Here is a 487,034-nt window from a genome sequence, read left to right as displayed (position 1 = left end):
TGGGTTCAAGCCCCAGTACTGCAAGGGGAGAAAAAGAAAAGACAATATTAACAAAGTGGAAACACAAACCACAGAATGGGAGGAAATATTTGCAAATCGTGTATCTGATAATGGATTACTATTCTGATACTTCAAGAACTCCTGCAACTCCAAAACAAAAATAACAAACAACCCAGATTAAAAATAGGCAAAAGATTTGAATAGGCTTTTCCCTAAAGAAGACACACAAATGGTCAATAAGCACACGAAAAGATATTCAGCATCACTGACCATTTGGCGATGCAAATTGAAACCACAATGAACTGCCACTTCATACCCATTAGGAATGTTATCATTAAAACATAAAATAAGAAGGGTTATCAAGGATATGTATAAACTGAACCCTTGAGTATTATTGGTGAGCATGTAAAATTGTGCAACCAATGTAGGAAAAGGTGTAGTGAGTCCTTAAAAAGATTAAGAATTACCATAGAATTAACATACTTTCCAGAAATTCTACTTCTGAGTACACACCCAAAAGATAAAAAAGTCAGGAACTCAAACAGATATTTGTACACTCATATTTGTAGCATTATTTGCAATGGTCAAAATGTGGAAGTGGGCTGGGGTTGTAGCTTAGCAGTAGAGTCCTTGCCTAGCATGTTCGAGGCCCTGGGTTTGATCCTCAGCACCATATAAAAATAAATAAATAATTTTGGGCTAGGGATATAGCTCAGTTGGTAGGGCGCTTACCTTGCATGCATAAGGCCCTGGGTTCAATCTCCAGTACCACACACACACACAAAAAAATGTAGAAGTAACCCAAGTGTTCACTGATAGATGAATGGATAAACAAAATGTGGTATATACATACAATGAAATATGACTCAACCTTAAAAAGGAATAAAATTCTGACACATGCTGTTGAACATGCATGAATCCTAAGGACCTTATGCTAACTGGAATAAGCCGATATCGGAAGGAAAGTTATCAAATGATTCCATGTATATGGGATACCTAAGAGCAGCAGTCAAATCCATAGAGACAAAAAGTAGAATAATAGTAGCAGGGCTGAGGGTGGGGAATGAGAACTCAGTGTAGTAGGTTAGTGAGTGTAAGGTTTCAGTTGGGGAAGATGAAACAGTTCTGGATATAGGTAGTAGTGATTGTTGCATAAAAATATGCTTTATCTCTATTATTTATTTATTTGGTACCAGGGGTTGAACCCAGGGGCACTTAACCACTGAGCCACATCCCCAGCCCTTTTTTATATTTTATTAGAGAAAGAGTCTCACTGAGTTGCTTAAGGCCTCACTAAGTTGCTAAGGCTGACTCTGAACTTGCGATCCTCCTGCCTCAGCCTCCTGGGTGGCTGGTATCACAGGCATCCTCCACCACACCTGGATTTCTTTTTATTTTTGATAAGGAAAATGTGAAATACACACACACACACACACACACACACACACACACATACATACACACAAAATGGAGTTCTACTCAGCCATAAAAAGAATGAAATTATAGCATTTGCTGATAAATGAATGGAACTGGAGAACATTATGCTAAGTGAAATAAGCCAGACTCAGAAAGTCAAGGGTTAAATGTTTTCTCTCACATGAGGAAGCTACAAAGAAAAAAGGAATTAAAAAAGGCATCTCATAAAGATAGAAGGGAGATCAGTAGAATAGAACCAGGGTTCAAGGGGGAAGAAGGAGGGGAGGGAAGAGGCAGTATTAGGATTGAAATAGAGAAAACTATATTATCTGCATTTGTGAATATATTTCAATAAACTCCACTATTATGTATAACTATAATGCACTAAAAAATGTGACTATACTTAATACCTGAGGAACCATGCACTTAAAATAGTTAAAATGGCTGGGGACAGTGGCACACACCAATAAAATATAAAAAGGGCTGGGGATGTGGCTCAGCAGTTAAGTGCCCCTAGGTTCAATACCTGGTACAAAAAAAAAAAAAAAAAAAGAGTTACAGTGGAGCTAGGGGTCTAGCTTAGCTCTAGAGCAGGTACTTAGCATATGAGAAGCCTAGGGTTCAATCCCTAAAACCAAAAAAGAAAGAGAATAGAGTGGTAATTTTTATGTTGTGTATATTTGACAACAATATAAAATATTGACTTAAAATGCAAATGTATGAACATGCTGTCAAACACATTCCCCACCAACAATACAGAGCACTCCCAGGGAAAAACACAAGCTTACCAAAAGAATTCTTTTAATCACATGAGCAATCATCAATAGGGAGAGCCAAGCAGATTTTCTCTTGGCACTACTTGGTTCTCACTGGCACTAGTCAGGAGCCCCCTGACATCTGGGTGGGACACCAGGAGGATTTCCAGCCCGGGTAATCTGCCTGAAGCTTTTGGCTACAAGGCCACTCTGCTGCCACCATGTTGACCTGCTAGCCAAATCTAGCAGCATCCTCTACTTTCTGGATTTCTCACGGTGTGTGCAGTAAGTTTCATATCCCTGCCATTTCATTCTGTAGTTAAGAGGGTCAGAAGAGTCAGCTGGGCCCTCACTTTGCTTGCCTGGGCAGCGCTCCTCTTCCCTCTTCTTTCCCATCCTGTGTTGGTGCAGAACAACCCCATGAGGATTTCTCCACCCATATTTCCAAAGAGGCAGTGGAATCCAAGCCCACTCTACTTACAGCTTTCTCGGCAGTCTGTTCACTGGGATTTCTGCGGGAAAGGTTAAAGTCACAAGACCCTACCTACTTATTCCCACTGTCTTTTCCTCTTTTTACTCAAAAAACCCCTGAATTTTGACATTTTTTTCTAATTAATTCCTCTTTTTTTAGAGTCCTAATCCCACCCCACTTCCCTCAGTCATTGGTAGATACTTTGAGCTGATTATAGAGAAGTTCATTTAAATAGAAATGCAAATAAGAGCATGTTGAGAGCTGGGGTTGTGGCTCAGTGGTAGAACACTTGCCTAGCACATGTGAGGCCCTGAGTTCCATCCTCAGCACCACATAAAAATAAATAAATAAAGGTATTGTGTCTAGCTACAACTAATATACATATATATATATATATATATAATATAATATATATTTAATTTTTTAAAAAAGAGCATGCTGATATATTCTTTTAAACTAAGTGAAATAGATTGATTTGGGCAATAAGGGAATATGATTACTTGGGTAACTGAATAGCCTAGAATTCTAAGTCAGGCCTTGTACACTTGCTAAAATCATGGGATCAGGACCCAGTTTCTTTATTTCTCAATTCTACTTCCTTATTGTTGGTTCTATTCTTGGCCCTTCCAAGATGACTGGCAGAAGCTGCTGGGCCCATGTGCTTCTTTGTTCACATGAAGGAAAGAAGAGCAAAGCACTTCTCTGCCCCCAATTGTTAACGTCCTGAATTCAGTCTGGGTGAACCTGTGCTTCCCTGATCCAGTCATTATGGTGACTGGGATAGTGTTTATTTGCTTAACAGAAACACTGTACCTCGTATTAATATTCGGTCTCTAAATCAGAAGAGGGGAGCATCAGGTTTTCCTGAAGCACATGGATCATGGGAATAAATATGAGAAACCATTACCAAGAAAAGGAGGAATGAGTGTTGGTTGGCTTCTGATATGTAGCAGATAAGATAGGATTTGACATGCTGATCAACAAGCATTCATTGAATACAACACTAAAAAATAAAAAATACAATCAGAAATCATTTATTCCTGGCAACTCTTTCTCTTAGTCTATACCTTTCTATTGAGATCATTTTCTCTGGGAAGTTTTATTTTAAGTGACTTCCTAGCACCTGCACTTGGTGCATCCAAATTTGCTCCTGGAAGTCCACTCATATTTGATAATGAAAATACAAACATAAGGCAGGGGGGGTGTTGAATTATAGCCTGCTTTCTGTTACTATAACAAAATACTTGAGATGAGAAAGTTAAAAAGAGGTTTATTCTGACACCGTTTTAGAAGTTTCAGTTCATGGTCAATTGACCCCATTGCTTTTTGAGTCTGTGGTGAGCAGTATATCATGGTGGGAGCACATCGTAGAGCAAAAACATTTACCTCCTGGCAGCAGATGAAACAAATGAAGAGGCAGGAGCTGAATACCAGTATCTCCTTCAAGGTCATGCCTCCGGTGACTGGAAAACCTCCCACAAGATCCCACCTCTTAAGGTTTCTATTATCTTCCAAGGACTCCAAACTGAGTACTGATCCTCTAAAATATGGGCTTTGGGGAGATATTTGAGATCCAAATTACAGCAGGGGGTATCTTTCCATGAGGACAGAATCACCAGGTCTAGACTCTTTGGAAGTACTGGGGTATAAATAGTTCACTCTGGCTTCCTGCTTTTGCTCTTCTGCCCCTTCACTTCATTACCGCCCCCCTCTTTCTCTCTGTAGTGCTGGGGATCAAACCTGGGGCCTGCACATGCTCGTCCAGTACTGTACCATGGAGCTACACCCCCAGTCCCTCTTCACCCAACTAGCCTGCCACCAAATTTCCTAAATGCATTACAATTTTCTCTCTCAGTTAACCTTCAAAGAATTCTCATTGTAAAACTAAAGAGGTAATTGCTCATGCTGGTTATTTAATATTATATGTAATAATAATCAATGTGATAAAAATTAGAGTGAACTCCGCTGCAGCCACAAGGTAGTTTATGAGCCACTTTAATGATCTTTAAGAGATGGAGACAGGCAGACTGGCAGTCTGCCCACACAGCAGGTGGTGTTGGGCACAGGCTCCTGACTAAGGATGAAAGGCCTAAGTTCTATTGTTAGCTCTGCTGCTAGGTCACTGTGTGACCTTGAACAAACCAATTAACCTCCCCTGGAACTACTAGTTCCTCAACTTTAAAGCAGCACCTTTAAACTTGATGTTCTCTAACCTCTTTTCACTTTCAGTATTCTAAGATTTTCTAAGGAATTGATTTTGTCTTTAACAGTTCACGAATGAAAAGTTATCAGTAAAAAGAGTTTTTATTTTTTCTAGAACAAGAAAGTTTGGCAGGAGATACTCCTTCAGGCTATATGAGGTAAAGAAGAGATGTAAGTACACACAGGTACAGAGTGATCTGGATCTTTAAGGACAAGATCCTGATAGATCCTGTTCAAGGAAAAAAATTCAATAAATACTCATCAAAGCATGATGAATGAATACTTCATTCAGGATCATTGTGATTGGTAACAAGCCATGAGATTTTTTTGGAGGGTGGGGGGTATTGGGGATTGAATTCCAGGGCACTCTACCACTGAGCCACATCCCCAGCCCTATTTTGTATTTTATTTCGAGACAGAGTCTCACTGAATTGCTTAGTGCCTCGCTTTTGCTGAGGCTGGTTTTGAACTCAAGATTCTCCTGCCTCAGCCTCCCCAGTCATTGGGATTACAGGCGTGTGCTACCGCGCCAGACAAGCAATGAGATTTTGCAGTGGTGGAGAGAGATTGGGCTCGACTCCAAAGGCAACATGAGCAAGTGGGAATTTACAGCCAGGGACCCAGGATGGGGGTCATTGGATGGAAAATTACTCGAAGGAAACATCAAGGGCAAGGGAGAATCTGTCAAAACCAACCTAACAAGATTCTTGCTGTTTGCAGACTTTACCTAGGAGATGATGGAGAATGAGGAGCCCAATTAGATATTGAGGGTGATCAGATATCAAGGCTGGGGGTTCTTGCTAGACTGACTTAGCAGGGTTCTTTGCTAAAATTGAATTTTACAAGAGTACACAAATGGGCCTAGGGGAAGGTTCAGGAACCTGACCAAAGTTGGGCAACAACTAGCCAATGGGATTACAGAGTCTCTAGTGAATCTCCAATAGGAGATAGAGTCTCGAGAAGCAGCATGGATTGAACTTCAGGAGCCTTCATCCTTTTTGGGCTGGGGAAAGGATGAATTTTCTAGGTTCACTGGATTCTCTTCTTCAGAAGATTTTCAGAGACCCAGGTCTTTCTAGAAACCTTTTCTACAAAAGGCCCTAACTAGGGAGGAGCATCCAAGGATTTGCCCAGTTTACCTAAATTGAGACACACCTATAATCCCAGCTAGGCAGGAATTGCCAGCCTGTGCAATTTAGCAAGACTCTGTTTAAAATTTTTTTTTTCTTTTTTTTTTTAAGAGCTAGGATGTAGTTTAATTGTAGAGCAGTCTGGGTATAGTCTCCAGGACTGCAAAAGAAGGGGAGGGGGAGAGAGACAGAAAGAAAGAGAGAGAGAGAGAAGCATGAATTAACCTTTGCTCTCTCTCAAAATCTCACTTAAACTGAATATGGTGGTACATATCTGTAATCTCAGGGACAAGAGAGGCTGAAGCAGGAGGATTGCAAATTCAAAGTCAGCCTGGGCAATTTAGCGAGACCCTGTCTCAAAATAAAAAATATAAAAAGAATTGGGGATACAACTCAGTGGTAGAGCGCACTAGAAAAGGAAGGGAAAGGAAACCTCATTTAAAATAACCAAGAAAGGCCAGACACAGTAGTATACACCTGTAATCCCAGAGACTCAGGAGGCTGAGGTAGGAGGATTGCAAGTTTGAGGCCTGCCCAGGAACCAAGGCCCTGTCTCAAAAAAATAGAAAGGGCTGGAGACGTGGCTCAGTGGTAATGTGTCCCTGGGTTCAATCCCCAGTGCCCCAAACAAAACCACCAAGAAGGAATATAAAAAACGGTGGCAACGCCTATAATCCCAGCGGCTAGGGAGTTGGAGGCAGGAGGATCACAAGTTCAAAGCCAGCCTCAGCAATTTAGCGAGGCGCTATGCAACTCAGTGAGACCCTGTCTCTAATAAAATACAAAATAGAGCTAGGGATGTGGCTCAGTGGTCAAGTGCTCCTGAGTTCAATCCCTGGGACCCCCGCCATCCCCTGCCCCCCCAAAAAAAATCCAAACACGTGAATCCATAGGAATTGAGAAAAGGCAGAAATAACTAAACATTGGAAGCTTTTTTGCCTGAGCAAGTGCTAAACTGGCTTAGTATACTGGTTAAGCAGATTAGTAAAGTAATCCTAAATCACTGATGATGAAAGGTAAGAAGCTACCTGATTTCCATCGCAAAAACCCAAAGTGCTCAGAAATTGGCAGCACCAGACATGGGGGGTGGGGTGGCACAAAGGGTACAGATAAAAGGGAATCAAAGTTCTTTTAGGAAGCTGGCAGATGCCCAGATGCCTCTCCCCAGTTCGTGAAGCAAGGAAAGTGCTCTTCCCCACCTCAGTAGAAGACAGAAGGCCTGACTGTTCTTGGAGAAGTGTTCATGGAGAAGAAAGGTTTCTGCATCTCCGCACTCGGAGACCACAGGCACAACTCAGGACAGGGAGATGCAGGTGGAATCCTAGAATCTGAGGACAAAGAGAACATCTTCAAGTTTCTAGAACCAAAACAAGGGTGTGACATGAACGCTTGCATGCTGAATGTTGAAACCATCAGCCCCCTTCTTCCTCTCAACTCCCAGAACACTAACAGACAGGCCTGATTATCCAGAAGACTAGAAAATTCTTCTCTGAACATTCTGACAAGTCCAAAAGAAAACTTTAAAATTCTAACATAGTAACTTTCCAACTGTTTCGTTCTGTTAGACAGAGAAGTCCCAACCTATCCTCTTGAAACATCTAATCAGTTTTTTATGCCCAGTCCTTAAATGGAAGAAGAGGCCAGAGATCACCATCCATCTGAGGAAAGCCTTAGAGAGATAAATGAAATAAATAGATGATGCCAACTTTGAGACTGTCCAGGGAGAAGAAAATAGTTTTTAAAATCACCAAATTCCTCAGAGAGATGGATATTACATCAATGAAAGAGAAAAATGGCATGTTTATAAGACGGAATATTTAAAGAAAACAAAAGGAGCCTTGAAAATTAAAAATAGTAAGAGTTAAAATAAACAGTAAAAAGGTGGAGAGAGGGCTGGGGTTGTAGCTCAGTGGCAGAGCACTGGTCTGGCATGTGTAAGGCACTGAGATCGATTCTCGGCACCGCATACAAATAAATAAGGATCTTGTGTGTCCATCTCCAACTAAAAAAAATATTTTACAAAAAGGTGGAGGGCCTCGGCTGTGGCTCAGTGGTAGAGCACTCACTTAGTGTGGGTGAGGCATTGGGTTTGATCCTCAGCACCACATAAAGATAAATAAATAAAGGTATCGTGTCCATCTATAACTGAAAAATATTTTTAAAAAAAGTGGAGAGAGAGCTCTGTCTCTCATTAACTAAAGAACAAAAAGGAATGTAGGACAGAAAAGGTAAGAATATTAGATGACCTGATCAAAAAAGCTCAGTATTCAAATAAAAAGTCCAGAAAAAAAAAAGGAACAAAGAAAATAAAGGGGAGGAAATATTCCTCAGAATAATTCAGGACCATATCTCAGAAGTTGCATATTGAAAGGGCTAATAAAGTAACCAGCATAGTACTCTAAGTTAGGCCCATACCAAGGCATATTTTAGTATCTGGAAGACAAACAGAACATCTTCAAGCTTCAAGAAAGAAACCAAAATTAAAAAAAAAAAAAAAAGATCAGGAATCAGAATTCTTGGGGCTTTTTGTCAAGCCCCACCCAGGTACACAGAGCTTCCAATAAAATTTATTTTGTGCTCTTTACTTTTTTTTTTTTTTTTTTTAATTGCTGTACTGGAAATTGGATCCAGGGTCTCATGCATGGTAGGTAAGTGGTAAGTGCTAAACCACTGAACTACATCCTTAGCCTAAGGATATAGTTCAGTGTTGTTTTTTTTTTTTTTTTTTACCCCCAGGGCCTTTTGCATACCAGGTAAGGGTTTTGCCACTGAGCTACACCCCCAGCCCTTTTAATGTTTTATTTTGAGACAGATCTTGCTAAATTGTCCAGGGCTGAAGCTAGCCTCGAACTTGCAATCCTTCTTCCCCATCCTTCCTAGTCCCTGGGATTACTAGCAGTTTCCTTCCACCACACCCAGCTCCTAGTGTCTATGCTGAAGTATGAGTCAAAGATAGAGCCAAAGAAAATTTGGAAAGATGACTGTAAAAGATTGAACAGTCTAAAAGCTGAAAATTCCCTCCCTCCTCCAATACTCCCTGATGGGCTAGTGGAATGGATGAGCCACTGCTCACTCATCCCTCACTCCTCCGTTTGACCCCAGCTCCAACACCCAATTTGTTCCTATCCCCACCCCAATCATATCCCTCTCCATTCCTCTCTTTGTCTGTCTGTCTGTCTGTCTCTCTCTCTCTCTCTCTCTCTCACACACACACACACACACACACACACACACACAATTTGAGGGCATGCATCATGCTGCTTTTCTTGAGAGCAAACATTGTTAATTATGTCCCTGCCCAGGAAATAGGCAAAGATCCCAAGGGCTCAGGCCTTGCCAGTAGGGAGCTGCACTTCTTTCTGGACAAAGAGTCAGACCAGATTTAGTGACAAATTCTAAATTGGTATGAGACTTTCCCATTTCCTTGAAGCATAATGCTCCATTGATTGCAAGCTGAGTCATATATTGAGCCTGCTTCTCACACTGTCAGCGGGAAGTGTAATTCCTGAATGACTCCCAGCAGACATTTATAGATTTTTCAGTCTGTTGAGTTATAAAAGATAACCAAAGTCTTTTTTTTTTCTTCTTGAAGTCCTTTAAATAAATCTTGATCTCAACTACTAAGTCATTGAACATAATTACATACAACACACTGAGAATGATCTGCATAAAAACAAGAATTGAGGTAATGAGGATTTAAAAAAAAAAAAATCCAAGCCAATGTGCAAAGGAACAAAGACCGGAGGGCTAAAGACTGGAGTTCCACTTTCCATTGGCTCCTGTTTAAGAGGTAAAAGAAAGAAAAATAACTGTACAAGGAGATAGGTCAAAGAAAAGAATGAGAAGAGGTTAAGGCACTAGGATAGGAATCAAAGAAAGAAATTACTTCAAGAAAGATGGCAGGCTGAATATAGTGCCCAGTCCATCTAGTCTCAGGTCTTAAAGGCAGGACTTCTGACTCCAACTATCTGAGGACCTTTGGCTGCTGGATCCCACTCTGCCTCAGCAGTGTTAAGCCAAAAGTGCTTAGGATTTAGTGCTTCCTGACACTCACCCTGAAATAGGAGCCCCTAACCAAGGACTGGCCAGAGTTGGTGTATAAATACCTCACATTCCTCACCTCTTAGCATAGCTATGAGCTCATTATGTACACCGACTCCTGAGTTCCCCAGAAGAACTAAGCTTCAGTTACTAACAGTGGTAACTGACATTGAGGGAGATATACAAGAGCTTAGGCAGCCAGGGCAAAATATGGAGTGAAGAGGTCAGGGGCTGAGCCAGAACAACGGAGCATGGAGCAGGTCTTCTGATGAGGTCAACTTCCTGGTTGACAAAAGTGCTTGTAGACCCCCCTAAAAAAGTGCAGGTGACCCAATCAGACAGACACTTCCATATCCCTAAGCTCCTAAGTGGGGGATCCAATAGAAAAACTAAAACAGACGCTTGGACCCTGGGGCACCAATCAATAACACTGAGGAGCACGTGGACAGGGAGGAGATAAGGAAAGGTGGAAATTTCAGAGACCATAAAAAGAATAGGCCAAAAACTGATCCACCAGATTCCCAGCTCTGGGGCCCCTTCTTTTCTGGGAAATCTGTCTCTGTTGCTTTTGCAGTAAAACTGCTGCTTTCTTGCTATCTCTGTGTTCCTGTTCTTCAATTCTTTGCTGAATGGAGACAACAAACCCAGCACCCCTAGACAGTAACAACTTGACAAAACACCATTTATTGCCTTCTTTCCTTTTTCTTTCTTACTCCCCTATACCCCCTTGTAGCATCCCAAAAAGACTGGGTTAAGGAAAAATCCCTAATAAGATAGCCTAAAGAGCTTTGAGAAATCAAGGTGAGTAGAGTAGCAAAGGCAGAAGTCAAACTGCTAGATTCTGAAAGTTGTAAATGAGGACTTGGATACAGAAATGGAAAACAACTCTTTCAAAAGTTTGGCACTTAGAGGAAGGAAAAAAAAAAGATAGTGACTCCATTGGAATCTTTTCCTGGGGTCAGACCCTATGAATCAGGGTAGGTAGGGGCAAGACATTCCTGGTATTTTTCATCTGTTAATGGTAACCACCAGGTAAAGGCCCAAAAGTTAAGAAGTGAAGCTAAATGAGAATTATGATAAAGAGAAAGCTCAAGATTCAGAAGGAGTCTTCCCAAAACAAACCTTTCAAGGTTAAGGCAAGGACGACATGGCTAGATACAAGAAAGAGATTTCCTTAGAAACTTTCTTAGAAACTTTTTGTTTAGAAAAGCTTCTTTTGGACCTCAGTAGCAGAACATTCCCATCCTGGCTCCCACACAAGGTAACAATTACATCTCCTAACTTGACGCATGTATAGCTCTAGAGGCACAGGAAGACTTTCCAATGGATTAGAAAGCAAGAGGATTCTAATAAATAACTACTTTCAGATCCTTAATTTTCTTAAATTTTTAAAATAAATTATCAATATGGGTTCATGTCCTGCAGGATGTCCTTTCCTCTCCTACCATCTTACAGTTATCCTTGCAAAAGAGAAGCACACACCTCACTCATCCTGAATCTCACTCTGCACCAAAAAGGTGTGTGTGTGTGTGTGTGTGTGTGTGTGTGTGTTTGTGTTTGTGTGTGTGTTGATATTTTGGTGTTAAGAAAATGACTCACTTGAATACAATTTTTTTTTTGTAAGCAAGATGTTTTCCACTCTTTAATTGCCACAAAATTGGAGATGAATCTAAACAAATTATCAGCTGAGAGCTCAACAAAATAATTTTCAAACTGGGTGCAGTGGCGCACACCTGTAATCCCACAGACAGGGGAGGCTGAGGAGCATTGCAAGTTCCAGGCCAGCCTCAGCAACTTAGTGAGCCCCTAAATAAGTTAGTGAGACCCTATTTCAGAATAGAATATAAAAAGGGCTGGGGATGTGGCTCAGTGGTTAAGTGCCTCTGAGTATTAAAAAAAAAAAAAAAAGCAAAACAAAACAAAAAATTGTAAAAAATATGTCATAGGACTTTCTAGCATATAACTTAAGAGGTATTTAAAGCTGGGTGACATTTGTTTATGGTAAAATGTCTACTATTCTTATTATTTTATTTATATAAGTATATTTCAGGATTCACAAGTATATAAACAAACAAAAAAAGGAATATGATTGATGCTGGATTGGGTCTCATTCCAGCAATAAGAACAGCTGAGTATGGTGGCACACACCTATAATCCCAGCTGCTCAGGAGCCTGAGGTAGGAGGATCCCAAGTTCAAGGCCAGGCTGAGCAATTTAGCAGAATCCTGTCTCAAAATTAAAAACATCAAAATTTAGAAAAGGCTAGCTGGGGATGTAGCTCAGTGGTAGAGTATCCCAGTTTCAATCTCTAGTAAAGAAAAAAAAATTCATCCATACATTTACAAACCAATTAAAAAAATTTTTTTAGTTGTAGATGGACACCTTTATTTTATTTGTTTTTATTTTTATGTGGTGCCTCATGCATGCTAGGCAAATGTTCTACTACTGAGCCACAACACTGGCCCCCAATTTTTTAAAGTATTTTTTTTAGTTGTTAATGGACTTTTATTTAATTTATGTATATGTGGTGCTGAGAATCTAACCCAGTGCCTCACACATGCTAGGCAAGGGATCTATCACTGAGCTACAACCCCAACTCTATGAACCAATTTTTAAAAATAAACTTCCACCTTACTAATAAACTTATTTCCAATAAATTTTATTTTCATGTTTGATGTTATTTATCAAAGTTTGTGATATATTTATGTTATTTTAGTCAAATGTACACATATATTAATTTTCATGGTAGCTCAATCAGAAGAAATTTTTAAATAATTAAAGTCTAACGGTCATAGCTAATGTTTTAAAATTGCATTTTAATTTTATAACATACCTTTGTTCTGTAAAGAACTATGGTAATGTGATCAATGAAAATTTTCAAGCATAAATAAATTCTGTGAAGGAAATGGAATAGCACTTTAAGTTCAAGGAGTTAAAACAATATAAAATTTTGGGTGAAAAGAAAAGGTTCGTGTATTTTAAGATGGATATCGATTGGTGAGTATATTGAATTGTTATGGTATTTAGATTTTACAGAATTCATTTGAAAAGAATAATATAACAATTTATCTTAATATGATAATATGTAGGGGCTGGGGTTGTGGCTCAATGGTAGAGTGCTCGCCTAGCACTTGTGCACTGGGTTCGATCCTCAGCATCACATAAAAATAAATTTAAAAAAATAAAGGTACTGTGTCCAACTACAACTAAAAGAAATATTTTAGGGAATAGGTAAGTAAAAATATATGAAGAGCACCGAGTTAATGTTCTGTAAGGAAAATTTATTTTTGTTTTGCTTTGTTTTGTTTTTAAATTAACCAAGGCTCCAAAAATCTCCTAGTACTGATAACTGCTCTTTAGCTCTGAGGATAAAACTTCTTGGGGGGCTGGGGATGTGGCTCAAGCAGTAGCGCGCTCGCCTAGCATGCGTGCGGCCCGGGTTCGATCCTCAGCAGCACCACATACCAACAAAGATGTTGTGTCCGAGAACTAAGAAAAAATAAATAAATGTTAAAATTCTCTCTCTCTCTCTGTCCCCCTCTCTCTCTCACTCTCTCTTTAAAAAAAAAAAAAAAAGAAACAACCATTACCTCACCCTTCTTTACTAATAACCTCACTTCTCCTTTTAAAAAAAAAAACAACTTCTTGGGCGTGAACCAGGCTCATAAAGCTCTTTGCCCATTCAAACTCCATCGGCCTCATATCAGTGCAGCCTTCTCCCTCCTCCTTCATTTTCTGCTCTGCCTCCTGCCTCAACTCCAAACTAAAGCAGGCAGGATCCTTGCAGCTCCCTCAAACCACCACAGTGTGTCACATCTTTGGGTCTTTGCTTGGCATGACCTTTACCCCTCCCTATTCTCCAGGAGTTCCCCTTCTCCACCCAGCAGGGATTTTTCTCCCAGAAATTGTCACTCATAATTGACCCTGAATTTAAGGCAACACCATCTCAGTTTTCCCAGAGTGAGGAGTTTCCTTGGTCAGAGGGACTCCAAAAGGGGAGACAGTCGAAAGAATCACAATTTGGCCTGGAGAGAGTGGTCCCGGTATTAGGGTGTTAACTTGTGTCTTCTTCCTCCTGAAAGAGCTTCAGAAGGCAATCGCTCTTCTAGAGCCTTCCATAGTCTTAGAGCACTTTCTTAAGATAATAGGATCCAAATTCTTTTAACATTTGAGTTACAGTGTTCCCAATTACCAGCTCCTACTTCAAATAGCAGTTATGTTGTGATCTTAAAAGAAACAGTCTCCCCTAATTAATTAAACTCATTATGCTTGTATATTCAATTCTGCCAATGTATGCCTTAGAGCATCACTTCAAAATAATTTGTCTATGAAGATTCAGAGCTCCTAGTCTCCTAAAAATAACTTTGAGAGATGCATTATAAATCTTCTGAGAATACATGTATGTGTGTTTGGGGGAAGTGGGAGTTGGAAAGGTTAATTCTAAAATTACCCTAAGGAAAGTTTCTAGAATTTTCACAGGTCAGCATATGGTCAAGAGCAGAGAAACCACAGAGACGTGTTATCTGATTAAACTCCAGTATTCTATCTGTCCAATTTGTCCAATTCAATCAAGTATTTAAAAAAGCCTGTAGAGCAACTTAGTTAGGAGCACAGATTTTGGAGCTATGCAGCCTGGGTTTGAATTTTATTTCTAAAGAGCTGTGTGACCATAGGCTGGCCACTTAACTTCTCTGCTCCTAAATTTCTTCATTTGTAAAATGTGGTTAATACTAGAGGCTGCTTCCTAGGCTTGTTATGAGCATTATATGAATTAATATGTGTAAAGTGCTTAGAAAGGGTCTGAGAACATAGGAAGTGATGTATCAGTATTTGTGAAACAAGTCTGTGTGAAGTACCTGCAGCATGAACTGAAAAACAGAAACTATTGTTGTGTTTATAGGCATTCTTTCTCAGCTGGAATCTCTAAACTTCCAGAGAATAACTGGATTCAACAGAAGTTCAAGAATTATTGAACCATGAGTACAGATTTTCTAACTCTCCATAGAGAGTCCTTTGTTCAAATTGTCTAGGGTTCACTGAGAAAAGATTTTGTGCGGTCAGTTTTTTTTTTTTTAATTGCTAAGAAAAATCTGACAATGGACAAAAGAAATGGTTTAAATAAATTGTTTTAAATTAGCAAAGGTGCCATCCCCGAGGCTTTCATCCCAGGAGATTCATTTCCATCACTGCTCTGCTTGCCCAGGAAGGGAGGTTGGCATATGCGTCACGGCACGGAGTCCAGGTCAGCAGGCAGCCTTCCTCAGCAGGGCTCCCCTTGGTACACAGGGCTGTGAAACCAATTTTGGGTTACTATGGTAACCAAGGGAGCTTCTAGAAATTTTTCTAAAGTGAAACATTCATCAGGCCATCAACAGGCATAGCCTGGGGGTAGGAGTAGGGGAGGAGAGAGACAAAAATATACTACTGTCCCTGACTCCACCAAGTCTGTTGGTAAGAAAAAGTGTAGAACATCATTGAATTATTTCTTCAATTTAAATATGTTCTTTTATTTGTTTGTTTCACATTTTAAAGCTTCCAAGATCAGATGCCTCCATGGATGAGTCCAACTTACTGTTAGGGGTTCCTCTGAAACTAACCTGTTATTAATTAATGGACCAAAAGGCGTCTTACAATCTATAACTTTTGGGAACTGAAGACATTTGGGATACTGGTGTTCCAGGTGCCATGTCAGAAGCCCATACAAATGACAGCAGGTACCAAGCCATGGGAGGAGGGGGAAACATCACTCCAGCCCTCAAATTCCCCAGGAAGCTTTTTGCAAGCTCCTGCCTTGGTTCTGAATTATTTGGACACAGAAAAAGATACAGGATTCCACCATCAGGATGCTAATCGAATTGTCTTCTCTTTTTCTATCAAGTAAACGTGGCACACCAACTTTACCTTGTGATATACGCAGGATAGAGCGACACAGGTACAACAGGAATCGGTGGTGGCCAGGCTTCTGCTTATTGATGACCAGCATGTTAGCATGCCCTGGACCTTCTAGCTCTATGCCCAGACAGTAGGGGACAGCCCTGATTGAGGAGGCTCTGTCTGAACTGCCAATTTTTAGCATGGCTACTCAGGGGCATAATCCCCCTAGCCAAACTAATATTGAATCCTATATAATGGGGGGTCTGTACATACTATTGTGCCTGCACTACATTCTTACTTGTGGACTAGAGGGATAGTACTGTCTCAAAAACAAGGACAGCAAACACATAACCCTTCCTATATCACACTTATACTGTTCTAAGAGTCTTACATCATTAGCTCATCTAATCTGAACAATCACTTTATAGTAGGGATCATTATTATCTTCATTGTAACAATGACACAGAGAGGTAAGGTGACCTACTTGCTCAAAGCCTCCGTACTTAGTAAGAAACTGAGATCTTAACCCAGTTGGACTTCAGGAGGTAAAGGGTGAGGAGGGCTTGTGTTTAATTTTAACATCTAGCTGCTCAGGTACGGGTTCAGGCGGAGGCAGAGTCCCTGACTGTCAGGCTACCACATATGACCAACTGCTAAAAAAGAGAAACCCTCCCCTTTGCATACTTTATAGTTCCCCTTCCACAATCCCTTCATCAGTTTCCCTAGAGGGACTAGGGATATAACAGACAACAGACAAGCAGCTGCTGGAACTAAAACAGCAACAATAAAACAAACAAAAAATCTCCAACCCAAGGCTGACAAAGGAAATGCTCTCAGAGAAAGAACATGAACTGGGGTAGTTGTCAGTCTGCAATTCCTGATCTATTCCTTTGTTCCCCACCCCCACAACCGGAATCCCACCTCTCTTTAGGAAACCGAACCGGCATGTTGTTTTTTTGTCCCCATCCTATTTCTTTGCAGGTAGATGAAAGCAATATCATTGATCTGGAAACACTCAGATGGGGTCTTGAAGAATGAGTAGGAGTTTTCTAGAGGGAGTTTGAAAAAGGGAAAAAGTGGATTCCAGTAGAAAGAAATAGCAAGAACTATGACAGAGCTGAGAAGCAGACAGCATAGACTTTTGAGGATCTTGGAGTAGTTTCATGTGATTAGAGAGTATAGGCACAAGATGAAGCTGGAGAGGGAGGTGAGGTCAGCCATCAGCAGGACCCCTCCAGTATCAATTGAAGAAAGTTTGCTTTTACCTGGAGGCAGTGAGGAGCCCTTAGAGAATTTAAGTTGGAGAATAAGATGCTCTGATTTGTGTTTGGAACCTTCACCCCAATGGCTGCAAAGAGAGGTCAGAACCAGTGGGGAACTGCAGGCAGGCCAAGCTGCTTGTACTAAAGCGGAGACTCCAAGGAGAGAAGGCAGAGTTCCCAGCGATATTCAATTGGTGGAAATGACATTGTTTAATGATTGGAGAAGGGAAGTGAAAAGGAGATTGCAAAGTGAATAATATTAGAAGCAGCTCAGGAAAATAATTCAGAAATTGGTACTACTGGTGTTTTTCGTTTTGTTTTGTTTTTTGGTGTTATTTCAATTCTAGGTTTTTTGTTTTTGTTTTTGTTTAAGTCTTTGTTTCTTTGGGGTTTTTTTGTTGGTTTGTTTTTGTTTTTGTTTTGTTTTGTTTTGTTTTGTTTTGAGGGGGCGTTCTGGGGAAGCAGCCCATCCCTCACACATGCCAGACAGGGACTCCAGCAGGGATCTACACTCTCAGCTCCTGGTTCTGCATCATTTTAATTGAATTGTTTCAACCTTCTATGAGCAAATCCTATAGAAATGTTTCAAATGCTCATTCTGCTCTAGTCCAGTTGTATCTGAGATGTCTTATAGAGGAAACAGGGAATCCATCTTTGAGGAAACATGGGGCTGGATTTCATAGGCAGTTTCTTGTGGCAGTGTTAGGTGGAGACATAGCCTGTGGTGCCTCCGTGGTGTCCACTTCCCAGGCTCTGGTCCCTCTCTCATGGCAAGATTCTCCAGCTGGTGCTCCCCTTCTTCGGTTGTTCAGCCTCTAATTGACTGGATCCTCAGAGGCAGGCACCTATGTGCCATCTAGTCAATGCCCCAGGGGACAGAGCAGTATCTTATCAAGGCAACTCCCTATCTACAGATGCAGGACAAGATCAGGAGAGAGAAGTGGCAGATAGGTGTCAGGGAAAACTGCTCATTAGGTCAAGGTCACCCTGGGGAGACTGAGCTATGGATAACCCAGTGCTCAGAGGATTTGTTCAGAGCAAGCCTTAGGGGTTGGTTTCAGAGTTCAGTTTGGTGCAGCCTCCCCAGAGACAGCACCTGTGTCTCAGTAGGTAAGAAAAAGCTTTGGCTGTTGACTACAAATCCAACCGCCTACAGGGACTAGGCAAGAGTGAAATGGGCTGAAGCCGACCAGCGTCCTGGACCATTCGTGCCTCATCTAGAAGGGGCAGCTTCCCAGCTGAGGTCATGTGGGAACACCAAGCCAGCGAAGGAAGAGCTGCCAACTTTTCAAGAGAAGGCAGAATTCAAATTTTCATAACCTAACTCCTGATTTTTGGATGTTAGCACTTAATTCATTTTTAAAATGTTGAGCGGGCCAAACAAAGTTTGCCTATGGGCCAGATTTGGTCCTGCAATTTGCCAATTCTGCTCTGAAACTTAGGTAGTAAACACTGAATTTCAACCCTCTAAAGCTAGAGCAGGAAAAAGGCTGGAGTTACCAGAAAGCTGGAAACAGGCAGATTGGTTCATTGGATCTGAGAAGTCATTAGTTCAATTCCTAACCACATAGAAGGGGAAACTGAGGCTTGGAGAGAGGTGCTCAAGGGCACACAACTATTTCCAGGAAGCACTTGTCACAAGAACGAGGAGACTCAAGCCAGGCTTTTACAAAGCAGCATCCATGTCCATTAGTTCCCCTCATTTACTTGTATGTTTTTCCATTCACTAGTTTGTGGCTATGACTAGTACATCTGTCCTCAGCTGAACCCTGGAGATTGTCCTAGGCTTCATCTGGAGTCTCTGTTCCTACCTCTTGCCTGGAGCTAGGGCCTCTTCTAAATCTGTTGGCTCTAAGCCCCTGGGCTTCTTGACTGCACCTGTCTGAGCTCACATTGTGCTGGGCATGACACACAGCTAATCAAGGGCAAAAATAGGACTTGACCTAAGTCTGAGTCCTGTGCCGGGCCCACAGAGATTCACTGCTTCTTGGGATTAATATCTCCCTGCATAAAGGAAAGGCAAGTTTGAATGTCATTTGGTGTATGCAAACTATAAAATAAGTTTGAATACATTTTGATTTTGCTCTTTTTTGCCTTTTTTTTTGGCAAAGGTCAGAGCCTACTTATCCAGTAGGCACACAGAAAGCTCAGCATCTAGGATCTACAGTACTTTTTTTTATATTTATTTTTTAGTTGTAGGTGGACACAATATCTTTATTTCATTTTTATGTGGTGCTGAGGATCGAACCCAGGGCCTCACGTGTGCTAAGCAAGCACTCTACCACTGAGCCACAACCCCAGCCCTCCACAATACTTTTAAGGGACCACAAAAATGCTCTACTTTAAAAATTTCTTTTAAAATCAGAAATAAATAAATATGATAATGAGTATATAAAAATGAATTGACTGTATTTAATGTCACTAAACTATATTTTTAAAAATGGTAAATTTAGTCAGGCATGGTTGCACACACCTGTAATCCCAGGTACTCCAGAGGCAGGCAGAAGGATAGAAAATTCCAATCCAATCCTTGGTCAAGTTAGCAAGACCATGTCTCAAAACAAAAAATTAAAAAAGGGCTGTGGATGTAGCTTAGAGTAAAGTGCCCCTGGTTCAATCCCAGAACTGAAAAAAAAAAAAAAAAGTAAATTTTATGCATGTTTTATCACAACAAGAAATTAATTTAGCCTGGATTATTTTCATCTTTATATGAATGCAGCTATAAAATAGAATTTTTAATGTTTTTCTATGAAAAAGGGACCCACAAATTCAATATTTCCCAAAGCTCATGAAAAATCAGAATTTGGCCCTGAGTATTTGGCTAATTCATATTAATGATAAGTTTTGTACTTATGGGCCAAATCATGTGACTTGTACTTGTCTCACTTGTTCCTGGCTGTAAGACCTAACTACAAAGTTTATACACTCTGACACAGTTTTCTATCACCTACCACCTATAGAGATCGTTCAGGTAAGATGCTCAGTATAGTTGTTCTAAGAGACTTGGGTTTTTGTTTGTTTGTTTGAATATTTATTTATTTATGTATTTTTTTAGTTTTAGGTGAACACATTATTTTGCCTTTATGTGATGCGGAGGATCAAACCCAGTGCCTCATGCATGCTAGGCAAGCATTCTACCACTGAGCCATAACCCCAGCCCTGAAGACACTTGTTTTTGTCTGTTAGGCAGGTCCCACCTTATTTAGCACTGTCCAACAAGACACATGGAGAAGGTCAGTTTCACTCCACAGAAGTTTTATGATGATTTTTTGCTCCCAGGGATTGAACCTAGGGCCTTGTGCATGCAAAGCAAGCACTCTACCAACTGAGCTATATCCCAGCCCTGATGATTTTCTATATTAAACCAATCTTTTTCTTTGGACTCCCAAGCAGCATTCTAGTGGACCTCTCTGTCATGGTTTTTGTTCCCATCCAATCCAGAATGACCTCTGTACATATATGTCTTCCTGGAATAAGATTATTCAGTGATTTCCATCATTTTCATTATTTCAGAAAGCTTGATTTTTATGGTTTGGATTTGGAACCCCACCCCCACCCCAAGGGCCGATATGTCAAAGGCTTGGGTCCCCAGTACACTAGAAGTGGGACTTTTGGAAGTGATTGGGCCCTGAGGGCTCTGATCTTGCAATGGGTTAGTCCATTGATGAGTTCAAAGTCACATGAGTGCTTGGGAGCTGAAGCCCAGTTGTAGTAGATAGGTTACTGTGTGGGGGCATGTCTTGAAGGCTATATCTTGTCTCCAACCCTTTTCACCCCCTCTGCTTCTTGGCTGCATGAGGTAAGCAGTTTGCTCTGCCACACCCTCCCCACCATGATGTTCTACCTTACCACAAGCCTACAGGGATGGGACCAGGATACCATGAACTAAAAATCTCTGAAGCCATGAGCTAAAATAAATCTTTCCGTCCTTTTCGTTGTTTTTCCCTAATATTTTGTCACAGCAATGGAAAGCTGGTTAACACATTGATGGAAATCCCACTTCTCATGGTAATGCTTTATAAAGTAACTAAAATTTTCTTTAGTTTGGCTTGGAATGGTACCAGTATGTCAGTAAATAAGTAAATTTGGAGAAAACAACTGGGTTATTCTGTAATGAAGTCTTTCACCCACAAGCCCTTGGGGGAAAGATCATGAATGGGTCCTTGGAAGTGAGAAGGTGCGGGGATCCCTAGAAGTGTCTCTGCTGAGTTTGCCTCAGCATTCTAGGCGGCAATGTTATTCCAGCCAGAGAGAAATTACTGACTAGCTGAGCACAGGAGAGGGGGTGGGGGAAGATGAAGAAACATCACATTAAAATTCAATGCAAAGTGAAAGCTTGTCTTGAGCAAGGGTGAGTGACTCAGCAAGAAACCTGTTTCCAGGATTGTAGTTACTGCTCTCTGCAGTTTCTATATTAAAAAAGAAAAGCAGATTCTCATTATCTGCTGGAAGTAATTCCACTACTTACCAGATGGCAAATAAGAAACAAACACATTTGCTAGAATATTTTTTAAACCCTAAAGTGAAAGCACTGTTTAGGGTCACAAATGCTTTGCACATTTGGTCATTGACAGAAATATGGCCTTTGGCAGAATGAAAGAAATTTCCTGTTGTTTATTTAGTTTTGAATTTGAGACAGAGTCTTACTATGTTGCCTAGGCTGGCTTCCAACCTAACCATCCTCCTGCCTCAGCCTCCCAAGTAACTGGGTTTACAGGTGCGTGCCACGACATCCAGTTCAATTTATAAGTTTATTTCTGTTTGTTCATTAATCATTGCAATGCATAGTTATCATTTCACATTCCTACACTCAAGCTCCTTTCTTCTGGTAGCAGTTAGACACAAACACACGCATGCACACATCAATTTTTTTATTATTAATTGTTCAAAACATTACATAGCTCTTGACATCATATTTCATACATTTGATTCAAGTGGGTTATGAACTCCCATTTAAAGGCAGCAGACAAGAGACACTAGTATGGCAGTATGTAAAAACGTGGATGTATAACCGATGTGATTCCGCAATCTGTATACGGAGCACACATCAATTTTCATGAGAAATAAACACATGCATACACATATTTAATCCATTCTTTCCTTAATTGAAGTTACATATAATAATTTATAGTATATAAATACACACAACATATAAATGCCTACTGTATGCTATTCTGGACATTGGGGCTATAACAGTGAACAATTAAGAGTCTTCAATAAGACAAGGGCTGGGGATATAGCTCAATCGGTAGAGTGCTTGTCTTGTATGTACAAGGCCCTGGGTTCTAGATAGGGAAGAGGGGTAGGAGGGAAAGGGAGGGGGCAGGGGATTAGCAAGGATGATGGAATGTGATAGACATCATTATCCAAAGTACATATATGAAGACACAAATTGGGAGTCAAAATACTTTACATACAGAGATATGAAAATTGTGGTATATAAGTGTAATAAGAATTGTAAAGCATTTCACTGTCATTTTTTTTAAATCAATAAAAAAGAGAGTCTTCAATAAAACATATTCAGTTGCATATGGTGTCAAAAAGTATGTGATCTGACTTGTCTATTAGCAAAATACTTAACCACTCGTCCAGCAGCTGGTTCAGATATCTGAGTCTTTCCCAGGTTCCTTAAAAGCAGAGCCCAGGATTCAACTGTAAGAAACATGGAGTATTTTATTTTATTCATGTGTTTTTGGTACCAGGGATTGAACCCAGGAGTGTTTAACCACTGAGTCACATCCCCAACCCTTTTTATTTTTTGAGACAGGGTCTCGCTAAGTTGCTTAGGGCCTCGCTAAATTGCTGAAGTTGGTCTCCAACTTGTACTCCTCCTGCCTCAGCTTCCTGAGCCACTGGGATTACAGGTATGCACCACCATATCTAGCAACATGGAGTATTTTAAAGCGACAGCTATAAAGGGAGCAAGACAGATAAGGGGAGGGCGCCAAGCAAACACCTGATGTTAATTAAAATCAAGACTTGGCCTAGTGTGGTATGTGGAGGGAAATCTTGTCTCTGAAACACAAATTGCATTACAGAGTTTTTTTCTGCCTTGAGTCAAGGCAACTGGCCTTTTGTAGTTCCTTATCTGTCAGTCTTCTGGAGATGGAGGCACCCCTGGGCTCTGGAGCTCTCAGCAGCCAAAGGCAAGTCTCATAAACAAACATCATGCCATAAAAAAAAAATCTAAAATCTGCCAAGCACAGTGGCACACACCTGTAATCACAGAAGTTCAAGAGGCTGACGCAGGAATATCACAAGTTCAAAGCCAACCTCAAAGGGCTGGGAATGTGAGGCTGTGGCTCAGGGGTAGAATGCTTGCCTAGCATGTGTGAGGCACTGGGTTCGGTTCTCAGCATCACATATAAATGAATAAAATAAAGGTCTATCCATCTAAAAAAAAATTTAAAGAAAAAGGGTTAGGAATGGGGCTCAATAGTTAAACATCCCTGGGTGCAATCCATTGTACCAAAAAACCTCCAACAAACAAATTTAAAATCTGGTTATGCATTTGGGGTTGCCCTTTTGCACCTCTATTCTTGCCATGAGAAGAACTGTCCCCAGGTAACTATTGCCCTGGCAGCCTGAGACTAAGAATAAACACATATGGAGCAAATTTGAGCTCCATTCTTAATAAGGAGTCAAGAACAGGTGAACCTACAGCTTGAGGCAGAACCAGTCAGCCAAATCCAGCCAAGATCAGCCAATTCCCAGATATAAAAGCAATAATAAATGAGTTTGGAATAATTTGCTATGCAGAATTATGTGACTCTAACTCACTGATTTATACACTGAGAATTTCTGGAGTATTCTAACCTGGCAATGTTATTGTACACTTCATACACTTACTAAAACTCTCTTGGCCTTTCCCGACATTCATAGTGGAAACTGTGTGGTGGGCAAAGCTTTGTGAATCGGGTCTCATAGTGTCCTAGCTGTTATGAAGTTCTACCAGTCTCATGAATTTGATTCTCCTCAGGGCTTGCTCTAAGAATCTTTTTTTTTTTTTTTTTTGCCTTATTGGAGATTGAACCCAGGGGTCCTTCACCCCTGAGCTACATCCCCACAGCCCTTCTTGTTTTGTTTTGTTTTGTTTTTTAATTTTGAGACAGGGTCTTGCTAAGTTGCCAAGGTTGGCCTCAAACTTGCAATACTGCTGCCTCCACCCCTCACTTGACTGGGATTATAGGCATGTGCCACTGTGCCTGGCTAAAAATCAATATTCCTCAAGCCCATGGCTCAAACCCACTATGCTAGTCAGCTCATTGTCACTGTAACAAACATCTGAGATAATTATCTCATAAAGAGAAACGGTTTATCTTGGCTCACAGCTGTAGAGGTGCAGTCCATGATCTTGGCCCTGTTTCTTTTGGGCATGTGGTGGCACATCATAGTGGGAACATGTGGAGAAGCAAAACTACTCACCCTCATGGGCAGGAAGTGAAAGAGAGAGAAATAGGAAGGACTGGGATCCCACTATTCCCCCAATGACTTTAAAATCTCCTAGAAATTCCACTCTCTCTCTCTCTTTTTTTTTTTTTTTTTGGTACCAGGGGTTAAACCCAGGGCCACTTAACCACCAAGCCACAACCCTAGTCCTTTAATTTTTTAAATATTTTATAGAGACAGGGTCTTAGTGAGTTTCTCAGGTCCTCATTAAGTTGTTGAGGCTGGGTTTGAACTCATGATCCTCCTGCCTCAGCCTCCAAATGCCTAGGATTACATGCATGTGCCACTGCACCAAGCTGAAGGTCCATCTCTTAAAGGTTCTAAACCTCCCAATAGTGCCATGCTGAAGACAGGCCTTTAACACATGTACCTTCAGGGGACACTGAAGATCCAAACATAGCACTCATCAAGGTGGTGTTTACAGACAGAAGTTGTTGAATTTTGAAACCTAATAGCCAGCCGATTGCAACCACTTTCTTTCTGCCACAGGCCAGAACAAACCCATTGCACCTTCTGTACTTTTCTGTTCTGGAAACCAATGGACAACCTCTCTTTTTTTCTCACCATTCTGACAGGTCTGTAATTATTAAATTATCAAATTGTGGGACCACTGTTAACCATGGTGAAAGCAATTCCAGAGGAGTAAATCAGAAATCAAATTAATAGATTCAGCAAAAATGACAGGTGAGGGCTGGGGGTGTGGCTCATCTGGCATGCGTGCGGCCTGGGTTCGATCCTCAGCACCACATACAAACAAAGATGTTGTGTCCGATGATTACTAAAAAATAAATAAATAAATATTTAAAAAATTCTCTCTCCCCCCACCCTCTCTCTCTCTCTCTCTCTCTCTCTCTCTTTTTTTTTTTTTTTAAATGACAGGTGAGGAAGAGGGTACATTAGCAGAGGTTGTCTGTCTAAAACTTGCCCCTTGACTCTCTCCCTTCACAACCTGGACTCTTTTAATCTCATTCTTCCTCTCACAACTAAAATTAACAAAGTGTTCTACATTTTGCAAAGCTCTTTTTAGGCAGAAAAAAATTCATTTAATTGTCACTTCTAAAAGCTAAGTAAGAAAACCACCTGACATTAACAGGTAATTTACATAAATTATCTTATATTTTGTTCTCAAAGTCATAAAGTATGTTTTACAAAATGCTAGGTGGTCTCCATTTTTTCCAGTGGAGATTAAGAGACTTTGAGTGATATGCCTAAGGTCACCCAGTGGGTTAACAGAGTGAGATAATCAGGAACCACCAGGGTAGGACACAAGGCTGGAACAACTGAAATAAACCCATGGGCACAATAACCTGTCACTCTTCATAGCATATGTCCTTTCCTCTACCCTTGTGTTCTTTTTAACAGACCCGCTTAAAATCCCCATAAAAACCACAGAAGATAAATGCTTGCACATGATGAAATTGTAACTGGGGGACCACCCTTCCTCCCCGCCAAAAAAAACCCTTTAGTTTCCCTTATTTCTTGTCAACATAAAAATCACTAATTTTGGAGGTCATACAGCAGCCCGAGACATTATTAGTCTCCCACTAACTTTGTTGTAGTTAACACCTCTGTTATGTGGATTATGATGATAATGGTTGCTTAAGTTACTTTTTAGGGACTTGAAGTCTACTTTTGCTGAAGAACATTGACTCTTGGTTTGGGCCTGCAGATATCTGGTGGGTGATTGGAATGGGATCTTTGTCATTATATATGTCTGTCCCTTTTGCTCTCTTAACTTTTGGATTAGGCTATGCCTGTAGACATGTTGATTGCTTTTTGGACCTGGTGTTTTCTTCTACCACACCCTTGCAGCCTAAGCACCCAAAGTCCTTCAGCCCTATCATAAGACCCAGATCAAGGTACAAGTCTAAGATGTTTGCATAGGATCATGATGCCAGCCACAAGAACCCCAAGAAAGTTGATTATGACTTCCTGGTGGTTCAAATCTTATATAAGAACAAACATCTTTTGGAACTTTGCCCCTGGATAATGGAAATTACCAAATCCTAGCCCACCCCAGCGAATCAATAAAAGCTTGTATCTTCCTTTGTTTAGAGAGCAGCCTGGTCCTTTGATCAATGCGCTCTCCCTTTAGCCAAGCCCCAATTAAAGACTTGCCTCTATATTTATGTTCACTTGACTCTTTCATTTCTATTGTCACCAAGTCAAAAGTTTCTGTCTCTGGTATCAGAAGAATTGAACCAGGAATGAGGACTCCTTAATCTTGATTAGTGTTCTTGCCTCTGCATAAAAGGATGTCCTCCCAACCCAAGGTGTCCAATTCTCTTCGCTATTCAGTAGTCACAGAATCTTATTTCCTTACTTCAGAGGACAGATGAAGTGAGATTAATGTGCCAGAAGATCTCAGATTGGAATCCAAACCTTGTGACTCAAGTTGAAGGCATGTACCAGAGTACCAGGCTGCCCCAGTTCTTGGCAGATGTAAATATTCTTTTGTCAAGGGAAGAATATTTGTTTTACAAGGTCAGCCACACACTGTAAAAGAAATCTTGCCTGGTGACCATCCAGTGTATCCTCATTTACACATCTGGAGTATCCCTAAAGACTCCCGTCAGCTCTGGAGCCCTTTGTCATGTCTCCCCACGTGTTCCCCTCAAAACAGAATTTGACAAAATGGGGGCCAATTTCTGTGCTGACCCGGTCAGTTCTGCCCCCAACCACTTGCTGAAAGCAGCCTGAATGCATGCTGCCTGTACTTGCTCACAACCCCTGTTGGCACTGTATGGCATCCATCTCAAGGAGCCAGCAGGCTAGGGGCCAGAAGATCCCATTAAGGAACATGAAATGTGCCTTTCTGCTTCTTTGTTGCTGTCAAGAAGATGAAACTAACTAATAAAGAATTTTTGGAAGTAGAGAATAGTGACTGAACCAAAAGTTCAATAGAAAGCATCATTTTTTTTAAAAGGTGATAAAATCCAAATTTTAAGAAAGGAGTTTCAAGTTGTTGCTCAGTTGGCTTTATGAGTGATGCCTCTTTCCTTTCTCCACACCCCAAAGGGTGAAAATGTTATTTCTGAGTATTTCCAAGTATTAGCAATATTTTTGTGGGTCTATTTAGCAAAGCATTAGAAATTACAATAGAACTTTAAAATTTGGAATTGGAATTTCCTTTTTTTTGGTACTAAGGATTGAACCCAGGGATTCTTAACCACTAAGCCACTTCCCCAGCCCTTTTTTAAGAGACAAGGTCTCCCTGAGTTGCTTAGAGACATGCTTTGCTGAGGCTGGCTTTGAACTTATGATCCTCAGCCTCCCTAGCCACTGGGATTACAGGTGTGCTCCACCACGCCTGGCCCTGGAATTAGAATTTTCAACTATACTGTTTTTTTTTTTTAATACAATGCCAAAGGCTACCTTTTTACATCTAGACTGCTGAGCCAGCTCTGTTGAGATTCTCCTTTGTGAATGTCAGGGATATGATGATCCACCATTCAAATACTCCTTCAATGCAGGATTATTGTCCTAGCTGCTAGGAATGCTGTTGGCAGATAATTCTTCAGCCATCAGCTTCTTCAGGGATTGTCTCATTAGTAGAAATTAGCCTCTCTCAAGGTCATAGTGTTTCAGGGCTAGCCATTTCCAATAACTAAAGATGAAAGAAAGAAAATCTGGCCCCTTAGCCCAACTTGGGAAAACTCTGAAGGGCTACTTTCACTCCAGAACATGTCATTACTACCCAAAGTGGGGGTAATGACAAAAGTTAGGTTTCCTCTTGGTATTTGTTGTACATTCTGAGCATCTTGACAAATGTATGGTGATATTATATACAATATTATAGTATCATGCAGAGAAATTTCACTGTTCTAAAAATCCTCTGTGCTGTGTCTACTCATCTCTCTCTCATCTCCAAACTCTGGCAACCACTGATTCTTTTACTGTCTCCATATTTTGGCTTTTCCCGAACATCATATGGTTGGAATCAAACAGTATGTAGCCTTTTCAGATTGGCTTCTTTCACTTAGTAATGTGAATTTAAGATTACATCATGTCCTTTCATGGCTAGATATCTTATTTCTCTTTGGTGTCAAATATAGTTGCATTGTTGGGATATTACAGTTTATTATCCATTTATTGATTGAAGGACATCTGAGTTGCCTCCAAGTTTTGGTAATTACGAATAAAGCTGCTATAAAATCTGTGTGTAGGTTTTTGTGTAGACATAAATTTTCAACTTATTTGGGTAGCTACCAAAAAGTGCAATTGCTGGATCATATGGCAAGAGTATGTTTAGTTTTATAAGAAACTCCAAACTATTTTCTATGGTGTTCCTTCCAATAATAAGTGAGGGCTCCTGTTTTTCCACATCCCTTCTAGTCCTTCATCATATCTGTGCTTTGAATTTTGTTCATTCTAATAGGTATATAGTAGTATCTCATTGTTATTTTTATTAGCAAGTCCCTAATTCCTTAATATGATGTTGAACATCTTTTCATATGATAAACAGATGGCTTATTTGCTATATTTGGTGAGGTATGTACTAAAGTCTTTGACTCATTTTCTATTGATTTTTTTATTCTCTTATTATTGAGTTCTTTTGTATATTTTGGATAAAGTCTTTTATTAGATATTTCTTTTGCAAATACTTTTTTTCAATCTTTATTTTCACAACAATGTCCCCCATGAAGTAGAAATTTTTTCATTTTAATAAAGTCTAGCTTTCATTGATCATAGCTTTGATGTTGTATCTAAGAAAGTCTGTCCTGCTCAAAGTCATCTAGGTTTTCTCCTATGTTGTCATTGAAGAATTTTATAATTTTCTGTGTACTCTTAATGGCCCATTTTTTATTTAATTTTTGAGAATATAAAGGTCTGTGTCTAGATTTATTTATTTATTTTGCATGTGGATCTTGTTTCAGAATCATTTTTTGAAAAGACTATCATTGTTCCATTGAATTCCCTTTGATCCTTTGTTGAGGCTCAGTGTGGGCTTGTTTCTGAGCTCTCTGTTCTGTTCCACTAATCTTTATGTCTATTCCTTCATCAGTACCACACTGTCTTGATTACTGCAGTTTTGTAGTATGTTTTCAAGTTGGGTAGCACCTGTTCTCTGATTTCATTCTATTCCTTCAATGTTGACTATTCTGGATTTTTCTCTCCATATAAACTACAAAGTTAGTTTGTCAATAATCACAAAATAACTTGCTTTAATTTTGGTTGAGGTTCTGTTGAATCTATAAATCAAATTGGGAAGAAGTGTCATCTGGGTAATATTGAGTCTTTCTATCCACATGTACCAAATGTCTCTCCACAGTTTTCTCACATATACTTTGTTAGGTTTATTCCTATATTCCTTTTTTTTTTCAGGGGTGGGGTGTTAATGTAAGTGTGTAATGTAAATTAGTTCCAGAAGCATGTTTCATTTGTTTGCTTTTGTTTTTTATTTGTTTTATGCTTCTTTTGGGTTTCTACACAGACTTGTCATCTCGGAACAAAACCAGGTTAATTTCTTCCTTCTCAATCTGTATACTACCTCTTCTTTCTTTCTCTCCTTTCTTCCTTCTTTTCTTTCTCTCCTCTTACTTCATTACCTAGGATTTCCAGTAGAGTGTTGAAAAGTGGTGGTGAGAGAGACATTCTTAACTTGCTCCTGATCTCAAGGGCAAGTTTCAAGTTTCTCATTATTAAGTATGATGGTAACTGTGGGTTTTTGTAGATGTTCTTTATCAAATTAGGAAGGACACCTTCTATTTATAACAAATGGATTTTGGATATTTTCAAATGCTTATTCTATATCTATAACTGCCTACAAATCAATAAGGGAGACCCAGCAAAGGAAATCCTGCTGACATTTTGTTATCATATTTCTAACCTCCAGAACTGTGAGAAAATAAATTTCTCTTGTTAAAGACACCCAATCTATCAGTCTATGGTGCTTTGTTGTGGCCGCTCTAGAATGTAATCTTAAATTCTTTTCAGCTTGTGATGTACCAATTCATTCATTGGTACATTGTTAATGTCTTAGTTGCAGCAATATGTTATCTTTGTTCATTTCAACATATAACATCAAATCATCAGGAAATTTAAATACAGCTGGGTGCAGTGGTGCATGCCTGTAGTCCCAGTGACTCAGGAGGTTGAGGCAGGAGGATCCCAAGTTCCAAGGCAGACTCAGCAACTTAGCAAGGCCCTAAGCAACTCAGCGAGATCCTGTCTCTAAATAAAATACAAATTAGGGCTGGGGATGTGGCTCAGTGGTTAAGCATATGGGTCTAATTTCCAGTACCAATAAATAAATAAATAAATTTTTAAAATTAAATACAGACATTCTAATAAATTCTACCTCATAGAAGTCCCACCATAAATATTTTATAAGTGTATTAGATATTTATAAATGCAAATGTTACATCATTAAGAATATTTCCAACATTCATGGATCAGAGCAGAATTACCTTTCCAGGAGCAGTGGTGTGAACCTTTAAAACCAGTGAACTTGGGAGGCTGAAACAGGAGGATCAAAAGTTCTAGGCCAGGCTTAGTAATTTATTAAGACCCAGTCTCTAAATAAAGAATAAAAAGGGCTGAGGAAGTAGCTCAGAGGTAAAGCACTCCTGGGTTCAATCCCCAATCACCCCTCCCAAATAGAATTACCTGCTTACCAATGATTATGTGTAATGATCAGTAAAATATTCTGCAGACTAACATTTGTGTATATACATTCCAATCCATATTCTCAGTACCTGTACACTTCCATTACCAGGTTCTGTCCACAATTTCACATAGTGATGCATCCTCTAACCCTGAATCTTCATTTGAGTAAGCACTGTGGACAATAGGGGTTTCCCTGGAAGCCACTGCTAACCAGGACAGCAAGTAATACTGTTTATGGAGCTCACTAAGGGGCACATGAATACACCTCACTAAATGCAAACTAAATGCATTCCCAACTCAACTTTCCTTTATTTTTTTAATATTTATTTTTTAGTTGTAGTTGGACAAAATACCTTTATTTTTAAATTTATTTTTATGTGGTGCTGAGGATCGAACCCAGGGCCTCGTATGTGCTAGGCAAGCGCTCTACCACTAGGCCACAACTTTCTTTTAACTGAATCCCCAAAGTGCTTTTGAGCACCCTACACAATTCAAGAAATGTGACAGGAGAATTTCAAATGAAAAGAGACATTAGTCTTTTATTTGTCAAGGCTTACCACAATATATGACTATAAGAATACTACTGGGGTTCTTCCTAAAGTTCTGGAAGTCCTGAAGCTTGTGCTTTAATAGTTTCACAATAAGTCAGCCTTTGCCATTGTAAGAGTCTCATGCCTGATGCTAGTCAGGAATTTACAAGATGGTCCTCTGTGTTAGCTTTTTCTTATTATAACAAAACACAGGCACACTTAACTTACAAGGATGGAAGTTTTATTTTGGCTCATGATTTTGGAGGTTCCCATTCACAACTGAGCAGTCGCACTTCTTTGGGCCTCTGATAAGGCAGCATATCATAGCAGAGAAGAGTGTTCATCTCATCAGCCAGGAAACAAAAGAGGAAGAAAAGGCCACGGTCTCACAGTCCCCTTCAAGCTCATGCTTACAATGACTTAAAAGCCTCCCACTAGACCCCAAGTCCGCTGTAACTCACAATAAACAACACCAACCTGGGGACCTTTTTAACTATAACACAGAGATCTTTGGGGGCTTTATACAAACTATAATATACTCTCACTTGTTTTCTCCTACCATCTCATGATGGTCTTTTCTCACTCAGATCAATGTTATATTCCACTATAACAGTATCCAAATCAATGGATATGTCAAGAATTTGTGCCTTTGTCTTTACCCACAGCCTCTTTCTGGTTGGGTTTATCATCTTCCCTCTGAACCTTTCCAGTTTGCATCCTTATCATCCCTCACAATTCTCAAAATAGGATGTGACACCTTTGTCCCTCACTTTCACACTTGAACAGACCCTGACAGGAGAAGAATCATGGAGGAGTCAGAGTCGCGGTGACGAAGGATGGGAAACTAGAAACAAAACAGCTCAAGTCAGGAGGAAAGGCTGGCTGGGTTTAAAATATGATCCTCTTTTATTTATTTTATTTTTAAATTAATCTCATATGTATAAAAAAATAATGTAGTCAGGATTTACATGGAAAATAAGAATCTTTCTCACTCCAAAGACTTAATCCTTTACCTCAAAGTTAATCATTAACCACAATTCAGTGATTTCCTGTGTGTGTATTTGAAGGATTAGTTTTAAGGGAGAGATGATCACTCTGGCTTGAGACATTAAGTTGAGAATAATGATGATACAGCTTGGTGGCAATGTTCCAAGAAACAGTTAGATATTTTAAATAGGCAATTGGAAAAGTGAGAACTAAAAGGTAGATCTAGACTCTTTTATTTTTTTGCATTGCTAATGGTGTGTGTGAGAGAGAAATGAGAGGTAGGGGGGAAAAGAGGACAATTCTTATCTGTAGGGAACACCAACATTTAGGAGACAACCAAGGAAGTAAGTCCCTTGAAGAGACAAAAGCAATAGTCAGTGAAGTGAAAGAAATTGAGAAATGCTTCTTTGTTTTAGTAGCATTGGAAACTTTGCTTCCCTGAGAAAATACAATATATAGATAGCTAGCAGCCAGTACTTCTAGCAACAAGAAAACTTAGAGCAAACATACTGTTTTGTGCGATATTTTATGGTAGAACTTTCTGTTCCTTGCCCTTGGTCACTAGTCCCCTATTAATTTCTATGTGCTAGACTTTGAGCCTTTTTTCTGTCTAGAGATGTGAAGACTATAAGCTCTCCTCAAGCCTCAGATTTTCTTTCCTTTTTCTTTTTTTAAATATATTTTTTTAGTTGTAAATGGACATAATGCCTTTATTTATTTTATTTTATTTATTTTTATGTGGAGCTGAGAATTGAATCCAGTGCCTCACACGTGCTAGGCAGGCACTCTACCACACTGAGCCACAACCCCAGCCCACCTCAGCTTTTATTTTCTGTTCTACCACCATTGCAGAACCTCCCTCCTGTTTCATATGGTAGAAAGACTCCTAAGATGGACACATATGGTTCCCAACTCGTAGTATTCAGAGCTGTGCATAATTACCTGCTTTGAGTGTGAGCTGAACTTAGTGATTTGATTCTATGGCAAAGATTATGAGATGCCACTTCTATGATTGTAACAAGGGTCATAAATTTGGTTTTCCTAGCTGATTGTCACTATTGCATTTTGGGTTGACTTTTAAAAAATGTTTTTATTAGTTATAGATAGACACAGTACTTTATTTTTTTTAATGAGGTGCTGAGGAGTGAACCCAATGCCCCACACATGCTAGGCAAGTGCTGTACTACTAAGCCACAACCTCAGCCCTGGGTTAACTGTTTTGATGAAGTAAGCAGCCAGGATGGAGAAGCAAGGAACTGAGGTCAGCTTCTGGCAAAGAGCCAACAAGGAACAGAAGCCCTGAGATTAATAGCCCAACAGGAACTGAATGTCGCTAACAACCACTAAATGAACTTAAACCTTCAGATAAGAGTACAGACCTCAGACCAATAGTCCAGGAGAATAATGCTGAGACCAGAACTGAGACAATGGCTGAGGGAAGAGAAGAGCAGTATATACAAAACAAGACTAGCTGGACTTGATGATCAACAGGATGATGGGGAATGACAGAGAGGAGTTGACCAGGGCCCCTAGGTGGAGAGTGGGAATGTTTGCTAAGCAATAGTGCTTAGGGATGAGGCAGGTTTGGGGAGATGGCTTGGACTGTATGATTATGTCCTTAAGCTAGAAAGAAAAAGTTTATATTTTCCTTGTCTGTTCAAAAGCATATCTGCTGGGAAAATGTACGGGGTAAAATAAATCTGAAGCTGGCTCATGGGTGCATGAAATACAATCTACATCTACAATTTTTCTCAACATTTATACATTTGAACTTTACAATATTAAAATTTGTTAACATAAAAGTTAATAGGTAGGTCATTTAAATTGACTTAAAGAGAAGATGGAGGGAGGGAGGAAGAAGGAAGGAAGGAGGATAAGAGGAAGAGAGGAAAAAAATGAATATCATCTTTAGACAATGGAGCTGAGCTCTGTGGTACACACCAGAAATCTCAACTACTCAGGAAGCTGAGGTGGGAGGATGTCAAGTTCAAGGCCAGCCCTGGACAATGTAGTGTGACCCTGTTTCAAACTAAAATAAAGTTTAAAAAGGACTGGGAATAAGCTCAGTGGTAGAGTGCTTTCAATGGTAGCATGCACAAGGCCCTGGGTTCAATCCATAGTACCACAAAAAGAAAAAGAAGAAAGAGAAGAAGGAGGAGGAAGAGGAAGTAGAGGAATAAGAAGAAAATAGATAGAAGTGAATGCAAATACAGCATAGTAATTTAAAGCAAATGGAACAGGGGGAATCTGGGCAATACTCAGTTGAAGAAGGCAGTAGCTAAAATTTTGTTGTTGTTGTTCATTGAACCCAGGGCCTCACAAATGCTAGGCAAGCATTCTACCACTGAGTCACATCCCTAGCACTTTAGCAATTTTCTTATATTGAGACAGGGTCTTGCTAACTTGCCTAGGCTGACCTCAAACTTGAGATTCTCTCTGCTTCAGCTTTCCAAATAGGTAGGATTTCAGGCATGCTCTACCTCACCAGGTAGTAGCTAGATATTTTAAGGGAATCCTGTGCCCTTGCCACTAGAGGCCCTGAGCCAGCCTGAACTCCCAGCTACAAGGATAGACCTATTCTATAGTAAGAGGCTTAGGACATTTCACAGTAGCAGTATCACCCAGAGCACGGTTATTGTGGAAGAATCTGCAAACCAGACAGGTAAGAAAATGCCAGAAAATGGGCCCAATTTTAGGAGAAGCATTCAAGTAGGTTCCGATAAACTTCTATGGTGCAAAACTGCCTTGGCATCACTGGTTGAGGAAAGGGAAATGGGAACAGAGCAGACCTTGTAAAATTAAGTGAACAGCACTTACTGCACTCAAAATACACTCGCTTCTGCCACCTCCTCATCCCACCTCTCCTTTCAAGTGTGAATAGCATCTGTGCTCTGCAACTGAGTCCTGGCCTTAGCAAAATGTATTAGGAGTGAGTTGCTGGTATACTTAACAACTAGATCCTAAGGACAGGGTTGGGGAGAATTACTGATTTGTAGCACTTGCAGTTATCCATCATGTAAATAATCCAGACTTCCACTTGACGTCATAGAATACAAAGTGGGGAAGAGATGTGCACAATTAGCTTTTATGAACTGGTGAAAGCCAGCTCCAGCATGTCAGGGTAAGGCACTATAAAACATTTTGCTGAACCCAATCATCTCTTGGAATTCACATTGCTTATTCTTCATATATTCTAATGGTTATAGTGAACATCTGTTGCTCTTTGCACAGTATACCTCAACTTCTTTGGTTACTTCTCTTCCCTTACTGCTAGGAACTTCCCCTGCACACCCTTTTTATGGTGTTTTTCAGTGAAAGTAATAGTCAGAGGCCACCCCTTGACCTTTGGGATAGATTCAAGACTCAGGCTAAGATCAGTAAGTACTGTTCACTTAATTTTACAAGGTCCAAATTCTTAATTTTACAAGGTCAGATTCTCTCTGCTTTGTAGAAGAAGACTGAAGTCAAATCATCATTTAATGCAAGCTTCCCAAAAGAGGATATCTGAGATATGTTGGCTCCTGCTGTTTGTGACAACAGTATGTTCCTAAGTTCCTTCCACTCTGTGAGCTACTATGATTTTTTTCTATAAGTAAAATGTTATTGTGAAAATAAATAAAATGGTATTTTAAAATTCTAGCTAGAATTCCAGTCAAAGGTCATGTCTGGTTAAAAAGGAAATCAGCAAGTACCAACTATAAGCTCCCAGCAAACTACAAGTTTCTCTATATAATTAGGATTGAAAGTGCATGTCTTGTGTTTGCACTCCTGAAATTATTCCACATTCCATGCTTGCAAAAACATTGAGCTAGATAATACACACTCTCCAAAGAGGTGTTTGGACTGGCATGCCACCAGTTGGTCCAGCCCGCTTTCTTCCCCTGTTGCTGCATAGAAGCAGAGAGGGATAGGAGTCCCTTTGGCTGCTGTCTCAAACTTAAAGCCTCACTTTAAGCTATAGTTGAGAATGACTTTTGGATTTCATGAGCAGTGTCACAGACAATTCATTTCTTTTTTTAAAAAACGTTTATTTATTTATTTATTTTACATGGTACTGAGGATCAAATCCAGGGCCTCACACCTAGGCGAGTGCTCTACTCCTGAGCACAATCCCAGCCCCATTTCATTTTCTTTTTCTTTCTTTCTTTCTTTCTTTTTTTTTTTTTTAGTTGTAGATGGACATAATACCTTTATTTTATTTGTTTATTTATATGTGATGCTAAGGACTTTTTTCTCCAATCCAGGGCCTCACACATGCGAGGCAAACACTCTACCACTGAGCCACAATCCTAGTCCCGGCAATTCATTTCTTATGGAACGACCATGGATTTGATTAAAAGGACAATGTGTTATGTTAAAGTAACATTGCAAAATTGAATTTGCAACTGTTTCACTGATTATGTTGGCTGTTGACCATTACAGCCATGTCCTGCGTTTGATAACCTGGTTGTGTGCTTCACACATTGATCTATTCGTTGCCCGTTGACAGTTGAGTAACAGCAAACATTCTATTCCCTCTGTCTTCTTAAATCTCACCAATTATTGGCTTTTAGAAATGTGAATGGAAAACTTTTCAAGTTTCTACCTTTAAATTTATTGTGTAAATATAGATTTCGCCTCTTTCGTCAGATACTCAAATGTTTAATATAAAACAGTAATTAAAGTATATAAAACATAGTGATAGGAGGAGAAATACTGATGACAAAAAAATTACGACAAAGTTCTCCTTGTTTCTACTTCATATCTATTTAGGCATCTAGTTCAGGCTGCAGACCCAGTGCAGACAGTGCTGTCTCCTCTGTGTATATCCTTAAAGCCTGGGCCAGGGGAGCAACATCCATCTACTTCTGAGTGGAGGACCACTCTTTCTCCTCTGGCTACACCTGTGCAACTCTTCACACTATGGAAGGGTTTCCACAGACAAGTCCATCAACATGTATGGGTGACTCTAGCAACTGTCTCACCTATGTAGTTCCTGTCAAGGAACAAAGCAGAGGAGCCTGCCTACCCATTTCTACCCCAGCATAGACTTTGCTGTTCTTTTGGAGCTGGGTTCTTGATGGCTCGTTCATACTGCCATTGCCCAAGATCCCAGCTGCAGTCACTTGTGCTGGCTCCTCTAAGTGGACTATTCTGGCTGTGAGCACATGCTCTGCTGCTTCCTTGAGTAAGAGCCTTCTCCCCCTCTGTCAATCACTTGACTCAATAGGAAAAAAAGGAAAGATTCCATCTTTTCATTACTTATAATTGTCAAACACACCACTGAATATTACTGAAAGAAGTGACTAGATAGGCATGACTGTTTACTGCCTTGACAACCACCAAAAAAGAAAGAAAAAAGTCTGGTTCTCCTTTTGTGCCTCTTTCTTAGTAAATGTTTTTACTCTCCATTAAGTAGCACCAGTTAGAAATTCCAGAGTAATTCATATTCAAATTACCTTGCCTCTGGGAGGTCAGTTTACTGCCAGATCATCTCTTAAAACCACCTACTGTTTGGTATCTCCTCTAATAAAATACTAGTCCTTGCTAGCCTGACCTACACCAAAAAACTTTTCAAGAAGCCAGCCTGTGTAGTGGTGGTACATACCTATAATCTTAGCAACTCAGAAGGCTGAGGCAGGAGGACGGTAAATTTGAGGCCCACCTCAGGAATTTAGTGAGACCCTCAGTAACTCAGCAGGACCCTGTCTGATAAATAAATAAATAAAGCCAGGCAGGGTGGCTCATGCCTGTAATTCTAGCAGCTTGGGAGGCTGAGGCAAGAGGATCACAGGAGGCTCAGGTAGTGGTTTGACAGGCTGATGCAGAAGTTCAAAGCCAGCCTCGGTGAATTAGCAAGACCTGAAACTTATTGAGATCCTGTCTCAAAAAATAAAAAGGGCTGGGATATAGCTCAGTGGTTAAGCTCCCCTGAATTCAATCCCTAATACCTCAAAATAAAATAAAGAGGTCTGAAGATGTAATTCAGTGTTAAAATTGCCCTAGTTCCAATCCCCATTATTCAGGAAAAAAGAAGAGAGGCAAATGGGGAGGGGGGAGACTGACTTCTCACTTTTACCTTGAATTCATTATCTACACAGCAACTAGTGATCTTTGTAAATCTAATCAGATCACTCTCCTGTTTACAACCCTTTGACTTACTCTGTTGTTAGAATAATGATAAAAACAAGACAAATATGGTCAGGTTCATCCCTCACATTCACTAGATAGAACAAAATGGATGCCCACATACCAAATTTCTAAACACTAAAAGGCCATAAAAACAAGCCGATGATCAGATTTTGAAAAATAGTATCTTCCTCTTGTGACAAAGAGGAGGATGTATCTTCATGACTGTATAGAAGAAGTCCAGGTTTCCATTTTGAATTCTCAGACATGAAGTTCCTGAGCCAGGCAGAGCTAAGCACCAAGCCCCAACTCTCTGCTTTCCTTTCTACCCCAGATTCTAGACACTCTCACAGGGTCTCAACTGCATATTTGCAGTCACCCAAGTCTACATGTTTCATATTTCTGATATAAGTTGTCCTTTGAACAACTTTTTTTTTTTTTAGCTGTAGATGGATACAATACTTTATTTTTGTTTGTTTGCATTTTTTTTTTTAATATGGCTCCAGGGATTGAACCTAGTGCCTCACACATGCTAGGCAAATACTCTACCACTGAGCCGCAATCCCTGCCTGCTTTTGAACAACTTCTGAATCCAGAAGTGTGTATTCTAGTAACTAGGTCAACACTCAAGAGGACAGACAAGGGACAGGCTCTGGAAGCCAGGCACAGGGACATTTGCTCAAGGGATTTCAGAGTACCTTGAATATGTTCTAAAGAGTAGGGTGGTACAGGCTTGAGGTGGGCATGTCCCTCTGACCTTGAAAATTCCTTACCTCTTTGGAAAAGTGAAGCTAGAGAAGGGCCAGTGTGGATCCAGAGCTGTTTTTTTGCATTCTTCCATGACCTTCTGCCTTTTTTTTTTTTTTTTGAGAGAGAGAGAGAGAGAGAGAATTTTTAATATTTATTTTTTAGTTCTTGGCGGACACAACATCTTTGTTGGTATGTGGTGCTGAGGATCGAACCCGGGTCGCACGCATGCCAGGCGAGCGCGCTACCGCTTGAGCCACATCCCCAGCCCACCTTCTGCCTTTTATTCATACTGAGCTTTTAGTTCTTTAAATCTCCATGTTCCCTTCTGTTACAGGGCCTTTGTAGAAGGGGTTACCCCCTCCTTGGCAACTCATTTTTTTTTCAGGTCTCAGCTGAAACATCTTTTCCTTGAAGTTGCTTTCTGATAGTCCTCATATCACTCAAGTGCCTCCATTTGGTAGGCTCGTAGAATCCTGTACTTTTTCATAGCACTAATAACAACGCTAATAGAATAATTATTACTTGCCTAGTACTCATATAATTATTAAGTTATTATATAGGTAGTTATTACATAATGAGAAGTTTAATGCTTTTATCCTCTGCTAGAATGAAAATCTCCAAGAGGGAAGGGACACTCTGTCTAATTCATCACTGTCTCCCCAATACCTAACATGGTACCTTACATAAAATAGCCACTCAAATATATTTGTTAAATGAAGAAAAGCATGCTTTGTGTGACTATCTCCAGTCTCAGGTTTTCCCTGCCTTGTTATAAGGGAAATCCCTTTTAAGATTCACAATCTTGGTCTCGGCCTCTGTGAAGCACCTGCAGATCCTCTGAACCTTTCTTTCTAGTGGGGGTCCTCATGGACATTGGCATTATGGCCTGTCCCCTTCTAGTTCTAGATGTTTGCTCATGGCATGTATTTTTAGAGACCATTCATTTAAAAGGATTATTCAAATGCTTTAGCTCTATTTAAAAAGAATCTTTTCAAAAATAAAAGTTAGATGCAATTATTTATTATTATTATTTTGGTATTGGAGATTGAACATGAGGGTGCTTTATTACTGAGCTATATACCCAATCCTTTTTATTTTTTATTTTGAAACAGGATCTAGATAAATTACCCAGGCTGGTCTCTAACTTGCAATTCTCCTTCGTCAATCTCCCTAGTAGCTGGGATTATGGGCATACACCACTGTGCCCAGTTGCAATTATTTCAATAGATCTTTCATCAGTTAAAATATCAGTGTTAGTATTTTAATGTCATCTCTTTATATTGTATGTTTTAAAATATTAGATGCAACTGTTTTGCAGCTTTGGAAATAAGTTAAAAATGATGTTTGCAATTCTATTCAGTTTCTAGAAATAACTGCATCAAGATATATAATAGTATTGTTTAGTTTAAAAACATGTTTTCTGTGATTCTAACAGTGTATGTTTACTATAGAAAATTTGGAATGAGCACAAAGATATAAAGAAAATAAAAATTATCTATAATTCCAATACCTTAAGATATATACTGATGATCTGACCACCTCTCAGAGGCCCCACCTCTTGAAACTATCACAGTAGGGATTGAGTTTCATCATAGGAATTGGGAGTGGGGCACAAACATTCAGACCTTGGTGTTATATACTGTTCCCATATGTACCTACTCTAACAGAGGGACCATGATTATTCTTTTGATCTCTAAGTAAGAATGTCAATTCAGATTCTAGGACCTATGGTCCTTGAAGTGTTTAGGTATTCCCATGTTCCCAGTGGACAGTATCTGAGTAAATGGCTTTAGGTCTAAAGGTTCTGTAACAATCTTTGGGGAAATACTGAGGAAATTGATACTATGCACATTCATCATGGTATTTCAAGTCCATCTTCATGGGAACCTGTCTTTCTTTGAGTTCATGGTTTTAGATCTAAAAACAGATTCATGTTTGGAAACTTGTCAAGGAATCATTATTTTAATTGAGGAGACTGCTTCACTCTCCTGGTTATAAATCCTAGAATTCATCAAATAGTACAAAATGAGTAGTATCCTCATTAACTGCCCATTTATTTTTCCCTCAGGATCATTATATTAACTATCTTCATATTATTTTCTGTGGTTCTCTTTTTCCTCACTGCACCCGGGACTTTATAATAATTGTCCAACTTGACTTCTGACAGTTAATAACCACTACGTGGCCTTGATCACTTTAGGACCCTGTTATCCCTGTTGCTATCAGTGAAACTCATTCTTCCATGGCTTCTTTTACCATCAGTTCTGGCCTACAGGGAGTCACTAGTCAACATCTTAGAGATACTGGTGCCCCAACAATAGCACATCTTTTTCTTTTTCTTTTTTTTTTTAACCATAGTGCTGGGAACTGAACTCAAGGCCTCATGCATGTTAAGCAAGCGCTCTACCACTAAACTATGTCCCCAGTCCAGCATAACCGTGCATTTCTAATGGCCTTGAAATATGATGTATCTAATGGCCTTATGTAAACTAGTCATCTGGTGGGGTTTCCATCTTTATAAAGTAAATATTCTTCAGCATAATCAAATTCCTGATTCTTTAAATTTATTCTTCTACTCTCTGCCATGGCAATGGTGACATTTTAGCCTCACTTGATATGGGTCATCAATTTTTTCATGCTTCTGGAACCCATTCACACTAACTGTTGGGGGTCTTGATATGGTTTTAGATCCTTAGTACTGGGAGGGTGTTTCCGAATATACTTCTCCCTTATCCAATCTGATGTTCCTTTCATTATCATTAAGCACTCTCAAAATTTAATTCTATACATTTTTTTTCCAGTTTATGCTGGCTGGGTATTAAAGATCTTTTGAGATTTAGGTCCTTTCCTGAATGACAATATCCAGCATATTGAGACTTAACACTAGTTAAGGCCTACTGGAAAGAGAGAACCTGTGAGCAAATCTTGAGGGCAAAGAGGAGACACTTATTATCTTAATGAAGAGACATGTCTGAATCATCTCTGAGTAATGTCCTCATCTGATGTGTCAAGCCCCATTCTTTCTTAACTAAGACCCTGCTCTTAGCTTAATATACCTGTCTTGACTGGAGTTTAGCTCACTCAGACTGAATTCATTCTTTGGCTTATTTTGGACTCCTACTTCAGGAGATTTTTTTCTCTTCTTTTTTTGTGAGGTACTAAGGAGTCACTTTGAGCTTTCAGTTGGAGATTAATCACTCTCAGCTTTTCATTAACTTATTTCCAGTCCATTCATCCAGCTAAACAATAATCTTAATCACCATGAGCTATCACAATAAAATGCCATAGACAGGGGCTGGGGCTGGGGCTCAGTGGTACAGTGCTTGCCTCATGCATGTGAGGCACTGGGTTCAATCCTCAGCACCACTTAAAAAGAAATACATTTTAAAAAAAGATATTGTATCCATTTAAAACTAAAAAAATATTTTTTAAAAATGCCATAGACAGGGCTGGGGTTGTAGCTCAACGGCAGAGTGCTCACCTTACTCGTGCTAGACCCTGGGTTCAATCCTCAGCACCACATAAAAATAAATAAATAAAATAAAGGTATTGTGTCCAACTACAATTAAAAAATAAATATTTTTAAAAAAACGCCTTAGATTGCTTAACAAAGAGAAATTTTTCACAGTTTCAGGGTCTGAGAAATGCAAAATCAGGGTGCTGGCTCATTTGATTCCTGGTTAAGGCTCTTTTCCTGGCTTGCAGACCACCATCTTCTTGCTTTGTTCTCTCACATTCTTTCCTCAGTGTGTTCACAAAGAGACACAGCTCTCTTCCTCTTTCTGTATGGCCATGAATCCCATTATATTAGGGTTCACTGCTACAATCTAATTTAACCTGAATTATCTCCTAAAAGCCCTATATCCCAGTACAATCACATTTTTAGTCCAGAGAAATACCCAATTCCATTGTTCTTATAATTTTCATTTTCCCCATATGTACCATTCCACTGGTGTACCAATCCCATTAACCACCCATAAAAATTTTAACACTTAGACTGTAACCTTGTGATAGGAGCCCTCAATGTCAGGTAGGCATCTAATGGTCATATGCAAAACTCCATCTTATTGCTTGCTCCTTCAGACCTTATTCTTGCTCTCAACAGTTATAGGTTGGGTTTCCTGGGAAGGTGACGACAAGGCATGAACAGATAGGGTATTTGGAGAGTGCCCTTTGGATTAAACGCTTGTAGAAGAGTGGGAAAGAAAACAGGATTGGGGAGAGAGATTGTGCAGGTCCCATAGGGAGTTTTGGAGGTTCAAACTGACTATTATTGTTGTCCCAAGTTGGGCAAGTTGGCCAGTCTCTTATATTCCCACTTTGATCCCCAATCGATATGTGGACCAGGCTGAGAGAGGACCTTAGCAAAGGTGACAGTCTGCAAATGCAACAGTTCTAAAGGCACCAAAGACTCGGTCAACAGCAGGCTCAATAGCTGGGACAAATCCTTACTCGAAGGGGGATGGTGGTAGCATATCACCATGTTCATGAAACATTTAAATCTCTTATTGTTTTTGTTTTCATATCAGGGAGAAAACTTCCACTCCCATGAGGGAAAAAAAAAAATGGTAAGAGCTTAGTCCCTTACTTTCTAGGGAAGTAGGAATAATTTCACTAACAGTTGAGATCAGAAGAAGGAACCAAATTTGAAACACTAAGCCCATTCTGGGCTTTTTGTTTCTGTCTCACTTTGTTTCTCTCTGTTTTTTTCCCCTCCTCTTGTCTGTAGGGTTTAACAAATTTTCTGTTTTATGTGGCAGACCCAAAATCTATGAAGTTGTCCAGTTCTGCTTTTGACTGGGTGATATATCTGGTTGTGGGTAACAAGTACATTTGCTAAACCTTACCTCTTTGTTTAATTGGTTTTATGCAATGTAATTTTTTATAAATTTTATTTATTATAAAAATTTCAAACATGATCAAAAGCAGAAAGAATAAATCAAGGAATGCTGCTTATATTTAATACCCAATTAAGTAAATATCAGGATTTTAAAATATTTTTTAGTTTTAGGTGGACACAATATCTCTATTTTACATTTATGAGGTTCTGAGCATCGAGCCCAGTGCCTCATGCATGCTAGGTGAGCACTCTGCCACTGAGCCACAACCCTAGCCTCCTTTATTTTATTTGTATGTGGTGCTAAGGATTGAACCTAGTGGCTTCCACATGTGAGGCGAGCACTCTACCACTGAGAGGATTTTTTTAAAAATATTTTTTTATTCGTTGATGGACACAATACCTTTATTTGTTTATTTTTATATGGGCTGGGAATCGAACCCAGTGCCTCACACATGCTAGGCAAGTGCTCTACCACTGAGCAACAATCCCACCCCAATATCAGGATTTTTATACAAGCCAATATTTTGATTTCTGTCAGATTTTTTAAAATCTTATTTTTCATTTGCTTCCATACTTGGAATGGAAGAAAATTATATTTTCTTAAATACAAACACAAAACAAAACACCCTGAGAAACTTCACATGAAATCTGGATTTGTGACAGCTCTTTGGGTGATTTAAAAAAAAAAAAAAAAAAAGGTCTGGCAACACTGGCTAGGGTGGCGACTATCAGCTGGCTCTGAGAAGCAGCTGCTGGCTTTAGACGGGTGTGAGCTCTCCTCTTTGAGATCTTAGTGTCCACCCCTCCCAGTGTGGCGGTATAGTGCCAGTTCACCGTTCATCACAGAGCTTAAATTGTTGCTTTTATTATGTCTGTCCCTCTTCCCACTTTTGTATGTTACTTCTCGGCTTCTGAAGGCCCTAGCTTTGTAGACAGCTATTTTAGTTTATCTCAAGACCAGATCAGGTGATGCATAATCACAATGTCTAAGTGTTTGCAGCAGCTTTACTATAAGACAAAACTGGAATACAAACGTCCATCAGTAGGTACACTGACAAACTGTAGTATGATCATACAAAGGAGTACCACAGCAGTACTGGAAAGGAATGAATGTTTAATACAACATGGATGAAACTCAAAATAATTATATTGAGTAGAGAAACAATACAAAAAAGCAAAACCAAACCAGACCTAATACATGTTGTACTTACTAATCCATTTTTTTTAATTCTAGAAAATTCAATTAACCTATAATAACAGAAAGCAGATCAGTGGACAGACAGTGGATGAGTGGTTGCCTGAGATGAATAAAGGAAGAGAAATGGTTTACAAAGGCCAATGAGGCAACTTTTAGAGATGATATATTTGTCATCTTGATTGTGGTAATAGTTTAATGGGTATACATACATGTTACAGCTCATCAAATTATAAACTTTAATTATATGTAATTTATTGTGTTAATCCTATATCGATAAAATTGCACCCAAAACAACAAAATAACAAATGTCTGTCATAAATGGCAATAGCTACTCAATATACGTCTACCTAAGTGTCATTGACAGAAGGTATTTATATTTAATTTTATTTATTGATTGTTTACATTGATTTAGAAGGAAAGGTCTGCAATTCTGATCCTGATAACTTGTTATTATATTTTCTTTCCTAGGAACACTAAGATTAAAGAGAAAGCCTAAAAGCTTTTGGAAACAGAGAACAGTGGCTGCCTCTGGGGAGAATTAAGAACAAGAGTAAAGAGATGGGCAAGTGTTTTAGTCATCTTTTTTTTTTTTTTTTTTTTCTGCTGTGACTAAAAGACCCAACAAGAACAATTAGAGGAGGAAAAGTTTATTTGGGGACGTACAGTTTCGGAGGTCTCAGTCCATAGATGGTCAATTCCATTCCTCATGTATGTATACCTGTTAAACCCTTACCACAATCAAGATGAAGGCTCTCATAATCCAATCATTTCACCTCTAAGCCTTCTTGCACTGTCTCACAGGTTTGAGCTTTTGGGGGACACCTAACATCTAAACCATAACAGCAAGTAACTTTTTATTGTTTCAATAGGTCATTCATATGCATGTGATATTTATAATAAAAGTTCTTTTTACAAAATAAACCTGGCTATAAAATATATGCAATGAAAGATCATAGGAAAATCATTTAGATATGTTTCCATAAAATATTTTACCCAGAGAAGATTTACATTGGGTGGAAGGGTAAACATCTGATAATGATGAGGAATTAAGAAACTAATCATCTATTAAATCCAGGAAAACAGGTTGAACATTCCTGCTGTCAAGCTCAGAGAGGGTTGTTGGAATGCTTTTGTTGTAATTGTTCATCCTCTCATTTATCATACGGTACACAGTAACAGATTCATTTTATTGTTTGTTAACACTTTTTAATCCAGGGCTAGGTAGAGTACTTGTGTATGAGGCCCTGAGTTCCATACCCAGCACTGCAAGCAAGCAAACAACAACAAAAATCAATCCATACTTTCATTCAGTTTCACTGAGTACTAGACAATGCCTTGGGACTTCTGAATGAAAGTAGATTCAAACTTAGTTATACTGGCCAACTAAACTTAAATGTTTCTTTTTTTCTGTGATACTGGGGGTTGAACCCAGGAGCAATCTACCTCTGAGCTACATCCCCAGCCCTTTTTAATTTTTATTTTGTGACAGGGCTGTGCTAAGCTGTCTGTTAGATTGGTTTCTCTGTGTGTATGGAAACAATGTCTTAGACGTTTATTTGATCAAGAATGATTTCCAAAAGTGGGCTAGGCCTGTTGAAATGAAGTGAAAATTCCAAGGACACCAAGAAACTTGGACTAAGCAAATTGTTGTTCTACTGATTCTTTAATCTCTACCTTAAATAATGTGTAGAAACTGTTAGTTTCTTCCCATGTTAGTTCCAGTCTTATGCCTATGGATTTATTTCTTTTTTCTTTCTCTTTTTCTTTCTTTCTTTTTTTTTTTTTTTTAATATTTGAGTAGTTCTGGTCCTCTACATTTTTAGGGATAGAACTTTCTCTGCAACCATGTTATTGACTCTAAAAGGAAAGGTAATTTGGATACATCTTATTATAAACTTTGGGGCAGAATTGATTTGTCATTTTTGGAAGGAATTATGTTCTGAGTTAAAAAAAAAAAAAAAGGAAAAAAATTCATGATTTAACCCAATTATGGACTGGTAGTAGGACACCATGGCATATTACTGCCACCAACTGGCATCACATCTTAATTGCAAGAGTAGAAAAAGGAAAATAATTTCTGACTTTTAAAATATAAGCAACATCAAATTTCCTGTAACCAAGTGAAAAAATTTTAAGTAAGAATACTTCATTTGCGAAATAAAAATGAGGAAGTTGTCATGATCCCTAAAACACAGGGTTTGTGAAAGTGATAAAAGTGAAGGGATAAGGAAGTAGGGTCAGATGACAGAACACATTTCTTTGGTCTAAATATTCAGTAGCTGCATCTGGAACTATATCTGCAAAAAAGTAGTGGAAAGGAAGAATAATTCATAAAAATGTTTCTTTAAAATGCCTTTATGTGAAAAGAACATAACCATTATTATCATCAAAGTTGACTGAATCTTGGGCTGGGATTGTGGCTCAGTAGTAGAGTGCTTGCCTGACATATGTGAGGCACTGGGTTCGATTCTCATCACCACATATAAATAAATGAATAAAATAATGTCTATTAACAACTAAAGAATATTTTTAAAAAGTTGAATTTTAAGCAGAACTGAATTGTTTTGTGAGCTAACATTATCTAGAGAGGAAAAAGGTAAAAGTTTAGCTAAAATTTCAAGGAATCATACTCTATATAGAGTCACAAACTAGTTCTTTGTGTTATAAAACAAAGTTCCTCATGTTATTGGTTAATTAGATCGAATACATTGTTAGACACATTATGATTTGGTATATATGCAAGGAAAATATCAAAGGCAATTTAAGACAATAGTATATAAAAAGTCTTTTTAAAATAAACCATAGAAACTCCTCTTCAATGTCATAGAATATGGAATGCATTTTTCTGTTTGTAATTTTAAGTGTCAACTTTGGATGAGGTGGGCCAAGAGACTGAGTTGAAATAAAGGTCTAATGGCATGTATTTTAAAAGGCATATCCTTCTTTTTGATATTTCAAGCATATCTATGACTTGTTAATGAAAAAAGCCGTGTTTGAAAATCTTTGCCAAGGGATTTAAAATCTTAAGAAATTCTTAAAAGCAGAGGCTTCTGGGAAATATGTAATCCTACAATGAATTCATCATGTTATGGAATCTCTATTACTTTACCAAATAGCTAAAGGATGAATGAATCTGCCTTTTGCTTACATTTATGATTGATCAGACCAAATCAGCTGGTATGAAGAATTTGTGACAAAACAGAGATAAACTGGAAAAAACATCAAGGCATTCCTTGAATGACATTACGTATTTTAGATGATAGTTTATAATCCATAAGAAACTACAGAGACCTTTTGTGTAAGTATATAATATTGCTTTTTTTTTTAAAGGAGGAAAATGAAGAATCTGAATTGTTCAGGTGACTATTACAATAGTGGTGTAAGGCAATGGGAAGAGATGGGGAGTGAAGGGCTTTGATGAAGATGGCTGCAGAAAAAAAAACAAGGGATCTGAATGAATTAGGATATGATGGGACTCAGGTTAAAAAAAAAAAGTCAAGTATGGCCTTATAATTTAGAGCCTGAGGACTATGTAATTATTTACAAACACCAGTTCAATTTGTGTGAGGGCAAAATAAAGAAAGTGTTAGGTCTCTATATACTTAGAAAGTTGACTATTTATGCTCTTGGATAATTTTTAAATTTTTTTTTTAAAGTGCTAGGCTGGGAATATAGCTCCGTGGTATAGCACATGCCTCAAGAGGCCCTGCCTGCATGAGATGAGGAGTAAAGGGCTGAGGGGGAGGAGAGAAGCTAAAAAATACTTAGCAAAATATTACCACTGTAATAACACAAATGGATTTTTTTTGATGGTGGTGGTAGGTGGAGACTGAACCCAGGGCCTCACACATGCTAGGCAAATACTCTACTGAGCTATACCCCTGACCTGTTCATTTTAAATTTTTGGACAGGGTCTCCCTAAGTTGCCCAGGTTGGCCTTGAATTTGTGATCCTCCTGCCTCAGCTTCTGGAGAAACTACCATTATAGGTGTGTACCACCATACCTGGCTACAGATGACATTTTAATATATTAAATAGTTTAATACTCAACAATCTATTGCTATTTCATCTTACAGATGAAGAAACTGAGGCAGAGATCTGCCCAAAGTCATACAGCTTTCCAGAACAGTCTGGTTCCAGAGTCCATGTTCTTAATCACTGCACTATGCTGAAATCACAATGTTATTAGGAGATTAGAATGTTCAAATAAGAGAGATAAAATGTTAGTTTATTTATTTTTCCAGTATTGATGATTGAATCCAGGGGTGTTCTACTGCAGAACTATATCCCCAGCCCTTTTTTCATTCATCTGCTTTTGAGGCAGGGTCTTACTACATTGTTGAACCTGGCCTAAAACTTCTTATTCTCCTTCCTCACCCTTCCAGTAGCTGGTACTACAGGCAGGTAACACTGAGCCTGTCTTAGAGAATTAATTTTAAATGCTTAATTTTGCAATGGAGCTTCCTGGAAAGTACCTGTAAGGAAAAGGTAGGAAGATTAAAAAATTAATTTTGGGGAGACTTTCAAGAGAAAGAATGTATTACATAACAGAGAGCTAGGGGTTGAACTACAGGATGGAAGACTGAAGTGAAGTTAGAAAAGGAATCAGAGACCAGTAAATCAGGTAAATATAGATCCAGGGATTAAGACATGTTAACTGTGAAGGAAGGTTGATAGTAACTGGAGGGAACTGACAGCACTGTTTTTTGTTTTTTTTTTTTTTTCCCTTTAAGACAATGGAAACTTGAAAAACAGAAGGAAGAAGCCAGAGAATAAAATACTGAATTCTGAGGATGTAACACTATAGGAAAATAGTAATGGAACAAGGAACTTGAAAAGCAGGACACACACCATTTAGGCAGGATAGACTGTGGAGAGAAGGGCAGAGGGAATGCCTTAATTCGCTGAGAAATTTTGAGATCCTGGTCGGGATCATGGTTACAGATATCTGAAGATGGAGAGAATGTCAACCCATTGTTGGAATTGCACAGCTTTTAGCCCAGGAAACTAGACGAAGTCATCTATTAGCCTAGTTTGGGACTGGCACTTTTAACAAGGAAAGCTAGAAACAGGCTTTGCAGAGTAACAATAGGAAGTCAACCAGAGACTAGTAAATATATATCTATAAATAGTGTTATCTAAAAATCTATGCAAGTCCAGTCACAAATTCATACCCGACTTCCTTCAGTGAAAAGCCACCACACACCACCTTCCAACGCCTAACAGAAACCAGGAACAAGGATGAAAACTAGAGATTAGCTCTCAAGAATATAATGGAGTTGAGCGAGTATAAGGTAATACTGGAAACAGAGCAGTCTATTCTGATGGAGAATTGAGTCACAAATGGGCTGATGACCTGGGAGAGTAAGGATTCACTTTTGTTGAAAAAAGTTGAAAGCAGGTGAAAGGTAGAAGCCATGGTCAGGGATAGGCAGGTAGAGAGCAAAGGGAAGCTGTGAGGTCCAACAAAACAGCTGGGTCAAGATTTCACGGTAGTGACTTTGTCCCTAGCCCACTGGAGGGCTAAGAGTCTTACGTCCATTTCAGAACCACTGACAATACTACTAGGTTGCAGTAGGAGAAACCGAATTCCAAAGCTGAGTCTCTATTTTCCCAGTCTAGCTGCATTCCCGGCTCACTAACTAGCCAATGCTGCCGCCTTATGCAAAGCCGGCACCACGGAGAGACTGCTACACAGAGGCAGGACGACGCCAATCGGCCTGGAGCGGGCAGTGTTCGGTCCAGAGCCGTGGCGAGGGAGGTCCCAAACAGTTCTGGGAACCTACTCCCCTTGGCTCGAGGAAAGCACCTCCCCAACAATAAATCGCTAATACAATGCAAAGCTCGGAGTTCTCCCTAAGACTGGGAGGGGCTGGAGCAGGGCTCCGAGCGATCGCTCCCTTCCGTTTCCGCAGCAGGCCAGGCGGGCAGCGGGAAATTGGAGCGGAGGGAGGGAAGAGCTAGCCCCCGACCTGGGGAGGGGCCTGGGTGAAGAAACGGGGGCGGGTTCCTTCCCAGGTCTCCGAGCAGCTCTAAAAATGGCGGGCGGCAGCTCTGCGAGTGGGACGCGCAGGCGCCAGTGTTCGTCCTTCCGCCCACCGCGGGTGGCCCACGAAGTCCACAGCGGCCTCATCCAGAGCTCTCCGCCGCTCGCAATTGGCGGAGCTGGGCAAGCGCTCCATGCGGGGGTGGAGTCGCCACGCAGCGGCCACGTTTCCCGCCCCGCTGGTGCGCGTGCGCGCAATCCCCTCAGGAAAGCGTTTGCGCGCGCCCCCGCCGCGGCCCCCAGCTCGCGCCTCAGCTCCCTCCCCTTTCCGGGCAGGCCAGTCCCGTCAGTAAGGCAGTGAGCACCGCGGCCAGCAGAGGGCGGTCCGGACCCAAGTCTGCAGCGGCGCCATTGGCGTGTGGAAAATGCCACCAGATGGCGGGTTAGGATTGCAGCTCCGTTGAAGGCGCGGCCCCCGCTCCCGAACCCCCGGCGACCACCCCGTAACAACCCCCCCACATCGGGAATAACACACCGGAGACTTTTGGGGGGAAACTAGGTCGACGGCCGGCAGCGCCCGGATGGGCAGCTGAGGTGAGTGCGGGCGGCGGCGACGGCGGCGGGGGGCGGGAAAGAGGGGGAATGCGGCGGCAGCGGCGCGGGGGCTGGAAGCGCCGATCCAAGATGGAGGCCGGGCGAGAGCTAGAGAGCGCGAGCGGGGAGCGGGCGGGCCGGGCGCGGGCCCCGCGCGGGGGAGGGAGGCCGCGCGGGCCTGTGCGGGGCGCCGCGGTCGCCGGCCGTCCGAGCTCCCGGGTAGGCGGCTGTGGGCGCGGCGGGCACCCCAGCACTCCTGTCTCTGCCCACCCCTCCCGCTGGCCCCGAAAATTGTGCCCCCGCCCGCCCGGGCACTACGGCGACAGGCGCGGAAGCCTTTGTGGCGCGCTCGGGCCCGCCGCCAAGCCCGCCCTCCGCCCCCCCGCCCAGGCTCTCGGGACTCGCCCGCGCCCGGCGGGGCCGGGCCGAGGCGGGCTGGCGCGAATGCCTTCCGCCGCCCTGCGTTTCTGCGGTGTTTTAGCGGCGGCGGCGTCACATGACGACTAGCTCGCCTCCGCGGAGGGGCCTGGGGGTCGCTCGGCGCGGCGGCTGGCCCAGGCCTCTTGTTGGCGGGGTGGGGCAAAGGCTGTTGACTGGGGGTGATCGGGCGTCAAAGCCGGGCTTTCCCGCTATCTACCTTCCCCGCCCCCGACGGGGGCCTCCTGGCGAAACGTGTCCAGGCCTGAGCACTGCCCCGCTAGTTTGCCAATCTCCCGGGAGACGAGGCCAATAAAAGTTGTTTTCCCTCCTTTCTCGGGGTGGGGGCGGGGTGAAGAGCTGGGAAACTGGAGAGCCCGGAGTTGGACCTGAGCCCCACTCGCAGGGTCCGAAGTGGGTGCCGCTTGTGTGCAGTAGGGACCAAGAAATTTTCATATTTTTAGGATTGTCACGTCACCCCATCTACCCACATTTGAAATGTTATCGATTCTCTTCACATAGCATGCAGTCGTGCCCCAGGCGTATAAGTCATGGGATGGTTTTGGAAGCTTGTAGACGCAAAAACAGTGCTGTTTGTGATAGCTAATTATCTGCTGTTAAAGTTGGTGTTAAAGAGGGTGGATGTAGTTTCTTCTTTCTTGGGGTTGTGACTGGAAATGACTTTGTTTTGCAGTTTAGCAAAAATAGTGTTTGCGAAAGTACCTCAATTGGCATAAAGTTGTGTGATTGCATCTTAGGTGGAATTTGAATGTGACTCCCTACCTTTAGTTTTCCATATTTTAAGAAAATTGCAAACTGATGTTGAAGCGCTTATGGAAATGTACAGAAGAGTGGAAAATAAGAATGACTCCTTTCTTGTATAATACGTTGTAATACGTTTTCTATATTGTGTGAATTCAGTCTAAAAATTTTTGACTAAATAGGGAAAATATAAAAGAACCAGAAATGTTATTTCCTTGCTTTTGATTTTTGATAATGTGTCACAAATTATCACCCAAAGTTCTAGGAAATGTACAAATGTGTTGGTATTTTTTTCTATAAATTTAAAAACGTACTTTGAGCAAACCAAATTCATTGAGATAGTGATGTACCAGTAGTCCCTTTTACAAGCAAACTAGTTTTCAGTAGAATACTTTCTGTGTCCACTTTAGTTTTAACATTCTGAAAAAGCTAGAGGGAATTAAGTAGATGTGAAATATGGAAAATTGTTACTAGGATTACCTCTGTGAAGAGAGCACTACAATTACTGTCGATTTGAATGGCTCTTCTACAGCCTTAAGGAATTGTAGCATATGGGAGAGGGAATCTGAGCTGAAGTTAACTTGGAACATTCCCATGGTTTATAGTCTTCGGGATTTTATTTTTTGAGTCTTACTTCCCTCATCTCGAAAATGGGAGTAATCTAGTGAATATTTATCAAGATATGTGCAAAAGCCTTTTTTTATTAAAGTGTTAGAACTTAAAGCTTACACAAATTTATATAGTTGTGATATTTTTTCTTTGATTGTAGGCCTGTATAATTTCATAATCTCAGCGCTATATAAGGAGGGTATAGTGTACTCTGGGGAAAGACACATGCCTTTCCCTTTTTCTTTGGCTTATATCCTGAGAAGTGTGTATTAGTTTTGTTCTGATGCATAACATAATACAAACTTAGTAGCTTAATACCCATTTATTTCAGTTCCTATGGGTCAGAATTTCGGGTGTGGTATAGCTGGACTCTATTAATATCAGGATGAAATGAAGGTATCATGTGTAGCTGTAATTCTTATTTGTGGCTAAGGTCCTTTTCTAAGGGTACTACCTGTTGGCAGAACCAATTTCCTTGTGACTATGTGATTGAAGTCCCCATCTTCCTCCTACTTGTTGGCCAGGAACTGCTCTCAGTTCTTTGCTATGTGGCCATATAGGCAGCAGTTTACAGAATGGCTGTTTGCTTTTGCTTGGAATCAGGAACCATTCTCTCTGACTCTTCTGCCTCTGACTCCCCTTTAAGACTGTATTTAAAAGTAACCTGATTAGATCAGGTTTACCTAGATAATCTTTTTGCCAAATTTAACTGATCAGTGATATTAACGTAGGCAGCAATCTTGCCATGTAATAGTCATAGGAAATTTATTTCATTATATCTACAGATCTCTCCTACTTTTAAGAAAAGGGGATTATATAAGTGTGTGGGTCATTTTAGTGGTCTAAGAATTTTGCTTATCATGAAGAAAAAGTATCTTCAAGTTTGCCTCTTTAGAATCTGGACATACAAGGACAGGACACAGGCAGAGCAATAGCCCCCACTTGATCTTCCTTAATTTCTTTACTAATAATTATTTTGTCTTTTCCTCAATTTCCTGGTACCTCAGCTTAAGTGCCTCCTTCTAATAAAAGCTTTTGATGTCATTGAGAGAAAATTATAAACAAAAACTAAGATTAGGACTGGGCTTGTGGCTCAGCGGTAGAATGCTCGCCTAGCACATGCTAGGTCCTGGGTTTGATTCTCAGCACCAGGTAAAAATAAATAAATAAAATAAAGGTATTTTGTCCAACTACAACTAAAGAAAATCATTAAAAAAAAACTAAGATTAAAAATTTTAAGAGGGAGGAAGACATTGGGAAAAAGATGTAATTTTTGTTGTTCTTAGATACTTGTTTTATTCATTTGATAAATGATGCTGAATCTCAGAAAAGTTAAGAAATTTTAATGTTTTTGATCACATTTCTGTTAAGTGACAGGTAAATTCACATACTCATTGCATCAGACAGTTGTGTGATTGGTCCAGAAGCTTGTAGAATTCTTAGGAATAGTTATTCGAAAGTATTAAGAGGTAGCAGAAGTTTGTTATGGTATGTGCTTTGTCAGTCCAAGGAAAATCATTTTCAGGGAAGAGGCAGGCTCTTGCCTAGAATGTGCAAGGCTTTGGGTTTGATTCGCAGCAGCAGTAGCAGCAGCAGCAGCAGCAGCAGCAGCAGAGCTGGCACGCGTGCGTGTGCACACACACACACACACACACACACACACAAGTAAGATAGTTTAGCTAAGGATATCAAGCTTTAACAGATATAAGCAGGTGTTTAATAGATATAAACAGAGCCATGGTTGGTGGTGTAGCTTAGAGGCCCTGGTTTTGATCCTCAACACCATAATTTTTTTTTCATTAGGGAGATAATTGCTTAATTTAATATAGATACATATAATGGCTTGTTAAATTTTTTGTTGATCAAAGAAAAATAGAATTCTTTGGAATTCCAGTGACTCTTGCTACTTTGGTACTCTGTAGGGAAAAGAAGTGGGAAGCAAAAACCTAAAAAAGGTGCTCTTGCATAAGCTATAGAATGACATGATTCTTGAGGTAGGAATTAATGGTTGTGTCTTCAGAGAAGGAGGGGCTGGTTTTCTGTCATTTTGCTAGTTAAAAGAATAGGATCTCAGCTTCCTACCTTAGTGCTGAGAGAAATCTATTGAAAAATACATGATTCTTTTAAAATGACCTTTAAGTAGGTCATAGTTACATTAGTTGGTTTTATGGTACCTTCTCCACATAAGGCATTCCTTTTCTCATATTTTTCTCTTTTTCTTAATCTCTTACCAAACACTATTTGAAGAACATCTCAAGTTCTGCCTTGTATAATCCTTTGTGCTGTGAGCTTAAATGATACACCAATGAGTTACCCAAATGATCTATGGAATTTTACTATAATTAATGTCTTTTTTAACTTGTTAGAAGCTAACATTTTGCATTGTGACTTTCTACAAACACATAAAATGAAAATAAAAGTGTTGTGAAACAATTTTTAACCTTTGTTCAGGGCATTCTAATTCTGATTTTTTTTTTTTTTTAATTAAGAATGGTTGCAACTTAACTGTTGAGTCAGCAGCTCATAGTTGGAAAAGTGTTGATTTGTAGTCTCATTAGGAATCAGGCAAGTACAAAGTAGAACTTTGAAAAGGAATCATTTCACTTTGATCAGATTGACAAACATTAAAAAGTTTGATAATATCAAATGTTGTCTGAAATTATGGAATGTGGAGAAATTAACTACCACTTTTGGAAAGAGTGTAAATTGATAATATTTTATGAAAGTTTTTTTTTTAATAAAGTTGAAGATACCTGTACTTTAAACCTAGTATTTTCTTTATATTCCTGATGATGGAAAGTTTTGTTCTGTATACCAGAATATATGAACAAAATGTTCACATTAGCATTATTTGCGGTAGCTAAAGTTGAGAAATAAACTCAGTGTTCTTTCATGGTAGAATGGATAAACTTTTGCTTTTCAAAAGTTAAAATAATCTTGGTTCTTGGGATAATCCAACTTAGCATATTCTCCTTTTGTTTTTACTAATATTCTGTTAGAAGACCTTGTACATTTTTTTCATATTGCTTTGTTATTTTGTCTGTCTGGTTCTGGTATTAAGATTATGATGGCCTCATAAAAGAGGTCAGGAAGTGACCATTATTTACTGAAAGAGTTTGTATAATACTGGTCCTAATTCTTCCTTGAATGTTAGAATTTACCAGTGATACCATCTGGACCAGAATTTTCTTTGTGGGAAGATTTTTGGTAACACATCCAAATTCAGTTTTAGGGCTGTTCAGATTTTCTGTTTTATCTTGTGTCAGTTTTTTTGTCATGCATTTTTCTTAATTGTATATTTTATCTAATTTGTTATCAAATGTTGTTCATAGGTTTCTCTTGTTATCCTTCTAATGCCTGTAGGATCTGTAGGGTAGCTCTTTAATTTCTGATGTCATTTGTGTGTGTGTGTGTGTGTGTGTGTGTTTTGTACCGGGGATTAACCACTGAGCCACATCTCTAAGCCCTTTTTATATTTTATTTAGAGACAGGTTCTATCTATGTTGCTGAGGCTGGCTTTAAACTTGCAGTCCTCCTGCCTCAGCCTCCCAGGCCTCTCCATTGGCTTTTTGAACCATCTAAGGTTTTTAAGTTTGCTATCTATTCAAATCAACTTTGCTAATTTTCTCTATTGTCTTTCTATTTCATTGGTCTGCCCTTTTGGTTTTCTTTCTTCACTTCCTAAATTAAGCCTTAGGTCACAGATTTTAGATGTTTCTTGTTTTCTAATTAAAAAAAAACATTTAAAGCTATAGATTTTTCCTCTAAGCACTGTTGCATTCCATGAATTTTAACATTTTAATGCATTTTTATTATTCAGGCTTAAATAGTTCTAATTTACTTTGCAATTGCTTTTATCTGTGGATTACCTAAAAGTATGTTGTTTTATTGTTATTTGAGGTTGTTTTTATTGGTTCATTTCAGTTTTACAGCATGGTGGGTTTCATTGAGGCATGTTCACATATACATAGCACAATTTGGATTTCAGTCCCCAGTAACCCCTGCAACCCCCCCCCCCCACGGTTAGCCTTCTACTTTTATGGCATTCCGTTATTTCCTTGCTTTTTTCTTCTGCTTCCACATATGAGGGAAAACATACTTTTCTCTGAGTCTGGCTTATTTTGCTTAAAATTATAGTCTTTAGTTCCATCCATTTCCTTGCAAGTGACATAATTTTGTTCTTTGTGGCTAAATAAAACTTCTTTGCATGTATATCACATTTTCTTCATTCATTCATCTGTTGATGGACATCTAGGTTGATTTCATAACTTGGCTATTGTGAGTTGTGCTGCAGTAGACACAGGTATGCATATATCTCTAAAGCATGCAGACTTCAGTTCTTTTGGATAAATACCAAGCAGTGTATAGCTGGATCATATGGTAGTTCTATTTTTAGCTTTTTGAGGAATCTCCATACTGATTTCCATAGTGGTTGTACTGATTTCTTACCAACAGTGTATGAAAATTCCTTTTTATTTGGGATTGTTTTAGATATCTTATTGATTTCTAACTTAATTTCACTTTGAGGATACTCTGCATTATTTTAATTCTTTTGAATATATTAAATCTTGTTTTATGGGCCAGCATGTGGTCTATTTAATGTGTGGCAAGAAAATTTATGCTGTACTAAAGTACTGTTGGGTGAGTACTTGTAAATTATAGGTAGATTATGGTGTTTTGGTAATGTTTTTCAAATCATCTATGTGTTTACTGATTATTTTTTAGGGAAGGGGTCTTGTTTTATCAATTGTTGAAAGGAATGTTAAAATATCCAGGTATGACTGGAATTATTCCTCTTTTGTTAATTTTTTCCTCAAGTATTTTGAAACTGTTATAAAACACATAATTTATGATATTTTTGTCATTTTGATAAGTTAACCTTTTTATCATTATGAAATATTCCTCTTTTGGTAATAATATTTGTCTTGAAATTTAATTCTTTCTGGTATTAATACAGCCATTCCAGGTAAGTCTTTTTAATTAAAGAGTTTCTATAGTGAATATATCTTTTTCTATTTCTTACTTAAAACATTTTTTCACTATATTTAAAGTATATCTTTTGACAGTAGTATATAGTTCAGTATTGCTTTTTTCCTACCCATTCCAGCAGTATGAAAGTGGAATCTTTCAATTATGATAAACATTAATTATGTGCTAATGCATGACAAGAACTATGAAGTTCTGTGATTTTTACCCTACCTGCATGCTACCTGGTTAAGCTGCCATAGTTTAATGATTGCTGGCAGAAGCCATGAGACTCTTTAGTCAGAGATGAAGAATAATGTATTATAGCAATAGCCAGAGAATTGGCATTTCCATCGAATCTCTGAGCCCTCTTTGCACATGGCAGTGGGAAGAGGTCCAGGTGAAACCTGCCCGGGCAGTAGTTACATTACAAAAGAAGAATCCCAAGCTTAGAGAAACTTAGATATTTTATAATGGGTAGTTAAGTATGTCTTTTGCTCTGAGGGAGACCCTATAGCTCTTCCAAGTCTGTTTTCTAGGGAGTTATTGCCTCCATTTTCAAGATGTGTAGGAAACTGAGAAACTCAAGTTTTGTCAAAGGTATTTTCTCAGTTTCCCCTGTTATTTGCTTTTAAATTTTTCTACATGGTACTAGCCTGACTTTCCAGTATTATCTGTGCTCAGTATTATCTATCTATCTATCTATCTATCTATCTATCTATCTATCTATCTATCTATTTATGGTGTGAGTCTCGAACCCAGCACCTCCCACATCCTAGGCTAGTTCTCTACCACTGAGCCACAACCCTAGCCCCATATACATAGTATTTTTCTATGCATTTTCTGCTTTCACCAAATTGGATTTCATACTTGGGTCCTTTCTTTCTATATCTTTGATTCTGGTGTTGGTAAGAAAAAATTCATCGAACATTTGCTTTATACCAATATGCATTTTACAATAATGTTATGAGGTAGTTATTGTTATGCTGGTCTTATTCCTGTTTTAATAAATTCAGATTAAATTTCCCAGATTTGTAATTAGGGAGGGATGACACATTGTGGAGAAACTTGTGGTATCTAATTTTCAATTTTAGTGGTAAGAACACGTAGTGTTTGCCTTAAAAACTTTTAAGCTGTAATCTAGACTCTTGTGTTTGTCCTGAACATTTGATATAATTCACAAAGGACAAACAGAACAAATGAACAGTGAATTGTAGGATCTGTGTAAAAATCTTTCCTCATAATTTCAGTGAATATTCATTACCCTCTTTGTCACTTATTGGATTTATTGTTGTCATGAGGGGTTAGTATGTGACAGTGGTCAGAAGGCACAAAATCCTCAGTAATGTTTAAGACTAATTGTCCCAAGGCCACACAGCTAATAAGTGATAACAACTAGCATGTTAGCTTAGTTGTAGAACCCTTAAAAGGTCATTTTTATTTCAGCCTCTTTTCTGTATGTTGAGTTCCTTTGCATTTTGAAGTTTACTTTATGGAGATTTGGTTTTCTTTTCTATTTACCATCTAATAGTTATGTTATCATGGATAGGATATTTAATTTATGGATAATCGTTTTATCTCTGTGATAGAAATAGTTAAGATTCTTATTTCAAAAATATCTTTAAGATTATGTGTATTTAATGGGGTACATGTGATGTTTATATATATATATATATATATATATATATATAAATATCCAACATTAATTATATATACTACCTCACAGAAGTTGTTGTTTTCTTTTTGTGGTGAGAATCCTTCAAATCTACTCCTAGGGGTTTTCAAGTATACTTGTTACTAACTATAGTAACCATGTTGTACAATAGATCTTTTGACTTAGTCCTCCTATTTCTCTGAAATTTTGTATCCATTGACCATATCTTTCCAGTCCCCACCTCTACCCCCCAGCCTTTGGTAACCACCAGTCTTCTCTGATTCTATGAGTTTTAAGTTTTTTTAGATTACAATGTGAGATCATACCTTATTTTTGTCTTTCTGTGCCTGGTTTATTTCTTTTAACATAAATTTTCACAGGTTCCTTCATGTGGTCTCAAATGACTGGGATAGTTAAAATTCTGTCAAATACCTTTTTTTTTTGGTACTAGGGATTGAACTAGGAGTGCTTTATCATTGGGCTGCATCCCCACCCCTTTTTCTTTTTTATTTTGACAGGGTCTCACAAAGTTGTTTAGGACCTCACTAATTTGCTGAGGTTGGCCTCAAACTTGGCAAGAAGTCCTGCTTCATTCAGCCTCTTAAGTCTGGGATTACAGGCATATGCCACCACACCTACCTCAAATAAGATTTTTTTTTTAACATTTATATTTTTAGTTGTAGCTGACAATACTTTTATACTTTTATTTTATTTATTTATTTGTATGTATTGCTGAGGATGGAACCAAATGCTTCACATGTGCTAGGTAAGTGCTCTACAACTGAGCCACAACTCCAGCCCTCAAATAAATTTGAGAATGTTTACCACTGAGAATTTAGGGAAAAAACAAACCTGTCTTCTGTTTTCTCACTCATCAATCAACACAAAAGACTTTTATGTTCTCTAGTATGTGGAGATTTTACCTTGTCACTGACCAATCAATTAATTCTGTAGCGGACATCATCTGGATATCCTCTTTTTTTTTTTTAATTTTTTAGTGTAGATAGACACAATATCTTTATTTTATTTTTAATTTTTATGTGGTGTTGAGGATCAAACCCAGTGCTTCATGCGTGCAGGGCAAGCACTGTACCACTGAGCTACAACCCCAGCCCCTGGATATCCTCTTAATTCAATTCTGACTAATTGAATTAATAATAAAGAGATAGTTTCAGATCCCATAGATTGTGGGCTTAGTCCCACAACATTGTCCCCCAACTTTCATTGCCAATTACAAGCTCTAGGTTGTTTTCCCTGTGCTTCCCATGACCTTCTCAAGTTTATTTATTTGCTCACAGAACTCTTGAGAAGCACTTAGTTTACTGGTGACAGAGGATATAAATGAAGAAATGCGTAGGGCCAGGCATATGGGAAGGGGTATGGAGCTTCTGTGTCCTCTCTGGACTTGCCACCTTCCAAGAAAATATGGAGGACATGTTCAGCTATCTGGAGGCTCACCTGAACTCTCTTTTGGGCTTTTACAGAGGCTTCATTATTCATGATTGATTATATTATTAGCTATTGGTGATTAGTTTAACTTTAAGCCTCTCTTCTCTTGAGGCCAAGGAGTGAGGTTGAAAAACTCCAGTCCTCTAATAAGGTCATGGTCTTTCCTTGTAATTAGCCCCCATTCTGAAGCTATCTGGGGGCTGACAGGCCACCAGTCATTTCATTAGCACACAAAGATATCACTTTGGAGATTCCAAGATTTTAGGAAAGACCAAATACATATTTTGCAATGTTGCATTGCTCAATATCTGGTAGTGGACATACAAAGTTGATAAAATATGTAGATTCTGTTCTTTAAAATGTAAATTTTGTTGAGTGATTAAAAATCAGCGAGGGGCTGGGGTTATGGCTCGCCTCTATGTGCAAGGCCCTGAGTTCGATCCTCAGCACCACATAAAAATAAATAAAGGTATTGTGTCCAACTATAACTAAAAAATAAATATTAAAAAAAAACAACCAACCGAACAGGGCTGAGATTGTAAAGCGCTTGCCTAGCATGTGTGAAGCACTGGGTTCCATCCTCAGCGCTATGTACACACACACACACACACAAATAAATAAATAAACAAGTAAGTAAATAAATAAATGTGTTGTGTCCATTTTAAAACAAAACCTCAAAGTAGTAAAACTAGCGAACAGGGCTGAGATTGTAAAGCACTTGCCTAGCATGTGTGAAGCACTGGGTTCCATCCTCAGTGCTATGTATACACACAGACACACACACACACACACACAAATAAATAAATAAATGTTTTGTGTCCATCTATAACTTAAAAATTTAAAACAAAACCTCAAAGTAATAAAACTAGCAGGATAATACATGAAGTGTTGTGGGTGCACTGAGGTAGATTCAAGATATTTTTGCAAGCATAAAGTACAAAAGTAAGAGTAAATATCCTTCTTTGTGAGGTCCTCTTTTCACATAACAATAGATTGCATTTGTGTGTTACAAAGTGACAAACAAGAGTCAGAATTTTTCAGCAGTCTTTTTATTTTCTAATCAAGATAACATTAATAACTAGGTACTACCTGTACTGTTTTCTTTGGCTCTCTGGGAAGATTTCTCTTCATAATTGTTGAATTAGTTTAAAGGTCAGGGTGTAGATTGAGACATCACTGTCTGTCTCAGTCTTAGAAAGGTAGGGAAAAAAGTGTTTTATACATAATCAAGCATGAATATGACTTCTCTCATTTAAGCTATCTACTGTCCTTTTTTACTGTTAAAGCTCAGTTGTCTCATTGTTATTTGACAGTTTTTCCCATCTAATTTAGTATACCTGATTAGTCTACCTATAATCAGAGGTTGATTTCCTCTTTAGCTCCATTTCTCTATTTACAAAGAAAGCAAATATACAGAAATTCTTGTGATTTAGCACAAGGTATAAAAGTTAAAGAACATTTTAGGCTTTTTTCTTTTGTACCTTAAATTAATTTTTGGAAGAAAAATTATATTGCTAGTTATAAATTAAAGAGCTTATATGTTCACAGATGAAGAAAGTACTGTCTGGGCTGGGATTATAGCTCAGTGATAGAGCGCTTGCCTAGCATGTGTGAAGCACTGGGTTCGATTCTCAACACCGTGTATAAATAAATAAAAATAAAATTCTATCAATAACTAAAAAAAAAAAATTCCATGATGTGATAAATGATTAGAAAACCCATTGTCAGAGTTCTCTGGCGTTGGTATCACATTGTGTCAAATTCTAACTCTACCTCTTTCTAGTATGTAAACTTGAGCAAACTCATTAACCTTTTTAAACCTCAGTTTTCTCCTCTGCAAAATGGAAATAAAAAGAGTATTTACTCATGAGCTCTTGTGAGAGTTAAGAAGTTAGCTTTTAATCACTAGACTATTTTGTATTATACATAGATCTAAAGTACATAGATTTTAAACTTGAAAGGTGAATAAAGTTATCATCTAGATGACTGATAAGGTTACTTCCCAAAAGGAAAGAATTTGGGCTCACCATGTAGAACTAGGAATAGATAAAAATCTTAATGAGAGTGATCAGAGGATTAAGTACTCTGCTGGTTAATTGAGTGATAAAGATAATAACTAGTGTTTTCTGCTTATTGTTAAGCATCTTTAAAAAAAATTAGACTCTTTTTCTTTCTTCAGACATGTTCTGAATCTGGCAAGACAGTGTTATGCTTCCTTGATAATTAAGTTTTTATAGTTTTATCAAGATTATTTATGAATATTAGGCCTTGCATGGATAATCCTGCAAACAAAAGCAGGATTTTATAAGTATTTTATAACTTCACTCTTAAAGTGAGTTTCTAGGTAAAATAAATGCTTTTTTTTCCCTCATAAAAGTGGGATATAGACAACAAAATTGTGGTTAACTGTTTTCTTTGTGAGTTGTGGATATTTAAATTTTAGTTTAAATTTTATTTCAAATTTTAAATTTAATTTTATTTAAATATAAGGGTAACATGATGTAGAAGAGAGAAGTCTAATGTAGGGCATGAGATTATAAGATCCAAGTTGGAGTCCTGCCCTTGCCCATGGTTTTGCATGTTAGGCAAACATTCTTATCCCTGAGCTACATCCCTAGCCTGAAATCTGAGTTTTAATTATAACTGTGTCACTAATTAACTAGCTTTGTATCTTTGAGCCATTAGTTCTCTAGGCCTTAGTTTCTTTATTTTTAAAATTACTTTTTTGGATGAAATATCAGATTTCTAAGATTCCTGTAAATGTTAACTCCTATTGAAATAATCATGAAATCGGTCTGAATTAAGTAATGTATTTTTAAATTTGAAAGTCTTTCATTTTCAAAGATGTAAGTATGATATTTTGCCTCTCCACCTCCCAACTGTGTATTAGAATAATTGATGCTTTCCTCTAACTTAATAAGTCTGTAGACCAAAGACAATGTTGATACTTAATATTTATAGTTTTTGGTGCCAAATGTACGAGTGTCTTATCTTTATTTACTTGGTGAAAAAGAGAAAGTGATATCATATAATTTGTTGTCATTCATTAAGCATTTATTGATCATTTATAGTGGTTATAAAAAAGTAATAAAGCACAGTTCTTACAGTCCTGAAGTATAGAGGAGCCACATTAAGACTCACAACCCTAAAATTACTTCCCTAAAATTCCTTTTCTGATAGCTTTATTGCCCTTCTTTTCCAGCCAGGGTTTGTTTCTCCTCTTTTGTGCTTTAGTGGTACATTGGGCCAGGGCTGCCATAAATGGTTGTATAATTGCTGCTCTGGTCAAGGGGAGCAGGTGGAGGTTGAAGTTCAGAATTTATTTTGCTTGACAAATTCTGTCTTCTTGCCCGCCCCCTCCCCCATTTTAAAATTTTCGTATTTAAAGGAGGCTGCTTTTTCTATTTTTAATTTTAATTTTTTTTAGATATATATGACAAAGTGAGCTTTTTCTAATCTTCAAAAAAGAACTGTGTGTACTAATGTGCCATTAAAAATAATATTCTTCAGTGCTTTTTTTTGTGGGGGGGGGCGAGTTTTATATTAGCTAATAAAGGCCTTGAGGTGGATTGTTGAAGCGAGCAGATGCTTCCTGAAAAGAGGTGAGAATGATGGAGTTGGGAATGACATTACAGGTAAAGGAATAGTAGCCCAGTAGTGGTTTCCAAAGTGTGACACCTGTGCCAGTGCTGTCAGCATTACTTGGAAATTTGTTAGATATGAAAAATCTTGGGACTCTACTGTAGGTCTACTAGCTCAGAAGTTCTAGGGTTAGAGACCAGCATTCTGTGTTATAACAGGTATTTTAGGTGATTCTGCTGCAGGCTGAAGTATGAGGACCACTACTATAGCCCACCTCTTCAGGGACTGTTACTTATTCAAGTGCTTGTATAGTAGGAGGGTCCCTATGGATCAATGATTAAAGTACAGTGATCAAAGTGGCTAGTGTGCTCAGGTAAAGAACTTGAACTTTGTCCTTAGGCCAGTAGTTGCACATTAAAATCACCTGGCCAGGGAGTGTTGGGTGTATAGCCCAAAGGTAGAGCACATGCTAAGGGCCCTAGGTTCAACCTTCAGCAAAACAAAATAGAAACATCTGGAAGTGTTTGGGATTCATCCCAGCCAGACCACCTGAACCCAGATCTTCCAGTTTATGTTATATAATGAGGATTGTGAACCATATAATTGACAGGATTAGTTACAGATTACTTTTTGAGAATGTGTCAAATACTATACTGAATAGCATGATAATAAAATAGCACAACAATCATAGTATTTCCATTTCACAAGTGACGTAGAAAAGTTAAGGTACCTTTTACCAATGTTACATAGCTGGGAAGTGGTGGGTTGGAGTACAGCTTTTAGTGCTTCTATAGTCTACCCTCAAATAGTTAAAAACAGAAAACACCAGGGTTTCATGGTATTTATTTTCTCTATTTTCTAACTGAAAATTATAATTTTCTTCAAATTTGAATGAAGGCAAAAAAAATCACAGTTATATTAGTGCCTATTATTTATTTTCTTATTATTTTACTGATGTTGCAGATAACCCAAGATATAATTTTTCCTATTCCTAAACAGTACATTAAAATTAGGTAGTTAGCACAAGCCTATAGTCTTAGCTACTGGAGTGGAGAAAAGATGTGCTGAGGCAGGAGAAATTGATCTCTTGAGGCCCAAGTTTGAGACCAACCTGGGCAAAACAGACCCCATCTCCAAAAAACTTATCCTGTTAGACAGATCTGGATATGGAATCTGACCATCTGGCTTCCTTTATGCTCCCTTTATAATATTTTATAATATATTTTTTACCACTTATCTCTGAATGTATACACAGAATATAGGTAATTTAAAGTTAGGTTTTGAAACGGAATAATAATATGCTTATCTTATTGAAACAAGCAAATGCAATTTCAAAGTCACTTTGTGGTTAGTTGGGTTTGGTTAATGAGGCCCTTGGGCTTTTCAAAATCAACATACAGTTGGTTTTCCCTGTCTCTAGTTTCATCCATGATTTCAGCCAACTTTGAATTGCAAATATTTGAAAGAAAAAAATTTGTACATGTACATTAACCATGTTAAATCTTTATATTGTATTAGGAACTACAGACAATCTTAGAGATTTAAAGTAGGCAGCTATATGTGTATAAATTTAGGTTACAAGTAGATATGTCATCTTGAGTTTCTTATATATAAGATGAAGTGCTGTTCTGGCTACATGGGGTGACTATATTTGAATAACAACCTTGTGTTTACTTAGTATGGTATGTCCTGGAGATCCAGAAGGGGAAACGTATCTTTTTGAGTTCCATTCCTTTTTTTTTTTTTTTTAGAGAGAGAGAATTTTTAATATTTATTTTATAGTTTTCAGTAGATACAACATCTTTGTTTGTATGTGGTGCTAAGGATCAAACCCGGGCTGCACACATGCCAGGCGAGCGGGCAACCGCTTGAGCCACATCCCCAGCCCTTGAGTTCCATTCTTAACTATATTCAGACAAAGTGGTGGTAGATGTAAAAGCATGCCACAGCCATGAAATCATCAGGGACCTCAATCACAGACACTGGTCTCCTAGTTACTGTCACCGCTCTCCACAAGGACTATCATTTCTCAAGTATCTTTTTTTTTTAATTTTTTTTTTTAGTTGTTGATGGACCTTCATTTTATTTATTTGTATGTGATGCTGAAAATCGAACCCAGTGCCTCACGCATGCTAGGCAAGTACTCTACCACTGAGCCACAACTCCAGCCCCTTCTCACATATCTTTTATAGACATTGTGCTTGGTGCTTTAAATACATAACCATCATTTATTGCATATAGGGTGCTTATTAAGTCCTTTGTGAGGTTAAAATTCATTACTTATGTTACTTAATTTAATTCCCCTTCAGAGAACATTGTTGTCTCCTCTTCCTCCTTTCCCCCAATTTTCCCCTCCCCTTCATTTCAAGGGTAAAGTGATCATAAATACAAGTGAGGAATGAGATGGAGATTGTACTGAGGTTGTCATTGGTCTCAACTGTTCTATCACCTATTTCTCCAAGTTGTAAATTTATTTATTTAAATTCAGTTATATGCAGAGAAATAAGGCATACAAGTAATTTATCCTCATGTGTGAGAATAATAATCACATAAATAAAAATAATCATACACTGTGATATGTGCTATGAAAGGAATAAATGAGGTATTGTGAGGGGTAATAATATGAGGTATATTTATTACCAAGTGAGTCAGGAAAAGCATCTGAGGATGTGATATTTAAGCTGAGACACGCACAAAACTAGACAAGAATGGTCCATGTACAGGAAAGAACAAAGAATCTAAACAAATAGCACTGGCTTTTAGGAATTGAAAAGGCCAGTTACTAGAGGGGGAGTATAATAAAGGAAGAGTCTAATGGTATCATGAGGTTAGAGTGGTATGCAGAATCAGGATTATGGAGGTATATTTGAGATTCTTAGGGCTTCAAGGAGTGCATATTTTATTATAAGTGAAATGTAAAAACTGTGAGAGAGTTTTAAGCAGAAGAATGTTTTAAAAATATTATATCTGGAAACGTATCCTGGCATTATAGAGTGCTTGCTAACCATGCATGAGGCCCTGGTTTGATCCCCAACACTTCATAAAAACAAACAAGACCAAAAAATTCTAGCACTGTGGTTCTCAAACCAATTTTGCTTCCCAGTGGGTATTTGTGCAATGTTTGCAGATAGTATTGATTGTCACAACTTGGGGTGATGGATAAATTGTCATAACTACTGGCATCAGTGGGTAGAAACCAAGGGTGCTAAACATTTTATAATGCAGAGAACAACCCCCCTTACAACAAGGAACTAACTGCCCAAAACTTCAGTAGTGCCAAGGTTGAGAACCCTTGCTTTAGCTGCTCTGTGAATACTGGACTGGGCAAGGAGGGGATGGAACAGAAAAGGGGAAGGTTAAGTTGTTATAGAATCCTGGTGGCAAATATATAGTGTCTTGGACTATGGGATTGTACTAGAGGTAATAATGAGAAGTGTTCTAATTCTGAGTTTTGGGGATAGGCAAGTCAAGGATGATCTCTAGGGCTGTGGTTGTAGCTCAGTGGTAGAGTACTTGCCTAGCCATATGTGAGTCACTGGGTTCGATCCTTAGCACCACATAAAAATAAATTTTATAAAATAGAATAGTTACATACACACACACACACACACACACACACACACACACACACACACATATATATTTTTGGGGGTGGTGGTGGTGGAAAGGATGATCTCTAGGTTTCTGACAATTGAGTAATGATGGTGCCATCCTAAAAAGGGCAACACTGAGGGGAAGCCCAGGAATGGAGGATTCTGATTTATAAAATCTCACCTCTTTAAAGGAATGTGAGTTGCTATTAATAGGAGACACATTGCTATTCTAGTACTATAAGGGAAAAAATATATTGTAATAGTCCTGTGCAGTCTATAATTCCCACGGATTTGGCAGTTTCTTCAACCTTCATTTACATTGCTTATTATATGACAGGATGTCCTTTGCATGTATTCCAATAATAAAACATAATGCAACTAGATCTCCTTGTAGCTGTTCTCATATCTCTTAAGTCATTTTATTGGTGCTCTTCAAGAATACATGGAATTGGAATTATTACTAGAATAATGAATGTCTGACTTGCTAATCTCAATTTTTGTTTCTTTTTGTATGTGGCAACTTTTGATGCCAAAAATTATGCAGTCATATTTTTTAAAAAGACTTTTTTTATTTTTAATTTTTTCAGTTGTAGATGAACCTTTATTTTATTTATTTATATGTAGTGCTGAGAATTGAACCCAGTGCCTCACACATGCTAGGCAAGTGCTCTATCACTGAGCTGCAACCCCAGCCCTAAAAACGTGGTTTTCAAGGTAAACTCAATATGCGTGGAATCAACAATGCAACAATTCAATGATGAATAAATTGAATAAACTAGACTGAATTTAGAAATAGGAAATAATTATTTTTTACTTCAAATACACACACACACATTTCCCAATTCTTGCTTATTAAAGCTTTATATATTGATGTGTGGGTGACTTGATTTGATTAAGATTTTTTGGTAAAGATTCATTAAGAAGTTTGGAAGCTTCCTTAGTTGATTCAAAATGTTGGAAAAAATCATAGGATTTACATAGTAATGTTGAGGAACATCTATATTTGCAATTATAATACTTTAAGCATTTGACTGGTTCCATTTGGAAACATTCTAGTTTCTTGAAAAAAAATTGAATTGTAAGCCAAAAGCATTCCATTTTCTAAAATAAGACCAAGAAATGATATTTTGCTATAGACCTATTAATGATATTTCAAATATGCTGAACTTTTAAATGTATTCTTTTTGAACACAGACATTTGACAAATTTTTTTTTTAAGTCATAGATGGACACAATATATTTATTTTTATGTGGTGCTGAAGACTGAACCCAGTGCCTCACATGTGCTAGGCAGGTGCTATACCACTGAGTTACAGCCCCAGCCCCAACATGAATGTTTTCAATCTTATAGAATATAGCCCTCTAGTTAGCCCCCTCCCCCGCCCCCAGTCTTCTTTTTGTGATGGGGGGTCAAACTCAGGACCTCAGGCATGCTAAGCAAATACTTCACTGTTGGATTGCACTTTCAATTCCCCTCTAGTTTTGACATCTCTTTGTCCCAAGTATCATCTCTTCATGCCTTATTTTCTTATCTAGTGTAGAACTTTATTTATGGATAAAGAAATGCTTTCTATCTTTCTTTGTTGCATATATCTCAACAAAAGCCAGCTACAGATCAGTTTCTAAGTTGTGTGCTTTTGGCCCCGAGTTGCTGAATCTAGTTGGAGAAAGTAATAGTCTTACATACTGGAGCCATTAAATATTTGTGCTCTCCATTTTTAATTGTACCTTCTGCATTACCCAGTAATCCTCTTAGATTCCTAGTTTTTTCTTATTCTTCATTGCAGTTATTTAAAAACTTATAATCCTCTGTAGCTCCCTTACCTTACCACTTCTCTTTTTCACAGAAGATGATTTCACCTATTCACTGATAAACTTGAATTTAGTTATTTTATTTCTGGAAGATGCTTTAAAAAAAAAAAAAGATTGAAATGGGACCAGATAGAGAATACCCTGACGTTTACTACACCCATTCCTTGGAGCATATCAGATTTTGTTCTAAATTTTAGAACAAAAATTCAAAGACACATCTTTGTGGTAAAATGATTGAATGTACTGTGAGCTAATTTTAGTTCAAAATCATTCTTTTCAATTATGGTTAAGTTCTTTTAGTAGTTTTGTCTTTTAAAATTTGACATTAAAAGAAGTTCTGTTGTGTGTCTCCCATGTACAAGGCCCTGGGTTCAATCCCCAGCACCACCACCCAAAAATAAATAAATAAATAAATAAATAAAACAGTTCTTTTACATTTTATAAAAGGTACCAAATAAATGCCATCTTTTTTGTAGTGTATCATATTAATATATGGAGTAAAATATACTACTCATAAGCTTGATGGATTGTTACCCATTAATTACCTCCTAGTCCAAGAAAATAAACATTTTCAACATCCCAGGAGGTTCTCCATGTTATTCTCCCCTTCACTCCCCATTTCAACTTCTTCAATCAGAGTTAATTTTGTATTTTAATGTCTGATAATAGAGGCTGCTGCCGCCTTTTTTTTGTGTGTGTTTATTTTGCTTTGGTACTGGGAATTGAACCCAGGTGTGCACTCTACAGGAGCTACATCCCAGCCTTTTTTGAAACCATGTCTCACTAAGTTGTTGGGGTTGGCCTTGGACTTGCATCCTCCTGCCTTAACCACCTGAGTTGCTGGGATTATAGATGCGAATCCCCTTGCTCAGTCTTTTGGTCAACATGTCTATCAGAGTTATTCATATTGTGGCAGGTTATCAGTTCTTTTTTATTGTCATGTACTATATTACGGTAGGACTATGCTTTTGTATATGGATGTTTAGGTTACTTTTTAAAAAAATGTATACATTTTTAGTTGTAGATGGGCACAATATCTTTTATGTATTTTTTTATGTGGTGCTGAGGATCTAACCCAGTGCCTCACACATGTCAGACAATCTCTCTACCATTGAGACACAACCCCAACCCTCTTTAGGTTACTTTTAGTTTTTTGACTATTATGGTAACATTGCTGGGAAATTGTTATACAAGTCTTTTGGTGAATATATATTCTCATTCTTTTACATACATGTACCTAGAGTGAAATTGCTGGATGACAGTATAGTTTTTTTAAGAAAATATTTTATAGTTATAAGTGGGCACAATGTTTATTTTACTTAATGTGGTGCTGAGGATAGAACCGAGTACCTCACGCATGCTAGGCAAGTGCTCTACCTCAGAGCCACAACCCCAGCCCGTGTAGTTCTTAATAATCCTTTGTAATGGAACTTAATTATTAACTTCACCTATTCCTGCCTATCAGCAATTTTATTCTTAAGATAAAGAATATAAAAGAGTTATTAGGTTTTAAAACAAGATTTTAAGGGGAGGATACCTCTTTGCTTTCATTTACATATAAAAAGAAAATAATTTAGTTCCAAATTGAACTAATTGGCTGGACACAGTGTTGCATGCCTATAATTGTAGCAACTTGGGAGGCTCAGGCAGGAGGATTGCAGGTTTGGGGCCAGCTTCAGCAACTTAGTAAGACCCTGTCTCAGAATAAAAATAAAAAGGGCTGAGGATATAGCTCAGTGGTAGAATTCCCCTAGATTCAACCCTTAGTTCTGCAAAAACCAATAAACAAAAACCTGTTGGGGGCTGGGGTTGTGGCTCAGTGGTAGAGCACTCACCTAGCACATGTTGGGTTTGATCCTCAGCACCACATAAAAATAAATATATAAAATAAAAGTTGGGCTGGAGATGTGGCTCAAGTGATAGGGGGTGCTTGCCTGGCATGTGTGAGGCCCTGGGTTCAATTCTCAGCACCACATAAAAATAAAAAAATAAAAATTAAAGATATTGTGTCCACCTAAAGTTAATAAAATAAAAATATAAAAAAATAAAAGTTATAAAAGTTATTGTGTCCATCTATAACTAAAAAATATTTTTTAAAAACCTGTTTGGCTTTTAGTACTTCCTTCAGTATTGTTTATAAACCTACTTCTGTTTATCCAAAATCTGAGCATTTTTATCAGAGTCTGACCTGATCTCTCATTTATGTTTTATTATTTATTAAAATAAGAGGAGTTTCTCTACTTTTAAGACTGCAGAAAATAATTATTGGTTTCCCTGGCAGAAACTAATAAAGGCTTTCTTGATTTTATTCAGTGTTGTTTGTGTCTAAAGAAGGAACTACTGGGTTATGATATCAGTGACCTGGATTTTAATCCAGATTAGTTCATATATTAGCAATGTGTCCTTTTGTAAATTACTTTTATCTCACTGTCTCACTTATGTTGGAAATAAATATGTGTGTCTTTGTCATCAGGATATTGGCTAGCAAATGAGTTATTATAACAGTGCTCCTTAAACTATGAAACATTAATATAAGTGCTTTTCTTCTGGGGGACACATTTGCAGATTTCTCAGTATCATTCATCCAGTTTGTAAAACATACAAAATATAATTTGCTTTTAGAGGTATGCAGTAGTGTTTCTAGGGGAGGCTAATCAGCCTGTCAGTTCTTACATTTGGCAGGTCCTGATGAACTGTGTTCCAGACTGTAGTTCTCATAATTGATATGATCAGAGATTAAATTTATTATTTACATCTAAAAGTGATGAAAGTTTCAGGTGAATTCAAGTCTGAGGAATGAACCCAGGGTAGCAGATTTTTGTACACATTGAGGAATTAACTTTCAAGTGAAATAGGCTGCCTGTGCTGACCAGTCAGTGCCTATTTTCCTTTTGTAATATGCAATGCAGATTATAATCTGAATGCTGATAAGCATTCAGAATGAACCCCAAACAAGTTGTTTCATTTTATTTATCAGTATTACTGAGCTCTGATACCTGATAAATCTGTTGGCGTTGTAGCAGATCTGGGTCAGGACACTCTCCAGGGACAGTGTTGGAGACAAACTGCCAAATGTAATTTGTGTAAACACTCCTCACTATTCAGTTAATTTGGCTTCAGCTTCATATAGTCGTGGACAATATCTGTGTCCTGCTTCCCATGACTCCTTATTATGATTTTATGTATGTATGCATTCTATGGTTTATCTTGTACTTCATAATTTGATTCTTCATTCTTCAATTTAATCTTTTGGTACACGTATGGATTTGATTTATTCTTGCAAAGTTGAGAAAGATAAATATTGTTTCTAGTGTTTCTAAGTGTATTCTTGCTTCTGAATGTAGGGGATGTATGGATTTTGCAGTGTAGTTTAGATTTCAGTATCTGCTTTGCCATGTATTTAGCTGAGACCTATCCATCCTCATTCATCCATCATTCCAGAGGTACCATAGTCCAGGTCTTAGGTGCATTCCGTCTTTTTTTTTTTTTTCATAGATATAGGGAGGTATAATTTATATAATGTAAAATAGTCTTGTAAGTTTACAATTCAGTGTTTTTTTTAAGCCAATTTGAAAACTATACAACCATACTATAGTCTAATTTTAGAATAGTTCTTTCTTCCCCCAAAGAAAATCTATGCCCATTTGCAGTCACTTCCAATTTTCACTCCTACCTCCAAGAACTACTAATCTTATTTTCTAACCATACAGATTTGCCTCATTTGGGAATAAATGGAATAAAACAATATATGGTAAAAAAAAAAAAAAGGAAGAGAATTGAACAACAGCAGAGGAGGTAGAGAGGGAAGATGGGAGGGGAGGGGAGGGGAGGGGAGGGGGGATAGTAGGGGATAGGAAAGGTAGCAGAATACAACAGTCACTAATATGCCATTATGTAAAAATGTGAGTATGTAACAGATGTGATTCTGCAATCTGTATTTGGGGTAAAAATGGGAGTTCAAAACCCAATTGAGTCAGATGTATGAAAGATGATATATCATGAGCTCTGTAATGTTTTGAACAATCAATAAAAAAAAACGAGAAAAAAAGAATGCACTTTGACACATCTCCAAAAAAAAAACAATATATGGTGCATTATATTTGACTTATTTAACATAATGTTTTCAAGGTTATTCATGATATTGGATGTTTTGGGACTTTATTCTGAAGAGTATTCCATTTTCTTTTTCAATTTTTTTTTTTTTTAGTTGTTGATGGACTTTATTGTCTTTTTTTAATGTGGTGCTGAGAATCGAACCCAGTGCCTCATGCATGCTAGGTGAGCACACTACCACTGAGCCCCAGCCCCAGCCCGAATATTTCCATTTTCTTAATCCACTCTCCAGTTGATGGACATTTGGATTTCCAAATTTTGGCTATTGTGAATAATACTACTATCAACATTTGTATGCAAGTTTTGGTATAGTTATGTTTCCATTTTTCTTCTGTAGCTACCTAGGAGTGGAATTTGTGGGTCATATAGAAATTTTATAATAATTTAAGAAACTGCCCAACTATTTTCTAGAATGTTTGTAACATTTTACATTTCTACCATCAATATGAGGGTTTTAATTAGCCTCTTTTTATTTTAGTATTTAGGATGTTTGCTTGATTTGGTTTTAGTATCACATAGGACAATAGCTGCTGTAATGAAACAAGAATCACAGCATTAGAGGATTTTACTACATGTAGAAAAATACATTAAAATACAATTTATGTCACATAAAAATATAATGCTTAATAATTTAAAACATATTAGAACTAGATGAAGATGGGGCAATGATTCTGACTCAGTGGTAGAGCACTTGCTTAGCATGTGTGAGGCACTGTATTTGAACCTCAGTACCACATAAAAATAAAAAATAAAAAAGTATTGTGTCCATCTACAACTAAAAAAACATTTAAAAAATTCAATGGATGTGATTGCTTGAAAGGTTTCATTTACTGTTCTGAAGACTCAAGATTTATTATAAAACACCTGATTGTGGAAAATTTCAGATGTACAGATGATGACAAAGCACTTTAATGAATCTCTACATACTTATCACTCAGCTTCAGAATTAAGTCATTCTAGTTTTTTGTTTGTTTTGTTTTTTTTGGTCAGCATTTGGGATTGAACTCAGGAGCTTAGGCATGTGAGGTAAGCAGTGTACCAATGAGTTACATTCTCAGTCTCTAGTATTTGCTTATGATTGTCCAAAGGATAAATGAGAATAAAAAGGTATACATAGATTATTTTGCGGGTGGTGTAGGGGTGTAGGCGTTGGGGCTCGGTTTGTAGTGGCACCCCCTACTCCATAGAAAATCTTAATTAAGCTCCTTCAGAGATCCTCACCATAATTCTTCTAAGACTATCAGCAAGAATTTCTGCAAGAGTTTTCAGGCCGGGAGTAGGGGGGAGGAGGGTATGTTTGCAGAAGTAGAGGGCAATAGGAAAGACTAACTCAAGGCCTTCACAGAGGCGTTTGCATTTCAAAGGAGAGTAGTAAGATCTAGGGAAAGTCCTTTACAATCCAAAAGATAAGAGTAAATGGTGAATTAGGTCCTGGGAAACCAGCTGGTGGGAAAAGGGGAGGGGAGAACTCTCCCTTTTCCAGGCACTGATTTTCATAGAGAGTGTCCTTGGGGTTATTTTTGTAAAACCTGGTCTGAGTTGGTTGCCCAGAACAGTAGGAAAAAAACCCTGCTTTTATGTGGACTTCTGCAGATTGTGAGCCCCTCCCCCTACACATTGGCTATACAGTTCTAAAACTTTCTGAACTTGGGTTCAGAGGGATTGGTTGTAGTGAAAGTCTTCCTCTGGACCTGGTGGCCCAATAAAACCTGCTTTTTGCTAATTCCTCCGTGTGCAGCCTCATCTATCCTTCTGCAGGTTAACAGGATTTTGTGGCTTTGTGCTCCATGCATTTACCAAGTAGAGCAAAGGGAAATGGGGGAAACAGATAACAACTATGTTATATAGTGTAGGCCTAATGTATACAGTTTATTGTGATAAGCCATTTGGTGCATGTTTTTCTCATTCTGAATCAAGGCTTAGAAACTTGGAGTAAGTTACAAAAGTTATCCTTGCTTCATATATGAGGAAACTAAGGCTTGAAAAGTGTAGTTATTTGCAGAAAGTTTTACAACTCGTTAGTGCAGCTTTAATTTGAAAGTTTATGTTTCTTTTTACTATGGATAGTTGTGAACTAGGAAATGAATGCATAGATGTTTTCTTTTTCTTTCTTTCTTTTTTTTTTTCTTGTAAACATAAAGTTTACTTTGAAACGTTAGAGGTTTCTTTGGTTAGCTTGTTAGGATATTATTCTGATAGAACCATGTCCCTGGGTTTGGTCAGTAATTTATTTAGGCTTTACAGAAAGGCAGAATTTCTTTTGATTTGAAATCTGTTACCTACAAAATTTGGCTTATAGGATTCATATCCTAGAAGCATGTGGTCAATGCTATGGGTCAGAAAAGCGGCCATGAGTCCAATCAAGTGTTTTCAGAAATTAAGTCATTTCAGATACAAATGCCTTCAATTTTTGCCATATGATCTTCAACTTTATCGATGTTAGAAATTATTCTTTGCATATCACTTTTTGGAAAACAGATTTGGAAGATATAACTCTTAAGACAAAAACAGATTGAACAAAGCAAAAGAAATGTAGGCATTCATACTAAGCCATTTGTGACTATTCCAAAAGTGACTTTTTAAAAAAGTGATGTGAACCCTTAAAAGAGACTTGTGTCAGTATGTGTGTATATGTGTGTGTGTATATATATACACATATATATGTATATATATACCTTTTATTTATCTTTTTAGCTATAATAATTGTCCAAAATGTCTAGTTGATGTTTCCCATTTACTTGCCTTATAATTTGTAAAACAAGTTAAAAAATTTGTGAAATAAAACAAACTGCATCAAGCTTAAATGTACTAAAGATTACACAGTATGAAACGTTCTAGATAAAGAACCAGAACCTTGGGGCTGGGGTTGTGGCTTAGTGGTAGAGTGCTGGCTTAGCATGCATGAGGCACTGGGTTTGATCCCCAGCACCATATAAAAATAAAATTAAATAAAGATATTGTGTCTACTTAAAACTAAAAAAACAAATATTAAAAAAGATAAAAACCCAGAACCTTATGAATAACACAGAAGCTCCCCCAGGTTGTGCCCCCTTTGCCTTACAATCCCTTTCCTTTGCCCTAAAGAGCTACTATTGTGACTTTTATGGTTATAATTTTCTTTTTAAAAAATTTGTCTACTCTAAGTCTGTATCCCTAAATACTGTAGTTTGGCTTTGTCTAATTTTGAGCTTCATATTGATGGAATCATACTCTTTGCTTTTTTTTTCTTATTTCCTTTGCTCAATATTATTTGTACTATTCATTAATGTTGGAAGCTATAGTTCATTTGTATTACTTTAGTATTGCATTATGATTGTGCTATATCCATCACATCTATTTTATTCTTGATGAACATTGGAGTATTTTCAGTTTGGGGTCATTATAAAATAATACTGCCAGGAACACACACACACAGAGCTGGGGCTCAGTGGTGGCGCACTTGCCTAGCATTTGTAAAGCCCTGGGTTCTATTCTTAGCATCACATACAACTAAAAAAATATATATGTACCAAAAAAAAATAGTCCTAAAAAAACACCTTGACACATGTATTTTTTGGTACTAGGGAGTGAATCCAGGGGTGCTTAACCACTAAACCACATCCCCAGCCCTTTTCTCGTATTTTATTTAGAAGGGTCTCACTGAGTTAGTTACTAAGTTAGTCAGTTGCTAAGCTGCTGAGGCTAGTTTTGAACTCTTGATTTTCCTGCCTGAGTCACCTGAGCCTCTGGGATTACAGGTGTTCACCACCATGCCCAGCATATATTTGTTTTTTTTAATATTCACGTTTAGCAGTTTCAATTGAACCAATATCTAGGAGTGAAGTCATTCAGTCATAGGTGTGTAATCAGTAGAAAAATGTCAGGTTGTTTTCCAAATTGGATTTTTAAAAAAAATTTTATTGTTCTGGAGATTTTGAACCCAAGGATGCTTTACCATTGAGCTCTTTTTATTTTTTGAGATAGGGTCTTGCTAAGTTCCTTAGGACCTCACTAAATTGGGAGGCTGGCCTCCAATTTGTGATCCTCCTGCCTCAGCTTCCCAAATTGATAGGATTATGAGTGAGTACCACCCTTCCCAGCCAAGTATTTTTTTAAAACCTTACTTTTATTGGAAGTATATGAGTTTCCTTTCCTTCTTATTTTTCTGTATTTTAATAAGTCTTTTAAAACTTTAGTCAGTTTTGATGGTTTTAATTTGCATTTTCCCTGATTAGTAAAGAGATTGATGGTGCACTTCAGCTTTGGCTATTTTGATAACCCTGTTTTGTAAAATGATCATTCTTGTCATTTATTCATTTTAATTAGATTGTCTATATTTTGATTCATAGGAATGTTATTTATTTTGAATATATGTCTTTTGTCAGTTTAAATAGGTTGTTAGTATCTTCTCCCATCCTGTAGCTTGCCTGTGGTGTCTTTCAAAATTGTATCTTTTGGTGCAGGGAAGTTCTTATAGAGTTACATTTATCTCTAATATTTATAAGGTTTAAGAGAGTCCAAGATATTGCATAGAGTAATTACTTTTGACCATGTCGTTTTATTTCCCTTTTTGTTTTTAAATAAGTTAATTGTTCAGTGAAATAAAAACAGAAAATGACCATTTTATTTATCTCTGTTTTGTTGAGTTAGATTGGTTTTCTGTACTTAACATTTAATTGCATACATGGCTTTAATCTATTCATGAAAACAGTTGCTTAAATAAAATGATTGATTTTATTTACTGTTTCTGAGTTTTGTATTTTTTCTTCTTGGCAAACTTCATTTTGCATTGAGTAGTTTCTTCTGGTCCATGGTTGGAATGGGGGAGGGACTATTACCTGAATCAGTATTAAAGTGAATTAAAGTATGTACATTGCAATCTAGTATAAAGATGTTCTAAATTCTGTACTGTGGAAAGGCAACAAAATACGATGTAGGATTAATTCAGTATAGTGGCATGTGAGAGAGAGGAAAATGTGTACTTCTGAATTCTAGGACTGATGCCCTGTAATTGAAGCACTGAAATGGAGAATAAAGGAGAGAACAAAGGGGAAATGAAATAACTTAAGGAAGGGAATGATAAAACAGTGTTTTAGTATCTTATTTTCTGGAATACCATAATATATTCAGACTCTAGTTCTGTGAAAATTGTTCTTTGAAATAAGTATGTTTATAAAAAATTACATTGTAATTGTTTTGGGAGAACTTTTTTAGTTTTAAAAACAGTGTTCACTGGGCTGAGATTGTGGCTCAGCGGTAGAGTGCTCACCTAGTGCATTTGAGGCCCTAGGTTTTATCTTCAGCACCACATAAAAATAAATAAAATAAAGGTATTGTATCCAACTACAACTAAAAAAAAAATTAAGAAAGAATAACAACAACAACAACAACAACAAAAAACCAAAACAGTGTTCAGAAAGAAAGAAAAAAGAACAGAAAAATCTAGCAAATTTCTAGTGATATATAGGTCAAACAACATTGCTGCTTCAGTTTTATGTATAAATCCTATGATACTTTTTCTGGAGTCCCTTGAACTTATAGAAATAACCATATTCATCTGTGTAGATGATATTGTAGCCATAATTTCTAGGGGTATTTATAAAGTAGGTATAGTAAATACACTTACATGTTAAATATCGGTCAGGTTTTACCACACATTTCAAAGGTGATTTTTTTTTTAAACTTGTTGAGAGACTTTAATTTAATTTATTTATTTATATGTGGTGCTGAGAATCAAAGTCAGAGCCTCACACATGCTAGGCAAGTGCTCTACCACTGAGCCACAGCCCAAACCCTCAAAAGTGATTCTTAACTATGGAGTACTGCTAAGTACTTTTTTGTGAGTATCAATACAGTAGCAGTGAAACTGTCTCACTTTATTGTTTATTTAATTTTATTTTTATGTGGTTATAGGTAATATTGGTTTTCTAGCATTATCTTTTTCATTTTTTATCCTTATTTTTTTTAACAATTTGAGGTGAAATTCACATAGCATATAATGAACCATTTAAAATATATGGTTTAGTGGCATTTATTGTAGTTGTGTTCTGGTGAAACCATCATTTCTTGTTTCAGGATGTTTTTATTGTATCAGAACATCCTATACCCATTAAGGAGTTGCTTCTCATTACCCCTTAACCCTCAAGCTCCTGACAACCTCTAATTTTTCTGTCTGAAAATTTGCTTGTTCATAGTTGAACCATTTAATATGTATCTGGCTTCTCTGACTTGGTTTAATGTTTTTAGGGTTCATTCACATTGTAGATGAATCAATATATACCTATTTAAGATATGATATATGACATTTTCAATATGTATATCTTGTAATGTTTAAATCAGGGTAAATATCTTTTTCTACGAATGTTTATCATTGCTTCAGTGTGAAAACATTCAAAATCCTTGGAGCTGGGATTGTGGCTCAGCAGTAGAGTGCTCGCCTAGCACGAGAGGGACCCGGGTTTGATTCTCAGCACCATAAAAAATAAAGGCATTGTGTTGAATCCATCTAGACCTAAAAAAAATAAATAAATAAATATTAAAAAAAGAAAACATTCAGAATCCTTTCTTACAGCCTTTTGAGATACACTGTACATCTATAGTCATCATCAATATTATTGGGCAATAGCACTCCAGAACTTTTTATCTATGTGTAACTCACTACCAATTGATCCCCTCTGCCCCCTCTTCCCCCACGCTTTTCCTAGCTCTGGAATCAACTTTTTCTGCTTCCAAATATGAATGAGATTATGTGGTACTTGTCTTTTTGGGTCTGACACATACCATAATGATCTTCAATTCTATTTATGTTGTTGGAAATGACAGGATTTCATTTTTCTTATGGTGGAACACTACTCTATTGTATATGAATACCATATTTTCTTTTCCTGTTTGTCCATTGATGGACATATAGATTGTTATCATTTCTTGATTATTGTGAGTAGTTCTGCAGTAAACATGGGAGTGCAGATGTTTCTTTGACATACTGATTTATTTCCTTTGGATATACATATACCCAGAAGTGGGATTGATGGATCATATTATTCTATTTTTGAGGAACCTCCATACTGTTTTCCATGATGACTTGTACTAATTTACATTCCTCCAGTAGTTTTTCTTTTTTTCACAAATTCATCAGCAATGGTTATCTTTTGCTTTTGTTATCTTGATGATAGCCATTCTTACTGGATTGAAGTGTAATCTTTTTGGTTTTTATTTGCATTTCTCTGGTTATTAGTGATGTTTAGCATGTTTTCATATACCTGTTGGCCAAATACATGTCTTCCTTTGAGAAATGTCTGTTATCCATTTTTATCAGTTTTTTTTACTGAGTTTTTTTTTTTTTTTTTTTTTAGGTGTAGATGGACACAACACAATGCCTTTATTTTTATGTGGTGCTGAGGATTGAACCTGGGTCCCTCCTGTGCTAGGTGCGCTCTACCACAACCCCAGCCCCTGTTTATGTTAACGCCTTATCAGATGTATAGATTGCAAGTATTTTCTCCCATTCTGTAGTTTGTCTCTTGACTCTTGTTTCTTTTGTTGTGCAGAGCTTTTTAGTTCATAATAATCCCATTTGTCTATTTTTTCTGTGCTTTTAGAGTCTTGTCCAAAAAATCCTCTCCTGTGGCAGTTTCCTGAAGCATTTCCTGTATGGTTTCTTCTCCTAGTTCCCTAGGTTTTGGTCTGTTTTGAATTGGTTTTTGTAGCTGGTGATGAGATAGGGGTTTCACTTTATTCTTCTGCATGTGGCTATCAGATTTCCCCCACATCGTTAATTGAAAAGACTGTCTTTTCTCACCCCCACATCGTTAATTGAAAAAGACTATCTTTTCTCAATGTGTATTCTTAGCACCTTTGTTGAAAATAAGTTGGACATAGATACATGTGGGTTTCCCTCCAGGCTCACTTAACTCTGTTTCATTGGTCAAGTGTCTGCTTTTATGCCATCTTAGAAATACTGAACAATCTTCCAGTCTGTGAACCTAGGATGTCTTTCCATTTATTTAGTTTCTAATTTCTTTCTTTTTAAATATTTTTTAGTTGTAGTTGGATACAATACCTTTATTTATTTATTTATTTTTTAAATTAATTTTTTTTAATACCTTTATTTTTTTATATGGTGCTGAGGATTGAATCCAGGGCCTCACATGTGCTAGGCAAGCACTCTACCCCAGCTCCAAAACCTTTATTTTTGTTTATTTATTTTTGTGTGGTACTGAGGATTAAACTCTGCACCTCACATGTGCTAGGTGAATGCTCTTCTGCTGAGCCACAACCCCAGCCTCTGTTTGTTTCTTCTTTTTTTTTTTTTTTAAATATTTTCAGTTGTAGTTGGATATATAATACCTTAGTTTTATATATTTATTTTCATGTGGTGCTAAGGATCGAACCCAGGGCTTCGCACATGCTAGGCCAGCCCTATACTGCTGAGTCGCAACCCTAGCCCAATTCCTAATTTCTTTTAGTAGTGTTTTGTACTTTTCAGTTTACAAATCTTTCACCCCTGTATTTAAGTTTGTTCATAGGCACTTTTAATTTTTGGATGGTATTGTAAGTGGAATTGTTTCCTTAATTTTCCTTTTCAGTTCTTCATTGTATATTGTATGTAGAATCACAACTGATTTTTGTACCCTGCTACTTTGCTCCATTTATTTATTATTATTAGGTTAGTGGTTTTCTGTGTGTGTGTGTATGCGCGTGTGTACACGCACTTGCGCATTCCTTGGGATGACCTGTAGATGGGATCATATCATGTTCTTTTTTTTTTTTTAAAGAGAGAGAGAGAGAATTTTCAATATTTATTTTTTAGTTTTCGGCGGACACAACATCTTTGTTTGTATGTGGTGCTAAGGGTTGAACCCAGGCTGCACGCATGCTAGGCGTGTGTGCTACCGCTTGAGCCAAATCCCCAGCCCCATCGTATCATGTTCTAATAGAGATAGTCAAAAGACATATTGGAAAGAGATATGACTTTTTTTTTTCCCCCTTGCTCAGTTGTTCTGGCTAGGACTTCTTGTCCAGTATGGTGTTAAACAGTATCCCTGTTTTGTTCCTGATTTTGGAAGGATAGCTATTAGTCATTCACCATTGAGTCTGATGTTAACTTTTGGGTATTCATAAATGCCTCTTATGTTATAGTTCTATTCCTTGTTTTCTGAGTGTGTGTGATTTTGTTTTATTTTGAATCAAAAGGTGTTGAACTTAATTTTTCTTGTAGATGTTAATTGAAGTGATCATGTGAATAATTTTCTTCCATTAATGTGTAGTCAGTGATATTTTTATGGTGAACCATTCCTGCATTTTGGGGGTTTTCCCATTTGTCATGGTGTATATTCTTTAATGTTTGCTTATATTTTGTTGAGGGTTTTGCTTCCACATTTGAAAGATATCAGAGGATTTCAAGGGGATTTTTTAAAAATGGTTTTCATATCAGTATTGTGTTTCTGGCATAAAATGTATTAGGAAGTATTATTTCATTTTTCTGGTTTCTGAAAGACCTTGAGGAAGATTAGTGTTAACATTTTTTTTTTTTTTAAACATTTAGTACAATGCACCAGTGAAGCTGTTTGGTCTTGGACTCTTTTTGGTGGTGGGGGGTGGGCAAGGCTCTTTTTTGGTGGTGGTGGGCAGGCGAGTGCAGTGGGTGGCAATGGTGGTGAGTTTTATGATAACCGAAAGAATAATTCATTTTCTTTTCATAGCTCTGTTGAGATTTTCATAAGTTAGTTTTGGTAATTTCTTTTTGTACTTTTTGGGAGGTGGGGTGGTTGTACAAGTGATTGAATCCAGGGGCACTCAATCACTGAGGTGCATCCCCACCCCTAATTATTTATTTATTTTTAAATTTTAGTTGTAGACGGACACAATGTTTTTATTTTTTTTCTGTGGTGCTGAGGATTGAACCCATTGCCTTATACATGTTAGGCAAGCGCTCAACCACTGAGCCACATCCCCAGCCCTATTTTGTATTTTATTTAGAGATAGGGCCTCACTGAGCTGCTTAGTGCCTCACTTTTGCTGAGGCTGTCTTTGAACTCACAATTCTCCTGTTTTAGCTTCCTGAGCTACTGGCATTACTGGCGTGCACCACCACATCTGGGTGTAGTTTTATTTATTTTTAATTTTATTTTTAATTTTCATCTAAATAATTGAATTCGTTGGTGTGCAGTTGTTCATGGTTTTCTCTTACATTTTATTATTCCCACTTTCTGATCTTAGTTATTTGCAACTGCTACATTTTTTTCTTAAGTTTAGCTAAAGCTTTGCTAATTTTTTTGATCTTTCACAAATCAATTTTTGATTTTATTGACTGTTTTCTCTATTTTTTAAAAAATCTCCAGTCTAGTCTTTATTATTTCCTTTTATCACTGACTTTGGGTTTAGTTTGCTCTTTATCAAGTTGGATACATTGTACAGTTACGTGTTTGAGGTTCTGCTTCTGGTCTTCCCTATGTTGTGTGTCCCCACCCCCCACCCCCTTTGTCTTCCTCCTCCCTTTTTCTTCCTCCTCCCTTTTACGGTGCTAGGGATCTAACTCAGGGCCTTACGCATTATGTAAGTGCTCTATCACTGGGCTACTTCCCTCTGTTTTTCTTCTTTTGTTATGTAGATTTTACAGCTATAACTCTACCTTTCAACAAATCCTATAGATATGGAATTTTGTGATGTCATTGTCATTAATCTCAAATTGTTCTAACTTCCCTTGCTATATATTCCTCAACCTATTGCTAGTTTAAGGTTGGTTTATCTTCTCAGTTTTTCAGTTTTCCTTCTCTTGTTGATTTTTAGGTTGATTGTATTGTGATTGGAGAAGACACATTGTAGAGCCTAGCTGTTTAAATTTATCTGAATATTTTGTTGCCTAAAGTAGGGTACATCCTGGGTAATGATTATTTCCCTGCCCCCTTCCCAGTATGTTCTTTTCTGTGGCTGTTGGGTGGAGTGTTCTAGATATAACTGTTAGGTCTAATTGGTTGATAGTGTTGTTCAGGTTCTGCATTTCTTTTTTCTTTCTTTCTTTCTTTCTTTTTTTTTTTTTTTTTTTTGTGGTCCTGGGGATTGAACCGCATGGGCCTGTACGTGGGAGGCAAGTGCTCTACCAACTGAGCTATATACCAGCCTATATACCTATTTCTTGAAAGTGGAGTTTTGAAGTGTCCAAATGTTGAACTATTTCTTTTTGTAGTTTTATCAGTGTCTGTGCGTCAATTTTGGGGCCCTATTATTTAGTGTGTAATTAATTGCTTATAATCATTGTGTGTGTGTGTGTGTGTGTGTAATAGTTATTTTTTAGTTGTAGTTGGACACAATACCTTTATTTCACTTATTTATTTTTATATTGTGCTGAGGATCGAACCCAGTGTCTCGCACGTGCCAGCCGAGTACTCTACCGCTGAGTCACACTCCCCAGCCCATATTTTTTTAAAACATTTTTTAGAAGTAGTTGGACACAATACCTTTATTTTATTTATTTATTTTTATGTGGTGCTGAGGATTGCATGTGCTAGACAAGCATTCTACCGATGAGCCACAACCCCAGTCCTGTATATATATTTTAAATGAATTAACTCTTTTTTGTCTATTCCCCCCTCCCCCATACTAGGGATTAAATTGAGGGCTTTCTTTACTATTAAGCTGTGTCCTCAGTCTTTTTAATTTTAAGTTTTCTCATTTTGAGACAGTCTTGTGAAATTGCCCAGGTTGGACTTGAACTTCCAGTCCTGCCTCAGCCTCTCTCATAGTTGGGATTACTGTTGAACTAGTAAGCTCATCCTCCCAATTCCTCCTGGAATTACAGGCGCGCCTGCTCCATCTCATAATTGAGATTTAAAGGCGAGTGACTCACTCCAGAAGGAGATTCTAGGGAAGAAAAGAGGAAGAGAGGAGAGGAGGAGGGCAGAGAGATAGAGGAAGAGAGCAGAGAGAGGAGATAGAGAAGAGGAAGAGGGCAGAGAGCCTGAGCTTGCTTAGAAGGGTTTGCTTAAGAAGGGTAGGCATAGGCGACATGGGTGATGATTGGCAGGGTGACTCAGGAATGATGCGCGGTGATTGGTGGAGAAAACTTTTGAATTTGGCGCCCTTTGGAGAGGAGAGGGAGGGGTAAGTGATTGCGTGATGTTTGTGTCAGAAACTTAACTTTTAGCCAGAAACCATACACCAAACAGAAATGGCTACCAAGTGACTAATGGGCAGGTGTAGCCCTTACAGCATGGATATGCTGGGCAAAAGATGATTCACATCCTAGGTGAAATGGAGTGAGACTGTGCCAGATAATATCACACTACTAAAATGAGGTACAGTTTTAAAACCTATGAATTTTTTATTTCTGGAATTTTCTGGTTTACTATTTTTTGGACTGCAGTTGACTATAAGGGTAACTGAAATTGTTAAGAACAAAATCTTGGAGACCTACTCTTGTTGGTACTGGTACCTCTTGGCAGCTTAATAATTATTTCGGTAGAAGGACTTTTGCTTTGAGCTTCTTACTTTGTCATCTTCGGTGATATCACCTCAGCCTTTCTTTTCTTTCTTTCTTTCTTTCTTTTTTTTTTTTTAATAACATTTATATTTTTATGTGGTGCTGAGGGTTGAACCCATGAACTGAGCCACAACCCTAGCCCCAGCCTTTATTTTCGTATGTTGTTATTTTATTTAAATGATTTCCTAGCCTAAAATCTGTGAATGAACCTGAAAATTAAAGTGAATTTTAAGTTTAATTGTAAATGAATTTGTAAGTTATATTTGTGGATTTAATTTAATAATAGTCAGTATTTATTGGAAATAATTTTGACAAGTATTGATTTTTATTTAAAAAATATAAAAGCATAAGCTTATGTTGGACCTGGTTGAATTCTACTTGCTCATTATAACTGTGGGGGCAGAAAAGTAGTTCCTAATAATTTTATGATTTAAAAGACTTCATTTGAAGAGTCTGATTATAAAGAAGGGGTTTATAAAAAACCAGTCTCAGAAGTAGTCACTACATTTTATTGAGTGATTGCTGTATTCTAAGAACACTAAAAAATGCATTAGATGGTCTATTTTAATCCTCAGAGCATTCCTATAAGATAGGTGTTATCTTTATTTTTTAGTTGAGAAAATTGATGCTCAGAGAGGGTAAGTATATTTATATTCAGGGGATATACCAGCTATTAAGTAGCACAGATTTTGTCCTTCTGGCTTTTTTTACTTTTGATTATAGGGTATAGATACCTTTAGGTTTTATCCAAAAAGGATAGAATAAGCACTGCTTACTCTGTAGATACTATTTTTCTATGATGATGTAATGGGTAATGATGTTCTTTATTAAAGTAGAAGTTTTTTCTTATTAGGATATATATATGCGCAAATTGACTTTTAAGGATAGAATGGTGGTGTGTCAGAGTGTAAATTTTGATCAGGAATGAAGTTCCTAGATAAAAACCAGTTTACATAAAAGCTTTTTTTAATTGGTTGTTCAAAACATTACAAAGCTCTTGACATATCATATTTCATACTTTAGATTCAAGTGGGTTATGAACTTCCATTTTTACCCCGTTATACAGATTGCAGAATCACATCAGTTACACATTCACATTTTTACATAATGCCATATTAGTAATTGTTGTATTCTGCTACCTTTCCTATCCTCTACTATCTACCCTCCCTTCCCTTCTCATCTTCTCTCTCTATCCCATCTGCTGTAATTTAATTCTCTCCCTTGTTTTTTTTCCCTTTCCCCTCACAACCTCTTATGTGTAATTTTGTATAACAATGAGGGTCTCCTTCCATTTCCATGCAATTGCCCTTTTCTCTCCCTTTCCCTCTCACCTCATGTCTCTGTTTAATGTTAATCTTTTCCTCTTGCTCTTCCTCCCTGCTCTGTTCTTAGTTGCTCTCATTATATCAAAGAAGACATTTGGCATTTGTTTTTTAGGAATTGGCTAGCTTCACTTAGCATAATCTGCTCTAATGCCATCCATTTCCCTGCAAATTCCATGATTTTGTCATTTTTAAGTGCTGCGTAATACTCCATTGTGTATAAATGCCACATTTTTTTTTAATCCATTCATCTATTGAAGGGCATCTGGGTTGGTTCCACAGTCTAGCTATTGTGAATTGTGCTGCTATGAACATCGATGTGGCAGTATCCCTGTAGTATGCTCTTTTAAGGTCTTCAGGGAATAGTCCGAGAAGGGCAAGAGCTGGGTCAAATGGTGGTTCCATTCCCAGCTTACATAAAAGTTTTTTTAGTACAATATCTTCTGGATATATTGGATTTTTTTTATATTTAAGAAAGATTAAAGTTTTCAAAAGATGCACTAAATAATGGATTTTTATGTCTGTTTAAAACATTTTTTTATAGTACCCTTATGTCTTTTTGAATTGTGTAGCTATAAGGATCTTTTGACTTAATTTAGTCCTGTATGCTTATTTAACATGAGAAAATAGAATGAGTTTGAAAGGTTTAAAGGTTTAGAGTACTTCAAATTATTTGGTACACTGAGATAGAAACCTGGTTTACTGATCCTTTTTTTTTTTTTTTAAGTCTTTGGTGTTTTATTGCTCAAGATCAGGAATACAGAATAGCATGAGCATGTAGAAATTACTTTTTAAATAAATACCTCCCTAGGTAAAGCTGTCTATACAGAAAAGAAACAATTTGTGAAATATACCAGAATGAGGAGCTGTAAGGACTCTCATATGGTAGTTGTGTAGAAAAATATAACACAGCAAAAAAAGGGAAGAATAAATTTTTCTCTCTTCAGCAGCCTGGCAATTTTTAATATTCTAAAATAAACAAGCTTTTGCAGGCAAAAGGAAGAATATAACTTTATAACAGGCATAGAATCTTGAAGGTGGTCATTTAGGTGTGATATGACTACTTGGGCGGGTGAGGGAGGCGTGGCGGGGTGGGGGTGACATTATTTTCCAGGATTCATCAAACCTATTTGCAATTAATTTCTTACTGGTTCCTCTGAAGATATTTTTCTTTTAGAAAAACCAAGGATATAGAGACTTAAAAAGATGATTATGAATCAAAAGTCATAATGTCATTTTGTTAATTTTAATTTAGAGGTTATCAATGTAGTGATTGGGATTGTGTTATATTTGTATCATCCAGGAAAGTTTTTCCAGAAAGCATATATTTATTTATGTCTCTCTCTGGTAAACCAGAATGTTTTTATGTGTGGTTGGAAGAGACTGTATTTTGGCAAGAACTGCCCAGGTGATTCTTTTGCATTAGCTGTCTTCTTATTCCCCACAAAAAGGAATTAAAGGGGAGGAGGGAATCAAACTAAAATCTGTCAAAGACAGGAAAATAATTCAGTAGGATTTGGGTAACTAAGAGAGCAAATAAGGGTGAGTTGAAAAGTGAACATAAAACTGAATTTAAGGGGCTAGGGGTAGAGTTCAGTGGTAGAATGCTTGCCTGGCATGCACAAGGCCCTGCAACATACACAAGGTAGGTAGGGGGTGGTATATATTGAGAGGTTAGAAAATTCTTTTGAGGTATTTTGCTGCAAACATGAGCAAAGAAATAGAGTGGTATTCAGAGTAGAAGATGGGCTCAAGGGAACCAGTAAAAGATATTGAAAATGTGTTTCTGTGCTGATATGAATGATCCTGTATGTATACTGAAAATTGTAAGAAAAATTTGAGGAATTGTGGAAATAATGTCTGACAAGGTAACTGGAGAAGAATTAAAGTATTTAATAGGTGCTGGTGAGTGGTAGATGTGGGGTTTTAAGTTTTAGAAAGTTTTTAGATGATTTTTCTCAGAAGTGGGAACTGAGTAAAAATGGGTGTAGATTTGTTGGAGGATTGCAGAGATAAATGAGAATGAAATGATTGTTTAGAGAAAAAGTAGATGCTCCTTTTTTTCAGAGATATATAAAATAGCGTGTTAGAGTTCCCCTTCACCTCCCCCCCCCAAAAGGTAATTACTGTTGATGGATTTTTCTGTATCTATGTCTATTTTTTCTATCTACTTCTAAATGTATGCATATAGATGATTTAAAAATGAGATATAACTAATTGGAATTTGTAGTGGGTTAAATAATGACTCCCAAAAGATAAGTCCCAAGTTTTTGTTGCTGGAACCTGTGAATATGACTTTGGACAGTTTTCTCAGACTTTGAGGTTCTTAATCCAGTAACAAATCTCCTTAGAAGAGAAGACGTGTAGAAAAATAGGCTATAGCAAGACACAAAAAGGAAAATGCCATGTGAAGATGCAAGAAGAGATTGAAGGTGTGCAAATCACAAACCAGGTACTTGTCTAGAGCCACTAGAGGCTGGAAAGAGGCAGAGTTTTTTTTTTTGTTGTTGTTTTTTGGGACAGAGTAGAACCTTGCTGACATTTTGATTTTTGTACCTATGGGTCTGTAGGACTGTGAGAACAATTTTTTTTTTTATTATTTTAAGACACCAAATTTGTGGCAATTTGTCACAGCAATCCAAGAAAATGAACACAGGCTTATAATAATATGAAATTGCTTAACTTTCAAAAAATTGGTATTTAGTGATCATTAGGAAACCACTTTTGACATTAACTAAAACTCTGACCACTTAAAATCATGGTTTCCAAATAAAACTTCTCATACCACTCTTGTATGCTTCAATTTCTGATTCTTGTATTTCAAACTCAGCTTTTTGTGTATGCATGTGTGGATTTAATACCTGAAAGATTACTTTGACCATTTACTCACAACTCTTAGGAAATTGTTTTTTATATTTTCTTCAGAAAAATTGTGTTACTTTTCAATGAAAGAAGAAATTTAGCTGGGTGCATTATCATATGTCTGTAATTCCGGCTACTCAGAAGCTAAGACAGTGTCACAGTCTAGCTGGGCACAAATAACCGAGCCGCCACGAGGCACTGAATACACAACCTGTTTCAATCCAGCATCATCCAGTCACAGCAATTATACCCAGCTTAACTTAAATATCATCATCTTAATGGCTCGCTGGCATCATCTCTCAACCACTCCTTCTGGCAAAATGCCATGCACCATCCCCACGTGACTGTGGCTCTCAACAAGGCAGGAGGATTGAAAGTTCGAGGCTAGCCTCAGACTGTGTCTCAAAATACTTTTTGCTCCTTTATAGATTTAACAGAAAATCTGGTTTGTGAATTGAATTGCATCTTAATCTTAATTCTGAAGTTAATACATTACTTCATTGAGAAACTCTAGTATAGACTACTTGTCCTGACTCTGAGGATTTGATTCATATTATTTTCTTTTAAATAATTCTTCTACAGTTAGGATAGACTGTTGTCTTCTTATTTTCATAGGTTTGTGAAAGACAGCTCAGATTCTATCTGAAGTTACTTTTCAAATGTAGAGTTCATTTAATTTGAAATTTAACTTGTATGAATATTGTTCAAGTCTTGAAAATGTTTTGAAAATGTCTTTGAAAATGTTTTTAAAATTCCTGTCTTGTTGTGTGTGAACGTAGTTATGAAGAAGACTGGAAAATACTGAAGGAAGTGAAGGTCTTCAGGTCACTGTAGTCAACAGATTGATGAGAAAATGTAGTTGACCAATTAGGAACGTTTCTTGATTGTATGGATAAACAGAACAAATAGTACTTAAGTATTTGAATAAAGCAGTAGTCTTAGCAAAGGTATTATCTTCTTTTAAAATCAGTTAGGCTAGTAAAACATTAAAGAAAGATATAGCAGCAGCAAAAGATGGGTTAAAGTTTGGGACTGTAGTGCTCTCCTGTAATCCCAATGGCTTGGGAGGCTGAGGCAGGAGGATCAGGAATTCAGAGCCAGTCTTAGCAATTTACAGAGGCCCTAAGCAACTTAGTGAGACCCTGCCTCAAAATAAAAAATAAGAAAGGGTTGGGAATGTGACTCGATGGTTAAGCGCTCCCTGTGTTTAATCCCTGTTACCTACCCTCCCCCCAAAAAAGAACCCCAATTTTATAGGAAACTGCAGTTCTTGAAACAATGGATTCCCACGCTTTATATAGATAAAATAACAAGACAAACAAAGAGATGTGCTTGTCACAAATTTATTTACTATTTAATTATATGAAACAGGATTCCAAGAAGAAATGATTGTGTCTTCAGAAAATAAGGGTTTATCTTAAGAAAAATTACTTGGTAACTATTGTTCCAGGAACAGATCTTGAGATGTGTATAGCAATCACTAGTCTTCAGGATTCGATCTAAAAGATAACATCAGGAGACAGGAGAGTTAAGAGGTTGAGTTTTGGCTTTGTTACTTGTTATTCAGTCTTGGTGCAGGGCTGGAGGTATAGCTCAGTGGTAGATTGCTTGCCTAGCATGCATGAAATAGGCCCTGGGTTTGATTACCCCAGCACAGCTGAAAAAACAAAAACAAAAACAAATTGGCCTGGATAAATCACACAGACTCCTTTAAGTCACAGTTTCTTTCTTTGTTAGTTGATAATGAATGATGCCTGTTAATGGAGAATGTTTCTGAAACAGATTTCTAAGTTGCCAAATAATAATGTAAGAATTTTAAAATATATGTTACACTTGTAAATATTTCAGATGAAGAGTTGGGGAAAACTGAAAAACAGGAAAAAAACATTTAAAAGTAGAGTCTTTCAATATTTAACGTCTATTTTTAAAATTTCAAATAAAATTCAAATAAAGTTCTAAAAAAATTATTATTGCCAGGATGGGTTTTATATAATTAAAAACTTGACAGTTTGCTCAACTGTCAACAAATATTTTTCTTCAGCAAAAGTTTATGAACAACAACAAAAATGAATAGGACCTGTGTTATTAGTGCTAAATGTTTGATAATAATGGAGTTTTCTTTCTTATAATAGTTCAATTGTATGTTTCATAAGAAAACAGTAAAAATATGATGGTGACTATATGATTTGTGCTAAATATACTTCATGTTTATTTAAACATTAGTTGTACAGTATAATATATAGTAAAAAAATTACTATATATTTAGTGCTTCTAACTCCTTTATTAAAATTAGATACACTATTGGGGAATGCAGTCAGTCGAGGAAATTTTGGTTTCTTTATTTTCTATTTCTCCCTGTTGAAGAACTCCAGATTTTAAAGTATAAGTAGCTTGTGTCTAATTCCAGGGAATCCCAAGCAAGCATTAATATAAAAAAAAAAAAGTGCATCGCTTTGTGGCAATAGGTAATATTCAGTATTTGTGAGAGAAAGGATTTTTGTGTTTTAAAGATCCTTAGGTTACTGACATTATAAAGAACTGTAGTGTTGTTAAACTTCTTATGTCTGATACCCACCTAACTTATTGAATCAAAACTAATCTTGGTTCTACATTAGAATTATCTGGGGAGATTAAAGAATACTGATGGCTAACCCTGTCACCTGGAGAATCTGATTTAATTGGATGGTCGTTACGGCTAGTGATTCTTAACTGTTTTAGATTCAGACTGAGAGTTTGTGCTTCATTTAGAGTGGAGCCTAAGATTCTGCATTTCTAACAAGATATAAGGTGATTCAAATGCTTATAATCCAGACACCACACTTTGAGAACTGTACCCTGGCTGGGGTTGGCAACCACCTGCTTTGTTTGGGAGATATGTAATATTAAGACCAAGTTCATTAGCAAGATATAAAATATGGTAAATTTCAAAGTATAATGTATAGAAATCCAAAAGTGGAAAGGACACACTATATTTACTATAAGTCTAAAATAAACTTTACATCAGAAAAATCCCAAACATAATACCTAGTAATTTACCAAAAGAATATTTTCAGAGATGTTAGAGATGGCAGATGCCCTGTCAACCTCCCACCTCCTACACTTTCTCGTTTATCAGGTTTATTGAGGTAATAATTTACATACAATAAAATTAAAAAAATTTATTAGTTATTGATGGACCTTTATTCATTTATTTGTTTATATGTGGTGCTGAGAATCGAACCCAGTACCTCACACATGCTAGGCAAGCCCGCTACCACTGAGCCACAATACCAGCCCATACATTCAGTAAAATTTCCATTTTTTTTTTCTTTTCTCCTTATAGAGTTCTGTTTCAGGGGTCTTTTTTGGTACTGCAAATTGAACCCAGCATCTTGGTCATTCTAAGCTTGCAGTCCACAATTATGTTGCTCCCCCAGTCTTTAGTTTTAGGAGTATGTGTTTGCTGTAGTAGAGATCAAACCCAGGGGCATTCTACCACTGACATATGTGTGTGTGTGTGTGTTTCCTTAGCCTTTTTTTTTTTTTTTTTTTGTACCGGGGATTGAACTCCAGGGGCACTTAACCACTGAGTCACATCCCCAGCCCTTTTTTATATTTTATTTAGAAATGGTGTCTTGCTGAGTTGCTTAGCACCTTGCTTTTGCTGAGGCTAGCTTTGAACTGAGATCATCCTAAGCCTCCCAAGCCACTGGGATCACAGGCATGTGCTCTTTCGCTCCTTAGCCCGTTTTATTTAATCTTGAGAGATGGTCTTGTTAAGCTGCAGAGGCTGGCCTCAAACTTGAAATTCTCTTGCCCCAGCTTTCTGAGTAGCTGGGATTCAGGATGTGCCCAGCTTAATTTCATGAGTTTTGACAGGTATATCAATAGCCATCAACAGAAAGAAAATCATGTTCCATGTGGCCAACCTTTCCCCAATCAGATCCTGGCAATCACTGATCTTTTTCTTACCTGGTAGTTCTCTTTTATAGAATGTCTCAAATTGAATCGTCTACTGTATAACTTTTGATTCTGGTTTCTTTCACTAGCATAATACACGTTCACTAAGCATGTGTTGTTGTGTTTATTAGTACTTCATTTCTTTTTAAATATTTTATTTTTGCAATTTGTGGTGCTGGGGATCAAACTCAGGGCTTTGAGCAAGGTAGGTAAGTGCTCTACGACTGAACTACATCCTCAGCTCCATTTTTTTTAAATTTTTATTTTTGGTTTTAATTTTTTCAAAAATATTTTTTTTGTAGATGGACACAATACCTTTTTAAAATTTATTTATTTTTATGTGATTCTGAGGATCAAACCCAGTGCCTCAAACGTGCTAGGCAAGTGCTATACCACTGAACGCAGCCCCTATGTTTTTAATTTTTAAAGAGAAATTTTAGGTTCTCAGCGAAATAGGGCAGAAAGTGCCCCTCTTTGTACATGTACAGCCTCTCCAGTGTTGTCCAAGTTGGTGAACCTACAATGATATATCTATTATTTTTGTTGTAGTTGGACACAATACCTATTTTTTATTAATTTTTTTTTTATGTGGTGCTGAGTATAGAATCCAGGGCCTCATACGTGCTAGGCAAGCACGCTACTGCTGAGCCACAACCCCAGCCCCCAATGACACATCTTTATCACCGGCAGTCCATAGTTTATCTGAGGGTTCATTCTTGGTGGTATATGTTCTATGAATTTTGACAAATATATATACCACAAATCCACCATTATAGGATCATGGACAGTAGTTTTGTTGCTTCAGAAATCCTCTGTGGGGGCTGCAGTTGTGGCCCAGTGGTAGAGTGTTTGCCTAGCCTGTGTGGGGCACTGGGTTCAATCCTCAGCACCACATTAAAAAAAAAAAAAAGGTATTGTGTCTATCTACAACTAAAAAAAAAAAAAAATTCAAAATTCTGTGTGCTGCAAATTCATCCTTCCTGCACCCCCATTCCTTAGTAATTGATCTATTTATTGTCTCCATAGAATTGCCTTTTTGAGAATGTTATCCGTTGGAATTATATGATATATGCAGACTTCACTGGCTTCTTTTATTTAGGTGTATATATTTTTAGTTGTAGATAGACACAAAATATCTTTATTTGTATGTGGTGCTGAAGATTGAACCCAGTGCTTCACACATGCGAGGCAAGCGCTTTACCACTGAGCCACGCACTAGCCCTCATTTAGGTATATATTTAAGGTTACTTTATGTCTTTCATGACATAGCTGATTTAATTTTAGCACTGGATAATACTCTGTTGTCTGGATATTTCACAATTTATTTTTCTATTCACTTGATCCTTGAACAAGAAATAAGTTTTGATAATTATGGATAAAGCTGCTATAAATTGTATAGAATTTTGTGGATGAAAGTTTTCAACTCATTTTGGGTAAATTCCAAATAGCGCAAAAACTGGATTTTATAAGAATATGTTTAGTTTTGTAAGAAAAATGCCAAACTGGCGAGGTGTTTGTTCTGCTCTTTTTGATCATTGTTAAAATTTGGGTTCATTTTTCTTGAGTTTAGAAGTTCTTTTTATGTGTTGGATAGCAGCTCTTTATTGTATATGTCATTTGCAGATATTTCTCCTGCTCTGGGGCTTGACTTCTCAATGTTTTGACACTGAAAATAGAACTCAGTGCCTCACACATGCTAGGCTAGCACTCTTGAGTCACAAGCCCCAGAAGTTTTTAACTTAATACTCAACTTATTTTTTTTCATAGATTGTGCCTCATATATTGTTGAATTTGAACAGTCATATCCACACCCAAGATCATCTGGAGTTTTCCTCTGTTATTGTCTAGCAGTTTTATATTTTTGATTTTTATATTTATATTTTTAATACATTTTGAGTTGATTATTTGAACAATATAAGATTTGTGTCTAGATTCATTTTTTTTTTTGCATGTGGATGTACAGTTTTGCCAGCACAGTTTCTTGAAAAAGAGTTTTGTTGTATAGACTTTGCCTCTATGTCAAATATCAGTTGACTATATTTGTTGGTCTATTTCTAGACCTTCTCTTCTGTTTTATTGAACTGTTTGTTCTTTTACCAGTACTGCATTGTTTTGATCACTGTAAGTTTACATAAGACTTGAAGTTGGTGGTGTTAATTTTCTGACTTGGTCTACTCTTTCAGTATTGTGTTGACTGTTTGGGGTCTTAGGCCTCTCCATATAAACCAGAATCTGTCCATATTGACAAAATAATTTGCTGAAATTTTGATTGAGATTGTGTATAATTTGTAGCTCAAGTTGGGAAACATGGACATCTTTGATAATATTGAGTTTTTCTCTCTTTGAATAAGGAACATCTCCAGTTATTTGATTTCTTTCATCAGAATTTTATCATTTTCCTTATGTAGATCTTGTGCATGTTAGATTTATACCTAAGTATTTTGTGCGTGGCTTTTATTAAGATTCTCCATAGGAGCAGCACTAATAAATGGGAAAAAGCATGTAAGAAAGCATATAAGCACATAGTTATAAAAGGAGATTGGCTTATATAGTCAAAGGCTGAATAGTCCCACAGTGGCTGTCTGCAGGCTAGAGAGTGGGGAAAGTCAGTATCTGCTCAATCTAAGAAGCTGGAAACCTCAGAATAATAGGTGCTAAGCTAATATAGCTCCGTTCAAGACTGAAGGTTTGGAGTCCCCCTGGAGAGTTGCTTGTGTAACTCTGTGTTCAGAGGATGAAGAATCTGGAGTTTGATATTCATGGGCCATGGCAGCAGCAAAAAATGAACCTACTAGAGTTGAATGTGCAGGAGCATGAGTTTTTTTCTTATGCTTTTTGTTCTATCCAGACCCCCAGCCTATTGGATGGAATCTACCCCCCACCAAGGTGGGTCTGCCCCACTAGGTTCGCTGACCCACATGCCAGTCATCTCTGGAAACATCCTCACAGACACATCTAGAAGTGTGCTTTACTAGTCGTCTAGGCAGATTGACAACCAAGATTAATCATCACAAGGGAAGTAAGTAAATAGTACTAGGTTTATAGTTTCAAATTTCACTTGTTCATTGAATATATAGGAAAGCAGTTGTTTTTGTATATTTATTTTGCAGCTGTCACTTTTAAGTCCAGGAATTCCTTTTTGGCTAATTCTTTTGGATTTTTGACATTCACAATTGTATCATCTGAAAACATAGTTTGGTTTTTTTTTCCCCCCTTTTCCCCTCTACATACCTTTTATTTCTTTTTCTTGTCTTGAGTTGTGAGAGGGGACATCTTTGCTTTGTTCCTGGTTTTCGTGGGAAACTACTGTTCTCTTTGTATTATGATGTTAGCTCTAGTTTTTAAAACATTTATTATTAAGGTATATATTACATAAATGTGAAGTTCAGTAGTATTTAAATACATTCAGTTTGTGGTGCAGCCAGTCCCTAAAACTGTCTTAAATCTTGCAAAACTGAAACTGTACTCTCATTAAACAGCTCTCCATTTTCTCCTCCACACAGTCCTAGGCAGCCACCATTTTACTTTGCCTCCATGAATTTGATTAATCTAGGTGCCCTATGTAAGTGGAATCATATAGTATTTCTCTATTTGTGATTGGCTTACTTAGTATAATGTCTTCAAGGTTCATCTGATGTAGCATGAGTCAGAATTTCTATGCTTTTTCTTTTTTTAAGACTGAATAATAAATTCATTTTATGTACCACATAGTCCAGGAGTTCAGCACCAGCCTAGGTAACTCAGTGAGACCATCTCAAAACAACAACAACAGTTTCTGTGGATGTGTGTGTATAAATAGCTCTTTCAGATCATTCTTTAAGGTCTTTTGAAAGTGTTTGAAAAGGTGGAATTACTTCTTTCAGCAACATTTGTAGTTTTCCGTATGTATCTTTTGCTTTTTTAATCTCGGGAAAAACATTTAGTATTTCACCATGTGGTATACTGTTAGTTATTTTTTTTATAGTGCCTTCGTTATGTTGAAGAAATTTCCCTTTTAACAATTAGCTTTTAAAAAAAACATGGCAATCTTAGTAAATGGCAAGGGGGTTGTGTTCATTTTATAAGTGGAGAGTTTTAATAGCCTGGCATTTTAATTCTTTAAAAAAATTATTTTTTAAGTTGTAGATGGACAAAATAGCTCTATTTATTTATCTTTATGTGGTGCTGAGGATTGAACCTAGTGCCCCCCACACACAAGGCAAGCGCCCTACCACTGAGCCCCACCCCAGTCCCTTAATTCTTATTTATAAGTTCATCTTATAAATGATTATGCCCAACTTAAAGGAGTTTTATTGTTCTCCTAAGGCACATGCAGATCTACAATATAACTGATGGGCATAATTTTAAATGCACATACATATATTTATTTACTACTAATTAAATTGTGTTGTTGCATTCAGTTATTAATATTATTCTGTGTCAATCATTGAAATCATTCATCCTGGAAAAAAGTTACAAACTGATGTGTCTGCTTAAGATTGAATAGTATTTGTTTTTGTCAGTTCATATGAAAACATAAGTGAGAGTTTATCCTATTCTTTTTGGCTTGGGGCTCAACTTTACTTCCCGCAGTATCAGAACTACCCTTTCCCTCTTGCCCCAGATTTGCATAAATAGTATTTTTCTTATGTACTCTTTGATACTTTTTTGTATTCCTACTTAGATATATAACGGTTTTGTGGTGATGGTTGAGAGAGATTGTTGCACATAAAACTTTCTGCAACTTGCTTTTTCACAAATAATACCTCAGAGAGAATTCCCCCATGTAAAATATAACTCTAATTCATTCTTTGCATGGCTCTGTAATGAATGCTTCATGTTGTTATATAAAACTTATTTAGCCATTTCTATATTTATGAGTATATATTCCTTTTCTATTTGGTCATTTTAAATAATATTGTATCTTTGAATATGTGTCATTACTTCATGACACTTTTATTTCTGTGAAATAGATTTTCAGAAGTAGAATTTCTGGGCTTAAGTATTTTTATAGTTTTTTATTTCTGTAGATGTTGCCAAATTGCTACCTACCAAAGTTGTCCACCAACAACATGTGAGAATTCTTTCTTCTACATCTCTGGTAACAATAGGGCTATAGCTGTTTAGAAAGTTTACTTTCTAAAGATGTATCATTTTATCTCAGTTAGTTTTAATTTGAATTATTTTAATTTTTTATTTTATTTTATTTTGAATTTCCATCAGTAATACACATTTGTTCTTTTGTGAAGTGTTGTTTGATATCCTTTCCCTGCATTTTATTTGATTGTCTTTGTAAAAGACATTGTAAAAGTTCATTACATGTTAAAAACATTAACCATAGGCCAGCAGTGGCGGCACAAGCCTATAATCCCAGCTACAAGGAAGGCTGAGGCAGGAGGAAGAGTACAAGTCCAAGGTCAGTCTGGATAATTTAGTGAGATCTGTCTCAAAATAAAATTTGTAAAAGGGCTAGAGATATATAGCTCAGAGATAGAGGGTTCCCCCAAATAAAATTGCTCTCTATGTTACATATTTATTTTTCCCCACATGTAGAAAAATTTTTAATTTCAAACATGTATTCCTCTATAGCTTCTAATCTTAAGTTGTGAAAGTGTTTCCCAGCTTTCTTCCAACAGTATTTTTATTGCATACAGTCACTATTCATCTTGATTTTATTTTTTTGTACAATGGATAACTGTAAGCACCTTCTTTTTTTCTAAAAGATTACCAGCATTAAAAAAAAATAAGCCATTTGTTTCCCTGACTTGAGTGATCCCATTATTTTATTTAAAATTTCATATATAGAGAGATCTTTTGTTTTTTTAATTGAGTACTGTTTTACCTAATCATGTGTTCCTATATCAATACTGTGTTTAGCTATTTTCTGTGATAATCTATTATGTTTTGTTATTTGGAGCAGTTTCCAACTTCTTATCTTTGACTTTCCTTAGCTATTATTCCTACATATTAATTTGGTCATTTTTTCTCCCTTAAATATCAAAACCCCTTTGGATTCTAATTTGAATCACATGAAATTAATGAATTACTATAGGGGATAGCTGACCCTTCCACAGCACTGCTACATATGATAGTGTTTATAACATCTAATAAAAATGTAGTTTTTTAGATAAATGCCAGCTTATTAAACTTATTCCAAAGTCTTTTGTTGGTACTGTGCTATAGAGGATATTTTATTTTCATTCTTCTTTCATATATAATATATATTTGTGTGTGTGTGTGTGTGTGTGTGTACACACGCGCGCATGCACACACTGGGGATTGAACCCAGGGTCTTGTGCATGTGAGGCAAGCACTCTATCAACTGAGCTATATCCCCAGCCCATTCTTTCTTATATTTTTTAACAGTCCATTTTGGTCATCTATTACCTTAGACAAATTTATTTGAGACTGGGAAGTACAAGATCAAGGTACTTGCAGATTTGGAGACTTGTGAGGACTTAGTCTCTACTTCAGAGATGGTGCTTTCTTGGTGTGTCCTTACTTGGTAGAAGGAGCAAGGCAGCTCCTTTTACTCTTTTTTTTTTTTTTTGAATAAAGGCAGTAGTTCCCTTTAATAGAGCACAATCCTTAAGACTTAATCATATCTGTAAAAGTCACTGGGTATTAGATTCCAACTTAAGAATTTTGGGGGCTACCACCATTCAGATCATTAGTTATTGTTTTTCCTATATAAAAGCTATTGATTTTTATTTATTTCTCTTTTTTTAATAACTATCACTTGTTGAATGGATAAACAAAATGTGATATATTTATGTAGTGGAATAATATTTAGCCATAAAAAGGAATGATGCATTGATTCACCCACATCATGGGTGAACCTGTGCTAAGTGAGCCAGGTGTGGTGGTGTGCCTGTAATCCAGCTACCCCAGAGGTTGAGGCAGAATGATCCCAAGTTAGAGGCCAGGCTGGGTAACTCAGCAAGATCCTGGTTCAAGGCGGGGAGGGGAGGGGAAGAAAAAGAAAAGAATAAAGATAGGCTAGAGTTGTAGCTCAGTGTTTGAGTGTTTCTGGATTCAATCCCCAGGAACTTTCCCACCCCCCTAAACTAAGAAACTAAACATAAAAGTTTATATGGTGTATGATATAAGAAATGTATAGAATAGGCAAATCCAGAGAGATGGGAAGAGGAAAATGGATAGGAAGTTAGTGCTGATGGATAATGGGATATCTTTAGGATTATGAAAATGTTTTGGAATTAATGGTAATAATTATACAACCTTGTAAATATACTAAATATTAGTTAATTATATAGTTTAAAAGGGTAAATTTTATGCTATGTGAGTTATAACTCAGTAAAAAAAATGAGTGTCAGTTGTTGTATCAGGGTTGATTTTGGCATTAGATAACAGAAAAACAGACTTAATTGGTTTGATAAAACAGGGCTTTATTTTTCCTGCATAATAAGCAGAGTTATAGTCTTTCTAGTATTGATTCACTGGTATAGTGATGTTTCTATGATTGGTTCTTGACCTGTCCCTCATGTTTGCATGTGGTAATAATAATTCCAGACATTGAAGAAAGAGGTTAGGGAATGAACAATGAGTGTACCAGGAACTACAAAGACTATCTCATGCAAAAGGGTGCTTTTGTGGAAGTTGTTTGGGCATAATTTGGTAGTGGAGAATGATACAATATTAATGTTTCACTCTTTAGAATGGTATTTGCTGTTGGTTTGTTTTGTTTTTGCTTAAGTAACTTTCCCAGTTTATCACCTCAGTTTTGCTGTTTTTTATTTCTTAAAGTTCTATTCATGTTCAGGGATTATTTGTAGCATTTTACTTATTTATGAGAACAGGAAGAGGGAACCAATTATGCAGGACATTAGCAAGCTTATCAAGTTAGAATTGACATGCAATGAACTGTGCATGTGTTTAAGTATAGAATACAATTCTTAAGTTTCACAGTATACATACTGAAAACATCAGTCACGATTCTTTTTTTTTAAAAAAATCAACTTCATTTAGGAGTAGTGTATATCCAATGCATCCATTTTAAGCGTATGTTTTCAGTTTTGACATATATAAATTTTTAAAATTTTTTTAAGTGTTTATTTTTTTAGTTATGCACAATACTTTTACTTTATTTATTTTTATGTGGTTCTGAGGATCGAACCCAGGGCCTCATGAATACTAGGCGAGCATTCTACCGCTGAGCCACAACCCCAGCCATTGACACATATAAATTTTTATAAACTATAGTCAAGAGGAAAACATTTCTAGCACTCCATAAATATTCCTCCTGTTCATTCGCAGTTAGTCACCCCCAACACTTTGATCTCAAGGAACCACTCATTAAAGTTGACATCAAGAAATTTTCTTTAGAATTTTATATAGGTGGGATCATACACCTATAGTTGTGTTGAAAATGTACATATCCATTGAAAATACTGTTTCCATTTTAGTTGATGCATTTAGAAAGAAAGAAAAATTTCAGCTTATAGGTTTTCTTTTTGTGGTAACTTCTGAGTTCTCATGATTTATTTTACTTTTTTTAATTGTTAGGCTCTTGTATGGGCTATAGTAAATGCTAGCTCTACAGCTCAAGGGAATCTTTGCTTTGGTAAATAACAACAGCAGCAGACTCCAAAATAGAAAAGTATTTCTGGCTATCTGTTTAAATGACACTCCAGAAATATGCTTTATTGGTATTTGGATTATATGAGTCAGTTTAGGTCTCATTTTCTACCAGCTTATAAGTCACTGAAGAAGAGTATTAGTTTATAACTTTATCATTTTTGGTTCTATATTTGTCAGTGAGTGATGATCTATTCTTTATTTTAGTGCATTACTTTCTCATTAAACTTTTTCTTCAGGAACTTTTCTATTTTTAGAGCCTTTCTTTATCATTAAAACTACCAAAGGAATTATCTAGAGAAAATGTTGGATCTAGACAGTAGCTTTTAACCTTGTATTCCTGTCCTTCTGCACTTGTGAAGATACCAGGCTTTATTGAGAACCAGAGTATGAGAGTTTTTGTCTCAGGTATAAAAAGCATGTTGAAGAGAAAAAAATATGACATATTATATGTACAACTTTTAAAATTGATCGACTGCAGTGCTAGACCGCGTACTCAGGGACTTATAATGCTAGGCAAACATTGTACCATTGAGCTAAACCTCCATGCCCCATATTTATTTTTTAAAGATGGGGTGGGGAATATAGCTTACTGGTAGAACATTACCTAGTGGGCTTTAAAATAAATAAATGAATAAATAAATACAATACTTTAAGGGTAAAAAGTCTTATTAAAGGTCAAGAACCTCTTTTTAAAAATCTATATATTGACAGATTGTAGCTGTACATGTTTATGATGTATAATAATGTTATGCGTCTCCCCCTTCTGCCCTACACTTCAGCTGGGGTTCAAACCTAGGGCCTTGGTCAGTGCTCTATCATGTCCCTTAGATCAATGATTTCTTTTTTTTTTTTTTTTTTAAAATAATGTACTGGAGATTGAACCTGGAGCCTTACACATACTAGGCTTTACCACTGAGCCATATACCCAGCTAGGTGGAATGTATTTTAGAACTCCAGATCCAAGCCAACCAGCCCATTCATCACCTCAGACATTTGACATCTTCTGTAAGGAGATATGGAAATCCTCAACACAATACTAACTAGCAAATCATATTCAACAACACATTGATGATTCATCATGATTAAATGGGTTTATCCTTGGGATGCATGTATGGTCGAAAATTCACAAATGAAGAAATGTACCTACCATATTAACAAAATCAGGGCAAAAATAATATGATCACATGATGATTTTTTTCATATATTGCATTAGGTGTAGAAAGATATTTGGTAAAATTAATATTTTTTCATGATAATACACCCAACAAATAGGTATAGAATTGTACTTCAGCATTCCAAAGGCCACATATTATATTGAGACCATAGTTTGGAGATGAAACTCAATTACCTGCTTCTGCTGGTAGGTAAGGTTTGTGTAAGGTTGCAAACCTCTGCAGTTGAGAAGTGTTGTAGCTCTTAATGGTGGGCCATGTCCTTTGGGGCTGCACCACACCCCAGCAGTTCACTCTGGTTTTTTTTCCTGGGTTCATGTCTTGTGAATTCAAAGGATGAAATACACAGACCAGGATGAGTGAGTTCGTAAGAGTAGGATTTATTGAAGAATGGAAATAGGAACAGAACTTCTATGGTATAAGAAGGGATTTGATAAGCAGGTTTTCTTTTGGAGTGTGCTAGTGTAGGGCTTTTATAGCACATGGGGTCACTGCTATTGGTCCAAACTTATGCTAATTAGTACAAAAGTACTAATGCTTTTGTTCCAAGTTTATGCTAGTTAGGTTTGAAAATCTAATGCCATTGGTCATTTTTTAAAAAAAATTTTGTTCTAATTAGTTATATATGACACTAGAATGTATTACAATTCATATTACACATATAGAACACAATTTTTCCTATCTCTGGTTCTATACAAAGTATATTGACACCTGCCGCAGTCTGGCTGGGCACAAATCATGAGCCACTCAAGCAGGAACAAACTTTATTTCCGAACTTCCCCAAACACTGCATGGTTCTAGTGACCAGACACCAACAGGAACTCCCTCCACTGGAACTCCACCAACCAACGGGAACTCTTCAGGAATCCCCGAGAGAGCTCAACCGAACTCAACGGGAACTCCGTGATAATTCAAAAGTCATTATCTTAATGGCTCGCTGTCCTCATCTCTCAACCACTACTTCTGGCAAAATGCCAGGGGCCATTCCGACTCGACTGGGCTGTGGCTCTCAACATCTCCCCCCTTCTGTTTAATTAAACAACAAGCATGTGGCTTAGGGACCGTGCCTGTCTTAGGTTGTCCAATACTACATATGTTCCTTACCCGTCATCGGATGAGCTGACCTCAAGGCGTCAGCCTCCTGTCTTAGGTTGGTACCATTGCAATTGGATCTTACCCGTCATTGACTACTGGTCCAGCATACAGCCATACTTGTGTATAGGCCTATGCACCAGTGTGGGGGTGAGGTTCTTTGTTTTTTGCCATCATAACCATTTTCTCATGTCTCTGCATTCATGAAGTAACCATGTATACTTCTCATTCTGAAAATATCATCTCAAAATACAGGTCCCAAATTTCAGAATTGTATTTGGTTCTTTGTATTTCCCTCATTTCTGCGCAAAGGTCTTCAAGGTCATATGGATCATCCTCCTTTTTATCTTCTTTTACTTTGTGAGTTTTCTTCTTCATCTTCTTTTCATTGGCCTCCTGGTCAGAAGTGATTGCAGGATTATCAATACCACCTTTCCAAGTTTCAACGGGAGAAAGAAGTGGATCTTCTTCACTTCCACTGATGTCTTTCTTTTCTTTTTGTTTTTGAAGTATTGAAAGCCTCATCATCACTTGCATCTGAATGTGTTCTTCTATAATATGACTTGGCTTTACTAAACAAGGTTTTATATTTATATTTAGAAGGCCTCCGTTCCCTATGACCTTTTGAGGTTCTATCAGAAAATCCATTTTCTTCATATCCTTGTGTGTTATTTACAAATGAGTTTCGAATTTTAATAATTTGATTCTGACTATCATCTGAGACAACATAAATCTCATCAGAATAGCCCTTCTGTTTGAAAATTGTGTCAATGGGGTCTGCATAGTTACCTGAAGAATCCATATCTTCAGGATATGCCAAAGGCACCTGGGAGATCTGTTTTCTTGGATTTTTACCAATACCAGCTTCAATTGTTTTTAAGAGATTTGGATCCATTTTTTTCACATTTGTCTTAGGTACAACTGGTTTAGTTTTAATAGGTGGAGGCACTTTATGGTTACGTTCATGATCGTGACAGTTTGGAGTGCTATGAACAGGGTATTCATTTCCTTCCAAATCTAACCTATATCTGGAACGGTCACTAGGTGTTGGAAGCAACTATACATCATCCCCCAATTGGACTATAAGGAGGTGGTGCTTCTGTATCATCATCTGAATCAGGGTAGTTGTTATAAGGAAAACAATCTCTGGGAGATGGTAGAAAAACATCTTCACTTTGATGTGTTGACTCCCTTGTATTATCAGACAAGTAAGAATTTTCTATCATTTTTTTTCTCTAGAAAATCACTAAAAAACAGAGTAAAGACCTCAGTTTGCAGATGATACTGAGATAAAGAATACAATGCTGTAAATTTAGCAGTGATCTCAGTTGCAGTGTGTTCTCCTTCAGTCATTAACTCCTTGATAGCCTCATTTTCAAAAAAAAATCTGCTTGGCTGTCATTAACTGCCACCAGTTGTACAGGAATAGTATCTTGAACTTCTGATAGAAATGCTCGAAGCATTCCCATTGATGCTTTCCACTTAGCAGAGTAAACTAATATATACCCATGAACCAGTTCATCCTTCCTTACTCCAATTGAAGAGTGATATGACAATATTGTGATCTGTATTCACCTCCTTTTTTCACCGATAATTTTATCAAGCATTAAGGAATTATTTTGTTCAGCTTGAGCAGCACTGCAAGAATGAGAATTAAGGAATGGTGAAAGAGTAAGATCCACACTAAATGGATCACCACACATGGCACACATGACAATTCTCAAGTCAGCTTCTGATACATCCTTATTGGTGGGAACTGGGCTCATCACATCTAAATTGTGTTTAACTGATTCCAGTACTCCTCTTAGAGCTTGCTTTATTTGGGTTTCATTAAATTTACGAGGATATATACCTGCAGGCACATCTACAAAAGGACACTGTATAACTTGTTTGCCAATTGCTGCCCTTGGTGCCTGAGAATGGGAAGGTTCTCGTCATGTCTTCATGCATGTACTTAGGGTAATGATGTCCATCTCATTTCCACCGTCTTTTTAACCCCCTTGTTCCTTTCCTTCCCTTTCCTCTATTTAGGGTTCATCTAATCTTACCATGCTGCCCCTTCCAACTTCACAACGAATCAGCCTTCTTATATCAGAGAAAACATTTAGCATTTTTTTTTTGGCATTGGCTAACTTTACTTAGCATTATATTCTCCAACTCCATCCATTTTCCTGCAAATACCATGATTTTATTCTCTTTTATTGCTGAATAATATTCCATTGTGTGTGTGTGTGTGTGTACTCACATTTTATTTATCCATTCATCTACTAAAGGGATCTAGGTTGGTTCCAGAGTTTAGTTATTGTGAATTGTGCTGCTATAAACCTTGATGTGGCTGTGTCCCTGTATGCTATTGTTAAGTCCTTTGGGTATAGACTGAGGAGAGGGATAGCTGAGTCTAAAGGCGGTTCCATTCCAGTTTTGAAAGTAATCTCCATACTGCTTTCCATATTGGCTGCACTATTTTGCAGCCCCACCAGCAATGTATGAGTGTGACTTTTTCCCCACATCCTTGGCAACACTTACTGTTGTTTGTATTCATAATAGCTGCCATTCTGACTGGAGTGCGATGATATCTTAGAGTAGTTTTGATTTGCATTTCTCTAATTGCTAGAGATGTTGAACATTTTTTTCATGTATTTATTGATTGATTGTATATCACCGATTGAGAAGTGTTTGTTCAGTTTCTTGGCCCATTTATTGATTAGGTTATTTGTTTTTCGATGCTTAACTTTTTGAGTTCTTTATATACCCCAGAGATTAGTGCTCTGTCTGATGTGCAAGTGGTAAAAATTTGCTCCCAAGCTGTAGGCTTTGTATTCACCTCACAGATTGTTTCTTGTGTTGAGAAGAAGCATTTTAGTTTGAATCCATCCCATTTATTAATTCTTGATTTTAATTCTTGCGCTGTAAGTAGGGTTCTAATCCGATATAATGGAGATTGGGACCTACTTTTTCTTCTATTAGACACAGGGTCTCTGGTTTAATTCCTAGGTCCTTCATCCACTTTGAGTTTTGTGGATAGTGAGAGATGGGGGTTTAATTTCGTTTTGTTGCATATGGATTTCCAGTTTTCCCAGCACTATTTATTGAAGAGGCTATCTTTTCTCCAATGTATGCTTTTGGTGCCTTTGTCTAATATAAGATAACTGTAATTATGTGGGTTAGTCTCTGAGTCTATTCTGTACCATTGGTCTACCAGTCTATTTTGATGCCAATACCATGCTGCTTTTTTTTTTTTTGTTACTATTGCTTTGTAGTATATTTTAAGGTCTGAGTCCTTGAAACACTGGTCGGAGCAGTTAGACGAAAGAAATTAAAGGGATACGGATAGGAAAAGAAGAACTCAAATTAGCACTATTTGCCAACGATATGATTTTCTACCTAGAAGACCCAAAAAATTCCACCAAAAAACTTCTAGAACTAGTAAAAGAATTCAGCAAAGTAACAGGATACACCCTTAAATCAAAGGCTTTTCTGTGTATCAGTGACAAATCCTCTGAAAGGGAAACAAGCAAAGCTACTCCATTTACAGTTAGCCTCAACAAACAAACAAACAAACAAAAAACCCCAAAACCCCACAAACTTGGGAATCAACCTAACAGAAGAAGTAAAAGACCTCTACAGAATGCTAAAGAAAGAAATTAAAGAAGACCTTCCTTAGAAGATGGAAAATCTCTTGTTCTTGAATAGGTAGAATTAATATTGTCAAAATGACCATAGTACTAAAAGCATTATACAGAGTTAATGAAATTCCAATCAAAATCCCTATGACATTACTCATAGAAATAGAAAAAGCAGTCATGAAATTCATCTGGAAAATAAAGAGACCCAGAATAGCTAAAGCAATTCTATTGGTCAGTTTTTGAGTCCTAACCTCCATTCAGGTCTGCCCCATTTCATATTCTCATAGGTTCTGGAAGTGGGAGGTTGAGATCATCGAATGGAACTGGTTGTGCTGCTGCTTGGCTTGTCTCAATGCTCTTTTCGTGCCTTGGCGCCACCAGGCTACGTGGCTGGGCTCCAAGGGACTGTGCTTGCTGCCTGGGGCAGACACTGCCCTGCTCCATTGTTTAGGTGCCACTTCTTGGTAGGCCGGCTGTGCACCTTGTAGCAGGGTACCCATGTCAATAAGATTATATTCAGTGGTGAAATATTGGAACACTTTTCTGTGAGATCCCAACAAGATAAGGATGGATGCTTCCGCTTATGATTATTTTTTCAACATTCTACTGATATCCCTTGCCAAAGCAGAAGGCAAGAGAACAAAATAAAAGGCATCCAGGTAGAAAAGGAAGAAGTGGAACTGTCACTGTTTCTTGACAGTATGATTTTATATGTAGAAAATCCCAAAGAGTCAACCAAAAAACTGTTCAAACTGATAAATTAAGTGAAGTGGCAGGATAACAAAAATCGATGTGCAAAAAGTAGTAGAGTTTTTCTACATTAACACTGAACTTTCCTAGAAAGAAATCAAGAGAACTATAAAATCAAGGGAAACTACAAAACACTAATGAAAGAAATTGAAGAAGACAGACAAATGGAAAGATATCCTGTGTTTGGGTTGGAAGACTTACTGTAAATGTCAAATGAACTTTCATTGTGTGTGTGTGTGTGTTGTCTCACTCTTAGAAACAGGAAAGTTAAACGTTCTTTGTTACCTTTTTAATCAAAGTTCTTTTTTGTGAAACAGATACTTTTTCAACTTTATTAGAATTGCAGCCCTTTGTCCAAATGGATTTTATGAAAATAGGATAAATAAAACAAAACTGGAAATGAAGTAGTCGATGGAATGGAAGTCCCTGTCAAAATTCCAGTGTCAAATGTCTGTAGTCCAAGTCTCCTTGTAATTACTTCTGGAATAGTCTATATAGATATAAGACAAAACCAGATAAACAAAGTGCTCCTCTATATCTGGAAAATCTAACCAATATTGAAATTCCTGGCATTATTAATTACATTTATCCCAGCATATACTTATATACGTGATTATTATTGAAAGTTCAAGTTAACTGGAAAGAGAAAATACAAATGCAAAAATAAGTTTTTCAGCTCTTTTTTTCTTTAAAGGTTTATACTTTTATTCTGATAAGTTAAGGATATTACGAGGATTAAGGATACATAGAGTGTTTCCCCAGCCTGTGCAAAGCCCTGAATCCCCAGCAGCATCTTGGGGGAGTGGGAGGAAGTCAGGGTCCTGTTAGAATTCAAGAATTTGCAAGAGGCTTACCAGCCTAGTTTAAAATATCACTTAATTATGAATCAGTGTTTTTCCCTGGTATTGCCACCTTTTCAACTTGATGATCTTGGCTTCATATATCAAATGCAGCATTTATTAAACAAGAATACTAAAAGCTTTCTGATGGGAAAACCAAGCGAGTTTGGGCAGTTATGTGTGTTTTACACAGATACTGCTGTTAATACTGAATGATTCTATAAAATAAAAATGATTAGGAAATAATTTGACTATGGATTACTGGCATTTGTATATTGAAGTCATTGAAATCTTTCTGAAAAGCGTGTGATATATTTTAATTATTTGTGTGCTACTATTAAGTGCCATAATTTTGTTGAGTGTCTTTTAAGTATTAAAGTTGTTAAATGGGTAATTAAATGCATGTATTATACCTTAACAGGCAGACTACTCTTTGAAGTGAAAATAGTAATTTGTAAATGTGTTCTTTTGCCCCTAGCTAATTAGAGGCCAAATTATTTTCATAGTAACAGCTCTGAAGAGAAGAGTCAGTTTGTCAGTTCAGGCCTTTCTCAATCAACCATAGAACTTTCAGATTATTTATTTTTTAATATTACCAAAGTCTTGTTATGTTAGTTGTAAACAGCATGGAAAATACAAGTAATGAAAAAAAAAAAAAGCTCATGATCCAATAGTAAACACCATTAACATTTTTATTTCATTTAAAAAAATTGTTTGGGATGTATATTGTGTGTGTGTGTGTGTGTGTGTGTGTGTGTGTGTGTGTGTGTGTGTGTTGTAGTCTCAGGCTAATATACAAACAGGGAAGTTAAATTTATTTTGCTTCCTTTTTAATCAAAAATTATTTTTTTGTGACACAGATGCTTTTCAGTTATTTTTTAGCATTGTGGTCCTTTGTTTAAACAGATTTTTATGGAAGTAGAATAAATAACAACTGGTACTTTGATCGTTGAGGATGGGATCGAAATACAAAATCTGTGTTTGGCTTTTTTTCACTTGTCTGGATTGTCTTGGAGGTATAATCGAAGAACTCTAGAACTTCCTAGAAGAAGCATTAAGCTGGGCACAGTGGCACATACCTGTAATCCTAGCTACTTTGGAAGCTGAGGCAGGAGCTTCACAATTTCGAGGCTAACCTGGGTAACATGGTGAGAAGTGACACTCTGTCTCAAGGGAAAATAACAGCATAGTTGGAAAAATTTTCCTAACATTTTTTAATGGCTGCAGAGTATTCCATTATATGACATCTGTGAGAGCCCCGGAGGGGTTCTGCTTAGATCTCCTTTTAAGAATTTTGCTTTGAGGGATGTTAGTTGACAGCTTCTAGTAATAGAGCCTTTGAGATTTGCTGCATCATTGATCCATGGTCACATTCTCCCTGGATATTTCTCCCCAAGTAACTGAGCCCAGCAAGGTGCTAGCATCTGCCTTTTCTGCTCAAGGTGAGATTTCTCTAAGAACATTCTTTGTATTTGAGCTCTCTGTTGGGCAGGTAGACCAGAGCTGTAGTGGTTTGAGGGTGTTCTGATCTCTTCTTTATTCTTTCCTTTCACAATTGACAGGCCTGTATCATATCTTGAAGTCTTTTTCTACTCACTCCTCTTACTGTTTCTTCATTCATTTTCCCATAGGCATTTATCATGATAAATTTTTCACATTTGTAATTCCATCTTGGTTCTGCTTCCCAGAGAACCTAAACTGAAATGCATCTAGATTTTTCTTTCTTTCTTTTCAGACTGAGGAACTGAGCCCTGGGGCACTGAACCACCAAGCTTCTATATTCCTTCTCCCTGCACCCCCCCCCCCCCCCCCGCCCCCTTTTGCAATAGGATCTTGCTAAGTTGCTGAGGCTGGCCTTGAATTTTCCATTATCTTGCCTTATCCTCTGCAGTTGTTAGGATTACATGGGAGCACCAGTACCACCTTTATGGCAAGTTTTTTTTTTTTAAATATATTACAATTTTCACAAGATAGAAATGTACCCTTCTGCAAAACTTCATAATGTCATCTTCATGTGTTTGCATCATATTCTCACTTATGTCTTTGTATCTTAATTTTACCAACTTTTAACTGTATCATCTTACTGTTTTGAAAGATTAAGGGAATTAGTATATCTGTCATTTCACTTTTTATTAGTTTTTGTTTACCAGCAGTGTTGTTCTTGTGATGCCAAAAACTTACTTTATACTTAGTTACATAATTAACTGTAGTTTAGACTTTACTTGATTAAAAATTATTTTTGGTAATTAATTGGTAATATTATTCTCTGTAATACATAAATGTGATTTAGTCCTGAATCAAAGTTAATGTTACATAGGAGGAATATAATGGCTCTTTATCTTAGCTCTGCCAGTGAAAGTGTTCAGATCTTTAGAGTCTCATCTGTCTTTGTTCCTTTTTTGCTCATTTTGTCATCAGTGACCAAGAGCATAAGCCACACTTCACGGGTTTGAATCCCAGCATCATCAGTTACTTACTATGTGATCTTGGGCAAGTTTAGTCACTACAAACTTAGTGTAACAGTTCACATGTTGTTGTTGTTTTTAATATGCTCTGACAAACTACCATAAATGTAGTAGCTTAAAACAAAATCCTTGATAGTTTCATACTTCTATAGGCAGAAGTTCAGTGGGTTAAGTTGGGTCTCATTGAAGTCTCATAGGGCCTAAATTAAAGTGTCTTTTTTTTTTTTAAAAGAGAGAGTGAGAGAGGAGAGAGAGAGAGAGAGAGAGAATTTTTAATATTTATTTTTCAGTTCTCGGCGGACACAACATCTTTGTTGGTATGTGGTGCTGAGGATCGAACCCGGGTCGCACGCATACCAGGCGAGCGCGCTACCGCTTGAGCCACATCCCCAGCCCCAAATTAAAGTGTCTTCATGAGGCTGGTTGTATTCAGGAGACTGTAGGGGGAGAATCAGTTTCTTGATCATTCAAATTGTTGGCAGAGTTAATTTGTGTTTGGTCAAAAAACTGATGTCCCATTTGTTGGCTGTTGGCTCAGAGATTGGGGTCCTGCTTAACTTCTTTGTTGACCTTGTTTCTTTGGCTTATGGCTCCTTCATTTGAGAATCAATAGTGGAGGGTGGAGTTCCTCCCAAGCTTCAGATTTCTTCTGCCTCTTCTGCTGCTTCTTTTCAACTGATTATTTTGTTTTGCTTTCCTCTTTCTTTCTTAAAGTTCAGTGTGATTATATTGGGCCCACAAGAATTTCCTTATTTTGAAGTCTGTTACTCTTTTGCCATGAAATGCAAAATACACAAGTGTAAAAATGGGGCAAAAACTTGGGGGTCTAAAACCCTGCCTAGCATGATCCCTCTTCTGGCCTCTGTAATCCTTATCTATCTCATAACATCTATTCATCCTATCCCAAGATCCCTAAACATCTTTTATATATACCCTATTATAGTTCAAAGTCTTATCTAAAAATCTGTGGACCTATGAAACAATTTAATTCTCCCCAAAGAACAATTCTGGGACAGTTACAGACATTCTGGTTCAAAAAAGGAGAAGACAGAAAAAAAGGAGCTATAAGTTCTAAGCAATTTTAAAAATCAGTTGGAGAAACTCCAGTAGATGTCAAGGCCTGGGAATAACTTTGTGATTTGTAGCTTCACCCTTTGGGCTTACAGCTGAGCTCTCTCTCAGATTACTTTTATGTTTTGTGGGTTTTTTTCCCCCCTTCATTTTTTGTTTTTCCTCAGATTTATATTGATTCTTGATTGTCCGTCTGTATTCATGAAAGAAAGATTAAGCTGATCAGTTTAGTAACTTGCCTGAAGTTCTCTGCTGCAGGTTTATTTTATCAATAAATCTTTCCTTGACTGTGGCATGTGGTAGGCTTAACTCTCAAGTACTTCTCAAAGCCATACATTTAAAAAAAAAAAAAATCCGGGGCTGGATACCCCTCCAAAACCAAACAACTGTTATTCTTTTTGTAGGTTTACCACTGATAGCTATACGAAGCACAAAGATATATGTAGTATATTGTGGTACTAAAATTTGAAGGAGGGGTTATTTGTGGCGATATGGTGGGGGTGCAAAAAAATCTGAAACAATTCCTTGGGGTTGGTAATGGAAAGGAAGGTTGAGGGATATTGCCCTAAGGTGTATGATTGACTAGGAAACTGGCTGTTAGGCACCCATAATTTTGAAAATAATCATGCTTCATCTGAGGAGTGGATTGCTTTAATGTCTAAGGCACTTTTATTTAGAAAGTAGCTTTTTGACTTTAAGAATTGTGTTCCATTGTATAATATTCATCATAACCATATTCATTCATACATTACATCTTTCTGCTTAAAAAAGTAAAATCTCAACTATTTTATCCTCTTCTACTTTACATACCTTCATATGTAAACCATTTCCTCATTTGTTGTTTGTATTCAGCTGACTTTATTTTTATTTTAAATCTAATTGTGTTTTGCTTTGTTGGAATTATGATTTTCTGGGAGATTGGCATAGCTAAGACTGAGTCATCAAACTAAGAAGAGAATAATTGTGAGATGATAATTGTTAATTTTTGAGGATGAAGTATTGATTTCAAACCATATTTATTTACGTAAGCTTTGTGGATAATAGTTAATGGTGTAAAATATGGAGTCTGTCTGAGTTAGAACAGTGGTTTCACAACTTGTTGGGTATGTCATTTCTGAGCCACAGTTTTACCATCTATAACATGGAGATGATGATACTATTTACCTCATGAGAATATCCATGACTTAATATATATAAATTGCTTAGAATTGCTTAAGAGATAATAATTGTTAGAATTAATATTATGTTTGGATTTTAAGTTCAGTATTTGATTATGTTCTAAGTTTAAGTACAAGGCACATAGAATTGAAAAAAAGGGGTGAAATTTTTATATTGAAAGGAGAAGTATGTTTTCCACTATCTAGAGTTGGAATAATATTGGGGACTAAAAGAATTATCTGGGAGGTTAATGAATACTTGATTAATAAACCAATACTTCAATCATTGAGCCACCTTTTAAGGGTGTTATACAGTGTTTGTGGCCATATCAAGGTGTTGCCGTGGTGGCTTGTTGTTAGTTTTCTTACTTAGCAGTCATTAAAGCAATTTATCTTTGTCATTTCCTAAATTTCTTCCTTAGTAGTAAAAGTTGTTCCCAAGTTTTTAAAAAAAATTCCTCCTTGAAGTTTTTGAAAACTTAGAAGATTTTGTTTTACTATATTGTATCACAAAGTCTCTGAAGTCTTGTCACAAAAATATTTTTCTAGTATTTGAGTGTTACAGTATGATTATTAGTAATTCCAGTGTGTTTTATATAAACATCCTTTTTTAAAAGAAATTTTTATTTTCTGATTAAAAACACCTTGAATACTAGTATTTATGTATTGTTTTTTTGAACTAGTTGGTTGACTAGTTTTTGTGCTCGATTGTTCAAAACTATAAAATTTTAAAATTTAATAGTTTTTAAATTTAATTTAAAATATTTAAATTTAAATATTTTTTAATTGTGAATATTCATTAAGTATTATGACTACTTAATGCAGTGGAAAGTATCAGCTTTGAATTCATTTTACAGAAACAAATTTGTTTTTGAAAGTTTCTTAATCTTGCAGAATTGAACACTGTTCAGATGACTTCGCTGGTAAAGTTGGGGTAGTTGTGCATATCTTTATGATGAGGTTTTTGGAAAGAGAGATCTATCTTCAGTGAATTGCCAAGAGAATGATTTTCTTCAAAATAGTCAAATGTCTTTTGTATCTATTCTTTTATGTATCTATGGAATATATACATGTAAACACAAATTATATATGTTGTAAAGCATTTTTATACTACATTTAGGCAAATTGTTTTTTTTAGTATGGTTGCATGACAGTTTGCTAGTATATTACAGTACATACCTCCTCCTTTTTTTTTTTGTGCATACCCTAATGGTCCATTGCTAAATATAATCCTGATTATTATTCTTTACTGTATCAGTTTTGTGCATTAATAAACAAGGCATTTTACCATTATATGTTATTAAATGTAGGCTTTACTTTGAAATTTATAAACCTTGGTAGCATTTCAGAGGTCATGAATATCAAACATCCCTTTTGTTAAGAAGTTCCTTTTTTAAGGTAGTTGAATTTTTTCTTTCATTTGGATAATGGGCTGTGTTGAGCTTTGGTTGTTAATTGATAGATGTGGTATCCTCTCTGAGAGAGCTTTTAAAATGCATGACACGTATTTCAGAAAGCAGCTGTTGCTATGGCAACTCTCAGGTCACTTGCAGCTCAGCTTACATGATTGGCTGCTAATGGAGTCTAATATGCTTGAGAAGAGAATTGAGCAAATGAAAGAGGGTTTTGAAGGAATCCCCTTAAACCTCTTGAAGTTTAACAGAATAGCACACAAAAATTTAACACTTTATGTTAAACAGTTTTGCTGGAGGCAGTTTTATGAATAATGAAAGTAAGCCTGTACAGATTTTCAGAAAAATAATTTTCAGAATCTTAGGAACATTGACACCTTTTATGTTGTCACTTTTTTGCATTTTACTATTTGTTTAAAAAAACATTTTCACAGCTATCAGTTACTTTCTGTGGTCTACTCTCTGAAGCATATACCTCAGAGAAGTTAATTGGATTGAGGAATGAAAAAGCTGTTAATTCTGCAGGGTCAGAAGAAGTAGTAAAACCAGAAATAGTGTCTAAATTTACTCTGGTTATGTGAATTACATTAGAGTCGCCTCTCATTTGGATTCTTATGGTAGCCTATGAATACCTACCTCTCTTATAAGGGTATATGGATGATATAAAGGGAGATGGTGGTATATACGTTGGATTTTTAAGGCCTGTAAAGTAAGTAAAATTAAGCATAATTAGGAACTGCCATAATAAAAATTAATAGAGCTATGCAAAATGGCACAGGAATATTTGTTAAATGACTGTTTTCACCAGTATCTCATTTGCAACTGTAGTGCTAAAATGAAGGTTGTTCTATTAATTTTGACAAGTAACTAATAGCAAATATAATTCAGATACAATTATGAATTTATAATTCAGATGAAGTTTATTCAATAATAAGCTAAAATCACCCTTAGTTTTACAAAGTCAAATTATTCCTATCATCAGCTCTTTAGTTTAGTAAGTGTAGGATTTAGGCTTAAGACATGTAACTTATGTATTTGCTACTTTTGTCTTAGAGCTTTAAGAAAATTACTGCTTAAAGAGGTAGTGTTGAAATTGATACACTAAGCAATTGTAGGTTGGCATGAATAGCTAACAAAATTTGCTAACAAAAGTGACTTGTCAAAATTACCCAAATGCAAATTTTTATTAAAATTGCCTTGCATTTATTATTTTCTATTAAACACTCAAAAGTGTTCAATAAAAACTTTTCAAAATAAATTTCCAAAGAAATCTATTAGTGGGGTGCCCCATTACTTTTTTTCAGAAAACACCTTTGAAATTTAGTGAGTTTAAACACTAACCACCAAAATCTGTGAACCTATAATCAGTATGAACTTTTGGAAATATATGTTTAATTATTTTGTTTTTAAATGATGTGTCTAGTGACCTGGTAAACAAGTCCTTACTAGGAACCTAATATCCTATTCTGCCTGTGGCAGTACTAGTAGTACTAGATTATGCTATTTTCTCATATAATTTTTACAATAGTCCCATTTTATATTTAACACTAGGAAATATAAAGTCCAGGAAGTTAACGTGCAGATCCACAATTTCAGCTAACTACTAACGTTTTCAAACATTTCCTTCTTTAGTCCTTTTTGTGTGTAGTAGTATATATAAAATGTAAAGAAGAGATCATTCTTTATATATAAATCTTTTATATATAAGTCTATATGTTGGCCACTTCTCTATATCATAAGCATTCCATGTTTTATTCTTTTTGAACTTTTTTTAGTGGTATAAAATATTTTACTGGTGATTGCTTTCCAGTTGTAGGACATAGGTTGATTATTATAAATAGGTCAAGGTGGGTGAATATTTTAAAATGTTAATATATTTGCTTATTTATATATACTTAAACCCCCCTCCCCCAATTGAACTCAGGAACACTCATCCTGAGTGACATCCTGAGCCACATCCCCAGCACCATTTTGTATTTTATTTCGAGACAAGAGTCTCATTGAATTGCTTAGTGCCTTGTTTTTGCTGAGGCTGGCTTTGAACTCAAAATCCTCCTGCCTCAGTCTCCCGAGCTGCTGGGATTACAGGCATGTGCCACTGCACCTGGCTTTATTACTGATTCTTGAAGAATTTCTAAATAAAAGATAATTTATTTCAAGGTTTTATATGTGTGGGGTGTGTGTGTGTGTGTGTGTGTGTGTGTGTGTGTGTGTTTTCTAGAAGAGCTTTGGGTTTTTTTTTTCACTGTTAAATTATTTTAAATTTACTTGTGAGATCTCAAGTGCAGAGTTGAATTAGTCCTGCCTTCACTTTATGACATACAGTAATTATTGACTCATTTAGATCCTGCTTTCATATTACTTTCGTTTATCTGAATTATTGTTCTCCTCTCTTACCATAGGCACGGACATTTTGATAAGCTTGAGACACACACATATGCTTATTTGTATTCATTTTTGTAAAACATAATCATTTTGTGTGGATATATTTCTAGTCACAATAATATGGATTGACATTCCTTTGTTTTCTGCAGTTTTTCCCCTCATTCACCACTGTTCTACCTCTGATTTTTTTGTGATAAAATTCACTTAATAAGATGTCATCTTAAACACCTTTAAATGTATAATTCAGAAGTATAAGCATATTCAACTATCACCATCATCCATCTAGGACTTTTCATCTTGCAAAACAGGAATAACACACCCATTAAGTAATAGCTCTCTAATACCCTACCTCTGCCCCAGTCCCTGGCATTCACCATTCTACTTTCTTTCTCTGAATTTGATTACTCAAATTATCGTAGATAAAGGGAATCATATAGTATTTAGCTTTTTTGTGACTGGCCTATTCACTTAACAAAATATCTTCAAGGTTCATCCATGTTATAGTTTATATTAGAATTGCCTTACTTTTTAAAAGTTAATAATATTCCTTTGTATATACCGCATTGTGCTTATCTGTTGATCTGTCAGTAGAAAGTATGATGTTTGCTGTGGTTTTTCACATGTTGCCTTTATTATATTGAGGAAATTCCCTTCTATTCCTAGGTTGCTGGGTGTGGTTATCATTCATAGGTGTTGAATTGTGTCAAAAAATTTTTTTTTGTTATTGAGATGATTATGCTATCCTCACTTATTTTGTTAGTATAGTATATTGCTATTGCTATTTATTGATTTTCATATTTTGTATTCTAGAAATTACACTTGTTCTAAGTGTATAATCCTTTTAATAATCTGCTGTATTTGATTTGACCACTTTTGTAGTGTTTTGGTAGAGAATATAGTGAAGTGGTAAAAATTGTGCTTAGGTATGTTAGCTTGAATCCTAGCTCTCTCTTTTTTTAAGTATTTTTTTTAGTTGTTGATATACCTTTATGCATTTATATGTGGTGCTGAGAATCAAACCCAGTGCCTCACACATGCCAGGCAAGTGTGCTTCCGCTGAGCTCTAGCCCTAGCCTTTTAGTAATTGTAGTACTCTGGGTTTCATCATCTTAGTGCCTCAATTTTATGATTTTGTAAAATGGGATTAAGAGTAGTTCCTCCTCTTGAGAGGATTAGGCAAATGCTTATTTTTAAGCCCCCCCCCCCCTATTGAATTTGGTGTTCTACTAGGCAGGTGTTCTACTACTGATGTACATTCTCAGCCTATTGTGAGGATTAGATTAGTTTTATGTGTATATTGTTTAGAACAATGCCTGTCACACACTATATGCTATAAAAATGCGTTAATACCAAATTTTAAAAAATTCAACCAGAATTTTAAATGAGTTGATACATTTCTGGAAAAATCACATCTTAAGGTAGCTCATCCAAAAGCATGAAATAGCTCTCTGTTGATCAAAACTTTCATGTATTTTTAACAGAATAAGAATTTTCTTCTTCCTAGTATTCATTATTCTTGATCACTAGTTCTTAGCCAGAGGTCATTGTGCTGCAGTGTGGAATGTTTGAAAATGACTAGAGATACTTTTGGTTGTCTCTTCTTTTACTTGTACCTGCCATCATGGTTTTACATGTCTTGATAGTACTATCATAATAACATTATAATTGCTTTCCTTGTATCAAGACTTTAAAACCTTTATTCTTTCCTACATCTTGCCTAAAATAAGTTTTTTTTTTAAAAAGAGAGGGGGGGGGAGAGAGAGAGAGAGAGAGAGAGTTTTTAATATTTATTTCTTAGTTCTCAGCGAACACAACATCTTTGTTGGTATGTGGTGCTGAGGATCGAACCCGGGCCGCGCGCATGCCAGGCGAGCGCGCTACCGCTTGAGCCACATCCCCAGCCCCTAAAATAAGTTTTTATAAAATATGACTTCACTGTACAAAATGAAGTCGTAAGTTCCCTGGATAGACATTGAAGACTTTTAGAAACAAATTTGAGTAGGTTCTGGGAGGCGTTAATATGTAGTATGTGTATCTGTAAGTTTTTAATAATTGTCTGATAGGATATATTTGGGTCCATACAACTGGGGGAAAAACACAGTTCTTTCATATATATATATATAATATTTTATTAATTATAGTAAGTATAGAGAAGCAAGAAATGGGAAAGTTGAAAGGAATAATTTCACTGTTCAGACAAAATGATTAGTCTCTTCCTCCTCCTCCTCCTCCTTTTTTTTGGGGGGGGGTACTGTATATTAAACCCACAGTGCTTTACCGTTTAGCTACATCCCCAGGCCTTTTTTATTTTGAGACAGTCTGGCTAAGTTACCTGGGCTGGCCTTCTATCTCAGACTTATGAGTTGCTTCAATTACAAGCATGCACCACTATGCCTGGCTCTTAGTCAACATCCTCCCCTAGATTGGTTTGTTGGGTGTTTTATTGGTGCATTATAATTATACATATTGGTAGAATTTACATAACATAACAATATAATATTTACATAACAATATAATTCTGCTAATCTCATTCCCAGGTATTTCCCCTTTCCTTCCATTTTCACTATCTGCTGATCTCCCTTTGAGTTTCATGAGGGGGACCCCCACCTTTCCCTTTTTTCTCTCTAGCATTAACATGCAGGAGAAAACATACAATCCTTGACTTTGAGTTTGGCTTATTTCCCTTAACATGATGTTCTCAAGTTCCACCCATTTTCTTGCAAATGACATAATTTTATTTTTTATTTATGGCTGAGTAAAAACTCCATTGTGTATATAATATCACCTTTTGTTTTTCATCATTTGACAGGCATGATGATTCCATACTTTGGCTTTTGTGAATTGTGCTATAAACACAGGTATGAATGTATTGCTATAGTATGATGGCTTTAATTCTTTAGGATGAATACCAAGGAGTGGTATAGTTTGGTCATATGGTGGTTTCCATGCATAGTCTTTTGAGTACTCTCCGAACTGATTTCCATAGTGGTTTTACTAATTAGCAATCCTATCAACAGCCCATCGTTTCCAACATTTATTATTTGTTTGTAGTCTTGATGGCTGCCATTCTCACTGGAGTTTGATATCTCAGTTTAGATTTGATTTGCATTTCTCCAATTGCTAATTATGTGAACTTTTTCTCATATATTTATTGGCCATTTGTATTCTTCTTTTGGGAAGTATATGTTTAGTTCATTTTATCCATTTATTAGTTGAGTTTTTTTTGGGGGGGAGTGTTAAGTTTTTTGAGTTTTTGTTTTGGAGGTGGGGTACTAGGGATTGAACTCAGGGGCATTCAACTACTGAGCCACATCCCCAGCCCTATTTTGTATTTTATTTAGAGACAGGATCTTACTGAGGTGCTTAATGCCTCATCTTTGCTGAGGCTGGCTTTGAACTGGTGATCCTCCTGCCTCAGCCTCCAGAGCAATTGGAATTACAGGTGTGTGTCATGGGGCCGGGCTAAATTTTTTGAGTTCTTTACCTATTCTTAATATTAATCCACTGTCAGAAGGCTAGCTAGCGAAACTTTTCTTCCATTCTATAGGTTCTTTCTTTGTATTTTTAATTGTTTCCTTTACTGTGTAGAAACTTTGTAATTTGATGCCATCCTATTTATCAACTCCTGGTGCTATCATCTGAGTTTTAGGGGTTCTATTGAGAGAGTTGATGCCTAAGCCAATGTGTTGGAGTGTTGTCCCTGTTATTTTTTAAGTATGTTTTTAGTTGTAGATGGACACAATATCTTTATGTATTTATTTTTATGTGGTGCTAAGGATCAAACTCAGTGCTTCACTCATATGAGGCAGGTACTCTACCACTAAGCTACAGCCCAGCCCTGTCATTGTCCCTTTGTTTTCTTCTAGGAGTAACATAATTTCTGGTCTGATTTCTAGATCTTATCCATTTTGAGTTGACATTTTGTGTGGGTTTGTATCTGTATCTTCTGTTCTAAACCATTGGTATATGTGTCTGAATTCATATCAGTACCATGCAGTTTGAGTTGCCATATCCCTGAAGTATAATTTGAAGTCAGGTTTTGTGATCCTTCCAGCATTATTATTATTATTTTTTATCTTATAATTACCATGGCTATTCTGGGTGTTTTATTCTTCCAAGTGAATTTTAGGACTGTTTTTTTCTAGTTCTGTGAAGAATGTCATTGATACTTTGATGAGGATCATTGATTGGTTTTCATAGTATAGCCGTTTTAACAATATTGATTCTGCCTAAGAACTTGGGGTGGAGGTTTCCATCTTTTTGTATATTTTTCAATTTCCTTTCTCAATATTGTGTAGTTTTAGTTGTAGGGGTCTTTCATTTCCGTGGTTAGATTTATTCCGAAGTATTTTATTTATTTTTTGAGGCTATTGTGTGTGAATGGGATTGTTTTCCTGATTTCTTTTTTAGCAGATTCATTATTATTCTATTAGAAGAAAGCCATTATTTTTTTGTATATTGATTTTATAACCACCTACTTTGTTAAATTTGTTAAGTAACTCCAGCAGTCTTCTCATGGAGCTTTTGTATCTTCTAAGTTTAGGATCATATCATCTGCAAACCGTGATAATTTGACTTCTTCCTTTCCTATTTTTATCCTTTATATTTTCTTCTCTTGCATAAATGCTTTAGCTAGAATTTCTAGTATTGTATGGAATAGAAGTGGTGAGAGTGTATATTCTTGTCTGATTCAGATTTTATTCTATTTTATTTTTTTGGTACAGGGGATTTAAAAGGGGTATTTTACCACTGAGGTACATCCCCAGCCCTTTTTATTTTGAGACAGGGTCTTGGTAATTTTGGGGGATGGTGGGGCGGGTACCGGCATTAAACTTAGGGGCACTTGACCACTGAGCCACATCCCCGACCCTATTTTATATTTTATTTAGAGATAGGGTCTCATTGAATTGCTTAGTTCCTTGCTTTTGTTGAGGCTGGCTTTGAACTCATCACAATCCTCCTGCCTCAGTCTCCTGAGATGCTGGGATTTCTGGCCTCAATAAATTGCTGAGGCTAGTCTCGAACTTGAGATCCTCCTAGTTGGCCTCGCAACTCACTGGGATTATAGGCATTTGCCACTGTGCCCAGCTGGTTCCAGATTTTAAAGGAAATGCTTTCATTTATTTTCCATTCACTATCATGTTGGCTTTGTTTTGTTATATATACCCTGTATGATGTTCAGGTAGATTCTTTCTATCCCTAGTTTCTTTAGTGTTTTTAGCATGAGTAGGTAATGAGTTTTGTCAAAGACCTTTTCAGCATGTATTGAGATGACGTATGTGTTTTATATCCTTAACTGTATTTATGTAATGAATTTCATGTATTGATTTGTATATGTTAGAACTTTTCATGCATCCCTGGGGAAAAAGTCAACTTGATCATGTTGTATAGTCTTCTTAATATTTTGTTGAATACAATTTATTGAATATAATTTGCTAATATTTTATTAAGATTTTTGCATCTAAGTTTATCAGGGATATTGGTGTCTAATTTTCTTTCCTTGATGTGTAGCCTTACCTAATTTTGATGTAAGTGTAATACTGACTTCATATAATGAATTTTGAAGTGTTCCTTCCCTTTCTATTTCATGAAATAATTTTGAAGAGCATTGGCATCAGTTCTTCTTTATAGGTCTGGTAGAATTCAGCTGAGAATCCATCTGGTTCTGGGCTTTTCTTCGTTGGATGATATTTATTATTGCTTCTATCTCCTCGTAAGTTATTGGTCTGTTTGTTTTGTGTATCCTCTTGTTTCAATTTGGGCAGGTTGTATTAGAAATGTATGCCATTTCTTCTAGGTTTTTCAAATTATTAAAATGTAAGTTTTCAGAATAGTCCCTAATGATCCTCTGGATTTCTGGGGTGATTTCTTCTTTCTCATATCTAACATGACATTAATTCTCACGTCTTCTTTCTTTCTTTTTGTTAGTTTGTCTTCTGGCATATCAATCTGGTTTATCTTTTCAAAGAACCACTTGTTTTATTAATCTTTCGTAGGCCCCTCCCCTCAACTTTATTGATTTTTGGCTCTGACCTTAATTATTTCCTTCCTTCTATTGGTTTTGGAATTGTTTGGTTCTTGTTTTTGAAGGATCTTGAGGTATATCATTGAGATCTTTTTTTCTTTTCTTTTAAAAAATGATTTATTTAATTTTTTTAGCTCTCTGATTTTCTTTTGTAGACACTCATGGTTATACACTTTCCTCTTAGAACCATCTCCATAGTGTCCCAGAAGTTCTGGTATGTTGTATCACTATTCGCATATGATTCTAAGGATTTTTAAATTTTCTGATTTCTTCTTTACTCATTTAGCCTTAAGAAGTGTATTGTTCAATCTTCATATGTTTATATAGTTTCTGTGGATTTTTTTAGGCGAAATTTTTTTATTGCATTATGTCTTATAAATAATTATATCATTGTGTGTGTGTGTGTGTGTGTGTGTGTATGTTTGGTAGAATTGCTTTGTGGCCTAAGATATTGTCTATTTTGGAGAGGGTTTGATGAGCCACTGAGAAGAAAGCATATTCAGCTGTTGTTGGGTACATATCTATAGGTATCTGTTATGTTCATTAGATTTATAAAATTTTGAGGTCCAAAGAGTTATGACTTGATGACCTATTTATTAGACAGATGTATTGAAATCACCCAGAATTATTGTACTGGAGTTTAAGTCTAATCAAGTAGGGTCTGTTTTAATTAGGTTCACCAGCATAAACATTTACTATCATCATATCTTTTTGTTGGATTGTTCTCTTTACCTGTATGAAGTGACCTTCTTTGTCTCTTCTGATTAATTTTAGCTTGTCTTCTTTGCTGGATACAAGAGTAGCTACTCCTGCCTTTTTGGGGGCTTCATTTAGATGGAGTATCAATTTCCAGCCTTTCAGCCTGTTGCTTTCTTTGCCTGAAAGGTGAATCTCTTGCAAACCACAAATTGTTGGGGCTTGGTTTGTAGTATTAAAAAGCTCAATCAGCTTAAGTCTTAATTTGTGAGTTGAGACTATTTACATTTAATGTTATTATAAACAAATATTTATTAATTCCTGCCATTTTGATTTTTTTCGAATATGTAATTTGATTTGAGTTCTGGGGTTTGTTTTTGATGTATTCTTTTGATATATTTTATTAAGTATTTTCTGTAATGCCAGCTTGGGCAAAAATATTCTAAGGCTGGAGATATAGCTCAGTTGGTAGAGTGCTTGCTTCACATATACAAGGCCATGGGGTTCAATCCCCAGCACCACTACTACATTTAAAATAATATATGTAAGTTCTGCTTATTGTGGAAGGCTTTTATTTCTTGTTCAGTTCTGAAGGATAGCTTTGCTGGATGTATCAATCTTGGATTGCCATTTTTTTTCCTCAGTATTTTAAACACATCATTCCAAGCCTAACTGGATTTTAGAGTTTGTGATGAGAAATCAGAAGTGATTCTGATTGCCTTGCCCCTAAGTGGGACCTGACATTTTTCTCTTGAGGCTTTTAAAATTCTATCCTTGTTCTATATGTAAGGCGTTTTAATGTATTGTGGAGATGTTCTTTTTGGATCTTGTCTTTTTGGGGTTTTGAATGCATCCTGTATCTGGATGGCCTTCGCATTTTCAATTTGGAAAATTTTGTCATTTTTCTGAAGAGGTAAGGAATTCATAACCCTTCATCTCACAGCACTAAGAGTTCTTGTATATTTTGGTCATGGGTATTTTCTTTTCTTTAATACTGTCTGAATGTTCAAGTCTGGCCACTTTCTTTTTTAGCTCTGAGATTTTATCTTCAGCATGGACTATTAAAGAGATTTCCAACTGAACATTTTATTTGATTCATTGTATCTTTTATTTCCAGAATTTATTTTTTGGATCTTTTTCAATATCTCTTTCTTCTTCTTAAATTCATATCCTGTACTGACTTTCTCAATTCATTCAATTTTTCTTTCTGTCTGTCTGTCTTTTTTGGTAAGGTGGTGCTGGGGATTGAACCCAGGGCCTTGTGCATGCAAGGCAAGTACTCTACCAGTTGAGCTATATCTCTAGCCCCAGGTTGTTTCATTTAATGTTCTCTTGAATTCATTGTTTTTAATAATCACTTTTGAATTTTGATATTTCATGTACTTTTTAATCTTTGGTGTCAGTTGCTGGTGAATTATAAACATTAGGAATTATTATGTTACCTCGTTTCTTCATATTTCTTGTATTCCTGTGTTGCATTTTATATATCTGTTGGGATGAATTTCTCTTCCATTCTTAATGTGTGGACTTTTTTATGGCACAGCCTTCTCTTGTGAAAGTGTCTTAGATTAGTCTAAATAGATACCTCCTAGGTATGGTGTCTACAACCTTTGTTTTAATCATCTGATTTTGCTCTAGAAGTGATTGTTCATGAGTAGAACCTGAAGATCTCTCTCACTGGGGGCTGGCCATTAGTTTGGGGTTTTTGTCTCTTCTGTTCTCTGTATTAAAGTATAGCTGATGTTTGATTGTGGTTAATTTGTATGTGGAGGAAGTTGCACTGCGTTTTGGCTGGATTTAATTCAGCAGCAGAGTCATTACCTTGTGAACTTGAAATGTCCCTGTGGATTTACAGCACATCACTGAAAAGGGGGAATTAAACAACAGCAATTACCAAAGCAAACAATATATTGTAAAATAAATAATTAGTGCCTACTAGGACATCTACAACAGTAATTACCACAAAAACAGGAAATGTGGCATCAGAAATTGCCAATAGCAAAAATAATAAATAACGGTGAACTAGATCTCATGTTAAAGTAGACAACAGGTGTCGACTATGTTATCCATAGTACTGGTACTGCAATCAAGTGAATGTTGGGGGCAGGAGTTATATAAGCTAAATAGTTCTAAAAGCTTGTAAAAATATAGTTCATTAAGACAAAAGACAATGTGACAGGAAAGTAGAAGAAAGTTTACAATGGTTCAAAATGTGAATAGAGAATGCAGAAGAGATGGCACAAGTAATGGTTATAAAGAGGAGGAGAGAAAAAACAAAGAATAATAGGATTTGACTGTTAGCAGGACTTATGTTTTTTAAAAGTATTTTTTATTTGTTTTAATTAGTTATACATGACAGTACAATGACTTTGATATATCATACATTTGAATCAGATGGGATATGATTTCTCATTTTTCTGAGTGTACAGTAGAATGAAACAGACATTATTATTACTGTGTGTATGTGACTGCATGACCAATATGATTCTGCAACCTGTACAAGCAGGACTTAGTTAACAGGAAAAAGAGAAACAAACAAAAACAATAAACCTCAAACCCCAGCCCTCAAAAGATGAGAAAAGAAAAAGTGACCATTTAAAAAACAATTCTAATCATGAGAAAAAAAGAGAACCAATCAACACAGCAAAAACATGGATCCCCCTCTCCCCAGGAATAAAGATTCTTGATGAAATAATGGAAGAATTATCTCTACTGAGGAGGTAAAACAGTTAGCAAGGATAGATGATCACTGTCTTTGTCTCACTGTCCTTTAAGATTCTTCTTGGGCTGTGTACTGATGAAGAGCAAGTCATGGAGATTGTTAATCCCTACCCCTTTTTGTATTGTTTCCTTGAGCTTCCTGCTCATCAGGCCTAAAACTGAAGCTGGTTGAAATGAACTTTAGCTTACCTTTTTTTTTTTTTTTTTTAAGGTTACAGACAGGCTGGTTTATTTATTTATTTATTATTTTTTTTAGAGAGAGAGAGAAAGAGAATTTTTTTAATATTTATTTTTCAGTTTTCGGCGGACACAACATCTTTGTATGTGGTGCTGAGGATTGAACCCGGGCCGCACACATGCCAGGCAAGTGTGCTACCGCTTGAGCCACATCCCCAGCCCTAGCTTCCCTTCTGATACCCCAGTATAAGGTTAGGATGAAATGGGAGATACTGTTGATTGGAGTTTTGTTCAGAGACAACAGATCTGTGCACTCCCAGGATGGTGCTGCTGCAGAGTTCTGGTGGCTGGGCCTTAGACCTAGGGACTTTGATGGGTGATATCTAGTCTGGAGAAGTTAGATCCACACTCTCTTAGATCCCAACATGTGCTTGGAATTTGGATATCTCAGGAGCCTCCTGGGGATACTACTCATGGAGCTAAGGGAGCCAACCTTCCCCTACACAATCTGATGCCTCCAAATATGGCCATCTCAGGCTTAGTCTCTTGAGTATATCCGCACCTACCCCATCCAGTTTTATAATCCCCTTCATCTGGTTTCCTTGTGAACTGCCAGATTCAAAGAAAAAGTAAGTTGCATTCCCCCCCCTTCACACACACACACACTTTGATTCCCTTGGGTACAGTCTTCTCTGTGTCTGTTTCAATTACGTTCTGCTGAGTACACCGTAGGCCACATAGTACGCTCTCTCTGGGACACTGGAAATTGTTTTGCTCTCCTGGCTCCCACTATAGCAAGTTTACAGAGTAAAGAAAAGAGAGACTTTCTCAGGATAGCTCTTGCCTCTGCTCTGTGATTGTCAGTTGAGAAATAAAGAGCACTTTTCAAACATCATTTCACTATACATCCTCTGGATCAGCTAATTTCAGTTTGTTTTTCTGTTCTACAGGGTTTTTTTTTCCATGCTAATAAATTTAATTTATTTCTCTATGTAATGCGCTGGTTTGCGGTTTATTAGTGTTGTTAACCCTGCCATAATTGACCTGGTTCTGATGTATTCTTTCTTGTTCTTTGTTCAGTGCACCCAAATTTCTGGGTCTATGAGACTAATTGTTCAGTACTGAATTTCACTCATTTCCCTCTTTCACTAACCTCACCGAAGTACTCCCATTGCTTGAATCCCAAGCCATGGAGCAAGTAGGAATGCAACTTTTCTCTAATCTGACATCTTGACTCTACTCTCAAGATATCAGTTCATAGCTACAGTTTCTAAAGAGACTATTAGTAATTCCACCGCCCACTGTGATCAGAAGAACTGACAAGAACAATTAGAGGAAGAAAAATTTATTTGGGGGCATATGGTTTCAGACCTCTCAGTCTGTAAATGGCCAGTTCTATTCCTTGGTGCCTGAGATGATGCAGAACATCATGGCAGAAGTGTGAAGTAGAGGAATACAGCTCAGGACATGATTGTCAGGAAGCAGAGGGAGAGGAGGGAGAGTAAGCTCACTTCACAAAATATAACTCCAAAGACATGCCCCCCAAAAGACCCATCTGTACCTGCCTACAGTCACCACTCATTTAATCCCTTAGTGGGGATTAATGCACTGATTTGGTTAATATTCCCATAACCCAATAATTTCACCTCTAAACCTTCTTGCATTGTGGCACATATGAGCTTTTGGGGGACATAATACCTAAAACATAACAGAGGCCATAAAAACCAAAGGTTGAATGTTTTCGCTGGTATGTGGAAGCTAAACCAAAATAAAGGGTTAGAGGTAGAAGAGAAGTTGAGTAGATTTAATAGAGTCCAACATAAAAAGGGAAACAAAAGGAAGGGAGGGTTAGGAATAGAAAAGACCGAATAAATCTAACAAAACACGAGAAAAAAAGAGAATAGAAAACGAAAATATCTAAGTGAATCCCACCAAGGTGTTCACTCACAAGAATGGGGTCCTAATTAGAACAAGATGTATCCCATGCTTGTATAATTTTATAAAAAATGAATTCTACTGTCATGCATAACTAAGAAGAACCAAAAAAAAAAAGAAGTAAAACCCCATTCTAATAGGAATAGTGTTATGCATAGGTATCTTCGTGTTTTTAATTTGCATTCTATTATTGATTAATGATTTAGGCATCTTTTAATATGATTATTTTCTATCTAAATACTTCCTTTGGTGAATGATGTCTTTTCTCTTAACAAATTTTTTCAGGTAGGAAAGTTTTTAATTTTAATAAAATCCAACATACTTTAAAAAAATACATTTGCTGCTAATGTTTTATACCTAAGTTTTAATTTTATTTTTTAGTTGTCGGTGGACCTTTATTTATTATTTATTTATATGTGGTGCTGAGAATTGAATTCAGTGCCTCGCACATGCTAGGAAAGTGATCTACTGAGCCACAACTCCAGCCCTTGTATATAAGTTTTTTTTAATACTTGTATTGTATTTTTTAAGTATTTGTAATTATATTTTGGATGGAATTTTGATTTTCTAATATTTTAATCAGTTTTTTTGTATATAAACACATAATTTTTTCAGTTTTTGTTGATTCCCTTATTTAAGACTTTATTGAATGATACTGTTTGAAGTGAACATGCAACTATTTCAGGGAGGGAATGATTTTTGAGCAAAGACTTGACAGTGTAAACCATGAAAGTGCTTGCAGTGAACTAAAGTAGTTTGGTAATTAAAAGACAGTGGGCTGGGGATATAACTTAGTTGGTAGAGTGCTTGCCTTAAATGCACAAGGCTCAGGGTTCAGTCACCAGGGCGACACACCCCCTATCCCCCCAAGACATAAATTACAATACTATGAGAGATTGAAGGTGAAGCTGGGGAAGATTCAGTTAAATTTTTGGACTGTTATGTTTAGAAATTTGAATTTTATTTTAGAAATGATAATACAGTTTAAAATTTAAAGATTTTAAACTGGGAGCTTGTTTGACTAAATTATTATTTTAAATTACTTGCTGTAGGGAGGAAGGTTGAATTAAGACAAGCAAGAGAAATTGGAGACTACTGAAATACCCGGGGATAGAAGGGACCTTTTTAGGGCAGTCTGAATAATATTAGAGAAGAGATGGATTTATACTACATTTTAATGGTGAAACCAGCAGTATTTGGTGAAGTAGAAGGGGAAGTTATGGCTGATTTAAGGGTTGGAGATTTCCCACTTGGGTGACTATATGATTAAATGAGATGAAATTAGTAATTTGAAAACAAAATCCTAATCTAACTTTTTAATTAAATTAATTTGGGGAGGGCAGGGAGATAGGATACAGTTGAGAAAAGTGGCTTAGTTTCTGGTCACCACCAAGACTGTAAGGCTGCATCTGAGAAAATGTGTACAGGAGTCAATAGTGAACCCAGGATCTAAAATAAAAGATTTTAGAAATCATCAAATACTTATAAATTAGCACTAAGAACCTTTATACTACTTAATTTAAAAGATGTATCATATATGGTTATTGAAAGCAGTTTACTGATGCTTGAGGATTGGGGGTTACTTGGGAAGTTGAGTATCGGGGTTTTTAGTCCTCGTTCTCTCCTGACCTGCAGGAGAGTGAGAGGGAGAACATGCCCAAGCCAGGACAAGCCAAGAAAGGAGAGGGCCAACTGACCGCCAGAGGTCAGCCCTTCCTCACCAGAGGACAATCAGACACATCAGGGAGACCAGTCAAGGCTGGAACTCCTTTATTGAGGAAGTACACACAGCTAATGTAAGGCATAGGAGCTAATCAGGATAGAGATCAGCAGGGTGAGGAGAGTTCACCCATTCTACAGGCAGTAAGGGGATACATGAGCTGTCCAGGAGGACGGAAGTGTTCTGAGCTTATCCTAGAGGTGGTCCGATTTTTCGTCACAACCCATGATAACGCCTTCTGGCTGATCGCCAGGCGCCATTTTAGCCATGTGGGACCCCAAGACCAGGAAGTGAGCATCAGTCTGCAAGTTAGATTTCCTTTTCTCCATCATAGTTTATATTTTTCTGATGTGACGTGCCCTACAGTTGAGGGGAAGGGAATATTTCCCAAACTCAGGAGGCTTAGTAATTTCTGTTTTGGTTAAAAACCAAATCCATTCAAAATGAGTATTCTAATGTGATTTGCAGTTTTATTGTTAGTAGTAACAGCAGTAATTTTTTATTATGAAAAATTTCAACCAAAGTAGATGGAATTGTATAGTTTCCCCTTATGTACTTATTATGGAGTGTCTCTTAAGTACCTTTTATGGAGTGTAGCAGCTCATGAATTAATACTGTTTAATCTATACACCTTTTCAAGCGAAGCCACATGATTTTAGTATATATTTCTCTAAAAGAAAACTCTTAAGAAACACCTAAACCATCAATAATAATTCCTCAATATCTTGAAATAATCAGGAAACAATTCCTAATTTTTTTTTTCTCCAAAGAGTAATTTCAGTGGAAACTTGTGTATAAGTAAGATTTTTTTTTGGTTGTTGTTGTTGTTTTTTAACTAGAGGGAATGAAAAAGGAGATGGAAGCTGCTTTTATGAAAGCAAGGAAAACAAGAGTGTGGTTCTGTCAAGGAATAGGAAGTAACAGTCTTTATATGTTTTATCTGATAGGGACAGTTGAGTGGCTTTGGGAAGGAGTAAAGAATGAAGTATTGACAAGGGGGAATGTTGCAAGAAGGATATCTTGTTTCCTGAAAGAGTATTGAAGGGTAAAGAACGAGTGAGAGAGAGGGAAAAAAAATTGAGCAGATAATTTCTAACTAATAACTTATTTTTATTGATTGAATCGAAGTTGGTCAAAGAAATGGGTAAGAGTAGTGAAATTTTTGAATAGTTGTTGAATAGAACCAGAGAGTGAACCATCAACAAACAAAAAGAGTGCTTAACAGTATTAAGATTCCACCTGAAATTGTTTTTTAAAAATTTTTAATTTATTTTTGCATTATAATTCTTAATACACCATTATACCATAATTTATCATATCACTGATTATATATAAGGTATGTTAACACCAAATTCACATCTTCATACATGTATTTTGTATTTTGATGAGGGTCTCCTTTCACCATCCATGCTATTCACATTCTCTCTCCCTTTCCCTCCCACCCCTATTCCCTATCTAGAGTAATCTTCCTCCCTTGCTCTCCCTCCCAACTCCATCTCGAGTCACCCCTCTTTATCAGAGAAGATATTCGGCATTTGTTTTTTGGGGATTGGCTAACTAACTTCACTTAGCATAATCTTCTCTAATGCCATCCATTTCCCTGCAAATGCCATGATCTTATTCTTTTTTATTGCCGAGTAATATTCTATTATGTATAAATGCCACATTTTTTTAATCCATTCATCACTGAAGGACATGTAGGTTGGCTCCACAGTTTAAGTATTGTAAATTGTGCTGCTATAAACATTGATGTGGCTGTGTCCGTGTAATATGCTGTTTTTAGGTCTTTTTGGGTATAGTCCAAGAAGAGGAATAGGGGTCGGGTCAAATGGGGTTCCATTTCCAGTTTTCCAAGGAATCTCCATACTGCTTTCCAAATTGGCTGCACCAATTCGCAGTCCCACCAGCAGGGTATGAGTGTACCTTTTTCCTCCCACATCCTCCTCAGCACTTGTTGTTTGTCTTCATAATGGCTGTCACTCTTACTGGAGTGAGATGGTATTTTAGAGTAGTTTAATTTGCATTGCTCTGATTGCTAGAGATGATGAGCATTTTTTCGTATATTTGTTGATTGAATGTATATATTCTTCTGAGAAGTGTCTGTTCAGGTCCTTGGCCCATTTATTGATTGGATTATTTGGTTTTTTTTTTTTTTTTTTTTTTGGTGCTTGTTGGGCTCTTTATATACCCTAGAGATTAGAGCTCTATCTGATGTGTGAGGGGTAAAAATTTATTCCCAGGATGTAGGCTCCCTATTCACCTCGCATATTATTTCTTTTGTTGAGAAAAAACTTTTTAGTTTGAATTCATCCCATTTGTTGATTCTTGGTTTTAATTCTTGTGCAATAGGCATGTTATTAAGGAAATTGGGGCCTAGCCCCACGTGATGGAGATTAGGGCCTACCTTTTCTTTTATTAGACACAGAGTTTCTGGTTTAATTCCTAGATCCTTGATCCATTTTGAGTTAACTTTTGTGCATGGTGAGAGATAAGTTTGTAGTGATATCAGTTTTCATGGTTCTGGGATCCCTTTTCTAACATAGCCGAATAGTCTGGGATATAAGAAAGGTGTGGGATTATGTAAGGCTTAGACTTTACCTAATAGGACATATAGAATGAGCAGGTGTTTGTGAGTAAATATTCTAGGTAAACACGCATATGTAGGCTTACTAAGGAAATGAGACAAGGAAGGAACAATAGACAATGGCAGGAGTGAGCATTAGGCTGTGTATGTGAAATTGAGGAGCAGATATAATGGTAGTGCAGCATGAGAAAGATTGTGAATATTGGATAAATGAGTGAGATTGGTTCAAAACACTTAAAATCCATAGGCTGTGTGAATGTGTCTTTTGAATTGAAAAGGTATGAAAACCTTGAGACTTGGGATTAAATAGATGTTGCCCATGGTAGGAAGACATGTGGGAAGGCAGAAATCTGATGAAGATGCAGATACCTTCACTGAATGTGAGAAACAGTGATAGGTAGCCTGTAAATGAGTAAGATTAGAAAGTGGCATACACATGGAGGTGGAGAGAGCAAATGAGAGTATGGTTTGGGATAGGTAGTGTGTAACTAAGTGAACTTAGAATGTTTGAGAATGTTTCTCCTAGTTTCCAGCTATGTTCTAGGTAGTTGAGGTGTTTTTATACAATGATGTCCAAAACCTTGACCTACCCATAAAACTGAAAATATCAATGTATAAATATAAAACAAGATAGTTTTATAAATAGGTGTTATCCAGTAGATACTGTAGAATATTTTTGAAGAAAAGATCTTGGCACTTTATTCAGTGAATGTAACATTTTAAATATTAACAGACCTAGAAATAAGGAAGAAGGGTGCGTGTGTGTGTGTGTGTGTGTGTGTGTGTGTGTGTGTGTGTGTGTGTATGCCAAGAACACCCCCACTGGTCCTAAGTCGAACTTTCCCTTCTCTCTGGGAACCCCTTGGACTCTTCTTCAGAGAAATTTCTTTTCCCTATAACAAAAAAAGAAAAATTACCCATGCACGGAGGGGCAATAAAGTCCAAAGGTGGAGACCTTTGGTCTCTTCCCAGGAATGGGAATGCCAAGAGGCACAGGGAAGAGAGGTGGGCTCTGCTCTTCACTGTTCTCTGCTGGGGTTTGAACCCAGGGTCTTGTGCATGCTAGATAAAGAGCAAAAGCACTCTACCACTAGCTATACCTTCAACCTTCGTGGAGCATTTTATCATGAGCTCCATGTACAATGCCCACCCTTATCAAAAATCAAAATAGCTGTCTGTCATGACGCATGCCTGTAATTCCAGTGACTCTGGGGGCTGAGGCAGGAAGATCCCAAGTTCAAAGCTAGCTCCAGCAATTTAGCAAGGCACTGAGCAACTTAGCAAGACACTGTCTCAAAATAAAAAAGGGCTGGGGATGTGGTCAGTGGTTAAGTGCACTGGATTAAATCCGCAGTTTACCTCACCACCACCCCCCAAAAGAAAAAGAAGGAAAGAAAAACACCCAAGGAATGCCTGGGGCTATCAGAACTAAAAGAGTGTGGTATGACTGGAGATCCTCCCATAGAGTCTTCAGAGGGAGTTTTGGCTGTACCAACACTTTGGTTTTAGACTTCTAACCTTCAGAACTATGTGATAATAAATTTATGTTGTTTAAAGCCATCCAGTTCATGGTACTTTGTTATGGCAAAACTTTGGAAACTAATACAAGGGAAGAGCCTTGGATATGCAAAGTATAACATAAAATAAAAAAGAACTCTTGTTGTAGACTCTTTTACCATTCGTTGATTAGTAATTTTTGCAATGAGATTGAACATGTATTGGCATTATCAGGCATATAAAAATATCATTGGTTTCAACAGTTGATTTGTTTTTTGTGACAAGGAGTTTTGGAATTTTATTGTTTAGTATGTTCTTGTCATACTCTGTAGGATATGCAGATAGTTTTGTTTTAAGTGCAATTTAATTATAGTGATTAGTATTTGTAGTTTTGACCTGCAAGAGATAGAAATTACATTGGGTAGGGGTAAGAGTGGGGAACCTAGATAGCACTGATACCCAAGTTTAATAAGAAATGTTTTGAACCATAGGAAGAAAGTTGAAAGGTCATTTGATGAAATACATCACCAATTTTTTTTACTTCATGTCATGTTTTTGGATCTTTGAGTTGTGTTTTAGTGTATAGTGTGGGAGTTAGTTTGAGTTTTTCTTCTTTACTCCTGAAATAATTCAGTCTTTTAAAAAAATGTTTTATTGGTGAATTATAATTACACATAATAGTTGGGTTCCTTGTGACATATTCATATATGCACAGAACAGTTGGATCAATTTCATTCTCCAGTACTTTCTTTTTTTCTCCTTTTTTCTTCCCCTTCTTCCTCCTCCTAATCCCAGTCCTTTGTTCCACTGGTCTCATGTCTGTTTATTTTTAATTGATACATTATAATTATACCTAAAAGTAGGAATTATTATGATATATTCACACATGCAGGAAGTATAATTTGGTCCATGTCATTTTCAAGTACTTCTTTCTCTCCCTTCCTTCCTCCTGTTCTCCCTTGCTTTGATCTCTTCCTGTACTCTACTGTTTTTTCTTCTATTTTCCTATTGGTCTTCCTTCTGTTTTCCCTGAGATACCCTTTTAAAAATTACTTTTTATAATAAAGTTGTAAAAATAGTGCAGAGGTTTCCCTGTTATCCTTTATCTTCCCCAAATGCCAATATCTTATATAACCAGAGCACAATTATTAAAACCTGAAAATTAACTAACCTGATAATTCAATATACAGACCTTATTTAAATTTTACTTCTAATAATTCATTCTTGTTAATATTCTTTTTTTCTGGTCCAGAATCCAGTGTAGGATCACATTGTGCATAGTTGGCACATCTCTGCTCTTACCTGGGACAGTTTCTCAGGTTTTCTAAATGTTTATGACCTTTGGCCATTTATTTTGTAGAATGTTCTTAATTTGGTTTATCTGATTATGGTTGTGATTAAATCATGATTATGCAGTTTGGCCATGATATCACAGAAATGGAGTTGTGCCCTTCTGTATCAGAGTAGGGTACCCTTTTGGATACTTATCACTATTAGTAGTGATAACTTTTAATCACTTGGAAGGAAAGGTTCTCCATTGTAACATTACTTATTTTTCCTTTTATAATTAATGAGTATCTTGTGAGATACCTTTTTATTATGCATAAATTTCTTACTATACTTTTGCTCATCAGTTTTTAGTACCCATTAATGATCCTCACCTGAAAAAGTTATTGTTGCATATCCAGTGATAATATTCACATTTATTTCATTCCTTCTATACTTTTAAAATCTGTGATAAAGAAGAATTTCCTCTTCTCCCTCATTTATTTTTATTCGATTATCCATTTATATCTATATGGATTCTTAGTTCTCCTATTTTACAGGTTAGAATCCACTATAGCTCAGGTTTTTCTAGGACTTCATTTTTTCTTTTTTATTTGGTACCAGGGTTTGACCCAGGATGCTTAATCACTGAGCAACATCCCCAGGCTCCCCACCCCCGCTTTAGTGTTTTATGTTGAGACAGGATCACGCTAAGTTACTTAGTGCCTTGATAAATTGCTGAGGCTGACTTTGAACTTGTGATCCTCTTGCCTCAGTCTCCAGAATTGCTGGGATTACTGGTGTATGCCACCACACCTGGCTTGGATTTCATTTTTTTGAAGTTATATGTAAGATTTATTAACTCATTTCTTTCACATCACCGTCTCAAAGTTGTTTTCATTTAGTGTGTCAAACAATAGGTACATTTTCTTCCCTTACAAAACTTAGTCTACTTATCACAGACTGTATTTTTTTCTGTTTAGTGAGTTTTAAGTTCCTTAAGATTAGTTGTCATATTTTAAACATTTTGGGATAACATTATTGTCATTCTTTTGGCATTTAGCAAATTTTAACACCCCCCCACCCCATTGGAAGTTTACATGATGGAGGTGGCCAAAAAAATATGATCTTGGTTTTTAATGATTGTCCCCTCCCCTTATTCTTGTGAGACTGTAGCTCATAGAAAATTACTTTAGAATGTTTCCTGGAGACTACAGATTTATCCCTAGTCCAGAGAATGCAAACATAGGTGTTGGGTTAAGAGAGGTTTATTACAATGTTCTTGTTTCGGCAGAATAATTAACATTATAAAGCTATTTTTGCAAATTAATCTTGTAAAACTGAGTTAATTGAAGATGGAAGGTATTGATTGTGTAGAAAGGGTGTCAATTAACCTTTTTAAAGCTTGTACTATAAATTATAAGAGAATCTTATTCAATACATTTTATTTTTGGATAACCATGTATTGTTAAATTTAGTGGGTATTTTTTTTTTTTTTTAGGGCCATGGTAATATGGTAGTGGTTGTTTTTGTACTTTTGAAATAATTTATATATGAAAATCTTGGTTATGCAGATTTTGGTAAGGAATTTTTTTTGTGGTTATATTTTAAGAATACATTTTCTTAGTTTTTTTTTCCTTCCAGAATTGCTTTAACGGTAGATGTTTATTTGCTTTAGCCAAGGATATAATTTGAATGTTTATATTGTTCTGCTTATATAGTTTCTACATCTATGATAGACATTTCTGTTTATTTATTTAATGATGAAACTCTTAGTTGCCAGACAATTTTCATTTGTATGAGTAGGTAAGTTCATTAGTAAAATATTAAAAAGCTTGTAATTTTTTTTTTTTTTTTTTTTGCTGAGGGGGAGGTTAGTGGTGGTGGGGTGATGGTAGTGTTTGAATTCGGGGAAATTTAATTTTTTAAAACCACAAAACATTTTTTCTTAAAAAGCTTGTGGAAATATAAATTCAAGTAATTTTGACATTTCTGTCAGTTTTTTATTTGTATGTATTCTTTCATATTTAATGTGAGGTAATTTAGTATAAGGCAAGTTGGGTTTATTCTTTTTTTAATATTTATTTTTTAATTGTACTTGGACACAATATCTTTATTTTATTTATTTATTTTTAAGTGGTGCTAAGGATCAAACTCAGGGCCGTGCATGTGCTAGTAGGCAAGCACTCTACCTACTGCTAAGCCAACCCCAGCCCAGGGGTTTTATTCTCAACTTATTAGCAATTTAAAAACTGATATGTGTAATGTACTTTAAATTCAGCAATTCAATCAATAACGTTTATTTTTGATCAGTCACATGGGGGATTTATAGATCAGGACAGCTTATCTTTAAGTCTATTGATGTGGTGAATAACATTTATTGATTTTTGTATATTGAACCAGCCTTGCATCCCAGAGATGAATCCTACTTGATCATGGTGCACAATTTTTTTGATATATTATTTGTATCCGATTTGCCAGAATTTTATTGAGGATTTTTGCATCTAGGTTCATTAGAGATATTGGTCTGTAGTTTTCTTTCTTTGAGGTGTCTTTGTCTGGTTTCGGAATCAGGGTGATGTTGGCCTCATAGAATGAATTTGGAAGAGCTCCCTCTTTTTCTATTTCCTGAAATAACTTGAAAAGTATTGGTAGTAATTCTTCTTTAAAGGTTTTGTAAAACTCCGCTGTAAACCCATCTGTTCCTGGGCTTTTCTTGGTTGATAGTCTTTTGATGGCTTCTTCTATTTCATCCATTGATACTGGTCTGTTCAAATTGTGTGTATCCTCCTGACTCAGTCTGGGCAAATCATATGACTTAAGAAATTTATCGATGTCTTCACTATCTTCTATTTTATTGGAATATAGGATTTCAAAATAATTTCTAATTATCTTCTGTATTTCTGTAGTATCTGTTGTGATGTTGCCTTTTTCATCCCGTATGTTAGTAATTTGAGTTCTCTCTCTTCTTCTCTTCGTTAGCATAGCTTACGATTTTATTTATTTTTTTGAAGAACCAACTTTTAGTTTTGTCAATTTTTTCAATAGTTTCTTTTGTTTCAATTTCGTTGATTTCCCCTCTGATTTTAATTATTTCTTGCCTTCTGTTACATTTGCTGTTGTTTTGCTCTTCCTTTTCTAGGGATTTGAGACGAAGTGTGAGCTCATTTATTTGTTGTTTTTTTTTTCTTTTTTGAGGAATGACCTCCAGGCAATGAATTTCCCTCTTAAAACTGCTTTCATTGTGTCCCATAGATTTCAATATGTTGTGTCTGTATTTTCATTTATCTCTAAGAATTTTTTGATTTTCTCCTTTATGTCTTCTGTAACCCATTGATCATTCAGTAACATATTGTTCATTTTCCAAGTGATGTAGGATTTTTCCTTCCTTCTTTTATCATTGATTTCCAGTTTCATTCCATTATGATCAGATAAAATGCATGGTATTATCTCCACCCCTTTATATTTACTGAGGGTTGCCCTATGGCATAATATATGGTCTATTTTTGAGAAGGATCCATGTGCTACTGAGAAAAAAAGTATATCCATTTGATGATGGTTAATATATTCTATATATGTCAGTTAAGTCTAGGTTATTGATTGTGGTATTGAGTTCTATAGTTTCTTTATTCAACTTTTGTTTGGAGGATCTGTCCAATGGTGAGAGAGGTGTGTTGAAGTCACCCATAATTATTGTGTTGTGGTCTATTTGATTCTTGAACTTGAGGAGAGTTTGTTTTATTTCGTTGTTGTACCTGAAGCTTAATTTTGCTGGATACAAAATTCTTGGTTGGCATTCGTTGTCTTTTTCAGTGTTTGAAATACGTTGTTCCAGGATCTTCTCACTTTCAGCGTCTATGATAAAATAATCCGCCATTAACCTTATTGGTTTACCCCTGAATGTACTCTGCTTCCTTTCTCTTGTATCTTTTAATATTGTCTCTTTGTTCTGTATATTGGATGTCTTCATAATAATGTGTCTTGGTGTTGGTCTACTGTGATTTTGTATGCTTGGTGTCCTGTATGCATCTAAAATTTGTACATCTGTTTCCTTTTTTATATCTGGAAAGTTTTCTAAAATTATTTCATTCAAGAGATTGCTCATTCCCTTGTTTTGGACTTCTATACCTTCCTCTATCCCGATGACTCTTAAGTTTGTTTTTTTTTTATCTTATCCCATATCTCTTGGATATTTTTCTTGTGGTTTCTTACCAGCCTTTCTGAGTTGGCTAGACTCTTTTCAAGATGATATATTTTGTCTTCATTGTCTGACGTTCTGGCTTCTACTTGCTCCACCCTGTTAGTGACACTCTCATTTGAGTTTTTAATTTGGTTTATAGTTTCCTTCATTTCTAGGAGTATTGTTTGATTTTTTTTTTATAATCTCTATCTCCTGGTAAAATTGCTTATTTGCTTCTTTTATCTATTTATGTAATTAATTTTCAATGTGTTCTTTCATTGTTTGAATTTGCTGTCTCATGTCCTCTTTAAGATTCCATTCCATCTGTCTAAGGTATTCCTTGAGTTCTTTATTTGACCATTTTTCTGATGCCTTTAGGTCTTCCTGTATATTTAGACTGTCCTGTATTGTTTGTACTCCTTTTCTTCCTTGCTTTTTCACACTGCTCATGTTAATTCTTGTTCTGTTTGACTGCTGAGTTACTGTTTACTCCTATAAATTTATTTGGTTTTGTGTATCTCCGGAGTCTCTTTTGTGATGGGAGACTGTGACTAGAGATGATGAATTTTGTTGTACTTTAATGCAGATTCAGAAATTTTAAAAATAGCCATTAGTAATTTAAAAAAATTAAAGAAAAACGTGGGTAGTGTGTTTTGAGTATTTGTAGCTAATATATTGTATAGACAGCATTTTTTGGAAAAGGTATGGCTATCATGGAGTAACAAAACAATTTAGAGCTCTTTGGACCTGTCTTATTTTTTGCTTTCATTTTCCTTTAATTGAGGAATATTCATCTGTGTTATGTGATTATGTGTATTTAAGGTCACTTGTAGAGGAGACTTCCCAGTCTTACTCCTATTCCATTTCCATGTATTATATTCCTTTTCTTGACCCTTTAAACCCTGTACAAACCCTTACCTCCACTTTGAGAGTCATGGGTTTAGTGGATTGGTTACTAAGAATGTATTCCTCAACTGTTTTTGTTTAAAAGAAAAGTCCGATAACTTTTGTTACTTTCCAAATTATAGGAGTTTTTTTTTAATATTTATTTTTTGGTGTAGCTGGACACAACACAATGCTTTTATTTTTATACAGTGCTGAGGATCAAACCCGGGTCCCACTTGTGCTAGGTGAGCGCTCTACCGCTGAGTCACAATCCCAGCCCCAGGAGTTCTTATCCTTATTTTTGTGTACTCTCCTTAACATCACCCCCACCCATTTATGGGGTACCTTGTAATATTTTGGTACATGTATACATATAAAGTGTTATGCTCAATTCAGGGTAATTAGCGTATGTTTCACTTTAAACATCACTTGTTTGTGGTGAGAACATTCAAGATTCTCTCTTATAGGTATTTTGCAATATACAATATGAAATTGTGGAGTAGAGTCACCTTACTGTTCATTGTGTATGTATACTGCATTCTCTTTATCAGTTCATGTTTAAGGGCAGTTAGGTTGATTAAAAACAGTGCAGATGTCATACTGATTTTATTTTCCTGGGATTGTGTGACAGTTTTGTTTTTAATTTTTTTGGGAAACATCCACATTATTTCCATAATGGCTTTAGTATTTCTATTCTTACCAGCAATGTCTAAGCATTCCCTTTCTCCGAGTCTTCCCCAATACTTATCTTTTATCTTACTACTTCTGTCTTTTACCTTTTTAAAGTAGTAACCATTCTGACTGGAGTGGGGCAATATTTCCTTGTAGTTTGATTTGTATTTCTCTGATGACTAACATACACTTTTTAATTAAACATATTTACTAGGTTTTAGACATTATAAATATAGCAATAAGTAAAAAGAACAATTCCTGCCCTTAAGGAGCTTACATTCTTTTATGCTTTTGTCTATCTGCCCCTTCTTCCTGTGCCTAAGAATTAATACTCATTAAAGAGTTCGAGGTATTCCTACAGTCCCTCTCCACGGCTACTATATGAAGTATGGCTTCTTTTATTATTCCAGATGAGAATGCTGAGGCATAGTGGGTTGCAGAGCTAGAAAGTAGCATACTTGTTATAAGTACCTAGGCAGTTTGCCTCCAGAATTCAAACTCTTAGTAACTCTGCTCTGTTTCCTTTTGATTTTTAGGTTCGTGTTACCAAGAGATTGTAAGAATAGCATTTTAGGATAAATATTTAGGTGAGAGAGTAGAATAGTGATCTAACCTGTTGTTACAAATGAACTTCATCACTGTCCCACTGAGCACATGATTAAATTGTGGTTAAAAGTATCCTTTTGTATGCTTAATATCTGAGAGTTTCTAGGTTAATGTTATCAAAAGATTTACTACTCTCTTTTCTTGTTTTTTTTTTTTTTGGTATTGGGGATTGAACTCAGGGACACATGACACCTGAGCCACATCTCCAGCCCTATTTTATATTTTGTTCAGAGATAGGGTCTTACTGAATTGCTTAGAGCCTTGGTTTTGCTGAGGATGGCTTTGAACTTGAGATCCTCCTGCCTCAGCCTCCTGAGCTGCTGAGATTACAGGCGTGATCCACTGCACCTGGTCTTTTCTACTATCTTTATGTTGCTTGGTGATTTAGGTCATCTTTTAGTGTAAATTGCTATGTAACTTGGAAGATCTAAATCTGTTTTGGCAATCTTCCTGAAAGAGCTACAAAATCTGTCTTCATTCACAGATTAAGTTTCACTGAGAAGAGAGACTGAAATGTTGTTTTCTTGGTTGAATACTTCTTCCATGTTTTTATTAAAGATTATTATATATTTATGTATGTTATATTGGATATTTTTTCTCTTAATATCCATAATTTGATATCATTAACATAGGTGATAATCATAATTCTAGCAAAAATAGTTAAGAACTATATTACTTCTGTGTAGTTAGAATATCATTTAATAGAAACTGTTGAAAAGCAGCTTCTTAAATATTATCTTATTGTCATTGTAACCATTGATTTGCTTAGCAAATTTTGTGGTGCCCTAACACCACCATCACCTGCCTGTGTGTTTGTGTGATGCATATACTGCTAAGAGAATCTTCAGGAATAAAAAATGAGGCTCAAATTAATAACATTGTATTATATAGTTAATATAATTACATTGATAGTGAATTCCTGTGATTAAAGAAATAGGACCTAGTGATTTACAAATAAAACTGCATGTAATTGGAAATAATCTGTGCCCTTTAAATCCTTGCTTTTGATTCAGTTAATAACCATGTATGAGACAGAGTATTATACTATGAGACGATTAGGTTAGCAGTTGTATTCTGCGTCATTACCCTACCTTCATCCTTTGCAGCATGGTACATGACTAACAAAGATATTCCTTGTTTTAATAAATGGGGGCATTGTGTGTGTATTTGCATATCTACATGAACTCTTACACTTAAATCTACATGAGGTCAAACATTGACTAAGGAACAAGAAATATTAAGATATCAGGACATAAATTAGCATCTATTGGATACCTTAATCTGCTGATACATTATTTACTTTTTTTAGTGACTATTTTTTAGAGCAGTTTTAAGATTTATACTAAAATTGAGCAAAAGTCTGACTGATTTCCCTTATACCCACTGACTCCAGCTCAATCTCTCCTACTATCAACATAGTTACCAAAGTGGTACCTTTGTTAGATACAACCTACATTGACATGGTATTACCATGCAAAGTCTGTAGATTTTGAATTAGAATTCACTCAGTGACATATTCTACAGTTTTTTTTTACAGCTATATTACATATCCATCATTACAGTATCATTCATAAAAGTTCTGCTCTTAAAACCCCCTGTGCTCTGCCTATTCATTTTCATTCCGGCCTGCACCATCCTGCAACCACTGATCTATTGTCTCCATAGATTTGTTTCTTCAAGAGTACTGTATAATTCAAGTCATGCAGTATGCACCCATTTCAGATTGACTCTTTTCACTTAGTAATATTTATTTAAGATTTCTCTTCTTTTCATGGCTTGATTGTTTTTTTCTTTTAAATACCGAGCAATATTCTGTTCTGTACCACCATGTGTTTTTCTATTCACTACTAGAGGATATCTTGGTTGTTTCCAATTTTTGGCAATTATGAATAAAGATATGGTAAACATCCTTGTGCAGGTTTCTCTGTGAATTCAACTTATTTGGGTAAATATTAAGTAGTGAGATTGGATTTACTGATTGATTGTAGTCTATTTATCTGGCATATCACTTTATTTTTAAATAATTCTTATTTTTTTTCCAATTAACAGGGTTACCTTTGTGGTTGTTTTAAAATTTTGAATTATACAGAACTTGATTCTTTTGCTGCATTGTCGAACAACCGCTCTAGCAATGATTACTTCAGAGTTACCAGTGTTACAGTAAGTATTAGAATTTTCTTTCGTGTTTTAAAAAGAAAGATGGATACAGATTCTATATTATGGGGTTCTCTTTGATGAGACACAGTAAATATGTTCTTTGATATTCAGACAGTATATTTGAAAGTTTAAGTATTCGTGTATATAATTACCATATGCATTCATGTCCTTGCTAAGAGAATGTCAGCATGTTCTCTGATATTGAACAGAAAAGATGTTCATGTTCTATATCTGGGCTCAGCAAATTATGACCCAAGAGCCAAATGCTGCCTATTTTTGTAAATTGTTATTGGATCCAGACTAACACTGGTTTTGCTTTATATAGTGTTCTTCACATACATGTTATGGCTGCTTTATACTTTATATCATGATGATGAATATTATTTCAGAAGCCAAAAAATATTCAATCTGGCCATTTACAAGGAAAAGTGTATTAACTTTAACTCTATATCATGCTTTTTCTACCCTCTCCCTGCTCTCCTTTAAATTTTTTAAAAGGCTCTTTTCTATCCCCTGAGATTGAAATTGTTGAGCTATTCTGATTACCTGAAGTAATGTAAGGGAGTACTTTTGATATTTTTGGTGGCATCTCCTTAGATTTGGAGGACAAATTTAGAACTGGAATTTCTTTTGGAATCTCTGGGAAATATATTAACAGTAATAGCAGATACTGTTCATTTCATAGCTATAAATCAAGGATCAATATACTTTGGCCCTATATGATAATGATGGTTTAGCTATAATGAAAGTGATGGATTTAAACATTTATCTTATTACTGGTCCTGTTAATCTATATACCTCTTTTCCAAAGGACAGCCTTCTGATTACTCTCCTGGATTTCTTTTTCCCCCTCAGTTCCAAGAAATAAAGCTTTCTAAATTCCTTAACTGGCCTAAAAGATGGTTGATACCTTCCTTTGTTCTTTCTCTCTAATATAGAAAATAGAAGTCTTTTCTACCTACTTACTTCACGGTCTGTACCTTGACTTGAATATAACACTGATTTTTTTTGCAGGCTCCATGTTTCTTTGTTTGTTTGCTTTTGCCTTTTGTGTTTATGCACTTCTATTCTATCCTATCTAACTCAGGTAAGGACTCAGGTATCCACCTATGTGTGTCTCTAGCAAAGTGTTATGCCTCTAACAAAGCTCCTTTGAACCCTCAAGTTTTAGGTAGGTGTCCTTCTGTGCTCCTACATTTCCATATGTTTTTTTTTTCTTTCACCATGCTTAAAATAACATTCCCTCTCTCATTGTTTCTGATGCATCTCCTAAACTGTGCATTTTTGTGTCTCATTTTTTTGGTATGATTTGCTCCCGGCACACACTAATATCAGACAGGCCCTCATGTTAATAACTCTTTGATAAAATATGAAGCAGGTTATATTTAAACTGTGTTAGTATTTTAAGATGATGTATGGATGTTTAGTGTTATTATGCTTTCTAACTGAAATATTTTCAGAAAAATGTAAATCTGTAATGTCTGTGTATTTAGAGGGAATGGGTAAATGAACTCTGGTTTAGATTTGTCAACTAGAGATAAAGTTGAAAACTAATAAACATGATTTTCTGGGGATTTTGTTGATGTGTTATATATTCTATCACAGCCTTTTGTCTTGGTGACAAAATACCTGAGACAATCAACTTATAAGGAAGATAGTTTCATTTTGGCTTATAGTTTCAGAGGTTCTAGTGCATAATCAGTTGTCCCTGTTGAGTTGGTGAGGATCATGGTGGAGAGTATGTGGTTGAGCAAACTGCTCATCTCATGGCAACCAGAAAGCAAAGAGAGAAAGGAAGTGGCTGGAGCCCCAGCATCCCTTTCAAGGGCATGCCTCCACTGCTTCTTAAAGGTTTTATCACTTCCCTGTTGTGCCAAGGGTTGGTGACCAAGTCTTTAACACATGAGCCTTTCAGGGGACATGTTTTCAAACCATAGTACCTGTCTTCATTGTAGAGGAATAAAAACTTCAATTTCCACCATTTGTAAAGTAAAGATAATATATGGGTATAATATTGGAAAATAGCTATGTTCATTCATTTATATATTGTATATGATTACATTTATGCTGTGGCATCAGAGTATTAGCTGTAGAGATCTGAAGACCCACAAGTCTAAAATATTAACTATGAAGTCCTTTTAAGTTTGCTAAGTCGAAGATATTATTTATAATATTATTTATAGTTTTAAATAGAAGATTTGCAAGCAGGGATTAACATGATATGAGAATGTTTTGGTAGTAATGTGTAGAATGGCTTGGACAGGGGATGATAAAAACAGGAGATTAATTGAGATCATTTTGGGGAGTGGTGATCATGGTAATTAATAATAATGGAAAGAATGAGTGATAGATTATTATACTGAGAAGGATGACTGGGGAGGACTTGTTAGCAGGAGGCACAAGAGGAAAAGTGATACCATCATGAATTTGAATAAGAGAATAATAGTGGTGATACAAGTTTGTATAGTAATTTAAAACACACTCATGCACTAAACTTTAAAAAGCAGTTAAATAATGATGTTTCCATTAGCAGAGAGAGCCAGAACTTAATCAGAATTGGCCTTAAGTTTTTTTTCATTTTTAAAAATTACAATTAACGCTGGGTACACTGATGCACGCATGTAATTCCAGCAGCTTGGGAGGCTCTGAGATAACAGGATCATGAGTTCAAAGGCAGCCTAAGCAACAGCAAGGTGCTAAACAACTTAGTAAGACCCTGTTTCTAAATAAAATACAAAATAGCGCTGGGGATGTGGCTCAGTGGTCATGGGTCCCTGAGTTCAAGCCCCAGTACAAAACAAACAAACAAACAAAAAAAACATACACATAAATTATACAAATTAATGGATTTCACTGTGATATTTCCATACATGCATATATTATACATTGATAATTGTCATCCATTCTTTTTCCACCCTTTTCCTCTTCTCATTCTCATCCCCCTTCCCTCCCTCTTCCTGTTTCCCACTTTGGACTAATTTTAGATGTATTTGGTGAATGTGAGGTAGCTTTCAAAGAAGCACACATACAAGTTAATAATCTTGAATCAGAGATCTGAAATGTGGTCAGATCTACTGATAAGGTATCCAAGTAATTTTTATAGAAGTTATACATTAAGTGGAAGAGATATATCTACAAAGGAGAAAAGAGCAGACACTGAGAATTAAGCTTTAAGGAAGCAAAACAAGGAGAGATTAAGACTAAGAAGAACATTAGTGAAGCAGATTGAAAATAGTAGATTTTTAATTAGGTTTACTATTGCTATTACTATTGTGTATCCTTCCTGCTTTTTGTAATTTTATGTAGTTCCTTAATAGAGTTAGTAATGTAGAATTTAGTGAAGAGATTCTTGTTCATATGATCTATTCTTTTTCAGTGCCATGTTGGAGCCAACCCGTATTGGCTTGTGAAAGCCAAAACTTTCAGGAAGTTTTGAAAGCCAGTTAAATACAACCATAGCCATTATAAAACATTAAGTGACGTAAGCCTAAAATTAAATCATACTAAAAATAAAAATATATACTCAAACTTCATAATTTTCTAATTATTTTGTATATATCACTATTGAGGTTGTAACTTAACACCTGTTGTACACATATGGTGGAATATGGTTTAATGATGTACTGCATTTCATCATTTCTCAACTCTTGATAGTTTTATGCCACTTTGAGAGTTTGAAATTGGCTTTGGCTATGTAAATATTCCCAGTATTTACACCATGAAAATGAGGAAATACCACAAATCATGATTTGATTTACTGTTTAGTTTATTGTGTACAGAGTTTAGAAAATGAGAGGGAAGTTGTTAAGAATGTGCTCTAAACTTAGAGGTGTGTTAGATATAGCCTTACATTGTGAATAGCACAATATTCTTCTTCTTTTTTTTTTTTTTTGTTAAAGAGAGAGAGACAGAGAGAGAAAGAATTTTAATTTTTTTTTTCCCCTGGCAGACACAACATCTTTGTTTGTATGTGGTGCTGAGGATCAAACCCAGGCCACACTCATGCCAGGCGAGCGTGCTACCACTTGAGCCACATCCCCAGCCCCACAATATTCTTCTAGTATTGAGAATTCTTCTGATTCAGCAAACAAGTTGCTTGTAGTATTGACTAATGAGTGAAATTCCAACTGAGATATTTTTCATTTCACTTTTACATTCTGTTCATTAAAGTGAATAACAAAAAATACTACTTTTTCATGTCAGAAACTCTTGTTTATTCATCAGTTACAACCATAATTTTACATAAGGATGAAACAGTTATACTTATCAAAATCATTTTATGAGAATCAAGTGGCTATGTGGAATTTGCAGTAAAGAGTAGTGTATATTTTAATATTATTTGTAGACTGTATACTATGAATTCTTTATTTTAATAATATTTATAACATTTATAATAACTTACATTTTTAAATTAAATTCTTTAATCTAATTTGTCATATACAATGGCAGAATGCAATTCATTTCATATTACACATATAAAGCACAATTTTTCAAGTCACTGATTATACACAAGTATTTTCATAACATTTGTGTCTTCATACATGTTCTTAGAGTTATGATGTCTAACTCATTCCACCATTTACTAGGATTTCTCTGACTTTAAGGATTTTAAAGAATTCCTCCTAACCCTCCATCTTTTTATACTGAAGAATTAGTATTTTGCAGTTGTATTTTGCATTTATATTTTATATATAAGCTGCCCTTTCCACAGTCATTTCCTTCTTTTAATTTTCCTCTTTATTTGGGAGTTCATTTCATTCAATGTTAATGTGATATTAAGCAGGAAGGATAAAAATTTTGGTTTAGTGAAGAGTTTTTCTGAAAGTAGAAATATTAACCACCTGTATTTAGTGATATAGCAGGAGATAAGGAAAGTAGTAGAATAGCGCTGCATTGTATTTATTAATTAATTTGTTTACTAAAATAATGTTTTCTAGGGATTCAACTAATGAAACTACTGCTCATTCTGATGCTGGCAGTGAACTTGAAGAAACAGAGGTCAAAGGAAAAAGAAAAAGGGGTCGTCCTGGCCGGCCTCCAGTATGTATTTACTTGTCTTCTTTATTTCTTTAATAGTCATGATATAAATGGGTTTTATAATAGCTATTTGTTAATTGTAGTACTAGTGCTGTTAAACACTCTTTTATTATTATTTGTAAAAATTCTAGTGAAGGCTTAGAAATTTTTGGAAACTTTTCTTTGTAAGCTAGCTTAGCAGTGATAAGAAAAAGGAAATTATTGTATCTTTTTTGCCTTCCATATTTGGCGCATCATTTGAAGGCATAGAAGTAGTTCTAACATTTGCATGGGGTATAGTTATTTAAGACTCCTGCTTTTCACTTGAAATTCTTGATTACTTCTTTTTTGATTCTCTATTTTGATGTGCTCTTAAGTGTTCAGTTTGAGAGTACTAGTTTAGAGATCTGGGATTAGACTGAGAATATAGTCTCATTGATAGATGATTGAGAATTTTAGAAGATATTTAGATATCCTTCCTCTGAGGATACCTGTACATGTTCTAAGACTTTCAGTTAATTAAAACATGTATAAACTTTTCAGAGATAATAGTAAAAATATGTCAAGAGGTTAAGGCTTGTAGCATTCTGTACTCATGTATGACAATTTTTGCTACTAGTAGTTTTTTTCCTCCCTCTGATGAAAGTTCTTATGAATAATTTTACCCTACTTTTATAGGAGACATAGTAGTATCATGAATACCGCCACACACATTTACCCAGTCTCCATCTTCAACAAGTAGTATCATGACCCTTCCTACCCGCCTGCTATATACCCATTGTCCATCTTCAGCTGTTCTTTTTTTTAATGTAATTTTAAAATTTATATATGACAGCAGAATGCATTTTCACATCTTCATACATGTATTTTATATAATGATGAGGGTCTCCTTTCACCATCCATGCTTCCCTTCACCATCCCCTTCTCCCTTCTTTTCCCTCCCATTCAGCAGTTGTCTTGTTTCATCTCTCCACCTCTTTGCTTTCTTTCCTTCTCATGTTATTTTTAAAGCAATCCTAGAGATTATTTCATCTGTAAATATATTTTTTTTTCTTACCAGTAAATAAGCAAGCAAGTATTTTGTAGAAGCAGACATCAGCTGGTTATCTTGTAATCCAGTTTATTCTGACACCATCTATCTGGCATGGGTTCTACCACTGATTCACAATCCCAGTCCATCATCTACCTAAGATAGTATCAGATACCATAGGTTGAGGGCTCGGTCCCCAAACTCCCACTACCAGTAGTTATAAGGCCCAGGTTGATTTGCCTGTGCTTCTAACCCAACTGTCTATAAATTGGGTTTCCTACAGCCCTTTCCTTTGATTAATTTGCTTGAGCAGCTCACAAAACTCAGAGAAATAGTTAGCTTTACCAGTTTATTATAAAGGATATTATGAAAAATGAAGATAAAGAGAAGCATAGGTAGAGATATGAGAGAAGGGGCACTGAGCTTTAATACTTGTTGAGGGTGTGCCACTTTCTGGGAACCTCCACATATCGAGCTGGCCAGAATCTCTCTAAACTCTGTTCTTTGGGGGTTTTATGGAAACTATTGCATATCTAATGCTAGTTCACTGGATCGGGAAACCCAGCAAGGCCTATCTGCTTCAGTACCTTTTTGACCTCTCTCCAGGGTATGGGGCAGGAGGCCTCTGGAATGAGGTGAGCATCTCATGACCTTGTACCAGGCAAGAATAATTCAGATTGGGGGGGTGGGGAGGGCAGCTCCAAGACAAGAAAGCAAGGGAAGCAGAGTTTGTAGGACCTGCTTTAGGGAAGAGAGTTTCTACTTTCTGTGGCCTGCCTTGAGGTCAGAGAGATGATCCAGGAATACATGAAAACAAAAAATATTGATTGTATTATTATAGTCACTTAAAAAAAGTGAGGGCTTACTTTGTTTTCACTGCAATATTAGTATCACACCCCAAGATAACAGTGTTTTATTAATATAACCAAAAAAACACTTATATAGTTTGTTGGTTAGAAACATGATGCAAATTCTACCCACCTGTTGTAGTTTATGGTTATGTTGTTTAACCAGTTATTGTAGATAGACAAATAGATATAAAAATAGAAGTCTTTCATAGTGAGTTAATAAGATTTTTTGATATAATTACTTTTCTGTTTGCCAGAATTCTTAGTTACTTATTTTTCCAAGTCAAACTTTTTTTTTCCAAGATGGAAGGCAAACTTCTTCCATTTGCGTACATACTTGTTACACTTGGTTTTAACTTCTACCTTTATTTAGTGAAATTGCAGCTATATAATCTAATAGATAAATAGTACATGTACAGGATGAACTTGGAATTGGAAAAAATATCACAGTAAAATAACATTTTAGATTTGTGTTATTTATACTTCAGTCATTATATTCAAACTCAGTAGTTCACAGGGCTGTCCACTCCATTTCATGATCAGGGAGACAATACAACACAGTAGAATACTACCTCCTGAGGTGTTTCTTAAAAAAAAAAATTTTTTTTTGTTTGTTTTAGTTGTATTTGGACACAATACCTTTATTTTATTTTTATGTGATGCTGAGGATCAAAGCTCACATACGCCAGGTGAGCCTTCTACCTCTGAGACATAACCCCCAGTACCCTCCTGAGCTTTTAAATTGGGCTTTGCATTGAGTGGTGATTTTTATGTTATTTAATCCTCACACCACTTCTATGAAATAGCTCTTCGTGCATTTTACACAGCAGAAAACAGACAGTGAGTAGCAGAATTAGGATTTAAATGAATATCCCAATTCCCATATTCTTTTTCTTAAGGAAGTCGGAATACCAGTCTGTTAATATTGAAATAAATGATTGTCAGAATGATCATATTTGACTTATTTATCAGGTACTTGTTCTGAAGACTGATTGGGCATTTTATGTCAACTAGTTCCTTTTTGGATAAATGCAAATTTGAATAATATATAACTAATTTTTTGTAGTTGTAAATAGAGAGCATGTCTTTATTTTATTTATTTTTATGTGGTGCTAGGGATCGAAACCAGTGCCTTACACGTGCTAGGCAAGCGATTATATATAACTTTGTTTAGCTATGTTTTGTTACATTTCTTTAATTTATTCTTATTTCTGCTTCTTTACTTCCTTTAAAAAAATTTAATTGGCCCATAATTGTATGCATTTATTTTTCTTTATTTTTATGTTTTTATTGGTTGTTCAAAACATTAGAAAGCTCTTGACATATCATATTTCATACATTAGATTCAAGTGGGTTATGAACTCCCATTTTTACCCCAAATACAGATTGCAGAATCACATGGGTTACACATCCACATTTTTACATAATGCCATATTAGTAACTGTTGTATTCTGCTTCCTTTCCTATCCTCTACTATTCCCCCTCCCCTCCCATCTTCTCTCTCTACCCCATCTACTAGCAATTCATTTCTCTCCTTGTTTTTTTTTTTTTTTTCCCATTCCCCTCACAACCTCTTATGTAATTTTGTATAACCATGAGGGTCTCCTTCCATTTCCATGCAGTTTCCCTTTTCTCTCCCTTTCCCTCCCACCTCATGTCTCTGTTTAATGTCAGTCTTTTCCTCTTGCTCTTCTTCTCTGCTCTGTTCTTAGTTGCTCTCATTATATCAAAGAAGACATTTGGCATTTGTTTTTTAGGGATTGGCTTGCTTCACTTAGCATAATCTGCTCTAATGCCATCCATTTCCCTGCAAATTCCATGATTTTGTCATTTTTTAGTGCTGCATAATACTCCATTGTGTATAAATGCCACATTTTTTTTTTTATCCATTCATCTATTGAAGGGCATCTGGGTTGGTTCCACAGTCTAGCTATTGTGAATTGTGCTATTATGAACATCGATGTGGCAGTATCCCTGTAGTATGCTCTTTTAAGGTCTTCAGGGAATAGTCTGAAAAGGGCAATAGCTGGGTCAAATGGTGGTTCCACTCCCAGCTTTCCCAGGAATCTCCATACATCTTTCCAAATTGGCCTCACCAATTTGCAGTCCCACCAGCAGTGTCCAAGAATACCCTTTTCCCCACATCCTCGCCAGCACTTGTTGTTTGACTTCATAATGGCTGCCAATCTTACTGGAGTGAGATGGTATCTTAGGGTGGTTTTGATTTGCATTTCTCTGACTGCTAGAGATGGTGAGCATTTTTTTATGTACTTGTTGATTGATTGTATGTCTTCCTCTGAGAATTGTCTGTTCAGGTCCTTGGCCCATTTGTTGATTGGGTTATTTGGTATCTTATTGTTTAATTTTTTGAGTTCTTTGTATACTCTGGATATTAAGGCTCTATCTGAAGTGTGAGGAGTAAAAATTTGTTCCCATGATCTAGGCTCCCTATTTACCTCTCTTATTGTTTCTCTTGCTGAGAAAAAACTTTTTAGTTTAAGTAAGTCCCATTTGTTGATTCTTGTTATTAACTCTTGTGCTATGGGTGTCCTATTAAGGAATTTGAAGCCCAACCCCACAATATGTAGATCGGAGCTAACTTTTTCTTCTATGAGACGCAGAGTCTCTGATTTGATATCAAGCTTCTTGATCCATTTTGAGTTAACTTTTGTGCATGGCGAGAGGAGGGGTTTCAGTTTCATTTTGTTGCATATGGATTTCCAGTTTTCCCAGCACCATTTGTTGAAGATGCTATCCTCCCTCCATTGCATGCTTTTAGCCCCTTTATCAAATATAAGATAGTTGTAACTTTGTGGATTGGTCTCTGTGTCCTCTATTCTGTACCATTGGTCCACCCGCCTGTTTTGGTACCAGTACCATGCTGTTTTTGTTACTATTGCTCTGTAATATAGTTTGAAATCTGGTATCGCTATACCTCCTGATTCACACTTCCTGCTTAGAGTTGCTTTTGCTATTCTGGGTCTTTTATTATTCCATATGAATTTCATGATTGCTTTATCTATTTCTATAAGAAATGCCGTTGGGATTTTGATTGGCATTGCATTAAACCTATAGAGAACTTTTGGTAATATCGCCATTTTGATGATGTTAGTTCTGCCTACCATGAACAGGGTATATTTTTCCATCTTCTAAGATCTTCTATTTCTCTCTGTAGGGTTCTGTAGTTTTCATTGTATAAATCTTTCACCTCTTTTGTTAGGTTGATTCCCAAGTATTTCATTGTTTTTTGAGAATGTTGTGAATGGGGTGTTTTTCCCTCATTTCTGTTTCAGAAGTTTTGTCACTAATATACAGAAATGCCTTTGATTTATGCGTGTTGATTTTATATCCTGCCACTTTGCTGAATTCATTTATTAGTTCTAGTAGTTTTTTTGTAGACCCTTTTGGGTCTTCTAGGTATAGAATCATGTCACCTGCAAATGGTGATAATTTAAGTTCTTCTTTTTCTATTTTTATGCCTTTAATTTCTTTCGTCTGTCTAATTGCTCTGACCAGTGCTTCAAGAACTATATTGAATAGAAGTGGTGATAGAGGGCATCCCTGTCTTGTTCCAGATTTTAGAGGGAATGCCTTCATTTTCTCTCCATTCAGAATGATGCTAGCCTGGGGCTTAGCATAGATAGCTTTTACAATGTCGAGGTAAGTTCCTGTTATCCCTAGTTTTTCTAATGTTTTGAACATAAAGGGATACTGTACTTTGTCAAATGCTTTTTCTGCATCTATCGATGATCATATAATTCTTATCTTTAAGTCTATTGATGTGGTGAATAACATTTATTGATTTTTGTATATTGAACCAGCCTTGCATCCCAGGGATGAATCCTAGTTGATCATGGTGCACAATTTTTTTGATGTGTTTTTGTATCCGATTTGCTAGAATTTTATTGAGGATTTTTGCATCTAGGTTCATTAGAGATATTGGTCTGTAGTTTTCTTTCTTTGAGGTGTCTTTGTCTGGTTTCGGAATCAGGGTGATGTTGGCCTCATAGAATGAATTTGGAAGAGCTCCCTCTTTTTCTATTTCCTGAAATAACTTGAAAAGTAGTGGTATTAATTCTTCTTTAGAGGTTTTGTAAAACTCCACTGTATACCCAACTGGTCCTGGGCTTTTCTTGGTTGGTAGTCTTTTGATGGCTTCTTCTATTTCATCCATTGATACTGGTCTGTTCAAATTGTGTGTATCCTCCTGACTCAGTCTGGGCAAATCATATGACTTAAGAAATTTATCGATGTCTTCACTATCTTCTATTTTATTGGAATATAGGACTTCAAAATAATTCCTAATTATCTTCTGTATTTCTGTAGTATCTGTTGTGATGTTGCCTTTTTCATCCCGTATGTTAGTAATTTGAGTTCTCTCTCTTCTTCTCTTCGTTAGCATAGCTTACGATTTTATTTATTTTTTTGAAGAACCAACTTTTAGTTTTGTCAATTTTTTCAATAGTTTCTTTTGTTTCAATTTCGTTGATTTCCTCTCTGATTTTAATTATTTCTTGCCTTCTGTTACATTTGCTGTTGTTTTGCTCTTCCTTTTCTAGGGCTTTGAGACGAAGTGTGAGCTCATTCATTTGTTGTTTTTTTCTTTTTTTGAGGAATGATCTCCAGGCGATGAATTTCCCTCTTAAAACTGCTTTCATTGTGTCCCATAGATTTCAATATGTTGTGTCTGTATTTTCATTTATCTCTAAGAATTTTTTGATTTTCTCCTTTATGTCTTCTGTAACCCATTGATCATTCAGTAACATATTGTTCATTTTCCAAGTGATGTAGGATTTTTCCTTCCTTCTTTTATCATTGATTTCCAGTTTCATTCCATTATGATCAGATAAAATGCATGGTATTATCTCCACCCCTTTATATTTACTGAGGGTTGCCCTATTGCATAATGTATGATCTATTTTTGAGAAGGATCCATGTGCTGCTGAGAAAAAACGTATATCCACTTGATGATTGTTGATATATTCTATATATACCAATTAAGTCTAGGTTATTGATTGTGATATTGAGTTCTATAGTTTCTTTATTCAACTTTTGTTTGGAGGATCTGTCCAATGGTGAGAGAGGTGTGTTGAAGTCACCCATAATTATTGTGTTGTGGTCTATTTGATTCTTGAACTTGAGAAGAATTTGTTTTATGAACGTCGCAGCACCATTATTTGGTGCATAAATATTGATAATTGTTATGTCTTGTTGGTGAATGGTTCCTTTTAACAGTATATAATGTCCTTTCTTATCCCTTTTGATTAACATAGTCTTGAAGTCGATTTTATTTGATATGAGGATGGCCACCCCTGCTTGCTTTCGAGGACCTTGTGTGTGGTATATTTTTTTCCCAACCTTTCACCTTCAGCCTGTATATGTCTTTTCCAATCAGATGTGTCTCCTGGAGTCATCATATTGTTGGATTTGTTTTTTTAATCCATGTTACCAGCCTATGTCGCTTTATTGGAGAGTTTAAGCCATTAACATTTAGAGTTACTATTGATATATGGTTTGTACTTCCAGCCATGTTTGATTATTTATCTTTTTTTTTTTAATTTAGTTTGTCTCTCCATGATAAGCTTTCCCCCCGGCCCTCTGTCTTTACTGAGGCACTTTCCCCTGTTGGTTTTGTTTATCATGAAAGATTTTTATATTGTTGTCGTACCTGAAGCTTAATTTTGCTGGATATAAAATTCTTGGTTGGCATCCATTGTCTTTCAGTGTTTGAAATAGGTTGTTCCAGAATCTTCTCTCTTTCAGCGTCTGTGATGAAAAATCCATTGTTAACTTTATTGGTTTACCCCTGAATGTAATCTGCCTCCTTTCTCTTGTAGCTTTTAATATCTTCTCTTTGTTCTGTATATTGGATGTCTTCATAATAATGTGTCTTGGCATTGGTCTACTGTGATTTTGTATGCTCGGTGTCCTGTATGCATCTACAATTTGTATATCTGTTTCTTTTTTTTTATTTCTGGAAAGTTTTGTATAATTATTTCATTCAGCAGGTTGCTCAATCCCTTGGTTTGAACCTCTATACCTTCCTCTCTCCCGATGACTCTGAAGTTTTGTTTTTTTATGTTAGACCATATCTCTTGTATGTTTTTCTGGTGATTTTTTACCAGCCTTTCTGAGTTGGCGAGACTCTTTTCAAGATGATATATTTTGTCTTCATTATCTGACATTCTGGCTTCTACTTGCTCCACTCTGTTAGTGATACTCTCATTTGAGTTTTTATTTTGGTTTATAGTTTCCTTTATTTCTAGATTTATTGTTTGATTTTTTATAATCTCTATCTCCTGATAAAGATGCTTAATTTCTTCTTTTATCTGTTTATGTAATTCGTTTTCAATGTGTTCTTTCATTGTTTGAATTTGCTGTCTCATGTCCTCTTTAAGGTTCCATTCCGTCTGTCTAAGGTATTCCTTGAGTTCTTTATTTGACCATTTTTCTGATGCCTCTGGTTCCTCCTGAATGTTTAGGCTGTCCTGCATTGTTTGTACTCCTTTTCTTCCTTGCTTTTTCATGCTGCTCATGTTACTTCTTGTTCTGTTTGAGTGCTGAGTTACTGTTTACTCCTATAAATTTATTTGATGGTTGGGAGGAAAGGTATTAGAAGGGAAGGGAAGAAGTCACTAAAGAAAATGTGAGTAAGCCGGATGAATTTAAGGAAGGGCGAATAAGGATATTGAAAAGACAAAACAAAAAAAATAGAAATTAAAAAAGGGAAAAAATTAAAAAATAATAAAAAAATTAAAATTAAAAAAAATAATAAAAAATTTAAAAAACAACAAAAAATGAAAATGAAAAAAAACCCAAATTAAAAAAATTAATAAATGCAGTCTTAAAGTATGATTAACTTCTATTCTAGTAGGTGGATCCCTGCCCACCGGGCCAAGCTTCTCCCCTCAATACTCAGGAACCAGTCACTGTGCAGCAGCTCCTCCTCCCAGACTGGGCAGGTCTCCAATCCTGAGTGCCTAGGGCCTTCTCTTGTGTCTAGTCACTTCCCCACTTTTCCTCAATCCAGGCCCCGCTCACCGGTTATGCTCACCACAATACTGGCTACATGCCAGGTCTGCTGCTCCTGGGAGCCTTATTTTTATGAATGACTGGGCACACTCTCCCTGTTTGCCATTCCCTCAGACCCTAAGTTTGTAGAGCTTGGGGTTGAGAACCCTCAGCGAATTTTTCTCTGGTAGCCATGCCCCCGGTAGCTGGTGCAAGAGACCTCCGTTGTCAGCACTGGTGGGAGCGGTAGCCGGGAGTTCCGAGCCTCGGGTCCCGAGCCACTCCTGATTTCCTCGGTCTGGCTATCGCACTCACAGGAGAGCTGGGAGGGGCCCTTAAGGTTTCCCTGCTGTATGGAGAGGGAAGGCTAGGGGGTTACACACCTGTCGCTGCTGGTTTCAATGAAGTTATCTTCTCCGCCGCATTCTGGTGATGTCAGTTCTCTGTCATGGTGGTATCCCATGCAAATGGCCACAGTTTGTTCCCTTTGCTGGGTGACCAATGCAATGGGTGGGTCCTGACTGGTTCTTTCAAGCCCCGTTTCAATCCTGTGGCCACTGCCTATGAAGGCTCGGTTGGCATTAACCTCCGTAGGTTCAGAAGGTCCGACTAGTTGTTTCAGCGGGATCGTTTAGTTCTGAGTAACAGCAATTTGTCTGCGAGAAGCAGGGGAACAGAGCTTGAATTCAGCCCATCCTGACTCAGTGTGTGTTCTGAGAGGCCCAGACTGCTCGCCCCAGATCCATGTCAGCTCAGCATTGCCTAGTGATCCTGAGCAAACAGCATTTAGACGGTTTACGACTCCCTATGCCCATCCAGCTGAAGAGGTCAGAGACGTGATCTCTCGCCATGTTCGATCTAATTGTATGCATTTATGAGGTACATTATACATTGTGATGTACACAATGTATAATGATTACATCAGGGTAATTATTGTATCTAGTTCAATTTTGTTAAGTTTTATGTGTTTGGGTATTTATCTTTTTTTTTTTTTGCTTTTTTAAAAAATATTCTGTTTTCTTTTTTAAGTTATATATAATACCATTATTTTATTTTCATATGGTGGGGAGGATCAAACCCAGTGCCCTATATGTGCTAGGCAAGCAGTATACTGCTGAGCCACAACCCCAGCTCATATTTATTGCTTTTTCAAAAGGGTTTATCTATGTTTGTTAATGGATTACTTTTTAAGGGGACTTATTCTGTTTTTATTCATTTGGTTGACTATAAACAGTCTTAAGGGCATACTAATAGGAACAGTTTTGCTTTCCTTGTTAACATATGCCTAGGGTTCACCTTATGTTTAGGGGAAATTTCAGTATATAAATCTTTTTAATATCTTAATTTTTGAAAACATTTTTTTGCCACTAGACCTCCTTTTTGTGGAAATAGGCCAGTTGTCCTACGTAGTATTTGTTGTTATTGCATCTCTTTATGCAAATAATTACAGGCTTACCTCAGAGACATTGCCTATTGATAGTTGCTGACTGATTAGGGTGGTGGTTGTTGAGCCAGGCTTGTCATTGCTGTTGAATGTGGTTCTGTAAATTTCTTAATATAAGATAATAACGAAGTTTGTCACTACAGTTGACTCTTCTGTTAATGGACAATTTCTCTGTAGCGTTCATTGCTCTTTGTGTTAGTATCTTATTCATTCTGTCAAAATTGCAGTCAGTTCTTTCAAGCCCTGCCTTTGCTTTATCAACTGAAGTTATGTAGTATTCAGCCCTTTTTTTGTCATTTAAGCATTGTTCACAGCATTTTCTCAGAAGCCATTTCGATCTCTAGAAAATCTTTCTTCATTCATCTTTCAGTAGCAACTTCTAAGCTACTGAAGTTTTATCATGAGATTACATCAATTTATTCACATCCCCAGGCTTATTTCTAATTGTTCTTATTATTACTAGCACATGTGCAGAGTCTTCCTCTGCAGAAGTCCTCGGCCCTGAAAATCATCTATGAGGGTTGGAAACAACTTATTTTAAACTCCTATTAATGCTGGTATTTGGCCTCCTCCCATGAATCACATCTGTTCATAATAGAATGTATGATGGTAAATCCTTTCCAGAAGATTTTCCATTGATTTTCCCCAGATTCATCAGAGAAATCATTCTGTGTGGCAACAGTAGTATTTTTATTTAGTATTTTTCAAATATAAGATTTGGAAGTCACAAATACTCTTTGATCCACTGGCTGCAGAATGGATGTTATTAGCTGGAAAGAAAAGAACATTAATCTCATTGTACATTTCCATCAGATTTCCATCAGATGACCAGGTGCATTGTCAACTGAAAGTACTAATTAGCAAAGAACACTCCTACCCCATGCCCAAAAAGCAGTAGGCCTGAACAGTGGGATGTTGTAAATAGATGTCTCGTCATTCAGGTTTTATTGTTGCATTTATAAAACATTGCACATTTAGAATAATTCTTAAGGACCCTAGGATTTTCAGAATGGTAATTGAACGTTGAGTTTAGCTTAAAGTTACCATTTGGCTTAGTCCACAGCAAGTCAACCTGTTCTTCGAAGCCTTGAATGCAGGCATTTACACATCCTTCTCTAGCACCTTCTTCTATTGTAAGGCTATTTCATCTACATCGGAAACCTCTTGTTTGGTATAGCCAATTATCAATTATCTTGTCTAGGTGTTCTGGGTAACAGGGAATAGGGAGACTTGAGGAGAGGAAGACATGCTCCAGGACCACCAGTTATTGGAGCACCTAGAACACAATACCATTTATTGCTTAAACTCACCATATTGTATTTGCTTTGTAAGAGTAAAGCAAAGATCCCTAATCATGCATCACCACAATAAGTGAAAAATCATATTTTTTCACAATATGAAAATAATTTCATATTTTTTCTTATGAATTGTAAGTATTACCAAAATTTTCAGAGACAGGAAATGATCACATACCGTTGGAATAATGGCACCAATAGACTTTAGTTGATGCATAATTGCCACAGACCTTCACATTTAATGTGAAATTCTAGAATATGAGGAGTGCTTTGAAAGATATCTTAACACTGTGCAGTATCATGCTTATACCCTTGTGATTATACTGATAAAACATCTTAGATATGTCTACACACAACACTTCTTTGGTGATCACATCCAATCTCATGACTAACCTGACATCTCAGATTTATGTCTTTATTTCACAGATTATGACTTGTATTCAGATACCTTTTGAGCTGTTCATTTAGATATTTAATGGGCCTAAAGTGTTTAAAAACCTATAAACTCTGAGTTTCCTATCTTCTGCCCACCTCGTCAGTAATGGCAGGCTTTTCCCTGTAATTGCTCAGATCAACTTTGAAGTTATCCTTGATCCTTTCTTAACCTGTATTCAGTATGTTAGGAAATCCTCTTTAGTCTAATTGCAAATATTATGTACCATTTTTAAAATTCAAACTATTAAAATAGTTTAAGCTAACGTGTGCTTTTGCTCAAACCTATCAGACTTGTTCCATGTCTTAAGGTCCTGTTTCATAGTGTAAATTTTTGTGTGCCCCTCTCCCCACTTTCCTCAATGTAGCTTTCTCTCTTTCCTTCTTTCAGTTCTTGCCCAGAGGTCGTTTTTTTTTCATTAAGCCCTCTCCTAATGATAGTATTTACCATTACAAATTCTCATCTCAACCTGGCTACCTTTTCTGATTTTGCATGTTTATATTTGTGCACACCTGTTTTACTCCCTATTTCTATGGGACTTAATTGCCATCCAACACAGTACAGTCATTTCTGAGTATCTGTGGAAGATTGTTCCAGGTCAGATACCAAACTCCAAGATGTTCAAGTCTTTTATGTAAAACTGTGTAGTAAATATGTGAAGTTTACTTCAGAAACCCAAACTATGTAGTATTACATATAAACAACATATAGATTTCCTTGTGCTTGATATCATCTATAGATTAATTTATAATACCTAATTTAATAAATGCTATTTAAAGGGTTATTACACTCTTTTGTTCAGAGAATAATGTTCAAGGGGAAAAATCTGTACATCTTCAGAAAAGATGTAACCATTGAAGACTTAACTACATCCTATATATCAGCCACAACATATTTTCAGTTATTGATTGGTTGAATCCAGTATTGGATAGGGAGGATCAACTGTGTACATCTTACTTAATTTGCTTATTGTCTGTCTCCTTCAACTAGAAGGCAAGCCTGCACCATGGCACTGATTTTTTTTTTTCTGTGTGATTTATTTACTAGTGTCTGACCTTTATTAAGTGCTTAGTAAATATTTATTGAGTAAATGATTAAATCAGCACTTCTTTCTTCCCCTAGTGTTTTAAAAGGCTTTTATTTTAAAATAATTGTACACATATTCTAAGAATTTCCAGACACTCTGTACAGATTTTCCAAAAGTTAACTTTTTTTTTTTTACATTTTCTTAATCAAATTTTTGGTTTTTTTGTGCATGTACTTGTGTACAACTCTTTCTCTGTGTGTACACACATCTGGGTAAATATGTCTATATAGTGTATATGAAATGTTATGTCCTTATTATTTTTGAACTGTTTTAAAGACCTAGTGCTATTTTACTTTTAATACTTTAGTATGAATTTTGTAGAAATCAAAAACATTCTACATAATCATGATAGTACAGTTATGAAAATGAGGACAACGGTATTGACATAACACTTGCCCTAATGATTCCTAAAAGAAAAGAAAAACATTAAATTTTTTCTAACTTTGGATTCAGTGCTTTCGTGTTGCTTTTAGTTTTCATATATGTCAGTACTTCTATAACTAACTCATCTTAAATGTCCCTGCTCTTGTGTTTTTTTTAAAGGATTTTGTTCCCTTTGTCCTAATTACATGAGGACTAGTACTTTTGTATCTTCAACTTTATTCAACTTTCAGATTGGCATAGTCTGAGTAGGAGAGGTAAATAAAAAGATGCAGTTTAAAAAAAATTTCTCCTTCTATATGTATAAATAGACAAATATAAACAATGAGTACGATATAGGTTAACAGATGATTTTATTTATAATAATTGTATCATAAATTAAGGCTTTTATTTAGAATATTGTAAATTTCATATTTAAATTAGTTTTAATGGCTAGAGAGAAGTACCATAATTAATCAAGTCCTTATTGTTCACTGTTCTAAACCATGCTAACATAAACTATTTTACAAATCAATTTAGCTGTAAAGCCGTTGGTTTTGTTTAAAATTCCTAACAGTGGAGTTGAGTAGTCAAAAAGGTATCCCCTACTTTCCTAATCTTTTTTCTTTTACTCTCTTTGTGGTGCTGAGGCTTGAACTCATGGCCACCTGCATGCTAGGCAAATGCTTTACCAAGGGTCTACATTCCTAGCCCTTTTTAAAGATTTTGATGTGTATTATTTACCATCATAGAGCAATATATATGGCATTCCCCATTTTACCTTTACAGTGATTGTAAATCTTTGCTAATTTTTAAGTGGTAAAGCTTTCAATACTTTAAAAAATATTTATGTTTCGTGAAATTTAACATTTCCTGCACTATACTTTGCATTTTTATTTTTCAAAGAAACAAAAAAGTCTACAGAATAATTTTTACAGCTTTAAGTCTGTGTACATTTGAATTTATATTTGTCAGTTGAACTTGTATCTGTTTTTCTTCTGTCAGACTAGCTTTATTGACTTTTTCTTAATTTTTCACTTTTCCTTCTGACTAGTTAATTAGTGCTAGACTTCTATCCACCCACTTACTTATTTGTTTGTTTGTTAAGGACCACCACAGTTCTCCCAGGAACACAGAATTAAAACCTGAGTCACTATTCAATTTTCTGACCCTCCCTGAGTTACTTTCTTAAATCTAATGAAATGCCATATCTCATTTACTTACCTATCTCCCATATTTATATTTCCCAAGTTCCTGTATTTAGGTCTCATTTTATTAGAATTTGCATTGTTACCTGTCTACTATTATTCTTTCTTCTAATTCAGTGTATTTTGTTTTTTAATGCTGTCTTGTTGGTCTGTTTTTACCTGTTCAAATGGCAAGCAGTGCTTTTTAATTTTAACTACCTTACACTGTAATGTTTTGCTGTATTTCTTGATTCATAACCAATAGGATTCATCTCTCTTGTCCTTTTATCTATGGCTTTTGCTTTCCTACTTCTAACACTTGTTCATGATATTTTTTTACCTTCTTGAGTTCATTTTTTCTAAGTTCTGTCTGTGTTTATCTTATAATACTAATATTACTATTTTATGAAACAAGTAAGTCTCAACTTGTAGGTCTTTTTTGTGTGTATGTGTATGTGTGTGTGAAACTTTCCCTGGTTACCAATACCAAAAATAATCTTTGCCTTCTTAACTCCTTTCAGCACTTATCTTAAACCAAAGTTTCATGAAAGGTATTTTCTTAAAGATTTCTAAAAATTTTTTAGTTTTATTTTTTAGTTGTTGTAGACCTTTATATGTGGTGCTGAGAATCGAACCCAGTGCCTCAACATGCCATGCAAGTGCAGTACTGCTGAGCCCAGCCTCAGCCCCAGCCCCAGTTTATTTTTTTTCTGTACCTGTTTATCTGCATATCTTAATCTTTTAATTATATGTATATAACCATTTTCTAGTAAACTGTTCCAAATATATTAATTTACCTTATTTGGATAAAAGGGTTTTTAAAATACTCATTCATAGTTTATGAATAAAGTCAGATAAGGTTATTTGTTTTACTGTTGTTAAGTGTTTTGAGTTCTTATTCTGGATGTTAATCCCCTTTTGAATAAGCAGCTGGCAGAGATCCTCTCCCATTCTGTGAAGCTCTTTCTTCACAGTCATAATTGTTTTCTTTGCTGTGCTCAAGCTTTTAAGTTTCCTGCTGTCCCACTTATTGGTTCTTGGTTTTTTTGAGCTGTAGGGTTCTTGTTAAGGAAGTCAGTGCCTGGTGGTGTAGTGTTGAGCCTGTTCCCTCCAGTTTCATGTTTCTGGCTTAATTCCTGGGCCTTTGATCTACTTGGAGTTGACTTTTGTGCAGGGTGAGAAACAGTAATCTAGTTTTGTTCTTCTATATATTTGTTTAAAAGACTATCTTTGTTTGTTTAAAAGACTTGTCTTTACCATATATTTTTGGCGCCTTGTCGAGTATCTGATGACTCTGTGGATTTGTCTTCGTGTCTGTCTTCTATCCTGTTGGTCTTCATGTGTTTTTTGATGCCAGCACCATTGCTGTTTTTGTTACTATGACTGTAGTATAATTTGAGAAGCAAATATTTTGATGCACCAGCATCAATCTTGTTTGGGATTGCTTTGGCTCTTCTGGGTCTTTTTTTTTTTTTTTTTGTACTAGGGATTAAACCCAGGGACATTCAAATACTGAGCCCCATCTCTAACCTTTTTTATATTTTGAGAAAGAGTCTTAAGTTGCTTAGGGCCTCACTAAGTTGTGGAGGCTGGCTTTGAATTCACAGTGTTCTGCCTAAGTCTGCTGAACTGCTGGGATTACAGGCATGCATCACTTCGCCCAGCTTATTCTTTTCAAAGGAATTCGAGGACTGTTGTTTTCTAGCTGTGATGTCATTGATACTTTCATGGTGGAATTGTATTCAGTCTGTGGTTTTTAGTGTTATGGCCATTTTAGCAATATCAGTTCTGCCCACCCATGAACATGGGAGATATTTCCATTTTCTAGAGTTGTCTTCTATTTCTTCCTTCACTGTTCTGTACTGCCTAAAGATGCATGGAAGGTTGTTTAGCCTTGTGACTTTCTAAGCAAACATAATATTTTCTGTGAAATTTGTTACTTAATATGTTGCAAGGAAGGATTTGTTCCAGATATTTCTATTTTCATTAAGAGTGTCATTACCATTTTTTTTCCCTAATCGTATCCTTTGAAATTAGCTGCAGCAGTGAAGTCTAATTTCTGTATTACTAGCCCTGTGGGCTGAAGACATTTTACTTACTCTATTGTTTATAGTATACAATAAGCACAACTGTTTCTTTTTCACTACTAATTTACAAAATTGTATTAGGATGCTGAACCATACATCTTAAGTACTACAAGTTCTTTGAAAGCCTTGTGGTGCCAGGTAGAAAGATTAACTTTTTTATGTGTCTGATACATATGTGATGAATAAAGAAATAAAAGTTTTCAAAGAATGATAAAATATTTTCTAGTAAATTATATTTTGTGGAATGAGTGAGTTAGGTAACATTGGGGATTGGAATAGTCACAGAAGTGTTTCTAGACAGTAAATTTCTTAGAACTGGCTTTAAAATTTGAAATATCAAGAAAAGTGCTGTCTTGTTTTATGGACTCTTGTCTTTTAAAATCCTTTTATGGAATCCTTTAAATGATTAAAGATAACATCATGTGGACATTTTTAATTTGTCTGCTTTTCTGTTTGTACTTATCTTTTAAGAAAAATATTTTTTAACAAAAAAATTATTGTCGAAAGATTGTTGTTTTCCTTTATCTTCCATTTTAAAACTGTTTATTAAAGGTTTCTGGCCTGGTTGACTACATAGTGAGAGATGTCCCTTGAGGATCAGAAAATTGATCATATATGAAATTATTGAGCCCATAAGTATGTTGAGATTAATGGATTAATGGAAGCTATTCCATTAATGGAAGTATTCAATGTTGGAAAAGGGGATTCAAATCTAGAAAAAGCTAGAACAAACTTGGTATTGGATTTATATTGGCATCAGCAGTGGACTTAAGGTTTTCTATATATGTAGATGGATACAGAGGCAATATATTTGCGTGCATGCTTGTGCAAGTGTGTGTTGGTGTGTGTGTATGAGAGAGACACTACTGAAAGAGTAACAGAAATAAAGAATGTGCTCAACGAATTATGAGGCTTAATAAAAGTAACATAGAAGCCAGTTTGAAGAAGACTCTTCTGGGGAAAATTGAGAATAAAAATAGACTGTAATCCATTGAATAAAGTAAGAACTCCTGGTCCACATTGAAATAAGAGGAATGCCAAGTAATAAAAGTAGAAAGATGGATGGAATTAGAAAATCTCCATTTGTTAGCCATCATAATAATAGGTTATTCAGGAAACACCAGATGGATCAAAAAAAAAGTAGATGAATGATCTGATGGTATATATTTACAAGTTTTATTCTTATCTCACAAAATACTTGTAAAATTACAAAGTGAGAAAGAGTAACTTCATGTCAGAGAAATCAGGCCTATGCTTCTTTAACCAAGATGTTAAAATTAACTTGGATGATGGTGCATGCCTATAATCCCAGCAGCTCCAGTGGCTGAGGTAAAAAGAATTATAAGTTCAAACCAGCCTTAGCAACTTAGTAAGAACCTGTCTTGAAATAAAAAGTAAAAAGGACTGGGTCTGTGGCTCAAAGGTTAAGTGCCTCTGGGTTCAACCTCCAGTATCCCCCCAAAAAGATGGTGATTAGGCTGATTGCCTCATGTCTTTTCTGATAAAGGATGCACACAAAGAATGGACTGCTATTTCTCTGATATTCTTGCTGAAAATACATAAGTGAAATCTAATCTTGGAGAAACTCGGACTAAAATGAGGAACAGTCCACAAAATAATTGGCCACCATTCAAAAAATATCAAGGTCATTAGTTAAAGAAGATAGATGTATTATTCCATATTGAGAAAAAATAAAGAGAGGTGACATCTAAATATGTGTGATCTTAGTGTGGATCATTTTTTTGTAAAAGACATTGTGATAAATTTCCTTGGCATCTGTGGATTAAATGGATGATTTGAAACAAAGGCATTTTCTGATTTAGTTGGTTGTACTAAGATTGTGTTGCAGAGTGTCTTTAGGGTGTTTATCATTATCTACATCTTTCAGTGGTTCAGGAAAAAAATATTGTATAAGAGGTAGGGCAACATGATAACTATGGAATCTCAGTGAAGGATATACAGCAGTTCTTCTCGTATTCTTGGGAGCTTTTATATAAATTTGCTTTTATTTAGAAATTAAAAACAAGATTATGGTGTGATTTGTTTAATAGTCTGTGTAACACATTGCTTTGTGGTCTGAAAGCAACAGTGAAATCATGAAAACTTTGAAAGTAAATTATCCCTCATGGTGGTGATTGAACCCAGGGACCCTTTACCAGTGAGTTACATCCTACCCCTATGTATTTATGTAATTTAATTTAGTTTTTAAGACTGGTCCCATTAAGTTGCTAAGGCTGGCCTAAAACTGGTAATTATCCTGCCTCACCCTCCTGAGTAGCTGGGATTGCAGGCATGAACTACGGCACCTGGTATCTTTGAAAGCTTTAAGGTGATAAACTATCATCATAAGATATTTTATGTGAAAACTGCTCCATCAACATTATCCAAAATTAGGTAGCCTGCCCTTTTTTACTGAGATGTAAAGTTCACGAGGACCAATATATTTAGTTTTAAAGTATTCCCACATTCTTAAAACACTGTTTAACTATTCTGTAAAAATCTCAATAACCAACATGTTCTGAGCATGTATTGTGTGTCAATCACTATTCATATAATTTTTACAAGTCTCCTATCAGTATATAGATACTACTTTTCCCATAAATCAGATGAAGAAAATGGGTACAGGAGAATTAAATCACTTGCCTAGACTCACTAGGAAGTTGCTGAATCACATTTATTATCACAAAATTTTTCTTTTTAAATTTTATTTTGAGGCAGGTTCTTGCTATGGTTGCCCTTAAATTTGTGATCCTCCTGCCTCATCCTCTCAATTATCTTAGATTATAAACATGTGCCACCATGCCTAGCTTTGCTGAGTGTTTAATCCTTTCTTTCTCCTTCTAAATACATATGTGGTGAATAAATAAAATGAACAAATGAAACATGAAGTACAAACAATTCAGTGTATTGGGTGAAATATTTAAACTTAGTAATTGAACTATTTCTTAAGTAAGGTCTGCTGCATTTTTTGCTGAAGGTATACACATAGGTCCTCCTCTCTCTCCCCTTTCCCTTTGCCCTCCCCTCCCTCTCCCCCGCCCTAAATAATGTAGATGTGATACCCACCCTAAAGACACTCTGCAACACAATCTTAGTACAACCAACTAAATCAGAAAATGCCTTTGTTTCAAATCATCCTTTTAATCCACAGATATGCCAAGGCTTGGGGAGTGGGGTTTGCAGGAGATTGAACCAAGGACACTTTACCACCGAGCTACATCCCTAGCTCATTTATTCTTTTAAATTATTATTATTATTATTTTGAAATTTTGAGACAGGGTCTCACTCAATTGCTGAGGCTGGTCTTGAAGTTGGAATTCTCCTGGCTCAACCTCCTAAGTTGGTGGAGTTACAGGTGTGTACCCCTGCAGCCTGCTGCAGGGTATTCTTTTTGATGATGATTGGAGGTGTTCGAGGACTTGGATCTGTAGGGGTTTTTTTGAGTTTGTATTTTTACATAAAGTATATGAAATTTAAATGTGCATTAAGTGCTGGTACTTTTACTCTATACAATTCACATAATTGCAATCAATATATTCAGTTGTTGGCACTCTGTATCTGAGGACTCTGTCTAAAGATTTGACCAATTGCTGATTGAAAGTATTTGGAAAATATATAGTATAGAAACTACTTACATTGTATTCGGCATTATAATTAATCTTGAGATCATTTAAAGTATATATACAAATACTACCCCCTATAAAGGAATTGAATATAAACTGATACCAAAATCCCTCATTGATACCAAGGTTCAATTGTGGACCACTTCTAGTGCTCTAGAAAAAGCATCCATATGCCCTTTTCAGTCTATTTTTTCAGTCTATTTTTTCTAGGTGTACCTGCTATTCTGCCTTTTCTAAGACTAGTTCTCCATGCTTTTGAACTTTATGCAAATGTATTTATGATATTTTATTTAGACCACTTTGATTCATTAGTTTGTACAGGAAACTTTGTGTTCTTAGTTATTTGATCTTTTTAAATGCTTCCCAGTGTTCCATTGTATAAAACACTCCTTTTTATTTAGTTTTCCTACTATTATGGACATTATTTTTTCACTTTTTGGTTATTATGCAAAAAAGATACTATAAACATTTTTGTACAATTCTTGTTGTAAAAAATATTTATTTTTTAGGTGTAGATGGACACAACACAATGCCTTTATTTTTATGTGGTGCTGAGGATCGAACCCAGGTCCCGCCCATGCTAGGCGAGTGCTCTACCGCTGAGTCACAATCCCAGCCCCTTTTGTACAATTCTTTACATGTATATTAGTATGCATTTTGTTCATATATATCCTGAGGAATAGAATTAATGATTCAAAGGATATATGTATGTGTAAATTAATTGAGCACTTCTAAACATTTCGCCCAAATGATTATATTTGTATCCTGCCAGCAATATAGAGGAAGTCCATTTGTTCCTTTTTTTTAACCAACAGTTGATTTCATCAGTCATTTCTATTTTAGCCTTTGTTTTATTATTATTATTATTATTATTATTATTATTATTATTATTACCATCATTAGGTTTCAAGTACCTTATAATTATACACAATAATGAGGTTTATTGATACATATTTATATGTACATATGACATATTTTGTTCCAGTTCATCTCCTGGTACTTCCCTCTACTCTCCCTCTATCCTTTCCATCCCTCTTCCTCTGTTGTTCTGGTCTTCCTTCTACTTATTCCCATTGCTACATTATAATTGTACATAAAGTAAGACTCAGTGTGATATATTCATATATAGGCATATAGCATAATTTGTTAGGCTTTATTCCCCAGTTCTTCACCTTTCCCTCCTTCCTCCCTTTTCCTCTACCCACTACTTTTACTCCACCATTTTCATAAAATTTCCTGCTTTCATTCTTTTTTTTTTCCCCCTTTAGCTTTTTTCTCTTCAAAAAAGAGAAAATATGTGACCTTTGACTGTGAGTCTGGCTTATTTTGTTTAGCATGTTCTCTAGTTTACCATCAAATGACATAATTTCATTCTTCTTTATGATTGAGTAGAACTATATTGTGTATCTATGTTACATTTTCTTTATTTTCTGTTGAACACCTGCTTCCATAACCTGACTGTTGGGAATTGTGCTGTCATAAACATTGGAATCCATGTAGCACTATTTTAACCTTTCTGATGGGCATAGTGTAGTGTCTCATTTTTGTTTACATTGGTATTTTTCTGATGTTAAATGTCATCAAGTACCTTTTGGTAAGTTTTATAGCTGTTTTTACATTGTCAGTTTTTTTCTCAAACTGCTCTGAGAAAGTTTCTCTATATATTTGTAATCCAAATCGATTTCACCATTGTTTTTGTTTTTGAAAATTGATCATTCTGAAATGTCCACAAAAATGCAGTGTCTCTAAAAAGAGGTAAAGCAATAAGGAAGAAGTGCAAAGCTGGAAGACTTTCACTACTAGATTTTAAATCTTACTGTAAAGCTACAGTAATGAAGGTAAATTGGTATTGGCACAATGACAGATCTGTGTGAGAGAGTACAGAGACACATATGTCAGCTGATTTATGATAAAGAGTCTTAATTCAGTGGGGGAACGATGATTCTTTTAAAAAAATGATTCTGAAGCAATTGCTTTTCTGTGTTTAAAGTCTTTAATTTTGATTAAGACTAAAGTTGTTGATTATTTTCCTTTATAGATTGTGACTTTTGTATTTAACGAATTGTTGCTAAGCTCAGTTTCCCGTGTTTTTTCTGCTATTACATGTAGGTCTAGATCTCTTTTGAGTTTATTTTGAATGTAGTGTGCAATAAGGATCAAATGGTTTCTGATCTATTTGAAATAAGTTGCAGATATCATGATCCATAATCCCTATAGTTCATGGTGTATTTTCTAAGAACAAGGAAAGGAAATTCTCTTATGTTAAGTATTATATAATTATCAAAACCAGGAAATTTAATATTTACAGAATATTATTATCTAATAGCTATACACATAGCTTTGTAGTTGTTTCAGAATGTCTTTACATCTATTTTTCTAGTCCAGGACCTAACCAAATACATTAAAGATTTATTATGCTTAATGTCTGCTATCTTCAGTAGTTCCTTGTCGATCTCTGATTTTTATCATCTTGATATTTTTGAAAAATATAAGCAAAGGCATTTTATAATGCTCTTCAATTCATTTGTTTCTTTCTGATTAAATTCAGGCTATGCATATTTGGGAGTAATATATAATTAGCACTTTCTCTTAAACATGAATTTCATAAGGTAGAATAAGTGAAATGTATGAGACAATACATAGAAATTAGACATCCCACAAAGTTGAGGCAGATATCTACTTTTAATGGAATAATTTCCTAAGTTATAATATTTGGGGGGAGAGGGAGTTACATTGTTCATGTTCTATGAGGGAAACTATGTCTTGTAGGATTAGTTAATTTTTAGGGGTCTGTGTTGCGCTACACCTATGCTAGAGCTAGCATGTAGTTGGTATGACAGCCTGTTTTGGGGTTCCTACCTAATGGTCTAGATTCAAGGATAGGGCTGATAATGGTAGAATAGAACTCTAGAAACTGGTTACTATCTAGGTTACTAAGATTATTAAGATAGATTCATTAATTCACTTTTTTTTTTTTTAAGAGTTGGGGATCAAAATCAGGACCTTTTATATGCTAAGCATTCTTTACCTGAGCCAAAGTTTTGTTTTTGTTTTTGGCAGTGTAGGGATCAAACTGGGGCCCATGCATGGTAGGCAGGCACCCTGCTACTGAGCTACAGCTTCACCTTTAAAATTCTTATTTTAAAAATGTCTTTCTCTCTAAGCTTGAAAGAAACTTGATTTGCATGGAATAAATAGCTTTCTCAGAAAAGCTTGAGGAAAAACTCCTCAGAGTTTTCAGAACTGCAAAATCATACTTCTAAAATATAAGCTAATTGATTGCATGTGCTCTTTTGATTTTTGATTATCTCTATCCTTTACTGTTCATATATTAGGGATAGTCTTTCTGAATAATACCTTTTTTGGGGGGGGTCTTTCTGTTTCTTTTACTGTGTAGTAAAGTTTCTTTTATGTAGTAGGAAAATTGTTTTTGTGATAATATAGATAAAATATAGATAGGCCCTAATTAGAAGAAGTTGTTTTTAAATTTCTTATATTCCTTTCTCCCTTTATTACTAACACTAACAAGCCAATAGATGAGATCTATGATTGTTTTAACCCTTTTTCCCCATGAGGTTTTCTTTGTATTGCATATACACTGTGTATATTGAAGTATGGTATATGTAAACATTCTTACACTTGCATAGGTTTATTTGTTGTAGTATTATTTGTCATAGTAAAACAACGGAAGCAAAATAGATGTCTATCAAGCCGGGCATGGTGGCATATGCTTGTAATCCCAGCAGGTCTGGAGGTTGAGACAGGAAGATGGTGTGTTCAAAGCCAGCCTCAGCAAAAGGGAGGCTCTAAGCAACTCCGTGAGACCCTGTCTCTAAATAAAATACAAAATAGGGCTGGGTATATGGCTCAGTGGCTGAGTGCCCCTGAGTTCAATCCCTGGTAACCCCCCACCACCCAAAAATGTCTATCAATAGTTTAATGGATAGATAAGTTAGTATACTAGAATATAGCAGCATTCAAGAAAGAATCAAGACTCGAAGTACTTCCATAAATTGAGTACAATATATATTAATAGTGAAAATAGAATGTTGCAGTACTCTGCACAAACAAAAGTAAATAGATAACATTGATATACACACATTTATTTCTGTGTGTTTAAATGACTCTAGGAGGACATATAAAGACATTTGGGAATGGCAAATTAAGACAGCAGTGAGAGATACCACTATATACCTATTAGAATTGCTAAATCCAAAAAGCTGACACTATGAGTTTCCTGACAAGGATTTGAAGCAACAGAGAAGTCACATTTATTAATAGTGGAAATGTAAAATGATAGTTTCAGAAGAAACTAAACAGTCTTTCTGAACATTCCAACAGTTGTACTCTTTAATGTGTTAACAATTTATTGTGAAATTATGTACATACACACAATATAAAATTATGTCCACACAAAGACTTGTGAATGTTTATAGCAGCTTCATTCATAATTGTTAATCAGTAATGATCAAGATGCTCATCATTATTTAAATGGATAACAAAATGTAATGTGTCCATACAATTGAATATTGTTGAGCAATAAAAAGAAAATCACTTATTCAGCCATTAAAAGACATGGATAATTCTTAAAATACATATTGTTAAAATGAAAGATGCCAGTTTGTAAAGGCTACATACTGTTTGATTTCTTTTTTATGAATATCTGGAAAAAGTAAAAACTATAACAAAGATTCTTTAAAAAATTTAGTGGTGGCAAGGGGATGGGTTGAATGGGTAAAGTTTAAGTTTTATTTGAGGCAGGGTCTTGCCTAGGCAGGCCTCAAATTTGTGATTACAGGGGAATATAGGATTATACCCTGCCTAGCTAGCATATGGGGTTTTTAAGGTGGTAGAACTCTCCATTGTGATACCATAATTATGAATACAGAACACTATGCATTTGTCAGAGCCTGTATAGCTTTATAATACAGTGAATGAATTTTGTTACCTGTAATATGCTGGACATGTATTTCCTTGTTCTGTCCATCTCAGGGCCTAGAAGCAAAGATACCTCAGTAGCAAAAGGCCAAACCTAGTGTTGCAGATTTTCATCTCTAATATCATTCTCTAGTAAAAGGAACCATGTCTTTTTGTAGTATTGGTTAATTTTAGGATTGAGCTAGGAAATAAACAAGGTGAGAGTCCAGCAACTTTTAGGTGCTTTAAGTATTCAAAGATTAAAAAACAAAATACCCGCCTCCCCCCCCCCACACAACACACACAGTGATAGGGAAATATCAAATGGACACTCAACTGAAATGAACAAGCTTGAAAAAACTTTAAAAACAAAGTAAAATGGGGCTGGAGATGTGGCTCAAGTGGTAGCACGCTCGCCTAGCATGCTTGAAGCACTGGGTTAGATTCTCAGCACTACATAAAAATAAAATAAAAGATATTGTGTCTACCCAAAACTAAAAAATAAAATAAATAAATAAAGTAAAATGATATGAGACTATATCCCAAAGTAGAAAGTAAATGTTGATGAGTCCATATTGATTTAAATGAGCAAATAAATAAATGATCAAATAAATGGGTGAAAACAGATGTGGAAGAACGTAAAATAATTTTATGTAAACTGACTTTCAAGGAAGTACAGCTTAATTTCTTACCCCTTAACTGTGAACTATGTGTAGTAATTTTATTCCAAAGGGTACAGTAAGATAAAGGGAGGAAAAGTTACTTTATAGTGGAGAAACCTAACTAAGGCTACAACAGACAACTGATTAACTTCAGCATCAACAATGATATGTCATGTTAATAATGTATGTTATTTAATGTTAAGTTAATGCATCCTTAATATGAGATGATAAAAATGATGCCTTACTTTTTCTGTCTTCTTCCCCCAAGGTCATAATCCTAGTCTAGTAATGATTAAAAATGCTTGACAAGTCCAAGTGAAGGATCTTTTGGAAAATACCTGATTGGTATTCCTTAGAACTGCTGAAGTCATCAAAAAACAAGAGAAGCTAAGAAACTTTCCCAGAAAAGAGAAGCTCGAGTAAAGACATGATGACTGAATATAATATGGTGTCTTGGATGGGCTTCTAGGGCAGAAAATGGTCATTAGACAAAAAATAAGAAAACCTGAATAAAGAGTATACATTTTTATTAGCATATCAATATTGATTTATTATTTGTACCAGACATACTATACAAATACAAGTTGTTAATAATAGGGGTAACTAGATGTCAGATATATGGTAATTTCCTGTGCTATTTTCATAATTTTTTTTTGTAAATCTAAAACTGACCTTGGAATAAAATTATTTAAACAATAATCACATGACCTAATATGTATTCACCCACCCACAATATTGATTTTAGGGCCTTAAACTGTTAAGAGAAGTGAAGAGAGTACTACTGAGGTACACAGTAATAACCAAATACAGGGAATAGGTACTGTAACCATGAATAGAAGCCCTCCATCTTATCTTTTGTAGTGTTCCTCCAGTACCCTCTATTTTTAAAGCCTGATACTGCAGTAGATGGTATAAAAGTAATTTTCCAGGGTCCAAATCCAGAATTACAAAACAAGACAAATAAGAGTGGATTTGGAGAAAAGGGACATTAGATAATTGGAATACGGCTATAGTAAGAATGAATTAAGTTACTCAAAAGAAAATATTTTGATTGAGAAGAAAAGATGCATGGGAAAGACCTCTAGGTAAAACTAACAGGTAAAAAATATGGTACAGGGAAGGAAAAGGTATCTGAAAGATAAGGAAGAAAATCATGTCGACTGTTAAAGAGAGTTTTAAGAAACTCTATTGCATTTAGCAATGTTGATGTCGTTGATGTATTTGGTGAAGCACCAACCATGCAATTAATATAGATAGAAATGAATAGAATTTATAGAACTGGATGAAATGACCACAAACTGTTTTTCCAAATTACCCTTGACTCTAAAGATGAGACATAGGTAGGATGTAACTAGTATTAACTTAAGAAATAATTGGGGGAAGGGGATGGTATGTTAATTAAAAAAATGTGAACTTTATCAAGGCAAGAACATTTCTATTTTTTTTTTTATTATTGTATTCCCAGTACCTAAAATAGTTGCAAATATGTTCATTCTGTATTCATTGTATGACTAAGAAATATTTGAGTACTTCACAATAGGGAAGAGTTGAATAAATGGTATTTCCAAGAAGTATTTTATTGAACAAGATTTCTGAGGCAGAGGATGGCATAATGAAGGACATGTCAAGAGTAGGCATGGTTAAAATATAGCATGGTTAAAATATTATTGTTTTATATCATATCTAATTAGTTTTTAAACTTTGTTTTCATACCTCATATGTATAAACTTAGGTTTGATTGTTTACACTATATTTTTGTTGTTGAAAGCAATATGTAAAGCTTTTTTTGTTAGGGAGTTATCTTATTTTGCACTTTTTAAACCACCTGTGATTGACAGTATGTTTAATTTTTCTATTATAAAGTGAAAAGTAAGCCTGCATTTAATGTCATTTTAAAAATCTTTTAATTTAGTCTACAAATAAGAAACCTCGAAAATCTCCAGGAGAGAAGAGCAGAATTGAAGCTGGAGTGAGAGGAACAGGCCGTGGAAGAGCTAATGGGCATCCTCAACAGAATGGTGAAGGGGACCCTGTCACATTATTTGAAGTGGTGAAACTGGGGAAAAGTGCAATGCAGGTAAATTTAAAGTGTTTTTGTTTGTTGTTTTCTTTTTGTTTCATGCATAAAAAGAGATAGTAAATAACTTATGTGGAATGTCTTAGTGTACATATTGACACTTTTTATACTTTTATTTTTTTTTCCCCCTGGGGATACTACAGATTGAACCCAGGGTCATATACTTGCTCAAGACACTCTTCCACTGAACTATATCTTCAGCCCCTATATTCTTGATTATCATGAAACCATAGATTTTATTCTATAAGGTTTTTGATTTGGTTTGATTTGTAAAGAGCATCGGGAGAGACAGTTTGTTGAATAGTAACATATTCCTTAGATTGTGTTCAATAAGTTGGCCGGTATTAATAGGAGATACAAAAGAGGATTTTTATTGCCTTGTTACAGTTTTTAGATGTGATTTTATTGCAGAGTAATTGACAAAAGAAAGGGTGATCTTTTATAACCTTTTTTACTCTCTTTATCTCTTCTCATTTACTCAAGAGATATCTTAAGTGTTTTGTAAGAGCATTATTTTATTAGCTTCTTAGTAATTCATTATAATCATAAACCATAATTGTTTTGACGATTCCTTGAGTATATCATTATATATTCCTTGAGTATGTATTATATTCTTCACTATTATCAAAATTACTAGTCATTATTCATGTATTCATACATCATATTATTCATACATATTCTATGTATCTTTTCATTTTAAAATAATAGAAGTGAAATTATTTGGTTAAAGTGTAGTGGGTTTATTTTGTTTTGTCTTGTAGAAGTAATAGGGCTTGAACACAGAGCCTTGCACATGCTAGGCAAGTGCTTTATCACTGAGCTATGTCTCTGTCCCTTTTCATTTTAATTTTGAGACAAGGTCTTACTAAGTTGCTGAGGCTGGCCTAGAAGGTGGGATCCTCTAGCCTCAGTCTCCTGATAAGCATGCACCACCATGCTCAGCTAATGGGTTTCTTTCTTTCTTTCTTTCTTTTTTAAACAGTATAATACAAAAATACCCTATTCCTCTCCAAGGATTTAATCTAGTTTACCTTTCACTAGAAGTGTAGCAGAATGCTCACATTTATACTAGTGCTAGCAATTGCATATTTTGTATTTTAAAATTACCTAATAATATGAAAGTTGGTATTTCACTATTTTAATTTGCACTTTTTGGTCACCAAAGATTGATGTTATGTTAAATCTATCTGATAATTGACTATTTCATTTCATTTTCCCAGTAAGTATGATAGTCATTTAGGTAATTTATGTAACAATAATTAATTGTGGCACTAAACGTAGGTTTTCATTAGTAAAAAAGAAAATTTAATCTGTATTTCATTTTCAGTCCATAAAGGAGCGTAGTGTTTATTGCTTTTTATGTATGTTGTCAAATTGATGTGTACAAGAGTCTTGGAATTTATATGCTGAGGGAAGATCATGAAGTAGTGGCATGATTCTAAATGGTAAATACTGAATTCCCAGTTATTTAAAACAAAGGGTGACAATCTGTGAATTACATATGTATAATTTAAAAAGAGATAAAGTGATCTTTAGCCATTAAGCTTGATAATTTTATCATTATACTTTAATAGAAACATTGGTAAGCTACAGAAATACTAATTTTTGAGATTAACTTTATTGCTTCTCACCTTTATGTAGAAACACAAGTAACAGAAAGATAAAGGGTTTTTATCTACAATTTTAATAATTTCATTTTAATATTTATTTTCATTTTTATGTGAAGCTTTATTGTACCAGATAGTTACATATTGTAATGATAATTTTAATGCATATTCTATTTAAATTGAATGCTAACATTTTTATAAGTATATAAAGCAGGGTTTATTTAAAAAGGGGTAACATCAACTTCTAATATGAATAAAATTTTATCATCTGTATATGAAACAAAATACTGACCAATATAAATTATTTTTTCTTTTATCCACATGTTCTATTCTTCATCCTGATTACTTTTCCCTAAGAAAACTGTTTGATACTGTAATTCTTTTACTTAAAATCTTTGCGCCATATTTTCTGACAGATAAGAATTAATAATTAGGACTCTAGAGGCTTCCATAATTTGGTTTTAACCTACTTTTTCAAGTTTTATTTTATTCATCTTTTGAAGTCTGCTCTAAACCTTTTTTGAAAATTTTTTTTTGTGTTTTATTATTAATATTATATTTTTTCTTACTAGGTATATTCAGAGTAATCTAAAAACTTATATAATATTGTTTTTCACTTAATAATTTTCTAATAAACTTGTTGCTGAGCACAAAGGGAATGCACATTTAAAAAACATACAAGTGTGTTCCATTGACAGTGGCACAGCAATTTCACAGTTTATTACATCCTGACAAGATAAAATGATATTTTAGTTAAATATTAAAAAGAGAAGACAAACAGATATCAGTGTATTCAGAAATAAAGCAAGTATTTCTGTGGTTTATATTGTTAAAATTGCATTATGAAGAATAGTGGAATGGACTCCGACTTATTTTATGAAGCCGTAGCCTAATATTAGTTTCCATCCCTGAAAAGGAAGCTAATGAAAGCCACTGATAACTAATGCGAAGGCTTATATTTATGGTGACTATATATTTCAAGTTGTCCTTGAGACTCTTTTTATACTTATTGCCCATGCAGTTATTTATTTATTTATTTTTTATAGATGTAGATGGACAGAATGCCTTCATTTCACTTGTTAATTTTTTTCATGTGGTGCTGAGGATCAAACCTAGTGCCTCACACATGCTAGGTAAGCGCTTTACCACTGAGCTACAGCCCCAGCTCCCACTCATTTAGTCACTTATTAATATAGAATCCTTAAATATTCAAAAGGGTCTTAGTTTGGATTATAATTCATATTAAATTCCCATTTTTAAGAAATCAGAGGATGATGGAAGAGAGAAGACATAGTCCTCATAACAAACCCTTGATTGAAGTGTCTGGTAATGTGGTGTCAGGGTAAAAATTTCCATTGTTATTTTAAGAAAGGAAGATCTAAGCCCATATTGTTTAATCTGAATCTGCAATGGCAAGCTCAGTAGGAACAGATAATAAAAACATTAGATGTGGGCTGGGGTTATGGCTCAGTGGTACACTTGCTTCGCATGCGTGAGGCCCTGGGTTTGATCCTTAGCACCATATATATATTAAAAAAAAAAAAAGGTATTGTGTCCACCTACAACAACAACAACAACAAATTAGATGAAGGGCAATGAATAATAAAATACTAGCAGAATGAAAGAAGCAATTCTAATTAAAAGATAGGGCATAAATGAAACAAGAAGGGACAAATTTGAAAACTGATCAGTCTTGAAAGTTGAAAATAAAATTTTGAATCATAAAATTCAAGAAGTTAATTTTATTAAAGAAAAATACTACATTAGATGCCTTCAAAAGGAGAATTCAGGAATTAACTTTCATTAAACATTCATTTAGAAAGTACCCAGAGTAAGAAAAATGTTAGAAAATATCTAAGAGCTGTTTAGAGACTTTGGTATGGATTAGATGGTTTCAAAATAGGGTAGAGGAAGAGATCAGAGGGAATTAAAGAGACAACCATTTTTGAAGAAGTAGTTTTAGAAAAATGTCTAGATAGGGCTGGAGCTGTGGCTCAGCGTACTAGCACACGTGAGGCACTAATTAAACAAAGATGTTGTGTCCATCTACAACTTAAACAAAACAAAACAAAACAAAAAGGCAAAACTTCTAGACAAATTTCCCTACATCTAATGTTTGTTCTAAGGAGTCTTGAGCTAAAAAGTGAAAATAGGGGCTGGGGTGGTGGCTCAGTGGTAGAGAGGCACTCGGTTCAATTCTTAGCACCACATATAAATAAATGAAATAAATGTCCATTGACAACTAAAAAAATATTTAAAAATTTAAAAAGTAAATAATTAAACAGCTGCAAGAGTATATTATGAACTGAGAATATTGAGGAAATCTTGAAAGATTTGGTTAAGGATTTGTCTTGTATTTTCTTGACTACAGTGCAATTAATGTTGAAATATACAATAGAATAAATTCCAATTATATTATACTTGGAAGTATAAAAAGGTACTTTTAAAATAACTTGAGAAGGAAATATATAGTTGTGAAATGTCAGTGTTAATGAAAGTAATGTTAATGTAAATGTTGGGACCAGCTAAAGTACTACTTGAGTAGATGTGTCCTCTTAAGTGTATTAATGTTAAGTGACAGCAGTAGAAGGAAACTAACAAAAGAAAAATGAAAAACCTAAAGTAATTTGGAAGAAAACAATAATGAAAATACAAGTAGAAGTTAAAGAGAAAATGTTAGAGAAGGTCAACTGAATCCAAATATATGAATCTAATAAAATTTTAAGATGTTGAGGTTTTATTTTATTTTAAGAATTCAAAGGTGAGCCAGGTGGAGTGATGCATGCCTGTAATCCCAACACTCAGGAGTTCAAGACGGGAGGATCACAAGTTTGAGGCCAGCCTGAATGTGACCCTTTCTGAAAAAAATAAAAAAAAAATAAGAAGGAATGCAAGTTTAGTTCATGGTAAAGCACTCTTGGATTGAGTATACAGTGCTGGGGGAGGGGTGCTGCAAAAATGGTTTAATATTAGAAAATCTTTTGTACTATAATGTACCAAATAATCATATTACAGGAGTAAAAAACCTATACTTATCTGAATTGTTGTAGAGTGTTTAGAAAAATCATTTGATAAAGTAGATCTAAAGTAGATCTGACATTCATGATAAACAAACCTTTTGATGAGTTGGGAATACGACAGTACTTCATATCCTAGTGTAAATTATTTCTCCAAAATGTGCAGTGCACATCATGTCATTTTTAACAGTGAAATATAGATGTATTTCCAGGACCTAGCATTATCAGTACTCTAGTATACTGGAACCCCAAGCCAATAAATTAAAACAATAATAATTAAGTGGGCTGGGACTGTATGTCAGTGGTAGAGCGCTTGCCTAGCACATGTGAGGCACTGGGTTTGATCCTTAGCACCACATAAAAAATAAACAAATTAAATAAAGGCATGCTGTCTATAATTACAAAAAATTAAAATAATAATTATAACAATTAAAAAATGATAGATATAATAATAAAAAAGAGTGATAACAATTGAAACAAAGATGTAAACATATCCTTATTTGTAAAGGAAACAATTATTGTCTATATTGAAATTTCAAGAGAAACTCTAGATATAATGAGCAAAGTTTCTGGATAGAAAATTAACATTAAAAAATGGGTGTACTTCTGTGTAGTAATAATAACTAATTAGAGCAAGTAATCAGAAACAGCATCTTATTTAGTTCAAGTTAGAAATAAAATTTTAAAAGCACCTGCAGTTTTTTTGTTTTAATTCTGGGTAGAATGGTATAAAATAGTGTCTCATACTCATCGATCATATTGAGTCATATAAAAAAGGTCTGAAAACACCTATAGGCAGTAAGATGTGGAATAGCACCTAGTAGAAGTCCAAATCTATTTAACTACTTTGGAGAAAATTTTATTAAGATCAAGGTAAGTTGAATAATCTATTATTTAGTTTTCATTCATTCAGTAAAAATTTAATAAGTTTCTACACTGTTGTAGGTTTACCTCCCCATCTCTTTCTGTTCCCTTTTCCCATTTCTTTCCCCATTTCGTCCTTTAAAGAAAATCAGTTTAAAAAAAGACTACTTTAAAAAACAAACAAACAGTTTTTGTGGTGCTGGGGATAAAACCCAGGGCCTCATGTATGCTAAGCAAGTGTTTTACCACTAAGCCATATCCACAGCCTTTGTAGAGAAAATTTTTTTTTACATGTTTATAAAAGAGGTCTGTATGAGGAATGTTTATTGCTTCTTTGTAGTGGCCAAAAATTAAAAGTATAAATGTCTGTTATCAAGAAAAATAGTAAATAAAACATGCCATATTCAGATATTTTAATTTTCTATAGAAGTTGGAAGTGAAGTGGTGCTGTAATTGGGAAATAATGAAGGTTCAATTTTAACCTTATGGTAAATTTCAGAAATGCATTTTAGGGAAACAGTGCAAGCTGTAGAATGATGTATAATGTATGATAGCACTTAAATATAAGCACATGCATAAGATATTTTAACAACATGTTTTTGATAAGTGTTACTAACAGAGAAGATAGGATAAAATTGGACCTTAAAGGTATGTATAGTATGTATGTTTTGCTTCTAATTGAAAAAGAAGCAAAAACAAAACAAAGAAAAAATAAAATATTTTCATCTTTATCTAGTTTAGTTTATTATTTGAAATAAAAATAGATGTTTCTGAGATGCCTCCCCAAAGGATGGCTTTATGTATTTAGTATTTGGAAAATGTCCATATTTCATCTCCCTTGGAAGAGACATGGAATGTGAAGGCTTTGATAAGTTTTGTATTAAAAGGCCTAGTGGCATTTCACAAACTCTAGATTCCTATAACTATTTATGATCACTCTGTTTTTTAGTCCTTTCTCCCTATCAGAATTAATCATAATGAATCAGACTTAACTACTTAAGATAATTATTATTCATGCCCTATATTCAAAGATTGTGCCAGATAGTTCTTATATATGCAGAAGTTTAAAAAGAAAGTTCTGCCCTCATGGAACATACCTTATGGAAAACATATTAAAAGGTACTATTAATACTTTAATAAGAAAAAAACTACTTGAGTTGAAAATACTAAAAATTCACAAAGGTCTGCCTAGAGGACAGGATTGTGGAAGTTTTGTCAGAATGTGTATGTACATATATATGTATGAATGAATATCTGTATGTATATTTGGTATAATGTTGAGAGCCACAGCCGAAGGGGTCCCAGCATAATAAAAAGTTAAGGGAGTAACAAAACCACCTCCCAATAGAAAACGATGATTTTCAGGGAGAGTAAGCTTGCTATCAAAGACACCCAATTATAAAAGCTTTTTTAATAGTTCCAATTGGTAAGTAATGAAGGTTTAATTTTACAATGTCAGTGATGATGGAGAGGAAATGACAGATTTTGTAAATAAATATTAAAGCATTGAAAAGATTCTGAAAGGTAAGAAAGAGGAAGGCATCTGAGGTGATTCCTAGTTGTTTTTAATATATTCACTGAAAGAAAGTTTGTATGAGTGTAGGCATTTGAAACTTGGCATGAGATTGTTTGGCCTGAAAATTTTGGCTTTGAAACTTAAGATACTAAATATATGTTCAATTTTGGAACATTCAAGCTATTTAATTGGAATTTTTTGATTATTAGTTATGAATTGGGAAGCACTTGATTGTTAATTCTGTAATCTATTTGTATTTGCAGTTTGTACCCCAGATATCAACTTAAAAAAGTTCATTTGTTCAACACATATCTATTGAGAGCTGCTTCTTCCAGGGATTGAATTAGGCACAACAGATAGAATATGAAATAAACTTGCCTGACCCTTCATGGACTTGCCAGTTTTTGTAGGAAGAATAAAAAAATCCATAGTTATCAAATGGTCTATTAATTTATAATTACAAATTATTGGTTAAATTATTGATTAAAGCTAAGCTAACTCCCTTTGATCTTACGGTACTGATGCTATCAGCTTGTGTGAATAAGGAATTGGTGTTAACTGAAAAATGAAGTTTACATAATGAGTGAGATTGTTTGATCTTCTGTTTGTGCTTGACAACCAACTTTGAAGGTAAAGCTGATTTTGTCCATTTAAGTATGATTGGAAAAAAAAAAGAGATGTCTTAAGAGGGTGGTCTGTGAGTAAGCCATTCATTCTCTCTCCCAGAAGGAGGTAGTTTTGTTCTAGTGTCAAAGAAAAGTATGGACTTTTATAGTGACACTAATTTCTAGTCCCCAGCTTAGAAGTGTGTTAGATAACAAATCTCTACATAGCAAATAGAAAGGAATTTGCCCCATTATTTAACGGGGCTTGAATTTACTAGGTGACTACACTAAGGAAAATCAAAAGCAGCAGTGGGTGTATTTAAATCTCACCTGTTCTGTTTGAGTTGACAATTATATAGTAACTTACTGGAGATGTTTGTACTTCTGAACCATTATTAGAGTGGATAAAAGTGTTTATAATATCTTTTTAATGTTAATTGATGGAAAGGCCTAAAAATTTCAAGAAGTATTTCAGTGGCTGAAGAACTATAATTATAAAAGAAGCTACTGAGAATTTTGAGAGAACAAATATACTCTTGACTGAAATGAAACTTTATAGCAAAGATGAGCAAAAGACTTTGAAGAATGGAAATACTGCAATGAAGATGAGGAGTAAAACTTATAGAACTAAGAAAATATAAGTACTTGAATAGAATCAATAAATGTAAGAGAGTATAATAAAAGAATGTTTATAGCTGTTAGTGTTAAAATATTAGGTATGAGATTTAAAATTATAAAATGTAAACATTTAGATTCAATTTGAGCATAAATGTGGAAAATTGAAAACAGCAGTTGTTTAAATAAGATAGAAGCTTATTTCTCGAATATGTAAAAGATCACAAGTGGAGCTTGGGTTGTGGCTCAGCAGTAGAGTGCTTGCCTTGCATGTGTGAGGCCCTGAGTTCGATCCTCAGCACCACATAAAAATAAATAAATAAAAATAAATGTATTGTGTTCAACTACAACTAAAAAATAAATATATATTTTTTTTTACCAAAAGGTCACAAGTGATCTTTTCCATGCGGACAGGTAGATTGTCAAATTATTGAAATTGTTAATACCTTTATAATCATTGACATACATAATCATAATTTTAGCAGCTAAATATTTAATGTTTAAATGTTTTGAAAAACATTTTGATGTTTTTAAAAAATGGACTTTATGTTTACAGAAGGAAGAAACTAAGGCAAGACATTTAAAAGCAGTAAATTCTGGGTCCTTATTTAAAGCCGTCCGAATATCCTCCTGCCTTCTCTAATTCTCTTTGCTTTGGCCTGAATAAGGGCCCAGTGTTCCTACTATTGGTAAAAAAACGGCCATATTACACCTTGACTGTATCATGAACAAGTGTTTATGCTACAACTGTGGTGAAGTGTTGGGGGGAAGTGCTGGTGGTCTTAGCCCCTCACTGGACTTTTGAGGTGAACTACTCCATTCTGGATCCCTTATTTCCTGCTAGAAACAAATGTATGAGTGGGAAGAGTATGATGAACCCTAGAGAACATACCTTTGTGGATATGGATTGCCTGAATAACTCCAACTACAGCAGAAAGGGTATTTGAAAACCCACTAGCACAAACAGGTATCATTTCATTGGTGGGTGAACCTAATGGCATTCACAATGGAAAAGAAAGACCTGACCCTGTGACATAATGCCTTTGCCACAAAACGTTACTGCCCTGATGTTGTGTCTTTAAACATTTCAGGGATGTTGAATGGTCAGTGGCTGTTTTGTGGTGGATACTGGCTATATTCCAAGTACATAGTAGTATACTATGAGCGCCCCACTATTTATATCGAATGGTAGCAGAATTTCTCTCAAAAAGCCCTTAGTGAGGTGGGCATTGATAACTCTGCTGATATTGAGAGGAAAGCTAGGAGGAATCACTCTTCCAGACTGATAGAAGTCTCAATATGTAGTTGTATGGAAGCCCCCTGCTGGTAATCTCAAGTGAATCAGAAATCCACAACTATTCTCCATTCCAAAACATTATGAAATATTTGTTAGTTAACTTCAGTGTTGTCATTCTGGTGGTCCTTACGGTCATTGTTGCTGGCATTGTGCTCACCATTAGGAAGAAATTGGGAGGGTACCAAAAGGCAGAGATCAAGGATTAAGGGAGTTGATAATATAATAACCAGGCATCGGCCTATAGTAGGGAGGGTAAACAAGTGTTCAGGATCAGTTCAGGGTGATACTTGATTATTGATTCAAGGCAAGTACTACTTTAACTGTCAACCCAAATTTCTATTCTTCCGTTCTATCCTTCCAGTTCAGTAGTTTGGATCCAGGGTTATTTCTATTTGTAGTCATTTCCCAATCTTTCTGGAAGAGTGGTTTCTAATAGTTCTTCTTTTTGGTACATAGCCAAGAAACCTGACTCTGGAATTAAGTGAAGCTAGGTTCAAGAGGTCTCCATTTAATGATGTCTTTGAATATGTAAGATAAGTAAATATATGTTGACATTGCATATTGATGGTCACTTCAAAGTGATGCATGAGAAACAGTGTTTCTCTTTCCTAGGTTTAAGTTATCTTTATTAGCTTTGTCTAGTTACAAGTGAAAGGTCTCTTCATCCTGTATTATCTACTCTATTGTGGTCATCTTAAGAAATTTGGCTTTATTTGGACTTTCGTAATGACTCCCATTTTTATTGTGTATGAAACCACCAATGGCTTCTCACTTAAAGGGAAATATTATTTGTTCTGCCTACACACATTTTGTTTTCTTTTGTTTTTGTTTTTATTTTATTTTTACGTGGTGCTAAGGATCAAACCCAGTGTCTCACACTTGCAAGGCAAGTGCTCCACCACTGAGTCCCAGCCCCAGGCCTTGTTGGTTTTTTGAGAAGAGACTCCAGTTCACCCTCAATGCTATTGATGACTAATGATATTTATTGTGTAAAAATTCTTGTACATATTTTGTCTTTGTTAAATTTCGTGACTCAATGTAATAAGTCTATTGAAATTTAAACATGAGAAAAGTATAAAGAGAAGGATGAAATTTGAATTAGGGTCAGATTATGCAAAAAGAAACAAAAGCTAACAAAACTTTGGGGAATCTTGATAAGGGGTTGCATCAAATGGAATAATTGGAACTTCCCAAATAGTAATTGGATAAATGACATCTGTATTTTGTATGATCAAATCAAAGCATATTTCTTGGAGTTAATGCCATTTTTAGAAATGTTCTGATATTATAGCCCCTGGCTTCCCCCAAATGATCTTATTTTTGTTTAACAAATATTGTTATTTGTTATTTCTCCTTAGAAGTTCAGCTTGGTTACCTTTAAATTTCTTTCATTTAGATTCCATAGTCATCTCTTGCATGTCTTAAACTGATATTTGGAATTGGTTCAGGATATTTTACAGTAAGTTTGTACCGTGTCACTATCACTTAAAGCCAACTCCTACATTATTTGAGAATAAAAGAAAGTAAGTTCTAAATATAAACTGCATTTCTCCCAGATATTTGGTTTTTAGTTATACAGCTTATTTTTTCTGTTTCTCAAAGATATATGGATAATTATGTATATCTCTTGATTGTATTAACCCTGGTAGACAAATGAGTAGGCAAAGGAAATTATTTTTTGCTATTTGTTGAACAGTGTGTTAAAAATAGTTTATGAGAAAAAATGTTAACAGAAAACTATTTGACACATTTATTTTTTTTCCCTTGGATTTGACTAATCTTTTTCTCTTGCTTTGACCAAATAACATGTGACTAAATGTAGACCAAAAAAAAAAAGTTTTTTTTAGCACTTTAGTTTTGACTTCCCTTACTTTCATAGAGTGAAATGTATAGTATATACAGAATGTTTTCAGGCAGAAGTTCCAAGCTATTTATTTCATTTCATGGCTATTTGAAAATCATCAAGTGGTAGATTAATATTAAGTGTGAGTTTTTATGCTTTTTACATAATTAGGAAGTATCTTTGAAATTAACTTTGAATATTTTAACTTGTCTCAAATAATTCTAGTAGCTACATGTATAGTAAAACTATGTGCTATTAAAAATAATTAAATCAAATGATTTCTCATTCATGTGAACATCCAATACCATAGTTAGTGGAAGGCATCTTTTCTTCTTATGACAATTTAAGTATCTAAGCTCCTCCAGTTATTGTTGCTCACATATTGTTAACATTCATTTGGTGGAAGGTGAAAGATAGTGAAGAAATGGTACCTACTTCTTAGAAGACTAAGTTTCCTCTGTTTCAATTCCATTTGATGGAAACTTAGATCAAGAGAATGTTACCAAAAAAAAAATTTTTTTTAAAGATACAAGTAGAGAGAAAGCTCATCCTAGTGTATTTTATTGTTCAGCAAGAAGAATGGATTGTGATTGGTGCCAGAAGCTCCTTTCAGTAGTTGTAGTTCTTGGAGAACTACTGGCAGAATTTTTTTTTTTTATGAATATGTTATTGAGAGTCCCAAATTGCTTGAAACAAGACAAAGTCAAATCTAGCACACATATTCTAAGAAAGTATTTATTAATGTCATGCTGTTTGAAGCATCATTAAACTAAGATGTGAATGTCTCCTAACTGAAAACAGGAAGTACCATCTGAAAAAACATATTCAAGAAAATTAAATGCCTCTTATTCCATATTAAAACTTCAGCCTTCATCCATCTCTGAGGCATGCCTGCCTTGATAGTCTTTGCTAGTTTTTCTCTGTGAGATCTATCATCTTACAACATGGAACTTGATTATACTTAAGTCCTTTTTCCTGTTCATCTTAATCAAATCTCAGCATTATTAAATTACTTTTTTATCTGTATTTTAACTGGAATTATTAAAACTACAAATATTAGAACTAGAGATAATTGCAGGGTTACTTTGTGTGATGTGATAGGAAATCACTCACCTGCAATATTTATAGCTTAACATTTACTTGCTGATATTAAGTTTATGATTCAGATTAACTTGGGTATATTGGATATTATTAATTCCCTTTATTATTTTCCTTAAATAATATTTCCTTAAATTATATTTTCTTAAATCATATTGTATAATTTAGATGTTTTGGTCTTAGAAAACATTAAAGAGAACTATTCTGTGCTTTTAAAGAGTTTTTACCCCTTTATGACAGCATCTTATCCATTAATAGCAAGATAGGTATATTTTTACTACACTGGTCTCTCATTGTTTATGTTATCATGCCTACCCATATATCTTAGGTTTGTCTGCTGCAGTATCACTTTCTGGTCATGCAGAGCCAGCTGTTTCACACTGTTTTTCAATACTATATACAATAGCAAATTATTATTCACTTTTTAGATACTGATAGGATTTTTTTAAAGTTGCTATTTTAAAATTCTTTTAGAATATAAAAATTATTAGAAATAATTCTTTTAGAATTATTTGATTTATAAAATATTTCTAGTATTTAAACTCTTTATAATTCCAGAAAGAATTGTTCAATATTGTATTAACATGAAGGAGAAAAAAAAACTAGGATAAATTAAATTTATCCAGCTTTTATGCAACTTGAGAAGAAATTGTACATAGTCTTCCATTTGTCTTTGAAGCCAACTGCAATGCAAGGTAGTTGAGAGTACTGGCAGGAGTTTTAAAGGATGTACTATGGGATTTAGTACATACTTTACCTGACTTAATTATTGATAGCACTCTTTTTTATCTTATAAAAGTGTCCTAGTTTGTATAATAAATTGTAATGACACCCACTAAGTATGTAAGGAGATAAAACAAGATGCAGAAAGACTTTACAGAACCAAAGTTCTTGAGGCTGTAGATATAAAGTGTTATGAGATAAATGGACAGAGGCATGAGATTATACCAGGTATTGTGGAAATTTATGATTTCAAAGATGTAATAGTTCCTAGATGTGTACCATGTAGATGTAAAAATTTTGATGATTTTTGGATCTACAAAAGTAAAAATGGTGGATCTATAGATATAGGATGTATCTTTAATAATACCAGAATGCCTCAGGTTGAAGGCTTGTGCCACCATGCCCAATGATACCATTATATTTTATAATCAGTGAGGCCATATGAAGAAGCACAGCTATTGAGAATTGTTCAGCAAATTCTCAAGTACATGTAAAAATAAAATTCAGTAATAAAATTCGTTTTACTTTTTGTTTATATTTACTATTATTGGCAACTGTTAACTCATCTTTCAAATTACTTTTTGAGATTGCTGGTTTGTGAAATATAAACATATTGGAATATTGAATATAAACATATTGGAATCACTAATTTATATAATCCGAACTTGAAGTCTGACATTATACCATTAGCAACTACCAGATGACCTTTTGTATTCCTTTTTCCATTATCATCTCCCATTGGTAGGTCTCTGAAAAACAGGTGGTTAAAGTTAATTCTTATTTACAAGCATCTATTCATTGTGAGGCAAACTCCCTCTACTCTGCTTAAAATATGGTGATCCTGTCCCAGTCAAGTTAAATACATGAACATCCCATTCTAGTATGATATATACACTTATTGTAGTTTATATCCTTCTTTTTCTCTCCCCTCTTAAAATTTTTTAAAATGTTTTTGTTTCAGGAACTATGTCAAGTACTTTTTATGTCTACCACCTTTGACAGTAAAATACATATTATCAGAACTAAATGAATTTGGAAAGAACACATAACAAATAATTTCCTTGTGTGGATGTATAATATAAAGAACAGTATTTATTGATTTTCAATTTAGCCTCTATATACTTTTCTCAACCCAGATAGAATTTTTATTCTTTTAAAAATGTTTTTATTAATGCATTATAGTTATGCTAATATTGGAATTTGTTTGGATATGAGCATACATTATGAAATATTAGTATCTCCATTTTAGTCCCCAGTACTTTCTCTTTATCACCCTCCCTCCTTCCCTTTCCTCACTCCCTTTCTGTACTCTACTGGTTTCCTTCTGTTCATTTACTAGTTTCTTAATTGGTGCTTTATTTATTCACACAAAGATGAACTCACTGTGTTATATTCATGTGTGTGCATAACATAATTTGGTCATTTTCATTCTTCATTTCCTCCCCTATTTTCCTTCTTTAACCATTTCCCTTACTCCCCTGATCTCCCTTCTGTTTTCATGGGAACTCCCTCACCTCCTTTAAACTTATCTTCGTCTAACTTTTGCATATGAGAGAAAATATTCAGTCTTGATTTACTGAGTCTAGCTTATGTCACTTATCATGATGTTCTCTAGTTCTGTCCATTTATCAAATGACGTAATTTTATTTCTTTATGGTTGAGTAGAACTGTGTTGTTTTATATATGCAAATATACCACATTTTCTCCATCCATTCATCTTTTGACAAACACTTGAGCTTGTTCAATAACTTGGTTATTGTGGATTACACTGCTATAAACATCGATGAGCCTGTGTCACTATAGTATGATGATCTAGTTCTTTAGGATAAATACCAAGGAGTGGGATAGCTGGGTCATATGGTGGTTCTATTCCTAGTCTTTTGAGTAACTCCATACTGCTTTTCAGAGAGGTTGTACTAATTTACAGTCCCCACATCCCCACCAGCATTTATTTGTATTCTTGATAATTGCTATTCTAACTGGTATGATCATCAGTGTAGATTTGATTTGAATTTCTCTGATTGTTAGGGATATTGAAACTTTTGTGTATTTGTTGGCCATTTGTATTTCTTCTTTTGAGAAATGTCTTCTGCCCCTTTATAGAACCAATTATTTCTTTTATTGATGTTAAGGTTTTGAGTTCTTTATATATTCTGGATGTTAATACCCTGTTGGAAGAGCAGCTGGCAGAGATCCTCTCCCGTTCTGTATGCTCTTTCTTCACAGTCATAATTGTTTTCTTTGCTATGCCTAAGCTTTTAAGTTTCCTGCTGTCCCACTTATTGGTTCTTGTTTTTTTGAGCCATAGAGTTCTTGTTAAGTAAGTTGGTGCCTGCACCAGTGTGTTATAGTGTTGAGCCTGTTCCCTCCAGTTTTATGTTTCTGGCTTAATTCCTGGGCTTTTGATCCACTTGAAGTTGACTTTTGTACAGGGTGAAAAACAGTAATCTAGTTTCATTCTTCTGTATATGGACATCCAGTTTTCCCATTACCATTTGTTTAAAAGACTATCTTTTCTTTTTTATCTTTCTTAAGATATCATCAGTTTAATTCTTACAAGTTAGATTTTTATATGGGAGAAATCTAAACACTTCTGAAATTTAGAATCACCAAACAGTAGTCCTCAGAGGCTTCAACTGGCTAAATGACATTTCACAAGGAAAGTGGTAGAAATGCTCGGAGGCCACATCCCCTGTCCTACCTGCCAGTGACCTTCCCTCCTGTCTGCACAGCCTTGAGTGAGGAAGCAAGTCCCACCTACACAGCCAAAGACACCTACAGTGACAGATCATCTCCCCAGTAACACCAGTTCTGGGCATGTGGGGAAAGACTTCTGGCTTTACTACTTTCCCCTTCCTTAGACGCTAGGCACAGCTTCTAAGACACCTGGTTCTAAAACGTGAAGGGCAGTCAATCAATCACAGGTGTGTTATCTACTGGACACAATTGAAAGCCTGGAACCAACCACTCAAAAGACCTCCTGGTATGTACAGGGACTGAAGATAGTGCCTCAGGTATTTCTCATAACTGGCCGGGAATGCTATTGGGATGGTCCTCATCTGAATTTGGCAGTCATTTTCTGACTGGTCCCAGGTGGGCCTCCTTAAATGAGTCACAGTCTGTGTATTCCCTGAAGTGAAATGGCAGAAAACTCCCGACACCTTTAGCACTAGGCAAGGTATGGAAAATAGGAGAACAAGCCTGCACTGTGATCATCACACCCCGATAACACAGCCTGTGTAGCCAGGAAACTGTCCTTGAATGGGGACAAATCACAAAAACAACACAAGATTGGTAGGAAGTCAGGGTGTATGTTGAATGCACAGACCAGCCCCAGGAGCAGGAAAAACAAACTATCAAGTTCCTGAACTATGTTTCCGTTCCCTACTTGATTTTTTTTTAACCAAAACTCCATTTTCATTTAGGTATTAGGTTTTAATAGTTAAATTGCAAAGTAGAAAAATAAAATGCACACACTGTCCTGGAAAGTGCTAGAAATCTTCCCTACTGGGGACATCAGTGGGTCTCCAGTCTCACCCACACCTGTGCATACTTCATGGCCCATTCACTAATATGCAACTGGAAAATCCCAAACAGAAGAACAAAATTAAGTTTTGTGTGAGCCTGTCGGTTGACAGTGACAGAAGGACTGTTCCTTGGGCTCAGCACCAGGGGAAATACAATCCATGAGAACAGGCCGTCTCTTCACCTACAGTTGGCAGCACAGGATAGTTAATAAGATGCAAGAATCAGTGGTGGCTTTCACTTAGATCACCTGCATCAGAATTATACTCATAAAGTAGGAACTTTTTAATGGGATCTGGCAGAGGCAGCGAGGGAATCAAATGAAGTCAGTGTTTTCCAAAAACTCTCCTTTCAGCCACATACAAACTCCTCCATGGGTGTTTGGGCTGTACCTTTGACCTCAACCCCAGTGATGGCCTGTTTGCCCTCCTGGAAACCCCAGCTAGAGAGTGCTCGGCTCCTATCTTTTCTTTAATGTATAATTTTGGCATCTTGTCAAGTATCCAGTGATTCTCTGTGGATTTGTCTTTGTTTCTTCTATTCCGTTAGTCTTCATGTCTCCCTTGATGCCATTATCATGTTGTGTTTGTTACTATGGCTCTATAGTATAATAGTATAATTTGAGAAGCAAATATTATGATGCCTCCAACCTCATTCTTAGGATTGCTTTGGCTATTCTGGGTCTTTTACTCTTTCAAATGAATTTTAGTACTGTTTTCTTACATTTAAACAGTGTTATTGGCATTTTAATGTTATTGAATCTGTAGATTGCTTTTGAAAATATGGTCATTTTAATAGTATTAATCATTCCTAGGAGAATTAATACATAATCGGTGATATTTATTTTACTTCTGATGTAGTAATTGCAACATAGTTGTTTCCATCTTGTAAAGCCTTATTCATTTTCATTCTTTGGTGTTTTATAATTTTTATTGTTAGAGTTCTATCATCTCCTAAGTTAGATTTATTCTTGTTTATTTTTCAATTGAATGAAATGATTTTTTGATTTCTTTTTTGGCAGATTTATTATGGGGATATAGGAAAGCTACTGATTTTTGTGTGTTCATCTTGTATGCTACTTTTTTTGAGTGTTTTTTTTTTATCAGATCTACAAGTCTTCTGCTGGAGATTTTTGCGTCCTCTTTGTATAGAATCAGGTCATCAGTCAGCAGAGATAATTTGACTACTACTTTCCCTATTTTTCTTTAGTTTTCTAATGTTGCCTGGTTGCTCTGGCTGGTATTTCAACAACTGTAATGAATAGGAGTGATCAGAGTAAATAACCTTTCATTGTGTCTGATTTTAGAGGAAATGCTTTCAGTTTTTCTCTATTTAGTATGAGGTTGACTTTGGGTTTGTTGCATATAGCCTTCATCATGTTGAGGTATGTTTTTTCTATCCCTGATTTCTCCTGTGTTTCTAACATGAATGAGTGCTGAATATTTTCAGATCCTTTATTTTTTTTGTATCTATTGAGAGAATGAATTCTTAATTCTATTTATGGTATGAATTATATTTTTTACTTATGTATATTAAACCAACCTTGCATCCCTGAGATTAATCCAGCTATTCATATTGTCTACTCTTGTTAATGTGTTTTTGAATGTGGTTTGCCAACATTTTATTAAGGATTTTTGCGTATATTTTGATTTAGTATATTGGTCTGTACTTTTCTTTCCTTGATGTATTTTTGTTGTTGTTTTTTGGTCTTTGTATCAGAGTAACACTGGTTTCATAAATGAGTTACAGATTGATTCCTACCTTTCTATTTCTCAGAATAATTTGAGAAGATTGATTGGTGTTAATGGTTCTTTTTTGGGGGGGTGGGTATGTGCACTTCTTTGTAGTAAATTTTGAAGGAGGTGTATGTGTTTTTTATTTTTTTTTTAAGTTGTTAGTGGCCCTTTTTATTTTTTTTTATTGATACATGCTAGGCAAGCTCTCTGCCACTGAGCCACAATTCCAGCCCTGGTGTTAATGCTTCTTAAAGGCCTGGTAAAACTGCCAAGAATCCATCTGGTCTTGGGGTTGTCTTCCTTGGAAGGCCCCCCTGTTTTTCTTTTTATTTGGTATTATGGATTAACTCAGGGGTACTCAACCACTAAGCCACATCCCCAGCCCTTTTTTGTATATATTTTTTTAGAGACAGAATCTCACTGAGTTGCTTAGTACCTTGCCATTGCTGAGGCTGACTTTGAACTCACAATTCTCCTGTCTCAGCCTCCCAGGTCGCTGGGATTATAGTCGTCTGGCTTCTTAGAAGGCTTTTAATTAATGCTTCAGTCTCATTGCTTGCCATTGATCTGTTTAGATTTTCTATTTCCTCATGGTTTAATTTTGGCAGATGATATATCTAGAAATTCATTAATATCTTCTTGGTTTTCCTGTTTATTAGAATATGAATTTTCAAAATAGTCTAATGATCATGTGGATATCAAAAGTGTCTCTGTTGATATCTCCTTTGCCATCTCTAATTTTGTTGATTTGGGTCTTCTCTTCTTTTTGATAGTTTGACTAGGGGTTTCTCAATCTTGCTTATCTTTTGAAATAATCTGCTCTTGGTTTCATTGATTTGTTGAATTTTTTTATTCTTAATTTCATTAATATTAGCTCTGATCTAAATTATTTTCTTCTATTGGCTTTAAAATTGTTGAAATGTTGGCAATGAATACTATAAGCTTCCTTCTTAATCCTGCCTTTATGGTATCCCAGAGATTTGGGTGTGTTGTATTGCTGTTCTAATTTGATTCTAGTATTTTTCCTTGTCTCATTTTTTCAATGATTCATTCTTTATTTAAGAGAGTATTGTTTAATCTCCATGTATTTATGTGGTATCTATATGTTTTCTGACTTCCATTTATTATGATATTATAAGTCATGAGATATTTTTGGTGGGGGGTATGTGCTAAGACTTGCTTTGTGCCCTTAAAATAAGATCTGTTTTGGGAAAGATTCCATAAGTTGCTAAGAAGAAATTGTAGTCAGCTGATGTTGGTTGAAATATTCTACAGATGATTATTAGTTCCATTTGGCTTATCATATTATTTATGTCAGAAATGTATTTATTGATTATATGTCTGGAAAAATCTGTTTTTGGAGGGGTGGGTTGGAATCAGCAAGTATTAATCATACTCTGTAAGTTCATGAAGTATTTATTTTATGTAGTAAGGTGTATTTACATTTGAGGTAGAAATATTTGTAATTGTTATGTTTTCTTGTTGGATTTTTCCCTTTAACAGTATGTGCTTGATTTTCTTGTGATTAAGTCTTGCCTAAATTTTTTTTTTGTCAGATATAGCGTCTCCTTTTTTTTTTTTTTTTTTGAGAGAGAGGGAGAGAATTTTTAATATTTATTTATTTTTTAGTTTTCGGTGGATACAACATCTTTGTTTGTATGTGGTGCTGAGGATCGAACCTGGGCCGCATGCATGCCAGGCGAGCGCGCTACCGCTTGAGCCGCATTCCCAGCCCCTTGTTTTGTTTTTTTAAAGCTCCATTTGTAGAGAATATTTTTTTCTGTCCTTTGGCTTGCAGTTGGTGTATATCTTTGCCTATAATAAGATGAGTGCCTTGGAAATTGCATGTTTGATGTGAGTTTTTTTGTTTGTTTGTTTTCATTTTTGTTGTTTTCTTCTTGTATTACTGGGGATGGAATCCAGGGCCTTGTGCATGCAAGGCAAGCACTCTACCACTGAGCCATGTCCCCAGCACTGAGTGTGATTTTTTTTTTTTTAAATTCAATGAGTCAGCTTTTTAATTACAGAGTTTAGACTGTTTACATCAGAGTTACTATGGTAAGATATTTATTATTTCCAATATTTTTATTTTGTTTTATGGTTTTAATTCATTATTGAATTTAATTTGCTTAATTGTTCTTCTGGAGAACTATACATTTGAAAGTTCTGGGGCTTGTTTATGATTTCTCTTTGTGTAGTATTTCTTTAAATAATTTCTGTAGTGTATGTTTAATGGTCATGAATTTTTAAATTTTATCCTTATCATGAAAAGTTTTTATTTTATCTTTGATTTTAAATGATAGCCTTGTTACATAATAACCTTTGTTGGCAGTTGTTTTCTCAGTATTTCATTCCACACTATCTTGTTTTTTGGAATCTCAGTTGAGAAATCTGAAGCAACTCTTACTGTTCTACTTGTGACATCTAATGTTTTTCTTTTTTGTGTTTTAATAGTCTTCTATTATTATCTGTATTAGGCATTTTGATTATGACATGGCTTCAAAAGATTAATTTTTTATCTTGGCTATTTAATGTTCTGTATGGCACAATATGTGAATGTGCATCTCATTTCTAAGGTTTGGAAAGTTTTGGGGTATTATTTCATTGCAAAGGTTCTTAATGCCATTAAACCTGTTTATCTCTGCTCTTTCTATCCCAATGACTTCATTATGACTGTGAAGTTTTGTTTCTTAAATCTTGTTCCCAAGTTGTTATACATTTTCATCACGTTACTTTCCTTACCTTAGATATGTGTCTCTTAAATGTTCCAGCTTAAACTCACTGTCAAGTCTCAAGGTTCTGTTTTCTCCATAGTCCAGTTTGTTGGTGATAATTTTCAAGTGATTTTTTTTAATTCAATTTCATTTTGTCTTTCATTTTCAGAAGTTCTGATTGGTATGTCTTCAGACTCTGTATTTCTTTAAGTGGTCATTCAATTCTTGTAATTGCTCTCTTAATTTCATTTCTTAATTAGTTTCCCACATCTTCTTTTACTCATTTATCACTTTAATAATCAATTTTTAAAAGCTTTTCTTTGGAGTTTTATCCCCTTCTCTGGTTGTGTATCCTTTGTTGAAAGGTAGTAAGTTTTGGGGGAAGACTTTTTTCCTGTTTACTCATGTTTGCAGAGGTCTTGTATTTGCACATCTATTGAGATGAATTCTTCTTCCTCTCCTGTGGATATCCTATGGAGTGTAGTTGTAGATTTTCTTGGTATCTCTAAGCTTCAACACATAAGCTCAGTGTAATTCAGTTGTTTGTTTCATCTGCCATTATCTTCCAGTTTGGTGCTGTAGAACTGCTAAATTAATTCATTCTTGTAGAGCTGCTATAATACTATTGGCTTTTTACATCCTTCTTTTTGGAATCTTTCTCTTATATGTTGTAGGGGTAGGGGCCTGATGCTCTCTTTATTTGTTGGTACCTGGAATTTAGTCTGATTTGACATATTTGTCTACCCTATTCTATGTGTTAAAATATTGTTGAAGTTTAATTTGGATTGGTTTATGTACGGAGGAAGATGTGCTATCATGTTCCTGAATTGTGGGTGTATTTCAGTCTCAGAGTCTCTACTCTGTGAACCTGTAGTGTACCAGACGAACTAGCCCTTCTCAAAGGTAGGAGAAACAAGCAAAAGCAACAATCATAGTGATCAATATTCAACATAAAGATAAGTGTACATTGTCTACTGTGGCATGTACACTTTTAATTATTGCAAAAAGAGGAAGGGCAGGATTAGCATTTAATAACAGCAATAATAACCAATAACTATGAACCAGATCTTGCATCTCCCAGTATGAATAACTTGAGAACAATATGAATGATGAGGTAATAATTATATAAATTATTGTTAAAGACAGTATAATTATAATTCATTAAGAATTATTGTTAAAGACATTATAATTATAATTCATTAAGAAGAAAGAAAATAGGGACAATGTAAACAAAAGTTTAAAATACTCAAAAGTCGAATAGGGGTACAATAAGAGAGAAGAGATATCAACTGATGGCTGTAAAGGAGGAGGAATAAAAGGGAACTGAAAGAAATAAATAACAAGAAAAAGAGAGAATAAGCAAACTTGGCTTTTAAAGAGGGAAGAAAGGAGAGAAGGAATAATAAGGACCAGAACTAAAAGTCAAACCAAAACACACAAACAAAAAACTTTACTCCTCTACCGTCATAACAAGGTGGAATAACCTATTTTGAGGGAAAAAAAGTAGAAAAATTATAAAGGAAGAAGTGGGAAAGTGATAAAAATGAAGAGAAAAAAATAGGAAAGTGTGTATCTGTGTGTCCATGAGTCATTCAACACAACTAGAACATACACTCCCAGAAGAACATGTACTTTGACACTCATGCTCAATTCAAAAAGGAGAAAAAAAAGAAGAAAAAGAATTTTGTTTCTTCACTAATTTAGTCTTTCTTCTTGTGTTGCCCTTCCCCTCCACAGTAGGCCAATGCCATGCCTTTTTGGCTGCATTCCACATGTGTTCTTTCCTATCCTTTGTTTAGAACATCTGAATTTCTGTTTCTTTGATTCTAATATTAAGATTAGGTGAATTCCTTGTGTCACCCTCCTTGCTGGGAAGCAATGTTGTGCTGCTTGAACCCCCAGTCACAATATCTGGATATTATACCCTTCCTCTACTCTGTCATCTTTCACCTCTAATTAGTGATAGTGATTTTAAATGTCAATTTAATGTTAATATTACCTCCTCAGCCTTTTGGTAAGTTACCAAGTATTTATTGATTCACATTTTTTTAAGGTATAGTTGGACACAATGCCTTTATTTTATTTACTTATTTTTATGTGGTGCTGAGGAACGAACCCAGGGCCTTGCACGTGTTAGGCAAGTGTGCTCTATCTCTGAACTATAACCCCACATGTTTTTTATAAACAGAATTTTATCTTATCTAAATAATGCATGTATATGATTTTTAAAAATAAATTAATATTTTGATCAACATCAACCCACTATCCTGCCCTCTTCATCTGTAGTCCTCCTGCTTAGAGGAATTCTTTTATTTCTTTAAACCATCCCCCAGTATTACATGATTATTTACTGCATTTTGGTGGGGGGCGGGTAGTGCTTGGAGCCCAGGACCTTATGTATGCTGGTATATACATACCCTAACTTACTCCTCCTTTTGACAACATCATGATAATATTTTTGGTGAACAAAAAGTATATCTAATTCTTTTGCAAAACATATGCAATATAGAGAGGGTAAGATTTTCCCCTACTTCAAAGTCAGTTGTTTGTGGCCATTGTTAGTAAATTACTGGATATTCAATGATTTGGAACATGTCCTAAAAATATGTGAAATTTTGTGGAATATAAAGATAATAAATATATATCTATGGAGTACTGTGGAGGACAGACTCAAGTGTGCCTCCTTCTGAGCATCATCTACTGATATTCATCTTTTTGTGTTGTCCTCTTGAGTAGGTTAAAGCCTGTTACTTGCTTTTAAACAACCAACATAATATAGCAAAGATGATAGGGCAATTCTGATTAATAATGTTGTGAAAAAATTTTCTGCTAACCTACTTTCTCTAGGGATTCTCCTTGCTGGCTTGATAATGTGAATATATTGGAGAAGTGTATACGACATAGAACCATGGATAATTTCTTGACCCTTAGGGGCCCTTCTTTAGCCATGAGTGGGTAGAATATCAGTGGCTTCGATTCTATAACAACTGAGAAATTAATTCTGCCTTTGACCTTAGTGAACTTATAAATTGATTCTTTCCCAGTTGAGCATCTAAATGAGAATGCAGAGAATGCAATGCAGCAAACAACTTTTTGTGTCCCCACCCATGTCTCTGTCTCTGCATCTTTCTCTCCCCCTCCATACTGTGAGGTTTTTTTTTAAACTCATTCTAGATTAAAAAAAAAAAACCCTATATTGAGTGATTTTTCCTAATTGGAGTAAAAGGCCTGTGATGAGATTTTGAAGTTTCCTCAAGGATGTAGTAGTACTTCTAATTTATTTTCTTGGTAGGGAAAGGAATTTTCATTATATGTCCTTTAGCTATTCTTTCCATAATGACCCTTTTCCCATGGATCAGTAAAGCTGATGTGGGGATTCTGACATTTTCAAGTATGTCTTTTGCTACTATATATTCAGAACTGAGGAAATAACCACAGAATGTGTCTATGGTTTGGGGTTCAAGTTCATTGGATTTGAATTACAATTCCATCAATCATCCAGCTACTATAAGTCCGTAATTTAACTAGTTGATCACAATGGCATTTTGAATCTCCAGAAACTGTCAATTCAGACAGTGTCTCTTAATACATGAAAGGTTCTAATGTTTGCTTTTTAACAATGCATAGTACCTCTAATTAATGGCTATAAATTCTTTGAGGGAAGGATTACAAGAAGATATATGGCATGTAATTGCAGCTGTTATGCTGGGGTCCTTCTTCAAGATACCTGGTCTCATAGTAGAATCTATGAATTGACCTAGATCTGAAAACTATGAGAGGTTGTAACTCTTCACTGTTGTCTCCTAAGTCATGATTCTAGCTACTAGACATAGAATTTCTCTTGTTATATAGTATATACAGTACTCTAGACTGCTCGCCTATTTTGTTATTAGGGGCATTGTTAATTATCTATTGTTGAAGATCTTTGTATAATGACATAATAATTGTGTGTGTGTGTGTGTGTGTGTGTGTGTGTGTGTTGCCCTTCAGAGATTATATGTCCACTTTGTTTTTGATGGTTAAGTATGGCCAGTTGGAATGTTTTCCATTGGAATTCCATTATCTCCATTGAAATCTAGAAACTCTTCTTAATGACCACATCTCATGTAGTCATACCTGGCTTTAAAAACAAACAAACAAACAAAAAAGAATAACCACAGAGTGTTATAAAGATGTATATGTATTTCCTTCCTTCACTAATAACAGTTTTCATTGTTTTTGGTCCCTCTCATAGAGCATAGAGGGGAGTAGGAGCATACATATGCAGTTTGTACATGATACATCAAATTCAGCATTTCTAATTCTCTAAATCATTGATCTATGTCAGTGCAGGGAAGCTCTGGTACCTCAACTGTTACATCCACTTCCAGTGCACCAACTAGATAATATAGCCTTTACCAGCTACACGAACTACTGCATTAAATCTGGAATTTTTAGTAAGCACATTAATATTAATGAATTTAGTATGATGAACTGTTATATTCTACTCTTTGTGGTCAGATAAGTTTAGAATCTACTCCCACATGTGTTCCTCAGTTATCTTCTGGGTTTGTATTTATTTCTTCCTGGATTACCAATATATACTTTTCCTCTTAGAACACGCTGATTTAAACTCAATTATGGATCAAGTGTCAACAAGAGCTGGATTACATCTGCTCATATAAACAGAATTTTGAAGCCAAGAAAGGCCCATCTTCTCAGACACTGGAAAGGAACTTTACTCCATTGGTGTGGGAGGCTCAAAATTACTTGAGAATGAGGGAGAGTTGTTTACAGAGGTTAGTTTCATCTGAGATGAAACAAAATTCTTTGTTCCATGTTTCAGGATCCCATTCTTTGCCAATTCAAGTCATAATTTTCTAGATGGGAGAATTTGGTGAGACTGAATCAATTACTCAATAAAAATTTTAGGAGTTGAGAATTTAGCTCAGTGGCAGAGCCCTGAGTTTAGTCCTCGGCCCTAGGGGAAATTTTTTTTTTTTTCCAGCTTGATTTTTCAGCAGTTTTAAACCCCATAACTATAAAGGAGGAAAAGATTCTTCTAAGACAATCATGGAAGTTCTTTGATTCTCAGATTGTGATTTAGGCTTAGATTTAAGGGACTTGAGCTTGTCATTTGCTCTCTGTAAATCCTGTAATGTACTTAGTGGGATCTATGTTATACTATTGCTCTAACACTCGTTATTACTGCCATAATATTCAGCTACACTCGCCACTAAGCTCCCAAGGTATGTGCTTGAATGGGCACTTCATTACAACCAACCACAGATGACAACTTGGTTAACACTTTTTTGTGGTATGAGGGATTGAATTCAGGAGCACTGAAGTACTGAGCCACATTCTCAGCCCTATTTTGTATTTTAGAGACAAGGTCTTACTGAATTGTTTAGCGCCTCACTTCTGCTGAGGAGATCCTCCTGTCTCATCCTCTGGAGCTACTGGGATTCCAGGCATGTGCCATGGCACCTGGCTTTGGTTAACTTTTGAAGTTACTATTTCTATACTAGCATTCGGTTTTCCCTAGCAAGAAGCATAGTCTTGTCTTTAACCCCAAGGGTATGACTCAGTTCCTCAAATCTTATTTCTACTGTTTTATATCCTGGAAATAATTATCAGTTTGAATTTAGTAAGGAGCCAGTCATTTGAGTTAGTAAAACTTATTATAACTAATAATAACTTTATATATAAAAATAAAGATAATTCTAAAAGGCTTGAAGCACCTTTCTCAAGGAAAGTCAAACTTGAAAAGAGGAGCCTCTACTCCTTCATGGTGAATTTCCAACTCTGTTGGGAAAAGATGAATTGCAGTTCCTTGGATGGTAGATTGCACTAGGTTGCCTTGGCAAAACCGAGTTGCATTTGCTGGGCAACAGGAAACAACACTTGTGGTAGTACACTTGTTAAAAATAGTAGATAGTTGTAGAGAGATGGGATACTTGCTGCCATCGTGAGACCTGGAACATACCAGTGACCATGTTCATGGGATATCAAACAGATAATCATCAGGACTGAAGTTATAGCTCAGTGGTAAAGCACTTGCATGCATGAGGCCCTGAGTTCAATCCTCAACACTATATAAAATAAATAAATAAAAATAAAGATATAGTATCCATCTACTAATCTATCTATCTATCTGTCTGCACACACACATTTTTTTTAAAGGATAATCATCAGTCTCAGGCTAGGCAGAAGGTCAGTGAAGGACTCTATACTTATAGTACAAGACTGAGGTAGACCACTGTAGTATTTCCTTATATATACTCCTCCTGGATAGACCATGCAGCACAAGCAAAAAAAAAAAAAGAAAAACTCAGCATATCAGAACCAGGAAGAGAAGTTTCTTTCCTTTTCTACTCTCCTCCCAAAATTATACTGATAAAATTTATATACTTCTTAATGTAAAGGGAAAATGTCCATTATAACAGAACTGATACTGAAGGATAATTTTGGAACTGAAAAGCAGTAGATTGATAATAAATTCAGAGGCTTTCCTTATATGTCTAGCATTTCTTGGCTATTTGTTTAAAGGTATTGATTGCTGATTGGGTGATCCCTAAGAATAGTTTATAAACATTTTATCTGATTTATTTTTGGTCCTCAATGTTTTAAGGTTTTTACTTTTTCCTTGGAATTAATGAATTTTACCTGGGTATGTTTAGACTGTATGATTTTCCAATTAATTCTGGCTGTAACTAGATGAATCTTGTATATGTTCAGATTTAAATCTTTCATTGATCAGGGTATTCCTTTTAAAATGATTAATTTATTTTTCTTCCTTTGTTCTTTTTTTTCTAATTCTCAAATAGTTAGATCTGCTAAATGCATCTGCCAAATCTTTCACTCCTTTATTCTTGAATTCTTTGTATTTTTGTTTTATGTGTTGGCAATCCTCCACCCATTCACACAAGTTTCATGCCATTACATTTGTTCTTGGTGATTATTCTTTCATTTCAGGGCATATTTGAATTGGAAATTCTTTTTTTCTTAAACTTCTTTTTTTAAAACTTCCAGTCATTGTTTCTATACTTTAATTTCCTCATCGGTTTCATATACAATTGATTTGCTTTTTCACTTCTTGATTACTGAGTCTTTTAGGCACATTATTTTGTTTTGATTCCTTAAGGAGTCATATTGTCAAATTACCAGGGCTTTTTAACTGACCCAAAAACGTATGTAGTGAATGTTGCTGTAGTCTCTGTTCCTGTATCATTCTAATCAATTCTGTTAATTGGTGTTTTCCTACCTAGTCTTAGGAGTGGGAAGCAACTAATTCATCCTGTGACCCTGTGGTTTCTTTTGGGCTAAGAATTTGCAGTAGGCTTTAGTACCACACATCTCAGGAATTCTGCTATTCTAAAGAAGATTCAGCAATCTCTGAATATGCCACTTTTTAAAGAAATGTCAACAAGAAATTCTTGTCTTTCCCTGAACATTCTTGGCTGAGAAGAAATCTTCATTTTGTGCTATTTCTCTTCTCTAGAGATCCTTGTAGAACCCATATCTTTGCTTGCATCCTCCTTGTTCATTGCAGTTACTTTGTTCTGAATGGGAATATGATGAGAAGAGCATCAAAAATGGAAATTCAGGTTGTCATTTTGCCAAAATGCCTCTGATGAGACCTGTGAGATAAATATTGTAAATGTAAAGACAGCTTACAAACTGAAGAGAAACTATAAAACCTGACATCAATATTAAAATACCTTTCTCTGCCATTTTTATGTAAATGGCTGTTAGACCACTTAGCTTTAATGTTACCATGTTAAATGAAAAAATAATTTGTTGATAATAGCTTGGTATTTCATAAAAATAATAGAAATGGGAAAAACTAAAATTAGTTTCAAATGAAAGTGTGAAATAGAGTGGTCATGGGGCTTTATTTATTTTTCTGGAAATTGGTATGAAATGATATTATAAACTGATTCTAAGGTAAAATGAAAATACATCCTATTGTATGAAAGACCACACTATTCATCTAAGCTTAAAAACTAAGTAGTAATATAAAAGGACAACAGTAAGATCACTTTGGTCAGAAACTTCAGTAGTACAAATGAAAAGAAATAGCATTGTATATAAGAGCAAATATCAGAAGAGCTACATTAAAATATAAAAAATATATTTAAAATAAGTGTAAAATAGTAAAAACAGACAAACTTAGACTTGCTTGTGTTCCCCTGTCCCACCCTTTGCAGTGCTGGGGATCAAATCCAGGGACTCTAGCATGCTAGGCAAGATTGCTACCACTGAGTTGTACGCATTTACACACACAAAAAAAATGCATGTGATTTGCAGGGGGGAAAATTTCATACATTTATTATACAATGATTCTCAGTTTAGAAGAGAATGGGAATGTTTTCTCTGATACAAGGCTGATTCATAGTGGGATAGGGAGGGGGGGCATGGGAGGGATGAACTCTAGATAGGGCAGAGGGGTGGGAAGGGAAGGGAGGGGGCATAGGGTTAGAAATGATGGTGGAATGAGGTTGACATCATTATCCAAAGTATACATATGAAGATACGAATGGTTTGAATATACTTTGTATACAATTAGAGATGTGAAAAATTGTGTTATATGTGTGTAATGTGCATTTTAATGCATTCCACTCTCATATATAACAAATTAGAATGTTTTTAAAAAAGGATTACTTTGGTTAGGTCTGCTTCCCCCCTTCCCGCGCACCTGCCTTGAAACATGGTCTATTTGTACCCCAGAGTGACTTCTGTCTCCTAGGCTCAGGCAGTCCTCGAGCCTCAGCCTCCAAGTAGTTTGGACCATAGGTGTATGCCATCATTCCTGGCCCAGATTAGAGTTTACATGTGACTGTATTTTCTTTGCCATCTGCTTGTCTTTCTACAAAGCAAATGAATCTATAATATAGGATACTAGTTCTCTGTGCCTTTGTGTGTTTAACCAACATTCTGTCAAATGCTACTGAAAAATATATTTACCTAACAGTTTAAGAATATCAACTTAGTACACTGCATAGATAACCAAATTGAATTGATCTCTAAGCCTTATGGAGAGATTAAAGGCAAGATTTAAAATTCATTTTTAACATTGACTATTCTGTACCATATATGTAATTTTTCTTCCTTGCTTTAATTTTTGTTGTTGTTGTCTTCTCTTTATTTTCTTTCTTAATTTAAAAATGTTATTTTTTGAACTGCCTCATATTTCTTATGGAGAAAAACAGAATATTAATTTCTGCACTGTTCTCTAGTATATAAGAATCATGATTATAACAAATGTCATGATATTTGTCATTTATAATCTGTAATTTTGAGTCTTCTAATGGTCTTCTTGTTGAATATCTGTGGCTGAGCTCTCAGAGATTTTCTTTGTAGTAAAGTCTTATAATAAAACTCTTTGTGTTGAATTGAGAATATGAAAACTATCAGTATCACAGCTTGAATTTTTCATACGTTTTTCTATTCTGGAGGTATGTATGTGAATTTACTTTAAAATTAGTATCACACATTTCTCTTTTCACTTAATGTCACAAAAAACCTTCATTATCATTAATGCTAACTGTAGATTCAGCTCATTTGTATTACTATTTACATTTCATCCTAATGTATGAATATATTAGTTTTATGAAACATTCTTTTATAAATATTTAAATTGATTAGCTTTTTTTACTAAACAAAAATATCCATGCAGGAAGGAATTGTCTCTATGTGGTAGGAAGGCTGCCACAATTATTGGAAGTTGGACTGATTTTGGCTGAGATAACAAAAATATACCAAAATTTAATTTTTCTTCTTGGTAGTAGAGAATTTCTTCACTTCTCTAATATCCAAATATCTAATATGGCTACTGATGTTTTGTCAATGAAGTACACTTCAAATCTGAGTCACAAAAACTTACTATGAGATGCTTTTTTAAAAATGACTTTTATGTTCTGTCAACGGGATATTGATACTGAAGGCTACTTACTTAGGATTATAGAACCTTTGTCATATTAAGGTCCCAGAATAATTGTGTGTTTGTGATTTATGATTTAGGTATTCTAAAGTTATAGGATTCTCTTTGAAGATCTAGGACTATCGTATCCAAAATGTTTTCTGAAATTATCCTGTGTACCTTTCCTACTCCACAAATAAGGGCATCCCATATTGGAATATTATTTTCTTAAGGTGAAACCCTAGACCATTGATTTAGATCTTTTTAAATAAATGTGGAATCTGTAAAATGTAAGTGTGTATATGTAAGTATGTATGTAGTACGGAATTGATTGAGCCTTGTATATGATAGACAAGCACTGTACCACTGAGACACATTCCCAGTCAAATTATAAGTAACTATTTAAAGGTCTCCATAAGCACCACTTTAGCTGTATTTTGCAAACTTAGATGTTTTCATTATCTTTAGTTTAAAATATTTTCTAATTACCAAACATTTGGGGATATTTTGTTATCTACTTCTGACTTGAATCTGTTATGGCCAGAGAACATGTTCTTTGTTATTTCAGGCCCTTAAGTACTTAAAAGATTTGATCCATAACCTGTTTTGGTGAATTTTATGTGTGTTAGAATGTATATTCTGTAATCATTGACATTATTTTTTATTCATGTCAATTTGGTCACATTTGTCTTATTCAAAACTATATACTTACTTTTTATGGTCTGTTTGCTTCTTTCTTCAGCTACTAAGAGATGTGTATTAAAAATCTCAGTATGACTATGAATTTGTCTATTCTTCTAGTTCAGTTTTTGTTGAATATGTTTTGAGACTTGTTATTTAGTGTATCCAAATTTAGCATTGTTATATCTTTCTAAAGAATTTATTATTATGTTTGATAATATTCCTTGTCTTTATTTCTGTTTAATGTAGCCATATTCTTACAATTACTGTTTGCATGGTATATATTATTACCCTAATATTGCAAGCTACTTGTGCTCTTGTATTTAAGGAGTATCTCTTGTAAATATCACGTGGTTAGATCTTTTTTCTCTTTTAAATAGCAGTGTTCTTTATAATGACAGTATTAATAAACTACTTAAATAAATATGTTATATTGGGCTCAAATTCAGGGTCTGGGAAGAGATATAATTGGACTCTAATAGTTCTCAGACTCTTAAAAAAGAGGAAATTTTTTTAGGGAGTGGTGCTGCTGTAAACACAGCCTAAACAAGCAGAAAGTTGGTAAAAATCTTAATATAGGTGACTTCCAAGGAGTAATTACTGGATATATGAGGCTAATATCATTTTTCCTTTTCTATAATTTACTTGTCTGCGTAATGGTTGGGTCTTGTTGACCAGTCTAAGTCTTTTCTCAAGAAGAGTGTTTAGTCCATTTTCTTGTTTTTATTTATATTTTTCGTTTAGTATTTTGTTTTAAAAGTTATTTTGCGTTTATTTTCAAGATTTATTTTGGGTAGAGTCTGTATTAAAAAAATTCTATATGGACATATTTTTTTCTTTCTTTCAGTACTTTAACTAGATCATTCCATTATCCATGAGCTTGCATTATTTTTTGGTGTGAAATATACCATCCTTCTTGTCAGTCATTCCCACATATATATTCTCTGGCTCCTTTAAGATTTTTTTTCTTTTTCCTGAAGATTTCCAGCAGTTTGATTATGAGGCATGTTTATGGTTTTCTATTCTTTTTCTCTCTTTAAACTTTTATCCCACACAAGGTCCTCTGTAACAGGCTGCATTATCTACCCACCTATGCCCATAGTAATACTTCTCATACATATGTGTCTGTAGTTTCTGTCTACCAACGCTTCTTTATTTCTTTATATTCTCATGTTCTTTTGTCCCCACACTTTTCTGGTAGCTTTTATATTTAATTTAATTAATTAATTAATTTGCAGTGCTGGGAATTGAACTCAGGGGCACCCCTCATCCTTATTATTTTATTCTGAGACAGGGTCTTTCTGAGTTGCCCAGCGTGGCCTTAGACTTGCGATCCTTCTGCCTCAGCCTTCTGAATAGGTTGATTACAAAAGTGCGCCACTGTGCCTGGCTTCTGAGAGCTTTTAAATAGTATGATTTTTTTAAACTCCTAGATGAATAATCAATTATGTTAATATAATTTATTAATAAATTGATGTTTTCCTTCTAAAATTGAAATACTTTCTGTGTAATGTGTTCTGTATATCTGAAACTACTTCTGTACTTTGTTCTTTTATGTTACTTGTCTGTTATTTTCTGATTTATATTCAGTACCTTTGTAGTAAATTTTAGTACTTCTAATGCAATTTCCAGCACACAGGTTTTCTCAGAATGTTTTGAGCTCTTCATGTATAACTGGTGGGAATATAAATCAATACCAGAGAATGAAAAAATTTGTCACCATGTTCAGAATGCTTTCACAATGGTGGACCCACATAGAAATGCAGAAACAGATTCTTCCTCAGCCACATTTTTTTAACAAGGTCTCACAAAGTTTTTTGCTTGGGTGCTAAATCTGCATTTACTCCCTAGTTCTCACCATTATCCTGAACTAGTGATGAGACCTAACTCTCAGCAGAGCTGAACTTTCAACAGATAACCGTACAATTCTTTTTGATTTTGCCCTCTCCTACCACCATAATATTTTTCTTAGTTTCTGTTCATTTTTAAAATAAAACCTACCAAACCCTGTGTGATAAGATAGGAAGATAGGATTATGTACAAAAAAAAAGTCTTCTCTTTTTACTTAGAAGAAATGAAAGTGATTCTTTTCAATAAAAGAAGGTTAACCCAGCCAGAATGGACTAAATTAAAAAGACTAAAAATACCTAGTATTGATTGGGACATGGAGCATCTAAAAATCTCCTATATTGTTCCTATTCTGTTGGTGGAAGTATAATTTACTGTACTTGTTTCTGGGAAATTGCTTGTCATAGTTTGCTAACCCTTGACATGTATATTCTGTATACTAACAAGTCTACTGCTGATTATATAGAAAGTAGAAAAGAATGTGTATGTTCATCAAAAGATGTGTACATCTAAAACAGTTTGCTTGTAATTATCCTAATCTGGAAACAGCTTTATGTCCATTAACAGTAAAATGGATAATAAATTATTATCAATTTATAAAGTAAAACACTACTCAGCAATACAAAAAAGGAATTACTAATATGAAAAATAACATAATTGGATCTTACTAATATAACTTTGCTGGAAGGAAACACAAAAGATGAAACATATCAAACTAATTTTTGGTAATAACTGTCAGAATAATAATTACCCTTTGGATTAGCAATGATTACTTACAGGAAAGTATCAGGAAGGAACATATTTCAATTCTGGAAATATTTTCTTTTTCTTGTTTATTACATAGCTGTATTGGTTAGTTTATTAAGGTGTAATTTAAGATTTATGCATTTTGCTGTATACAAACATACTTCAGTGCACAAATAAAATTTTAAAAAATGTATTATGTTTTATATATTTATTCTGATTCCCATCCTCAACTCCCACCAAAGAATATCCCAAACAGTCCTGCTAACTAGAATGCCAACTAAAATCTCATTAATTTGCCTCAGAAGCTGAGAAGACAATACAGTTTTGAGATAAAACTGAACTTTTTGGTGGTGTTGTTTTTAAATTCAGAACATGTTTATGTCATTTTTTTATATCCTGTAAATTTTTCAAACATTTTCCTTATTAGTGCTTGTATTTCTCTTGAATTTATTTTTGGCATTTTTAGTTGTGAACAAACCTCTCTTCCTTTTAAGTTGTCTAGTTATTGTATTGCTCAAGCCTTTTTTTTTTTTATCAATGATCTTATCAAATTTTTCTGTTTTATTAGTCTGTTGAATCACTGTAGCAAAGCCTTAAGTTTCTTATTTGTAGCAAAAGAGACTTGTTTTTATTAGTGTTTTACTAATATTTGCGTTAACAAAAGGTTCAAACCTGTGTTGAATGGCTACAAGGGGTATCCTTGCTTTGTTGCTTGTTTAGTTAAAATGTCTTAAATATTTCAGTAACAAATGTATTTTACTCTTTGTCTTTATTTTCTCTGAGTAGATTCCATCTTACTCTGGTTTTTGTAGAAGTATTTTTTTTATTGAGATTGACTTAATTTTATCAGACAGTTTTGAAATCTAAGAAGTGCAACCATTTAATTTTTTCATAAATTTGATTTCCAAATATTGAACCCTCCTTTTATTTCTGAAAAAATTCATTTTGTTACATGTGTTCTGCACTCTTTAGTAGGTTTTCTGATACTCAGAAAACATTTATCTGTAAGGAATGAAGTTGGCTTAATTTTGAGGTTGTTTTTATAATATAGTTTCTGAATAATTATATTTGCTTGACTTCAAGAGATTGGTAAAGTCGAGTTTGTTTGGTGTATTGTGAATGAGAACTAGTAATGTACATTTTATTGACCTTTTTAAAAAAGAGTGATCTTTGCTTTTATTTGGCTACAGAGAAGTAGTTCAGGTAAGTAGTTTTCTTATTCAAATAGACCCACAAACACAAACTTTTTGAAAATTTATTTGCTATGATATCAAAATTTTTTGAAGTTTTCATTTTTATATTTTTTTTCCACAGTCTGTGGTGGACGACTGGATTGAATCATATAAACAAGACAGGGACATCGCACTTCTGGATTTAATCAACTTTTTTATCCAGTGTTCAGGATGTCGAGGTACAGAATATTAAAATAAACGATGTACATTGAGCCTGTCAGCCCAGCAGTGTGACTTTTTACTTCACCTGCACTACTCAAATATAATTCATTCTAGAATTATGTACTAATTTTTTTCTGATAGAGAAAATAATTGGTAAATTATTTAAGGATATTCATTTTTGTTCTAGTTCCATTATGCTCCTATAAAATAATGCGTTTCTGAATTTTTTTGAAACTTTAGGGAGGAAATATGAATTTTATGCAATAGCTTTTTGAATTGAATTTTTAGATCATAACATTTTGCTGTTTTACTCATTTTTGTACATAAGCTTCATGTTAGAAAGTGTGGTAGTTGCTAACATTCACAATTTTGTGCATTTGCAAATATTTTAATCCTCATAAATAGTTGAAACTCTTAACTTGTATATTAAATTTACAGTTTGTTGGAAATCCATAAAACAGTTTAATTAAAGTGATATTTTTATCATATTAACAGGTAGTTACTAGATATTTTTCTCATGTAGAATAGTTATAGCTTAGATTAAAAGAGTCTAATATTTAAAGGTGTCTTTATTGTAAGGAATAATAAAGGAAATATATGACTAGTTCAGTGAAGTGTTTCGATGATAAAAACAGATATTATTTAATGACTGTTTAGATATGTCAAACCTTGTGCTTTTCTAAACTACATTAGTTGATTTAATCTGTGTTAACAGTCTTATCAGGTAGTTGTGATCCTCATTTTATAGATCAGAATCTGAGATTAAAGGTGTTAGGTAAGTTTATCTGGATTCATACAATTAGGGCCAAAATCAAGACTCGAGAGTCAGGCAGTTTCATTTATTGTCTATATCCCTAACCCAAAAGATCATGGGAATAATAGGGAGGAGCTTCTGACCCAGCTGGGCTGTACCTGTATATATTAATGTGGGGAGATGGTAAAATAACAAAACAACACATCCTAGAGGAAGTAGACCCTGAAATGAATATAAGGACGTTCGAAGAGAACAGCAAAAAGTAGCAGTGTACAAAAAGACAAGAAGCCACAATTGACTCCAGGACAGAATTCAATGGCTGAACCTTAGAGTTTAGAGACTGGCAGGGAGTAGGTAGAAATTAGGCTATTTAAAACTAAGAAAGTTTGTTCATTTTACTCTGATAAAATTGGTGGAGCAACCACTGATAATATGTTTTTCATATATTATCTCTTGCATTCCAAGAGTTCTGGGTTTTAACTTTAAAAGTAGTAAGTAGTCTTTAAAATTTTACTCCTGCAATGTACTCCCATGGCTCTAAAAATAATTTTTAAGTTATATAATAAAAAGTCTTTACAGTTTTTGTCTTCTCATTTATCTCTGCGTAGTAGATGGCTCCTGTCTAAATTATTATATGTCCTCCAATCTGTTTTTCTTTCTAGCCTTCTAATTTCCACACTTATAGGTTGAAATGCATACAATTTCTTCTTCATACCTATAACACAAAACGTATTAGTGTATAGAGCTTTCATGCCCCTCCTTTTTAGGGAAAAATATATATTTATTTTTTGCTATTTTAAACAGTACTATATTTCTCAAAATTTTCAGCTTAATGATTTAAAAATGGTGTCAGTGTGATTTTTTAAAATATGATGTGAAATTTATATGACAGCCATTTTTAAAAATTGATTTTTAAAAAAAATAAATGACAGTGGAATATATTACAATTCTTATTACACATATACAGCACAATTTTTCATATCTCTGGTTGTATATAAAGTATGTTGACACCAATTTGTATCTTCATACATCTACTTTGGATAATGAGTCCATCACATTCCACCAACCTTGCTAACCCCCTGCCCTCTCCTTTTCCCTCTCACCCCTTTGCCCTGTCTAGAGTTTGTCTATTTCTCTCATGCTCTCCCTCTCTACCCCACTATGAATCAGCCTCCTTATATAAGAGAAAACATTAGGCATTTGTTCTTTTGGGATTGGCTATATAATAGCCATTTTAAAGTATATAGTTTATATCGTGCAGCTGTCTTAGTGTGGGTGGCTGTAACATCATGAAAGATTGGTTATCTTATAAAAAGCAAAAATTTATTTTTGGAAGTTCAGGATAAGAGTGCCAGTATGGTCTGGTCCTTGTTTGGTTTCCCTTCCAGGCTGTAAATTACTGATTTCTTGTTGTATCCATGATAAAAAGATGGTGAAAGAACTATGCGGGGTACCTTATAATGTCACTAACTCTCATAACCTAATTATTTCCTTTCTCCCTGTCTCCTAATACCAGTGCACTGGGACTTAAGATTTTAGCCTAAGAATTTTGGGAGGACACATAAAGATGTTTTGTACTTACCGTATATTTTTGAGGATTAGATAAGTTGTAGCATGTATCAGTAGTTCATTTTTCTTTCATGATTGATTAATACTCCATGTTATATATGAATTTCACAAATTGTTTACCAGTTCATCTGTCTTTAGATATTCAGGTTCTTTCTACTATCTTTGCTATTGTGATTACTGAAAGAGAAAGCATTTATGTACAGGTCTTTGTGGTATAACTACACACTGAGCTTTTGTGGCACTTTAAACAAATAAAATGGGGAATATCTGTGCTAACATGCATTAATACATTTTTAAGGGCAAAGTGCAAAAGAAAATCTGAAGTATACATCCTTTTTGTTCCTAAGAAGGGAGAAATTTAGATATACACATGTATATGCTTATATGACTGAAAAGAAATATAAAAAGAATAAACCAGAGATCAATGAGATTGGTCACTAATAGGGAGGGATTGTAGCGGAGGGGGAAGAAAGGGAGGGAGAGTGAGAATGAGAATTAGCTGGAAAAATATAGAGGGAATTGGGGTGGGGATGGATACTTAATTTGAAAATACCTTTTTTTTTTTTTTGATACTAAAGACTGAACCCAGAAGTGATTTGCCACTGAGCCACATCCCAAGTCCTTTTTATTATTTTATTTTGAGACAGGGTCTTGCTAAGTTGCGTAGGGTCTCAGCCTCCTGAACCACAGGAATTGTAGGCATGCACCACCATGCCTGGTTGAAAATGCTTTTTGAATAGTCCTTAACTTTGAATGCTATCTCAAAATTTCACACACTCAACAAAAATAAAATGGAAATCAAGAAAGATGAAGGTGTAAGTTCTAAAATTGAATGCAAACGAAACAAATTAATCATATCATTCCATACAGTAATTAAACTGTACTAAAAAGAGAACTGAAAACTTTTATATAATAGGCACAGTATAGTGAAGGTCAACAAAGGACAAATGAACTATATTTCTAATATGTTGAGGTAAGATTTGTATCATACATACAGACCTTTTTGTTACAAATTAAATTTCTAAAATGCAGGTTCATATTTTATTGTATCAGTTATTCCCCCTAAAGCTGCATAAGATCAAATGACTAATCGATGTTTACAAAAATTGTCTTGATGGAATAGGGACTATTTAACAAGGGGACTATTTATCAGTAGGGACTATTTAGGAAAGGGAAGAGTTTGGGAGAAAGGGTACAAGGGAGGATTGGATATGATCAACACATGATATAAATACATGTATGGAAATATCACAGTGAAACCTGTTAGTTTGTACAATTAATATGTTAATAAATAAAATTGGCTTGAAATAGGAAGAGAGTAAGGGCATCGAGAGGCTTTTTTTTTTTTTCACCATTAGTTACAGACTAGAAGGATACCACAACCAATGACAAGGCAAATGGAACATCTTACCATGACTGAATAACATGGGCAATATTGTTTTCTCATCTTGGATCTTGAACCCTAGGATACAGTATTGGTTTCCAACTTTAGCTATCTTAGATTGCATCAGCACCACTGATTGCCTCCCTAACTGCCCATTTATCTTTAGTCTTTTCACAAAAGTCTCTTCATTTGAACCATTTAGAGAGAATTCTATTTACTGTGGGAACCCTCCATCAAAATGGGCCAACTAACTCAATAAAAGATATATTCAGTATTAATGAATAGGGAATGATGACAAAGGAAAAGTTTAAAACTGTTAATCTTGTGTTGTAGTCTTAAGTTGTATAACTTTATAAATGTTTATAGAAATAAATTTATGAGGAAGCTAAAAGGGCTTATCATAGAACTATAGGGATAGATTAATAGAATTATGCTTGCCTAAATGAATGTGTTAGCCATGTTCAAAAGTTTTATACTTTATTAAATACATAATATTGATGAATACATGCATACATTCTGGTTTACACCAATACATAACATTTCAAAAGTGTTTATGTGGGGTAATGATAAATATTTTTCATTGACAAATGTCTTTTTATATAAAGTATATGCTTGAGAATTGAGGATTAGAAATAACCTTTCTTATTTGGTTATAACAACTAATATTTCTGTTTTGTAGTACTTATATTGACTTCCAAATGCTCCTTAGGAGTGCAGGATTGCCAGAGAATTAAACCTAGGAGCAGTTAATCAGTTTCCTGAACTTGCCTAATTTGTGAGCCCATTAGTGTCACAGTAATTTTTTTGTGGCACCTCTAGACCCAAAGAAATACAATGGTTCCTTTTATAAAATAGTTATATCCAAACTAGTTATTTATGTCCTCACAACTTAATAGCTGCTGTTAAGAAAAGTGATATGTATATAATTGAGATAAAATAAAAATTATGTTACTCTTATATAACCATAATAAATAATATATGTGTGTACCTATTGGACACCCAATCTTTGGATTCACCTTCAGTTTTGGTTCCATATTGGTTTTCTGGCAGTACTTATGAAAACTAAGATTCCTAAACATAGTATATTTTCAGAAGGAGCTTAATTAGGTTCTAGTTAATGAGAGTAGTAATGGGCTACATAACACACTTCTAATTCTGATTTTTTCCCCTTATTTTATGTCCCTACTGCAATACTATGATTTATTGTCTTCTCCCAAGTAAATAAATGGCACTGGTATCCTTATCTGTGTGTGTGTGTATGTATGTGCCTGTGGCTTAGAAACTAACAAGTGTATATTTAATGAGTTCATTATGTATTAATCAGTATTCTATTTTGAATTTAATGAATCCTTATCTCTAAACATGTACAAGTACATTATCATTTTTCTTAAGTTTCTTTAAGTTGTGACATTTTATACATACAGAAGATATATAGAATATGTAAGTATAGGTTATATAATTTAATATATTATGAATTCCAGTGTTACCAGTACTCCAGTCAAAGAAAAGAATATTGCCAGGACTTCACAAGAACCTTCCCTTCTGTGTTGTATGACCCTCCCCATTACAACTGTTTCCATTTCCCACAGAGATAAGTGTTACCTTGATTTTATGAGAACTACTTCTTGGCTTTTCTTTATAGCTTTATAAGTAGTGGTTATGTCCTTAAATAAAATAGTTTTGCCTGCTCTCCTTATTTGGATAGTTAACTATACCTACTCTTTGTGTTACTTTTATGTTTCCTGAACTATAGTTATTTATGTACAAGGATATGATAAAGACAATTCTTTGTTGTTTTGGTTTCTCCTGTGTATCATAGAACATTTAGCAATATCTTTTACCTGTAACTCTTAGTTACCAATAACACATTTCTCTCTTTCTTCTCTCCCTGAGTTATGACAATCAAGAATGTCTGTAGAGATTTCTAAATGCCCCTGGAGAGGCAAATTGCCGTATTTTGAGAGTTTCTATAAAATATTAGTTTTATAAGCATACCAGTTTATTTATACCTCTACCCTTGAAAGAAATTAAATTGTTTCTAGCTTGTAGGTAATATAAACAATATTACTATAAACTATCTTTTATACATGTTAGTTAGTATCCTTGTGCAAAATGGTGTGATTTATATACCATGGAGTCAAAGTGCTTGCTGGGCTTGAAAATATAATGGCCATACTTTGTTGAAATGGTTGTAGTTAATTTTACTCTTGCAATGTTGGTCTTTTTTTTTTTAATTGATTTGTAAGATTTTTCTGATAATACTAGTCTCTTGTTGAAAAAAATATATATATCTACACACATATACTCACATGCATATGCTGTCCTTTCCCACCTTGCAGTAGGTTCTTTTTTTTCTCCTCTTTCTCATAATTTGATATATTATTATTTGAGGGAAGTGGTTTCTATCTGTTTTGTTCTCTGTTATATCTCTAGCACCTATAAATATTTGTTGAAAGAATGAATGAGCCTAAGTTCTTTTTTTTTATATATATATTTTATTTTTTAGTTATCGGCAGACACAACATCTTTGTTGGTATGTGGTGCTGAGGATCGAACCCGGGCCGCACAAATGCCAGGCGAGCGCGCTACCGCTTGAGCCACATCCCCAGCCCCGAGCCTAAGTTCTTAATTTTAAAATGTAATGAAATTTGTTAGTCTTCTCTTATGTGCATTTTGTGTTTTATGTGGGAAATTCTTGTTGTTTTTTTCCCCCCTTTTCCCTTCATCTTTTTGTAGTACTAGAGATTGAGTCCAAGGGCATTCTACCACTTTTATGTCCCTAGTTCTTTTTTCAGTGTTTTTTATATGATAATGTCACTAAGTTGTCGAGGCTAGTATTGAACTTATGATGTTCCTGCCTCAGCTTCTCAGGTTGCTAAGTGTATAGGTATGGGACCCCACATTTAACTTATTTAAGAAATTCTTTACATGATAGTCAAGAAAATATTCTCCTGGTTTTTAAATAAAAACTTCTAGTTTATATAAAGTTTATTTATATTCAGTTTAACCTTGAAAATTTAGGTTTTTACTCCATCTGGAGTTGTAGATTTTTTAAGTGTGAAAAGTCCTCTAGTTTTTTACTATTTGTACAATGGCACCATTAGCATATGCAAAGTATTTGCTTACAGGAAAGTCTTCTGGATTCTGTATTCTAATAATTAATTTGTTACTTTAAAAAAATCCCTTGACTAGAAAATTCTTGGTGTGCATGTGAGATTGTGTGTTTTGTAATTAGTTCTATCAATAAGCTTGGTAAAACTAATTACAAAACTTGTTAGAATTTGTGTATCAGAGTTTCTCAACTTGGATAGACACTACTGACATTTGGGGCTGGATTATTTATTCTTTTTTGTGGAGCATTTCTCCATCATAGGCTCTACCCACTGAATGACAGTGGAAAGTCTCCTGTACAATCATTGTTCATGTCAAAGTAGTTCACAGGTGGAAGTGCAAAGATTAATGATACTTTTATACATCCGTGGTTGATATATTTACATTTTTATGAAATCAGATCTTATAATTCACAGTCATTTTATTTCTCCATTTAGGGTTTTTTTTTTCAGTATGTTAGAGGGTTTTTTTGGGGGGGTTGTACATCTGTCATTAAATTTATTTTGGGGTTTTGACCATTTAAAAGCATTCATTATTAATAGAACCTTTTTTTGTCAAAAGACTTTAATTTTTAGAGCAGTTTTAGGCTTACATAAAAAATAAGCAGAAAATACAAATAGTTCTCATTTATCCTCCTTCTACCTCCATTTCCTGTTTTAAGATCTATCAATTACTGTGGTAATTGATGAAATCATATCAATATATTATAATCAGCTGAAGTCCATGGTTTACATTAGAGTTTACTCTGTGATGTAATATTCTGAGTTTTCACAAATTCATGATAATCTATATACTGTTACAGTATCATAGGATAGTCTCACTGACCATAAAATCCCCTATCGTTTTACAGCTCTCATTCCCCCATCAAATTTTTAAATTTATCACTAAGTTTGATTTGTTAATATATTTGGGGGGATTTAGTATGTGTATCCTTTTTGTTTGTTCATTTGTTTATGGTACTGGGGATTGAAATCAGAGCCTCATGCTTGTTTGGCAAGTACTCTACCAGTGAGCTACATTCCAGCTCTTTTTAAAAACTTTTAAAAATTCTGGATCTAGATAGGGTCTCCTGAGTTGTCCAGGCTGGCCTCAAACTTCTGATTCTTTTGCCTTGCCTTCCCAAGTACCTGAGATTGTGGTTATATACCACAAATCCTGGATATATCTATATTTTATCAATGAGATTACCTATACTTTTCTCTTTTTATTCTTTCCATTTTTAGTATCAAGGCTTTCTTATCTTAACAAAATTAATTGTAAGAATATCATTTTTTTCTGTCTTTATGAAGTGTATATGGGATTCAACTTATTTCTTTTCAGAATGTTTTGTAGAACTCATGGCACTTGGGCCTGAAATTTCTGTTGTTGCGAGATTTTAAACTACTGTTTTATTTTCTTTAACTGATTTGGCACCGTTCAAGTGTTTTATTTATTTGACAAGGCACATTTTTTTCTGGGAAATTCTCCACTTTACCTCTATGTTTTATGGCATTGTTTATAATATTCCCTTATATTTTAGATATATTTATAGCTCCTTATGTCCCCTGTTTACCTGTTTAATTTAAAATATTTTCTAATTTCCAGTTACATTTTGTATTCGACTACTTAAAAGCATTTTTTAAAATTTCCAAACATAAAAGTTTTCTGGTTAACCTCTGTTGTGGATTGATTTTCCTCCTCCCTCCCTTCTTTCTTCTTTCCTTTCTTTTTTAAATTTGACCCTAGAGAAAATGGTCTATGTAGGTTTTTTTCTTTATGGGTATTGAACCCAGGGGCACTTTACCACTAAGCCACATCTCCTGTCCTTTTAATTTTTTTATTTTGAGCCAATTCTCACTATGTTGCCAATGCTGTCATTAAAATTGGGGTTCTCCTGTCTTAGCCTCCCGAGTTGAGTTGCTGGAATTACAGAGTTATTTTAAGAGATATCATCAACTTTTGCAAATGTTTATGTGCCCATGAAAGCTCTGTGTATTATGCATTTTTTAAGTTGTAGGTTGTTCATTGTTAAGTTCATTACTTTTCTTTAAATATTTTTAATCCCAATTTATTGTTTACTGCTTCTGACAGGCACTGTACATGTATTAAAACTTGACATCATGATTTTAGATTTATGCATTTCTCTTTGATTATATTTGAATTTTAATGAGGCCTAATACTTTTCTTGTTTTTGTGGCCCAACCTTTTTTTTTAATTGCTTTTGTTTTTTAAATACATGACAGTGGAATGCATCACAATTCTTATTATACATATATACCACAATTTTTCATATCTCTGTTTGTATATAAAGTATGTTCATACCAACTCATGTCTTTATACATGTACTTCAGATAATGATGTCCATCACATTCCACCATCATTGCTAACCCCCTGCCTCCTCCCTTTCTGGCCCAACCTTTCTGTTCTTGTTCTTTTGTTATTCATGTACCCTTTCCTTCTAGATGCTTCTTATGTACATAAAACTGAATTGTGTTCTTTAAATTCTGATTGAAAAGTCTTAACATGAGATCTATCATCTTACCAGATTTTTAAATATATAATCTAGTATTGTTAATTGTAGTGATATGTTTTATATTAGATACATATGATAGATGTGTCTGAGATCACTTCTGTCCAAAGAACAGCATTTAGAAATTCTTTTGAGGTTCTACTAGTGACTGGCTCTATAGAACTTCTTCTGAAATTTTATTTCTTACGTGTTTTTCTTAAAATGTACATGTGTATATATGTACACTTATAATATTGGCAGTAGTTTTCATTCAGCATATTGAGGACATTGTGCCTTGTATTGTTTAAGAGAATTCAAAGTAAACATTTTTTTTCGATTTTTCAATATTTACTTTCCTAAACTTGAGGGTTTTCTCTTTGTTTCTACTCTTTTGACTTTCTCTATGCTGATTTCTAACTCTTGAATATATTTCTTTGGATCGATGTGTTTCAGCAGTTCCAAAATGTCTTGATTATTTTCAATTTAAATATTACCTTTTCACATTTTAAGTTCTCTTCAGGAATTTTGTTTAAACTTTGCATGTAATCTTCTATGTACCTTTGCATATTTTCAAATTTCTGTGCTACTTTCTTAATATCCATACCCTGTATCCTTGAGTTTACTTATTTTCTTTTCACCTTTGCCAATCTCTTAAGCTTTCTTATTTCAATTGATAGATTTTCTGTTTCTATAAATTATAGCTGTTTGGTTCTTTGGAATTCCATGGAATTTCTCTTTGCAGATATTCAATTTTTTTTAATTAAAGAGGAGATATTTCCTTGTCCTTTTTTTTTAAGAGAGAGAGAGGGAGAGAATTTTTAATATTTAGTTTTTAGTTTTCGGTGGACACAACATTTTTGTTTGTATGTGGTGCTTAGGATCGAACCCAGGCCGCATGCATGCCAGGCTAGCGTGCTACTGCTTGAGCCACATCCCCAGCCCATCCTTGTCCTTTCTTTTTTAAAAAATATGTATTTAATTGTTGATGGACCTTTTTCTTAATTCATTTATTTACATGTGGTGCTAAGAATTGAACCCAGTACCTCACACATGCTAGGCAAGTGCTCTACACAGTCTCAACCCCCAGATACTCAATCTTGTATTTTCCTTTTAAACATTCTTTTACAGTTTGTATCTGATAGTTATAATATTTTAAGCCTTCGAGAGCCTGTTTCTACAATCTTGCTTTTGCCTGTTGTTTTGTGTGTTAACAGTTTATTTTTTTGGTATATTTTCATTACTTTTTATTTCAACATTTGTTTTGTTTTGTTTTTCCCTCTCATTTATTTGAAACCTAAGATATAGGTATATTTCCATAAGAAGGGTATTGCTCCACAATACTACCAACTAGGGGCATTTGCAGTTAAATGGAGTTTGAAGTTTTCTGAATCAGAATATATGAATTTAGGATATTTGTTGAACCATCAGTTTTTTACTATAAATTCTCAGATAAAATGTTTTTCTCTTTTATGTGTTATCAAAAAACATTGTTCTCCAAAATGAGATGTTACATTTACTAGTTATTTAGCCTGTACCTGAGGATGTAATCCTTTAATGTCCCACTGTATGAGTTGTTTCACTTTGATTCTTTCCATCAGAACTCCTATCAAGAATGCAGACAGAACAAGAGTCATCAGAGAAAAAGTGATTTTCATATTTCTTTCATATTTTGAATTTGTGCTGTAATTATTTTTATCCTAATAGTTTCCTAATGCTTCATAAATTTCCACATGCCTTTCAAAATATGTCTTTTTGGGGGGAGCGTATATGTCTTTCTCTTAGCTTTTTTGGCATAAGATTTATATGAATAATATTGTTATCATAATCAGAACTTATATATTGTCCATTTAAAGTAGTTTCTTCCTTTGGGTGATTGGGAGAGTGTCTGTGTAAACAGTAAGTCATAGCATTAAACTTTTTAAAATTTTTTGGTTTTTAGGGAAATGAATGATTTTGAAACTTTCGCAGTTTTTGGCGTCATTTGCATGTTTATCTTTTTTGTAATTTCATTCATGGATTTAGATTTTCTTGGGACTACTTGAAAGCACAAGTTTCAATTAATGTAGATATCTATATAAACTTTGAGGAAATACAACATAACTCCCCACCCCTTAAGTATGGCTGTCCATAGTATCTTTTTAAGGAATACAATAAGGAAGAAAGGGAGAAGTGTCACTATATAGTAAAGAAAATTGACAAACATCACCTCACCTGCATGATTAAGATTAATTAAGATTAATAATCAGAACTGTTTAGTCATGGTGATCTTTGATTTGATATGATAAACACCACACTTTTTCCTTTTGGTTGTCCACTCTACCAAACTGCAACAGCAACAAAACAAATAGAACATAAACCCTATCTAACAATGAGTAAAACATCTAAGAAAACAAATTAGAGGATATTGAGTAAAATGCATAACCTCTTATTTTTAAAACTTTTGTGTCATCAAAAAACAAGTCTGAAGTAAAATCATAAATGAAAGAAGAGACATTAAAACGGATACCCTAGAAACAGAAACAATCATAAGAGACTACTATAAATAATCATACACCCAATTCTCCAAAGAATTGGATATCGTAGAATAATGAATAAATTTCTCAAACTGTGCCATCTAACAAAACTGAGTTATGAAGAAAGAGAAAATCTGAACAGACCTAAATTAATTCAGTAATAAAGAAAGAAAAGTCCAGCACCAAATGGCTGCACTGATGAAGTCCACCAAGTATTTAGAGAATAATTAATACGAATTCTTTTTCTCAATCTCCTCCAAAGGTTTGAAAAAGCTAAAACACTTCCAAACTGATTTTTATGAGGGCAATATTAACTTGATATCAAAGCCAGACAAAGATATCAGGGGGGGAAAAAAAAAAAACTACAGGCCAGTATCTCTGATGACTGTGCAAAGTAATTCTCAACAAAAGACTAACAGACCAACTGTAGCAGCATATTAATGCAGTCATACCATCACAGTCATGTAGAATTTATCCATGAGATACAAAGATGATTTAGAGTATAAAAATTATGTGGTACACACTCCAGTAATCGAAAAAAAGATTGAAATTACATCATCTCAGTATTTGAAGGGAAAATGATAAAATTCAACAGCATTCACATTAAAGAAAACAAAGCAAACCAGGAATAGAAATAAATTACTTCAAAGTAATTAGCCATATAGGAAAAGCTCACAGCTCACATTATACTCAATAATGAAAAACTAAGTGTGTGTTCTTTAAAATCAAGAATAAGTTGGGAATGCCCACCATTCCATACTTCTATTCTACATAGTACTGGAAAACCTTTCCAGAGCAGTTAGGCAAGAAAAAAGAAATAAAAGGCATCTATGTCAAAAAAGAGGAAGTAAAATTGTTCCTGATTGAAAATGACATATGAGTTTATGTATAGAAAACTATAATGAGGTGGGAATATAGCTCAGCCTTGGTTCAATCCCCAGCACCACCAAAAAATATCATAAATATATAAAAAAATTAAAATGACTGTGCAGAAAACTGTAAGAGAGTTGATAAATGAGATTGCCAAAGTAGCCAGATATAAAATCAACATGTAGGAATTAAACTATATGCTAACAGGAAGTTAGGAAAGCAGTTCCATTTGCAGTAGCATGAAAAAGAATAAAGTATATAGCACTAAACCCAGAAAGTAAAAGACTTATTCGCTGAAATTGTAAAACATTGATAAGAGAAATTCAAGACAACACAAACAAAATGTAAAGGTATCCTGTATTTATGTATTGGAGAAAACATAAATATATTCTATATTTATGGATTAGAAGACTTAATATTGTTGAAATCTCTATGCTTCCCAAAGTGATCTACAGACTTGATGCAGATCCTATCAAAATCCCAATGTAATTTTTTTTTATTTTACAGAAATGGAAAAAACAAGTAATGAATCATAAAAGATGTTGATTAGTCAAATTAATCTTGAGAAAGAAGAACAAATCTGTAGGCACCACCCTTCCCAATTTCGTAATATTATTACAAGAGCTAAAGGTTTAACTTAATGGTAGAGTACATCCTGCCATGAAACTTTGGATTCAGTTTTCACACCTCCTATCCAAACAACAATAAAATACAAAATCACACTAAATGAGTCAGAATGGTATTGGCATAAAGGACAGAATAGCTCAGAAATAAATCCACCCATATGTGGTGATGTAATCTTTAACAAGTGTCAAGGGTGCACAGTGGGGAAAGGAAATGGTGTTGCGAAAATTATCTATAAGCAAACAAATGAAATTGGAACCTTAATCTTACATCATATATAAAAATTCACTAAAAAAAGATTAAATGCTTACATATAGGACACAAGACTAAAACTATAGGAAAACAGGGAAATCTTCATGACATCATTCTTAGCAGTGAAATATAAACTCAAAAGCTTATATGGAAAAGGCAACAATCAACAGAGTGAAAAGGGAGCCTATCCGATGGAAGCTAATATTTGGAAACTATATATCATATTCTGGGCTGATATTCCAAAGTATGTAAGGGACTCCTTTAACAGAAAAACCAATAACCCAATTACAAAATGGGTAATGGACTCAAATAATAATTTCTTTAAAGACCACACAAATGCTTTTCATGGGAATATGAAAAGATACTTTTCATCACTAGTGATTAGGGAATGTAAATCAAAACCACAATAAAATATCATTCTCACATCTGTTGCTGAATCTTACTAGTAAACAAATAAAACTAAAGACAGCCAACCACACACTTGTGATCCCAGCTACTTGGAAAACTGAGACTGGAATATTGCAAACTTGAGATCAGTTTTGGCAACTTAGTGAAATCCTGTCTCAAAAAATAAAATAGTCTGGGGTATAATTTAGTGATAGCGGGCTTCTGGGTTCCATCCCCAGTTCCACAAAAAATTTTAAAAAAATAAAAGACATGAATTGGCAAGGATATGGAGATATTAGAACTCTACATATTGATGGGAGTAAAAATGGAAAATAGAATAGAAATTACTTTAAAAGTTAAAAATGAAATCAATACCTTGATATCTATATCCCCAGGTTCATTGCAATATTATTCACTATAACTAGGGTATATATAGTAGTAAGTGTCTGTTGAAGGATGAATCGGTACATGTAAACAATGGAATAATACTAAGCCTTAAAAAAGAAGGAAATTCTGCAATATGTAACAGCATGAATGGCAGTGGATGACATTATGCCAAATGAAATAATATAGAAGGACAAATATTGCACAATTCCAGTTATATGAGTTATGTAACTCATAGAAGCAGAGAGCAGAATGATGATTATCAAGGACAGAGATAAAGAGAAAATGGGTAGTTGGTTGCTTAACAATGCATATAAACGTTCAAGAATGCAAAATGAGTAAATTTTAAGGATCTGGTGTGCAACTTTATGCCTATGGTTAACCCTATTGTTTTGCACACTTAAAAATTTGTTTGGTTTTTTAATAAATATAAATGTTTTCAAGTCTGAGAAAATATCACAGTGTATAGGAGCTTATACAATATAGGTAGACTTGGAAAGTATCACCTTTTGTGATATTTTTGATGGGATCCTAGAACAGAAAAATTGAAATTAGGTAAAAACCAAGGAAATACAAATAAAGTATAAATTTTAGTTGTTATTAGCTTTATCAATATTGGCTCATTATTTGTGACAAATATACCATAATGATGTTAAATAATAGCAGAAAGGGCAGCTGATGTTATTGATGTATATGAGAACTCTGTACTCTCACTTTTTTTTCAACTTAAAACTATTATAAAATAGGAAGTATATTTTTAAAAAAATATATTATGAAAATTTGGTGGTTGAAAGAAAATTCCCTGAGACTAAAATATTAACAAATGCATCCAGTTAATGTCTTTCTCATTAATCACATACATAAATGTTGGACAAAGTACAATAAGGTGTTCTAGGTAAAAGATGAGTTAGGAAAATTTTAGCGCCACATGAAAAAAATTGTGTGAGAAACTTTTTTTTTTTATTGGTTGTTCACAACATTACAAAGCTCTTGACATATCATATTTCATACATTAGATTGAAGTGGGTTATGAACTCCCAATTTTACCCCAAATGCAGATTGCAGAAGTGAGAAACTTTTAAGAAGTATACTTGATGTAATTTGGGACCTCTGTTCATAGAACTTTTTAAACTTTTTTAAATATATAGATGAACAATACATTTATGTATATATGTATGTATGTTTGTTTATTTGTTTATGTGTTGCTGAGGTTCAAACCCAGTGCCTCACTTCTGCTAGGCAAGCACTCTCCCACTGAGCTACAACTCCAGCCCTGTTGACAAGAGCTTTGAAGCACAGGTTGGGGATGAGGGGGGCACTATCAAAATATCTTAATCTCAAATATTTACATCTTAAATTGTGTAACAAGTCAAATATACAGTATTATTTAATAAACAGGATACTTCATAAATAGACATTTGTTTTTTAATTAATTTATTCTCTGTAGCATTATAGGCAAGTTTTTGTCTGTGTCTTTTTTATTCCAGCTAAGAAATGAAACTTGGCTCTCCATTTATCTCATATCATTTTACTCATGATTTCATCTATTAGAAGGAAAAGTTCAGCCTTTTCTTTGTTTTCCTGACTTTATGTTTCCATACCATGTTATGAATGATATTAGCCTTCTCTAGAAGCTGTGGCCATTTTATTTCTGCTGTCAGTTTTGTACAACTAAAATTCTTGGGTTAACACTTTCCTTTTATGCCTATTTATTATCTTTCTGAATTGTCAAATTCTTTTAAGAATTTTAAGAAAGGTTTCCAAATTTGGAGCTTTCTCTAAAATAGGTATTTAGGAATCAATGTGCCCTGCTGTCTTTAATCATAATAGTATTAGTAATAGAGCTGAGGTAGCAGACATTTTAAAAATATTTTCTTTTCCTTACTATCATTTCTTCTGATTCTTGTCCTTTATGAATAGCATTAGTTTTGAAGATGAGGATATTTAATAATACAGGTTGAAGGTTTGGTGAATCTTCGAGTATCTTTGAAAGGAATAGATCAAGGACAATGTTTAGTTTTGGCCATGAACTATGTTAGTGTGGGTAAACCACATTCCAAAATTTGATATCCTTATATTTACTAAAGTTATCTGTTCTTGGTGTGGACGGAATGACCCTATCAGTCTTGAAAGACTAGTAAACACATACTATGTGCTAATAAGTGATTTATCTTTTTTGAGTGTTTAGTTTTATGTTTTGCTTATCTTTTACAAAGGGAGAATATATTTATTTGTTTTCCAGGGATTGATACAAAGTGCAGGCTGCCATCTAGAGACAGGATTATCACTGTAGATATAATCACAACGCTGTCTGTTTTTAAGGCATTCTAATAATTTTGCAAGTTTTCAAAAATATTCTTTATATAATAATTTGTGAGATAATCTCCCAATTTTTTCATGTGCTACCCAGACAGATTACATGTATCTCAAAATATTTATAATTGAAATGCTCATATGAAGGTAGTCAAAGTGTATTCCTTTTCTCTAACATTCCCCCAGTACTCATTCTCAGATCTTAAGAAAGATTTATATAGACACTGAATTACTAGGTCACTAAAGTCCTGCATTTTTTGTAAGCATTTGTTTCTTTTAGTGAATCCTAAATTTTAGTAGTCTTGGCACTTATCATTTCCTAACCAAGATTTACTCTGGCAATTCATCCATATTTATTTACAATATTTCTGCATCTTATTTTGATTTATAATCTGTTCTTTACAAGATGAAGTAAAGTAAAAATGAAACAAAAAGGAGGCTGAAAAAAGAGGAGATGTCTTCTCATATTCTTAGGTTATCTTTGGTAACATACCACATTAGATTTCACTTATGAAAATTCTGTATTTAAAGCTTTAAAATAAAAAGTTGATCCATACATGGAATGGTTATTTGAAATGTATCTACTATTCAGAAGACTTTTTGTGCTAGGCAGTGTTAGCATATTTCAACCATACCCAGGTTTTGGTAAATTTGTTATATCATAAAAACCATAAACCTAAGAGGTTGTTATATTTTGATATTTTGAACAAGTAGTTTTGCTGCTGAGTTATGTTCTGCCAGCTTCTACTTCTACCTGTACCTATTTCTACTTCAGACTAACATTGCAGAATAGGGGAAAGGGAGAATAAAATTGAGTAAGGAGGATAGGGTAAGACAGTTTTCTGCGCCATGTAGTTCATTTTTGTTGGGGCATGGGGGTACGTTTTGCTGGTTCCTTCTTGGCTTTTGTGAAAATTACTTCTTCATTCACTTAACTTATCCCTGTGATAGATAATAAGTGTTTGGACAAGGTTAGTTATTGTTGGACCTAGTCTCTATTCTGGAAGCTATAGGTCTGGATGGTAGAAAAACTGTTGGAAATAACTTTGCCTGTTCCAGGATTTATAAATAAATAAGTATGAAGAAATAAGAAAATAGAGAAAGAACTAGGTCTCATTCTCCAAACAGTATTAACCTGGGAAAGTTCATATATAGAAATTTGGCTTCCAGTAGAGCTCTAGTTAGAAACTAGAGCTTTTAGCTTGATTCCAAAATTGACAGAATAATTTATCAAAAAATAAATAGCCTCTTGTTTCTGGACCTTTTGGCTAAGATCAAAGGTAAAAATGAGTGACCAAAGGAGGGGAACCTAATACTAACTGAAAGCCTTATGTGCTGTAGGCATAATGTAAGATACTTTATATTTATTATCTCATTTAATTGTCTTATCCTTGTTTCTTTAACAAATTTTTTTTTAATTCCTCCTGTATGTTAAGTACTATTCTAGGCATTAGGAATTACAGTAGCACCTCTGCTGTGCAGTGGTACCATCACCACTTAAAATGTCAAGTTGAGGATGTAACTTAGTGGTAGATTGCCAGCCTTTCATTCAAGAGGCCCTGGGATGGATCCCCCACCACCAGCACCACACACAGAACACGTGACTGAGTGCAGAGATTCTTGTTTAGAATAAATAGCAAGAGATTAAAAATGAAATAAAAATAAAGATTAGAAATTTGTAAATTCTGGAGATCAATAAACTTTTCCATTGTAATATGTCTTAGTAACTGGTGGAACAAAGAATTAAACCCTACTTTGAGTCATTCCAAAGGTTCTAAACCACTCTTGAGGATTCTGCTCTATGTTGTGTTTACTATACCCATAATTGCAGTTTCTTTTAATTGTCCATAATCGATAATTACGCAAGCCAATGTTTTCCAGCCCTATTTTCGTATTGTTTTCAATTTTATCTTTTGTGTCCTGTGATACCATGTAAGGAAACGCACAATTCTGCATTTCTGGCAAACTTGTTTTAAACATTCTTACCCCTGCCCACTAATGAGGGCATGTTGATAGTGACTACACAAATGCCTCATAGGCAAGGTTTTTGTTTTTCCCCTTTGAAAGTGGGGATTAAATCCAAGGATACTTTGTCACTAAGCAATATCCCTAGCCTTTTTATTTTTTGAGACAAGGTCTCTCTCAGTTGCTTAGGTGCTCGCTAAGTTGCTGAGACAGCCTTCTGAGCTGGCATTATAGGTATGCACCACTGCACCTAGCACCCTTAGGCAAGGTTTAAGAACTGTCTGATAGTCAGATTTGTTTTTAACATTTCTTTGAAATGGCTTTATGCATTAATTTGTTTGAGTAATATGTTCGCGTAGTTCATTTTTTTTTTAAATGCAAAGGATATGCAGTGGGATGTCGTCCTTCATCCCTGAGCCTCAATTACACTTTGTTGTTTCCAGCAACCAGTTTTGGCAGATACTTGTGTATCTTTTCAGAAATTTTTTAATGGTGCACAGACATGTATCAATATCTATTCTTTAATGTGTGTGACTTGTATCCTACAGACCTTTCTAGAATAATCAAGCTTGATTGTATTTTGACAGGTCCTTGGATTCCATTGGGTTTCACAGTCAATAAAGAATAGTGGTTAGTTATAGCCAGTCTGCCTGCACAGAGACAACAGATGAGCTACTGACAAACAACTCTTGCAAGTTACTAAACTTTTACATGCCTGAGTTTTATGATCTGTAAAACTGGAAAAATAATAGCAATTCTCCATAGGGTTGTTGTAAAGGTTATATGTGTTAACATGAAGTGCTTCTTAGGAGTGAGTAAGCCCCAAGTTGCTGCTACCACCACCATCATTATTTTTTCTATTATTACTTCTTTTATTTAATTTGATATTTATGGACATTTGAGTTTTTTATTCCTTTTTTCTATTACAAATAATACTCAAGGAATAACCTTTTACATTCTTTATTTTGCACATTTATGGATGCTTTGCCATAAATATAATCTCAGGATCAAAGAGTATGTAAATTTTAAAATTTTGATAGACATTTCTAAAATTGCATACCACAGAGGTTTTACCAAGTTATGCTTTTACACAGCAGTTTAACAAAATTTAAATTCTTAAGTATTTGATAGTAGCTTTCTATTATTACTTCTAATTCTGAGATTATTTGTTAGAAATGGCAATTTCACAATTCTCTATCTTATTGGAAATATTATCTTGTCAAGACTGCCTGTTCAAACAGCCTTTTATGTTTTTATATAAATTATGTATGTTGGTAATTTATTTTTTCAGCATTCTCATAGATAGCTTGTTAGTGTTTAAGAGAATGGAAGACGATGTTCTTTCCCACTCCTTATTTTCAAATATTTATTTCTTTGAATGTATATAATTTCACATCTTTGTCTTTATCCATAATCTTATGATAAACTTCTATTAGAAAATGTGTACCTTTGAGACCAAAAATGTTTAGTCAAGTGAGATTAGCTCTTTGAGTACTAGTCCTGAATCACAGCACTTTTTTTTGTTTGAACCTTCTCAAAGAGAGCTTAATAATAAGAGGGAAGAGTAAAAGATGTTAGCTGTTTTTCAAATAACTGAAGGAATGAAAAGATTAATAAGTGGTGGTCTCTGCCATACATTTCTTTTACAGATGTTCACAGAATACAGTGGAGGAGTATGATGCTATAAAAATCAATATAATGAACAAATGCTTTAAATAGAAAAGAGTACTACTATGAAAGCAGGACTATTTGGTATATCAACTAAGAGATGACTGGTGTTAGGAAACAGTTTTAGTAGAGTCACAGGATCCAACTGGAAAAGAATGAATAGTTTGAAAGTAAGTAAATAGACTTATCTTTGGAATAGTCATTGTAGCAGCACAAGGATTTTCCTCTTAAACAAAAAATTCAGTATTCAGTTTTTGTTTGTTTTCAAAGTTATGTTTTTATTTTATTAGTAATGTTTATTTGTATATGAGTCATCAATCACCTTCAAAGGTGTTAAGCTTGAGGTTGTCTTTTCATAGTGCTTTCAGTACTAGTTACCATTTTGTTCCTTCTTGTTTTATTATACTAAATTAATGGAGGAAGATAGTCCTCCCTTTATGAACAGATATAACTAGTTTATTAAAAATGTAGTTAAAACTATATGTGATGACTGCCATAGTAGTCATGAAAATAAGAGTTAAGCATTATTTATAATTGAATTATCTTACAGTGACATTTATAGGTATTACTGAAATCATAAAATTAGCACTGTCCTTTTTCTTAGAATTAAAAAAAAACAGTTTGCCAAGACATTAAAATTTACACATTTTAAGTGTGCAGATTAATGACTTTGGGCATTAATTTCTTTTTATTGCTTAGTAGTAGTACCCCATAACTTAATTCTTCTATTGGATCTCTATACATATATTTTCTGTGATGAAAGAGACTTAATTTGTATAAATTTGCAGTGCCTTTTCATTTACAAGTCTTTTCTTTTCATCAGTGTGTTTGCATTTCTGAAGACTAAATTCCTAGGAGTATAATTCCTGAGCCATTCATGAAAATATCTTTGATATTATGGCGTTACTATAACCCCTTACCTTTTAGTATTTAAAAGAAAATTTATAATTCTTTTAAAATATGGGTCTCTCTGGAAATTAATATTTTTTTTAAAGAGAGAGTGAGAGAGGAGAGAGAGAGAGAGACAGAGAGAATTTTTTTTTTTAATATTTATTTTTTAGTTCTCGGCGGACACAACATCTTTGTTGGTATGTGGTGCTGAGGATTGAACCCGGGCCGCACGCATGCCAGGCGAGCGCGCTACCGCTTGAGCCACATCCCCAGCCCTCTGGAAATTAATATTGAAACTTCTGAGAAGTCTCTAATAGTTGTTCTGTTTAACAGACAACCACAATACTTTTTAAATAGCATTAATGAGCCAGATGTGGTAGCACACACATGTAATCCCAAGGACTCAAGAGGCTGGGGCAAAAGGATTGATTGGTGAGACTCTGTGTCAAAATTGAAAATAAAAAGGGGTGGGGATGTAACTCATTGACAAAGTACCCTGGTTATTCCTCAGTACCAAAAAAATAAAGTAAAATAAAATGTGGAATAATTTAAAACATAAAACTAATCCTTTATTATCTCTGTTTCTGTGATTTCAGAATTTGTGAGCAGCTTAGGTAGGGGGAATCTGCACTACCATTTCTCTTAAAAAGTTGTAGGCCAGGGCTGCTGTTACTTAATTCTTGTCTAGTATAGGAGGACCCTCTACACTTATTTACGTGTCATTTGCCTCTGCATACTGCCCTGAGTATATTTATATTGTGACTTCCCCCAGAACTGTAAAAAAACAAAAGGAGTGATACCAGGCTACTTCTATGATCTGGTTTCCAAGTTACACACAGTCACTGTCTCCTTATTCTATTTGTTAGATAAGGTTTACTAAATTCAGCCCATTGTTAATAGGAGTACATTAGGCCCTGAATAACAAAAGGTGGGGGTTATTGGCTAGGAAATCATCTTGGAGGTGGACTACCAAAGGTATTAAATTAAAAATGGTCAGAATGTTTAAAATGTATTAATGTGTATTTGAATAATTCTGAAAGGTAAAAACACTTGAGAAAATGATATATTTTTATATAGGTTTTGGGACTCTGAAATGATTTAGTGCCTTGTTTTTCAAAGTCCAGGGAGAAATGAATGGAAAAACAACAAAATGTTCACTATGTATCTCTTTGGGGACTGGGGTACTAAAGAATGAACCTGGAAACACTTTTCCACTAAGCACATTCCCAACCCTTTCATTTTCTATTTTGAGGCAGGGTCTGGCTAATTTACTGTGGCCTCAAATTGAGATCTTCTTGCCTCAACCTCTGAGTTTCTTAGATTTTAGGCATGTGCCACTACACTGTATCTTAATAAAAATTAGCAGCAAATACATTTTATAAACTGTGGTTTTTTTCATTTCTAGGGGTACACTACATAAGCCGTGCACCTAAATTATACTCAATCTCAGGATAAAAATCTACTGACATTATTACATGTATTTTTAGATTAATGCAGAAATACTAATTAATTGTTATACTGAATTAAAGAATTCCATTTTTTTTTTCCGATTTAGACTGGCTATAGAAGTAAGATTTCTGCTTATTCACAAAAGTGACCGATGAAAACTTTTTGCACTATTTTTGAAAAGCAGTCATGGAAAGGCAAATTCAAGTTGAAAACTAAAAAGAGTTCATTAGTTTGGGTTCAAGATCCTTCATCTTCATTTTCATATGGTTCCAGATTGTTTTTGCCATGACTTTGATTCTAAAAATTTTTGTAAGATATTTTTGAAGTTACTTACTTATGTATTCTTTTTTTGAAAAATAATAATGTATATTAATTGTGCCAATTAATGGGTTTCAATATGACGTTTTCATACATGTGTATATCATGTTTAGATCATATCATCCACCAGCCCTACTACCTTGTCTTGCTCTCCTGTTTCTTTCCCTCCTCCTTGTCTCATTCTCCTTCTCTATAGCTCCTTTCTACTTCAGGGTCTACTTTTTTAAAAATTAGTTTTCTCATATAAAAGAGTACTTGTACTTTTATTTGGGTCTGCCTTATTTTGCTTAACATGATTGTTCTCCACTTTCATACATTTTCCTGCAAATAATATAATTTCATTCTTTTTTGACTGAATGAATCTCCATTGTGTATATAGACCATATTTTTAAAAAAAAATCATTCATCTGTTGATTAGCACCTAGGCTGACTCAACATCTTGGCTATTATGAATATTGCCACAATAACCATGGGTATATATGCTATCATCTGTAGGCTGATTTTATTTTCTTCAGATATATACAAAGGAGTATTATAACTGGATCATATGCTAATTCTACTTTTCATTTTTTGAGGAATATCAATACTGTTTTCCATAATGACTGTACATACATGCCTACCAACAGTGTCTAAGGATTCTCTTTACATTCTCACCAACATTTGTTACTTTATTTATCATGTCCATTCTGACCCAAGGACTGGGAGATCGGGGAGATGTAATTGCAGTGCAGTTTTATCTTATATTTGCTTGTTGACTAACAGTACTGAGCATTTTTTCATATATTTACTGTTCATTTGTATTTGGCAAGTGTCTATAGATCACTTATGGTTTATTGATTAGATTACTTTTGTTAATTTATTTTTGAATTCTTTATTCTGAATACTAATCCTCTGTTAGATGAGTAACTGTCAAAGATTTTCTCCCATTGTATGGTTGTCTTTTTACTCTGTTGATTGTTTTCCTTCATCACGCAGGAGCTTTTTAATTTGATGCGATTCCACTTGTCAATTCTTGCTTTTATTTCCTGAACTATTGGAGGTCATTTCCTGGGCCAGTATCATAAAAGTGTTTCCCCTTTCAGACTTCCATGTCTTACATTAAAAGTTTTGATCCATTTTGACTTGATTTTGGTGCTAGTCATTTGTTTGTTGACCATTTGTATTTCTTATTTTGAGAAGTGTCTGTTCAGTTCTCTTGCCCATTTATTGATTTGGGTTATTTGTGGTTTTGGTGTTAAAAGTTTGTTCCTGGGAGAGATGAGTATCCAATTTTAGTCTTCTGCATGTAGATACCCAGTTTTCCAGACACCATTAATTGAAGAGGCTTTTTCTACCCCTCCAACATGTGTTTTGGCACTATGTCAAGAATTAGATGGATGGAGAGATGTGGGTTTATTTCCAGGTCCTTTATTTTGTTCCACTTGTTTATGGCAGTTGTTTTAATTTTTTAATCCTCAGGGAGAATATAATCTTTTTAAAAATTTTTTTTATTTTGTTCTAATTAGTTGTACATGATAGTAGAATGGATTTTAACACATTGTACACAAATGGAGCACAATGTCTCCTTCCTCTGGCTGTATGTGGTGCAGAGTTAACTGGCAATGTACTAATACACGTTTGTAGGTTAATCTAGTTCCACCATCCTTCATCTCCACAACCCCTCCTCCAACTCCCTTCTACACAATCTGAAGTTTCTTCATACTTCCCCACACACTCCCCCCTATATTGATCAGCATCTACTTATCAGAGAAAACATTTAACCTTTGGTTTTTTGGGTTTGTATGCCATTTTTTTTTCCTCCAAGATTACGCTGTTTTTGTTACTGTGGCTATATAGTATATTTTGAAATCTAATATTATGATGCATCCAGCATTGCTCACTTTGCTATGTATTGCTTTGGCTATTCAGCATTTTTTGTATTTCCAAATGAAGTTTAGGCTTGCTTTTTTCTAGTTCTATGAAGAATGTTCTTGACATTTTGGTGGAAATTGCATTAAATCTTTAGATTGCATTTAGTTATGACTATTTTAACAGTATTTAATTCTCCCAGTCCCTATGCACAGGTATTTTCATCATCTAGGGTTAGCCTCATTTTTTTTTCCCCTCTGTGATGGTATTGTAAATGGGATTGTTTTCCTGATTTTCTTCCTCAGTGAGTTCATTATTGTTTAAAGAACAGGTACTGACTTTTGTAAGTTGATTTCCTTTTTTTAAAAATTTTTTTTATTTGTTGATGGACCTTTATTTTATTCATTTATTTATATATGGTGCTGAGAATAGAACCCAGTACCTCACACTCTACCATTGAGCCATGATCCCAGCCCCTGTAAGTTGATTTTCTATCTTAATACTTTGCTGAATATTTTTATAAATTGAAAGTCTTTGGGTTTGGTTTTTGGGATATTCTTAGAATTATATTATGCAAACATAATTTGGCTTCCTCTTTTCCTATTTGTATTTCTTTTATTTTTGTCTTTTATCTGATTTATTTTACTAAAATCTTAATTACTATATTGAATTAAAGTATGAGAGTGAACACCCTTTTTTTTTGGTCCTGATTTTATAGGAAATGCTTTCAGTTTTTCCCCATTTCATATGATGTCAGTTATGGGTTTGTCAATATAGCCTTTTATGTTAAAGTATGATCTTTCTATACCTAATTTTTTCAGGGCCTTTTGTCATGAAGGGATGTTGAATTTTATCAATGGTCTTTGTTGCATCTATTGACAATTACGCAGATTTTATCCTTGATTCTGTTTATGTTTATTTTATTCTCTTTATGTTCTGTATTATGTTTATTGATTTATATATGTTGTGTATATATAATATATGTGTTATATATACATGTATATATAATATATGTTATATACTAAATACTTGAATTCCTGAAATAAAGCCAAATTGATCATGGTGTATGACCTTTTTAATGTGTTACTGAATTCTATTTGCAAGTGATTTTAGCTAGCATATTTTCATCTGTGTTCATCAAGGATGTTAGTTTATAATTTTCTTTTTTAGTTGTGTGCTTATGAGGTTTCAGTAGCAGGTTAACACTACCTTGTAGAATAAGTTTGGCATTGTGGAATGAATTTGGAAGGGTTTCTTCCCTTTTTTATGTAATATTTGAGCAGTGTTGGTATTAGTTCTTCTTTAAAAGTCTAATAAAATACAGCAGTAAATCTGTCTGGTCCTTGGCTTTTCTTTGTTGAGAGACTTCAATCTCATTGCTTGTTACTGATCTTTTTAATTTTTAAAATATTCTCCTGGTTCAATTTTCAGTGTTATGTGTGTTTAGAAATTTGTCTTTCTAGATTTTCTAGTTTAATAACATAATTTAAATAATAATTCATAATAATCAGTATTGACTTCAGTGATGTTGTAATTTGTTGTTGGTTTTTTTTTTGAGAGAGAGAGAATTTTTTTAATATTTATCTTTTAGTTTTCGGCGGACACAACATTTTTGTTTGTATGTGGTGCTGAGGATCGAACCCGGGCCACATGCATGCCAGGCTAGTCTGCTACCGCTTGAGCCACATCCGAAGCCCTGTAATTTGTTTTACAACTTCTTTGTTGTAATTTCTCCTTTTTCACTAATAATTTTATTTATTTGGGTCCTTTCTCTCTTTTCTTTCATTATTTTGCTAAGGATTTTTCAGGTTTTTTTTTATCTTTTATAGAATCAACTCTTTTTTTATTCATTGATCTTTTGTATTCTTCTCTTGGCCTCTATTTATTTCTGCTCTAATCTTCATCACTTCTTTTCCTCAATGGATTTTGGAGCATTTTTCCCTCCCACCTTGTTTCTCTGAGACCTTGAGATGCATCATTAGGTTATTAGAGGTTTCTCTGTGCATTGTAGACTTTCCTCTATTAACTGCTTTTCCTGAATCATAGATTCTGATAACGTTGTGTTTTCATTTTCATTTTATTCTAGGAATTTAAAAATTTCCACCAGATGAGAAAGTGATGCCCCTCCTATTTTCTTCTGTGACCATTATTCATTCAAAGTTTATTCTCTTTCTGTGTGTTGTATAATTTCTATAGTTTTTCTTGCTGTGTGTTAACAATTTCATTCCATTATGATTTGATAAGTTGCAAGAAAATATTTCAATTTTTTTTTAAAAAAAATTTTCCCTCTGATTCTAAGGATCAAACCAAGGAACACTCTACCCCTTAGCTGTGTCCCCAGATCTTTTGTTGTATTTTGTTGTATTTCTGTATGTTTTGCCCAGGCAGTCCTCAAACTCCCAATCCTGCCACAGCCTCCCAAGTAGCTGGTAGTACACATCTATGCACTGCTCCCAGCTTTGAATTTGTTCTGTAGCCTAAAATATGTTCTACTTTGGGGAAACCTTTCATATTTTGATGAAAACAATGTGTATTCTGTTGGAATTGTGTTGATTATTCAATAGATGTCTGTAAGTCCAGTTTAACTCTGATGTTTCTTTGTTGATTTTTTTTTTGTCTTTATTGATTAGCTGTCTTTTGGTGAGAGTAGGGTATTAAAATCACCCATCATTATTCTTGGGACTTATATCTCCCATTATGTGCAGTAATGGCTTTTTAATGTAAAGTAGGATGCTCTTATGTTCATTGCACATAGATTTGCAACCATTATATCTTCCTAATTAATGGATTATTATCTTTATTAATATGAAATGACCTTCTTTGTCTCTTTACCAAGTTTGGCTGTATGTCTGTTTCATCATATATGAATATAAGTACTCCTCTTGCTTTTTTCATTCCATCTTCTTCGAACATCATTTTCTATCTTTTCACTTTTAGTGAAGTTAGTCTTTCCTAGTAAGGTTACTTTTTTTTTTTTTTTACAAGCATCATATTACTGGGTCTGTTTTAAAAATCAGGCATCCAGTCTGCATCCTTTCATTAGAGAGTTAAGAATATTGATAGTCAAAGTTATTTTTGAAAGTTCCTGTGATTTTGTTGTTGTTCCTTGGATTACTTTGAAGAGTCTACATCTATTTGTTTTTCCCTTATTCATCTTAGTCATTAATGTTTGATTCTATCGTAGTTCTTATTTGCTTATCTTCTAGTGAGGTTAATTCTTCACTGTGTTCTCATGATTGCTTTTATCTTTCTTTTCTGGATTTAGGATTTCTTTAATTATCTTTTGTAATGCTGCTGTAGTGATCATTAATTTCTTTAGTTTATACTTGGAAAGTTTTTATTTTTCCTTTGATTCTGAAGGAAAACTTTGCTGGATATAGTTGTCCAGTCTGCATTTATTTTCTTTTCAGGATTAAAATACATAATTCCATGCCCTCCTGGCCTGTAGAATTTCTGCTGTCAAATCTGTTACTCTCTTATATCTGCCTTAATTTATATATGACTTAGCATTTTTCTCTTGGAGCTTTTAATACTCTTTCTTTGTTCTGTATTTTTGGCAGATTAACTATTTGTCATACAGAGGTTTTATTTTTTTCTTAAGATGTCTCTTTGGGATTCTAAATCTTCTATAGCTGGATATCTATTTCTTTCCCAATATTTAGGGAATTGTCTGCTATTATTTTACTGAATAAGTTTTGTGTACCTTTGCATTGTAACTCATCTCCATTGTCTCTTCTGATATGTTTGATCTTTTAATGATGTCCCAAACGTCTTGTATATTTATTTTTTTCCTTTTTATTGCTGTTGGAATGTGATACTTCGTCAACCTTGTCTTCAAGCTTTGGTGATATTTTTTCCACTTGAACTAAGCTGTTGGTGAGGCTATCTACTGAGATTTTTATTTGACTTACTGAGCTTTTCGTTTCCAAGATTTGTTTGGTTCTTTTTCAGAATATCTCTCTTATTGAAGGGCTTTTTCATTTCCTGCATTGTTTTTCTTTATTCATTCAACTATTTATTTTATCATCTTTGAATTAGTTAATTCTTTTTAAAAGTTGATTCTTTGGCTTTTCATCCCCTTTGTTATCTTTGGAATCACTTTCTAGATAGTCAGGAGCTTTTAGAGGAACCATGTTTTATTGTTTTCTTATTTCTTGTATTTCTCTGTTAAAATGTTTGCATTTGTTGGGAAGCATATCTCTTCCATCATGATGTGAGGGTCTTTTAGTAAACAGACTTTTTTTTTGATGATGTGCTGATGAGTATTAGTTTGTATTGGAATGTTGCACTTAGCTCCAAATGGACTTGGTGGTATAATTTCTTTGTGATTTCTCTATGTTTAGTGGATTTTGACACAGTTGTACCTTGATAGAGACTCGGGCTTGATTTTTTTGTAGGTTTCAGGAGAGTAGGATTCGTTTAGTGGTTCATGCAGGTGTGATGTTGACAGTGAAGTATTAGAGATGTACACTCTGATTACTCCCCTAGTCTTGTCCACAGTGTGCAGTCTAAAAGGTTCTATGAGAGTGACTTAAGGGAAGCGAGATCCTTTGAAGGTCCTCTTTCTCTGTAGTTATCATCTAGTTCATTAGATATTCAGATTTTTAAAAAATGTCTGAAGAAGTTTGAAGTTCCTATATAAGAGGTGTGGTATCCAAAAGAGTTATTTATGGGTGCTGTTATTATACTGAATGTCCAGGAGAGGGACTTTAGATTCTTGTAACCCTGCCAGATTATTCTGGCTTAGGATATTTTTCTCATACATTCTTTTGCCATGGTTTGAATGAGACTAAGTTTTCCCTAGAGTAGGTTGTGGTTTCTCTCAACAGGCGTGGTGGTGTAGCTTAGTGGCAAAATACCTGCCAGGTACTTGAGTTGCCAAACATGAATTCTCAGAATAATTTAGAAGAAAACAAATAACAGTAACAACAACATAAAACACAGTAAAAACCAAGTAAAAGAAACAATAGGGAAGTGTAAAAAATAATATAGAATTGATTAAAATGTTAAAAGTTGATAAAGGTAAAATTAATAAAACAATAATAGTGAAGAAGGAGAGACAGGGAGGAAAGAACAAAGAAAAATTTCAAACAAAGGAGAAAAATACATAAATCCAATTAAGGCGTAGAAGAAAACAGCTGTAAACAAAAATGAGAAATAAAATTAATAATAGAAGTTAAAATATATGGGGGAGAGGAAGCTAAAAGTTCCTTCTAGCCTGGTACTTGGGTTGAAGATTCTTTCCACAGCTTATGTGTGTCCCATCTAAAACCTGTTGTTTCCTGTCAGCTCACATTAAACAAATTGAGTGGTATTCAAGCTGTGCTTTGTGTTTCTTACCAGGCAGGGTCAGGGAATGTTGTCTGTGCCAGCATTGTATTCTCTCCACAATATTTTTGTATGTGCAACCAGGTGTATGATGTATGTTGGAGCCTCCACAAACCCTTCTTGCTTTTAGCAGTTTTGTTATAGATTTATATAACAAAACATATAAATCTATGAACATGAATGATGTTCTGCATAACTTATTGGCTTTTGTAACACTGTAGTCAATACAATTTATGTGTATATAAATATGAATGGTTAATCATTTAAAAATCTAATTTTAATTCTTTTAATTGTTTAATTTTTTGAATGTCAGTTTACTTATCCAGGGTGCTATGAAACAGTAACTAACAAAATAGGGGTTGATAAAATAAATACAATAAATGTATTACATATTTATCTGTGAGAACTATTTCAAATTGATAAGATTATTCATAACCCAAAGAAGTTCAACTTTGATTGACTAATGGTAAATTAGGGGTTTTGTTTTGTTTTTTGTTTGTTTGTTTGTTTTAATTTGGGTGATTTTAGGAATGCCTGCCAGAGACAGATTTTATTTGTGATAATTAGAAATTTAATTCAGATTTCCTCTTTAATTTTTAAAAATCCTTGCAAAATTAAGCTTATATTTTAGTGAGTAAACTGTCTTCAAGATTATTTTTATCATTAAAAAGATAAAGTCATAATACAAAGTAAATACAGTCACAATACAAAACTTTCCCATCTTTTTTTTAATATTTATTTTTTTAGTGATAGGTGGACATAATATCTTTTATTTTAATGTGGTGCTGAGGATCAAACCCATGCTAGGCGAGTGCTCTACCACTGAGCTCCAGCCCCAGCTCTCCCATCTTTTTTAAGAGTTGTGTGTTTGGAACAAAATCTTTTAAAATATTTTTTTCTTCTTCCTCTTGGATATAGGGAATTTATTATTTATACTTGATAAATTGATATTGATAAATTCAGCATCCTGTAAATGAAGTACCAAGTATACACCAAGTAACTAAGTAACTAAAATGTGCTTGAATATGATTCTATTTTAAAAGATAAGGCAGATTTCAGTTTTACAGTATCAATTTTCCAATTAGTAAATTAAATTTAATGTGCCAATATAGTTCTTTCATTTGTATGTTTTTTTGTTTTGTTTTGTGGTACTGGGAATTCAACCCTTGGTTAATCTACACCTGAACTACATCTCTAGACCTTTCAAAAATGTATCAATCTCATTTTATTTATTTATTTACTTGCTTATTTATTTATGGATGGTACTAGGGGTTGAACCCAGGGGCAGTATACCATGTAGCTATATCCCTGACCCTTTTTATTTTTAGACTTTTAGTTTAAGACAGGCTCTCTCTAAGTTGCCCAGTCTTACCTTGAACTTGCTGTCCTCCTGTCTCAAACTTCCCATTAACTAGGATTGCAGGCCTGCGCTACTAAGCCCAGCATCGCCCCCCCCCCACCTCTTTTTCTTTTTAATACTTTGAGACAGGGTCTTACTAAGCTTACCAAACTGGCCTTAAACTTGTGATTCTCTTTCCTTAACTTGAGTAGCTGGAACTTTTACTGGCCCATTACTCTAAATGAAGGGCACACTTTTTTGACTTCTAGAAACTATTCAATTGTTATGTGCTCTTTCTTTAAAAAAAATATATAGTACATATTTGGGGCTGGGGTTGTGGCTAAGCAGTAGAGCTCTTGCCTAGCATGTGTGAGGCTCTGGGTTTGATCCTCAGCACCACATAAAAATAAATAAATACAACAAAGGTATTGTGTCCAACTACAACTAAAATAAATAAATAAATATTTAAAAATATACAGTATATTTAAAGACTCTTCCCTCTTTTTATTTTTTCATTTTTTAAAAGCATAAGACAATAGGATTTATTCAAGTGGAGAGAAAAGAGACAGATCACTTGTAAGGTGAGAGGAACCCTATAGGAGTTGCTCCACTCTTTTCTTAAATGTGATTTGAATTGGAGTTGATAAATACTGACAAGAAGTTTGTCAGATTATAATTATTTTTGGATTTATTCTTAGAGTCTTAATTTTGCAATTTTTTAAAACTTGAATAGAAAAAAGTCATGTTTAATTATTCTCTGTATTCCAGATTGATTTTTGAATTACATTTCAGTTTCTTTAAATTATGTTGATTTTTTAATGCAAGTTTTCAGCTAAACTGCATTTGTTTTTCCTTATCAGTACCAGTGGTAAAATTTACATGACCATATTTCAGGTAAAATCAACTAACGAAGAGAGAAGTATTATGAAGGAATAAGATAAAAAAGTAAATTTTTATTTCTTGATAATTATGTAGAATTTAGGAGTTTCTTATGTTCAGAGAAAACAGGTATGGATTATATCAAGGGACATTTTAATTTACTGAAGAACATTCTGATGATAAAGAATATCAGAAATAGCCACAAGAGAAATATGATCTCTATAGTTGGAGTTTTTAAGACAAAGGCAGCTGGCTGTATGTCTAGATGTCACTAGTGTATGTTTAATTAGTCTCTTCTAGTACAAACTTAATGTTTTTTGTCTTTGTCTTCTCCTTCCCCAACACTCTTTCTCTGTACTTATCATTTAGTTCATTAGATATTCAGATTTTTTAAAAATTTCTGAAAATTTTGAAGTTCCTATGTAAGAGGTTCCTTTAGAATATATGGTATAAGAATTTGAGGAGGAAAGAGAAAAACTATAAATTTTTTTAATTTTTCAAACAATGATCAGATTAAATTTTATGTTTAGCATGAGATAGATAAAGAATAACTGTAAAATCTGTTGTTTCACAGGTACTGTGAGAATAGAGATGTTTCGAAATATGCAGAATGCAGAAATCATCAGAAAAATGACTGAAGAATTTGATGAGGTATAGCATTCCAATATTTATGCAGATTGCCTACTTATACTTTTAAATTGTTAACATGTTGATTATTTCAAGTTTTGTTTTGATTTGGTGTTTACTGTAAGAGAAGATATATATTACTTATTTATATTAAATATCAATCCATGCTACTAATTACAAAATTAATAGCTTTGGGGATTTGATTACATAGTGTGGAGGTAGCATTAAATAATGTCTGATGATTGATAAGGATAAGAAAATTAATATTATGAAGTAGAAGTTCATTCTTGACTTTTATTCTTGAAAACTTTCTCAAATTCCCAAATTTATAAATGCATCTCCAACACTTTTCTTCTGTGGAATGCTAGTCCCATTAAATGCTTTAGAGGAAAAAAGGTTCAGAGGTCAAAGAAATCTGAACAGGGTTCCATATTATACCTTTCTTAGTATCAAAGCACATTTTAGTTTTTAAGATTCCTAGTGAAGAAAAGTTCACTTAACTTTATTTGACTCAGAATTTTCCAGTTATTTGAAACAGAATGTTCACTGCCATCCTATGTCTACTTGTGTGTATATGTGAAACTTAAAACTTCTGTTTTGGACATTCTACTTCAGGGTATTCTAATTTTCATTTAGAATACATGTTTTGTTTTTTTTCTTCATAATCCCCTTTCCTATTTTCAGTGAAATATTGTCTCAAACAGTTTTTACATGGATTGTAAATGCTGAAACATTTTCAGTTTTTCTTTTATATTTATGCTTTGGGGCACTGCTAATTGCAGTTTTAATATTCTTCCTTTTGATTTAAATATGATTTCTATTTTCTGGCAGATGTTCCTTTTTCTTGACTTTCAACAGAAAAGATTGCTTTTTTTCCCCCCTCTTGGGAGTAAGCTTAGCCTTTTTTTTGTTGTTGTTGTTATTGTTACTAATTTTCAGTTGAATAAAGTAGTACAAACGCACCATAAAACAAATACACTCAAACGTACATAACATCTTGGATGTCTTTCTCATCAGTTGTTCACCTTCTCTAAAGCAAGCTCAGACCAAAAATATATTTTTTTTAAAGAGAGAGTGAGGGGGATAGAGAGAGAGAGAGAGAGAACTTTAATATTTATTTTTTAGTTATCGGTGGACACAACATCTTTGTATGTGGTGCTGAGGATCGAACCTGGGCCGCACGCATGCCAGGCGAGCGCGCTACCGCTTGAGCCACATCCCCAGCCCCAGACCAAAAATATTTTACATGTGATTCTTTACAGAAACATTCTGCTAGTGTCTTTTCAACTATATTAGTACCATGTTAGGAACTTTACATTATGCTCCATTTATATGTATATCCATAATTCCTTGTTCTCGATTTTGTAATCCCAAAGCCTTTGACATTGTAAAGTTTTTTGGTTTTTTTCCCCCACTTAGGTAAGGTTATTTACAGTTTTGATTTCTGTCAGCCAGTGTGAGTATATGTTTTACTTAATTCTTGACTTGGTACTAGTCAGATTTCTTTCTTAAAAATTCCTGAGATAAACCTACGAAAAGGAAAGTTTTGGAAGTTTCAGTCCATGATCTGCTGACCCTGTTATGTTTGGGGCTGTGGTATGGCAGCAGTGCATGGCAAAAGCATTTATCTCATGTTGGGAGCAAAATAAAGAGGAAGAGGCTCACTTTCCCTTTAGGGGCATGCCTCTAGGGACCTAAGAGCTCTGTCTAGGCCCCACCTCTTAAAAGATTCTACATCCTCCCAAAAATACCAGTCTGGGAAACAAGCCTTTAAAACAAGAACATGTAGGAGACATTGCAAATACCAACTGAAGCAAATATTCCTGGAAATATTTAATTAGAAGGGCATGCCACAGATTCTGTTTGGATTTTGTTGGACTGTAAGGCATTTGAACTTACATGAAGTTAACTTTCTAAAACTAACAAACCTGGATTTTAATATATTACTGTTGGGCTTCTTTTCATCAAAAAAAATAAACTGATTATTTCAAGAGCTTGTATGTGCCAAACAGAAGGTAACAAAATCAAGTTAAGGTGTAATTGGGAAGTTGCTTCATCAGCTGCCAGAATGATTGCACTACACTAGACTTGTATCGAAGGTGATTCAGATCTCAAATTAAAATGTATTGTGTATCTTGGACCTTAAGAATATAAACACTTGATGAAAAGATTATTACAAGTTTTTGAGATAATAGTTCCCAACCTTTGTTGCATATTGGTGTTATCTGGGTATCATTACTTTTGTACTAAGTTTAAATAACTAGAAGAAGATGAGAAATTCATGGAAATAAATGTCATGATATGCCAATACAGTCATACATTCAGAATATATTAAAAGATAGTTAACTGTTACCAAAAGTGATAATCAATACTTAGCAAATAAAATTTTTTAAAAGGATTTATTTCATTTCTCTAAATATTTTTTCCAATATTTGAGATAGTGATCTAATCAAAGATTGCTTTTTTTTTTGAAAAAAATCATTTAAATCTTTTTCCTTTTTGGTTGTACAACTGTTTGGTTACACTAGGAATGTGTTCATTTAGAGCAGAATTATTTATTAGATTATCTTCTAAGGCCATCTATTTTATCTTCAGTAATTTTAGGAAAATATTATTCTTTTTTTTACTCTGTATAGTCCCAAGAACTTGGGTTTAAATACTTGTATATTACTAGATATACCATATTTGATTTTTTTTCCCTTTAAAATACTTTTTTGGTCATTTATTCCCCAGGGGATATGGGAGGTTATTTTTGGTACATCATATTTTATAGTAATGTTTTTTAAAAGATCTGAACTGTTAAATTCGAACTGTTAAATTCAAACAGTGGTTCTCAAAAGAGTAGTCATTATTAAAATATTATTGAAATAAATATATTATAGCAAAGTCAGGTGAAGGTGATCACCTAATCAAATACAGATAGATTTTACAGGAAGTGGTCTAAAAATCTATGTTATTGCCTGAGAAGTACACTAATGTTCCTATTCTTTATTACAAATAGTTTGTTAATAAACTTTTTTAAGCCCTACAAACTTGCACATAGCCAAAGTGCTAAGTAATTATATCAACCTAATTTAGAAATAAATTAATTCCCAGAGCATTCTATGTCTCTTCAGTTTATAGCTAAGTATATTTGGTTCTTCTTGGAATCAGCCGTTGGAAGCTAAGGCAAAATATAATATTTGTTTTCCAGATTATTAGCATTATATTCATATATATAAACTGTTAGGTATATTTTACCAAGATCAGCTAATATAGTTTTTATATATTTAAGTATGCCTTGTACATAAGGAAACATTTGTAACACATTTAATATATTCATTTAGTCCGTTTAATTCTTTTTATAAATTGTAAGATTATGTGGTGATTTTCTATAATGATTACAAGTTACCCTGCAACTTTTTTCTCTTCTCATTGGTTATCATATGTACTTCCCTAAATTTTTTTAATTTAAGTATGGAACTTCCATATTTTTATTTATATGAACAGTTATTTAATCAAAGAGTTAAAATGTTAATAAGTATAAAAGTGGTTAAATAGCACACAACCTCAAAAATGTAAAAGAAATGCTGCAGAGTGTAGAAGAAAGGTCAAATTATTTGAATTCTTAAATACAGTCTCTTAAATTTTTTCATGTATACATTCTATAAAGAAAGCATTTTTCAGCCTTCGAACCATCTAATAGTGAAAATTTGGGATAAAGTTAATTTGACATATAAAGTTTCTCTCCCCTCTTTGCCCTATTGCCTACATTCTTCTCAAAGAGTAGCTAGATTTCTTATGGGAAGTATGCTTAAGTAACTGGTAATTATTTCACATTTTTCCCTTTTAGTTGTGATCTATGTCTAATTTTAAAGTATCTGGTAATTTGAAATAAATAGATGAAAGGATTTATTTTCTTTCCACTCTTGGTAAGTAGAAGACTGAGTGTGTAGTCCTCATGTATTATAATAAGGTATAGTTTGCAGCATATATTGTTATTCACAGAATTAAGTGTATCTATTATTGTATTAATATTATTCACATAAAAGTAATCTTTGAAGGTCAATGAAGACAAAAGGGATATTTTACATACTTTTTAAATTAAATATTTTATTTAAATGCCATAATTAAATGTGTTTCAAAATATTACAGTCATATCAGTGCAACCACATGCCATATTATTCACTTGTTGATTACAAATATTTAAGGTTTAGTTTCTGGATTTTTCTCTGTGTTTAGTACTTTTGTATTTTGTAGGGAGATACAGAGTATAGACTATAAAATCATTGAACTTACATACGTAATTTACAGTAAGTGAATATATTAGTAAGGAGTGCCATTTCTACTGTCTACCGTCTTCAGTATTGAACTCATTACTCTTTCCCTTGGGATACTTGAAATATAATTTGTGTCTACCACAATGATCTGAAACTTAGACCCAGTGAGGGAATACTCAGCAATAATACCTTAACATGTTTAATAGTTATGAAACATGCAAAATCCAGTGAGACACGAAAGGATGATTTATGTAGGCTGTGAGGTCTTTACAAACTAGATTTTGCTTTCTTTCTATTATTATTATTATTATTTTGTAGAATCAGGAATTGGACCCAGGGCCTCACACATGCCTGACAAGCACTCTACCACTGAGCTATATCCCCAACCCTGAATATAGATATTTAAAGATGAATAAAAATTCACCTGAAAAACCTGGAAGGAGTTTAATGAGGAGAGTTTAGAGTGCTTGAGGGGAAACAAAAATGAAGCTGAATCAAATCATTAATAGTCTTGTGTACCACACTCAGGAGATTGGCCTTGATGTTAATAAATTAGCCATACTGTAAACATTGTTTTTCTCCTAAGTATACTAGACAGTGTTGTAGGTAAGTGCTAAAGAGTCAAAGATGGGAAAGCTATGTGATTTGAACATTATAAAAATCTTGTGGCGTTGACTTTTCAATATTCTTAATTAGTATAACTGTGTTTGTATAGGACAAATTAAATCAAACTTCCTCTTATTTTAGAAGTATATAGTTTTACCACAATCAATCGAATTAATCTTTATGGATACTTTTTATTGGTAAATATACAATAAAACTTCAAAACAAAAGTTCAGACAGTGTATTTTATTAGGCCTTTCAAATATTGTTGTGTAAAAATATTTTTTCACTAGAGCTTCCCAAAGGTGAATAGAATATTATTTTGTTTCCTTAACACATGGTTCTTCTGCATTCTAACTTTTTGAGGCAGAATTAAAATGAAAACTGGTTTATGTAAATTTAACAGATGTGGTTTTACATCTTAAACTATGACTATTTTATTGTAATAATTTAGGAAACAGCACTCTAGAATTTGGAATTTCTTCTTGCGATTTCAGGAACATGGTATCCTCAAAGATGTTAATGTGTATAATTCTAAAACGTTTTTAATATGCCCGTTTTTCATAATGAGTCACTTGATATATGCAAAGCAATATATATAACATTTGTGTAGGATATGTGAGTATGCCCTTGACAAATTGAAGAACTCATTTATTGCCAATACTACCAAAATGATCAGTAGACTCCTCTAGTTTATCCCAAAGGTATCAGTATCCCAGTTTTTATTGGTGTTGGCTTCCCCCCCCCCAATAAATCTAAAGATAGATTGTTTCCCACTCTAAATGAAAGGTTTGTCAAGATTCATGAATGAGAGTAAAAGAAAAACATTTGGTAGTATCTCATTTAATTAATTGATAACAGTTTTGGGCAAGACATTTAAAAGGAATGATATTGGCATTGTTGCTTTGATTTTATATATTTATTTCTTTTTTAATTTTTTATTTTAATCTGTTATGTATTACAATTCATGTTACACATATAGAGCACAATTTTTCATATCTCTGGTTCTATACAAAGTATATTCACACCATTCGTGTCTTCATGCATATACTTAGGGTAATGATGTCCATCTCATTCCACCATCTTTTTTACCCCCTTGTTCCCTTCTTTCTCTTTTCTCTCTCTAGGGTTCGTCTAATCTTACCATGCTGCCCCTTCCAACCTCACAATGAATCAGCCTCCTTATATCAGAGAAAACATTTAGCTTTTTTTTTTTTTTTTTTTTTTGCATTGGCTAGCTTCACTTAGCATTATATTCTCACTCCATCCATTTACCTACAAATACCATGATTTTATTCTCTTTTATTGTTGAGTAATATTCCATTGTGTATATATACCACATTTTCATTATCCATTCATCTACTGAAGGGGGGCGTCTAGGTTGGTTCCAGAGTTTAGTTATTGTGAATTGTGCTGCAATAATATTGATGTGGTTGTGTCCCAGTAGTATGCTGTTTTGAAGTCCTTTTGGTATAGACCGAGCAATAGGATAGCTGGCTCTAAAGGTGGTACCATTCCCAGTTTTCCAAGGAATCTCCATACTGCTTTCCATATTGGCTGCACCATTTTGCAGCCCCACCAGCAATGTATGAATGTGCCTTTTCCCCCACATCCTTGCCAACACTTACTATTGTTTGTATTCTTAATAGTTGCCATTCTGACTGGAGTAAGATGAAATCTAAAGTTTAGTTTTGATTTCATTTCTCTAATTGCTAGCGATGTTGAACTTTTTTATATATTTGTTGATTGATTGTATATCACCTTCTGAGAAGTGTCTGTTCAGTTCCTCAGCCCGTTTATTGATTAGAGGATTATTATTATTATTATTATTATTATTGTTGTTGTTGTTGTTTAGCTTTTTGAGTTCTTTATATACTCTAGAGGTTAGTGCTCTATCTGATATGCAAGTGGTAAAAATTTGTTCCCAAGCTGTAGGTTCTCTGTTCACCTCACTGATTGCTGCTTTTGCATTTTTGTTTGAATCCATCCCATTTATTAATTCTTGATTTTAATTCTTGCGCTATAGGAGTCTTATTTAAGGAAGTAGGGGCCTAATCCAATATGATGGAGATTGGGGCCTACTTTTTCTTCATTTAGATGCAGGGTATCTGATTAAATTACTAGTTCCTTGATCCACTTTGAATTGAGTTTTTTTGCATGGTGAGAGAGAGGGGTTTAATTTTATTTTGTTGTGTATGGATTTCCAGTTTTCCTAGCAGCATACCATTTGTTGAAGAGGCTATCTTTTCGCCAGTATATGTTTTTGGCGCCTTTGTCTAATATAAGATAACTGTAATTATGTGGGTTAGTCTGTGTGTCCTCTATTCTGTACTATTGGTCTACCAGTCTATTTTGGTGCCAATACCATGCTGTTTTTGTTATTGTTGCTCTGTAATACAGAAGTTCTGGTATAGTGATGCCACTTGCTTCACTCTTTTTTCTAAGGATTGCTTTAGCTATTCTGGGTCTCTTATTTTTCCAGATGAATTTCATGACTGCTTTTTCTATTTCTATGAGGAATATCATTGAGATTTTAAATATAATGCTTTTGTTAGTATGGTCATTTTAACAATATTAATTCTGCCTATCCAAGAACAAGGGAGATCTTTCCATCTTCTAAGGTCTTCTTTAATTTCTTTCTTTAGTGTACTGTGAGAGGATTTGTCACTGATATACAGAAATGCCTTTGATTTATGAGTGTTGATTTTGTATCCTGTTAATTTGCTGAATTCATTTACTAGTTCCTTAGTCTGCAGCTAAGGAAACAAATCACCAAGGTTGATGATTAAAGAATGAACATGAGTAAAATATTTTTAGATATCCCTATCATCATTTTTAGAATCATATTGAAAATAGTATTCTCATGGAGACTCATTCATTTGATCAATAAATATTTGAATGTCTTTTACATTCAAAGCGTTGAGGATATAACACTTGAATGCACTAGACATAAACCACTGCCCTCGCAAAATTTTCATTTTAGTTAAGAGGAGAAAGCCAAAGGATAAACACCTAGGCAAAATACTGTAGAATGATAGATGGCAATAAATACTGTGCAGAAAAATAAAATCAGTAAGAGATTGGCCCAAAAGGGATGATTACATAGTACATTCAAGAACACCTCTCAAGAGTGTGACACTGAGCAAAAGACTTGAAGAAGATGATGGCTCTCATTAAACTCATATCTGAAGGAAGAGAAAACAAGGGCAAAGACCCTGAAATGGAAGCATACCTAGTGTATTTAAAAGACCATAAAGAAGCTAGTGTGACTAAAACATACTAATTGACATTACTGTATTTAATTGTTATGTCTTTAGGATATTTTGAAACTATAAAACAATTTCTCAACTTTTTTTTTCTTTAGGTGGTATTGACTTTTTTTGGTATATATTTTTCATTGTCGATGGATCATTATTTATGTGGTACTGAGAATTGAACCCAGTGCCTCACATGTGAAGCAAGCAGTCTTCCACTGAGCTACAATCCTAGCCTGACATTAACTTTTTTACAGCATTAAACTAGTTGTCTTGTAAAGCATCCCACATTTTTTGTTTCCCAGATTTTTTTTTTCTTTCTGTATTATTTAACATGTTCCTATGTCCTTTTTGTTCTTTCATTGAACGTCAGGTCTAAGGACCTCCTTAGATTAGATTTTTTTCAAGGAAATTCATTGGTGAAATTTTGTGTGCAATATATACCAGGGTATTGATTAGCAGAGCTAAAATTGAGCCTTGTTTAAGGTGCATTGTATCTCTTTGTAAAATTACATTTTTTTTTTTTGCAATTGCCAAATAATGGTTTGACAACCATTGAAAATTGGCCAAATAATGCTTTCAGAGTTCATTAATAATCTGTTCCTAAAACTTTGGGTTTATTTTAAATCTTGAAATCAGTATGGCCTGAAGTCTGGAAATTGGATATTCTACATAAAATGTTTTGAATTAAAGTGTGACCATCTATTCTTATGGGACAGAGTAATTGGGCATTCCTAAACAAAACTTAGTCCTCCTATTGAAAGAATTCCCCCACGCAAGACACTTCGCTGGGGAGAGTTCCACTTTATTACAAAAGGCTGTGGGCTTATATAGATCTAAGGAGAGATGGCAGGGCTTAGGTAAATGACGGCTCACTCGTTTTTTGGTAAGTTTCTCCAGATGTCAGTTCCGGAGCCCACGAAATTAGTTCTTATTGGGGCTAAGGTTTTCTGTCAGAGAGTTTTGAAATTGACACCAGCGTGAGAGTTCACACCGGCGGGAACTTTTCGCACCAGTGAAAAAAGGGGAAAATAAGAAGAGAAGGTCCTTAGGTGCCATGTTGGCGTTTTTTTTTCCTGGGGTGCGGCTGCCATTATACTTTTTCCCAACACCTATCAGATGTCAGGAACAATGAATTTTTTATTTTCTGTTGTGGAAAATCCACCAGTCAACCAAACCAAAAACATAAAACTTATTTTTGTCTGTCATTTAAACTGGTAATTTTATTTTTGCACTATTTCGGTGTTTATCGCATTCCTTCCATTATCTTCCTCACCATTTCTACTATCTTAAATTTCCTGCTCCATCTCTCATTTTGTTTATGAATGTGTTAGAATGGTAAGTCTCCTTAGCTCTTTTTCTGTTCCTTTGCCTAATGACTGACTATTCTCTACATTGCAATCAGTTATTTCTTTATAAAGCTGGTTACTCGGTCAAAATCATTCATCAGCCACCCACTGCCTCGAGAATGAAGTTTAACTTCCTTAGTTTCCTTTATGAGTCACTATGCTCCTGCCCTTATTTTGTTATTTTAATACTAGAAATTCTATTTTAGTTTATGAAACAATGTAGCTCTATAGTCCCATTAGTATGACTTTGCTAATTGTATTGCTTACAATGCTTGTTCCTCTTGCCCATGCCCATTTCATCTGTAGAGAATTGACAATACTTTCTACGTTCTATTACTTTTAACAACTCCTGTCCTGTGTGCGCATGTATACATATTCTTCATTAAAGTAGAAATTCTTTGAAAGAAAAGATATTTGTTGTACTCATATTTTTTATGTCCAGGACCTATATAGGAGCATGTTTGTTGTTCAATAAATTATTATTTAGATAGTTGGTAGATGATTGGGGAGGTAAGTTGTTTGTGCTCTATAAACAAGTGTTCATAAATCACTGTTTTAAGTAATAGTAGTACAGTAGTCCTTTCTTATTTGGGAGAAAATGTTCTAAGAACTATAGTAGATGCCTGAAATCAATGATGGTACCAAACTTCTATGTATATATGTGCCTCACTTTACAATGGGATTGTATCCTACTGGCTTCATAATGAGCTGAAAATATCATAAATTGAAAAATTTGATATGCTCAACACACCCAAGCCTTTAACTTCATATAGCATAGTAACACAGTACTCTGTAGAGTAACATTTGCTAACTTTTTTAAAAAAATGTTACTAGGGATTGAACTTTACCACTGGGAACTGAACTTTAAAGGAGGGGGGGTACTTTACCACTGAGCTATATCCCTATTCCTTTTCAAATTTTTAAATCTTGAGACAATGTCTCATTAAGGTGCCAAATTTGGCTGTCCTCAAACTTGCAAGCCTCCTGCATCAGCCTCCCAAGTTATTGAGACTGTAGGTGTAGGACATCACGCCCAGCTCAGTTTTTTACCGTTATAATTGAGTGTCCACTGTACAGCTTTGTGAGAGAATATTATACTGTATGTCATAAGTATCGGAAAATATCAGAATTCAAATTCCAAAATTCAGAATGATTGCAAATAAATGCATGTCATTTTCTCATTATCATAAAATCTAAAAGTCATAAAGGGACCATCTGTACTTAAAAGTTTTTTCCAGTACATACATGATAAATTAGGTCTAATTTATAAATTAGGTATAGTAAGAGACTGATAATAATAACAATAAAGTAATTATACAAAAATACCATAATAAAAGTTATGTGAATGTGGTCTGTCTTTCCTCTTCACTGCCATGAGGCAGATCTTGAATACAACATGGATATTCTAGATAAATGGATGACTTATGTGCTGGGTAGTGGGATGGTGTAATATTTCATCACACTACTCACAGCAACAATTTAAAACTTAAGAATTGTTTGTTTCTGTAATTTTTCATTAATATTTTCAGACGGAGGTTTACCAAGGTTGACTAAAACCGTGGAAAGCAAACCCACAGATTTGGGTAGGGGATACTGTATATCTTTGGGTAAATGTGTTGAAATTAGATACTAAAAGCATGTCACTAAAAATAGGACAGCATTATCCATTAGCTGGTTTTAAAAGCAATTCTCTCAGATTTGTTCCTAGAGAATGTTTTATCTTATTAGATATCTATAGTTTGTGACCAAATTTAGTTCTCAAATATCTGTAAGGAGACTATTCTTTGCTATTTTAAATTTTGATAGATCATTGTTGGTTGTTATTTAAAAAATCACATGCTTAAAGATTGAGCAGTCAGTTCTTTCTACCTCTACAAATTACATACGTTCAACCATGCAGTGGACCTCTTAGGACATTATCCTTTTCTGAAGCTCTAAATCTAATTTTGTTGCTGACTCTTTAAACTTGGCACTGTTTTTTTGTTTATTTGTTTGTTCTTTCTTACCCTATCAGGGCTCTTTTGAAACATCTGTTTCATAAGTAGGTTGTCTCTCTAGTTGACAACAGAACTTCATTTACCTCTCTGTTGAAAGAAAAATCACCAGACAAACCTCTGTCCTCCAGATTTCCTTTAGTAGACCACGTGAAGTGCAGTGTATGGACTTTACAATACCAGAACCAGAAAACTAAACTCTAGGATCTAGAACAAATTCTTTATTTTTCTACAGGTCTTATTTCTCTTATTATGCCTATTAGTAATCACCAGTGCATGAATATAAACTTCTTAATGTGCAAAGTATATACCATATATTTTAATGTACAATATATTATATTTTGTGACACAGATTTTCTACCTGTATTTTCTGAACATACTTCAATGAATTGCTTTTTTTCTAGACTTTTTTTGTTAACTCTGTTATTAGTCTTTACATTTATTTATTGAATAATTATTTGTTCAAATATTATAAGGCTTTGCCCAAAGATCTTAAATATTAGTTTTTGGATAAAGCTTTTAAACCTAAAAGCTTTTTTATTATTAGCTTGATTATTATCTCTATTTTAATTTCCTTATTAGTTACCTTAGCTTCCCTGGAAAAAAGATGCTACTTATTTTTCAATGTCCCTTGTCCTTCATTAACTAGATAATTTTTAAAATGTGGCATGCCTAAGAGCTACTATTAAAGAAATTTTTTACCTGAATGTAGGAGATTCTCTTTTCCCAAAATGTTTTTCCTCTTGATAATAATATTTGTACTACTTTCAAAAGCAAAAAGAAACAAAATGCTATACATTTTCACTCTAGACAGTAGTATAACTGGATTTGTTTTGTTATAACAGGTTTCAGATTTCTCTAATGGTGTAGTGCTCTTGCCTTGTTATATCTTGCCTAAGGATATCAGAAGGTTTTTTTCTTTGTGTTCCTGCTCCATCCTTGTAGACCTCTGCCATCTCTATACCCAGTCCCACAGAGGAAATCTCTCATCACACTCTTACCCCTTTATCAGTGGTAGACTGGTATTCCTAGTCCTATCTAAGATTTAACCATACCCTTTGTGCCTACAGCCACTGAGGGACCTATCCAGCTTTCTTCTTTCTTTTTGTAGCAGCCAATCTCCTCCTTATATCTGTAGATCGGACTTGATTGGGAGTTTCCTATTCCTTTCCTAGTGCTAGCAGACCTTTGATATTGGCATAGATTTCAGAACCCAAGACTGTTTTGCTCCTGACTTACAAGAAGTGAGTTTAAATTTACTCTTATCCCAACCACAATGGATCTTTGCTAGTGCTATGCAGATAATTCAGTTTGCTGTTCTTCCCTTCACTAGATTAAGGCTTTCTGATAAAAAGGAAAGTTCAGAAAAGGGAGCTGGGATTCTTACCTTTTTCTTAGACATTGAAGATTATTCCCTCCTGGCTTTTCTCCCTAGATAGAGGTTCTCTGTTTTCTTTCTCTGTGCCCAGGTTTGGTTGTGAATACAAGGTTATAGAAAAAGAATTTTGAGTGAGAGGAAACTTCCCTTGTTATTCTACATTGACAAGCTAGCACACACTTGATATTGGACAGTTAATGAAATTTTAGTTGATTTCTCTTACCTGCTTAAGTAATGGTCATCTTTCTGCCTTGTGAATTTTTCTTTCTGTATGTAAGTGTTTTAGATTATAGAGAGAAACCCCTTAAAAGTTGGGTTCAACTTTCAATTTTTGTACTTTAAGCAGGTGATACAATCTAATGATATCAAGAGCTCATAATAGTTTTTTTCTTAGAAAAGTTAATAAATTCATTCTGTAAAATAGAATTAAGTTTATAGTAAAATTGGAATAAATGATGTAGGTATTTCTGATGTGAAAGATTAGTTTTGGGTTCTTCAATGAAATGCTCATCCTTTTGTAATTCTTAAATATTCTACTTAAAATATTGGAAGATGTTTTGTGATATAAGTATCATTATTACTTTGATCTAAATTCAATGGCAAATAACCTTTGTAAGTCTAAACATTAATGTTTTGGGTTTTCTTGAACAAAGATTCAAATACTACATACTAAAATCTATTATTTTGAATGAAACATTTAGAATAATAAAGGAGATGATGGTTTTAAAGTACTAATTTTGAGCACTTAAATATTTTGTCATGGCAGTATAAAATAATAATAACAACAACAACAACAACAAAGCAATCAGTATATTTAGGAAAATAACATCTTATTTTTGCCCCCAAGTGCTCTGAAAAAGAGATGCCTACTTATGTTGTAGGGGGGAGAAAAACTTTTAGCAGTGTGTAGTGGTGCATGCACACAGGAACCTGTAATCCCAGCAGCTCAGGAGGGTGAGGCAGGAAGATCATGAGTTCAAAGCCAGCCTTAGCAACTTAGTGAGGCCCTAAGCAACTTAGCTCTGTCTCTAAATAAAATATTAAATAATAAAATATAAAATCCAGTGGGGCTTAACCCAGGGGCTTAACCACTGGATTCAATTCCTGGTACCAAAAAAAGGAGGGGTGGGGACCTTTGATCAATATACTATCATGTCATACTTACTATTCTTTTATACTTTTTAGGACAGTGGTGATTATCCCCTTACCATGCCTGGACCACAGTGGAAAAAGTTTCGATCAAATTTTTGTGAATTTATTGGAGTCCTGATTCGACAGTGTCAATATAGCATTATTTATGATGAATATATGATGGATACAGTAATATCCCTTTTGACTGGTTTGTCAGACTCCCAAGTCAGAGCTTTTAGGCATACAAGTACCCTTGCTGGTAAGTAACCAACATGTTCTTTCTTTTCCATTTGGTTTGTTAAGTATATTTTATTTCAGTTAAGCCTTCTTTAGAGCAAATATTAATTTAATGCCAGTGTTCTGGAAAATAACACTTTCTGCCAAATTCATCTCAGTAATTTGTGTTATCTGTTAGGGTAAAGTTTAAGCCTATTTACTTAACTGGCATCTGATAACCTTAAAAATAAAAATGTGTCAGTAAATTTCTTTCTGAATGTGTTTTCCTACATCTTTATTTTACAACCAAAATATTTTAAGAGGTAACTATGCCATATTCTTTGGTAAACCCAATTAATGATAGTGGAAATTCCAAATTGGCACTGTTTTTTTTCCACTTAATTACATTGCTTTATGGCTTATTGTTTTATTGCAAATATTTTAAATAATTCTATCTAGTATAAAACAGATATTCTTTCTGTAACTAATGCTTTGCTAACTTAAACATATCTAGACCTAATGTCTCTAATATCAGTTCATTCAGGTACACTATAGATAATCTGAAAAACTGATGAGTTTTTACCTTTGCTTTCTTCATTTAGAGTTATTATTACCTCTTCAGCCAAGTATATTCATTTTTTTGTTTTCCCACAAGATAATTTTATTAATTGAGTAATTGTCTGTTTTGCCTCTACTACTTTAACTGTGCTTACCTAAAATGACTGTTCCTTTTCATTCATGTATGGAATGTGCATGTGAGAGCACATGTGTATATATAAACATATTTCAATATTCCCAACTTACATCTTTTTGTAGCAGTAACTTTGTGTATCTTCCATCTTAATTTTTACCATGACAAACCAGATTTAGGTTAACTAAATACATTTCATCTTGCATTTAAATTTTAGTATTTCATTTATTTAAAACATTGTTTCTCAAACCTCAGCATGCATAAGAATCATCTAAAGACATGTAGAAACAGATTATTGGGCCTCACCCTCAGGATTTAACAAGTTTCTAAATGATGTTGATCCTGGTGGTTTGGGAACTATATGCTACAAATGCCTGATTAAATATTGTGTTGTTTTCTGGCTTGACCTATTACCCAATTCCAGTATGATAATATTATCTGGAGTTATTTGAGATATTCCATTCATTTTTTCCAATTTTCTTTTTATTTATTTATTTTTGCTCTATACAGCTATGATTAGTGTTCTACAGTTTTATGCCAAACAAATATGAAACAGTTTATTTTCTTTTACCATTGTCTTTTTTCTCATTAAGAGGAGAGGGAGATGTTTTACTTAGTTTTATCTTTATATAAAAGGTAAAATAGAAATATCATTTATTGTTAAATATTTCTCTTCAGAACATAAAGCAAACACAGTTTATTCTGTTTTGAGAATATCCTCTTCTTCATTATTAGGAAGAGAAATGTTTTTTACGTAGTTATATATTTTTTAAAATATAATTAAAATGTTTATTCAGTAAGTTGTGTGATACTACACATTGCTTTCTAATTTCATGGCCTTTAATATCTTCTGCATATGTCTGCTTTTTCTTTTCTTTTATTTTCTATTTTCTTTTTATCTTACTTCTCTCTGTGTACAGTAATGCCCATTTACCTGGTTGTCAGATGCATAAAGACTTCAGTGATTTGAAATATACACAACTTAAACATAAGGTAGAAATTGCTTCTAAAAAGCCAAAGTTGCTGTCATAAAAAAATTAATGCACTTGCCTTCAAAAAGAAGTTATTATCTATTTTCTTAAAGTCAGGAGAGAAAGATAAGCAACAAATTGAAGATTAACCTTAGATACTATTGTGCTGGTAGTGTTTTGAAATGACAATTCACAAAAAAGACAGAAAGGTTAGTTTATAAATCTTATGTTTCAGAACAATGTGGGGCTCTTCTTTAGCAGTAGACTACCTCTCTTGAATCCAGAAAACTTTGTGCCACATAACTCTATTTAAGAACAGAAGTTGGGCACCTTGGTGCATGCCTCTAATCCCAGTGACTTGGCCGGCCTGAAGCAAGAGGATGGAAATTTCAAGGCCAGCCCAGACACTTAAATAAGACCCTGTCTCAAAATAAAAAGGATGAGTATGTAGCTCAGTGATAAAGAACCCTTGGGTTCTAGTTCCTAGTACTGAGGGGTAAAAAAGGGAAAAGAGAAAGAGTACTGTATTATAGAAATATGCAGGATATTTTCACTTTTAAAATATTGACTTGGGACTAGGGATATATATTTCAGTGGTAGAGGACATGGTTAGGCACAATTCCCTGTCTTCAGTTCCAGAACCAAAAATAGCATGTTGTCTTAATTCTTTGAACAACACACTTTAATTCATTTGCATTTGTCCTTCGATGCCATGTAAATGATGTATTTCTGTATTTTAACTGCATTTATTATGATGATTCATTTTAGTTCTTTCTGTTGACTCATTTTCACTATCCCTTTGATTGCTTATATCTGCTAATTTTGTATATTTTCATTATGGCTTTTCCTCTGTTTAAGTTGAGTAGCTTCCTTGTAGTTCTTTGTTGTCTCTTTTCCCATTATTTACTTGTGTCCATGATAGCTCTTAAAATTGCTTTATGAATGCCTTTTTGTTTTCACCCAAACTCTTTTTAATTTCATCATGTAGATTATTTGCATTTGAAATTGTTTTTCAAAATCAAATATTGAAAAGTGGAAGTTATCAACATTGTTTATACTGATTTTTTAAAACTTAGAACCTATTTTTCAGTCATTCTCTAAATTTGTTTCAAAATAGTACTATAATTCCCATATGTCTATATTAATCATCATATCTTCTAAAGCTCAGTTGAATAAAATGTGTGAGACATATCAATCACCTTTCTTTCAACAAAGCACAGAGGGCTTGCTGAGAACTTAATTCTAGGTTGGACAATAATTATCCATATTGTCAAGGATTTTTTGTTCTCATCTTTGCCCTCTTTTTTTTGTGGTATGTATTGAGGCATAGATTAAAAGATAATCATTTTTATTCACTTTGCAGGACAAGTCTTGGGGACTAGATAAAATGGGCAGGAACATTTAATCCTCTGCTTCAAAGACTATGTGCATGGACAGTTACAAGGCAGTTATGGCCAGATATGATTATCGGCTTTGGAATAAAATGCTCCTTGACATTGCTTATATCTTAGCTGAGAAGAGAGACAATCAGGTTAGTTATTTTGTAGGGTACAGATGTGATGAGTTCCATAGCTTCATAAGTTACTAGAGTGATCTTATCAGTAGTACTTTTAATCTGTTTTCCAAATATCCCACTTTCTTATTATGAATTAACTAATGTGTCCCTATTATCAGTGTTTATGCATTACGTTAAACTCTATACTACATTTTTGTTAAAAGTTTTCAACATTCTGTAGTTCTTCAGGTCTGTTTATCCCAGTTTATAAGTATTCTAACTTTTCATTGGAGGTAAACTCTTTTTGGAGTACTTTTATTATTAAATTGAAACAGGCTGATAACAGTTACATTTTATTTCCTACTTTCCTTATTTTTCTTTTCTATTAATTGAAAATTTAAAGTATAGTGTTTTATTTACTTGACCCATTTAATAAAGAAGGCTCACATTGTAGTACAGTTTTTATTAACTCTTAATCCTCAGAACTAAGTACCCTTATAATAGCTCTCAGTTGGACATATTAGAACAGTTTGTGGATTTAACTTATCTAAGAAACATTTTGTTACACTAATTCTGGTGGATTTATAGTCTGAGACTGGGAACATTTTCCCCCAATTTGATGAAGTTTTTATACTTTAGGAGAAAGTCTTTTTTTTTTTTAAACATGATCATGAATAAATAGGACTCTCTTTGATTTAGCACTTTGTTTGGAATTATGAAAATAATGATTTCTTCCAAGAATCTTTTTCAGAATTATAGTTATTTCATTTTTAAGCAATTGCTTTTAAACTGTATGCCAATACTTCAGAACTTGTTCACTTCAAATTTTTGTTAGATGGCAGTTTTCAGAATGAGCAACGTTGGTTTAACTTTATTTTTCATTATTTTCTCACCTATGTAATTTTCTAATGATGTTGCAGATAGTATTAATCTAATACTGGCTGGCTACCTCTCACTTTTAAGGTGAAGATGCTTATTTGAACAAAGGAGAATAAAGAATTAAGTATCTGTATTAATAATGAGGTGATTGATTCTGTTTTAATTTTTTCCAAATTGAGTTTGGGAAAAAGTTTAAAATGTGGTCAAGATCATTATATAAGGGCAGTCTTGATAAATGGTTTCAAGATAAATTTCAAGATAAAACTCTTGAAGGATTAAATATTTCTTTATACTTTATTGTTTAACACTATTATGTTAACTTGTGGTTGATTTTATATTTGCATATGGTTTATTATTTATTAACATTTCTTAGTTAGCATTTCTAAACTTTTTCTGTGAAGAAAGACATTATGTATGTGAAATTGCTTTAATTATTAATAGTAGGGTGAAAATCATTTTGCTTTAGAATATTGACATTTCTTTTCTTTGGTTTTTAGTTGCTGAAACCATATATTAGTGATTGATAGAATGGGTTTTGGAGCCAGACTTTCTGGATTCCCATTCCTCTGTGCCTTTTACTAGTTGGATAATCTTAACCTACCTGGTCTCATTTTCTTCAAATGGAAAGTGGGAAAGATAATGACAGTTACTTCTTTCTAAAAGAGATTAAGAGAGTTTGGAATGGTGTCTAGAATTTAGTAAGCTGCTGCTCTTACTCTATAATGACAGGAGGGCTAATAGTATTTGTCTGTGTTCATACAGAATGTTTGAATACCTACTTATAGTAATAATAGACATGGCTAATGGGGAAATCAGGGAAAAAAACAAGTTAGTGAATTTTGAAAAATTGCTGTTAAGGAATACTAATATGATGCATTTTCATTTTACTTACCTATTGATTCTCAGAACCCATATTCTGTTTATTAAATTCACTAAGTATTTTATAATTCTTAAACAGGCAGATTATTTGTTTTTTATGGTTAGGACTTGAAAAGTTTAGTACAATCTGTCATCACCAAAAAAAGAGACCATAGAGTATAAATAATTTCTCTTTTAATTTTTGTCTTTATATTTAATTTTTCCTACTCATTTTTAAGTGTTTCTTAAAAAGTACAAATTTTCATTGCCTTGTACTTTTATCCCTTCTGTTATTTTACTTTATCATTCATCTTTCTCACCCATGCTACAGGTATAGAACTTTAATTCAAGTTTCTAATATTTGTTAATCATTACCTTGTAGTATTTTTTGGTTAATGTACAGTTGGCCAAAACCGCAAATACCTCCACATCATATAACTATATCTGTAAAAGAAAAGTATGACTTTAAAATTTTAATATCTTTTTTGAGTCTAGAGTAATTTAAAATTTTTTCTTTTTGTTGATTTTTAGATTCCTTTTGTTTGTTTTAACAGTTCTGAAAATCGGCTTTATTTTAGAAACCAGTTTCTTAAAATAAACCTTGTTTTTAAAAATCACTTTACAAACATTTTGTATCTTGTATTTATTAACTTAGTGACTTTGGACAAGCAGCTTAACATCTGTGCTTCATCTGTATAGTATCAATACCAATGATCCTGTCGCAGTACTGGCATATAGTTAAAACAACGTGGAGAATCAGAACTCTTACAAACTTAAAATTATGGTCAAAATTAAGTTAAATAAAATCAAGGAAATAAAATAAGTGTTAAATTTATTTAACAAGAATTTTAATGTGCTTTTAATTTTTTTAAATCATAACCTTATTTGCTACAATTGTAATGTCCCTCAATTTATATAAATTTTCTGTTTTTCCTGTTGTTTGGATCCTTTATCTTTTAGATCCCCTATTATATTTTTTCCCCTTAATTTAGTCTCCTTTTCTGGTATAGGATATTATCTGATACATTTATGAATAAAAGGATATCAGGGAAGTAAATATTTGAGATTTTGCATGTCTACAAAATATGGATTTGGCCTCTTATTTAATAGTTGACTGCAATCTAGATTTAAATATTACAAATTATTTTCTTCAGAATTTGTCTCTACTTTCCAGTGTTGCTCCTGAGAAGTTCTTCGCTATTAAGATTTCAAGTGCTGGGATTGTGGCTAAGTGAGAGAATGCTTGCCTAGCATGTGTGAGGCACTAGGTTTGGTTCTCAGCACCACATATAAATAAATAAGATAAAGGTTCATCAACAACTTTACAAATAAATAATTAATTAAAATATTTCAAGCCTCTCTCCTTCCCTCTCTCCCTCCATTCCTTTCTTCCTTCCTTCCTTCCTCCCTTCCTTCCTTCCCTCCCTCTCTATTGAACTGGGGGGGGCACTTAACCACTAAGCCACATCCTTAACCCTTTTAATTTTTTAATTTTGAGACAGCATCTCACTAAGTTGCTGAGGCTGGCCTCAAACTTGGAATCCTCCTGTCTCAGTCTCCCAGCCACTGGGATAACAGTCTTGAGCTGCTCTGCCAAGCAGTGATCCTGTTTCTTGTCTCTAGAAACTTTTACATTTTGATACTTGTTCCTAGTATTCTGAAATTTTACAGTGCTATACTCTGGTGTATGTTTTTTCCAGATTGGTGGACATCATTGTGGGGTTGTCTAGTGGTAAACTAATGTTTTCATTATAGGTCCTCAGATGTTGGCTTTGGTAATATTTTTTTTCTCCTGTAGAAGATCAGCTTCTTTGCAGAAGCATGTATAATGGCTGTCTTGACATTTTGGAGTTGGGTAGGATGAGGAAGTGCTTGACATTCTGCACATCACATATAATTGTGAATGTGAATCATATATGTGTGTGTGTATGTATGTATGCATATGTATTATGTATATATATGATGATTCCAAATCTCTGGTTTATTTTCCTCAAGAAATAAATGTCTGGACTTCCAAAATAAGTATGTGGTAGAAAAATTGCCAGGCTGCCTAGGTTTGGTGAGGACATGGGAATTTAATTGCATATTTTACAGACTATATCACTTTCCATCTTCTGTGGAACAGATGCAGTCTGTTTCTGCATTTTACAGAGCAAAATGGCTTTTTGTTTCACAGATAATAGCTGTCATGATTTTTCTACCCCTTTCTTTGATTTGAATGTTCCCTCCTTGTCTCCTTGCTATTCATGTATTTGTGATTTGAGACTGCAGGTATTTTCTGGATTCTTTGAAGATGAAAAATCTTTTCTCCTTCCTATTTTGCTTCAAATTTAAAGGGATAAAGGGATTAGTTAAATCTTTTTTTAAAATAGTTTTTTAGTTGTAGATGGATACGATACTTTTATTTGCTTGCGTATTTGTTTGTTTGTTTATTTTTATGTGGGTGCTGGGGATTGAACCCAGTGCCTCATGGATGCTAGGCAAGTGCTCTACCCTGAGCCACAACCCCAGTCCCAATTAGTTAAATCTTTATCATTTGAAAATGATGAAGTTTATCATAGCCCCCTTTTAACCTAAGCTTTTTATAGTAAGGCTTATGCAAAATTAAGTATTATCAACCCTCTCTTAATAATCTAATGTGTCCCATTATCAAACATTTTTAGACACTAGATATAGTAACATGTGCCTATAGTCCCCTCCCCACTTGGGAAAATCACTTGAACCTATGAGTTTTAGAACAGCCAAGGGCAGTGTAGTGTTTTTTTCTGTTTTCCTACTCATCTACTGTTTTTCTTCTATTTGGTCCTGAAATACTTTTACACAGTTTTTTTTTTAATTTTTTATTTGTTTTAATTTGTTATACATGATAGTAGAATGCATTTATGCACTTTAATATCTATAGATGGGATATAATTTCTCATTTTTCTGACTGTTCATGTTATAGAATCATTGGTCATGCAGTCACAAACATACATAAAGTAATAATGACTGTTTCATTCCATTATCTTTCCTATCCCTAAATCCCCTTTCCTCCCCTTTTTTCACTTCCCTCTACCTAGTCTAAGGTAACATTCTTCTTCTCTTATTGTGAATTAGCATCTTTATATTAGAGAAAACATTTGGCCTGTGGTTTTTTTCGGATTGGCTTATTTCGCTTAGCATGATATTCTCCAACTCCATCTATTTACTAGCAAATGTCATAATTTCATTCTTCTTTAAAGCTGAGTAATATCCCATTGAGTATATATACCCCTTTTTTTAATCCATTCATCTATTGAAGGACACCTAGGTTGGTTCCATAGTTTAGCTATTGAGAATTGAGCTTCTTTAAACATAGAGTGGCTGCATTACTATAATATGTTGATTTTAAGTCCTTTGGGTATAAACCGAGGAGTGGGATAGCTGGGTCAAATGGTGGCTCCTTTCCAAGTTTTCTGAGGAATCTCCATACTACTTTCCATAGTGGTTGCACCAATTTGCAGTTCCATCCCAGTATTTTTAATATTCTTCATACAATATCTATCTCTTTTTTCCTTTCATCATTTATTATAATCACATCCTTCTTTATACCCTCAATTTCTTGCCTCTGTCTCCCTTCTTCATACTCCCTAGAAAACCCTGTATCTCCACATGCACCACACTTGCATCAGAGTACCTGAAAGTGACTGGAGAGGAAACCTAACTATAATGGCTGGATTTTCTGTTAATCTGTCAATGGAACCTTTTTAATGCTGCCTAGTAAACTCTATGATATTTCATTCTAGAGTTATTTGCACTTCCTTACAAGGTTATGCCTTACCTCAAAACTATAAAACCTCCTATCTTATCTTCACACTTAGTTGATTATCTTGTTCTTTAATGGAAACAATCAGAAGAGGATTATACAAGGATTAAACCTACCTGTCTGGCTACAATAGTTGTAATATCTATACGTCTATTTACATGCACACACACACACACACACACACACACGCACCCCAATACATACATACTTAAGTAAATTGACTCTATGCAATTATGAGCTGGCAAATTGAAATCTGTAGAAAAGCCAGCCAACAAGTTGGAAACTCAATCAGGAATTATACTGCATTGAATCAGATCTGTAAGGCAGGCCAGAAGCTCAGTATTTTATGCTGCAGATGTCAGAAATTTCTTTTGAGAAGTTTGTTTTTTCTTTTAAACCCACAACTAATTGTGTGAGGCCCACTCACATTAAATCTCCTTTGTTTAAAATCAGCTGAATTTAGATATTAATCATATCTACAAAATACCTTCAAGGTAATAAGTTGATTAGTGTTTGATTAAATATCTGACCAAGGTAATCTAGCAAAAATTGATATATAAGACTGATTATCACAAATCCCTTGTTTCCTCATGCCCCTCAGCTACATTCTCATCGCTCCTTTTCTATGCCACAAATCACAAAGAATTATTTATATGTACTATTTTACTCAGTATCCTCATAACTCTCTTTGTACCTCCTCCTGTCAAGTTTCTGTTTCTACCACTACACTGCCTGTGTTGTCGCCTAGTTAGCAGTTACCTTCTCTGATTGGTAGATTCCCCCCCCCCTTTTATTAAGGTGCATTATAATATACATAACAGTAGGATTTTTTGTTACATGTTCATGCACGATTGCCAGTATCTCTTTCCCTTTCCTTTTCCTTCCCCTGGTCCCTTTCCTGTGTTTACTCGTCTCCTTTCTAATTTCATACAACCTTTACCAAATTTTTTTCTTCTTTTTTTTTTTCACAAGCATCTACATAAGGGAGAAAACATCAGACTTCCTGAGTTTGATTTATTTCACTCAACATGATGTCCTCCAGTTCCATTCATTTACCACCAGATTACATTATTTCATTTTAGTCCCTGAATAAAACTCCATTGTGTATATATACACATTTTCTTTCTCCATTCATCTGCTTTTATTCTGGTTGTATAATTTGGCTATGCGAATTATGCTGCTATAAACAAGGGTATGCATATGTTGCTGTAGTATGATGACTTTAATTCTTTGGCATAAAAATCAAGAAGTGGTATTGGTGGAACATAGGGTGGTTTCATTCCTAGTCTTTTTTTTTTAATTATTCATTTTCCATATAATATTAGGATATATTTTGGCATTAATCACAAAAAAATGGAATATAACTTGCTTTAATTTAGCCCCTAGCACTTTTCCCCTTGACCTTTTCCCCCTCTTTTTGTTCCCCTCCCTATCTCCTACTGTTCAACCATCTGTAATTTATAGTTTTTTTAAAATTAGTGTCTTATAGATATACTTGATGTTGGGATTCACTGTGGTGTATTCATGTATGTATACATACGAAAGTTCAGTCAGATTCATTCCACTGTTCTTCCCTTTTCCTATCCTTCTTTCCTCCTCCGCCTCAACCACCTTTGTCTGCTGCATTGAATGATCTTTCCTTTTTTTGTGATAAAATTTCTCCCCTTTTTTCTCTTTTCTTTCTTTCTTTGTTAAACACACACACACACACACACACACACACACACACACACACACATCATGCCTGCCTAGTTTGGATTAGCGTATACTTATTGGAGAAAATATTTGACCTTTGATTTTTGGAGACTGGCTTATTTCACTTAGCACGATAGTCTCCATTTTCATCATTTGCTGGCAAATGCCATAATTTCATTCTCTATGGCTAGTACTCCATTGCATGTATATATATACCTCATTTTTCTTGAGCCCTGTTGAAGGGCTCCTAGGTTGGTTCCATAGCTTGACTATTGAAATTGTGCTGCTATAAACATTGATGTGGCTGTATTCCTGATGTATGCTGGTTTTAAATCTTTTAGATATACATCAAAAAGTGAATAGCTGGGTCATACGATGGTTCTATTCCATAGTCTTTTGAGGAAACTTCATACTGATTTCCATAGTGATTATACTAATTTACAGTGTTACCAAGAGTGTAAAAGTATTCATTTCCCCACACATTTTTTCCATTTGTTGTTTTTTTTTTATTCTTGATGGCTGCCATTCTAATTTTGAACAAGATGAAATCTCAGTGTATTTTTGATTTGCATTTCCTCATTGCTATATTTGTTGACCATTTGTACTACTTCTTTTAAGAAGTGTCTGTTTAGTTTATTTTTTTCATCTATTGTTTGGGTTTTTTTTTTTTAGTCCTTTATATAGTCTAGATATTAAACCTTCTGTCAGAAGAGTAGCTAACAAAGCTTTTCTCTTCACACTCTTGTTTTCTTTGTTGTGCAGAAGCTTTTTAAATTTGATGCTGTTCCATTTATTATTTCTTCGTGTTATTTTCTGAACTTTAGGAATCTGTAGAAAAAGTTCTTGCCTGTACCTTTATGAGAATGTTGACCCTACATTTTCTTCCAGCAGTTACAAAGTTTCTGGTCTAATTTCTAGCTTTTGGTCCCTTTTGAATTGATATTGGTTCAGGGTAAGAGATAGGAATAGAGTTTCATTCTTAGACATATGGATATCCAGTTTTCCTAGCACCATTAGTTAAAAAGGCTATCTTGTCTCCTGTGTATGTTTTTGCTATCCATGACTATATCTTTTTGGGTTTGTCTGGGTCTTCTATTTTCTTCCATTGGCCTATGGGTCTGTTTTTATGTCAGTACTATGCAGTTTATATTTCTATAACTCAGGTATAACTTGAATTCATTTATTGTGATTCCTCTCCAGCATTGTTTTTTTTTTTTTTTTTTGGCTTAGAATTGCTTTGACTATTCTGTGTCTTTTATTCTTCTAACTGAATTTTAAGACTTTTTGTTTTTCCTAATTCAATAAATGATGTCATTTGTATTTTGGTTGGGATTTCACTAAATCTCTACTTTGCTTTTGATAGTATGACCATTTTAACATATTAATTCTTCCTTTCACTGGAGCTCTTCTACCTTGTATCTTCAGTTCTTCAGCGTTCTGTAATTTTCATTGTAGAAGTCTTTCACTTCCTTGGTTCGATTTATTCCTAGTGCTGGTTTTTTTTGGGGGGTGGGGTGGGGGGGAGTATGGGGAGTATTGTAAATCAAATTATTTTCCTGAGTCTCTGTATATTCATTATTGATATATAGGAAGGGTTATGTTGATTTTGTATCTTTAGCAGTTATCTTCTCATTGCCTAGGTCATTGAGCAACTCACGGATGTCACCTTTCTTTTTTCTTGGAACACTGTCTTTGCATGTTTCCTGGAAACAAGTATTATCCTATAGGTTTTAACTAAACTGCACATATTGAATTATCTTTAAGACTCAGTCTTCAGGTTTTTTTATTAAGTAATGAATAAAGTGAAAAATAGTTTGTGTTAATTTTTTTCTTTTTTTTTTTTAGTTGTAGTTAGACGCAATATTTTTATTTATTTTTATGTAGTGCCTCATCAATGAGGTACAGCCCCATCCCTTGTGTTAACTTTTTGTTCACTGCGACAAAGTACCTGAGAAAGTCAAATACAAACCATTTTGACTTATGATTTTACAGTGAGTTTATGGTCAGACAGTTCAGTTGTTTTGGAGCTTATTGAGGCAGTACATCATGGTGAAAGGGCATGATAGAGCAAAGCTGCTCATCTGCTGGCAGCTAGGAAGCACAGACAGAGCAGGGTGCTTGGAGAAGAATGTTGGGGGAAAAATATACCCTCCAAAGTTATTCCCCAGTGACCTACCTCCTTCAACTAGGCACCATCTCCTAAAGTTTCTATCACTCCCAAAGCTACAGACCAAACTTTCAACACATTACCCTTTGGAGGAACATTTCAGATACCAACCATAACACAGTTCCATGGTTTAATTATTTTTCTGAAAATATAATCTTTCTGAGAGGCATAATATTCAAGAGTTCATATTCAAAGTAAAAAATGTTACATGGTGACATACTACTTATCTATCCCAATCTCAAATTCTTTTCCCTGAAGAAAACTAAAATTTCTAGTTTCAAAAATATTTTATGTGTATAATAGCAAATACAGGTTCAGTGAGAGGCAGTGTGGTATAATGATTGGGAGCTTGGAATATGGAACAAATCTGCTTGTAATCAAATTTTCTACCAGTCACTGGCTGTGTAACCACTGTCTCTTAGCTGATCTGAATACATACGTGCAAAGAGCTTAGAAGACTGTTTGGTATATGAAAATAAGTGACATATTTATTCTTTCTGCTAAATGATTTTGTAATATAAATAACATCAGGCATTTTGGCTCTCCCCCCTTAAAACACACACACCCACAACACACACACACACACACACACACACACAGAGCAAGCTTTTTTTAAAAAAAAAAAAATTCTTTTCTTTCTTTCTTTTTTTTTTTTTTTGATGTTGATTGACCTTTATTTTATTCATTCTATGTGCTGCGCTGAGAATCTGACCCAGTGCCTCACTCATGTTAAGCAACTGCTCTAACACTGAGCCACAACCCCAGCCCCAGGGCAGGATTTTCTTTACAACAAACAAATCATACCTGATATTTTTTCCTTTGGCCAGTAATTTTTCATTAAATATTTGTGCCGTCCAGTTTTATAGCTCTAAATACCAATGTCTTTGATAGCAACTTCCAAACGTTTTACCTATTGGATATTGCCACTTAAATACATAATTAGCCGGGGTGGGAGCACTTTTTAGGTACCTTTGTTGCTTCTATTTCTCTGATTTCCTTTATTATAATTTTTAAATTTTTTTCATTATAATTTTTAAAATTTTTTCACCTACAGTGTTAAAATATACATTATATGTAATCATTTTTTTCTACCTGTTGCTGCCACCTTAATCTAAGCCATCACCACTTTACTTTTAAATTATTATTTAGCATTTTAAGCAAAAGATTTTCAGCTCTCCTTCACTCTTCTCCTATTTGTTTTTTTTTCCTCCACTTTTACTCTCAAGTAGAGTCAGGTGCTTTGTTTGTTCATTTTTGTATCTCTAACACATCAACCAATGCTTAGTATATATTGGGTTGATATGTAAGTGAGGAAGCACTAAATAAGTGCTTTGTGAACTATGTGGAGTAAAAAAAAGAGTTTTGTTTACCAATCTGTCACAAACTAGTACTTTTGTAAAATGCAATCAAATAGAATTTAGGAAAAATGAAATATGTATTTATTAGTGTCATTTTATTAGCTACAACATACTGTCAGATTGCTATCAAAATTTCTAAGCACTTTCAAATTTGTACTTACAGTGTCCTTATAATAAACCTTTTTTGGTAAGCAGCTGTTTGCCGACCATACTCTCAGCACAGTACTAGATTATGTTCATCATTCTATAACCCACAGTTAAAAATGTAAAAACTAAATGAAATATTATTCTCTTTGGTAGAGAAGAACAAGGCACTTCAAACCCTCTGTCATAATATGAAGGCTAAATCCCGTTGGATTACTACTTTATGAAAAAATTTTTTTGGTAATGCTAGTAAAATTTAATAAATACTCTATGCATTAATCAGTCGTTTTCAGGGGACTAAAGAAAACATAATTGTCAAGTTGTAACTATCTCATAAAAGTAGAAGGCTATTCTTGATCTATTTGTTTATGTGTTGATAAGAAAACTAAAACTTTTGGTGAAGTCTTAAATTTACAGATGTAGAAATATTTTAACTCAAAGAGTAAATTATATTATATATGGCACTTTCCTGAAAATGTTTGCTCATTTTGCATTTTTTGTTTATTGTCGTAGGTTGATTATTTTTTTGTTTATATATCTGAGCTGAGAGGAGAGTCATTTCATAACAGAGTTTAGTATCAGGATTCATAAAAAGATACATAGCTGAAAGCAAAAATGACTAAACTCAAGAAAATCTGTGCCTCATTTTCCACTGGTAATTCCAGGCAGAGTTTATGTGTTAGTTTTAATTCTTTCCAAATCCTTGATCTTCAGTTCATTTTGCTTTAGAGATCCAGAAGTTTATACTGAACCCCTTTGTGTGCTCAGAATGACTCACTCAGATGGTTTGTCCCAGATCCTTCTGTCTTTGAGCTGTTTTCCTTTCTAATACAGATTAATTTAAAAAGACTTTTTTTTAACCTTTATTTGTAAGTCACATATTCTACTGTTGACAATGTATAAATAAACCTGCAAAACACTAGCTTGTATTTTGAAACACAAGAATGTTTCTCAGTGTATTATTTGTAATATCATATCTCAGGAAAAGAAGTATTAGATGCATATCTAAATTGTCATTAACTTAAATGTGTTTGTTTTCAGGATTTTTGTTTTATATTTTGGTTTTAGGGCAGCAACAAACAGTGTTGACATGAAACTGGCCAAAATATACAGTTTAAGAAGAACATTGGGAGTAAGCAGATAGATCAATAATAGATTAATAGATAAGTAAATAGACATCAATCCAGCATTATGTATGTTATATATGTAATTAAAAGGAAATAGAATTTTAAAAGAAATGTATGCTCATTTTTAGTTAAATTGATATGTTAGCAGATATGTGAATCAGTTCTAAAGCACTGGACAGCTCATTTTTTATTAGTGAACATTTATATTTGTGGATGAATTACCTAAAAGGAACAAAAAGGGAAATTATTTACCAACACAGACTGTCTTATTTGTTTACCAGTATTTCCCATACTCTGTCTCAACAGTGAAGACAAGTATGAATGAATAGACAAATAAAAATTTGAGATTCATGTTCATACTTGTTGAACAGATGATTTACAAACAGAAGTTTGAAAATATTTAATAGGATTTACAAATACCAGGTGAACATTTAAGAGTACATTAACACTGTGACTGAAGAGAGTATCTTAATTGGAAATTCACAGAATGCATTTTTTAAAGAGTTCAATATGATCAGTTTTTTTGTTTTTTTTTTTTTTTTTTTTTGGAGTTGAAAATTGTGCAGCTCACTGAAGTGAGAATAAGAGGGAGAAGACCATCTTTGGTGAAACAAGGATCATAAATTGTAAACATTTAAGGGACCTTGATGTATGTACATAAAGGCATTAAGGAAACATTTGTACACACAGATCTGGTGGTCAGAAGAGAGATATAAGCTTGATTAGTATGCCAACGCTAAGGTGTTTGTATTTGGAAGTAGAGGGAAGAGATTGTTTAAGATGCTGCTTAAATATTTCTGGCTGATAATTAGGATGAAGCTCTTTTTAACTAGGCAATGTTAACAAGCCCAATAGATTTTTTTCTTGAGGAAGAGAAAATTATGTTCAAGACTAAAAAAGATGAGTTTATTTCTATAAAATTACCATTTTGAAAAGTTTAAATTTCCCTGAGTTATAAAACAAATCGTATTTTTATCTTTTATTCATTTGCTTTATAAATTTGTAATCTTTTGGATGAAAGTATGTTTTGTAGGTGAATATTATAATATTTCTTATATTTCATAGCCATGAAGCTCATGACTGCTCTGGTGAATGTTGCCTTAAACCTCAGTATTCATCAGGATAATACACAGAGACAGTATGAAGCTGAGAGAAATAAAATGATTGGGAAAAGAGCCAATGAAAGGTTGGAATTACTACTTCAGAAACGTAAAGAGGTAAGTAAATTTCATTGTAACTGATGGAATATGTAGTAAATATAAGTAATTTTTCTTTGTTCTGTGCAGAAAGGTTTATATTTTTATTATTATTAGTTGTTCAAAACATTACAAAGCTCTTGACGTATCATATTTTATACATTTGATTCAAGCAGATTATGAACTCCCATTTTTACCCCGTATACGTATTGCAGATTCACATCGGTTACACATCCACTTTTTTACATACTGCCATACTAGTGTATGTTGTATTCTGCTGCCCTTCCTATCCTCTACTATTTTTAAAATTTATTTTTAATTTGTTTGATCTCAGAGTTCTCAGATAAAACTGGAATGTTCATTGCTGATTGGCTAAGTGCCTTCTGAGGTAGACAAAGATCATAGACAAATCAATTTTCAAAAGAAGGCTGTCTGAACCTTAGAAAGGTTGTCAGGGTATGGACTCAGAAAGCACAGTAAATACTTAAGTCATAACTGTAGGCCATAAAAGTTGTGTTTCTAGGAGAAAGCCAAAGCCTGCTGATATATAAGGTATTACTGTAAATTAGGTTGGTCCAGATTTTGTTTGTTGTTGTTCATTTGTTGTTTTCTTTTGTTTTTTGCTGTGCTTATGATTGAACCCAGGAACTCATGCAAGCTAGGCAGGCTTTCTACCAATGAACTATACCTCCTTCCATTGGGCCCAGTTTTAGACTGTTTTTTTTTTTCTTTGGGGTACTGGAGATTAAAACCAGAGATGCTTTACCACTGAACTACATTCCCAGCCCTTTGTATTTTTTATGTTGAGACAGGGTATTGCTAAGTTGATGAGCCTGGCCTGGAACTTGTGAGCCTCAGCCTTCCAAACAACTGGGATTACAGGTGTGAACTACTGCACCTGGCTTAGAATAACATTACATATATATGTTGAAAAATTTTAAAACTGGATTTTTAATAGGAACATTTTTATCATCTAATTGGAAGTAAAATTTTTAGATTTGTAATAATCTACCTTTTAACTTGAGAAAAGAGTATCACATTGCTGAAAAGGAATTTGTGTGTGTGTGTGTGTGTGTGTGTGTGTGTGTGTGTATGAGTAATGTGTTATTCATGGGTAAGAAAAAGCAATGTGTCTCTAATATATTTTTTAAGAGAGAGAGAGAGAATATCTTTTTAATAATTTTTTAGTTTTCAGCAGACACAACATCTTTATTTGTATGTGGTGCTGAGGATCAAACCCAGGCCACACTCATGCCAGGCGAGCACGCTACCATTTGAGCCACATCCCTAGCCCTCTCGAATATCTTTATTATCCATTTTGTATAAGTTTTATAGGACTGCTGGAATGAAGTACCACTATCTGAGTAATTTAAACAAGTGAAATTTATTTTCTTGTACTTTTGGATGATAGCTATCCAAGATCAGGGTGTTGACAAGACCATGTTCTCTCAAGGCGTTAGGGAAAGATATTTTCTAGGCTTCTCTCCTAAGAGCATGACTCCAGATGTTCTTCCTGTATATGTTTGTCTGTCTTTACATCTGTTCTATTTATAACCAGTACAAGTCATGTTGAATTAGAGGCCTGCCTTACTCTAGTGTGACCCCATTTTTAAGAATTGTTTTGTCACAACCTTGTTTCTAAATAAGGCCATATTTTGAGTTACTGTGCATTACAACTTAATTGTACAAATTTTTGAAGAACATGTTTTAACCCCTAACACATTATGCTTGAAATGTTGTGGAGGTAAATATTGGAACAGGGCTTTATTAAGTATTGCCAACTAAAATGTAGGACTCTTCTTTTTTTTTTCAATGCTATTATTAATTGTTGGTGGATCTTTATTTATTTATATGCGGTACTGAGAATCAAACCCAGTGCCTCACATATGCTAACCAAGTGCTCTACCACTGAGCTACAACTTCAGCCCATAAAATGTAGGACTCTTATGAATCAGTTTTCTATAGTAATTAATAAAGCAAAAGGAATTTTTATAATTTCAATAAGTTACCATAATTTGAATGATTTACTCAAAAAATACAAATGGTGCCTATATGATGATATTACTTAAAATTATTCTTACCTTACAGTAGAGCGAAAGCCATATATATTTAGCATAAAACTCTGCTTCAAATTTTATTTTTCATTTTTTTCAGGCTAGTAGTACATATAATACCATACTCATTCTCTCCTGATGCTGGACAGTAGTGGTTCACATTCAGCTACACAATCATAATACTCTCTGAGGTATACTGTATTGCCAGTAGTTTTTTGGATATTGTGTTGTCAGTTTTTTTATCCCATCATGGCTACAAAATGCCCATCTATGTGTATACATTAGATGTTCAACACTCTATTATAAAATAGGCTTTGTGTTAAATGATTGCCCATCAGTAGGCTACTAGTTTAAGTGTTGTGAGCACATTTAAGGTAGGTAAGGTGATGCTGTGATATTTGATAGGTTAAATGCATTGCTGACTTAACAATATTTTAAACTTAAAATGGATTGATCAGGATATAATACCATCTTAAGGAACATCTTTCTCTGTTCTCAAACTTAGTAAAATCTGAAATAGCATACAGCAAAGAATAAATCTGAAGGAATTTTATTATCATGTTTTTAGCAATAGCAAATATGTCACTGGACATTATTATACAGCAAATGATAAGATAAATTGGAATAATAAATACCATATCAATTGTCATGTTATAGCACTGCTTTTGAGTAGTAAATAAACTTTATCTCTGATCACTGATGTTGCCTGAAACTTATCTTTCCTGTAGTAGTTTATTTTGTTCCATTACACCACTGTTTTCTCTTATGCCTCCTAATTGAGGAACTTGGCCTACTTTCAGTTGTGAATTACTCAGATGGAAAGTAATATTTGGATACTTTAGATGGAGTAGGAAGTTCTTGTAGAATGACAGATATATTGATCACTGATGATCCCTTATCTAAGGAAAACAACACCAAGCCAAAGACCTGATTTGGTGAGATGTGTAGAAATTTAGGCCTATTCACAAAGCAGATGATACTTTGGAGATAGGAGCCTGATCACTTTACCTTGTTAGTCATTGTGTAGTATATATCTATTTTTTCTTCTTGTTTCTTTTCTTTTCAATAAATGGGGATTGAACCTAGAGGCACTACTGAGTTCTTTTTCAATCCCCAGTTGTTCTTATTTTTTTATTTGTAGACAGGGTCTCACCAAGTTGCGGAGGATCTTGCTAAGTTGCTGCAACTGGCCTCAAACTTAAATTCCTCCTGCCTCAGGCTCCTGAGTCCTTTAAATTACAGAGATATTCACTACCATTCCCAGCTAATCCATGTCTAGATAGAGACAGCAAGAGATTTAAGGTGATAAAGCTGTAGAAATAATGCAAGTATACTGGTTATTTCAAACATCTATTGCATAATGAGAGAAAGGATAGATAATAACAAGGACTTTAAAACAGTTGGAAATGTTCATTCCAAATAAAATGGCCAGTTTTTCAATTTACATTTTTTACTGTCTTTTCTCCCCCCACCAGCTACAAGAAAACCAAGACGAAATCGAAAATATGATGAACTCTATTTTTAAGGGCATATTTGTTCATAGATACCGGTAAGGGATTTTTAAAGTCATTTAGAAAGTCTTTACCTTAATTATTGCTTATTTGTAACAGACTAACTGTAAAGCCATAATACTCTACTAATTATTACTTTTGTTTTCTGGAAAACAACTGTGGCTATAAATGCTATGTAAATGACATGTGGAGAATATGCACTTATTACTGCCACATTCTTCCAATCTCAAACTGTCTACTATTGGAGGCAGCCTATGGACTTGGCATTTGTACTAATAGAATATTTATGTGATTATTAAATTAATGTAGCCTTAATAAGATATGTTTTCACATTTGAAAAAAATTAAATGCTTTACTTCTTGATCTGTGTTACTTACTGTCTTGTTTAATGATCAAATTAATGACTAATCTTTTTTAAACATGTCTGTTAAGAAGAAAGAGGACAAGAATAAGAAAGGAATTGTTAGCGAAATATTTTTTGTCATACTACATTACGAATGAGTTTAGTTTGTCTTTCTGTGAAGTCATAAAACTTTGAAAATACTACATTATAAAAGCATATTTGACATAAAATTAATAGATTGTATGTGTACCTATATTTCTGTTACTTAGATGCAGTATATGTATAGGTAGATACACTCCAATAGAAGCACTGTTTTCAGATAGATTTGAAACTGTAGTTGATAAATTAATATAAAGCGGTAGTTTAACATAAGAAATTTTGTGTGTAGGTGTGTGTTTATATATAACTGAGATTTTAGCAGAATTTAAACATTTTAACTCAAAAGTGTATAAATATCTTTTGAAACAGGACCAAGGCCTTAGTTTTAGTATGGATTCTCTGGTTAGATCTTTATATCTCTTTTTTGCATAAACCTTGTATATAATCCAATACTGACCCATTTATTTGAAACAAAAAAAAAAAGAGCTTACATGTATGCGGCATGCAGCCATGTAGTCTTTTGTTCTTTGTGAATGTATAATTGAGGTAAAACTGCACATTTAATTGTATAATTGAATGGATTTTGACATTATGTACCTGAAAAGCCACAAGATAAATAATAAGTCCATCAACCTTAGAAGATTTTTCTTGGCACTTTGTAGTTTCTCCCTACCTACTTTCTCAGCACTATACCCTCCCATCATCCTTAAACGATTGTTGTTCTGCTATTTGATTCATGGTTCTCTTTTAGACTTTTGCAGCAATAGAATTATACAATATATACTTCTCATTAGTCTGGCTTTTTTGTCTAAAAAAAATTAGTCTTTCACCATTAAATGTATTGTTTACTGTAAGGTTTTCATAGATGCCATCTATTAGACTGAGGAAATTTGTTTGTTTCTGTTCTTCAGAAAGTTTTAATTCAGAATGTACATTGGATTTTATGAATTGCTTTTCTGCATCTAGAGATCATTGTGTAATTTTCTTTTTGAACATTGTTAATGTGATGAACTGAGTTGTTTGACTTTCATATGTTTACATTTATTCATGGGTCAAAACCCACAGTCATGTTGTAGTTTTTTCTTTTTATTTTTTAATGCTATATTTTTAAATATTTATTATTGGATGTGATTTGCTAGAATTTGCCCAAGAAGTTTTGCATCTTCAAAATATATTAATCTCTTTTTATTTTAATGGATGTATCTGACTACTTTAGGTATAAAGATAACAATACTGAACTTGTAGATTGATTTGCATTCTGAGCTATTTGTCCTTACCCCCATGCTACCTTCTTTGAGTAGCATTTGAGTAAGATTTTTTTAAATGAAGTAACTTTTTTTTCTATAGCTTTATTTTATTCATTTATTTTTTATGTGGTGCTAAGGATCAAACCCAGGGCCTCACATGTGCTAGGCAAATACTCTACCACTGAGCCACAGCCACAGCCCTTAAGATTTTTAAATTAGGTAATATAGTATTTCTACTTTGTTCTTCCTTTTCAAAGTTGTTTTGAGTATTATAGGTCCTTTGCAGAATACAAATTTGGGGATGAACTTGTCCTATTTTACACAAAAGCTTCTGAAGTTTTCATATGAATTGTAATAAATCAATTCTTTTCTAATTGTTTTCATATTTTATCTTGTAACTGCGATTTTATTATTTTGTGTTAGATTGTTCCCTGCTATTACACAAAAATACAGTTTTTAAAATTTGTACAAAGTAGTTTTATCCTAGCAGTTTTGGTCAGGGTGTGGTGAGTTTTGTTTTATTCTGTTTTTTTTTTAGGTTGTTTAGAACTTTTCTACATGTGAGATACGGTCATCTTTGAATAAAGAGAGTTTTACTTTTTGCTTCTGTTATCTCTTCATTCTTTTCTTTAAAAGTATCTTTACTTCTAATTGATGCATCGTAATTATACAAACTTATGGAGTATAATCTGACATTTAATACATGTGCACAAAGGTAGATAATGTCAGGGTAATTAGCTTATCTGTCACTTAAGGCATTTATTATTTCTTTGTGGTAGGAATATTTGAAATTTTCTCTACTACCTATTTTGAAATATTTTCAATTAATTGTTGTGAACTATAGTTAGGCTGTTGTGCTGTAAAACATTAGGAGTTATTTTTCCTATCCAGCTGTACCCTTCTACCTGTTAATAATTCACTCTCTGTCTTCTTTTCCCCATGTCCTACTCAGGCTCTGGTAACCACCATTCTCTTCTCCACTTCTTTGAGATCCAACTTTTGTTCTATATATGTCGAAGAACATATTCTTTCTGAGCCTGACTTGCTTCACTTAACATAATGTCTTCTACTTCATCTCTCGTCTCACAATGGACAAGCTTTCATCCTTTTGATGACTGAATAATATTTCATTGTATCTACATTTCACATTTTCATTATCTATTCTTTTGTCCGTAGGTGCCTAGGTTGATCCTTTATTGGCCATTTTTTTACTGTCTTTGTGAAAAAGTCTGTGTCTTTCAGTCTTTTGAAAACTGGATTGTTTTTGTCTTGAGTTTTTGATTAACTGGTGTATTCTAAATATTAGTCCCTTGTCAGATAAATGGCTTGCAGATATTTTCTTCTATTCTGTCAGTTATGTCTTTATTATTTTGATGGGTTTCAGTATCATGAAGAAGTTTTAGTTTATGATAATTCAATTTATCACATATTTTGTTTCCTGTGTTTGTGAATTGATAGCAAAAAATATCTTTTCCCAAACCAATGTACTGAAACATTTCTCTATATTTTCATTTAGTAGTTTTATAGATACGGGTCTTACATTTAATTTTTTATCATTTTTTGTAGTTTTTTTTTTTATATGGTGAAAGAAGGGGATCTAGTTTTCATCTTGTGAATGTATATATCCAGTTTTTCTGGAACAGTTCAAGGAAGAAACTTTCCATTCCTCAATGTACACTATGAGTACCTTATCCAAAACTGTCCACTGTTATTTGTGGATTTATCTCTAGGAACTCAATTCTTTTGTACTCTATGTTAACACCATGTTGTTTTGGTTACTATATCTTTGTAGTATCTTTTGAAGTCAGGTATTATAGTACCTTCAGCTTTTTTTGCTCAGGACTGCTTTGGCTATTTGGCACCTTTTGTGATTGCATAAAACTTTTAGTTATGTTCTGAGAAAACATATTTGCTTTGTTAGGAATAATATTGAATTTGTAGATTGATTTAAGTACTGTCAATATTTTAATAATAAAGATTTTTTTACTCCATGAACCGGAAGTGTCTTTCTATTTACTTTTGTCCTCTTCAATTTATTTCATCAGCATTTTGTTATGTTTGTTGTAGAGATTAGTCACTTGTTTAAACTTATTCCTAGGTATTTTATTTTTACTTCTTTTCACTTAAGTTTGTAGGTATTGCGAATGGGACTATTTTATTGATTAGTTTTTTAGCAATTTTGTTTTTGGCATATTTAAATAAAAAAGCTACTGATTTTTGCTAATTTTTATATCCTACAACCTTAATGAAATTTATCCTTTTTAACAGTTCAGAAGAATCTTCAGTTTTTTCTATATATCAAATCATGTCCTCTATAAACAAAAATAGTTTTACTTTCTTCTTTCCTATTTGAGTGCCCTTTATTTCTTTCTCTTGCTTTATTCCTCTGCCTAAGATTTCCAATATTGTGTTGAATGAGAACAGTGAAAATAGACATCATTATCTTTTCCTTCATCTTAGAGGTAATGATGTCAGCTTTTACCTATTCAGAGTATTGATAACAATTTTGTCACATGTGGGCTTCATTATCTCAAAGTACATTTCTTCTTTATCTAATTTTTTGAGAGTTTTTATCAGAAAGGGACATTGAATTTTATTAAATACAGTTTTTCTATCCACTGACATAATTAGATGATTTTGTCCTTCTATTGATGTATTACTGTGCTAAGTTTATTATTTTGAACCTCCCTGTATCCCTGGGATAAATTTAATTTGATCATGGCACAGGATCTTTTTAATGTACTTTTGTGTTTGATTTGCTAACATAGTTTTGAGAATTATTGCATATTTGTTCATCAGGGATATTGATCTGTAATGATCTGGGTTTTGTGGGGAGAGGAGCCGGGGCAGGGATCAGAGAGAGAACTCGTGGCAGTTGATCACAGAGCCACATCCCCAGCCCTATTTTGTATTTTATTTAGACACAGGGTCTCACTGAGTTGCTTAATGCCTCAGCCTCCTGGGCCACTCGGATTACAGATATACACCACCGCGCCTGGCTATAGTCTGTTTTTGCTGTTGTTTGTTTTTGCCTGGTTTATTTATCAGGGTAATGCTGACTTAACAGAGTAAGTTTTCAGGGGTTTCCTCCTTTTCATTTCTTTAAAGTATTTAGAGGAGAACCGGCATTATTCCTTCTTTAAATGTTTGGGAGAATTCAGGCATGAAGCCATCTCATCCTAGGCATTTCTTCTTTGATAAATTTTTGTATTACTGGTTATTGATCACTTCTGATTTTTGTCATTGTGATTCAACTTTGTTAGGTCATATGTATCCAGAAATTTATAGTTTTCTTTTAGGTTTCTCAATTTATTCCTATATAGTTATACATCATAATCCTTAATGATTCTTTGTATTTGTATTCCCTGATGTTATTTACTTGGATCTTCTGTTTCTTTTTTGTTGTTGCTATTGTTGTTTTGTTAGTCTACATAGTAAAGATTAGTCAGTTTTGTTTATCTTTAAAAAAATCCCTTTTTTATTAATCTTTTGTATTTTTTAAGGCTCTATTTTATTTATTTTTGCTCAATCTTTGTTATTTTTTTATCTTCTACTAACTTGGGGTTTGGTTAATTCTTTTCTAGTTCTTTAATTTACATCCTTAATTTGTTTTTGTGAAATCTTATTTTTCTAATGTAAGTACTTGCTACTATAAAAATTACCTGTTTGTTCTGCTTTTATCATATTGCCATAAGTTTTAGAACATTATTTTTATATGTTTGCAAGAAATTTTTAAATTTCCCTATTGGTTAATGAAGAGAATGTTTTCTAATATGAATGTATTTTTATAGTCAGTGTCTAAAATTCTTACTGTTTTTCTAGTTATATTCCATTGTTTTCAGAGGAAGATACATGCTTTGGCTTCATTTTTTTTCAAATTTGCTGAGACTTATTTGTGACCTAACATGCCTGTCCTGTGTTCATCATTCAGAATTGCATTATTCAATCTCCATGTATTTATATAGTTTCTGTAGTTTTTTTGGCCAATAAATTTAATTTGTTATGATCTGATATGATGCAAAGAATTATTTCAGTTTTTGAAAAATGTTTTCAAAAACTTGTTTTGTGTCCTAAAATAGGGTTTACCTTGGAGAACATTTCATGAGTATCTGAAAAGAAAGCATATTCAGCTGTTGTTGGATGAAATATTCTGTAGATGTCTCTAAGTCCATTTGATCTATAGTAGGTTTTATTTGTGTAGTGTCTTTGTTGATTTTATAGTTGGATGATGTATCTATTGAAGTTACCATGATTGTTGTATTGGAATTTATCTGAGTCTTACTGTCAAATATTGTTTATTTTGTCTCATTCAGTGCATAGGTATTTGGGGGATAATATTTTCAATCTTTATTTTTTCTTGTTGGACTTTTTTCTCTACCAGTGATCTTTTTAGCCACTTTTTTTGGGGGGGGGATTAAAATTTGCTTCTTTCTGATTTGAGAGTTACCACCCCTGCTTCTTTCAGGCTCCATCTGCATTAAATATAATTTTCCATCTTTTCATTTTCAGTCTGTGGATAACTAATATACTCTTCTAATGAGATTTATTCCTTTCTGAGATCTCCTTATTAAAACTTCTATCATCTTCTGTGTGTAGAATTTTCTATTTTTCTATAGTATTTGCTTAGTGGTCATGATTTCCTTTTGTTTATGCTTATCACATAAATTTTTTATTTCTTCTTAGGGTCTGTCACATAATTACTGGAAATAGCAATTTAGGTTTATAATTACATTCTTTCAGGGCTTGAAACAATTTGTTCCAAGCCTTCCTGGCCTTTAGAGTTTTTGCTGAGAGATTTGCTGTCATTGTGACTGGTTTTCCTTTATACATGACCTTGGCATTTCTGCCTTGTAGCTTTTTAAAATTCTTTACTTGGTCTGTATTTTTGGTATATCAGTGTCATGTATCTCTCTTGTTCTATGAGCCTTGTTAGGTCTTTTAATGTCCCATATTTCTTAGATACTCTGCTCATGTAAAGTATTCTCATTAATATTTTCTCTTCAACGCCTAAAACTTTGTTTTCTACATCACCTAATCTATTAGTAAGACTTTCAAATGACTTTTTTATTTGATTGAGATTTTTATTTCCAAGATTTCTGTTTGGTGCTTTTTATGAAACTGTATCTTTAAATTGAAATACCCTTTTATAGCCTATCTTTCTTCCTTTAGTTTATTTGATAGATGTTCTTTTACTTCAGTGATCATTTTAACCAATTTTTGAATTTTTTAAAAATATTTTTAGTTTTGATGGACAATACCTTTATTTTATTTGCTTATTTTTATGCAGTGCTCAGAATCAAATCCAGTGCCTGACACTTGCTAGAGGAGCGCTCTACCACTGAGCTACAACCCATGTCCAAAAACTTGTTGAATTCTTCATCTGACATTTTCTTGACTTCAATGTCTATGAAATCAGTTATTAGAGAGGTGTGAATTCTGAAAACTATCTTATTACCTTGTTTCCTCACATTTTTCGTATTTCTGGGTTGATATTTTCACATCTGCTAGGATGATTATCTCTTCCAGTGTTATGTAAGGAACTTTTTAGTGAGCTGTTTCTCTTAATTGTGTGCCCTGAGTTGGGAATATATCTATGTCAAAACTCACACCCAACATTGTTTTTATATTCAGTCCCTCACACTGTTTTGAGAGGAGATACAATCAGCTGTGATCAATTCAGAACAAAGCCATATACTAATAAACCTTCAAAAAATATTCTGAACATGTTCTTCTCAATCTCTTTTATCTAAAAGTGGAAATGTGGAATAATTTCAAGCATAAGTTAAGAAATTAGGTATTAAAGAAAGTACATTGCTATTAGACTGTGGGGTCATGATGAGGAAAGAGGGAAAGGAAATGGCAGTGGAGAGACAGGAGTAGAAAACACAAAAAGAAAAAGAGGGAGAGAATATAAAGTGAACAAGGAGAAAGAGGAATGAGTAAATCCATTTAATTCATTTAATATATATATTTATATATATAATTGTGTTAATGAATACAATATTAAATAATAGGGAGAAACTTAGCAAATCAATATAAAAATAATATCTGTGAAATAAAAAACTATTTTTAAATTATTTCTTACTAAACTAATTGAGATGGAGAGATTTCTTATTGGGCCTTCTGGATTTGAATTTCATTGGGTTTTGGCAGGCTTAGTAAATGCTCTCACCTCCTAGTTTGCCTGTACGTTTCTCTGGATGTGGAGGTAATAACCTCTCTAGCCCACCTCTGATCCAAGTCTATTCTGCTCCCTCTGTTGTTTGGTATGCTGGGCATGCCTATGGCTTTCTGGAGGGTGAGAGAAAGAGCCCCTAATTGTCTGTAGTTTAGAATTCAGTCTCTTCCTGGTTGGGATTGCAGTCTTATGTGCCGGCCTATAAAAGTGTTTCCTGCACCCAGAGCTGTCAACTGGACTGAGCTTACCTGTGTAGATTTCAAGATGCACAGAGTGTGGCAACCCTGGGCTGTAGTGCAGGGTCCCATCCATAGTGGCACTGAGTAACCTGCAGGAGGTGCAGAGTAGTTGCCTGTGGCTGGGACACAAGCATGATTGAGCCTGAGTCTACTATTGACAGGTTTGGGGTTGCATAAACAGGCTGCTCTTAGGGCATGCACTGTGCTGTGGCAGTACAGGATGCTTCTGTCAGCTACTGAAGAAGGGACAGCTTTGGTAGGGACTGAAATTTATGTATTCCTAGAATAGTGCTTGTGTGTGCTCAGCTGTAGTCAGTTTCTAGGTTGTGTTCAGCACTGCTAGGCCTCAGGTGGCTTCTTCTGTTTTATGGTGCATGTTTTCTATGCCTATATGATTTCTCCTGGAATCACCCAGTCCACCCAGGATTCCCACATATGTGATCTGATGTTTGCTTGGCTGGACCAGTAGCAGAGGCATAGCACCTGTCACTTCTTGAAGGCTCATGGAGTTGGGATTGAACCAGTGGGTCCAGGTAAATGCACTGGGGGCCAGGCCACCCCAGATGGCTGAAGTACATCCATTCAGCACTGAGGAATTTACTGGTAACTTCATAGGACCTCTTAAGCCTAAGCTGGTCTGCCCACCTGCCTCCCAGGGTTGTGTATGTCACCAAGGGAACCTGCTTTCCAGTTCATCAACAGGTTGAGCTTCTAAAAATGAGTCGCCTGACTGCAGGCCCTCCTGACTGTTTTAAAGGGACCTCAGTTGACCATGTCCTCAAGGTAGGCTGCCTAGGTGCTTTCCAGGGCCATATGAAACTGGGCAGCTAGTTCAGAAGACTGAGTTGGCTAGGAGAAACTGCCTGGCTGCTATACAGATTCCTAGGTGGACAGAGTCTTAAAGTGGTACTCTGTAGCAGGAACCTGTGGTAGAGTGGGCGTAGTGTGGGCTGAATTCTTTTTCTAGGGATAGTGCAGTAGTATGGTAACCCAGTAGCTCCCCAAATGGTGCTCATGATCTTAGAAGACTGAAGACTTATCTAACAGCAAATGATTGAGGCCAATCTCAAAAGACAGGGTGAGAAAGTATATGCTGATTGCTTAGTTGCCTTCTTTAAAAGGCCATCGTGAGTGTATCCTCATAATCCCTATTGTCTCTTCCATGTCCCCACAGAAACACTCCAGTGAAATAGCTATTTTTTCTTCATTTGGCTCTTCCTATGGATAGAAGTATGGCATCTCGTTTGTCAGTCATCTTGGTGATGTCACCTTTATTTTTTCCTTTTGTACTGGCTGTACTCTCCAGTACAGTAATTCACAGGGGAAAAGTACTTATTTCTGATCTTAATATCGATAGCCATCGAGGAAATACAAAGCAAAAGCACAATGAGGTATCATCTCACCCTAGTTAGAATGGCTATTATCAAAAAGATAACAAACTTGTGAGAACTTGGAGAAAAGGGAATTCATATGTTATTGTTATGAATGTAAATTAGTACAGTCACTAAGGAGAAAATTAGGCAGATTCCTCCAAAGTTAAAAAAAAAGAAGTACCATATAATCTAGTAATCCAGTATACTAATGGTTATATATCCAACAGAAATGAAATCACTGGGTCAAGAAGACAGCTATATCCCCACTTATTGCAGCAATATTTACAATATCCAAAATATGGAGCCATCCCCAAGTGTCCATTAACAGAATAATGGATAGAGAAAATGTGGTGTGTATAAATACTAACAGAATTCTATTCAGTCTTTAAAAAAAAAAAAAAGGATGAAATTGTATCATTTGTGAAAACATGGATAAGCCTCAAGGGCATTTTAAGTGGAATAAACCAGGTACAAAAACATGGTCAGTATTAAACTTATTCAGAGGTATAAGTTCCCATTCTTTAAGACCTTCACTCTTTATTGCTTCTTTTGCTGTACAGACATTTAGTAGTTTAATATGATACCTTTTTTTTTTTTTGCTTTTGTTTCTTATACTATTTCTTTTGTTTTGTTTTGTTTTGCTTTGCTTTCTGTGTGTGTGTGTGTGTGTGTGTGTGTGTGTGTGTGTGTTCTTCTTAAAAATATCCTTGGCCATAGCAGTATCCTGAAGGATTTTTCCTGTTTTCTTTTAGTGGTTTCAGAATTTCAGATCTTACATAAATCTTTAGTCCATGTACAGTTGATTTTTGAAATGAGGTCTCATTTTATTCTTCTGCATGTGGATACCCAATTTTCCCAGCAGCATTTATTTAAAACACGATTCATTCTCCCATGTGTGTTTTTCATATCATTCTCAAAAGTCAGTTGGCTGTATATGCTTGTGTTTACTTCTAATATGTTTTGTTCCATTGGTCTATATGTCTCTTTTTTGCTAATCCCAGGATGTTTTCATTACTTTGTAGTATTTAGGGGAAGAGGGGTACTGGGGATTGATTCCAAGTGCCATAGGTAACCACTGAGCCACATCCCCATCCCCTTTTATTTATTGTTTGTTTGTTTATTTAAAGTTTGAGATAGGGTCTTGCTATATTGCTGAGGCTGTTTATTTAAAGTTTGAGATAGGGTCTTGCTATATTGCTGAGGCTGGCATTGAACTTGCAGTCCTCCTGCCTTCACCTCCCAAGTCACTGGGATTATAGGAATCTGTCACCATGCCCAGCAGTTTTGTAGTATATTTTGAAGTGAGGTAGTATAATGCCTCCTGTTTTTTTTGTTTTTTCCCAAGGTTGCTTTGGCTATTGGGGGTATTTTGTGAACCCATATAAATTTTAGTTTTTTTTTTTTGTTGTTGTTGCTTTTTTTTTTTTAGTTCTGTGAAAAATGTCATTTGTACTTTGGTGTATGGATTGCTGTCTTGATTCTTATTTCAGGTAATTTTGATGCTGTTGATGTATAACAGTGCTGCTGAAGGGTGTGTGTGTGTGTGTGTGTGTGTGTGTGTTTAAGGTTGATTTTGTGTCCTTCAACTTGATGAGTTAATTTACTACTTGTAATTGTTTTCTGGCAGAGAGTCTGGGTGTTTTTTGTTTTTGTTTTTTAAATATATAAGATCAGGTCATTTGCAAACAGTGACAATTTGATGATGACTTTCCACTTTGTATGCCCTTTATTTCTTTTTCTTACCTAATTGCTCTGGCTAGGATTTCTAGTACTATGTTGCAAATGTGATGAAAGAATGGGCATCCTTCTCCTTTGCAGTTGTATATTTTTGATGCATTTCTTTTTTCATGATTTATTGTTAATTTATTTTCATAATGTTTCATTTAATTCTTCAGATATGCTTTCCTTTAATTCTTTGGTTATATTTGTTAGAGCCACTTTAAATTGTCTTTAGTAAGGCTGGCCATATTAGCTTAGTAGTAGAGTGCTTACCTAGCATTCTGCTTTTGGTACTGGGGATTGAACACAGGGTTCACTTTACTACTTAGTTCTATCCCCAGCCCTTTTTACTTATTTTTTTTTTTTAATGTGAGATAGGGTCTCACTGTGTTACTTAGGGTCTCGGTCTCCTGAGCTTTTAGGATTACAGGCATGTGCCACCACACCCAGTTTGCCTAGCTTTCTTGAGACCTATGTCTCATCAATCCTTATTATGATCAAAAGAGAAGATTCTTGGTATTTGACATATGGGCCCACAGAGTCCTACAGTGTTTCAGATCCCGAGTATGGGCCATACTTTGCTGTTTTGTTTTTTGTTTTTCTACTGGTGGGGGGGGAGCACAGAGCTTTAGCTTTTTCCCCCACTTATTTTCTTATAGAATGTATTCTTTTAAGTTGCCTTCTTCTGTGCTTATGAGTATTTAGTACTTGGATTCCAACAAATCAGCTCCCTGAGCATCAAAGCTGATGGTGTTCATAGGGATGCTCAACCTTGGCAATCTACTCTATCTTAGGGTTTTTGAAGAAATCAGTTTCATGCCAGAATGCCATAGGCATTCATTCTTCTTATCCTAAGTTCACTAACTTTTTATAAGTAAATGTTTTTGCCTTTTTTTTTCTTAACTGATTTCCAGAGGACCAAAGTTGGGAGTGGGGGTTGTTGTTGTTGTTGTTGTTGTTGTTGTATTATATATATATATATTTTTTTTTTTTTACTTGTAGTTGGACACAATATTTTTATTTATTTTTATGTGGTGCTAAGGATCGAACCCAGTGCTTCACACATGCAAGGCAAGCGCTCTTCCACTTTGCCACAACCCCATCATCCCTGACCCCGAGCTCTTTTAGATATTTATTTTGAAAAAGGGTCTTGCTTAGTTACTAAAGCTGGCTTTGAACTTTGGATCCTCTGGCCTCAGTCTTCAGAATCACTTGGATTACAGGAGTGTGCCACCACACCTGGCAACAGCCTCCACCTTGTATACGCCTCCTGTAAGGAGTGAAGAAGAATTTTCATTCTTCTATTATTCTACCTTCATGTCTGAATATTTTGCCTCTTGGTATGGAAATCTAGGTTAAATTTTTAAGTTCTTTTTTGTGTTTTTATTCTTTAAAGTAATAGATTCACTGTTTCTGTATTGCCTTAATGCCACCTTTAAAAGGAAGTCTCCTGTCAGACTTTTCTTGCATCCTTTGTAGTTAATTTCTTTTTACTTTGGTTACTTTTAGGTGTTTCTCCTACTGGTTGTTTTTACACTGTTCTGTTATGGTATTTTTTGTTATGTTTGTGATCTTCCTTTTCTTTCTTATTGTCTTTCCTTAACATATTATGGTTTTCTGTAGCTTCTTGAACATGTAGGTACTTTTTTTCATTTTTCTCTTTCCTTTAAGGACTTGTATTTTTTATTGAATGCCCACATGTTGGGTTTTTCTTTCTGTTTCGGATAGTTTTATATTATTACAAATATTACTTGTACTTTTTTTCTTGGACACAGTTATGTTTAATCTTTTCATACCTACTTTTAAGGTTTGTTAAGTGGACTGGAAGAGCATTTAGTCTAAAGCTAATTTTCTCTCCAGTATTTAGATAATAAATTTTGTACTCTATTCTGTCTCCTGTGAATTATAAGACGTTCCCACCCTGGCCTATCAGAACACAAACTTTCTACCCATGTGTTTTTGCCCCCATGCTTATTTTTTCTGGTCCTTCTATTCTTTCTCCATCCTAGGGTGGTTTCTTCACATATATACTCTCTACTACTCAGCTAAAGAGACCATGGGGTTCTTTTGCAGATTTTTAGAACCTTCTCTTTCTGTTTAGCTGTCCCTTTTGATCCTGCACCTTATATCGTATAATCACCTTGGCCTTGCTGAATCCCAGCTCCTTCTCCACTCTATTATGTCCTAGCTCTGCTTAGGTTTCCCTGCTTACTATGCTGCCTGGCATGTATAGAACTGGTCCAATCTTAAGGCTTACCTTGTGTTATCCTTTGTCAGGGATCACTGTCTTTTTATGATTTCCCTGAATCTGTAACACCAAATAAAACAGCATTTACTATTTAATGATTGATTTTTATTGAGTCTTGCCAAAGCTTTCAGCCTATTATTCTCATATAAACAAGAATTCTTTAATTTCATGGTGTTAACTTTAACTGATTTGTATTTTACTTTATCAGACCTTATATCAATTTGTATTAGATCTGTTTTAGCTTACTGTTGATATATAAAAAATTCAGCCATTCAAAACAAGTGCCAATATAGTTGACAATATAGTCTACCTCCCAGATATGAACAGTATGCTATGGATATCAGCCATTAATTTTTCAGAAGTATCATTCAGTTTTCTTTATTGATAAAAGCATGATGTTACTGCATTTATATACTTGAAATAGTGGGTGCTATGACAGGTGGCACTTTAACACCTTGTGTCCCACCCACCAACCCTAATGTCAAAAGATGAATTTCAATTGTATTATGCTAGTCTATTATTAATTTATAAGACATATGAAAAATAATCTGACTGAAATTCCATGGTATCATTTAATCTACCGTGTGAGAATTGTTCAGACTCGATGACCCACTTGCTTCATCAAGTAAGTGGCTCAGAGTAAGAACAAGTGGTTGTGAAAAACCTCCATTAAAAATACTATGAAAAAATTATTTACAGATTTATATTTAATGAATAGGACGGCCTTTAGAATGTTGAAGAGATAATTAATTGGAATATAATACATTGGAAGTTAACCAAAATCACATTATAAAAGGATACAAGATATAGAAAGATGCTTTTGATTTCATCAGTCCTTTTTTATTTTTTATTTTTTTGATTTTTTGGTCCTGGGATGCTTTACCACCGAAACACAGTTCCAGTTCTTTTTATTTTTTATTATGAGACAGGGTCTTGCTAAGTTGTTGAGGCTGACCTTGAACTTGTGATATGGGTGTGTGTGCCACTGTGCCCTTCATCAGTCCCTAAGAAGGGAATTTGAAAAGAAGATTGTAGAGAAATAGTACTAGTGATATAACCAGTATTTTTAAAAATTACTTTAAAAAATTAGAATCTTCTGATTGAATGATTAATTTGTATTAATCGTCTTACAAATGTTTTTATCACCTACTTTAATATTTGCTTTGGAAGCAAATAATTTATTCTGAGCAAGGTGTCACTCTATTACTTTAATCTCACTTATAGTTCATGTTTGACCTAACCTATAGGTCTGTTTGATAGTTAAAATATAGAAGATATCTTTCTTTTAAAGGCGGCAATATGTCTTGGGGTGGGGGGATAACCAGGAATTGAATTCAGGGCCATTCAACCACTGAGCCACATCCTCAACCATATCTTGTATTTTATTTAGTGACAAGGTCTCACTGAGTTGCTTAGCGCCTCGCTTTTGCTGAGGCTGGCTTTGAACTTGGGATCCTCCTTTCTCAGCCTCCCAAGCTGCTGGGATTACAAGCATGCACCACCACACCTGGTGGTAATGTGTCTTTGACAATGTATTTTTAGTCTTATTTATACCCAAAGTTCTCTTTATTGCAAAATTCTGAGGACTAATGCATGGTAGTAAATAACCACCAAGTTTTCTGTAGGAGAAATGGTCCAATGACTTTCTCTTTTTTGTCATTATTTTTACTAATGAATAATGCAACAAAAATGAGAGGAAAACTAGCCTTAATTTATTTGACCTATTACTTTTATTTTTCTTTTGCTGTGCCTGGGGTTTGAACCCAGGGCATTGTATATGCTAGGCAAGTGCTCTACTACTGAGATACAAACATAGTTGTAAACCTATTACATTTTTAATATGTTTAAAATAACTCTGGTCAGGGACTACAGCTCAGCAGCAGAGCACTTACCTAGTTCGTAGGAGGCACTGGGTTCAATCCTTAGCGCTGTGTTAAAAAAATATATAAGTAAAATAAAGGTATCCCGTCTATTTACAACTACAGGAAAAAAAATTGTAAATATATATATAACTCTGGTCAGCCTAAAAAAATAAATAATTAGATTTAATTAGGAAGCTGGAGAGTTTTAGCTCTTCAGGTATTAAGTTTACTTCTCAGAAACCTTCCTCTTCTCTCCTCTGTCATTTTACATGCTTCTGTGTTTCCTTTAATGCCTTATACTAATGTTCAACACTCCTTAAGTTAGTATTTATTTTAATGATCTTACTTTAAGTTATGGTCTCTAGTGTCCACTTATTATTCACAATGTGAAATAGTATTATTTTTCAGAAACTCCTTTAGCTGTTCCTTTCTTTGCAGGCTTCTTCTTACCAAAACAGAAAACCCTCTGTAGTTGGTCTGTTGTAGAAAATCTACAAAATTGGTTGTAATATGAATTCATTTTTTGTGCTGTGATTTAGGTAGTGTACCATTTCTGACATTCTGAATTATTTCTCATTTTAGAGCCCTATGAGATTCCTTGTATATGAACAGTGATTATGTCAGTATCTCTATATTAGTCAAGAGTTTTCCCAAAAATTTGTTTTACAGTAATTTTTATTTTTTTCTACATCCTTAGTAGGAAAGTATCCATCGCAATAGTTCAAGAAGCATTTATCTTAAGAAGACCAGTAGAGTCGATTTTATTCTTGGGGGGGTTTTGTTTGTTTTGTTTTGTTTTTTTGTAAGCAGAAAGTCATTAAATTTTAATCTGCCAAGAAAGAAAATCCAGAGTTCAGACTTTAAATTAAAGGACACGTTTCCCCAAAAAGACTGTGAGGGTCAGTAAGTTGGGTGACTTTTTCATAAAAACATACATGGTCACTTTTTATGCTATAAAATAATGTTAGAACAAAGGATTTTTGTAATTGCCCTGAAATTATAGTTTTCTATTTGTTGTTCTTTGTTTAAATTCCCAAGTAAAGGGTACTGCTTTCATATTTAGTCATTTATTTCAAGGCCCCAATGATACAATACTGTGAAAATCAGTATAGGTAACCTAAAATAGAATTTAGGATATTTTAGACATAGGGATGACTACAAACATGTAGGTGCTAATACACTGGCTATTTGAACTAAAGGAGAACTAATTTGTGGTCCAAACAACAAGACTGTAGGTTTCAATGAGCTTGATAAGGATGCTTAATCATAAGAAAAACTAATGTCAGCTACTTTTTACCATACTGCCAAGCTTGGCAGTATAAAACAACATTTATTCTGTCATAATTTTGTGGGTCCAAAATTTGGGAGTGTTCCAGCTAGGTAATTCTGGCTCAGATTTCTCAATATTGATTGCAGTTAATATCATATAATAGGGTGACTGTTGGTGGTAATATTATATTATACATTTCAAAAAGTTAAAAGAAAGGATTCAAACTTTTTTTGCCATACAGATAAGTGATCACATAGATATGTTTTAACTTGTTTTAAATATTACACAGTATATACATGTATCAGTATCACTTGTTACCCCATTAATATGTAGAGTTTTTATATATTAGTTAAAAATTGATCCAAAAAATAACAATTGCTATTGAGACATCACTTGAGAATGCAGATAACTGAGACCTTAACTAGGACTGGAGGATCTACTTTGAAGATGGTTTATTCACATGGCTCTGAGAAGTCTCCAATTACTCATCCATGAAAGTTTTCATAGGGCACACCAAATGTGATCAAAACATGGCTAATGGCTTCCCCATAGAGAGTAGTTTAAGAGATAACAAAACTCAAGTCACAGTATCTTTTTTACTTAGCCTCCGAAGTAATAAGTCTTCATGTTAATCATATTATATTCATCAGAGGTAAGTTATTTAGTGTACTAAAACTTGAGTAAAAGGAAATTAATCTTCACCAGAGAATGGTTGCAAAGAATTTGTGGACATACTGTAAAAACCACCGTAAAAGAGTTTTAATTTTACTATCTATTCTGTGGTTATAAGTACAGTCATATGTAAAGAATAACTGATCTGTAAAAAAATATTTGAGCTTTTAAAGTTAAGGTGAAAAGGATCAGATTGGCATCTGAACTAAATAAGCCTTGGGATTCCTAGGAGACATGCTCTATCCAAGTATTGGCAGTCATGCAGAGAAGCTATATTCCAGGAACATAAATTGTTTAGGAGTCTAGCTGGTGAGACAAAAAGGCATTAGAGGCTCAGTGACATGGTACTTGCCTTGCATATGCAAAGCCCTTAGTTCCGTCCCCAACACTGCACAAGACAAAAACAAACAAAAAACCCAAAGCACTAGATAGAATAGGAGTAGATATAGAGATTTTAAACAAGACTGTTTTCCTTAAATAAAGCTAAGCCTTTTTATTCTCTAACCTGTGGGAAATAGCCGTCTTAATCCCAGTGTCAGTGGTAATTCGAATTAAATCCAAGTGTAAAGGAGAGTTCTGTGTATGGGTACTTGATAAACTTTGTGGTTGCCATAGTTTAATTAGTATGCCTATTGATTTTGTTCTCTTCCTGCTTCCGTGAGATTGTATAATAGACTTAGCTGTTTGTGTCGTGTTATTGTTTTTGGTTTTGTTTGGTAAGATTAACTTTTATAAAGGTGGTATAACAGAAGAGTCAAATGGATTCCTGATGGAGTTTACTACTGGGTCTGAGAGAATGAGAAAGATAAAATGTATGATTTGGGTGTTTTGTAGTTATGTTTTATAATTGTGTTTTGGTTTTGGAGAGGGATTGTTTTGTTTTCTTTAAAAAAAATTTTTTTTTTTTTTTTAGTTTTGGGTGGACACAATACCTTTATTTTTTATTTATTCGTATGTGGTGCTGAGGATCCAACCCAGCACCTCACACACACTAGGTGTGTGCTCTACCGCTGAGCCACAACCCCAGTCCCTTTTTTGTTTTTTGGGGGGAGTTTTTTTTTTCCTTTGTTATCATTTGTTTTTATTTGAATAGCCCTGTAGAAAATAAAGTATATAACCCTATACCTCACGGAGACAAAATTCTGTATTAAAGAGCAAGATACAATCAAGTGTATGAAGCACTGATTTACAGAGAAATTTTTAAATATCTAATAAAGTTGAAGATGTACATTCCTATTCACCTGTTAATTTAACTAATAATTATAAACTCATTGTCTTACAGATGTTGTTGACCATGTCCTTCAGTGGGTATATAGTTGTTTCAAGAGAGAATATTTACTGCCTTACAATAATATTATCTTAGTCAGATTCCCATCACTGTGACAAATATCTGTTGCCTTTGGACCTTTGGTGAGGTAGTACTTAATTATCGGGAGCCACATGGTGGAAGAAACTGCTCACTTCATGGCATCCAAGTATGGAAAAAAGTGAGGAAGGGCCCAGGGTCCCAATATTCCCTTCAAGAGCATGTTCCCTATGACCTTCCACTAGACCCCACATCTTAAAAATTCCCCACTTCACAATAATAGAGTCTCAGACTGGCAGCCAAGCCTTGAGCATTTTAATTTAGGTTGTTTCCAAGTTTTTGCTTTTATTAACAATGACTCCATGACTGCATTGTCTTCTGGAGTCTAGATGGATAAGACTTAGATATTTGAGAGATTATAATGGCTTACATTGATAGAAAGTTTATTAGGAGTATTTTACTTATGATTTCATTCTTTAATAACACTCTGTTAGGTTTTATTACTATCACTATTTTATAATATTTTTTAAGAATACCTAAGAAAGAGGTTTTATAGGTAAGGAAACCTAAGAAAGTAACTTGTCTAAGGTCACACAACTAGTAAATAGCAGAATCAGGATTTGAGCTCAGAATGTTTTGCTCCAGAACCTGTGCTGTTTATCCACTATGCTACAGAACCTCTCCATGAGAAATAGATATTATCAAAAGTGTAGAGAAACTGGGGTTGGGGCTATAACCCAGTGGCAGAGCTCTTGCCTGGCATGTATGTGACACTGGATTGGATCCTTAGTACCATATAAAAATAAATAAAATAGGGCTGGGATTGTGGCTCAGCGGTAGAACGCTCACCTAGCACGAATGGGACCCAGGTTCGACCCTCAGCACCACATAACAGAGGCATTGTGTTATGTCCATCTACACCTAAAAAAATAAATATTTTAAAAATCCATTTAAAAAATAAATTAATTAATTAATTAAATAAAGGCATACTGTCCATCTACAACTACAAAAAAATGTAAGGACACTAAAATTTGAGAATAGTAGTATGGTTTGGGAAGAGAAATTTTCCCCCATTTTTATTCTGAGGCAAGAGAATGCTCTAGAAGGAACTGGAATTTATATGAGCGAGGAATGAAATATTAGAATTCTACCATTCATTTAATTACAAAAGAGAAACAAGTGTGCTTAATTTTGCATTAAAATGACAGATTATTGCCTTGTATAAATTAGATAATTAAATTATTTTATAATTATTTGCATGTGGTAAATTAGAAACCTTGAAGATTGATTTATAGAACAAAATTAGGATTCACCATATTATCCTCAATATTTTTTTTTTAAAGCTAGAGGTATAACCTGGCGAACAGTGAAGTAAAAGTGTTAGCATTGTATTTGTTCATGATTCATAGATCTTGAAGTAGGAAAGTCATCCCAGAAGTATTATATTAAGTGCTTACAGTGAGGTGAAGAGCCATCTGGGCAGTGAGCCAAAATCCTGACATTTGGAGTTGTTCTTCTACGACTTCATAATATATTCACCAAGATTGGTCTCATTTTAACAAAAGTAGATTATTATTCCTAATTCCTCAGCCTAAAAAACAAATTAACTAAAGATGAAAGACCAGAGCTGAGGATATAGCTCATTTAGTAGAGTGCTTAACTCACATTTAAGGCCCTGGGTTCAATCCCCAGCACCATCAAAAATAAATAAATAAATAAAAGATGAAAGACCCATGATTGGAAGGAAGAGATAAACTTCATTCTACACATGTGTAGGATAATTATACAATGTATAGTTTAATTTACAATAAATTACTTCATGATTTAGATTTTGTAGACTGTTGCACATTTTTAAATAATTTTGGCTTTTACATCATTTTCCCATTGATATATAACTAATTTATTTCTTGGTCATAAAAATTTTCTTTTAGTTCGTTAGACATGTGGTAGGTTATAAAGATTAACAATTCTTTAGAGAAACACTTTTTGACCTATACATTATTCTGTACTTGGATGTTGACATTTTGGTTTTGTTAGGAGATTTAACATGTTTGTTGGCTCCATATTTATAATTGTGAGGTTCTCAGAAAGTTCTAAATATCATTACCCATCCCAATGAAAACAGAGCATTTAGACCAAAATAAGGTGTCTTCATATTTCACAGAAACTATATTTTTTAAAAAACAAGATATTTTAGTTGGAGGGCTTTGAGAGCTCAGATACAAATACAATGTTAGAAATTATATTTGCTGCTTGTTGAAAGTGACTAAGAATACATTTCAGCTTTGGATATTAATTAGAGATTTCTTTTTTTTTTTAATTCTGCTCTAGAGATGCTATTGCTGAGATTAGAGCTATTTGTATTGAAGAGATTGGAGTATGGATGAAAATGTATAGTGATGCCTTTCTAAATGACAGTTACCTGAAATACGTTGGCTGGACTCTTCATGACAGGGTAAGTAATATCTTCTAAGCTTTAGAATAGATGCTCATATCAGTACCAGCATGCTAGGAATCAAAATTGTAATAGTTGATTTTTTTAAAGTTGTAGTAATGCAGCTGGGGTTGTGGCTTAGCAGTAGAGCTCTTGCCTAGCACGGGTGAGGCCCTGGGTTCGATCCTCAACACCACATAAAAATAAATAAATAAAATAAAGGTATTGTGTCCAACTACAACTAAAAAATAAAAAAATATTTTTAAAAAAATAGTTGTAGTAATATTAAATTTAAAATGATTCAACATAGTAACTGTTTATTTGAAGACCATGATTTAACTTCGAGCCATTGGCCCTTATATAAAAGAGTTTGTCATATTTAGATGCAATGCTATCTTAAATCAAAATGACCTGTTATGTCTGAATTTACAAGAGAATGCATATCATATCCCAAGAAGATAATTAGCTCTTTTTCTTACTGGAATAAAAAAATTTCTTGTCTTTTAATATGTAAAAACTAAATACCTTTATTAGTTTTTTCCTTGTACCAGGAATGGAACCCAGGGCGCTTAACCTCTGAGCCACATCTCTATTCCCTTTTTAAATTTTTTTTATTTTGAGACAGGGTATCACTAAGTTGCAGAGGCTTGATTTAAATTTGCGATCCTCTGGGGCTTGGGTTGTGGCTCAGCGGTAGACTGCTCGCCTAGCACGTGCGAGGCGCTGGGTTCGATCCTCAGCACCACATAAAAATAAATAAATAAGGGCTGGTGGTGTAGCTCAGTTGGTAGAGTGCTTGTCTAGCATGCATAAGGCCCTGGGTTCAATCCCCAGCACCACACCAAAAATAAATGAATGAATGAATGAAGGAAGGAATTTAAAAAAAAAAAATTGTGATCCTCCTGCCTCAGCCTCACAGGTTGCTGGGAATAAAAGTGTGCATCACTGCCCCTGGCTAAAAACTAAGTAACATTCATGTTTTGAATTCTCCAGGGTTTTATCACAGTAGAGTGTTTTAAAAGAGTTAAATAGATTTGTTGAAATCTAGAATACTTGATCTAAAATGTATTTCTACTTCTAATCTCTTAGAAAGGGTCTGACTTTGACATGAATCCTATATCATCAAGTCCTAAATAATAACCAAGGGTAAGAAGAAAAAACTATGGAAATTTTTATTTAAAAAAAAACAAACGACAACAAAAAACCCTGACATTCTATAGCTCAAACTGCCAGGTATTCATAAACATGAAGATCCACCCCTATCCCTCCACCCCACCCCCCAATACTGGATATTGTTTACCTAGGGCAATACCCATGGTAAGCAGTTGCTCTACTACTAACTTATCCTTTTTTTTTTTTTTTTTTTTTTTTTACTTTGAGATAGGCTCTCTTTAAGACATCCAGTCTGACCTTGAATTTGAGGTCCTCCTGCCCTAGCCTCTCAAGTAGCTGGGATTGTGAGCATGCACCACTGTGCCAAGCAGCAGCATAGAAATTTTATAACAATTTAAATCATTGTGTTAGTGTAATAGCTATCAGAAGCCTTTTTTTTATATACCTTTATTTATTTTTATGTGGTGCTGAGGATCAAACCCATTACCTCACACATGCTAGGCAAGTGCTCTACCAATGAGCTACAACCCCAGCCCAGAAGCCATTTTATTTTTTAAAATGCAGTTATAAGGGGCTGGGGATGTGGCGCAAGCGGTAGCACGCTCGCCTGGTGTGCATGCAGCCCGGGTTCGATCCTCAGCACCACATACAAACAAAGATGTTGTGTCCACCGAAAACTAAAAAAAATAAATATTGAAATTCTCTCTCTCTCTCTCTCTCTCTCTCTCTCTCTCTCTCTCTCTCTCTCTCTCTCTCTCTCTCCCTCCCCCCCTCCCTCCCTCCCTCTCCCTCTCCCTCTCCCTCTCTTTCTCCCTCTCTCTTTAAAAAAAAAAAAAATGCAATTATAGGGGCTGTTGCTCAGTGGTAAAAAGCTCATCTAGCACATGCGGGGCCCTGGGTTTCATCCTCAGCACCACATAAAAATAAATGAGTGGAATAAAGGTATTGTATTTACAACTAAAAAAAATAAATATTTAAAATAAAATTCAATTATATTCTTAGATATTTATTTATTTATTTATGCTGGGATTGAACCTAGGGGCACTTCACCATTAAACTATATCCCTAGTCCTTTCTAATTATTTATTTATTTGTTTTAATTATATATACACACACACACACATATTTGTTGTAGATGGACACATTACCTTTATTTTATATGTTTATTTTTATGTGGTGCTAGGGAACGAACCCAGTGCTTTATGCATGCTAGGCAAGCTCTCTACCACTGAACCACAACTCTGGTCCCATCTAATTTTTTATCTGGAGACAATATCTCACAAAGTTGCCTAGGCTGTCCTGGAACTAGTGATCCTCATGCTTTAGCCTCTGCAGTAGCTGGGATTACAATCATGTACCTCCTATGCCTATCTTTTTTTAATTGATGATAAAAAGAGATTCTTACCTCTCCCTGTCCCCAGATCATCATTTGAAGGGAAATCTAATTAGTATGTAGTGAGTTTTTTTCCCGAATATATATATCTTCGGTAACTATTTTAACATCCTTTTCTTTGCAGTAATAAATCCCAAGCTAGATTCTGTTTGTTTTGTTTTGTGTTTCCTCCCTATGTGAAATTGGAACCTTTGCATCTAAGTCCACCTCTAATCCAACTAGATTTTACTTCACTACGAGAATGTAGAATTATACAGTGCACACTCATCATACATACACACACTCCTATATTCACCAAGACAGTCTCTTTTGTAGGATTGGATTAAAGTTTTGCACTTTTATTCCCCACCACTACCATCCCAGTTCTTTCCCCTGTTCCTGCAGTAGAGTATTCTTCTGAATTTATGTGACGGTTATCAGTTTTAAAAGAACTTAATGTATGACCACAAAGTCTTGGGAAACCAAATTTTTGGTGTTTCTCACCATCAGTTTTTTTTGTTTGTTTGTTTGTTTTTGTACCAGGAAGTGAACTCAGGGTCACTCAGCCACTGAGCCACATCCTCAGCCCTTTTTTGTATTTAGAGACAAAATACAATAGCAGTAGTGAGTTTCACCTCACTGTTGCTGAGGCTGGCTTTGAACTCAGAATCCTGCTGCATCAGCCTCCCTAGCTGCTGGGATTACAGGTGTGCACCATCGCACCTGGCCTCTTACCATCAGTTAAAAAATTATTAAACTGCTTTTATAGAAATCCATTGTCTAGGTGAAGGAGGGGAGGTTGATTTCCCTTGTACATTGTTGATAAAAACATATGAATATTCAGTGAAATGATTTCTTAAATCTCTATCAGCCTCAATTATTTTATTTTTTAAAGATTGCAAGTATTAAGTAATTTCCTCTACATTTTTCTTTTATCATTCCCACTCTAATCTCTTTACATCTTTTTTTCTGAGAATGACAGTCATTGTCTTCCAGTTTCGTTCATCTGATTGAAATTGCACCCTCTTTAACCTGTAGCCTCTGTCTTCAGATTCATCTTATGCCTCTTCCAAATGAGCTGATGAAATCTTTGTCTTGATTTTAGAACTTTGGAGGTTATAACCTCATCTGTTCTCCTGAATAAAACAAACTTTTTAAAATTGTAAGTTTTATGCTGTAAGTTGGTCAACAGAAAGAAAATCTCTAACAACTAAAGTAGTTGTTTCTGTAGGTTCTCTACCTAGCCATTTTATTTCTGCCCTTCATGGTGACGCAGAATGTGCCTAATTTGCCTAATTTTGAAATTGCATTAATAATTTATGTATTTTAGACTTAAATATCTTAAAATCTTTGAGGATTTATGCTCATAATTCTAATTGCCTTGCTCTTATAGTTTATCTGTATTGTTCTGTACTACTTTTGCTTTTACCATGCTTGTTACTCCATTTTCGGTTACTACATATGAGTCAGGATAATTTAAAAAGAAAGGGGTATTTTGACTCACAGTTTAAGAAGCCTAAGAGCATGACCTTGGCATGTGCATGGCTTCTGGTAAGGGCTTCACAGCAGTTGGTTTGTAAAGAAGAGGAAAAGCAAGTAGAATTCCCACAATAGCTAACCCATTTCTGCCAGAGAAACATTCATCCACTTATAAAGGCAGACCTTCTCACCACCTTTCAAATTCTCACATTAGAGACCAAGCTTCTGCCTGAGTTTTCAGCAGGAAAAAACTATGCCCAAACTATAGCACCTGTGTGTACATTTATTTTTATACCTCTTAGTATATGCTAATCCCCATATCAGAATCTTTGTAGTGTTTAACAATCTATATTTCTTTAACCCACCTCATTTCTTCTCTTTCTTTTGACTCATCCTGAATCCTGTTTCTCATAAAGTTGCCAAAACTGTCCCTCTCAAGGGAATCTTCTCTCTACCCCTGTACTCCTGCCACATACTAACACATACCTTTTTGGAGAGTCCACTTGAATTTAGTTCTTCTTAACTCTTTCACAGTATTTCCATTTAAATATTCTCCTGGGAGCATAAATTATTGTCCCTTAAAGATATAACTCCAATATGTAAATCAATGGAAGTGTAACTGATGTGATTCTGCAATCTGTATACAGGGTAAAAATGGGAGTTCATAACCCACTTGAATCAAAGTGTGAAATATGATATATCAAGAACTATGTAATGTTTTGAACAACCAATAATTAAAAAAAAATTAAAAATTTTTAAAAAAGATATAACTCATTACGAACCCACGTTTACCGTTATTTATGCAATATTGTTATACCACTTGATGTTTCTTACAGAAGTATTTTGCACAAATGTTAAAAAAGAATCTCTTTGAATAAAGAATCTCTGTTAATACCCAATTCTGTCCTCTAACAAATCATTTTATTCTTGATGCTTTTATTTTCTTATTTATGTAGTTATTAAAAAATATTTATTGAGCAGTTAATAAGCATTAGATGCTGTGTTAAACAGCATTTATATTTGAATAAAATTTTCTTGTAATGGGAAAACAATAAAGCATTAAGTGTACTATAATAGAAATAACTGCAGAGCATAGTAGAGCACTTAGCAAAAAAGCAATTGGGAATTTTCATTCCAGCAACAGGTTGTTTTCCAGTTTTCTGAAGTGTTTTCATGAATACTACCTTACCTTATTTAATTTTTAAGGTCCTGTGGTATAGGCAGGACACATTATAGGTGAAGAAATGAGATTTGGGAGGAGAGATGGTTGCTTGGGAATTTTGCTGGACAGGTGAAAATGAAACTCAATTCATGTCCTTACTATATCTATATCCATAGGTAATGGTATCAAAAGAATTGTTGAGCAGCTAATATGCACTAGGTGCTGTGTTAAACAGCATTCATATTTGAAGATTTTATTTTATTTTTTAATCTGTGGGGTTTTTTGGAGAGGATATTGGAGAATGAACACAGGAGTGCTTTATCACTGAACTATAATCCCTTACCCTTTTTATTTTTGAAGACAAGGTCTCGTTAAGTTTTTTAGGGCCTTGCTAAATTGCTGAGGCTGGCCTTGAACCTGTGGTCCTACTGCCCAGCCTCCCAGGTACTGGGATTACTGACATGCACCACATGCCCAGCTTATAATTTTTACTGTGTGAACTTGGATGTATTAATTTCATTTTTCTTGGCATTGATGTCAAGTCTATGGTTAGGGAAAAGTTAGTCATGCTATCTTACATCTGAGGTTGTGACTGTACATTGAGACAACTATCTTCAGCCTTTTACTCATCCATTGTTGATCTTTTCTCATTATATATGTTATATAATACTTTCATCATTGACTTTCCACTTATCTTCCCTCCCGGAAGACCATATCCTTTGAGCCAGTTCTGTAAATCCCCAATTGTTACGCTTGAACCTTGCTACTCTTTACAATACTGTGCTCTGTCCCAGTTCATTTTCTGTTGCTATAACCATACTCGATTCTGGGTAGTTTATTTTTTAAAGTGGGTTTATTTAGCACATATATGGGGGGCTCAAAGTCCAAGATCAAGCAGCACCATCTAGTTGGCCCTGGTGAGGACCTTCTTGTTACACCGTGGCAAATGATCGCATAGTAGAAGTGGGTGTGAGAGAGTTTGCAATGTAAAAGAAAAAGGACAGGGAGGAGCCAGGCTTTCTATTACAACCCAGCCTCTTAGGAACTAATCCACTCCTACCAGACCAGCATTAGTGCCTTCACAAGGGTGGACCTTATTCATTTAACCTCCCACTAGTCTCCCCTTCTTACCTGTTTTACCACCTTTTAATACCATTACGTGGGCTGGGGATGTGGCTCAAGTGGTAGAGCGCTCGCCTGGCATGCGTGCGGCCCGGGTTCGATCCTCAGCACCACATACCAACAAAGATGTTGTGTCCGCCGAGAGCTAAAAAATAAATATTAAAAATTCTCTCTCTCTCTCTCTCTCTCTCTCTCTCACTCTCTCTTTAAAAAAAAAAAAATACCATTACGTGGGGAACTGGGGACCAAACTCCTAGCAAATGAAGTTTTAGGAAAGAAACTATATCCAGTATGTTCCTCTTGCATTGAATGATTAGGTGATACTGCCTTATCTGCTATTTTGTGATCTTATCTATGAAGAGATTTAACCTTAACCTAAGTGGAAATTTCTGTAGATCATGATGAGGGCTGCTAGCATTGTCCTAAGATACCTGCCAAAATTTAAACTTCCACATTCTTTCAATAAAGGGATGGATAGGGAGGAATCATGCCTCCTCTACCAAGGGGTATGAGTCATTTTTAGGCTCACAAATTCAGAAGAAACTAGGAATTAAAGGTCCTCACCTACATCCACCCAGATATTTTTTAGACCCCACTTCTTTCCTATCGTAGTTCTGATTTTGTCATAAGTAAATTGATTAAATTTCCAAAAAAAAAAAAATGGCAGCACTATCCTTGAACTGGCAATTTAATGGCCTGATCTTATTATTTTTTCTCTTTAGGATCATAGTACAATATAGCAGCAAATACTTACTTTCACAGTCCTTATAGTTAACTGTTATTTACCCTGCTTCCTCAAATGTCAGAATGGTGTACAAGTTAATAGTGCACATTCTTTTTCACCCACAGGTAAAAACCCTAGGAAAATACAATACTGTTCTGTGTCAGGAATTGTCAGTACTTATCACCATTGGATTCTTCCTCATAACAATCCAGTCTTCAAGTAATCCAACCTCAGAATCTCATCAAAAAAGTTAGGTCACATTCCCTAGAAGCCAAACCTGAGGAATTATTGTGCTAACAGTATAGTTGTGTGTCTTAACAATGGGGATATGTTCTGAAAGATGTGTCACCTGGCCATTTTTTCAGTGAATAAACACAATAACTGCATGTGACTAATCACAAGATTTTGTAAAGCTGCTGTGAGCTAAACATAGTATATTATTTTATAATAAACTTTTTGCCTGTAAGCAGATATATATACTAAAATAATGATAAAACATAGCAGATGCATAAGCTAGTAAGTCATTTACTATTATTGTCAAATATTATATACTGTGAATAATTATATATGCATAGTAGGTTTATTTACACCAACATCAACACAAACACATGAGTAATAAGTTGTGCCATGATGTTATGATGACTACAGTGTCCCTAGATACTAGGAATTTTTCAATTCCATTGTATCTTCTGGGATCACCTTTGTATATGTAGTCCCTGATTGAGCAGAACATCATTTTGTAGCACATGATTAGGTTTGTACTCAGGAGTATCCTATTGGAAAATATGATAAAGCAGGAAACAGCCCAACAGGTGGTTTCAGAATAAGTCTAGACTCTGCACAATCTCACAACGAACTCTAGAGAATAAATTACATCTCAAAGTTTGTCCTGCCAGAGTTAAGACAGTTAGGCTGTTTTACCATTATGTCTTTCTACTCTGGTTATGGGCATTAGTCTGGGAAAGGTGAGAGTGGAGTGGAGTGAATAGAAGAGGAAAGATGAAATATAACCTCTTAGGAATTTCTGTGCCAGGTGGGTCTTTTCAACCATGGTGGTTTCTTCAGAGAAAGGTGTGTATAGGAATCATTAGCAGTTGACATAGGCTGAAGAATTAACAAGTAAAGGGAGTTTGAGTGGAGTGTTAATTGCACCTGGTATAAACACTTCAGATTTCTCCTACATGCTATAACTAACCTTAACAGATAATATCACTTCATTCACTGCTGTGCTATAAGTAGTTGAATTACCTTGCAAGAGGGTGATTATACACACTTCTCCATGAATGAGAAGTGTTCATTGGTAGTTCAGTATCATCTATAGAAGGTGTATTTATGTTATGGATCTTTGCATGTGTAACAAAGTGGGCCCTATTCCCCAGAATGAGTTACTAAATCTTTTACCAGCATATCCCTGTACTTAGATGTGTGTGTGCGCGCGCACTCGTGCGTGTGCGTGTGCTTTTGGGATTTTGTTTTGTTTTGTTTTGTTTTTGGAGGGGCAACTGGCATTGAACTGAGAAGCACTCAACCACTGAGCCACTTCCCCAGCCCTAATTTGTATTTTATTTAGCAACAAGGTCTCATTGAGTTGCTTATTGCCTTGCTTTTGTATATGTAGTCCCTGATTGAGAGATGTGGGATGTGGCTCAGTGGTTGAGCGTTCAATCCCCCGTACCAAAAAAAATAATAATAATAATCTCTTGAATCCTTTGAGAATGTTGACTAAATTTCAAGATGATGCCATACACATTCTGTTTGCACTGTGATTGCCAACAACCTTTACTCTTAATTAGTGACTTTATATTAAAGATATTCTTCTAGTAACTCGCACCCCCAGGACTCTACACTGTGTCATTTTCCCAGTGTTTTAAACATTCTGCTGTTTATCTGTTTCCTTACTACTCTCCTTGGAATGTAAAAGGCATCCAGTAAATACTTGTTGCATGAATAAATGATAACTTTAATATGAAATTAAGTTTTGCCACAGGATTATTCTATAAATACATATAGAACAAATGAGCATTCCTTTCTCTAATTATGATCATAAGTTAAAAATTCTAAGTATCAATGAATAATATGAGAGATACTCATTATATGGTCAGAGTTGATAAATGTTTGACACAGTTATATTCACAAGAAACTAAGGGATTTTCAATGTATTTTTAAATGATTAAACTGAAATTATTTTATTCTTCATAAAGACTTCAATATTTTTATTATAATCTTTGTGGCATGGAATTAACTGCTTCTTTTGTGTTTTTATTTGTATCTCTGAAGCAAGGGGAAGTCAGACTGAAGTGTTTGAAAGCTCTACAGAGTCTATATACCAATAGAGAATTATTTCCCAAGCTGGAGCTATTCACTAACCGATTCAAGGTAAGCATTAAGAACAGTGAGCTTATTATTTTCATAGTACCTACGTTATTTCTCATTATAACCTCGTACTTATAGCTAGTTTATCAAATGACATTACTGTAATAAGTGTTTAATTCCTGTTCTTTACTACATATTCTTTAAATAAACCCACCTGAAATAAATGAGTGAGTATCTACTTTACCACAAATACACACAGAGTTCTTGTTTCCTTAAAAATGTCTTTCTTGTTTAAAATTATTTCTTTATATATCTTCTTTAATGAATGTATTAATTTTGTAACTAAAGGTTTCCCTGCCACAGTGTTCTGGGAATGCCAGTTGATGAGAAAGATTTTAAATTTCAAACATTCTAGCATCTCCTTTGTGAGAGTAGAACTATGAGAATATGATTTCAAGAATAAAGTTTTGCATTTAACCTATCATTAGTGTGGCACATATGCCTCAGAATATATAATCTTAAGTCTTTCTCAGCTTTTTTATATTTATGGTTTATTTTTTTATAACTACTTTTTTAGGATCGCATTGTATCAATGACACTTGACAAAGAATATGATGTTGCTGTGGAAGCTATTCGATTGGTTACTCTAATACTTCAGTGAGTTTGTTTTTTAATATTTTGACATTTTAATGCCCTTTTCTCTGCATTATTGATATCCTTTTGTATATAAAGCCCTTAAATATATTTATCACTTCAGGTTCTACTTTTAATACCTTAAGGTTTTGTTCCAAACAAAGTATTCTTTTTTTTTTTTTATTGATTGTGTGTGGATTTGTTTTGTTTTTGTTTTTCATTTTGACTGTTGTCTCTTTCCTCCATATTAAAAGTTCTTTTATACAATCTAGAGAAAATATCAATGAAATATCTTCCTCTTTAAACAAAAACAGAGAAAGAAGTCTTCAAAAGGAAGGTCTCTCAAAAGGGATAGGTTTTTCAAATAGGCTTTTTGGAATGTATATAAAACCAAAAGATAGGAAATAAAGCAGGTAATTGTTTTATTTACAAAATGATCAAAAATAGATTTTAAAATAGAAATTTTAAGAAAGCTATTTAAGAAAAATAGCTTTTTCGTTACAAGTTTGACTATAAAAGTAGAATCTGTAAGAGAATGTGATTTCTAGCAAAATTGTTACGCATTCTTCTCTATATACTTTATAATGACACACCTGTCATGAACTAAATAGCTATACAGGGGTCTACTGATGCTTGAATTCTTTATACCTTTTTGCCTTTATACCATGCTTTTTATTATTTTGGCTTTATAATATATTTTAAAATCCAGCCTCTTCTCTTATTGGTAGATTCTCTGGTCTATTTAAAATCCTTTTTTCTATGATAAGAATTTTTAAAATATACTTGTCAGTTGCTTCAAATTTTTGGTTAGTATTTTAAATATTAGAACTTCATGGAATTTAGGAGAAATGGAAGTTTTTATTATATCATATCATTTATTCATGAAAAGATGCATTTCTTTGTTGAGATATCATTAGGTCTTATACATAGAGCTCAATTTTCCATGGTGATCTTCTGTGTTATTTAGTATATGTTAATTCTTAAAAACTTTGTAGTTTCATTGCTATATAATTGGTATTTAATATTTTCTACTTCTTGTTTTGGTGGGTTTCTTATGTTTTGAGATAGGGTCTCACTAAGTTGCTTAGGGCCTCACTAATTGGTTGAGTCTGGCCTCAAACTCGCTATCCTCCTACCTCTGCCTCCTGAGTTGCTTGGATTATAGGCCACCATGCCTAGCTTCTACTTGGTTGTTGCTGAGGTTTAGAAACCTTCAATTTTTATGTTAGTTTTATAGGTATACTGGATTAGAACTCTCATTTCTTCTGATGTTTTGTTCATTCTGTTTACTTGTACTATGTAAGTTACATTATTTGCAAACAATTTCAGTTCCTAACTTTACAAGTTTTCATCTCTTGTCAAATTGCATAGCCAGTTCCTTTATTACTATTAACAGTGTCACTGATAGAAGACAGTTTGTTCTTGTTCTGGAGAAGCAATTAAAGTTTTTAGTTTCTGTGATTTCTGTGGTATCTTTTGGTCCGTAATAAAATTTTCCCTTTGTATATGAGTTTCCTGAGATTTTCCTTTTATCCACTAATGAACCTGAGTTAAATTAATAAATTTGTCTAGTGGTAAGCACCCCTTGCATTTCTAGAATAAATTCTATTTGAACATGATACAGTTCTGTTTTGTTTAAATACAGTATTATATACACATCTGTTATCATTAATAAATTTGACATTTTAGAATTAAATTTATTTTCTAAGCACATACATAAAAACAAAAATTGTATGGGGCTAAAGATATGACTCAATTATAACTCAATTATCTACTCAATGGTAGAATGTTTGCCTAACATGTGAAAGGCCTTGGGTTTGATCCCCATCACCACAAAAAAGAGTATAAATAAATGTAAATAAAATTGTACATAGTAATGGGATAGCATGATATTTTGGTACATGTGTAATGTTGAAATTAGGTTAAATATGTGGATCTCCTCAAACATTTATCATTTCTTTACTTTGAAAATCCTTTCCTCTTTTTGAAGTAAATATATACATTATCCTTATCTATAGTCATCCTGCTGTCCCATGTTAAACTTGAACATCTGTGTAACTAACTCAGTAGCCATTTATTGGGGTCTCTTCACCCTTCCCTTTCTCTTAATCTCCCCAGCCTCTCCTAAATACCAATCTGCCCTCAACTTCTATATCAGGGTTTTTTGGGGTTTTTTTTACATTCCACATATATGCCTGGCTTATTTCACCTAACTCTAGTTCTATCATCCTTTTTCATGGCTGAATTATTTCCTTTTTGTATATATATCACCTTTTCTTTCTCCATTTATTAGTTGATAGACACTTTGATTGCTTCCATTTCTTGGCTATTGTGAGTAATGCTGCAGTGAACCTGAGTATAGACATCCTCTTCCATGTAGGGATTTTATTTCCTTAGAATATATACTCAGTAGGGGGTAGATATATGATCTATATTTGTAGATCATATGGTAGTTCTGTTTTTAATTTTTTTTAAGTTGTACTAGACCAAATATCTTTATTTTATTTATTTATTTTTATGTGGTGCTGAGGATTGAACCTACTACCCTACCAGTGCCAAGCAAGCTCTCTACCACTGAGCTACAACCCCAGCTCTGTTTTTAATTTTTTGAAGGAATATACATACTGTTTTCTACAAGGACTGAACTAATTTACATTCCCACTAACAGTATGAGTTTCCTTAACTCTTACCAACACTTGATATCTTTAGTCTTTTTGATAGTAGCCATCTTACTAGGATGAGTTGACAACCTTTTGTTGTTGTTGTGGTGGTGGTGGTGGTGGTGGTGGTGGTGGTGTTTTGCACTACTGGTGATTGAACCCAGGGATGTTTTACCGCTGAGCCACATCCCTGGGGTTTTTTTTATTTCTCATTTTGAGACAGGGTCTTTCTAAATTGCTAAGACTGGCCTCAAGCTTCTGATCTTCCTGTCTCACCCTCCCAAGTTTCTAGGATTATAGCCCAATTTTAATCAGACTGGATTTTTACTGTTGGAGTTTTTGAAGTTTATTGTAAGTTCTGGATATTAACCTCTTGTCAGGTATATAGTTTGGAAATACTTCCTCCCATTCTATATGTTGTACATCTCTTTACTGTACCTTTGCTGTACAAACACTTAGTAGTTTAATGTAATACCATTTTGGCTTTTTTTTTCCTGTACTTTTCTGGTCTTGTTTCCTCTGCTCTTGGGGTCCTCTCCAGAATATTCTTGGCCTTTCCAATATCCCTCAAGCATTTCCCCTGTTTTGTTTTATCGATTTCATGTCTTTCATAAGTCTTTTAGTCCATGTACAGTTGAATTTTCTTTATCCATTCATCTGATGAAGGGCATCTAGGTTGGTTCCGTAGTTGAGCTATTGTGAATTGAGCTGCTATAAACTACTTTACCACATCCCCAGCTTTTTTCACTTTTTATTTTGAGACAGGATCTTGCTAAGTTGCTTAAGTCCTTGCTAAATTGCTGAGGCTTATCTCTAACTTGTGATTCTTTTCCCTCAGCATCCTGAATTGATGGGATTACATGCATGCATCACCACACCCTGTTTTAAGCTATTGTGCTAATTGTTTTATCACCATAATGAAATTGTGCAGAGAATGACCTGTACAAAACACAATAAATTGTTCAAAGATTAGTCTGTTCCCTTTGCAAGGACTGAAGAATTCAGTATTTGGTATTCAAAATTTAGTCTTCAGTCTTCATTTTTGGATGAATCATTGGGTATGTGTCACAATCTATGCTTTTAACCAGATTTTAATAGAAAAATAGTGGTTTGACCCAGTTGGAAGTTGAAAAAATGTTTGGTTTCATGTATCACATAATACAAAATTGCTCCCCACGAAGTAATACCAGGTGGAGTTATACATCTTGTCAAACTCCTTAATATGGGTTGAAGTATTCTTTTCCATATTTCTCCAATGCCTCAATAGTGTACTTCATCAGATCCGGTTGTATCTTTCCTGTATGTCCGTTATTTTTGGTTATTGCCTTGCCATACATAGTTACTTTGGAGCAGGATCTGGCTGACTGAAATAGGAGAGGTAATGGCATGGTTTGGGATCAGAGGGAACTGCCATTATTACTGAAACCATGGCACATCTCTTTTTTCCAGTTTTATTATAGAGAACTCAATAGTATATTTTTGTTTTCCACAAAAAAAAAAAAAGTTTAAAGCTTTCCTTTCTATTTTATTCTGTTATCTCAGAATATGTTCTGAATGTTCTGGTCAATTTTTTGTATTTTATTAATATGTTTAGAAACATTAGAGCTGAGGAGTTTAGTCAGTGGTAAAGCATTTGCCTAATATGCACAATGCCCTGAGTTTGATCCCTGGCACTACAAAATAAGTAAATAAAAACAATATATATGCACATATTGCATATAATTGTATAAATATTTATTAGTTGAATTTATACATTATTTCATTTATATTATTTCCTGTCTATTTTTTAAGGATAATGTATAAAAGTCTTATAATTGTTGCTTTACCTTTCCTCCTGAATGTTGATCATAAAATATTTTTCATAATCAATTATGAACAGTTTTATTTCCCCTCTAAAATCTATTTTAAAGTATTTGGCCCTTAGGTTTTCTGGTGAATTTAACCAGCTATTGATACCTTTGTGCTGAATAATACAGTATCCTGACATTCTAACCACTCATATATTTCAGTGGTATTGTCTGGAATTTGAGATGAGCTCTGTATCATTAGACTGTATGTATATATATATATATATATATCTGACTGTCTGCCTTTTTTATTTAGTTTCAGTACTTGGTCATTTAGACAGCTTGTTTATTTTTTACTTTGATATTTCTTCTTCCTTTTTTTCCAGCAGAGTAATTATTTCAGTCTCCAAAGATTATCTAAATAAGTTAGATTTCTTCCTTCAAGGGTGTTTTCAAACCTTCTGAGACTTGTATGCCTGGAAAAATTCTACTTCTCCCACAAATGTACAAGATTGAGTGGTTTTATAAGTGCATAGATTCTATTCCCAGTAGGATTGGTGGGGAATGAAGGAATAAACTACTGGGTTAGAAATGAGTGAGAATAGAGTTGTAAAGAAAATATAAAATTTGAGCTGGGGTTGTGGCTCAGTGGCAGAGTGCTTGCCTTGCACATGTGAGACACTGGGTTCAATCCTCGGCACCACGTAAAAAAATAAATAAACTAAAGACATTGTGTCCATACATAATTGCATGTTTATTAAGGGTGGAAAGAGCAGATAATGTCTTAATTTAAGTATGAAATTGTTAACACTGTAGTTCTGTCAGATATTCTAAATGCATTGGAGACATTGGTGCTTTTGTGAATTCCTCATAGATCTCTACAACTCCTGGCATTTATGTTTTCTGTGTGGAAGTTGTTTGCCCTAAAGGTAGTTCTATTGGGTAGAGTCTTTTAAATCTATTCAGAAATGTTCCTTTTCAATATTACATACATGGCCTAAAGGAAATCAAGACCATTCGTGAATGGTTGAAGTACTATGCACTCCCTGGTATCCATACTCTCTTGTTTCTCCTACCGTGGACTGCTCCACAAACATTTTATCTTTAGAACTCTTTAATCCCTGCACCAGATACTAGTTTCTAAAAATTTCTTATAATTTTAAAGGATATTCATAATGTTTCATTGAAATTTTCTGAAACTTGGGTGTTCTAGATTAGCTTAGGGAAAGGCTTCAGAATACCACAACACTCTGATATCTCTGTCTTTAAAGAAACCATATTAGTAACATGGTGGAACCCCACCTACTGCTTATAATCCCACCTATTTGTAATTGCACCTACTCTGGAAGCCTGAGGCAGTAATATCACAAATTCAAGGCCAGCTTAGGCAACTTAGCCAGACAGTGTCCCAAAATAAAATAGAAAGGCCTAAGGAAGTAGCGCAGTGGTGGTGCCCCAAGTACATACAATTCCAGTAAATAAAGTTAGAAAATGAAGAAATTTTTTCTACCAATTATGTTGCTCAGTCTCCTAATTTCTAGTTACTTATTATTTTGTTGGGTAGTAAGCTAAGTATCCCAACCCAGCTTTCCTGTATCTGATAGCACGTACATGAAAAAATTAATTTGACCTTGTTTTACTTGATTTGTGAGATCTCTGCCATACTAAAACTCCCAAAACTTCAGGTAAAGTTAAATATAACATCCTGTTACATTCTGTCCATCTATTTGATACACATTATTTTCCTTTCATTTTTGAGCTTGGGTTCCTAAGATGTCATGTTAAATTGTTTTGTTTTGTTTTGATGTTAAACTGTTAATTTTTGAGGGTATTAGCCAGTGGACTAATGATATCTAACTTGGGAAACAACCCTAGCCTTATACCCCTCCTTATAATTTTTGGTATAAATTGGACATAGATAGAGACATTTGTGCTTTAGAGCAAAAAGCCTCTTGTTATAATCTAATGCTCTTCTTTGGTAGTCTTAAAATTGTGTCTTTCAATTATAATTTCATAACCCAAGAATATGGAATGGATAGATAAAGAAAGTAATTTCATGGACTAGCCAGTCTACTTACACTTATTGTTATTTCCCAGCACCTATTGACAGTTGTCTTGTTTGCTAACACTACTCTGTTTTTCTGGCTTATAATATTGGAACCGAGATTATTGAGGAAAAAATGTTTCTAGGCTGACTACCATCCTTGATTTTTATTTTTCCTGACCAGATCATTCTAATTTTATATGATAGATTCCTCAACATCCTAGTTCCTGAGGCATCTCCAGATGTGAATTTGGGGCATGAGCTCTAAACCCCTACATGTTGTCAAAAATGTGTACATTTTTTTGTTTCCCATATAGTTGTTGTTAATCTTTAATTATATCAGACATTTTAAAACAGTCATAATATGGATATTCTTGGTGGGGGGAGTACTTAAAGACACATATGACCAACTAAAAAATGATGCAGACTTTTTAAGAATGCCTAAATAGAAAGTTGAGAAAGGAATGGTTTTTCTTACAGAATCCATTTATTAAGAAGACCAAATAGTACTGTAAATATGGCGCTAAAATGTAATTTTAAAAATACAGTTCTGGAAAGAAGACTTATATAGCATAGTAATTTCTCTAAAACAAGGACAAAAATATTGCCAGAACATATCAACAAAAATCTTATGCACATTTAAAGAGCTTAATAGTCATTTATTAAGAATATTTGTGTGTGGAAGTATTATATATTTTATTTTCTCCCTTTTTTTATCTATATATTCTGAACATTTTATAATGATTGTGTCTTTCATATAGTGAAATAGTACTTTCAAAGTAAGATAAGGCGGAAACTAAAATCAGTGTGCCTTCAGCTTTTATGTTGAACTTTCAAATTTTGAAATAACAGTAGAACTGAAAATATGTGCTTATTTTGGTTCAGCTGTTAACTTTCTGAAATTTTCAGTGGAAGTGAAGAAGCCCTTTCCAATGAAGACTGTGAAAATGTTTACCATTTGGTTTATTCAGCACATCGCCCTGTTGCTGTGGCAGCGGGAGAGTTCCTTCACAAAAAGTGAGTTATTTTTCAAAACTCGTGTATTCTGTTTTTTTGTTGTTTTAGAGTTAGTAGAAGAGAGTAGTAGTAATTGAACAGAGTATTAAAAAATGTGCATATCACCTTACTCAGCTATCATAGCTTCATAAACTTTACACATTATAAATTATATTCCTGAGAATGGTATGTCTTTTGATATATCTATTTTTCCCTGATATGTGAAAAGGTGATTCACAGCTAGGTGATGAAATTGGGAAAGTATATGAAGTTTATGAAAGCTCTCCAGGTAGGGCTGGGGATGTGGCTCAAGCGGTAGCGTGCTCACCTAGCATGCGCGCGGCCTGGGTTCGATTCTCAGCACCAAAAACAAAGATGTTGTGTCCTCCAATAACTAAAAACTAAATATTAAAATTCTCTCTCTCTCTCTCTCTCTCTCTCTCTCTCTCTCTCTCTCTCTCTCTCTCTCTCCCCTCTCCCCCCCCCCTTAAAATAAAAAGCTCCCCAGGTAATGATATTTCATTTTACTAATTTTTTTCTTTTAAAATTTTGAGTTGCAATCTTACCTTTTCAACATTTATAATTTAAATGTTCTGTAGTATCACCTTTAAAATGCCTCCCCACTTTTCATGTTTTTTTCCCCTGTTCTCTCCATAAAAAACAGTAATCTATAGTGATTATGAAAGTTATATTTACAGTTAAAGTCCAAATTTTTTGAATTTTTTTAAAACTTGTTAAATTTATTTTGGCAAAGCATCAAATTAATGAGAATTTATAAGCATAAATACTTATGAAATACATTTTTATTATGATTTACTACTGTATGTTTTATAACAGTTTTATTTTCATAATACAAACATATTGGTTATATATGTACCTTTTGCTTTTTTTTTTTAATTGTTTTTTTTAGTTGCATTTGGACACAATACCTTTATTTCATTTATTTTTATGTGGTGCTGTAGATCAAACCCAGCGTCTTGCATGTTTTAGGCAAGCGCTCTACCACCAAGCCACAACCCCAGCCCCTATTTTTTACTTTTTTGATTGTGGATTTAACTTAGTGGCTTTGATTATTGGCAGATGAACCTAAAAGTCCATTATGTACTAATTTGTGATTGTGCTACAGCACGAATGTAAAATCATACACTGGGCAGTTGTTGCACCTGGATGATTAACTTTGATAATGAGCAGATCTGTTTCTTCTTCAAGTATCTACATCACAGTGTCTCAAAAACTCTCTAAGTAGTTTTTTCTCAAAGTGGGAAAAGTTGTTTTATCTGTATCATTTGAATAAGTTTGAGATATTTGCTAACATTTTTTATATTGGGACACTTTACCTAAAAGTTTATTATTTGTTTGTGAAAATGAAGCCTATTCTGGTGGAAGTAAATGAAGACTTCCTTAATTAACTGATTTTTAAGCCCCTGCCCTGGAGCAATTCACATTTTAATAATTTTTAATTTTTTAATGATTTCTTTAAACATTCATTTACCATTTAATATAATTACCTTCTAAAATATTTTTTCTTTACTTTAACATTTTTTTTAAATTAAAATCTTAACAATATATAGCAGCCCCAGAAATTCTAGGATTATGTCAAAAATACTTGAATCTGTGCTTGTGCACACAGTATCTTAAAGTCTACAAGCCATGCACACAGTCTTAACCAGTCATCCAAATGATAGTAAGCTGAAATGAATATTTTAAAGTCATCCAAAAATCCACATTTTTTTTTACTTTAGAATCCTAAGCTAACTTCTCAGTAATATATATATAATAAATGCATTATCCAAACTTGTAGATTTTAGTTACCAAGGACCCTCAGAATTTTTATTTGCCACCCCTCTGAAAGCTACCCACAAAACAAAACCATCTCTTTTAACTATTGTGATAGCTGTATTCATATAGCTTCAAGATAAGGCTTATGTGTCCCCCAGCCAAACAAAACACAAATTTTCTGTTGCAGTTTTCTACTTGGGATCTCTGTTTTCATATCACATGAAATTTTTCTTATTTTCTTCAGTTATTTACCTTTCATATGAGAGGCAAACTTTGACTTCCATATGTAAACTAGCCCATGCTATTTGTCTGTCTCCATGTTCTTATTTTTTATAAAAGCTGAGATTCTTTTTATAAAAGACTCAGGGTTTTGTCTTTGGTCTCTGCTATATCCTTTTTATCTAGAGCAATGACTGGAAATAGGGGACTTAAGGACCTTTAGCAGTCAAGTTTTATTAGAATAAGTCTACTTAACAAATGAAATTTTTCAGATAATTTCATAGTCATATTTTAGAAAGTTAGTCACTAAATGATACTTTTCTAACTGTAACATGAATGTCATTTTACTGAAAACATTTGGGTGAGCATTGTTAATTGGTAATAGGTTATAAGTAAGAGGTAATAATTAAAAATATGAATTTTCATATTTTCTGGAACATTTGGTTAAATTCTATAATTATGTGATTGTGAAATCAATATCTAAGAAAATAAAACTAAATTACAGGACTAGGGACATAGTTCAGTGACAGAGTGCTTGCCTAACACACAGACAGCCCTGGGTTCAATCCCTAGCACCACTAAAGACAAAATCAAAATTATGTACTCTAGTATTAATCATATAGGATATTATCAGTGCTTATATTTTTCATTAATATTTGAGCATCGATTATTCAGTAAAATTTTCCTTGTACTTTTCTTTTTTTAACCACAAGTATCATTTTTTTGTGTGTGTGGGTGGTGCTGGGGATTAAACCCAGGGCCTTGTGCTTTCAAGGCAAGTGCTCTACCAACTGAGCTACATCCCAGCCTCCTTGTATGTTTTATATATAGCTATACTTTAAGGAAATTTTCAAATCCAACCATTTTTTAACTTTTATATAAAGGTATCAGTAACATATTTTTGTTGAAATAGATCGGTAATCTGATCTCAGATTTTTTTTAAATGCTGAAATAATTTGTGTAATGAAAGAAAAGACTAACTGATATCCATGAGAATTTGTAATGCTCTTATTGTCATCCCCCCTCCCCCCCCCACTAGGCTGTTTAGCAGACATGACCCACAAGCCGAGGAGGCATTAGCAAAGAGGAGAGGAAGGAACAGTCCAAATGGAAACCTCATTAGAATGCTTGTCCTTTTTTTTCTTGAAAGTGAGGTAAAAGCAAAAAAATTAATATTTTATTTTTATATACTACATATTAAATAAAATTGTCATTGAATTTAAAATCAAATGAAAATAAGACTATTTCTACAAAGTTGTCTTTATAACTTGCTTAATTTTAGAATTAAAACTACCTTTTGTGGAAGGAACTTCTGAATATATATGTAGAGCTATATCAATATTGAGTATATAACAGTAATTGTTAAAACTTTTACACTATTACAGGGTTGCAATACTGCATACTATTTTGTTTTTCTCTTAAATATGTATCTTTTGTTTAAATTACGTTATTAAACACTTTGGGAGTTGTCAAATTATTGAAACCATTAGTTTGATCATTTTTGAAAATTGCATTATTTAATAAGGAGTAGGGAAAGTATGAATTTAGATGTTTTAAACTGTTCTACAATTCTCATAGCAGTGTTTTCATTGCTGTATCAGTTATCATGTAAAGAGTTTTATAATTAACACTCAATGTACGATTAGTATCTGTTTTTGCAGGGAGACTATAGTTTTTGTCACTAAAATACTGTTTGATATTTTATTCTGTATTTTCTATTGGGGGAATGGTCATCCAAACCTAAAGAACCCCTGAATAGCCAGGCATGGTGGTACAAGCCTGTAATCGCAGTGGCTCAGGAGGCTGAGACAGAAAGATTTTGAGTTCAAAGCCAGCCTCAGCAATTTCTCAATGCCCTAAAAGCAACCTAGCAAGACTCTGTCTCTAAATAAAATATAAAAAGAGCTGGGGATGTGGCTCAGTGGTTAAGTGCCCCTGGATTCTATTCCCAGTAGGGGTGGGAGTGGGGAATGAATAAACTACTGGGTTAGAAATGAGTGAGAATAGAGTTGTAAAGAAAACATAGAATTCAGACTGGGGTGGTGGCTCAGAGGCAGAGTGCTTGCCTCATACATATGAGACACTGGGTTCGATCCTTAGCACCACATAAAAATATAAATTAAGTCATTGTGTTCATGTATAACTAAAAAAAAGAAAAAATATAGAAAAATAAGACTCAACTTTATTTGGGCTATGAATGTTTTTGGTTTATGTTGGATTGTCAGGGATGAGAAATTTAAGATTCTGTGAATACTCAAACTTGAGAGTGCTGGTGGAACAGTATAGGGATGAGTTAGAGAAAGACAAATAGGTAGCTTATATGAAAATTAAAATCAGAGAACTGAATCATTGAAATGAAGGGGTGGGGGGTTGTCATGGCAAAGCAGGGTAGAAAGGACAGTTGCCATAGATTTTTTAGTTGTAACTCTATAATAGACAAAGTAAAATCAGAAACAAACCATCTGGAAAGTTTTCATTTGAGTCAAGAATGTATTTAAGAATATATATAGTTTAAATGATATTTAAACTGTATTTAAGAATATAGTTTAAAATGGACATACAGATAACCTGGGGATCTTGTTAAAATGCTAGTTCTGATACAATGGCTCTGGATTCTTGAGATTCTGCATTTCTAACAAGCTCCTATGTGATATGCTTATGCTCTTGGTCCAGGGACCATACTTTGCATAGTAAGGACACAACACATTATTTTCTTTACAAAACAAGTTTGGATATGTTATAAGATAAAATGAACATGGATTTTTAAGAAAAAACACTTAATACCCAATAAATACTACACTTAGGATAACCCATTTCAAACTTTACCTTGAGTCCCCTTAGGGTTTAGAGGAATAGGATAAAAAGTACTATGAAACAGTCAAATCAATAGTAATTTTAAATATTGATAAGGATGCGTATGCAGATATAATTAAAGGAAATGTTTTGGATTTCTGGAAGCTCAAGAACTTTGACTTAATTTATTAAAAGGCATAAGTACTTAGTTTTAGGCAGTTTTGCCTTTTATTTAAAGCAGTAATTTATGGTGTTTATTATTGCTCTATTTTCAGATTGCATTACTGTATTACTTTGTTTATTGCCATTTACTAATGTGTTTCAGCAGTATTAAAATGTAATTCTTTTACATGGCATTCTTGTTGGCTGCAAAAGCAACTGCAGATCAGATTTAAGGGTTTCTGGTTGATTCTTGGTTTTTGGCTTTTATGGTCTTCTGTATTTCAGAATGATCATTCTTTGTGAAAATCTTTCTTCTTATCCTGTTGTACTAGTGTGTACTCAGAGCTGCATGTTTATTGAATTCATATTCTTATAGTATGATAGGATTCCAATTGTGTCCTACTCTGAATTTTTTATTGTAACACATGTTCATTAGTAAAATTTTAGTAACAGACACCTGAAATGTTGAATTAACTAGACACTTTAGAAATCATAAGTAGGATGAGTCTTTTATAGATAAATTACAGATCACTTAACTGAACCAATTATCATTCTTTTCCTGGAATGTGAGATAAAATTATAAAATATTGAAAGGGATTTATAGTGTAGGTGAAATTATCTAGATAAAGAGATCTGCCTAAACTAGTTGTCAATTTTCTTGCAGTACTCAAAGGTGACATTTTTAAGCTATCACAACCTTTATGATAGTCATTAATGTCTAGTGACAAAGTACCTTGTATTATAAATGCAAGCCAGACAGTAGGATAAATGGTATTTCAATTTGATAAGTTCAGATCACTCTATATGTAGTGTTCATATTATGATACTTTTCATAGAAAAGAAAGCTATTAATATTATTTTAGAACATTTTTAAATAGTTTTTTAGTTGTAAATAGATACAATATCTTTGTTTTTATGTGGTGCTGAGGACCGAACCCATGCCTCATGAGTGTGAGGCAAGCACTCTACCACTGAGCTACAGTCCCAGCCCCAGAACATTTTTGTAAAGACTAGAGGTATGGTCACTCTCCTTATAGGCTTAAGGAATAATGAGACCAGTTGTGACAGTAATTTAACACAGAAAATTGAACAGTATATTGATATATCCAAGAATTCTCATCTAGAGTGTTCATTCTTTGTGCATAAATAAGCTCTTTTGCTTGGGTTTTGTTTGTGTTCTTTATGATTTACCAGTGACTGACTCTATTTTAACAGAGGTAAAGACCCAATATAAGAGTATTTATAATAATTTTGAGATGATTACTTGAATTCTAAATGATATGTCATAAAAGGAATCACAGTAATGTACCATTATATAGTGAAATCCTTAAATATATTTATCTGACAGATTAGCAGATAGAAGAAACTTGATAAAATATTAAAAATAGTATAATGTTTGAAAGATGAATCAGAATATACCTAGAAAATTATAATTTTCATCACCAGGAAGATGAGATTAGTTTATCTTAGAGGAAAACCAATAAAATAAATTATACTTTCATTTAACATGGTAAAAATCTACCTATATAAATAGAAATGTGATTTTAGATAATTTAAATTCCAAGTTTTGTTTTGGTTTAGTTTGGTTTTTAATAGCCACTGAAAATGCCTCAAGGCCTGACTTCTCATAGCTTCATCTCTTACTCCTTAGTATAAAATGTCTGAAAGGTGATTGTAGTGACCTTTTATCCTTTCCAGCCATGTTAGAATTCTTTTTTCCTTTTTTCCTCAAACATGAATTTACCTGGTATTCTAATAGAAGTTTGAGAATATCAAGTTCTGTGACTGTCACAGATGCCTAAAGACACGTCAAGCCAGCTCCTGACTGACCATATTGTGTTGATTATTGTAACTAGAGTTGGTAAATTTACAACTCTTATCAGAAAATAACCCAATTTATTATCTTGCTTTTCTGATGTAAACGTTGAATTTTAACCTATTGGTTATTGATTTTAACAAAATACATTCTATTGCATCCACTACCTTAGAGTCAGGTGAGTAAACTGTCAAAGAAGTTAGCATCTAGATTTACATTGAATTTGCCTTTAGCTCCTCCACTGAAAACCTCAGGCTAAATTAGTCAAAATGAAAGAGGTATTATCAGTTCATCAGAAGAGTGAAGAGTGTGTGGAATATATAAAGTAAATGAGAAGAGACTGACTGAAAACTCTATTAGCACTAGGTAACCCATTGCCCAGTGAGACAAAAATAGAAAATCCCTGTTTTAACTGAGGTGTTGCTGAAACAACTCAGAAATACAGTGAAGATGGTAGCAGCAGAGGCTAGTGAAGGGGTAATGCATAAATAGTAATTAAGTAGCTAGCTGTCCTTTAGCTGACCATATTTATCACTTTAGAACTGTTGGTCCATACATTTGCGGTATATAAAATGGATCTGAAAAGGAAAGCAGTGAAAGCTTCCAAAATTTTATGACCACCAACAGGGACAGGAAAATTTTGCATATAAAAGAGAAATTTATATCTGTATAATAGAGGGGATTCCTGCCTGATCACAGATTCCCCTTTACTGCTCCACCAAGGAAGCTAGAACCTTGCTATCAGTGTCAAGGAAGGATTCTAGTTAAAACTGTTCATGAGTATAGACTCATCAACATATAAACTAGCAACCAAGAGTCTTTAAAACTTGACAAATAAACATAAAATTCAACAGATTGACGAACAGATTTAATTCATACTGCCAAATAGGTGAAGAGGCTTATAAAAGAGGAAGAGAATTCACATGAGTTAAAATGGTTTCTAAAATCTAAGGAGGAAAATCAATAAATGGCTTCAGTAGACACAACCAAGGATTGGCTACAGATAGAACCAAGGGATTTTTTTCTAGAAAGCAATACAAAAGATGAAAGAAAGGAAAAAGATGAGAGAGAGGTAGAAAGAATGGAGGAAAGGAACTAATCAAATGACAAAAAGTTAACCACTCATGAACTCTATATGTAAAAAATTACTTGAGTATGTTTTCTAGCAAAATAGAGAATGAATACAATAAAAAGAAATCAGGAAAATAAGAAACTGGGTGAACAAATAAGTGAAAAAGTTTAAATAAAGCTGAGCCTAAAAAACGCGACTGTGATGTTTAAGGCAGAAATCTAAATATTATTAAGTAGAAATATAATGTTCAGATTAAATGAAAAGTAAAGAAATATACTAATGATCTTAAATGGAAAAAAATAAGTCAAAATAAAGCTAAAAATGAAAGACAGAGAAAATGGCACAGATAAAATACTAAAGAAAATGGCATAAGTTAAAGCACAGAAAATAAAATGCCAGAAATATTTCCAACATCAATAATCCAGTAAATGTAAACAGGCTAACATTCTGTATTAAAACACAGATTGTCATTAGGAGTTGAAATAAAGAAATAAAACATAGCTATATGATGTTTACAAACACACTTTAGTTAAAATAATACCAAGATTTACAAATAAAAGTCCAGATATAACAAGAGCCCTCGGAAAGAAAACAGGACAATATCAAAAAAATAAACCAGAATTAAAACACCAGAAGCATTAAGAGGGATAAAACGTGGATCTATTTTAAAAAGGTATAATCCACTAGATATATATATATTGTAATTCTAAATATATATCTTATTTATGGAAATGTGCATCTACACAGTCAAATAAAAGCACATCTATATAGCATGTTCATTTTTATAATAGTAAAATGGACATAACAATTTTTTTAAGCGTACAGTTCAGTAGCATTAAGTGCATTTACATTGCTCTATGGTCGTCACTGCCATCCATCTTCATAACTTTTTCAAATCTTTCCAAACTAAAACTATGTCCATTAAACTATAACTCTTCATTTCAGCATAGTCTTTAACAGAAGTGTTGAAACTATTATTCTTTTTTGTGCTTTCATATTTATTTTTAACACCTAGTTTTGTATTACTTGTGCCTGTCATTGTTGGAATGATGTTACTGATGGTTCAAGAATAGTTTCTCATGCTATATGAGTTCGGAAAGTTTAAAATACCTTAATGCAAACCTTTGCCCGTGTCCTTTGAAGCAGAGATGATCATTATTATCTGCTCTGGCTTTAATAAAATTCATTGGGAGACTATGTAATGTGTTTGTGTGTGTGTGGTTTTCCTAATGCACTTCTGGAGCCAGTGTGCAAGATTTAAAATGCAGTAGAAATGATGTACGGAACCAGAGTCAATGAAATCAGAGCATTAAACAAGTTATTAAAATTTACATTGAAGTTTAGAATATGGTAGAATTAGTAAGGGAGATGAGAAAGAAAACTAAAGTACTTTTTGGGCTGTCCCTACTGATGAGAAATATGTTTTGTCAAAGACAAGTACAAGCATATATAACAAATAACAGTTAAAGGCTGGGATATAGCTAAGTAGTAGAGCACTTATTCAGCATGCATGAAGCCATGGGTTCAATCCTCAGCACTGGGAGGTATGGGGGGGACAGTAACGTGAAATAATATTTATCCTTTCTATGTGCTATTCACTGTTTTTATCTCTGTTTCGATGCACTTAACTAGTTTAACAACCCAAGAATGAGTTGTAGTCTATAGTTTGAAAAACACTGATTCCTAGAATTATTTATCTGGGTATCATGAGCCTCAAAGGCAGGCTTTTATATAAGGGTGGAAATTATGAGTAACAGAAACTGGGACAGTGCCAACACCTTCTTCATTCCCATTGCCTGAAGGGCTTCTTTGTCAAAGTATAGTATACTTCTTTGTCAAAGTATAGTTTAATGACTAACAAGTGGTAGAGTTTGTCTTGAAGTATTTGATAAGGAACTTCAGTGTGTTTCTTTACTGTGAGATCATGGGTCACTTGTGTAAAGAGAGTAATGACCAGAAAATGAAGGTGAGGTGATAGATGTGTTGAGTTAAATGAAAATGAAAGTAGATAAAGAAGAGAGGGAAATAACTTATGTTTTTTACTTTTTCACCAAGTTGAGGCTAGTACTGAAGTTTCAAATGGAAATCTGGGAGAAAGTAATAAATTTCCTAAAAGAAAATAGTTAAAAAGAGATGACCAATAGTAGTGAAAAGTGACCTAAATCCAGCTTATAATTTTAGGGATTCTGCTAAGTAGCAATCTACTATCAGTTTCCTCATCTGTAAATGATGTCATTAGTCTTTAAGAAATCCTTAATTTCACTACTGTTCATGTTTGAAAAAAAAAATGATTCTACATACTATATCCACATTATTGATGGTGGAATATGAATATATATGTTATTCTCCACATGGTTCTTAGAATCATTGACACCAAGCCATTTTAATTATAAAGAAAATGGTTTATTAACTTGCAGTATTAATAGTGATTTCTTTATTAAATGTTCTTTAGTCACACTTGATTTGTTAATTTTAGTTACACGAACATGCAGCCTACTTGGTGGACAGTTTGTGGGAGAGCTCTCAAGAACTGTTGAAAGACTGGGAATGTATGACAGAGTTGCTATTAGAAGAACCTGTTCAAGGAGAGGAAGGTATAGTATTTGACAAGTTGGTTCACAGATTGTTATGTTTTCATTTATAATCATACTATCCTATATAGATCACGTCTTAAAAATGAATGCCATATATCTTTTTCTCAATAGAACAGTTTTCTGTAACAAGGAAGTCTCTATGGTTTAACATCTTTCCATATTAGCACTGCTACCATGCTGCACAAGGGCTTTAAAAATTCTTGTGTTACGTAGTATTCAAAAAGTTTTCTTTATGCTGATTTGAGACACAAAATACTGATATTACTCAATGTGAAAAAAAGTGCATCGAGGATATTTTTGCTGTTTGATATGTAAACTTGGAAAAACTTTGATACTTTTTTTTTTCTTCTCTGCCTTTTCAGGGAGAGGGTACTAGGGATTGACCCCAGGGTCTTGTGCTTGCTTATCACACAGTATACCACTGAGCTACATCCCCAGCATTGAGAATGTGTGATTTAATTAAAGCACAATCTTCCCCTCTTTCATTATATTTTCTTATCCTTTGTCTCCTTTTCTCTAAAAGTAGAGATTATTTTCCTTATATAATTTACATACTTTGGAGGATTAAGTAAGATAATATATTATTGATTATTTGTTCTGCTTCCACTACCCTCCTAATGGTTCAACCCTTTGAAATATTGTAAGATCAGAATGAGCCCTCCCCTGCATTTGACTGTGCAAACAGGTCACTAACAGAGTGACCATCCCCTATACCTATTCCAGCTTTGATTCAGTGGGAGAAACATAGATAGACATCATCTACCCACATACACTCCCATAAACAAGCTCAGTTTGCCTTTGTTAAGTATACCTTGAATATCTACTTCACATTCTCATCCTTTATCTTCCCAAACTTTTCACAGACCTTTTTCTTCCATGATAAACCTTAGTTAGAAAATGACCCTGTTAACAAGTTTACAGAACCCCTCTGCTCACTAGGTTGAACTAACTGCACTTTGCATTCCTTTTATTTTCATGATCATAAGAATATGAACATATATTCTGCATTTTCTCCCTGTTATTTTGCTTATACATTTTCTTGCTCAGTTCACTGACTTCATACATTATATTTTTAACTAATCTTATTATTTTTCCTGTTGAAATAATTTTCCTTTCTAATCAGTACTACCCAAACAACACTGGCATAGTTTGAGTGATATATCCCATCCATGTTTTCAAGTCATTTTTTCCTTTACCACCTCATGTTTTATAAGGTTATGTCTAATAAGAAGGGAGGCAAGGAATGCAAATTAAGGGAAGAAGTGCCAAGGTAGTATGCTTTGGTATTGTTAGCTTTTACTTTTGTGTAAGATATGTAAATCAGTAAATTAATAAGTCTTTGAGTCGTTAAGATGATCTAGATGGATTTCTCTTCTTAAAATAACTTTGTGCTTTTAGATATTTCATTGTGGTGTAAATTTAGTTGACATTGAATTTATTTGGCTTTCTGTTAAGAGGTTGGTTTGGTTTGGTTTGGTTTGGATATGGTTGATCTGGTTTTAGCTATAGAAGCTACCTTTAAAATGTGAATCATTCTTTAAAGTGAACCACAGTTTTAGGATGTGATTGAATTTGAGTAGGGTAAGCCTGAGAAATTACATATAACAAAGGTAGAATTGTATCTGCAAGATAACTAAACTTTTTCATACTTTTTGTGTGTGTTATGTGACTTATAGGGTCTGGCATCAAATGACTTTCAAATCAATTTTCTGTGCTACTATTTTGCTGTATTTTATAACAAAAAGCTACCTGAAACTTATTTTTGAAACTGATTGGAATTTATTTTTTAGACAGTTGAAGTGTGGCAAAATTTCAGTGAAGAAAATTTTAGTTAAAAGTTAAGATGTAGGTCTGAAATTTGGAGAAAGAGACACATTGTAAAAGACTAACACCAGCTTAAATCACAGTAACCTTAAGACTGTCTTGCGGTGTTTTTAAAGGGCTGTTGTGTGTGTATGTGTGTGTGTATGTATTTGCTTATAGCAGAATAAAAATTGGATAAATGTTTAATATAATAATGTGAGGATCTGGGTTCTTAATAGCTTTGTTGCCAGGTGACAAGTTATTTGACTTATGATTTTCAGCTTCTTTAACTTTAATATATGAACCTTTGACTAGGTAATCTTCTTTCATTGCTTCTAATGCTAAAATTCTGTATTCAGTTGCTTGAAGATGCAAATGATGAAATTCTTCAAAGCAGGAATTGTGGGCTGGGGATGTAGCTCAGTGGTAGAGCGTTTCCCTAGAATGCACAAAGCCCTGGGTTTAATCCCTTGCACCCATTCAATTACAACCATTCAAATCATTAATTTATTTATAATTTTAATAATATTTACTCTCATTTTTAAAATTTTTCTATTTTTGTACTTGTAGATGGACAGAATGCCTTTATTTATTATTTTTATGTGCTGCTAAGGATCAAACCCAGTGCCTCACACATGCCAGACAATTGCTCTACCACTGAGCTACAGCCCCAGCCCAATATTTACTCTTTAATATATACCAAATATTATGTTAAATACTGAAGGTACAATATTAAACTAGGCCCATATAGATCTTATATTCTTATGAGGAAGGCAAACCCAAAAATCAAGTTATGTACTCTTAACTATTTGTTAATTCCAGGAGTTAATAAATGTCTGTGAAGGACAATAAGGAGGGTTTTTCTTTAGGTCAAATCCTGATGGAAGACCTTTTTGAAGAATCCCACTTGTAAGCCAAGAAACAAAAGGAAGTATCAAAAAAGATATGTCTAGATAGTGGAAATACCAATTGCAAAGCATCAGAAGCATGAATAATAATTTCATTCTAGGAGCTGTAATAACTAGAACATAGCCATTGGTAACAAGTGGAGATAAAGATAGAGATCAGATAATTTAGAATATTTTAAGTTTATAAGTGAATTTTTTTAGTTTATTAGTTTGATTAGGATTCCATTGAAGGATTTTTAAACAAGGAGCACTGTGATCCAATACATATTTTAAGAAAAATGCCTTTATATATGTGATTTGGAATAGGCAGAAGACTAGGTATGTAATTGTTGCAGTGGTCTCTATGAGAAACAATAGTAAAAAATTAGAAGATAGTTTATGAAGAAAGTAAGAGCCTATAACTCATTTAAAGATTGTGGATACCAAACAATAGGAGGAAGGGCAAGAGAGAATAATAGCTATGAAAATGAGAAAATTATGCCCTTTTACAAACCCAATAAAGACGATAATCAAGAGATATATGGTTAATAATAATATATATTGTAGAGCTGTGGTTAATATCATATGTTGCTTTAAGACTTACACAAAGGTCTTTTGAAAATTTTTGTCCTGGTTGACTTTAAAGCGTTTGTTTTTAGTGATAAGACTAAAACTAATACTGAGAAAATAGAGATGATATATGAAAAGGTTTCCCAACAGTTAGAAAATTGTGTAATTCTGTAATAGTTCAAAGTCTAAGTAGTTACCTGTTTATTTCATTCAGTGTGACTATTTGGCTCTTGTCTAAGGCTTAATAAAGCTTGCTTAGTTCTTATTATTATGTAGATTTGCTGTCATATCCCAGAAGGGATTTAATTAAATATCAATTGCTTTTGATTTTTCCTGTCTCTCCATTCAGGGAAGGTTTCAATTTTGATAATATAAATTTAACAAAATTGATGTTAGTGGATACTGTGCAAAGTTTAGGTCTACTTCAACACTACTTTGAGTTTTACTATATAGTGTAAGAAAGGATCCATTCTTGTGATAACTTGTTCTCTTTTCACATTCCATAAATCCAGGTATTATTTCTGAATTTTAAAAACATGCATTTAGTTCACAGACAACCTGTGCTCCTTTATTCACGGCCAAATTTTAAAAAGTTATGAAATTCTAGAATTGGAAAGTAAAAATGTTATTGAATGGAGTGGTATTTTGTATTGTTAGGCATTGGATCCTAGGCGTACTGGTGGAAAAATTGAATTTATTTTATGTGTTTTTCCTAAAATAGGCTAAAATTCATGTGTTTTTCCTAAGAAAATAAAAATTTAAGAAATGATTGAATTGAGATGTATGTATAGGCTGGGTGCTGTGTCCACGCACATGTCATCCCAGCTACTCGAGAAGCTATACAGTTCAAGGCCAGCCTAGGCAACTTAATGAGGCCCTATCTCAAAATAAAATTTTTAAAAAGGGGTAGGTTTGTAGCTTAGTGGGAGAGTATGTGACTAGCATGCACGAAGTCCTGTGTACAATCCCCAGTATTGCAAATAAAGAAAGGAAGAAAGTTGTATATATATATTCCTGTGCAGGATAATTTTGCTATAGAATACAGAACAGGGTGTCATTATGTCTTTGTCTGCCTTTTCATTGCTTTTGCCTCAATTTAAAAATAATCATTGTAGACTTTTAAACTTTCATAGATTCATTGTATTTTTCCTTCTGAAGTTCTTTCTCTATAATTCCTACCATCTATTGGGAAAGAGAATTAAACTATTCACATTATCCCTTAAAAAAGTATGTTTAAAAACACATGGGGTGAATTCAGAAGAATAGTACTTAATTTCTTTATGAGAAAACACAAATGTTTTCTTAAATGATGTAAAACAAGATCTCAAAAATGAAGAACTAAGTTATGTTTCTAGATGAAAAGATTTTAAAAACCGGGTGCAGTGTCACACTTGTAATCCCAGTGGCTCAGGAGGCCAAGGCAGAAGAATCTGTTCAAAGTGAGACTCAGCAACTTATCTAGGCCCTAACCAACTCAGTGTGTACGGTTGGGCTGTACAGTTGGACCCAGACCTAACCAAAAAATATTTTGAAGTTTATGTAGCATTTTAAATGTACGTTAAAAAGCCAGTATAACATAGTGCTTAAGAGCACTATTCTAGAGTCAGTCTACCTGGGTTAATGTGTTGATTCTACTACTAGTTGAACATTTTGAATAGTTATTTAATCCCTTTGGATTATATTGGTTCTTATTTCTTAGAGTTGTTTGTGGATAAAACAAGTTATCAACTAATCCAATTTAATATATGTGCCTTATGCATAAAAATGCTTAATAAATTATTTGCTGCCAGTATAAAAATTACACAAAAAATTTAAAAGGACACAGTAAGGGAAACTTGTTTAATTAGTTGGATTAAGTTGCAAAATAAATTATTTTAATAAATTATAAATGTACTATAACCAAAAGAGGTAGTTATAAAAATATACAAGTAGATTAGCAAAACTAAATAAAGAATATACTTAGAATAAAGATCTAAGTTTATATGAGAGCCTACAGCATATTTTAAAATGGCATTTAAAATACATAGGTAAATCTGGTTTATTTAGCAGTAGTGAAGGTGTAATTGGCTTTTTTTATTTGGTATAGGTAAATAGGCTTATACTTTCTACTCATTTACAAATAAATGCCAAAGAGATTAAAGATATAAAAGTGAAGGAATAAGAAAGAACAAAAGAAGGAAGGTCAAGAGAGCAAGTGAGGGGCTGGAGTTGTGGCTCAGTGGCAGAGTACTTGCCTGGCATGTGTGAGGCACTGAGTTCAATCCTCAGCATCACATAAAAATAAAAAAATAAGTAAAGGTACATCAACAACTTAAAAATTAAAATAAAAAAGAGAGCAAGTAACCATGAGAGAAAGAAATTAAAAGAAAATATTTCTCTAATCTCTAAGACAGAGCATTCTTTGAATGCAATACAACAAGCGCTGTGAAACTGATTAGATTATGGTTTATGGATGTATAAATATGCAACAATAAAACAACCATTCTGAATAATTAATATATACCAATAAGCAAAACCAACGGGAGACACATGTGACTTTTTAAAAGGTAACAGTTCTGTCTAATAAAATACTAAGAAGAGTCAGAAGACAAAAGTTACTACATCTTAATAACAAAAAGAATGGAAGACTGGGCAAAGAACAATAAGAAGAAAAATCTCAGTAGTTAAATGCTGTGAAATGTGCCTGTAGTTCATCCCATGTATTCAGAAGGCTTAAATGGGAGGGTCATTTGAGCCTCTGAGTTAAAAACCAGCTTGGGTTACCTAGCAAGATCCCATATCAAAAAAAAAAGATAAATCCTGGAGGGTTGGGGGGAAGAATACTTGCTGATCAGTAGATATAAAGGAACAAAATAACAATGAAATAACATTTCACAACCATAGGACTGGAAAAATTTAAAGGGGTTTATAAAACCCAGTGCTGGCAGTGATATGAAAAACCAAACATTATCATCATTGCAATTGGAAACTACAATAAATAATTTTAGATTTGTTGTTTTCGAGATTTGCCTTTTGATGAGTTATTCCCACTCTTGGAATTTATTCCTCAGAAATAAGTTTATCAGTTACCTAAGTATATATGCATTAATGATGCTTATTGCAGCACTTTTCATGGTGTCAAAAATCTGAAAATAATTTTGACTGTAGACAGGAGAAGACTGACTAAGTTGTTGTATATTAAATAATTATAATAATTATAATATATGTATATATTTGAAGACATTTAAAAGTATTATTAATTTTTTAAATATGTGGCATGATTTTTTTTGTTAAAAAGCTTTAGAAAATTAGACTGGGGTTGTGGCTCAGTGGTAAAGTGCTTGCCTAGCATGTGTGAGGCACTGGGTTTGATTTTCAGCACCACATATAAGTGAATAAAAAATAAAGGTTCATTGACAACTAAAAAAATTTTTTTAAACCTTTAAAAAATTGTATGAGCTTTGGAGTAATATGTAAGGAAATAAAATAAAATTTTAGCATTGCCTACTCAAAAGTATGGTGTTAGAACTGAGACCAAAATTTTACTTTATATACCTGTTTCTTATTTGACTTAAGACAACGAGCATATATTACTTCTATAAGAAAAACAAAAGGAAAAAAACAGCAAAGTACATAGCTTAAGTCTTCTTCATAGTAATATATTGTGTTTTTAGATTTTTAATAATTGCATTCACTTTTAGCACATGGTTATTGTAAAACTGTCTGCTCATATTCATGTATTTTGTTTCACCTTAGCAATGTCTGACCGGCAAGAAAGTGCTCTTATAGAGCTAATGGTTTGTACAATTCGTCAAGCTGCTGAGGCACATCCTCCAGTGGGAAGGGGTACCGGCAAGAGAGTAAGTTACCTTAGTGAGAAATCCACAATAAAGCTTTTAATGTAATTGACTGTCTTAAATATTTGGATATTTTACTGGAATTTACATCCCCCCAAATATACTATTTTTGTAAATGATACATCTATGATACTTCATTTTTATATTGTGTCTAGTGGGCTTGGGTTCCAAAAATTGATTTTTTTTCCTTCATGATACCATAATATCTGTCCCTACTTCTACTATGGTATGTATGTAGTACTTTAAGAATTTTCATAATTTATATCAAGAGTGCATAAAGGCTCAAAAGGAAGACAGCTTAAGCTCTTCTATTTAGCAGCCATGTAAATATTTGGATAGGTGAATATTTGCGTGTGTGTGTGTGTGTGTGTGTGTGTGTGTGTGTGTGTGTTGTGTGTGTGCCTTAGTTTTCTTTTCTATAACATGGGACTAATAATAAAGATATTATTTGGACAAATTGAAATGATCACAGGTGGAGAGACTTTTCTCTCTTGGTATAAAAGGGTAGGCAAATCCTTTCTGCAAAAACAAGTATAAACTAGAAATTTTTATCTAAAACATTCAAATTCACCAAAGATTTAAAAAAAAAATGGAGATGTATTTTTTTCTTTAAAAAGTGCTGAAGTTTCAGGTAAAAGCAGAAGAATCTGCAGCCTTCCTATTTTAGGCTTATAGTGCGCGCGCACGCACACGTTCCCACAAGTTTACTTGGTGAGATCTTTTACCAGGTAGCACTACCAGCAAGTACCAGCAGTTTTGTTGTCAGAGAGTTGATACAGTATGGACAAGTGGTAAAAGCCCATTGCTGTTTTGTTGACTGGAAGTGGCCAGCTTGTTTCTATAATCTGAGTTGGTGGTTCAGATGCACCAGCCAAAATTTTAACTGAAAAATCACAGATCCTCCTGCCTCAGCCTCCCAAGCCATTGGCATTACAGGCATGTACCACCAAGCTCAGCAAGTATGTGTGAAATTAAAGCACATCTAAAAAAAAAACATTAAAATTATAAAAATAAGTTAAAAGCCATAGTTACATGTATTATCTTAAAATGTCTACTAAAGGGAAAAAGGAAGACAGTAGAAATGTCTTCTCAGTAGGCACACATGTTGGATTAAAGAATTACCAAAAACTTTCCAAATTTGATGAAAAACATTGATTCACAAATCCAAGTGGAATAAACACAAAACCCTAGTAGAATAAACACAAACTGTTTCTTTGGAGACACAGCAGTCACCCAGTTGAAAGACAAAACTAGAAAATCTTGAAAGCAGTAAAACAAGTCAAGGAGTAGTCAACTACAATAGGGTTTAGCAGTTGACTTGTTATCAGAAACAGTGGACCCAGCATATTCAACAGAATTGCCCTCCGGAAATTTTTAACATTTCAAAAATGAAGATATGTTAAGACCATTTCTGGATAAACAAAAACAAGAATTGAGAGACTGCGTTCTTAGAAGACCTGCCTTATAAGAAATACTAAGTCTTGCCTGGCGTGGTGGTGCACTCCTATAATCCCAGCAGCTCAGGAGGCTGAGGCAGGAGGATTGCAAAACCAGCCTCAGCAAAAGCAAGACATTAAGCAACTCAGTGATACCCTGTCTCTAAATTAAATACAAAATAGGCTGGGGATGTTGCTCAGTTGTTGAGTGCCCCAGAGTTCAATCTCTGATACCAAAAACAAAAAAAAAGAAATACTAAGTCTTTGAGGCCATATAAGGAATGTTATCAAATGGTAACTATAATCTGTGAATGGATATAAAAGGCAGATGTATTTTTTCCATCTGTTAGTTTTTTAATGGGACATGATATTGTGTCAATAATTATAGTGCTATTTTGTTGAGTTTATAATACAGCATAATATATCTGACAGTAAAAACACAAAGTGAAAAGGATACGAAACTATATTGCAGCAAAATTACTACATTTTGCTATAAGTAATTTAGTATTAACCTGCAGCCAATTGAAAGTAAAGAAGTATATTATAATTCCTACAGCAATTATTCATATATAAAAAGAAAATGAAAATTATGGTGGTACACTTTAAGTAAAGACAGAAAAGAGGAACTAAAGAAATAAATATAGATTACAGCAAAATGGATGACTTTGTGAGTTAAAGCTTGCTATTTTTTTTACTCATGCTTTATAAATATAAGTAACAGTGGGATTTGTTTTTACTCATATGTGCACACAATAGAACAATATAATTTGGTCAATTTCTTCCTCTTTCCCTCTCCTCCTCCCTCCTCCTAGTCTTCTTCCTTTCTGGATTTTGTATCTTTAGCCATATCAGAAATTATATAGAATATGAATGCAAGTGAAAATTTCAATCCCCAGCATTGTGCACCCCCCACCCCCAATAAAAAAAGAAGGTATTGTCATACTGCGTCAGATTTAAGACAGATTTGTTGGAAGTAAAAGGGTGGCAAAGGGCATTATGCAATGAATAACCATAAGAGAACTGAAGAGATTATTAATATTATAAAAATAGACTTTAAGTAATGTTACTAGAAACCAAAAGAGATATTTTATTAAGTAATGTTACTAGAAACCAAAAGAGATATTTTATTAAGATAAAGGGGTCAGTAATACATTGGGAAAATACAGTAATTATATACACAACAGAATCCAAAATACATGAAACAAGAAATTGAGACATTAAATAAATGCTTAAACTAATATTTCTCTTTCAATTGAGAACAACTAGATAGGAGGGAAAAACGTGTTTTCCTTCTGGTTTCTCTTATTGCTACTTCATAGCACTTCATTTAGTTATTCTTAACATAATTTTTTTGTAATCTGAAAGTTAATTGTAAAGGCTTGATCCAATAAGGTTACAGATTTTGTCAGGAATAATTTTTTATACTCCATACTACATCATATCAGAAAGGCACACAATGTTTAGTTTTCCTGTATTGTTAATACTAAGATTTTTGAGTAACCAAATATTTATTGAGGCACACTTTTTTGGTAGAAGTGTCACTGGTAATAAGTGGAGGAATAACAGAATTAAAATATTATTTTGTCACACAAATAAAATAATCTAGATGACAATCATCAATGACCTGTAGTTACATGAAAGATTAATGAGGAATTCCATGATAGATTGCTTTGCCATCATCTGAATGCATTGATTAAAAGTAAAAACTGCTATTAAAAGTGAAACTGCTACCACCTTTGAAGTGTTCCTGGGCTGGGTGGAGGGAGGTGGCTGAAAACAATCCATGTAATCAAGCTTCCAGAAACAATTGCTTTCAAGAAAATATGGGGATGAGAGAATGTTTTAAAGGAAACTATAGTTAGCCAATTCAGAATGTAGAAAAGGAGAACATTTAGAGATTACAGAAATGTAAAGGACATAGGGACATAGCAACCAAATATGTTTGAATTCTTATTTGAACAAATTGTAAAAAGACTATTTAAGTCCTGTTAAAGACATGTAAATATTTAATGGTAAAATTATATACAAAGATTTGCCTTAAAATGCAATAGAAAAAAAAACTTTAGAATTGAGAAAACAAGAATGATAATTCTAAATAGTTATTGCTGTGCTTTAGAGGGTTTTTGAAATTTTCCATAATAAAAGTCTTTTTAAAAAGTATATTCTTCCAGCTTTGACTAATGAGAGACCCTTAGGCTAATTCCTAATTCAGACATTATCATTTTTGAGACTTTGTTTCAGAATAAAATGCACCAGGTTCACTTTTTTTTTTTTTTTAAGAGAGGATTTTAATAGTTATTTTTTAGTCTTCGGCGGACACAACATCTTTGTTTGTATGTGGTGCTGAGGATCGAACCGGGCCGCACTCATGCCAGGCGAGCACGCTATTGCTTGAGCCACATCCCTAGCCCGAGGTTCACTTTCATTAAAGTCTTATTTAAAGGACCTCCTTCTACACCTCATTCCTACTAGAACCAGTTTTATTTCTAGTTTATCCTTCCAGCATTTTATTTTGTAAATTAGGGAAATGTATAAACACACATACCTACAAGTATTCTTATTCTTGATTCTTTCTGCCTACCATTTTTTTTACAAACAGTAGCATACTTTATACACTGTTCTGTACATTTCTTTTTGTATTTAACAGTGTGTCTTGAATATCACTCCATAACTTTATTTAGATATCTTCATGATTTTTTTTTTAATGGCTGTATAGGTACTGAAAATCACCTATTAACAGACTGTTGGATTGTTGCTAGTTTTTTGATACTTAGAAATACTTCATGGTGAATAATCTTGTGCATGGGTCATTTCTTTCTTATACCTGGTGTATTGATGGGATAGATTGCTAGAAATGGGATTGCTAGATCAAAGGAAGGATATGCATAAACATTTTGTTAGATATTAGCAAATTCTTTCTCAATAAGTATCAGGCTATTTTTATTATTTCATCAGAGGTATTATGAAGACCAGATGAGTTCATTGTATGTAGAGTGCCTGAGAAAATTATCATCTGGTCAAAAATAGCTGTTTCCCTAAAATCAGTGTCCTTAGGCCTTTGATCTATTATTAGATGAATTTCAGAACTCCTTGATATCCTGAATACATTTTTAAACACATATTTGACTTTATGTGTAGCCTTTTAATTATTTTGTGCAGAACTGAATACTGTAGTAGTTTGTAGATCATTCCAAGTGATTGTTGTTCAAAATATAAGCATATGAAATAATCAAATAGGAGGCATCTACTTTCATGTATTCTTAACATTGGGGTTCACATTTAAATAGTGACAGTTTATATTGGAAAATTTCTGTTCTGTAAAGCCATTCAATATTAAGATGGAAAATCCCTTCGGAATAGTAACAAAATGCAGAATACTTTGGAGAAATGATCTTAAACTGAGCTTGCATTTTAATATTTTATTTTTGAAAGGACCCATGGTTTAATAAGTTGCAGATAGTCTAAAGTACTGAGTGTTATCAGCTTAAATTTGTTCCATGATCTCAGGCTATACTACTTTCTATTTCTCTTGAATGCTGCCTAATAGATTTATGAGCATAGTTACAAGAAGACTTAAATATAAATGAATTCAGAAATGTCATTAGTATATGCCTTAAAAATACATGAAAATTTATTAGTGTCTGATGGTTGTAAAAGAGGACTACTTTAAATAGTATCGGTTTGTGTTTAACATGTGAGAGTGAACCGATAATACATTAAGGTTAAAACTCTAGAAAAATTACTTTTTGTTTTCAATATTTTTATATTCCTAATTATGGTTTTTATAGAAATGTTTATATTTTTATGTACGTTAAAATAGTAATTTAGTTATTTAATAAAGAATAGTGAATGTTAATATTTTTGCATTTTTTCAGTAGTTTCTCTTAAAATTCTTGGTTTTATTATATGCCAGTTCTTCATCCTTCTGTATAACATTTTAGACTTATACATTTGCACATGACACTCTTATTCTTTTACTGTTTTAATATATTTCCAGGTGCTAACTGCCAAAGAAAGGAAAACTCAAATTGATGATAGAAACAAATTGACTGAACATTTTATTATCACACTTCCTATGTTATTATCAAAGGTATTGTTTCATTTACAGTTTTGTGATAATATACCCCCGAGTTTGCTTTCAACATAACTATTAGTTACTGCTTTTTTCTTTACTGTTTCTTCTAGTATTCAGCTGATGCAGAAAAAGTAGCAAACTTGCTGCAAATCCCACAGTATTTTGATCTAGAAATCTACAGCACAGGTAGAATGGAAAAGGTAAGAGACTGAAATTGAAATTCTGCCATTAAAGAAGTTTTATTAATGGAATTATTTTATTTGCATGTAATCATATAGTCTTTTTTATTTGATAGATGCTAATTTTTAGTATTTAAATGTCATTGTTTTTCTTTTTTTTCTTCTTAGCATCTAGATGCATTATTAAAACAGATTAAATTTGTTGTGGAGAAACATGTAGAATCAGATGTCCTAGAAGCCTGCAGTAAAACCTATAGCATCTTATGCAGTGAAGAGTATACCATCCAGAACCGAGTTGACATAGCTCGGAGCCAGCTGATTGATGAGTTTGTAGATCGATTCAATCATTCTGTGGAAGACCTACTGCAAGAGGTCTGTTCTAAAGTTAATGTGTACTTATAATAATAATAATTTTACCTAATAACTGAATATTCAAGATAGCTGAGTGTGTGATCATTTCCATTTTTAAATAAAATCTAGAAATTTCTGCTCCTTTAAAAAAAAACTTGACAGCATATTGCAGTTAATACATCCTAGTTATATTTTTTAAAAATGTATATTTTTTACTTATAGTTAGACATAATTCCTTTATTTTACTTATTTATTTTTTTGTGGTGCTGAGGATTGAGCGGGCCTCGCATGTGCTAGGCAAGCACTGAGCCACAACCCCAGCCCCATATTTCCTTTTTTTCTTTTTTCTTTTTTTAATTATTTATTTTTTAGTTTTTAGGTGGACACAATATCTTTATTTTATTTTTATGTGGTGCTGAGAATCGAACCCAGTGCCTCATGCATGCTAGGCGAGCGCGCTACCCCTTGAGCCACATCCCCAGCCCCCATATTTCCTTTTAATGCTAGATGTTTTTTTCTTCTATTTTAAGAAAAGTCTTTCTGAGGTTTGATTTTTCTTAGCTCATTTCCTTTTCCTGGAACCTAATTTGGCATTTTAATATTACTGTATTATTGTGATGTGTTACGGAGTAGAAATGTACAAATTAAGTATGCTTTTAAGGAATCCCCATACCTGAATGGTATGCTCAAGATAGCAAGCTTCTTCAACTGGTTATATTTCTAATTTTGGGGTCCTTATCTCTTGACCTCTCATCCCAGTCTACATAAGGCAATCTGGAATTCCTGTAGTTGTGTATACTCTGATGTCCAGGCTGATCGAATTTTCCTTTTTAACATATATAATTGATTTTTAAAAGAACTTTTTCTATTTGAACTTCTCTTTCTTTCAAACATTATTTATGATTTTCAAGCTACAGAAGTAGCTGACTGTAAGATCTGGAATAGTCATTATCTTTGAGGGCAGGGCTATAGCTCCGTGATTGTGTTTGCCTTGTATGCATAACGCCCTTAGTTAAATTCCCAGCACCAAAAAAAAGAAAGTAAAACTTTACCCTTTCACTTAGCAATTTCAAGGAATTTATCATATAATATTAATTAGAAAAGTGTATAATCATGTTTATCACATTATTTTAAAATGTAAAGATTTGGGGGTTTTTTATTTGTATTATTTACCTCTAGAGAATGTGTACTGTTTATATAATGAAGAATTTTTCTTTAGACAGTTAAATATTAATAGATTTTAGTGTGAATGTGAGTTAGGTTATGATAATGAGGTGATCTTTACTTTTTAATTTGTAGGGTGAAGAAGCTGATGATGACGATATTTACAATGTTTTGTCCACCTTAAAGCGATTAACATCTTTCCACAAGTATGTTGTTTGTTTAAAGTAGATTCAGTGATTAAAATATACTAATCAACATAAACTGTAGCAGTTTTATACATTCATGTATTTCTTTCTCTTTTTTTTTGAGCGCGGGGGTACTGGGAATTGAACCCAAGGGTATTTCACCACTGAGCTACATCTCCAATTTTTTTTATTTTATTTTAGTTTTTTTTTTAATTTGAAATAGAGTCTTGCTGAGTTGCTGAGGCTAACCTCAAACTTGTGATTCTCCTGCTTTGGCCTCCTGAGTCACTAGGACTACAGATGTGTGCCAACATGCACAGCAACATTCATATATTTCGATATAAAATTTTAGAGAAATATTGAGATGGTGGTGATTTTCTTTATTATGCAAATTTTCTCCAGAGAAATTATGATCTGTAGTTATTTAATTAAGATGTAAGATTTACTGTTAGTGTAATGAAAAATTATCATTTAAATGATGAGTATACACTATAAAAGTTGAAGTACATCAGTATTATTTAACAAATTAGATAAGCTTATTTTTATAAGCTAGACTTTCATGGGTATAATTTTGATGGCTTTTAGAAGCCTTGCTAAATAAGAAATAAGATTGATGGTGAGTTAGAGATGTTACTCAAGGAATACAAAATTTCAATTAAATAGGAATAAATTCAAGAGATCTGTTGTACAGCATAATGAATATAGTTAACAACAATATATTATATCCATAAAAATTGCTGAAAGTAGATTTTTAGTATTCTTACCACAAAAATAATTATATGAGGTAATGCATATGTTAATTAGTTCTAGTTAGCCATTCCATAATATGCATATTTCACAACAACACCTACATGATCATTTGTCAACTTAAGTGAAAAAAAAAAATTATGGGGAAAGCCATGAAAGTAAGTTCTGTGGGCTTTTTCCTAAATTATTTTTGTTTGGTTTCTTATTACAGTGTTCTGGGAACAGAACAGTTGAGTTTCAACAAGAAAAAAAAAGATTCAATGAATGAAATGTATGTTTTCAAGCCATAATTTGTATATCTTTTAAAATTATGCTCATCTTCTCCATAAAGAAAGGAAAGTAAAATTTGTCAAAAAAAAATTTTTTTTGGTTGAGTCTCTTAATGAATTCTATAGATTTCTAAAGCAGTTTCAAAAATCTAAACTTTTAGCCAGGTTCAGTGTAATCCCAGCAATTTGGGAGGCCAAGGCAGGAGGATTGCAAGTTTGAGACCAGACTTAGCAATTTAGTAAGACCCTGTCTCAAAAATAAAAAGGGCTGGGGATATAGCTCAGTGGGAAATGGTCTCTCCCTTTACCTCCCTCCCTTGCGATACACACACACACACACACACACAAATATAAATCTATCTCTCTATACATAAACATACATACACATTGGTTATAAATTTTAAAGTTGTAAATGGATCTGTTTAAGATGTATTTTAAAATACTAAAAATAAAAGATACCTATGTATGAAGTTTGAGTTTATGTTGACCATATGGTAGAAACTTTCAGTTGAATGTTTGAAGTTTATTGTTGATTTCTTCAGTGAATTCCTGGTATCAGCTCTTTTTCATTCTGTGTGTGTGTGTGTGTGTGTGTGTGTGTGTGTGTGTGTGTGTGTGTGTGTTTGCACGCGCACACGCGTGTGAGGGTCTAACACACACATTTCCTTAGTGGATCCTTTTTAATTCTTAAAGAAAATGTTAGGTTTTTTAAATTTTTTGTTTGTTTTTTTACATTTATTTATTTATTTATTTATTTGGTGTGGTGCTGAGGATCAAGTGCAATGCCTCAAACGGGCTAGGCAAGCACTCCACCACTGAACCACAGTCTCATCCCCAAGAAAATGTTTTGTTTTACTCTTCCTTTTACTGAAACTAAGTTCAAATAAAAGTTTTCTTGAACTCTATCTAGAATAAAGTTAATGCATCTTTTGTTTATCTTAGTGCTCATGATCTCACAAAATGGGATCTGTTTGGCAATTGCTACAGATTATTGAAGACTGGAATTGAACATGGAGCTATGCCAGAACAGGTAGGAATTATTGATATTTTTTTTCTCTGTTGTCTTAAAATTAAACTTCTCTGAAATAACAATTTTAAAGCCTTTTATGGAAAGTAGTTGATCATTCTTTAATCCAGACTTCTCCTTTGAGAATTATTATCATAGTGATTGACTGTTACTGTTAGTATTATTGTATATTTCAGATGTGTTAGAGCAGGAAAAAATTAAAGAACTTTTGCTATAATACAACTTAAAATTTTTAATGGTCTTCTAAGGGAAATACGATTGATTACTACCATAACAATTTTAAAACTTCTGAATAATTCATTATGTAATGAAAATTTCTAATCATGACTATATTCCAGACTCTGTTTTAGGTATTTCAAATACAGGGTTTTAGGCATAGCTTAGCTTTTGTATTAGACCCATAGTTAAATATTTCAGGGAACCTTCAGCAGATTTTACAATATTTTGTACTCACAAGTTAGAGTACAACAAGCAGAAATTGAAAAAACTGAGACCTGAGTAGAATAATTGTTTTATTTCTGCATGAGAAAGAAGTGATTTGGTACACTGCAGATAGTCACAAAGACCAAAATAACAACTTTATAGTAGGATTGTGTATAGAGATTCTCTTTCTCATTCCCATTTGGTGATGTGGAATGCTTCAGTGCTATGAAGCAATAAGAATTTTGACACATATAACAAAATGATAATTGCATAATTTCAAGTCTATCACAGAAGCCAGACATGGTGATGCCTGTAGTTGTAGTGACTTGGGAGACTTAGGCAGAAACATCCTTGAACCCACTGCAAGGCCAGCCTGGGCAACATGGTGAAGTCCCATTTCAGAAAAACACAGTCAGGTTTGGAGATGTAACTCAGAGGCAGAGTGCTTGCCTTGCATACACAAAGCCCTGTATTTCACCCACAGCACCATTTTTAAAAAATTAATTAATTTTAATGTCAATTACATAAACAGTGTTCTACAATTACTATGATTACATCAACTGGGAATGTAGCTGAGTGGTAGAGCACTTCCCTTGTAACACAATCCTCAGCATTACCCATGCCTAACATTCGACTTTTTTGAGCACTGCTTCATGTAAAGCCACTATTTTAAAAAAAAAAAAAATGCCTTATTTTTTTGTCTGAGGATGGAACCCAGTGCCTCACACATGCAAGGCAAGTAAGCGCTCTCCCACTGAGCTACAACCCCAGCCCTAAAGTTACTCTTTTTTTTTTTTTTTTAGAATTTTTTAATATTTATTTTTTTTGGTTATCGGCGGACACAACATCTTTGTTTATATGTGGTGCTGAGGATCGAACCCGGGCCGCACGCATGCCAGGCGAGCGCACTACTGCTTGAGCCACATTCCCAGCCCTCTAAAGTTACTCTTAATAAAACAAATATCCGGGGCTGGGGATGTGGCTGGCATGCACGGGGCGCTGGGTTCGATCCTCAGCACCACATAAAAAATAAAAATAAAGATGTTATACCCACCAAAAACTAAAATAAATAAATATATATATAAAATAAAACAAATATCCCTGACTATATTAGGTATTTCTTATTGTAGTTTATGGAAAGAGGTAAAATATTTGACCCTTTGTTTTTTCTCATTTATTATTGGCACTTCAAATTTCCATTTTTGTGATCTCAGTTTTTAGTGCCCTAAATACAGTTCACTCATATTCTCAAGCTGTTCTTCAGATTTGCAAGGAAATGAGAAACATAAGTTATTCCCTTTTTGCTTTCCTTTCTTTCTTAAGGGAGAGAATAAAAATACAGATCTCTCTTTCATCTGGAACTATAATGATGTCTAAAAGTTATTTTTTAATTCTTTATACCATTGTTACTATCTTAATACTAACCTGTGATGGTCTCACAGTTCTGTATTCTGATATTATTTTTTTATTACTTATATTCACTACATAGGTGTTATTTTCCTTGTTGTGTATTAATTTGTCAAATAAGTCTTTTAACTTCTTAAACACAAATTCTAGTCTTTAGCTATGTGTACAAAATTTGAGTACATAATTGCCAGACTTGTTCATTTTAGCAGTTCCTAGAAACATCTCTTAAAATACCCAGTATTGAAAATGTAAAAACTCTATATTCAACTAATTTCTTTTTGTTTTTAAAATATTTTTATTAGTTATTGATGGACCATTATTTATTTATTTGCTTATGTGGTGCTGAGAATCAAACCCAGTGCCTCACATGTGCTAGGCAAGCGTTCTATCCCTGAGCCACAGTCCAGCTCCATTTTTTTTTCTTTTTTATGGTACATTATGATTGTACATAAGAGTAGGATTCATTATGCCATATTTTGCCATTCCTATTTAGTAGATGTTCAACATTTTTTCATATATATATAAACCATTTGTCTTTCTTCTTTTGAGAAATGTCTGTTTAGTTCTTTTCCCATTTGAGGTTTTTTTAGTGTAAGTTATTTGAACTCTATCTATTCTGGATATTAATCCCCTATTTTGTAGGTTGTCTTTTCATGCTCTTGTTTCCTTTGCTAAATGGAAAGTTTTATAACTTGATGCCATCCCTCTTATTGATTCTTGGTTTTATTTCTTCCATTTTAGGAGTTTTGTTAAGGAAATTGATACTTGTACCAATATGTTGAGGTGTTCAGTCTATATTTTCTTCTAGCAGTTGCAGTTTCCTAGATTTTTGATCCACTTTGAGAAATGAGTTAAATTCTCTCCTTAGTCTGTATATTAGACATTTCACCATAAGGTGTTTTGGAGAGGATCTTTTTTGATCTTGCCTATTTGGAGTTCTTGTATGCCTCTTGTATTTGGATTTCCATCCTATTTCTAGAATTTGGAAATTTTTCTAGTTTTATTTCATTGAAAAGATTGTGCATTCCTTTAGTTTTTATTTCAGAGCCTTCATCTACCCAAGTGATTCTTAAATTTAGTTTCTTGGTATATATCTCAGGTTTCTTGAATATTCTGGTCTTGTCAATTTATTTTCAGGATTATATATACTTTGTCTACAGGGCCTGAAAATCTGTTTTCGAAGTTGTCTAATCTATTAGTGATACTTTCCATCAAATTTTTAATTTAATTTATTGAGCCTTTTATTTCCAGGATTTCCATTTGGTTCTTTTTTAGAATTGCTATTTCTTGATTGAAATAGTCTTTCCCTTCCTGAATTTTCTCTAATTTTACTCATTACCTCTTACTGTAATTTGTTGAACATTTTAACTGTGATTTTCCAACATTCATTCTATGCTATTTCTTCCACTACAGTGTCAGCAGAATTAGCTGTTGAAGTGTGGGCAGTTTGGGGTGGTTTCTTCCCTTGCTTTTTAATATTACTTATTTGTCTACCCATCTATTGAGATGATATTCTTTTATGCCAGGGACTATTTTTATGAGCTGCTTTTTCTTACTAGCCCTGGGCTGGGGGAATATCAAGGTATTAATACTTAAACTCAATGTGTGTCCTCTGCTGTTTTCAGTATCAGAAGCCCTGAACTCTATTTACTACAGTCTCTTCAGAGCAAAACCACGTACTCATCAGTCTTATGTAAAAGAAAAAAACTTGTTGATACTGTTCTCCACAGTTTCTCTAATCCAGCTATAAACTTCTAGTAAAGTTCTCTTGGTCAGCTGTTCTTCACTGCTTCCTTTCTGTGCCATGGAGAGATCAGGAATCACCCATTAGCTCTGTTCCACCATCTTACTCCTCCCCTAAAGATATTTTAATGATGTATTAGAAGCAATTCCTACTTTCAGAAGGCTTTTGTTCCTTTTTATAAATTCTACCTCTGAATATGCTTTGTTCTTCCAGGCTCTACTACCTTAATTCAATCCCTCATATATTCTCTAGTTGATTACTGCAGAAACTTCCTGTTTTGTCTTAGTAACCTCAGTTTCACCCTCTCTCCAATCTAGGCTCTGTTTCAGTAATTCTAAACTGTATATGTGTTCATCAGAAACCCTTATGAAACTTTATGTAACTACTTTATTCCTCTCAGATACTATTCTGAAAATAGTTGGTATAACCCCTATAGAAGATTGTTTGCCTATGTTTATCAAAATTGAAAGTGCACATACACTTCCTCTGAGCTTTCATAGTACTAGGAAATTAGACTACAAATATATACTTGAATGTATGTATAAAGGTGTAGTTACAGATATAACATTTTTATTAAATTTAAAACTTGAAATAATCCAAATGTTCTTGAATTAAACACAGGTTAAATAAGTAGGATAGTTTTGATTCTCTGCAATTCTGTATAGCTATGAATAAAATAATGAGGTAGATGTTTCTTATATTGTAATATTCTATGTGAGAAGAGATTTACTGATATATTGAATGAAAAGTGCAAGGAAGAGATCAGTATTTATAATTTCAAAGGGTGATGAGAAGATCTTTAGTATATCTAATTCACAGATTATTTCTGGGATGAGATATAAACTGTTAACCAGGGCTTTCTCAATGGAAAACTAGAGATCTATAGTGGTCAAGAAACTTGATTTGAATTGTATACCATTCTATATTATATATTTTACCATGTAATCTGATGTTGATGCTTTTAGATTTAAAAATCCATTGTTTTACAGTGAACAATTGGAAAATGAAATTTTATAAAATGTGTCATTTACAATATCTACAGACACATGAAATACTTAGGTATAAAACTAGCAAAATAGGCTCTGGGGTTGTGGCTCAGGTAGAGTGCCTGTCTGGCACATTTGAGGCACTATGTTTGATCCTCAGCATCACATAAAAATAAATAAAATAAAGGTATTGTGTCCACCTACAACTAAAAAAAATTTTTAAATATGTGCATAATCTATATGATTAAACCTACAAATCATTAATAAAAGAAATAAGAAAATGAAAATTATGTTTATTAATTGGAAGATTCAGGGTTGTTACTGTCAGTTCTCTCCAAACTGATCTGTAGATTTAACAGTTCTAGTTAAAATCCGAGTAGAATTTTTTGTAGAAACTGACAACTTGACTATAATATCGTATGGAAAATATTCATATGGAAAAGCAAAAGAGCTAAAAGAATTTTAAAAGCACAGAGGAGATACACACTTCTTGATTTCAGGACTGTAAACCCTAATCAAGATGATATAGTATTAAAGAAAGAATAGATAGCTGGGTGCAGTGGTGCATGCCTATAATCTCAGCTGCTCGGGAGGCTGAGGCATGAGCATCTCAGCAACTTACTGAGGCCATAAGCAGCTTGGCAAGATCCTGTCTCTAAATAAAATATTTTTTAAAAGGCTGGGAATATAACATTACTCAGTAGTTAAAAACCACTGGGTTCAATCCCCCAATACCAAAAAAAAAAAAGAAAGAAACTATAGATATATATACATTGAAAGAGCAGGATAAAGAGTCCAGAATTAGAGTCCTGTGTACATACATGGTCAATTGATTTTGTTTCTTTCCACAGATACCAAAGCATTTCTTTAGAAAAACAATAATCTTTCACAAAAATGTGTAGGAAAAAATCCATATTCATACTATATACAAAAATTAATTCAGCCAGGCACTGTGGAACATACTTATAATCCCTGCTATTTGGAAGGCTGAGACAGAATGACTGGAGCCTAGGAATTCAGGATCATTCTGGGCAACATAGTGAGACCTGATATTTAAACAAAAAATCCCAAAACAGATTATAGACCTAAATGTAAAACCTGGTACTATAAAACTTCTAGCAGAAAACATGAGAAAAATCTTTGTGACCTTGTTTTAATCAAGAAATTAGCTAATACCAAAAACAGAAAAAAAAATACATTAATCTTCATTAAAATTAAAAACTAAAAGAGAATCAAAATCAAACACAGGCCAATTGCTGGTGAATATTTATAAATCCCATATCTGATAAAGAACTTTTATACAAAAATAGAAAGATTTCTCAAAATTCAATAGTAATAAAAACAACCCAGTATTTTAAAAATGAACAAAAGAATTGAACAGATAATACCAAAAATGAATGGCAAATAAGCACATGAAAAGAAACATCATTGGAGAAATATAGGTTAAAACCACAGTGGGATACCATTACAAATCTATTAGAAGGGCTAAAGAAGAAATTTAAAAATCTGATATTACCAGATACTTGTGAGGGTAAAAAGCAATTAGAACTCATATGGGGTCAGAAAATAGGTTTTCAGATACAGGGAAGAGGCTGACTATAAAAGGATCTGGGAATTTGAGGAGTGATCAATCTGTTTTATATCATGATTACTTTGCTGATTACATGACTATGGGTTTGTATAAGTGATACATTAAATTGTTTTTGATTGAAAAAATAAGAGAGTGATTGTTTCTTATCTGATAAAGATTTTTTCAAAGTCAGACCAGTGTGTATTTCTAGGCTTAGAAAACCCCAGAAAGTAATACAACCTGAAAAACAAAAGAAAACTATCACATAGTAGAAATTTCAGAACCAAGGAAAGTTTGATATAATTTTTATTACAGAGGTACAAAACTCAGTTATGTAATGATTGCAAAAAAATATTTAAAATAAACTAAGAATGGAAGTTGTTAAACTATTTCTTGAACGAATTTTCAGGGATGGAGGATGAACATTTGTAATCAAAAAAAAAAAATCTCTATGGTTCGTCCTTTAGAGGGATGGGTAAGGTGAAGTATAATTGATCTCTCAGACTACATGTAGCATGACACCATTTTTTAAAAGCTCAAAAACTATCAGTTAAACAGTATATCATCTATTGGTATGTGTAAGTGATATATGTGATTAAGAAAAAAAGACTTTTTTAAGAGCAAGGGCAATTATATACATGAAATTTAATAGAATGGTTAACCAGGACATGAGAAATGGGAAAATGCTCATAGGTTAGAAGCAAAGTTACTGGTATTAGAGCTGGGGGTGATATAATACATTTTTGAAAACTACTACTTTTTGCTGTTATAGTATTTTTTTTCAAAACATCTAATCTTAGCACTCTGCTGTCAAGGATCTCTCTGAATTTTAATAGCATCCAGATTTCTTTTGTCCTAGAAAGGTGACACTATTGTGTGTGTGTGTGTGTGTGTGTGTGTGTGTGTGTGTTTTCTCTTAAAAGTAAAAGGAGATACTGTTATTAGTTGCTCTAAAACATAAGCATAAACTAGAATGTATGTTCACTTTCCTGTAAGGTCCTCTGTGACCTGCTTTCTTCTCATTCTTTTTTTTGTTTGTTTGTTTATACTTAAGCCTTATTGTGTTCAGTTTATCAAAGCATTCTTTGAAATTTCCTCTTTTTTTGCAAGATTAAATCTTTAACCCTTTTCTTTCAGATTTAGTATAGAGGGCTTGGGGGTGAAGCTCAGTGTTACAACAAGCACTAGGTCCTGGGTTCAATCCACCCCTACACACACACACACACACACAAACTATTAACAGATGTTTGCCTGTCTAGGAATATTTTCCTAATGTTATTTATTTATTTATTTATTGGCATGAGGATTGAACCCAGGATGCTCTATCACTGAGCTACAACTCCAGCCCTTTAAAAAAAAATTTTTTTTTTTTTAATTTTGAGACAAGATTATGTAAAATTGCTGAGGTCCTCACTAAGTTGCTGAGGTTGGCCTTGAGCTTTCAGTCTTCCTGCCTCAGCCTTCTAAGTCTGGGATTACAGGCATATACCTCTGTACCTGGCCTGTTTTCACTTTTACTTACTATCCAGTATGTGAGCCTCTCTTCTTTCCCCTCAACACCTGATCCGTATGTGTCTACTTTATCTGACCAGTTATTAAATTATAGTAATTGCTATTTGTCTTCTCATTAAATCATGAATTAAATCAGAGCTTAAACTCTGAGTTAATAGCTGTTTGAAAAATAATGTGTGGTTAGATACTGTTTTATATTTTTTCATTTTAGTATTTTTTGTATGGCTACTATGGTATATCATTTTGAAATTTTTGTTTGCTTTTCTTTTCCCCTACTACTTCTTACGGAACTAGAGACTGAACCCAAGGATATTCTACCACTGAGCTGCATCCCCAGCCCTTTTTCATTTTGAGACAGACTCTTGCTAAATTGCCTAGACTGACTTTACACTTGTGATACTCCTGCCTCACCTTTCCAAATATTTGGGATTACTTACATGTGCTACTATAGCTGGCCATTTTGTTTTTCAAATGCTAGTTATTTTATGTTTTCTTAAATTTATATATCACATCATTATCTGTATGGGTCTATAAAAAATCACTTTTTCTAACACTTTGCCTTTTTTTGTTGTGTTTTTAAACTTAGGTTTAAATTTTTTAACTGATCCATAAAGTCATAAAAGTTGTATATGTTAAAGAGGTAACAATTAATGTTTCTATACATATGTAGGTTTTATAATATTTAAGTTAGATATATCTGTCTCCTCAAACACCTTTTCTTTATAGTGAAAACTCTAAATATACTTTACTTCAGCTTTTTGAAATGTATAGTTCATTGTCATTGTGTGTACTCAGCCTGGGGCTTTTAGTTCTGGGTTGGTTTAAAAAAAAAAAAGCATGAGATCTTGTTAGTTTTAAGGGGATTTTTTTTTTTTTCCTGTCTTTGGTTGGGTTTTGTTTGGTTGGTTGGTTGGGTTTTTTGTTTTTTGGGTTTTGGTTTTTTTTCCTGTTACCAGGGATTGAACCCAGGAGTGCTTAACCACTGAGCCACATCCTTAGTTCTTTTCATTTTTTTAGTTTGATACAGGGTCTCACTAAGTTGCTGAGGCTGGCTTTGAACTTGAGATCCTCCTGCCTCAGCCTTCTTAGCTACTGGGATTATAGGCATGTGGCCACATTTTAAGTATATACCACACTATATTGTTAACTATGAGCACAGTGATGTTGTATATTGGATCTTTAGTTTCACTCTAATTTATAGAATTTTTTTGTATTATTCTTTATGTCATTTGTTGCAGTATTTTTTCACTAAGAATATTAATTATATATATCATTATGTTATCCATGTGTTTTTTATTTCTGTGAAATCAGAATTACCAGTTGGTTTCTGTTTGTTTTTGTTTTTGTTCTCATGTTTACTTTGGAAACCTTTCCAAGGTAGAGAGAGGAGGAAAAGGGGAAATATGTGGGAATGATACATATTCATAACTATAATGCACCAGTATATGGAAAAATTAAAACTTTTCCAAATCATTTAAATACTTATTAATAGTCTTATTTTTATACTTCCCCTCACTCCCGCCAGTACTGGGAATCAAACCCAGGAGTTGGTACATGCTAGGCAAGCACCCTACCACTAAACTATATCCCCAGCCTTATTTTATTATATCTAAACCTTTCAGATTTATTTGCATGAATCTTTTGAAGTAAATATTGTCTCAAAATTATGGATATGCCCTACTTCCATCCTTTTATGTGATGCTGTTTCCAAAAAATATCATTATTATTTTAACAGGTTAGGTGTAATGTATGTTCTCCACAACTGTGTTAATTCTCAGCTTTCACAGATATCAATAGTAAGACTCAGATCACTGAGATTGGAAATATCAAGATCTTTCTTAAATATTGTTTACAGCATGTTTGGGGAGAAGAGAATAATGCTATGAACCCTTTATAAGTAGGCCTGAGGTTGAATAATGTATACTGTTGGTCTAGTATCCTTTCCAAACCTCCTTTTGGACATTAGTAGAGAGAGAGATTAAGAAAGGAATGTATATTTACACTGCACTTATTGTCAGCATATTTTTCTTCATATCCTTCCTTGCTTCAGGTGCTTGGAATTTATACATAAACTTGGTAGTAATATCTTAGAGTCCTGAATTATCAAGGATTAAAGTGCATTAACCCATTATGTAGCCATTCTTTGGGAAGGCTTTTAATTCTTAAATGACAGAAGTTAAACTTGTACTCCCTGAATTTTTTATGCTTCTAAACATTTTATTTATTTAATTTTATCGTATAGTATGTCTGCTAGTGCTAGTAATATATTAGTACCTTAGATAGGAGTTAGGAATATTTCTTCTTTACTAAATTATTTGTTACTTTATCTCACATGATTTGTATCAGTGCTGTGCTTTTCTTAACATTTCTTCAAGAAAAATGTAACTGATTTTTGCCCTTTTGTTTATTATTATTTTTAATTACATATAATAGGATTGACTTTTTTCCATTTTATGTACAGTCTTGTGAATTTTAATATTTGTGTAGATTTGTAAAGTCACCACCCCAGTAAGAATAAAGAACAGTTTCACCAGTTCTGCATACTATCCCTTTATAGTCATATGCTTTCTCCACCTGCAACTCCTGGACACCAGTGGTCTGTTTTTCATTATTATAGTTTTTTTCAGATAAGTTTTTTCCAGATAAGTGGAATCACACAGTGTGTAGCCCTTTAGAGCATAATGTCTTCATTGAAGATAATGCTTTTGAGATTAATCAAAGTTGTGAATCAAACTTCTTTTTACTACTGAATAATATTACACTTTTTACTACTCAGTTTCTTTTTATTGCTTCAAAGTTGTGAATCAAACTTCTTTTTACTACTGAATAATATTGCACTTTTTACTACTCAGTTTCTTCTTATTGCTGATTAATATTACTCTGTTTGGATACATCACAGGTTGTTTTATCCATTCACTCACTGAAAGATATTTGTGTTGTTTCCAGCTTTTGGCTTTCACAACTAAGGCTGTCATTAACATTTGTGTACAGATTTTTGTTTGAACTTAAGTTTCCATTCCTTTAAAGTAAATGTCCATGTGTATAATAATGAGGTCTTGCTCTAAGTATATGTTTAATTTTATTTGAAACTGCCATATCAGTTTTCAGAGTGGCTGTGTTATTCTGCATTACTCCCAGCAGTGTATGAGAGATCCAGTTGTTCTGCATCCTTGTCGGTGTTTGATAATATCAGTAATTTTAACATTAGCCATCCTGCTAGTTATATAATAGTGTCTCACTGTGTTTTTAACAGATAATTTATTTCCCTAATGGTAATGATGTTAAACACCTTTTTCATGTTCCTATTTGCCAGTTTTATATCCTCTTTGGTGAGGCCATATTGATTATTTTATTTGCATCTAAAGGACCTTTTCAAAGTGGACATTGTCACTTATGTTAGTAGTCTAACAATGATAGTAATATTGCATATCATTAACAGACTAGCATTTAGTCCTCTCTTCTGTCATGTACATGTCCACTAATTTTCCTTCTCCTAAGGTCTCTTGCAAGCAGAAAACAAAGAATCCAAATTTATCCACTGTTGTGGATAACACATATAGATAACATACATGTACAAATGCATATATGTTACATGTATATAATAATTTTTCCTTACAATTGTCCATAGTCTCAATTCAGACTTAATTTTCTATGTAAGTTCGTTTTTCTAAACTTAATTACTCCAGAAACTTATTTCTCAGTATTATTTACATTAGTAACAGTTCATCTTCAGGATATATGATATCAGTAACTGAAAGCTGATTGATTCTCAATGGTTCAATCTGCTAATCACATATAAAAAGCTGTAGTTCCTTTAAAGACATAAAGTCAAGGAAATTTAGATGAATTTAAAGAGGATAATTTTATATTAGTTAATATGGTACTAGCTTTAGTAATAGATTAACCTCATAATCTCAGTGGTTAACACAGTAGAAATTTATTTCTCACCCCCATAACCATTAGGGAAAGTAGGTAGTTGCTGCTTCACTTAGTCATTCAGAAATTGACTTTTTCTGGGGCACTGGTATCATGCTGGGGGGTGGGAAGAGGGCAAGATACAAAAGATACTCCTGCTTCTTAATTTACCAAAAATGTGCAGTGAACATTAGTGTTTCCTCCCATGAACAACATTTCCTCATGGAAATATGAAGACAGAGAAATGGGGTTGAAAGAAATTCTTAGTCATCAGACTAATGGTGCTATTTGAAGACCCTCCTTAGGGTCAGAACAATGTTAATCGAGACAAAAACAGAAGAGGAGGGTAGTGATCGTAGGTTAAAACAGTTTCTTTTGGCTTTTTCAGTTTCTCATTGCTAGTCCTTCTTGTTTTGTCTGTGCTCCAAAAATGATGAAGTTACTGAATAAAGGCTTCTGGACAAGTTAGGATAACATTGCTGGTGCAGAGGATAAATATCAAAATGACTGATAGTGAAGCTTGATGGAATAGTTCTGAATTTTCTTTTGACATTTGATATTATGTAACTATGATATTACATAATGGTACTGTGAGAAAGCAAAATGCTTTTCAGGCAATGAGAGCAAGCTTTTTAATTTAAAATAATGCAGTGGAGCTTCTTTAAAAGTAAACAACCTGGGCACAATGGCTCACACAACCTAGCGACTTGGGAGGCTGAGACAAGAGTATTGTGTAAAACATTAAAATGTGAATTCTCTATTTGAAAATAGGTATTAGAGTAAGCAGGTGCCTTTTTCCATAAGCACCATCAAGAAACTTCTATAGAATTATAAAAATAAAAGGAAAGAAATTTACACTGGTAGAGATTAGAATAAATGATATAACCAAAATTAAGCAATTCTTCAACATTATTTTGTAGATTTTAATTTCCCATTTATTGCTATTGTCACTCTTCTAGTAATTTAATAATCGATGTTTCAAACTCAGGAGAACTGTTTAAGGGGAGAGTTTCTTTTAGTTTTTGTTTTGTTGTTATTTGTTTGTTTTACAGTGTTGGGAATCCAATCCAGGACATTATGCATACTAGGAAAGCACTCTACCACTAAACTACACAACTGCTAAATTGAGAGTTTTTTTGTTTGTTTTGTTTTGTTTTTTTAAATTTTGCCTTTTGCTTCCACAAAAACCCCTTTACAATTGTATTTGGGATTGTAAGTGACAGCTTATCAAAAGGGTCTCAGAAACCATTAGGTGTACTGTCTTTGAACATCTTCTAAGTATACCAAGGTGATTTATTTAACACTAATCTTTACAGTGTGTCCATAGTCTTGTTTCTGCATTTTGATATGAATGAGTTATGTTAATTATGTTTATTGAAACCCTGACATTGTCTCATCTGGTCACTGCTGCACTCCTGTAATCACAGCCACTTGGGAAGCTGAGGCAAGAGGAATTGTAAGTTCGAGGCCAGCCTGGGTATTTAGCAAGACCCTGTCTCAAAATAAAAAGGTACTGGGATTCAATGCCCAGTACTGGAGCAGGAAGGAGATAACTCTAATTTTTAGGAGTTATTTTCAGTGTTCAAGTGGGCACTTTGGAGATATCTTTTGCTTAAATGTTCTGAAACACAATAATTTTAAAATAAAACTAGCAAAGCTCACAACTACTTTCTGCAGCATTCCATTTATGGGATTTCTCTCTCATTCTCTACATATGTTTATTTTTATGGTTTTTAGTTTATCATATGGGGATGATGATAATAGAAACACTAAAATTAGCAAGTAAAATAATGTAATATCACTTTATGAGATACGTTTTGGTACAATAAAGGAATATCATGGATTTGAACAAAACTTCAGTAAAAATCCTTCCCAAAATGGAATTCTTTTTTATGTTATGAATCTTATTTTCCTGAATTTATTATTAGTCTCCCTAGAAAATAAGAAACAAAGACTTGAACTATACATTTCAGAGCTGAAGGAATTCAGATGCCAATAATAAATTTTTTTTTAAAAGGCAGCCATGGGCCGGCTGGGGTCGTGGCTCAGTCGTAGAGCACTTGCCTAGCATGCATGAGGCACTGAGTTCGATCCCCAACACCACATAAAAAAACTAAATAAACAAAATAAAGGTATTGTGTCCATCTACAACTAAAAATATTTTTTTAAAAAAGGGCAGCCACAGGCTGAGGTTGGAGCTCAGTGGTAGAGCGCTTGTGCAGCATGTGTGAGGCACTGGGTTCGATTCTCGGCACCACATATAAATAAATAAAACAAAGGTCCATCAACAACTAAAAAATTATTTTTTAAAAAAGGCAGTCATCAGGCTGGGATTGTGGCTCAGCGGTAGAGCACTCACCTAGCACGGGTGGGACCCAGGTTCGATTCTCGGCACCACGTAAAAATAAAGGCATTGTGTTGTGTGTATCTACAAAAAAGATATTCTCTCTCTCTCTCTCTCTCTCTCTCTCTCTCTCTCTCTCTCTCTCTCTCTCTCTCTCTCAAAAAAAAAAAAAGGTAGCCATCTTCATTGTAATTAAAGAAATGTAAATTAAAACCTCACTAAGATCCTATTCATACAAAATAGAATCACCAAATATCACACACCTGATTATATCAAGTTTTGATGAAAATGTGGAGCCTCAATTAACTAGTAATAACTACTACATATAATCATTTTGGATACAGTTTGGTAACGTCTAATAAAGTTAAATCAATCCAATTTCTAGAACAATGGTTCTCAAATTATGGTTATGGGATCACCCTTAGGGGTCTCCAGGGGAGGTCCTGATGTCAAAACTATTTGCATAGTAAGATAAGATATTACTTCCTTTTATTCATTTTCATTCTCTCAGCTATTTAGGGAAATATTGGTATTATAACAGAATATCCATATTTATCTACAAAAGATACTAAAATATGTGTTCTTATTTCAACTACTTCATATACTTCAGATTTTCTTCATATACTTCAATCAAAACAATATATTACAAAAGAGAGTGCAGAAGCAGATAGGAAAATTCATTTTTCTATTAGAGCAGACTAAAGAGATTTGCAAAATCTGTCACTCAATAAAATTTTGTGTTTTATAAATTTCAGCACATTTTTGAGGTTGGGGTTATAAAGCTCAGTGGAGAGCGCTTGCCTAGCATGTGTGAGGCAATGGGTTCAATCCTCAGCACCACATAAAAATAAATAAGTTAATTAATGTATTATGCCCATCTACAACTAAAAATAAAAAATTTAGTGCATTTTTTCAGAAAAATTATTAAAATATAGTCAATATTTTTATATTTGAATTCAAAGTATTTTATGATTTTTAAAAAAATTTTCTAATATGGTACTATTCATAGATATATCTCAAATAACAACAACCTTTTTGGGTCCTTAGTAATTAAAGAGTGTAACAAGATCCTGAGAACAAAAACTGACAACCTCTAAAATCAGAGAGAGAAATCATAGACTTATGTACTTACAATATACTGATTGCTGGATAAATCAAAATAACTTACTCATAGGAAAAGATAAAGATGATATTGGGGTGAAATGCTAACAGTGTTCTATTTCTTGATCTAGAGTTTAGTTACACAAATATTTTTACTTTATATTTATTTAGTAAGCTTAATATTTGTTTTACACATCTTTGGTATAAATATTACTTTTCACATTAAAAACACTTTTAAAAAGAATAAGTAGAATATTTCAGTTTCAAAATTTGGATAATAGTAATTTCATACATTTTATATTTGTGTTTTAACATGTTATTTGGGTTCATATTATCAAGATATATTCTCCTCTGGCACATGCTTGTAACAACTTGGGAGGCTGAGGCAAGTGGATTGCAAGTTCAAAGCCAGCTTCAGCAACTTAGCAGGGCCCTATCTCAAAATAAAAATAAAGAAGTGGGACTGAAGATGTAACTCAGTGGTAAAGTGCCCCTGGGTTAAATTACCAGTACTCCCCTTTGCCCCACATAAAAAGATATTCTATTTTTATTCTCTAGGTAAATGTGTTGGTTTATCTTTTGTTTAACTCATATTTTATCCATTCTGTAAAAATTGGAATTGAACTCTATTTTATTATAAATAAAAATCATTGTAAGTATTATTCTCCTAGTACTGTGAAAACATAAATTGTCTAATTTGTTTGAATTTTTTATTGAATAATTTTTTTTCATTTTATACAGATAGTTGTACAAGCACTGCAATGTTCCCATTATTCGATTCTTTGGCAGTTGGTGAAAATTACTGATGGTTCTCCTTCCAAAGTAAGTAACAGTTTCTATAGGCAGAAAGGTTATTATTATTATTATTATAATCTTGCTTAACTCATGATTAAATAATTTATCAGTTATATAAATTATTATAATCTTCAATAAAAATACAATAATTTATTGTTACCAGTTCTTGCTTTATGAGTATTTATCTTTACCTTTTTAGAAAATATCCAGTCTTCAAGCATTAGACACAATTTACATATATGCAAACATAAGCCCACACAACACACAATTAAAATACTTTTAAAAAAATAACTGGTAGACGCAAGAGCTCTATAGGTGACATGCTATAAGGAAGAACAAATAGTGAAAGGTAAGTGTAGCTTTTGATTCTGGCTGTTTGGCAGCTATGAGTTCAAAGCAAATAGCTCTCTTTTAAGTGAAAAACAATTTAAAATGTTAGATACTTTTGTTTAGTCTATTCATAATTATGCAAAACTAAAAGGAAAATATGCCACAGATTAAGTGTAATTGAGAATCAAAGAAAATTTTAAAAGTACTGAAGCCTTTATTTTACGCTGAGGATCTTTAATACAGAAAATGCACAACATCCTTCCCAGGTAGTATGTCTAGTAGATGGCCACAAATCTCTGACAAAATCAAGAAATAGTAAAGAACTATGGCCAAGAACAAGGGTAAATAGAAATAAATGTATACCAGCTCCATTCATGAGGTGGGGGTTAAGGAAAATATCCTGTATTAATTTTTTATTGACTAAAGGTGTGGAAAGATACATTTCCCTTGAAAGTTTATAACTATGAACTAGTTTTCACTTAGGTTTTACTCTGGATTCTAACTATTTCAGTGGTTAAAAAAAAGGAAAGATAAAGATAAGAACAAGTTGAGGTTTTTATTTTAAGTGTTCTAAAGTGGTAGATTACCAAATACCTAACAGAACCAAATCTAAATCTCTTGTGAAGGAACCCGCCTTAAGGAATTTCTATAAATAAAATTTTAAGTAAACTCATAGTAAAAAAATAACTTAAAAGAAAACAAGATACCATGAATAGAACCATGAAGTGAATCAAGACAAAAAAATATTTCACACATTGTAATTACCTGATATAAATATCACAATAATTTTTTCAGTGGTTTTATGGAATGAGAGGTTTGATGTTTACATATCATCTTAACAAACGAAAGCTATTTAGCCCTAAAGATAATTGATATTTGCTATAAAACCACCAGCTTAATCTGGAGCATAATTTTCTTAGAGAAACAATTTTTTTTCTTTTTCCCTTCCTGATTAATAATTTGAGAATTTATTTGCATTTGCATCTATAAAGTAGATGTTATAATCCCATTTTATAATAAGTCATTTGAATCTCAATCTGATGCTTACTGTTAGTGCTCTTTAAATTATTGTATTAAGCTTTTAATACAACTAGTTCTGGAGGGTTTTGTTATAGATTTTATTTTTAACAAATTTTCTAAGGGCAAATTGGTTGATGCAGCTGATCACAAATTGGTAATATTTGCTAATCATTAAATTATGTTACATAGGTAGATTTCATTTCATCATTCTTTATGCCTACAGACATTTAGATGGGAAGTTATTTTGATTTCAAATGTCAGAGTTGTAATGCCAGTTAAAGTATATGGAGGAATTAGTAATGATGCACCTGAAACTCTATCCCTTTATTCCCCTTTAATGTTTTCCTTAATTTTAAATGTAATATAATAGATATTAGCATATTTATAAATGTTAACATTTGTAATGTCATTTGGAAATAACCTTTTTTTCAACAAAATAACTTTATATAATATTTTTATTACATGAAGTTATTTTGTTGAAAAAAAAGATTAAAATTGAATGAGTCATTTAGCTAGTGAGGAAGCAAGCCAGGTGACCATCATGGTTTGGTTCCCTAGTCATTAGTACATTTACAGAAACTCATTTAAAATTCTGTAGAAGTCATCTCTATTATTAACTAATAAGTTATGCTGATAGGTTTTTGGTATAAATTACAAGGTTTTCATAAAATTTCACTCTTTTGAGCACATGCTTGTTGTAACAAAGAAAGAAAAAAGGGAAAGAGAAACAAAACTACCAAGTTACATCACCTATGGATTTCCACTTTTAGTTTTGATGTGCTTTGTTTCCATAGTTTTTATTGGCACGTAATAAGATGTAGGGGATTTTTAGTTCTATTTCTTACATATATTTCTAATCATACTAAAATCATATTTATAATTTTGCGTCTCTTAAATTAACATTTTCTTTAGGTAAGAAAATTATTATACAAAATATTTTAATGTAATATTGTACATACATCAATAATCTACATTATAGTTTATTTTGCCACTCTCCTCTTGAATGGTTTTAAACATTTTTATTAAATAAAGTTAACGCCATGATGGGTATTCTGGCTAAAATTTTGTTCTGCATTTTCCTTATCTTATATTCTTAAAAAGTGGAATTGCCTTGTCGACAGTTATACGTATGTTGAACATTCTTTATGCATTACTGCCAAATTGCTTTTTAGAGAGTGCTTATAAAATTTATTTTTCTTCTGTATTGTCAGGAATACGATCAATCAGAAGATTATGAATGGTAGTTATATTTGAAGCTTGATTTCAAGATATAATTTAACTCAACAGTAAAAATTTTATGAAATAAAGTATATGTGTAGACTATTATCAAGAACAGCATTAGACCTTTATTTGAAATGGAATTGAACTGGGTTTTACCAATGGGCATTTCCTCTTATAATTTCCAGAGTTGAAGCTGAACAGGTCATGTTCAGTATATTTTGCTCCAGTGCCCCCTAGTGCTAGTCCTATAGAAATGGCCTTCAATTTCTTTTCTATAGCAGAAAGAATCTTCTTTCAGTTCCTCTGGACATATACAAAGACATTTAAAAGGCAAGGTAAACAGAGGGCTAAAGACCCTATCTCTTTGTTTGCCCTAAATATCTAGAATTTATCCTCAATTTTTTTTCCTTTTGAGAAAAGCTGTCCTGCTTTCTGTAGTCTTAAAATTATGATATTCTACCTTACTTTATTCTGCATATTTCTGTTCTGGACTACAGTAGGGAGGGTCTGGGGCAGGCAAACATCCCTGCCTTCTGAATCAGGAACTTATTCCTAAAAGAAGTCAACATTTCCTACATAACTGCAGGTGAAATTATTAGAGGTATAGTAACTACAAAATTTGTTCATCACCATCTTGACTAGAGTTGTACTCCACAAATTCCAATTTTCATCTCCAAACAAACTAAAGAGAAGGAGTAAGGGTGAAGGTGCGACTGGTGGTGGCCAAATCCCTTCAATCTTGGTTTTCTTTCCACAGACATACTTTCCTAGAAATGAGCTCAAATGAATAAAAACCTGTGGGCTGCTTTCTCTCATTCCTTCTCTTCAATGTAGCAGTGAACAATAAAGAAATAGCTCAACTAGGTCCTTGCCCAGAATTTCTATGAGAACATCTCTTCTGTCTGCAGAGTTAACTGACTTGAGGTGAAGGGAATGGAGCCAAGGATGACAAATAAAACTATCCCTATAAGAACAAATTTTCACTAGTATATAACCATTTTATTTCACTTTTTTTATTCCAGAATACTTCCCTGCCACCTTCTGTTTCTTAAGAATTCTATCTTCATTAACTATTCAGTTAGTTTTAAGGCTTTCCTTTTGGTCTTTCCATGACTCCAGAGTTGTTCTTTAAAAGAGATGTTTCTGTTAATATATCTCCAATCAAAATTGCTTAATTGATCTAAAAAGGTTAGGGGAGAAAGAACTAGATCTTATTTAGTACCATTTCTTGTTCAGCTCAGAATTTTTTTTTAAGCTAGAATACAGAAATAACTGACTATTCATAGTAAGTTCTAACTTCAAAATTTTATCCAATTCTAACATTTTAAAATTCTCTACCAGAAATAAATGTATTCATCTTAGAAAGGTAGAAGCTTAAAAATCATTGTTTCAACATTTTATTAAGTGTGCCATTCTATATTTGCAATCCCCCTTGGTCTCCAGGTTTCGGAACTTGCTTTCTTTCTGGCAGGGATAAAGCTTCCTCAGTTTCAGAAACCTGTCTACCTGGATCCTGTTCTTACCTTCAAAGAGACAGTGACTTTTAAAGTACGATTTACAAATACCCAAACTCCTTAAGATATAGATGAGACCACAACAGGGACAGAGGGCAAATGCACTCCTAAGGCCTTTTGTACATAGATATTCCTTAAGTGATTAAAATGTCTATCTAAAAACTGATAATTTAAGGCTTATTATCCTTAAACTTATTTAACCTATCTCATCCCCCTTTTAAAACTAAGGACACCAAAATATGAGAAAGATATTTTCAAGATTTATGGGAACATTCAACTGCCATGTTTTATAAAAGTCTTGTTCCAGACCTGTATCTGGAAATAGAAGTCTTCAGTCATTCCCCTACACCTTCCAGGAACAGTAGACCCTTGAAGGCAGATCAACCCTTGATGAGATTACCACCCCTAATCTTCTCAAGGGAACCAGATTGCCCCTCAAGCAATAAGGATTTCTCTGGAATCACCTGGCAGAGTCAGAACTGAGATTATGATCATCCAGAACCTAGCCCACCATAACTTTAAAGGCTTGTCCTTTTCCTTATTTGAGGAACAGCTGATCTCTGTCTCAGTGTTCTCCTCTTCTTAAGGTTAAACCTCAAACTTAGCCTCTGTGTTTGTACTCTTTGGCCCAGTTTCTTCATTTCTATTGTCAGTAGGTCAGAAGTTCCCATCTCTGACATCATACTCTACATAGTAATTATTACAGTATAAGAATGTATTTTAACTGAGCTTATCCAGAAGTGTAAGGCAATATTAAAAATAGATAAAACATAACAGTTCTCACTTTCTAGTACAGACATTGGAGCTTTTCTCCCCCCAAATTACTGATATCTACCTTCATATTAGGCCATTTATTTGAATAGAAATAAAACAGATGTCTTATCCTGTTTCATTTTCCCTGAGTGATAGACTAATGATTTTTCTTCCTATAGAAGGTTTTATATTTTGGGGGGAAAATTTTCCTAGTGATTTACAATTGCTAGGTGTCCATCAAATGACAATTTGTTGCTGATCCATTTATCTATGTTAAGACACTCTCAGTTCTTACCTTTCCAACATTTGTGTGTGTGTGTTAGAGCAGTGGTTGTCTTTAGAGTTAAAAATCAATTTTGAATTTGGCTATACTTCTTATCACCTCTGGTAGCCCAAGCCAGGTACTTCACCTGAGTTTCAGTTTCCTAGTATATAAAGTGAGAATGATATTTACAACTGGTTAAGTTTGTTGAGAAGATTACATTGAGAAAAATGTTTCAGTTAACAAAAACTGTTATTTCATTGGCATTAAATCTCAGCCTTGTATCTGGTTTCTCCATCTTCCCTGCCAGAACTAAGAGTTGTAATTGAGTAATTTATTTTCTGAGGCTAGAGTAAGTACCTGTATATACTTAATAGTGTAGGTTTGGGATATAGCATAGTAGGTTTTGTTCTTCGTCTGAATTTTGGGATAGTTTGGGGATTCAGGTCTCTCTCTCTCTGGTCCTAACAATCACTACTTTTCCCCTGTCCCTCTGACTCTTTAGCTTCCTTCACCTTTGTACACTACAGGAAAGAGAAACCAGAAGATGTTTTGGAACTCCAGTAGGCATCTTAAGGGTTCCTGGAACATAAATGGATTAGCCTTTGAGGCAATGGCAGGAGTCAGCAGGTGGGGATTCATATTGCCAAGAACAGCAGCAACACTGAAAACTAGGTATTATATTTGGGGTTAAATATCCAGTAGTTTTATTGTGTATCCACAGAAGTTTCTATCCTGTTGGAACAAGTCCTGTGATTCTCTATGAGCTAGGTCCCCACCCCTTAATTATTTCTTAGTTTAAAATTTTCTACCTTCCTGGAATGAGTCCTTTGACTCTCCCTTTTGTCTTATTCTCTTGTTAACTAACCTGATTTTTTTATTAACATCTATAAAACCTCCTTGGGGAGGCTGAAACAGCAAATCTAATAAGGCTTTCTGAACTGTTTTCAGTTTTGCAACATATGAAATAGTCAGCAACAGGGTTGCTGTTAACAACAGCATTTACCATGACCTGGTTAATGGCCGTGTTAGGTGAATATATCCAGGTCATCATAAAATGCCTCTTGCATATGAAGGATATTGGCTACTATGCCTGGAATGTTCTATTTGCATTTATTGGTGGAGTTGAACAGTTCCCCTTCTCAGAGTAAAACAGACCTAATAGTGACTTCTGTCTAGTTCACCAGGCTGACTTCACTTGGGAGTAAGGTTCTACGTCTAGACCAACTATAGTCATCTGTGATTGTTGCTGAGTACGTTATTGGTCCTGCATCAATCCAGATATGACTTTGTCTCCATAGCATTTAAAACCAAAGATACCGGTCCTAAATTAGCTATTCTCAAAATTCTTTTTAGTAGAGTCTCCTCAGGAAGTGGATGGTACTGATATAGAGTGAAACAGTCCCTTTACAGTATAACCCATGGTCTCTGTAATTTCTTAGTTTTGCCCTCCTCTAATGTTGACTACCTTTTTTGTAACCAATGGCCTTTGAGTTATTTTTATTGTCCTTGCATAATTTTTCTCTTGATGGGTAGATTTGAAGCTGATAGTCTGAGCCTTATTTCATACAGACTTAATTAGCATCTAAGCTTGGTTCATCCTCAAGGCCTGAGTCTGCACTTTTACTTTCATTTTAGCTATTACAGATAACAGTAACTAAAGGATTGCATTTAACATGGCTGCTTCTTATTTTGCATTTTCTTACATGTCTAATGTTCCTACTCCTTGAAATTTAGGTCTACAACATCTCTAAATTTCACTGGTAACTTTACCAAGCATAGAGCACCACAAGTTTTATACCATAGATGACTAGTAGTCCCTGGATCAAAGGTTCCTCATTATCCACCCTTATGTATTTTCTTACATGTAACCATGAGTCAGGGCTGTTCTAGCAAATCTCATCACTGCCACCAAATATAAGAATATTAAGGGAAAAAAAAGGAAACTCATTGTCTTCCCATATTCTCACAGCAGAGAATACTTGTATGACCTAAGAAGTGTGAGGACTTCTCCCTACCAGAAACCAATCAATCAGTTCAACAGTGGATACCAGCTGAGTGTTGTTTGATTCAGTTCTGACATTACAGTATTGGATCCCACAGTTTAAGGTTTCAGTCCCACAAGACCGCCTTCTCTATTTCAATGCCAGTTGCAGTCTCAAGTTGTTTTACCTTCTGACTGACCTGCTATAAATAAGGATTCCTACGGTACCCTTCTTGGGTTAAGTTAATTTGCTAGAATGGCTCACAAAACGTAGAGAAATAGTACTTAAATTAGAAAGGATACCCATGAACACCAGATGAAGAAATGAATAGGGCAAGGCATATGGGAAAATGTATAGAGCTTCCATGCTTTCTCTAGGTGCACCATCCTCCAGAAAACTCCACATATTCAACTATTTGGAAGCTCCCAGAAAACAGTGCTTTGTGGGGGTTGTTTGTTGTTGTTGTTGTTTGGTTTTTACTTGTAGTTGGACACAATACCTTTATTTTATTTATTTATTTTTATGTGGTGCTGAGGATCGAACTCAGCATTCACTCGTGCTAGGTGAGTGCTCTACCACTGAGCCACAACCCCAGCCCCACCGCTTTGTGGATTTTTGTGGAACTTCATTACATAGCCTTGCTTGATTGCATCACTGGTTATTGGTGACCAACTCAACATTACCCCTTCACTTCCTGGATGGGGAAGGAGCAGGGCTAACCCTTTAACTGTGATTTGGTTTTTCTGGTGACCAGCCCCTATACTGAAACTGCCTAGGTGATACCAGCCATCAGTCAACTCATTAGCACATGAAAGAGCACTTTAGAAAGTCCCAGGATTTTAGGAGTTGAATGCTAGGAAACAGACAAAAGACCAACTATACCAACTATGTATTTCACAACATCATACAGCCCTTCCATTTAGATATTTGCTCTACCATTTAGAATATGAGTGCCCTGGATTTCAGTTATTTGTCTATAAAATGGAAATGTTTTCATTTATTTCACAGAGTGATTGTGAAATTTATACTTATGAACATGGAACATAGTACTTGATACACAATAAGCTCTCAACAGAAGATTGTATCTTCTCTTAAATGACCAATCCATTGTCCATTCTGTTTAGAATGTGATTCCAATGCACAAAATTTTAACACTCCCATTATAAAAATCCTCCTTTGGTAGTTTTTTATTTTTATCAGGATAATATCCAAATGATTTAACATGACATTCAAAATGGCCTTTCATTTAAGTGGAAATGGGTTCTATTTTTCTCTTTTGCTTTCTTGTCACTCCTGTTTATACCTGAGCTACAATTAACTTCCTCAAAAGTATCTCCAAACTTTTGAACATTTGGGACCCTATCTGGAATACCTTTTTAAATAATCTCTGTCCCCTGGATCCAGCTTCATGTTAGTTCTTTGTTCTCCTTTTATGACTACTTTTGACTCTGAGTTAGCTTTTCTAGCATAGGGCCCATGCTCTCTCCTACCATAGCACTCTGCACCCCATTATAGTTGCCTGTTATTTTATCTGTTTTCCTCAATGCATTGTGAATGTTTGAAATTAAAGTTCAAGGAATGTTGAGATGTGGTTACTGAATATTAATCCACAGGTACATTAAAGGTCTTCAAGACATTTTCCTTTTACTACTATGTTCAAGATGAGCTTATTTCTTCCTGTAAATATGTGCACTGAAGCTGGGCTTGGTGGCACATGCCTGTAATCCCAGTGGCTCAGGAGGGTTAGGTACAAGCATCACGAGTTTAAAGCCATCCTCAGCAAAAGTGAGGCTATAAGCAACTCGGTGAGACCCTGTCTCTAAATAAAATACAAAATAGGGCTGGGGACGTGGCTCAGTGGTTGAGTGGCCCTGAGTTCAATCCCTAGTACCCCCCCCCAATAAATAAATATGTGTACTCTATTAGTAATAGGATATATGTATAACTTTCAAAGTATTATTATTTAGGTTGTGAAGGTGCCAAAATAGTGCTGTCATATCTTCAAAATAGAAGAGCCTAAAGAATTTTAATTTAATAGAGTACCTTATTAAAATGATTTTTACATGGGCCTTTGCTCAGATAATTACTTTTTATTATTTTAAATACCAGTATAATGCTGAATTCTTTGCACATGTCATTCATTTGTCAGGAAAATATGAGCTCTGGTATCAGTCCTGGTTTCAATGCCTTTTGCTAATAATGACTAATTTTTTAGGATCTATTTTGTTGTTGTTATTGAGACAGTCTCTCGATATTATTGCCCAGACTGCTCTGCAACTTGTGGGCTCAGAGATCCTCCCACCTTAGCCTACTGAGTGCTGGGGCTGCAAGTGCATATGAATGTACCAGTAATTAACTTATGTAATAGTAAACCCTCAAATCAGTGCTTGACATGTTGTAGATGCTTGATAGAGTTTAGATCTCCTTTCAGGAAAATGATTATAGCTCAGTAGCAGAATGTGTGTTTAAGCAGAATGTGTTTAAGCATGCTCAGGTTCAGTCCCAGTATGAAAAAAGAGAAAGTAAATTTCCCTTTAGGCTTTTTCAGTGTTGTTTCAGGTGAGATATTATCTGGCCATCTAGTTAAATTCCATTTACACATCCACTCTTTGAAGGTTTATCTTTCTTCCACAAACATTTGCAGTACACTGTGAATATAGGAGAAGTTTGGTACTGGTGTTTTGCTACTTTTCTCAGTATGCTGTGATCTTACTGCTATTTAATATGTGTTGTAGAAGTAACTAATGGTTTTAATATCCTAAATAACCATATTTGTAAAGGAAACTTCTGAGAGCAATCACACTGAGCAGTCCATTGCTAAATAGAAATGCATGTTCCAGATTCTTAGCTTCACTGCCCTTTCCATTAGGCCAAAAGCTAGAAAATAACTATACTAATTGATTTTCAGTGATAAATTTGGTCTTATAAATTTCCTTCACAATAAAGCAATTTGGCTATTTTTCTATTATTTCTTTTGGCAGTTTTCTAGGATATTAATTCATGCTTGCATCTTTGAATGTGTCTTGCAGGAGGATCTGTTGGTATTGAGGAAAACAGTGAAATCCTTTTTGGCTGTTTGCCAGCAGTGCCTATCTAATGTTAATACTCCAGTGAAGGAACAGGTAAGAAATTACCAGTTATGAGCTCTCAGTAAAAATAACCCAAACGTATTAATAAATAGTAAGAAAGTAATTTTTGTGGCCATTCTTAGCATACTTATCTTTCCCTAACATTCATGGGACCTAGGACCAAGAGTATTGATGTCTGAATGTTTTAAGTTATAAAGCAGGCTAACAAATTTGTCATGTTTTATTGTGGGTTTTTTTGTTTTTCAGCTAACAAACTTATTATATAAATAAATTCTATGCTTGTACTTTGACAAGTATATTCTCCATCAACTTGAAGACCAAGTTCAAATTGAGAAATCTTGACTCCTAAGAATTCTCTACCAGAATGTTGGAAGTCTGGGGAGCAGAGCTAGAACTTGCCCTTTTGTCATTTTTACCTCTCACCCCAGGAAGTTTCTTGCGTATACATTTGAATACTTCAAACCATATGTCCAAACTCTGTCTGTACCACCCCTCCAAATAGCTACCCCTTGACCACTCTGTGGCCTAAGAATACACATACTGGAGGTGTAATAGGCCTAGGGAAGAGGCCTTTGAAGGCTTTCACAATTAAGATCAAGTTTCTTAGAGCAAGAAATTCCCAAGTCTCTGTATGTGGACAGTCAGGGTGCCAGTGGGGATATCTCTGGTTTAACAGACTCCTTACCCCTTGGACAAGGTTACAACCCAAAAGGTTCTTTAACTCACTCTTCTACTAGAGAATACTTTTATATAAAATAGATTGTACCTTTTACACACTTTCTTATTTTGTCATTGGGCTAGAATAAAAATCTTGTCAGATTAAAGGTTTCAATGTTATTCATCCTTTGCTGTTCCTTCATACAAATAGATTGTCACAACTTTTATTCTTTATTGAGTTGTTAATATTTAACTTAAAATGGATACAAAGATCCTTAAACCTTACTCTGTAGATGTTCAGAATCCCACCAGTGCTATATAGAAGTACCCAGCTCTGGCCATTTAAACCAAATATTCATTGTTTCTATATCAGACCTGTTCAATGATATTCTGAATGACCTGTGTAAAAAATGTAAAAATCCCCTGGATTCTCTTTAAGCTTCTCTCTTTACAAATGGCTCTTCTTAAATATCTTAATGTATTTCATTGTTGTACAATCAGAGCATAAACTAGCATCATTCTTGCTAGAGCCAGACAATTGGATAGGCAGCCATCCCCCCAATAAGTGCCAAAAATGTGGTTTTTCTCTTAGAAATCAACTTTTATGGGCTGAGTTTCAGTGAATTGTTCAGAAATGTCACAGCCCTTAATAATCCCACAACAAAAGTGTTTTGATTCTTAAACTAATGATGTTTATTTCATCCCATCCGTTCAAATAATGCACATTTGCTAAGTTAATACTTAGTCTTTAGGTAAAAGTGGTAAGTTCCCTTATGATTCAATTTGTTGAGAGGTTTTTAAATACCAGTTTTATATTAATGGTCTAACCATTAATTTTTAAACATGGTTTCTCTTAAAATTTCACATCTGTCATTTGTGATGCCACTTATATGTTTACAGAGTTGAGTTTAACTTATTTTTTTATAGTTCAGGTGAAAAATCTCTTGTTCCACATTTTTGAGTTAACACAGCCAAGTAAAATAAATAGATTGTATTGCAGGAGGATCTTAAATGTGACCAGTTGTTTAGTGAGAGAGGGTAATGAGATAAGAAAATTAATAAAACTAAAGAGAGTTTATTATGTTAAGGTTTTGCTGTTGAACTGTTAATATTTAGTGTGTTTTCATTCACATTGGCATGTAGTCATATTCATGCACTATTTTGCTAATGAATTTCCTTTTCATTCTAGGCTTTCATGTTACTTTGTGATCTTCTGATGATTTTTAGCCACCAGTTAATGACAGGTGGCAGAGAGGGCCTTCAGCCTTTGGTATTTAATCCAGATACTGGACTCCAGTCAGAACTCCTTAGTTTCGTGATGGATCATGTTTTCATTGACCAGGATGAGGAGAACCAGAGCATGGGTATTTATAGCTATCACCTTGTTGATATTTATTTTATTTTATAAATCCCAAAAGACAGAAGTGAAAAATTCAAATCCAAGAGTTACTAAGTTTTCTCTCCCTAAAAAATGCTAATAGTATTATATTCATATATTTCAGAAACCAGCAAGAACAAAAATATGGATAATGATGGCTTTCTCCTTTAAAAGTACCTTAGAGTTCTTTCCCCATCCTTATATAAGCTTCCTCATTCTTTTTCAAACAGCCATATAGTATTTCTTTCATATATAAAATATATGTGTGTGTGTGTGTGTGTGTGTGTGTGTGTGTGTGTGTGTGTGTGTGTTGTAGATGTACACAGTACATTCATTTATTTATGTACTTATTTTTATGTGGTGCTGAAGATCGAACCCAGTGCCTCACACATTATAGGCAAGCATTCTACCACTGAGCCACAACCCCAGCCCCATATAGTATTTCTTTGTGTAGATACAGGATAATTTACATAATCTAGCTCACATTAACTGACATATAGTTTCCAGTCTTCAGCTATAATGAATAATTCTTGTACATTTGCCATTTCCCACATGTACAAATGTATATGCAATCTAGAGGTTGTTTCTCATTGACTGTGTCCAAGTTTACAGTTTTGTTTTTTAATATTTTTTTAGTTATACATGGACACAATATCTTTATTTTGTTTGTTTATTTTTATGTGGTGCTAAGGATCGAACCCAGTACCTCACATGTGTGAGGTAAGTGCTCTGGCACTGAGCCACAACCCCAGCCCCCCAAGTTTACAGTTTTTTTAAAGGAAAGCATCCAGGTTCTTTTCTGTTCCTGAGTAACTGTCATATATTATCACTTGAATAAAATATAGCTCAAAGAAATTAAATGGTGAAAGATAATCATCAAACTTCACTAGTCAAAATTGTGCTGAGCCTGCAAAATAATCGCTTAGCAAAATCAGACTAAATTGTTAATGCTTAATTGTAAATAAATATTTTTAAAATAGATTATTTGTGAAATAGATGATTTAAGCTCTCTAAAAAAATTTAAGAGGCATATTTGATCCACACATCTATTTGGTGCTATTAGATATTCTTTATAGGACTAAGGGTATAGTAAAGTGGTATAACACTTGCCTAGCATGCAGAAGGCCCTAGGTTGGATCCATAGCATGACTCCAAAAAAAAAGAAGAAAAAATCTTGTTCTTAAGAGAACATTTTAGAAATACTGCAGTGTGGAACAGAGTATGTTTATTTACACTCAATTAATCTCAAGAGATCTTAACTGCTATTTTAAGCAAAACGATTTCCAGTTTCTCAAAGCACTGGTGCCTCAGAACTTATCAGGACTTACTAGTAAAAAGAAAGAGACTGAGAGTAAATTATTTTATCAATAGATACATATAAACAAAAGAAAGAAGACTTATCCCAAATACAGAGCCTGAAATAAATGTTGTCATCTGGAGCCTTGTAGGAAAACTTTTTCTAGGATTAGAAATACATAACACAATGGATTATATATTTAAAACAATTAAATGAGAAACACTACTTATTTAGAAAGTTTTTAATGGAGTATTTTAACATGGTTTGCAAAATAGATTTTATTTTTCAACTCATAATATAACCATGTGGACAAGCACTGAAAATTAACTGCTCCATATATTTCCTTTACCCCTCTATATATTTTTCTAAAATAAAACTTTTCTGGGGCTCGTGTTGTGGCTCAGTGGCAGAGCACTCACCTAGCACATGTGAGGCACTGTGTTTGATCCTCAGCACCACATATAAATAATAAAACAAAGGTGTTATTCATATACAACTAAAAAATATATAGAGAGAAAAACAGCTTTTTCTGCCTGTCTCATAACTTTTTTTTCTTGTGGGAATGTATTAGCATATAAGAAATATTGAGATTAGAAAAAACATTGTAAGATAAAACAAGTTGACAGTGTTGTTGTGACAAAAGTATGAAACAATCTATGTATGATTTGCTGTCTTTGTTTTGTTTGTTTGTTTTTATTTTTGTTTTGGTACCTGTGTTTGAACTCTGGGTCGGGGCACTCAACCACTAAGCCATATCCCCAGCCCTATTATACAGGGTCTCACTGAGTTGGTTAGCACCCCACTGTTGCTGATGCTGGCTTTGAACTTGCTATCCACCTGCCTCAGCCTCTCGAGATGCTGGGATTACAGGCATGCTTTTACCCCAATCCCCACCTCTCAGCTGATTTGATTATCTTAATCATTACTATGATAATCTCCTAAAAGATAGGAATCTTATTGCCCACCAAGTATTTGATAAGCATGTAATAAATATCACTCTAAAATAATTTGTCAGTATAACTATTTTTGTTCTGTGTAAAACTGAATTGTGCCTGTTTGTGAAGTATTGTAAAGCTAGTTTTCAAATATGCAGATTTTCTACATTGTTTTATTGGATCAAGAGCCAGATTTATAACCAATTTATTTTCTGTGGTTAGAGGGTGATGAAGAAGATGAAGCTAATAAAATTGAGGCCTTACATAAAAGAAGGAATCTACTTGCTGCCTTCAGCAAACTTATCATTTATGATATTGTTGACATGCATGCAGCTGCAGACATCTTTAAACACTACATGAAGGTACAGTTTAATATTCTTATTTTTCTCCTAAATAGCAGAGAAATTTGCAATTATAATGAATGGATGGTGATGAGAAGCTGAAATTGACAGCTTTGAACCGTGTATTGTGGATAATTTTCTAATAACGTTATCATTTTATATAAACTCTTTATGAGTCTGCACCATTGTATCAGTCTGCACTCCCTGGAGTTCCTAGCATTTACATGAAAAACACTCAACTTTCTAGCTGCTTGCTTTTCCATAAGCTTCTTTTTGTTCCTGACCCTCTGAAAAAAACCAGATCTCAGAATTCTTCTAACAGGCATGGATAAAAGGGAATGCTTCTTAGTTTTAGTTTTTATGTGTTTGCCTTCCCAGGTCAAAGAGAATGTTCTGTTTTGCCATATTCAGAATATTGTGTGCTGTTTGATCCAATTGTACCTTTATCTGTGTTTGGGTATGGTCCAGTTCCAGTTGTGATATATGGGTTGAACATCTGTGATCCTAACTGAAATCTGAAATTTTTGGAGCACCACACAAAAAATTTAGGTTTTAGAGCATTTCACATTTCAGATTCTCCAGTGTAGGCATACTCCACTGGAAAGGTCTGTGCTTCTATTTTTTTACTTTATCATTGATTTCTAATTTCATTCATTATGGTCTGATAGAATGCAGGTACTACCTCTATTTTTTGGTATTTGCTAAGTCTTAGCTTTGTGGCATGAGATATGGTCTGTTTTAGAGAAGGATCCGAGTGCTGCTGAGAAAAAAGTGTATTCGCTTATTGATGGATGAAATATTCTATATATGTCTGTTAAGTCTAAAATATTGATTACATTATAGAGTTCTATAGTTTCTTTGTTTAGTTTTGTTTGGAAGGTCTATCCAAAGGTGAAAAGGTATGTTAAAGTCACCCAGTATTATTATGTTGTGGTCTGATTCTTGAAATTGAGAAGGGTTTGTTTGATATACTGGATGCTCCATTGTTTGGGCATAGATGTTTACAATTTTTATATCTTCTTGATGTATGATTCCCTTAAGCAGTATGAAACGACCTTCTTTATCCCTTCTGGCTAACTTTGGTTTGAAGTCTACTTTATCTTATATGAGGATGGAAACTCCTGCTTGTTCTTGTGTTCCATGTGAGTGGTATTTTATTCCCATCCTTTCATCTTCAGTCTGTGGATGTCTTTTCCTATGAGATGAGTTTAAGCCATTTGTCTTCAGGGTTATTATTGAAATATGGGTTGTAGTCCCAGTCATTTTGATTTATTTTTAGTTTTTAACTTGACTTGGTTTCTCCTTTGATTAGCTTTTCCTCTCTTTGTTGATTTTCATTGTTGTTTTTCACTTCCTCATGGAATATTTTGCTGAGAATATTCTGTAGTATAGGCTTTTTCGTTCTAAATTACTTTTAACTTTTGTTTATCATGGAAGATTTTTATTTCATCATCAAATCTGAAGCTTAATTTTGGTGGATATAATATTCTTGGTTGGCATCCATTTTCTTTCAGAGATTGGTATATGTTGCTCCATCCTAGCTTTGAGGGTTTGGGTTAAGAAACCTGCTGAGATCCAAATTGGTTTTCCCCTATATGTAATCTGAAACTTTTCTCTTGCAACTTTTAAAATTCTATCTATATTCTGTATGCTACACATTTTCATTATAATGTGCCTTGGGGTCGATCTGTTGTAATTTTGTACATTTGGTGTCCTGTAAGCCTCTTATATTTGATTTTCCAGTTCATTTGGGAGATTTTCTGAGATGATTTCATTGAAGAGATTGTACATTCCTTTGAATTTATATCTCTGTGCCTTCTTGTATTCAATTGTTCTTAGATTTTGTCTTTTCATGTTATCCCATAATTCTTGGAGGTTTTGTTCATGGTTTCTTTCCATTTTCACTCTGTGGGCAGCTTTATTTTAAAGACAATGTATTTTGTCATCGTTGCCTGAGTTTCTGTCTTCTAAGCTATCTAGTCTGTTGGTGATGCTTTCTATTGAAATTTTTTTTAATTATACATGGACACAATATCTTTATTTTGTTTATTTACTTATTTATTTATTTTTTAATGTGCTGCTGAGGATCGAAGCCAGGGTCTCTCACGTATAAGGCAAGCGCTCTACCACTGAGCCACAACCCCAGCCCTCTATTGAATTTCCTTCATTTCAAGGATTTCTGGGGTTTTGTGTTTTGTTTGTTTGTTTTTGTTTTTATTTTGTTTTTTCCAGAATATCTCTTTCTTGAAGTAATCTTTTTCTGAACTCCTCTGACATTTTACCTACTGTGCTATCAGTGGATTCTATTATAGCATCTTGGTTTGTTTGGGGTACTTTCTTCCCTTGTTTTTTCCTATTGTCCATGTGTCTTCCCCTCTTGCAAGCAGATCCAGGATATTATCCAGGTTTTTACCCTATAATATTGTAGTGTTCCTGTATGTTACCAGTACATTGCCTTTAAGGGGCAGATCAATATTTACAACGTTGATACAAACAATATATAGTCTTAAACCAAATAATTCCTATTTGGACAATTACAGTTTTGTCACAATAAGCAATGTGTTTATTGATGTGTTCAGTTCATATCTATAGTATAAATAGTAGGTTTGCATATGGGTTTACAATTTAATAGTGGACAAAGAGAGCAGCAGGTGGAATGGGGTTTGTGAGGTAGGAGATGAAAATGTAGAGGTATTAGATTATAGGAAGAATGAATGAGGAATCAAGAAGTAGACTAGCAGGACTACCTCTGGTGTGACAAACCTGCAGGGATCTTGGTGGCAGTCTTCCAGGTCCTGGATCTTGTCTCTAGATGGAAGTGAGCATGTCCCTAGATTGTAGTAGCAGGAGCCTCAAACCTGTAAGTATATTGATATTAGGCTTCTAAGCCCTATCCAGTGTCCTAAAATGGAAGCACCCCCAATTAAAGATAGTGGTAGCAGCAGCATAGGTAACCTATGATGGTGATGGAGGTGTTCCAGGATGGAGGTGATTACTTTCAGAGATGGGATTGAGAAGCAGGCCATGTGGTGGCATTGGGCAGCCTGTTTGGATATGCAGTGCTGTGGTGGGCTGCTGCCTCCAGGCTTTGTCTGTTGTCCTAAGGTAGAGGCTAACACATGGGGCTTGGGCTATGTAGGTGGCTGCAGTGTCCCAACATGGAAGTGAGCAAGGAGAGCCACACATTGGTAAAAGGGGCCACAGAGCAGTCGCCTTCCTCCTCCTCTTCTGCAGGGCAGACCAGGGTCACTCTGCATTTCCAGGTATTTTAAGGGGAAAGATTGTAGCAGTTTTCATATGACCTTATTCCTCTGAAAAATCTGTCTTTCAGCACCTTTCCTATTTTTTCTCCATTCCTTAAATAACTCAATGTTTCTATAATCTCTGTAAATTTCCTTAGGACATGATTTGTGCAATCTAGAAAACTAATTTGTTTGTAATGATTTGATGCTTTCATTGGTTCTTCACTAAACCTGGCTTTCAGTATCATTTTTGACAGTTATTCTACCATTTTTAGGTACTTTTTTTCTTATCAGAAAATTAGAGAATCATTTAATATGTTGAGTTTTGGTTTTAGTTTTGCCTTGTCATTTCTTAATAGTACTGCATCAGTTCCAAACAATAATAATAATAACTTTATTCAAAATTTTTATCAGCCCTAGGGCTGGGGATGTGGCTCAAGCGGTAGCGCGCTCGCCTGGCATGCGTGTGGCCCGGGTTCGATCCTCAGCACCACATACAAACAAAGATGTTGTGTCTGCCGATAACTAAAAAATAAATATTAAAATTCTCAAAAAAAAAATTTTTTTATCAGCCCTAGCACTTTTTTCACATCTCAGCTCATTGTAGGCTCTGACCTTTTCATGAGTAGTCTGATAGATTTTTGCTATTCTGATATGTGGCTCTGTGGCTTTTCTGTACATGATCTGTTTAAAACTAAACTTAGGAAAGATCTATGTGCTAAGTTACTTTGGTGACCTAAAATAATAAATGAAACAATAAATCTGTTACTCTAATCTGTCCTCCCATTTAGGCTGATCTCCAGAAATAAGCAATTTTAACTGTTTTGATTTTAGTTCTTCAATTTATATCCACCTTTTAGATGGTGTTCAGTTCTCTTCTGAAGTCTGAGAGGTTTTTCTCTCCTATATCACCTCCTCTCCTCCTGGAATTCCTGGCCTTTTTAGTTTTTATTATTTTTACCTCATAATTAGATATCAAATGTACATTGCTTTAATTTAGAAAAATATCATTTAACTTTCACTATGTTTCAGATGAAGAGATTAAATCCTTTTTGTAGTCACTTTTTCTTTTACCAACACCATCCTTCATCTCATGAAATTTCAAAAATTTGGGGGCTTGGGTTGTGGCTCAGCGAGGAGCGCTCGCCTCACACTTGTGGGACCCTGGTTTCCTTCCTCAGCACCACATAAAAATAAATAAGTGAAATGAGGGTAATGTATCCAACTACAACTAAAAAATAAATATTTAAAATTTTTTTTTGCAAAACTTTTAAAGCTGTGTTTCCTTTTGTTTCCTCATAGTATTACAATGACTATGGTGATATTATTAAGGAAACATTGAGCAAAACCAGGCAGATTGATAAAATTCAATGTGCCAAGACCCTCATTCTCAGTTTGCAGCAGGTGAGTAATTTGGAGCGGAGGGGGAGACAAAGAATAGATGCAACTTCTGTGTGCTTAGTATGTGCTAGGTATTTTACCTGATTTAAACTAACTCATTAATGTATTACTGTGGTTACTTTCTGATACAGACATGGATTGCATGTCCTCTTTTGAAAGATAATCCTCCAGTTCTCATTACAAAACATGAAATCCTGAGGTGATCTACCCTTAGGCCAAATGAAGAGTCAAATTGGAAACTTTTAAAAGCAATAATTTAAAAATAAGAAATAAAGGTATTTAATGATGAAGGGACACCAGCAATATCCAAATAAGAAAATATATTGCATAAATAAATTTTTAAATATATAAATGTCTAGTAAACCAAAATAGAGAGTTTGGAGAGTTCAGAAATATATGCATGTACATTTCTACATATGTGTAATTAATTTGTGATAAAGGTCTCATTTTCAATCAGTGGGGAAAGGATTAGGACTCTTCAGTTCACAGTGATGGGTTAGTTGAGTATGTTTTTGTAAAAATAGCTACTTCTGGGCCCACCTAAGGTGTACCAAAATAACCACTAAGTGGATTATATATCAAGGTTAAAAATTAATCAGTTTTAAGGAAATAAAGGAATATTTTTAAAATCTTTTTCTAAGAAAACCAAAAGTAAAAAAAAAAAGTGATCTATATAAACTTAAATAGGTTTGTACATCAGTCAACGCTTAGTTTAAAAAATAAATGACATTTTGGGGAGAAATATTTTCATATATAACAAATCCTACAAATCAATGAAAATGATAAAGTAAGCAAGAGTTTTGGAAAAGGCACTTTGCAGAGAAGAAAACTTAATCAATAAACATGAGATGAGGCATAATTTTGTTAGTAATTAATGAAACATAAATTAAAACAAAGAGATATTTACCATCATTGAACAGATTATCATTAATTGAAATGATTGATACAGAATATCCCCCAATTTTTAGGATCACCAAACTTTATAAAGGATGTAAAAGTGAAGGTCCCTTTAGACTAAAGAAATTTTCTTAAAAGAAATTTTGGAGTATATTTCAAAATTAAAGATATATATTCCCAGGGCTGGGGTTGTGGCTCAGTGGTAGAGCGCTTGCCTAGCATGTTTGAGGCACTGGGTTCAATTCTCAGCACCACATCTAAAAATAAAATTAAAGGTCCATTGACAACTAAAAATTATTAAAAGAAAAAAATTTTTAAAAAGATATTCCCTTTAAACTAGTAATTTTCCTTCTACATATATAAATAAATAACATCTTGTGCACCAAGATGTATATATGTAAAAGACTTTTTACTATAGCAATGTGTTAGTAGTAAAAAACTGGAAATAGTATAAAATTCATCATTAGAGGAGAAGTTAAAATATGATACTCTGAAGTAGTTTATAAAATTTTTTAAATGTTACCTAGGTTGACAAGTTTCTGGAATCAAGCGATCCTCTAGCTCAGCTTCCAGAGCAGCTGGGACTGCAGGCATGCACCACTATTTCTGGCTGTTCAAAAATTTTATGGCAAAATATGAAATGAAAAATACAAAGCTATAGGACAAATAAGTAGTGTGGGATAGCATTTATTTAAAAATAAAAATTTTTTATGTACTTGTAATATGTCTAAGATGATGTAGGAAATGTTCGATTTTTAACACCATGTACCTTTGGTAAGAATGGTTTTTGGGCCAGGCACCATAACACACACCAGTGGCTCTAGAGGTTAAAACAGGAGGATAGGCAAGTTCAAAAATGAGGTGCTAAGCAACTCAGTGAGACCCTGTCTCTAAATAAAATACAAAATAGGGGTGGGGATGTATCTCAGTAGCCAAGTGCCCTGAGTTCAATCATCTGTATCCCCCCAAAAAAGGAATGATATTTGGGTGGGCTAGGGTTCTGGCTCAGTGGTAGAGTGCTTGCCTGGCATGTGTGAGGCACTGGGTTCTAAACAACTAAAAGTATATATATTACTTTGCATTTAAAAAAAAGAATGGTATTTGGTGGAAAAGAGAAAGGAGAACTTTACGTAGATATTCATTGAATTTCTTTACAATAAAATGTATTTGAATTCACCTTAAATTTTAAAGTTTAAGGCTATTATATACAGCTGTCAATAAAAGGCTTTTTAAAGCTTAAAGATTTATAAACAGCTATTTGTGCATAATTTGAAAATCTCCGGAAGAACCATTCCTTCTAGTAATGGCATAGTAAATAAGTAATTCAGGCCAGTTCATTGCTGAAGAACACTTAAACAGGGAACAACATAGTTGAACACAGGAGTTATTTCAATAAGTGTGAAGTTAAAGTGAGTATAGTGATGGTTACCAGAGGCTGGAAATGGGGAAAACAAAGTGAAGCAGACAAATAAAAGAAAATGTCCAGTAGTAAAGAAAACAAATGTAAATAAGACTTTTTAGAACCTGTGCCACAAAAATAAATCAGACAAGCATTGGTAGCTGGCACAGGAAATGGAGTCTAGAAGTTAGTGGTATTTTTAAAGATGCTTGCATCTAATAGAAAAGGAATAGTTAATGATGCAAGAGAAAGAGAAAGCAGTAAGTAAGTAGCAAACCCTTGAGTAGGTGAAGACTTTATTTTTCATCTGTATTCAGTGCATAAGGAGGGAGTAGCTTTAGATAAAAGGCTAGACAGTTCACACCATATTTCAGGAAGGAAGATAGATTTGCACATACAATTAAGTTTCTAGATTTGATAGTAGAATGATGATTGTTTTTATATTATTACTCTGGGGTATTTATTGTTATTTTGTGATATATATGTAACTTATAAAACCTCCACTCAGTTTAAGAACTTTTAGGTATATTTTGTGGCTGAGTGAGAAAAATCATAGCCCCATATATCCATATATGTGGATGTTTACATAATGTTATTTTACGTAATGTTCTTACTTATAATAAATGGAAAAACCAGAGTTCCAAACCCTGTATTTCATATATTGACATATCTGTGAAAAGACTATATATAGTTATTTGTAAATATGTACTATTTTTCTGTAAATATATTATTACCTTTTCCCATTCCAAAATGTATTCTTTAAAAATTTGGCATTAAAAAGAAATAAATTCCTCTCTGCATTTAATAATACCAGCAGCATGAAAGTGAACTCAAAAAATTACTAATACAAAATGACCAAGTAAGGGAACATAGTGGCTGTAGCTCAGTGCAAGGAGGGAAACATTTATTTTATCTTACACCTTTTATATATTTTTAAACTATACTACCTATTCTAAAAATAAATAAAATCTAAAATATTTCTTAGCTGTAAGTTTTTCCCTTTTTTTTTTCCCCTCTTCTTTCTACCAGTTGTTTAATGAACTTGTTCAAGAACAAGGTCCCAACCTAGATAGGACTTCTGCCCATGTCAGTGGCATTAAAGAATTGGCACGTCGCTTTGCCCTTACATTTGGACTGGACCAGATCAAGACACGAGAAGCAGTTGCCACACTTCACAAGTGAGTAACATAAGCAAACAATGTTTTATAGAATCTAGTTTATTGAATTTAACGAAAATAACTGTTTTGACCCATTTTTAAAGCAATAAATTACAGATTTTTCAAATTATAAGAACTATAGCTATTCATCTAATTTAGAGATTGTTAAGTAGGAGGTTTTTTGTTTGTTTGTTTTTTGTGGTTCTAGATAGACAGAATGTCTTCATTTTATTTATTTTTATGTGATACTGAGCTATAGCCCCAACCCAAGTAGGAGGGCATCTTTATTTTTGTTTTATTTATTTATTTATTTGCAAGTATAAATTCTTTATTGCTAGTTTGGATCAGAAAACCCAGACAGTGTTGGTGAGATGGGCAGGATCTTCAGGGGTCTATCCTGGCTCCTCCTTTGTAGAGGAGCAAAGAACCTGAAGATAACACACCCAGTGGAAGGCAAGAGCCGAGGGGCATTCTGAAGAAGGAGGGCATTTTTAATTTGGAAAAAAAAAAATTATCATGCTGGGATGTAGCTCAGTGGTTGAGCACTTGCCTGATATGTGTAAGGCACAATCTCCACCTCAAAAAAGAAAAAATTTATATGAACTGCACATTTTTTTATCTTATAAAATGGAAAGTTTATTAACTTTCTTATCTGGTCTATCAGTGAGAAAATTTGGAAAACAAGTTTAAAAGAGACTATGCAGTACTGATTTGGTCAATCTCATTTCACAACTATGAAAACTGAATACAGAAAACCTCAAGCCTGAATTCACACAGCTGATTGATACTCTAAAGTTGAATACAAAAGCAAAATACATTATGAAAATTCACATTGTTTTGCCATTTGAATTTATCAGATATTACTTCTTCAGTAATGATTTCACTCCCTTCCCAAATGTTTTTGTAATTTTAGCACATTAAGAGAACTACATGAACTATCTAGAACAATAAGATACTAAGGGTATTTTTGTGTTTTATTTTGTTTTAACTTCAGGGATGGCATAGAGTTTGCCTTTAAATACCAAAATCAGAAAGGACAAGAATATCCACCTCCTAATCTGGCTTTTCTTGAAGTACTAAGTGAATTTTCTTCTAAACTTCTTCGACAGGACAAAAAGACTGTGTAAGTTGCACATTCCAAAGGAAGTGTTTTTTTATAATGACACCATTGAAATTTCAAATGTTTCTTTCTTAAAAAGTGTTTAATGAGATAGACAAAATAACTGCTGATTTAAGGAACTTTGTTTTCTTTCAAGCTTTCATATTGTTATTCTCTTACTACTCACTTTTAGTAACTTAGAATGTATAAGATGAAATTAAACAGGTATTGAATCCTGCAATTCAAAGATATATGAACACTGAGCCATTGTATAACCTTTTCTTTAACATTAATTTTATTGTAGTTTCTATTTTTTTTATAATTGATAGAAGTCTAAAAAAATATATGTAGCTTTTAAAAGAAATTTTCAAATTTTTTTCATTTTTTTTAGTTATATATGACAGTAGAATGTATTTTGACATATCAAACATACATGGAGTATAACTTTCCATTTTTGTGATTGTACATGATGTAGAGTTAGACTGTTTGTGTATTCATATATGAACATAGAAAAGTTATGTCTGATTCATTGTACTGTCTTTCCCATTCCCATCCTCATTCCCTTCTCTACTCCTCCCTGCCAGCCCCCAACCCACTTGTTGTGAGTCAGTATCCACAAGTCAGAGAGAACATTCGGCCGTTGGTTTTGAAGGATTGGCTTATTTCACGTAGCATGATAGTCTCCACTTCCATCCATTTACTAGCAAATGCCATAATTTCATTCTTCTTTATCTCTAAGAAATATTCCATTGTGTAAATATGCCACATTTTCCTTAACCATTCATCTGTTGAAGGGCACTAGGTTGGTACCATGACTTAGCTATTGTGAATTGAGCTTCTATAAACATTGATGTGATGACATCACTATAGTATGCTGATTTTAAGTCCTTTGGGTATATGCCAAGGAGTGGGATAGCTGGATCCAATGGTGGTTCCATTTCACGTTTTCTGAGGACTCCATACTGCTTTCCAGAAGGGTTGCACCAGTCCTACCAGCAGTGTATGAGTGTACCTTTTTCCCACATCCTCACCAGCCTTTATTATTACTTATATTCTTGTTAATTGCCATTCTGACTGGAGTGAGATGAAATCTCAGTGTAGTTTTAATTTGCATTTATCTAATTGCTGGTGATGTTGAACATTTTTTCATATATTTATTGACCAGTCATAATTATTATTTTGTGAAGTGTCTTTTCATTCATTTTAATAGTTCCAAGCAGAGTTTTTTTATGTATTAGATCATGCAAACAGTGACAATTAGATAACTTCTTTTTCATCTTGTGTGCTCTTTCTTTTTCTTGCATGATTGCTCTGGCTAGGACTCCCGTACTGTGTTGAATACAAGTGATGGAAATAGGCATTCTAGTCTTTTGTTCCAGATCAAAGAGAGAACATGGAGCTAATGATATAAATCAGTGGTAGAGTACTTATGTAGCATATGCAGGGTCCTGGCTTCAATCCCCAGCGCTACCAATAAAAAGAAAGCTTTCAATTTTTTACCATTCAGAACCATATTAGCTGTAGGTTTGTCATATATGATTTTTATTATATTTTGAGATAATTTCCTTCTGTAACCTAATTTATTTAGAATTATTATCATAAAAGGATATTGAATTTGATCAAATGCCTTGATCATATGGTTTTTGTCCTTCTCTGTTGATGTTTGTATTATATTACACTGAGCTACATCCCCAGTCCTTTTTGAGACAGGACCTCACTAAGTTGCCCAGGCTGGCCTTGAACTTGAGATCCTCCTGCCTCAACCTCTGAATCCCTGGGAGTACAGGCATGTACCATTGCACTTGGCCCCATTTCTTTTCTTACCTTTATGATTATATTATGTTGCTGCCATTTCAAAATAGCTTGTTGCAGTCAATACATGTTTCTTGTAAGCCTTATGTTAACCACAAAGCAAAAATCTATAGTAGATAAACAAATCATGAGCAAGAAACCAAAACACACTATTATAGTAAATCATTTAACCCCAAAGACTTTGAGACAGTGAGAAAAAAAAGAACTATTATAAAACTAGAAAACAAAATATAAAGTGGCCATAGTAAGGCTTAACATATCAATAATTACCTTGAATATAAATTGACTGAATGCTCTAACAGACATAGAATGACTGAATGGATTTAAAAATGCAACTATACGCTACTGACTAGAAACTCACTTCACTAAAGATGTGTATAGACTGAAAACTTTGAAAAAAAATAATGTTTTCCATGAAATCTTTCCCAAAAGAAAGCAGGAATAGCTGAGCATGGTGGTGCACACCTGTAATCCCAGCAGCTTGGGAGGCAAGAGAATTACAAGTTTAACACCAGCCTCAGCTGAAGTGAGGCACTAAGCAACTCAGGGAGACCCCTGGGTTGAATTCCTAGTAACCAAAAAAGGCAAAAGAAACAGAACTACGGATGTAACTCAAGTGATTCAGTGCTTGCTTATCATGAGCAAGGCCCTCATTAGAACTCCAGCACTGCAAAAAATAAAATGTGATATTATTTTTAAAACTATTATTTAAAACTCTACCCTTGTATTCCATTTCTTCAACATTTAGAATGTCTTATGTCTTATTTTTTATCTTTCTATATTGCCTCTCTTAACATAATGATGTGATTATTATTTTTAATTGATTTGTCTTTTAGTTTTTATATTGAAGTAATGAATGGTTTATATAATGTTTACAGTATTACAGCATTCTAATTTTGTATAGTTACTCTTACTTGTGAGTTTTATACCTTCCAGGATTTTCTTCTTATTAATATCTCATTTCTTTTTTTTTTTAAAGAGAGAGTGAGAGAGAGAGAGAAAGAATTTTTAATATTTATTTTTTAGTTCTCGGCGGACACAACATCTTTGTTGGTATGTGGTGCTGAGGATTGAACCCGGCTGCACGCATGCCAGACGAGCGCACTACCGCCTGAGCCACATTCCCAGCTCAATATCTCATTTCTTTCAGATTCAGTAACTAGTGGAGATTTAGTCTCTCAGCTTTTATTTGTTCAGAAATGTCTTTATCTCTTTTATGTTCCTAAGGGATACTATTGTTGGGTACAGATGCAGTTTTTTACCTTTTAGTCCTGTGAAAATAACTTGTTCCTCTTTCCTGGCCTTTAAAGTTATTTCTGAGAAGTCAGCTGTCAGGAGAATTGGGACATCCTTTTATGTCCCCCCTCCCTTCTTGCTGCTTTGAGAATCTTCTCCTTATCTTTTACCTTTAAGAACTTGATTATAATATATCTTGGGGTAAACTTGGTTGGGTTAAATATAACTGGGAACCTCTGTCCTTCCTATTCTTGTGTATTTGTGTTCTTTTCTAGGTTTGGAAGTTTTCTGTTATTATTTCTTGAAGTAAGTTTTGTACCCCCTTTGACATTTCAAGTCATTAAATCCCAGTATCCCAAATATTTGCTCTTCTAATACTATCCCAAGCTCATGTTTGCTTCCTTCATTCCTCATTTTTTGTTGTTTTCTCCTCCACTTATTTTTAAGTAACCCATTTTTAAGCTCTTCTTTCTTGTTTGATCTATTCTGCTATTGATGACTTCTATTGTGTTTTTAATTTCACTTAGTGTATTTTTCAGCTCAAGGCTTTCTATTTGATTTTAATTGCTTTCATCTGTTTCTCTCTCAGAATATTGAATTATTTTTCTGTATTCTTAAAGCTCAGTTTCCTTGAAACAATTGTTTTAAATTATCCATCCAAGAGTTCACCCAAACAGATAACTATATGGTCAGTTCATGTTGCTTTATTTTCACCATAAGATATGGTCACAGTTTCATGAAAGTTCTTGATGCTGATTGGTATGCAGTGTCATCTTTAAAAGTACAGGCATTTATTCCAGTCTGTAGTCTTGCTTCCACCACCACCACCACCCCCAAGAAATTCTCAATTTACAGCTTATTTTGTCTGAGTCTATAGTCACTTCTGCTGTTTTAGCCCTAGACAGGAAGCAACCTTTGGTCAGGTTTGATAGGAGTCTGCTCTTGGTGTATTGTTGCTGTTTTACCAATAATTACCATAGAGAGACCAGCCCCAGGCTTCTGTGACACATGTAAGACCACCAGTGCCACAATGCTGTGCCGAAGTCTGGCTTGGCACAAATCAGGAGCCACTTGTCAAAAAGAAACTAACTTTATTTTTAGAACTACAAACGCCAAACAAAACAGCTCCAGGGAAAAACCCTCAGAGCCCAACTGCCACCACCGGCTTCCACAAGCCTCTCTCCCCCACACCAGCCTTTTCCTCCCACAATCCTCCTCCTCTTGAGGCCGATTGGCTGGGTTGCGTGGGCAGAGCCAAAGAAGTCACCCAATGAGCAGCTCCGTGGAGGAGCCAATCAGCTAGATGTTGCTGGGGCAGCTGTGAGCCAATCATCAGCTGGCAGTCTGAAGGGCAGGGAAACAGCCCAATGAACATCACCGCAGAGGAGCCAATCAGCTAGATGTTGCTGGGGCAGTCTGAAGCTTGCTGGCAGCTGGAAGTTTGCTGGGGCCCCTTTGGCTGTGGCTCTCAACATCTCCCCCTCTCTGTTTAAACAACAAGCATGTGGCTTATGGACCGTGTCTGCCTTAGGTTGTCCAATACATATGGTCCTTACCCGTCTTCGGATGAGCTGACCTCAGGGCGTCAGCCTCCTGTCTTAGGTTGGTACCATTGTAATTGGATCTTACCCGTCATTGACTACCGGTCCAGTACAGCCACACCTGTGGAGAGGTCTCAGCGGGGGGGGGGTGAGGTTCTTTGCCTCACCTCTGTTGACCCCCAAATTTTAGCTGAATGATCATGACAAGCAGAAGGGAGGAAGATATACCAAGTCAATTGACGGTTCTGTAAGCAGTTCAGTGTAAGTTCTGTAAGCAGTTCAGTGATGGCTATTGCAGAAACTGTAGATTAGTTTTATCTTTGTCTTCACCGGCACAGGGATGAAGATAGGAATTCTGGCAATAATGACTAAAGAAAAAATTAGGTAACATTCCAGAAGACACTAAAAGAAAACAATTTTCTTAACAATTTATATTATCTTCATCGGCACTGGGATGAAGATAGAAATTCTGGCAATAATGGCTAAAGAAAAAATTAGGTAACATTCCAGAAGGCACTAAAAGAAAACAATTTTCTTAAAAGAAAACAATTTTCTTAACAATTTATATTATAGTGAAGAGAATTATTAAATATAATGAAAACTAAAGGTGAGAGTAAACAAACAGATCTGTTAACCTCCTTTTTGTTTACATATTAAAACAATTCTTAACAGTTATTTACCCAATTTAAATTAAACCATTTAAATCACGTGAATAAAAAAAAAATATTTGGATCCATCTTTTCATGAGCGCTCATCATATATGATATATAGAAATATGTACATTGGACATACGTACATTCAAACATATAACACAAAACACAAGTGTGCACACATAATATAATACATACAACACATAACACAATAGTAAAGGCCTTATAACTTTTTACAGGTAAAATCTCTATTGCAATGTTTAAAAACTCTATAGTCAAAAAAAAAAAAAAATAGAACTGATCAGCAAAACATTAACCTAGGTCTGTATGAGCTCAAAAAAATAAAATAGAACTTCATGATATGGGAAAGGGCAATAATAAAATAGATATTGAAAAAAGCATCCTGGTTCTGTCGCAGATGTAAGGATAGCCAAATTGGAGTTTTGGATATCAGCTATTATGGATTTGAGCTAAATCATCTTCTTTTTGGTCTGTAGAAATCGCTTTAGTTAATCTCTCTGGAATCCAAATCGGCTGCTGTTCTCTCTGTGGAAACACAAAAACAGACCCCCGACTCCAGACAATCACTGGGTCAGGATTTTAGTTAATCTCTCCGGAATCCAAATCAGCTGCTGTTCTCCCTGTGGAAACACACAAACAGGCCCCCGACTCCAGACAATCACTGGGTCAGAACCTTGGTTAATCTCTCTGAAATCCAAATCGGCTGCTGTTCTGGGTCAGAACCTTGGTTAATCTCTCTGGAATCCAAATCGGCTGCTGTTCTTCCTGTGGAAACACACAAAATCATTATAACAGCCTTTCTATCCTCCTGACATATGCATCCGTCCTTTCTCCCTATCTGTTCCTCAAACGCAAATAGTTTTTCCCCAGATGTGAGTGGTTTTTCTTCCCTCTCACTCATCTCCAGGGACAGGCAAGTTAAAACAAAAATGAAGCAAAACAAAAGAGGAATCTTAGAATGGCCACCCATCCTCTCGCCCTGCCCTCAGGGGCGAGCAGTTTACTTACCCTCAGTCGCTCCCCGTGCGAGCCACCAAATGCCGAAGTCTGGCTTGGCACAAATCAGGAGCCACTTGTCAAAAAGAAACTAACTTTATTTTTAGAACTACAAACGCCAAACAAAACAGCTCCAGGGAAAAACCCTCAGAGCCCAACTGCCACCACCGGCTTCCACAAGCCTCTCTCCCCCACACCAGCCTTTTCCTCCCACAATCCTCCTCCTCTTGAGGCCGATTGGCTGGGTTGCGTGGGCAGAGCCAAAGAAGTCACCCAATGAGCAGCTCCGTGGAGGAGCCAATCAGCTAGATGTTGCTGGGGCAGCTGTGAGCCAATCATCAGCTGGCAGTCTGAAGGGCAGGGAAACAGCCCAATGAACATCACCGCAGAGGAGCCAATCAGCTAGATGTTGCTGGGGCAGTCTGAAGCTTGCTGGCAGCTGGAAGTTTGCTGGGGCCCCTTTGGCTGTGGCTCTCAACATCGCTGTGTCATACCCTGAATCTCAAAGCCACAGGAAGCTCCACAGTCTTTTGGATTTCTGTTTTCATTCATCTGAAAGTATCTTTTTATTTTACTTATTATTTATTTTTTAACCTATTGGTTATTCAGTTATTCAGGAGTATTTTTAATTATCACACATTTGTGACTTTTTAATTTTTATTGATTTTTTTGTACTGGGGAGTGAGCCCAGAGGTAATTTTACCACTGAGTTACATCATCCTTAGCCCCACTCTTTGGTGGTGAGGGTTGGGGGGGTGGTGCAGGGTGTGACTAAGTTTCTTAGGGCCTCAGAAATTTGTGAATTTCTAAATTTCCCTTCTGTTATTGATTTCTAATTTCATTCTGTTGTCATAGATCATGTATGTATAATTTTAATCCTTTTGAATTTATTGAGACTTGATTTTATGGAACATATGATCTAACCTGGAAAATGTTCCATGTGTACTTGAGAAGATCATATTTTTCTGGTTTTGGGGTAGAATTTTGTTCTGTAGGTGTCTGTAGGTGGCTTATAGTTTTTATTGTGGTGTTTTAAGTCTTCAATTTCCTTGTTAATATTTTCCTAGTTCTATGTTTTGTTGTTGTTTGTTTGTTTGTACTTGAGATTGAACTCAAAAGTGCTTTACCACATCCCCACTCACTAAGTTGTTGAAATTGGTTTCAAACTTGGAATCCTCTTGTCTCGGCCTCCTGAATCACTGGGATTACAGGTGTGTACCATTTGCACCCATATGTGAAAAGTACGATATTGAAGTAGGATATTGAATTGACTCCTCATCTCTTCCATTCTGTCAGTTTTTCCTTCATGTATTTTGGGGCTCTGTTAGGTATATATAGATTTTTAATTGTTACATATCTTTCTGATCAATTGATTGATATTTTAAAGTGTCCTATTCCATGTTTAGTAATTTTTATCTTGCCTCTATTTTGTCTGATATTAGTATTACCCCTCCAGCTCTATTTTGGTTTCTATTTACAGATCTTTTTTTCCATCATTTTACTTTCTGTCTTTTTGTCCTTAAATCTAAAGTGTGTTTCATACAAACAATATAAGATTGGGTTACGCCTTTTTTTTTAATCCATCTGATAATTTATGGTATATTTTTTGTTTCCTATATATCTTTCAGGATTTTTGTTCTTTCTCCTTTACTGCCTTTTTATATTGAGGATGTTTACTTGTGTGACATGATCTTTGTGTTTTTCAGTTTATTAGTGACTTTCTGAGGCCATACAGTATGCATATTATTAAAATTTACTTAAGGCTGGGTGCTGGGTGCCGTTGTACACATCTATAATCCTAACTTCTGGGGACCCGGTAGGAGGGGGGATAATGCAGAAGGAGCACAAGTTCTAAGCCAGCCTCAGCAAAAGCGAGGTGCTAAGCAACTCAGTGAAACCTTGTCTCTAAATAAAATACATAATAGGGCTGGTAATGTGGCTCAGTGGTCAAGTGCCCCTGAGTCCAATCCCTGGTCCCTTAAAAAAAAATTACTTCAGATTTACTGTATCTTAATTCTGAAGGAATATAGAAACTTACACATAACCCCATTTCCTTCTTTTTTTGTGTGGGTGCTATTGTTATAATTATTAGTTGATATAATCTTACGTCTTTTTAAGAAGATGAGAAAAGAAAGTAAAAATGTATTTGCAGGTTGTTACATTAACCTATTTACCATTTTTTATTCTTTTAATTTCTTCCTGTGGATTTTAATGGCCATCTACTGTCATTCCCTACTGTAATGCAACTTTTCTCCCACCTATTTTTTTATGCTTATTATCAAATATATTACATTTCTGTTTTTGGCCCCAATAATACAGTAATACTATATATACTATATTTTATTTACAGATCAGTAGAGAAAGGAAGTAAATGTGCATTGTATTGTCTTTTATCACTACCTTCATAAGTACCTTTACTCATTTTCTTTGTTTTTTCATATACATTCAAATTATCCTCTGGTATCATTGCTTTCAGCTTGAAAAACTTCCTTTAATATTTCTTCTTACTAAGGCAAGTTTGCTAGCAAAAAAAAATCTCTCAGCTTTTGTTCATTTGGGACTTACTTTATTTTAAATTTTGCTTGACATAGATCCTTGTTGAGGGCTGGGGATGTAACTCCGGGATAGAACACTTGCCTAACATGCATGAGGTCCTGTGTTCCATCCCTGGCACTAAAAAAAAAAAAAAAAGTGTGTGTTTGATAAGTTTTTTACTTTCAGCAATTTGTTATTCCACTGCCTTCTGTCCTCCATTGTGCCTAATGAGAAGTCATCACTTAGTTTTATTGGATTTTCTTCATAAGTAGTGAGTTACTTTTCTCTTACTGCTTCAAGAGTTCCTCTTGATTTTTAACTTTCAGAAAGCATTTTTTCTATGATAATTCTTGGTTTGGATTTCTTTGCATTAATCCTGTTTCAGTCTATTGTGCTTTGTAGATTTTTAAAGTAATATTTTTTCTTAGACTTGGGAAATGTTTAGCCATTATTTTTTATTTCTTTACTACATTGGGAGTGCATTTCATGGTATCTCACATTTCTCTCAGGCTCTAGTTCATTTTCCTTTATTCTTTTTTCTTCTTTAGATTGCTTAATCTCTTAATATATCCTCAAATTGGGTTGGGTTGGTTTGGGTTGGGTTGGTTTGGTTTGGTTTGGTTTGGTTTGGTTTGGTTTGGTTTGGGGCAGGGTTGTCTGTTCATATCTACTCTTGAGCCCCTGTAATTTATTTTCATTTTCATTTTTGCACTTTTCAACTTCAGAATTTCCAAAGGGCAGCTGGAGGTGTGGTTCAAAAATAGAGTTCTTGCTTAGCATGCACAAAGCCCTTGGTTCTATCCCCTGTACCAAAAAGGAAAGGAATTTCCATTTGGCTCTGTCATTATCTTTTCTTTTTATACATATTCTCTATTTGATCATCATACTTTTAATTCTTCAGATGTGTTTCTTTTTTTATCTCTTTGAATGTATTTGCAATAATTACTTTGAAATCATTGTGGGTATGGACCTAGTGCTTGCTTTCCCCCATCCTTTCTGTACATCACATTTTCCTGTTGTTAAAGCATATCATGGGCTAAGGATATAGCTCAGTTGGTAGAGTGCTTGCCTTGCATGCACAAGGCCCTGGGTTCCATCCCCAGCACCACAAATTATATATATATATTTTCCCCCCTGAAAACTGGACATTTTAGAAAATACATTGCAATTACATTGTGAAGTAATTATTTACTTCTGACACTGATTGCCTACCATCCTAGTGGCTTATTTTGTTGTTGTTGTTGTTGTTTGTTTGTTTTTTGCTTGGTCATTTGTTTAGTTACTTGGATGAACAAATTTTGTGATATCTGTTTCCTCTGTAATGTGCAGCCTTTGATGTACCTGTTCAGATCCTTTTAACATTTGACCTAGCTACTCAACAGTCACCCCTGGATCAGGTTGTATTTTAGTTCCCTGAGCCTATTAGAATTTTACTCTTTATGGATAGATGTGTGTGTGGCTTGAAGGCTACTGTCATAACTCAGGTTGGTTACATTTTTACTCCTTGTTTTAAGCCAGGGACTAGCAGCTTTGAAGATCCCTCTCTCTCTGATGGCTCCTTAGAGTGGCAGCCAAATTATGTACAGTTTTCAGAGGACCAGGAGAGCACATGATTTTATTTTTAAGCCTTGTTTCCTAGAAGTTGCCCCTAGGTCAGAATAACTCATTGTTCATCTGTGTTTTCAGAGGCTATGTTTAAGCCCCTTTTGCTGCAATAATTGAATATTGATAGATCTGTGTGTGGCTTGGAGAATGCTTTCAAGTCTGTCCCATTCCCTACCCTATTTGCCCTTATGTTGGTGCAGCTTAGCATATGTACATAACTTTGCCAGTACCAGGATTTTTATTTTTTTAACCTTTTCCAAATCTGTTTAATGAATAAACTCACAAAATTTGAAGCCTCTAAACAGTACGTTCTTAGTTCAAGCACAGCATTTATATAAGCAGAACAATAACAAAAAGTTATCCTTCTTTCATGTAAGAATAAATGTATATAATGCCTAATTATTCCAGCATCCTGTTAGTAGCCACCAAGAATTGGTAGTGAAGCATTTTCCCATTCTGAGATGGGAGGGAGGGAAAAAAAGCATGCCAGAACACTATAAGCACAGTGGAGGACCTGGTAGGCTAAACTCAAATGAATCAATTAGAACTCTTAAAATGAAGAATCATTTTGTTTGGTGGATGGGGTGAAGAGTTGAAGCTGCTCCTTTTCTAAAAATAATAAGAATATATATAACATGATGTTTTGATATATGTATATGTTGGGAAATGAATCAACTGTCATCCAAGAAATCACTGTCATCCCAGAAGAGCTCTTCTTGGCTCTCTTTTCCTGGTTCTCTTCTGGAGTCTTAGCTGTCATTTGTTGCTAATAATATCAAAGACCTACTGGCACCATCTTGCCTTTCATCAAGATCTCATTGTTTACAACAAAGCCCTTACTAAAGGAATTTTCTAAATAATGTCAGCCCTGGCTAGACAGCTACAGAGATTCTTCCTTATAGTCTGCCCAGCCCCTGGGCAGAAATTTTAACAATCCACTGAAAGGAGGAAGGAAGGATGGGGTAGGGTGGAAATAGCTTCTCCCAGAATAGTTACTATCAGAAGCTTTTCTCTTAAAGCAGGGGGAGGCTGGGTAACCATTGGTTCTCAGCTTGCCCCTTCAGTTAGAGTTGAGATATTTAGGGCCCTAGTACTCTCAACCTGCTTGTGCTTGGAATTCCTACCCCACAAGTTGAAGCCAGGAGCGTCACTCATTCCAGCTGCTACTCAGAATAAAGCTGCAACACAGGACTAGAAGGTGTTGCAAAAGGCAAGTAGTATGTTCCTCCCTTGCAGGGTAGCCCTAGGCTGAAAGCTAGAAAGGGGGAGCTCTGCTCTTCTTAGCCACCTGCCTGGAGTAGAATTTCTACAACTTAGAACTGTAATAGCAGAGAAGGAACAAGAGAAGAAAACAAATTGTGGTTCAGATGCTTATAAACTCTTGTTGTTCTTACCAAGACTTTATAATAGGTTTTCTTGAATAATTTTTTTCTTTATTTGCTGTATGTCCTATGGATGATTTGTAAAACTTTTTTGTTTTTTATAATTTTTACCAATTAAAAGTTGTTTTCCTAGGGAGAGGGCATTGTGATTTCCTCACTCCACCATTCCAAAAATTCTGCCCTGATCTGAACACCTTAAATAGAAAACTCACTATCTTTTTGAGGCAACTTGCCGAAGTCTGGCTTGGCACAAATCAGGAGCCACTTGTCAAAAAGAAACTAACTTTATTTTTAGAACTACAAACGCCAAACAAAACAGCTCCAGGGAAAAACCCTCAGAGCCCAACTGCCACCACCGGCTTCCACAAGCCTCTCTCCCCCACACCAGCCTCTCAACCTCCCACAATCCTCCTCTCTTGAGGCCGATTGGCTGGGTTGTGTGGGCAGAGCCAAAGAAGTCACCCAATGAGCAGCTCCGTGGAGGAGCCAATCAGCTAGATGTTGCTGGGGCCGCTGTGAGCCAATCATCAGCTGGCAGTCTGAAGGGCAGGGAAACAGCCCAATGAACATCACCGCAGAGGAGCCAATCAGCTAGATGTTGCTGGGGCAGTCTGAAGCTTGCTGGCAGCTGGAAGTTTGCTGGGGCCCCTTTGGCTGTGGCTCTCAACAGCAACTTCTTTTTTTTTTTTTTTTTTAAAGAAAGAGTGAGAAAGAATTTTAATATTTATTTTTTAGTTCTCGGAGGACACAACATCTTTGTTGGTATGTGGTGTTGAGGATTGAACCCGGGCCGCACGCATGCTAGGCGAGCGCGCTACAGCTTGAGCCACATCCCCAGCCCTTGAGGCAACTTCTAATTTTTTTTTTTTTTTGACCATTGGTGTTTAAAAGAAGAAACATAGAAAAGACAAACATGCACATATACATACATGCACCCTTCCTGATTTAAATACACCCTTCTCTGATTCAAAAGCATTCTAGAAATATGTGAAGTAAAACCTTAATTCTCAGTCCTCTTCTTCCACAGGTGACCACCGCTAATGTCTGTCCTTAGGGTTCTTTAGAGCCTTCAGAAAAAGAACCTCAGATTAAAAAATTAAATAAGTGATACAGTAACTGCTCACATGGAAATCATTGCTACGTTTCATTTGTGTTTCTAGTCATTCATACCTAGAGAAATTCCTTACTGAACAGATGATGGAAAGGAGAGAAGATGTATGGCTTCCACTCATCTCCTATAGAAATTCGTTAGTCACTGGAGGTGAAGATGATAGGATGTCTGTGAACAGTGGAAGTAGCAGCAGTAAAACCTCCTCAGTAAGGAATAAGAAAGGACGACCCCCACTTCACAAAAAACGAGTAGAAGGTAAGTCTGCATTTTCATATGAAACAAATGATTTGCCTGGCTTAGATAAATAGGAAGTAATCTGTTGAAGTAAGGTAGTGTTAGGAACATGATGTCCTTGTATATTTGATACTCAGTGATACAGGTAAAAAGGTTAGAATAGACAAAGGGGGACAGAAAAGGGTTCAAGGAACTTGAAAAAGCATGGAGTATGGGCTGGGGTTGTGGCTCAGTGGTAAAGCACATGCCTGGCATATGTGAGGCGCGAGGTTCAATCCTCAGCACCACATAAAAATAAATAAATAAAATAAAGGTATTGTGTCCATCTACAACTTAAAAAAAATTTTAAACATGGAGTAGAGAGGAAGATACACACAGAAAAAAAGGGGAAACATTTATGAAAGTATAAGACTGATCCCTAAAATATATGCCTTTAATACATTAAAATTTTATATACAAAGGTCAATGGCAGGACTGGGGTTGTAGCTCAGTAGGAGAACATTTGCCTCGCATGTGTAAAGCACTCAGCATCACATAAAAATATGTCTATCTACCACTAAAATATTTTTAAAAAATCAGTCCTGTTGTATCAAAATTCATTTTAATAATGGAGGGCTACTGGTAATTTGAGGGTAGACCTCTGCAACAAATTGAATATGCCAGAATAGTGTTCCAGTTCTGTCATTGGTTGGTTAATTTATTTTTGTAGCATAAGACATTGATGGTTAAATTTTATGACCCTCTTGCACTTTGGGGAACAGGGAGTTGAACTGTCATAAAAATCTGATGAATGGAAGGTATTCCCATATATATCCAAAAAGAATGAAAATTGCTGTATTAAAACAAAACATTTCTCTTAAAACTTCCTGAAAGATGCCTCAAAGTGAACATGCTTATTATCTCAAATGATCTTCCCCTTCTCGATGCTTCTTTAAAAATAATTAATATATTAATAAATTGTCTCTAAACCAAGAGAGAAGGACAGTGTTTTAAGTCCTGTTTTCCTTTATGCAGCTTGCTATTTGGCTCCCATTACCTCGCTTCTGCAGCCTAAAAAGTGATTTACCAAAGGTTTTTCTAAAATCCATAACTAAATTTGAATTTAAATCTAATGTGTCTTTTATTCTTAGGGAGAATGTATTGACTATTAATGAAGAACACAAACTCTAAAATCAGAGTTCCAGAATTCAAACATGACTTTCTCATTTAGCAGCTATGTTAACTTTGGGAGGATATTACTTAAGCTCTCTAAACTTCAATAATGAAAGATGGTCAGAATACCTATCCTGTCAGATACTATGAATTTATAATGAGATACTCCAAATCAAGAATGTATTACACACAGTACTGAGCATAATGCTTGGCCTATAGGTAGCATTCAATAAATGTTGGCTGCATTATCAGAATGTTTTCATGATCGTGTAAGTAATGGCCTCTTATCAGTGCATTAGGTAGCATCTTTATTTCAAAGAGAATAAAAGAATTAATGTTAAAATTTAGTAGTCTTAACAAAGTTTAAGATTTCTTTTTAAGTTTTAGCTTTGTGAATTAGTCTTTTTAAAAAGTCCAAAGAATAAAAATATAAAATTCTATCTTTGGATTGTAGGATACTGGAATTTTCTCTAAAGAATGACCCCAGTCATTTCCCTTTGAAAATACTTCTACAGCAGTCTTATCAGGCTGCCCATATTGATTTTTTCCCATTTTTCCTTATTCACAGATTTTCTTAGATATACTATTCATAGTAGCCAACATTCACCAAATCTTTGCTATATGTTTTATGTGCATTATATCATATAATTGTTTATAGCTTTTTAAAATATTTTTATTAGCTATTGATGGACTTTTATTTATTTATTGGTTATATGTGGTGCTGAGAATCGAATCCATTGCCTCACACATGCTAGGCAAGCGCTCTACCACTGAGTCACAACTTCAGCCCCATAAATTGTTTATAAATGTAAAAATCAGCTGAGTTTAACACTTGTCCAGATTTTACACAGAAGAAACTAAGGCTGAAAGAATTTAAATAATAAGTAATCTACTAAATGGAATAGTTAGTATTATTACCTTTAAGACTATGAGAAGAATGTATAGACCAAATAACCTAATTTGCTAATTATTCAATTGAAAAAAATTTTTGCTGTGTGAATTTGAAACGTACAGAATGACTAAAATACTTTGCATGCCTAGAGCTTTCAGGCAGCAGTTTCATCTGTTTGAGATCAAGATAAGAATGCATTACAGAGGAATCTTTAAAGGATTACAAGTGAATTCTTCCTGAAGTTATTGAATAAGTCTTTATCAAGCACCTTCCTAAGAAGTGAGCTAAGTGCTACAGATTAAGAATTAATAAAATAGCTCTTGGTGCAGATAGGGAGACAGAAAAGAGAAACAGGCAGTTTGAGTTCATCATGATCAGTGCTTTGATGAGCTAAACACAGCAGGCTCTGGCAATATGCAGGGAGTAACCAAATTTTTAATGAATCAGGAAAGATTTTCTGGAAAAGATGACATGAAATAGAGAACTGACATTTATAATTTAATAAACTAAATGATATCAATTTTTTGACCATTACTTGTACTGTGGCAGAGAATAAAAATTTTGAGTTACATGTTGAATGAAAAGCAGTATGAATAAAACATGATTAAACACATTTTTGTTGATTGATTCAATAGTGAGTTTCAGGTCAGTAAAATGGCCTTAACCAGACAATGAGTGGATATTTTCAAGGGCAGAAAAGCTAATCCAGAATGTTCACATGTCTGAGAAAATACCAAATATCTGAGAAACACTGAGAGAGATGAAATGCTTGGTGGCAGATGAGGAACCTAACTCATACACATCTCTCAGACTTATTAGGGAGAGAAAAAACAAGGTGATTAATATTATACTTTGTGACTTTGTGATTATAATTCTTCCAAATATTTTTTTTTCTTTTAAGTACTAGGAGTGAACCCAGGACACTTCCACTGAGCTATACCTCTGGCCCTTTTTTATTTTTATTTCTTTATTTTGAGACAGGATCTGGCCAAGCTATAGTTGCCCAGTCCTGAATTTGCCATCCTTCTACCTCAGCTTTCCAAGTAGCTGGGACTACTGACATGTGCCACTGTGCACAGCTTTTTAGAACTCATTTTTAAAAGTCTTCTTACATTAAAATAATGTAAACTTTTTATAGGTAGAACCATTATGATTAGTGCCTTATTTTAGTTTATTAATGTCTTGGTTTAGTTATGCAAATAATGACTTAGATCTTTATAAACCATCTTCAGAAGCAGGAAAAAATAGTTCCTGGCCCCTTTGAAGAAACTCAAATCTAATTACAGAGAGAGCATGTGCATATGACTAATGACCTGCTAATGTATAATTGAGTCCTAAGTAAGCAAAAATTATTAATATTCCCTCTAGAAGTTAAATGAGAATGGTTAAATGGGGGCTGGGTGGTGGGATGATCAGAGAAGGCTTCCTTAGAGGACTCGGAAGCACAATATAGCCTCTTCCTGTGTCCACATATATAATCTGGCAAAACGAGTTATTTTGGGTAATATGTCCATTTGTGTACAACTTGCTGATTTCCCTTTAAAGGACAGCCAGTCTTTAAGTGCTGCTGCCTAGGGCCCCTGTGAGGCTCAGGAAATACATCCTTTGTTGCTTGAGGAGAGAATAACTAGAGAGGGCCCTGACTGACCCCACTCCTAACTACTAACCCCTTATAAGGTGAATGAATCCTCAGAGATTAACTTGAGAGACATGATAATGTGGTAATAGCTAATATGTGATTATTACATATATTACCTCATTTAATCCTTACAACTCTGAAGCTAGGTAAACTTTAGAAGTTCAGTAACGCAAAGACAAGCAAGACTTGGAACTGGGATTCAGACTAGGGTCTTCAAGTTTCTTATAACTTCCACCAGATATCACTCCCATCTGTGACATTCTGGTATGCTAACTGAAATTTTACAGATGAAAGTCTGGATAACACATGGCTCAACAGGACTGACACCATGATTCAGACTCCTGGCCCCCTACCAGCCCCACAACTCACTTCCACCGTGTTGCGAGAGAATAGCCGGCCCATGGGAGAACAGATTCAAGAACCTGAGACTGAGCATGGTTCTGAACCAGACTTTTTACACAAGTAAGTACTGAGAACTCATTTTCTTGCCATAAAACTTTAAAACTGTTAAAGTAAGAAAAACTTTATCACATTGCTGATCAGATCTTTCAAAAATGAAGTTACAAATAAAGAAGATATATAGGACTGGGGATGGAGCTCAGTGGTACATTGCTTGACCAGCATTCCCTGGGTTTCATCTCCAGTACTGACCCAAAATTCAAGATTTATGAAAAGGCTATAAGCAGTGTTATCCCTTCCTCAATATTTAAAGACCTTTACTGATAATAGTGGAACAAGTTTTATATCATGTTATTTAAGTAGCCTCAGTTTTCTTAACTTTCAAGATATAATGATAGTTTCATCTCCTATCAACATCACAGAAATATGTAAGAATAAACTAGAAGTATTCTGCTGAAGACAACTTGGGAAGGGAAGCTAGAAACCTTAAATACCAGTTAATATTATTACTAAATTGCATTCTTGTTATGTCTGTACCAGAAAAGTACTAACTTTTTGTGGAGTTCCTGTATATTGCCAATGAAATATCTTTTATTCTTTTTTTTCTTAATATTTATTTTTTAGTAGTAGTTGGACACAATACCTTTATTTTATTTATGTGATGCTGAGGATCAAACCCAGGGTCTCTCCCATGCTAGGCGAGCGCGCTACCACTGAGCCACAACCCCAGTCCCTCTTTTATTCTTTAATAAAAACTTTCCTTCTTAAAGTAAGTTCACAAGCCTTTAGATGCATCGTATCTCACTAAATGCTAATTTCAGTTGGAATTCACATATTCATTGGCCAGGTCTGGTTTTTTTAGTGACTTCCAAGAAGATAACACTGGTTACTTCCTTGACAAAATAGCCTATGAAAGCCTCTGCTAGTCTGTCCAATGTCTAAGCAAACAGACTTTTTCATATACTACATTTTTATCATCCATTTAATTAATATTTTTGTCTTGATTACATTTATATTTTAAACTGTTCATGGATTAAGAATGTTTTAAGATCTTATTTGATAAGTGCTGAGACTAGTTGCCCTCTGAGAACCAACATCATGACTTTTACCCACAGTGGCAATCAGATTGTTTTCTGGTACACAGGGCTCTGAAAAATTGTAGAGAAGGCAAGGGTGATGCTATGAGTTTTGCCATAAAAATCTACTAGTTGTTTTTAGTTTTCTTTTTTTCTACCTAGTCTTGAGACTAGATCCTCATTTGTGTTTATCTGAATATAGTGAGTTATGCTATAAATAACTGGATAAGAGACAACTAACAGTAGATTGAAATGGAAAAGATTAGAAATGTAGTAGGTTACTAAATTTAGTAAGTTACAAAATCTGAAAGGATAGTATCATTTCTGTTCCTTAGAGGCTTGCTGTCTAATAAGGCACATCTGTGAATGGTGTGGTAGCCTGAAACAGGTCTGAGAAGTATTCTTTAGCAGGGATTTGGAGAACAAGGGCGACAGTTTAAAGCATTACCAACTAGCCCCAACCTGCTTCTCTTGGAGACCTCTGAGTCATCTTTTTGGGCAACTTACTGCCCTTTTCACAAAAGCACTGAAATAAATCCAACTGATTCCTCCTATGGGGATTAAGTCAGCCAACCAGGGCTTTCTTAGTATGGGGCTGGTTAGCCAAATCTGCCACCACAAAATGAATAATAGTACCCTTTCTTAGTCCTCAGATGCAGATCTCTTGGTTAGGCCAGCCGAAGTTAGAAGACTTAAATCGGAAGGACAGAACAGGAATGAACTACATGAAAGTGAGAACTGGAGTAAGACATGCTGTGTAAGTGTTACAATGATTATCTTGAGATCATAACAATTATGTGATGCTAGTCATTCTGGGTGTCTCTAATATTTAGTCTTAGGAGTTAAAGTTATAATTCTAGATATGCTTTGCAGCACAGAATAGGAATAGAGGGCTCCTACGCTTCAGGCATTTAAATGCTAGCACTTACCAGCTACATGGACTTGGGCGAGCTCTAAAACACCTGTGCCTCAGGTTCTTCATATGTAAAGTTTGGGGGAAATTGACAGAGTTTAATAAATGTTCCATTAGTTTTGCATTTACTTATCATGATTTGAAGAGAAATCTGAGTGAATCAAAGGAGTGTGATCCTTAATTATCTTGAAGTTCAGAATCATAATTTATGTACTCTGTTAGAAATAATTAGGAGGTGTGCTTTTCATTGGTTAGAAGAGCCAAAACTCCAAATTTGATGAGTCTAAACAGCTTTCTGACTCTATTTTTTCTTCATCAGTCGGGGTCTGATGGAGGAAGATGCTGAGCCCATCTTTGAAGATGTGATGATGTCATCCCGGAGCCAGTTAGAAGATATGAATGAAGAATTTGAAGACACCATGGTTATTGATCTAGTAAGGAAATTTCTGTTAAAATATAGGAGAGCATTGGGGTAAGATGATGCTCTGTTCTCTGAATGCTGTGAGGTGAGGAGTGGTAACATTGACCAACAGTGAGTACTTGGATGAACTTATGTGTTTTTTAAGCCTGCTTTGAAAGCCATCATATTTTGAATTCTGGCAGTAACAGGGTCTGATTCCTCCCCCAACCCCTTTTCTTGAGAAAGAACTCATCCCAGATCTTTCAACATAGTATATCTGGCATCTTGTACTTTAAATTGGAGTCTGACAATATATACTATACTCCAACATAACAACCAAATGCAGTATATATATCAAACAGTTTTGTATATTATTTATACAAGAAAATTTGAGTATGGAGTAGATACAGGTGATACTAAGAAATCATTTTTCAGGAATAGTAATGCATGGTGTTAATATTTTTTAAAAGTTTCCATTAGTTAAAAATACCATTGAATATAGATAAAATGACATGGGAAAGAAAAAACAGGAGACTCAATGAAGCAAGATTGACCAAATGTTTGACAATTGTAGCTAAGTGATCAGTACCTGGAAATTCATCATACTGCTTTCCCAGTACATCAGTTGGATGGGACTGCCATAGCAAATACCACAGACTGACTGGCTTGAACAGCCAGGAATCCAAGATGAAAGTATCAGCAGAGTTGATTGCATTTTGTGTTCTTTTTCCTTACATTATAGATAGCTGCCTTCTCCCTTTGTTTTCATGTGGTCTTTTCTTATAAGGAAACTGTTTACATTTAATTAAGGCTTACTCATATGACCTTATACTTCTTTTTTTTTTTTTTTTTTTTTTTTTATCCTTCTTGGCCTTACAGGGATTGAACCCAAGGCCTCATACATGCAGGGCAAGCACTTCACACTAAGCTATATCCCTAGCCCTTTTTATTTTTGAGATAAGGTCTTGCTAAGTTATGTACACTGGCCTTGAAATTGTGATCTTCGGTGCTGGGGTAGTGGCTCAGCAGTAGAATGCTCGCCTCGCACGTGCGAGACCCTGGGTTCAATTCTCAGCACCACATAAAAATAAATAAGTGAAATAAAGGTATTGTGTCCAACTACAATAAAAAAAATATTTTTAAAAATATTGTGATCTTGGGGCTGGGGATGTGGCTCAAGCGGTAGCGTGCTCGCCTGGCATGTGTGCGGCCCGGGTTCGATCCTCAGCACCACATACAAACAAAGATGTTGTGTCTGCCAAAAACTAAAAAATAAATATTTAAAAAAAAAAATTGTGATCTGCCTGCCCCAGATATAATCGCATTCTAAGGTTCTAGGAGTTGTAAATTGCCAAGGGAGGAGGCATAATTCAGTCCATAACATTCTGCTTTGTGTGATTTGAGGATTCCATAATGAAAAGTTTTTATAAGAAATGTCATTCGAATCTGTAACCTTCCTGTCTTCAGTCCCAGTAGCTTTCAAACTATCTATTTTGGAGAATTCACTGAAATTCATCACCTAGTATTTAATCATTTTTATAATGATTCTGTGACTTAAAAGGGAAGATATGTTTTGTGGGCCCAAAATTAATATCTACATGCTCACTTTTTAAAAATCTGTTGCATAAAACAGCCAATTTCTCATTCTCCTTTAAAAATCAACCCTTGGGTGCTGGGGATGTGGCTCAAGCGGTATCGCGCTCGCCTGGCATGCGTGCGGCCCGGGTTCGATTCTCAGCACCACATACAAACAAAGATGTTGTGTCTGCCGAAAACTAAAAAATAAATATTAAAAAAAAAAAATCAACCCTTGGCCAGGCACAGTGTCATACACCTGTAATCTCAGCGGCTTGGGAGGTGGAGGCAAAAGGATTGAGATTTCAAAGCCAGCCTCAGCAATTTAACGAGGCGCTAAGCAACTCAATGAGACCCTGTCTCTAATAAAATACAAAATAGGGCTGGGGACATGGCTCAGTGTCAAGTGCTACTGAGTTTAATCCCCAGTACTCAAGAAAAAAAAAAAAACCATTGTTGGGCACCGTGGTGCACACCTGTAATCCCAGCAACTTAGACTGAGGCAGACTGAGGCAGGAGGATCTCTAGTTCAAACCCAGTCTAAACAGCTTACCAAGACTCTGCCCCTAATAAAATATAAAAGGGCTAGGATGTGGCTCAGCAGTTAAGCACCCTGTGTTCAATTCCCAGTACCAAAATAATAATAATAATTGACCCTTAATGTTTCTGTGTAGTTATACCATCAGAAATGTTACCTGATTTTTACATTACATTGTCTTAATGATCTCAAGAAAAATATTAATTTCTCTTTTTAGCCCCCATCAAGAAATCGAAGAGAGCGAGCTGAGCTGAGGCCAGACTTCTTTGACTCTGCAGCTATCATAGAAGATGATTCAGTAAATATTAAATTAGTGCTTTTTATTTATGGTTTCTTAGGTCATGTAGATACATGAAATTAATAATTGTGTTTCTCATTTTCTAGGGATTTGGGATGCCTATGTTCTGAAGTCTGAAGAAAATACAAATCTGGAACTCTATTATTTAGAGCTAGAGGCCTATATACTGTGATAGCTTGTATGGGGAAAAAAACACTTTTGATGTGATCTGATTTGTTTTTTAATCAAATGATTAAGGTCAATCCCTTTTTGCAGTGACAGAGAAGAGGAGCATGTAAACTACCCAAGGAAATGGTGAATGTCACCTCAGAAAGACTGACCCCAAAAAAATCATTTGTGTCCTAATATTGGACGTAGTACAGATTGTGTGTTTTTCTGGAGGGAGGAAGAAATTTTAAATTTTTAAAACAGCTGTCAAGAAACACTGTTATACACCTGTTTTATGAAAACTCAGCATTGAGTAAAAAAAAAAAATATTTTTAACTTTATTTTCCTGTTGTACAATTTAAAAACCGTTTTAACATTTTGCCTTTTTATGTTTTAAAAGCTAACCATTTTTATTAAATCTATGAGTAAGCAGCTCATCCTAATCGCCGAAGAGTGTTTTTGGAGCTCACTGGATTTGGTTGACCTTGTAGAACACAGAAACATGAAGGAACAGAGCATTGACAAGCTAAGATGGAATTCTGACACCGTGCATCTCTGCCAAAAACCACACACCCTCTGTGGATATGGATATGAATTCCCAGATTTTATATACTCTTGAATAAAAAGGTTTATTTTTATTTATAAATGGGCATAAAATAAATGTCCATGCAGCCATTTTTCCAACAGATGCTGTACTCAGTTCATTTTATATAGAATAGGGAGATTCGAATACAGTGCATTTTCTATTGGTATTTGTTCTGTGCATTTTTAGCAACTTCTACCAGCAAATAAAGTATTCTCAGTAAAACAAAAATGGTTCAAGTTATCAGTTTGCTGTTTTTAACCACTTATTTCATGCCCTGCCAAATTCAAGTTACACAGACTTCCATTTTTTTAATGAAGAATCATGAAGAATCCTTTGCCATTCAAAAGTAATTTTAAGTGTAACATAACTGTGTTTACTTCCCATGCACTTACTATCCTTATGCGCTAATTTTGTGAATTAAGTTTGCCAATTATAGAAGTATGTGCTGCATAGAAGTCTGTGCTTAGAGGGTGAAGTTCCTAAGATTACCTTGAAATACAGCTACATTTCAGTGTTAAATGTGCGTATTGAGAATAATTCTTTTTGGGGAAAAATGTATGACTCTTCAGGACAGTCTTCAATTGTTTAAAATTATAATCTGATTAGACTATTATGACTTGCTGCTGCTGTTTTTTTAAAAAGCCCACTTAGTCTCTTCCTTCTGTTTTTAATATAAGCCTCAGTATTTCCAAACCAATCCATCCACAGCTGTTTCTGGGCTGGTTTTTAAAGTAGCTGCAAGAGAATCATGAGGCTTTCCCTTTTTACCAAAAATTAACAGCATTTTTAAAAATTCTGTGCACCTCTAATTATATTTTGTGTGGGAAAGCAAAACAGATAATTTTATTCATCCTTTTAAGCAAACAGATTTTTTCTCAACATTTGTACAGTTATTAAAAAAAAAAAAAAACTTGGTCACCAAAAAATGTTTTATCTGCTAATTCAGCAATTCCTGGGCTCCAGTTAAGGGAGCTAGGGTCTTTCTCCTAGAAATGTGGGCTTCACTGGAAGTAAAGGAGCAGGAATGACTGGCCTATCCATCCAGCCCTGCCTGTGATTCTGGTCAAGGAGCAAACCAGGAGGGGTCCTGACATATGCACAGACTGATCCTTTGCTTGTAGTCTCTTGTGGAAGACAGATGCTTAAACTTACAGACTACCATGCAACAACAAAAAAGTCTTAATATCTACTCCAATGGGTTTCCAGTTGAGTTTGAAGTCAATCAAATTTTTGTATTTTCAGTGTCTCCTTGATTGGTTTTGCTAGTAATTCTGTAAATTGTACATTTGCAATATGAGGTTTTTTTCCTTTTGTACAATTTGAAACTGATGCTTCACCTTTCCTTTAATAAACTATTCAAAATCAGGTTTGTGGTAGTCATCCTACTGTTCCTACTAGGTAAAGCTTTAAGGAGATTTGTTTCCTCTGTGCTCAAGAGAATTTGCTCTTTCAGGCAATTTGTTTAATGATGATGAGGTTATCCATATTAGGTGTTTTCCCTGGAGAGAGTGAGGAGGCCAAGTCCTCTGTAGTTTGAGGCATGAAAATGAATATGCACTGTCACCTAGGTTCTTGTCCTGCCTGAACTCACTTATGTTTGCTCCTAGCAGTGGCCCTTTGAAGACCACCTAAATTCTACATGGCTGCAAAAAATGGCTTCTCTCAAGAAATCACAACCTACATATTTCATAGCCTGGGATGTTTTTTGGGCTGAGCTCATTAAACAGCCTAAGATGCCTATGCAGTAAAGACGAGGACTTGGGAAATAAGCAGGTGAGTTCTCCAGGAAGCTGAGGAGGATAGGTGTGACTTTCCTTTAGGAAATCTGAGCCTTAGCATGATGGTGACTCCCCAGCTCTCAGCTTCACTCACTATTTGTGTGGCCCAAAAGGAACTGGTTTATGTAACTCATGGCAGGGGCAGGGGCAGGTCCAGCAAGATCCTAGCAATGCCTCTTGCCTCTATGACAGCTCATCATATTATCCATTCTCAGTCTAAAGGCAGATACATGACAGTCCTCTACTCAGTAAGCCCAAGTTGTCTGGTTTAAAAAATTCTTTTTTCTTTTTGCCTTTAATGTGAGAGCATCTGTTGGGAAAGTCACTCCTATACAACAGCCAATGAGAATACTAACCTACTACCATGCTTAGGGCATTCTTCGGTCCACTCTAAAGAGGCGTCCAAGATCCTGGAGCTTCATGTTTCTTTGGCCAGTTGGATTTCTGAATAGGACAGTCCTAGTCCAGCCCAGGGAATTTCCTGGCTGGTTCCTTTACATCTTCCATCAACATGCCCTTCTTGGCATCCAAATTCCACAACCTGGTAAAACACTTCTTGTACATACCTCAAAAAAAAAAAAAAAAAAAAGCTCAGCCAGACTTGGTGGTGCATACCTGCAATCCCAGCTACCTTGGAGACTGAGGCAGGTGGATCATTGTTTCAAGGTCAGTGTGCACAACTAAGGAAGACCCTGTCTCAAAAAAAAAAAAAAAAGACGTAGCTCAGTGATAAAGTACTCGCCTAGCTTGCTTGAACCCTGGGTTCAATTCCCAGTACTGCAAAAATATAATGAAAGTTGAGTGTAATGGTACTTGCTTGTAATCCCAGCTACTTGAGAGGCTGGGGAAGGAGGAATTCAAGATCACAGCCAGCCTGAGCAACTTAGCCCCGTCTCAAAAAAGGGCTGAGGAACTAGCTGGGTAGTAAGGCACCCCTGGGTTCAATCACTACTACCAAAAAAAAAAAAAAGCTTATATGTACTACTGTATGGATGGACCACAGCACACAGGACCATAGCCGTCATGACCAAAGCAGGGTCTGAATCCCAAATTGCAGACTCTCAGGAATTGGATTTGCCAAGCAGTTTTAAGCTGCTGGGCCACAGTCATTCAGGTTGGTTAGCCATCCAACTTCAATGATTGCTTCTTACAGGTCTCTAAAATTCTAGTCCACCACCACCATCCTTTCCCCAGTGGCTCACAGTCTTTCAGATGATTGTGTAGTAGGTGCCAAAGAGAAGTTTATAAAGAACCTCAAATATGCTCTCTGCCAACCTGCAGCTCACTGCCTAGTTAGAAATAAAGACAATAACAGAAATACACAATCAGCTATTTTTAAATACAATCCTGCTATAAGAGGAATCAGCTTTTGAGCTCAAGAGTTCAGGTAATACGAACAGAGAAGTTAGGCCCTTGAACATTAAGCAAACTAGAGTTCTTCATAGCAAGTACTGCAAGGTGGAAGTCACCAGACTGTGGGCTCAGAAATCAAGGCAAGAAAGGGAGGGGCAGACTAGAACTTTTAATGTGGGCTGACAACTTTGGAGAGCAGTGGCGGAGCCAGAGCAGAGAAAGGCAACAAAAATGTGGACATGCAGTTAGTATGGTAGCTGAGAACAGAGTTCCAGCTTACAGAGATCCATAAAGACCACTGGACAGGGTTGGGGTTGTAGCTAAGAACATGCGAGGCGCTGGGTTTGATCCTCAGCACCACATAAAAATAAATAAAGGAATTGTGTCCAACTACAACTAAAATTAATTTTTAAAAAGACCACTGGACTGCTGTGAAAGTAATCCCAGCCCAACTAGAAAGGATGGAGGAGTGTGGAAAATGGTCTAACAAATACCCCTGAGCCGGAGATGTACTCAGTGATGGAGCACTTGCCTAGCACGCACCAGGTTCTATGGGTCCAACACCCAGCATCATAAAAACAAACTTTTAAGGACTACTTGGAATGGGGGCAGAGCTCTTTGTATTAGCTTTCAATTAGTGTGGCAAAATATCTGATAAAATCAATTTAAAAGGAGGAAAGTTTCATTTTGGCTCACAGTTTCAGAGGTTTCATCCCATAAATGCTTGTCCTTGTTGCTCTGGGCCTGTGATGGTACAATAAGTCGTGGAGGGTCTGTGTAGCTTCCTGTTCACCTCATGACAGCCAGGAAGCAAAAAGGAAAGGGCTGGGATCTCAATACTCCCTTCAAGGGCATGTCCCCCATGACCTAACTTCCTACCCCTAGGCTCTATCACCTCCCAGTAGTGCCACAGGATGGTGAGTAAGCCTTTACACATGGGCCTTTGAGGGACACTTATCCAAACCATAGCACTATTAGAAATAAGATAAGTGGAGGACACATCGCCACATGTTGACTGGGAAATAATGAGTCAATATCCGAGTAGGACTTACAGAACAACAAACCAGCTGGAGCCACAGACCTCAAACAAGGGAAGGTCTCCTACAGTGGGAGAACTCTGGGCTGTCACCACAGGAAAGGCTCACCATGGGACATCATAGATCAGCACTTCTGAATGACCCTTAAACAAAATCTCCAATTTTGGTATAATGACCCATGATGCTTTATAAACTCAGTAAAATAAAGTCAACAAAGAATTGGGAAATAGTTTCTAAATAGTCTACACAGTACTCAAAACTCATATTGATAAACATAACCACTAATACAAATGACTTAACCATGTGCCTTCAGTTCAAAGACAAAAGAGAATTAGAAAAAGTCTTGAACTTTATTGTTGACATAGTTGTAATGATTCTGAAGCTTGCTGGCTATGAAGCACTGAGCAAATGAGCTAAATATATTTAAGACAACAGGAATCCAAGATTAGAATTAAAAGTTTCATTATGAACTCATTGATTTTAAAGTATAATAAATATTCAAAATGGAAAGATCTCCCATGCTCCTGGATAGGCAGAATTATTATTGTCAAATGGCCATACTTCTAAAAGTGTTATACATATTTAATACAATTCCTATTAAAATTCTTAGTAAATCCCAATGACATTCTTCATAGAAGTAGAAAAAAGAATCATGAAATTTATTTGGAAAAATAAGAAACCCAGAATAGCTAAAGCAATCTTTAGCAAGAAAAGTGAAGCAGGAGGCATCACAATACCAGACCTTATACTATACTACAGAGCTACAGTAACAAAAACAGCATGGTATTGTACCAAAATAGAGTTGTAGACCAATGATACAGAATAGAAGACACAGAGACAAACCCACATAAATATAGTTATCTCATACTAGACAAGGTGCCAAAAACATTCACTGGAGAAAACACAGCCTATTCAACAAAGAGTGCTGGCAAAACTGGAAATCCATATGGAGCAAAATAAAATTAAACCTGTATCTGTCACCCTGCACAAAAATCAACTCAAAATAGAACAGAGACCCTGTGCCTAATAGAAAAAAAACAAAATATGCACCACATTGACCTAGGATCTGACTTCCTTAACAAGATTCCTAAACTGCAAGAATTAAAATCAAGAATCAATAAATGGGATGGATTCCAATTAAAAAGATTCTTCTCAGCAAAGGAAACAATATCATAAGGAGAGAGGAACCTACAGACTGGGAGAAAATCTTTACCACATGCACCTCTGATAAAGCATTAATTTCTAGCATGTATAAAGAACTCAAAAAACACCAAAAAAAACCCAAAAAACAAATAACCCAATCAATAAATGAGCCAAAGAACTGAACAGACACTTCACAGAAGAAGAAATACAGTTGATCAACAAATATATGAAAAAGTGTTCAACATTTCTAGCAATTAGAGAAATGCAAATCAAAACTACTTTAAGATTTCATCTCACTCCTGTCAGAATGGCAATGATCAAGAACACAGACAACAATAAATGTTGATGAGAATGTAGGGAAAAGGTACACTCATACATTGCTGGTGGGACTGCAAATTGGTGCAATCACTATGGAAAGCAGAATGGAGATTCCTCAGAAAATTGGGAATGGAACCACCATTTGACCCAGCTATCCCACACCTCGATTTATACCCAAAGGACTTAAAATCAGCACTACAGTGTTGCAGCCACATCGATGTTTATAGCAGCTCAATTCACAATAGCTAAACTATGGAACCAACCTAGGTGTCTTTCAGTAGATGAATGGATAAAGAAAATGTGGTGTATATATACTCAATGGAATACTATTCAGCTTTAAAGAAGAGAGAAATTATGGCATTTGCCAGTAAATGGTTAGAGAATATCATGCTAAGCGAAATAAGCCAATCCCAAAAGATGAAAGTCTGAATGTTTTCTCTAATATGCAGATGCTAACTCACAATAAGGTAGGGGGCACTAGAGCAGAATAGCATTACCTTAGATTAGGTAGAGGGCAGTGAAGGGAGGGGATGTGAGGATAGGAAAGATAGAATGAATCAGACATTATTACTGTATGTATATATATGACTACATGACCAATATGATTCTACAACATGTACATTCAGAAAAATGAGAAATTATATCCCATCTATGTATAACATATCAAAATGCATAAATGCTTTCTACTATCATGTACAACTAGTTAAAACAATTTTTTTTAAAAAAATGAGTAATGTATAACATCTTCAAAGAATCCATGAGTCTAAACTGACAGGGGAAAAAAAAGAGTAGAAAGCTCTTCTTTGCTTAGAGCTCCAACTACTCAACATAGACACATGAAGTTAGAAACTCAGCCTGTCACAATGATCACAAACACCAAGCCAAGAACCACCAGTGGATCCAAAAAACGACCAGCTAAGTGTTGACAGAACTAATTAATTAACAAATTAATTATTCATTATAAAGGGAAAGTTGTAATAACCCAGTGGAAAAAAACCTGCAGTCACATGATCAGAGTGGATTACCAATAACAGGAAAAACGGACACGCACTTCTTTACCTGACAAAGGGCAGGTTTCTGTAGTGCTCCTCTGAATCTCAGCATCTGGACATAATCAGATATATCCAAATTGAGGGACTTGTACAGCGAGCTGGCAAGCACCCACCCCCCAAGTGTGTTGATGTCAAATGAAAATGAAAGAAACTATGGAGGACAATGGGTTTTGTTCCTAGAAAATAACATACTACAGTTTGAGAGCAAAGCATCATGATTCTGAAAGTACTCTCCACTGGATTAATGAAGTATCGTGTTTATGAAAGTCAGGAAACAAAGGCAGAACATGTGAACGACTGAGAATCCAGGTGAAGGGTAGATATCAAATTCCTACAACATTTCTACAGGTTTAAAGACTTTTACAATAAAGTGTTTTTAAAATGTGAGAACAAGCTGGTGCGGTGGCATTTCTCAGGAGGCCGGGGCAGGAGGATGGTGATTCAAAGCCAGCCTCAGCAACAGTAAGATGCTAAGCACCTCAGTGAGATCCTGTCTCTAAATAAAATACAAAATAAGGCCGGGGATGTGGCTCAGTGGTTGAGTGCCCCTGAGTTCAATCCCTGGTACCAAGAAAAGGAAAAAAATGTGAGACCACATTTATGGAAATAAATATCAATAGGGGATACAACATCTTACTTTCCGTTCTGCTAGACACATAGACCACAATCACCAACAGCTCACTTTACCTCAACAATGCATGAAGGAATGAAGAGACTGAATTTTTTAATATTTATTTTTAAGCTGTAGTTGGACACAATACCTTTATTTTATTTATTTTTATGTGGTGATAAGGATCGAAACCAGTAAGGAAAACAAAGCCTATGAAGTAAGTTTCCCTAAAAACATATTATCTCATTGATACATTTTTAAAAAAATCAATTCTTAGGGGAAAAATACATAGAAGTATTACGTAAGTTTTTTATTACTACAACAAAATGCCTAAAGTGGGCTAATTTTACAATAAAAGAGGTGAAGCTGGGCATGGTAGCACATGCCTGTAATTCCAGCCACTTAAGAGACTGAGGTAGGAGGATCCCGAGTGCAGGGCCAGCCTGGAAACCATAGTGAGACCCTATCTCAAAAATCAAAAGGGCTGGGAATACAGCTCCGGGGTAGAGAAGCCCGTGCATTCTACTGTACCTATAGCAACAGAGAGAGAGACAGAAGGGGAAGTCCCTGTTGGTTGAGTCACATGAACTGAAGCCCATGACAGGAGATCATATCACCAAAGAGGAAGTGAGAGAGACACTGAGATCCCACAATCCCAAATGACATCATCTCAGTGACGCTGGGAGGCTGGACCTCTAGATCCCACCTCTCAAAGGTCCAGCCCCCCAACATCACTACATTGAGAACCCAACTCCAGCACATGAGCCTCTGGGGAGCACTCACCACACCCAGACCCTTGTGCCACATGAAGACCGGCTGGCTCTAGGTGGTAATACTCTATCCTGTTTTCTTTCCAGTTTCCTTGGTTTTCCAGACTTCCGCCATAAAAAATGAAATTGATACTCAAAAAAATACCAATCAAGATTTTTAATAAAGCAAATAATTTTACAGTAAGGCACAAATGAGATATTCTTAGAATTTAATAAACTTAAATATTTCAAATTATTACTGGTATTTAGAGTCCCAGATTTTCGTGAATGTATATGGCAGGACTGGGCTACAAATGGCCAGAGAGTAACTCAGCACTTTGATTTGTTTACAATGGAATATTTGCATGTTTCCTCCAAGGACGCTGTACCTTCTTGCTGGCCAAGACATCCAGGTCACAGCAGATTCGGGCGCGAGTAGAGGAGGGCTGGATGATGTCATCCACAAACCCTGGTGAAGGACAGGAAGGAGATTACTGGGTGCCCCATGATGCCATCCCACCCAGGCCTTGGGCACAGCCTCAATACCATCCCCAGGGCAAACGATGTGAGCAGGGCCCAATCTGGCATGGAGGTGCTGGGCCCTGTGACCCTCCCCTGCACCCCAGGGCTTGCCTGTTTTTCTGGCAGGTCCCCGATTTCTACCCTAGGAGCACTTGGCAAGAAAAAGGAAATCCAACTCCCTCCCCAGCCTGCTCCAAGGCCTCCACCCTGCCAAGATGAATTCAATGGGAAATGAAACTAAGAAAACATATCTATATTTTCAAAGATGGCTACAATTCTCCCCTCCCTATAAACAAGTCCTTCTGCAATATAACTGCTGCTTCTCCCACCAAAAGTGACTCTGGCAGGCTGGGGCTGTAGCTCCGTGCTGAGCACTTGCCTAGCACATGTGAGGCCCTGGGTTCGATCCTCAGCACCACATAAAATTAAATAAATAGAATAAAGATGTTGCCAAAAAAAAATTCTTAAAAAAAAAAAAAGTGACTCTGGCAACCTCCAAACCTAGGCTTCAGGGGATCCTGCAGCTCCCCTCGTCCTTCTGCTACCCTTGGGACCCATGCAAAGAAGTTTGGATGAGGCTCATTAAGGGTGACAGGCCATGTGGGCAGAGTGTGTCCAACAGCCAGTGCCCACCACATACTGAGGCCACCTTGCACCACAGAGCCCCAGGTGAGCCACCGGGCGGGCCAGGCTGCCCTCCCTGCCGTCCCCACCTCTCACTGCGGCAGGGAAGGGGTTGGCAAACTTCTCGATGTACTCTCTCTGGGCAGCATCCATGTCCGCGTGCCCCTTGAAGATGATTTCCATGGCACCCTGTCAGGAGAGGGGTGACCAGTTTATTGGCACAGGGTCCCAGACCCAAGCAGACAGTAAACTCATCACTGTGTGTCTGCAAACTTGGCAAATCAGAGAGCACTGGAGGGAAGTGTCGGCTCCAGAGGCCACAGCACAGGGACGGGCCCTGCCTGGGGTCAACCACCGGGACTCCAAGATTCACAGGACCGAGTGCTCGGCTGGGCCCCTAACCCCATCCCACCCTCTCCCACCCCCACTCCACGTTCTTTGAGGCCAAGATATCCAGCCTCTTTCCCACCTGTAAATTCATCATCTGCTGCATCAAGGGGATTAAAAGTGCCATTTTCCTTCTCTGCTACCCTGAGCCCTGAGCACACACTGGCGCAGACAGCAAGGCTAAGCTGCAGATGGAAAGGGCCTGGCTTCCAGGTCAGCACCTGTCGGTCCACCCCTGGGGACCCTAGGAATTTATCTGGCTCAACCCAGTAGCTCTTTCAAAACAAGGAGGGGGCAGGGACTGGGTCAAGCATCAGGAAGTACCTGTCCCAAAGTCAGCAGGATCAGAACCTGAGGTCAGCTTCTCATGAGCTGAAAGACGGGGCTCTGGGGTCCCCCCTGGGGGCTGGGGTGGGGGCAGGGGTGTCCAAGCTCTCCATGGTCAGTTCAGGGGACTCGGTTCTCTTCCCTTTTACCACATCCTTAAAGCCCCTCTGGCCGGTTCCACTCCCCTCCTCTCACCTGCCTCACCCTCCCTGCCCCAAAGACACCAGCATGTGCCTGATGGAGGCAGACTGGCCTCAGGGGCCCAGGAAAGAGACTGGCCAAGGACTCAGCCCCACTCCCTCCAGTCCTGGCCCATCCAGGGGCCACAGCCTCTTTCCAACATGTCCCAGCTATGCTCGGAGGGTACATTCAGTTCATGGCCCAGGAGAGGGGTGAGCTGGTGGCCCTCACCTTGGCTCCCATGACAGCGATCTCGGCTGTGGGCCAGGCATAGTTGGTGTCACCAAGAAGGTGCTTTGAGCTCATGACATCATAGGCACCGCCGTAGGCCTAAGGACAGACCCAAACGCACAACATTAGAGCCTGAGACAATCAGATCACACCCTGAGAGACCCAGGGAGCCAGGTGACACGGGGATAGAGAACAAGAAGAGCCCTCCTGGGGTCCGGGAGGCCGAGGCAGGGGGTCTTTCATAATCAGGCTGTTGGTCCTGGCCTCCTCCCACCTCTGCTGTTCCCTCTGGAAGGACCCCAGACACGGCTGCAGGGGGGAAGGCTCCTCCTTCACAGGGATGCACAAGACGACCGCAGCCAGCCCTGGTGGCACCTGGCCAGGCTGCTGGAGTCTAAGTGGGGTCACGTCTCCAGTGCGAAGGCCTCACCTTCCTGGTGATGATGGTGACTTTGGGCACAGTTGCCTCAGCAAATGCATAGAGAAGCTTGGCGCCATGCCGGATGATGCCCCCATACTCCTGTGCTGTGCCTGGGTCATGAGGAAGAGTCAGGGTCACACAGGAGAGCCTCACAGGTGTGCACCCCGGAGAGGGACACCCAGCTACCCTCACACAACCCCGTCTCCTGGGAGCCAGAATATGCAGAAGTCACCAATCCTTGAGAGACGGTGCAAATGATCCTCCATCACTGGGCAAAGCCACTTGTCCTGGCCCCAACCTCTTCCAGCGACTCACCAGGAAGAAAGCCAGGGACGTCGACAAAGGTGATGAGGGGAATATTGAACGCATCACAGAATCTGACGAAACGAGCCCCCTTCACAGATGAATTAATGTCCAAACACCCTAGAGAGAGAGAGTCAGAGAGAGAGAGACCATGCTGAGCTCCTGGGCAATTCCAGTTCCAACCCAGACAGTACGTCCTCACCTCCCATCCAGAGCTGGTTTCTGTGAAGGCTCCACAGTCTCATTCTCAAGGGTACCAAGGAACCCTCATGCTCCCAGAAAAACAAGGAGGATAGAGAACAAGCCTGGCACTTGCCAAAGAAGGCTCAGGAGTAGCCTCAACTCAGAGGCTCCCTTGCTGGACACAGCTCTGGCATGCCCCGGTGGGAACATCAGTGGCAGTGATCAGCCAGGAGAGTCAGCTGGGGCTTAGCATCAGCCTCTGGCTCCACGATTTACAGCTATGTATCCTCAAGGGAAGCTTCACCTGCAAACAGGGATAGCATGTTCCCAAGCAGAGTCAGGAGGACCGAGTGCATGGCATCTACAAATGGCACAGAGTGAGAGCCCAAGCCAGGGAATCTCCCCTGGGGGAGCTTCCAACCTACTCCCTGAGGCCAGCACAACCCCAAGGCTGAAATAGTGTAGGGCCCCGGGAGAGAAGGATACAGACCGACATTCCTCCTGGATACAGGAATAAAGACCCTTACCTTTTAAGTAAAGTATATCACTAAATCGAACTCAGCAATATATAACCAGTAGCACACCAAGACCAAGTAGGGCTTACCAAAGGAATTCAAGGTTGGTTTTAACACGTGAAAACCAATAAAACGATTAAATAATGGAGAAAAATTTTTTTCTACAACTATCTCAGTAAATACAGAGAAACGCCTGACAAAAGGCAATATCCCCTCACAGTTAAAAACTAGCAGATAATGAGGGAAAGGAATGGAACCTGATAAAGAGAATGAAACGAAAACACAGAAAAACAGGACTTCATCAATTTTCTGAATGTCTGTGCATCAAAAAAAAAAAAAAAGAAAAAACACCATTAAGAAAATGAATAGACAAGTCACAGACCAGGAAAAAAATACGTGTGGTACCTATACCTAGAAAGAATTCACATCCGGGACAGGTGCAGTGGTGCATGCCTATAATCCCAGCAACTCAGAAGGCTGAGGCAGGAGAATCACAAGATTGAGGCCAGCCTCAGCAACTTAATGAGATCCTGTCTCAGAAAAAATAAATACATAAAAAGTGCTGGGGATGCAGCACAGTGATAGAGCACCCCTAAGTTCAACCCCTATTACCCAAAAAAGAAAGAGCTGGGTGCAGTGGCACATGCCTATAATCCCAGCACCTCAGGAGACTGAGGCAGGAAGATCGTGAGTTCAAAGCCAGCTTCAGCAAAGTGAGGCACTAAGCAACTCAAGAGAGACCCCGTCTCTAAATGAAAATTATAAAATAGGGCTGAGAATGTGGCTCAGTGGTCAAGTGCCCCTGAGTTCAATCCCTGGTACCAAAACAACAAAAAAGAAAGAAAGAAAGAAAGAAAGCAGGAAAGCAAAAGAAATAATACAATTATTTATATTTATAAATAAAACTAAAAATGAAAAAATTCATTCCATTTTCTTGCTCGACAGAAGACCTGGGCAAGCAGAAGAAAGATCAGGGAATATGAAGATCAAACAACTAAAATTACAATATCTTAGCAGCAACATCGAAAAAAACGAAATTTGTGAACAGGCCTCAGGGACCTAAAGGGACACCACCAAGTGGACCAACTTACACAGCATAGGACCAGGAGGAGAAGACTGAGAAAATGGGACTGAGATAATTTAAGAAATAACATCTGAAGAATCCCAGCCTTTGTTTCTCCTTGATAGCAAAGGAATAAACCTTCTTTTTCCTTTTTCTCAAAACCATGTTCTCATTACTGGATTGGCATTGAGGACAAGGACCAAGCTTTTGGCAATATTTGGTGACCCAGATGGGACCCGGGAGCAGTCCCAGCCTTCTTGGGCAGGCCTGGCTCTCTACGGAAGGAACCCCACTGCCATGCTGAGGAGCTTGCTGAGAGCCACCTGCAGGAGAGTCAGGAGATGGGTGAACCAGAGGAGCTGTTCCTGTGAGTACAGGGAGGGACCGAGGGACCATCCCAGCAGCTGCCGAAGCTCGTTTTGCTTTGGGCAACTCCTGCCTTCTCTCCCTGAACGGCACAGGTCGCTCCATCATGGTCCACTTTGAGATAAAGGAAACCGATCTCAGGAAAGTCACAATAACTTGGCCACCTGGCAAGTCCTCCTGTGTGCACTCCAAGACCCCTGATCCCACACACCTGATTCCTCTTTGTGGAAACATCTGGTCTCTATTTCTGGGGACATCTGTGTGCCACTGGTGGTGTAGGAATCACTGTTAAGTGGGACTCAAGAACCCAGGGATGTGTACTCCCTTCTGATCTGTTCTAGGTTCTCACCTGTTTGTTGGCCTTGGCCTTGGGCTTGGGAATTCCCTCTGGCTGGCTGTCCTGTTCGAAGCTGCCTTTTTTAAGACATGGCCAGTACTGCACTGATCATATAGGTGGTCTCCTGGGAAAGACCTTGGCTGGTTAATTTAAAGGCTCACATTTGTCAGCCTTGGTTTGGGGGCTCTTCTCTGGTTGTCTCTCTTTCTTTTTTGTACAAATTTGAGTTGGTCTGTCAGAGCTAAAGTGAGTTGAAGAAAGGACCATCTGTAAGTCAGTCTAAGATCATGTTTTAACTGTAATAATGTAGCTTTTAAGTAGATTTCTACATTATCGTACAATCTTGCAGTTGGAGTTGGTCTATGAAAGGTAAAGTATGTGGAAGAAATTTATACATGTGGTCTGTCTGTTTTAAAGGTTCCCATCTATCAGCCCTGGTTTCAGTGATCCTCTTGATCTAGTTTTTTTTGTTTTTTTGGGTTTTTTTTTTTTTTTTGTCTGTTACTGGCCCTTTAAGACAAGAGCCATGCCACACTGATCTTACCATTAGTCTCTGGAGCAGAGAGATCTTGGCTGCATGGGCCACCTATAGGGATAAACCTGTCTAAGAGAAAGAGGGTTTACTATAGTATAATCTGGGCTTTAAATGGTTTTTCTGGATTATTATACCATTTTGTCATTGAAGTTGGTCTGTCAGGGGTTCTGTGTGCACAGGCACTGATGCAGGAGCGTGATAAGAGGCTGAACTGTCAAGAAATAAGCTGAAGGTGTCAAAAGGCATGCCTCTGGTGGGCAAGGATAGCAGGACACCAGAAGAAAGCATTAAAAAAAGATTTCGGTCTTCTAAATCCAGGGCTGGCAGTCCTAGCACTGTCTCTCGGCCTGGCCCCAGGCAGCCACAGATCATCTCACTGTGGGTAAAAGACACCGGCCCTATATTGGGAAAAAAAATCCCAGAAAATCTGCCTGGGCTATTAAAAAATGGCCAAAGAGAATCTGGCCTCTGCCCTGCCCCTGGGGCTGGAGGCTGCTAGCCACAGGTGCTGTGGCAGGAGGTTTCAGCACTGTCAGCTTATGACCTGGGGACAGGAATAGTCTCCCCTTTTAAGATCTGACAGGACACCCCATTTGGGCAGGGGATATTCACACTGGGTCAAAGCAGTTCTTGCTGTAATAGTATCCCATCAAATTAATGGCCTGGGGAAAGTGGTCGAATAAATAACTTGCACCCAGAAAAGAAAAAGGCAGAAACGAAGGCCCACCTGTGTTTTGTAGGCAGCCTCTCAAAGGGATCTCAAAGAGCCTAAAGAAAAGGATGGAAAGGGCCTCCTCCAGTGGGTACCAATATGCCTAGTACAAGGAAGAGGCCCCAAAGGAGCCTCTGGGCACAACTGACAGTGGGGAACTCAAAGTTGGTGACATGTGATAATAATAATGGACACAGGTCAGGCTCAAAAATATCCGGTGCTCTAACTCCTTGAATGGGAGAAAATGATCAAGGCACATATATATATTTTTTGTATATGCTGGACTGTCCAACCCTCTCTTATGTAAATTAAATGCACAGATAACATTCATAAGGTCTGTCTCAGTATATGAATTTAAGAAAGGGTCCAAAACTAGAAATGATAAGAGAAAGTTATATGTATGGAAATATATTTTAGTATGGAAAATTAAAAGGTAAAAGAGATGTTTCTGGATGAGAAAGTATTTTGTCTGGTGAAGTAATATTCTTGTGCTAACGTCCAAGATGAAAGAGGACAAAACTAAGGATATTAAGAAGTTTTGAATGTTTAAGTAAGTTGCAGAAGGTTTGTGGAAGGTAAATCTCAAAAAGTTTGTTTGTGATTAAACTAGCTATAATCAGCACAAAGTTATTTGAACTTTAATATACTGATATGAAGCAAAATGAGCAAAAGACCTGAACAGATACCTCATCAAAAAAGATAAACAGATGAGTTATATGAAAAGATGCTCAACTTCACATCATTAGGGAATTGCACATCGAGAAGCACCCATCAGAATGGCCAAAATCCAGAACAATGACAGAAGCAAAACTGGCAAGGGACGTGGAACAAGAGGATCCTGCTGACAGAAATGCAAAACCAAAGAGTCACTTTGGAAGTTTGGTGGTTTCTTATAAAACTAAATATGCCCTTGCCACCCAATCCAACAATCAGCCTCCTTGGCATTTACCCAAATGAGTTCAAAACTGGGCTGGGAATGTAGCCTAGCATAAAAGCTCAGGCTTAACATGCACAAGGCCCTGGATTCAATCTCCAGAACCATATGTGTACACATACGTGTGTGCAGAGTGGAAATGTACATCTAAGAAAAACCTGCACGTGAAGGCTTGTGGCAGCTTTACTCAAGTCAAAACTTGGAAGGAAGCAAAAATCAACACTGTGCTGTACATGAATGGATAAACTGTGGTACACCCAGAAAATGAACTATCATGCAACATTAAAAGGGAGAAGCTATTAAGTCACAAAATGAATCAGAAAAACCTTAAAAACATTAATAAGTGAAAGAAGCCAATTTGAAAGGGCGGTATACTAGAGGATTCAGACCATATGACATTCTAGGAAAACTGCCGTGGCAAAAATAACAGATTAGGCTGGGTAAATAAGGGTGGGCAAGTTCTTCCAAAACAGGGATTCAAATCCTAAAATCCCAGTTACTTGGGTGGTTGAGGCAGGAGAATTCCAAGTTCAAGGCCAGCCTCAGTAATTTGGCAAGACCCTGTCTCAAAACAAAAAGGGCTGGGGGAGGGGCTCAGTGGCAGAGCACCTCTGGGTTCAATCCCCAGTACAAAAAATAAAACAAATACTAAGAGGGAAACTGTGAAGAGGAAAGCAGTACCCCAGTCCCCACCCCACCATCCCCACCTAGCACACACCCACAAAGAGTCCCCACCCCCTGGCGGACACTCAGGTCCATCACCTTTAGAAAGCTGTGGAAGAGACACAGCAAGATGCCATTATCACGTACTGTGTACCCAGGGCCAGTGTTGAAGGTGGATAGGACACCAACACCCCTCCCCTCAGAGCTCACGGTTCAGCGGGTGAAGTGGGTATGTAACGGCAGGGCACAAAGCCAGCCTCTAAAAATTAAAGACCCTGCAAGCTAAGAAGAAGTGTCATCTGCACACCCTTACACAGGGGGAAGTACACAAGGAGCCATGTTGAAGATATTCAGTATCCAAAGAGGAACTGAAAAAATAAAAATTTAAAAGAAAAACTGATTTGACAACAACCACTTGAGTTTTTCTTCTAGTCACGAAAAGACATGTCAGAAGAAAGGGCAGACAGGATGCCGTGGGCCGGGTAGCCCTGGCAAGGTTTATGAGACCTTCCCATCCTACCTGAGGCCACCTTGGGCTGGTTGCCAACAATTCCAACGGTCCTCCCATTCATTCTTGCAAAGCCAACAACGATGTTCTTGGCATAATTGGGCATGATCTCAAAAAATTCTCGCTCATCCACAATCTGTAGGAATAAATTTACTCCTAAGCTCAAAATGACAGAAACAAGTACAAGACGCAGCTGCAACGCAGAGCAAGATACTCCTTTTCCAGTCACAGAGCTGGACAGCTCCACTCCACCAGGACACAGCCCTTACCCTGGGGATGGGGGACAGCGGCCTACCCCAAGGGAGGAGTGGGAAACTCGCCCCAGCAGTGTGGCTGCTCCACAGTTTCTAAAATTGGACAATTTGAATCTGGAATTATTCATGACAATTTGTTTTTACCTTTGGGTTTTGAAATCATTCAAACTTACATAAAATTTTCAGAAACAGTTCAGTAGCTGGCAGTAGCTCAGCAGCAGAGCAGTGCCAGTGACCCCAGCAGATCTCCAGCACCAAGCAACAAAAACCCGCTGCAAAAAAACACTCATGAATCCTTCACCCAGATTCCTCATTTATTAACATTTTACTGAAGCTCATCTGTTCTCTCCTCATCCTCCTCTCAGACATGATGCTTCTCTACCCTCACAGCCCATCTCCCAAAAATAAGGTCCTTCTCTCTACATAATAACTACGGTGATAGCAAAACCAGGAAATTAACATCAATGCTATTTTTTATTACAGGACCTTATTCAAATTTTGCCAGATGTTCCAGTAACCTTCCTTGTCACAGTGAAAACTGACCCAGGGTCACTGGCACTCTGGGTGGTCCTATCTCTGTCCTCCTCCAGTTGTTTTTCTCCTAGGTCTTTTGTGATCCTGGTACCTTAAAGGAGCCAAAATAACCTCTCAGTTATTTTGTAGAGTGGGCCTTCTATTTGGGTTGGTTTGTTGTTTTTTCATGTTTGAATTTAGATACAACAGAGGTGACCTCTCTAGCCAGCAGTAAATGATGTTAATCCATCAGTTAATGGTGGTGATATCTGCAAGGTTTCTCATCTGTAATGTTTCTATTTTTTTAGTGTAATTAATATTTTGTGGGGAAATACTCTGAAACTGTGTAAAAATAAACTGTCCTTTATCAAACTTCCATTAAAACTCCAGTTCTTCACCTACTAGTTTTACACCAATTGCTGACTCTTGCCTGACCCAGTAACTGCCATGACGGTTACCAAACAGTGATCTTTCTCCTTTCCAATTCTCCTCCATTTATCAGTCAGCATGTGCTTTAAGAAAGATCTTTGCCTTTCCAATTTATTTATATTATGATTCTTGTGGATTATCATCTTTTTAAAATATGTATTCTGGTTGTCGATGGACCTTTATTTTATGTATTTATATGAGATGCTTAATATCCAACCCAGTGCCTCACACATGCCAGGAAGTGTGCTCTACCACTGAGCTATAGCCTCAGCCTGGATTATCATTTTGATCATTATTTTATGTTCAAATGGCCCCTATTTACCAGTGAGAGCTCCATCACATGTCATCTCGGTGTCACCATCATTATCTGAACACTACCTTATACTTGGGACTCATCTCACCTTTAGGTTCAATGAGTCTGGCTTTTTTCCTGCCCCAGCAACACAATCAGCCATTTCTCCAAAGGACTCAGGTTCCACTTGGGGGAACGTGTGTGTTGTTCCTAATGGTCCCACAGAGCCAGACTAGAAAACACCCATGAGCCCTCACATGCACTTCTAAGTGTACACACATATGGAAAGCCATGAGTGCTAATATACAATTCTAGTCCAGTTCATCTGGAGTCCATCCTAGCTTCCCCCATTTTTGAACCCTGAACTTCATTTTCCAACAGCAGAAACCTGGCTCCCATTAGCTCAGAATGTACTTATTTATTCAATCCCCAAATACAGAGAAAATGTCTCAAAATTGCTAATCCATACGACTATAAAAAAACAAACCCAAGACTACAATTCAACATTTCTTTATAGCTATTTGTCTTCAAATGAATAGAGCCAAAATATGTGTTCAAAAACTATTCATCTGAATGAAACTCACACATTTTCCTACTTCATCTGAAAGTTTATCATTTGGTCTCGAGTTTTTTTTGATACTGTGGTTTAAACCCAGAGGTGCTTAACCTCTGAGCCACATCCCCACCTCATTTTCATATCTGACTTAGAGACAGGGTCTCACCTAGTTGCTTAGGGCCTCACCAAGTTGCTGAAGCTGGCTTTGAACTTGCGATCCTCCTGCCTCAGCCTCCCAAGCTGCTAGGATTACAAGCATGCACCACCACGCCCAGCTTGATTTTATTTTTTAAAACATTAATATCTTAACATTGTCATTTCTCATTCACCCATCCAATTCCCACACACCCTCTGATATTACTCTTAATAGTTTTCAATTTGTGTTTTTACATTTGTATTTTTTATTTCCTCTGCTTTCATGGAAATAACACAGCACTGATAATCCTTTACACAATTGGGTTTTTTCACTTAATATATCTTAGAATCACTTGGATTTTCTCCTCATTCTTTTTCATGTCTGTATAGTATGATGTACCAAAATTTACTCAATCTCCTGTGTGTGGTGTACATTATTCTGAAAATTACATTTACTTTTTTAGCATATCCTGCAATTAGAAATGACAATGTAACGGTAGTAGACTCAAACATCTATAATATCCTATGGTGAGAAGCACATCTACAGGATAAATTCCTAGAAATGGGTAGGCTGGGTCAAGGCTTATTTATTTAGGCCTAGATAATACTGGATTTCTCTACCAGCCATGTATGATTCTCTGCTTCCCACAGACTTCTCAACAGAAATGTTTCCAAACTGGTTTTTTTGGTCAATCTCCCTAGGAGAAACAACTCGATGTACTTTTAATTTGTATTTCTAGCATTATTAGTGAAGTTCAGCATCTTCCTACATACTTAAGGTCCATTTTATATCTTTTTTGTGAGTTACCTATTCATGTTTTTTGCCCACTTTTCTATCAGTTTTGGTCTTTACTCTCTCAATTGATCTACCAAAGTTCTTTAACTATCAAAGATTAATATTTTGTGATATATGTTGCAAATATTTTCTCCCAGTTTACTGACTGTCTTTCAGCTTTGCTTACAATCTTTTGCTCTAAAGAACAGGACTTTTTTTGGTGGAGCGGGTATCGGCATTGAACACAAGATGATTAACCACTGAGCCACATCCCCAGCCCTTTTTATTTTGAGACAGGGTCTCACTAAGTTGCTTAGGGCCTCACTGCGTTGCTGAGGCTGGCTTTGAATTTGCAATCCTCCTGCCTCAGCCTCCCAAGTCTCTGAGATTACAGGTATGCACCACCATAACCAACTTAACGGTAGGATTTTAAATTTCTGCACAGTCAGCTTTACCAATCTTACTGAAACCAGATTTGAGCTCCAGTTCAAAAGCATATCTTTATCTTCTCCTAAGGTTATAGAGGAATTGAACTACTCTTTTCTTTAATGCTTCTATGGATTCACAGTTTTTATGTAGTTCTCCAACCCATTCAAAGTTCCCTCACCCCCAAGTCCTTTTCATTTCTTATTTTGAAACAGGGTCTTACTCAGTTGCTGAGGCTGGCCCAAACTTGCAATCCTCCTGTCTCAGCCTCTGGAGTCACGGGGATTACAGGCATACACCACAGCACCTGGCAGTTTATTTCTGTATGTAATGTATGTAAGGATCTAATTTTATATTTTCCTAAATAGTTACCCAGCTGTCCTAGTATCATTTCTTAAAAAAGTCAATCTCTGCCCCTGGGATTTGAGATTTAATACATCATCTACAAAAACTCTCCTGAGTCTATTTCCAGTTCTTCTGCTCTCTTCCACTGTTGTTTATGTGCTAGGACCACACTGTCTTAACTACTGAATGCTTAAAACAATATAAAACAGAAATTCCCCACCTGTAACTTTACAGTATATGCCTAATGATTATTATACTTTCATTTTTCCATATGAGTTTATGTACAAACTTGTCTAGTTCTATAAAAAAATTCCTAGGATTGTTTTAAATTTATAAACAAACTGAAGAAGAATTGACATTTTATATGAACCCAATAATCAACCCACAAGGGATCTTTCCCCAATTATTCGAGCCTACTTTTGCATTTTTCAGAAGTGTTTTTAAAAAATTTGCCCCATATATCTTTTGTACTTTTCCTGTTGTAACTATTACTAAATATTTTATCTTCTCTGCTGCTATGCAAAAGAAACTACCATGAGTGGTTACAAGTTTGTATTTCTGAAGACTTCATTTCTGTATGTAAATTTTATAGCCTGCTCCAATTATTGTTTCTTAGTATAACCACAAATTCTCTAGAGTTTTCTAGCATAATATTTAATCTAGGAACACAGCTTAACTCCCTTTCTAAGGCTTTGCTTCTCATTAGCCTCATCTTGCTGCATTAATATTTCTAGTCCAACATTAAATAACAGACTCCTCACTGGGCACCCGTACCATGCTCGCATTCTCAGTAAAAACTATCTTGCCTTATTAATATGCTTGCTTTTGAAAAAGTGTATGCCAAATTTTGTCATATTAAGAAAGCATTCAAGGGCTAGGGATGTGGCTCAGTGGTAGATCACTGGCCTAACATGCATGAGGTCCTGGGCTCAATCTGCCACAAAAAGAAAGAAAATATTCAAGTCCCACTGTAATCTCAGCAACTTGGGAGGCTGAGGCAGGAGTATAGCAAATTCAAGGCCAGCCTGGGCAACTTAGTGAGACTTTGCCTCAAAAATAAAATAAAAGGATTGGGAATGTAGCTCAGTAGTAAAGCACTCCTGGATTCAATCCAAAAATACCACAAAAATATTCAAGCCAGGCACTGTAGCACACCTAGAATCCCAGCTACTCAAGATGCTGAGGTCAGTCTCAGCAACTTCAAGGCCAGTCTCAGCAATTTAGTGAGACCCTGTCTTAAAAAAAAAAAAAAAAAAAAAAAGTTGGAATATAGGTCAGTGGTAGAGTGTTCCCGAGTTTGATCCCCAGTACTGCATAAATTTATAAAAGAAAGCAAGCAAGAATTCATCAATTCTTATTTTCTTATTTTTATCAGGAATGGGTATTCACTGGAAGGGTTGGGGTTTATGCCGGGAATTGAACACAGGACCTCAAGCATGTTAGATAAGCACTCTACCACTGAGCTACATCCCCAGTTCCTTTTAATTTTTTTATTTTGAGACAGGATCTGGCTAAGTTGCTAAGGCAGGTCTCAAACTTGCAATCCTCCTGACTCCGCCTCCCAAGTAAGTGGGACCACAGGCCTGAAATACTGTGGCCAACTTGAACTTTTTTAAAAATTTTCTTCTTTTTTGTAATCGTAAATGGACAGCATGCCTTTATTTTGTTTATCTATTTTTATGTGATGCTGGGGATGGAACCGTGTCTCACACATGCTAAGCAAGCGCTCTTCCACTGAGCTACAGCCCCAGCCCTGAACTTTCTTAAAGACTTTTTCAGCATCTGGAGAAACTTGATCTTTCTCCTTAATACCTATTAATACAATATATTGTTGGACTTTCTAGAATCAACTTTGCATTCCTACAGTAAATCTTGCTCAGCCCTGGGTATAATTTTACATGGTGCTGGGGTTTGTTAGCTAATATTTTATTTGGTATTATATCAATACTAAAAAGGAATATTCTGAAACCTTAAGTACTCTTTATCAGAATCTAGTATGATGTCATGCTTGTTTCATAAAAATAATTTGGAAAGTGTTTTTGTGATTTGATGTGGGGGGGGGTATTTGTTTTCCTTTTGTTCGGCTGGTTATACTGGAGACTGAACCAGGGCCATTTTATCACCAAGCTACATCCCCAACCATTTCTAATTTTTGAGACTGGGTCTAAGTTGCTAAGTTGCCATCCTCCTGCCTCAGGCTCCCAAGTTGCTGGGATGACAAGATAATGTGGTTTTCTAACTTTTTCTTCTCTCCAAGAATTACATAACGTTGCCTCAGTAGAGTTCATGAAGGTCTCAGAAAGTGGGTCTTTCACTGGTCTGTTATTCCACGCCTGTGATCCCAGCTACTCAGGAGACTAAGGCAGAAGAAATGCAAGCTCAAGGCCAGCCTGGGCAACTTGGTCAGTCAGATCCTGTCTCAAAATAAAAAGGGGTGGGGATGTATCTCCGTGGTAGAACATGGCTGGGTTCAACTCCAGGACTGAAAGACAGTCTCACAGGAAAGTGGACCCAGGACTTTTTCGTGAATTCCTCCTTCCATGGAGTTTAGTCCTCTTACACTTTCTGCCTGTGATGGACCAATGTCTGTTATACTCTACTTTCCAAACAGATGGCTCAACTCATCTAGTCTTATGATTTTTAAATTTCTTGGGGTTTTTTTGTTGTTGTTGTTGTTGAAAATTTTTTTTGTTTTTTCCTCCCACAACAGCGGCTTGAACCCAAGGGTACTTAACCACTGAGCCACATCCCCAGCCCATTTTTTATGTTTTGTTTAAAGACAGGGTCTCTAAGATGTTCAGGACTTTGCTAAAAGCTGAGGCTGGCTTTGAACTCGCAATCCTCCTGCCTCAGCTTCTCAGGCTGTTGGGATTACAGACATGGCCCAGCCCCTAAATTTCTTATTTTTCAATTGCTATTCTTCATATTCGCTTCATGCTCTATTTATATTCATACCTTAAAGTTACTATTGCTCTAGTAATTATAGCTACTATTTCCTACATCAGCTTTTCTTTTAGCTGTCACAAATTCCTAGTTGTAAGCAGTGTTGTAATATTTTTTCTCTCTGGAATTTAACATTTTCTTTCTGATCAGCTTTTGTGAATGTTTCCTGTGTACTTGAGAATAAGATTTATAAAGTCTGAACTAGATTTGTAAGATCTACCGACTGATGAACAGTATTTAGGTCTCCAGTGTCTTCTTTTTGTCCATCTGACCTGCGTCTGGCCATGGCTGCTGAGCCCTGCGAAGTCCCCAAAGCAAGGGCCAGGAGGAGGAACATGTGGCCAGCAGAGCCAGGCCCTGGGATGGGCTGCCTGCAGAGATACCCATGTGCCTTTGTTAGCAAGGACTGCTAAGGGCCATGCACGTGAGGAAGATGATGGTCATCACAAGTGTCCCCAATGTGCCCAACGCTGTTCCTTTTCTTCAATGACCCAATAATCTATATACCAAGAAAAAGGTACCAATGGTACTTCCAAATGCATGTCCTGATCTTATCACAGGACACCCCCTTTCTCTAAAAAGACAAGGCAGCCTGAGCATAAGGTCTCCAACAAAGGTCCATGACAAGGACCATCCCCACCCCACTCCAGCCAGCTGGCCCAGCTGGCTCCTCCGCCTCCAGCCCCCAAGTCCATCTGCACCATCAGGACGTCTACTGCCACCAGCTCTTCCCAGAACACACCATCTGTGGCCTCTCAGTGCCCACCCTGTGCGGCTGACACCAAGGCCAGCTCCAACACTTCCCCACTCGGCCAAAGCACACTGACCACGGATATGGCTGGGCGAGGGCAGGAAACCAGGAGGCACAGCACTCACCGAGTGGATGATGTCCAGCATGTCGTAGGCTTTGGTCGATTCCAAAGGGACAATGGTGTCGAGCTCAGGAACCAGGCGGTCACTAGGAAAGAGGCACGCACAGTCAAGAGAGCCAGTGACCTTCCGCAGGTGGAAGGTGGGGAAGGAAACAGGAGAGGCTCAGCGTGGGGACTAGGCTGGTTCTGTCCCTGCTGGGCTTGGTGAGTCCAACACTGACCCTGGAGATTGTCCTGTTTCCTTTCAGAAGAACAAAGGACCTTATTCCTCCTGAAGGTGATTCATTTAAACTTCTGCGTACCTCCTACAGTCTAGACACTGTGAGGCACTAAAGCTCACCAGAGTGACAGACAGGGAGAGCCCAATCTAACATCCTGAAAGATTAAAAGCAAGAAGCAAAGTCAGAGTTCTGCAGAAATCACCAAGGGTTCTCGTTCCCTGTGGGAAGGCTGACCTGCTGGAGCACTTTTAAGAAGCAAAGCCGCTGGGCTGGGCTGTGGCTCAGTGGTACAGCGCTTGCCTAGCATGTGTGAGGCACTGGGTTCGATTCTCAGCACCACATAAAAATAAATAAAATAAAGGTCCATCAACAACTAAAAAAATACAGGAAAAAAAAAGGGCAAAAGAAGCAAAGCTACACCATACTGGGCACGGTGGCGCACGCCTGCGATCCCAGCTACTCAGGAGACTAAGGCAGAAGGAATGCAAGCTCAAGGCCAGCCTGGGCAACTTGGTCAGATCTTGTCTCAAAATAAAAAGGGGTGAGAATGTATCTCAGGGGTAGAACATGCCTGAGTTCAACCCCAGGACTGAAAGAAAGACAAGAAAGCAGCCCCATAGACTGAGACATAGACTATGACTCCTGCCTGCATCCGGTGGCCCAGGAGGGAGGCCAAGCCAGAGCCCACTCCCACCACCCAGACCTCCTCTCTCCATCACTCTCAGCCCTTCCTGTTCCATGTGGACAGTCAGAGGCTACAGTGACCCCAAGATGTGGCCTTGGTCAGGCCACCTGCTCAACAAGCCCAGCTCCCAGAGCTCTTTCTCTGTGTTAGGCGTGGCCCCGATAAGAAGTCCTCCTTCACTTTCCCCTACACACACAGCCACCTGGACCAATGCAGGCCACGGGGCCAGAACACCTTCAAACGACCTCCAACCTTTCAAGAAGGCCAACCGCACACGCATTCACAAAGAGGGCTATGTCTATAGTTTCTGGGCCCTGAGCAACCCTCCCCTCTAGGACTACACACGCTGGCCTCAATGGGGTCTTTGTGACATGATTTCAGGTCACCCTGGCCTGTTCCCGGCCCCATAGATGGGAGCTTAGGTCCACGCCTTACGGTAGCATCTAAAAATGGCTTCCTTTCCACACAACTCCAAACCCTGACCACTGAAGTTCAGGCCATGTGAGCACAGGCAGTTCTAATCTGGAGAGGAAACGGGAACAGAGGAGGGGAGCAGCAGTCTCTATGGTGCCCACATCAGGCAGTGACCCCAAAAGCAAGAGGGAAAGGAGGTCTTTGCTAAGTCACCAGGAGCAGGCCTGCTCCAGGACTCTCCCAGCCTTTGGCAAGAACAGTGTGCACGGGCAAGTGTCCTGAGGGGCAAGCTGTCTGCATCCCTCTGCATTGATTTATTTCATGTCAAGACAAAAAAAAAAAAAAAAAATCTTTCCTTTCCAAGTTTGGATAATTCAAATCTCTCTTAGGAAGCAAAATGTGTGGTCCCCCAGCCCTATAAGGTATCCAGCAGAAACTACCACGATGGGGATGTGCATAAAATCATCTTTCTTTGCTCTTGCACCCAGACATGCTACCACCATCCCCATATCTAGAAGCCACACTGACCCTACTCCACAACCTGCTCCAAAATGCCCAACGATCCTGGAGGTCCGGTCAGGGCAGAAAGGGAAGCCATCCTGAAGAATGAGAGGAGGGACAGCCTGTCACCCACCTGGGGTCGTGGCACTCGCGGATGGGAGCCTGGTCCTGGCTGCTGAGGGGCAGGTAATTGAAGAACTCCCGCAGATTGCACAGGGCATCGACGTCATTCTCGAAAGCTCTGTGAGCCACACCTGAGAAAACAGGGAGGATAAATGGGGCACCGGTTGGCGCTTGGACGCTGCTTCCTGCCCATGCGCCCTCTCTGGGGCTCTCGCCACAGACCACAATGACAGCTCTACCCTCGAATCCTCTGCTAAGGATGGACACTGCACACCTCCGACCTTTGGACAGAGTTGCAACCCACACAGACAGTTCTGTGCTCTACCCTCACACTCCGCAGGGTCACACTCCGCAGGGTGACACTCCGCTGGGTGACACTCCGCTGGGTCACACCTTCCTTATTCAGGTCTGTGCTCAGGTCCCCTCCTCTCGGTCCTCCCACCCTCCACTTCCACCCCTGTGTGTTGGGGGCGCTCTTCACACCTTTCCTGTCACACCTGCTGCCCTGTTCACTGCAGGATGCTCCCTTAGAGGGCATCTCACCACTGCCATCCCCTGGCCCATGACGTGCTCAACAATGGAGAGGGGAAAGAGGGACTACCTGACCCTAGCCAGGGATCAAGCCATTGCTCCTGAAGAGCATTCTGAAATAAAGAGCAGCAAACAAGGTCGTGAATGCAGTGCAGCAAGTGACCAAGGACTCTCAGGTCGGCCTCACCAGGCTCCCTGCTTCCACCGCTGCCTCTACGGTCTCTTGTCTACACAGCAGCCAGGGGGAGCTTTTAAGTCAAATCATGTCGGGTCTCTACTCCTGGCTGTCCACGGAATAGTCACTCTCCTACCTCAGGGCCTCTGATTGACTCTTCCTGCTGCCTGCAATGCTCCTCCCTAGACACCCCAAAAGAACTTCCAACTGTTTAATCCTTGCCCTCACAGTGAGGCCTACCCTACCCACCCCATTTGAAACTTCAGTCACCTCAATTCCCTTTGCCCTGTTCTACTTTTCCACATTATATATTACCTTCTGACATGCTATCAGATGTACTTATTGTTAATGTTTGTAATTATCTATCTTCTCGACTAGAACACAGGCCCCACATGGGCAGAACTTGTTGCTGTTCTGACCACAGATGCGTTCCCAACCCCTAGGACAATGCTTCCTACCCAATGAGTAAAAAGCATTTTTGATGTAACAAAATTCTTTCCATCAAGAAGTATTTGTAAATTAGTACAACCACTTTGGAGGATGGTCTGGCAGTTCCTTCAAAAAGTTAAACATGGTGTTATTTCATCCAGAAATCCTATTTATAGGTATGTATCAAAGGGAAATGAAAACATACATTCACATAAAAATATTTATAGTAGTATACTTAAGAGAGCAGAAAAAGTTGAAATGACCCAAATATCCATTAACTGATCAATAGACAACAAAATACAGTAGGGCTGGAGTAGGAAGGAGAAAGGAAGCTCAGTGGTAGGACACTTGCCTAGCACACATGAGACCCCAAGTTCTATCCCCAATACTGCAAAAATATTCATTAAAATATTATTCAATCATACAAAGGAATGAAATATTGATTCATGATACAAAAATGATAAACCTTAAACAACTGATGCTAAGCAAGACACAAGTCACACAAGATTACATGTTGTAGGATTCCGTTTATATAACATATCCCAATAGACAAACCCACATTAATAGCAAGTGGGCTGATGGTTGCTTTGCCTAGGGCAGGGAATGTGGGGTGCAATAGGGTAGGAGTGCTATTGGGTACAAGGGGTAATGGGGTACTGGGGATGATGAAAATGTTCCAAAATTGTGGGAATGATTATACAACTCTGAATGTATTTAGAAACACACACACACATACATACACACAAACACACAACTGCACAACTGTAAATAACTATTGAAAGTGTGTGATCCAATGCCAAGAAGGAAGGAAAAAGAGCAAGATGGGAGTCTGATACACACAGCATCTTTGGACCTTGCTTAGGGGATACAGGATCAGGCATGAGACGCAGACCTTTAAAGGGGCTCAGGCCCTGAAAGACTACCGCATACTATTCTGAAAAAAAACCAAAAAACTTGGGGCCGGGGTTGTGGCTCAGTGGTAGAACACTTGCCTCGAATGTGTGAGGCACTGGGTTCGATTCTCAGCACCGCATATAAATAAAAAATAAAGGTCCATCAACAACCAAAATAAATAAAATTTTTTTACAAACTCCTAAAATCATGTTACAAAGAAAATCCAATGTCATGGGCAGAGCTTCATTACTTTAAGCTATCAAGAGAAAAAACAGGCAACAAAGAACATGTGTCCACCTGTTTGGATGTACATCATGTATTCACACTCACAGGCCCAAAAGATGGAAGAGGTATCACAGAAAACTCAGTGGTGATTATCTGTGGTCGATGGAATTTCTATTTTTACTACTGTATATTCCACCATAAACACTAAATACCACTGATATTAAGAGTAAACAGCATATTTTATCAAACCAAAGACATCACCAAGACTCAACATATTTTATATCCCAGTGAGAAAGAAACCACTGCCAATTATGCCCCGAGATAATGCATCTTCACTGATATCAGAATCATGCCCTGCTCTCCATATAAAGTTTTTGTGCCTTCTATAGGAACAAAAATGTTTTGTTTCAATGCCAAAGCACAGACTTTTACACATTTTAACTGTGGCATGAGTGGTAAGTAACCCCAGAGAGGAACTGACCAATCTCATGAACACACGGACATGACCGTCATGTTAAGACCCTACCTGGCCAGTGGGAGTCGGTAAAACACTACCTATTCTTAAGACATTCTCCAACTTTGGAGTCACAGACCTTTCGGTTAAAAGTTCAATTGCACATATATACATCATACCTACTTATGACCACCATTCCAAGGATTCGTTTTAAAATTAAAGAATAAAAATTAAAGAATATTAAAGCAGGGGCTTGGGTGTGGTTCTGTGGTACAGCACTTGCCCAGCATGTGTGAGGCCCTGGGTTCCATCCCCAGCACCACACCAAAAATAATTAGATAAAAGCATTAATAACACCCTAGTATTCATTCCATGTCTGCAGGCAATACACTGTACTACAATCTCCCCAAGTAAGTCCAGCCAACTAAATGACATTTTTAGAAATCTGTCACCATTCCCTTTGGCAGTGCCCCTTCCTGGCTACTTGCTCATATAGTAAGCTCATCCTTGGGCCTCTCACCTGACATGGTGGTGTGGGTCTTGGCGCCACCAAGCTCCTCCTGGGTGACATCTTCATTGGTGACAGACTTCACGACTTCAGGGCCAGTGATAAATAGGTAGGAGGTGTCCTGAAATCAGATTTCCAGAACTATCAATCTCAAATCACCAGAGCAGTTCAGATTCTGAAGCTCACTCCGCTTCAGGGAAGGCAGAGGCTTGACAGCAGAACAAGACTGGGAGCAGACACCCATCCAGATGAAGACCTGAGTTTTCCAGGCCTCTTGTCTGATGCTTTTTTCTTTTAATCTTTCTTGCATTGTTCTATCTCCTCAAATTAACTCACAGTGTGATGAATATCTCAGAGTCCTTCATTCATAGAACTGAGTAACAGGTGACCCTTACTCAGAGTTTGCTGAGAACCAAGTGCTTTTCTAAGCACTTCACAGGACTATGTCAGTAAAATCTATCTACCATATCATCCCCATGTACATTTGGGGAAACTGAGGCCCCTAAGATGGTATGCAACCAATCACTGTAAGTGAAGACACTTAAAGACACTGATAATCAGTACATGGGCACTCAGAGGATGACAGGCTTTTGATTTTTAGTTTCTAAGTTATAGATGATAAAAGGTACGCTATAAAAAATTTAAACACAAGAATAAGGGATACAGTGGAAAGTAAGTCCAAGCCTGGTGTAGTGGTGTAAACCTGTAATCCCAGCTATTCGGGAGGCTGAGGCAGGAGGATCTCAGGTTGGAGGCCAGCCTGGGCAATTTAGCAAGAACTCGCATCAAAATAAAAAGGTCTAGGGGCATAGTTCAGTGGTAGAGCATTTGCCTAGCATGAGCAGAACCACAGAGGAGGAGGGGGAAAGAAGGAGAAAGTCCATATTCCAGGCCTGTTTCCAAGCTTCCAATCTCCTTCCCCTAAGACATCACTGTTTCTGATTTATCCTTATAGAGACACCCATGCACATGAGTGCATTCACACACACACAACACACATACTCACACACACACACACACACAAACACAAACACACACACATTTATACGCATATATCTGTCCTCTTATTTTCTAATGTAACAGGGACTTAGGCTGCCTTTGCTGACAGCAGTGGCCCCCCACTTAGGTCTACACATGTGCAGCGGGTAGCAGAAAGTAGGGTAAAGTTACCGGCACCTCTGCCTTCATTTGGTATCTGCCTCCTTTATTACCCTCAACTTTGAGTCAGGCCCCTGCTGAGCTCAGCACGTAGACACGTTAATCATTTAAGAAGTGTTCATCTAAAAACTAGCGATACAAAGTTTAAAATTTGCCCTAAACCCCAAACCTATCTCAATCCTCTTGAGTCTGAGACAATACATGCAGCATCCTGTTTCACAGCCCTGGAGTGGGGGCTAGAAGTCTTCAGTCACTGACAGACACCTTCCAGAAACAGCAGAAGCAATGTCTCATGGGAGCTCAGCTGCCCCCTTCCAGGATCCCAGGTCTGATGGATAAACACCCTGAGCAGCAAGAGGAAGCTGCCCCCTCCAGTGACAAAGATCTCTCTCAAGCCACGTCTCAGAACCAGAGCCCAGAGAATGATCAACCAGGCACAGCTGGACAGAGACTGCTCAACAATTCAAGCCTCTCACCACCCCCACCTGGATTCTTCCTCTATTTCAATCTCAACTCACTTCAGCACCCCAAAGACAGGGCTGAGATGCTGGATCTCACTTTGCCTTCCCAAATATGGGATGTTGATTAAAATTCCTTTCCTGCTTTTTCACCATTATTTTTTCTGCTTGGTGTTGAGGCAAACGACAGGATCTGGTGGGGTTTGGGGTTTGGTTTTCCGGGAGGTGCAGAGTCAGTCCTCTGACCTAGGATGTTGGTAACACCAACAAACATTTTCTTTCTTACATAGTATCTTTTTCATTTATAACACAAACAGTATCATATCTATAATATTCCCGAGTTTGTTTTCTTTTTAAACCATAGTACTATAGTTTGAAGATCATAAGATCAGTATATTGGGACATGTATTGTAACTGAACTGTCACCTACAGATGGACACTTGTTTCCAATATTTTGTCAAATAAGCAGTTCTACAATAAATATTTTACTATAGTCATCTCTGAACTGACTATTCATTTTCTTTGCCCATTTTTCAAGTGGACAAGATTTTGTTTTGTTGCGATTTGGTTTTGTGTTTATTGGTACTGGGATTGAACTCAGAGGTGCTCTACACTGAACCACATCCCCTTTTTATTTTTTGAGACAGGGTGTCACGAAGGTGCCTAGACTGGCCTTGAACTTAGAAACATAGATCCCCCTGTCTCAGCCTCCAGAGTAACTGGGATTACAGGTATAAGCCACGGTGCTCAGCCAACTGACTTTTTACAAACTAAGGTTCATCCTTGGTCTATTATTTGTACGGTATCAGTCTCTTGTGGTTCCTTTGTTTGGAATCTTGCTAGAAACATCTAGATAGAAAGATCCCGAATTCCACAAAATTTCCAAACAAATGTTCATAGCAGCACTATTCTGAACAATTAAACTGGAAATGGCCAGTCAGCATATAAGAAGCTGGACTCACAAGTTTTTACTAACCAGTAAAAAGCTGAACAAACTGAAAAATCAAGAGTTCTTAGATCCATCAGAGAGGTGGAATCACAGGGCAGATCACTCCAAAATCTGAGACTGGCAGGTAGACAAACACAGAGAACTGAGGCTTGTCAGAGCAGAAATCCTGAGTCCAAACCTCCAGGGAAGCCAGAGCTGAGTGGAACCTGAACTTCACTGAGGAGCTACCAGAGGCTCAGCAGGTAATCTAAGATGAATACTCCAAAAGGGCCTAGTGACTGAGGGTCTTGTACTTGAAAACTGTACCAAGAACTTGCCCAGGTTCTCAGTAACTATTAGTGAAAACCCTCCTGCTGCTTCTGGCAAGGGGAGGGGACAAAGGATCATTTTGAGCCAGTGTGTCGAGCATTCTGTTCCTCTTAACAAGATCTGCCCTCAGGAGACACCATTAACTACAGTTTAACCAGCTGGAGTTTTATCAGAAAATACCTAACTCCATCCCAATCATCCCATCCCCCCCCCCCTCCAGGAAACGGTGAGAGGGAGGGGACTGAGAAATACCTAGGGTTCACACTCCAAAGCCCAGGGTCACTGGAAGACAGGACCTGCTCAGGACTACAGAATGCCCGACCCCTTACCACCATGTGCCTCAAGGCCATGCATGAGACCCTGGGTTCCATCCTCAGCACCACATACAAATAAAAAGGTATTGTGTCCACCTACAACTAAAAAATGTTTTTTTTTTTTTTTTAAGTAAAAAGATAAAGACTTTCTCAAGGGCTGGGTTGTGGCTCAGTGGTAGATTATTTGCCTAGCATGTGAGGCACTAGGTTCGATCCTCAGAGCCACATAAAAAAATAAGTTAAATAAATAAATAATAAAGATACTATAACTAAAAAAAAATACTTTAAAAAGACTTTCTCAGATAAGCAAAAACTGATGAAATCTATCATTAGTAGATATTCTTTGCAAGAAATGTTAAAATTATTTAGAATATCTTTCTGAAGGTAAATGATAAAGGTCAGAAACTTGGAGCCATATAAAGAAAGAATATTACATAAGGAATAAATGAAGATAGAATTTTATTTTTTATTCTTAGTTGATCTAACATAATTTGTTCAAAATAATAGCAACAATACATTCAATTACATATGCATATACACACATATACATGCATACAGAGAAAATGAATAACAGCAATAATCCAAGAGCTGGGAGGAAAGTGAATTACTGTTATCCTACTGCTACCCAGGAAGTGGTACATGTAATCTGAAAGACACCTGGGTTAGTTGCAAGTGTTTATCGCAAAGCCTAAGACAACCAATAAAGTTCAAAAAAGAAAAAAAAGTATAACAAATGTGCTAATAAAGGAGAGAAAATTGGATCGTATAAAATGCTCAATTGACCACAAAAGGGCCAGGCACAGTAGAGCACACCTATAATTCCAGCAACTTGGGAAACTAAGAAAGCAGGATTGCAAGTTTGAGGGCCAGGTGGGCAAATTATACCTGCCTTAAAATAAAAAAAGGGGGGGGGCTCAAAGGTGGAGTGCCCCTGGGTTCAATCCCTAGTACTATTAAAAATGTGTGTGTGTGTGTGTGTGTGTGTGTATAAACTAACAAGTGATTAAAGCAGGGTTTCAAGATACAAAGTTATTACACAAAAGTCACTTTCTTATACCAGAAATGGATAAGTGGAATTGGAAATTAAAAACACTACCATTTACATTAGCACCACCAAAATTAAATGCTTAGGTATTCATCTAACAAAATATGTACAAAAATCTATGAAAAAAACTACAAGAGAAATCAGAGAACTAAATGGAGACACTCCATGTTCAGAGGTAGAAAGAGTTAAGATTGTAAAGATTTCATTTCTTCTAAACTTCATCAACATATCCGATATAATCATAATTTTAAAAAAAACCTCAAGTTATTTAGTAGCTCTAATAATTCTAGAAGTTTATATGGTCAGGCAAAACACCCAGAGAGCCAGGAGAAGCAGAGCTGGAAGAACGACACTATTTCACACGCTATCAATGCACAGTTACCAGGACACTATAGTGGTGGCTCAGGAATAAACAGAACAGAACAGAGAATCCAGAAACAAACACACAGAGGCTATTAATGTTTGGCAAAGGAGCAAAGGCAATATATTAGAGGAAAGAGGGACTTTTCAAATTATGGTCTGGAGCAACTGGATATCCAAATTAGGGGGAAATCGTCTAGAAGATTCAAAACCCTTCACAAAAATCAACTCAAACTGGACCACAGGCTTAAATAAAAGCAGTAAGGAAAGTACACACATACTAGAACAGAATATAGGAAAAAAATCTAGATGATCTTGGTTCAGGAAGTGACTTTTTAAAAGAACACTGAAGGCATAATCATTAAAGAAATAAGGAATACTTGTTAAAATTAAAATTTTCTATTCTAAGGAAAAGACTATCAAGACAAGGAAAAGACAAGCCACTGACCGCAACAAAGTGTTTGCAAAAGAAACATCAACTAAAGAACTATTATCCAGAGTACAGAAAGAAAACATAGAACTCAACAAAACACAGTCTATTTAAACAAACAGGCCAGAGACCTGAACAGAAAGCTCATCAAAGAAAATATACAGATGCCAAGTAAGCATGAGAAGATGCCACACATCGTCCATCTTCGGGGAATTGTAACCTTAAATAAGATATCAGTGCACACCCACTAGAATGGCTGAAACCCAGAACACAGATAATGCCAAATGCTGGGGAGGATGTGGAACAATAGGAATTATCAGTCATTTCTCGTGGGAATGTAAAATGGTATGGCCACTCTGGAAGACAGTTTGGCAGCTTCTTATAAAACTAAATATACTTTTAACATATGATTCAGTAATGGCACTCCTTGGTATTTACCCAAATTAGTCAAAAACATACGTCCAAACGAAAACCTACACACGGTATTTACAGCAGCTTTACTATAATGCCAAGACAAGGAAGGAACCAAGATGTCCTCTGACAGGTGGATGGGTAACGTAACCCCCCAGCATCCAGATAAGGAATGTTATTCAGTGCTAAAAATAAGTGAGCTACTCAGCCATTGAAAGGCATGGTGGAAATTTAAATGTGCATTACTAAGTGACAGGAGCCAATCTGGAAAGGCTACCAACTGGATGATTCCAACTATGTGACATTCTGGAAAAGGCATAACTAGATAGGCAGAAAAACAGTAGCTGTCAAAGGATGGGGGAGGGTAGGAACAGGCAGAGCACAGAGGATTTTTAGGGTAGATTGAGGAGACTCAAACTATTCATATGAAAAATGCCATTATATGTTTGTTAAAACCCACAGAATGAACAACATCCAGAGTGAATCCTAAAAGGAACAATGGACTTTGAGTAATGATGTGTCAATGTAGGTTCACCAACTGTAACAATGTACCACTCTAGCAAGAGCAGGATATACACAGGAAATCTTCGTGCCTTCTGGTCAATATTGCTATGAACATTAAACTTCTCTAAAAAATTAAGGTCTATTTTAAAAAAAAAACTAAAAACAACCTAAAATGTTCATTAGAAGATTAATCTCTAAGCAATTGACCTAAATAAATGGGCTGGGGATACAACAGCTCAGCTGTAGAGTGCTTGCCTCATATGTACAAGGCCGTGGGTTCAATTCCCAGCATCACACACACAAAAAAAGCAGCAGCAGCTAATGCTCCTCCCACTAATGAGTACATTATTTCCATATGACTTTTTATACATAAAATATCATTTTGTATAATTCCATTGATACATAATCCTAGAAAATGCAAATTTATTTGTAAAGACAGAAGGTTGCAAATTTATCTATAGTGACAGAAGGTAAGTCAATGGCTACCAGAAGATCAGGTTTTGTTAAACAGGGAAGAATGGATTACAAAGAAACTTTAAGGGGTGCAGGATGTTCCTTGTCTTGAATCATATAGTAACTGCTTTATGGATTTATACAAACATTAGGTTGTATACTTCAAGTATGTATAATTTATCTCACATTTCAATAAAGTTGAAAAAAAATGTATAAAGCCAGACGTGGTCACATGTGCCCACAGCCCACCTTCTCAGTAAGCTGAGGCAGGAGAATTTCCTGAACCCAGGAGTTCGAGACCACCAGCCTAGGCAACCTGAGGACACCTTGCTTAAACGCAAAGGGCCAAGAATAGCCCATTTCAATGAGAACAAGGTGGGCCAACCTGCAACCTGCTCTACCAGCTATCAACATCTCCTGTAGCCACCCTGACTGAGGTAATGTGGCACTGTCACGGAAATAGGCACACAGACCACCAGAGCTGGATTTATGACACACGTGGCATCACAGAGCAGGAATGGATGTTTATTTCCATAAAAGGCTCTAGATTGACAAGGTCAATCACTGAAGAGAAAAAATGGGGGAAGAGACTCCTACTTCAAACCATGCATCAATTCCAGGAAGGTAAAGACAGGTAAAACAGGCAAACCAATAAAGCTTTAAGAAAATGGAAACTACCTTCATGAGCTTGAGGTAAGAAAAACTCTTTTCAGAATTAAAACTACTACCCATAAAAGAATGTGCACATGTGAACTTGATTCACATATCAAAGCAGGATAGGAGCCAGCTTAAAGGGCAACCTGGCCTGGTTAAGGACAATACAAGCATCAAAACAAACAACAGTAATGGATTATAAACCACTGGGCAAAACAGGAATTCTTGAATTCACATTAATAACAGATCAAATAAACATATCTTCAAGAAAGTAGAGCCACCAGGCATGGTGGCACATACCTGCAATCCCAGCAGCTCAGGAGGCTGAGGCAGGAGGATCTTGAGTTCAAAGCCAGCCACAGCAAAAGCAAGGCACTAAGCAACTCAGTGATGCCCTGTCTCTAAATAAAATACAAAAGAGGGCTGGGGATGTGGCTCAGTGACTGAGTGCCTCTGAGTTCAATCCCTGGTACAAAAAAAAAAAAGAAAGAAAGAAAGAAAAACAAAAAGAAAGTGGAGCTCTTCCTTAGAGTAAAACGCCAACTGAGGGCTGGGGCTGGGGCTCCACGGTAGAGGACTTGCCTAGCATGTGTGAGGCACTGGGTTCAATCCTCAGCATCACATAACAATAAATAAATAAAATAAAGGTATCATGTCCATCTACAACTTTAAAAATATATTTAAAAAATAATAAAAATTTAAAAAACTTTTCAAAATGCCACTTGATAGGAAGCAAATCATGGAGCTAGATAATCATTTTATTAAACATTAAAGTATGGATTAGTTTAGAAAATAAACCAATCAAGGAGAAAAAGTGAGATGCAGTTCTCAAAGTATCTCTCCAAAAAGCACCATTAAGTTACAAAGAGAAAACCAGGAACTCCGTGGGGAGAAACAGACCACATCTTGAGCTGGCTATCAAAGTGGCATCACTCATAGGGGAATATGGGCATCTCTGGACTCTAGATGGAATAATCTAAGGTGATACAGCAAGCCTTACGTAACAGACAAACTCAGATACCAAACCCAACTCTAATCCCCAGGAAACATCAGATAAGCCCATTCTGGAGAACAAAATAATTTATCTTGTAACCTCCCAAACTGTCAATATCATGATGAAAAATCCAAGGAATCGTTTCAGCTTAAAGGAGACCAACAAGAAATGACAAGAAACAAGAAATGATCCCAGGTAGGCCATGTGTTTGGACACAACACAGGATTTAATCAATTTTGAGAGTGAAATCAATTATAATGGGATGCAACTAAAAACAGAAGGAAGGGCTGGGGATGTGGCTCAAGCGGTAGCGCGCTCGCCTGGCATGCGTGCGGCCCAGGTTCAATCCTCAGCACTACATACCAACAAAGATGTTGTGTCCACCGAGAACTAAAAAATAAATATTAAAAATTCTCTCTCTCTCTCTCTCTCTCTCTCTCTCCTCTCTCTTTAAAAAAAAAAACAGAAGGAAAACTAGAAAATTTATAAAATGTGAAAAGCAAATAATTTTAAACCATCAATGAGTCAAAGAAAAAATCACAGGGAAATTTTAAAATATCGAGACAAATGAATATTAAAAACATCATACGAGGGGCTGGGGCTGGGGCTCAGCAGGACAGCACTTGCCAAGCATGTGTGAGGCTCTGGGTTCAATCCACTTAAAAATAAATAAATAAAATAAAGGTATTGTGTCCAACTACAACTAAGAAAATCTTTTTTAAAAAATCATACAAAAACCCAGAACACAGTGAAAGCAACACCAAAAGAGAAACTTATAGCTCTAAACACATTAAAAAAGAAGAAAGGTCTCAAAACAACCAACTTTACACCTTGAAGAACTGGGGTTAAAAAAAAAAAAAGAACTAGGGTGGGGGTTGTGGCTCAGCAGTAGAGCACCTGCCTAGCGCATGTGAGGCACTGGGTTTTATCTTCAATACCACATAAAAATAAATAAATAAGTATATAAATAAATAAAGATATTGTGTCCACCTATAACTAAAAAACAGATACTAAAAAAAAAAAAGAACTAAACCTACGGCTAGCAGAAGATAAATAGAAAAACAGGAAAAGCTAACAAAAACAAGAATTAGTTCTTAGAAAAGGTCAATAAAATTAACAAACCTTCACCTAGATATTAAAATGTCATCATTACCCAAAGTCATCTACAGATCCAAGGCAGTCCCTATCAAAATCCTAATGAAGTTTTTAAGTAGCAAGAGGAAAACCCAGCCTAAAATCAATATGGGACTTCATAGGATTACATCAAAACAATCTTGAAAACGAAGAATGAAGGTGGAGATCTTATGTCTTCATTTCAAAACTTACTACATGACCACCATAATTAAGACAGAACACATCAATGGGAGAGAGGAAGCCCAGAAATAAACCCTCGTGTGAATCAAATAACTGCCTCGATACAAAACTGGTATTATCAGTGCCCCTAAATAGAATAAAAATATATCTTTCATCATATGCTAAATGTACAATACATTTAGACCCATTTCTCACTTCTGTTCCGTCCCATGATCTGTCCACTCTCTGCATGTTAATGAAGCCATTTTGGTTACTGCGGCTTTATAATGTACTATGGCACTGGCAAGCTAGCCCTCATTATACTTCTTCTGAAGTGTTTATTCTTACAGGATGTTTCTTCACCCCACATGAACTTCATAATTACCTTTCAGATTCTTTTTTAAAAAGATGTTGCATTTTGGGGCTGGGGCTGTAGCTCAGTGGAAGAGCGCTTGCCTAGCACATGTGAGCCACTAGGTTGAATCCTCAGCACCACGTAAAAATAAACAAATAAAATAAAGGCATTCTGTCCACTTTCAACTCCAAAAGAAAATTTTTTTTTAAATGTTGCATTTTTATTGCACTTTATTAAACACATGAAATATTTAAGATGTCAAAGATTAAGGTCTAACAATTATTTGCAGGACAAGAAGACAGTTAGGCCCTAAGTAATTCAGTAAGACCTTGTCTCTAAATAAAATTTAAAAAGGGCTGGTCTGTGGCTCAGTGGTTAAGTGCCCCTGGATTCACTCCCTAGTACCAAAAAAAAGGCAAAGAAGGGAAAGCAGTTTGGAAAGAACCCCAGCAGCTAGAGGGCTGAGCAGGATAATGTAAACTGTCAATGGAAACCAAGAAGGTGTGGCCAGAGATGACAGGAGATGCCACAGAGGCATTGTGGGAGGGCATGAGAAAATAATACTGCTGAGAGATTGAGGGAGATGAGCAATAACTAGCATTCACAGTGACACAGAAGGCACTAATGACCTTAGAAGGACAGTTTAGTAGATTGGGAGGACAAGGCTAAATTGACATGAACAGGAAAAGAGGGTGGGCACAGCGGTGCACATCTGTCATCCCAGCAACTCAGGAGGTTGAGGCAGGAGAACAGGAAGTCCATGGCCAGCCTGGGCAACTCAAAGAGACCCTGTCTCATAATAAAATAAAAAAGACTGGGGGGTAGCTCAGTGGTAGAGCATTTGCCGAGCAAGTGCAAGTCTCTGAGTTCAATCCCCAGCACTGCAAAAAAGAAAAAAAAAAAAAAAAAAAGGTGAGGGGAGGGAGAGAGAATTACCTATAGGGGACAGCTTTTGTTTTTAAAGACAGAAAAGACCTGAACTTGATTAAGTTCTGATAGGATACAGTAGCAAGGGAGAAAATGGAAGTGGTAAAGAGGGCTGGGGATGAGCCAAACGGTAGAGCACTTGCCTAGCATGTGCAAGGCCCCAGGTTCAACCCCCAGTACTGCAAAAAACACAGTTCCCATATCCTTGCCACCCTTTAAAAGAATGTAATAAAGCAGCAGAGAGAAGGGTCAGCATTAGGCCACTGAACAGGCATGGAGAGCTGTGTTCCCCAACGTGCACAGGAAGGATGGCCTCCACCAGAGGAGCCACTCCTGCACCTCCCCTCTGTGCCTGGGGCAGGAAGGAGAAGTGCAGCAGCAGTAGCAGAGAGGTGGGCAACGTTCAGGGGATTCTGCTGTGCGCAGGAAGCAAGAGCTCTGGTCATCTTAATTGGTTAAACTCACCCGTTTTGTTGAACATCTATGTGGCTTTCAGTCTGACATTAGGAACAGAACAGCTGGGTCAGAGGATAAGCACTTTAGAAACTTGAATTCCTACTGCTTTGAGAAAAGTGACTATTGTTACTTTGCATCTCCTAACCTTCCTGTCTTAGTATTTATTGCTCATTCTTGTTAATATTCTAAGAGAAAAAGGCTGATTTTAAAGTAACAGATTAGGCTAGGGTTGTAGCTCAGTGATTGAGCACTTGCCTCGCATGCGTTAGGCACTGGGTTCAATCCTTAGCACCACATTAAAAAAATAAAAAAATAAAGAATTGTGTCCATCTACAACTAAAAACAATATTAAAAATAAATAAAGTAACAAATTAAGGGTATTTGCCCACATGTTAAGTCGAAGAAAGCTTCATTTACAAATAATTTTAAATGTCATTCCATTAAAATTATAAAATAAAAATATGCACCTCTCAAAATGAAGTTAGATATCGATTTATTCAAAACCATTTCAAGAAATGAAATAAAATGGCAAATAGTTAAAGAAATAAATGTGGGATGACCAGAAACAATATGCTAAAAATACAGAAATGCCTCCTGTGAGAAACCTTTTGAATAGGAGTCAAGATACGGTCACCTGCCTGGGAAAAGGATAGAGCCTTTAATTACCTAAAAACCATTTCAATTCAGATTAACAAATCAAATTACCCACCACTGAAGCACATGAGCACCTCCTGCTAGTGAACCCCATGAGCTACAGATTCCATGCTAAAACCTCTCCACTAAGACCTTATCATCACTTTGCTGAATGCCAATGAGAATGCAGCTAACAACCTAGATTTGGGTCAGGAATCATTTTTATTACAGATAAGGGGCTGCAGGACTCTCAAAGGGCATCAGAAACAGGCTCTTCTTTCTTACCTTCACCATGAATGTGAAGTCTGTTAGGGCCGGGGAGTAGACGGCCCCACCAGCACATGGGCCCATAATCAGAGAAATCTGCGGGATGACTCCGGATGCCGTGACATTCCTCTGTCAAAAGAAAAAGGCAAAAGCATCTGGTTACAGAGGTGTAAAGGCCCTACCTGTGGGAAGATAAAGGAAATAGTAGCATTTGGCTTCACCTGCACAGAGAGGCTATACAGGTGAAACCTGCTCAGTAAAGCTCTTCCAGAATTATGTACGCAATTTCCTCCCCTAACTTGTGGGACAGTTAGCATGTTACTTTCTGGGGTGAAGATCTTCTCTCGTCTCTGCTCTTTGGCAGCTGTTCCCCAAAACCTCAGCAGGATATGAGCTACAGAGAATTGTGCCACTCTAGTTCCAGCTCCAAACACACCTCATTCGCAGCACCCATGTCCACGCACAGTTGGCTGGAAGAGGAAGGAAAACCTCAGTGAACAGAGCCAGCACTCACCCCGGACTCTGGCCTCTATTCTGAGGCTCTTCACACCCTCCACCCAGAGGGCACCCAGCAGTCACAAGGTAAGGCTGAGAGGTAGGTGCTATCTTCCACAGTCTTCAAAGCCTGCCCCTCCCAGAGAGGGGATGTCAGGGAGGGGAGGTAGGAGAAGCCAGAAAGGTTCCTTAAGAATAAGGGTATATGATGGGTTAAGCTCAGCCTACCTCCTGGAAAAGACTGGATGTGGGGGCTTGAGGACCCAGGCTGGGCAACAGGGCCCAATACATCTTGCCCTACTCCCAACCCCTTTCCCTCTCCTGAGCCCCATCAGCTTCGGAAAAGTGGGTCCACTGTTCAACCTGCCATAGCTCTGAGCAGAATGTCTGTAAACCATGGCAGTAGCTAACTTTGGTACAAAATGTCTCTATACTCTCTGCAAAACTGACAAGTTAGATAGGTGGTCTTCCAGCTATTGCATAGTTAAGAGTCTGAAAAATTCTCTCCCTAAAAAACAACTAGAAAACTGGACAAAATTGTCCAAAAAAAAATGTATTAGCATTCAAGGTTCTGGAAATGAACCAAATATTAAATTGTGAAGTGTTCATTCACAATATACTGCTTAAGATGAGATGAGAATAGAAAGAGTCTTGGGCTGGGGATGTGGCTCAAGTGGTAGCGCGCTCGCCTGGCATGCATGCGGCCCGGGTTCGATCCTCAGCACCACATGCCAACAAAGATGTTGTGTCCGCCAAGAACTAAAAAATAAATATTAAAAAATTCTTAAAAAAAAAAAAAAAAAAGAGTCTGAGGCATTCTTTTTTTTTTTTTAAGTTGTAGATAGACACAATGCCTTTATTTTATTTATTTATTTTTATGTGGTGCTAAAGATCAAACTCAGTGCCTTACATGTGCCAGGCAAGTGCTCTGCCACTGAGCCACAACCCCAGCCCCTGACACATTCTTAACCAAGAATATCACCAGTGCCCATGCCAGCTCAGGGTTCCCTCAAGGTAAAAGTAATACCAGACAGTAATTCAAGTCCACAAGAGGCAATTAAAAGCATTGAAAAGGGGCTGGAGTTGTGGCTCAGTGGTGGAGCACTCGCCTAGCACATGCGAGACGCTGGTTCAATCCTCAGCACCACATAAAAATAAATAAAATAAAGGTATTATGTCCAACTACAACTAAATTAAAAAAAAAAAAAGCACTGAAAATGGCAAATACATGATTAAATACAAAGTACTGAATGAATATAATTCTCAATACTTATATATAATGTAATAATTATAACACTATAATTTGTAATTATAACACTGTAATGAAATATATAATAATAATGGCACAAATGATGGGGAGAAAATAGTTATATTAAAGCAGAGTTTCCATCTTTTACCAGAATAAAGTCAGCATTAACTTGAAGTAGACAGATAATTTAAAATTTATATTGTAACCTTTAGAGCAACCACTAAAAAATAAGTCAAAAAATATAGCTTAAAAAAACAGCTCTAAACATAGAACTGTGGGATATTTTTCGTTTGAGACAGGGTCTTGCTGTGTCGCCTGGACTAATCAACAAACTGGTGGGTTCAAGAGATCCTCCCCTGACAACCTCCTGAGTAGTTGAGGCTACATCCAGCTCAACCTAAGAGTTGAGTGACATCACCAGAGACAGAAGAGGAACTTCTAGGAATCTGGGACTGAAACAACAACTCAATTAACAGGGATTGTCTGAAGTAAATACTTTGGAACTTTGGAGTTTAGTTGAACACTTGTAGGATCCAAGGAAGAGTGTGATGAAGAAACAGGTACATCTCAGTGAATTTCTGCATTTGGTGTAACTGCTAGCATTCCCAGCCCCAAACCATGAGGTAAACCAGGTAACAATGAGGTTGGAAACCCATGTTCTTGAAGTGGCTAGCTGGGGCCAAGGTGGACAACAAGGACCTTGTCCTTCAAATATTAGAGTTATATGTTTTGGGGGATTTTCATTTTTGAGATGCTGGGGATAGAACCCAAGAGCCTCACAAAAGCAAGGCAAGTACTCTACCACTAAGCCACATGCACAGCCCAAGGATTGTGTATTTTGATTGCTGATCACTGCTTTTGATGGCTGAGGGGCAGCCTGGAGGCCAATCATTGTTTCAATTATCATGGATTCAAATGGCCACCCCAATACAAAGGAAAGAGATAGTTCGTTCCAACCCAGTGTGCCTTCTAAGAGGGACATTCAGGAACATCTTTACCTGATCACTGGTTGGCCACAGAGACAAAAAATTTCAGTGACCATGTTCAACTAGGAAAAGAAGAATTTGACAGAAACCATCGCTGAGGAAACCCAGACACTGGAGTTATTAGTCAGAGATGCTAGTGTAACTATCTTAAATATGTTCAATGAGCTAAAGGAAACCAAGGAAAAAGAACTCAGGGAAGCAGGAAAACAATGTCCGAACAAAATGAGTATCAATGAAATGAAAAGTTCACTAGAATTTTCAACAGCAGATCCGAGTGTCAGAAAAACGGATCACAGGACTTCAAGGTTAAACTATTGAAATTATCTAAAGAAAAATGAATAGAGACATACAACATATACATTTTAGGAATCCCAAAAGAGAGAGAACAAGTCCGATAAACTATTTGAAGAATAGCCAAAAACTTACCAAATTTGATGAAAGACATGAATATACGCATCTAAGAAGCTCAATGAACTCCAAGTAGGATGAACTCAAAGACATTTATACTGAGACGTATTATAATCAAACTGTCAAACCCAAACACAAGAAGAAAATTTTGAAAGTAGGGAGATAGGAGCAACTTATCACACACAGGGGATCTTCAATAAGACTAACCATGTAGGCCAGAAGGCAGTAACACATACTAAAGAAAAAACTGTTGGCTAAGAATTCTGTATCCAGAAAGGCTAAACTTCCAGGATAAAAGACAAAATAAGACATGTCGAGATAAACAAAAGCTGAGGGGTTCATTTGCAGTTGACATGTCATACAAGAAATACTACAGGGGATTCTTTAGTCAGGAAATAAAAGAACACTACAGTAATGTGAAATCATGAGAGAAAAACACGACAGTAAATACAACTTCCTAGGTAAATATAGAAGACAGTAGGCTATATTTCAGTCTATAACATCTCTATTTTTCCTATATAATTTAAAAAACAAATTCATGAAACAATTATAAATCTGATAATGAATACATCATGCATAAAGATGTAATTTAGATAATGACAACATAAGATACAGATGTACAGAAGCAGTATGCTCCCAAACTACTGAAGCTAACCTGGTTTCATTCCAACTACTTTAATTGTAATCACCAAGGTAACCATTAAGAGAAGGAAACATTAAATATAGAAATGAAAGAAGTGAATTTTAATGACACAACCAAACTAAACTTTTAAAAGCCACAATTAAGGCACAAAAACTATCACGCATACATAAAACAAAGAGTTGAATGGCAGATGCAAATCCTTCTGTGTGGGTAATCACTTTAAATGTAAATGGATTAAACTCTCCTGTCAAAAAAAGAGATTGGCAGAGATCCAAGATGGCGAAAGAGAGGAGATTGCTTTCCTGGCTGCTCCTTGGTTCTCCACAAGGTGAGTGAACCAAAAAAAAAAAAAAAAAAAAAAAAGGAGGGACTTTACTGGAACCTAACACTGGACATTCAAAGCAGATAGGGGACACAGAAAAAAAATCCCCTGCAGCATAGCCACTGCCACAGCCAGAGAGGTCCCTTTGTGAGCATAGTAGATGGATAAGGGAATTAAAGGAAGGAACCTGCATTTTGGGGAGGTCCGAGGTGTATCTGGGTAGAGAATTTAGAGACCACAGACATTGCCCAACAAACCTGAACAATTCACTGCACAATACCCATGTGGGGGGAAAGAAGCCACCATCTCTCCAGGCAGAATGCAGAGGACAAAGGAAAGAATGAGCAGGCAACAGGGAAAGCCAATTCCTGGCAAACTTGAGTTTGGTCCAAAACACAGGCCCAATAAACATGCTGCACAACAGAGTGTGCTTAAGTGACCAGGAGAAAAACAAACATGGAGAAAGGTTTACACAGGGGACAACTGGGAGGAAACCCACCCAGCTCTACCCCTCCCGCTCCAATACCAAAGCTTTCAGGACACATCTGGCCTGGAACTCAGAAGGGTGGGGACAGGAGAGATTGGAGATGGGACCAAGAAACAGTGAGGTCTGTGATAAGTAGGGACTAAGAACTGGAGATTACTGGGGTAAAGTCTTCCAGCATGGACCAGTCAGTACCACCACTGGAGGTGCATTGATTTAAAATCTCCAGACCAATTAGCATTCAGCAAAGAGCCTAGAGCCTTCCTAAAGCTAAACCCTACCTCAAGAAACTCCACCTACGGATTACCTCTCTCACTCCAGCAATCCAGAAATCCCACTGCAGAATACCAACCTAATACTGCTGAAAAGAGAAGCTGAACTAGAAATAAACCAAAATGACCAGGAACACAAATCACATCTCAAAATAACCTTGAACATTAATGGCCTAAATTCATCAATGAAAACTCCAACAGAAAGAATTCTTTAACTTCTCATCAAGATTTTGTGTTTTATTTTTTTTTTTAGAGAGAGAGAGAAAGAGAGAATTTTTTCAGTATTTATTTTTCAGTTTTCGGTAGACACAACATCTTTATTTTTATGTGGTGCTGAGTATGGAACCCAGCGCCCAGCGCATGCCAGGCGAGCACGTTACCGTTTGAGCCACATCCCCAGCCCTTTAATTCTTTTTCACTGTTTAATTGGGACCTTATGGCACATGAACATTTATACAGTTTCCTATTTTTTTCTTCTTATCTCTAGCATTTTTAATGTTAATATTTTTTAATATTTATTATTTTTTAGTTGTAGTTGGACACAATATATTTTATTTTTATTAATCTTTTAGTTCTGTCTTCTCTTTTGCTCCCTCATAATCATCACATCCTATATCACTTCTGTTCTCTCCCCATTCACCATCTGAAAAGTTAAACCCTTTTGCAAACTTCCTGTTTTTATTATAGGCAATAACTGATCATATCATTTCTGTTTATTGTGATAATTAACATTATAGACATCATAGTAGGAACTATTTGATTTAATGCTTTAAATTGCTTGCACTAGTCATTATTATTATTGTCTCCCCCTAAACAGTGAGGCACTGGAAACCTTCAGGGGCACTATAAGTCCACAGAGTAAAGACTCTACTGCCTCAGATCCTTACCATTAGATGGGTAGACACACAAACAACATGAAAAAGCAAGGGAACAGATCTCCCCAAGCAAACCAAGATTCTCCAATAACAGAATCCATCAACATCACATGGAAGAAATGTCAGAGAAGGAGCTTAGAATAATTAAACTGGTCTGTGAAGTAAAGGATAATGTAAAAGAACAAATATAGATAGCAAAAGATCACTTCAATAAAAAGAGATTCTGAGAAAAAAAAAAGAAATCCTTGAAATGAAGGAAACAATAAACCAAATTAAAAATTCAATAGAAAGCATCAACAGACTAGACCACTTGGAAAATGAAACCTCAGGCAATGAAGACAAAATATATAATCTTGAAAACAGAATTGACCATAGAGAGAAAATGTTAAGAAATCATGAACAGGGTTGGGATTGTGGCTCAGTGATAGAGTGCTTGCCTCACTCACACATGTGAGGCCCTGATCTTAATCCTCAGCACCACATAAAAATAAATAAATAAAATAAAGGTATTGTGTCCATCTATAACTAAAAAATATTTTTAAATATTTTTAAAGAAAGAAAGAGGGGCTGTAGCTCAGTGGCAGAGTGCTTGACTAGCACATGTGAGGCACTGTGTTCGATTCTTAGCACCACATAAAAATAAAATAGCAGCTCATGATTTAGAGTAGGGCAGATGAAAGAAAGAAAAGAAAAGAAAAGCAGGCAGGAAGGCAAAAAAAAAAAAAATGAACAGAACTTCCAAGAAATACGGGATAACATGAAAAGACCAAATTTAAGATTTATTGGGATAGATGAAGGCGTAGAGCTACAAACCAAAGGAATGCACAATCTTTTCAATGAAATAATATCAGAAAATTTCTCAGAATGAAATGTAAAATCAAATACAAGAGGCTAGTAGGACCCCAAATGTGCGAAATTACAACAGACCCACATCAAGGCACATTATAATGAGAATGTCTAGCACACAGAAAAAGAATCGAATTTTAAAGGCTGTGAGAGAAAAACACCAGATTCCATATATGGGGAAACCAATACGGATCTCAGCTGATTTCTCTACCCAAACCTCAAAGCTAGGAGGTCCTGGAATAACATATACCAAGCTCTGAAAGAAAATAGATACCAACCAAGAATACTATATCCAGCAAAATTAAGTTTTAGATTTGAAGATGAAATAAAAACCTTCCATGATAAAAATTTTAAAAATTTGGAACCAGAAAGCCTGTACTTCAGAATATTCTCAACAAAATACTCCATGAAGATGAAATGGAAAAAGTGAAAACCAGAAAAGAGAGGAACTACAGTAAAGAAATAGTCAATCAAAGAGAAATTAATTCAAATTAAAAACTAGAAATAAACTAAAATGACCAGGAACACAAATCACATCTCAATAATAACCTTGAACATTAATGGTCTAAATTCATCAATCAAAAGACACAGACTGGGACTGGGGCTGGGGCTGAGGCTGGGGCTGTGGCTGTGGCTGTGGAAGTGTGCTTGCCCAGCATGTGTGAGGCACTGGGTTCAATTGTGAGAGAGAGAGAGAGAGAGAGAGAGAGAGAAATAAGGAGGGGGGGGAATCCACTGACAACTAAAAAATATAAAAAAAAAAAAAGACAAATTGGCAAATTATATTAAAAAACAAGACCCAACAATACACTATCTCCAAGAGACTCACCTCATAGGCAAAGACATCCACAGACTGAAGGTGAAAGGATGGGAAAAAACATCCCTCACATGGACCACATAAACAAGCAGGGGTTTCTATCCTCCTATCAGATAAAGTGGACTTCAAGCCAAATTTATTTATTTATTTATTTATTTATTTATTTATTTATTTATTGGTTTGTTTATTAAATATATATATATTATATATATAATATATATATTATATATATATAATATGTTTAGTTGTAGTTGGATACAATACCTTTACTTTATTTACTTATTTTTATGTGGTGCTGAGGATCGAACCCAGAGCCTTGCATGTGCTAGGCGCTCTATCCCTGAGCCACAACCCAGCCCTGAAGCCAAATTTAATCAGAATGGACAAAGAAGGCCATTCATACTGCTTTAGGCAATTATACATCAACAAATAAAAACATAATAATCATAAATATTTATGCCCAAACAATGGGAGCATCTACGTACATAAAACAAACCCTTCTCAACTTCAAGAATCAAACAGACCATAACACAATAATGTTAGAGTTGAACATTTTTATCCATATACATGAATACAAATGTGAATATAATTGTAAAAATATACATGAAAATATTTAAATGGATATGGATTTGTATATAGTTGTTTTTCTCTTTTTTTAACAATGTTTGTTTGCTTGCTTTTAATTTTTTTTAGTTATACATGGACACGATATCTTTATTTTGTTTGTTTATTTTTATGCAGTGCTGAGGATCAAACTCAATGCCTCACATGTGTGAAGCAAGTGCTCTGCCATTGAGCCACAACCCCAGCCCCTAGCTGTTTTTCTTTTGAGATGGATGTTTACAGTTAGAGTAAAGATATGGTATATGCTTATGTAACTAAACATATATGAAACTTTTTATAGGTAGGATTTTGGTTGCCATTAGAGTACATTCATATATATATATATATATATATATATATATATATATATATATATGTATATAAACATATATGGAATATATATGTGAACATATATACAGACATTTAGTAATATTTATAATTGTTGTTTAAAAGGCTCACGATTATGGGTAGGGTTAGATTTCATTCTGAGTTACAGCTTTGGTTTAGAGGACCGGTTAACCTTAGAACATATATATCAATATATATGAATATAAATATGAATGTAGAGGTAGTATTATACATCAAAATGTATATACTACATATATATTTATACTACTAAATATATTTATGTATATATACTTTTATCTATGGATTTTTTTAATTAATGTATTTATTCTAATTAGGTATTTGTGACAACAGAATGCTTTTTGATTCATTGTACACAACTGCAGCACAACTTTTCATTTCTCTGGCTATACACGATGCAGAGTCCCACCATATGTGCAGTCATACATGTACCTAGGGTAATGATGTCCATCTCATCCTACCATCTTCCTTACCCCCATACCGCCTCCCCCTCCCTTCCCTTTGTCCAAAGTGCCTCCATTTTTCCCATGCCCTGCCCCATTATGGATCAGAATCCACTTATCAGAGAGTATATTCGGCCTTTGGGTTTTAGGGATTGGCTTACTTCAGTTTGCAAGGTATTCTCCAACTCCGTCCATTTACCTACAGATGCCATAATTTTATTCTCTTTTGATGCTAAGTAACATTCCATTGTGTATACATACTGCAGTTTCTTCATCTATGCATCTATTGAAGGGCTCCTAGGTTGGTTCCACAGTTTAGCTACTGTGAACTGAGCTGCTATAAACATTGAAGTGTCTGTGTTACTATAGTATGCTGATTTTGTGTCGTTTGGGTATAGACCTTGGAGTGGGATAGCTGGGTCAAATGATGGTTCCAGTCCAAGTTTTCCAGGGAATCTCCATACTGCTTTCCAGATTGGTTTCACCAATTTGCAGTCCCACCAATAACATGAGTGTGCCTTTTTCCTCACATCCTCGTCAACACTTATTGTTGTCTGTATTCTTGAAAACTGTCATTCTGACTAGCGTGAGATGAAATCTTAGTTTCAATTTGCATTTCTCTAATTACTAGAGATGTTGAACATTTTTCAGATATTTGTTGATCAAATGTACATCTTCTTTATAAATCCTGGAGATTAGTGCTGTATCTGACATGTTTGTGGCAAAAATTTGCTCCCAAAATGTAGGCTCTCTCTTCACCTCATTGATTGTTTCTTTTGCTGAGAAGAAGCTTTCTAGTTTGAGTCTATCTCATTTTTTAATTCTTGATTTTATTTCTTGTACTTTAGAGTCTTATTTTTAAGGTAAGCAATATTGTTATATTACGCGTAAAATCTGGGTAATACCTCTGGAAATGAGTTCATATATAAAATATCTATGGGTTTTGATGTGAATTTATTTACAAATACATAAGTACATTCCTATAAAATGTCATGTTTTATATGTATAGAGGTTTCTCTAAGGTGTACTGGTGTAAGCAAAAGTTGACAGGACTAATATAGAAAAACAGTTAGTTTAGGGATTAAACATTTTTATCCTTACACAGGAATACAAATATGACTACATAAAAATATACATGAAAATATTTAAATGGATATAAAAAAATAGTTATTTTCCTTTTGAAATGAATGTTTATAATTTGTTCTAGTTATAGTTTATGATTATGTAACTGACTATACATGCAAATGTATGAGCAGGAATTTGGTTGCTGTTAGGGTATATTCATATTCACATATATATATTTGAATGTATACAAACATATATAGAAATATACATGTGAAAATATATATGGATATTCAAACTAAAAAATAAAATAAAAATCAAAGGGAGGTCAGTAGAGGAAAGAGACCACCACGGGGTGGGGAGTGGAAAGCAAGGGGGGAAGTGCTGGAAATTATATTGGCCAAATTACACTGTCCTGTTGTGTGCATGTACAAATATGTAAAAACAAATCCTATCATCATGTACAACTATAATGTACCAATAAAAATGTGGAAAGAAAATAAATAAATGAATAAATATAACAATATATAAATAAAAACAGATTGGCAGACTGGATTTCAAAAAACAACCTACAAGCTCTTGTTTACAAGAGCTTCCAATCAAGATTTTCAGAAAACTTGGAATGGAACCACCATTTGACCCAGTTGTCCCACTCCTCGACATATACTCAAAGGACTTAATATGCACACTAAAATGAGCACACTACAGTGATTCGGCCACATCAATGTTTACAGCAGCTCAATTCACAATAGCTAAGTTATGGAACCAACCTAGGTACCCTTCAACAAATGAGTGGATAAATAAAATGTGATATTACTCAGTGATAAAAAAGAATGAAATTATGCCACTTGCTTGTAAATGGATGGAACTAGAGACTATCATGCTAGGTGAAATAAGTCAGTCCCAAAACACCAGAGGCAGAATGTTCTCTCTGATATGTGGATGCTAACTCACAATAAGCCAGAGGAGACACACACACACACAGAAGTTCACTGGGTCAGACAAAGGTGAATGAAGGGAAGGGTGTGAATACACAACCAGTGTAACTCCACATCATGTACAACCACAAAAATGGGAAGTTATACTCCATGTATGTTTGATATGTCAAACTATATTCTATGTGTCATGTATAAAAACTAAAAAAATTAAAAAATAAAAAAATTTATTAAAGTTCAACTTCAAACTCCTCTAACTATAAAGATTTTGGCAAAATTAAATCTAGCTTTAATAAAGTATATTACTAGACATTAATGTAAACTTGAGATAATACAAAAAAAGAGCTCCAATTCAGATATAAAGACACAATATAAAAAATTTATGTCTTATGCAAAGGGTAACAAAAAAATAGAGCCATGGTGGCTACATTATTGACAGACAAAGCAATTCTAAATCAAAAAGCTTACAAAGATATTACATACTGACAAAGGCTCAATATGCCTAGAAAATACAATTATAAAAAAAATAGGCACCTTTTGTCTTAAATTTAGCACCTAGTTCTTCCCATTACTATGTTCAGATGTCCATTCTGTTATAGACTTTTGAAAAGAAACCATGTTTTTTCTTTTTTGCAGTATTACATAAATAAAGGTTTGCAAAATTTTCAAAATATATATAGCACCCCACAGAGCCCTGAAGTAAAAGTTGACAGAACTGAAAAGACAAATAGACATATAATAATAGTTTGAGACCTAACACTCCAACTCTAGTAATGAACAAAAAGAAGATTAATAAGGAAATAGCTATAAATATACATATTAGGAAAAGATCACCAATCAATAACCTAGCCTTCTACCTTAAGAAACTAGACAGAGTAAAACAAACTGAACTCAAAGCAAGCAGGAAGAAGGAAATAATCAGAGCAGAAATAAAATTGAGAATAGAGAAAAAAGGTTGGTTCCACTGAAAAGATCACCAAAATTGATAAACCTTTAAATAGACAAAAATAAAGGAAGGAAAAGAAAACCACATGTTACTAAAGTTAGAAATGAGAGGACACATCTCTATAGAATTAAAATTACAAGAAAATATATCAACTACTGTATGGCAACACATTAGATCACTGAGCTGAAATGGACTAATTCCTAGAAAGACAAACACTACTAAAGCTAAGTGAAAAAGTAGAAAATCTGGTAAAAAGGATAATAATCTCAACAACTACCTACAAAGAAAAGTCAAGGCCCAGATGACTTCAATGGTGAACTGCACTAAACATTTAAAGAATTAGAGGTTGGTGGTGTAGCTCAGTGGTAGAGCATGTAGTTAGCATGCATTTGGCCCCCCGAACCAAATTTATAAAAGAAAGAAAATTCACATCAATACTTTACAAGTTCTTCTAAGCAAACAGGAGAGGAGGCAGCAGGGCAGTTTAAGGATAGTCTCAGACCAACCCAGTTCACCCCACTTTCTCACTTGTAATGCTTAGGAATAACTGTTGAAGGTACTGGAAATGCAACATCCTGGAATAAGGAAGGACTGCCCAGAATATCCAGGTTCTGTTCTAGTCCCTAGAAACAGGCTTTTCTAAACACTTTAAGCCAGCATATAACATGGCCAGAGTATAAAACCCAGGGGGGCCACTTTCTTGCAAGTGGAGTACATGCAGTGAAGGGTCCATCCCACCCACGCAGCTTTCCTGTTCCTTGGGGACTGGGTCTCAGTAAAACCTAGACTTCTGCTGCCTACCTGTAAGTAATAAACCCACTTCATGCAACTTGTGTGTATGAGTGTTTTGTCTACTCAGACGAGTTGGTAACCAGTGCACAGTAAGCCTACCGCACAGAGGCAGCACTTCTCTTTTGATGAGGTGAGAATTAGTCAAATGCCAAAACCAAAAGAAAATGTCATAACTGTAGACAGGTTTATCTTCTATTAATATCAATTCAAAAGGACTCATCAACATACTAGCAAACAGAATCAAGCGCCTTACAAAATTGATTATACGCCATGACCAAGTGGGATTGATCACAAGAATAAAAGGTTAATTTAACATTCAAAACTCAATTAACATAATAATAAACAGTATCATTTGAAGAAAGGACAAAAGCTACATAATTATCTTGCAGATGCAGAAAAAGCATCTCACAAAATCAAACACCCCTTTATGATAAAAACACCCACAAATTCGAAGTAGAAAAGAACTTCCTCAACCTAAGGAAGGACATATATATATAACAAAAAACAAAACCAATAGTAAATATCATATATATATTTTGGGGGGGTACCAGGGATTGAACCACTGAGCCACATCCCCAGCCCTTTTTTGTATTTTATTTAGAGACAGGGTCTGACTTGCTTAGCACTTTGCCATTGCTGAGGCTGGCTTTTGAACTCGTCATCCTCCTGCCTCAGCCACCTGAGCCACTGGGATTACAGGCATGTGCCACTTAAAGGTGGCATCATACTTAAAGGTGAGAAAATGAATTCTTCCCTCAAAGATTGGGAACAAGAATGTCTGCTCTCACAACTCAACAGTGTACAGCAGGTTTTAGACAGAACAATGAGCAAGAAATAAAAGAAGGCCAGATTAGAAAAAATTAAGACTATCTCTATTTGCAGAAGGCATAATCATGTATATAGGAAAACCTAAGGAATATGCACATACAACTCCTATTAGAAACATATTAGAGCTAAGGTGATAGGGGCTTAGCCCACTAGTAGAGTGCATGCTTAGCATGCACAAGGCCCTGGGTTTGATCCTCAGCACCAAAAATGAAAAAGCTAATAAACATGTTTATCCAGGCTGTAGGATATAAGATCAATATATAAAAATCAATTTTAATTATATATACTTGCAAAAATTAATCCAAAATGAAATAACTCCAGGCCAGCTGGAGCAACTTGGCAAGACCTTGTCTCTAAATAAAATACTGAAAAGAAGGGCTGGGGATATAACTCAATGGTGTGGAGCATGAGTAAGGCCCTGGGTTTAATCCCAGCACTGTAAGGGGGGAAAAAAAAAAAGAGTAAAACACCTAATTCTCAAAAAAAAAAAAAGAATTGCAAGACATGAATGTTACACATTACAAAATATTGCTGAGAAAAATTAAAGATCACCTACTAAAATGGAAAAACATTCTGTCTACATGGAGTGGACCAGTCAATATGTAAAGATGCAAATTCTCACCAAATTGATCTAGACTCAATGCAATTCCTACCAAATCTCATCAGGAATTTTTGTAGAGTTAAAAACTGATCCAAAAATTCACATGGAAATGGAGGGGACTCTAGAACAGCCGGAACAATTTTTTTTAAAATATCTTTTTAGTGGAGTTAGACACAATACCTTTATTTTATTTATTTATTTTTATGTGGTGCTGAGGATCAAACCCAGTGCCTTGCACATACTAGGCAAACACTCTACTATTGAGCCACAATCCCAGCCCCAGAACAATTTTTATGAACAACATAGTTAGAAGATTTTACCCAACTTCAAAACTTCTATCAAGCAATAGTAATCAAGACATTGTTTCTCTCAAGTAAGGAGGAGCATTCAGATGAAAGAGTCAAGAATTCAGAAAGAAATCTTTACATTTATGATAAACTGATTTTTTGACCAGTGTCAGACAAAATCAAATGAGGGAAAAATAATTATAAACAGTGGTACCTGAGAGTGAATTTAGAATGTTATGTCACATCATCTATAAAAATTACAAGCCATCATATACCTTATGTAAATGAGCCAAATCTATAAAACTCAATGAAGAAAACATTGGGAAAAATCTTCATGACTTTGTTCTTACAAGTCACAAAAGAAAATATTGATAAATTAAAATTTAAAATTTAAAACTTTTCACTTTAAAAGCCATCTTTAAGAAACTAAAAAGCACTTGGGAGGCTAAGGAGGAGAATGGAGAGTCTGAGGCCAGCCTGGGCAAGTTAGCAAGACACAAATCGTATCTGATAAAGGACTTGTATTCATAATACATTAAGAATCCTAACAAATCAAAATTCCAGTTACAAACCAGACACACACCGGTAATCCCAGTGGCTTGGAAGGCTGAGGCAGAAGGATTGTGAGTTCAAAGCCAGCCTCAGCAACTTATCAAGGCCCTAAACAACTTAGTGAGACCCTGTATCTAAAGTATAAAAAGGGCTAGGGATGTGGCTCAGTGGTTAAGCACCCCTGGTTTAAACCCTGGTACAAAAAATAAAAAATAAAAAATTCCAATTACAAAATGGACAAAAGAAGACTCCCAAATGACTAACAGGTACATTAAAAGATACTCAACATGGGGCTGGGGTTGTGGCTCAGTGGTAGAGCGCTTGCTTAGCATGTGTGAGGCACTGGGTTCAATTCTCAGCACCATATAAATAAATAAATAAACAAACAAACAAATAAATAAATAAATATCCATCGATACTAATAAAAACACTTGTTAAAAAAGATACTCAACATGATTAGTCAGCAGGGAAATGGTATTAGAACTACACTGAGACACCACTGCACACCATTTAATTGGCTTAAATTAACACTTGACATTACCAAGTGTTGGCAAGGATATGGAGAATCTGCAACTTTTTTTTTTGTTTGTTTTTTGTTTTTGTTTTTTAATTTAAATGTTTTTTTTATACTTTTCCACATCTTTATTCTCTAAACAATAGAGTACAACAATTATTTACATAGCATTTCTATTACATTAGGTATTAAAAGTAATCTAGAGATGAATTAAAGAATATATGAGGATTGCATTAAGTTGTGTGTGTAAATTTTGTATCAGACACATTTTGTATCAGATACTTGATCATTCATTTTTTTCTCTTTAATTATGTGGAATATTGTTTCAAGGGGTCCTAGAACAAAATTCCCATGGATATGAAAGACTTGTTTACCTTATTCCATTCCCTTTCAGTCTGAGCTTGCCTAGCAGTTGTTCTATTGCATATCAGAAATACTTAGGAAAACCCTACTCCTGAAGATTGAATCTGCAACTTTTAATACACTGCTCATGGCAACATAAAATAGTATTTTCATTCTGAGAAACAATTTGGCAATTTCTTTAAGAATTCCATATAAACTAATAAAACCCAACAATCCCACTTGTAGGTACTTCCCTCAATGAAACGGTATGAAAACAATCCAGAGTTTTACACAAATGTTCACAGTTCATGAAAGCCAAGGAGTACAAAAACCCATGTCCATCAGCTGGAGTATAAACAATGTGGAAAACATTCAATAGAAGAATTCAACTCTGCAATAAAAAGCAATGAACTCCTGCACATTACAATATGGAATAAACCTCTTAAAACATGATACTAAGTGAAAGGAGTCACATGAGGAGACTGGAGAGACAGAAACATGAACAATAGTTCTGAAGACCCAGGTGGGGGACAGATGTAACAGGCAGGAAGATAATTCTGAAGTGAGGGAAAAATTCTAAAGCCAGATTATAGTAATGGCTATACAACCCTAGACATTTTTTTAAAAAAAAACATTGAATTCTATGATTATACTGGGTAGATATTTTGGCTTTTACATAATAACCTTAATGAAGCCAGTTTTTAAAAATATCTAGGTCATGGAGAACAAATTAAAACTAAAGAAACTGCACCAGATTAAAGACCACACCTAGCTCAAGTGCTTTTTCCTCCTACGAATGACATTTAACAAATAGTTTTCCCCTTTGAGTAGCCCTCTATCAAGAAAAAGGAAACTCTCCCATCCCCTCTTGCTTTTCCTCCACCTTTCTTCCCATTCCCAGTGACACAGGAAGGAGCCACAGAACAGACACAATGGGGCAGAGAACAATGGGAAAGATAGGGAAGCTCTGACCAGGACTTGACTTATACAACTAAATCTTGTATTTTCTTACCAGGAAGATGTCTGCGTATCCAGCCAAGGACTCCACTCCCTCTTGGATCCGTGCTCCCCCAGAATCATTCAGCCCAATCACTGGAGCCCCCACTGTTATGGCCTGGTCCATGATCTGAGACAGCAGAGAGACAGCTTGTGAGACAACTGCTCTTATTATCAAAATCAGCATTCAGTGTTTTTTGAAAATGTTCTAAGTGTACTTTTCCAGGCAGGAGGCATTAACTCTGGTTTCATTCCTCATGACAAATGGGTACCTTCAATGAAAGACAAAGGACCAGATATTTAAAAGGCTGATAAAAGTCCCCAAATACCCAAGAGCCAAAACACTCCCAATTATCAAGGAGTAAGACAGCTCATGGCAGCTACTTCTAGAACAAGAGGCTTAAACTGTAAATTTTCAGCAGTTTTATTCCCAGAAACACCATGAAAGAACTGATGGACAGAATGGCCAAGTGGCATTTTCATGAAAGCAGATGCTGATCCATCTATTAACCTGGGGCCAGATCAAGCCTGCTTTTACTTCTAACGTGACAGATTTTCCTCATGGGTCAGTAGCTCTGACAGCATAACGAACAACATCCCTACATCCCTTGACAGGTTCACAAAGCTCATTCAGTTTCATTATCTCATTTATCCATTATAACACGGGCACTAGAAACAGGAAAGTTAGGAAGGTTTAAAATTTAAGTGATTGCCCCAAGTTCTCAGGACTCGGGTAGGACAGGACAATGTCTAGAACTCAAGTGATCCATTAAAGAAGGAAGCTCTGCCCAGTTATAGTCAGTTCAACTTTTAATACCAAAATTCTCCAATTATGGGCCACACTTTTATTCCTCCTTGAAGCATCTAAATTCTAACAGGTTTTTATTTGCATCTTCCAGTGTTGGAGATCAGACTGAGGCCTCCAGCACCATGTCCTCATATGCCTTTTTTTTTTTTTTTTTTTTTTTTGGTACAAGGGATTGAATTTGGGACAACTTAGAGAGAGCTACATCCCAGGCCTTTTTGAGACAGGATCTTGCCAAATTGCTGAGGCTGGCCTCAAACCTGCAATCCTCCTGCAGACTACTGAGTACCTTCTATTAAAGGCAAGAGCCACCAGGCCCAGCTCTTGCCCTGTTCTCCACCTCTTAGCACCTGGACTCCCACCTAGACCTGAGGTGCTTTACTAAGGGCCCTCAGAATGCCAAGGGGTGAACATATCTCAGTGGTCTATAAAATTAGATAGAAAAAAAAATTAATCTTCAGTATTTCCTACAATTATGAATACAGGCAACAAATCACAATAGTTTTAGAAACATGTCACTTTGTCATTAATGGAAGTCAGATATTTTATGTTCAAGTTATCATAGATAAACTAAAATGTCATTTTCATTCAAGCCTACCATGAAATTATACCAATTATTAGATCGACTGCTAAATCTTCCTATTTGATGCATTACAAATATGGTTTTAATACATTTATATTTTTTTTTAAAGAGAGAGTGAGAGAGGAGAGAGAGAATTTTTAATATTTACTTTTTAGTTCTTGGCGGACACAACATCTTTGTTGGTATGTGGTGCTGAGGATTGAACCCGGGCCGCACGCATGAGAGGCAAGTGCGCTACCGCTGAGCCACATCCCCAGCCCCAATATTTTATATAGTTTATATTATATATTTTATATTTTAATACATTTATATTTTAAATACATCTTCTTTGCATATTTATGTTTTAGTTGTAGATGGACATAAGACCTTTTTTCTAAATTTATTTTTATGTGGTGCTGAGGATCAACCCAGGGCTGTGCATGTGCCATCTGAACACTCTACTGCTGAGCCACAACCCCAGCCCCAAATACTTTTTAATACTTTGTAATCTTACATATTTTAAATTTTAAAAAAATGAGCACCCAGGCTTTACCAGACCATCAAAGAGATACATGTCACAAAATAATATGAAGAATCCCTTCAGGTTGCCCACAGTGGTGCAGGACTATAATCTCAGTGACTCAGGATCACAAGTTCAAGGCAAACCTCAGTAACTTAGCAAGACTGTGTCTCAAAATTAAAAATTCAAAAGGGCTGGGAATGGGGGCGGGGTTGTAGCTCAGTGATAGAGTACTTGCCTAGCCCATGTGAAGTATTGGTTTAGATCCTCAGTACCACATAAAAATAAATATATAAAATAAAGGTATTTTATCTATTTATCTATCTACAACTAAAAAAAAGTATTTTTTAAAAAAGGGCTGGGAATGTAGCTCAGTGGTAAAATGCTCCTGGGTTCAATTCCCAATCCCCCCCCCCCAAAAAAAAAGAAAGAAAGAAAGAAATCTTTCAGCTCAATACCACCTCTTGACAATTCTGCCCCAGGCCAAGTACCCAGCTCAGTGTCTAATACACTCCAAATACTCAATATGCACTATAAACTGATGTAAGTATTGGATTTATTTTCAATATTAAAAACTTACTTTGCATATCTTTTGGGCATGTGCTCCTGATAGACTGCCTCCAAAAACTGTAAAATCCTAAAAAGAAAGCACAATTCAATCAACAAGTAAAATATAACTGACCAGAGATGAAGACCCAGAAGAAAGAAACAGAAAACTCACAGAAAAGTGTGTGTGTATGTGTGTGTGTGTATGTGTGTGTGCGCGCGTGCGCGCGCTTGAGCTACTGGGGATGGAACCCAGGGGCACTACCACTGAGCTATATCCCCAGATCATTTTATGTTTTATTTTGATACAAGCTCTAAATTGTCCCAGCTGGCCTGGAACTTGTGATCATCCTGCCTCAGCCTCTCCAGACACTGGGATTATAGGTATGCAGCACTGTATCCAGATAGAAAAGTGTTTTTAAAGGAATTTCAGAAGTTGAAAAAAAAATTTAAAAAAGAAGAAGAGGTTAATAGAAAGTATGTGTGAGAGGGGCTGGGGTTCAGTGGTAAAGTGCTCGGCTAGCATGCATGAGGCTCAGCACCACATAAAAATAAAATAAAGATACTGTGTGTCCACCTAAAAAAAAAAAAAATACATATTAAAAAAGAAAGAAAGAAAGAAAGTCTGTGTGAGATGGTCCCCTTCACCCTGAAAGGAGGAAGGCTTATTTCTCCAAAGAAATCTGGACACACAACCATGGGTGAGATTAGGAACCTGCATACTGAATGAGCAAATGCCAATCCAGGCCTTTCTCCAACAACACACCAAAAGCTAATTATCAGGCAAGAGACTGAGACTACCTCTCTAGAAAAACAAACGCCCCAGAAAACGCACCTACATATAGTAACATCTTAGAGATCACAACAAAAAAGGTGTCTCATCCCTCCTTCACTATCTTTCAGGGCCTATTTCAAATGCCCTGTTTTCCCTGAAACTTTCCATGACCCTAGATAGGATCTTCTCTCATCTTGAGTCCATAGCATTTGCCTGGAAGCTCCCTCACCCTGCTCTGTCCTCTGTCCCATTCTACCCACAAACTTATTTGCTTCTTCAGGGCCAGGACCTGTCTCAGGCATCCTCCTCACTCCCACTTACCCATAGGCTCAACAGTATCATTTTGATGAATTTTTGTATCTACTCAAGTAGGTAGGTAGAACACTATGTCCAGAAAACACAAGAACTTCCTTTGTTCTAGCTTATCTTTTTTATTATTTATTTATTTTTTAGTTCTCGGTGGACACGACATCTTTGTTTGTATGTGGTGCTGAGGATCAAACCCGGGCCTCACGCATGCCAGGCGAGTGCGCTACCGCTTGAGCCACATCCCCATCCCTTCTAGCTTATCTTTTCAATGGTTCCTTCCATATGAGTTTTTGCTCAGCTCATACACATTGCAAAAAAAAAAAAAAAGTAATTAAATAAGTACCGTTAAATACAATAAATTTAAAATTATCCAAACATACCCAGTTTAATATCAAGCCCAGAAAACATTTTAGTTTCCTAGATAAGCTACATAACTAAGTCTATGAAAGGAACTAAACACTTAGAACTATATACACATTTTCATCTGTAGAGGGGAAAAAATTGAATTTAAAATAGTCCACTAGGTATTCTGTTAGTTTTTTCTACTGCTGTACAAAATTAAGCTCAAAGCAACACAAGTTTATTATCTCATAGTTCTGTAGCTTAGAAGTCCTACATGAGCCTCACTATGGGCCTTACTGGGCTAAGATCAAGTCCTTGGGAGGCTCCAGAAGGAAATCTGTTTTCTTACCTTCTCTAGCTTACAGAGACAGTCCCCATTCCTTCACTCATGGACTCCTTTCCCTTTACCTTCAAAGCCAGCTACAGCAGGACACATCCTCACATCACATCACTCTGACCTCTTCCCTGACCTCACTCTTCCATTTACAAGTACTCTTGTGATTATATTGGGCCCACCTGGATAACCGAGGCCAATTGTAAGGTCAGCTGATAGCAACCTTATTTCCTGTTTGTCATGTAAGGTAACACATTCACAGGTTCCTGAGATTGGACAACTTGGGCAAGGGCATTATCCCACCTATGACATTCTCCTACAGTCTAAATGTGACCAAACTATAGCTGTCCTTATGCAGTACAACAAAATCCTTTAAGCACTTCAATGACAGTCCAAATCTCAAGAGTCCCCTGGTTGAGAGTCAAGGCCCCTTTGCCCAGGTTGCATCTGGGCCACTCTTGGATCTATACACATTGTCCAGGACACAGATGCCCTCTAAGCACACACCCAACGCTGTCAAGAGGAATTTCTCTTGGGGAATAAACTCCTGGTTCATGGAACAACTTCATACAAGCCTACTGCCCTATCATCTCCCCTCCCCCAAGCAAATACAGGACTCCTCCTAAGAACACAGACATGTGAAATGAAAAACAGAAAATAAACCCCCAAACTGTGAGCAAGATCTCATTCCCCAATATTGCTTTGTTTCATATATTTTGTTTCTGGCTCTGCCCCCCCAGGAAAGCTCAGCCTGTTAAGAGTTATAAAATACCTGACTGAAGATATAAACCAATCTTCCATTGATTCGGCCCCGGCCAGTGACCACGCTGTCTCCAGGAAACTGCCAGAGAAATGGAAAAACAAAGGTTAAAAAAAAAAAAATTCCAATATTTCTTTTAAATGAATCTGGCAACTATGCCTTCTGAAAGACAAACAAGAAAATTCCTTAAAATTAATTTTAAACAAAGAACGTGAGGAAATCCCACCCCTCTTCCCTGGCTCTGCAACAGCAAGTACCAGGCTACTGCTGCATCAACAGGATAAAGGACACTGTAATCTTAGGCTTCATCTTCCTTCCTACAAGCAAAATAATTGGGCTGCGGTGTAGAGTGCTTGCCTAGTGCATGCACAAGGCCCTAGTGAATGTTTGAGGTCACTAAAAACTGAGTACCTGCCGGATGCAGTGGCGCACACCTATAATCTCAGCAGCTCAGGAGGCTGAGGCAGGAGGGTTGAGAGTTTAAAGCTAGTCTCAGCCAAAATGAGGTGCTAACAACTCATTGAGACCCTGTGTCTAAATAAAATACAAAACTGAATATCTTTCATGGATATTCATCCCCTACCCGCCCCCCCCAAAAAAAGGCAAAATAATCAAGAGACTCCCTAGGGCCACCATTGCCAGATACTCATGGGAAGAACAAGGGATACATAAAGAAACATGGCAACTTCTCCAAACCAAACCTTCCTACCCCAAACCTTAAAAAAAAGCAAGCCTGCCATTTTGCATGGAAACTCAGTAATCAGTGTGGCCCACATGGAGCCAGTTGTTTTGGTGCCAAGTTTATAAATCTTTAGTCGCAAATAGCATATATTCAGAAAACTGGATCAAAATTAAGTCCAGGGCTGGGGATGTAGCTCAAGCAGTAATGAGCTTGCCTGGCATGCGCGGGGCGCTGGGTTCGATGGAATGTGAGTGGGCTGCTAGCAACTTGTGCAGTAGACTCAGCACCACATAAAAATTTAAAAAAAGATGTTGTATCCACTGAAAACTAAAAATTAAATATTTAAAAATTCTCTCTCTTCTCTCTCTTAAAAAAAAAAAAGTTCAAATGACTCCATGCATCCATGAAAGATATTCAGATTTATGTTTTATTTAGAGACATGGTCTCACTGAGTTGCTGAGCACCTCACTTTTGCTGAGGCTGGCTTTGAACTTGAGATCCTCCTGCCTCAGCCTCCTGAGCTGCTGAGATTCTGGTTCTCAGACTATAACATAGCTAAAAGACATTCTCATGATCCTCCTTACAAATTTGTCATATACTAGCAAGAACTGAATCCTCAACCAAAGGCCTAGGAAATGGGCTTGAGTCCACTTGCACAGGTTGCTAGCAGTTCACTCACATTCCATCTGCAAGGGGAAAGATGATGAAGACCCTGGAGACCCCAACAATACTTCTCCATAGGACTTCCCAGAAAAGCTTTGGAGATTGATTGCTGTAATGGGAAGGGCAGCAGAGCCTATGGTATTCATACCACCACTTGAATAGATACCTTATTTTTATCAGCAGCCATTCCAAAATCTGCACATCTGTGTTCCACAAACATATCGCTCTCAACAAAGCTGCCAGGGTCCAGCAAGAGACTGATCCGCTCCCTGGCAGTGAGCTTTCCCTAAAACACAACAAAGATCACTCACTGATGTTATTGCAGCCTTAGAGTTTTAATCAGCTTTTTTGCTGCTGTGAACAAAAGACCTGAAAAAACAATTTTAGAGGAGGAAAAGTTTATTTGGGGATCATGGTTTCAGAAGTCTCAGTCCAAGGTGGCCAACTACATTGCTCTGGACTCAAGGTAAGGCAGAACATCATGGCAAAAGAGTGTCGTGGAGGAATACAGCCCAGAACATGGCACCAGGATGCAGAGAGCTCTAGCGTGTGCTTCCGCACCTGAGCTCTACTCTCCAGGGACAAAATATATATTTCAAAGGCACATCCCCTCCAACCACACCCTACCTCTGCCTAGTTACCACCCAGTTAATCCCAATCAAGGGATTAATGGACTGATTAGGTTAAGGCTCTCATAACCCATAATTTCACTTGTAAACTTTCTTGCATTGTCTCACACATGTGCTTTTGGGGGACACCTCACAGACCAGAACAATAAGCAAAGTAAGGGCTATTGGCCAAGACAGGGTTTGCCCCTTTATGTTGATATGAAAGCCCCCATTGCATCTGAAGTAGCCAAGGTAGACAGGTATTATTCATAGCCTTTATTTCAAACAATGAGGAAAGCCAGGGTAGAGATTGAGTGCTGTAGGAGCCACCTGACAGCAGAAGGTAAATAAGGAAGGAGGAGGAGGAAAAGGTGAAGAGAAACAGGAGTAGGGAGAACCTGACCCTGGAACAAGATAACTAGTTCCATTAACAGTGGAGATCTAAGGGGCCTTAAGAAGAACAAAGAAGGGGCTAGGGTTGTGGCTCAGTAGTAGAGCGCTCACCTAGCATGTGCGAGGTCCTGGGTTCAACCCTCAGCACCACATAAAAATAAACAAACAAAATAAATGTAGTGTGTACACATAAAAAATAAATATTAAAAAAAAAAGGAGAATGAAGAAGCAGAAGACAGGAAACCAAAGCCTCCTTAGTGAAAGTCAGAGTCCATATTCTCAGGTTTAGAGGCTCCTTCTGGGGAAGCCTATAGGAGTTCACCAGGTTCACCCCCTCCCTCCTGTCCTCAGGCTTCCACCCCAAGGGCACACAACTTCCTGGTTCTCCTCCTGCCTCCAAGATGGGCTTTCCTTTTCCTCTTACTACCCTACATTGGGAACCCTGCTTAGGGACACCACAGTGTGTGTGTGTGTGTTGGGGTGGGGGTTGCTGAGTAAAATGGAAATGGGGCAGACTGCTAAAGAGCTCATGTGAGAAGTTAAATAAAATAAAATGCTTCTCAGAGTTGAGGTTGAAGTCATTACTCTACCAAGGGCCTCCACTCCTTGGTCTCCCAAAATCTCAACTGAAGCCAAATATCCTGATCCACCATACTTCTCCCACCAAAAAAAAAAATCTCAAACTGGCTATTTTTCCCACTTAGGGAAAAAAGAAGCCAAAGCCAGTAAGGGTGTATTAAAACAAACAGCCAATCTTTTACACTATTGTGTAAAGCAGAAGTCTGGGGGGATAACAATTTGGCAATATATACATATACAGAATTTTTTAAATATTCATACCCTTTGACCTACTAATTCCATTTCTAGGAAATCTACCCTATGGAAATAATCCAAAAATAGTTTAACTGCGGGTGGAAGCCTGTCTCCTGACTAAATAAATCAGTTTGGCAAGAGGAAAACAGCTCTGGAAGCTGCATCTTAACCAACAGCAGGATCTGCTTGGGAAGGGGTAGAGAAATGTTCCAGGAAGAAATTGTGCAATAGGGCCGACAGAAAGAAGTTTCAGGAACACTGACAGGCCTCTCTAGAGGTTGGACTAAACAGCAGCCTTTCTTCAGCTAAATGACCCACACAAACTGATCTCTTGAAGGTCGACTGTGATTCTCCCCTCAAAACCTGGGCGGAGGATGACAATGCCTAAGCTCTCAGTCCCAGAGTAGCCTGCACATCCCCAGAAAAGCTGCCTGCTCCCTACCCATGCTGTGACCCTCAAGATGCTGACCTGGTCTTCTGTGCCACAAGTTCCCCAAGCGCGCAAACACTCTACGCCAGGCTAATGTGACCAAGTTACTTCCCTTCCCACACGCCTCGATTTTCCCGTTTTTACTATGAAGAATGAACCTGCCACCACTCTTCCACGGGGCACGAGAAGAATAAGCAGATCTTTTTAATTGACTGTCGTCGCTTCCCAATGTCTACATTTAACAATAAGATGGGGGGGCAGGATTATTACCATCTTCTATTTAAGGTAAATTGATTACTACAGACTAACTTTTGCCCAAAAACTTTATAGTTAAGTGGTGAACTGGTTGGAGCCCATCCAAGTCGGTCTAAAATTCCAAGGAGATGGCAGCGTGTGACAAAGCCCACAGAGGATCATTCCGGTTTTACCCACCGCCTGGCGAAAAAAGCCAGGTTCTCCAGGTAAACGTTCTCGCCGCGCCCCTCCCAGCACGACGCGGATTGGCTGGGAGGCCTCGGGCGCTGCGAGTCGAGCGCGCTGTGATAGGCCGCCCGCAAAGGGGCGGAACTCGCTCAGCCAGCTGTGTGGACTCACTCGCTTATGCTGCGCATCGATGCGATGCTGGCCTCCTCCCAGCAGCGCGGCGCGGCGCTTGTTTTCAATACGCTCGTTAACGGAGACAGGCTGGCTGCAGAGGCTGCGGATCGCAGTGCGCAGACCACTAGCTATAACGCTGAGCCTTGCTCCGGCCGCCGCCACCCTCATTGCCGCCGCCATATTTGCTCTGCCGTAGAGCCTCCGAGCGGCGCACTTGAGTACGCATGTGCAAAAGGCAGGGACACAGCGGAGTTTGCGCCTGCGCAGCGTCAGTAGGACGTCGGTAGCCTGGAGGGTGGACTCCTGCGCGCCCTTGAGAATAAGGGCTGCCAGTTGGAGCCCCAGGCTCCTACAGGGTTATGCAGACAACAGATATAGGACAGGCCCTCGGGTCTTGTATCCGCTTTGCTACGCAGAGGAGGGAATTAATTCTTGCTTTTCTTAAGCCATGTAGACCCCTAGCTTTGTCGTACTACTTCCTCCAGAAAATGAATAGATGGTAAACTTTAACCAACATTTATTGAACCCTGTGCCATGGGTTATCTTTTGCACTTTCCATGCACTAGTTTGTACTAGTGCACAAATTCACAGAAGAGGCTAAAGGAAGCACAGAGAGGTAGAGTGATATGACCTAGAGCCAAGACTGAAGTTGTGGTAGAATCAGGATTCAAACTCAGAAACATTGCCCAGTATTGACCCCAGAACCCTTAGCTTATAATGAATGGGTCTCTAAGAGGACCCTGGTTTTTAGCGGGAGAGATAGATATTGGTGATACTCGTTCAAAAATGGTGAGGTAAGCCTCGCGCGGTGGCACACGCTTGTTATCACACGGCTTGGGAGGCTGAGGCAGGAGGATTGCTAGTTCAAACCCATCTTCAGCATTTTAGCGAGACCCTGTCTCTAAATAAAATATAAAAAAGGGCTGGGAATGTGGCTCAGTGGTTAAGTGACCCCTTGGTTCAAAACGTAGTACTAAAAAATACATTTAAGTTTTTTAAAAGATAATGTAAACTTTTATTCAGGAGCATTGTGGTCCATGAAAGGACGACTGCAATGGGATTTTGCAGTGGCAATAGATTAGGCTCAACTCCAAATATAACAAAGAAAAGGGAGGATTTATAGCCAAGGAGCAGGGTGGAGGGTCAATGGGTGGAAAATTACTAAGAGGAACATCAGGGATAGGAGAAAATCTGGCTGAACTTATCATTCTTGCTGAAGGCAAGCTAGGGTTGCTTACACATCCCCTGGGGGGATGGTGAAGTATGCACAACCTGATCAGATACTAAGGTCAGAGGATTCTAGTTGAACTGACCTAACAGGATTCTTGTTAAAACTGGACTCTATAGGGAAGGACATGGGAGCCCAAGGTCAGCTTTATTCAAAAGAGCTCAGTAAAGCCTGACCAAAGTTTGGTCAAGGAAAAGAATCTTCTCCACACAACAGCTTCAGCACCACCTGGGAGCAAGTTGGAAAGGCAAACTCTCAAATGCTCAGACTTCATTGCAGACATAATGAAACATATTGGGGTTGGGGCCAGTGATCTGTTTTAACTGATGACCCTTAGTTAATTTTGATGCTTGCTAGAATTTAAGAACCACTGCTCTAGGGATTTGAAACTGAACTATGGAGAGTTTGTCCATCTCTTTCCCCAGCTAACAGGCAGGTCTTTGAGGCAAAGTACAAGGTGCATATTTCTCATTCTTAACCACAAAAACTGCTAATGTTGATCATTAACCCTTCCAAGATCCAGCTCACAGCGAGGGCCTTCATAAAGTCCAAATTCTGGCCTAAGACTTTTTAACATTAATGGAGTTTAGTTAAGCATTTTTGAGCACCTCTGTGCCAAGAACTGAATATCACTAATTGTGTTTCCAGAAGTAAGAATTGTGCTCTTAGATACACATGGAGGTAAAGGTCAAAGGCCCGAAGTCTTCTGGCTAGACAAAGCCCACCTACATCTGTCTGGCTCCACAGTGGTACTTTTGGTCCTTCATTGTGTCCCTGCTTTAAGGATCACACCAACCTAGAGAGAGGACAAAAATTGACCATGAGAAAATGGGAGAATTTGAGCAATACTGAGTGTGTAAAGGAAAAGAATCTGAGAAGATAACTGCCTGCCAGGAACAAGAACAGTGTGAGCAAAAGGCTGGCATGTTCAGATTCATACTCATACAATTGGTTGTGTACCCAGCTTTTAGGGGATGAGACTGGAAAGGGACAATGAAATTAGATTGTGAAGAGTTTTGCCATCTCCTGAGTTGGGACTTGATTTGGACAAGGGACAGTGGGACCCCTTGTCCTACAGCCTTGTAGCTTCCAACTCTAAAGCTCATCCTGTGTCAAGACTGGTTAGCTCTTCCCAACAAGAGGGAAGGGACTGCCCCCATCTGTGGACCCTGTACTTGGAACAAGGTTAAACACATAGGAGGCCTTCACAATACATTTGTGAAGTTAAATTGAGCTAACAAATATGCAACTGCACAATGGTCTGGAGGTTTTACCTACTCCTGTACCTACTTTCAGGCTCTAATTAGGTGTTATCCCCTCCAGCCAGTCTGTCCTGATCCCCACTCTGCCTGGGTAGGGTAAGCATTGGTCCCTTAGGGAAGCAAGGAATTTTTTTTTTTAACTCAAACCAGTTCTTAGCAGAAAGCTCAACACAGAAGGGTTCACTGAACCTAACTGCTCTGTCTAACTAGTCCTTTCTCTCTCCCCTTCCTCTTTCTCCTTATATTAGTCTGTTTTTCATTACTATAATGAAATGCCTAGGGTGGATACTTTATAAAGAAAAGAGGTTTATTTTGGCTCACAGTTTTGAAGGCTAGAAGACAAAACAGCTTATTAAGAACCCACAAGGTTGCATCACATCATGGCAAGAGCATATTTAATCTCTATGTGGTCTCTCTCCCTCTCCTTAGAAAGCCACTAGAATTCAATCATGGGGCTCCATACCACAGGAGCCACTTCCAGAGGCCCAACCTCTAAACCATAATTAAGTTTCTCTCCTCTTAATACTATTGATACATAACTAGGGGATTAAACTCCTGTGTGAGTTTGGGGGGCACAAATCATATTCAAACCACAGACCCTCTTCCCCTTCTTCTTCCTCGTTGCTCTAGTGGCCTACGGTGGGCATTTCATAATTTTATAGACCTGCATGTCCCAACCTGGGATTGGGTGGGAAGGCTAAGGGAAGGATTGAACTATCCAGGAATTACCCTTTTGACTTGATCTGGATTGTGTTCCTGTCCTTAGTCCTCCTCTGTTTTGAGTTATTTCTCCACTGTAAGACAGAAGTATCACCATGATCTGTATTTAGTTTTCTTTCTTTGTAAGACAATAGAGCTAAAAATGGAGTCAGAATACCTGGCTGCAAATTTTGTTCCTACTCTGAATTCCTAGGTAACAGGGTAATTGACTTCTGAGCCTCAAGGCCCTGTGTAAACATGAAGAGTTTCCATGAAGGATAGTCTTTGAAACCCCTGTGTTCTGACCTCTCACCCACGACTTAATGATAAGAGACCAGTCATTCAAGCCAGACCATCCTGAGTTCCAGTTCTTTCAGTGACCACTGTGTGCTCTTGAACAATTTGGCCTCAGTTACCTCTTCTATAAAATGGGAATAACAGTTCTATTTCATAGAGTTTTAAGGTTTAAGTGTGAAAATATCCATAAAACTCCTAACATAATGCCTGGCAAATGTGAAGTGCTTGTTAAGTGTTACTCAATAGATTAACAGTGGTTTTTTGAAGTAGTTTTATCCATCTGAAATTCTTATGAATACTCTTCAGAGTGGAAGGAGGGTGATACAATTCATGGTATTTGTTTACATGGTTTTGTTTACCTCAAGGAGTGAGGGTGGACAGTGCAGTGAGATGTCGACATTTTCTGGTCACTTCAGCCTCATTAGTGACTGCTTTCAGCAAGAATGAGTATGATGGAAAGAAGGAGCAAACGGAACAAGTCTCACATATTTAGTCTAGGGCTTCAGAAGGACAGCTGCCAAGAGGGGAACTAAGCATGCAAGAAATCAATTAGGGGAACCACTTGTGAGAGGAAACGTGGCACAGCAGAGAGCTGGGAGAGCCATCCAGTTGTAATGCAAGCCTGACTTCCAGTGGAGAAGAGGGAAGGAAAGTGGGTGGGACCTTCTTAGACTCCTGTGCAGTTTTAAGTTCAGCAAAGCCTTTGGGGAGTCCTAGGGCCAAAGCATTTCTGCTCCTCTTGGGTTGGGAGCCACCAGAAGAAGGTGTGGCCTCACTGTAAATTCACAGTAAATTCCAGGACAGCAGCTGGGGCTGTTGGTCAGTTCTGCTCCATGCAATCCGGGGTGTCTTCTCACCAAGTTTTGAGTGATTACGAGGAAAGGGAATGAGAAAGAGGAAATTTTGGAGAGCAGTTGCCATCCACATGGAGAGAAAATTTTTAAGATTTTTGTTGTGCATTAGTAATGAATGCCCTTCTTGGCTTGATGGTTTTTCCTTTTTTTAATTAAAAAAAAATGAAGTGTTTTAAATTCACATTTTTCTTGCTGACCTGTGTTTCCTTGACTGCTGAAATTGGGCTACAAGAGCTCTGACTTAAATTCCAGTTAAGGTTGGGGATGTGGCTCAGGTGGTGGCATGCTTGCCTGGCATGCGTGAGGCACTGGGTTCGATCCTCAGCACCACATAAAAATAAAATAAAGATATTGTGTCCAATATATATATATATATATATATATATATATATATATATAGTTTTATATATATATATGAAATAAATTCCATTTAAAACTTACTAAGATCTGAAACCTGACTATGTACATTTTCCAAGTCATCTTAAGAAATCATCTTTTCTGACTTGGGCTCTGTGGGAAATGTGCAGAGCTTGCCTGTCCCTTTTCCCAGAATCACTTCTAGACCATTCTCGCGCTCTAGCTCAGCTGCTTTTCTCTAAGTTTCTGCCATCAATTGTACCCGCCCATCAGCATTCCCCTGCCAGCCACACAACTCCCTCCTCCTGTGATTTCCACTTTAGGCTCACTTCCCCTTCCATACCTTGCACCTCCAAGCTCAGAGATGCGGTTGGCTTTCTTGATGCTATCCTCCGGCTCCCTAGCCTCAGAATTCCTCAGCCTTCTCTAGAAAAAGAGCTTCAACTTTGCTGCACTTCAGCCACACACACAGGGCCTTGTAGTTACAAAGAATTGCTCCTCTTCCATGAGCTGGAACCTGCTGGTTTCCCTTCATCATCTCTTTTTCTGCTAGCTTTCCATACCTTTCTTTCACGCTGAATCTGGCCCATCTCCTCAACATAACCTTTTAATTCCCTCGGTATAATTTTTAAACTCCAGCCTTCTGGCTTCTGTTTCCTTAATTTTCCATCTAGATCACCATGCCCAGGCACAACCCTCTGATTCTTCTCATCATTGGCTCCAATTACTGGCATATGTCACAAAAATCATAGTAGGTGTTTTAGTTTCCTACTACTGCAAAAAATCACTACCGAATTGATGATAAAATGATAGAAAATTTTCTCAATAGTTTTAGAAACTAGGAGTCCAAAATCAAAGTATCTGCAGAGCCATGCTTTTTCCAAAGGCTCTAGGGAAGAGTCTTTTTTTGCCTCTTCTAGCTCCAGGTAGCTCTGTTGTTTCTTGTTTCGTGGCAAATTAACACCAGTCTCCACTCCCGTCTTTCATGTGACTTTCTTCCCTGCCTTCCCTTAGCTTCTCCTGTGCCCAGGCCTCTATTCAACAACCTACCCAGTTTCCAACTGCTGCCTCCCAGCTGCCCAGCTTGGTCAGCTCTGTGAAGCCCAATTCTGCCCTGTACACATAAGTCCTTTGAGCTACTGGTTGTCTCTTTATTCTCTTCACCAGATTCAGTCCTTTGTGTGAGGCTTTCTCCTGCCTTCCCTCCAGGCACACTAGATATCCTTAAATTTCTCCAAGAACATGCCTTTCACCTTCTGGCTTTTCTTAATGGCTTTATTTTCCTTCTTGATACCTAACATACCTTCCATTCCACAAAATTCTGTATTTTCCTCTTGTGTTCCTATCGTTTGTCCCTACCTCTATGACACTACCTACTCAACATATTATAGTAAAATTACTTCTTTAGGTTTATGTAGATGGCCTCCTCCCTCCCATTCACAGTTTGCTCCAGTTCTGTTTGGATTTACACCTGGTCATGGTGTTGGGGCGGATGTTTTCAGAACTATGATATACTAGGTACACCTAGCTGGAATGGTGGATGATAGGAAAAAGGATGTGGAGTCAGAGAGCCCTTGACTCACAAAAATAGTTCCATCCAGGCTTTCCTTCTTTATTTTTTTCTTTTTTGGTACTGGTGTATCATTGATGGAACTCAGGGTTGTACATGTGCTAGGCAAGTTCTTTATTGCTCAGCTATATCCCCAGCCCTTTTTATAAATTTGTTTTAAGACAGGAGCTCACTAAATTTCCCAAGCTGGCCTGGAACTTGGGATCCTCCTGCCTCAGTCTCCTGGGTAGCTGGGATTACAGGTGTGTACATAGCACCCCGCCATCTTTGCCTTCTGAATGTACTGATTGTACCACCCTTCATGATACCCTTTGAAATTTCAACCAAAGCAGACTTAAGTGATTCTTTCCATTTCTGGATACTGATACTGAGTAGCATTTTAGCTAAAATGCAGCCATGATAGCAAGAGATACTCTTTCTTTTTCCTCCTCCTTCCTATCCCTTTTCTAGTCACCTAGAAATTTCTAAGATAGCAGTTATGATATTTGATGAAGTAATGTTTCTTTTTCTCTTATGATTCCTGATGCATTGATGAATTATGCTGTTCTAAAGCAATTAAGGTTAATATCTAGAAATGGGAAAAATAGCTATTCATATATGACTCCCCATGGAATTATAAGCTTATTCAGAGTAAGGATTCTGTCATTTTTATTTCTATGTTTCCAGTACTCAGTTATTCCTGACACATGGAAGTTATATTCAGTCACTGAGTGAATGGCCCCTCTAGAAAGTTGTAATTATCCGAGCCACAGCTCCGTCACTAGTGGCAGATACTTTCTCCTGAAGAATGGGAAACCTTTATAGTTTCCTGAGGTGGTATTAACATTTGAGATATACTTCCTGAGAAACATCAAAAGTAATAATTACTTTTCAATGGGTTGTAGCTGGTCCCCCATCCAACTCCTAAGTGTGACCCTGAACAAATGGACAAAAGAAGAAAGGTTGGGAAGAATCATCTCTGTCTGCAGTGCAGTCCAAGGAAAGTCAACAAGAGAGCCAAGTAAAGTGATGACACTACTGTCCCTTCTACTACCACACATGGTTTGTTGTGTTAGAAAGAAAGATAGCAGGGGCGCAAAAGGGTGTCTCGCCTGTTGATGCCAGTGACTCAGGAGGCTGAGGCAGGAGGACTGCAAGAGACCAGCCTGGGCAATTCAGTGAGACTCTGTCCCAAAATAAAATATAAAAAGAGGGCTGGGGATGTAAAGTGAAGTAGAGTGCCCCATGGGTTCAACCCCCATTACAGACAGAGAGAGAAAGAGAGAAAAGGGGGAGAAGGGAGATGGGAAAGAAAAAGTGAAAAGAAAAACACATTCTATTTGAAGGCTTAGAAAACAGCTGCAAAAACAGAACTTCCCTTATAATCCCTTTTACATGTAGGAAAGGATTAAGTAAATATTGATGCATTCCTCATGTCCAGAGTCAAACAGTCAGAGGCTAAAAGAAGTCCTAGAAAGAAACACTACAAAAACTGAGTTAGTGAAGGGTTTCTAGTACAACATGCTTGGGTGCCACAAAAAAAAAAAAAAAAAAAAAAAAAACAAAACTAAATTCCAAATCCAAATGACACTCATAAGCAGTATGACAGGGAAAAATCAGATAATCTCTTTGAGCTGTGGTTTTCCCATTTGTAAAATGGCAGTAATAATACTGACCCCATAGAAGAGTGAGAAGGATTAAATTAAATCAAATCAGATATGTGAAGTTCTGATTGTGCACCAGGTGTTTAATAAATGATAGTCTAATTGACTGTAGCTTCAGAGAGGAGTGTCCAGTGCAGATAGGAAGGACAGTATAGATAGGAACTGATTCTGGGTACCCAAAGAAGATCAATTATTGGAAGGAAGGAATTGTCAAAAAGGCTGGTGAAAAGTAAAAAATCAACATAATCTAGAAGCAGGAAACACAGCTAAGACCATGCCATGAGAGCAGTATGGTTAGGACATGGACATAGCTGGTGACAGACTCCTGGATTCTCAAGGCCATACCACCACAGTGAAAGATTTTATGTTGTTCGTATTTTGCATCATTCCTGTGCTTGTTGTCTGAGTGGGAACATCAGGGTGGTAGAAGCTGAGTCACAGCCTCACACCCTAGCAGGAAAAGGATCTAGACTATTTGGCATCAAGATCCAATAAATAAGAAATTCCTTACAAATAGAAAGGAGTTACAATGAAGAATACCCAAGGAGAGAAAATCTTTACCACACACACACATCAGATAGAGCACTAAACTCCAGGATATATAAAGAACTCAGGTCAGGTGTGATGTCACACCCTTGTA

General features: G+C 35.6%; 2 protein-coding genes, 2 non-coding genes and 1 pseudogene across 13 annotated transcripts; 2 read left to right on the top strand and 3 right to left on the bottom strand.

Annotated features, from left to right (window-relative positions):
* The first annotated feature begins 52,063 nt into the window (after window positions 1-52,063).
* On the top strand, window positions 52,064-412,525 carry Stag1 (STAG1 cohesin complex component). Of its 9 annotated transcripts, none has more exons than XM_078043361.1 (35): window positions 52,071-52,203; window positions 82,491-82,565; window positions 147,299-147,409; window positions 152,344-152,446; window positions 180,319-180,483; window positions 216,135-216,231; window positions 249,123-249,199; window positions 263,198-263,402; window positions 279,594-279,745; window positions 283,254-283,327; window positions 304,177-304,300; window positions 313,529-313,627; window positions 314,142-314,221; window positions 321,598-321,705; window positions 324,722-324,836; window positions 332,002-332,119; window positions 339,115-339,218; window positions 344,649-344,741; window positions 344,837-344,926; window positions 345,074-345,277; window positions 346,556-346,626; window positions 348,564-348,651; window positions 364,392-364,472; window positions 374,560-374,652; window positions 376,466-376,640; window positions 379,109-379,248; window positions 383,772-383,873; window positions 387,196-387,344; window positions 388,318-388,446; window positions 401,361-401,566; window positions 405,516-405,690; window positions 407,350-407,460; window positions 407,936-408,050; window positions 410,347-410,427; window positions 410,514-412,525. In XM_078043361.1, exons 3-35 carry the CDS (start codon window positions 147,381-147,383, stop codon window positions 410,535-410,537), a joined length of 3,777 nt encoding a protein of 1,258 aa, XP_077899487.1. In that variant the 5' UTR covers window positions 52,071-52,203; window positions 82,491-82,565; window positions 147,299-147,380; the 3' UTR covers window positions 410,538-412,525. The 9 variants fall into 9 exon arrangements, with proteins under 9 accessions (XP_005327105.1, XP_040125769.1, XP_077899488.1 ...); XM_040269834.2 differs by lacking the exon at window positions 82,491-82,565 and adding an exon at window positions 98,588-98,758 and having other exon boundaries at window positions 52,080-52,203; XM_005327048.4 differs by lacking the exon at window positions 82,491-82,565 and having other exon boundaries at window positions 52,064-52,203.
* On the bottom strand, window positions 106,638-110,706 carry LOC101962400 (rho GTPase-activating protein 5 pseudogene; annotated as a pseudogene).
* Window positions 305,049-305,123, top strand: Trnaa-agc (transfer RNA alanine (anticodon AGC)). The gene has a single exon. It is a non-coding gene; the product is annotated as a tRNA-Ala (tRNA).
* Trnas-uga (transfer RNA serine (anticodon UGA)) lies at window positions 324,416-324,487 on the bottom strand. Its single transcript has one exon. It is a non-coding gene; the product is annotated as a tRNA-Ser (tRNA).
* Window positions 412,526-419,363: 6,838 nt separating the features above from the next.
* Pccb (propionyl-CoA carboxylase subunit beta) lies at window positions 419,364-478,705 on the bottom strand. Of its 2 annotated transcripts, XM_005327046.3 has the most exons (15): window positions 478,482-478,704; window positions 475,810-475,929; window positions 474,311-474,379; window positions 471,813-471,869; window positions 469,362-469,475; window positions 452,700-452,810; window positions 440,724-440,832; window positions 437,506-437,626; window positions 435,556-435,637; window positions 428,024-428,147; window positions 422,208-422,315; window positions 421,902-422,002; window positions 421,472-421,570; window positions 420,436-420,535; window positions 419,364-419,669 (listed from the first exon to the last, which is right to left on the bottom strand). In XM_005327046.3, the coding sequence occupies exons 1-15, from the start codon at window positions 478,662-478,664 to the stop codon at window positions 419,548-419,550; spliced, it is 1,620 nt and encodes a 539-aa protein (XP_005327103.2). In that variant the 5' UTR covers window positions 478,665-478,704; the 3' UTR covers window positions 419,364-419,547. The 2 variants fall into 2 exon arrangements, with proteins under 2 accessions (XP_005327103.2, XP_077899492.1); XM_078043366.1 differs by lacking the exon at window positions 471,813-471,869 and having other exon boundaries at window positions 478,482-478,705.
* Window positions 478,706-487,034: the final 8,329 nt, after the last annotated feature.

The sequence above is a fragment of the Ictidomys tridecemlineatus genome, chromosome 3 (assembly GCF_052094955.1).
Source record: "Ictidomys tridecemlineatus isolate mIctTri1 chromosome 3, mIctTri1.hap1, whole genome shotgun sequence".
NCBI classification, from domain to species: Eukaryota; Metazoa; Chordata; class Mammalia; order Rodentia; family Sciuridae; genus Ictidomys; species Ictidomys tridecemlineatus.
The sequence above is the reverse complement of the archived record's forward strand: the minus strand, read 5'-3'. Positions and strand labels throughout refer to the sequence as shown.

Bases quoted from the DNA above. Each gene is read 5' to 3' on its own strand.
- Stag1 (XM_005327048.4), top strand. From the start codon at position 147,381: ATGATTACTTCAGAGTTACCAGTGTTACA. The intron at 180,484-216,134 runs GTAAATTTAAAG...TTTTTTCCACAG, and splicing joins TGGGGAAAAGTGCAATGCAG to TCTGTGGTGGACGACTGGAT. The intron at 263,403-279,593 runs GTAAGTAACCAA...TATATTTCATAG, and splicing joins GCATACAAGTACCCTTGCTG to CCATGAAGCTCATGACTGCT.
- Pccb (XM_005327046.3), bottom strand. From the start codon at position 478,664: ATGGCGGCGGCAATGAGGGTGGCGGCGGCCGGAGCAAGGCTCAGCGTT. The intron at 474,380-475,809 runs GTATCTATTCAA...TTTCTCTGGCAG, and splicing joins TGGCTGCTGATAAAAATAAG to TTTCCTGGAGACAGCGTGGT. The intron at 420,536-421,471 runs GTGAGGGCCACC...CTCTCCTGACAG, and splicing joins TCGCTGTCATGGGAGCCAAG to GGTGCCATGGAAATCATCTT.